The sequence below is a fragment of the Trachinotus anak genome, unplaced genomic scaffold (assembly GCF_046630095.1).
Source record: "Trachinotus anak isolate AG129_WGS33_773 ecotype Australia unplaced genomic scaffold, CSIRO_AGI_Tana_v1 ptg000013l, whole genome shotgun sequence".
Lineage (NCBI taxonomy): Eukaryota > Metazoa > Chordata > Actinopteri > Carangiformes > Carangidae > Trachinotus > Trachinotus anak.
The window spans coordinates 23,505,663-24,004,931 of NW_027273864.1; the positions used below are offsets into that span (position 1 = coordinate 23,505,663).

General features: G+C 39.5%; 18 protein-coding genes and 1 long non-coding RNA gene across 50 annotated transcripts; 6 read left to right on the plus strand and 13 right to left on the minus strand.

Moving 5' to 3' along the window:
* The first annotated feature begins 1,891 nt into the window (after positions 1-1,891).
* nav1b (neuron navigator 1b) lies at positions 1,892-87,066 on the plus strand. Of its 5 annotated transcripts, XM_071492965.1 has the most exons (30): positions 1,893-2,217; positions 33,622-34,433; positions 34,632-34,720; positions 47,153-47,255; positions 49,357-49,716; positions 65,250-65,394; positions 66,499-66,799; positions 68,031-68,787; positions 69,408-69,824; positions 70,844-70,885; positions 70,982-71,142; positions 71,711-71,884; positions 72,491-72,543; positions 73,529-73,606; positions 75,614-75,697; positions 76,104-76,215; positions 76,345-76,466; positions 77,505-77,683; positions 77,841-77,997; positions 78,415-78,613; positions 78,940-79,037; positions 79,147-79,242; positions 79,831-79,999; positions 81,194-81,429; positions 81,525-81,679; positions 81,811-81,882; positions 82,700-82,896; positions 83,020-83,138; positions 83,275-83,472; positions 83,604-87,066. In XM_071492965.1, exons 2-30 carry the CDS (start codon positions 33,649-33,651, stop codon positions 83,685-83,687), a joined length of 5,742 nt encoding a protein of 1,913 aa, XP_071349066.1. In that variant the 5' UTR covers positions 1,893-2,217; positions 33,622-33,648; the 3' UTR covers positions 83,688-87,066. The 5 variants fall into 5 exon arrangements, with proteins under 5 accessions (XP_071349068.1, XP_071349066.1, XP_071349067.1 ...); XM_071492967.1 differs by lacking the exon at positions 71,711-71,884 and having other exon boundaries at positions 1,892-2,217; XM_071492966.1 differs by lacking the exons at positions 1,893-2,217; positions 33,622-34,433; positions 34,632-34,720 and adding exons at positions 40,378-41,386; positions 72,974-72,997.
* Positions 2,694-4,350, minus strand: tnni1b (troponin I type 1b (skeletal, slow)). The gene is made up of 5 exons (XM_071492974.1): positions 4,193-4,350; positions 3,962-4,093; positions 3,732-3,821; positions 3,337-3,513; positions 2,694-3,012 (listed from the first exon to the last, which is right to left on the minus strand). The coding sequence occupies exons 1-5, from the start codon at positions 4,199-4,201 to the stop codon at positions 2,908-2,910; spliced, it is 513 nt and encodes a 170-aa protein (XP_071349075.1). The 5' UTR covers positions 4,202-4,350; the 3' UTR covers positions 2,694-2,907.
* On the minus strand, positions 10,017-13,580 carry csrp1b (cysteine and glycine-rich protein 1b). The gene is made up of 6 exons (XM_071492973.1): positions 13,408-13,580; positions 12,405-12,514; positions 11,750-11,918; positions 11,321-11,450; positions 11,124-11,217; positions 10,017-10,664 (listed from the first exon to the last, which is right to left on the minus strand). The coding sequence occupies exons 2-6, from the start codon at positions 12,511-12,513 to the stop codon at positions 10,588-10,590; spliced, it is 579 nt and encodes a 192-aa protein (XP_071349074.1). The 5' UTR covers position 12,514; positions 13,408-13,580; the 3' UTR covers positions 10,017-10,587.
* A 543-nt stretch (positions 87,067-87,609) lies between the features above and the next one.
* Positions 87,610-97,973, plus strand: mybphb (myosin binding protein Hb). Of its 4 annotated transcripts, XR_011693233.1 has the most exons (13): positions 87,611-87,907; positions 89,053-89,121; positions 89,332-89,466; positions 90,177-90,344; positions 93,438-93,526; positions 93,618-93,813; positions 93,896-94,035; positions 94,173-94,332; positions 94,989-95,125; positions 96,415-96,601; positions 96,743-96,796; positions 97,503-97,533; positions 97,629-97,973. XR_011693233.1 is itself a non-coding variant. In XM_071494623.1 (12 exons), the coding sequence occupies exons 1-11, from the start codon at positions 87,664-87,666 to the stop codon at positions 96,772-96,774; spliced, it is 1,557 nt and encodes a 518-aa protein (XP_071350724.1). In that variant the 5' UTR covers positions 87,611-87,663; the 3' UTR covers positions 96,775-96,796; positions 97,629-97,973. The 4 variants fall into 4 exon arrangements, 2 of the variants coding, with proteins under 2 accessions (XP_071350724.1, XP_071350725.1); XR_011693234.1 differs by lacking the exon at positions 89,053-89,121 and having other exon boundaries at positions 87,610-87,907; XM_071494623.1 differs by lacking the exon at positions 97,503-97,533.
* Positions 97,974-103,083: 5,110 nt separating this feature from the next.
* Positions 103,084-132,810, plus strand: LOC139630474 (synaptotagmin-2-like). Of its 7 annotated transcripts, none has more exons than XM_071493953.1 (10): positions 103,084-103,148; positions 103,409-103,431; positions 122,879-123,107; positions 123,218-123,378; positions 125,556-125,687; positions 126,944-127,111; positions 128,253-128,420; positions 129,132-129,249; positions 129,738-129,871; positions 130,045-132,009. In XM_071493953.1, exons 3-10 carry the CDS (start codon positions 122,903-122,905, stop codon positions 130,258-130,260), a joined length of 1,302 nt encoding a protein of 433 aa, XP_071350054.1. In that variant the 5' UTR covers positions 103,084-103,148; positions 103,409-103,431; positions 122,879-122,902; the 3' UTR covers positions 130,261-132,009. The 7 variants fall into 7 exon arrangements, with proteins under 7 accessions (XP_071350054.1, XP_071350056.1, XP_071350053.1 ...); XM_071493952.1 differs by having other exon boundaries at positions 103,136-103,220; XM_071493955.1 differs by having other exon boundaries at positions 103,108-103,431; positions 125,565-125,687; positions 130,045-132,210.
* Positions 132,811-135,123: 2,313 nt separating this feature from the next.
* Positions 135,124-138,450, minus strand: LOC139630476 (protein phosphatase 1 regulatory subunit 12B-like). The gene is made up of 4 exons (XM_071493957.1): positions 138,241-138,450; positions 137,734-137,784; positions 137,551-137,601; positions 135,124-136,315 (listed from the first exon to the last, which is right to left on the minus strand). The coding sequence occupies exons 1-4, from the start codon at positions 138,340-138,342 to the stop codon at positions 136,229-136,231; spliced, it is 291 nt and encodes a 96-aa protein (XP_071350058.1). The 5' UTR covers positions 138,343-138,450; the 3' UTR covers positions 135,124-136,228.
* Positions 138,451-139,454: 1,004 nt separating this feature from the next.
* Positions 139,455-143,433, minus strand: LOC139630477 (protein phosphatase 1 regulatory subunit 12B-like). Its single transcript, XM_071493958.1, has 3 exons — positions 143,106-143,433; positions 139,849-139,865; positions 139,455-139,748 (listed from the first exon to the last, which is right to left on the minus strand). Exons 1-3 carry the CDS (start codon positions 143,205-143,207, stop codon positions 139,592-139,594), a joined length of 276 nt encoding a protein of 91 aa, XP_071350059.1. The 5' UTR covers positions 143,208-143,433; the 3' UTR covers positions 139,455-139,591.
* A 2,239-nt stretch (positions 143,434-145,672) lies between these two features.
* On the minus strand, positions 145,673-148,370 carry LOC139631135 (neurofilament light polypeptide-like). Its single transcript, XM_071495117.1, has 4 exons — positions 148,056-148,370; positions 146,741-147,219; positions 146,507-146,654; positions 145,673-146,372 (listed from the first exon to the last, which is right to left on the minus strand). The coding sequence occupies exons 1-4, from the start codon at positions 148,317-148,319 to the stop codon at positions 146,022-146,024; spliced, it is 1,242 nt and encodes a 413-aa protein (XP_071351218.1). The 5' UTR covers positions 148,320-148,370; the 3' UTR covers positions 145,673-146,021.
* LOC139631136 (uncharacterized) lies at positions 148,209-294,201 on the plus strand. Of its 5 annotated transcripts, XR_011693302.1 has the most exons (4): positions 148,209-148,348; positions 194,160-194,443; positions 285,957-286,045; positions 293,140-294,201. It is a non-coding gene; the product is annotated as an uncharacterized lncRNA (long non-coding RNA). The 5 variants fall into 5 exon arrangements; XR_011693304.1 differs by lacking the exons at positions 285,957-286,045; positions 293,140-294,201 and adding an exon at positions 269,872-270,100; XR_011693300.1 differs by lacking the exons at positions 285,957-286,045; positions 293,140-294,201 and adding an exon at positions 233,983-234,511.
* Positions 150,139-160,096, minus strand: LOC139631181 (immunoglobulin-like and fibronectin type III domain-containing protein 1). Its single transcript, XM_071495184.1, has 18 exons — positions 159,521-160,096; positions 159,241-159,436; positions 158,775-158,888; positions 158,531-158,693; positions 158,172-158,444; positions 157,566-158,021; positions 156,661-156,785; positions 156,349-156,490; positions 155,950-156,243; positions 155,543-155,842; positions 155,050-155,226; positions 154,040-154,168; positions 153,586-153,894; positions 152,659-152,744; positions 152,374-152,566; positions 151,513-151,809; positions 150,586-150,912; positions 150,139-150,454 (listed from the first exon to the last, which is right to left on the minus strand). Exons 1-18 carry the CDS (start codon positions 159,631-159,633, stop codon positions 150,450-150,452), a joined length of 3,699 nt encoding a protein of 1,232 aa, XP_071351285.1. The 5' UTR covers positions 159,634-160,096; the 3' UTR covers positions 150,139-150,449.
* LOC139630670 (immunoglobulin-like and fibronectin type III domain-containing protein 1) lies at positions 159,826-166,602 on the minus strand. Its single transcript, XM_071494306.1, has 5 exons — positions 164,172-166,602; positions 160,693-160,815; positions 160,428-160,567; positions 160,147-160,246; positions 159,826-159,899 (listed from the first exon to the last, which is right to left on the minus strand). Exons 1-5 carry the CDS (start codon positions 164,335-164,337, stop codon positions 159,826-159,828), a joined length of 603 nt encoding a protein of 200 aa, XP_071350407.1. The 5' UTR covers positions 164,338-166,602.
* Positions 169,151-187,408, minus strand: LOC139631133 (immunoglobulin-like and fibronectin type III domain-containing protein 1). 4 transcript variants are annotated; one of them, XM_071495108.1, is made up of 26 exons: positions 187,134-187,408; positions 182,888-182,978; positions 181,910-181,942; positions 181,294-181,416; positions 180,684-180,823; positions 178,434-178,533; positions 178,088-178,169; positions 177,813-178,005; positions 177,498-177,611; positions 177,182-177,350; positions 176,709-176,981; positions 176,315-176,563; positions 175,610-175,666; positions 174,788-174,832; positions 174,638-174,691; positions 173,686-173,801; positions 173,279-173,420; positions 172,898-173,191; positions 172,480-172,782; positions 171,959-172,138; positions 171,730-171,858; positions 171,541-171,620; positions 171,140-171,332; positions 170,243-170,539; positions 169,547-169,873; positions 169,151-169,451 (listed from the first exon to the last, which is right to left on the minus strand). In XM_071495108.1, exons 2-26 carry the CDS (start codon positions 182,931-182,933, stop codon positions 169,447-169,449), a joined length of 3,744 nt encoding a protein of 1,247 aa, XP_071351209.1. In that variant the 5' UTR covers positions 182,934-182,978; positions 187,134-187,408; the 3' UTR covers positions 169,151-169,446. The 4 variants fall into 4 exon arrangements, with proteins under 4 accessions (XP_071351209.1, XP_071351211.1, XP_071351212.1 ...); XM_071495110.1 differs by lacking the exon at positions 181,910-181,942 and having other exon boundaries at positions 187,134-187,190; XM_071495111.1 differs by lacking the exons at positions 174,638-174,691; positions 174,788-174,832.
* On the minus strand, positions 192,684-204,019 carry igfn1.3 (immunoglobulin like and fibronectin type III domain containing 1, tandem duplicate 3). The gene is made up of 24 exons (XM_071495107.1): positions 203,074-204,019; positions 200,798-200,865; positions 200,501-200,623; positions 200,256-200,392; positions 200,023-200,122; positions 199,903-199,944; positions 199,770-199,815; positions 199,480-199,663; positions 199,205-199,318; positions 198,897-199,059; positions 198,479-198,751; positions 197,726-198,340; positions 197,504-197,628; positions 197,272-197,413; positions 196,835-197,128; positions 196,445-196,741; positions 196,161-196,340; positions 195,835-195,963; positions 195,436-195,744; positions 195,249-195,334; positions 194,946-195,138; positions 194,137-194,433; positions 192,975-193,301; positions 192,684-192,880 (listed from the first exon to the last, which is right to left on the minus strand). Exons 2-24 carry the CDS (start codon positions 200,847-200,849, stop codon positions 192,876-192,878), a joined length of 4,233 nt encoding a protein of 1,410 aa, XP_071351208.1. The 5' UTR covers positions 200,850-200,865; positions 203,074-204,019; the 3' UTR covers positions 192,684-192,875.
* Positions 204,157-234,164, minus strand: igfn1.1 (immunoglobulin like and fibronectin type III domain containing 1, tandem duplicate 1). 5 transcript variants are annotated; one of them, XM_071495104.1, is made up of 28 exons: positions 234,023-234,164; positions 229,898-229,983; positions 223,711-223,830; positions 222,771-222,913; positions 222,554-222,653; positions 222,377-222,421; positions 220,286-220,319; positions 219,935-220,118; positions 219,641-219,754; positions 219,375-219,543; positions 218,854-219,126; positions 217,872-218,666; positions 217,470-217,775; positions 216,786-216,890; positions 214,200-214,304; positions 212,587-212,691; positions 209,622-209,746; positions 209,310-209,451; positions 208,904-209,197; positions 208,478-208,774; positions 207,880-208,059; positions 207,614-207,742; positions 207,203-207,511; positions 206,486-206,571; positions 206,200-206,392; positions 205,808-206,104; positions 204,882-205,208; positions 204,157-204,770 (listed from the first exon to the last, which is right to left on the minus strand). In XM_071495104.1, the coding sequence occupies exons 2-28, from the start codon at positions 229,944-229,946 to the stop codon at positions 204,766-204,768; spliced, it is 5,031 nt and encodes a 1,676-aa protein (XP_071351205.1). In that variant the 5' UTR covers positions 229,947-229,983; positions 234,023-234,164; the 3' UTR covers positions 204,157-204,765. The 5 variants fall into 5 exon arrangements, with proteins under 5 accessions (XP_071351205.1, XP_071351204.1, XP_071351203.1 ...); XM_071495103.1 differs by having other exon boundaries at positions 217,809-218,666; XM_071495102.1 differs by having other exon boundaries at positions 217,470-218,666.
* Positions 267,354-420,144, minus strand: LOC139631134 (metabotropic glutamate receptor 4-like). 4 transcript variants are annotated; one of them, XM_071495115.1, is made up of 12 exons: positions 401,170-401,469; positions 394,380-394,700; positions 389,883-390,940; positions 338,273-338,489; positions 305,247-305,382; positions 304,886-305,040; positions 304,405-304,545; positions 292,368-292,568; positions 283,000-283,136; positions 280,860-281,795; positions 269,859-270,105; positions 267,354-267,689 (listed from the first exon to the last, which is right to left on the minus strand). In XM_071495115.1, the coding sequence occupies exons 3-12, from the start codon at positions 390,450-390,452 to the stop codon at positions 267,640-267,642; spliced, it is 2,790 nt and encodes a 929-aa protein (XP_071351216.1). In that variant the 5' UTR covers positions 390,453-390,940; positions 394,380-394,700; positions 401,170-401,469; the 3' UTR covers positions 267,354-267,639. The 4 variants fall into 4 exon arrangements, with proteins under 4 accessions (XP_071351216.1, XP_071351215.1, XP_071351214.1 ...); XM_071495114.1 differs by lacking the exons at positions 394,380-394,700; positions 401,170-401,469 and adding an exon at positions 419,665-420,144; XM_071495113.1 differs by lacking the exon at positions 394,380-394,700.
* A 7,468-nt stretch (positions 420,145-427,612) lies between these two features.
* Positions 427,613-437,838, plus strand: nudt3b (nudix (nucleoside diphosphate linked moiety X)-type motif 3b). Its single transcript, XM_071493103.1, has 5 exons — positions 427,613-428,157; positions 429,602-429,712; positions 432,911-432,955; positions 433,064-433,148; positions 433,459-437,838. The coding sequence occupies exons 1-5, from the start codon at positions 428,059-428,061 to the stop codon at positions 433,653-433,655; spliced, it is 537 nt and encodes a 178-aa protein (XP_071349204.1). The 5' UTR covers positions 427,613-428,058; the 3' UTR covers positions 433,656-437,838.
* Positions 437,839-441,580: 3,742 nt separating this feature from the next.
* Positions 441,581-445,580, minus strand: rps10 (ribosomal protein S10). The gene is made up of 6 exons (XM_071493101.1): positions 445,425-445,580; positions 444,844-444,993; positions 443,626-443,800; positions 442,606-442,683; positions 441,956-442,011; positions 441,581-441,666 (listed from the first exon to the last, which is right to left on the minus strand). The coding sequence occupies exons 2-6, from the start codon at positions 444,991-444,993 to the stop codon at positions 441,625-441,627; spliced, it is 501 nt and encodes a 166-aa protein (XP_071349202.1). The 5' UTR covers positions 445,425-445,580; the 3' UTR covers positions 441,581-441,624.
* A 2,000-nt stretch (positions 445,581-447,580) lies between these two features.
* Positions 447,581-475,065, plus strand: pacsin1b (protein kinase C and casein kinase substrate in neurons 1b). Of its 4 annotated transcripts, none has more exons than XM_071493096.1 (10): positions 447,581-447,742; positions 463,884-464,009; positions 467,296-467,452; positions 467,539-467,774; positions 469,301-469,456; positions 469,940-470,115; positions 470,199-470,319; positions 470,721-470,845; positions 471,245-471,441; positions 471,994-475,065. In XM_071493096.1, exons 2-10 carry the CDS (start codon positions 463,950-463,952, stop codon positions 472,101-472,103), a joined length of 1,338 nt encoding a protein of 445 aa, XP_071349197.1. In that variant the 5' UTR covers positions 447,581-447,742; positions 463,884-463,949; the 3' UTR covers positions 472,104-475,065. The 4 variants fall into 4 exon arrangements, with proteins under 4 accessions (XP_071349197.1, XP_071349200.1, XP_071349198.1 ...); XM_071493099.1 differs by lacking the exon at positions 447,581-447,742 and adding an exon at positions 456,213-456,351 and having other exon boundaries at positions 471,994-473,059; XM_071493097.1 differs by lacking the exon at positions 447,581-447,742 and adding an exon at positions 456,292-456,468.
* A 2,502-nt stretch (positions 475,066-477,567) lies between these two features.
* On the minus strand, positions 477,568-489,471 carry LOC139630045 (SAM pointed domain-containing Ets transcription factor). Of its 2 annotated transcripts, XR_011693094.1 has the most exons (7): positions 489,072-489,471; positions 483,197-483,650; positions 482,329-482,526; positions 482,074-482,121; positions 481,707-481,841; positions 478,614-479,699; positions 477,568-478,442 (listed from the first exon to the last, which is right to left on the minus strand). XR_011693094.1 is itself a non-coding variant. In XM_071493100.1 (6 exons), exons 2-6 carry the CDS (start codon positions 483,639-483,641, stop codon positions 479,521-479,523), a joined length of 1,005 nt encoding a protein of 334 aa, XP_071349201.1. In that variant the 5' UTR covers positions 483,642-483,650; positions 489,072-489,471; the 3' UTR covers positions 477,569-479,520. The 2 variants fall into 2 exon arrangements, 1 of the variants encoding a protein (XP_071349201.1); XM_071493100.1 differs by having other exon boundaries at positions 477,569-479,699.
* Positions 489,472-499,269: the final 9,798 nt, after the last annotated feature.

Genomic DNA, 499,269 nt, shown 5'->3' on the forward strand with positions numbered 1-499,269 from the left:
GAGGAAGAGAGAGAGAGAGAGAGAGAAAGAGGGAGAGAAAGTGTGAGAGAGAGCAGGAAAAAAGTGGAAAGACAACATAGCATAATCCAGGTTCCACATAAAGATTTATAAGAAGAAGAAGAAGAAGAAAAATAATATCAATAAAAAGACACTGGTAACAGGTAATAGGACCAATAATAAGATTAATAACAGTACTCAATTATTATAAAAAGACTAATAAAGAACTAATGGTGATAACTGTAGCAGTGCGTGTTCCGATGGATTGTGCAGGCACTACGTGGCTTGCAAGTCAAGTCAAAACACATATGTCTTCATCTTCAGAAGCAGATCAAAAGTATTTCAACATTTCTCTTACTAGAGCTGTTTTAAATAACTGAGACAATAATCTGTCACAGTAATTAGACATTTTAGTTGTATCTGAAAGTCTCAGTGTTGCCACACACTGTAGCTGGAGGCACTGGGTATGTACAGCTTGTACACCGATAAGCCAACACATTAAAACCTTTTTGCCGCTTGTTATGTTGTGGCTGATCGGTGTATGTTATGTATGTATGTATATTATAAAATGTAAATCTATTCTGTGACATTTGAACATTGACATGCAGGAATAAAACATGTTTTGTATTGTAAGTTATGTAACTCAATGTCAACACTTTATTCTCTTGTCAGTCTGAGAAGAAGACATCTGTGTGTGTAGCTGAAACATCAATAGTAAAGAAAATCCTGGACTGTGTCAAATGTGTCAAATATTTGGACTGTCTTTTGTCCCATGGCTGATTACATATGAGAGGAGAGTGAAATGTTTGTTCGAATGCAAATAGCCAATGGACCTGTTTTCTACATGTAAGAGTGGAGGGGGAAGTCACACACCACATTTTGGCCCAGAATAAAACTAGTGATCACGTGAACGACACATACTGTAGTTTACAGAACAGATGATTCAAATCAGAGAGAGCAAATCAGAGCAATCACATTACCAGTGACATACTCCAGAGAGGGATCCCTCTGTATCAACACCCCTATGTCATTCAGATATATAGGTTTTCAGTCACTGGACAAAGTAATTTTGTGTTTCAATGTTTAGAGTTTACGTAGCTTTACTAATATCCTTCTAGTGGGCTGCAGCAAAGCTGTAATGCAGCATTAGACAATCACAGGATTTAGTTCCAAGTACTTTCACTGGACAGAGTCTAGCCTTCTTTGTTGCAAACCCCACCCATCTGGCACCTGAGTCAACTAAAGCAAACAAGGCTTTCCAGGCTGAAACTTGTTAGTGGGAAAGCTTCTGTCACTGTCTCAGTAAACAGACTGTGAGCTGGTACTGCTGCCTGGTGGCAGAAATGAAAACTGCAGGGGGTTCACCGAAGCGTCTGCCTCACACTTATACACCTGTATGTCATCTTTGTGGATCTTTGTCCAGCATTGCAAAGTTTCAGTGGTACAAAAATAATCAGAATATAAATTCTTAAGGTAATAGTGTACTAGAATTAATGACAAGATAATCAACATAAATAAATTGTTGCTTCTCAAATGTGAAGATCTTTACACCTTGCACTTATAAGACATCACCTCAGGCTCTGGGAGTTTTACACTTTTTTTTTGACATTTTAAAGACCCATTAATCAAATAATTGATTAAATAATTATAAGATTAAATTAGCCTGATCAATAGTGGAAAAATAATTGTTAGTTAGGTACAAACGCCATTTATCCGAGCATGCTGGACACATGTCGTGGAAATAATATTAATATTAATATTGTAATGTGTATATGTAACATTGTAAACATGAATGTAAATGTATAGTCTGTGCACACGTTTGTAGCCAGGAATAAATTTAGATATTATACAATATCAGTCAAAGACATTTTTTTTATGAATTTACATACATGAATTTTTTTATCCACGTTTTGGTGTTAGTGTCTCTCCTACATTCACACGTGACAAACATCCACAAATCAGGCGCACCTGTCGCAGTGAGGCGGGTGGTTCAAACCGTGGTTCCCCCGTAGCCCTGAAGCGCTCAGCGTGTAGCGAGTCGACAGCAGCCCAGTGACGGGCCAGACTGTGGACGTGTGCGGCCCCCCCCACCCACCACCACCCCGCTGCCACCCAGAGACCCACAGCGAGCCGAGTCACAGGCTGACAGACTTCCCCCGCAGGATTTACTCCCCACTGTGACGCCAGGTAGCAGTGCTTCACTCCACCGGGCTGCAGCAGGTATGTGCCCTGTCCTCCTGCTCGTCCTGGCCTGTGCTGGCTGATGTCTTCGCATCTGCTCGCTGCCTGTTTCAGTCCTTACAGGGACTGAGCTGAGCTGTTGTGTGACTGTAGTTTGTTGTCTGGTACCGGCAGGTATATGCCCATTTTAATACAGGCGGGTGAACTGTCACATCCATCTCTGGTATTTTTGTGAAAATTGGGTCCTAACTGTGTACACTATACGTTGGTACAGCATGTTGTCACTGATAAGATTCTTTGCAGTTTTGTAGTACTCTGACCTGGATTGCATTTTGATTATGTTATACTAAAAGGCTTGTTGTTTGTGCTGCAGGACAAGCAATGCGTAAAACTGCACATATGCATGTAAACAATGTCAGAAATCCACAGAAATCCAAAACTACATCAGAACAGCTGATTACTGAGTATTAATGCAAAACGTTCCTCTTTGCACCATTCAGGAAAAAAAAAAAAAAGACAGTCTTCATTTGCTGCTTTATTTCAGTAATAATGAAACAAAACACACAGAAAATGTGAACGTTACATGGAACAAGATTCTGAATATGAAAAGCCAAGATATTCTCTGTGTGACCTTGTGAAGTATGAAGGTGTTTCTTTGCGGTGCTGTAGGCGGCTCTTTGGACTGCAAGTGATGGTACTTGACATGAGATGAAGGGCAGCTCTTTTCATTCACTGGCTGGAGCCTTTTGCTGCATCAAACATCTTCTTGCGGCCCTCCATGCCCGACATGGCTTCCACATTCTTCCTCCAGTCACTCACCTCCACAGTCTTCTCCTGCAGCACACACCAGTACACGTTAGTTTAGTGCCTCTAACTCACCTGGAGAGTCTATGCTGAAAGTGCTGGGAGTAGCCTTCAGAAAAAAGAAAAATATCTAATGTGCATGTATCAGTCCGTGTATTTTGTCCATGCTTTGTGAAAGCTGTTCAATCTGTTGCACACCTCGTCAGTCAGTAAGAACATCAGCGAAAGGCAGAGTGTGAAAACGTGCTACATAAATTGTCACCATGCAAAACATCTCAGCCACAGCTGCGGCCTTCGTGCCGGGAGAACACATCTTCTCCTTTTTTGTTTTCCTCCTTTGTCTCCCACACCCACCTTCTCTGTGTCCTCCTTCTTGACTGATTTGAGGTTAGCCCGCAGATCCAAAGAGACCTTGTGTTTTGAGCCCAGCAGTGAGCGCAGGATGGCGTCAGCAGAGACCCTCACTCTTCTAAGGTTGGGTCTCTTAAACTTCCCTCGCAGGTCCAGTACCTTGATGTTTAGGTCTTTGATCTGTGGAGAAAGTGAAGAGTGAAATGAATGTGGATGATCTGCTGCAGACAGTGACCGCCTTTAAGACTCAGTGTGCCCTTATGGAGTCGGTCTGGAACTTTTTTTAGAGGTTACGACACATGGGACTTGTCAGACTTCATTATTGTACTGCTGCAGCTTCACGCTATGTTTATCTGTGCTTTTTAATTACAGTCTTTTCTTAACTAGTGTTGCGTTACCTCTCTGGTGTTGTGCAAGACTTTGGCTTCGATATCGTACCGCTCCTCGTCCACCACGTCTATTTTGGCGTGCAGCTCTTCACAAACCGTCTGTATGGAAAACAGGAGGAGGTTAGATGTTAATTTGCACCAATATCACTACATGACAGAGCTCTGTGTGCAGAATTCTTTTGGTGAACATGAATAGTTTACATCATTTTAGTTTGCAAATGGTATGCCTGTAATCATACCCTCAGCTCTGCTAAGGACATGCCGCTGATCTGTATTGGAGGAGCTTTTTCTTCCAGGTACTTTTCCTTTTGCTCCTCCTTTTCCACCATCTCCTCCTCCAGCTCCTCCTTAGCCTTGGCCACCATCAGGCTCTGAAACGCCACACACACACACAGTAGATTGAATTGTTGGATTTACCCTTATTCTGACTGTGCATACTGGATTCTGTGCACAGGTGACCAAGGACTCACCTTCAGCATGAGCTTGCGAGAGGCTGAGATTTTACATTTCCGCTGCAAAAAAGAATGGTTTTATTATTTTTAAATGACATTTTGTAAGCCTGGTTATAATCTTGATGTTAAATTATTCAGTTTCTTAGTGAGCATTGTGTTTGAAATCTTACCTCTGGTCTGCAGATAGAAAATAAAGAAAGAACATAATAGACACAGAAATGAAGGATTAGGATTCAGTTGTAGATAGAAAAAAAATTAATTATATTTCAATAATTGCCATGTTATCTTTAATTATGTGTTTCTATGGATAAATCCAATTCACTGTGTGAAACTGATATTCTTATATGGAAATGGAAAAAATAACAGAAACACAATACACTTACGCTTTCTCAGGCATCTTGGCTATTTCAATTCCCCCTGGAAGACAAAAATAAAACCTTTTGCCTCTGAAGTGCTCGACAGCGGGGACCACTTGAGTCCAGAGCCCCAGGGGTCTTTACTATGGTTTCCATTTCAGCTCCACTATGCATACACTCCACGACACAGACGACCGTATAGTGTTACCAGAATGGAAACGTACAGTATGTATAGACATAGACTGGTCTTTAATGAATGAACGTGACTTTTCACATGTTTTGTTTTGTTTATCAGTCACTGTTAGATCTTTACACAGCTGGACAGAGTCAACCAGTCACCTCCCAGTGCTGATAGCACGCTCCCCTGCCAGACAGCAAAGTGATGGCAGACAGGGAGACACATGCAAGGCCCCCAACATGACAGCTATTCCACATAGATAACGTTTCCCACTTTCACCCCTGCTTTTCCACTGGACAAACACACAGATATAGGCAGGATCCCTAATTTTTAGAACAGAGCTGAACTAATGTTTGTTTTTAAGCATGCCGAGCTGACTTTACCAAGAAACCTTAAGAATTATTGGAAAGAGTAAAATGCTCAAGAAATATTTGTATGTTCTTGTTATATATACTTTATGTATACTATATACATTTGCTGCAACTAACAATTTTTAACATTACTGATCAATTTTTGGATCATTTTCTTGATTAATCATTTGGTGTGTAAGATATCAAGCTGCTTGTCTTGTCTGACCAACATTTACCTAAGAAATTCAGTTTGTTACAACATAAGACAGAGGAAAGCAGCAAATCCAAACAGTGTAGAAGCTGGAACTGGATTTATGCCTGATATTAAATCCAGTTAACCGTGATTTAGAGTCATCATAGCTGTAGCAATCTGATTGTCTTTCAACCTTTTTATTGTTATTAGAACTGAGAAGACTAATCAATCCTCTAATTGACAGAATATTAACTTGCAACTATTATGAAAGTTGATTCAAATTCAATAATTTCCACAATTTTAAGCAAATATTGTGTAAAGAAAATGCTACTGAAATGTGACTATTTGCTATTTTTCTTGGTAAAGCTGAATATCTTTGGGTTTTGGAGTATTGGTCAGACAAAACGAGCTTTTTTTTCAACCATGGGAACATGTAATGTCCATTATCTGCTGTTTGCTGACCTTCTGTAGATTATACATGATGATGATTCATCTAGAAAATAATCTGTAGATGGATCAATAATGAAAGTGTTAGTTGCAGCCCTAAATGTAATATTGGTCAGATTCCTTTTTTCTTTGATCCCAAATACCAATATTTTGTTGAAAGTCTAAAGAAGCTGATCAAATACAAAGTTCTTAATTAAACCAGTGCAACCATAAGCTCTAAACTACACAGGGGACTTATTGTAACTTCATACCTCAGAAGTAATGAGCAGAGCCTCGTAGAGCAGCAGAGATGTGTGGTCTTACCTCTCTGTGATGATGCTGTGGATGGAGACAGACACAAAGTGATGCAGAGAAGAACAAAGCAGAATATTTATCTCCTCTTCCCCTTTGTCCCTCCTCTCTATCACAAGGAGACTTAAATAGAAACACACACACAGGCACACACACCATGAGAGGGGTGGTCTCAGGATAGCGGTGACTGTGATGCTCGTGTTGTGTTGCCAGATCACTGCTGTCTGCTTCTTTCTAATAAAGTCTGGGAACTTTCATTTGTGCTAGGACGGGATGAACATCGTCCTCGTCAACTTTCACTTCACCAGTTTTCAGTCAGTTGTTACTCTGCTCTTCCCGGCTGAACTATCACTACTATTTAAAGCTCTCGGTAGGATCATTTCTGCTCCTTACTCATGCTGACAGACTGCTGCTGCAGCCACAGAAAGGTCAAGTTAAACGCCTGTTTTTGTTTTTCCTCTGAGTTGAAGCAAACTTCAAGCAGCCCCAGCCAAATAGTTTGTCTTGTCACTGTGGATGATTTTCCGAGATTTTCTTTTGGCTACTGAGAGCCGTGTTGGGGACATGCCCTGCCCCCCCCTGAGACTGCAGGGCCCCCCTTGTCTGATTAGGATAATAGCTGCAGACAATGCTAAGCCGTGGTTTAAAGGCAGGAATGCAGTTTCCAGTGTACATTTGTGTAAGGCCTCACAACTAAACTTAGACAAATTGCAGCAACATGTGATGCTGCCACTCTTTGATGGGGGCTTGGATGTGTGCGCACTCGCTTCGTATTGGGGAATAAAATGTAAACACATGCATGATTCTGTCTGAGTGAACACGTCTAAGTGCTCAGTTTACTCATGCAAGGACAATAAATCCTTAAATGAATCCATCAAGTCACTTGTGCCTGGCCTGTGTTAGTGTTACAGATTTAGTCGTCTTCAGTTTGTGCAGCAGTGCCATAAAGAAGTTGAGTTTGAAGGTCGGTCACATACATAGAAACACTTCTTAATGAAAGCAGCTTTGATCTCAAGGTAACCAAAGCAGCTGCCCGACTGACTGACAGACAGACAGACAGACTGACACTGCCATCCATTTAAATCTGCTTTCACCTATTAATCTCACTTCAGTCTTAATATAACTGAATCAGTGCCAATTTTGCCGAACCACAAGTGCCACATACTGGTTGCATGTGAATAAAACAAGTCAACTACAGTATGATGTTTCCAGACGTCGTCTCCAATTAAGTTTCTGAGATGGAGCCACAGCAAACAACCTCTTGATGGAAATGTGTGAAGTTTGCTATTTATGTAGCAAGACGGAACAGCTTGAATGCTCCTTGGCATTGATTATACAAGTCTGTAAAATATATTCCCTCAGTTTGTGTTTTGTTAACGGTGGCTACCAATCAAACCATCTAGACACCACTGTGGCTCAGGAGGTAGAGGAGGTCGTCGACTAATCGGAAGGTCGTCTTTTGATTTCAAAGTGTCCTTGGACTGGATAAGATACTGAACCCTAAAATTGCCCCAGTGATGTATCGTCAGTATGTGAATGTGCATGTGTGGAATAAAAGCACTATATGTGTAGGGACAACCGTGTGTGAATGGGTGAATGCGGCTTCCATTGTAAATCAGATTGAGTGGTTGATAAAACTAAAGTGCACTCTGTGCCACTTCTGCCCTTAATTGTTTTGTGGTTTTCCTCTAAGCTGTCACCCATTTGTATATTGCACACTAAGTGAAAACTACAATATTATTAAAACAGCAATTTAGTACTGTTATGACACATATTAAACATATGCATTATATTGTTAACATGTGGCTGCAGCGTCACAGTGAGCAGCAGGCAGTGCAGTGGGATAACTGGCGAGCTGTCACCCTCATGAGACCTCAGTGACTGAGAGCTGCACTGGTGTTATGACATGCTGGGCCACCAACCCTGCTATTTATTACAGCTTCATATTTATAGAGCCACTGTTCAGGCTCACTTCAAGAATGGGACACTACCATGGGAAATACATGCTGGTGAAGAATTAGTCTCGACAGTGAAATGGATCTCTGGATGTCTAAGATAATAGCTTTTTTTTTTCTTTAATTATTATTGTTAAATTTTGCAGGACTGTTCTTTTCCTCTCGCTGACTCAGGACTTTAAACTCCCTGATGCTGATTCGATTTATGGCTCTGAGATCCGGGCTGTAGGCTCACGGCAGCTGGTTATAATTCCACAGTATATATGGGGCCAGGATTAACAAAGTTCTGTGGGTGTTTGCTGGACTGTCTCTAGGAAACTGAGCACTGACTCATACATACAGATGCCAGGGGATTATATAGCAGTTTGCAGTACAGTAGTTTTCACATGCGAGACTGTGCTGTAACATGTATTATGGAGGTCAGAACAATTTAAAATGTGTACTTCAGTTGTATCTTGTGGGTGGTAGTTATCTTTGTAACATTAAAAGTCCAATAACAGAAATATTTCATTTAATGTCAAATTTATAATGTAATGTTTGATATCAACTGGAACTGATCAAACCTTCCGTTCTCGCACTGTATTCACAACACACACACTTCAAAGTGTTGTGTCCCTGATCTCAGACAACAGCAGCTTCTCACAGATGTATAGTACTGGTAAGTGGGACATGATGTCGTCATTGTAACTCTGTAGACACATTCATAACACTTAGAGAATACACAGCCGAAACTTCACACTTTCAGGACAGGTATGGTATATGGAGGAGATGTCTGCCTTAATTTGCATATTATATTTAAAAAAAAAAAAAACACTCGTACTGTGAGCATACATATTCTTTTGTCATTTTTTATATAATATATATAATGGCAGGAAATAATTCAATAACTGCCACTTGTATTAGCTGTAGCTATAATGCTACTGATAGTAATGTTAGTAGCTCTGATCAGGTTTTGAAGTTTTCACTTCACCAAACCCAACCAAACTTGTTAGCTGTAAAAGCTAATGAGGTAGCTTTATTAGCTTCATTAGCAGTAGCATTTTAGCTACAGCTAAAAACTTTATTAGCTATAGCTATAGCTAATGAAGCTAATAAAGCTTTTACAGTTAATGAGTGTGGTTGGGGTTGCTGTAGTAAAAACTTCAAAACCCCATTACTGGCGGGTCAGAGCTGCTAACATTACCACCAGCCCTGACGTAGCATCCAGGACATGTTTCCACCCAGTGGAGAAATACGGTGGATGTTCTAGTCAAGTTTTTTTATTTTTATTTTTTTTAAACATAGCCCCACAGAATATTGTAGGAGTAGTAAAATGCTTATTGGAAGTCACGCTGGGTTACTACTATAGGGGAGTGAGACAGGGAGCTGGACATGCCAACATTTGCAGCTTATAGTCAAACATATTGTTTAATCTTTTTTTTTTTGTGTTGGAAAGGGTTAAAAAAAAAAAATAGCTCATATCCTCTAAAATCAGGCCTCTCTGTTGCCCTCTGGTGGGTTAAGGGCTTCAAAGACTTACACTAATCTGTGCATAGTGTTTTTATAACAGAACATTTAGAGCAAACATTACATCCACCTGAGGATGTCTTCAAGCTCAGGGATGAAACACATTTTTGTTCCAGTTATTTATTATCAGTCCACCCACTTAAAACTCTTGAAGGGATCTGAGGTCTTCAGTGTAGTAATACTTTCATCTTTTCATCCCGGATTTCAGACCTCGTTTTGCTGTTGATGTGACTCACACATGTTGTAGTCAGCGCCAAAGCAAACAGTCGCCCCTCCACCACCACCACCACCACCGCCACCACCACAGCTGCCTGGCACTCCGGTCAGTGTGCCAACTCCTCGGCTCAGGCAGAGACGGGGCTGAGCACTGCGACTCTGTTGTTCACCACAACAGCTGGCATTTTGCTCTGTGTGATGATGATGGTTAGAGGCAATAACAAACACACCCAAGACCAAGACCACATGAATGCACTCAAACTGATCTCAGAAAGACATTAAAGCACACTGACAATTGTGTAAAGTGTGCCAAATTTTGCATCACAGGGAATGAGAAAAAAAAAATTCCATTGTTTTTGTTGCTTGATATTTATTTAGTGTCTCAGCTGTAATGCATATTTTAAGACAGTATGTACACCGTTAGACATGTTAGGCAGTGAGGATGGCTTTATTCTGACTGTGAGTGAAGCAGGCTGCTTTTTCGAAGCTGTCAGTCTGGATACATGTTAATCTTTTTTAGCTGTCGCTCACAGACATGGACTGTTTCAGCTGTTAGTCAAACTCAGCAGTTGCTCAGTTCTGTTTTACTATTTTATCCTTTTCCTCTAAAATGCTCGCTGTTAAAACTCAGTTTAAAGATACACAGTATGCACATCCAAACACAGTTAGGCTTCAGTGCGTTTTTAAACGTTTAGCATGAAATCTTTCTGAACCTAGAAAATTATACTCTAGATTCTAATGCAACACGTTAAAAAGAGAAAAAAAAAAAAGAAGCAGTGTGTTGTGTGCGTCTGTCATTCCTCATTGCCTGTAGCTGGAGTGAAAGGGCAGAATAAAATAAGATGGCGACTGAAGGATCCTGCAAGTGATGTCATCGGAGCACATAGGATATCAGTCTCAGGTGGGCCGAGGCTTCAGGCTTTACTGGGAGTGAGCCAGAGCTCCTGCGCCCTGACCGAAGCCAAAGCCCTTGGGACCAAAGTTTTTTGCGTAGCAACCTGTGAATGAAGTGACAGCGAATTAGAAACACTGTGGACAAGTCTGTTGTTTCATATATACACTCTTCTGGGTGAAAAAACGAGTTTATTCAGAGTTAAACCTTAATTTACAGATCCACAGACTCAGAAGAATGAGTGTTGAAACTAGGTTACTGACAAACATGAATTGTAAATACAGACTTTTGTGATTGTTTACATTTAATCTGTTCAAATACAAATAAACTAAAACATGGCAAAAGGTCACAGGGGCTACTGACCAATTGGGCCTCTGTCCTCAGTCATTTAGAACAACTTTTTCTGCACTGAATGATTTCAGTTTCAGAAAGAGATTACATTTACTGTCACATAAGACAAAGAATGTAAAGGTTTAGTAACTGAATATCAAAATAGTTAATTTTCTATTCATCATCTAATGAAAATCTTCACTATCGTTTCAGCTCTGGTTTTATTCACACAAACCTTTACAGTAGATCTCCCCGTCCCGATCAGCAACAGTCGTGGACTCCAGTCCTTTGCCACATTTGGCACAACGAAAGCATCCCTTATGCCAGGACTGAGGAGAGAGAGAGCAGAGAATTAGGTTCTGTTCAAAAATGTACTATGAACTGACCACTTTTGCTGTTAAATTACAGGCAAATGTATTTGATATTTCTTACATTGCCTCCTCCGATAACCTTCTCCGCTGCATACACTGTTGTGCCACATCGAGGACACACATCTGAGCCGCCTGCTTTCTGGGCAAACTTGGAGGCGTTGGGGTTGTTTGTGGGGCGATGAGGAGCTTGTCTGTCCACAAAAATCACAGCTTTTAATGTGGCGGTAAGGGAAAGTCAACTGAGGGAGTAAGCAGAACAGCTGGACAAAATCTCACACACACATTTCATTTATTTATTAAGTGCTACTATGTGGATCCATTTTATGTTTTTATTCCTCATGTGAAACTTTTGATCCAGCACCTGCAGAAGCAGTTTCATAAGTGCAAAAATAAAAAATATACTTTGACCTGGATCTACAGTATATATATATATATATATATATATAGTTTCTACTGTTAAAATAACAAGAGGAAGTGATGTTTTGCTCACACTTCAGGCTTGATTCCAAGGCCTTCTCCGGTGTCCATACTCAGAGTGCCGGCTCCACCTCCGAAGCCATAGCCTTTTGGCCCATATTTCTTGCCATAACACGACTTACAGTAGATCTCATCCACATGAACAGCCACTGTTGTGCTGTCTAAGTTCTTCTTACAGACCACTTACAGCAGAGGAAAGGGAGAGAAAACAAATTACATGTACAAATACGGTTCATCCTTTTTCCTAGTTTGTCCACAAGTGTCTACAATGCAGCAAAGAACACAAACTCAACTCTTATAAATAATCCTCCAGATTTCTCTACAGATTTTCAGCTGTGACTTCACCACAAACTATGCATGACGTTTTAAAGAGGAAAATGGTATACTCACTATGAGCTTAGCTGGCCCTGATAAATACTTGTCTGTGCTGGAAGGGGAAGGGGGGGGTGTCTACCTTCCTCTGCCATATAAGGAAGTGCAGGCCTTTGTCACGTTTCTGCTGGGTCCAAATAAGGACTAAGATGTCTGAGCAAAAACCTGTGGATGCTCACTTTCCTGCCCTGATGCCAAATGCTCTGCATTCCTTCCTGGCACTTCTTGTTATTTCCGAGTTATTAAAGGAGTCAGTGAACAAATAAAGCAGATTACCTGAGAACTGAAATACTTACTGCACAGAAAACAGGATTTATGCCAGCTCTTCCCCTCACACTGCACTTCCTCAGCAAAGTAGACAGTTTTCTGGCAGCAGCCGCACTTGTTTCCTCCTCCGAAAGGCATCCTGTGAGAATACAGGAGAGCGGCTTTCTCATTCGCTGTGTTGCTCAGCAGACGGACACCATCTGCAACACTTGAGGCTACGTACAACAATACCTATAAAAGGAGAGGCACCAGTTTGCTATGATACGCTGCTATTTCTTTGCCTCTTCTCCCAGTGTACTGGCATCAGTGGATATCTCAAGGACTGTTCATGGTTGTAAATGCAAAATACCTGCTTAGATATCACTGACCTAGCTCACACAGGGAACATGACATCAGAATATACTCTGTATGGACACCACACTAATGTCACTTCTGAGTTTGAAAAGTTAAATGACTTTATATGGCGAAGGCATCATGCCATGTTTGAGATACAGCAGCTGTCATCCACACAGAGAGTCGTAATCTACTAGATCGCTCCGGATAAACAGGAAATTCCCTGCATTTTATTTTGTAACCACACATTTGTACAATCCTGACCTCAGACAAACCGACAGGCTACGAGACAGATCTGACAGGTTAAACGGTCCTTTAAAAAGTGGTAAATAAAATAAGCCTCATTTTCAGGACTGACAGAAAAGTTTAGTCGAAGCTGTTTTTATATACAAATATACTTTTCTGGCACCTTTTCAAGGTTGTTTCCTACATGATTTCTTTCCTGGGATCTGAAACAATAACAGGATGTTTTCCAACTTTAAAGTTAGGCCTCTTAACTGCATGTGAACCAGCACCACTGTCCAGGTATTAGATTAAAATTAACTTCTTTTATGACTGTCAAACCCAGAGTTTCAGCGCAAACTGCTGCTTTCATGTCATTTCATGCTCGAAAAGACCAATGTGATTTAATCTAAAATCAATGTTCTACGTTATTTTGTTTTGTGCCCTCACAAACTACAATTTAAACTTGCCTCTTACCTGAACTGAGGTGAAAGGCTACTCCTCTCTGTGGCTGTTCAAGTGACAACAGGAGACGAGTGAACCACTTGTCTGATGAGAATTAGTGAGGGAGGCTGAGTGGACACCACACTGAACTGAGGGAGGAGTCAGGACACAGGGGCAGAAAGAGGGAGCCAGATGTAGGGAGGAAAAGGAGAAAGATGGACTGGGAAGAGACAGATTTTATACTATTTTCTTCTTCGTGGATTCAAAACTGCTGGATTTGGTCAAATCACAAAACCACCTGCCAGACTTAAATGTGGGCAGCAGATGAAAAGTAACTTGTCAGTGCTACAGAGGAGCCCACACTGTTAAAGTTTGAGGTAGTTCTGCGCACTGGTGGCCCTGAATCGTGACAAGAGGTAACAGTTTTGAGTTTTGAGGACTTTAATGCCAAGAATAACACAGCAGCATGACATCAGTAAATCTACGGATGATTAATCCTTTTACACTGACGTTTACTCGTTTGGCAGACACTCTGATCCAAAGCGACTTACGAGTGAGGGACATGACTAAAGCTTGAGTGCAGTAGGAGACCTTGGTGTAAGTACTAAGTACTACAAGTGCAAGGAGATCAGGTAAAGAAGTACATAGTAGGTACTAGTTAGGCATGTCAGGGTGTTAGAGGTGGTAGGATTTTCTCTCTGCAGATGAGTCGTCCATCATGTTTCCACAAGTTTTACATTTCATACTGAAAGCTCAGAAGCTCAGTCCTGTGCATCACCACAGCAACAATGCAACAGTCTTTCTCTCTTATAACAGTTTAGGAAATTACTGGAAAATCAAGGATTTATCACCAGATGCGGTGCATTACTAGTATTCGGACATCAGAGCGTTTTTTTAATTTTTAATTTTTTGGCTCTGCAATCCAGTGTATTGGATTCGAGATGTAACCATGACGATGGTGTTTGAGTGCTGACTTTCAGCTTTGTATAATCACTTTTTTATTAGTCGTCTAATTTCAGGGCGCACAAATTAATTCTGCAAATGATTTTAACATAAAGCTGCTCCGATCGATACTTTTATATTAACAATGGATCAAATGACTAATTGAATGACTGTAATGTTACGGGGTTGGTTGGAGTGATGAACCCACAGACAACTGCCACCAAACTCTGCAGTCCCCTCCCCTAGATCTGCAGAGTTATAGAATCTCTCAGGTTGTTGTTTTGAGCTTCTGGACTGCACCTTTACTGTTTTGGTTGGATCTCACCGCTCTCACCAGGACGGTTTCCAGCTGCAGCTCTAAAACATAACGTTATACACATTATCCTACTTGCTCACCACCAAACAGCAGGCAAACACAGTTAGCGACTAGCTGGTGAACACAGTGGCACATGTAGCAGCTGAAGAGCCTGACATTTCCATCACGAGTTGGTGAAGATCAAATTAGAGCAAAGTGGAGAGTAAATAATCAGAATCAGAATCAGAATCAGGTTTATTGCCAAGTATGTTTTCACGTACAAGGAATTTTTTCTGGTGATTGGTGCAGAGCGCACCAAAACACAGAGGCGCCATAATTGGACTTAAGTTCATCAGTGGCCAAAGACACAACTCCTAATGAATACTAAAACGTTGACCTGTGTTTGTTGGTTTCATGCTCACCACATCAACCTGAAAGGTAAAATAAAAATGGCATTGTCATGTTTAAAGCTTGTTTGTGCTGCCCCCATGTGGCCAAAAAATCAGTTAATGCAGGTTTGAATGTGTAAATCTGTGACCCACAGCTATCAACCCTGTGGTGTTGCTCAGCCAGACCTGTACTGCAGCCATCTTCCCTTCATGTTTGATTTCAGGGAGTTTTCTTTTCTTTTCTGTCTGGTCTTTAGCAAGTGAAAAATGATCTGTCGGACTGAGGTCGGGTGACTGATTTGGCTGCTCAAGAGCTTCCCACCGTCTGGCACTAAAAACCTTTGTTGCTTTGTATCTTTAGTGTTTGTGCTGATGTATTGTCTTAAAACTGGGAGACTGTGAAGAAAAAATGACTCCTACACTGTTCACGAAATATGGCTATAAACGTCCTCAGACACTCTTAAAGCTGAAATGTGGTACTTGAACCTCATAGTTATTGTTTCTGGAGTCGTCCTCATATTTATGGCTGCAGCTAAACATGAGACAATAGAAACATGAAGCACCATGTTTTCTTAAGCTAGAAGCCAATGAGCCTGATAACAATATTTGTGAGTGATGTCTGCTCACAACCACATGACATTTTCTCATATTTCCTGCAGTGTATTTTCTGTTTGTCTGCGGGGGGATATGCATTTCCTCATGAACTGACTCCCTGACTTTGTGTATAAGATACATTCACTCCCTGCTGATGCTCCTCTGTCTCCAGCAGCCATAAATAAAGGAGCAAGTATGAGCAGCAGTGATATCTAGCGTTTCCTGCCTATAAATCTGTCCAATCTAAGAGGAAACTCTGTGGCCGCTGCCTTAGAAGGTGTTTCTACTGAAGAACTGGGATGTCCTTTCTTACTCTGTGAGTTACTGGTGGGTTTAAGTGAGCTGCGTGACTCTGAGGGCAGCAGGTCAATGAGGAACTGTTTACTTGACACATATTTTGCACGTGTCTGAATCAGTTAGCAGACTGTTACAATATTAAAGTCAACATTTAAATAGTGCACCATACTGTACATATACTACACAGTAATATTTTACTAATATTTTTAACTTAGCATTTATGTCCTAACAATACATCTTTAACTGGGACATTTTCCATGGACACCTTGACAAGTGAGATGATTATTTTTATATTTTTTTATTATTTTATTTTATGTATGGTTATTTTAATTTAATGTTTTTCAATGCAGATTTCAGTTTAATGTCTGAGACACTTTGTGCAACTTTAAGCACATTTTTAGCAGAATTGAACCAAAAGGCAAAGTTATCTGTGCACCCAGAGGCCTGTGTCTTAAAGTCACACACATATAAGGTTCTACATTATCTATGGAAGCAGGTAGCTATAACGTGTGTGTTTATGTCATGTGGGTCAGGATTTATTGCTTTCTAGAGGAACCTCAAGTGAGAATGTTATGTTAGTGTGTGTGAGTGCATGTGTTGGTGTGTATGTGTATGTATGTTTAGAATATTTTATTGGTTCATTTTCCAATTTTGTTCTTCAACATGTTGTTATAGAAGTTATGTTCTTTTTCCCATCTAACAGTATTTTTGGTGGCACTTTATTTTCATGACACTGTTCTTCAACAACTACTAATACTACTACTACCATGAGGCCATAGTTGGCATTTTTCTGGTGATCTTGTGCCCTGTGACATTCAACAATTGTGCAGGTCCAGGCTCCCTGTCTTTCACACTTTATTAGAGCACATCACACATGTGACCTTTCCATTATTGGAAATGCATGGGAGGGCAGTGTAAGTCATCCTGCTGTTCGACAAAATAGGGCACAAGCCCATGGATACTGGAGCATTTAATCCTTATTGTGTTTCATCTTTCAGTAAAAAACATGGATGTTAGCATGGCTCAGTTATCTCCCTGCAGAGGAGGAGGATCAGGAAAGGTGAAACTGATAGGGAGACTGTAGTCAATACAAGGAGGGAAGTAAAAGCCAACAGAGAGTGATGTTGCTTGATCTGCCTTCCTCCCTCTCCCCAAGCCCTCTAGGCTCTTCACCATCATAGGAAGAGACAATGATGAACTCAGGAAGCCTATTTATAGCCAGCGATTGGCCAACACTAGCCCTCTGTTTCTGCTCTGTGGACATCCGCCATGGATAGTTGTGTAGTATGTGTACATGTGATTATGCTCATGACAGGGAGGGAGAAGAGAGGAAGAGGGGAGTGGAGTGACAGAGACTCAATGGATTTAATCCAGAGGAAGAGGAGAGGATAAGAGGCAAAGCAAGATAAGAGGCAGGGACTGGGCTGGGCTGTAGTCCATCCATCACTGCACGGAGGAGTGGTGATTGCTCACTGGAGGCTCATGGAGGAATTCAGCACAGTCTCTTTTTGCATTTGACCTGACTTGAAGCCAGGACTCCTCCCATGACAAGGGTCTTCTTTTTGGCAGCGTTTTTCACTGAAGCTTTGCCAAGTTGTCAGGTGAGGAAGAAGAGCTAGAGGAGGTGAGACAACTGAGGATGTGTTTGCATGGCAGCTAGCCGTCAGTGTGTTTAGTGTATTTGGCTTTTGTGCATGCTGGTGTTTAGTGTTAAATCCACTGTGGCTGATGTCCATGCCTTGGTTCTTGTTGTTGTGTGCTAAATAATCTCATGCAGCCTCATTTTTGCAGTTTCCAAGTGCATGTTTTAGTAAATGTGTTTTTACTTAACTGTGGAGCCGAAATGATTAGTCTATTATCTATTAATTACTTGGCAGCTATTTCACAGCTTAATCAGTCTATTTCTAAGCAAAATTGCCAAAAAATCTACAGGTTGCAGCTCATGTAATGTGAATATTGGTTTGTTGTCTTGATCTACTCTGACATTAATTCACATATATTTGGATTTTACACTCGTGGTTTGACAAATCAAGACATTTATTTGTCAGATTGGGTTTTGAGAAACTATAATGGTTATGTTTTACTTTTATTCTGACATTTTATGGACTAAATGAATAAGTGACCTACAGATGGATCTGTACATTATCTTACACCGTTAGTTGCAGACCTACTGCTTCATTAATTTCAATATTGTATTATTATTATTATTAACAGTGACCAAAATTATACTTTAATTTAGTTTAATTTTACTGAATGCTTTTTTCCTCATCTTGTTCAGGGACGTAAGTAATCAAGTGGCTAATCCGCCTAAAATTAACTTTTTAGCAATAAAACACTGGAGTCCCATCCAAGCCTGTATGGGGAATCAGGCGCAAGCTGTTCAAACACAAGTAGCCAAAAGTGTTTGTAATTTTTCATATAATGTAATTAGTATGGTTTAGGATACAAAAATAAAACCCTCATTCATTCAATAAACACGATTCGGTACATTTCAGCCGGGGAAATAGAATAATTGTGTTTAGGTGAGCGAGAGTTTGGCTGGATGTCTGAGCTGGACGACCCTCTGTCTGATTCAACAAGCAGCAGTCAGACTCAGCTTAATGTGCACTCTGCTGACTCCGGCTCTGCGGCACGCACTGTGGCCATAATGAGAGGCGAAGGGATGCAGTTTCATAAATTAGTCAGCAGAGGTCACATATAGGCAGAGATTATGTTAGAGTGAGGCTGAGACACACCCTGATTCCTCTCTCCTGCTGTCTCTTGGTGTGTACTACGTGCTGAAAGCCGAGCTGAGGCAAAAGGGTGATGAGGTTTATTAAAGAAGCAGAATGTGCAAGCAACGGAGTGTGAAGTGCACAGTTAATAAGCTGTGAGAGTAGGGATGAAGGCTGTTTGTACCTGCCTGGGAACACACTGATTCTTTATCTTTGCACCTTTAATTAAGCTGCTATTGTATTCATCCCCGTGCAAGTGGTCCAATCATGTAGATAGCAATTTGTATCTCTCAAGGTCAGACGGTGTATGTGTACAGTGTCTCTCTGTAAGTATGCAGATTAATTACACACTTCTGAGTATTTGTTCAGCCAGTCCACCGTCTTTGACTGTAATCCTCACTTTTCTCATGTCTGTGACTCAACACAGAGGACGTAGGGCTCTAATTTCCAAACCGCCTCAGTCTATAATCTCTCCTCATGAACTTTAGTCTTCCTGCAGAGAGCTTTGACTTCAAGAAGAGGCAATCTGCTCAAATGTGCAGAAAGGAATATAACATAACCCGCCATCACACCACCCGTTGCCTTGTATCTTCACACCAGTTTCCCTGTTGTTTCATTGCTCTCGGCACACACTAATTTTGGTCATCATTCTGCCTTGTAAGATGATTGTGTGAGTCATTTTTGCAATATTTGTCCCCACATCACAAAGGGGGGTTGTCTTAGTCGCAGTTTGTAAATGTTGGGGATTAAGTGAGAAAAAGTGTGCGTGAGCCCATGCTGTCACCATATCATCTTTGCTGTCATTCTTTTTTTCCTGAGCTGACACCTCTGAGTTCCTTTGGCCCAGATTTCCCACTGAGGGTCGTGCTGAGGGAGCCTGTGCCCTGTAGGCAGCCAACTACAAACATGCAGTGACAATTCAAATCAGTCCAGTCCACTGGCTCTGGCTGTGACTCAGGACTTTGAGCGCCAGGCGGAAAAGATGCATACGCAACCTGCCACGCCGGGCTGGGACAGATAAAGAGCGATAGAAAAGAAAAAGTGTGTGAGGCAGGTTATGAGTATTTCACCAGGTGTATGCCCCAGTTTTAGCTTAACACCTTTGTTCAGAGACAACCGGACTGGAGCGGCGCCAGGTCCATTTGCAAGTCAGAGTGAGCGCCTGCCGGCTAAGTTGTCGGATTCACAGGCACCAACTGCAGCAGAGGATCTGTCTAGAGTATTGTTATGCAAGCAGGAACGGAGCAGTCCCACTTTGATCCAGGCACCGGACGGAGGCAGGGATGCTTCATTGAGCTGGAGGCTGCTGTTCGCCGTCCCATCAGACAGTAGAGTAGCACAGCTCTGCGGAGTTAGATCAGAAGAGGGATGGACTGATGGACACCTGAAGATAAAGCTCATCATTCAGCTTGGCACCCATCACTAAATGGTCTCAGCTTCTCTTGCTCCCTCTCTCTTTCAGCCTTCTTCTTGGTAAGTTTGAGATTTATGCTGAACACTGCAGTTTGTTTTTTAATTAAACTGGATTTTAAATCACTTTATTGATCTTCACTTTCCATTCTCCACAGTGACCTTGTTTTTCAGATAAACAATTATAACACTACAAGCGCATTACACTGTAGTATTTGTTGAGCATGTGAGCAGCCGGCAGGCACAGTCCTGTACAATAACAACAGTGTCTTTTGGTTGACAGAGATATTTCTATCATGTGCGTGTCTTCAGAGAAAAGGCCTAAAGAGAACAGGACTCAGTCAGGCTGCAGAACTAATTCCTGCAAAGACTTAGTGGTCCCGTGCTAGACTTTTATCATCCTGCCTGGGATGGGGAGTCATGTGGCCACTAATTGTCTGGGATGTGCTGCTGACTCATACCAGTGTGCGCTACAGGCGACCACTGCATCAGGCTCACACTCACACTACTCACCTACATTTAGACTGACATACAGTAGAGTGGGCTCATTCATATACTGGTGTTTGATGTCCTGAACAAAGACTGAATCAGCATGAGTTGTTCTTTCAGTGCTGGGAGCAATGAAATCCTTTGAAATGTGAAGCTGATGTTTGTTCTCAGAAATGTTTGGATATCATTTGAAATTTTTCAGTTCTAATGCAAATATGATACCTAAGTTCCAGTACTGACTTAAAAAAAGTATTTTTATTACAAACCTTGAGGGATTTAAACCCATTTTTCTCCAAAACCTTTTTTTCTTATTTAAAGCTGCACTTATCATTATTTTTTTTATCAACCAGCTCATTTAGCTAACCAGTACATTTAGTGCCTTTCAGCTTTTTGTTTCAGTTTTATAGATCACCACTTTACTTACTGTATGTTACCTGCCCTACATAGCAACTACCTTGTGAGCATAGTAGAGCATTTAGCATTTGAAGAGCTAAATACAATCTGGATCTGATCAGCAAAATTATGATTTAAATCAGACATTACTGCTCAAACAAAACTAAGAGCCCATAACCTCACTACTGGCTCTATGAGACTGTATTGAGGCATGGCAGAGGATTTTGCTAAATGCTAACATCAGCAACAATGACAATGGTCACACACTGAAGTTTACCAAGTAATCTTTACTATATTCACCATTTTAGTTTAATGTTTCTAATTACCACTAAATGCAAAGTACAGCCTGGGCTGGTGGGAACGTCATCAGTTGATCCATGCATGTCTGCCCATCCATCTGATAGCTGTTGAGATTTTCCACAGGACATTTCACAGGATTAATAAGTAAAGAAGAGAAGGAGTCTGAGCGGCGTTCGCTGTCGTTAACTGTCGGGGCTTCCTTACTGACAAGTTCTGGTCAGAAAAAATGAGGCTCCATACCAACCTGAGCATGCACTAATGCACACAACACAGACCATGAAGTAATTCAATTCTACATAGGGAGTCCATGCATGGCCCTGGGAATACCACTAATGGTGGGTAATGTCACTGCCAATAATACAGATCTATCATGTGTGTGCAAGTTGCTGCACTTTTGAACTTAACTAATTTCAGTGTCACTCTGGATTATGGTATAACAACACAGAAATAGTGTCCTGTGGTAAGACAGCGTCTATTACGGTGGTGAAAAAATGCTGCTGAGGGCATAATTTAGTCTCTTCCCAACAGCCTGCGCCGCGTCCAAGACACTTTCAGAGACGCTGCGTTTGTACAGCAGATTCTTTGTTGCTTTGTTTTCATCAGTGCACTGCAAGCACTGTGGTCATATTAGGCTACTGCACAGTAAACCCATAGCTGATTTCAAATTACACATATCATCAGAATAATTGCAATGATTATAATATTATAGCGCATGCATGCACAGTGATGTTATGATAGGATGTTTCACATACTGGAGAGCTTCATGTTCAAAGGGGGGGTTTTGTTCCCTCGTAAATGCCACGTCTCAATGTGTCCTGAATCCAAGTGTGTGTGTGTGTGTGTGTGTGTGTGGTTTGTCTGGTTTGGAAAGTCTAGTCCACAGACACGCTCCGGTGGCAGACATGTTCCACCTTAGCTAACCCAAAATGACACATGTGCCGGCCCTGGCAAACGTGATACATATTTTATGTGTTCCATATAATGCTGTGATACAGTATCAAGTGTTCAGAATAAAACTTTGTCAGAGATCTGAGACAAGATGCGACATGAGGGGAAGATGTCTGACTTCATCTTTGATACAGAGTCTGTGATGGCTGCTAGAGGCAAGGATGTCAGACATGAGCAGTGTTGGGTGAGAATGTCAGGGCTGATCTTTACACTGTGGTTTGTTTCTGGTCCAGTTTAGATACAAATTAAATGTGGTGTATGGTGTTGTGTGTGTGTGTGGGTCTCTTTGTGTGTAGAGTGTAGTCAGATAAAAGTATATAAACCGTTTGACTTAAACCCCAGAAACCTAATGAAGTGTATTCTGAATTCTGCAGGTGACAATTTGTGTCACTGTGAACATCTTGTCAGTTGTTGAGTGACGTGTTGCAGCCGCTGCTTCTCCCTGGAGAACTGACATTTGAGAGGAGCTTGCCCCCCAGTGACGACAAGATGAAGCAGACCCCGATGGAAAAAACACAGAAGGCTGGTGGTGATAACACAGTGTCGATGAACTAGGAGACAGTGGCTCCGTTTAAAAATTCAGATGCTATTGAGCCGTACCGATTGACAATACGTTGTGTCAGAGATTTTTATAGACCTCGCCCTGCAGATTGTGTGAACTCTGCTGTTGGACATGTGGCTGAAACAGCTGACTGTGTTTTAAGTTAAACAGTCTCGCCAGTTTCCAGGAAATGAACATAAACTCTGACACCCAGATGTGGACAGCAGCGTTTACACCATCCACCATGGAACTGACAATAGCACACTTATTTCATTTTGTTGTGTTTGATGTGAAACGTTTAGTTGCCTGTGAAAAATTCCAGTTTGTTTACAACTGAAGTCTTGCTTTTTTATTTTTTTTATTTTTTAGTTTAAGCCTTGATACCAACTAGTTGCCACATTTTACATACTTCAGCAGCTGTTTTACCACGTCCCAAGTTCCTAGGCCATTAAGTCCAAACTGTATCGTAGACTTGACTTGTGTTCTGTTGGATTAAATGAACTTTTTTGTGTAAACCCAGTTTTCTCACTCAGAGTCCAAGAAGCAGGGACAATGCTGGATGAAGGTTTATTTGAAGATTAAGATCACAGCAGGTGATTCTTATCCAGAGTTACATCCTGGCCTGGTCCATTACTGATGTGATGGTTTATTCTTATTTATACACTCTGACACGTTTTAATAGACTATCAGACGTTATCACACAGTGAAAAGCTTGTTTCCATCCAAAATTTCTCCACATCCTACTAACACCACATTTTTTCGGAACCTTTTTCTTTTTTTTTTTTTACCCACGCACACTAAAAACTGCCTTGCAGCACTTGTCATATGAATGTGTTTTAGCTGACAGGATGACAGCAAATATAAATATAACCTTAGTATAGTCCACCTATAATACACTATTCAAAACATATATAAACTTTAACATGAGAAGAACATAATGAGATCACAGTATAAACAATTCACGAAATACAAATGTAGTTAAGTGGCTCTTACGTTTGCAGGGTTACTTACTGATATACAGGAGTTTGAAAATTAGTCCATTCAACCATATTATAGTAAGTCAATATAAGACAATTACCCAAAAGGTTGATTTTCCAGAACTACAGTATTTCCTGGTTGAACTGACCTCCCTTTTCTTTAAACAGACAAATAATAGATTTGTCCTTTCAGTATTGGTGTTGGACCCTCTTGTACAGGTGTCTCTCCATGTTCACAGGGCTCCACTGACATTAATGATTGAATGGATAATAAAGTTGATAGGAATGATGGCCAGAAAAGAAAAATACAGACTAAAGTTATATATATATAAAAAAAAAAAAACATCCTAAAATCTATTGCTCAGGGTTCTTTCCTAAGGTAACTTTGGTTAAGTTGGGAAAAAAAAACATATTTATTTAACACACTTGGCAGTTCAAATGGATGGATGGATTTAATGACAAGCAGCAAAAGTTTTTTTTTTTAAAGTCTAGATTTAAACATGGTCAGATTTGGACAATGCGTCAGTGAGGATGTTCCAAGTGACTGCATCTTAAACAAATACTGATTGAACATGACTCCGCCAGGATTAATGTGCTTTCCAAGCAACAGCTCAGCTGTGTCTGTGTTTAGTCTTATGTAGTTAATTCTGACAGATGGAACGGGTCAACATTTCAGTTGGTCATTTGTGGATCTACAGTGTTAAAGACCGAGCTCAGTGGTGCCACTGTGAGCCATATGTACGCAGGTTTTCACTCCAACCAATTTTCATTAATTAGTTCCTCCCCTTCTGGCTAAAGGTGTGTGTTTGCATGTGTGTGTGTGTTTGTGTGTGTGTGTGTGTTTTACAATGCACTGCTGTAGAGTTTGATATAAATGAAAAACTGCAGACATGTCATAGCAGACTGTTGCAGATCTCTTCAAATAGCACCCTGGCATACAAAATAATTTTCCATTTTTGCACAGGGGGAAAAAAGGAAAAGCCGTGTGTTTACTGTGTCACCCACCTCACTGCTGGCTCTGGAGACGAGCTGACAGTGGTGGTAGCTCGCGGGAATAAGAAGAGCAGATGCTCAATAGGTCATATAAATCGTAGCTTTGACCATGGCAACTGAAATAAGGACTTCTGTCACTCTAGCTCTGACACCGTGTTTGTGTGTCTGTTTTTGTGTGTTTGTACACACATGTGTAGTGTGTCACAAGTGCCTAGCTCCAGTTTTATACTTTTCAAAAGACTCGCAAAAATAAGAGAGTGGAAAACTGTACACACCATCTCTGATAATGCTCCCTTAAAATAACATTATAATAATAACAACAATAATAATAATAATAATAATAATAAAAAACAGCAAAATTCAGCAGTTTAAAATATGACAGAATACCCTTTATATGGCACAACTCATATTCACAACACAGTGTAAAACTCTGCTGCAGTTGTTTTTATGATCAATACACATCCAACACTTTGTCAGGCCATTGCTTACACAACCTGTGAATTTACTGTAAACTAATTATAATTATTTGCCTTAATGATTAAATCACAGTGTCAGTTATTTTACCTTCCATATGTCATCATTCATATGTATTTATTGAGATAGACAAGCTAGACAAAGAACAGAGGGCCCTGCACATTTTTACCCACTGCAGTCTTTTCTTTAAGCCTCTAGGATGAAAGTGAAAAAGTGTGTTTTATTTGCTTATGCATGAACTGAATCACTTGTACTATTTTAGGTGTCGTTGCTGCAGTTTGGAGGATTATCAAATGTGTTTCCAATGCACTTTCCTTCTCCTACCTGTTCTAATGACCCAGTTCATAGTCCACACATAGACTGATCGTCCGCCACAGACAACAGCCCACGCTTTTGACTCATCATAGCGCCGCAGTATGCTGTGAAAAATGCCTTCCTATTCCTGCACGAGCTTCAGTTCACTTCGGAGAACTGTGTCAGTTGCATAACAGCGGCATAACTGCAGCGGCAGGTTGTTTCAGTGCACATGTGGGATTTTACAATACAGCATCCTGTACTGCTTCTGATCCCTTCTCTGATCAGTCAGGGGCGATGTCTACTTTTGTTTCAGGTTGACATGAATTAGTTATATCAGAGCAGCAATGCAGCCTGGGATATTTATATTAGATGTAAAGCTGCAGACACTACAAGTTTAAATGGTTCAGTTTAATTGGACTGTGAACAAACGAGCAGTCCAGCACTTCTAGGCTCGTGTTTCTTTAAAAAAGAAAATCAGGTCACCGCATGATTGAAATGTTTTAGTGTATAAGCCTGAAGCAAACAGACAAAAGTTCTCAAAAACAATCACGTTGAATGACTGTAAATAGCCATGAACAGTTGCTTGTTTATTCATTTAATGTTGCCACAGGAACACAGAAAGCTCATTGTATGTGCCTCAGAACTGTTGTTCACTGTGTGCATGTTTGTATAGGCTGCGGTTGTCAAACTCGCTCCCTAGGCTGTAGCTGGTTTGTTGCATTTTATTTTGTCTCTGGTGATCAGGTGTAAAATGGTACCTAAAAGCATATTGGAATGAAAACCAGCAGGGGTCCAAGTCCAGAGGGTGGAAAATTGCTTCTAAAATGGTGAAACAACACTGAACGACAAACAAGATACAACTGCTGTGGTACAGTTCCCCTCTGGCTCAGAGTCCTAAAGCATGTCATACCCCATCAGGGCCACATGTTTGTACGTCACATAACTTATCCACTACTATTATCTATAAATATTGTACTATAATCCATTTTAAGAGCAGGAAAATCTTAACTATCACAGTCCTGCTTCTCATCCAGCTAACTCAGTTCTTCAGTGATTAGTGGAGGATTTTCTAATCTGCATTAAATTATCTTGGATCACTTTAAATGTGGATTACAGGTTACGTTAATTGGTGTCTCTAAATTGCCTGTATTGGTGTGGATGTGAGTGTGAATAGTTGTCTGTCTCTTTGTGTCATTGACTGGTGACCTGTACCCTGCCTCTTGCCCACTGTCAGCTGGGATAGTTTGTCTAGCTAATGGATGAATATCATATCTGTTAGATGCACAAAACCTCCCATTAAAATCACAACTTCAGGGTTTCAACTCGTATATTTACAAGAGGTGCCATCGGCTTGTCAATTTCAGAAATGATGTCAATCAGTGCACATATTAAATATACTGTATGCCATTTGCAATGTGAAGTAACCGCTACAGTCTTTTTCCCTGAACGTAGGGGCTTTATTTCATGAAAGAGTTTTATGATTTCAGGGGGGCGGGGGGGGTCTACCTCCATGATAAAACACTGAAGAGAAACACTAATGAAATGAAATGTGCAGGCCCAGTTACAACTGCATCTAGTCAGATTACACCACTATCAGGCCACACTGTCAGAAATGGAAATTGGCGAGTGAACAAAGTGAGGGACTGGGACACCAGAGCTGGGACTCAGCAAGCAGACTCCCTGCTCCGTTGTTAAGTTTAGGGCAAGAAATGCAATTAGGTAAAGGTTTGGCATAATTGTGGTTTTGGTTAAATGTAATTAGACAAGTTGTGTCTGAAGTCACATGAACATGATCTTCTACTAATGTTAACCAAGTGCTGTGAGTGCTTCAACATAACCATAAAAATGTTTGACAATGCTGTAGTCACCACAGATGGATTTGGTGGGAAACAAATACATTTCAAATACATCATCATCTTCACAGAAAATGTAATATAGTCACAATTATGTCTATAATAAAGTTAATAATGGCTGACTTTTATTTAGCTGCTTCAGTTCCAGGGACCTGCTGCCTCTCTGTCACACTGTCACGGCTCACTGGGACATTTGAACTGTATATAACAGAGACATTGTTATTGTTGTTGGTAACACCTGTGCTTTTCCTACTATGACAAGATAAAACATCCGCTGTACAAAAGGTCTATTGAATCGAAGCAGGACACAGGTGCCTGAGGCTGAAGCATTATCCAGTGTCTCCTGTCACAGCATTACTGACCATGGTTAATCACTTAAAGTGACTTATAAAGGGTAAATCCCTGTAATGGACCGACAGATTAACTCACCCCACTAAATACCCACCCTAATCTCGAGTGCCACAAAAAATACAATAGGCCTTAATAAAAGAAAGCACAGTATGTCAGTGTTTAATGGTTTTCTGGTAATCTCTCAGTGATTGTTGCTCAGCTATCATGACACAAATGTATGAAGGGACATATTTGCAGGTGATGCCAAGACAGATAAGCGTGGTTTACTTAAAGAATGCAAATGCCTTCATTGGTACACACACACACACAAACACACACATATCCACACACACATAGACACACACACACTGCAGAGGAGTGCTGCTGCAGAGTGCTGTAATTTCATTAAAATGTGATGGATTGAGCACACACCGCTTGACTATCATCGATGTTGGAGAGACAATATGATTAGGAAAAATTGAATTCTGCACCAGGAAACACACCCTTAAAAACATGTAGCTGTACCAACTTTATCATCTGAGATGGTTACAGCTCCAGAATATTTTATCAAAAAAAACAGCTGTCAGTGTTCGTGTCTCAGGAAAACACAAGGCTGCAGCTCTGTTTGTGTGACAGTGATTCACTTTAGTTTGGCCATAAAACATTAGTCATCAGATTACAAAAAGAACAGATGTGAATACACATCACTGCTTCTATTAAAAATGGAATAAGAGATTTCTTGGTGAACATACAAAGTTATTTAGAAAAAAAAAGAGTTTACATGATGAGAATTATTTAATCATTTTTTCTTATAAGGACAAAATGTATAGAATGGAGCAGTGCCAACATTCATCCCTATTCAGTCTCTATGCAGTGACAATGATGGTAACACTTTTGAGTGGCCAAAGACAGTAACTAACAGTGACAGTGTCAGTGTTTGACTTGTCAACAGAAAATGCAAACATGCTCACAGTGTCAATGCTAACATGCTAATGTCAAGTAGGCTAAGTGTTTACCATGGTCACTATAAATGTGTTAGCATGCTAACATTTGCTAATTAGCACTGAAGACACAGTGGGAATGATACTAGTTTTGCAGCTGCAGGATAAATTGAAATTTTGACTCGCTAAGTGGACAGACCACCGCTGCCATTAACTAGAGCCGCACTGCTAACGTGCTAAAATGTATTCTGTGTAACTCTCGAAAACAATATGCTGATCATCGTTTTCATGTTCTACTGAGCAAACCAAGAACCAGATTCATCTCATACTAACTGGATCAATTGAAATAACAAAATTCACAAATTCTATCATAGAATAACAGATGACAACACAAAAACGAGTCAGTTCTACCAAAGAAAGACTATCTTGAGGTTCCAGCTGTTCTGTCTTCCAAGTATCCCAAACAGCTGAAAAACAGAGGTGCTGGAGGGAAAAGTGAAACACAAAGTGCAGCTTTTAGCTGTCACAAACAATGGCAACACAAAGTCTGGACTGGTGTCACCTCACAGTGAGTGCGCCCTCAGCCAAATGTAAGAGGAGCTTTGCTTTACTTCTGTCCACTTGCATGTTAATCTGTACACAAGTGTGTGTTTTGTGTGCACATGTGTGTATCTTTGGTGTTGTTTAAGGTGACCTCAGTTCATATTCGCCCTCAACAGAAATCCTCTCCAACAAAGCGACGACACACACAGCAGGAAGCAGTAAAAATCAGGAATCTGGGACTTGGTGCTATATATAAAAATTAGATCAGGCCTCTTGAAAAACTAGATAGTGCGACAGTCTTGAGAAAATTTAATCATGTAGATAATGATGCACTCGTTCAACTCTATTATCTATTGGTGCTCAACTCAAATGGAGAGAAACTGGAGCAGAGAGAGAGTCAGGCTGTTCTACTACAGCTTGATAACATCTGAGAGTGAAATTAAATGTTTACCATTTTTCATAAGGTGACACTTCATAAGTTTACATTTGGCTTCAAACAAAACATTTACAGGATGCATCATAAGCCCTTGAAGGATTGACTAAATGATGAGTTCCAGATTCAGACAGTCATGTTTTCCTCCTCCAAAATGGTTTCATAGCATTTATGAAATAGACTCTTCTGATGTCTTGTGAGTGCATTATCAGACCATTTGGCTCTCCAGTGCGGAGACTTCACCAGCGTAAAGTGATCCTGCGCTGACATGCCATTGGTCTGTATGAGTATCTTTAGTCGGGCCTGAGTCTGGCTGATTATAGGTTCGGAGGACTGGGGCAGTTTTAGCTCCTTATACCACTGACTGGATGCTTTGATGATGTTATGTTGAAAGGCTGGCATGTTAAAAAGCAGCTCAAAGTCACATTCAGAATGTGACAGAAACATGAGCCCCGGGGGGACAACAACGCATGATGTCACCAGAGACAGACTGAAACATGAGTCACTAATAAGTCTGTTTATAATAGGTGAATTGTACACGTGTGTGTGTGTGTGTGTGTGTGTGTGTGTGAGAGAGAGAGAGAGAGAGAGAGAGAGTGACCTTAGGGAAGAATGGGGGGAAAAAAACAACAGGGGCAGTGTGGAGCTGCAGGAGATGTGGAGACTTCCTCACTAGCTTGTTGTCATCCAGCATTGATTTTCCCCTGACTCACTTTAAAGCAGCACGTGGGTCTAATTGTATTACTGTAAACTGCATCATACTGTTAAGTGTTGCATCTTTGTGGGGGAGCAAGTTAGTCTGCACCGCACCACACTGTTGTCTGCTCCGCTCATTTGCTTTCTGTGCCGATGTCGGACATTTATTCATTAAGGTAAGACAAGAAAACATCCAAACTCATTTCACCCCGTCAGTTTAACTTCACAGAAACATGGTTTTGATTTAATTCGAGGTTGTTACAAATGTAAAGAGTAACATACATTTTCCATATCATATATTAATGTATATATTAATACTGGATAATGTGTGTAATTAATGTTGCAACATTAATTCCAACCACTTTTTTTACAGTTCACTTAAATGTATCGTCTTGTGTTTAGTATGTACCTCAGAGTCTTCATCATTGTGTGTGTGTGTGTGTGTGTGTGTGTGTGTGTGTGTGTGTGTGTGTGTGTGTGTCTGTTGTGCGACTTCATGAAGCAGTATTTTCCATGTATTTCAGGTTGTTTCAGTTAAGTGATCTTTTAAACCCAAGTTCTCTTTGTTGATGAGGCATGTGGAAGAGAGATATTGAGGAACACACAGGGACATAAATTTAATTATCGTAAATTTCAGTTCTGCTAACCACGCACATTTTTACAACTATTATTAAGACAGCTACTAAAAATGAATAGTCCAGTTTAAATGCATTTAGCCTAATTCAAAAGTTTGTTCCAGGAGGCTTTACAACTATCTATACTTAGATCCTCAGTTTGGATGAGGTAAAGAAAAAACTTTGAGTAAAAAGAAAATGGGAGAAAATACAGGAAAAAACAACAGATGATGTTTTCAACTTTCAGCACAAACAGACAAAGTAAAGTTGTCACATGAACAAAAGCAGCAAAAACGTCAAGGTCTGACAATGTAATATTCATTTTTGCAAACATAAAATGGGTAATTCTGCTGTTTTAAGTAAAGTTTTCTTGCCATTCAGAGACACACTGAAGGAAATATTTACTCAGAATTCCCTCAACAGCGTAAAATAAGCTCATTCATAGTGTTTCATTGTTTATTGAACTGATTTTCTCAGAAAAGATGATAATTAAGTGATAACTTTGTTACAGCGAATGTAGAACAAGAAAGTATATTTAATCTCTTTAACCTTATTCTGCTGTCGCCTTTTACGTTAAGCTGACTCTAGATCAGCACAGATAAATCTGCAGATTATTTTCTTGATTCATTGTTGTGTCAACAAAGTGAGTCAGAAAATTGTGAAAAATGGTCACTACAGTTTCCAGAGTGACGTCTTTATCTCAGATAATTCATGAATTGTCAGATTGGTTGCAGATTAATTTTTTGTTGACAAAATGATTAACCCACTAATTATTTCTGCTCTTAGTTTGACGTGGAAACTTCCTCAAATATGCAACCGAAATTTAAAATTTCAATTTTTCTAACAGGATGCATGTCTGAAAGAGACACAGAATTGCAATGTATAGTCAAGAAGTAGCAGTTTAAAAGCTACAAAATTATAATATTAAATAGAGGGCTCCATACATAGACTATAGAGCGTAAAGGAAATCTGAATTTGTCATCTTTTTAATAGGATATTTATATTTTTTAATTGGTGGTTTCCACTAATCTAAAAGCATTGCCCCAAACCAACCCTGTAAACATGAGTTAATACTTGAGATCATGGTCAGCTTGCACTATTGTGCTTATTAGTTATCCTTATTAGATGGGATGAAGGGATGGAGGTGGTGGTGAAGCTGTGGGACTGCTGAAGCCCCCACCATTATGTCTTTGGAGACAAGGTGCTGTCTGCAGGGCCATGGTGGGGACAGCCGGTGTTGGCATGGCCTGAAAGGAGCCATTCTCCTGCTGCACGTGCCAAGTAGTGTCAGTCTGCCACTGGCTCTCACAGCAAGCTTCACACTGGAGGTTGTGGGTAAAGGACCAGGAATACATTAGGAAAAGCTGTTGGAACATATGTCGTGTTTTTTAAATGCATCTAAGGCTTTGATTGATTTTGTGCAGTGCTGTTTGATTTCTAATCTTACTTTAAACAACAAGATTTAAATTCCTTTCTCTAGGGAAACATTTAGTTTCTTTTAATCCTTATTGAGCTGTGAAAATGTTTTTTTTTTTTGCCTTGGATCAGCTGCTTTCCATGCCTCACTTAAGAGTGGAACTAAAGATCACTTACACAACATTCGCCACTACAGTTTCACTCACTTCCTTGATCTCAATGTTGCTACCAGGTGAGGAATTTGAACTGGTGACTGGTCTGTTTCTCAGACTTTAAGGCTACTTTGATGTTGTAATTGATACATAATGGTATAATGGTCTTGCCCTCAAACCATCCTCTCCTCTTTCTTCTTTCCCACTCACTCATGCTCACATACAGTCAGTAGGTCATGTGGTTAGAAACCTTCTCTCTGTGAGGCAGACACCCTGGCGTGCACAGCTGTTTTACAGTATTCTCCACAATATAGATTTTAAATGAAAGCTTATTATTCATCATACAGTATGTTAAATGCATAAATGTCCACAGCCTCCCAGTAACAAGTGCTTCACATATAAACCTGTATACCACAATTTACTTAACACCCACACATATTTGCATTTTAGAGTCATACATGAAGTTTTTAAAATATTTTTGATAATTATATTTTTTAATCATCCTTTTGTTTTTTATGCTAGTAGGGCAAACTGTTTATTTTTCAAATCTGCAATAACTAGAAGGTTCACTTATATTTAAAGGAGCTATTTGTAAGTTTTGCTCTTGCAACATAGCTAATGTTAGCATAAACAACTGTTTACTTACCAGTCTAGATGAAACTTTGCAAGTTCAGCATTAAACTTCGTTCCTTTACTCGCCAACAGCTATCTCCAGCAGTGGGAAACAACAGTGACTCACTGAAGCCTCCAATCTTCCCTGCTTTTTCGGTTCCCTGCCAGAAGTTAAATGTGAAGATTGATGTCATTCCCATGTTTGTAGTGTAGCTTCATACACACCGGGGGAGACTAGAGAACGTTACTGGTTGTGACCAAGAAATAGTCTGGTATAAAACTTCTTGAGTAGCAGTTGGAAAGGTTCATTGTGATCTTGGACATAAAGCCATCACCACTTACAGTATACAGTATATTGCTCCTTGTTATTTGTCATGTCAGCCATTTGCCTGATGAAGAGGTTCTGAAATGTTTCAGTAAAACCAAAACCTTGCAACAGTAAACATACCTCTGTCAATAACTCTGCAGGACGACACATTTGCACATAGAATCTTTTCTCTGAAGCTGCCTGCCTGCTGTTATAGTTATACTTTATATTTGGAGCATGAGAAATGTGTATTTTCAGCTGTTGCACCATATCTGATGTTCCTGCTTTCTTTTCCAGATTTCAGCCCTGTGACACTCACCAACCATGAGCGGTGGGGTGAATATCAAAGTCATATCTCAAAGCCAGAGTGAGGCAGGTGTCAGCTCAGGTCTTCCTGTACCTCGAAGCATGTTGCCACTCTCAAAGATGGATCCCAAACAGCAATACACTGGCCTCCCCAATCCTACAGTGCACTATCAGCATGCCGCCAGAAAACGGCCTTCTTACTCCTCATCGTCAGTATCCTCAGGTCCTGCGGAGGTGCTGAAAGGTGCAGCTTTAAAGAACCACCTGCTGCAGCAAAAGAGCAGCTTGCATTCTCATAGAAGCCCAGCGGCTACAGCGCGAACTGACGGCACGTGCTCGGCATACAGCAGCCCTCAGATACCAAAGAGGGAAGTCCCGCGTTCAAAAGATACCCTGGACCTCCGCACCAGCACACTGACCCAGAAGGCTTTGCGGGACCTCCAGTTGAGACGAAATGCCAACAAGAACTGGACCTTTGGGAAATACCGTCTGAGGAGTGTGGACAATGCTGTCGAGGAGGATGCCTTGTGCCGGCTCTCGGCTAATCTCCAGCAAGCCCAGGGAAGAGGACGTCACCTTTTTCCTAAAGGTGCAAATGGGAATGAGATATCAGGGGTGTCCTCATGTGTTATGGGGAACCTCCAGAGAGAAGTGAGAAACATTTCTAACCAGGAGTTAGGAGCCTCTGAGGGAGAGGTGTTCAGTGACAAATCAAAGTCTTCTTATCAGACATTCAAAATGCCACGCAGAGGGAGTGAACCAGGGAAAGTCAACATGGCTGCTGTTGCTCCCTTCCGGTTCAGGTGAGGGCAGTGTTTCACCTTTTAAGATGGGGAGATAAGCTCTGCTGCAGAGTGCAGTTTATTTTTAGGACACATTAGATATGATGTAGCCTCAGGTCATCTGCTTTAGAGTACTGTATATACTTAATCAACATTTAGTCTGCTTATTTTCTGTTTGTTTGTCCATTAAAATGTTTGAGTTTGTCTCTTTTCTTGTAGGTTTCAGGTCCACGAGGACGCAGATGCCTCCCTGGATGATTTGAGTGACTGCTCCTCTGACTCCATGGAGGTCTGCTGTGATGATCTAGGTGAGTCTGTTTGAATTTCCTCCTGCTAATCTTTTTATCATCATTTTTCCACAGATGAAAAATGATGCTGTAAACCACTGGCTGACTCTAAGGGGCCAAAAATTATTGAACAAAGAAAAAACTTGTTTCTAGACTTTTATAGTTGAGTCTTTTCTGTGGTCTTTGCCTGCATTTTTTTCATCCACTAGAAATTATTTAAATGAATCAATGTGAGAGGTAAACACGGTTGAAGTGCTCACAGGTCAGGGGTTTAAAGGCTATGAAAACTTACTTTCTCAGACAACTTCTTTCTGTGAGCAGGCTATAGATTTTCTTTAACTGATGTTGCTCATTTACTTGTGGAAAAATACTCAAGATTTAAAGTCAGGTTTTCAGCTGGTTTTCAGACGCCAACAATGACTCACAATGATCTCGGCTGGCGTCTGGGCTGGGTGGTTTATTATATGTTAATCCTCATCTCCCTCTCCCCTGGTTTCTTGTCATGTCTCTAATGTCAGTTATCCAATAAAGGCACAAACCCCCTCTAAAAAAGTGTTCAAAGCTCAGATGTATGCGATGAAGGGTCATGCACATACATGACTTCATTTTAAGGGGTCACAAGCCATAAAAGTTGAGAACTCCTGCTGTAAAACCTGCAATGAGCAATAACTCTGAAAGCTGAAGGTGATCGTCCAGGATCTTAAAATAAAAGAGCAGCAGTCCATAAAGTTTAATCACTTTGTCGATTTACAGCTGAATTTACTTTCACTTGTCCTTTCAAGGTCCTTGTCCACCTCCTGCTATATCATTATGCCTGAACAAGTTCCTTAAAAACAAACTTTTTCACATAGTCCACAGAGTTCAACCATTTTTTCCTATTATATTATATTGCATCCTGTAACACCCAAGCTGTAACATGGCTGACTGTTGACACTGGACTCTTTTCACTGGGCAGTTGTTCTCACCAGAGCTGTTGCCAACTCACAACAAGAGCTTCATACTGTATGCACCACCTGTTATGTGCATCAGGATTTCCTGAAGCACTTCGCTTCTTTCTTTATGTGCATGTGGGAAAACACAGATTCTTGGCACAGAGCACTTCCCTCAAATCACAAACAGCACTGCTTCTTAAATGTTTCTGTGTCTCTGGTGTGCCATCGTGATTAGATTTATGTAATTTATGTCAGTGCTGTGCAAAACATTAAAAGTTGAAAGTCGTGTTTGCGCTGATGCCTTCAGCAATCCTGTACCTCATAGATCTTGTTGCTTAGAGACTGTAATACAAACATGATCTGTACAGACAAACACACAGTCAGTATTTCGCTATTTTGAGGAACTCAGAATATCTTACTAAGCAAAAGTTCTTCACCATTAGAACATACAACCAATGCATCTCCATCAATTAAGCCCAATTAGAGAGACATTACATAATTAAAGATCTACTGTAGATAGCTGATATTGATTTAAGTAAGTAAGCAGACACTATTGACTTGGTGGCCTGACTGTGACCACAAAACCCAATAAATACTTAAACATGTTTGTTGTATGAGTTCACATGAAGGTTTTTATCCAGACGCTTCATCATTTTTCAGAATTGTTTGATGTTTAAACTTGCTGATCCTCACTGCTGGAGAAAGAACAAGTTATTTCCAAAGAAGAAGTTATTTCCAAGGCTCAAACCAAAAAACTCACCAGTCAAACTCCAAACACACGAATGTTGATCTTTTTTTCATTGTTGTTGTTGATGAGTTGTTTCAGACTGACATCCCTAAAGTTGCCAGCATACAAGGTATATTAAAAACAAATTCAGCCATTAATGGACATGATACTCAACTGCAAGGAATCTGTCAGCAGCACTAAAATACTACCTCTTAGAAATCAGCCTTTGCCTGTTCAAATTACTTGCTGTTGCTGTTAGAACTAATTAAACAGCGGCTTTATGTACAAAGCTGAGATTTCTAGCCTGAATTACTTTAAAACATAAGTTATTTTGGCGAACATGTCTGATGTGTTCATTGTTCCTAATCACCCAACATGCACTGAATTTAGAAAATGACCTCATGTAATTGCACTGGGCTGTTATAAAGCCCTCTAACTGGCTTCTTAATTATCTTAATGACTTTGAGGTCTCCAGCCGGCTTCCTCAGGGAGAGACGAGACTGAGTGGTCTTCAGCTAAGGGTGGACAGATGCAGGGCCGAGAGATTGAGTGGTTTGATGGGAGGATCGGCTTTCACCTCCTGTCTGGGAGTTCCCCTTGTTCCCACTGGTTGGACCTGAGGGGCGCTTAAATTCAGTTTTTCGACTGTAGAGCAGAGAGATGTGTCTTTGTAAGCTGTCATCCTGCCTCAACAACAAGTTAGCTGGAAAATGAAATATAGGTTTTTTTAATGGCGGTTCCATTCAGTAGAAACATCTGGATCTCTGGTGAGAAATCTTACTTTAGAATGACTCAAGTTTCGGAAATAGGGAAAATCTTTGCTCCAGGATTAATACGAGGCAGCAAATTAATCATTGCAGGGAGCGTTTTAAACTCAGAGAAGATGGTTTTACCTTTGCTGTACTCTCCTGCAGCTTGAGTTCATCAAGAACAGACTATAGTTCAGCACATGAATGGAGTTTGGGTGAAAAAACCTTCATAACTGTTCAGTCTTCATCCCTCAAGCTACGCACATTCCAGCCTGCACAATGATTCCATTAGATCTGGACTCAGAGGCTTTTGTATAGCATAAATTAGCACATGACTTGAACAGCGTGCACGAACACAACCTTCATGTGTGTCTTTAACACCATTCTTTGCCCTCTTGTACATGTGGCTGTGTGCACATTTACATTGTTGTTCTCTGTGGTTTTCTGCTTTGAGCACATGTGGAGGTCTCCCTGATGGTCTGAGGCCATTGCATCATTGCAGCTGAGCAGCCCCAAAATGATTACATGTGCTGTCCAGGGAAAACGCAACAATAACAGGCAGCTGTGTAACTGTCATGTCATACCATACACACACAAAGACACACACACACATGTTAGTCTTTTGACATACTGCATTTCCTACCGCATACCTTAACCTTAACCATCACAGCTAAAGGATTAACACCACCTACTCTTCAAACTGTAATCAATAAAATTGTATAGACTGGCCAAAATGTCCTCTCAACGATGGTTTCAACTAAAAATTGTCCACACAACTATAGAAAGACACACACGCACACACACCCATACAATTACTCAGATGACCAGTTACAGAGTGGGAATCAGACCCAGATGTGAAAAAAAAAACCAAATGAAAGATGCAGCTCCACCCTCATCTCTCCTGAGAGCTGCTGGCGATTGAATGTTTCTACATTTACAGAGGGAACACAACATCTTGAAAAACCTCAGTATTTACAGTGAAAGACACATGTTAGCATCGTGGGGATAATTTACCGATGAGGTTATGGGCACAACTGACAACAAGACTCGGGCACATTAGTATTTTGAGCTAAATGCTAACATCGGCAAGCTAGCATGCAAGCAGTGGCAGAGCTAACGTGCCGATCTTTAGCAAGTATGTTGAACATCTACGTCAGCTAAGCTCAGTCTGATTGGAATTAGCTTTGGAGGTATTTGGTCATAAATTCAAGTATTTGGAAAAAAAAAGATTACTGTCAGAAGAAAAGTCATTCGATCGCAAAAGTTATTACAGTTCATCTTGAGAGGGACGTGAACCACAGTTAGTGGGGATCCATCCAATGGGTGATGAGACATTTTACTAAAAAACAAGAATATCAACGTGCTGGTGGCACAAGAGGAGAAGTCAGGGTTCATTTTCTGAGGCTCACGAATGTCTAAACAACATTTCAATCCATCCAGTTGTTGTATTAGATATTTCAGTCTGGACCAAAGTGATTTACCAATCGGACAGACACCAACGTTGCCCCTACATATAATAGGAACTTAACTCCTGTAAGGAGTTGTTCATTTTGTTTGTGTATGACGCAAACATTATGCCCCACATGTCCTTATATAAATATCTAAGTCTTGCCGGAAATTTGGCATTTTACAATTTGTTACCCCATGACTCATTAAGAAATTCCCCACTCCCCAAAACAAATAAGCTTTTCATTGCGTCATGGGAGTGAGGTCAGTGATCTGGAGTCAGCAGGGGAGCCTTAGACCTCGTGATGAGGAGGAACAAGACATGACATTGTTACGAGAAGCCAACTGCAAAAATCAAACAACCTCACTGGTCCATGGGCCACCCCAAGAGCCTTGAAACCCACATAAAAAAGGCGTTGGAGTGTGTTGAAAGCCCACTGTGGGGGTTAGAGTGGTACCCTCTGGGCATTGTGGCAAACAGGTCAATCATAACCAGTGGATTTGCACCATCTAGCATGCTCTTGTTCAGTCATTCTCTTTAGTCAAAAAGAGCAACGCAGTCATTCACTTAATAATAATATGAAGGAATATATTCAGAAGATTTGGTATATTTAAAAATAAGCCAAATTTATAAAAAAAAAAAAAGAAAAGAAAAAAGAAATTCCTTATGATCAATACATGATAACGTGGGCCGTATGGCAGTAGTTTATGGAAAATGTTCATGTTTCTTTGGCAGCTGTGTTTGTGCAGAGCAGTGAGGTCTGGTGCAGATGACATGCAGGCAGTGAGAGAGGGTGGTTTCCATGGAGCAGCGCTGCATGTGAGCGCTGCAGAGCCTCCTCAATCCTCCTGAGGGGCGGCCGTGTGGAATATCTTAAAAAGATGATTACACTCGTGTCAGCAAAAGACCCTGCACAAAACGCTGTGACTGGATTTGCAATTTAACACATTCACGTGTGTGTGTGGATGTGCATATGCCTTACAGTGACTTGAAGATACATTTCCAAAGTGTGGTTTTGGGTGTGTTTCTTGCTTACACTGGCACATCTTGTCGCTCGCTCAGTCTGCTGGAGTGAAGTCACCCGTTTGGCCCATGCACTTTTTATCTTCAGCCAAGTTTTCTCTCTGTGTTTTTTTTTTTTTTCAAGCAGTGAACAAAAACTTCCCAATCATTTTCATTATTTCATCAGTTTTCATTAACATCACGTTATATACATAACCCTATAATCATTGTTGATATTATATGACAAAAATACAGTTATCCATTTATAGCAGGACAACGCACTGCTGGTGTTTTAGCGCACGGTTTATCCAGCTGTAAATCTGGAAATGATATCGTAAGGAAGCTCAGACAGGATCAAGAGATAATCTGGATGCTCCAGTGGCTGCAGTGACAGTGACAATGATTCATGCTATGGTTTGTAATTACATATCTAAATGTATAGCCATTTGCACATTAATAACTCTGCCACTAACATCACAAATCATGCATCATGTGGAGTGTATTGAACAGGGAACACTGGAGGTGAGGGAGGGGGAGGGGGAGAACAAAGGAATCACAGGAGATGATGGGAAAACATGGTGTGTTAGAGGCAGAATGGTGCCTGGTTTTAAAAGCCACAGAAGATCGTTTCACATCGCCCTCTTGCATTTCACATATTCTGCTGAGACACAGCAGAGCATCTCTAAAAGACGGTAAATGAGGGAAGGAGGAGGGAGGATGGGAGGGAAGTGGGAGGCGAGGGAGAGGCAGCAGAGAGCAGGGGGAGGAGGGAGGGTTGTTGCGTCTGCCGCCGCTGTCATTCTGCTGCTGCGCGGTTCAGCGGCAGGAGGGTGTGCGGAAGGGAGGAGTGTGGAAAAAACGGAGGAAAGGAGGACGGGAGGGAAGGAGAGAAAGGGAGCGCCTGGGCAGCACTGCAACAGCTGCAGCTGCAGCAGCCTGTTAGGACGAAAGAGGGAAGAAAGAGAAGGCTGCAGGATTGTCTTAAAGGAAACATTTTATGTGGGCTTTTTTTTTTTTTTGCACAGGGAGAAGGGTTTGAGTAAGGAAGCCTGATTTCTCCCTGCTGATGGTTTTCTATATGGTCTCATGCAGGGGGCATGCTTGGAAATAGTGTGAGAGGCAGAGAAGGAGATTTGAAAATGGAAAGGACGGATAGCACAAAGGCATACGGCCAAGCAGATGGCAAAGGAGTTGGTATGGCAGCTAAGAGGGCAAAGTCTGGAGTGCCCCAGAGCACGCAGCGGGGTGAACTGAAGGTTTACCGGGCGGGCAGCTCTGAGGGCAGGCTACCAGTGCCCTCCAATCTTCGCAAGCAGAGGTCTATGACAAACCTGGCTGTACTCACTGATGCTGAGAAGAAGTTGCATCTTTATGAGCCAAAGTGGTGTGATGACATGGCCAAGCCTGGAGCTGGGCAGACCAAGATGGGCAAGCCAAAGACAGCAGGAGGTGGCACTGGTGCCGGAGGCGGTGCCCCTCTCTCTCGAAACCTGTCCAAATCTGAGCATTCGCTGTTCCAGGGCAAACCCAAGCCCTTCAGCCCTCTGGCTGCTCCTTCTGCCCTGAGCAAGCAGAGCCGCATACCCCGTGGTCCCTATGCTGAGGTGAAGCCTCTGAGCAAAGCACCTGAGGATGGAAAATCAGATGACGAGATCCTCTCCAGCAAAGCAAAGGCTAACGCTAAGAAACAGGGAGCTGGGGCTGGAGGGGAGTCCGGTTCCAAGGGCCAGGTGGAGGAAGGGGGAGACAAGCCCTTCCTGAAGGTGGATCCAGAGCTGGTGGTGACAGTGCTGGGCGACCTGGAGCAGCTGCTCTTCAGTCAGATGTTAGGTGAGTACAGCACAGCAGTCTTGATACATCTACCACCCCGGGGCCCTCTACGCTACGTTTGGTCGCCATGTGCTACAAACCAAATGCCTCTGCTTGTACGATTTCTCAGTGTTTCTCAAAGTCAGCATCACGCCCCCTTTGATACAGCCACCACACAGCACCTGCTCGCTGCTGCAGACCCACATTTCCCCGGAATGGATTTTATGCAGCTTGCTGACTTGGGGGTTGGGGGGGGGGGGGGGGCAGGGCAGGGCAGGAAGACAGGAAGACGTCCTCATTGTGCTTGCAAAGCATGCTTTTCCTCTCATTATTTAATTGAATGCTGTCCCAGCTCGGCATTTCCACAGAAAGCTCAATGGTTAGTTGAATACCAAGCTATAATGATGCTCTATTGTTCTTATTCCTCCAGCATGTCACTCAGGTGTCTGAGGCTTGGTGGCATTGATTATGTTAAATTTGCTTGCTTCATATTATAACATAGCTAGCCATCTGATTGCATGAAAAAGGCCTGAGGGGTTGTGGATTATTACCAGCAGACTGATCCCCTTTCTAAAGCTCTCGTTTGCTGCAACATGTGCAGATGCACTCGAGGGTCCATGCATGCTTCTAAAAACAAGAGATGGGGAAGACGGCATGCCATATTGAATTCATTTCAGGCACACAGACACATATTTAGCCACCTCCCAGCTCCATTCATCTGTGGAGCTCTGACAGATGGTTTACACCCTGTGTACTACAACGGTGCAAATGGCACAGAAAATGGCTTTCTCTCTGGAGGTGTAGGTCCAGTTTGGCAACAGGAAAGACCTCTACAAATAAACAGGGTATTGATCAATCACGATATGATTTTGATGACTGCATTATTTTTTTTTGTTTTGTTTTTTTCTTTGTGCCTCTGTGTTTAATGACAGGTGCAGTATGTATCTGATTATGATCTGTATTTTGTCTTTTTAAATTCAGTGTTAGCTAAATTATTCATTAAACTTCAAGCCCAGTTTTCTTCCCACCTTTACCTGCAAAGGTCATTTTAAATGTTTTATCTTAGCTATTTTTCAGGCCATTTTGATAACAACTGGGTAGAAAGACTTACCCTTTTTAATACACAACTGCAAATGGGGTTAAATTATAGAAACTAGGACCTTGGTTTCTAATGACAGAAGGTTTATAAATTTAAAGAACTGAATTTTTTCTGCAACATAAAAGCTTCTTTACTGACACTTCACATTAAGTCACATTCCTAAAATCCCACTACTTGTTAACAAATATGGTTCAAGCATGTCATATACCAACAAGCAGTTCATGTTCGATTCAATAATTCATTATTCCATTATTCATCAGGAGTGCATGTTCCCTGTTGCATCTAAATGAGCACATCTGTGGTGATTGAATCTGTTATCCATGCCTCATTATCTTATATGGATGTCTTTCACTCATGTTAGTCATACTTAAGAACTGCAAGCAATGCAGGATGGCATGGATGGCAGCATGGCATCACCGTGTATATTTTGTGTGATTCAGTGTGGAACCACAACCAAAGATTTTTAAGGGCCCTGCAGATTTCAGCACCACACCCACGTCTGTTTTATTAACCTAATTGCATAAAATTTGCAGCAGAATGCCTCGGGGTGACACATCTTCGCTGCTCAATGTACTGCATTGTCTTCCATGATGTTTCCAAATCAATTCAAAGTCATTATTTCTCAAAAAGGGAGTTTATCATCTTAATGAATAATTTATCATCATTTAAGATGATAATCCCATGCGGGCCTTTGACACAAGTCAAGTGCCTCAAAGGAAAAACAGCCACAAAAATGGAAAGATGTGGATGGAAAGGGAAACAATCGCAGCACTGATTACTGACTTGCATTAATCAGTGACAGATGGAGAAAAGATTATACTAATATATTGATGTTATGTATTCAGCACGGCATTATCTGAACACTCTTTTCTGCATATTACCCCATGTCCTTACTGTACATGTACGGTGGACATGACTGTTACTTTTAATAGATCTTTTTATTCATAGTCTGCAGTATATTTAAGGCCTGATTAATGCTTAATGCTGTGCTCTACTTCTGCAGTATATCTCATTATGAGCTCACTGAAAGGATGCTTTTATTTCTGAACATAGAGGGTCTCTTTGTTTACCAATATGGCATCAAGAATGGTCAACTTTGTTTGCGGGCTCATTTATTAAACTCTCCATGTGAGTTTGTGCACCACGGCTGTTGTACAACACTGGAACATTGGGACATTACATACTTCTACAACAGCGCTAAAGAAAAATTTCATGCTTTTTTTTTTTTTTTTTTACTATGACAAGTATATTCGAGGTCATTAGGAAGATGGATTCAGATCCACAAAGAAAGCAGAAGATCAGAGTAATACAGACAGCAGTACTCATGGAAAATCTCTTCTCTAAATAACGAAGAAATGAGCAAACCTCATTTCATCCTAATTGTATGTGATCTGTCATGCATGATGCCCGCAACCGTAGCGTTGGCCTACAGCTATGTAGAATCCTAGTGGAAAAAATACAGTGTACTGGGGAAACAACTGTCACACAGCTATTCTGGCATACAAGGGTCACAGGATATTGACACTTAAAAAAAAAAAAAAAAAAAGGTGACATTTCTCAAGACTAAAATGTCACTCTAAATTTTTGATTATGTATTATTTAAATATCACAGACAAAATGGCAGACAACCTCTGTTTTGAATTGTGAATGGGCGCGTGACAACTCATACCTTTATTCAGGGGGCGGGATTTGATGCAGCCAGTTTTAACAAAGCTATAGCTAAGCTGCAATTTGACCGTCTGGTGAATCTTGGGCCAGAGAGCTGTTGCTTCTCTGTTCATTAAGAGATGATGCTTTCAAAATGACTTTAAAGGCTGATCATTTTGAATAGTGAGTGATAGCTATTCACAATGAGGGCTTTATGAGAAGTGAATAAAAAAAAAAAAGAAGTGATCGCTCAGCCCTCTCTCTGCCTCACCACTCTGTGCTGAGTGTTTTTCTTTTTATTGAAGCCAAAAAGTTTTTTTCCAATCAACATTCACTCACTATGACCACTCACCTGCAATTGTGAGAAACTCTAAAGAGCTCTCGGTCCATTTGAGCTGCAAGAAAAGCACCCGCTTCTTTTTTTTGTACCATAGAGCAACATCTCTTTTTCTTTTATTGTCAAGTCCTTCAGATTTCATGGGAAAGTTGACTCACAGAAAGAAGCTTCAAAATGAACTGCTGATAAAGACTATTAAATAAAGACTAGGTCTTCCACAGATCATCTTGTTTGTTTATGGAAATTATGCTAATGTATCGATTTAACTGGTGCGCCATGAAGGACCTTTAATGTGGATTTAGTAGTGTTTCTAGGGTTAATTACCGAGGCCTCTAATAGTGTTTTAGAATTAATTTTGTCATGCTGTAATCTGTCTCTGCTCTGTTTCAATGGAGAGCACTTCCTGTGGTGTTGCATCATTCATAAGACTTTCATGATTCAGATCTGCTTCAGTATTCTGTCCCTCTCTGTACTGTGGGCATCACTGCAATGCAGGGTGCCAGAGGACCATCATTCACTGGACAGGAACACAGTGCCTATTGAATACATTATATATTTTATATATATTCTGTATATACTGTACACACACACACTCAATACAGATGTTATGCGTCCAGGATTGCTGGTTGAGGACATTCCCAGGAATTAGCAGTATGTGATATGTGATGTGACTTATTCTTAGACTCACTCGTCTCTACTCTTCGGAAAATATCCAGTCTTGGTTGAGGTCAAGGTTAGTGAAAGAGCATAGTTTTGATGTACCATTAAAATGTTTCAAAAATTGTATTAATATTTAACTGAAACCTTTTACTTGTCTGTGAACATGACGTAGGCAGCGATTGTGTTCACCACCATAACATAACTGGAATTTGTTTGTAAGTAATGTGTATGATGCAAACATAATTTCTAGGAGTCAGGGTTGCCAGATTCACATCACATGTTGCATATTTACTGTTTATCATGTAATTACTTAGGATCAAACCACATTTTAAACAAGAAGTGAGCTAAATGTTTTTTGTTTTAAAAGTTAACCCTGGATGGCACTCATCATGGAGTGACAACCAAATCTTGTTAACTGTGTTAACTCTCTATTTACTAAACAGTGCACTATATTCACTGCCTGCCTGTTTCTCTGAGTTCATGTGATATCTACTGTCTGCTAATAATCTCACAATGCAATACTTAACATTTTAGAGATGCAAAACAAAAGAATTAATAGCTGCATGACAGTTACAGTGCATTTGTCAGTTATGATGCAAAATGAAGGTGTGGTCTTTAATCTTCCTGCTGGCTATGTTGTTAACTGCAGTGAATGAGTAAATGATGGCGTGATTTGGACACAGCCATTGACTGATAATTAGCCACCAATAATGAAATTGGTGATTGTTAAAGAGAGTATCTCTTAAGTTCCTGGTTTTAACTGTATCAGTCAAGCTGTGTATAGAATCTCCTCTCAAGCTAATTATACCTGAGCTCAGACAATTTTCCATCAAGATGATATTTAATATTAACTCAAAATCTAATTTTGTCCAGCTCAGACTCATGAATCATACATTATGGTGCCTGTTAATATTGTACATGTTTATATATTATAATATTATATATTATATATAATATTCACCTATATTGTATTATACTGAGGTACACAAGTTTCCAGAAAACTTGAATGATAGTTTTTTTTTCTCTGAACCTATCAATGTAATGTCTTTGGGGTCTACACTTTTGAACCCAGTTAATGTATTTTTGCAGACTTTGAAGACTCTTTATCTCCGGTGCTGGATTGCAAAAGGAGGGCAAGCATGTGTTTTAAAGTGCAAATTATATGTGTGTATGTTGTGTGTGATGCTTATAATTCACACGCTCCAGACACCCGGCTGAATCGGTTCAACACCCAATTATGATAACACCACAATATTTGACATATGCTCCCATGACATCCTTGCGCTCTTCTCCAGCCTTTCCAGTTAATGCATTGAATGTTCCTTTCTCTCCCCACGGGGTTTTGCCTCCACACACTACAGTGGGAAACACCATCTCCTCTCATTGTGTTTTTGAAACAGTGAGGTTTCTGTCACTTGCTACAGCTAACACAACAACACTCTTAATTGTCCCGCGGCATTGATTTGACATGGTCATGGCCCGCTGTCTCGACACTTTACATTGCAGGCAGCTTGGTCTAAATAAGCTGATGTGAGGTGAAGTTGCTCTGGCTGCAGTTCAGCTTATTGTTAGCTTTACGGCTTCAGCTTTATGACTCTGAGACTCTACAGATCAGAAAGCTGAAGCTCTGGATAGAAAAAAACTCAGTGCCTTGAAAGAGATCCTGGTGTGGCACAAATGTCAGATTACATCCCCCTGGTGGGCGATCTAAGTTACAGGCAACCTTTCAGTATTACATTTTCAGGATGTACCATGTCAGCCCAGAGGGGGTAGAGCTGGCGTTACCATGGTGAAACGACCCATGGAGTGAAATTTGTCTGCCTAATGATGTGAAAATATGTTGGCTGTGTGTTTACTAGGAAGACACCTGTCACATCAGTCCAGGCACAAATAATGCAAGCAAGGTCACATGTTCGTGGAAGCAGTAACTATGTGTGTGTGTGCGTGTGTGTCTGTGACCTCTCTTGAAACACACTTATATCTGAGTTTTACTTTGACTCTCTGAATGTTTTATAAACTTTTGTTCTGCATGACTGACCCACAGACCCTGAGTCCCAGAGGAAACGGACCGTGCAGAATGTCCTTGATCTCCGCCAGAATTTGGAGGACACCATGTCAAGTCTGCGGGGCTCCCAGCTTAGCCATAGGTGAGTGCAATTACATTTTAGAATTTTGTATTGTTTCAAAATGGTGTCTTCTTTGCTAATGGCTGATATCACATGTAAACCGAAACAGGGCATGTTCTATGAATAAGCTCACGGGATAAAACCATAAGACAAATTCTCTCCATGTCATGAGAACTAGCTTGTTGGATCGATACATAACGCAATCATGTATAAACAGTTGTGCTGCGGCCACTTGGAGAGTTGCCACCTGGTGAACATCTGGCTTCCATCCTTCTTAAATAGCCCGTCTCTTTTTCTTGGTCATGACTTCATTCTAGGCATCTCTGTTTGGCTCTCACAGGCAAAAGGCCCAGGCATAATTTGTTGCAACAACCACATCATAACAAGACACTGGGGGAGAACAGTTCTTTATTTCATTTGGATGTTTAACTTGGAATGTAATATCCTGTGTAACTAAAACCCAGAGATAAGGGACAATGATCTGCTTATATCCCTTAAACGTTCATTAATGAGTATTTCTGTATTAAAATCAAATCAATTATCTCTATAATTTGAAACAGTCACTCGTAGTGCTAGAATTATGGAAGTTATAACCCATTTCTGAATCTCTGTGAAGCTTTTCGGCCTCTTTTAGCTCACCATTTTGATTAAACCTCCTCACATTTGCAGCGTGGTTGTGTATATGCTGCTCGCATCCACCCGTTTAGGCGGCTGTTACCAAAAAAACCCCAAAAAATAAAAACATCAGCAAGCCAGATATTTTTCTTAAACCGTAGCCAAAACACCAATAAAATACTTAACTATCCGGTGCCCAGAAACAAGTTTTGCTAGTGCTACATAACCAGCTTTAGCACTACCAGCTCTTTACTTACCAATCTTGGTAAGAGCTTCAGGCATTGTTGCTTTTTCAAGACAACAGGCTATAATACGGAGAGCATTAGTTCTTCAGGGAAGCCTGGACACAACAGTGACTCTTTATCCGAATGTGACGAGACAGTTCAACCAGGCCGGAACTAGCTGGTTAGCATGCTAACTTCAGGAGAAAAAAAGAAGTGACTGAAATATAAGCAAGAGTGTTGCTTTCCACTACTGGAGACAGCTCTGAGTGAGTAAAGGAATGAAATTTGATGCTGAAATTGCAAAGTGCAAAACACAAATAGCTCCTTTAAATATCTAATATGTTGATGAATGACTAAATAAACAAAAGCTCTTCAAATTATTGTCCAATATCAGTAACAATATACGCTTATCATCCATCAGTCAACTCTATCCATTATCTTAACTGTGAGATCTTGTAATTATACATACTTGACATTGGTCAGACCATATTAATGCAAGGTTGAAGGGAATTCTCAGCTGTATAATGATGATCTTAATAGACATTATTTGATTATTGTTGTAAATGATTCAAATGTCTGTTAAACAAGATATAATATTGCTCATTGACAAAAGTAAGAATTCTCACTCTGCCACTTTCAGTACTGGTGTGGCACCACTTAGCCTCCATACTGATAAATTATCCATCAACAATGGATAAAAATGTCCCCGTGGTCATAGCCATTGCAATATTTATTTGGGTGAGCTGGTTCATCTAGTTATGTAATCGGCAGACACAGAAGACGCTCCCAGCCATCTGGAGGAAATTTCTAACACTGACCCACTTACATGAGTGAATAGGAAAACTATGATATACGCCATAACATATTGGAAGAGGTGTGTTGCTATTTTGCAGCAGCATTTCTTAGGTGTGGTCATGTGAAGCAAAGCTCCTTGGTAGGAGAATGATATTGTCTGCTGGTGAGTGTGAAGACAGATGCCATCTTAAGACAGAGATATAAGGATATTCTTCTCTTTGCCTGTGGGTTTGGATGCCGCATTTCTAGCCTTAGTCCCTGAAGACAATACAGAAAAATTGCTGTATATGGCTCTATAGTAACTCAATGTGGGTTTTTTTTTTTTTTTGAAGGACCTCTGAAAGAGAAAGAAACATGTTTTGCTTGGTTCTCTGGTCTCATCCTTTGCACTGTTGTTGATGTCATGATTTTGTGTGCAATTCTAGACTGTAAATGTCTCGTATATATAAAAGTAACATACACTGACCCTTCCCCCATGTGTCCCTCAGCTGTCTGGAAAGCAGTAATGTGGGCTATGACAGTGATGAGACCAACGCTCGCAGCATATCAAGCCTCTCCAACCGCTCTTCACCTCTCTCCTGGCGCCACGGTCAGTCCAGCCCCCGTCTTCAGGCAGGCGACGCCCCGTCCGCCACAGGTGGAGGATACCAGGGAAGTAAGACTGGCTCCCAGTATACCGCCCATACGATGCCAGCTCGCTGCTCCAGCCGCCTCAGCAGCACATCTCGCATTGAGCTCATCGAAGGTTTGGATGTGGATGATGCCGATCTCAAGTCTGGTTACCTGAGTGACAGTGACCTTCTAGGAAAGAGCCTGCCTGATGACGATGACGACAACCTGGCTAACGGGTAAGAGTATCTGAAGGCAAGCATTGGTTTGAACCTCTTGTTACCATGACAACATGAACCAATTACTGACTGCAGACGACTGGATGCCGGTTTGCGCTTTCAGCCTCTACCTTGTGACTTTGAAAAGGTCAGCCAGGAGTTGTTGTCAAATTACATTTAACTCCCAGGAGTCAGTAAGCTGATAGGCCTCCTGCTGTAATTGCTGGACATTGTTCCATGCCACATTTCACTTTCTAATCAGGTTGCATAGACCATATACATTTTATCATTCAACTGCACTGCCAAAAACTTTTATGAGGGAAACCTTTCATGCCGACACGGTGGATTTTTTGCTGTGTTGATATCTGATGTTTTGCACTTGGCAGACCTATCAAAGAGCTTTCATCAGCAGTCTCTGCAGACATGCTTTCTCAAAGTGCTCATGACATTGTCAGAGGCTGTTTTTGCTGACTCAGTGAGAGCACTTTCCCAAGTTTTATTACTGAGGAACTTATCAGATGTGGTCTTGGTTACACAATAAATGCTCTGGTATAAATTGCACAGCTTCTGAATGTTGGGAAGGCTTTGTCAACAGGTAGAGAAGCAACAAATGGTTTAAATCACCCATGTGACGATGCTTTCTTTGTTATCAGGAATGTCACATCTCACAATTACTCTCCCCCTGTCTCTCTTTTTCTGTCCTGCTCTTTGCCTTCACCCCCGCTGTCCTCCCCTTACATCCTTTGTGTGCCTTTCTCTAATTTCCTCTCTCAAGTTGACAGCGATAGTAAGAGAGAGACAGACAGAGAGAGAGAGAGAGAGAGAGACATAGAGAATCCAGGACAGTTCTCTTGTGTGGTTGAGCAGCTTTATTGCTGTTGAAAATGCAGTGGGATTTAAGCTCAGTCTCTGGAGCGCTCGCGGGGCCCTGCAAGCCAGGTCACGTTCTTACTACAGTGCATTGAGGAGAAGAAGGACATGACACATTTTAGACGAGTAGAAATTAGAGCAAAGAAGAAAATGTGTTCAGTTGAAGTGGGTCAGTTTAAGTGAAAGGCTGTGAAATTTGGAGCTGGGGTGAATCAGGATGGGATGATAAGATTGATAGTGAGAATGATTCAAACAAAAAGAAAGATACATTGTGTTAAATAAAAATGGATGACTAGCCCCATGTGAAAAGGTTTAGCTTTTTGGGAGGAGAGAGGTGAAAAAGATCAGACAGCAGAATCCTGATAAGGTCAGGATTAAACAGGGATTATGTCATATGGGTCTATTCCTCACAGTAACATGCATGCACTCGAAATCCACTTAAATCTGGCATGTATTTTGTCCTGTCCCTTGCTGCACCAGCTCTGCTGTGGTGATTCAAATTTATGTGAGAGGTGAACTTGGGGGACTCGTCCCTGCTTTACAGCACCACAGGCACCAAAAATGCTAACCATTTTATGCAACTGCTTTTTAGAAATGCCTCATCATGCTCTGTGTTTGGGCCACCAATTTCAGCAGTCCCCAGGGAGGCTTTCAAGGTGACTGTGAAACACCCTGATGGGTACAACTGATCCCCACAGTGGATTATTACTATTTACACCGAGAGGATTATGGGTGTGTGTGGATGAATACATGCTATAGAAATGCCTCATTCAATATGTTGTCTCAAGAGTGATAATAGCCTGTTGTGGCTGCCAAAATGCACCAAGATATGTAAATACTGCTATTTTGTCTTTGACCTTGAATACGTTGTATGCTTGCACTCGGACGAACTGATTTCTATGCTTTGCTGGTCTGTAGTCTCAGTGGAAAGTATCCCTGATTCTCCCACAGGAATACAGGAATACTCTATATCAAAAGCTAATCCTCCCTCCCTCATAAATATACCAACAGCCTTTGGTGGAGATGACTAGCTAATCTGGTTTTTGAAGCAGGCGCGACAGCACATGCTCTGATTCTCTTCTCATAGTATACTCTTGCAAATTCTGTGATACATTTGTATTTCTACTGTACACCCCCTGTCACACACTCACAGCTCACCTCATTGAGAACCATTAGCTACCAGCTCTTGAAAATAGATCAGGCTCCTCCTGTGTAACCATGGAAACCAGCTTGAAATAGACTGTAAGGAGAGGTTCAATTTATGCTCCCTTTTACTAAAGCCAGTTTTACATTGCCATACATGTCATTGATTTTGAATTAGCCCTAATATAATTGACTATATCTGAATAGTGAAGAAGAGCTGTTTTTAGATGATAATGTTTGGTAACCGATGTACACAACGCCATGAAAAATCTGGAAAGGGGTTATGGAAAAAATAAGACAAAAGACATGTTGTTGGTCAACCCTTTTTATATGAGACTGTATGAAAATGGAGCTAAATAGAACTGCAGCACAACACTGGACGTCTAATGGATATTGATTAACCCGCACCAGAGAGCACTGGCTAGCTAAGGCTAAACGTATACACACTGACAGTAATCTCTGCTTCTGGGTGTCCGCCTCATCAATAATCTGATACCACATACATGCCAGTCTCCTCACAGGCTCCATCTTTCCCTCAGAGAGCAATAGTCACATCAAAGTGACACACAGCTTCATGATAATGTGCTTTGTCCCAGTCAAAGCAATTCTGTTATTATTCAGAGGCTGTTTTATTAATCATTAATATAGCCTTCCTATTTGTTTCCAAGAAATACAGAGCATTCATCTGATAGCAGTTACTATCATTGCAAATATTACTGCATACTGCATTGCACAATAAACCTGAGAGACCTACAATAAATAAACTTTAACTTACTTAAAGCTGCATTATCGGTTTTTGACCACCAGAGGATAGAAGAGCTCAGAAAAAACTGACATGCACACAGCCCTGACATGCCTTTCAAAGTTGTTATTACTTTTGCCAATGATGTTTTCACCCATGTGTGTTTATTTGTCGGCTGGATTACGCAAAAAGTACTGAAGGTGGTAAGGGACGGGCCATTGGCGAGGGAAGAACCCATAAAACTTTGGGGCAGATCGGGATCATTAACTATGAATTAGATTTTTTTTTTTCTGAAGTCTGGACTTTGTTGTTTGACATTGGCTTTGGCAAGGGTCCGTGCCTTCTGAATGCCCTTCCAGTTGACATAGCGTCACAGAGGCAGTGATTCAACTCTATGGTTATACCTTAGAATCTTAGATTTCATATTAGATCTCGTAATAAGTGATGTTTGTACAGTGGTTGCTGTTTTTATGGTCAATGAATGCATCTTCTAACTTGCAGTTGCTGATGTGGAAACATAGAGAACTGTTTACTTTTAGTCACAACTGGATATGTCCAGTGTAATTTACAATTATTCATAATTTCCCGTCTCCCCCAGTAGACTCTGTGTCTGCTTGAGATAATGGCTGCATTTAATAAAACAAGCTCATGCTCATTTTACTACATTTTTACTACACCATCATACAGTGAATGAGTGTTTCATGTCTCACAGGAATGTTGAGACGGCTTCTTATTTAACCTAGACCACGTCAAGAATCGTAACTGTTTCCTGTGGTCACATTCTTCACACCATACTGGCAAAGTTTAACCATCACTCATATGATATCACCCCACTGCAAGCCATATTTAAGACACTGGTTTATGAGTGGAGCAGTAATCACATTATATTATTGGTGCATGCCTGGTTTTTCCATATCTGGCATATATATTATGACTCCTAATCAACACTCAGTGTCCTTTCAGTGGTGGTCAGTCAATTGTGGCTCATATGTTACAGGCACTTAAATGTAGTATATGCAGCAGTTTGGTTTAGGTTTAATTTTCATGTCTAATACAGATGTTCACTGGGAAAATTACTTGTTTTTTCCATAATGCCATTTAGTTGATGGGATGAATGCAAGCCTAATGTTTGTAACAGAAGACAAGAATTTCGCAGGAGGCCTTTCCATGATTATTGACAAATTTATGTATTATCTTGGCAGATTAACAGTTTAAAAACCTTAAATTTGAAGGTCTCAGTGAAAAACTCTTTGGCTGACTGAGGGAGGAAGCAGCGAAAGGCGCGTAGCTACAATAAAGAGCTATTTATGAGTACATTGCCTCATAGAAAGCTGAAGTCTTGCCTTACCTTCAGGCTTTGTTGGACACATTTTTTTTCTTTCATCAATCTCCCTTTAAACTTGACACACCAGAATACTAAGACTTAGTTTTATCCTGTACCTGAATACCAGAATAATCTATCATGTGTCAGCTTTTGATAAATCCATATCAGTCGACAATCTGGTTTGACTAATATTATTTTTGTAATGTAAATCTTGAGATTTATTAAATTGCTGTTTCGTTAATTCCCCTTGCTGTAGCTTCAGTGCCAGACATGGTCTGTGCACTAGCCAAGCTTAGACCTGCTTATGTGGTTAAGTGATTATGTGATTTTTTTTTTTAACCACTTGGGGGCTGCACAACAAACTGTAATCGCTCTTTTTTACCACCTAATAAAATTGATTTGGCGAATATGTTAACATTATGAGGTTTACACATTCAGCAGAGACAAAGCAGAAATATGCACGCTCCTTTTAGCTCGGGTTTGGTTTCCGCTAACTCCTAAGAAAATATTTTGCTCATTTAACTGTTAAATGCTGCACATTTTAACCACCCAGTCACTAACTTCTGTTGAGGCTGGGCAAGTGGCGCAGAGTTGCTTCATCAGAGCGTTTTTACTTGAAATACCTGCTGAGCCAAAACAATGACGTTATGCACTGTTAAACCAAACAATTACATGAAAAAAGCTAAAACGCTCTGTAGAGCTGTGGGGGAGTTTAGTCGGGCGATAATTCTTGGTGAGCTTGTCGCTACAAGCAGTCTCTTTAATATTGCAAATAATGATTTCATCAATCCCTAATAAAGTAATATTGACTTGAGCAGCTTTAATGTTATGAAAAATGTAGAGAGCCAATGTCACTGTTATCTGTAATGATAATATAACATGTGAGCTGTAAAGAACAGGAATTTCAGAGAAGAATGGACTGGGATATACATTTATCTAATTTGTCCAGGCCATGCCACTGTCTCGTTTACAATGTATATGTTGCTGTTGTAGCATGATATGTGATTATAATGTAAGATTTAAATATAGAGTATACAATAGATATGATATAGAATATATTTTACCAGGCAGAGATCTGTTTTGGATAAATATCACAGATGAATTAGATGGTTTTATTGTTCACATGTTACTCATCTGGTAAATTTATTACATCTCGTAACTGAACCATATGCTGTTCATAGCCTCACACATGACACAGAACAAAACACAGTTTCATCACAGCCGTTGCATACAGATTACACATAGTGGAAAAAGACATGATGCAGGTTGAAACTACATGGCGCGTTTATTATCCTGTACTATTGTCCTGTACTCTACGAGGTATCAGAGGGTTTGCGGCGAGTACGTGGACATCTGGGGATCTGGACAGCACCAGCTTGTGTTTCCATATAGCAGCACACAGGCAGCAATGCAGAGCAGAGAAAGGAGACTGGTTCAGCAGCATCACACCTCTGATCATGCGGCAACATGGCTCGGGATGTGCTGCCATGGCAACCGTCTTCCACTGACCCAGTGATGGGCTGCCTTGTGTGTCAGTGTGATAGCGGATGTGTGTGTGAAGGATGTATGCACTGCTTGCTGCTTGTTTGTTTGAGATGAAGAGAAAGAAAGAGAGAAAGAGAGAGAGAGAGAGAGAGAGAGAGAGAGAGAAAGAAACAGACAGAAAATGAGAGCAGGCAGAGAAGGAAAGCTGGACAGAGAGAGAGACTGGTGTGAAGACGGCATGCTAATCACTTAATGAAATTGTTTGGGGGGGTCTGTCTGCCCATTGTTTTTATTTCCATTTTGCTTCTTGGTATTTCAAGGACTTACAGTAGCACTGGTTAGTGGAAAATTATTTAATTCAAGCATTCTGGTATGGAATACTGTATGATTGACCCATAAAGGAAAAATAAATTGGATCCTTTAATTGTGAAAACATACAATTGCATGTTATAGAGGAAATTATGTATAGTTTTCCAATCACACACACTGAATGCATTTCATTACTCTCGTTCCCTACATTACTGTATACTGTAGCTAAGCCCTTGGCTTAGTTTGCTCCACTGGCAATGTCATTTCCATGGTAACCGTAATAAAGCTTTGCCCATGCTAGTGAGTGGATCTGTTAAAGGCTGGTCATGTACAGTGTGAAAGTGAGAGTAATTTTCTAAATATTGGAATACTTTACAGCCTCACTCATGGAAACTATGTGTATCGACAAACTCATTCTGTAATGTACAAAGAGTTTGCTGCAGTCATCTGATCCTGGATCTGTGCCCCTGGCAGTCTGCATTCAATTTCCCTTTCCTGCTCATGTTAGACCTCTATATAGCCACTGAGTGCTTCCCTGACTATTGAAGCCTCACACATTTTCTGACCCACTTAAACCCATCTGCACAAAAATTGGGCTTTGGCCTCTTTAGTCTAGTCTTCCGCAGGCACTGCTGGGATTAGAGTTTAGTGAGACCACCACTTGGGGTCAGTCCTTTATGGCCTACGGCTCAGTAAGAAGGGATGTGGTTTTCTTGCCTCTGAATACTACACACACCCACAGGAGGAGACACACAAATCATCTTGAAATGTTCCTTTCAAGCTGAGCTAATTAGTCATTTGCATGTTTTTCAAATTGGTTGAAGGAAGAACAACAATAGAAGGCTTCTCCACTAGACCCAGTCATGAGCACACACACAGTGCGCACAGACCCCCAAAGTCAGCAGCTCAAACACATCTGGGGTCAATATGGAGCTCTCAATCCCCAACAAGGGTCAGTAAAATACTGGATCTAGAGAGCCCTCACCACCACTCACCCCCTCAACACCAAACCCGCCTCCACCTTCACCATCATCCTAAGCCACGTGAATAATGGACCATTACAGCAGCACCCCAGGGTGTATGAATCATCCCTGTATCATGTCTGTGTGTGGTCGTCTGGGTGTGCAGTTTGAATTCCACCAGTATAATACTCTGCCCTAGGTGGAAAATATGATACATCTACTTTTTTTTCACAATATTATGTTTAAAAATTTAAATCATATGGTACCTGTTAAAATATATGGTACCTGGTGACGACACGTCTCTATGTTTATTGGAGTTGGTACAGAAATGTCAGATTAAAGTATGGCTAATGAGGTTCTGTTATTGTCAGTTTATCTCATAATGTATTGCTTTATGTTGAATTTGGCTCTGCTTCGCTTCTTCGTTGATACTGAACCCGCATCAACCAGACAGTTAGCAGCAAGCGGTTCAAGCTCAATGCAAAGTGCCATATCAATGAAGTTGGTATGAGTTTGCACAGCAACATGAAACATATTAGAAGACCAGCACTGTATTCCAGACTGTCAGGCTGTAAATGTGGCACCGCTTGAGACTGTTGGTTTCAGGATGAAGTGTGCATCAGCTGTATTGTGGGCTACATCTGTGGGGAGGGAGGGGGAAGTTTCCTGTCTGAGGTCGATGGAGACTGTACATTCATTTTTCCAGTCCAATAACCTGACGACAAGACCTTTTTCCGGGACTTTGCGGAGATGGGGCGGCCGGCTACTGTCCCAGACACAGCCACTGATGCATCTCAGCCCCATTTACTCCACTGATTTAACACTGCTCTGTGATGACAGCAGCCCGATCCAATTTGCCTAGCTGTGGTCAAGGTCTGTACTGTAAAATTAGGCACCGGGAAGCTCGGAGATGTGCTGATGCAAAGCTCCGCTGCTTTTTTCATCTGTAGTCTTTTCAAATGAATGAAATTTAAACGGACATAAATCACTGAACACTGTTTTTCTTGTGATGCTGGCTTTGAGAAATAATTTCCTGCACTGTGCCACTGCATCAAATGAAGAATGACTGCTCTTTCTGAGCATTCAAGGGTTGAAAATCCAGTGAAGTCCTATTTCTCTTTCCCTAAATGCCAAGTGGTGCCTCCCTTAATACAGTTAGAGCATGTACACTGAACTGTGGCATAGGCCCAGCTTTAACTCAGTGTGCCTCCTGCTGGAAATCAAATGTCATAACACCACATAGAAACTGCAACAGAGTTCAGATCCAGATTTACTGTATAATTTTAACCTCCTTCAAGATTTATACAGGTTTTATATTTGAATATAGTTTTACCTGTACATGTTTTATGACTGATCATGAAACATTGCAATCTTAAAACTACTGTGGCTGGAAGATGCATCAGTTAGCCAAAAGTATGCAGACTGCCTTATTCATATACTTTGGCATACTTCTAACCTTGGGCTGTTTTTCATAATGTAGGCTAGGCCCCTCACTTCCAATCAAGGAAAATCTTTATGCTACACTACATTATGGAAAATACTGTGCCTGCAAATTGATGGCAGCAGTTTGGGGAAGGCTCTTTTTCAACATGACAGTGCCTCCCATATGCATGCACAAAGCCAGATCCCTGTTTGGTGTGGAGGACTTATCTGACATGAATTGCAGAAATGACATTTGAAAGAGCCAGGACCTTATTGTCCAACATCAGAGCCTGACCTCACTAATGATCTTGTGGCTGAATCCCTGCGGCTGGGTTCCAAAATCCACTGGAAAGCTTTTCTGAAAAGACTGGGTTTTTCTTTATGTAGCTGCATATAAATATCTGTGGTTCTGAAAGAGATTTTTAAACAATCAAACATGGGCCTTGTTGTTCGCATGTCCACATACTTTTGGCCTCACAGTTAATTTGAGTTTTTAAGTTTTTTTTTCATCCTGGCTTTTTGCACAGTGCAGAAAAATGACTCTTGTCATGGTAGCTTGTTAATATTTCAGCTGTAATGTATTTTACTACAAAGTAGCTGCCAATATGCACTAAATATTTTAAAATATATTAACAAAGACCTTCAGAGAACTTGAGATTTCATGTCTCTGTCCTTTATTCCCTTCAGTATATTTTTGAATAAATCCTAATAAATCCTTGGACTCACTCATTGCAGCACAATTTACTGCAGCAGAGGGAGACAGCAGCATTGATAGATCAAAAGCCACAACAGTAAAGGTCAAATCATGAAAATGGTCTTCTGTCTGGTATCCTCAGTAAAAACAAGTTAAGGTCCTCATGGTGCTATAACTTCTCACAAATGGGCTGAATCTCTGTTTTTACAGTTTGTAAATACCCGAGGCCGGTGGTGGCAACATCACTGAATGACCTAAGCAGACGGTTAAAGGATGTTTCTGACACAAGCCATTTGGTTATCAGTGTAGGACAGCTGTTACTATACAGTGCAAACATGACTTCAAGCCTTTTTAGATGGCGGTGTGTTTAGCAGCTCTGTGGCCTGGCTGAGATAAACAAGAGACATGAGCAACACAGTTCTTCTTTTTATTTTGGAGTGTAAACTATTTATTTCAGTCTTCATTCCACATGAAATGAGCATCCAAGTTTATGTTTTGCTATTAGAAAATAAAGTTTAAAACTAACCAACAGGTATTTAAACAACATGTTTCATGTTGTTTGAGAGCTAAACAGGAAGAGCAGCAGGCAGAGAGGCGCAGCTCCTTTTCAGATGTTGATCAGAGCGAGAATTTCAAAAAAAATGGAGGCAGACACAACAAGCTTCTATCAAAATAGCATCTCACTCTGTTAAAGAGATTGCCTGCATGTCTGGTACACACACTGACAGCAAAACAGTTGTTTAATTTTAACAAAATGTAAAACCACAGCCATCTAAAATTCCAGTTAAGCTGACTCTGTATTTATATTACAAAATGTGGCTGGATGTGGAAAAACAGAGAGAGCCTCAAACTGTAATACATCATAGGGGTCAATAAGTTCTTTTTTGAAATATTAACTGTTGAAAATACTTAAATGCATTTGTTTTTTTCAGCATCTTTGCCTTTTCTGCTTTGTAATGGATTTCCTCGAACATGAAATGTGGATAGGTTCATGCGGTTTGGTTATATACAATCCTTTGTTACTACATTTTGAATCTGAGTAATTCCAGCTAGACTCAGACTGAACTGATTTTGACTGAAGAAGTGGACTGGGTGTGGGACCTCTGTGGTCCACAGAAGCTTTACCTCCTGGAGTGTTTAGTTTACAGAGCGGAGATCTGGTGAGATCATCAGTGTGAGACTGTTCCACTGCTAATGAGAAGGGGAGGGAGGTTTTCCAAGGCTGTTCATGCCTCACTGGAGGTGCTCGTGTCATCTGTGGGTTTGTGGTTGCACTTGCAGTAATTCAGCCTTTACCTTAAACTGAGTTTTTCCAGCTTGGCCACAGAAGGTAACGAATGAAGTCCATTTTATTTTTAGGGACAGCAATTATGGCAATCATCTGTTAAATGTAAAGGGAAGTAGTTTATTTATATGGGCTTCTTTGTCCTTTTATAGCTAAGTTTAAAAACCCTGACAATGACAAAAAAAAGTGCTCATTCTTAATGCTCACTTGAAATGGATAAGGCTATTTTAATCACTTCACAGCATTTGTTCAGTTTAAGGTGGACCTAACGCTGTTTACACTGGATTCAGTGATTATTAGTGAGTCTGATACATATAAACAACAAGCTCGCTTCAGCAATTTTTGAACACTAGGGATGAAAGACTGCAAAACAGATCTTTCCCAGAAAGATGACCTTAATATCCTTTCATATCTGCCCAATTCTCGAAGCTAAACTGGAAAACTTATCCACTCAGCAGACACAGAGCAACATGGGCATCCCATTGGAATAGTGACTTTTAAATTAGGCTAATTAATTTACAAGCAGTTGTAAGTTGTTTATAATTTTTACACAATTATGGTACTTAATGTTTTTCTTTAGTTGCTTTATCTAGAGTGGCAAAGTCATAGCAGCCCGTCTCACTAACACCAGCCTCATACCAATCCTCCACCTGTAGCAGGCCCAGTGACAGGCTCTGTAGCTGCGCTAATAGGCACTGGGCTATGATATACAGTTCAAATTGTTGTATAAAATACAATACACTAGCCTATTATATGTCATATGTTTTTACAATGTAGTGTTTCTCGCCTTACATATAAAATGGATGGTAGCTTAGAGGAGTACTCCAACATTTTAGTATTCATTTTCCATAAAGATTGGGGACTCAGAAGAGACATTATTCCTCCTGAAGCAGCAGAAGAGATATAAAGTCTAAATGTTCCAAAAATGTTGGATCCTACAATTCTATGCAACTCAACATAGCATCTTTAATTAGGCCCTCCCTGCCTCCTGAATGCATGTGTCTTTACACCACATCTTCAGTTTGTAATGCAGGCTTTCAGATAAATGTTGAAGACAAGGCGAGTTAACCCTAATTACAACATCAGAGTTGTTTTGTTTTTTAACTGAAAAGCACCCTCCAGAGCCACAAAATAGCATACACTATACAATTTTTTTCACCGGCTGAGTAGTACTTCCTCTAAGAAGTAAACCTTTAATTGGCTACCTCACTTTAGGTTTTATCAACTATGGGTTGGATTTGAAATCAAAAGTGTCATCTAACTGTAAACCCATAGGCCAACTAACAGGAACAACTTGTTGATTAATCAAATTAAGGAAAAATAAGATGCAACTTTTTTGATAATTAGTTCATCATGTATTTCCATTTTTAAGCAAAACTGCCAAATATCCAGTCTTAGGACTGTCCCCAGTCTTGGCTTGTGTTGTTTGGTCAGATGCTGGAAAAATGTTGTGTCATTACTATTCTCTGATGTTTTACAAACCAAACAACTCATCAACAAATTGAAAAAACAATTGGCAGGTAATCAATAATGAAAATAATCTTTAACTGTAAATTTCAAGCCATAGTGGGTAACAGGAAAAACTGCATGCTAGTGTTAGCCCCACTTTTTTTATTCCTCGGGTATTAGCAGAATCACCAAGACTCTTCTAAAAAGTAAGATAAAAAAAAATATTCCGTCCTTTGAACATAAAACGTTTTTCACCTGAATATTTTTTCATCCAGATGCTTAGAGGAGTCATTTGGGATCAAAACCATCAGTTTAGCCCGTTAATTATCTTGTTTACCTCCGTGATCCCAATGTATGCTAATACATGCGGGGCTAATGCTCCTGTAAAACGTTCTTGGTTAGCTAGCATTAAGTCTGAGTTCAGATTTGACAAGTAAATAAAAGAAAATAGATTTTTTTTCTTTTTTAACTTAGTATTTATAACTCATTTTTGTACTTGTTTGTAAGCTAATTACCTGTTTAAAGCCAAACGAAACATCAATCTGTCACATTAACCGCTGCCGAGTAATGACATTACTTTGAGGTTACCATGGATACAGCCGTCGGCCATTTTTCCACAGAGGAATATGGGGGTCTCTCCCCGGTCCCGTCATCCCTCTTTTTTTTCCCCTCTCTCTTTTTTGGGAGGGGGGGTGTTGCCTGTCCAGCGGCCGGCTGCTTCTTTCTGCTCGCTGAATGGGAGGAAAAGGGGTCTCTGCTTGCGGAAGATATGAATTTAAAGCTCCGCGTAGAGATTATTCGAGGGATTTGTGCTCACCGAAAACGGTGAAACGGTCACAGATGAGCGGTCGTGTTCTCATCGGGAAGGTGCCTTCTCTACAGTCGGCGCCAAGAGCAAGAAGGACTTTACTTTTTACGCCAAGGTAATAATGACATTCAGTCACTGCAAACTCACAGGAAACCGTTTTTCGACATTTTTATAGCTGTGGATTTTGTCGATATGCTACAGTGGCTTTCTTTATTTGCCCTCTAACAATAATTTATCCAACGGTAATGGCTGTTTCTTTTATGGGGACTGTGGACTCATAGATTTATTCGCTGGCTTTAAATCATTGTTAATATGACCTTTTGACTAACCTTACAGTATATTAACATTAGCCGATAAACTGCTCATGAGTTGGAAATCAATTCGGCTGGTTTTTCTACATGTTTGGTGCTTGGATGATGACATTGTACATTGTGCATGATACAGTGGAGTTCAGGAAATGCTGAATAATTTTAGACGTGTGAATTATGTTGACATGAGGTAGAATACAGTCGTGCAGAAATGTGCTGGAGATTTATATGTTGACATTGATTTGGCTCAAGAAATTATAACATCTGTGGTAACACTTTTTATTCTTGGAGGACACTGCAGTGCTGCTGCCACAGCTATCTGTGTAATAGAGGGTGTCTTCACCACTCACTCAGCCATAGGCATGCAGTTCCAGGAGCCTTGTCTTTACTGTCCTTGATGCAGAAAATATTGACAGTGCCAGAGCTCAACTGCAAGATGCATTCTTCTTGTGCGCACTGATTTTATGTAGGTTAAAGCTTATAACTGTTTTTTTTTTTTTTTAAAGACCATGTGTGAGAAACTGCGACTTCTCTTTTTTTTTTTTTTTTTTTTGCTCTGTAAAATGTTTTGTGTGCTTGCTTTTCTTACTCTCTCTATCTTTGCAGTGGCTTTCACCAGTGCTGCGAGTCATGCCATTGTGGCAACCAGCATTTGTGTTTGTCCATGTGTGTGTTTGATTTTGGTGATGCTGTTAGTTCCAAGTACAAGTCTGGACAGTGATTGCAATATCCCTGACTTGCTCCACCCCACCAATCATCCCTGATTCTTCTTAAATCAAAACATTTTCACAGCAAACCCACTCAAATAATAGTGCGGAAACACAAATCAGAGAGATGCTGGAGTTGTGCCACAGAAAACAAAAAGTTAATTGCCACCCTATGTATGAAGTATGCACTTTGCTGGTGTACTACTCCCACCCTTCCCCTGTCTGGATTTCATCTCTGAGGGCAGACAGTTTTGCTTGTAATATTAACAGCCCACAGGCCCTCCTGCCTCTTCTTAGGCTGACATCCCTGTGGGGTTATTCATGGCCCCTCTGCTGCTCCTGACAGAGGTGGTATTGTTCAAAACATACCACGAACATCTGCACTCGATGTAAATCAAAATTATTCTCCTTATTGATGGTATGTGAAAACTTAAAAAGAAAATGTTTAAAATTCTCAAATCAAACATTTATCTGAGGGTTTTCCTTTCTTGTGTCAAACTTTTCCTCTGAGGTCACGTCTCTGTGGCCACAAATCCTCACTTAAATGTTGATTTTTATGCATCAGAATGCTCAAAACCAGCACAAAGTGTCAGGGTAAGCTTCATCTCTGTTTTACAACTGCAGCTACACCTCAACTACAGCCATGTGATTAAATCCAATTCTGAATGTGTATGGGCCATTTTTGTCTCCCTGTATTTTTCTATGCAATTCCATGTTCCCTGCTTCTGCTAATTGCAGACTGCAGACCCACAAAGAGCATTTTCAGCTCAGTGGGAAAAGCAAAAGAAAGGGAAAAGAACTGATTCAGCTCAAGCAGTGACTCAGCTTTTAAAGGGCCTTATTAATTTACCTTTTCCACTGTGCCACATTTTCATGCGCCAACACAAATTTGATTACCACCTGTGGTTGCCAGAAGAAATGATGGGGAACGTAATTATACAAAATCCAAGCTGGACTTGCATTTAGCCCTCTGGAGATATAATTTTTAAGTTCAACAAGGCATTATTGCTCTTCTAAAGTACATAAAAATATTTTACTCTTCAATTTTAAACTCTGCTTGGACTCTGAACAGTTTGATCTTCTGGTGATATTTTGGTTGACTGAGAGGCTACACCTCTTGTTGAACTCCACACAGTGATCTGCATTTTAAGTATATTCAAATATGAATGCATCCACAGATCTGATGTCCAGTGAGCAGTTTCCATCCCTGCCTTCCTCACCTGAGGGGCCACTCTGGCAACATCTGTTTCAGGGCGATGCAGGACGTCATTGTGGGGTGGAGGGAAAGGTCAGGAAGGGTTTAGGAGCCTGTCACTCTGATTCCTCTGCTTCTTTAGAGCATAGGAGACAGAGTCAGTTCACATACTTTTTATTCAGCATGATTTATCAGCAGATCCTGTAAAATTTCTCTTAAAGCTACAGTTAAAGATTTGGTGCGTGTTGGCCTCTATTGTAAAGCTGCTAGTTTTGCCATCATGGGGATTTATAAAATTATGATTAAAGCTATGATAAAGCTTGTATCTCTATATCTTAAAATTAAGATTGAAGAGGAGTGTTCCAAACAAACACTGATTTTATGAAAAGGTGAAGAAAGGGGAGGAAACATCATTTTGGTGATGCAGCACATAAATGGTTGAAACAGGATTTTAGACAAATGGTCACAAGTTCAAAAATACTTTTCTTTATAAACTTGATCATTGGAACTATTATGATATAGACAATTGCTTAATATGTGAAAAAATCATACTGTATTTCATAAAAACTGAAATATCCACTCCTGAGGATGTTTGTTCACCATATGGCCTGGAGCTCTGATGCATTGGTTGAATCAAATCAAAGCAGCTGTAGCCATGTTTGAATTACCTGCTTGTCTGAGCATGTGGCCTCCTCCAGAGACAACTTACTGCAGACAGATGGGTATATTGTTGTGGCAACCAGCTTCTTTTTCTTTGTCTTTCTTCAGCTGTACCTACTGTACACTATATCGTTTTCATTTATTTGTGAAGAGCACGTTTTTGCTAAATTGTCATCCATGCATTGTTTCAGTTGGGATGAGAGCAGCTCCATCAGCAGCGGGCTCAGCGACGGTGATGGCTCAGATAACCTCAGCTCAGAGGAGTTCAACGTCAGCTCCTCTCTTAACTCCCTCCCGAGCACACCCATGGGGTCCAGACGCAACTCTTCAGTAATGGTAAGCTGAGATACTGTACCTGACAGTCTGTGATACGGCGTGTGATGATGTTTTGCTTTGCTTTGTCTTGTTTTGTTTGTAAAAGCAGTGCTAAATATCGCAGATCAGGCCTTCACTTGAAAAATCTTCATTGCATTATTCTGTGATTTACATTGTATTGTGTGTAAAATGCGAGTCCCAGGCCACAAAAAGACACCACATACGTCAACTCTATCATTACACTGAAACTCAAGAGAGACACAGTCTGTCACAGTGCAAACCCTGCACTGCATATACACTGAAAATTGACTTTTCAGTAAATTAGGAGACATCTTGTGTCCAGGAGTTTCACTATGGGGGAAATTTTTTTTTTTTCATATTTATATATTATAGATTTTCCAATGAGGGATAAGTAGATGTGATTAGAGAATTTTTAACCAGGTGATTGAACTTTCTTTGTGCAAAAACTGTATCAGACACAAACTGTTATTCCAAGCAGAGTATGTTTAAAATAATGTCTGGAGGGGATTGTTAAATTTGATCAAACTTGTTTTATGTTCGCTTCTGGAGCAGTGGTGGTGGTGGTTCCTGCCGTTCTCACAGGTTAAAATTTTTACTTAATTATAGAAATGGTGCTTACTTGCAGAAAGCTCACCAGGAAGAAATGAACATTAGTGGTACTCAATGAGCCATCTGTCGCTCTGTATCACATTCATATCCTGCCAAGAAGCAGCATGTCCAGTTTTGTTCTCAGTCCTACCTCCTCAATGCACCACATGATTTTTCTGTTATAATGGAGCTGTCTTTTTTATCCGCTGCATAGTGACACATTAAAAAAATATAAGCTCAAGCTATTGTTAAGTCTTCTATTTTATTATTTAACATTGATTTACCTCTGAAAGTGTTAAACCCGTTAACACACCCATTTTTTCTCCAATTTTTTGTTTTCCTTCTTCTGTAGTTTTCTTTAATCAGCTCAGGGTATATCAGTCTATCTCTCACTCCTTCCCACTGGAATGCAGCTCAGATGAAACAAAGATTACAGAGAACAGTCAATTCCACCAGTGACACAGACCATGTCTGACGGTTCCCCACAATGTGCCCCTTCCCTTCCTCTATCTGCAGCTCCGTACTGATGCAGAGAAGCGCTCCCTGGTGGAAAGCGGACTGTCTTGGTATAGCGAGGATGGCAAAGCCAGCCACAAGCTTGATAGCTCCAGCTACGACACAGGGAGTCTCAAGACAGAGGCCCCAAGCAAGTGGAGAAAGAAGCCCCCGAGCCTTAGTGAAGATTCAGCGGGTAAAGGGGAACTGAAGAAGCCACAAAGTTTGGGTCAACCAGGGAGTTTCAAGAAGGGCCGTAATCCTCCTGTGGGCGTGACCTCCCCCATCACCCATACCTCTCAGAGCGTGCTCAGAGTTGCAGGTGAGATCTGATAGCATATTTTCCCTTTTCCTCATTATATCTCTTTTCCTTTGTTTGTTTTTTTCTCTACTATCCCCCTCCTATAGGAACTTTGTGGATCGCTGCCATTGTTAACTAAGAAATCTATGTCATCCATTATCTCTTTGTATACTGAATCCAAATGTAAAACAGAGTGTGTTTATAGAGCAGCCAAGGCGGATATCTGCTTGGTGTCAGGATGAAAACAGACACTTACCCCTCAGAGTAAGCCAGGTTTTGATTTGTAGCACAGCACGGTATACTTACGAAAAAATGCACCATGAAATCCATTTCATTGAGAAAAAAAATCTTAGTTTAAAGCCCAAAGCTATATTTCTTCTATTATCTCAGAGAAAAGCCTGTTACTGTACATGTCTGCAGAGACACTCTGTCTGCCATCTGCAGCAACTAAATTTATTTCTGTGTTCTTTAAGCCCCAACAAAACATGCCATGATTAAATAATAGGTTCCAATAGTAACATTTCCTGGCCTTTCATTTGAATTTGCTCAACTTAATTTCAGCTTTAAAAATAATTGATTAAAATTACTTGTGATTATTTGTTGGCTGCAGTTTAAAGTGAAGAATAACTTAAGAGGTCAAATGTGTTGTATTTGCTTTATGAATGTACTATTATTATTATTATTATAACTTTACTTTTAGCCTTTAGTTTAAAAAAAAAAAAAAAAGTCATATATTACCCTTTTACCCTTATCTTTTAATGTATCCTTCAATCTTCACATACCTGCATTACTTTAATGATCCATTCAGTTTGATTTCATCACTTGGATCTTATGGTATGGTTTAAAAAGTTTAATTTTGCATAAAGCCCTTTTAAATCACTCTGCTGGTGAGTCACACTTGATGTCACGAGCACATAAAAACTTAAGTAAACACAGATGTTTCTTGCTTATGTTTTATCTCAGCTGTAATGCCTGGAATTATATGAGTATTTTCTTTTATGTGATGCCATCTAGATAGAGAGAAATGATGGTTTGTTGTCATTTCTGGCTCATCAATTCATCCAGTTCGTCCATCCATTCATCTTTTTTTGAGTAGTTTATTCTCTTCAGGGTGATGGTGACTAGAGGCCAAACCAAGCAGCTCAACATTCTAGCTGCTCCTTATTATCACTCAATTGCTTTTAATTGTGAATAGAATTACCTTAATGTTGTTATTCAATGATGCAGTGTTGTTCTTTCCCTCTTTATGCAGCACCTAAATGCGAGAAGCCACTGGACAAATCCAAGATTTCCATTAAAACTGCTGGTCTACAACGGTCTCGTTCTGATGCTGGCAGGGATCATCATGGAGAGCACCGCAAGCCCCCATCAGGTTTGGTTAAGCCCACTGCTGGAGCCTCCTTTGGGTACAAGAAACCAACAGCCACTGGTACCGCCACTGTTATGACAGCAGGGGGCGCCACCATCTCCAGTGGCTCTGCTACTGTGGGGAAAACCCCTAAGTCATCTGGCATACCAGTGAAGCCCGTGGGAGGAGGAACACCCTCGGGTCGAAAGAACAGTTTTGATGCCAGCAGTGAGCAGAGCTTCCTGGGGCCAAACGCCCGAAACAGCATTCAGTACCGCAGCCTGCCTCGACCAGCCAAATCAAGCACGCTCAGTGTGATTGGTCGCCCTGCAGCTCGGCCTGTCAGCGGTACCATTGACACCAGTCTGTTGAGTTTGAAACCTGTGCCCATGGCCTCTGCAGGCCCCAGGGTTAAAGAGCCTAGTAGCTGCAGCAGTAAAATGGCTAATCGAACCAGCACCGGCCCAGTGAATCAGACAGACAGAGAGAAGGAGAAGGAGAGAGCCAAGGCCAAGGCTGTTGGTGCTGACATAGACTGTGGCTCTCTGAAAGGAGAGGAGACACAGTCTGAGTCAACAGGAGAGTCTGCTGTGAAACTTCACGGCCTGAGACGGACCAGCAGCAGCAAATACCCAGAACTGTCATCACCCACCACACCAAGGTCTCTCATTTAAACACTACTTTAAAGAGGCTTTTCACTGAAATCACAAAAAAACACATTTTCTCACTGACTTCTCCTGGTATCTTGCCAGTTTTTAGTTTTATCGTATATTCACAGGATTTCTGCCGCCGTCCCACTGTAATGGATTTGAATGGTTGTGGTGCACACAGGATTGAAAAATCCAATCTAAAAAATTCAACAGCTATATCTCTCTCCAGAAACAGTGTCCCAGTTACTCTAAGTAATCCAGAGTGCTCACTGTCAATTTCTTCTCCTGGAACAACTTTATACCAAAGAAATGGGCCAGGGTAATGGGAACATTGTTTGTTTAGATTTATGTTGCCGTTGAATTTTGGAGGCAGACATCCTAGAGACAGCTGTTTCAAAACCTTGTCAAATAAAACCACAGCTATCTGTCAGGGTATACAGCAGTAGGAGTAAGTTAGTATAATATAATTTGGGTGAAAGCACTTTAAAATGAACAAAAAATGAAAGGAAATTAGTAATACACATCACAAACACGCATGGGTCCAGTGAGGACTTTGTTTTGAACATCATTACTCAGGACATCACACTAGTTTCTGTTTTTTGACCTTTTGTTTCCTCTGCCTGATTCCTAGGATGCTGAGCACTAAGTCTCTGGGTCGTCCACCCAGCCTGGCTCACCTGGACAAGGTCAACTCTAACAGTCTTGACTCCTGTGTGACCATCCAGGACCTCCCACCCAAAGTCCCCCCATACTCCAAGCTTCAGGACTTGGCTGGTTCCCACACAGCTGCACGCCTCACCCCCAGCCCAGCGCCCATCCTCCACATCGATTCCCCCAACTCCTACACCAGTGAAAGCCTGAGCCTGAGTGGATCACCACTGCTCTATCCCAAACTATCTGGCATGCACCGTAGCATGGAGTCCCTGCCCCTCCAGATGAGTGTACCCTCCAGTGCGAGGTTTGTCACAACTGCGACACATGACAAGGAGGAGAGGGGTACAGGAACCTGGGGGGGCGGGAGCAGAACATCCCTCAACCTCTCAGATAGGCAAGTCTCAGAAGTACTTAATGTCCATTGTGTCAGATGTTTTGTTCATTTGTGACAAAACGTGATTCTGTCATTTTCTTTGTCATTAGTGTATGTTGTTGTTTTCCTCTGAAGAGGAAAGTTATTGTGAGGGAATTACAGTTTTGGTGGGTGCTTGTCATATGAGATGAGATCACAAATAAACACGTAGACTCTTAATTACAAAGGAATAATTAGGCAACTTTTGTAGTAGTAGTAGTAGTAGTTTCATTTGAACTACTTGTTGTGGTAGTTTCATTTGAAACTACTACAGCAAGACAAAGACCCTGCACCATGGGAAACAACCCTTTTTTTCTGTCATTCAGTATTTATTTATTTTTTTGCACAACCAACCCACTGAGGAAAGATAACAGGGAACCCACAGTGCCCAGAAACTCATAATCATTCAAGTCAGGGACAGAAAAGAAAAACTACATAAAAAAAAAGAAAACCTTGGATCTGTCATCCACATGTCAATGGATCAAAGTTTTAAACAAAAAGAAAAACAGAAATAAAACCAGTTATTTCACAACTAGCCTTCTACCTTCTCATGAACCAACCAATACTGGTGGAAGCAGCTGAATTTATCCTAGCAGCAGACAGTGTGTGAAACATAATGTCCAGTTGAGTCAGTGTTTCAACACTGGGCTATACATTTCTTGGCAGCTGCCTTTCCCCCAAAATGGAAAGCCTGAGCTGTCATTTAGAAGATGAAGGGTTGGATCCACTTGAAAATTTCTATTTGTCAAAGTGGAGATGGCCCAAAATATTTCCTGCCAAAGGAATGTACTTTTAGGCAATCCCACGCCGAGTGTATGAAGGTGGCCAGTGTGCCATATGGGCTGTATTTACAAAAAGGACTGCAAAATAAATCCATGAGATTTCTTACCAGTTATACATGTCAAAACTGAAAATAAACAGATGAATGAGTGTTGATTTTTATTAAAATTATTAACAATGACTGTTCTCTGTTAATAATGTTTTTATTCTCTTCTTTACAGCTTGCAGACAGACAGAAATACCTTGCCAAAGAAAGGCTTAGAGTACGTCAATACAATTATGGTCCAAGCATCTATTTGAAATCTCACACTGTGATGTATCCTCTTTGTTCAAAGTTAAAATGACCTCTCTTCTTTCAGACGCTATGGCTCAAGCCTGTCAGAGAGTGATGGAACCAAACCAGGAAGACGCCACTCCCACAACATAGTCAGCATGACAGAGAGCGACAGCCCCCCTCAGCTGCCTTCTCCCACCCGCCCGCTGCACCCCTCCTCTGGCACAGCTCCTCTCACCAACGTGGGTGAGTCTGCCTGTTCAGTTTTGCTGCCAAGTTCTAAAAACACTCACTGTTTGAGCTCTGAATTAATGAGCCTTGAGTTGCTTGATAAGTTGTCCATCTTGTCGTAGGTTATTATCGAGGACAGGGATACCGAGTTGACACTGAGAGGAGAGTCCAGCTAAGTTTTTACAGTTAAGAAATGGTGACACAACTTGTCAGTAAGAGATTCTGTCATCTATGTAGTCAAGTGCTGGACAGATAGTATTGTATCAGACAGATTTACCCCTGTGAATATGATTATCCTATAGCTGGACTCATTTGGACTCGAGCCCAAGTCTGAAATATGCAGGAGATGGAGGCAATAGGGGGTCAGACTATATTTATCTCTTTGACTGTTGTGGAACCATAGTGTTGCCTTTCACTGAGTCATCAGAATAAGGGTGCTATACCTGGGTATAGGCCTACTCTGCGTGTGTCTGTTTGTGTGTGCGTGTGTGTGTGTGTGTGTGTGTGTGTCTCTGCAGCACTGTATCCTACAGTTTTATCGGTACCACTCACTAGATTATCGAATGTCTCTCTTTTGTGATAGTTGCCCCAATTTCCAGTGGCACTCCGAGGATATCACGCTCTAACAGCATAGGCCCCCCTAGTGACTCAGCCTGCGATCTCTATGGATCCTCCCCCTTGGGCAGCAGTATGTCCCTGGCTGACCGGCCAAAAAGCATGATGCGGTCTGGGTCTTTCCGTGAACCCGGGGACGATGGTGAGCCTACTCAATTGGCCACACTGCGGGGGAGTCGCCCCAACATGGCTTCAATCGAAACAAAGCTGTGCGCTCATACTGTTAAGCAAAATGTCGGAATGTCATTTATTTTCATGAACAGGGAAGGTGGAGAGGAGTCTTTGTGCCTCCATTTTAGATTAATAGGGAGTTACTCGAGGATTTAAAAGCACTGTCTGTGATCCAAATGTAAACGAAACAGAAACCACCCACCACTAACTTAAACATGCTTGCAATGTCAGATAATGAGTAGACCTTTTAATGCACAATCTAGCACAAACTCCAAGTTCTTAATGTATTTAGATACTAAAACTAAGCTTTGTTTACATAGCAAAGTATTGATTAAAAAGAAAGTCAGCTGGATTTGTCTTAAAATGTCTAACTCTTAAATAATGAGTGTGAATTTTCCTGTTGTTGATATAATGAACTGGCTGAGTCACAGATATCTTCACAGTTGTCAGTCGTAAAAACAGTTTAATGTATGCATGGCTTTAGTCATTTATTTTTGGGAAAAGCTAAATTATTGATTACCAGCATATTATTCTTCAACTCTTCATGATACTGACGTCCACCTTGTCTTTCTTGCAGTGCATGGCTCTGTACTGTCTTTGGCGTCCAATGCTTCATCCAACTATTCCTCGGTGAGTAGATACAACTACTGTATGTTCAGTAAATACTTATTTATGTGTTACTTTCACTGCAGGTCAGAGCTTTGTGTCGTTTTAAATATGCTGTTTTCTTCAAAAAGTGACCATTTACACTTTTACAGCATTGAATAACAATACATGTCTCCATTATAACCAATACAGCCTTAATAATAATGATCGATGGACTTTTTTTATTAAACAAAATCAGCTTTATCTCTCTCCATTTGGTTGCCAACCTGCCAATGACCATGTAATTCATACAGTAGATATTTGATTTCAATATAGAGATATTTCAACCTTGTATTTCACTGTTGTAGCATAAAACTTCAGTATTGCCCCTTTTATTGTGGATAAGTTTTCATGACTGAAGTTAATCCTCTGCCCCATCTGTATTGTGCATTTGCTTTTACCATGCCTTCATTAGAATGAGGAGAGGATACAAGGGGAGGTAAGGCCAACGTGCCGTGACTCTTCAGCTCACACTGTGCTTCTCGTCTGCGTCTTCTGTCAGTCATTTCCTATTGAAACGGGTCCATTCATCAGACGATGTTATCAGTGCTCAATAAGTTTGTTATCTCAGGAGCTCATAACCCAGTTCATTCTGTTTTATCTCTAATATTCCTTGTCCTTTAGCACCGCCTGCTAACATTTAATGAAAACATTTTCAGACCTCACAAAAGTGCATGAGAAGAGTGGTGGAAATCCACTGTCATCCCACGGCACATTTCCTATTGGTTTTGAGTGTATTTACCTTGTTTGTGAATAATATCAGTTTCTGTGGTGGAGCTATACCTTTTATATGTTGTTGTGTGCATATTTGTTTTTTTAGTTACCAAAAAAGCAACACATTTAATACATTCAGCTGTTGCATCATAATCAAAACTTTTATTAACGTATCCATCAGTTCTGGATTTTTGTCCAAGGTACTGTTTAACACGATTCCTGTACTGCTCAGACTTAATGTGCAATTTGTTCACAGCAAATCCGCAAGTTGAGGCGTGAGTTGGAAACCTCCCAGGAAAAGGTTGCCAACTTGACCATGCAGCTTTCTGCTAATGTATGTATGATTTTTTTTTTTTAATAGAGTAATTTGTTAATGACTTGGATGCATAACAGATCTTTTATCAGAGTCTTATTAATCCAAAATATAAATGAAATCCTTTGTGAACATTTAACGGATGTGTCTAGTATCTGTCCTGCAGTTTGTGAGGGTAAGATGTCGGCGAAAATGGTGTAAATTCTTATTGATGCATAACTCTGGCACATGCCCAGTATACAGGGAGTAAGGGCAACCCATCAAAAACTATAAAGGATTCACCACAACACTCGGGTGTCATTACAAACATGCCGTGTTTCCAGTTCTCTTACTGCCTCTCACATCCATCCACTTTTCCTAAAACCTTTCAGCGCTGTTATCTTGATGGACGCCCATTGAACGTGAACTCTTGATACTCACTTTTAACTCTTTAGTTATAGCAGCTTTACCTAACAAATTTCCCACTCCTGCTTTTTCTAATTTTCTCCCTGTGCAGCACATCTTACTCACTAGCTTTGCTAAACGAACTAACCTGAATGTTTTTATAAAGTGACTGTATGACTGTATGTTTTTATGAGAAGTTTTTATCACACCCCTAACACTCCTGTCCCTCTCTCTTACACTCATGGCTGTATTGACTGCTGGACTCGCTGCTGCCCCCTGCTTACCTCCCGCTGACCCGCACCTCTGGATGCTGGGTGTAGCAGCTAGGCCAGGTTTGTTGGACTGTTGCTTCCCGAGCGCTCTCTGTCGCTTCCTCATGATTCTGAGTGGACATCAAACTGACGACTTGCTGTAACACATCTCTTTTGGGCTTACAGTGTGGCACAGTCGAGCCTCAACGCCTACCTTGAAGCATGTAGACTAGGGCTCCAGCGAATGATTATTTTTATCCATTAATCTGTCAACTGTTTTGTCAATAATTTATTCAGTCTGTAAAATGTCAGAATGCAGTGAAAATACTTGACACAATTTCTCAGAGCACAAGGAGGACTCTTCAAATTTCTTGTTTTGTATGATCAGCAGTCCAAAGATTCCTGACTATTCCTGAACATTGCCTTAGACATTAAGAGTAACTTTTAGGATATAATTTATAGAGACAAGACATATATGCAGTCATGATAGAAACAAACTCTACAGGTGATGTAACACTCTTTAAAGCCGCCAAAATGGAAGTCTGCTGCTCTTAGGAAAAACTGAACAGGTGATTGTATTATCATTAAGTGGTTATGACTGTTACAACCCCCACGAAGGGTCGTTCTTGGACAATCAATAACACCATTCAAACAGAATCAAAGAGTGCAGATGAACCATTTTATTCTATTTTTAAAGAAATGTGACCCCAAAGAAATACCAATGCACGGTATCAACATAAAGGAGTGCAGAATGATAAACTGCCTATATATATGAGAACTATAGGACAATTGAATTTCCCCTAGGGGATGAATAAAGGATATCTATCTATCTATCTATCTATCTATCTATCTAGAAGAGAATGACAGGCTGGCTGAATTTATCAAAAAGAAGGGAAGACAGTCAGGCCAACCACACAATGGGCTGTTGGACCTGAGCACCTTCCCTAAACCAAAAGAAAATGGTAAACAAAAATAAAGCAACAAAAAGAGAACTAAACATAATGTCTTGACAAATTCAATATGATGGTGTCAGCCACGGATTTTAGAAGACAGTGTAAGGCTCCGTCATCAGCAGTAATGGTGCAAACCTAAAGGTCAAACATGCTACATGAGGTTTATGAGGTTTGTCGGCCAGTGCCACGCCACTGCCCTCCTCCATCACCATTACCCTAACGCCCTCTTTCATCTCTGACATCATCCACAGCTGTCCACCACTCCATCCCCTCCCTCTTTTCCCAGCAGACGGAGAAAGCCATTTGCTTGATGTGCTGTGATCGTGTGAGACTGCAGACCGATTCGATTCAGCTGGTGACTCATACCTGTCTGCTGTTCCCCCCACTGTCTCTGTCTTTCTCTCTCTGCCTCCTTCTACTGCTGTGTCCTTCTCTTAAAGGCTAATTTGGTAGCAGCGTTTGAGCAGAGCCTGGCGCTGATGACTGCACGTCTGCAGACCCTGTCGGTCTCCTCGGACCAAAAGGTATCTTGGTGATATATGATGCTAATGAATGTTGTACCACCTGTGACAGTTTCCTTTTACATATGTGAGGAAAAATGAGAAAAATGTCCATAACGCATGAAGACATAATAGATACATGAGGATGATGATGATAAACCATCAGTCTGATAATTATTCAACTGCTTTAATATATATTAGATCCTCACATTGAAAGAGAAGTTACCAGGTAACATAGCTGCTCTGGAAATGAGATGTGGGTCAAAGGTTTGCATGATGGGATTTCCATGTTGTCATCAGCCACTCAACGCAACCTGTCATCCTCGTTGTAAGCAGATAGACATTCCACAATCCTGGGATCAGAAGAATCTTGGTTCAGTTACCAGCCTGCAAGCTAACATGAATACATGTTTATGTTTCACCTCTTCAGGACTCTGAACTCACTGAGCTGAAGGACACCATTGATATTCTGAAGGCCAAAAACACAGAGGCCCAAGAAATCATTCAGGGGGCTCTCAGTAATCCAGACATCACACCTAAAGGTACATGATATGCTAGGGATGAAGAGAACAATTAGCCTGTAAAACAAAACACATGAAAGGATTAAGACAGCAATTTCAAAACTTTCCCTCCCAATATTAAATTTTTATCTCTTCCTTCCTGGTTTTCAGAGCTGCTGATCAATAGGCAGAACTCCTCAGAAAGTATCTCCAGCCTCACCAGCACCACCAGCCACTCAAGTATGGGTAGTCTTAAGGAGCAGGAGGCCAAGAAGAAGAAGAAGAAGAGCTGGGTGAGGACTCGCAGGCAGACATGCACTGATTAGTGGTGGTCAGAAATACTGTTAGGTGTACCAGAGTTTTCTCAGGCATTTGCAAATTGGTTTGAAGTTATTTTGGAGAACCAGAGGATCAGTTTATCCCCTGACTCCTGATGTGTGAGGTTTACCACATCAGGAGTCTGTTTGTGCAGCATAAATCCACACATGCTAGCCCAAATAAATTTGCAGTGGTTTATGAATCAGATTATTTCTTTAGATTGTCAGAAAAAGTAATCATAGTTACAAAACCAGTTATGGTCAAATTGTATAATTCTATTTGTTAGGTCTGATATTGTTAAAATGTTTCATCAACAACAAATTAATCAGACTGAAATCTAGTGAATGTCTTCATTAGCACTAGATTACCAAGATTCAAAGTTTGTATATGTCATACAATAATAACAAAAAGAAGAATAAGCATTCGAAGAAGATATATGTAGGATGGAAATTAAGAAATGGACAATAATAAATGTATGTAATTTAAGTATTAAAAGGATGAGTCTCATATTGGTCCAGCATGGAGGTGAGCTGTGAGCTATTATCAGTTTTTGTTAAGTTGAATTTGATCTGAAAAATTCAGTCAGCTTCCGTCCTAGTTTGTGCTCCTGCATGTGTATATGCATGATTCTCCTCCTATCTTGTTCCACATCTGTTATTAAGTATGACTCTGGTCTCTCCCTCATGCTGCCCTGCTTTTTATTTTAGGTCTTTGAGGTGAGTGATGTTGCTACAATAAATAAACCCCCTCCCCTTGTCCAGCCTGCATGCACTTTGTGAGTCATACTTGTGAAACGCTTGGAAATTTTCTGTCATCCGTGTCTTTTTAAACTTGATTCACTAAATGACTTTGTACCATGTTCTGATCATATTCAAATGTAAAATTAAATTATGGACTCCTGGTTTTATGTATTGATATAATCTGCAGTTCATTTAACTGTAGACATCAAATGTTTCAGTGAAATGTTGATGAAAACTTCCCCCATGCCAATCGTATGTTTCCTCTCTGAACAGTTACGCAGCTCCTTCAACAAGGCTTTCAATAAGAAGGGCTCCAAGCCGACAGGCCCGTATGCTGACATTGAGGAGATTGCCACCCCAGAATCCTCTGCACCCTCCTCCCCAAAGATCCACCATGACGGTGATAATCCCTCATCGACGATGAAATCCTCAACCTCTGCATCATCATCTGGGTAAACCTCAACCTACAATGATCTTTTAAACTTACACATCTGTAATTTACCACAGTAAGAAAGACTTTTGATAAATTAGGTTTTTGGCTGTCAAGTCTGCTGATCCTTGCTACCTTCAGTTCTCACTTGTAATCTTACGTGAACCGAATGTGTCCAGACTCTGTGAAGGAGGTGAGGTGGTGCAGGAGAAGGTTGTAACAGAGCTGCGTTCAGAGCTGTGGGAGAAGGAGCGAAAACTGACAGACATCCGCCTGGAAGCTCTAAGCTCCGCCCACCAGCTGGAGCAGCTGCAGGAGGCCATGAACAGCTTGCAGGTATGTATGATATGTTCCTTTTCATTATTTTTACTTTATTACTTTTCTCCCAAATAAGATTTTATGGTGATAAGGATGGAAAAATTTGAATAATCTACTGTGTACAAATATTATGAGAAGCAGATATTTTTAAAATGTTTATAAAAATGCAACTGTGTCTCTAACAATATTAAAAAAAAAATGTGTGAACAGCCACATCTTATATAACTATAGTTACATGCCCCGGTTCACATAGTAATGTATTTATAGTATTAATATTAGTAATTTATTTTGTTGTGTGTTGTCCTTTGATATTTTAGGTGTAAAACTCAACTGTTACCTTCAGTGCTATAATTTTTTTCATTTGACAGAAAATTATTATTAAGGAAATGGCTTTGTGATTTATGAACATTGGAGTAATACTGATGTTGTCTGTAGAGGACAGTGGAGAACCTGAAGGCTGAGAACGACCAGCTGAAGACAGGTGGTCTGTCCCCCTGTCCGTCTCCTGGACCCTCCAGCTCTGTCTCCCAGTCCTCGGGTCTCACGGCGCTGGGAAGTTCATCGCCCCGACAGTCAGTAGCCGTGCCGTTGCCCAAAAGCTACAGCAGAGGAATGAGTGAGGGGAGCAGCTCAGGTACAGTTCAATACCTGAAAATGTGATAACATGGATAAACACTGAGGCACAGCACTTAGATTAAATGTTATAATTGCAAACACAGGGTAACAGGAAAATGTGTGTAATGTAGATATTTAGAGTTTCTATCTTACTCATATGCTCATATTACAGTCAACAAAACTGGCATGATGTTTTCACCATTTTTTTAAATAAAAGTTATTCATATGTGCTTTTATTTAGGGCATTTAAAAAAAACAGTTGCTTACATCTTGATAACACATGCTTTTCTTCTATTCTGTTTCTGCTTCTTTTTTATATTCTGTCTGTTGTTTATTCCTTGGTAGATGTCCACTCTGCAGATTCCCTCAGCCTTTCCTCACAGAGGGATGATCACCGTGTTCGGGTGGTGATTTGTGTTGCAGATTTACACGTCTTCAAAGATGTAAGTGTATGGTTTGTCGCCAGACTAATTACTGCAGATTATTACAGACCAATTGCTAACATCATTGTAACTCTCTGTATCACCCTTTTGTTACACTTTGTATCAACAGGAGGTTAAACAGCAGGATTTCTTTGTGGGCACTGTCAGGGTGAATGGCAGAATGGACTGGACTATGCTGGACTCAGCAGTCAGCCAGGCTTTCAAGGTGAGATGACTTCTTCTGACAGCTTGGTGCAGTGTGGCCTGTCCAGGAACTGAGTGTACAGTTTACGTCAAGCATGTTCACGTTAGTGATTCAGCTGTCATATTAGATTTAGCATGTTGGTACTTCTCAGGGTTTGGACTACTGGACAGTGGTGAAAGCTGAGGTGCAGGAATAACATACTCTCACTGAACGTATGTTTTCATTGAAATAGACAAACATATTAAAAGAGGTATTTATTTAGTTATTTTGTTTTTTTTGTGTTTATGACGGGAGGAATGTTTGTTTCTATAATGAGCTTCTGGATATTTGAATTTCCCCTTGGGCATAAATAAATTATCTATCGATCTATCAATCTATCAATCTATCGATCTATCGATCTAACTATCTAACTATCTAACTATCTAACTAAATGTACTGTAACAGTCTGGAAGGTAATTTAAAAAGGCTGTCCAGGTCTTTGTAGAGGAGAATTGCTGTTTAATTTTGTAGTGTTATGGTACCAAATAATAATAATAATTTTGTATACTTACGTTCATTCTTGTAAAATATTTCTGTCGTCAAACACAAATTCTCTCCTTTTCCTTACAGGTGTACATAGCCAAAGTGGATCCCACCTCCAGTCTGGGCCTTTCTACTGACTCCATCTACAGTTACAGTATGGGCCACATAAAGAGAGTGCTGGGAGGAGAGGCTCCTGAGACCCAGCCCTCTCGCTGCATGTCCCGAGGCCCCAGCAGCATCACTGTGTCTCTGAAAGGTCTGTGAGGACACAATCATGTACAGTCATACTGGATTTAAGATCACTTATCACTTATGGTCTCATTGGATTAAACTGTATCTGTATTTGAAATTTGCATTGTCAACTCTCAATTATGAATTCTTGTACAAATCTTTTGATTAAAAACTGCATCCACACAAATACATTTTGATGATTTTATTGTCAGTCAGAACTTTTGCATCAGCTGTGTTGTGCAGCATTTATTTGAAGATCAAAGTCTCGACTGAGTGCAAATCCTCGTGTGTGTCTACTTCACAATTTCAGAGCGACTGCATTTGGCCGTATCTGTCCATATGTCAGACAGACTGACTTTATTTCTCCTTTACAACTCCTCTTTACGTCCAGTGTGTGTTCAGTTACACTGAGCTGTGCGCTGTCCTCAAATGACCCTTTGGTAGCTGATGAACTCATTAATTCAACAACATTAAAAATATGTTTTTCTGAAAATAGATTTTTATTAGATATTTTAGATTTATTCTGTTATATTATGATATTCAGTCTTAACATTATCGCTACAAGTGCTACAAATATATATGTGGCGAACATACAATATTTTCCAGTAACAGCAGTGTTTTGGTTTGTGAGAAGCGCACATGCAGAACCCATCAGTGGCTCCAAACCAGAGCTGTGATCAGAGAGGAGAGTTGAAATTCTGGTTTGGTAGTCGACCCCTCTGCGCCTTTGCATGCAGGAATGCAAGGAGCGACGTGCTAGCAGAGCTGGGAAAGCAGCGGCAGTCCAGACAGAGCTCTAGGTAACATGATCTCAGTGCAGCCAGGCCCAGCTGGTCACCCAGCCTCAGACACATGGGCCCCATAGATGTTAAGGTGGAACATTACACTTCTGCAGCCTGGTGGAGGGTGTCCAGACTTGCTACACTTGAGGCAAAGTTATTTTCAGACCAAAATGCTCGAGCTCCATGTTGCTTATCAAGGACATGGGAGATGATATAAATCCATTCTCAAAACATCTTCCTACCCCAGTCCTTCCTATTTGTAATGTATATTCTTTCTGGCATAAATATTAACATAATTTTTTACAAGCACTTGAATATCAAGTATCAAACTGCACTTCATCACCATTCAAGTATGTCCTGGGTATTTTGCAGGTAGTCGTCAACTTCACTGTTTATTGCAGCACAGTTCATTCTCACTTTTCCCTCACTATGTTCAGGTTTGAAGGAGAAGTGTGTGGACAGCCTGGTATTTGAAACCCTAATTCCCAAACCCATGATGCAACACTACATCAGTCTGCTACTCAAACACCGCCGTCTCACCCTGTCTGGACCGAGCGGGACGGGTAAGACCTACCTCGCTTCCCGGCTGGCTGAGTACCTGGTGGACCGCAGCGCCCGCGAGGTCACTGAAGGCATTGTCGTCACTTTCAACATGCACCGCCAGTCATGCAAGGTGACAGAGAGTGATGAAGCTGAATAACAATGGCTTATTTGGTGTTGTCAGTTTCCCTTCATCATCCTCTGTCCCTCTCTTTTTTTTCTCCTCAGGACCTGCAGCTTTATCTTTCCAACCTGGCCAATCAAATAGATCGAGAAACCAGCACATCAGAAATACCGCTGGTAGTCATTCTGGACGATATTCATGACCCTGCTTCCATCAGTGAACTTGTCAATGGTGCACTCACCTGCAAATATCACAAATGGTAATTTACAACAATTAAAAACCCTTATTTAAATTAAAATTAATATTTATATAAATATTAATATGACATATTTATAAAATATGTATGGCTGTGTTTAATATAATAAAAGTGTGTAATATTCCTCATTTTAGTCCTTACATTATTGGAACAAGCAATCAGCCGGTGAAGATGATCGCGAATCACGGCCTGCATCTCAGCTTCAGGTTGGTTGAAGAAACAGTAGTGGGAATAATTTCATCACCTGTAGTTTTGTATTTATGTGTAATAGTCTCTGGATGAATTCCTCCTGAGATCAGATTTCTCGCACACATGCACAAGCTCGCTGTAGAATAAACTAGTCAATACAATAAAGCATCTGTTAGCAGGTCAGTGATAAAGTGTGAGTTAATGTGTTGATAGTGTTTGATTCAATAAAGTTTGATTTCTGTCAATGCTGTGAATACAATTAACGACTTCACTTTAAGAGTCAGTGAACAAAAATATATAATAACATACATTTTTACTATACAATAATTTTATTTTCTTAAATTTGTCAACACAATTAAACTTCCCTCTATTGGTCATACTTCCTCCTTTTGAAATATTTTAAATATGATATTATATGATGTGCTACAAAAGGATTTGACTGTGACACTGTCAAAGTAACAAGGTTTTGTTAAATAATACAAATTATGACATATAGCATTGGCAGTATTTGGTTGAATGATACTGTCTCATTGATGAAGGGGGAGGATATACCTTTGTGAGATGGAACAAGATTTAAATAAGAACCTGTTAATAGATAAATATTTCTGATATTGATTCGTTTAAATTGGTTTTTACTGTCAAGATATGGCAGGTACCATTTATAGATCTCAGTCCATTTTTCAACCAGTCCCTCCCTATGGTTATAACTTGAATATAATGTAGGTTAGAGGGATAATGGCATAACTAATCCAACATGTAGCCAACGTACAAGCCCACTGATGTACACACTTTTTTTGTGACATGACTTTTTGCATGCACCCTTCATTGTCTTAGGATGGTGACCTTCTCCAATAATGTGGAACCAGCCAACGGCTTCCTGGTGCGATATTTGCACAGGAAGCTGATGGAATCAGAGGATGAGAAGAACCTGACCAATGAAGACCTGATCAAGGTTTTAGACTGGGTGCCCAAACTCTGGTATCACCTTCACACCTTCCTGGAGAAGCACAGCACATCAGACTTCCTCATTGGTATGAAACACTCAGAATAGGACTTTAGGGATGATACGGAAAGTTTTTATTTTTATTTTATGGGAAGTAAAGACAACTGAATTTGTTTGAATGGTGTTTTTATTACTTTATTACTGTCCACAGGCCCGTGCTTTTTCCTGTCATGTCCAGTCACAGTGGATGAGTTTCGATCATGGTTCATAGATCTCTGGAACCACTCTATTATTCCATACCTGCAAGAGGGGGCCAAGGATGGCATCAAGGTGAGAAACGACAGGCAGAAAATCTAGAGAACTATCTCCAGCTTGCAGTAGATTCCTCCTCAGGAAGTGCTGCTGGCTTTCCTTCCACAGATGTTGCGCTCTAATTTTACTGTTGTGGTATGTTGTGACACTTAAGGTCCACGGCCAGAAGGCGGTATGGGAGGACCCAGTAGAGTGGGTGAGGGGCACTCTGCCTTGGCCGTCTGCCCAACAGGACCAGGCAAAGCTGTTCCACCTTCCTCCCCCCAGCATCGGCTCCAGCAGCCCCAGTCAGCCCTGTGAGGAGAGGCCTCACAAGGAGACCCCACCCAGCTCTATGGAATCTGATCCATTGGTAAGCACGGCACACTTTTAATGAGATTTTTCTGCGAGTTTTATCAGAATTATAAGCTTTGTCATCTACTGAAAACTGAAATGGATCCTTTAGGATTTCTGATTTCTCATTTCTTCTCTTCTTTGTCGTAGATGGCAATGCTTTTGAAACTTCAAGAGGCTGCCAACTACATTGAATCCCCAGAAAAAGAAGACCCTAGCCTGCCTAAACTTTGAACACAAAGATTACACTTAAACACTTAGCACTTCAATTTTAGTTTTTTTGTCCACTGTACTGATGCAGTGCACATTCAGGAACAAAAGAACCCTCAGAAATGGTTGTAGGGTGATTTAAACTGTCATTCCCACAGTAGGTTAAAAGTGTAACTGGGTCATTACAAATCATATTAATACATACAGTATTTTCAAAACCAAGTTAACAAGTATTGGATGAAAAGCATTCTTCTATTACTTTACTATACATTTGACTGGACGACATACACTTGAGTTCAGATCCCTTTACCACCATGTTAGCCCTCAGTGCTCTTAGATTGGTGCTAATAGATCTATGGAGCTCATCGTCTCAGCCCTTAGACTTCAGGTGATTCCTGCAACAGCACATACAGTCTATCCTGTGTTGTGCTGAGGTGCTTCATGTGATATGGAGTGCTATTCTCAATTAATGGTGACTCATTTTGGAAAAGAGTATGACAGCACGACAGACGCTACTGTTTATTGCAAAGTTCTTTGGTACATATCGACTGTATAAGTCTTTGAAGGCCAAATCTTATACATATGCAATCCTGAACTTTACAGCCCAAGCAGGTGTGAAAGATAAAATGCCTTAAGGACGTCAAAGTCACCTCAACGTCAGCAGAGTATACTGGTGCTTTCATCAATATCATCCCAGCTAAGGCAGTCAGAAATCACTTGTTTCTTCAGCTTTACAAGTGATTTATTTCACTCAATAATTTTTCCGAGCAAAAATAATACAACAATGCAGGATCAATTTTCAGTGCTCACTTTCTCTTATTTTTACATCTACATCTACTGATATATAAGTTTGAAAATAAAACTTGCTGTCATACTCTTTTGCATACAACAAAACTTATTTATTAGGGGTGTGACTTCATCAATTTGTCGTACCATTTTTAATTTAATTTTAGTAACTGCTCTATTCAAGCAGTTAATAAAATGAAATTATACACACACAGACACACACACATATATCAGGTATTAGATACTTAATACACAGGGATAATATAACATAACAAGCACCCTCTGACTAAGCGGACTGAGATGATGCTATTTGAATCCAATTCAGATTTCCTTGTCTAAACAGTTTATCTAGGAAAGAGTAAGTTTGTTTCAATTCTCTACCCCCATGTTTAGAGTAGTTACTGTATATATTATGTACATACAATCAGGCTACATCACAGTTATTTTATCTATATTAGTTGGTGCAAATATCTAATATACTGAACCAAATACTGTACTTTAATCATGCATATTGACTGTCAAGTAAAGGGTTTAAGTTTAAACGATGAACATATAGAAAACACTTATAAAACAACCATATAACAGTATCAATCATGTAGTAGGTGCTTTTAAAGGAAGCCTTATCACAAAGCTCCACTGCAAAACACTTTTAACAATGGCTGAGTAGAGTGACTTTTAAGCTACCTATACCCATTTCATTTGCAAGAGTTCATGCACTTCACAAACAGAGTTAAAATTCTGCTTGTCATCATCATTTAGGTGCGTATGGTGCTCTTTAACAGTGTCCCAAACTGTTGTAGTGTTGAATAAAGATTATGTAGACGTTCGGGGTAGGATAGCAAAGAGTTGTGTGTCATAGATCAGTCAAAAGCTAAAGAAATGTGAAGTTGATCTGGAAGATGATTTCTGGTATTTTTTAAGATGTGTTGTTGACCAAGTGTTGAAGACATTACGTAGAGGCAGTGAAGTCCTGTGAGACATTGTGTGGTGTATGCCCATGTTGATGTCGTACAGTATTCATATTGAGAACATTTTGGGTACACGACATAGAAAACAAACAAATTATGAAGAGTACTTATAAGTAAAAAGTGGGAGAATAAAACACAAGGTACTTTGTGCAAACTTTTGTAAAGAAGCCCTAAAGGAGTAAAAGATAAAGCATATGGTTGTGCAAGTGGTGTCAAAATAATTCATCTGTTCATTCCACACTGTGTCATTGTTTAGGTGCTCAGACTAAACCTCACATGTACGTAAACCCTGTAAATGAATGTCACACCACTTTTATGACAGCTTAACACGAAAGTTTAACTTTTTAAAGGTGTCTGAGCTGCCCATTGCTTCATTATTACACTGTTAAAGGTTGATAACAAAGCTTCAAGCTAATCCGCAGCTCTGATTGGTCATCTGCAAACTAAAAAAAAAAAAAATTAATGAATTAAATAAATTACAGAGGAAAAGATGCCAAATGGCCGGTGAGTTTCACCCTAGCCATATGCTGTTTGAGAATCATTTCCGTTGTTGTAAATATTTCAGGTATTAGGCAGTATTACCAACCCCACCCTGATCTGTTTCTGCAGGTTAACAAAAGCCATCAGCTCGACCTTCTCATCTCATTCACTGGTTGTTGTGCCTGTTGCTCTGTAGTACTGTAGCTGTGATTTGTGTTCGCTTACTAGTGTATCAGGACTATGCAGCAACTTCTACTGGTGTTGGCGATCAGCAATTGTCTGAACTTCACAAGCGAATGCGGTGTGTTTTCATCTGGTCTGTCTTTGAGTTGTTAATTCGGACCAAACTCCACCACAGGATAAAAGTGGAAGCTTGACTGAGCAGGTGATACTGAGCCTTAAAGAGAGGAGGACTTGTTTGGCGTTGCATTGAAGACAGGGTTATTGATGTAGTTCAAGAAATGCAGCTGTTTGGAAGCTGTTTCATGTGTTTTTTGTCCTTATGAATGGCAAGAAAACTAACACAACTGGATTTGTAAATGGTCAAATGACGATAAACAAATAAAGATAATTAAAATCAAATTATTAGTCTGAAATAGTTGGCAAGAATCAGCTCTTCACTGTTTGCATAGTTAGTAGAATTAAACCAGATAACAAGATAAATCGTATATCTTAGGCCAATACAGGTTGCTGAATAGTCATATTTTTGCAAAGCTTGTTGTGGACTAATCTTTCAAAAAAAAAAAAAAAAAATGCTATGCGATATCTTATGTCACTGACGTGCAAATGTTAAGGGTTTCTAAGTGTTGTAAATGCATGTAAACTTGCTGTGTGATGAGGAAAAAATGTTAACATTGATGTATTGTTTAGGAAAATCATTCTAGATAATGTTTTCCTTTTTAATACTCAGATATTTGATATTTCTTTTTTTTCTAAAGAATCCTTTGTAAAACTTAATTTCTCTATTTTGTACAGGACATCATTGTAAAGATTGTAAATAGGTCAGCATTCTGGATGCGGCAACAATCATTGAGGAGGGACAAAAAATGATTGAGGGAAAGGTATATTTCTTCAGAGTTGGGTCCAATATATGGATAAGGCATGCTTCTGAAAGCTTTCATCCACCTATCACTGTTTGTTGGAATCAATAAACTACATGTTATATTTAATCTGCCGCTTCTTGTGTGTCAATTTCACAGTGTTGACCCTATTAATAGGAACTGCAACACTCCTCTAGTAGCACATAGGCTTTAAATAATCATGAATCATATCAATATTGAATTTCCCAAATTGATAGTGCTGAGTGTTCAATGGAAACTTCAGTAAAAGAGACCATGGCTAAGAAAATAACCCTTGTATTAGTCTGAAGTAATGTTATAAATGTCACATAATTATTAAATGTGATGAGTAGGCTAATGTTTGAGTGTCATGAACATAAAAGTTGTGAGACACATTTCAAAATTACAGTCAATACAAAACAAATTGCATTTTATATTTATGTTTTCATTTTTCTATATTTCTATTTAATTAGGCCATAGTTGATGTAATAAAAGAGTTAATGAAGTACAATGAGTGTAGATGAGTGAGACAAACAGACATGGTGGTCTGAGTCATACATGCTGCCCAGTATCTATTACATGTAATTCACTGGGGGCGGCGCTTGAACCTGCCCGGCTCTATATAAGCCTGCCACCACCACAGGGATGATGGCATTGGATTCAGTGTTAAGGACTTAACCACGTTGGGAATAAGCTGCAACCTCCAACATGCCGTCCAAGCCTGCCCCAATCAAGAAGGCGGCTAAGAAAGAACCAGCCAAGAAGGAGGAGAAGGCTCCAGAGCCGGCTCCCGAACCGGCTCCGGAGCCGGCACCCGAGCCCGCTCCTGCGGAGGCCGCCCCTGCGGAGGCCGCCCCTGCCCCCGCTGAGGGCGAAGCAGCACCTGCCGAGGATGCGGCTGCAGCCCCGCCAGCTGAGGAGCCCAAAGCCCCCACCCCACCACCCCCAGATGGTAGGCGCAGCGGCGTGTGAGCCTCGGGTTACCGCCGCTCATACATTGATTGGACACTTTTTTTCTAAGCCTGAGTAGTTGTTTCGGTTCAGTGCTGTGGGTAAGAAGGTGAAGCCGTCCACACAAAACAGAAAGTGCATGGTCACCTACTGACACTCCTGCTTGGCCTCACCTCTAAAAGTCCCAGAAAGTCTCTGACGCGCCTCAAGGACGCGCTGACTTTCCTCCTCAAGCCTGTGCGATGTTAACTCCTGAAGTCGTTGCTAGTGTTGTAGCTCAGTGAGAGCTCCACGACTCACAAGCAGACATTAACAAACCCAAATATCTAAATAAGCTGAGAGAAGACTTCACTGGTTTGCTGTGGTCGCATTGCAGATCTATGAACACTGACCACCCATGTGACATCTGACCTCTTCATCAGCTGCTGCAACTGATGAAGCTGCTGCTCAGCCACTGTCTCTGTCTCTCTACCACCTAACTCACTCATTTCTGCTCATTTGAACTTTTCCTTTTTACTTTGACAGATTTAACCCCCTGTATAACGTTTTGAAAATGTCATGAAATATTTCCAGTGTGTTATATATCTACTGATATGTTCTAACCTCTAATGTGAGCTTCTGCACCTGCTGCAGAGGAATCACCAGCTGCCGCCACCGCGGCCCCTGCTGATGGTAAAGAGGACTCACGAGCCATGTCAGAGTGGAGTAGTATTAAAAACTGAACCTCCAAACTCTTAAAAATACTTACTGAGCCCTTTATAACAGTTTGAGCAGTCTGCAGTCTCAACACAGAGTACTTTTTCATCTGTTAGAACATGTCTCATCTGCTTGTTGCACAAATTATTAATCCCTAATATTGAATAATACTGCAGCCGCAGAGGAAGCTGCTCCTGCCGCTGACTCTGAAACGCCTGCCAAAACAAACATATTCCTGTTCTCTCCTCTCTCTCTTTAATAACTGTGAAGACTTTTTTTCTGTCATTGGAAACAAATTGGACAAAAAGCCTCAGAGCCTTGTAAATCATTCGACCTCCCAGTGAGGGGGACAGAGCTGTGAAGCGCACAGCTAGATGATATTTAATGCTGCTGCATCGCTCTGCTCATTACATGCTCCCAATAATAATGCCAATGCTTATTTAACATTAGCTGAAGCTGCTGAGGCGCCTGCACCGGAAGAGCCTAAAGCACCCACACCTCCACCACCTCCACCCAAAGGTAAACCCTTTATTTAAAGGAAAACTTCATCTTAGTGTGGTGTGATTCTCTTTTCACCATTTGTCCTCTTTTTATCACAGTAATGTGTTAAAGAAGTGCACCATCACCTCTTGTGAACTCCAACTTTGAACTGATTTCTGATGATTTTGCTGCATTTCTACCACCTGTAAGTGTCAGATGAATCATTCCATATTTTTACGGCTCCCGCAGAGCCCACCAGTGCTCCTCTGGATCTGTTCATCGAGGACAAGAATGACACTTCAGTTACCATCATCTGGAGCCAGCCAGAGAACATCGGACCGTCCGGTCTGGATGGATACACCATTGAAATCTGCAAGGATGGAAGTAAGTCCTGCTGTGCTCTTGACCAGGTGCGACGCACGCTGGCTCGTGGGTGGATGGGGTCAGATTATTAATACACCGTGACAAAAATGCCAGATGACCTTTGAATTATTTTTTGAAAACTTTTATTTCAAAAGCTTATTTTAGGTTTTTATGTCAGGTATCACTATTCAGTACGACTGGTAACTACATGTTGAAATGAATTTTAAATACACTCACATAGCATGTTAAATTGCGGTTTTAATGTGGGTCAGCCATATCGGTTGCAGCTGTCCCTGAAGTGTCACTCGCAGAGTTATATCATGAGCTACCTAACTTCTCCCTACATGGAAAGAGGCATTTCAGGAGCTGCTGTGGTCTCGCTGGAGGTCCTGCTTTTAGACTTACAGCCCTAAGCTAATATCAGCAGCAGTTCAATGTGGGCTTGATTTAGCAGCCAGCGCACACTGTTTACCCACAGAACAGCAATTTCACAACTAATGCAAGAAATTTATGCCACATATATTTTCATTACAAAGCTGTGAAGCAAGAAGCACTCAGTGTGAATTTGTTCATTCTCAAGTCTCCTATAAATCCAACTCTGTTTGTGCAAACTGCATTCCGGTGCAGTTTGCACATTTTCACCCTTAAATCGCTGTTATTTATCCTGTAATCAACAGCATCTTTGTAATCCCTGCCAGTCTGTCTTCATTGTGTATAATTTTCTCATGCAGCTGAGGACTGGAAAGCAGTCAACGAGGATCTGCAGAAGTCCTGCCGCTCTGTTATCAAGAACCTGACCACAGGTGACCGTCTGAAGATCCGCGTGGTGGCTGTGAATGCCGGTGGCCGCAGCCCCCCCGTCGCCCTCCCCGAGGCTGTCCTGGTGAAGGAGATCGCTGGTAAGAAGAAGTGTTCCCAAAGATACAGTTTAGCACAAAACATAATGTGTAGTAATGCCAGAGTGTACATTTTTAGCAGAATAATAGCACAATAAAACGGCAGCAAAATGAAGGATAACAACAGATGCATCATCTAGATGTGCAACCTATAGATAACTTCTGCACAAATACTGCACTCAGCAGCATGAGGGATGCAGAAAATACAACATGAAGCACTGAAATACAAAAGTAAAATGCAGTAATACTACCTAACAATGTGTACAGAGACACAAATAAGTGACATATTAGACTGAAAATTGCTTGGCCATTTTCTTGATTAATTCTTTTAAATTTAGCAGTCAAAATGTCTGGTGGAGTCTGGTCTTAACTCCCACATGACCAAATTTATCATCAAATCCGGCAAACAGGTCTTGTATTATAATGATGTTTTAATTTGGAAATGGGCTACTACAGTCCAAGAAGCAATAGAAAACACTTAGCAAACTGATTTTTCCAGCAATTGAACTTTCATTATTTCACTATTCCTAAATTTGCTAAAACAAATATTGGACAAACCATTTACACAGGTTTGGCTTAAGCTTTACAGAGCTATGTATTAAGGGGTTGGGGGGGGTTGTAAAGTGCAGGAGTCAAAGGAAAACAGCTCAGCAATGTTTTCCTCTCAGCTGTCCGTGTCCTGTTGGCACATACCTGCAGTGTTAACGGTATAAAACTATGGTCTTCTCACTCGTTTCCACTTTGAGTTGAAACACCAATCTACCCGAGCACAGTGTGATAATTAAGAACTTTTTAAGTGTGTGCTTTTACTAATGCTGCATAGCTTACAGCGTTAATCAAGGACATTATATCTGAAGTGATATGTGGTAAAATAATGATTGGACCCCGAGGACTTTAAAAGGAGGACCTGTGTTACTTTGGCTCACTCACAAATCATCGTTATGCGTAATGGAGAGTCGGACAGGGAACATGATCCCTGCTGGGCTGGCAATATTTCAATAATCGTGTCCATGCTCACCCCGTGTTCGCCATAGCGGGCGGTCCACATATAGAAAGAACTTGTGAAATGTTTCCGACAAAACGGCCACAAAGCTTTGGAAAAATAGCTGGGATGTCCCCGCTATTAACACAGATTTTTTCAGTTGAGAGTTTGGCATTGCATTGTGATCCCTGCCAGGATTCATGCTCAGGGGAATCTCAGGCTCCTTTCCGCAAGATCGATGGTGACAAGCAGGTGGGGGCTGTGGGGAGCACAGGGGGTGGAGGGTAAATTCCAGTGTGTCCAGTCTCAGAGTAGAGAGGGGGTGGTGTCGGGGGTGCTGGGTCTGGATCCAGCTTCTCAGGTGACGCCTAAATCTCATGATACTTCCAGAGATTCACTGTTTATTTTGAAACATGCCACAGACTTTACAGGTACAATGTTCATTAAACCTAATCCCGCTCACATGAAGTGATAAGACACTTAAAGTGCTGAATATTTACTCTAATATGCAGACTTAACTTCATTTAGTTTTACTTTAACACCAAATAATTTATGTTCCAGATTATGTTTACAAATCCCTGCTGTTAAATAGCAGGAAGTAGTTTGTATCTTGTTGAACTTAGCGGTGAGTTCGATGCGTTCTAATGTGAGTGGGAGTAGCTGAAGCTCCGACTCGTGCGTCACAAGGAGAGGCAATATACCACAGGATGTCTGCTTTATTTAGAGACTGGACAAATGTTGCGCTGCTGGACTCAGCAGGTGGGGCTTCTCACCAAATCACTTTTACAAATGAGCGTCAGCGAGATACTCGTGAGGCTTCAATATCATTTCAAATGTCTCAGTGGCTAAGTGTCCTTATGATTTTCTAAGGGGGGGGGGGGGGTCTGTGAAATGATTCAGGAAGATACATTTACTAGCTAAGCTACCGGTCATAGCCTGTGATATTCGAATAACTGTAAATATCCCTGGGTAATTACTTATTTGCAGGTTTAAACCTCTTCATTTTCTAACTTCATGTGTAGATGTAACTTTATTCATCCCCATTAAGAAAATTGTGAAAATTGTCCTATCACACATAGAACACAATTAAAGAGTTTTAGTGAAAGATAAATACAAGTGTATAAAAAGCAGTTATGAAGGGAAGGCAGTAAACAAATTCAGATTTATATTTTAATGATTTTGCAGTGTAAAATAAAATACATAAAGATAGATACATAGATAGACAGATAGACGGATAAAACGAAAGACTCTGGACCGACATGTTAAAGGAGCTATTTGTCAGTTTTGCTATTGCCACATAACCAACGTTAGCATTAACAGCTGTTTACTCACAAGTCTAGAGGAAACGCTGCAAGTTCAACTTTACTCGCAAAGAGCTGTCGATGGTGGTGGAAAACAACACCAATGTTAACTCTTGTCTCTGTCACATCTTTTCTTCTACTGAAGTTAGCACGCTAACCAGCTAGCCCCAGCTCATCTCGTCTCTTTCCGATAGTGACTCGCTGTAGCCTGCCCTGAAGACATATATCAGCTGAGAGGCCGTGTTATAACCTCTTGTCCTGTAACAAACGAGGGGATATCATTGGAAGAATGGTGGTCATCAGTGAGCAATGAAGCACACACATTAACTATCCTGCTTTCCACAGATTCCTGTCTTCCAGTATAATATAGTACTTCTCATTTTTTTTTACCTTCATTATAATCTATAGTAAGTCCTACTTGTCCTATTTGTTGTTGTAACATTAAAAACATTAAAAGAAATAGAAAGCAGCGCTGAGTAGAATGATGTGGAGACAGTGGGACTCAGCGGGGTTGACGGTTAACAAGTTAAAGCACCAGTGAAACTCCGCTGACTCAGATGGGCTTGGATCAGCTCAGCATGCTCATCAATTTCCTCAAGATTTGTTGGCCACAAAAGCATCTGAAATCCTTTTTTATTCACACCAAAGATCTTTGATCCTCAAAATCCAGTTCAGGCTGTTTCCGTCCTTCACTGGCAATCTGTGGCTGCAGCAGATCAAAGAACATAAAAAGGCTCTCAGTAAATGATGTGTAAATGCTGACTTGCTATGATAACAATCACTGATTGTTTCAGTCTGTGTTTTTCTCTGTAGACCGTCCCAAGGTTCGCCTGCCTCGTTTCCTCAAGCAGAGATACGTCGCTCACGTTGGAGACAAGATCAACCTGACCATCCCCTTCACAGTAAGCCAAATATGAATGCATCTTCCTGGGTGTGCATGATGAATAAAACTGTGCAACTCTGTAAAACGTACACCCAACCCCCTCTCCCAAGGGAAAACCCAAACCTGTGGTGACCTGGACAAAGAACGGACAGCCCCTGGACACAAAGAGGGTGAACATCCGCAGCACTGAGAGAGACAGCATCCTGTTTATCCGCACATCTGAGAGAGACGACTCTGGAGTGTATGAGATGTGCGTGAAGGTGGACGACTTCGAGGACAAGGCCGCACTCACCCTTCAAATTGTTGGTGAGCAACACGTTTCTATTGTGTGAGAAGACATTTAAACCTGAGGTGTTTGGTACTATGATCAGTGCCTGTTCATTCACAGAGCTGCCAGGGCCTCCTGCCAGTGTGAAGATTGCAGATACCTGGGGCTTCAATGTTGCTCTGGAGTGGACCGCACCCAAAGACAACGGAAACACAGACATCACGGGTTACACAGTGCAGAAGGCCGACAAAAAGACTGGAGTAAGCTGAGATTGAGAATTCCCCTGAAAATACAGTGAATCCAAATCCTCAGGACTTTCTTGAAATATTCATCATGTCTTTGTGTGTGTGTGTGTGTGTGTGTGTGTGTGTGTGTGTGTGTCTGTGTGTGTTCACAGGACTGGTTCAATGTGTTGGAGCATTACAACAGACTGAATGCCACCATCTCTGACCTCATCATGGGCAACACCTACAAGTTCAGAGTGTTTTCTGAAAACAAGTGTGGAATGAGCGAGGAAGCTGCTATTACAAAGGAGGAGGCCAAGATCCTGAAGACAGGTGCCTCACAGCTTTTACTGCTCCTCAGCTAACAGCCAAGCAGACACAGGAGGAATTCATTCATCACTTTATTCAGTCCGTAGTGATCTATGGAAATCCCATCTGAAGCATCTGTGGTGTCTCATTCGTCCACAATTTTATTCTTGCCAGTTTCTTTACTACGGACCCTTTATTAACATGGCAGGTATCTGTTAGGAGGCTTTCCCTCACGTACACGTGAAGTGTACGTGAGGGAAAGCCTCCTAACAGGCATGGAAGTTCAATCTTAGCGTTTGGGAACAGTTTATGTTACTAAATAATATATAGTATAATTTAAAGTCCACTTTCAGAAGACCGTGAGATATGGTTGAAAGCTCATAAAGCTAGTAAGTGGACTTTTGTTAACAGATTCAGATTTGACAGAGATTAATCATTTATAAACAGCAGGTCTCTTTATTAACAAAGATGTAATCCTACGTATAATAGCATAAGATTGCAACAATACAACTGACCTTAAGATTGATCATAAAAAAATAATGATAATAATAAATATAATAATATAGTAATAAAGCATATTTCTGCGAACAGTAAAATTGTAGTCAAAACGTATTGATTTATAGTAGATCTGCTGAACTGTGCAGCAGCAGTTGTGTAGTTAATGCTCTTCTGTTGTGCAGATATTGAATACAAGCCTCCTGAGTACCATGAGCACGACTTCACCGAGGCTCCCAAGTTCACCACCTCCCTGAGTGACAGGGCCACTACTGTCGGCTACAGCACCAAGCTGCTCTGCTCTGTCAGGGGACACCCAAAAGTACAGTAACAACATTTACCTTCTGCTTTCATGCCTTGCCAACGTAACGTCATTTAACCAACGCGATTTAACCAACAGATCCAGCATAGTATTAGCTCATTTACCTGGGTGGTTAAGACTCTTCAACTTGGTTTGAGGAATCATTCTGATGGTTTTGCATGTTTTAACCCAGTAACCACCAATACTGCGACTTCGTATTGTTCTAACTTTCTGGAGACTTTCTTGTAAAAAGTAAACTTTTTGGATTTGGCATTAGACTGCTTTTCGTCACACCTCTGTTTGCTTATAGTTTGTCTTACAGGTTGGATTTCCCAACAATGTAGCTCATAAATTGTGTGTTTCAGCTACAGAATCTCAAACTCTTGATGTCACTGACTGTCCCTGAACACACCATCAAGGTTTTCTGTGAAAAAACAAACCTGCTCACAGCTGACATGACAGTAATGTCACTTTTAAAGTATTAACGTTTGAATCATATGTTCAATCTGAGGATTTTTAGTAAAATGAATGGAAACCAATGGGAGGTAGAGATGCAGTCTAAAAATGTATTGGTATGTTTTGAGAAATGGTTGGCGGTTATGAAATTGATTTAATCTGTAAAACCACTGGCATTTGACATGTTGATGTGTTTACCAAGCTTTTATTTCTAACTAACTCATGTGCATTCAGTGTTTGTTCAATGAGACTTTAACACCAGTGGTGCCGACAGGCCAGACCTTCTCCTAGACTACTTGTCAGCAGCTTTGTGATCCTAATAAGGTGGTGACTGGACGTATTAAGAGTTTTTAACAAACATCTTTCCTCCGTCGCAGTCAGTGTGTTTGCTCTGAGCTGACGATGCTGAAGATCTTCACCTGCTCCCGTTAGCCTGCTGTTTGAGCCTCTCACCTCTTCTCTGGGATCATTAATCCCACCGGGTTGCCAACAGAACAGTAGCATAGATGGTCTTGATGAGATGACTTTGAGTTTTGTAGCAGGGGAGGTGGAGAGGCCATAAGGGTGACAGGTCAGCGTGGAGGCAGGGTCACATTTGTAACATTCCCTGTGGGGCCCCAGGAGGTGCTCACCATGTCAGTGCCATTAAAACTTCTAAACCGAGTGTGCGCTGCATGTTCGTTTCAATCAACAGAGCTTCTCTTGTCAAGTGGTACAAACATAAATAGAAACAACACTTGCGCTTGTTTATTTATGAGATGTTTTAATATAATTACTGTTGTCTTGGAGGAAAGTGTTTTTTTTTTTTTTTTTTAAATCATAATATAATATTTAAAAAATCTGTTTTTCTTCAGCCCAAGATTGAATGGATGAAGAACCAGATGATCATTGGAGACGACCCCAAGTTCAGGCAGATCTGTGTCCAGGGTATCTGCTCTCTGGAGATCCGTAAGCCCGGTAACTTTGACGGAGGTGTTTACTCCTGCAGAGCCAAGAACAATCACGGCGAAGCAACTGTCAGCTGCAAACTGGAGGTCAAACGTAAGTCAAGATCTTGAATCTGTATTCAGGTCCCTAGTCGATTCATGTGGGTAAACATTGTGTTCGAGTCGTAGCATTTGCTTGACCAATATTTGAGCGTTCACCCTCTGAAAACTAATAACTTGTCTTTGTGTTAAACAGAGCCGGTGGTTGCAGATGCAGATAAGAAATAGGTCAACATTCTCACAATCACAGGTCAGAAATTATTAGGATCATATATGAATATTGTTCTTGTCATGATGCCTCCTGAATACTTGATTATCTTACACAGAGAACAAGTCAAAACCCAGTTAATATCAACCTTGTTAACCTTAATCGAACTGAGTCGTACCCTAGTTGTACTGTTAAATGCTACTTGCAGTGCAGTTTGCAACTATGGATATTTGTGAAATTAATGTCATAAAAACCCAACAATTAAACTGGATGAATTGGATAGGTTGGTCTATATGAGTCCTGAGGTGACATCTGCCTTCTCCCTGACTTACTTTCCATACATGGAAGGCACTAAACTTGGAAAAGGTGGCCTCTGCCACTGAAAGAGTCCAAGAGGTAGCACCCATAAATTAAATCTGTTATGGCTGCTCGTGTACTTGGTCAGAAGACTTAATCACATTTCCATGAGTCAGCAGTAGCAGCAGCAGCCTCCTTTAGGGCACTGAGATATAGCATTTTATTTGCAGAACACTATAATGGTTTCAACATTTTGGAGCTTTTTTCTACAAAATTGAATTACTAAACATATTTCTGATATGTATATATATTAAAAAATACAGAAACATTGTTTGCTCGCTTAGTTGTTTTTTTTTCTCATGAGATTCAGAATTTTTGCAAGTGCAACTGCAGTTCTGACTCTTTCTTAACACCTGTTGTTATTTGTTCATCTGTTGCAATCCCAAATTAGGAGCAGACAGATGAGGCCTTTGCAGCCCAAGGTGCGTGACACTTTTAGCCAAAAAGCTAGCTAAAACTGTCCTCCACAATGATACATAAAGAGTTCAAGGTTTCAATTATTTCTTTATCTCCACAGGAAGGTGCTGGATTCCTGGAAGAACATGTGCAGTATATATGGCTGGTGACCACACTACACAAGGGTTGTTGCCTGTGACCTCTTGCCAAATCTTACCCTGTGTTATGGTAAACAATTGTTGTTTATGCCTTTTAACTAAACTATTAAGTCCATATCCATGTCCACAATCAGCTTTTTCCCCAACAAAACTGTCTATGGTAAATAACTTATCACATGTTCAAATAATATACCTCCCTAGTTTACTAGGTGTATGCCAAGAAAATCACAGCATGAATTTACTGTTCCTCATAGGAGATCTACATGTAACATCTACGTGTTTATATCAATAAATAATTTAATTTCTGGTTTTGTTTTTTCAATACAGTGTCTTCTATAAATTGAAATCTCCAGCAGAAGTATTGTAATGCTTTATTTGTAGAGCACTTACTAATACTGGTCATAAAGTGCGTCACTACAGTCAATATAAAACAGACAAACATAAAATGAAAAATATAATTAAGTAAACATCACACAATAAAAGATTTTTTTTATAAAAATGTGTCTTAAGAAATTAAATAGAATGGAGAACTGCCTCTGAAAGTCTGATCGGCAAAGACCCCGTCTCCTTTGGTTTTCAATCTAGACCTTGGATGGCCATCAACACACTACACCTAAAAATCAAGAATGCTGAAACAGAGGTGATATGAACACATTTTTTTTGGACTGAGGAGATGAGCTGCAGCATTTCGAACTAACTACAGGTGGTGGATTGATTTCTGACTGAGACAGGTATATAGGGAGTTGCAGTGGTTGAGACAGAAGGAGTTTTTTTGGGGGTTTTTTGACAATTATTCATATCAAATATAATAAAATATTATCCTTAATTATTTTTTTCTAAGGAGGTACTGAGTTTTACAGGTTTGTAGTGACTGATTTCCTAATAATTTCTAATAAGATTCTTTAGAAAGGTCAATGTAATTTGGAAAAAATTTTAGGTAAAATATAGACTTAAGTTGGAACATAGTATGTCCAGTGAATTATTTCCGGTTAATTGCAAACAAAGTGTAGGGAGTCACTTCAGAGCAGGTCATTTGAACATGCTAAAATGTGCAGATGTGTCTAAAGACAAGCACACAATACAGCATATATAAATAATACATTTTCTAATAATAGTGAGTGACAAATGAATATTGACTTGGGTTTCTTTAAAGGAATTCTTATTTTACTTACATTTAGTAACCAAATTACAAATATCTTTTCAAAATAAAAGTTTACCAAGAATAAAAAAGAAAGACACACTGCTTTAGAAACTAATTTTTTGACAGGCCTAACAGGCCTGAAAGCTTCTGTATCTGCAGGTTGATTTAATTACTTTCTGCTGCAATTTCACTCAGCTGCTGAATGTATGAAGGCCTTTTGGCAGCAGACCAGTGAGAATCCGGAGACAGCAGCACTATTCATTTGGCTCATTCGGATCCAAGACTACATCACAGTATGCCAGGACCTCCATAATAGTAATACCAGTCTATAATACTGATCTTGTAGCTATTTGGTCTTGGAGTTACTGGAATAGTGATACAGGCAGGATGCCAGAGATATCCAGGTTACAGAGACACATGGGTTCACACAGAGGCTGACAAATTTAGCTTTGGTGCTCCGTCTCACTCCGGTCATTTTAGGAAGTAGTTCAAGTGGCAAAATGTGCTTTTATTTTACCTTAGAAAATGGAAAGAATCAGAATTAAAAATGGAAAAAAGTAAGGTGAATAATGTCATTGTTTCAATTCAAAAGAACTGAAAACAACAATGTCCAGTGTAACAACCATATTCTCATGACAGATCTTGTACACCCTAAGTATTGCTGTGTAGAAACAGAAAGCGTGTTAAAAGTTTAATGCATATTGAGTAACCCAGCTCTGTGGTTTGTGCTTAAAAAAAAAACCAAAAAAAAAACATAATCTGTCTCTTTGAGTGTGGCGTCCTCTAGTGTTACAATAAAGCAATGACATCTGCAGGCTCTAAAAATGGGAGGGTGGGAAGAGCCATGTCACATGCACACTACATTAATAAGCTGCTGCCTTAAAGTAAAAACAAAAACACTTCAGAGATCAAGAAAGATCAACCCAGTTAACTGTCCATTTAACCTACAATCCTTTATATTGATACACTGGTACACCTCTCTCTGCCATTTTGAGTTACTTGCACAATTTGCATAGTGCAGCTTTAACCCGTGGGCTAGGAGCCATAATGGGTCTCAGGCCTACTTCTGGTAGGTCCCTGGATGCTGACATGCTGCAATAGGGTCATGGAGCGAGAGACTTCCTGTCTAATTTAGGTCTTGCACCGAAAAGATTTCAAACCTCTAATGAAAACCTTTATAAAATCACTGATGAATAATGTAAGTGCATATATGAAATATTTTAATGTACCTCACATGTTCAAATCCTTTAATTCTATTCAGTTTCTTACAGTAACTTTGGACTTTGGAAACTGATGCATGTTATGAACTGGTCAGTTTGGTGAAAGAGTGTTTAGGTGAGGTAATCAATAGTTTTACAATAACAATGTATTCAATTATAAGTGTAAAACAATGTGACAATGTAGCAGTGATGAAAAATACAGAGAATTATCACTGCTTTGGGGTTCCCCTTGGCTTTAAGGAGCTCAGAAAACCCACCTACTCAGCACCAGTCAAAGTGAGGGACCAGCTGGTGAACATGCTGCAGCCTTTAGCATCGAAACAGTCTGATATTTCTGATTGTTGGTAGAGACCAAAAGCAGATGTGAAACACAGTGAATACTGGAGTTACATTGTCCGGGGGCCAGAAACACAGCTCCAAATGAATGAAAGGAAATAATATGTCAATATTGTGTTCACAACTTGTTTCTACTAACCCTAAGTGGACAAAAAATTAGTTATTGCAGGTTAAAGGAAAGCACCACAATGAGAATTACATCCTTGGTTTGTAGTGAAAGTACAACTACCAAAGCAGTTAGTATGAAATTTGGTAGAGGGGACCACGTTAGTTGTCCCCTGTCATTTCCTCCAGTGCCACCATCAGGTTGCCTTTTGTGGTTTTGAGTGAAATGTCTCACAACCTTTTACTGAATGGATTAACGTTAAATTTGGTGCACGTTTCCGATCGTCCTGAACATTTTTTAAAAATTGGTTTGAAACTGTGGTTTATGACCAAATACCTGAAAACTAATTACAATCACCTTGGCCTTGGCTGTTTGTGTTTACTGCGAATTAGCAAATGTTACCATATTAACATGCTAAACTAAGATGATGAACATGGTAAACATCGCCAGCTAAAGAATGTTAGTGTTGCCATTGTGAGCATGTTAGCGTACAGCATTCACATTTGGCTCAAAGCACTGCTGGGCCTGAGCTCAGCCTCACAGAGCTGGTAGCGTAGAGCTGTGCACTTGTAGTTTGTCTTATTTCACTGTTCCATTCTTCATTTTATGCTTAAGGCTCATTAGACTCCCTGGTCCACCTTTATGAAGCCAGACCTACACGGCAGCTTCAGGCACATTTTCTGCTTCTAATCCCCATGCTGAATTACCTCTGTGCCTCTGTTTCATCTGTTATGATTTATTGCACTGACGTCCAGCAGAAGGCAATCACAAAATATCCTCTGGCTGAATAATTGGATCCTATCAAAACTTTTCTCTTTGTGACTGCCCCCCTTCAGGGGAAAAAGAGGCAAATAAGCACAGCAATATGGAAAGTTCATAAAAAAAGGCAGGGCGCCTTAGTGATGCAGCATCTCTGAGTCATCTGGTGGTGTTGCTTTAATCGTTGGTAATGCACTGTGCACTGGCTGGTTGCTGCTATGTCAAGGGTAACGCCAAAGGCAATGAAATGGTGCGTCCTTCTTGAAGGGAGCCCGGCTGCTCTTTGCAGCAGAGGTTTTGGCAACGTTCCCAGAAGGTTTAATAAGTGTAATGGTGAAACTGGCACTCACACCACTGTCCTGTCATTGCTTTTCATTAACAAATGTTGCACTGCTAAATCAGTCGGATAGACTGTCTGAACACACTTCTCATTTGCCTCAGACTTAGGCACTTAAGGTGGTATGAGGTGGTGATGCGGCACAAGTTAAGGCATTCTTTTTCATGTTTTTTTTTTTAACTGCTGTTTTAATGAGTGTTTAGATCGTATTATGTCCTTAAGATATTCTTAGTCCCACATCTTCACTGGGAAAATATTGAAAAATCAAGCAAACTTTGATTTTGTATGTTTCATGCTGCTTCACAGCTGATCTACACTGTGGTTCTCACAAACCAGCACGTATTGTATGGATTTCCCTGGAGAAACCTGCAGTGGCTGTGTGATGCAGCTCTCTCCAGCTGTCCACTACACGTAGTCAGGTAGTCTATTGATTTCAGGCGGCAGAATGAGACTTCACTTAGTCAATTTAATTAAAACTGAGGCACTGAAGTGTTCAGTGTGAAGGAAATTAAAACCGACAGTAGAAACCAACATGTATGTTCAATTTCTGAACTGATTACATTTTTTTTTTCGTCTTATATATCATCTGACGTAAATAATCCTGGAAGAAATAGCCTTAAAACATGTCAAATGTCAAGTTGTTGAACTGTCTGCAGGTAGTATCATGCTACATAAAATGCTCTGCATGTCCTATTACAACATACAGCGTGACTTCTGCTTGACTTTTACACTTTTTGTTTAATTAGGCGACGCTATGATCTATGTCTCCTTGATGAGGCAGCAGCTGTGATCTGTGTCCCTCCTGCAGCTCATTCCGCCTTCTGCTCTTTTAAATTATTCACTAGTTACATGTTAAATGCTCATAAACAAGAAAGGGGGGAACTAGTTGCCTTTTTATGTTGCAGTTGCTGAGTCTGCTGGAGCCTCACATCTACTGCTGCTGGGGAAAAAAAAAACAAAAAAAAACACAACTTCCCATCTGTGATCTGCCTGCCTCCATACTGCAGCAAAACCAGCCCAAGCAGACCGCTAACACCCCCCTCACTCATCCACCCTTCCCTCCTCTCCTCTCCTCTCCTCTCCTCCTCCCTCGCTTTCTATCCTCTCTGGTCCTCACACCTCACTGCACTCAGGTTCCTGCAGAGTTCCTGCAGCAGGGCTGCACAGGACCTAAAATCAAGCTCTGTGAGAGCCACTGCAGACCGCTGGTTACCATCCTCACCTCTCCTCTCACCACTCATCATATCCTCTGCTTTTGCACTTCCCTCTCCCTCTCTCTCTCTCTCTCTCTCTCTCTCCCTTCCTCCCTTTCCTCCTGCGTCTATTTCTCAAAGCTCAGCACTCCCTGTCTGCCTGTACTGGGGGGGAAAGTGATAGAGCAAGAAAGAAAAGAGGAGGAGCACAGTTGTTAGTGCGCCACAGAAAATCTCACCCCCCCCTCCCTTACCCAATTGATGACAAGGAGGGTTTTTATTGAGTTGCTCCTCAGCCAATGAGCGGACAGTGCCGGGAAATACAGCAGTGGAACTGCACCGGCTCCGATGCCTGAGCCTATTTCAGTGTGTTAGAACAATGTTAATCTGTGTGAGTGTATCTTATTTTCTCATCTCCGCCTGATCTGAGTGCACCTCAGCAGAACCCAGAAAAGTCTTGATTGTGAGTGTCAGGGGGCTTCTTGGACAGAAACACCCCCAGGTGAAACTGGGACTTGCCAGCACTGGGGATTTTTTTTGCAATGTCTTTTGAGAGTGGGATGAACCAAAGTGCAGATTGTTAAGATTTTTTTTTTTTCTTCCTGTCAAGAATATATCTGACCCTGTTCTCTGCTTCCACTCCTTGTTTAGGAGGCAGCACATCTCTCTTCAAGGTAAGCAGCATTTTTGCCTTTTCTTTCCAGAGCAGCATCATCAGTTACTGAGGCTTTGCTGCATGCCAGGTTGTCACAGAGGTACCTAGCCTCATTACACACATCCTGCCTGAGTGTGGAAAAAAAAGCTCTGCAGAGAGAGAAAGCGAGAATAAATGGCTCAGGGGTAATTAGAGCAGACAGGGTTAGCGTTTTGCCAGTCGCCTTTCATTTTAATGTAGAGTCTTACAATAATAGCAAAATCTGCCAGAGTGGAACTTTTACAGCATGTCGGTAAGTCCTCATGCCTGGTGCGTAGCATCATGTAGTGCTGCAGTATAATGTTACATAATAAAACAAACGTGTGTGTGAGGGTAGAACTTGAGATGGGAATTTCTTGCACTGTAGAAAAACAACAAAATCACTTTTCATTGGTTCATTATAATCTGGACGTGAAGACAATTAAAAGTGAGGCTTTAGATTTCCGTATACACAGAGGTAAAGATTTTCCTAAAAAAAAGAAATAAGTGGAAAAGAAGTTGTTTTATATTGGCATCTAAATGGTTTTCTTTCCCCCCCCCTGCATTTCTGTACTGTTTTTTTTTTTCTTTTCCTTTTTTTTCTGTGGGTCTATAGATGGATGGTGAGAGTCAGCTCATACAGTAAAAGCTTTGAGGGAGTGCACGCAAAGTCAAATCTGCTGAGCCAGCAAGAGTGAAGGGCCCACGTAAGAGTCTGCAGAGCTCAGTCCTGAAAATGAATCTGTGTCATCTTATTAGCAGTGAACCAGTGCGTTTATACAGTACATTTTCTCTTAATGCTTTGTAGGCAAATATTCCCTTCATTCACTGTGATGAAACATGATTGAAGAAAGCTCTCACTCATGTGGACTGAAATGTTGCGCATTACGGCCTCTGATGGATACTGATTACCTTGTCAAACCGCTTGAACTTCTTTACCTTTTCTTGTCATTTCAGTAGCACATTCTCTTTATTTGTCCTTACAGGCATCTCCCGTGTGTTTTTCCTAGTGATTAAAAATAAAATATTTTACTTTTAGCCATAGATTTGGATGATTGATCTGTGTTGGTACTATACTGTATGGTCCTGGGCTGATTATGATGCAGTGGTGTCTTCAGTCCCAGGGTGTGTTATGAGTACATGGCTGGGATACTCCTGATTGTGTGTGTGTGCGTGTGTGTGTGTGTGTGTGTGTGTGTGTGTGTGTGTGTGTGTGTGGAATGAGGACTTCCTTTTGGCATCAGCAGAGGTGAATCAAGGACCGTGTAGCTGCAATGTGTCTGTACTCAACACACATACTCATGCTGACACATACAGCTTCAGTCCTGTTATGTGTGCACTTGCCTTGGTGCAGAATTCTGTGCTGCATTAGATGTTTTACAGGTCAAAAGTGGCACATCTTCAAATAGCAGATACAGTACAGTACAGTGAATGTGAAGAGAATGTGGGTCCTAACGATGCAATGAAAGAGCAGGCTGATGCTTAGTATCTATCAAAATGGGCTTAAAATGCTGATATGTTTCCCCTCTAGTACCTCTTTTATTAACTGTTACGACAGTCATGATTAAGTTGCTGATGTGGTTCATTAAAAGGGGTTAGACAAAACATGAGATTCATTGCAGGGGTGCAAGGCACTATAACAGTGCATTAAAAAAGGAAGCAAAACAATCAAGTCAGATAAACAGTCTGACAATGTTGCACTATGACAAAAAGAGAAAATGTCATTTTCCTGCTGAATTTGCATTTAGCTGCACAATGAGAGGAAGAGGATTAGTCGTACAGTTTTGCAGCCTGTGCTTGGAGTCTGGTGATTAAGTCAGTATTACATCTGTTAGATAAGATTATATTATTTGGTGTCCCCTTATGAGAGATTTATGTGGCTTCCTTGACAAACATATGCAAGTACGTGAGTTTTTTAGCCGTGCTAGTGATGTGCCTGTAGGGATGTTGGTGTGTCGGTCAGCCAGTCTGTCGGGCAAAACCTTGGTCCAAACTATCATACTGTCTATTAGTGTAGATGGATTGCCATGAAAATTGGTACAGGCATTCATTGTGCTCAGAGGATGAATGGACTATTCCTTTAGTGCTACCAGCAGATCAACGTTTTCACTCATCCAGTAAAAATATCAAAATCTAGACAACAAAATTTGTTACAGACATTCACTTCACTTACCATGTGTCATTACGAAGCTGGTTATCCCCTGACTTTTCCTCTAGTTCCACAGGAGGTTCACATCAGTGGTTTTGAGTCTCAGTTGTCTCAGCAACTATTTGATCTTTTGCCATGAAAAGACACTGATGCCCCCCCTCAGGATTGGCTGTGATAACTCACTGATCCCCTGACTTGTTTTCATCCCAGCATCATCATCAGGTCAAAGTTTCACTTTATCCAATTCTTAGGTTTTTTCGCAGATACTCTCAGAACAAATGATATTCCCATTGGCCTTTGTGTCTAATGTTAATTAACAAATGTTAGCATGTTAACTAGCTAAAATCAATGCCTCTACAAACTGCTGGTCTTCAGAAGCAGAAAAAGCTGCAATACGTGGCTTTCTCTTTCTTTCTTGATGTCTATGTGCCAGCTGGCACCTAACTGGAATAAGTGCATTTTTTCTGTTAAATATTATCTGCTAACATCAGCATGTTAACAATTTCATTGTAACCATGTTGACATTAGCATTTAGCTCAATGCACCACTGTACCTACAGTGGCTTCAGAAAGTATTCACGCCCCTTCACTTTTTGCATGCGTAATTGTTCTTAAGATTGAATTGTAAATTGATCAAATTGCCGTGTTTGTCCTTTAGTCTACACTCAGTAACCCATAATGACAAGACTGGAGAACCTGCCAGAAGAGTAACCATCTCTGTGGCTCTTCATCTATTGAGCCTTTATGGTGGAGTGGCTAGTCGGAGGCCACTTTGAGCATGGTGATGGCAGCATCATGCCATGGCGGTGCTTCTCAGTGGCAGGTGCAGGGAGACTGGTCAGAATTGAGCGAAGGATGATTGCAGCCAAATACAGCGAAGTCCTTGAAGAAATCCTGCTCCAGAGTGCAACAACGGCAACAGTTCACCTTTTACCACGACAATGACCTGAAGCATAAGGCCAGGTTAACGCTTTAGTGAGTGGCTTTGGGACAAGTCTGTGATTGTCTCAGAGTTTAAGTCCAGACTTAAACTCCATAGAACATCTGTGGAGAGACCTGAAGATGACAGTTCACGGAGGCTTCCCATCCAATCTGATGGAGCTTGAGTGGATTTTTCAGGTAGAATGGGATAAGCTGTCCAAATCCAGGTGTGCAAAGCCTGTACAGACTTACTCAAGTAGACTCAAAACTGCCAAATTGGATTCTATAAAGTTTTTAATTGAAGGCCTAAATACTTTTGTAAAGGATAGATTTCAGTGTTTGATATTGAAAATGGCAGTTTTATACTTATAAAAATTAAATCTACAACTTAATAAGGTGTGCAAAAAACTTTCTGAAGCCACTGTACACACTGCCTCACAGAGCCATTAGCATGAGTGTAGACTCATGTTATTTTATTGTGTTTAGCCTGTGGTCAAATGCATTTGCTTCTTTAGGTTTTTTTTTTCTTGTCAGCACACCAACTTCTAAGCCTATAGTACACAGCATCTCCACATTGGATGAATGATTCTTACTGTATGCTCTGTAACAGCCTCTGGAACCAATCATGAAGTTAAGTAGGCCCCTGCTGGTCCATATGTATGTCACTGTATGCAGTGATAATACCTATTCATCCCTGGTAACAGCAAAAACGGTTTACTAATCTGAATTCAGTAATGTTGCAGTCGTCAGTGGTTGCAGTTGTCAGTAGGCTTTGCTTCAGCCTGTTTTGACTTTCTCCATCACAGCTCCACCTGATGAGAGGTGTGTATGCCCCGAGCACTTCTGATGTTTGATGGTTCATGAAATGGGATTCTGTACTGCACCCTATAGTCCTGACCTTGCTAAACTATGATCCTCTTTCACAGGCTGTCAGGTGCATCAATATACACAAAGCACACTGATGATGCTTTTCATTTATACTCTACACACAACACTGTGTGTGTAGAGCATGCCTGGATCATTACTAGTAGTACTACAGTTGTTATACACGGTGATGTCAGTTCACAAAATGGCATTTGATGATGTTTTTTGTGCTGAGAGACACTTTGACAGCTAACGCAGGCAATGATGTCAAGTGAGATGTTCTGTAGACTCTGCGAGCTTCCCTGTGAAAGTTGCTGAACCAATGTCTTTGCTGGTGCTGCAGTGCGTTCTCTATCAGTGGAGTGCCAACAGCACAACGCCCGGGGATACAGTGGGATGGATTTGTTCTGAGGCTCGACCTTCTTAGAAAAGAGAAGTGTATCAATACGTGACCCCGGTATTTAACCTCTGTCCCTTTTTTTTGAATTGCATTCAGATGCAGATGATCGCCCACCCTAAGTCTGGTTTAAAGGTTTTATCTTCGCCACTGTTGCCGAGTGCTTTCTCATGGTGGGAATAATTGGGTCTCTGTAATCAATATTAGAAAGAGTAGGGTTTTGACCTGCTCTATATGAGAAGTGTCTTGAGATAACTTCTGTTGTGCTTTGGCGCTATATAAATAAGGATTGATTTTCCTGTGAAGAACACAATGAGTAAGACATCAAATATTGGCCAAGAGGTTTTTGTGGTGCGCTAGTGTCTCAAAAAAAGATTAAAAAGACAAAAACAAAAAACGGATGTCGATGGTGAACATTTGGAGGCACAAACTCAGGAAAAGGTATAGAAAATGTAGCAGGCCAAATCCAGGATAGAGACGGTGCAACCACAGAGGTAGAAGGGGATGTTACAAGTAATGGCAGAAGCAGATTTACTGAGAAAATATTGATGTGAGTTGACTTTGTAAACACTCAGAGCACAAATGTGACTGCTGATGAGACATCCAGGATGCAGCCAGAAAGACAATAGCAACACTGGGGCACATCTGTGTGTGAGGAGGGGAAAAAAAGCAACTTGGATTTAAAGCTGCATTAAACAATATTTTACATTAACAATGGCTCATATGCGTAATGTGTGTGTGTAATGTGAAAAGGGTTGCTCATAGTGACAAATAAACAAATTGAGGCATCTTTCAGCTCATTACTTTGGTTTTACGGTAAAGAGTGAAGCATTTAACTTTCGATCATATAACATGACAGATATATTATTAATTATATTTCCACGGTGATAAAAATCCAGTATTATCCGACACTACCTTTGTACATTGGTTTGTCTCCTGCTTTATTTACTTGCCTCAGTGAAGATGATGCACATGACTCCAGTGACTGTTTCAGGCAAACCTCTGCAGTCTCGTGCAGAGCAAGATCAATACCTTTCAGCAGATCAATTTTGAGTGCTTCAGGGGCGAATTAATATTTTTAAGTACCAGACTGAGCAGCAACAATCAGTAGGTGTGTGTGTGTGTGTGTGTGTGTGTGTGTGTGTGTGTGTGTGTGTGTGTGTGTGTGTGTGTGTGTGTGTGTGTGGTGCATTTCAAATAGAAGTTCTACTGCCTAAGTACTTTGCAAGTGTTGTAATATTTTATTATATGTGATATTATTAATAGTGATACATCAGCTGTGTTGTAGGTGAATTGTTTGAGGTGGAGTTAATTTTAACCTTAGGTAAAAGTATAGCTAGGCGGTTCATTTCAGTGGCTCTCAGCCAAGGGATCGGCTCCCTCCGAAGGGTCAACAAATAAATCTGAGGGGTTGTGACATGAGTAATGGGAGAAGAAAGAAGAAAAAACACAATGTTGCTACATATATTTATATTCAATATTGGGACTTTTTTTTCCTAATATTTGCTTTATTTTTGTGAATTATTGGATAATTTCTTTCTTTCAACCTTGAACATATTTAAATTAAATTATCTGAGGAGGTTGGGAAACACTGATTTAATCTATAACAATGTGCTGTACTTTATAAACTTATTATATATTCTTTATGTAAAATTTTAATATGACTGCAAATGTAGTGGACTAAAAACTATATTTCCCTCTAAAATGTAGTAATGAAAGTATAAAGTATCACAAAATGGAAAAAGTAAATATTATATAAATACTTAGGTACAAATATACTTGCCGAAATGTACATTATGTCTCCCTGAAGCTTCATCAGCAGCATGGAGAGCCATTTTACTGGTACCACTAACCTCTGTGAGGAGTGTATGTACAGTGCACTCTACTGGTCATTCTCAGTCCTGCACTCTCAGCTGACTGAGTTCAGAGGCTCAATAACCAGGAATGATAACAAGATTAAAGCAATATTATCTCAATCTATTTATGCACAATCTTAAATAAAGTATCTGATCATTGATAACAACTGATCAAAAAGATCTTTCAGATTTATTTATTTTTTGACCGGTTTGTGAGGATTTGCTGATGAAGGACTTTCTTAATGATACCAATTTGTCTTCTCCTCTCCCAGCGTTAAAACCCTTGACAAATCTGAAAATATGTTGAAGCAGAAAATGGATGATATCAGTAGTGACACATCTGGTTCATCGCTGGTCTTTTAACTTTAACACATCCGCTGCTCTTGCTTCCAAATGTAACCATGTCAGTTTTTGTGTGTTTTAATGAAGCACAGAGAGCTATAGGAAAATAACTGCTCGCTGCTTAATTAGCAAAAGTCCGGGATGAAATCTGATGTGAAATGCCGGAGGAAAAGAAGAGGAAATGTTGGAAGCTGGTGCAAAGGATCAGATAATTAGTTACTGAACTTGTGTCCCTTCTGGCTTCTCTTTACTCTGTACTACTCTGTCATGTTGCCCCAGATCTGTGCAGTTGGGCAACGCATCCTTCACTAGTGGGGAGATGTATTCCCTCCCTCTTCTTGTTGCTCTCTCCCTCCCTTCTGCTCGCCACTAAATGCACCAATATCCAGCGCTAGTCACTCAGGCTATTTTCAGCAGCAGGGGGAGGGGGGAAAAAAAAAGTGTGTAGATGTACATATCTGTATCTTTGTTAGTCATCAAGATGGTCTCAGTCCTCATGGTGTGTACACTCTGTACTTGGTCTATTTGTGTTTATGCTGTTCATAGAAAGCCAGAAAATGAGGAGTCTCCATGACAGAGAGCCAGATGTTAGACTGGCCCCAACCTCAGAAACAAAGAAACCAAAATAAGCAACAAAGAATTGCTCTGGTCACAAATGAGTTAATCAAAATGACTCCAGTCAAAGTGAAAGAAAACCTCGCAGGGTAGTTACCATCAACTCCACAGAGCCCAATTAGCATTTTTGTACTTTAACTGGTATGACTTTAATGACTTACAATTGTTCATCTATATGTTATGCAATACATCAGCTTAGCTTCAAGAAAAAGTTAGTGCTCTGTGGTATGTTTGTTTTTTGGAAACATGATGAGCACAAAGAGAACTTGTCAGATTGTCTTCTCCTTTATATGTCGAGATCTCTGGTGGGTCAAACTCACTTCTTGATTAGACTGTCCAAGTTAAATTCATCACCAACGGGAAATAGTTGTGGGCGTCATATTTTGCCTTGGAGCTAATATATGTGGACGAAGCTCACGGGGGAAATTTAGGAGAAAGACATTATGCAGTTAATTACTGTTGTTAGTTTTACCCCTGTGATCAGAATTGTTTTCCACCTCTTTCATGATGTAAGTCGACGGAAATAAACAGTAGCATGAAAGTATTTACTGCTAATTCCTGATGGACACTGATCTCCTGCTACTGTGCTTCAGTGTATAGTCCTGGTTGAGGTCAGAGGTCAGATGGCTGAGTGCAGAGGCTGATCAGCAGATGTAGCTCACCTGGTCAGCTTTGGCCCAGCTGTTGACCATTAGTTCACACTGCATCTCCTCCCACATCAATCTGTCACTCTTACCGCTGATATTGATAATTCCCATAACACATTTTTTAGTTGGATTAGAGAATAAGTCTCTCAGTACTGGCAATTCGCCGTTCCTCAGTACTGCCTGTGCCATTTGGCTTCAAACCAATTTGAACTTATCAAAAATGTAAATTGTTTTACAAACAAAAAAAAAAAAAACTGGTCACAAATGTTTGGTTTCATTTTCAAAAATGCTCAAAATGGTGCATCTGTTGGGGTCTATTTTCAGCCGTGGATTGATACATATTTGGTATTGTAGTGAGTATTTATGGCACCAGGCTGGTGTGTGAGGGATCAGTTCAACATGACAGTGAAGGAATATGTCACTCAGTGCAATGGTATGAACCATTTAAGTGTTTTTAAAGGGACAATAGAGCTCCGTGACACAATAAAAACCTTTACCTATCAAGTGTCACTTGTGAGAAGGAAATCTTCGTTTATGCATATTATGCTTTCACAGTATAGAAAGCCTTTCAAATATGATTTAAATAAACAAACATACTTCATAGACATTATTAGTGATGAATAACATTTGATTTTGTATCAGTCTATGCTATCAATAGATCAATAGGTAAGGCACTGGGGCCCAGGAGCTGTCAGAGGCCCATCACAGTTACAGTTTTAATTGAAATATTAAAAAAACCGCTTTGTTTGATTAAAATAAATATTGTTTTCCACCCAACATTTATTTAATTTGTTTATTTGTGGTCTTTCTTTCCATAAGTGACGAAGTAAGGCTTTCTGGGAAATCCCAGTTTTGTCCAATGAGCTCTCTCCCTGGATGTTTTTTTTTCCTCAACCCTTTTAAGCAAGAGTTGAATTCTCCAGCAAATGGACGATAAAGTGAGCAGCACAATGTTTAGCAAGCCCAAACAGACGCTCAGTTGAGAGCTGAACTGATGACATTAGATTTCGTTTTTACTTGCTAGCTAGCTGCCAACTTCATCTAATGCTAGCCGTGTTGACGGGCAGCCGCAGGCTAACGTTAGCTGGATTAGCTACACTCTCAATGGAGAACATGGAGCAGCAGTTTAGTGTTAGTTTGTTGTTATTGACTCTAATGGGTGAGTACAGGTTTCTCTTTATTTTGTGGGATCGAGGATTTAATTCTAAAGCAACATAATTGTTACCTGTCATATGTGGGGAAAATGTGAAGCTACATAAACTGTATGTGTGAAAACATGGCTGCTGTGTCACTGATGATGAGTGATGATTTCTGTAAATGTATTGAGTGTGTGGTGCTGTCATCCAGTTGTTGTGCTTTTCTTAATTTGTTAAATGCTCATTGGCACACTGTGCAAACTACCCTTGTGTTGGTTTGTTAGTGTTGGCTGGCTAAAGCTATTTCTGATGTTTGATAGTTGCTGTGATGGTTTGAGTCCAGTGCAGGCTGTTAAGAGGAAAATAAAATATTTGCACTGGGGCCGATCATGATTATTTTACGCTACTGCATGGTATAAAAGGAAAAGCAGGGTGTAGTCAATAACATTAATGATGACTGCATTTCATTAGGCTTGTGTATTTCAGGGAGCTGGTCTAGTGCATGATGGCTTACTTTAATGGTTTTCTCAAATCCTGAAAGACTCCACACAACCAAGTTATAGCCACATATGTGCAACCTGGTTTGCATGATTAGACCTCATCTCAGGGCTTGAGTTACATCTCTATCACTTCATATTAAGCTTTGTTGCACCTGTTAGGGTGGCACAAAAAAAAAAACTTCATCATCCTTATTAGAACATGGAGTTTGTTGTGATCCCACATAATTCCCAGTGCAGCACCTCCCAACTACAACCTGAGGAGACATCTGCTCAGTGAGAAGAAACCCTTGTGCTTTCCCTGCTCTGACAAGTCAAAATGTCTAATCTGAAAAAACTCTATTCCAGATGCAATATACTGTGTGTACATGTAGCATATAAATTAATAAAATGATGGAAAAAAAGTTCAATATGGACCTTTAAGGGGTGCCCTGGTGGCTCTTTCTCTCATTCCATGTCAGCTTAAAATGTGGTGTTGTCTGGTTAGTTGTTTGGCTCTTGGACAAAAGAGGCCTAGTTACATCCTCCAAATCCTCCTCATATTCATCTTTAAGATCTCCTGGGTTATTTTGATTCAGCAGCCACTCAACATACTCTATACTAGGGCTGCAAGATATGCAGAAAAAATCACATCAAATTATTTTTGGCAGATATTGTGATTGCGATATTTCAGTTGGAATGATTTTGTTTTTGTTTTTGCATTTCATTTTCACTGAACAAAAGTGATTTTTGTTGGGTCTTGAACTGAACAAGCATGTTCCTTTACATCTGGAGAATATGATTTGTGGGCTGGGCCATCTCTGTAGCACCACAACAATTTCTGGTGCTAACAATGCGCAACAATGTTGTGACACATTTTACCTTTATCATCCTACGATATTTAAAAAAAATTTTTTTTGCTGCTTTTGTGATTTGGATATTGCACTTGGCCTTCCTGCCAGTGTTTACACACATACATGCACACACAGGAACACACACACATACACACATATAATGTCATCTTGTTGACCAACTGCTACCTCCAAAACACCCAATCACTGCAACTGATGTACAGGGCCAACTACGACCATATGGTGCTCTCTGTTTACCGTCGTCTATGCTGCAGTATTGACTGGCCAGAGTACGAGCAGTGCTTTAAGTGTGTGTGTGTGTAAATATTTGTGTGCATGTGTGAGAGAGAGATAGAGAAAGACAGAAGGATAGGAGTCTGGAGAGAGTAGAAAAAGAAAAGATGAAAGCACTGAGGGGAGGAAGAAGTGAGGCATGGCATGAAATGGAGGAAGACTGTGAGCAGCTGACTGTTGGGCAAACAGCCTTCTAGCTTCGTATTTCTCTGTTACACCCCTGCATTGCAGCACTCCCTGCAGGAGCTGAGAGAGTGCAGTCTTTTCCACATCCTCTGTGCTGCCTCAGAGGAGACAAATCATCTTGACCAAAATGTCCCAGCACAGCTCAGCACTGCCACGCATCGGGGCCAGCTGTCCTCTGCGTATGTTGGTAATGTGGGGCTCTGATAGTGGTTGTGTTGCTCTTATTGTCGACGTCCCAGTGCAGCACAGTCCTCCGGCCTGATTCATCCTTCGCAGAGAGGACGACTAGAAGGGGGGGGGGTTATTCATTCACAGATACTCTGAGAGCACGAGAGAGCCAGGGATGAGCTGGAGTATCCCAGAATGCACTGGGAATGGAAGTGAATAAACCCGACTGTACTGTTACTGCTTCGGTTGATGCTGCAGCTGCATTGTGACCTTGCACTAAACTTGTAGACACCAAAGCTGCTGAGTCAAGAAGCAGACTGGTGATTTATCAAACCAGGTCAGTGCTCACCAGATGTAAACTGGTCACATCTGGGGAGCACACACAGAAGAATGGAAAAGAAATCTGTAACAATACTTCAAAAAGAAAAACAGGTTTTCTGACTGCTGTTGATTTTGCTTTTTATTGTTACTTTTTTATCCTCTTGTGTTAATCTTCTTGTTCATGACTAGTTCAGGGATGCTTATATTGATATGTGATTATTTAATCAAATCAATTTTATTTATGTACCACAAATTTAAGAGTTAACTCATTAACTGTTTTTTTTACCACTTGGGGGCAACAGAAACAAGTTGTAACATGTTATCACCTTTTTAAATTAATGGTAAACCTTTTAGCGAACAGTTGTTTATTTGCACATCCATCAGTTACAGAGCAACATTATCATTCATTTGGAGTCATGTTTCTGGTCACCTGGTGAATATAAGTCCAATATTTGCACTCTTTTAGCTCAGTTTTGGTCTCTACCAACTCCTGAGGGAAATTTCTGGCTCTTTAGCTGTTAAATGATCCACTATGTTCACCAGCTAGTCTCTGTTTGTCTTTTGGTGCTGGATTTTGCAGGCTGTGAAAATGACAGCAGTCCATGACAGCAGTGAGAGTGAACCAAAAACAGCCGAGTTATGTGCCAGACAGATAATCAATGCAGAGTCGGGTGACAAGTCTCTGTATGTTCATCACTACAAGAGACCCCTTTCATATTTGAAATAAAAGACTTGTTTTTTCAGATACTAAGGCGATATGGATACGAACCCAAAAATGCATGTCTCTTCAAAATTTTAAGGTATGACAAAGTAAATTTGATCCATGTGTGGGTAATTGCGACAGAGAATAGTAACTGTATACAACCAAAGTAGAATTAAAAAAAAAATAAGGTAATGCACTGAAATGAAGGTTATATGAAGAAAAACAACTGAGAGTTTCTTCATTTTAAGTCTGATAAACACATCAGCATTGCAGGATTTTCAAGAATCATCACATTAGGTGACGATAAAAGTCTTTTCCTGATTAAATGTTGTTCCTTCTTATCTAGTGATATATTTTATGTTGTTAGTTAAGAGCAGTGCGAGCCAGAGCTTTCATCTGACTAAAATGCATGAACATTACTGAGGATAAATTGAACTTAAATCCCTGAATTTATTTGGAAAAAAAATGAAAAAAGAAAGTTATTTAGATAATTTGTAAGTCAGTCATAAAGCAGCTGCACATGGTTTTCGACCAAGCAAAGTAACAATTAGTTTCACTTTGAATAATGTGGCTGTTAGTCTCATAACGGATACGTATTGAATTTCTTTAGCCGTAGAAGAATGGCCTGCTTGGTCTGGCTCTCTGCCATTTACATTTTCTCAATTTTTCCTGTTTGTAATTTATTTCACAATCTACCTTTGAGTGCATTAAGTTGTTGTTGTTGCCAAGCTGACTGACTCAGATTTACAGTGAGTGCTGCCGTCTATTAGCATTAAATGCCTCTATGCAATTACTCACTGTAGAAACTTTCCATTGAGGCAGCACAATCCATCAGTGAGCTGGGAGTGTCCTTAGACTCTCAGGCACAGTTTCAAACCTCAGGACAGCCCTCCCTGCAGATGCTGAACATCTAAAGGGGGTCAGTAAAGAATTGACTAATCACCTGAGCTTGTATCACGTCCTCTCTTATTTCATTTTCCAGTTTCACAGTCACTTTCTGCAAATAAAATAGAAACAAGTAGAAGTACAGTAAATAAGGAAAACTTGAGAAAATTTCCACTAACATCAAAGGAGACAGAAGGACTGTCCCACACGACCCGGGACATAAATAAAAATAAACAAAAGGGTGTGGAAATTACAGATGTATGTATATCGTAAAGTAATAGTATGACATTTTGGGAAATACACATATTTGAGTTAGATGAGAAGAGTGACACCACCAGCACTTCTAAAACTCAAACATTTAACACATTATATCTTGTTTAGTCAGTACGAATACCAAAGTGTAACGTGCCGGACTATTTCTTTAGCTATCTTGTTGTCCCTGATTATTGGTTGAAAGATTTTCTCACCTTTGGAGAAAGCCAGGCTAGCTTTTCTATTCTTTGTCAAGCTATACTAACTGTTTCCTGGCTGTAGCTTCATTTTGAACAAAGAGACACAAGGGTGGCATCAATTTTCTCATCTCTCAGTGTGAAAGCAAATTTCACAAGATGTTGAACTATTCCTTTAAAGCACTCCAAGATTTAAATGGGTTTAAAGTTCACATTTACAGGAGTAAACAAGGCCCTTTACTCAATCTCTCAGGACTCTTTAGTTTTAAGTATCTCTCTCCTGAAACCGCGAATTAGCAACATCACCTCACCTTGTCATGACAGCTCTTCCACACCACATCCTTTTTACTGGTTGGCATCCCCTCACACCCAATCAATCCATCAGACTGTACTTGTATAGCACCTTTCATACAAACATTGTAAGTGCTTTACAGAATAAAAACACCCTCTGACACACACACACACACACACACACACACACACACACACACACACACACACACACACACACACACACACACACACACACACACACACAGAAAGAGAAATAAATGACGAAGTAATGAATAAAAAAAAACAATAAAAATAAAAAAGCAATAACAGGAACTGAAGAAACGCTATCATCAAAAATTGGCCCCAAGGACACAAAAGATTGGAAAGCAAAGATAAAGAGAGTGATGAAGATAAAATAATAAAGTGCTATAAAACAGAGGACAAATATTGAAGTGGGTAAAACCAGAAAATAAAAGGTCTGGCTCAGTCTACAAATCCACTTACTTTTATTTTGAATTGTTTAGTTCTCTAGTTGATGGCAAGGTCCCTTCATTCTGTCCTAGCATAAAAACTGTTAAGGGCCAAAAGAAAATCTTTTAACATTGTAAGAAAAATACTGAGAACCCAATGAAAAGATCCAGCCCTGTTAATACTGAAGACCTTGGTGATTGGGGAAGAGTCCTGTGCAAAGTCACAGCTCTGTGTTTTATTTAAAACAAGTTGAGTCACCTTAACTTTTGCAAAATGCTTCTCAATAGATTAAAACACATTCGAGAAAAATATGGAAGACAAATATCTCTGGGCTTTGCAGTACATTGGTGGAGGAGGAGGAGGAGGGGGGGGGGGGGGGGGTGCGCTCTGTGATGCAGCAGTTTTGCGTGAGATCCCTGCCCCCCTCTGGCAGAAGCAGCTCACTGCGCTGTAAACTGGAGAGAGAGGGGGCCACCTCACACCAACCCCTGACAGCTGCTGGCTGAACATGAGCACACAGAAAGGTATTTCCCCAAGGAGAGAGAGGAGGAAAAGAGGGTTTCAGGAGAAAGCCATGGGAAGAGACTGAATGCTGGAATTGAAAAGGGATCAAATATGTACAGAGGTAACCACATGAGGGGCATTTTGGTGCATTTGAAGATTTGAAACCAGTTTATCATGCAGAGTGGATGCAAGGCCAAGTTATGAGGGTTTACATTTTATTACCCAGAGTTCCATATTCAAGCCCAGTACGCACATCCCTATGTTTGCATCAGTTTCATGGTCTCACATCAGTTGTTTCGCGATGGAATGGTGTATAGCTCAACGTTGTGGGCTGCGTGTTTTGTTTGCATTGTAACTGGAGAAGATGCTTTGCAATCTGCTCACTTCCAATCGTCACTGACGGGTCTCTGAAGGGACCGGTTAAAGGCAGACAAGTTGACCTAATCATTCTTGGTTTCAGTTGTTCGTTCTGAATGGGTTTAATAGGAAAGGATCTCTCCAGAGGGTTATACCACACTTCTGAGATCATTTGTTGGGATCCAATTAATTGTATGTGCTCGGTGTAATGCCATTTGTGGAGCTGATGTGGTGAAGTCAGCACACCCGTAAGTGTTTGTCAGCCGTCCTCCTACCACAGCTACCTCTACCTTGTTGTAATGCACCTCTGATCTGTGCAAACAGTGCCCCCCCCCCCCCCAAAACCTTGTGCATATTGATCTTTTACAACTGCCCCCCTATGCTAAACCAAAGAGTGGCATGCTGCAATCAGTTGTGTGAGCAGCATCTTAAATGAGGTTGGGGTGGGGGTGGGGGGTGGGTGGAGAGAAAGAGGTAGAGAGTCTGTGTGCATGAGTACATTGAGGGAGAGACAGAGGGGGAGTAGGGAGGTGTGTGAAGGGGGGGTGGAAAATGGGGGAGATGGTGAACATTGGAAGAGGAGGAGGAGGAGTAGGGAGTAGGGGGAGGGGGAGGAGGAGGGGTGTAGTGCTGCAGTGGAGAGAAGTGAGAGGAGACTGCAGTCTCTGCTTATGGGAGAGATCAGACTATGTTACCACAGCTCTGAGGAAACTGTAGCCCAAACAGTCATTGATATTGGATGGGCCACCTCGAGAAGGGGAATACCACATCTGACTGGTGAGTTTTGCTCTGCAGATCTTTTACATTAAGGTGCAGCTATAATGTGACATGAATGTCATCAAAACATACAACTAGAACGTGGCTATCTGACATGATCTGTTCTGCATTTTCAAACTAAGTGAGTGATGATAAACTAAAGCACTGTGACTGTATCTGTACCTGTGAATATCCTTGTGAATCAGGATGTGTCTGTCTGAGCCTCTTTTTTTTGGGGGGTGGGGGTGGGGGGGGGGGTGGTGAGTGATGCTGGCCAGTGATGGGCTGCAGAAATCAGAGGCAGATAAGGACTGAGTGCTAATGGCACAGAGGTAAACACGAGGCTAAAACAAGGCATGGACGTGTTTTGGTGTATTTGCATTCAGCTGCTGTCCTCACCCCAGAAAGAATATACTAAGATATGGAAGTTAGAGTGTTGAGTTATCAGTGCAGAGGAGGGCGGCAGGAATTGTCTTGGATTTTGTGTTTATTACATGTGCTGGCTTGTTTCGTCAAAGGTGATTGGAGGTGACGATATCTTGAGTGATTTCTACAGACAAAAAGCGACCGTTAAATTTTTTTTTTTGGGAGGGACCCCCTTTTGCAGCTGAAACTTTAATTACAATTATTATACATCACAGCAGCGTGGTAACGGTTTCCGTTCTTATCATGCCCATAACCAGCACTCAGGCAATGACTTGACACTGGCCTTGAGCCAATTGGTTATTTGATTGGCTGGTCACCTCGGCTATAGGCAGGTAGTGGGCACTTCTGGATAGCTGATAGACACTATCAGGATTGCTAGGCAACAATGATCTGCAGGCTCACAGCACACGGGCCTCTACTGTACTGTGTGTGAACGGCAGGCATTTGACCATAAAGCCTTCCCGTGAGAGAAACGGGGAAGTACACGTTTGAATGAAATACTTACTGATCTGTGGCCTTTGAGTCAGTGAAGATGAGGTTACATCACGACTGTTTTTCCCAAACGCCGACCAAGAAGTGTAAAGTCTGCTGGTTCGCTTTCATGTCACGATGCAGAAATCCCCACGTGCACTGAGAGCGTTGGTCAGATAAAGATGCCTCTGCAGCGAGAGATTCACTGTCGATCACTCTGATGTGACACAAAAACTTTTGTGTTTGCATCTGTGAAAGCCTGCACTCAGCTGATGTCCTGGCCCACTGAAGCAGTGGATGTAAACTGTCTGTCTTTTTAACTGAGGCAGATCATTGTCTTTTAGTGCTTTTAGAGGGAGATGGAACAAAAATCCTCTAGATAGTTCTGAACATATGAGAGCTGTAATGATACGCGCACATACACACACACACACACACACACACTCCCACATACACACATTCAGACCCAGTGTGTTTTATCGTTTATTCCTGATGAGTGTTTTTCATTTTTATTTTATGTTTCTTCTTCTCTTTTTATTTTATAAGCCTGTCACAGCATGTTAAGCTGGTAGGAGTGAACCACAAAATGTTCACTCTTCTTGAAAATGTATTAATTTCATGACCTCTGCTGTTGAAACACTTCTTCACTTTGAAGCAAAAACAAAGAAACATGGAGATGTTACAGCTACACAAGAAGTAAATGGTTGTCATGTTGTGTTGAGGTGGTGGTGGGGACGGGGGGGTGGCATGAAAGCAACAAGGCAGTGTCCATATCATCATGTTCAGCACTGAAAATAATAGGATCCCAGAAATGTATCATACTGCAGTAAAAATATTCCTGCTGATAGAATTTAAGCCATTTAACTCTGCTCCCAATGTTGCTATCGCTCTCTATTTGAAATAATCGAATAGATGAGCACTAAAAGAAAGAAGACTTGTTTTTCTTTGTACCAAAATATAATGCACTGACTCCAGTTCAATCCGTGGTAAAATGATGCTACAGTTGTCAAGTGTTTCCATTTATCAGCAGCATATATTTATTTATTTATTTTTTTCCTGTTAAGTGAAAATAAAAAATAAAACAGCAATCCTCATTTCGACCAGTGCACCGATGCCTTCATGCTCAGCAGTAAATGCTAATAGTGTGCTGCTGTCACTCATAGTCATGCAAAGGGCAGACAGAGAATAAATAATATAATGCTCACTTGAGGCCAGGAGATGAATTGATTTTGTCAGCTGTTTGCGGCAGATTGAATTTACAGAGGATACAAAAGATTCACACCATTGTGAGGAAGCACTTATTAGTCTCTGATTTGTGAGGAGACAGGACGAGAGATTAAGACAGCAGCTTCATTATTTCATTTAAACACAGAGTTTAGTTTCTTCTACTTAAGGACTTTAACTAATGAACATCTTTATTATTGAATGTCCTGATCACTTGATACATAAAGTGTGAATGATTAAAAGTATCACAGTTTCCCAAAGCCCAAGGTAACATCTTTAAATTGCTTGTTTTGTTCAAAACCCTAAAATATTTGGTTCACATTCACATAAGACACAGAAAAGCAAGAGATAAGTTGATTATAAGAACTGTTGCTGATTCAAGTCAGCTACTCAATTATTCAGCTCATTATTGCAGCTCTGTTTCTCTTATTGTATTACGGTATATGAAGTAGTCAACTGTTGTAGGAAGAATTACTGATTTCTTTACACAACAGCTGTTAAATATGAAATTCACTTAAGTCATTTTCTCTGTGTTTCACACCAGCTTGTTCTTGTTTACAGTCACAAATGGGTGAAGACTGTCTATCCCCAGCATACATTTCACTGAAGGCAAGAAATAGGACAAAAAAAGAAAACTGCTTCAAATCCAAGTAACCCACAAGGGAGAACGTGTTGACTCGACACAGAAAGGGACAGGAGGCAGGTTCAACCTGAGGGCATTCATGCTGTGAGGAGAGAGTGTTGAAGGAGCACAAACTTCTTTACCTCACTGAGTTAGATGGTATGCGGGAGGTTGATATTGTTATCCTTTAAAAAGAGACAGACAAGCTGTTACCTCCTGTTTCCCTTAGTTATGCTAAGCTAAGCTAACTGTCCCCTGGCTGTAGACATGAGAACGGCATCATCTATCTCATCTAACTGTCAGAAAGGGAGTGAGCACATTTCCCAACATGTCAAACTTTCCCCTAACATTTGAGCCATAATTTTCATGCAGAACTCCCTCAGTTGTGTTTAGGTGCAGGTCTCTCTCTGGGTCTGCACCAGATCGCAGTGTTCAGAGGGAGGAGGAGGGATAATCACCTCAGTTTCTGCTCATTCTTCACACAGAATGTAAATTCTCACATCATCAGCATAATGAATGTGTTTAGTCTCAACTTTCATGACTTTTATATCCTATAAGCTTCCTCAGTTGAGGATTTGTGCTTGTTCATGTACCTGATATCAGTTTAATCCTTCACTAACAATGCACACAGCTGATTGTGATCTGTTGTAAAAATCCCTCTGTGTTTCACTGGCTTCAGCAGCTTCATTGCAGCCCTTGATCTCATCATCGCTCAAAAAAAAAAGAAAAAGAAAAAATGGGATCATCTTTATCCATTAGTCACTTATGAGAGGAGCAAAGCTGAGACAACAATCTTAACATGATATTCATCATAAGATGGAGTTTGTGCTGTCAATCGCTTTCCTTTTTTTTCAGTTGATTGATTAATCATAATGATACAAAACAGAAAATATGTGAATCCTTACATTGAAGAAATAAATTACTTAAAGGATCAGAATTCTGGTCCAATCCACCACTTAACTATTGAGGGACTAATTGTTTCAGCGCTACATTCTCCTTCTGTAAACTAAACTATCACTGAGGTTGTGACGTTACAGTTGTTTGATGTTTGTTCTCCCTTTCTGTCTGATCTCTGTGTGTCTCAGGGACCCTGCACCTGGTCTTTGACAATGAAGTTTAACTTGTTCAGAGGGGCACAGGCCGTGAAGGAAGCTGAGCCCTCCAGCGCCACCGCCACTACCATGCCTCTCACCCCAGCTGTCATCTCCACCTCGGTGCCGGACACTTCGGGCTCCAACAACACGGAGATCAGCAAGAATGACATGTTTGAGGAAATCAAGAGTAAATTCTTGAATGAAATTGATAAAATCCCACGTAAGCAAATTTACAATGTATTCCCACTTCCCTTGTGAGATTCATAATGTAATTTATGTGACAAAAAGTTGTTTGTGTCAATTTTCCCTGTGTTATTTTTACACTGACAGTGCCTCAGTGGGCTCTGATTGCCATTGCTGTGGTGGCCGCGTTGCTCATCCTCACCTGCTGCTTCTGCATAATCAAAAAATGCTGCTGCAAGAAGAAGAAGAACAAGAAAGGGAAGAAGGGCAAGGATGGCTTCAACATGAAGAACATGCAGGGTGGCGAGGTATGACGCCTCGTGCTTCCTACATGAAAAGTCAGGGTAACAGGATGTTTTGGGTGATGTTTTGCCTCCTCTCTTTCACTGTGTTGCCTTCAGTTATTTATTCAAGATTGACATTTATTGCTGAGTTTTTATTCATTTAAATATGTTTCTAGCTAACCACATTTGATCTTTTACCAGCAGCTCTTTTAGGCCAGGCTGTAGAGGACACAAGGAGAGCTCTCTTCCCCTCCATTTATTTGATGTTGTTGTGGTCGTTTTAATGTGTGACGTATTCCATTGTGGCCCGTGGTGAAAAATGACACACTTTGTTATGAGGTGGCAGAGAATAATGAGGACTGTGAGGTGGAAAGTTTCTTTTGACAAGTCGCATGCACCAAAAGCTGAGTTTTATATCTACAGATAATGGATGTGGGCATGACGCCTGCAGAAATATTGGGAAAATTTTGAAAAAGCAAAGTATAGTAAATCAGAGGATAAAGCAAGTGATCCATTTTAAGCTTAACCAGCTGACATCACCACAGATTGCCCTGTGCTCCAGTGACAGTTAATTAAAGCAATCAATTAATCAATTGTGTCCACTATGTGAAAAAGAGCTGAAAACAAATGTGTCATTTCTCATCATAATTGTGGTGGTGGTGGTGATGGTGTTGACTGCCTCTCTTTTTGTAGTGTGTTTGGTGTCTTGTGAGTTGAATCTCTTCCTCTCTCTGCTCTCCTCCTTTTTTTCCGCTTTGTGTCTGTCTTGTGTGTGCCTCGTGTTTCTTGACTGTGGTGGACTCCCGCTCTACGGTAGGTGGATAGCTCACGTTGACGCTCTCTGGCCCCCGGGGCGGAGGGGGGTTTCATGGAATGAAAGTCGTAGCTTCCTTTGCTTTTTTTTTTTTTTTTGGTTTTCTTTTTAGTCCCTACCAAAAAAATTTTTTTTTTTAATTTTTGTTATGACAGCTTGAGAATGTAACAATGGAAAGCTATGATGTGCTCCATAAACCCCAAAGAGGAGAGTCTAACCATCTAACGCATTGTTCCCGGGACAATGTAACTTTAACTCACACCAATATGGAAAGTATTGGACTAAGAGATGATATGCAAGACACTTTTAACACTATTAATCTGTGCATGTGATAAAGGGCATGGTTGGTTGTTTGGGAGACATGGAAACGGTGATGATAAAACTGCATGAAGAACCAAATATTTACGAATCTGTCTTTTTGATTGTAATACTCAAGGAGGAGGTAGGATGTGGGGACACTGGATGGCCTGGAAAAGAAAAGAGTAGAGTAGAGAAACATTTCAAAGTCAAGGTCACCTTAACAGTGACGCTTTAATTTCACTGCAGTAATAACACTGAAACAATAAGACTCTACATTATTCAAATAGCTGGCTGTGCCCTTTAATCCTGAACTTATTCACTGAATGGTGCATTTTTTTTGGTGTCACATAAATTTAGAGGTGAAACAAGGCACACAGGTTTAATAAGCTTTAGCTTTTATGAAAATATACCATATTAATTTGAAAACTTACGAGGGTAGGGTTAATGAACAACCAATTTCAACCAGCGAAAAGTCTTAAAAGCAGTAGGTTAGTTGAAAGCCATCTCCTTGCCCTGAATATTATGTCGTTTTTGCCTTTTATAATTTAATATGCATTGGCATTTGCTGTTGTGAGCTAGTTCCTTGGGGGTTTTTATATAAACATTTATCTCCTCGTTCATTTGGTGAGAACAAAAACCCTTGAAAACGAGCCCTTTGACAAACAAGAGAACTGTGCTACTATCTGATTCCAATGGGAAAAGTATTGCGGTCACTACCCCTCTTAGTGGAACTAGCATGCAAGCCTCCACTGACTCTGGCTGTCACTGTACTGCACAAGCATGTCAAAGGAATTGCCCAGTGATCCAAAAAAACACTGAAGATGAGGTGTGCAGAATTTTTCAAAAGTATGAACATGTGTTTATGTGTTACCAATAGAGATTTCTCCCCTTGTAAATGATAAAATCCCTGGTTATTATCATCAGGTGCTGTGCAGGTAAGCAGTAACCAAAACATGTATCTCCCACGTAAAAACTCCTGGAGCTCCAGTGTCTGTGGCATGCTGGCTGTTATGGGGAGCCCTGTAGTCTCATTCCTGTTTTCCTGACCTTTAACATCGTGTCTTGTTTTGTTACCTTCAAACCACAGAAACACCAGGATGATGACGATGACGAGGGAGAGACTGGACTGACGGAGGAGGAGAAAGAGGAAGAGGAGAAAGAACAAGAGAAACTGGGGAAGCTGCAATACTCTATAGATTATGACTTTGAGAATACAAAGGTCTGTGGTAGTCACTTGTTAATGTTTTATGCCTGCTTTCAAGCTTTGAAAGAAATTGAGTTATTTTTGAAGACATACTGAACAGTGTCGGCTGTCTAACTATGTTTTTCATATTGAATTTTAGAATATTGCACATTTTCCACTTTTCTAATATTTTCCATCTGCCTGAATAATTCCCAGAATGTCAAACCATTCCTTTAAAGGAGATATTTGGGAGTTTTGCTATTGCTACATAGCCAACGTTAGCATTAACAACTGTTAACTTACTAGTGAAGAAGAAAAATTGTTCAGCATCAAACTTAATTCCTTTACTCGCCAAGAGCTGTGTCCAGTGGTGGAAAACAACGCCAACGTTAGCTCTTGTCTCCATAATGTCATTTCTTCTACTGAAGTTAGCACGCTAACCACCTAGCCCCAGCTCATCTCATCACTTTGTAATACAGACTCACTGTAGCTTCCAATCTACCCTAAAGATGTAGCGCTGCTCAGTGGGCGTATTAAGATAAGATAAAATAAGATAAGATCGCCTTTATTAGTCCCACAGTGGGGAAATTCACAGCGTTACAGCAGCAAAGTGGCAGTGCAGAGAACAGAACAAGCTGCAGAAACTGCAATAACAAATATTGTATTGTTATATTGTTATTATAATTATAACCGCTTGTCTTGCAAACGTAGCGATGGCCAAAGCTCTTGTCAAGCGGCAGTCACCACCACCCTTACCTGGCAAGAAACCACGTTTGACAGCAGAGAAAACTTACAAATAGCTCCATGAAGACCAGATACTTGCAAATGTGTAATCAGCTGTTTATATCAGCTGTTTAAATACAGAAGTTTTCAAACAATTATTATTCATTAATCAGATGTTCAGTAACTTTAACCTCATAACTGCTCTCGGCAGCATGTGGGCACAGTGGTAACGTGACATGGATTAATGAGGCTTGAGGTAATATCAAAGGAAACATTGAAACAGCAGAGACTAGAATTAAAGTCATATTTGAAATTTGTTTCTATAATGAAGAAACGGACAAGCCTTTTTAAAGTTACCACTCAGTGACAATTGTGTGACATTGGAGACATATTGGAATTTCTTCAGCCAGTCGGGCAAGATGTTTTTTGATTGATTGCGAGGCTTAAGTTGTCAGATAATGTTATGTAACCAGTCTGAGGCAGTGACCCTGTCACAAATGAAAAATCTTATAGTCTTTGATTAAAATTCTGTCTTTATTGCTCCCGTCCTGCCTCTCCTCCGCACACAGCTCACGGTTGGCATCCTTCAAGCCGCCGACCTCATGTCCATGGACTCTGGTGGAACCTCCGATCCTTACGTTAAAGTCCTGCTCTTCCCTGACAAGAAGAAGAAGTTTGACACCAAAGTGCACAAGAAGACATTGAACCCTGTCTTCAATGAAACATTTGTATTCAAGGTAGGTTTCTCAAGTCCACGAGTGTCTGTGCAATGATAAATTACAGTAACTCTACAGTTACAGAATGTGGTGCAGGAAAGGTTTTAAGTCTGAACCTGTGCGGCTGCAAACACAAAGACAAACATAGATCAAAAATCAATAGATGATGGTGAGCAATGATCCTAACCCCCTGCCTGCATATGCCACATACTGTGTGAGGGTAATAGCACTGACTGTGTCTTGTAAGGTTTATCTGGATGTGTGTGTACTCACTGGCCTGTGCAGCCTACATGCTGCTCTTTCCTGTCCTGGCTAATAAGGCCCCCAGAGACTTTACAAGTGGCTCTGGGTCATGCTGGAAGCTCTGCCTGTCTGCAAAAAAAACAAATCTTATTTTACAGAATGGCTCTGACTCTTCTCTCAGACACAGCCACAGAGCCACAGCCATGTTCATGGCTACAATTATCGTTCATTGTCCAGATTTATTTGAGATGCTTCTTATCTTATTCTTATTTTTTGATCTTGAATAGTTATTATTAATGTCTAGACGAGGTGTCTGCAAAGGATGGTGGTTTATAGAACTGTTCCCATCTTCATTTAAGAAAGTTCCAGTATGCTGTCTTTTCTAATCTCTTTATTAGATAATTAAACCTGAGCCTTTGTTTTTCTTTAACTTTACCTTTTACATTTACTCATTATTTGAAGATTTAATTCCCTTTAACGTGCATTAACACATCAGTGGCTCAATATAGGACCAGTATAACAATGGACTAACTTTACTGAGTACCCACAGCTAGAAACTTTATTTTTGTTTGTTAATGATATGCATCCTTTACAGTTCTGAACATCATACAGTATTCATTTTGATCAACTAACAAGACATTTGTGACAGTTTTAAGGGAAAACGTGAGCTTGTTGTGTCTAACATTGAATCATAAATAACCACATTTCCATTTGGAAATCCATCAGTCATAATAAAAATAACAGTAACTCTAGTTAATAAATCTGTTGGTACTAAGTAAAGTAAATCCAGTATGACATCTGTGCTTTTTTTTACCCAAACTAGGCCAGTTGTTAACATAGTGACCTTCAGTCTGTATAATTATTAATGGAAAAAGTTGTTCACCGTATAAAACAACACAATCCTGTGTTTGTTGATCAGGTGCCCTACGAGGAGCTCGGTGGGAAGACTCTGGTGATGTCCGTTTATGATTACGACAGATTTTCCAAACATGACGTCATTGGAGAGGTGAAGATTCCCATGAACACTATCGACCTTGGCCGGCCGATCGAGGAGTGGCGCGATCTGGAGAGTGCCGACCAAGAGGAGGTGCTGTTGGGATTCAAACTGATTAGAATAAAGGGATAACTCTGCTGATGTTCTATATTTTTGTCAGTGTTAACAAATCCCATGAAAAGAACAAAATGAACAACACTAACTTACCTACTAACAAACACTTATCTGTGTATCCAAAGCCTAATGTAGCTTATTCCCCTGTGCTATAGACCTCAACTGCCGACCAGAAGCTGTGAAAAACACAGCAGTGAGCCACACTGTTGAGCAAGCTGGCATCTTCCCTCATTATGATGAAAGTGTGCATTGTAGTTTATTCTGAGTCAGTCTGACACGCAGCGTCCTGCTGCTGTAAATGCACACTAGAGTGTATTAATCAGTGTCTGAAGAAAGTCTCCAAAAAATGCACTGTTTACATACTGGGGGCAATGTTTGCTAAAACCTGCAATGCCCAGCTCTGTTAGGGGAAATTACTTGGTCTTTCTCTGAAACTAGACATTTATCACTCCTTTGTATTATAAACCAATAGGCTGTTTACTTGACAATTAAAAAAATATATGATTTATATATATATATATATATATATATATATATATATATATATATATATATAAATAATTCAAGATGCAGAGCAGCCACGAGCTGAGAGCATTTGGCATCACCCTTCATAAAACAAGCAGTTTGTTGGTATCTGATGAGCATGTGTGCTTGTCATTTCTGTCTCTTCTCTCTGTGCTGACTGCTCAGCCTGAGAAACTCGGAGACATCTGCATCTCCCTCCGTTACGTCCCCACCGCTGGGAAACTCACCGTCTGTATCCTGGAGGCCAAGAACCTGAAGAAGATGGATGCCTGTGGATTATCCGGTAGAGAAATGCCATTATCACTTTAAAGTTAGATTGTTGTAAACAGAATTTACATTTTTGAGGTTGATGCTGTTGACAGTTTAGCTTATGTTTGTCTCTATTTGTCATTGTTTCAAAATGCATGATGGCCCAATACACACTGAGAAAATAAGGCTCTGCACACTTAGGTTCGGTGAATGTATTTCATGGACAGACCAGCTTTTTGGCACTGTGAACACATGTCAGGGCAATTTGTTGATCAAACATCAAACAAAACACGGCATTGCCATGCAAGTACACCTGGGAAAGGTAGTTTACAGTTGTAATTTTCTAAAGGTATAGAAAATAAGGACAAATTAATACAGGAGGAAATTAGCGAATCAAAATGATGGAAATACATATCAGAAGAAATAAAAGAGAAGTAGATGTTAACATTATAAAAGACATAAACAACATAATAACATTGTGCCTTGATAGTCTAGTGCTGATCATATCGATGAACTTTGCAGATCCCTATGTAAAGATCCAGCTGCTGCAGGGGGGTAAGCGTCTGAAGAAAAAGAAGACTACAGTGAAGAAGAACACCTTAAACCCATATTACAATGAATCCTTCAGCTTTGAAATCCCCCTAGAACAGATGCAGGTACAGTACAAGTCTAACCTTATCTTTAGGACTTGATTGACATGTTAATGATACAGCTGATCTGTGCCTCTCTCCTTTAAAAATGTCTTTTGAAAGCAATCTGCACTCATATTTTAATAATGTGACGACTCAGCAACAGAGACATCACAGATTCTCTCTCATTTCCTACTTAGAAAATCTTGGTGGCGGTCACAGTCTTTGATTATGACAAGATCGGTAAGAACGACGCCATCGGAAAGATCTTCGTGGGCAGCAAGGCGACTGGCTTAGGTCTGAAGCACTGGTCTGACATGCTGGCCAATCCACGCCGTCCCATTGCCCAGTGGCATCCATTGCAACCTGAGGAGGATATTGATGGTCAGCTGGCATCTTTGGCTGCAAAGAAGTAACATGCTCCACCAACCAGCTAATGCACTAACTCAGAAATCCAACCCCCACCCCTACTTTGCATGAAACCCATGACTTAACACATGACAACTCGTCATGGAACCTGCTCAGCAAAAAAGAGACATCGTAGAATATCTGCTCATTCATGGTTAAGTCGAAAAAAACTCTTTTTAAACATCACATTTCACACATTAGTGTATGCGGAGAAGAGTGGCGTTGAGTTACAGGGTGACTGGTTCATGAATGATCGACTTTTGGTCTTTCTTTCATTTGAAGAAGCTTAGAAAATGATTCTTAGGGTGCTGATACTGAGTGAAAGTCTTGGTGAAGACAATACTGGAAATAAAGCTTTAGTTTAGTTAATAGAGCATGCTTTACTTACCTCCCCACTGCTCTGCATACACCATGCCCAGTATTGTATCTTGCTAATAAGTGTGCTATAACTTGCAATAGAAAGTACTGTAGTATTGGGTTATTTCCTCCACAGAGCCTGTTTAAGTCTGCTCATGCAAAAAGATTTAATTGGGAATGACTGAGGTCGAGGTCACTGAACGCAGCGATCCATGTTGCAATATGTTTTCAAGACAAATCTGTCTAAATTTTATCAGCTCACATTTGAGAAGGAGATACACACAGTCCAGTAGTAAAGAGTATGGCAGGGATGACACGGTTATCTGATCTTTGTTGCTTGTTTTGTTTTGCCATGACGGCACCGTCTATGCATTTAGGTTCAACACACATTTCTGTGTCTTCAGACAGATCTCATGTAGGACAGGAATACAAGGGTGCCTTTCCTGATACGACACTTTGAGAAATCCACTAGGCTTCATCGTTTATTTTAGAAGGGGGAACTTTTTACAGAGTGAATATCATTCAAAAGTCGTCAGGGACACTGTGAATGTGCCATCTGAAATCTGTCTTGAGCTGTGTTGACCACTTGGATGTAAAACCTTACTTAGGCTTGGAGAAAGTAGGGATACTAGAAGGCTTACCAATGATGTTCAAAACAATTATGACAATGCTTCTGAATCCTGCTGTTGCTTCTGACAAACATCGCCATCTGTCGCATTTTATTTTGATGTCCATTGAATTGATTATATGTCCTTCTTTGACTAATGTTGTAGTTTACTCAACGTACTGTAGCCCACCTCAGTATTTCAATAGTTTCTGATGAAACAACATGAGGATTTCTGTCAAAGACAAGATGTTTTTATAGAGAACTGAATTTGAAATGTAAGCTGTAACCGCACTTTTTAAGAGAACGTGAATTACAGGTTTGTAAAATCTCAACACAGCCAGTGCTACATCAAACATATAATGACAATATACATGTCCAGGACCATTTGCTTGAACCAAATAGAGCTGCAGAATCGAGCATGTAACATACCTCGCAGTGTTTCACGTTGTTAAGATTGCTCACTCGTTAGCTTTGTAAAAGCTGGAGCCAAACATGGTGGTGTTCAAACTTCAGACTACAGACTTACTACATTGATGTGCACAGGGATGGAGGCAAAAAAGGCCATAAGTCTTCTGAGCAACTGTAACCTCATTGTGACATTGAAAAAAATATGAATTTTACCACTGCGTTTATGATATGAATATAATTATTTTTGAGAACCACTGCATTTGAATTCTTTTTTCCAAATTTGCAGTAGGTGATTTTAAGTTGTGCACCTTGATCATTATGCATTATTTGTGTTTGTGTTTACAGAATCAAACAGAAAATTAAGTTATCCACTATTACAAAAAAACCCCCAAAACAAATTATAAAGTAAAACAAACAAAAAAACTATATCCAGGTTGTTCAGATTCAGGTTGTCATTTTTGGATCTTAAAATTCATGTTAGGTTATCTGGACACCAAAATTTGTGAAGAAAAATGTAGAAAAATAGAGACCTGTAGAAAGATTGTGTAATAGCTCTGCTATTTTGAGGGAAAAAATATATAAAAAATATGATTTAATAAAAAGAAAACAATCTCAAATCAGCTGCAGTTGAGTTTGTTCCAACCAGTTTTCATTAGAAGATGTTGAGGTTGAAACTTCCTGCTTTTGTTATTGTAACTGATTGTAGAAGTTCAGCATACTTCAGTTTTAGTGGAAATGAAAATAAGAAAACCCTTTTAAATTGCACAACTTGGAACCACGTGGAAATTTCAAGAAGAGACAAATTGAAAGAACAAAATTTGGAAAGATGGTTTTCAAGGTAAATTATATAAATTCTATCATTTCAGTGGTATTCAAATTTCAACATTAAGCATTTAGTGCTTGTCAGAATTAGGTCTTCAGTTTTAACAGCCTTTCTTTGCCTCCATGTTTTCACCAGAAATAAAAATGGCTAAAGGACGGTAAACAGCAGCACACTGATTGGTCCATCAATAGTACTTCTTCCTATTGTTAACATTATGCATAGCGCAGATTTGTGAATAGGCTACAGCATGTATTTACAAGATGTAAATAGTGGCATGTTTTAAAGAGGAACCATAATTATATTGTGTATGTGTGTTTGTGTTCTGTGTCATTTTTTATAATAAAACAGAGTAAAAAAACGGTATGCAATGACTGCAAAGTGTATGTATTTTTGCTGAATGGGACCGGATGTATGTCTGAATAATTCATGTTAGTCTTCACAGGCACCTTTAATGCCTGGAATTAAAGCAGGGTTGCTTTATGTATCACGTGAAAATCCACTTGGTTTGCCATAGTGCTGCATGACTCCAATTTTCTGTCATTGTTTGTATGTGTCTTTTGTGCTCAGTCCAGTGTAACAGTGTGCTTGGGCTACAAGTCATGTAGTTATTGTTCATTTCTGCTTGCACTTGTTAAAGGCTACATTATGTCTTAGTCGCTGACCAGTAAACTGTATATATTTCAAAAAAAAAGGAGAATCTTTGCCGGCTCCTTGATTTTCTATCTCAGTGTACCGTAAGTGTTTCCTTCGTTTACTCCTGCCAGATGGGTGTCAAGTCTTAGTTTATCAAATGTAGATGACACAGTGGACGACTTAACTGACTTGTAGCCCTTTTTCCTTCCGTACTTTATTAAACTGTACCTCCTCATCTTATTGCTATTCAAATAAACCTGCTCTCATACTGTATGTCTGATCATACATAATAAATGAGCGAAGTCAGTAATTTGCATATGAAATTAACCAAACTTATTTTTCTTATTATAAAGTCGTTTTTTCTATTGCTTCATTGAGTTAAAATATCATTACTGCATATTATTGATGCAGCCATCTTAAGTAGCTCCAGTCTGCTAATTAAGCAATCAATAATCTTTTCATTACAAATGTCACTTCATGAGTTGAACTAATGGATTGCAATGAGATGAGCGGGTGATGTGTCACCTGTGCATGCTCTGAGATATCGATGCTGTATCTACCATGACATCTCTAATGTGGGGATTTGTTTTCTCCATCTGGTTTCTTTGAGTTGTTGTCATTTACTATCAGACCAATCGCCATTTGCAACAGTGTATTAACACGAACAGTCCCACCCTTCACGACGGTCCCTCGTTTAGAGTATAAGGTAGCTATGTCACTATGTTCATTAAGAGGAAGACATACCAGACACATTTACATTTTTAATATCTAGAATATCTTTTCCATTGTGTGGTGTCAGATTTAAGCTCATATCTCAGTGTGAGGAAGCACCACATTAAAACCCTTTTCTACAAAGTGTATTAGGTCATCCTTTTCTTGGGGTTGTTTGATATTCTCACTCTCATCCACATTTAGCTATTTTATGCATTTGCAATAGGACCAACTGAGCCTGTGTTTGTTTAATGTTGTTCACTTAATGAACTATATGAATTTATCACTTTTCTGCAATGCAGGCAACAAAATCCCTGTCTTCCTGGGTCTCACAAGCTGTCTCAAGCACAGAGCCAACCCATTCAGTGCAGAACAACATTCGCAATGCAATACTGCCAACCTGCTGCTTCAGTAATGGCTCCCCTATAGTCACAATCCCCCTATGTGAACATAGCCATGATACAGAACATCCAAAGAGATGATCGCCATCCTGCTCGTTCATCCTCCCACCTACCGAGTAACATAGACAAGGGAACTGCTTGGACTTGACTCTCGTTTTTTTGTCTTGTTGTAGAGGTGTGTCAATAGTTGTGCCTTTTTGTGAACTGCATGATTTATTTCCTTACAAAAATCCCATGTTTTCCAGCAAAAGAGGAAACAAAAAGACCAAAAAACTTGTACTCATTTATCACTCTGTGTAGAAGTGAAGCGCTCAAGGGAACTAAAATATGGGATGTGGTCAGGACATATCTGTGTGTTGTCAAAATGTGATCATAGGAAATAAAGGCATTTTAAGTAGCCTTGTCATGTGTGGTGTGTAAATAGAGTCAGAGGATGCTTTTCCACTTATGGTCAGCGGGTGGCATCATATACAGCGTGAGGCAGAACTGAGTGGCACATGAAAGTCCCACTTCTCTGATGCAATATTCATGGGACGACAGCAGCACAACTCCAGAGTGATGAGTTTGGATGTTGCACTGAATTTCCTATTATTCTCAGTTTAGGTGAATCATATGGATCCCATTTTGTTAATCTCTTAAAAAAATGTCCAAGCACACAGTTGAGATTTTTTTCTTCAAATTATTCATGTTATATATATATATATATATATATATATATATATATATATAATCTAAATGAAATATAAACAGAATTAAAGATGATGTCTCCCTCTGGCAGTGGGCCCATGAATGGAAGATTATAAATGGGACTCCTTAAACCCTCTGAATGTGGAGAAAGATTATAGCCAGAGTCGCGTTTCTAAAACATACATCATACAAAAACATCAACACTTCAGTCGTTATTATAATGAAATGAATGTGAAATTACCACTGCATTTTAAAGAGATTTCCCTTTATTTCATTGGGATGCTCTGGAGTGAACATACATTTACTAGCGCCTTAGGTTCAGGCTTTACTCCTGATGTTTATTCTTGGATCCTCGTCACCAGATGTTTGCTCAGTTGTCATGGAAAAGTAGACGTTCAAATTTCCATTTTTTCATTTTCATTTTTGACTTCTCATCCATGTTGGTTTAAACGTAAAAGTTCAGCTCCAAATTCTAGTGATAAGGATCATGTGATATGATCAAAAGCTCCAGAACAGCCACTAAAATTGCCCCTGAGGTGAGATTGTTTTTACCCTTACCTCTTTAAGAAAAAAAAGTCTTCAGTCAGTGACAATGAGCTGATAAGGGACTGATTGATGTTTCACATGCTATGCAACGATTTTGCTTTAGTACTGACGTTTACAAGGCATTTCTTTCTCTTGAAGATCACATTTCATGCAGCTGATTGTTTTTACATTGCAGGTTAAGAGGAAAAGCCTGTCGTTGATGACATCATACTTCAAGGTAAAGCTCTTAAATCAAAGATGACGCTCCCTCATTTCTGAGAAATGCAGCTCATCCATCATTCGCTGTACCTGAAAGCTCAGCACCGGGTTTCAGGGTCTGCATATGGAACAGACCAAATATTGCAGTTTCCATGGCGATTCCTCCGTGACCATACCTGCAATATTCTGTCCATTTTTCTATGCAGGGTGCACAGTGGAGTAAAACACAAGAACTGGTCATGTCGACATTTGTCTTTATGTTGAAATATTCAAGGAATATAGAGTTTAAAATTTGATTGAATGTATTTTCTAACTAGAAATGTGTCCCTTTTTTAAATACAGTACATTTGAGAGGAACTTTGACACCTGATGTGAAATGTGTCCTCAGCCCTGCACACGTCAATCACTCAACAGACAATGGAAAAACAGCCAGCTTTACAAAAACACATCTTAACAAAAACAGAAGAACGGGCTCAAGTTTCCACAATGGCTGAAAACTATGTACATACATTCTTTCTGAGGATAGGATAAATGTAAAAGGATAGATATAAATATAGCCTCTGGTATCCATCGCCCCTCTTTTTCTCTGCGTCCTGTGTCCTTCCTCACTTTGATAGTTTGGTGATGACACGGATTAAAGCTCCATTTTCATCCTTCAGTCTCTGGTTCTCCATCTTAAGCTCTGCTTTAACCTGAAGAGAGAGCATGAGACAGCTGAAGTGGGGGAGAATGATATTCTGGTGATAACCTGGTCCCAGCACATGTATCATCCTGCTAGTCAACTGCATGTTTGCCACAGGCCTGGCTTATATGAAACATGACCATTTTTACCAGATTATTAGCAAACAAATCATGTTGTAGGTTGTCCCTTATTTGTATTTTGAATAAATTCATATTTTAGCGTTGATCAGGCAATGAAGGTATTTTTGCTTCTCGTGCCAGTTTTCATTCCTGGAAATAACAGCAACTTTTTCAGCCCCCATCACAACAAGATCGATTACATGATGTGGGGGCCCAGCAGACCCCCTCATGACAAATGTGTTGCACAACTGCCTCAAAACAATGTGTGTGGTGACTCAAACTGACCCTCATAGTATTCATAATATTGAGATACACTTAGAAAGATGATGAACTCAAATTTACCAGACATTTTTCCTTGCTTCTGTTTGGCTCTAGGGAGATGTGAAGTTGATTGCTGCGACTTTAATGTTACACTGAGAAAAAGGCTGAATTGTTTATTTTCTGATTTTCATTTTACTCAGAGGTATTATTTTAACTTGAACATATGGATTATGTCCCAAAAGTATTTCACAGACAAATGATGAACATGTTTGCTCAAAAATTAAGCCTTAAATCTTCTTCCTTGCCCAGAAAAGTAATTAATCTGATCCAGATTAATCTGGGCAATTTATTATAATAAAACTAATTCAATGACACACAGTAGACACACATGTGCACAGTCATACACACACAATCTTGTTCACTCGTATTCACTGACACGCAGACACAATTGGACCAGACTCGCTCATTTAGACACACATAACAGTGCTTCTCTGTTTTGGAACGTCTATTTTCAGACCATGTTTGTTTAGACCTCTCGTTCACAGATAACAAGAGGTTTTTGTTTACGACCTCTTGGGCATAACACAGCAGACATTTGTGGTTGTTAGATGGCAGATGAATACTGATGGCTCACTCGCTGCGGTGTCAAAGTGCTCACACATTCCACAGCCAGCAGAGCATAATGGTGACAAATGATGTCACCTAAAACCACTGTAGCCAGAGCAGCTACCACCGTGGCACCAAGTCCCACAGACACTTTGCACTGTGTGGGTTTCATTATTAGTTTTTCTCAAGTGAAATATTCTTAACTCTTACCATTTTTAGAGTGGGAAAATGTTTTGTTTTTCCAAACATTTACATTTACCTTCAGCTGTTCTTCCATATCTGTTATCCTCTTTTTAAGACTCCAACTTTCCTGTGAAGAGGAACATTTAATAAAGATAATTAACATACATAAATCAGGATTAATTAAGACAATTTAACTGACAATATTTTGCCATGACTGCACTAGTGTAGTTTGAGTATTGCTTTAATGGTAAGTTCATACCTTTTTTTCTGTCTCCAGCATGTTGGAGCCACAATCTCCTGGTTTCCCCTTCTGCAGCAGTGAAAGGTTATTATAAAAAGGATTATAGCACAATGTGTTGAAGCTTTGTCATTTTGGGTCTCACAAGTGTCTGATATAAAATATCCAATATACCCGCAGTCACAAACACACACACACACACACACACACACACACACACACACACACACACACACAAACTATTATTAGTTGGGAAATTATTCTGAAAATTCAGACCTGAGGCCTGGCAGCAATAACACTGCAGCTTCCTTGTGTAACTGCCATCTTTCATGTCACATTACTTTCAGATTACATTGTTACCTTGTATCTCACATGAATATGCAGAGACATTTCTGTGTGTAATGATGAGAAAAATCTGAATGACTGAGTTACTTTTTCGGATGCCTCTTCAGAAAACTTTCCCTTCAGTTCGCTCACACCCGTGAATCTGGAGTGGGGACATTAACCACAGTGTGAGCAGTGCAGTACCTGAGCTCTCTGCAGCTGGTCCTGAATCATGACGAGTTCCTGTTTGCTTGTTTCCAGCCTGGACTTGAGCCTTTGATTGGTGGCCAGTGCCTTTTCGTACATCTACAAAATATGCACTGGTTAGGATTTACAAAGGAGTGTTTGTTTTGTTTTTTTAAAACACACAAACTAACAAGCATGGACAGCAACAGCCACCTTGACTGCTTGTGTGGTAGTTTTTGATGTTTATTGGGGATACAAATAAGGTTTATTTTCATTATTCATTATTATCATGTGGTCAACATTTGTGGTCACTAGTGAACTATCTAAACAATAATTCAATGGATTGCCATCACATAATGCAGTCTATATCCATGTTGCCTGTATAAATCCTAATCTGATCCTTTTCATAGCGCCAATATGAGGTTCATATTTGTGGCTCTGAATGAAATGTCAAAACAACTATTGGATGGATTGCCATGAAATTTTGAACAGACATTCATTTCCTTGGGTTGAATTGTAATGACTTTGTTGATCCCCTGACTTTTTCTGTAGCGCCATCATAAGGTCAACATTTTTATTTGTCTAGCATTTTGGTTTATGACCAAATAGCTGCGAAATTAGTGACTTTGACTTTGGCGGCCTGGGCTGTACTTCGTGCTTAGTGCTAATTAGCTAACGTTAGGATGGTAACTGCTATATTAACGAAATGAACATGGTAGGCTAAACATGATACTTGCTAAATGTCAGTATGTTAGCAAATCATTGTGAGCTTATTACCATGACCTAGTATTAGCATTTAGCTCCAAGCACCACTGTGCCCAGGTACGGCCTCACAGAGCTGCTGGCACGGCTGTGGACTCTTAGTCTTGTTTTGATTTATAAACAAATACTTTAGCATATAAAATATTGGGAAACTTTGAGAAATGTTATGCTGGTATAGTTGGAAAACCAAGATACTGAATTTACAATATCATAAATGAGAGAATTTGTTAAAAAAAAAAAAAAAAGACTGAGACTGATTTTTGGACTAACTGCTTCAGCTCTGTTGTTCATTGGATGTAACATTTTATTGTGTACTTTCAATTTGAAACGTCTATGTTGGAAGTGCAGCATCCTTTAAACATTTTTTTTCATTGGATAATGGACTCAGTCATCTTGTGGTGTATATATGGGATGTGGTTTTATCAACTCTGTAAGGCCCTGCACTGAAAAACATCCACTGAATGAAGTAAAGACTCTTCCAGCAAGATGTGAAGTTTTTTTGGTTTGGTTAGTTTGTTACCTGAGCACCTAGTTGGCTGGTGAAGAAGCAACATCACACCTTCTCTGCAAATCAAATACAGTCACTAGAAATATTGTGCATCAACATTCAAGCTGCATCGCCTGCCTTTTTGTAGTCATTGTTTGCTGTCTCTTCTTCTGCCTTTTTCCTTGCAGACAGTCTGTTCTCCCTCCGTAAGAAGTAAGATTCAGCGTGGTTTGTTGCTTTGTCGGTGGAAACATCAGACGATCCAGATGAGTTCAATCTGGGAACATAAGAGAGGTATTAAGCATTCAACAAACAGGTTTAGCCCCATTAGCGATAATTTGTTTTGTATGTATTTATTGTGTGTGAATGAAGCTCACCTGGAAAGTCTTTCATGCTGAAATAGAGGAGACATATTTTAGAACTGGCTATCATCTGACCAAAAAGGACATTATAAGGACAAATTCTGATTATCTTAACCAAGGTTTCAACTGTAGTTAACCCCAATTAAAACCTTACATGGTATAAACAAGTTCATTGAACTCCATCATGACCCTGTCCTCTACTTCAGTATATGCTCATTACTGCACAAATGTTGACATCACACAGCTTGACTTCATTTGTTTGACAGGCTATTTGGTTGTGAAATGAGATTTATTAAGTACAACGTGGAATCAAATCCACAAATGAGGTTGTATTTTGTATCATGTTGAACATTTCCTCTGCATAATATCATAAACATACAGTCAATATGCACACAGGACGTACTTCATTACATATACAATGTCAGCAAGTACATTCATCATCAACTTCAAAGTAAGTATAACGTGACAAAAATCTCTTGTGCATTTGGGATACTACCAGGAATTGCTCGTGAAAGAGTTTTCCAGGAGGAGCTTTATGGCCGTCTGAAGCAGCAGGTCAAGTTAGAGAAGGAGAGAGGAAATGATTCCTTAAATAAACTGACAAGCACAGATAACTAAACACATCCAAAAAAGGTAATAGCTCTGGCAGCGGCATTCACTATTTGTTCATTATTGCCTTTTAAAGTTGGAGGAGTTGTAAAGTATGTGTGCAGACAGATGCTCAAGTATTATTTCAAGTCCCTGAACTCCACAGCATTTAAACCTTATTAGAGAGACTGTCCTCCAGAGAACGACAGCAGCAGCCATTTCAGAAAGGGCCCCAAAACGACATGTTATTTTTAAAGCACCATGATGATCGTTCGGAAACCCGAACCACATGTATATGATAGTCACCATGACAACAAAAGTCCCCCACCTTTTGTGCCTTAGCCCAGCCAAAACTTTATCATAGCTGCTGAAAGAGAGAATCGAATCAAAAAGTGTTTCTGTGTGTCCTTGTGGAGGGCAAACTGAAAACTTCTCTTAGTCATTTGGTTCACCACATTGTACCAGGTTAGTGGTTTTAATGAGCTTAACAACAACTTAAATGGCATAAGAGGCATGAACCCATCATCATCACCCTGTCATCTATGTCAGTAGATGCTCATTACTGCACAAATATTGACACCACAGACACTGACCTCATCATATATTTGACAGGCTGTCTGGTCCTGACGTGAATGCATGCCTCTCTAACAAACAACTAAAAGTATATTCTGTGCTTCGATACCAGACTGAAATATCTTAACAACATTTGGATGGATTGCTATGAACATTTGGTACAAACAGTCGACTGACTTTACATTTTTATCTGGTGCCACCATCAGGTAAAATTTTAATGTGTTCATTACTTAAGTTTGAGCAAATACCTGAAAAAGCAATGACATTCCCGTCAGCCTCATCAATACTTTGTTGTTCGATGATAATTAGCAAATGCTACATGCTAAGCTAAGATGGTAAATATGCTAATTATTACCTCAGCATTATGTGGTTCATATTAGCTTAGCTATTTAGCATTTAGCTCAAATGTGCCGAAGAAGAGCCTCAGAGATTTGTTTCTATAGCACTTTTCAACAACAGGGCAATTCAAAGAGCTTTAAATAAGACACAAGGAAGGCTTTAGGATAAGATTAGACCAAAACATGCATTAAACAGGAATCATAGCATTGCCATATATCCTGTGTGAACCTGCTGAACCCATCCTCTCCATCCTTAACTGTGTTGTCTTTATATTAATCATAAGAAAAGCTAATAACTATCCAGCACTGCTAACAATCTCGCCTGCAGCAGTTAGTTGCAAGTAGTTGCACTGGATTACTTATACATGCAGTTCCATTTTGCATTGTACTTCACTCATTATGGATATAGACAGTCACATAAACCTGATGCAAAAAGCAGAGTGGCGACCTGTGCTTGAGCAGTTACATGTCTAACAAAATCACAGAGACAGCAGATGGAGTACTGTGAAGAAGAATCTGGGCTTTAAGTTACAGCCACTCACATGTGTAAACACAGTGATATGTCTCTGCTCAGACATTTACAAGATCTCTGGAGCTTCACCAGACTCTGATGTCAGCGTCTTGAAGGCTCGCTCTGGACACTTGGATATGCTTGGTAAACAGTCATTAATGATATACAGTGTGCGGACTTGGAAAAAGCCCTGGTTTAGATTAAGGGACATCACATATAAACAGATGCTGATGGAGAAGGGGGCCTGTGTGACTTTGTCCAATGTACGTGAGTGTCTCCGTCACTAAGCTGTCCTCCAGCCTTTCTCGATCCCATGGGGAACCTCTTGTCTGCTGACCAGCTATTCCCAAGTGGAAAATGTGAGCTTCCCGTAGGAATAGCAGAGAGATAAACATCCATAAATACTGCCTCTGAGTTCCCACAGGCCAGTCCATAGCACTCTATCCCTCCTTCTCTCTGTTCTATGTCATCCTGTCTTTCACCCCTGCTTTCTTTCTCTCACTCTCTCCTTCCCCTCTTCCTGTCTCCCTCTTTCTCTCACACACTGACGTCCTCCACGTCTCTCCATTTATCTTTCCAAAGTGGATTCCTAGTTTACATAAACAGATAAGACTCACTGCTAATTACAACTTTGCCTTGGTTTAATTTTCAAGTTTTGTTCCTTCTTGTTCAAGCACATCGACAGTCTGTTAGAGTTACCAGAGGACTTTAGAAGCATATCAAAATGTCAGGAGAGATAGGAAAAACGTAATATTCCAGGGATGTCTCTGTGGCCAAGGGGTCGAAACTGAGTACCACATCTTTAAAAAAAAACATGTTTGTGAAGCTTAAAGAAGTAACAAAAACCTGTATCATTCAGGCATATATAGTACATAATTTGATGAATAATACACCATGATTGTCAATTAAAGTACCAAAGTAACTCCATAAAATAGTGTCATAACACTTCTGACACTGAACATTTTGAAGTGGATTATAAAAGGACATTAGAGGCCCTTTCAAATAATAATGTCATATAATTCTCCATGTATCACATAGGCCAAATTATGAGTACAAAAGAAAAATAAAAGTTAAATTAAGTTTGACATGACATTCTCTGGCAAAGTATCCAATACAAACACACAGAAATAGCTCTGTGGCTTGTTCCAGAGACATCTGTTTGACAGTTACGAAATGTTAATGTTGCTGTTTGCATTATGTCAGCTATGGCATTTCCCCTCACTACACAGGCACCCAAAAGACTGCAGACAACCAGGCCTTACCCTCAGGCTCTTGGTGGTGGCAGTGGAAGAAGTTGGAGAAGAGTCAGAAAGCGTCTTTCTAATGCGTAGCTGGTCTTTGTTGTGAGAAAGTAGAGATGACATCGCTCCTGAGCTGCTAAAGCCACTGCATGCGGCTGCAATGTGGTCCAAAGTACTGAACTTCCAAAAAAAGTTAAACACTTCCTCTCAAACAAAGAAATTCCAAATAAGATGTTGATGCATTTATTGTCCGCTGGTATGAAATACAGACGTGGCTGTTTCCTTAAAAGTGAGCGGCCGAAGTGTGATCTTCATGTGATGGTGAGACATTGCATATCTGATGAGAGTGAAAGAACAGCACAAGTGTGAGAGCTGAGGAGGAGGTGGTGGGACCGGGGAGGAGGCGGGCTGTAGGGCGTGAGTGTGGACACAAGGATTTGACAGCAGCATTGTTCACAAGGGCTCTAAAGGGATTTGGTCACATTAGTAAAAATGGAAATAGTAAAGCACCATTAGTCACATTCATGGAGTTTTTTTGTAAATATGAAAATTCGTTACATTATTTGTGTATTTCATTTTATATCTGTAATGCACAGGGAAGTACACATATTATTTTTATGCATAAAGAAATGTTGTTCCCCACAACTCATTACAGTCTTTTTTTTTTAACAAAGGGGAACCAAGGCTGCTCGAAATGGCAACCTTCTCAATTCTCAAAACAGGTGACAGAATATACGTCTGAAAGTGGAAGTTAAAGTAAAAATACATATGGTAGCTGGGCAGGCACATGTGAATTCGTGTTAGAGTGAGATAAGAGTGTGTGAGAAACAACAGGCTGGTCAGATGCATAAATATACTGCAGCTTTGCTTAGGGTAAGATCTCTGGTTTTAGATCTGCTGAGCTTAATCAAGCTGGAGGCTGCGTGTGTTGATTATTTAAGAGCTTACATACCTTTCTGACTATGTTCCATGACACAGTTGCAGGTTAAAACAGGCCATTTGTTTGCAATTTATTCTCCTAAAAAGGGAATCAAATGAGAAGAATGCATTTTCTGTACACGTGTTGTACTCGTGTTACTTACAAATATATTTCTCAGCCAATATTGACGTTGAAACATTTTGACAAAAAAAAAAGAAAAAAGAAAACTAAAATTAAAAAAAAAAATGGTAAAGGTAAACCCATCTTGAAAAAGAATGGGAAAGTTGGAAGCTTCACAAGTGTCAGTGGTCTCAGGTGGTGATATCTCCCAGGTGCATTGCCTCTGATTATTTCAAGCCTGAGTCAGTGCCGGCTGTCAGACCAAGTCACGCATGGACTGCAGCTGATCAGCTGTATCCTAATTTATCCAGGATAATTCATTTCATGACTTTCTATTGCTAAAGTGATTCAAAGTGTATGTTCATGTTGTTCCATTAACAATCCCTCACCAGCATAATATGAATATGTAGCTACTGGACATATGTACCAGTAAATCTTAAACAATTAATCATTTTAAATATGATATAGCAAAGATGAGCTTATACAAACATACAAGAGTTTTACCTTTAATGGGATTTTGGTAATGCACCTATGCCTCAAGACCCTTGAAAACTGTGGTTGTTATAACCTAACCACACCTGTCAGCTCCCTCATTTTCCCTGAGTTTCAACCATAATTTCTACCCGACATGACCTCTTGATGACATCATGCCTTGGTTTACTTGTTGTGTCCAGAGAATTTAATGTACTGTAATTACTCCAACTCTCAAATTAAGTGAGGTGCCAGACTAAAGTGTTTTAACTTCATTCACACACCACAGTGCCTTTTAAATGCAACCAGGCCACCCAAGAGTCACTCATTTCATGAAAAATAAAAGATGTGTGCTTGTAGCTGCTTTTAAAACAGTGTCAGTTTAGACTGGAAGTCGCAGAGGAGTGACTGTAGTCTGCTCAACATGACAAGACTAATTTATAGAGCCAGCTGTGTCTACTTGTAACTAGAAGCTCCCTTTTTTTTTATCTTACTATTATGACAAAAATCATGAAACACAGACAGATCATGGATGTATCATAAGACCTTTACCCCACTCTATTGCATCTGTTGCAAATTCCTCATCACTATGAAGGCGAACAGGCACCACCTGCTGGCGGAAAATAGTACTTTAACCTTTTCACAAAATAACTTCATGACAAGGGGACAGTATGTACCAGTGGAATCATATGTTCCCACATGTGCAGCATATGCAGGATACCATAAATAACTATACACTGAGAGGCACTACACATGAACTTGTGTTAAAATATTCCAAGCTTTAAGCACAGTCTCGTTTCCTCTCACATCTGGAACTTCAGTCTGCTATTCTTGTCATGTGTAAACAGGCCAAAATAATCAATTTAATCTTAAATGTATACATAATTCCACTGATTAAAATCTATTTTTTTTATATTATCTAAATGTTATGGCTAATTTTACCACATAATTGTATTGCGAGTTTTTCAAATTAAGACCCAGAAAGGTTTCTATTTATGTTTTATCTTTTTCATCACTCACATCACTTTTTTTGGGCACTAACAACAGCAATCATAATACTTGTCATGACAAAAATGTATAAAATTAACTTGTTTTTAATGAGAATATAGTGCAGGTTCAAGAGCGGTAAGGACCTTAAAAAGTTTGTATACAGTTGGAATCAGACTACAGAAGTTCACATCAAACAGGGATAGTGTAGGGGGCATAAAACAATACAAGTACAAATAAAATCTTCACATTTTCAATGATGTGTAACTGATGTGTAAAAAATAAACAAAAATGGTACAAAGTATTCGTTGCATGGGAAACTGGTTCCCATTCATCTACATAAGACTTTAAAATTACGTGTGGGCTACTGGTGGACTGCAGTGGTTACAGGTGTTCAGTCTATTCGTCCTACTCAGTTTTGTCCATGAAGATCTCACTTTCTAATTCAGCTGACACTTTTTCTGCAGAATCCCAGATTTCCACATCCTTTTCATTTTTAACTCCTCCTCCAAAGACTCATCCAAAATGTCACTCTCTGTATTCTCTTCTGTGACCTCCTCTACTGCTGTCTCGCCAGTGACCTCCTGCTCCCCACTCTGCCCCTGCCCCGCAATTTCCTCCTCCTCTTCCTCTTCTGGTGTAATGTCCTCCTCCTCTTCCTCTTCTGTAACATCCCCCTCCACTATCTGTTCCGGTGGCTTGTCGTCTTCCTCGGCCTCCTCCGCCTTTGCTGCTGCTGGGTCCTCTTCATTTGACTTCAGTTTCATCGACCAAGAACGACCATTCACCAACTGAGATAGACAGATATGTAATTGATTGTTTATCTCAGTGCTCTCTAGTACTTGAAAGATGTGTGCAACATTGGAACAAAATGTGAACATATGTTGAGATTTTGAAAGAAGTCTTAGTTAAACTGGAGACATACCTGAGTGTGAAAAGTCTGTAGCTGAGCCTTGACGCTGCTGTGGAGGTTCTGTGAAGTGAAAAACTGCTCATCCAGAGTCGTCTGCACTGAACTGAGCATCTCTTCTAATGCCTGGGCACGCATGGTCTGCTTTGTCTCCATGAGCTCCCTGAAACACACACACAAACACTTTTTTGGCAAGTCAGAAAATGTAAATATTGTTCAGGCATGCAAATAAACTCAAACTGAGCTCACTTTATTGCAGCCATCTCCTGGTTGTTTGCATGAAGTGCAACATTATGAAGATACAGCAGCTCTCTCAGATCATTCAACTCAGAGGATTGCCCCCCTAACTGCGCATTAAGAGCCTCCACTGACGCAACCTGCTCACCAACTCTGGAGCACACACTGGACACAGCACTGGTCAACCCAGCCACGTTTTCAGCCAGTGCCGAGCTGGAGCTCATAGTGGCGACTACCCTCTCGGTCACAGCGTCAAACTCTTCACTGTGGTTCTTGAACATGGCTCCGAGAGCTGTGATGGACAGGGAGACCTGCTTTATCTCAGCCCATTGAGTCTCCATCTCTTCGTGGAGAGCCCAAACATTTGAGTAGAGGTCAGCGTTCTTCAGCTTCTCTGATGTGGCCAGGGTGACCTCAGCTTTCTGCTGAGCCTGTTTCTGAGCCTCCTCCAGAGCCAGGATCCTCTCCTCCACACCCAAACCTGTATCAGTCTAGAAAGTGAATGAAATTATTTAGCAATGTCGTTTGACTCAGTTTAAACATTTGAAATTTGGTCTTGTGATTGTTTTTTGTTAGTCTGCGCTGTCACATTGTTGTAGCAATTAGGGTGGGCCATGTGTCCATATATCCCATAATGTGACATAAACTCATTAACTGTTTTTACAGAGATTATTTTGGGCCATTTATTGTAAATTGTCTATATGGTATGGCAGCACTCTATTGGACATAGGGTTATATGATGCCCATAATATACATATAAACCAGAAGAACTGTTGTAATGATCATAATGATAGAAGATCTGGCATTGTTATAATTTCACAATAACAGCTGGGGCTGAATGTCACTGAAACATGACCACAGCTGGGACACGCTAAAAATAAGAACAGGTGTTTTTTATCAGGGTCAAGTTAGTCAGTTTAAAATGTCATACAGCCGGAGTTTTCAAAATAAACATTACTGACCAATATTTTCCACTCATATTGTCTGATAAATGGCACAAGTTGCATGCGACTGTAAGGAGATTTTGTGAAACCCCTTCCACTTTTCTAAAAGAATAATTTTCTTTCTTTTCGAACCTTGTTCATTTATTAAAAACTACAAAGGGAATGCTTTTAATTTGAAAGCAAATCATATAACTTCCGAAGCTTTTTTTTTTTTTTTTTTTAATTTCACCTGCTTGGTAAACTACGCCGCAGTCACGTTCAAGGAAAGCAATTTGTAATTGAATGTCAAGTTATTTTAAGATTACAAGATACCAAACAAAGCATGACGGTTTAAGTGAGTCGCAGTCAGGTGAGCGGCCCGCAGGGAACTCCCGGTGACTCACCTGTGCGTCCGTCATCTCCATCACCTGCTGCAAGTTTGTGACCTTCCTCTGCATCGTGGTCAAAGACTCTGACAGTTGGTCGAGGCTGTGCTGCTGTTGCACACTAAACCAGCCCACTGCAGAGGCCCCGACTGTGAAGACAGTAAAGAACAGCAGAGCTGGAGAAGCACAGGAGCTTTTATTTGTCCTGGACCGCGGTGCTGGTGGCTCTAACAACATGGAAGTGTCTTCCTGTTGCGGCTTCTTTGACTTGTTCCTGGCCATGGCAGGTAGCAGCAGAGGGGCTTGGAGAGGTGAGTGTGCCTGCAACTTTGGATCGACTAAGGTATCACGTTGTCTATTCTGCTGTGACCTAGTCATTCATTGGACCCCTAATAATACTCAAGCAGCTGCAGGGTTGGCTTGGGGGGGGGGGGGTGACAGCATATTATGTAACTGTTGTCATGGAAGAAGTATTCAGCTCCACTGCTGTCATACCACAGTGTAAAAACAATTAGGTTTGCAGTAACGATTGTTTTCGTGAGTGATTAATCGATTAGATATTCGAATTTGAAATAGTAAAAGAGCCAAAGTGAAGTCTTCAGATAAATTATTCTTCGACCAGCATTCCAATACTGTTTTAAGATGTTCGTTGGAAATCGATTTAAAGGAATAGTAGATTATAGTGGTGGATTGATTTTCAGATAATCAACTGATCAACTGAACTCTGGAAAAAAAATGCTCCAGTAAAAGTCCTGTATTCATAACTTTAATTTAAAATGCATTACTACAAGCAGCAAACTGTAGGCTACTAGTATCAAAGTGCTAAAACTGAATATTGCATTTCAGTGTATAAACATTATCTGAATGTTGAATGTGGCCACTTTGTGCTATTGTGTGTTGGTGTCATGTAACAAAATGTGGGGGAAAATAAACACAACCACATGCACAAACGCACTGCAAATACTCACAACACAGCTTAATACACTGCAGCGCATGTGTTGTCAAATTGATGAAGAGGTTTTCTGAATTTGCTCGTGTTTTGTCTTTTTGCATGTTTTCTTAAGTTGCAGTTTGTTGAACTCTCAGGGCCACCATAAAAATGATTTGAACTTGTTTGATTTGCCAGACTAACAGTCAAAAATCTTAAAGGGGCTGCTTGTAAGTTTTCTCTGCCACCTAACATGGTTTCTTGCTGGGAGCAGGTGGTGATTGTAGCTTGACAAAAGCTTCAGCCATCATTGCCTTAATAAGACAAGAGGTTATAATTCGCCCTCTGAGCAAAGCTACATCTTCACAGCAGATTGGAGGCTAAAGTGAGTCTATATCGGAAGGTGACGATATGGGCTGATACAGGCAGGGGAACTCACAAGGTTTCCTCTAGACTGGTTCAACAGCTGTTAATGCTAACGTTGGCTATGTAGCAGTAGCAAAACTGAAGAATAGATCCTTTAAAATATTCAGTTTACCAATCAAAAACAGTAAATGATCACATTTTAAGGAGGTTCAACCAGAAAATGTGGGAGTTTTGCTCAGTAAGTTACAGGAACTTTTGGTCAGTTTGTTGCAGCTCTAACTGGCACTGTAGTGCAGCCGTGAGATGCATGCTGTGGACTAAACATTTGGATATTTCCCTCTGAAATGTGATGGAGTTCAAGTAAAAACTCTCAGAAAAGTCAAACATTCAAGCTTAATCCAAGCACCTGAAGACTGCATTTATATAATGTACTGAGAATTTACTTTATCTACTTCCCACTTCTGGTGTCACTTCTCATGCCAAGCGCCTGATGAAAGTGGCTCATAATTCACTTACACAGTTAATTTAGGACCACAACTCTTGGAATTGTCTTTTAGCAATTTATTGAAAAGCACCAGTGATGGCAGCTGCTTTCTGTTTTTATAGGAACAAAGCATTCACAGTCTCTCTTTCATACTGCTCCAGAACAAAACCAGAATCCAAACAGTGGGTAAAAGTAGAAGCACAACCACTAAATCACTGCATAAAACCACTCGTAAAAGCCTTACTCGTTGGCGCCACTAGTGGTCAACAACTCCACAGGGTACCTTTTAAGGATTAGGTAACTGTAACTTTGATTAAGCTATGCACAAGAACACTTATGTTTTTAAGGTGGATTTTTTCATAGAATTGCTAAACATTAAACTCAGAGGATCACACACTAAATTAAACAACCTATTACACTACATCTTCAATAAGCAGCAGACTAATGAAATATCTGCAACATATAACAATATTAGACATAGTAATAGTGTTGTGAAATGTTTTAAATAGTGATGCATCACACTAGTGGGAAATTGAGTGACTTAAAATGAATCTAAGTTCTAATTAGATGTGGTCTAATTGATTTAAAAAGCAAAGGAAAGAATCAGCTTCTGTCCAGCAGGTGCAGCTCTTCTTCACTCTGTAAAGGAACATATTTGTACTTTCAGTTAGTTTCATCAACATACTGAACACTCAATTGTTTTATTTGAATTTATTTTATCTTCATTTGTATGAATGTATGATTCTTAAACCTCGTACATGTGCAATTACCTCTGGTGTTCAGTATCATTGAGCACTCAGCTGTCCCCAGTTTGTTCTCAATAACGACTTTGTATTCCCCGTTGTCTCTGGCTCCCACTCTTAGTATGAGCAAGGAGCAGACGCCACATACATTGGTGATGTGGTAGTTGGCATTTGTGTTCAGGCTGATGTTGTTGTAGTACCATGTCACACGAGGAGCTGGATCACCCTTAATTGCACAACTCATGTGACACTCATAACCTCGTGGAGCTGTACGCCTCCTCAGGGGAACGATAAATGATGGAGGTGACTCAAAGTCCAAGCATTTAGTCTCTGGCATCTTCACTCTGAACTTTTCTGAAATGCAAGGAAAGCATGAAGGGTTTACAGACCTTTGCACTAGCAGCCTCGGAAAACAACTTTCTCTAACTAAATAAGAATTTTATTGAGAGTCCTCACAACGTCTGGTCGAGCTGCAGTTTCTATAACTTTTATAATTCAGTGTAGTTTCTGCTTGAGTGTTTCTTTCTTGTCTTTCTGAAAAAGGGTTCACCAGCCATGTTCTTAGAGACTAAAAGCCTGCTTGTTTTGGCCTGTGCTGCTTTGATTTTGACCATTCCTTTTTTTTAAAATAATTTTTTCTTCCGTGTGACTCCCCCATCTTTCTGAAAGAGTAATACTAAATTGCCAGAGTAGGCCATTAAAAATTCAACAGCCATGTCTAGACATGAGTGAGCTGTACCACACTGTCGAGGAAGATTATGTAGTGTTGAATTTTTGCATTATTGAAAATGTCAGCGTGATCACGACTGTGGTTTTCTCACTTCTGGATCATGCTGTAGCTCACAAGCTATCAAAGCAAGCAGAGAAACCCTGATTTAGTGTTGTGTTCGGGACAGTGTGAATTAATTCTGAGTTTCTGATCATCTGACTTTTGATTGAAGTGGAGGCACAAACCTTTTTCCTTTTCGGTTCCAAACACAGGGGACTCAGAAGGCGGTGAAAGGCCCATGTCATTTTTAGCAAACACTCTGAAGTAATACTCCCGTCCAGGCAAAATGTTGACAACTGTGAACTTATTGTTGAAGAGGTTGTCAGCCACTGTCTTCCAAGTGGGTTTGAAGGAATCCCGCCTGGATACCATGTAGTGTAGCCTGTCATCCCTCTTCTCATCTGGAGAGGGAGACCAGGAGAGAGTCACTGTTCCTGGGATGTTCTGATCCAGCTCCACTGGTCCTGGAGGTTTGGGATCATCTAGAATCAGATGCATAGATGCAGAGATTCAGATTATTTACATTAGAGGCTTAGTTTAGCAATTCTCAATCTGTATTCCACCCAACTGCCAACAGTGTCACTGTAGTTACTTTTAACTATCATGGAAAAATATGTTACGTGGCATTTTTAATAGTGACAAAAAAAAAAAGGTTTGATTATTTCAGATTATATTTAACCCAGTAACAGAGGTAGTAGATGGAAGTCAACTACAGCAGCAAATGTGGAAAAAAAAGAGCTAGAAACTTTCAGTTGGTAATTTGACACAGCCAGATCCAAAAAGGTTTGACAACAGTCATTTATATTTCAGGCGTGAAACCCTGTGTACCATGTAACCCCAGCCTAGTTTCTCTTCACAGTATGAATGTATTTTAAGATTTTAGACTTGGATATAGTAAATCCAAATGTAATTTATTGGGTTGTTTTCTTAAAATTGATTAATTTATTTAATATTGCCAGTAAGCAACAGGGTTTGTAAATGGTTGTGTCTGTATCCATAGTTATGAATGAAAAGCCAGACTTGTAAAAATGCTCCCTGAGATTCACCTGTAACTCTGATTTCAACATTGAAGCTCTCTTGGCCGGCCAGGTTCTTGACGGTGATGGTGTAAATGCCGGAGTCGGACCGCTCAGATGTGGGGATTAACAGCTGAGAGCCTTTATCAGAGTTGGTAATTGTTACATGTTTAGCCACCGGAATACCATCTTTTAACCAAGAGATGTCTGGCAGGGGGGAGGCCTGTAGAGGTTAAGGTAAATATCAGATTAAAAAAATAAGATGATGTTACTTAAACACTGAACCTGGTAGGATGAAAAGCTCTGGCATAGTACCTCAAAGTTGATGTTCAGACGGACTGTATTTCCAGATTTCACCACGACAAAGGTCTTCATGTTGCGGTCTTTGAATTTTGGCCTCACTGCGAAGGTCAAGTTTACAATTAAATGTTTAATTGTTTCATTAAAAGTCCTTGTGTATAAATATAATTTACTGAATTGTTTGGTAGTTTTTCATTACTCTTAAAACTGTGTTTTTATCCTCTGCATTTGTAAATACTCTCCACTGCCCTGTAACGATTCAAATCAAAACCTGTGCAAAGCTGGTATACAGGATATCCACCAGCTGTATAAATCTAGATGCATTTCCAATGCTCTGTATCCATTGTGCTCTGGGTACACCAGCTGTCAAAAATACCCAATTGCTCTCTATTACCTATTTCTATTCCACAGCATTGCTTATCCACACAGACAGACTGTATCACTGAGGTGCATGAAGCTTTTTTGGTCAAAAACAACAATAAAAACAAGTCATTTTGCCTCCATTACATTGTTGTGTTGATGTTGTACCTTTACTTTAAATTGTTACGGTTGCTAAAAGCTGCACTTGAACTTGAACTATTTCGTTCATGCTGAGTTATCCAGAGCCCTGTCATAGCACCTCTCTGTCTTTCCACAATAATTCCAACCTTTATTAAACAAAATATTGTAGGACATATTACATCATAGAAAAAGTGAAGGAAAGCTGTTACGCAGATTATATTTTCTTGGCGCAGAGCAATACAGTATTTTTGACAGCTGTTGGAATGCAAAGGGTTCACTGTGCAGGTGTATTCTGGAAGAAAAACCAAATATTTGCTGTGACTTTACACAGATACAGAATATAATTTGACCTGACTGCTTCTGGAAATAATAGACAACTTTTATATCATTAAACTTTTAAGAAACTGTCAAGTTCTTAATTTAAATTTCAAATCTTCTTACCAGGAGGGGGCATGGCAATGATATAATTGTCAAATCCCTGAGGTTCTCCATCACCTCCATAATTGGTGGCAATTACTCTCACCCAGTATGTGGCCATTGCCCTCAGGCCAAGCACAGTGTAGGAAGTTAGAGTAATTGGGGTGGCGTTACAGCGGGTCCATTCAAGGCTTTCTATTGGTCTGATCTCCACATAGTACCCCTGGGCTTCATCCTCCTCTCCTTTCAGTTCTGTAGGTTTAGTCCAAGCCAACGAAAACGTGGTGTAGTTGGAGGATGTTAATTTCAGGTCTGTGACTTTGCCTGGGGGTTCTGAAATTGCAGTAATGTGAGGTTACATGACACAAGGAGCTACAGACAGCATTATATTGAATAACACACTTGTTCACTTTAAATCACGTTGTTTTCATTGAAGACAATTGCAGTGAAACATAAGAACTCATTATGATTGGCTTACTCCTTGGGTCCCTTGCAATTACTGTGTCACAGGGAATACTAGGGTCTCCAGCACCAGACAGGTTGATAGCAGACACTCTAAATTCATAGGCTGCTCCTTCAAACACGTCTTTCACTGTATAGTTTGTGTCTGTGGAAAAAGGAAGAAGTGGTTATCATATCACTCAGGTTCAGAGCAAACATTCATTCTCACACTGTATTAGCATGGGAAAGAAGGAGATGCAGACCAGAGTAAAAACACAGTGGAAATATCATTTTAACCTTTTTCAAAAATCTGTCATAAAAAATTTAAACAGCAATAACTTTCTGTTGAAGTGAATGCATTTTTCTGCTCTGGTTTAAGTATGAATAATATAAATATGAATATATAAATATGAAGGTTATTTATCTGCTTTTCTACCTCAGTATCCTGACATGACTTATTGACTTGACTCAGTTAAAACTTAAGTTTAGACAAGCTGCTAAACATGGCCATAGATAATGAATGGTGCTGAGAATAACATAGCACACAGAGGGGTTACAAATTAAAGGAAAAACTTGAAAAATGAGTGGAGAAACTGGATGATGGTGCCCCCATCCATAGGGCACAAGGAGTTGCTGAATGGTTTGATGAGTATGAAAATGATGTGAGTCATATGCTATGGCCTTCACAGTCACCAGATCTTAACCCAGTTGGTAGATTTTGGTGTTAGATAGCACTTTCCAGTACCATCGTCAAAACACCAACTGATGGAATATCTTTTGGAAGAGCCTATGTTAAGATGTAATCCTGTAAGAGTTTGTTGCGTAATTTAATATCCTCAGTCATAAATTTATCCTGCTGTAATATTATTTCCCCACAAGTTTCAGTTTCAGATTTAACTACAGGGAATGTGATTCTGCAGTTGTTAGTTGTGTAAAACATTTATACTAGTTGCATGTATACACATGTGCACCTATTCAGAGCAGCTAGCAGCTCCAATATATGTTCTTGTGAACGCATGCTCCTGCAGCTTGCAGTAAGAGACAAACCTGTAATTGGCCCTCCTTGGTTTACAAGGCTCCAGTAATTAGTGCCTTTCTTGTTCTTTTCCAAATTGTATCCCACTATTTTGGTTCCTCCAGTGTCACATGGAGAACTCCATGACAGATTGATGCAGTCTTTAAAGGCACTGACTACTTTGGGTGCCGCTGGGGATCCTGGATAGCCTGTGGGGGAAACATGACATTACGTTATAACATTGCTCATGCTGCTCTGTTTTTATTCTCCAAAATTAAAACATGTCACAAAGCTCCTGTTCACCGTGCTGAATTCAGCAAATAGTTTGTTAGATACCTGACAGCCAAAAAACGTTTGGCAAATGAAACTTGGTGTACTGGAAAAGAGTTGTTTTATTTTGATGGGTTTACATTGAAGCTCTGACTCATCTGCTCCTCCCTGTGTGTGTGTGTGTTTGCAATGTCAGAAAAAAAAATTAAGATAGCCCTTAAAGTAGCCTAAGTTAGGCTCCAACTAAAGACTTACGTAGTACACCAGCAGGTATGTCCTCCGTCTGCAGGTAATCACTGATGCCTTCTGCATTCTTGGCTCTGATCCGGTAGTAGTATCTCCTTCCAGGGTCCACATCTGAATCTCTGTAACTTGGGTTACTGCCAGAGATCTCACCGAGATTTGACCATTTATTGCGCCCCGCTTGCTGGCGTTCAATGATGTAGTTTGTGATTGGGCAACCACCATTGTCTTTTGGCGGTTTCCATTTGAACTCAACAGATGTTACAGCACTTTCCATAATGTCCACAGGTCCCTGTGGTGGTGTGGGTTTGTCTATTGACAAAATGAGAATAGATTATATTATGCTAAAGGCAAAAATGTATTTCTGTACATACAGCACATTGTACAATTGCAAACTTCCAGTCTCTTTATCAACTCACCTTTTACAATGAGTTTGGAAATTGCCTCTGTTGTACCAAATTCATTTTTAATTTTGATTTTGACCTCTCCAGTATCTTTCCTTTGGCACTTAGTAAGGCGCAGCTGGCTCTCAGTAGCTGACGTTTCAATCTTCACATTGAGGCCAGGCAAAAGCTCGTCATCATCCTTGTACCACTGTGTATTCATCGGGGCCCCACCTGAGAATGGCAGCTTCCATCCGGCATTTTCGCCTGCCTTTATGATGACTGGCTTTGTGAATTTCCCTAGAGCGTCACTTTCAACTTTTGGTGGGTCTTGTTTGAGAGAAAAAAAAGTTTTTGTCACAAACCTAAATCCCTTTAAACCATTGCAAATTTAATCCGATGATGCCAAACCAAGTAATTATTTTTGATTCTTACCTTGAATATTGAGTGCTGCTTCTGATTTACGGCCTTCAGCTTCAAAGCGGTACACAGCTGCATCATCTTCTTTACAGCAATCAATTATCAACCTGTGGCAGGCTCCATCTTTGATAATCGTTACCCCATCCCCATTTGTTAGCTTGTCAGATAAAAAGATGCAGTGTTCATAAGACAAATGTTTGATCAATTAAAGTAGGCAATGTGCTGTATAAGATTCTTGACTAAAATGGACCTTTACAAGTTAGGAAACAGTAATTTGAACAGTGGTAGTTCTATATAGTGGTAATTCCCCTGGAATAGTTGACTTACCGGCTTCCCGTTTTTATACCAGCATCCCTCTGAGGTGTCACTGCTTAGTTTGCAGGACAGTTCTGCCTGTTCACCAACATTAGCAACAGTATTTGACAGCCCACTGACAAACCGAACACCTCGATCTGCAACAGGAACAACAAAGTAAAAAAATAGGAATAATAAAAATGACTGTGTGCATTATGTTTGGCATATGCTTCAGATGGCATATACTTATGGATCATCATTAAATTAAACTAAATATTAGTTTTCATTTTATGAAGACCAATGAACATTTTTGCTCAACTGCTGTAAGTAAATGACTTTTAGATGACCCATGTTTTTCACTTAAGCGGCATTTTCTGTAGTTGAACTTCAAATCATAGCGAGTTATGAATTGGAAAATCCAAAAGCCATTTACTCTGAAATGGTTGGGATTATAACACAGAATTTAAATGCCTCCTGTTGGACTAGTTAGTCCTCCTATTATATCTGTGTAGATATAAAGCCAGTGCAGTAGAAATCAGTCCTGTCTGGTCAAGAATGGTCAGATTTATTTTAAGCGTAGCAATTAAAGCTTTTTTTACTCTCAGTTTTCAACATTTCAGTGGGTGACTTTGTTGATTTGATTTCCATCCTTCCACAGACTGGAGCTGTGCCCACACAAAGAACAATTCATAGCATATTTTTGTCCTTTATAAAATTGTTAATACACATCTCTGTCCATGTTCATCTTTACCCACTTTCTTCTCTGCAGTAAAAAGCTTCCTACTGTAACTATCCCTCAACTTCCAGGACACTTGATGACAACATATAGCAAAGCAGACGATATAAAGGTCACTGGGATTAAAACTTTGACATTATAGTCATCTCTGTAACTTAAGTACACAGTTTTCAGTCTTCAAACAATGCAATGAAGGCCTTACCTTTAACAGTGTCAGGAACCAAAGGGCCACTTCGTAATCTCTTCTTTCTCTTATCATCTGCATCACCCTCCTTATTTTCATCATCTCCATCTCCGAGGAGGTTCTTATTCTTGCCGTTTCCATCACCTTCGTCTCCATCAGTCTTTCCACCAGATCCATCACCAGATCCATCACCAAAACCAACACCAGACCCGTCACCAGACCCGTCACCAGAACCAACACCAGACCCGTCACCAGAACCAACACCAGACCCGTCACCAGAACCATCTCCTCCATCCCCCAGTGCAGCTCTAGCTGCTGCATCTGCTGCGTCCTTTTCAGCCTGTGCTCGTCTGGCTGCCTCCAGGTCGTCTTTCTCTCTTTGTAGCTTGGCCTGCTGTTCCAATGCTAGTTTAGCCAAATCATCCTGATCCCCAGTTTTGGTGCCCTTACGGCCTTTGCGGCCATCTGGATCAGCTGAATTACAGCCAACACAAAGAAACAGGGAGAATAAATCATTTGATTCGGTTGAAACAGTTCTTAAAGTACATGTTATTCAGACTATCAAGATTAGATAAATATTTTAATTATTGTGTATATCAGTAAGAAAAAAAAAAAATGTCCCACCTTCCACTGTGAGAGAAGCACTGCTGGAGGTTATCCCAGCAATGGCATAATATGCTCCATTATCTGCCATTGTACAGTCTTTAACTCTTAATGTGTGAATAAGTTTGTCCTCTGAGACAGTGATCTCATATTGGTCCCCATGTTCAAGTGACAGGTCCTGTTTTGACCAAGTAATGCTGTTGAGGGGTGTTGACAAGACGCACTGAAAGATGGCGTCCTCACTTTCAACGGCTTTCACATCTTTAATCTTGGCTATGAACTCCACAGCAGGCACTAAGAGAGGAGGGGAAGTGGATGTGAGCATAAAATGAATCGATGAATCATCCTATTTTATAACAAGTGCAATAGTTATGCCTTACCTTGAAAGTCAGTTGAAAGAACATTTACATCTTCAACATCAACCTGGTAAAATCCAGCGTCTTCTGGCTGAGGGTCTTTGATGCTGAAAACGTACGTTGACCCAGTTTTCCTAAGGCTATGCTTTGAATTTTCATCAGTACCATATTGCACCAATGTCCCATCCTTTTGAGAGAAATGTAGTCACATATTTGTTTTGAGCTGATTATTCTAAAGTGATTATCTTGGGATTCATTTTTAACCCACCTTGTATAAATTAATTGCACTGTTGGGATTGCACAGTGTCATGTTGAGGCTGAATTCAGCTCTCCCATTCGGTTTCACTTCTATTTGTTTCACCTTGTCCAACTTCTCTACAACCTGCAGAAGAAAAACAACAATCTGTAGATTTTGCTCTGAGCTTCACTGCTGAGGTGAGTAGGCTTGCAACAGAGCATTGGGTATTTACTTGCTAAGATGCACCAGGTTGTTTAGCCTCAGGTGAAACTAACATCTATGCAGCGGAAGGCGAAAAAAGAAAATGTAAAAATTGTTTCGGATTTAAAGATGAACATAGCACGCCCTGATTTTTTTTTTTTTCTCCTAACCTGCAGTGGTTTCATTCCTCCCCCTGCTACACTGTCCTCCAGGATCCTGTGACACTGACTAATTAGTATTAGGACAGTGAGACATATAGAGTTCATGTGCAGTTGTTATTAGCTGAGTACAGTACCTTTGCCTGCTCCTCTGCCCTTTCTTTCTTCAACTGGTTGAGTCTTTTCAGCATCCAGCGAAAGTCAGTGACACCAAATTCCAAGCAGATTCTTTCATAGTCTTTCTTTGGTGCCCCGATGAGCAGTTCCCAGAGCTTAGGATCGATTTCTCCCTCTTTCCTTGGTGGCAGTTGTTTTTTTCTGGTGACAACAGCACTGGAACAGAATAATATGATTTTAGGGAGTATACAGCAGTGCACATTTAACACAGCAGAACCTCAACTTTGACTTGAAACTTACGTTTTCTTAAGCATTGATCTGAAATCGTGTGGCCCTTGTGCATCTCCTGAAGAGAGAGAGAAAAAAAAAAGGTAACTTGGAAAGGTTTTTTTAAGTGCCAACATTCCCACCATCACATTAGTTTAAACTCTGTGTACAGTTCAGTTCAGTCTAAACCTTAGAATAAGCAGCAGGTCAAACTGATTTTTACATTTTTAATAATTATTGAAACCATAGTACTTTACATCACAGCATAGGTCTCCTATCACATTGTTGTTGCTGCTGCTTGGAGCGAAATTCAAGTAAAAAAGTAAAAATCTCTTGTATCACAAAAACCACTGAGAAAACCTTAGTTCTGGGGTAAACTTCATACCTGCCTGCCCATTCTTCTTGAGGCCAACTGGAAGAAAACACAAACTGAATAAAATCTAAGTAAATAGTTACAGACAATATACTATAATGATAATAGAAATAAAAATAAACCTTGTGTATATAATGTCTTTTAAAACACAGTTACAAAGTTCTTATCAAGACAAAACAAAATTACAGCCAAACAATAAAAATAAATGACAAAATAATCAATAGTAAAAAACTATAGTTTGATTTATATTTCTCTTAAGACTTTGCATAGTAAATCTCTCAATTACCTTCAGTAACATTGAGAGTTGCATTGCAGACAGCCTTTCCGTACTCATTGGTGGCAAAGCACTTGTAGGTGTCAGCTTGGTCTGGTTTTACTTTGAGTATCTGATAAAAACAATATTATCATTTGAAGACTGAATTTCTAGCTCTGAAGATAAGCTTCTGTATATGTGCTTGACATTTGTGCACCTCATACTCTTATAAAATTCAGAGCAGCAAGTGTGAATTGTGATTAGTTTGTGCTTTATGAGATGTGGAGCATTTTATGTAAGTACTGTTTTCTCACCTCTAAAATGTGCTCTCGAGTTCTTTCATCATATCTAGTCTTGTACTTTTCTGGGTCATTAACTTTGCCCTTGTTACGCTCCCAGGTGACAGTTGGAGCTGGCTCTCCACTAACCATAGCTTTGAAAAATGCCTTTTTACCTTTCAAAAAAAGAAAAAAAAAGAGAAAGAAAGAGAAAGAGCCACACAACAGTGATACAGTTGTAAATCGTATTTTATAATGTTCTTGTAATCACAGTTTTACTTTTTTAAAACTTTTTTTTCACCCTCTTGAACAGTTGTAGGCATAGGCTTCCGGGTGAAGTCAGGTGTTGACTTTCCTGCAGGCAGTTGCTCAACAAACTGAGTGATCATGACCCCAGGAATTCTGGAGCGTTTCTTGATGGCCACTGTTAAGACCAAAAAAATGATATTTTAATAACACTAAAACTCAGCTGTGTGAGGTTGTGAAAGTAAGCATTGACAAGAATCCTTCAAGAAACAGAAAACACAAATGTTAAAAAAGTTGTTGTGTTTCAGGAGCTTATATACAATATTAACATTGCTTCTCTGAGCAAAACTATGGGATTGGACGTGGCTAAAAATAAGTTGAAGGGCAGAATTTGTCTTGCCAGATGTCTCAAAAGTCATCCCATAAATCATGTTCCCATTCTTGAAGTGCTTTAAACAGTAATGTTATCTTCAATATCAGTTGTATTCAAGATTAGGAAATAAACACCATCATAAGCAGTCATGGTTACTTCAAACATCTTCACCAGTGCTTTACTTTTGGGTGCAGTTACAACAGTAATTCACAAGAGGTCAATATTTCCTTTCTCTTTTAACCCTCACAGCCACCTCATCACAACAAGTCCTTCAGTGTAGTGAACTGAACTGATTAAACTGTATCTTGGATTAAATTGTACATGTGTTTTTGTCTTATACAGATGAACTCAACTTAAAAAGCAGTAAACATTGTGTTATTTTGTCATTTAATAAACATTCCTACGAATTTGGGGCAAATTCACAAAATCACTGTGTGTTTATTTTTCGATTATAAAATAAGTACCTTTTATTCGCACCTCTTCAGTTGAAGGTCTTTTTCAAAATCTTAGGCAGTGTATATGTATGTAAAATGCACATGTGAAATAGATACATCAGCAAACTAAAATCATTCTTTTAAAAAATGCTAATGAATAGTGAGTGTCTTAAAAGATGGTTGGAGAAGTTTCTTTGAGACTTTGAGAAAGGCTGTTGCAAACGTGAGGAGCCACAATGACAAAAGCACTTTCGAGCTTAGCTTTTACCTTGAACCACTGAATATTCTTCACTGTGGTTGTGGAGACGGCAAACTAGAGATGGGTGGCTTTTTTTTTTTTTTTTTTTTTTTTTTTCAGCCTTTTTCCCTTCTAACATTTCAACTGTGGGATGAGTCACTACACAACACTAAGTTCATCCAACAGCTGTTGAAATCAAAACTCCAACCCACCATCTGTTACTGTGTTACTTGTCCTGCACAAGCTTCATACCTCATTATGACACAGAGCTGCTTCGGTCACCTTGGGGCCTGAATGTTTCACATGATTTTAGTGCTGAATTACATAAATAGGTAAAACAACAAATTACCAGACGACTGTGTGCAAAATTAAATTTCTCCCACAATCATGATGGTGAATTTACATTTTAAACCATATGCAATGTGGTTTGACTGACGCTGGAGGATTTACTGGGATTGTTTTTATTGTAGCGCTGGCTGCAAATTTGTTTTGAAAGGTATTTCTCAGAGTCTGGTGAATCAGTGTAGTCACAAACAATGGCAATGACACAACTTAAACAACCTTACTGGTCCTCAAGCTGAGCTCTCTCAACAGATGTGCACGTTTGAAATCTGAATGATGCCATATGCAGCTCATGAAGCTGCAGGGCTTTACTGCTACAGTGTTTTTAAAACAAGTTTCATGTTTTTAGCTATGCAAGTTTCAGTATAAAGACAAACGCATGAAATTGTGATTTAACCTTTGAGAGATTTAAAGTCCATTCTGTCTGTTCGTCACTCGTGTTTCAGATGTAGATATTTTATTAGTTATATCCATTGTTTGATTTCCTACAGGCCAGAGGACAGGTCCTATAGAGGACAGTTAAAATATGTCGCGCGAGAGACATCTTCTGGCCTCTTCATTAGGTATTTCTTTACGATCTAATGAAATCTAGTACAACAGCTCTAACACATATTCTACCTTTTAATGAAGCTTATAAGGTTCAGTTTTCATTAAAGGTCCTCTCCAGTGGTGTTTCAAACTATGTAAAAATAGTATATGACTAATATTCTGTTTAACATGGATTGAAATATGTGAAAAGTGAAAAAAAAAATTAACAACTGGGGCTTCATGCACATCTATGTGTACTTCCTCATTAAGAAACTCTGGACTTCTGCTTGCGCTAGGTTGACAGGTGAAACAGCAGTGTGTATCAAGATGGTTAGTGGAGGAAATGTCGGAAAGACTGGGCCACATGTTTGAGCCTCAGTCAGACCCAGGCTCAAGAGTTTTTGAGGAGTTTGTTGTGCACCAAAATCTGTGACTAGAAGACGTATCAGAACAGTAACTGCTGTTAATTGGTCATGTGGTTTGTTCGCTTGTAACTGGCAGTAGCTGACACAGTGGCAGTGGTTATGAAAAAAGAAGGGGGAAAACATTTTTTTTCTTTTCAATTCATTAGCATGAAATGAATTAAGTTACTTTGACAATGTGAGAATTAAGCTACAAAGTGAACTTCAGGTAAAATCAGATCTCCCTCTCTCTTAAGTTAAACATTCACACAGACAGCTCAAGTGTTGCCTCATTATATCACTACTTCCTATGTGAATAACTTTTAGATTACCCTTTCTTCATTTCTTTGCAGCAGCCCTACTCCAGTTAGAGAGCATGTACTGAATATTCATCAGACTGTATGTGTCATTTCTCAAGGGGCTGGTGTATACTCTTGTATCATCTGAATGCAGGCAGGATTCTTGTAACCTTGTTCTTCAAGCACTGATTCACACATAATCCAAGTCTAGTAGGACAGCAGTCAGTTGTTTGGTTTTGCATACCAATCGCTTCTGTAACAAGTGTTGGATTTGGACAGCAGCAGACTTGAGGACACCTTCACTGAGATTTTGTTGGCTGTATAAAGCTGATAGTCCTATCATAAACCACTCTGAGCCACCAACACTAGGCCTCCAGAACAAGTGTGAATGGTTTTCAGACACTCTGTTTTAGTGTTTCTTGAAGGTATAATAAAATGTGTGCACCTCTTGTCCTTCATATGTATCCACAGTAATTTTCCCTCCCTTTTAAGTGCTGAAGAAATGGGATTTCAGATGTCAAAGGAAGTTCAAATGTTTTGAGGGGGGGTTCTTATGCAAGCGTACAGTAATTACTGAGTTTTTTTCTTTCTTTCTGTTTTTCTTTCTTTCCTTCTTTCTTCCTTTTCTGCAATCATATTTTACCCACCCTCAAAAGTGCCTTTTGTTGGTAGATAGAAATAAAAAAAATTAAAAAAACTGTGAATACATTTAAGGAATTTGAAAATCAAAGACAAACCCTTTGTGTGGATGGATTAAAACTTTAACCTGTATGTCAATTTCTATCGATACATTTTTATTTATATATTAGGGAAGGACATTGTCTGAATATATACAATTTTGTCACTGTTTATATAATTTAAGTTAATAGTACAAAACAGCAATATATTCATTTAAAAAAAGACAACTTGCTTTACTTACCTGTGGCTTTTGGGTCTTGGTTTATCTTTGAACTCATTGCAGCAGTGTCGATTGTTTTGTCATATAAGAGTTGTGATGACTGTGTGGCTGAAACACAAAGAAAAACTGTTACGGCTGTGTGCGGTGTAGCTGGTTGTTGTTGTTTGCGGTTATTTATGCAGGACATTTGAACAGTTAAAAGGTTCCTGCAAGATATTTAAGCACAATCATCATGGGGACTGTCAGTGGTCAGCCATTTTGAGGTCTCTCCATAGACCTAATCCATCTATCTAGACATTCAGATAGATTAGCTAGCATGCTATTTTGCTATCTGAAGGTGGCTTTTGGACCCAACTGTGTATATATGGTCATTGACAAATAAAGCTTTTAAAAATGTTTTTTCAAAAAGTCTTTTTAAAATGGATATTATGCATATTTTTGAAATTAGAATAATGTGTTTCAACAAGCCTTATTTGTGTTACAACATTTCAAAGTTTTAAATTCATTTTTTGACTGTATTTTTAACTTCACCACCTGAAAAATGTCAGGTGGCGCAACCAAATTTATATCCTTTCCTTCTATTTATTCTGAGTGAAATGTTTGGCAAGTATACCTGAGTGTGTCTATAGTGGCTAACACATTGTTATTTTGTGGTCGAGTTTTAGTTTTTAAGATTCTTGCATTTCAGTGGCCAGGTATTTCATATTTTTAATATCCAATCTTACATTTAAATACAGAAAAACTTGTATATAAATATACAAATGAATATATTTAATACAATAGCTATATACCTTTTAAACCTTTTGTTCACTTTAACCTATCAGTTATTGATTTAAATAAATATTTTACCTGGTCGCACTACCTGACGATTCAGTTGTGCCACCTGACTTTTGCAGCTAATTTCAAATTCAACAGGCTTCTACTTAGACACATGTTTAACCTTTAGCCTTTGCTAGCAAGTTCATACATATAGTTTTTTAATAAAATGAAGAGTTCTATAATAAAATAACATATTCCTAGTTTTACCTTGGTTGTACCACGTGACATGAAAAGTGTACGAGCCCAACTATGAGTTGAAAGAAGCTATTTTTATCAATATTTGAGAGAGCTCTACAAACCTTTTCACACATCAATAAAGATCACTTGGGGTCCTCTGGCTGATGGAATATCCTGTTTGATGTTGTAACTATTCACTTCAGAATAAAAGATACATGTATAGAGTTTCACCACCCTGACATTTGACAATACACACATTCCCAGACAAAAGTTTTTGAATTATCTTAACACCTTTAAAACTATTAATATTTGTGAATTTAGTTTATTTGAAAGGTCTCAATCATGATGAAATCATGCCACAGTATTTATTTTGAATTTATCATTATTAAAATATCTTATTTAATACTTTTCTCAGGCTGTTCATTAACTCGGGTGGTTGCATTTTGGTGGTTTGAGATGCCAAAATATAAAATATATACATTATTATAATGTACTGAAAACATGGTCAAACTACAACAGTTTTATAGAATAAAATGATGCATGTCATGAATTAATTAAAATTATTTTAAAGGAAAGTAATACACTCGGACACAAAAATATGCACGTCAAGTCAATGACCCATATATATTAAATTTCAAATAGCTCATTTGGTGATCCCTCCACAGTAACACGTATAGTGACCGTCACATGACTCAACCTCTGTAACTGCAACTCTGTAGGCTAAATCCTGGGGTCATGAGAACCTGGGAGACCCAAAAATGGGGTCATGGGCCAGAGAAGGTTGAGAAACCCTTCCCTGGAGGTTCTCCTCAAGTATCACCTATGTCGTCGTATGACATCAGCCTGTCAAAGTGGGGATACCTTGACTCCTGCGTGACCCATGCAGACAGTTGGAGACATGCTGGGACACTGTACTGTATATGGGGAATGTGAAATCCCACCTAGTGGCTGACTCTGCCCAACTGCCTGTGGAGTCAAGTGGCAGAAATTTAACTGCTCATGATCCAAACATAGACAGGGGGAGAATGTCTTTGCATCAAACTGTTAAGCCGATGCACATATCCGTAAATCTCTTTCATGCCACAAACTCTTAAAACGTATGTTCTGCAAAGTGATTCTCAGTAGGTGTCTGGTTGATAACTACCAGCAAAAGACTGAAAGTAAACTTCAAACTCAAACTGCTCATCCAAAACATTGACTGTGTACCTTATTTACTAATCTGAAAATACTAAAATACTTTCTCAGAAAGTTCATATGAGAAAACAGAATTTGTTTGAACCAAGCCCTCAGCTGTAGGCGGTAAACTTGAGATGACTACTGACCTACTGACTGTCGAGATCTTTAGGTGAAGTACCAGTGAATGGCAATGACCAAAAAACTGTTAGTGTAGGGAATTTTTTAACTTTGAGTTAGTTGAGTAATTATTTAGTATCTGTGGAGCTGAGAGGCTTTTAATTAGGACAAAATGTGCTGCATATCAAGATTATGGCCATAAGGCTTTTTACATGGTCCTTTGACTTTTAATGCCATAAAATGAAAAATGTGAAGAAAAAAAAATATCTGACCTTGAACATCTACAACCCATCAAAAAAAAAAAAAAAGCTCCCACTAAATCCTTTGTTAGTCATGGGAAGCCAGTCTGGAAGGTCATATTTCTCACTGAAATATAGCACACTGTTGAGATCTTTACTGCCACAATTACTGGATGATCTCAAGAGCTCCATACATATTTTCCTGTGGTGTCATATCTCTGGGCAGTGGGTTTAGAAACTGATTTCAGACCTCACTGTATTAATTCCTGTAATATGGCATAAAATATGTAAATATAAATAAAATTTGGATTGAGCTGCTTTTTCACACAGCATTCCTGTGCTTATGACAGTAGTATACAGCATATTCTGGCTGTTCTTATAATTATGACCAAGTCATTTATAAGCTATATTTAAAAAAAGAAATGTATCTGCAGGTCAAAATTACAAAAAAAAAAAAAAAAAATCCTTTAAAACAGATAACATTTTACCTTGTTTTTATTTTGTCAGAAGTAGTTGAATTGTGCAGCAGCACAATTTAATACTGACAACCTTTTAATCCTTTTAACACATCTATGATAAATAAATCCTTGCATTCACAGAGATACCTAACACTGTCATTTTCAATTGAAATTAGTAAATTAGTAATTAAATTAAACATTCATAGAGATTACCAGTCTGCCCTATTTGTCAGTTGCGATGTTGGCAGCAAAAGATGCCTTTCTGTTGTCACAAATAATGTGACAGTTCTAAAACTTGTTGAAGGTTATTGAAGGTTTCAGTCACACCTTTTAATTGCTTATCCTGTTCTTTTAATTTGACTCATTCAATGAGAATTACTCACTCTAGAAATTTGCCCTTTAAAAAAACATAAAAAAACTGACTTACTTCCAATTCTTCGTTGTCTACGTTCGGCTGCGTGTCTTCAGCTTGTACTCTCTCTCCCTATCCAATATTTCAAAGGCGACACCCCTTTATGTTCGGTGATAAAACTTTGGAGTGCATAAAAACCCTTACATGGCTGAAATGTAGTTGGTAAAAACCCATATTACAGCAGTGGTAAGGGGAGGTGGTTCATCTTACCCATCCCTATGAAAGCGATCACTTTGCAGCTGGCACTGGAAATACATTAATGACGGTTCATTTAATCATCCAGCCAACAGTTTTCCACCATTGCTCTTGACAATATAAAAACAGCAGCAGCATCATGTATTATATCAAGATTTACTTTCTGTCAGATTTATATAAAACTGTGATCAATTTTACAATAAATATCTTAAATGTCGAATGAGTGACGGATGTTACTCTACTTGATATTCATGGTTGAGACCTCATGATTCATGGATCCACAACAACTATGTACAGCAATTTCCGACATGCAAGATTCAAAGCATCTAACCAAAAGCTTTTGACTGGCAGCTGCACAAGGTCTCTAGTAATATGATCACTCTACTATTGACTTTATTGGACAGTAAACATTAACATGAGACTTTTTATTTGGTAAAATAATCTCTGGCTGATATAAATGAATTGGCTGTTCCAATTAGCCTCCAAAAGTATCAACGGAAATTCTCACAGCATGCCTGTGGTATTTAGGGAGTCACATTGGGCCCGTGGTGGCATTATAAAAAGATAGTTGCTCATGATTGTGGTAGTGTGTTGTACTCAATGTACTGAGCAGGATTTAGGGTTCACATTGTCAGAGGTTAAACAAGCATGATTTGTCCAGACCATTTCAATAGTCACCCTGACCTCATAAAAATGACTTTGGTATAACGTCAAGAAAGGCCTGATGACAAGAGTGGAGAATAAACGCGAGTATCACCCCTGACCTGGCAGAGTAAATGAGGTAAGCACCCTTAAATAAAACAAGTACATTTACAACTGAGCCAAATATTATTGGAAGAACGTTGCTGCTTTACCTCACTGTTGTCAGTGGATACAGTGTCATCAGGCATCTTGGATGTGTGTTTAGTTATATCCAGCAGTGTTGGCCTTGTCAGTACAGAATAATATATAATGTGAACGTATGTATGTATGTATGAATGAGTCTTTCTTTCCAGATCTATACCTAGCTGTGTCTTGGTTAAATCTCTTCCTTTAATGGTTATTTGACTGTAAATATGAAAAGGATTAATTTAACATTTGCAGCAAAGGATCCTTTTATAGACAATTTACTGGGAGCTCAGCTGGATGGATATATATATATATATATATATATATATATAAAAGCAATGAAAATGGGCACTCATTTCATAAAGGCTTAATGTTGTACTGCAATGTGCATGGTGTCATGCGCTCAGATACTGGAGCCATGTGCTGCTGGAAGCACATGGCTGGAAGCAACTGTTGCTTAAATGATGGCTATTGAGTTTGTTTCTATTGAGTGTGAAGTCATTGAAGAATATTTGCAAAGTAATTGATACAAGTGAATTCAGTGACCAAACAAGTAAAAAAAAGCTCATTACACAGATGTCACATTGTTGATTTATTGCAGTTAAGAGCTTGAACATTTGAGGGATGTCTTTGTCAAAAACTATCATTCCTGGTGACAGGGTAACAATCTTAAATGAGTTGCATTTCAAATAAATTAAATTAGTTACTATGTAGACCTTTTTTATATGATTTTTACCTGCACTTTGCATAATAGTATAACCCACCTTTCAATGCAGTTTTGCAGCAAACTAAATCATTCTACTAAATCATTCTACTTCCTTACTTTCCAGAATATCTCAGAGGGAGGAAAAGTTGTGTAAAACCTTCATGCCATTTTAATCTGTGGAGAAAAAGCAGAAAGAAAAATAATCATTGAATAAATCATAACTTGCACTTATGTAAAAAACCAAACCAAACAAAACAGAAAACTCTTACCTCTAACAATAAGTTTAGTGGAACACTCAGCTTTGCCGAAGGAGTTGACTGCAACTACCTTATATTCACCGCTGTCCTTTGGTCGGACTCTGAGGATATACATGGAGCACACACCAAATGAGTTGGTGATGTAGTAGTTGCTGTCTGAGTTGATGCAGACATCGTTCAGGTACCAGGACACAGTGGGCGTAGGGCATCCTCGGACAGCGCATGTCATGAAAAGTTGGTAACCTTTAGGTGGTGTGTGGACTTTCAGAGGGACCAAGATGGATGGAGGCCTCTCAAAGCAGACCTCGGTCAAATTGGCTCCGTTTGACGGTATTTGAACTTAAGTGGAGAAACCAAAGAAAATATAAATTTAGTTTTTAGGTTACATTACATCAACAAGGATCCAAAAATGTTTAGGATATTAATTTGTACTATTTAGATTTCATACAGCAAGTTCCAGCTAACAGTCTGATTTATAAATAAATTTATAAATAAAATTTATGACCCCATTTTGGTGGTGATTTGAACAGAGGCAAACATTGATTGCTGTGTGAGTATACAAAATACTGCAACTTCCATGAAAACAAATGCAGCAGCACAGGTGCTTTATCAAAACTGGACTTATCCATAAATTTCACCAACACTCAGTGTTGTCTCCACAACTTTTATGACCAAGCATAACTGAGGAGGACCTCCTCAGTAACGCACCTCTGTTGCTGTTGGCGCCCCATGTAGGTGACTGGGATGGATCTGAGAGGCCCACATCGTTCTTGGCGTAGATCCGGAAATGATACTCGATCCCAGGAAGGATGTTGTTGGCTGTGTATGTGTGAGCGAAGAGGCGGTCTGCTACAGTCTTCCACACTCTGGTGTTGGAGTCACGTTGAGACACCAAATAGTACACGCGGTCATCGAGCTCCTCGTCTGGTGAGGGAGTCCACGATACCACCACTTTGCCATGGACTGTTTGCTCCAGCTCCACGGGCCCTGGAGTCTTGGGTTCGTCTAGAAACAAGTACAACAGGACACAGATTATGTTACTAAGACAGGAAAAAATCTGTTTCCAAACCTTTGTCCTGTTTTTCCCCCTTTTCTGAGAAATTTTCATTAATTTCTTTGTAATTTGGCCACAGTGGATCCTTATGCAATCTTATCATACTCAAGAGGCATTTCATTCCTGTGAGGGTTTTTGTCAGGTTTAATTTAACAGCTGTTATAAGTTAATCACATCCTATTACTGCATAGCACACAGTAAGAATTATGTTTCTCATTCCGCCCAGAAGCGTTCAGTGTTAATTTGGGTTTGCCATTGGGTTGCCAGTACGTTTGTGTGTTAATGGCATTTAATTGACCATATATTACCCACCTACTGTTGTCCAGTGTTAATATAACTGATGTTCCCTGACCAGATGAACACAATGCAATTAAATTAGTTCCTCATTTTTAACAGATGAATTCCTCATTTAAAGACTTGATTGTTTTAGTGGGTAATATGAGCACAACATAACTACCACCAGCAATATCAGTACAGATATTTCACTGCTGTTCTCACTGCTTCTTTGCACCAACCACAGTGTAACGCTACACAGTGTTGCTTGCTCTTACCTGTGACTCTAACTTCAATGTCGAATGAAGCCTCACCCACAGAGTTTTTGGCTTTGATAGTGTAGATGGCTGAATCCGACCGCTTTGATGAGGGAATAACAAGCTGAGACATTCCCTCTGTATTGATGACATTAATCCACGGAGATATTGGCTCATCATCTTTCAGCCAGGTGATCTGAGGTGGAGGTTCAGCCTGGATTTGTCAATGTCAGATAAATGGGATAAACTGTGAGGCATATGCAGTCATGTCACACCATGGTAAACTCATCACTCAGAAATATGACATGGCTGGAATGAGGGTATAAAATCCAGCATGTGGAACTGATTGGAAAGATAGATTTAGGATTTATAACAAGGAAGAAGGACTCTGTATGCAAGTCAGATTTTAGGTTTATTCATACCTCATAGCAAATTTTGACTCGAGCAGAATTTCCTGCTCTGACAACAATGAAGTCCTCCGGGTCTTTAAAATGAGGTCTCACTAGATGGAAAACGCATAAAACATGAAGCGCAGACAGGAAACAAACAATGTGCAGGAGAACAACAAATTTATATCATTAATATGCACAGCAAATGTGCTTAACACTTACTGTTGGGATTCTTTGCGCACACCATTGCAGATGGGGGGCTCGGATCTCCAGATCCTGACTCATTGATTGCTGAAACCCTGAACTCGTACTCTGTTCCCTCAGTGATGTCTTTAACTGCATATTTCACATCTAGAAGAAGAATAAGTGACACAGCAAGGAAAAGTCATGAAAAAGAAGCAAGACTTCCCTTTAATCAACATGTAACAGTATGCTTTTGTTTCTGACGAACCCTCAATAGGTTCATTAAGTGCATTCAGGGAAATCCACTGATTTGTGTCCTTCTTTCGTTTTTCCACTTGATAACCAATGATTGGTACTCCTCTGCTGTCCTCTGGAGGGGTCCAGGTCAAATTGATACAGGTCTTAGAGGCACTCACCACTGTGGGGGCACCAGGTGGACCGGAGAGTACTAAGAAATGACAGGTAGTCTAATTAATCAAGTAAGCTCATTAGTAATAATTAAAAAGTAATTAAAGACATGGAATAAATCGAGGACATCTGCGTGCTATTACTGCAGGATATTGCAAACAATTCATTCTCTTGGAGATAGAGCAACTATTATAGCAATGATAAAAGAGGGGCTTTCTACTGCAGCTAAATAGTGTTGATGATAAACAGTTTGAAACAAAAAAAAAAAAAAAAAAAAAAAAAAGGAGGTATCCAAAGGCATTTTCAGTCATTACAACCTGAGGCGGATTAACATGGTTTTGCTGAGGAATTCTAAATGAGACTACTTTTTTCTGTGCTCACTCATTATGCCAGCCATAATGCTATCAGCTGTCTCCAGGGCGTCGCTGAGGCCCTCGGGGTTCTCTGCAAAGATGCGGTAGTTGTATTTCTTTCCATGAGTCACATTCCTGTCTCTGAAGGAGGTCCTGTCAGCTGAGACATCCCCAAGTTTTGTCCACAGAGCCTGTCCTGCCAGCTGCCGCTCTATAATGTAGTTGGTGACAGCCGAACCACCGTCGTCTTTGGGAGGGTTCCATTTAATCTCAATTATAGATGAGGTGGTTTCAACAGTTTCCACTGGACCCTCTGGTGGGCCTGGACGATCTGTTAGAAAAACATGCTGTTAAATTTTAAATGTAGTAACACATAAATGAGGCTTAGCAAGGTGTAGGTCTCTCAGTGATTTGAACTTTTCTTATTAGATTCCTCTCTTTTGTACCAAGCACAATAAGCTGAGATGTGGCCTCCACAGCCCCGAATGGGTTTTTGAGTTGGATCTTTATTTCCCCTGTGTCCGTCCGCAGGCAGTCTCTGAGCAGCAGCCGGCTGTGATTGGGCTCTCTCACAATCTTAATTCCTCCTCCGTCTTTGATCTCAGTGCTATCCTTAAACCAACTGACCACCAAAGACTCCTGAGGAGCAAAGGGCATCTTGAAAGCAGCATTCTGGCCCACTCTTACTATCACAGGTTTGGAGAACTTATGAAGATCGTCTGGATCAAATTCAGGTACATCTAAAAATCAAAAAGTATAATTCAGTTTAATGCTCAGGAACAGTGTCACTTCAGACTTGATGTGCAATAAGAGGAAATAAATTATACCTCCAACAGTGACCTTTCCTTGTGTACTGTGTTCCCCTGATACAAAACGATAAAGTCCAGAGTCGTCATCTTTGCATCTTTTAATTGTCAGTTTGTGAGAAGTTCCATCTTTGGTTATGGTGACACCAGGACCTGTGTTCAACTAGCAAATCAAAGGTGAACAGTAGACCTTAATACTTTTTTGTATTACATTACAGAATTAAAAAAGGAAAAATAAACTAAATTAACCTTTCAGTGGCATTCAATAGATATAAAACTATTTGTTGGTTTGCACTTCATACAGCTGGATGTTCACAATGTTGGCAATGTTGTGATTAAAAGCTTGTCCTACTATTGCACTCTGTAGTCTAAAATGAAAGTGTGTAAATAAACTTGCACATTTAAGTGCAGCTATTTATGCACGTTACCTGCTCTCCATCTTTGAACCAGGAACCATCACAGTCCATGTTCATCCTCACATTTAATTCAGCCGGCTTTTCACGAAGAGCATAAACATCAGAGAGTCCACAGGTGATTCCAGGCTCTGGGCAACAATAAAAAAACAGAGTTACTCTCCACTTAGCATATTCATGGGATGCAGTTTTCAGTTGTGGGCTACTTTATGTGTATAATGACTAAAAGTACACAAGAATAAGTGAGTTACCCACACATAGACTTCTATTCCTTAAAATGTTTGTTGAAATAAAGTAGTTGAATGGTTCATCAAGACTAATTTCCTGTAGAAATCAATCTCATGGTTGTGTTTTGCATAAAGAAAAAGGTTAATGATACTGTGTGCTTTGAAAGGTTTGTGATAGAATTTCCAAACATTTCAACGCACTCGTGCAAAACGTCAGGAACGGCAACTACATCATCTAGTAACTAATACAGTGCATGCCTTCCAGGTTAGATCAGTGTTATCTGGTAAAACAGAAATCACGTTAATGACATGAAAAGCAAGTACAATTACAAACAGCAAAACATAAAGCTTTGCAAACTTTGTTAACAGAAACCTGATGGACTCATAAGAGTCTCTGTGAAAACAGGAACACATTTCGTCAGTGTGGGTCTTTGGTTCAGTAGCATGTTAAGATAGTGTATTAAGAATGTGTTTCCACAGGTTATAAGGGAATTTGTTGTGTTATTTCACATCATCCCATTAATATATTGGTATTTGACTTAAAGAGAAACTATGGTGAGTTTGCAGGAATAAAATGTTACAGAGAACACAATAATTTCTTGAGATTCTGAAAAGAAATTATTCGAATAAACTATTTTGCTAAAGCAAATAAAAAGTTTGAGCTATAGGAAGTTAATGATTAGTCTTTAATAGCTATGCTACTGTTCTACTTTTTCAGCGTTAAATATCTGGCATACCACCTCCTGTATCTGCATGTAGTTGACCAAGCTTTTCACTGCCACTGGCGTCCCCAGCTGAGTGGATAACAGCAATAACAACAGTGAGTCATTTAAACTTGATTCAGTAAATTGCTCCCTCAATTTTCTGTGCTCCACTGTTGTATCTCTTACCACTTCCCGTATCTCCAGCTGCTGTTGATGTTTTGTCTGAATGACCTATCAGCGATCACAGACAGCATAAAAACATTTTAGATGTTTTTTATTGTTGGAAGCGGCACCCCCTAGTATTTGGATAATCTAATTTTTCTAAGGCTGTTGAAGTGTCAGAAAGTTATCTGACTGGTTCAGTAGAAGTTTTTGGAAACTGCTGACACTACAGCCCTCCTGTCAGTTGCTTCCAGAATCATACTCTCATGTAGTTTGCATAAAAATGGGGCAAATCATAAGAAAGCACTGGTATAGTTCCTAAAGCAGAACTCAGTGTCTTTGCAAATACCAGTTGATGCATCTCAGTAAGTAAAAAATGTATAAGCTTGAAAGAGCAAGTTATGGATAGGTGATAGGTGTCTGCAATTCTTTTGCTTCAATATACAACTTTTTTTTTCAGCATATTTCAATGTAAGACATCATGACCCAAAAGACAATACTGACATTTAGTCAGCCAGCAAGATGCAGATCACCGTACATGAACATCTAGCAGGATGTCGCCCTGTCTGTCTAACCATGCTAAGAATATTATGAATTAAAACTAAATGAGCAAAATACCATTATGAAATATCCGACCATAAAGAGGCAGCCAATCACATAATGTGCTGACAACACAACACAACATAAAATAAAGTCAAAACATTAGACTAACCTTAACATTTTGGTGCACAGGCTTTAATCATAGTGAATCCCATCAGAATAAACAAACTGACAACTGAAGGCATTATATGTCAAATTATTGTCGTATTCAACTTTAACTGAACCAAAACCATTCAAGCTTCTTACCTGTGCTCACTCCCTCTGCAACCGGTGGATCCACTGCTGCTGGCTCCTTTGCTGTTTCTATGAACCGTTAAAACTCGTAAGTGGTTGCCATATCAACATATTATCATATATTATCATTGCATGCAAATTGATGCAACAAAGGTTCCCAGTATTTTAATTTTAGGACTACACTTTAACAATTATTTTTATCAAGTAATCTTAATTATTTATTTTATTTATTTTTTGAGAAATTTTCACTTTACTCTCATGTGTCCAAGAAAATCATAAAATCCTCTCATCTCAGAAGCTGGAACGTACTTTGAAATGTTTTTCATTTTAGCTTAAAAATGTACGCAAAATTATTATTTGATTGTCCACATAGTTTCCGATTAACTGATCGATTGATCGGTTAATTGCCGTACTGTAATTATTAAATTATTTATAAACCAAATTTTCTTTGCTATCAACATTCGCTTAGAGAGAAAGTTAGGAACTAAAATCGATTAAACAGTAGAGTAACATGAAAAAGAAATCACTAACTGCCCAGCTACATAAATAAATAAATATTCATGACAAGAATTGCAGTTTTGATTATCACATTAGTATCGCTGGACCTCTGTCTGGACTAGAATTCACAAATTTGGATTTATAATGACTCGCCAACATGACTTTGTGGTTCGTGAATTCAACACCATGTTAAATAAACCTTACAGGCGGCGTTCTTACTTGGTTCAGGGTCTTTTGCTGCCTTAGATGCAGCTGGAGCTTTGGTGGGTGCAGGAGCTGCTGGGGTTTCAGGTGGAGGTGCAGCTGCTGCAGCTTCTTTAGCAGCTTTAATCTGTTCTTTTCTTTCTTCTCTTTCCTTCTCTAATTTTGCTTGTTGCTCATGGGCAACCTTCTGCAAATCCACTCCAGATCCTCCTGCCCTCGTTGTTTTCCTTGCTGACTTTTTGCCCTTTTCTGCATCTTTGTCAGCTGATTCGGAAAAAATAGTAGATTTGCAGTGAGTGTGCTCTTGAAAATGCCACATTATGACTCATTATTGTTTCATTACAAATGGTAATTTTAATTATCCATTATTGATTGTTATCAGCAAGTCTTTTGATGGACTATATCCTACCTTCAACGACAAGCCATGCATTGCAAGACTTTATTCCTGCGCAGGCAGAGTAAATTCCTTTGTCCACCACCATGCAGTCTTTGACTACCAGCCTGTGAATGAGCTTGTCCTCTGAGACCTCAATATCATATTTATCCCCTTGTTCCAGTGGCAAATTCTTGCCAAACCACAAAATCTTGGAAAAGGGATTTGACAGAACACACTCGAACACAGCATCTTCTCTCTCCATTGCCTTCACTTCCTGAATTTTCACCAAGAAATCCACCATGGGGACTGAAAAATAACAAGGGATTGGTTTTATTTAAAAATTGTGTTTGTCATCTGCATGAATGATGATTAATACAACACAGTTGATACTATTTATTTTCATAAGCTATTTTGTAATGGCTATTTTCTCGTATGCAACAAAAACATTGTCTTCTTTGCTTTGATTAAGGCTACTAATTTGCCATGTGTGTCAGTGTAAAACTTACTTTTAAAGTCAGTGGAAAACATAGTCACATCCTCTACATCCAACTGGTACAGTCCAGCATCATCTGGCATAAGGTCCCTCATACTGAAAATATACTTTCTCCCCACTTGTTTGAGGCTGTGCTTCATCTGATCCCCCAACTCTTTTGTGTATGGAATCATTTCACCATCCTGTGGGGGAAATATACAATGTAATTTACCTCTGAAATTGTTGATATTTAGGGTGTCTCCTGCTGATTTCGTGGTGCAACTCCTTACCCTGTTATGCAGTTGTATGTAGAAGGGCTGCTAGAGTTGTAATTTTGTTTCTACACTAACCTTGTATAGGAAGATTGAGCTGCTTGGGTCAAGAAGGTCCATATCAATCTCAAAGGATGCAGTACCGTCTGCATTGACCTGAACAGGTCTCAGGTTGGACAGGCTTTTGACAAACTAGGATAAAAACAGAATGAGAAATAAGTATTGAGCAAAAGCAAACAGACAGTATTTCAAATTTTTGGTTACAGATATTACTATCTGTTACTGCAGTGAACTTTTTTTTTTTAAACAAACTAAGCATGTATAGCCCCTTTTAAGTCTCTTAATCAGACTAAAATCAAAGAAATCGATATGCAAATATCACAAATCCCTCACCGCAGCTTGTTCTTCTTCCCTTTCCTTCTTCATTTCATTCAGTTTCTTGAGCATCCAGCGAAAGTCAGTGACTCCAAACTCTAGACAGATTCTCTCATAGTCTTTCTTATCAGCGCTAAGTAAGAGCTCCCAAAATTTCGGATCAATCTCGCCTTCTTTTCTCTGAGGTTGCTCAGATTTGGGACGGATTTTACTAGAAATTGAAATGTGGTTAATCAGTTAAACTGTCTTGTCAACCTGTAGAGGACATCATCAATACAGGAACTCTAACCTACCTTTTCCTTTTTAGTACTTTCTTAAAGTCCCCATCAGTGGCCTCTGCTGCTTGTTGCTGGGCTTTGTTCTTTTTATAACCAACTGAAAGCAGACATGAGGGTACTTAAATCATTATACAGCCATGTAATTAAACGGCATACAGAGGGACTGCTAAGTGATAAGTACCGTAATGAGTGTAATGCACTCAAGGGTATGAAGTAGAGAAGTATCAAATTTGGATACAAGTATACTCAATTATAAGTAGATTTGGTAGAATGCTTGAATAGGCATGCGTTCTATTGAATTACTTTCTATTGTATTACTTCCATTAATTTGTGATCTGCATAGCAAGCAAGCAGCCCTTACCTTCAATAACATTGAGAACAACTGTGACCATGGCTTGTCCAAATTCATTTGTGGCAAAGCATTTATAGGTATCGGCTTGATCTGGCATAACATTTGGCATCTGAAAGATATAAGACATGCTAAATACAATGGATCCAGTTGGGTGAAGTAGTCAGCTTTGTGAGTAAGTTTTATATTAATGGATTTCACATTTTTTTTATTTGATTTAAAAATTTTGTTGCCCATCTTTAAGCCCTTAAAGGCCTAGTTCCTAAATACCTCTCTCATTTACTGACTTGCTGTGTGCCTTCTTGACCATTGAGATAGGCAGGTGAAGCCCTGCTGGTAGGGCTGGGCGATAAATCGAATTAATTCAATTAATTCAAGTTTTTGTTTATAAATGATTTGAAAAATGCTTAAATCACGAAATCGACATTAAGGCTTCCTCTGTCACTAAAGTGCCAGCGTGAGTAATTCTCTTGAATCACAACAGCGCGGCGGTTGGTGCAATTTCCCAGACACGCCTTTACGTCTGAGCTCTTCTGGGTAAACGAACAACAAACATGAGCAACGGCAGCTGCAAAAGATGACAAAATAATACAGAAAAAAGGTAGTTGTGTTACTTCAGTCATATGGGCATGGTTTGGTTTTGCAAGGTCTGACCTGGAACAGACCTCCGTGCTGTGCAGAGTTTGTAAAAGCGCTGTTAAAACAAAAAGTGGCAGCATCCCTGTAACAAGTGCCCCTTCTGAGAGGGTCTTTAGTACAGGGGGCAACATTGTGACATGCCACGGGGCATACCTCAAGCCAGAGGCTGTAGATAGGCTTGTTTTTCTGGTGAGAAATTTGGCACTTTAGATAAACCTGAGACAAAAAAACAACAGAATTGGTACTGCAGAATTGTATTGCTGTGTCACACGGGGTGTTTTGTTTTGACTTTTCTTTAAATAAGACATAGCTTCAGACACGGTGGTACTGTCGTGTTATTTCTTCTGCACAACGATGGCACTTTAAAGACAGAGGAATGTTCACTTAACATTGTTTTATTGAACAGCTACATAACGGTATATTGTTGGAAAAGGAGACCTTGTTTATTTGTTGTATTCATTATGACATTTTTGCCTACATGTGGTACTTTATGTTAGGCAAAATTATGTTATTTTTAATATATTTTTTGTAGAATTCATAGTTTTTCAACAAATAATGCTCTTTCAAGTGCTGCTATTATTGCTATTTGCTGCGTTCTAATAAAGCAATGTATTTTTGAACTATGTTTTCTCTTGAGTATATGTAGGCAGAACAGAATGGATTTAAAATCATGAGTCGTCCCAGCCCTACCTGCTGGTTACATCCAGGTCACAGTTTGTGACAAAGGGTTTCCAGCCTTTCGCTCACTACCTGCCTACTGAACACTCAAAGTCTTCAGCTTCTTTTAAATCCCTTTGTTTCCCTTTATTATTATGATAATTATTATTATTATTGTTATATAGCAGTGGTTCCCAACCTTTTCTCATTCCAGTGTGTTAGATGTTATTTAACACGGCAGGTTTGTTTGAGTTTTCATTTGTATCAATACCACATAGATTGGAGAAAGTTGGATTTTTTTTTACTTCCACCAATCAATTTCAACTTCTGCACACTTGCTAACTAGTTTTAACAAATTTATGATTTTAATTTTTTTTCAGATTAGCTGAGCTACTTCACAGTCTTTCCCTGTACCCCCTGATAACTAGATCTACTCACTATGGTTCTAGTACTCCTGGTTGGAAATCATTGCCTTACAGTACCCAATGAACTATAATAGAAATAGATGCATACCTCTTTGTGACATATTGAGCATGATAGACTAGTTTGATTAAATAACTGTAGACCATTTACAGGCTGTGCACACTTTATAGGTAGTGGGCCTCCTCATGTGTAACTTATATTTACTTGTATATTCTTGTGTAACATGTCTTTTACTTCACATTTTCAACCTCAAACAGCAGTGAGTTGACAGGACATGGGGGTGGACGAGTCCAGCCCATCTGATGAAACTGACTTTTGTTGAGTATGGTCTTCAATACCGTTATTGTAGAAAATGTAATTAGCAAAGCAAGCCGATAGGTCGGAAGTCAAAATGACCTTGATGATATCAAATCATTATTTCTTCCTTTTTCTCCCTCCTTCTCTTTCTATTTATACATGTTCCTCTGTGCTGTTTCTATAGCTCCCTTACATCAGCATGTTGCTGTGGAGTATCACTGCAATTTGATAGCCCGTATCACTTGCCTCAAATGTATGCTCATTGGAATTGGGATCGTATTTGGTCTGATATCTTGATGTATCAGACACATCTCCATTATTTCTGCTCCATGATACAGTTGGCTTAGGGTCTCCAGTGACAATGGCTTTAAAAAAAGCAAATTTTCCTGTAAAAACAAAAAAAAACAAAAAACAAAAAAACACAATAAGGTCACCTCCAATTCTTATCCCTTTGGAAACACAGATACAAATGTATTCATTCTATTATTTCTGGGTTACTTAGTATGATTATTGATTTGTAGTATATACTTTAATTACACAGAATGCCTGATACCTAAATGACACCACCACATTGAAATTGCAAAAGGTGGAGACTTGTTCTTATACAAAATTGTAACAACATAGATTTTTTTGCGACTCTTTTCTTGTTGCTCCACTAGGTTTTAAATCAAAGTCAGCGTGTGTTTAATTTTATCTGACTGACACAGGAGTCATGGTGTTGAATGGCAGGGTCCTGCTCCTGCTGGCCTTGCACAAGATTCATGGATCTAATCTATTATGCAGAATCGTGTAAATTGCACCATGGAATTTTTTGCGATACTAATGTTTAGAATGATTCTTTGAATATCAGTCTTACCCTCTTGGATGGTCAAAGCAATTGGCTTGCGGGTGAAGTCTGGATGGCTCTTTCCCTCTGGCAGCGTCTCAATAAACTGTGTAATCATCACCCCGGGGACCCGGGATTTTTTCTTGATCCCCACTTTGAGCATTAGAAAATGAAGTCAGTGACGACACATTTGACACTTTGAAAGAAGAATGACCATGATCATATCCAGCCTTCAAGATCTGTTGTTGTTGTTGTTGTTGTTGTTTTATAATCAAATCATCACTCACATAAAAACATGCGGAGACTCATTCTAATACACGATATATTAGAATGTTTTATGTTACTCACTTTATCATCATTTAGATCTGGACAGTACATATGTGGCTCTAGGCAGCTGTCTGGTGTCACTGTAAATTTACATTTCAGTAAAGTTTATCTTTTTAAACTTATTCCTCAGGAATCCATGCCTGAAATTCAACCGCAGAACAGATATGTAGTGATTCACCCACATATCCACGCACAAAAAATATGTACGCTCATATATCATATTAATAAATCCATTGCATATCAGTTCTTCATGCCGTTGTGTGCAGCAGGGAGAGAAAAACGGCTGGTGATGGGCTTCTCTGTTGTCCCCTAAGCCTACCTTCTTTATCAATGCAATTCTCTGCATCAGGACCTGATAAGGCACATGTTAAAGAGCATATACAGCACATGTCAGCATTGGATTATGGATTAGACTAAAATCATTAAACTGCGGGACAGAAAATAAAATGTTAAAAAAGCAGTTGGTGTATTGAATGGCTACACTGTGAGAGTTGGCCGATGAGGCTAAATCACATCGACACCGGTTAAACAATGAAATATTTTTAGCATTTCTTTCAACATTGTTCATGTCAGGTTGCAGCAGTATACGATATGTCTAGTATAATTTATCATATCACAGAAGTGAATATGTCTGTGGAAAATTCTGATGCTCATGTGTCCTCTTCTGCTCAGTGTGCAATGTTGTGCTCAGTAGGCAATGTATACAAGCAACTTTATGAGCTCCAGTTGGTCTGGAATGGACTATGTGCACATGATGTTGTACAGTCTAAATTTGGCTGATGATGGTAAATTACAGATTAAACTTTCTCTAATTACATTTTAAGTCTGAAGGCATAAGCTAAAGTCCGTATAATGGTGGCTTGACATCAGCTGTAAATCATAAAAATGCAAACCGTTAATAGATATATTCACAGTTTCCTTCAGATTTATTCATTAATAGTTTTCCTTGCCAAACTCCTTCTCTCAATTTTGTTATACTTTGATCTGGAAATGTGTCATTTTATTACTTCCTCATAGTCTGTTAAGAAGAATTTTAGTAGTTATATCATAGTAGGAAAAAAAAACTAATTAAATTCAAGGTTCCACTAATTCTTTAAGAAGATTCTCTTTCTTTTTCTTTGCCTGCAGGCTCAGATTACAGGTTTTATTTAGTTCCTTGTTGCCTCCATGTTGCGAATGGATCTTCAGAGTTTGAAAAAAAAAAAAAGAACAAAAATAAACATCACACACTAGCTTGTTATTGGATGTTCTTCTTTGAAGCCTCCTGTAGAGAATAAGAGCACTCTTTAATGCTTACCTTGGCCAGTGGCTGTCCCACCCGTCACTTTTGATCTTCTAAACATTGTGGGTCCTTTAATTCCAGGATGGATTTAGCAATATTTCCCCAACTGCAATAGATGATGGAGGGGAGTTAAGTACAGTAATTACAGCTCTACAGATCTATTCAAATAGCAGGAAAGACTTTCATCCTTCTTATTTTTTCAGAATACAATTAATAATTCACTAGTAACTTTCAAGTGTCATATCATAGAAAAGACTGCATTTGTTGATGAATTCAGTTCAGGCAGAAGCCCTGCCTGAGAGCCTTGTTTTTGTGAGGTGTGATTTGATTCAACCCTGGCAGTTTATTTATTGGATTATGTAAGTGCAGTGCACTCTTCCAGTATGATCATTATAAGTTGAAATATTGTGGAGATTATGCAAAATTACAAACCTTCTTGATTAATGCTAGGCTTAGTTAAATTTGTATTAATTAATATGATTTGGAAGATCAGAATTTCCTAGAGGGACTGATTATTCAAACAGAGTATTTCATTCAAAAAAGTTGCAGCTCTGCCAAAAACAGGCACAAAAGTAAATGTTTGACTTTGTTTAAAAACAGTTCTACCAAGCATTACCTTTGATTCGTCTACCATGATTCCACTGCAGACGCTCAGTATGTCGTAAAAAGACACATAAACATGATCATCTGTGGCTGTATGCCATGCAGCTGCTTGCTGGATACTGTGGGTTATCACATTCCCTAAAAATAAAATCCTCTTAAAATTGGAACCAGAGTGTAGAATTTCAACCTGATGATGTAATTTCTTACCAGGCTTAAACAACCATTTTTCAAGAGTTTTGTTGTCTCTTTAAGCTGTGAGATGCTGGCTTGATGTTCAGATGATTACATGCTTATAAATTAACATTTATTATGATCTGTCAGTTCCATTCCTACCATGGATCTCTACTTACATAGTAATCTTTCATTACCCACATGGTTACTAAATTTAGGAAGACAAATGTCACTTCACTGAAATAGATGGATGGAACATTAATTGTAATGGATTCTGTGTTGCTCTGGCTTTAGGGGATTTGCAGAAATGTCACTGTTTGTTTAGAAAGCCAACTACATGCTAGGAATATATTACCTTCACATGACTGAGGTAAAGGAAATGCATCCTACACATTAGACCTGCTAACAGTTTGTTAAATGCTAGCCACTGATAACACAAGTTCCTGTATTAGACCAACCTACCTAGTAAGGAGCAACATGCGATTTCCCTAAATTGGAATGGCGTATTGTGTAGGGAACTAGGGTCAGATTGTTAAGACCATCAATCAATATAGTAAACCTCCCAGACTCAGGCAATAGAGTACAATAGAAAAAAATATCTACACTAAATTGAGTGAAATCTCATCATATTCCAAGTCATTCTCCATTGCATGACTCATAAATGTACATCTCAATCACAGAGTAGGTTTAGATGTGAGCTCTGTGGTAAAGGTGACTGACAACTTGCAGGGCATAGCCTGGAGCGAGAATATATTTTCTAGCAGCTGCAATAATTTCCTGTTATTCCCTGCACTGTTTGTTAACCTGGGTCCTTGGTTTATAGCTTTGGTTTAGAAATGCTCATGTTTCAAATTATTGATTATAGACTGCACCACACACAAACACACTATATATTTGTTACTGTTTTATTAAATAGTTGATTAAAACAGTCCAGTGGGAGGAGAAACTTCAGCGACTCGTTCCCATTGCAGACTGGATGTGCTCTTCAGGGACCTTTAAAGTAAACTACTAAAGTAAATTAAACTCAGTATTGCTGATTAATAATGTATTTAAACAGCCTCTGCCGCTCATCACTGTAGGCTGTATAGCTCTTTGTGCCCAGCTGGACCAAACTATTTGAGGTGTGTGCACATGACTGGATTGTACATTGTGAATGAGCTGCAGAGTTATGTACTGTATCTCTGCTCTAATAGCAGAGCAGGATGTAAAAGCAGTGCAGCAGTCACCTTAGGTTGTAAAGCCAATTACATCTCAAGGTAAATAGGTGAACAAATAGACACTCACTCTCACTGGGTGGCTGAGTGGCTGAATGACCGCCTGACCAACTGACTGACTAACTGACTATTGCCTGTAGCTCTATGAAGGGTTGATGAGATGTTGTAGCTTCCTGCCATGAGGTAGCATGGAGTTATTTTAGACCTAAACCTTGAATTCAACATAGCAAACTCTACACTGCATCTTTCCAACAGACACATTAATAAAATAATCTGTCAAAAACAATCATTATTATCATTATTATTGGACCTGTTTGGTATAGCTGTCAATCAGTGTAGTTAATGACTTAGATAAGGTGTACGGGCAGAAATATGTGTCACTAGAGACTGAATTTGGGTCATTTGTGTTTGAATTTGAAACTGAGTTACAAGAGGTGAATTTGAATTGTGAGAACTGAATGTGGAAGTATCTGGAGATCAAAATTCATTGGTCTCAGGGCCAATGAATTTGGTTACATTCACATTCATTACGTTCAGTTTACAGAAATTTATTGGAATTCAATTCCAACCTAATACATTAAATTTGAAATTATGCTATACAGATTCAGTTTTTCAGTGCAAGTTAAACATTTGTGGTGTTGATGAAGGGGACACATTGAAGTTGGATTTGTCAGATGTTAAACTACTCATAGCCTCTCTCACATATAGTATTTGCACAAACCCAGCACTGCCTGGTATAGGCGCGTGATATTCTAGGGTGTCGATGGTCCACGGCTGTTGGAAGATGAGAAAAGTGGATTGTCATATGATAGGTCACATGCCACATAAAACTGTGAACATCCCATCTCGAACATCTTCATATGCCTGTAAATCACTGGTGACATGATGAGTGACTACAGTGAAACCTACTCTGTAGATCACCTCATTCTGCTGTTCTGCGTCGGAAAAGAAGAAAAAGTAAAAGTAATTGAGCGTTGTTAATGATAAGTGATAGTTTCAGTGTGCATCTGACTTGGTTTGTCAATACAGCGAGTAACAAGTCAGCGTCTAAATTGTTATATGTTTTCAAGCGCTACTATAGGATAACAGTAAATGTGTTGTGCTAAATATGATGCAATAAGGGTAAATATGATGAGCACTTCCCCTGATAACAAATTGCATGCCAGTTTTTGTGCTCAATAAACATTAGTGCTACACTCACTGTACTGCTTAAAACTTGTTCTGTGTACTTGGCGTCTGACTCGGCCCTACACTAACTGCCTCCTTGCTGTGAGAGTTGGTTTTTATGGGTTTCATGTGACCGCTGCTGAAATACAGCACGGGATAGTATACTCAGAGAATGAGAGCATCATAAAAGTGATTAAAAGCAAGACACTGCTAAGGGCATGTTCAGAAAGTATGTGGCTATCTACGGAGTGGACGTTGATGCTGAGCATGTGCAGTAGCTGAGAGTGGCAGCTTTGCTTAATTTGGGTTATTACCAGGCCCTCTTTTTTCTTAGTTGCAGAGAGATGGTTTGCATTGGATCTTTTTCAGCAGTGGTAAAAACTGGAGAAACATGTGAAAAGATGAAGCAGGAACTGGGCAGTGTTATGGTCAATTTAAAACTGAAAGCTAAGAGTGTGAAAAAGGATGCTCCCAAAAAATTGATTTTTTTTTTTTTTTTTTTTTTTTTTTTTTTTTTTTTGAAGCTGTTAGGTGAGTAAAAAGGTCTATCCAAGAAATTGTTAACACTGTAGTCGTTAGTGGTCTTAAACTTAAATGTTTGTTAGATAACTATCTGTACATAATTATGAATATTAATTAAGACAAAATGAAGTGTTTGTAAGCTGTGGTGACCTCAAAAGCTTTAGCTGAAATTACCAAGACAACTGCGATTTTAATTAACTTCAAATTCACTTCTAATTAAAATTGAAATCACAAACCTAACACTCGACATTAATGCAAAACTTTGAAAAAAAAAAGTACACATTTGTGTAAACATGGGAGCAGCAAAACTGGTGATTAAAAATAAAGCGAATAATGGAAAACTGAATCACTGGACACATACACATACTGTACACTTCAGCTCACTTGCTAAAACAAGGCAGCTCAATTGTGTTTATAGTCAAACACTTTCCACAGTTTGCCACATTAACTCTGCTCCCCGTGGACTAGATGTTTAGAGTGAATCAGTCACAGGATTAATTCAGTGTTAAAGACTATACCAACTCTTAATACTTATCACCTCCATCTAAGACTGGTGCTGTATGTAAGATGAATGATGAACCTACCTCAGTACTCCTGTGATCCTCTTGAGTGGTTCTGCCTCCCAGTCTGATATTTGAGTGTCGCCTCCCTGCTCTACAAGCTATTAAATCCTTACAGGAATGCCAACGACTCTGCGACAAGCACCCACGTTGTCAGACATGGTGCCTGCCAAGAAAGGGGATTGCTTTTTGTTTTTGGCATAAATCACAACCTCAAGCAAGGTGGGAGGAGGAAAAGCCAAGGCTGGCGCCAAGCCTCACACTGGGATGACCATGACCATGGCTTCCTTTTGACAATTGCATGAGCTTCGTCAGGAGGTGTAGTCTAAATGCGATGAATTTTCTGTCTGAAGAATTGAATTAAGCCATTTTGTTATGATTTCTATACATAGGCCCTCTATTGTCCACTGTAATGGTTTTGTATAATTGGTTTTGCAATATTTTTTTTATCATAATTGGTATCCTGATCCCTTCACATTATCATAAATTTTAGAACTTTTCAGAAAATGTTCACTCCCTGAATTTGGACGAGCAAATTTGATCAGGATATATGCAGAAGTCAGGTGTAGTTTTGTATGTGACTCTTGCCAGTGTCATTATGTCAGTTAGTATTGTTGTGCTTGGACTGTGGAGCTCAAAGTAATAACAAGTTTGAAGTCAGATATTGGTGTTGACAGCCAAGTATGCTTATGTTGACACTCTTATGAAATTATGAGAACAACAAAACATTATATTAATGCTTAGATGTATTAATGACTCCTATTGACACCAACTAAAAATACAGTGTGTTTATTGGGGGGGGTCCCTGACCAGTCTTGAATAGCAACTGTAAACATAATACATGGTCAAAGGTGTGACCATGGGATCCTTAAAGAAGTGTAATCTCATAAATTGTCATTTGGTCACAGACTTCTCTTTGGAGATGAGGTCTTTTATTTTCACAGAATTTCTGGTCATCTTGAGATCAATGAACTACTTTAAAGTAGTTGAAGTTTATAATTGTGTTATATATTATATACATCCAATTGGCATTGTGTCTGAGTTGTCAAAAAGTAGCTTATGAAATAACATTTAAACTTTAATATCTACCTAACCTTGTCTTTGACCATTGTGTAAGAATCTCTGCTGGTGAACTTTCACTACTAATAATAAAGCAGGAGTAAACAATTATCTCTGAGCCAGTGGCTAACAAGTAATAAAGGCCCCACTGTTGTAAAGCAGCTATAACCACGTCCCAGGTGCACTTGAAGATGCTCTGTAAGTATTATTAAGCATAAAAACTAGGGTTTAACTGAAACTAATTTAAATGTAAATTTGCCTCAACAGAGGACTTTCTCATATATTTTATGACTCGCAGTAATCTCTAAAGGACCAGCCTCACTGTTGGCATTAAAACTGTATGGAGAAAAACAGAACACACACATACCCACTAAATTCTTTGTACTTACAGAAGACAGGTTGCACATCCCCTTGTATTTAATTTGGGCAGTCTCAACTTTATTAGCCTGTGCAGCTGTGAGCAAGCATATAGTCAGAAAATTGTTGTTTTAATAGATAGTAGAAATAAAATAGTGTAATAATGATGAATATGTCACCCGTCTTGAGTTAAGATAAGCTGTGCCAAGACTGTTCATAGTGGTTCTGGAAAAATGTCAGCACATCAGCCTATGAGGACAGCTCTCTTTATTCCTTCAGCTTTTCTCTGTAAATCTGCTTTAGTCAACATAATTAAAAAAGCAGTATGATTGGATAAGAGTTCCTTTGAAGAATTACAGTTTGTCTTTTTCCAACAAGTTGTTGCTCCCCTGCCACTGGCATCCTTAACTTTGTTAGTTTTGTTTTTATTATTAGTTTGCAGGTTGTATTCACAGGTAACATGATTTATACTCATATATTGGGACTTTGCTTGAACAAAGAGAAGCAATCATCAGCATTAATTCTGAGTATAAATATCCCAGGGATGCCATTGTTACTTTGAATCCACATCACCATCCAGTAACAGATAATTTTGTATAGCTGCTTCAGAACAGCACCAGGCTTATGAGAAAAATAAAAACTGTAAGTAATTCTTTAATTAAGTTGTTATTGTGCTTAACAAGGACTTTTACAATTCATTTCAGAGTTTTAAATGTCACAGAAAAATACTTCAGATTCCTCATGGAGTCTGGCTTGCTGGCACTTTAAACCATAACCCAGTCATTGGGCTTAGTAATAACAGAGCCATGCTAAGTTTGAGCACGATTGTGTGTGTGTGTGTGTGTGTGTGTGTGTGTGGATATTTCAAGCAGTGTAATAAAAGTGGGTGCGTGGCACAGGAACTATGACTGTTCTCAGGCATGGGAAGCTGATATGAGAGGCTTGATGTTCTTGAAGGCATTTATTGCAAGGGGTCATTGAAGTCAGGAGCTTTGAATTCTGCCATGCAAAACAATGACGAAACAAGCTTACATTACACAACCCTATGCGACATGTACAAAGGTAATTTAATCTGAATATTGCCAGCTTTCTTTTCATTTTTGTATTTATTTTCATTGTTAAGGTCACTGCGTTGATCCATTATAGTTATTATAATTAATCTACACTGTAATGGCTAAAAATATCTGGCTAAGTTAATTAAAAGCATCCACAACAGCCACATGTTTATATTGTCATATGAAAAATAGTGTCTTTTAATTTGTCAAATTAAAGGAAACCTCTTTTGTATTTTATATCAAACAACAGCCAATATTATATTGGTTTATGTATAATGTTTTTCTTAGCATATCACTGCAAGGTATTGCTAGATACTGTTGGCATGTGGTCAGAGGCTTTTAAATGTCAAAGCCCACAGTAAACTCCCAGTAAAGAGTCAATAGTAACAGGATGCCATGTGGCCACTGATAATATTAGTGTGTCCCCAGACTTTGCACAGGAAGATGTGCAGTTGTTTGCAAGGTTGCACTTTGTCATGCGCATGAAATTTTATCATTTATGACTTTCCATTATAGACTCGTAATATCCTCTGAAAGCGTGCAAACACATGCTCGCAGTAAAAGAGAAATTTGAAGCCATGTGACAGTTGGCAAAGCGGAAGCAGTGCACGTGAAGGTGCAAAATGGAAAGGCACAATAAATGTCTCACAGTATGCCACAGCTATGTGCTAAACTGAATGTGGTTGCAGCAAACAAGCCACTTCATGTTCATATACGGGTTATTTATAGGCAAAAAAATAATATAAATAATTACATGATCATTTCTAAATGTACAAAAACTGTGTATGTATCAAATAACGACATTTGGAACGATATATTTGGTGTTACAAAATAATGATTTGGATTGTGCCTGAATGCAATGATAAATATAGACGGCGACAAGGCCAGTGCCTGAGTCTGTACATTGACATCTTGGAGCAAGGACATTTTACTGTGTTTGTTTTGTTTGTTTTTTGCTTTTTAGCCGGGCTTCAGGTTAAAATGCTAGAAGCACTGTGTATGGTATTGATGGTCTGTCAGTCCTACACCTTGGTTCAGACAGAAATCTGTCAGCTATATATGGATGGAATGCCAGGTAATTTGGTGCACACATTCTCAGAGGATAAATGCTTTTAACTTTGGTGATTGCCGAACTTTTCATCTCACATGATCTGCAGGTCAAATTTTAGGATAGGATAGGATAAACTTTATTGTCCAGGTTGGACTACACACTGTCAGCAATATACAAATAGTCCATTCATCCAATGACAATAAAATACAACAATAAAACCACAAATACATACATCCATCAATTGCGAAAGCCCAAGAGAATGCATACATATTTCAATAATACTGCTTGAACAGCAAGAAGAATACAAGCATGGCATTTTCAAATTCTGGCCTAGGTGGTGTTGAGGGCTTTACTGGAGTTTTTGAACCTTTTGTGTCTGCTTTGGGACTCTGTACCGTCTGCTTGAGGGGAGGAACTGATAATCAGGGTGGAGAACGTGAGTTAGATCAGAGATGATCTTTTGTGCCTGTGACTATGGTTTGTTGAAAAATGTCTTGAAGACTGGGGTGCTGATGGACTCCTATAATCTTCATAGCTGTTTGTAATAATCTGTTTATTTGGGCCTCTGACTGAACTGTCAAGTTCCCAAACCATGCTGAGATTCCATAGTGCAGGAGGCTTTAAACTACAGTATGGTAGAATAGGAGCTGAACCTCCTGGGCCACACCAAAGGTTCTCAGCCTTCTCAGGAAGTGCAGCACTTTGGAACAGATGACTTCTACATTGGCCCTCCACACTAGATTGTTGTCTATGAGGATGTCCAGGTACCTGTAGGAGTTCACCTGAGCTATGGTCTGGTCATGGATGACCACTGGTGAATGATCTCCAAAAGATTTTTTTGTTTTGTTTTTTTTTTGTGTCGAGGATGAGATAGTGTTTCTTGCACCACTGTACAAAATTGTAAATGGAAGCTTTATACCTCCAGGCATCTGAATCAGTTTGCAAGAGTCCTAGAATGGCAGTGTCATCAGAAAATTTAAATATGTGTACATTTCCAGTACGGTGGGTACATTCATTTGTGCATTTGCTAACAAAGCTCTGGGGTGCTCCAGTGCTAATGGTTGTGAGCTCAGACAGGGTTCGGTTCACTTTGACTTGTTGGGTGCGGTTAGTGAGAAATGAATGATACCACCTAATGATGAACGAGTTGAAACAGAGCTGTTTTATGTGTTTAGTAAGATGTGTGGCTGCAAGGTGTTAAAAGTGGAGCTAAAATCAACAAACAATAGTCTAGCATAGGTCTTAGATTTCTCCAGGGTCTAAATGAGGGCCTACCTCAGACCTCAACCAACAAACTTTGTACATACACTCACTGCATGTAAACAATGTACAGTTATGACTTGATTTATGACTTGATTCCCTGATTTTTTTTTTTTTTTTTTGTGTGGCACCAACACGGTCCCCATTTTAATTTGTCCAATTCTTTGATTTATGAACTAATAACAACCCTGATCAGCCTCAGTTGTACTTTGTCTTAACTTGCTAAACTATGGTCGTGAACTTGGTAAACATTAGCCTACCTGCTAGAAATCTGCATGAGCATGTTAGCACACTAACACTAGTCGCACTTAAGTGGATGTTGTGGCTGTAGTCTTGGTATAAATCAAGTGACAGACTCATGATTAAACTTAAGTTAAAGTAAGCCACTGTAGTTCTCTTTGAACAGATTGGATGTGTTTACATTTTGGCACAATGATCAATAATTCAAACACTAAACATATACACAGTTACAGCCAGATTATACTTTCAGTTTCATGATAATTTTCCATGAGGTAGTTACTTCAGAAGAACCAGCACATGTTCTGTCTTATTCAGAAAACAGCAGAGGAAACTAACTGTAGTCACTGTTCAGGGGAAAATAGGTCAATAAATAAACATGTTTGTGTCCAAGATTAGCATATCACTAATGTGAATCTCAGATGTCTCTTCTCAAAGTCTTCTTTGCATGCAGTAGATAAATTAAGTAGAACTTTCAAAAACATCTAGTCTGAATCTCTGACATTTGTTATCAGTGCTTTCAAACTTTTACGAATAGTTATCAAGAATTCTTCCTTTCTTTCTCTCTTTCAGCCTTTATTTATTCCATCACAATTTACACATTAATACAATAATTCACAAAAAATAAACAAAAACAACACACAAAACAACAAATAGATAACAACAGGTTTTAATTTAGCAAATCCTCCACCTTCCATTCATTTAAATGGAGCAGGTTTATTCAGGAGTTCGGACCACAGCTTCATCCTAGTCTGAAAGCGGAAGAGGAAGAGAAGGGAATTTACAACAAGCAACCAGAGGAAGAAGAACACAAGCTGTACCTAAAAATGTTAAAGGAGTATTTACCTTTAACAACGAGTTTAGTTGAACACTCCACCCTGCCCAGAGGGTTTTCTGCTATGACTGTGTAATCTCCACTGTCCTTGGGCCCAACTTTGAGTATCACCATTGAGCAGACCCCACATGTATTGGTGATGTAGTAGTTAGTGTTGGTGTTGAGGCTGATGTTATTTCTGTACCAGGTAACATGGGGTCTGGGGTTTCCTGTCACTGCACAGCTCATGTAACACTCGTAGCTCTCTGGGCTGTTGCGCATTTTTAGAGGAACAGAGAATGATGGAGGCGTCTCAAAGCTGCAGTCCTTAGACGCAGGAAGATTCAAAGAAAATGTTTCTGGAATGATTTAAAGAAAAAAGGGAGAGAAATTTGTAAAAGGTGTAATACATAATGATTGATACATTTTTATTGCTCTCATCTCTTTAGTGTTGGGTTATTCATTTATCCTTCCTCAGAGGAAGGCAGTCTACTGATTGTCTTTCAAAATTGTCACACCTATTATGCTCAGCATCTTGGGCTAGATCTGATGATTATTTTCAATATCGATAAGTCTCCCAATCACTGTTTCAATAAGTCATCTAGTCTGTAAAAATGTCAAAGGGTAACACAAAATGGCTATGACAACCTCTCAAAGTTCAGATTGTTTGATTTGTCACATCAAAAGTCCAAGCCCAAAGATACATAACTCACTATCACACGACAAAGAAGCAGCAAACCAGGTAAATCCAGTAAATATTTGGCATATTTGGCATTTTTACTAAATGAAATACTGAAATGATTAAAGATTATCAAAACAATTTTCTGTGGCTCGACTAATTGAGTAATTGTATTCTATACCCATCTACATCTGTTTAGACCTGGGTTGATGCCTTTTAAACTGCACTGAGGCTGCAGCTATCAATTATTTTCATTTGTGATTCAATTTTTTTTCAGTTGATTAATTGTTTAGTCCATGAAAACAAAAAAAAAAGTTTTGAGAGCCCAGCATAACATCTTCTCATGTCACGTTTTGACAGTATAAAACCTGAATAGATTCAAATTAAAGTTTTATAAAACAGGAAGGAAAAAAAGAAGCAAATCTTCACGTTTAAGATGCTAAAGAAGCAGATGTTTGGCATTTTTTTCTTTATAACTCACTGAAACAAAAAATCTGAATTGTTGTCAAACTTGCCTTTCTTTCTCTTCACTTCCCAGGTTGCTGACTCAGAGGGTTTGGACATCCCCATGTCATTCTTGGCATAGACTCGGAACTGATACTGCCTTCCAGGCATGATGTTGATCACCGTGAACTTGTTATTGAAGAGATGGTCTCCCACAGTTTGCCATGTACGCTTAACAGAATCACGCTTGGTGATCACGTAGTGCAGCCTGTCGTCTTTCTTCTCATCTGGAGAAGGAGTCCAGGAGACCGTCACCGTTCCTGACACATTCTCATCCAGCTCCACAGGGCCTGGAGGCTTGGGGTCATCTAGAAACGGGTAGGAAACCATTTTTAGTATCTTGAATGTGAACATAAAATGAAGATTACAACTAACAATTATTTTCAGTATAGCCTAACAGTTATTTTCAGTATAGCTTAACAGTTATTTTCAGTATAGCTTAACAATTATTTTAAGTATAGCTTAATCTGGCAATTATTTTCTTAACCAACATCCTAGAGCCAAACGCCACATATTCCAGTTGTCCATTTTGTCCAATCAGTGGACCAAAATCCAAAAATATTCAGTTTAATATTTAGTTTAAGAAGCTGGAAGCTGCAACTGTTTGACCCAAAACACTGATATGTGATTTTGAGTCAGTTGACTAATGGAGACATTAAGTAATTGTGTTAAAATCTTTTCTTCTGAATACTGGAAGATTGACAAAGAATTTTGCTTTGTCAACATACTTTACTACACATAAACATAATGCATATCAAGTTTCAACTACACACAACCTTTGGTAATGATTTCACTTTTATTTGATAAGGATAAACATTACCTGTGATTCTTATCTCAACACTGGAGGTCTCTTGACCTACAATGTTCTTCACAATGATGGTATAGATTCCAGTGTCATGGCGCTCTGATGAGGGGATCATTAACTGCGATGACGTGTCTGAGTTGCTAACTGTCACACGCTTGCCTACAGGCAGGCCATCCTTGAGCCATGTAATTGTTGGTATTGGAGAAGCCTGTCAACAACAGAAAATACCTTTTTGTAGAGCAGCAGGAAAATGTCTAATCTGTCCCTATAGACAGGACATTGTATAAAAGACATTTTTGTATGAATGTTATACTGAACCTGAAAGTTAAAGTTGACTCGAGCAGAGTTCCCAGCTCTCATTACCATGAAGTTCTTAATTTTCTTGTCAGTGAATTGAGGTCTCACTGTAACAATGTAGGAATAATTTTAGACAAAATTAATAAGAAAACTGATTTAATGAAGGTAAAATGGATCAAATTCGGACTGTAGACAGTTCATTACTCACCTGGAGGAGGCATTGCAATGATGTAGTTGTCCAACTCTTGAGGCTCACCGTCTCCACCCTCATTGGTAGCTACAACTCTTACCCAGTACATGGCCATAGACTTCAGACCCATAATAGTGTATGAGGTCATAATGATAGCACTGGAGTTAGAGCGGCCCCATTCGGGGTTTTCTGCTGGTCTGAGCTCCACAAAGTATCCTTTAGCCTCATCTTGGACCCCTTCCTCCTCGGTGGGTTTGGTCCAGCCCAGCGATAAGGTGGTATATGTGGAGTCTGTCACCTTCAAGTCGATAACTTTACCGGGGGGCTCTGAAAGATTAAGAACAGTTGAAGCATTCAGATATCAGCAATTAAGCAATGAGGCAGCAATGATATAGATGATTGGGGCTTGTCACTTACTCTTTGGATCTCTTGCAATCACAAATTCAGAGGATGGACTTGGCTCTCCAGCCCCAGAGATATTGATTGCTGATACACGGAACTCGTACTCGATGCCTTCAACAACATCCTTCACTGCATACTTTTTTTCTGTTGGCATGTCAAACAGTACAGATAAGGCATTTATTATATATATATATATATATATATATATATATATATATATATATATTATTACTAGTAGTGACAGCAAGTCTTACTTTACAAGTTCAGGTCTGAAGTCAAGCTTTTAACAAATACATAACATTACAAGCATCATCAATAGTTGAAATATGTCTTCACTGTACCTTTAATGGGTTCATCAGGTGGGTTGACAAGGCTCCATAAATTGCTGCCATTCTTCCGTTTCTCCACATTGTATCCCAAAATGTTGGTTCCTCCGGTATTAGAAGGTGCAGACCAAGCAAGATTGATACAGTCTTTGAAAGCGCTAACAATTTTTGGTGTGGAAGGAGGTCCAGGGTAAGCTAAAGGAATGATAAAACAGAGACAACAGTCACTTTTTTACTGGCTCATATGTAGCCTTCTTTCAACATCACATGCCCTACTTGGGACTTCTAAAAAGGCTTACCCTTTGTCCCTGCCTGAATATCATCAGTCTCCATCATTTCACTGATGCCTTGATCGGTTTCAGCCATGATGTGGTAGCAGTACTTTCTGCCATGATCCACATCAGTGTCCCTGTATTTAGGCTCTGGACCAATCTTGCCTAATTTCTTCCAGCTGTTTCGGCCAATTTGTTGACGTTCAAGGATGTAGTCAGTGATAGGGGAACCTCCATTGTTTTTGGGAGGCCTCCATTTGAACTCAATGCAAGTTGATGAACTTTCAGATATATCCACAGGGCCTAGGGGTGGTGTTGGTTTATCTGTAGTAAGACAAAAGAATAACAACCGTGCTCATATCCATGTCTTATATTATAGTACATATTAAGAACATGCAGTTCTTGAGATGTACAAACCTAAAACAATAAGCTGTGTAACGGCCTCAGTTGTTCCATATTCATTTTTAATCTTAATCTTAATTTCTCCTGTGGTTTTGCGTTGGCACTTGGTTAGCAGCAGGCGAGTATGTGAAGAAGACTTCTCAATCTTGATATGGGAGTCCTCTAACAACTCTTCGCCTTCATTGTACCACTGGATCTTCATGGGTTCCCGGCCAACAAAGGACAGCTTAAAGGCTGCCTCTTTCCCGGTTTTAATTATAACAGGTTTTTTGAACTCTGCGAGGTCATCAGGGTTAATTCTTGGAGGATCTAGCAAAAAAACAAAAAAAAAACATCTTTTCAAAAATTAGATTTTACATTGCATAGCTGAAACTGTTGTACAATTTTGACAGTGGCTGCCCTTTTTTTTTTGCTTGAGTTAGAGTATTTCAAATAATTTCTGAATACAGTACCTGCAACATTTAGCATGGCTTCTGTTTTACGCCCATCAGCCTCACATCGGTATTTCCCAGCATCATCTTCTTTGCAGTTTTTGATTATTAGTTTGCGATAGGTCCCATCTTTAACAATACAGATATCATCTGTAGCTGTTATCTGAAATGTACACACATTCATGTAAATACGCTTGGATCTCAGAGGGTTAAAGGTTAAAGCTATTACTCTATGAACTCTTAATTTCCCCACCTCTTCCCCTTCTTTGTACCAGACTCCATCACATTCCTCATTGCTCAGTTTGCAGACCAGTTCTGCATCAGTGCCAATTATGGCAGTTACATCTGACAGTCCACCGGTGAAATAAACTCCAGGGTCTAAAGGAAATACAACCTTACTGTTAACTTGGAACAGAAATATATTCACAAGAAAGCAGGATTTAGAATTGAATTACTATGTTCTGGCGCATCTCACCAATGACTGTATCAGGGACAAGTGGGCCTGTCCTCACTCTTTTTCTTTTCTTCTCTTGAACAGGCTCCTCTTCCTCATTATCTGCAACTTGAGCATCAGCCTCTCCATCCTTTGCTTGTACCTGCTTCTTTGATTCTGAAGATGTAGACTCAGCTGGTTCAGACATATCTTCCTCCTCCACATCCTCTTCTTCCTCCTCCTCTTCTACATCTTCTTCCTCACCTTCCTCCCCTACATCAGTCGTTCCTTCTACTTTATCTGCATCTTCTCCTGCTTCTGCACCCACCTTTACCTTTGCTTTTGTCTCAGCCTTTGCCTTTGCTTTTGTCTTTCCTTTAGCTTTAGCCTTGGTTTTGGTTTTGGTTTTGGCTTTGACTGCTGCTTCCGCTTCTGCTTTAGCTTTAGCTTCGGCTTCTGCTTTCTCAGCTGCAGCTGCTGCAGCTGCTGCGGCTGCTACTTCTGCCTCTGCCTTTGCCTTTGCAATCCACTCTTCTCTCTCCTTCTGTATCTTAGCATTTTGTTCCTCAGCAATCTTCAGAAGATCAGCTCCACCCCCGCCTGCTCGGGTTGTTTTGCGAACTTTCTTCCTTCCGTGTGCATTTTGATCTTTGTCAGCTAATAAAAAAACAGAGTACCAGGATATTTTTTATTCTTTATGCAACATTTTCAGTATTTGATAAACTTGTGTTGAACTATCTGAAACGATATGTTGAACTATCTGAAAAGATAAAATTTTAAACATTTTAACAGCACCTTCCACTATAAGCCAGGCACTGCAGGATTTAAGTCCAGCCACAGCTGCATAAATTCCTTTGTCCAAAAGCAGGCAGTCCTTCACCACCAACGTGTGAATCAGCATGTCCTCTGACACAATGATGTCATATTTGTCCCCTTGCTCCAGTGGGATATTCTTGCCCATCCAAGTAATCTTTGTCAGTGGCTGTGATACGACACACTCAAACACAGCGTCCTCTCTTTCCTCTGCTGTCACGTCTTGAATCTTGACCAAGAAGTCTGCAGTGGGAACTAGACAAAACACAAATTATAGCTTAACATTAGATCTGGTATTTCACATCACAGGGCAGCTCATGTAGCATTGTTCCACAGCATTATGTGCATCTTAAGTGTGTAGATAAAGATAAATAATTAAATTACTCATGCATCATCTTACGTTTTAAGTCCGTTGAGAATATCTTAACACCATCAACCTCCACTTGGTATAATCCTGCATCTTCAGGGTTAACACCATTGATGCTAAACACAAACTTCTTCCCCACTTGCTTCAATCCATGTTTTACCTCCACGTCAGCATCAAAGGGAATCATAACTCCATCCTGTTCAAACATAAATTGTCAAAAAAGTTGTTGCAATATGAAGCATGCATCACAATGTATCTGTGTCGCAAAATCTGTTATATGACTTTTAGTGCTGTCATTTAATTTATTAACTATCAGCAACTAAATAAATAAAATATTTCACCTTATATAAGAAGATTTTGCTTGTAGGGTCTCTCAGAGACATTTCAAGTTCAAACTCCGCAGCACCAGAAGCTTTCATTTCAATGGGCTTTAGGTTGCAAAGTCTTTCAACAACCTGTAGTCATTGGAATCAGGAAAAAAACTTTGTCACTGTACAGATATTAGAATTTTAAAGTTTTAATTTCTTGCATGAAGATATTCTATCTTATTATTTTAGATGTTAGGCTGTGTAGGTGCTTTATGTTAACATGAAAATGAAGCTGAAACATATCATACTTTTTCCTGTTCTTGATGCCTTTCCATTTTCTTCTCATTTAATTTTTTCAGCATCCAGCGGAAATCAGTAATACCATAGTCTGAACATATATCCTCGTATTCTTTCTTGTCTGCACTCATCAACAACTCCCAAAACTTGTCATCAATTTGTGGTTTTGCCTCCTCTTTTGGCTCCATGTCAACCCTCCAAAAAACAAAACAAATATTAATCACTTAAAGGTGATAATCAAACAAGACAAGCAGAAAAAAACCCCTGTTTTTGCCCTTTCTAAGTTCACAGTATTACTTACGTATTTTTTAAAGCCTTTTTGAAATCCTCAGGTATCTCTCTGACAGCTACAACACAACAAGCAGCATGGTTATGATTCTAATTGAATGCATGATTGACCTTGCATAATTAAGATTTAATTATAGGCTGTGTACCTGTTCTAGATTGTTGCATAGCTCTGTTCTTTTTAAAGCCAACTGAAATGGAAGAAATAGGAGTAAAGTGAGACAGGTGTAATTTAACCTAATTAGTTTTCATTTAATTGTGGACCTCACCTTCAATAACATTTAGGGCAGCAGTTACAATTGCTTTTCCATATTCATTTTCAGCAAAACACTTGTAGGTGTCGGCTTGATCCACCGATACATCTGGCATCTGTCAGTCAATGCATGATTAATATTTTTACAAATGCAGGATAGTGCAAGATGGCCTACTGTTCATTCAGACTGATTTATTGATTCATCAGTTTAGTTTAGCACTCTTGATGACACATGGTCAGCGACCTCACCTGTAGCTGATGTTCACCAGAACTTGAATCATAGACGATTTTGTATGTCTCTTCATCAATTTCTCCATCATTTCTAATCCAGTTCACAGTTGGTGTTGGTTTGCCTGTAACTACTGCTCTGAAGATTGCCATTTTTCCTACAGAAATGGCAGCAAGAATGTACAGTGAGGTTATTATTTTAGAAACCATCACAGTCAAATAAAATTAAGTTGTGCGACATAATTAGAGGTGGTATTCTGCCTTACCTTCTTGAATTGTCACAGCAATTGGTTTCCGAGTGAAGTCTGGCGTGCTCATGCCTTCAGGCAGTTCTTCTACATATTGGGTGATCATAACTCCAGGCACCCTTGACTTCTTTTTAATTCTCACTGTTATTAAATAGGATAAAATTGCATTATTTATGAAGAACTTAAAGAATAATTCTATTGAAGTAAACTGCCTTTATTAAGTTTATTGGACATACTATGTTTCAGAAAAGGACAAATGTATGCAAGTAGTGACATACAATTAAAAGGAGGTTGTCAAACTGTGTAGTAACTTACCCTGCCCTGGAGCAGTTGGCTCCTCATCCTTAGATTTACGTATCTTAAACATCTTGACAACAGCTTCTCTGTTAATGGAAAAGTATACAATGCACTTTTAAACACTTAGAACTGAAGGCATTACTGTTTAGTTTTCTTATGTACCATTTTAATTGGTCTTCACTTTGATGGTTGCTGTACTGTTTGATACGGTTATTTGTTCCCATGTAAATGCACAATTTATATTGAGGTTTAATCTGGAGGTAATCTGGAACTAATGGCAAGTTTTGACCACTGTTAAAAGCTATACAAATTTCCATTTGTCTCTCCCAGATAGTCTGAATCTGCAGTGGATATAATTTGGTCTAATTAACATTAAGGCTTAAGGCAGTAAGGATTAAGGCAGTATGCCCACTTTTACATCATGATGTTCATGCATTTTTAAGTAATGCCTATCCTTAGAGAGACAGTAAAGTTGCAAAGGTAGATAATTTATTCCTCCCAATAATAACAAAAAGTGGGCTAAAAATATTGTGATGTCAATTTTATTGTGGGAAGTCACTGTTAAACAAAGAGAGTGAAATTTATATTTCAGATGAATGGTATAGGGATTCATAGGTTTGTAATTCTATCTGTACCATGTGGAAGAATTCCTGTGATCACAAAATTCTTGACATTCCCTGTGTAGATTCTTGCAAGTGACCAGCCCAAATTTGCAGGCAGTAGGTCACATACCTCATAAAACTAACTGACTCAGGAAGTGGTGTAAATAGCTGCCTGCAAATGTAACATTAGTCATAACCATCTTTGTATTTAGGTATTTCTTTCTGTTTATCCCTAAGTTTTTCAAAGGAATAAGTGCAAAGATAAAATAAAAGTGGGTTACCATGGGCATATATTATAATGTGGGTGGTTAAAAATATATTCCCTTTTTTCTTTAGTTTTGTCATAATAACGTTTAATCAGTTCATAATAAACTTCTGAAAAAGTGCATAATTAGTCAGGTTTCATACTCCAGACTCCATAGCCAATGTATCGCTTTATGAGAAGGCTTCAGTCACAACTTACAAACAGTATACATGACAAATCAAATAACCATAAATACATTTCAGCAAGTTTGTGCTTAAAGTATTTTTTAATTAGTAATTAGTAATTAATACAAATAAGTATTAATTTGACAGGTGGAATTTAAGTTAGATGAAATACCATGTATGTAAGTGTGCTCTGTCTTCACTGTGCCTCTGTGAATCTTAACTTAATTTTTATGATGTCATGAGTCCATAGACAGGAGCCTTTTGTTCTTGGATTATATTTGATAGCCTCTTGAACTCTTCACATTAAATTTGATTTAAATAAGATTCATGATTCAATACTTTATTGCCATTCCAAGATGTTGATTTGAATTTGTTTTGGTAAGCTCAGTTAAACAAAGACAGAATAAGACAAGAATAGTAGAACCACTCACTCATAAAGACCATAACACATGAAACAAGTATAAAACTGATAACGGGTAAAATCCAGCCCTTAAAATAACCATAAAAGCATAAAGCAAATCGGCAAAATAAAATGAAATAAATTAGGCTAAGTTCTGTCACTTGATGAAGTACCTGCAGATTTATCAGTTTTGTAGACTTGGTGCACTGCTGTGAAGCTATATTTGTCTGAGTGAAAAAATAGCTTTGCCAAGGGTGTTATGAGTGAACTGATTTATGAATAAGTTGTCAGGTCCCTGTCTTAAATTTCTCAGCTCCATTTAATAGCAGAGGACATACTTGTTCTTTGTCATTTTTGTGTGATAAAATGCTCAATGAGAATACCACTTTGAAGCTTAGAAAACTAGTGTAACCCTTAGATCTTTGTAGGACAGAAGTGACACTTTGTGTGCAAAGTGTCTTCCCTCTATTTTAGCTACCAGTATTGTCTTACATTTGCACAGGCTTTTCATCAACATTTGCTGTTTAGATGAGTTCTGCTTTTCAGAAATATGTAATATGAACAACACTATTACAGTTCATCATTACTGGTTCCTCTCCTCATCTTAAACTTCAGAGAAACTGGAATCATATAAGTTGCTGTCAGCATGCCATTAGAATTTGAATCCTGACTTATAATAACTAATTAGATCTCACTACATTTTTAAATATAAAGTTAATGTACAGTGACAAGCAAACTGCTGTCAAATAAGCACAAAGACCATATACCTTTATACATACATGGATTTATAGAATAAAGAGGATTTAAACATTGATAATGTTAATAATTAGGAATTTAGACCAGTATTGATCATGTTTACTTACTATTTTTTCAAGTAAACTGCTGTTCTCTGTTGCCTGTTGCCAGCCAGGTTCCAGCTGATTCCTGAGTGTGGGTTCTCCGTTTTGAGAGGCAATAAAGCCTTTCAGAGACACTCAGAGCAACCTAACCCACTGCTTTTTCACTGTGGCTCTCAGGGATAGGTTTACTGACATGCACTTTGGCCCTAAAGTGCTATAGGTTCTTGAAAAGGGGGCACCAGAGGAAATGCAGCAGTGAAGCTCTCTAAACCCTCCCTCCAAACTGGAATTTAAGCTTTAGTACAGCAGCAGGGTTCTTTTGGCTGCTCTTATTAAAAAGGGAAGTCTCATAGGAAGTGACATAGAAGTGCAATGGGCTGAGCTGCCTCTCCATTAGCTTAATTGCACATGTAGGCTGCCTGATCCTCATCCCAGCATTTAACAAGAGGTAAGTGTCAATTAAATTAAGATTCCTTCCATTGGTCTGTTTTGCATGTTTAGAAATGTCAGAATTAATGAACCGTAATTTTCAAGCACTGAAAGTCTATCCCAAGAATTAGACAATTTGCTTGGATGTTCTTATTTATTCTGACGCTCGTCTGGATACATCAGATGAAAATCAAACAAAACAAGCTCAACCTTACTTCATTCTGATACTAATGAGCCACAGTTATTTTGAATGCCCTGTTAAAGAGATCAGAAATGAGTTAACATTTATTTTAGCATTGTAATAAGCACTTCTCTCTGAAACTGAGAGGTGTCATCCTGCACTAGTCAGACATGTTTTAGCCCTGGGTGCAACTGTCAACCTTCTCTTTTTCAGTGACTCTAAACTTGGACTAGTGTCTGACCCCACAAAAAATATGCCCAGAGAGGTAATACAAGAAGCTTGAACATAAATTATTCTCATAAACTTTCATGGAGGTGAACAAGTGGCATGAATTTTGATACTTGGTATGTTGAGGCTTAACACATATGCCAAAGTCTGTCATCATACAATTATATGATCATTGTATTTTTCGTGATCGCTAACACGCTTAAATACATTTTCTCTTAAGTGTTAAACTGTTTTAAAGTGACATGCAGATTAAAAATTCCATATCACAATAGCAGTATGAAATATTTATTTACACCAAACCCACACACATTTTCTTATGTATATCATACTATAACAAACAATCACACAAAATATAATTTTTTCATGTCAGTATGTTTTCTACTCTCAGTTTCAGTTTAGGGGAGGAGCCCCAGCCCAATAATGGAAAAGTAATGATTGCAACAGTCACTATACAAGTGAACAGAAACCTGCATCTATAAATGAATTGAAAGACATAAGCTGATAGTTGTATGAGCTATAGGCAAACACCTTTAAAAAGCACTTTTGAAATCATTGCTACACACTGTCCTTCTGATTTTTATTAACATGCATATGATTACAGTTAAAATATGCAAGATTGCACATTAGAATTTCAAGCTTTCATTTTATTGAGATTGCACAGTTGAAAACAAAACAAGCAACATGTTTGTGGCTTTTACTTCAGCAACAATTGTATTCCTAACACCTTACTGTGACTTCAACTTTGAAAAACCACCAGTCTGTCTACATTTCACAGAGCTGGTTCAACTCTAAAGATACAATATATAGTATCTATAAATTACCAAAAACTTTTTTCTGCTAGGGTTTAAGATCAATTGTGTCATCTTCAGCATGTTCATTTATTCTGGAAAAAATACAAAGATAGTTGCATGTTAGTGTCATTATTTCAAAGATTGTCACTGTATGAAATATCATGACAGCATATTAAATTAAGTACATTGTGTTTAGGATTTACCTCTGACTGTCAGTTGGGTGGAGCACTCTGCCTGCCCCATAGGGTTTTCTGCAACAACCTTGTACTCCCCGGTGTCCTTAGGTCCAACCCTCAATATGAGCAGAGAACACACTCCACAGGTATTGGAGATGTAGTAGTTAGTGTTGGTATTCAGGCTGATATTGTTTCGGAGCCATGTCACATGAGGTGTTGGATCCCCTTTTATAGCACAGCTCATGTAGCATTCATACCCTTGAGGAGCAGTGTGCAATTTCAGTGGAACAATGAACCTCGGAGGACACTGCAGATTACAGGTCTTTGACTCTGGCATGTTCAAAGTGAACTTTTCTGGAAGAAAACAGAGTGCAATGCATCAGATCAGAATTCATCTAATGTTTTAACATCCGGCATGATGTCAGTGTTATGAGGAAATTCACAGGTACAGCCTATTCTGCTCCCTTTTACATGCCACAGTTTTTCATAGAAGTGATGTGCACTTCATGTTTCTGTGCTAATAGAAAATGTGACAGCTAAATCATTAAACTTTTATGAATAGCCCTGAGAAATACATTTCAAAGATATTTAATTTGGTGTGATGGTTGGTTCAAATCAAGTCAAAACCAAATGTATTCACCAATTTAACTGCAGGTGAATATCAACAGACTATTATTGTTAACTCTTGACGTGAGCAGAAAAGAAATATGTTCATAGTTGAAATTCCAAAGTTAGGGTTAGTTAGTGAATGTAGTTCATTGGCTTGTGTAACCTTCAAACATTGTTATGACAGATGCATAAGTAAAGAAAGGACAGACAGTTAAACTTTGTGTGAAGCCTTTGTGCTTACTAGAGGGGGTGTATGGTTTATATGTAAATGGGGAAAAAATACTATGTTTATTCAAATACAGATATTGGTCTCCAGTATCAGTCGAAAGCAAGTATTTACATACCTTTTTTGGCAGAAATCAGCCACTTTGGTGATTCCGAGGGTTTGGATGAGCCCATGTCATTCTTTGCATAGACTCTGAACTGATATTCTCGACCCGGCATTATGTTGCAGGCTGTGAATTTATTGTTGAAGATGAGATCTGCAATAGTGTGCCATGCTCTTTTGTTTGAATCACGCTTAGTCACCATGTAGTGCAGCCTGTCATCACGTTTCTCATCTGGAGATGGGGTCCATGAAATAGTCACTGTACCAGGCACGTTTTCATCAAGCTCCACAGGACCTGGTGGCTTAGGTTCATCTGGAGTTCAAATATGAATACAAATGATTTTTCCATCTGGAATAGGAGTAAATTTTTTAATACAGGAAGAAGGCACAGTATTTTACCAAACTCACCTGTGACTCTAATTTCAATGCTAAATGTTTCTTGGCCAACAATGTTCTTGACAATGATAGTGTAGATTCCAGTATCTGAGCGCTCAGAGGAGGGAATCAGAAGCTGGGATGTGCCCTCTGCATTGCTTATGGTCACTTTTTTAGACACCGGTGCTCCATCTTTCAGCCAGATGACCTCAGGCCAAGGGGAGGCCTACAAAGAATATAATTTTGTCAGAAGATGAAATGAGTTCACTATATATGCATTCTTTTGGATATATGTCATTTTAATTACTTCCTGAATTACCTCAAAATTAATGTTGAATCGTGCAGAATTTCCTGCTCTCACCACCATGAAACTCTTGATTTTTGCATCTGTGAACCGTGGTCTCACTAGGTGAACAGCAGTATGAAAGTTAGTCATTAATGATTCCACTGTATAAAAAATAATAAATTGGTATTATATATGTTACAGTACACTATACAGTACTGTTGCAGTCATTTGTGCTATTCATTTGACTTGGAATAGGATTTATTACTGATCCAAGTGTATTAAATCCTTCAAACAAACTGATACCAACCAGTTGAACTTATTTAAGTGTTTCATGTGCACACGATCATCAAGGTTATTAGATCTATTTAATAACAAATGTACACATTCTATCCTGGTTTCATTAACCGTGTTAGCAGTTTCATTCTCAACTTTAATCTCATGGTGTTTACTGAAGCAAAACATATGCTAACAAATGATTTTCAGTGATGATGGAAATGATCAAATGAGAAAGTGAGAGTCTTGCTTGCTGCTCTTGTCATTACTGGTGATAAGACCGAGAGCAGTAAATGTTAAACGACACAAATGTTTAACATCACCAGAATCACACTTCATCATTGCATTTATCTTAGATGTTTAAACCAAGCTTCAGTTATTCTGATCAAGGTTACCGATTAATCTCTTTAGGTTAATTTAAGTTGTATTATATTAAATACCGATGTTTGACATAAGTATGTAAAGGAAATTTCTTACCAGGAGGAGGCATAGCGAGGATGTAATTATCCAGCTCCTGTGGCTCTCCCTCTCCTCCATCATTAACAGCAAAGACTCTCACCCAGTACATCGCCAGTGACTTCAAGCCTCTCACTGTATAGGTAGTCATGGTTATTGCATTTGTATTGCAGCGATCCCAGTCTGTGTTTTCTGCAGGCCTGATCTCTACAAAATATCCTTTGGGTTCATCCTCAACCCCCTCAATTTCCTTGGGTTTGGTCCAAGACAGGGACAGAGTTGTGTACGTGGAATCTGTCACTTTAAAGTCGATGACTTTACCAGGAGGCTCTGTAACACATGATTTATAGTGAGTGCTGAAATTTGTAGGCTGTATGAAGTATTAGGATGATAAAATAATAACTGTCATAATATTTCTAAATGTCCACCTACTTTTAGGGTCTCTGGCAAACACAAACTCAGATGGTGCACTAAATTCACCCGCTCCAGAGTTATTGATTGCTGACACACGGAATTCGTACTCCATGCCCTCAACCACGTCTTTGACAGCAAAGCTCTTAGCTTTTTAGGAAACATAAAAACAGTATATCACACTCCATACATATGTAATGCAGGAAATCATCAGACATTCATTTATATGTTGGAACATGCTGTCATAATATGATCAAACAGTATAGTTGTATTAGTAGAAGAATAACCTTTGATCATCTCATCATGTCGGTTGACTTGAGCCCACAGATTGCTGCCCTTCTTGCGTTTCTCAACATTGTATCCAAGAATATTAGTTCCTCCAGTGTTGGCAGGAGGAGCCCAGGAGATGTTGATGCAGTCCTTGAAGGCACTCACAATCTTTGGTGCTGATGGAGGTCCAGGGTATGCTGTATACACAGAGGATTGGGATCTGTGATCATTCCTACATCTAAAAGGGTCAGTAAATTGAATTTTTTTGTATACTGTGGGAGAATTGATCATGATGTTGGATGAATGCAACCAAAAGTTGGATGAATACTGTAACTTAACCACATACTGAGACCCTCATGTTCACTTTCCTGGAATTGAGATCTGAGATCTGTGTAGAATTAAGGCCTGGTCACATCAAAGTGACACAGCAATTCAGCTAATTGTTTTCAGCAGATGGGCAGTGCTAGAAGCTTGGTGATGTTGGGGCTACTCACAGAGTCAGTTGGCTTATAGCAGCAATTATGTTGAAATTAACTTTTCATGATTTCAATCATGCTGTGAACGGGTCTTTACTCACAGGGATGACTCAACTTAATCTTTTAAATCTGACTTTACCTTTTGTACCGGCCTGAATGTCCTCCGTTTCCATCAGCTCGCTGATGCCCATTTGAGTCTCCACTCTGATGCGATAGCAGTACCTCCTGCCATGATCTACATCATTGTCCTTGTATTTGGCTTCTGGACCAATTGGCCCCAACTTCTTCCAGGTGTTGCGGCCAACTTGTTGTCGTTCAAGGATATAGTTTCCTATCTTGCAGCCACCGCTGTCTTTTGGGGGTCTCCACTTGAATTCAATTGTGGAGGAGGAGGCCTCAACAATCTCCAGGGGTCCCATTGGAGGAGTAGGTTTATCTGTCAAAAAACAAAATAGTATACAGAACATTAATCTTTGCTGAGGGCATTACCTAAAGTATAACAAAATACTTGTACAATACTATATACTACAAAAATGTGTGTAGTACATAGCTTTCTTATACATACCCAATACAACAAGCTGGCTGAAGGCCTCAACAGTGCCAAACTCATTTTTGAGTTTCATCTTGATTTCACCACTGTCTTTGCGCTGCAGCTTGGTTAGAAGCAGACGGCTGTACCCATCTGAGTGCTCAATCTTGATATTTGATTCATCTGAAAGTTCTTCACCTTCAAGGTACCACTGAACTTTTATAGGTTCCCGTCCAATATAAGGCAATTTGAAGGTAGCTTTCTGTCCTTTTTTCACTGTTATAGGAGTTTTAAATGTTTCCAGTTCCTCAGTATCAAATCTGGGTGGATCTAAAATGATTGGTACAAACATACAGACAGATATGTTAAGCAGTGTCATGTATGCATCTAATTATGTACATTAAAAAAACTTAAGAGTTTTTTTTGAGGAAAATGTTTTTACCTTCAACAACAATCAGGGCCTCTGTTTTCCGTCCATCTGCTTCAAATTTATATTTTCCAGCAAATTCCTCGGTGACTTTGTGAATTTTCAGTTTGTGGAAAGTTCCGTCTTTTGAAATGGTGATACCCTCAGATGATTTAATCTGAAAAAAACAAACGTATTACTGCAATACAACAAATATAAATAAAGTCTTATCTGAATCTCTGACTTGTATAAATAAATGATTATCATCAGTATCTTTTGGGCCACATTACTGCACTAACATCCAAACTTATATGCTAGATAATGATCACATTTGCACCCAGGACTTACCTCCTCTCCATCTTTGTACCACATTCCCTCACAGTCTTCACGGCTCACTTTACACTCCAACTCTGCTGCTTCTCCAATAATGGCTTTGCAGTCAGAAAGCCCAGCATGAAAGTGAACTCCTGGGTCTGAGGATTTATCAACCAGTAAATTAGTGAATGCACACGTCCTTCACCTGCACCTTACATCTGCATACAAGTTGTTGTTGTTGTTGTTGTTTTTTGTTGTTGTTCAGATGTTTCAAGTTTTTGTAATTGTGGATCTACAATTACAAGGAATTCATGCATTCATGTATGCATGAATGCATGGTCTACACACTTGTTATCCAAGTGTGTACACACTTACCTCACTTTTTAAACAATCGTCACAGTTTTCATCCTATGTCTGCATTTCTACCAATATGTATTTTAAAATTTACTTTCAAAATACATATTTTAAAATGCAGACTTGATGTCAGAAAATATATTTTGAAGAGACTGTGTAGTCCAGGTTTGTAGGGGCTGTAAGAAGAGTGCATTTTGCATGTATTTTAAAGTTGATGAAGAGGTCTTCTTGGTTATTGTGTAACTTGTTCTTCAACTTCAAAGTTTGCTTGGCACAGCTCGTAAAAATGTCGTCTCTGAGGTGTTCACTTGTCCGTTCATTTAGTTACTCTTGGTCCACGGACCAGTTCCTTGGTCAGTGGAAGAAATTATCATTTTGTGTAGTTGATGTCTCAGTCTTCACTGTGAAGAAACTGCTTTAAAGCATGGTGATCCTTCAAGGTCAGCTCAGATTGTCTTCATCTTCAAATGATGTAAGAGTGTGTTTACACACAAGTGTTACAGTTGTTGTGTCAAGAACAGGGTTCTGCAGTTGCTCATTGAAATAATTAACCTCAATGCACCGACTCATCCTGAATTAACATTTTAAAGGCAAGCAAGATTGTTAACACAGATGCACACAGAGCACAGATGCATTTAAACATTATTCACAAACTCACAAACAGAGACACACCACACACACACACACACACACACACACACACACACACACAATCTGCAAGCATAATACATAAGAGACAGAGTTGGACACAAATAGAGAGTAAATTGCCTGCTGATATTCAACCTGTAGGTCATAGGTTTAAATTATTTATATTTTCTCTGCAAAACAAGATTACAGGAGGTTTTGTTTCATTTCACTATTATGACAGCTGAAAAAATAATCATATAGTGTGCTAAAGACAAAAACCATTAGTGCAACAAATTTGATATGCATTTTCTTCAGGCACTCTCAAGGTTAGAATCCACTCTTGCTGAACTGTCTAATCATCCTAAGAGGCCATTTAACCAATTAGAAATCAGATGTAGCATTCTGCTCAGTGGTCACACACTTTATCCGTTAACCCTCAAACCACTGAAAAAGTCATTTGCTCATCAAATGACTTTGTTCAGTGACAGTGCTTCCCATGCAGCAGTTAATTCAGCACCGGTAATCTTACCACTAACTGTCTCCACGATCAATGGGCCTTGTCGTGCACGGCCTGAACGCTTGCCAGCTGCAGATGGCTCACCACTTTCTGCACCCTCACCATTTTCAGCAGATTCATCACTGCCTGCTGCTGGCCCCGTGCCATTATCACCTCTGGCACCACTTCTTTCTCTGTTTTTTGCTTTTCAGTTTTGGGGGATATCACCGTAATAACCATCAATCCAATCTTTCTCATTTGTTGTTGGATATGCCTTACGAATAACATCAATGAAAACAGTAACAATAACAATTTAAGCGTCAACACAGAGCATGGAAACAATATCAGAAGCAAAAGAAATAACAAAACATTAACTTCAGTGCAGAAGAGGAGGGTGGTGGAAAAGGTGATATCAAACTTGCTATTCAAAATCAGACCTATAATGGTGCCGTTGTGAAGTGACTCGATTAACTGAAGAGGTTCATTGATTGTTTTTCTTTTTGCAGTTTAGACTGTTTTGCTATCGTGTATCAGTTGTCATATGGATTAGTGTTATCATGGATACTTGTAAAGTTATAATAGTGACAAAGTGTTGATACTTTCAAATTTTTCATTTGATAGTATTCAACAAAATGGGGCAGAGCTCATATGATTAATTATGAAACAATTTAATATTTCTATTTCTCAAAAATACCAAACCTCAAAAACTGTAATGAACAGAAGCTTTTATATTTTCAAGTTGAATTAATCTGTTAAGTCACTTTTTCCATTTGTTCCCTCTAAACAACACACTTGTACATGAATTAAACAAGGTATTCAACAACATGAAGACAAACATGTCTACACACAGCAGACGTATTACACACAAAACACAAGTGCAGACAGATATCTACATTTATCTATGTAAAGGATTAATGGAGGAGAATGCAGAGTTTAGCATAGCATATACATGCTATACTAGTTTCTGTTTCTCACGAGTCACAAAAACAAACATAAAGATGTAGAAATGTAAAGTTGTATATTATTAATGTAGACTAACTTAATATAGCAGAAAATAAGTGAGATAATACTTAATGCTTTCAATTGCTTTTGGACAGAAAATCGTGTGAGCAATGAATACACTGTGATACGTCTAAACATAGGCTCTAGAGCTGCAAGGGTTTTCAAGAATGAATAAAAATAACTCTAAACCCATGCTACAATCTTACACATCCTGGTTAAAGTGAGTTTTGTCACTGTGGCTTGACAAAACGTTTCTGGAATATGTTCTGGGATTCACTCGGGCCACATGGAGCTTTTAGCTAATTGAGTGATTGGCAAAGTGGAGCAGTGTAGTGATTTGTAAAAATGTCAGCGGTTTAATTTAGTCAGTGTTAAATACATTTATTGTTAATGCAGCTGCATCTAAGTTAGGAAATGTTTAGAATTTCCTACAGTTGTGACGTCAAAGTCATTTTCATTCCCAAATGACTTTGTCTGTCAATAAATCGTCTACAACATGCAGCCTCTAACATCTCTTACCAACAACAGGTTCTTCAACCTCCACAAGTTTCTTTTTGGAACGTTTTCCTTTTTTCCCAGATTTTTCATCTTGTTGATTTGTGGTTTCCTCATCAATATTATCTCCTATTTGTAATGATAAATAGCAACTTTATACAGAATGTTACAAATTACCTTATTACAAATCTAATCATTTACTGTCATGGTATTAATGCTGACCTAAAGATGACTTGACTCTAATGTAGATGTGAACTATGGCATTCTTTCAGCTGCCTACTCTGAGCAAAATCTTTGTTAATTACTATTTTGAAATTTTCTTTTTTTAAATCTTTATAAAATATTATTCTTCTGCAGATTAGAGATTATTAAGTCTATTAATGAAAGATTAAGATACTTTTATAATGGATCTGTAAGTTCACAGAAAAGACAAACAACAGTAAATAACAGATATGATAAAAACCATCAAGAGAACTGTAAAATTTGGGCAAAAGAAAGAAGACTAATGACAAAACATGATTGATGGTAATTACAATATCATCGTAATAACCATTAATCCAGTGTTTCTTATTTGCTGTTGGATATGCCTCACAAATAACATTAATGAAAACAGTAATAATAACAACTGAGGCATCAACACAGAACATGGAAACAATATCAGCAGCAACAGAAATAACAAAACATTGAGTTAATACTGAAGAAGAGGGCGGTGGAAAAGGTGAGATCCAACTCACTATTCAAAATAGGTTCTATAATGGTGCCATTGTGAAGTGACTGTTTTTGCACTATAGATTATTTACTATTATGTGTCAATTGTTAAATGGATAGTTGGAAGTTTTTAGCTTGAATTCACCTGTTGTTAAGTCACTTTTTCCATTTGTGTTCCCTCTAAACAACACACTTGTACATGAATTAAACAAGGTATTCAACAACATGAAGACAAACATGTCAACACACAGCAGACGTATTACACACAAAACACAAGTGCAGACAGATATCTACATTTATCTATGTAAAGGATTAATGGAGGAGAATGCAGAGTTTAGCATAGCATATACATGCTATACTAGTTTCTGTTTCTCACGAGTCACAAAAACAAACATAAAGATGTAGAAATGTAAAGTTGTATTTTATTAATGTTGACTAAGTTAATATAGCAGAAAATAAGTGAGATAATACTTAAAGTCCAGGGCTTTCAATTGTTTTTGGACAGAAAATCGTGTGAGCAATGAATACACTGTGATACGTCTAAACATAGGCTCTAGAGCTGCAAGGGTTTTCAAGAATGAATAAAAATAACTCTAAACCCATGCTACAATCTTACACATCCTGGTTAAAGTGAGTTTTGTCACTGTGGCTTGACAAAACGTTTCTGGAATATGTTCTGGGATTCACTCGGGCCACATGGAGCTTTTAGCTAATTGAGTGATTGGCAAAGTGGAGCAGTGTAGTGATTTGTAAAAATGTCAGCGGTTTAATTTAGTCAGTGTTAAATACATTTATTGTTAATGCAGCTGCATCTAAGTTAGGAAATGTTTAGAATTTCCTACAGTTGTGACGTCAAAGTCATTTTCATTCCCAAATGACTTTGTCTGTCAATAAATCGTCTACAACATGCAGCCTCTAACATCTCTTACCAACAACAGGTTCTTCAACCTCCACAAGTTTCTTTTTGGAACGTTTTCCTTTTTTCCCAGATTTTTCATCTTGTTGATTTGTGGTTTCCTCATCAATATTATCTCCTATTAGTAATGATAAATAGCAACTTTATACAGAATGTTACAAATTACCTTATTACAAATCTAATCATTTACTGTCATGGTATTATGCTGACCTAAAGATGACTTGACTCTAATGAAGATGTGAACTCTTTACTGGCATACTTTCAGCTGCGCTGAGCAAAATCTTTGTTAATTACTATTTTGAAAATTTATTTTGAAAATCTTTATAAAATATTGTTCTTCTGCAGATTAGAGATATTATTAAATATATTAATGAAAGATTAAGATACTTTTATAATGGATCTGTAAGTTCACAGAAAAGGCAAACAACAGTAAATAACAGATATGATAAAAACCATCAAGAGAACTGTAAAATGTAGGCAAAAGAAAGAAGACTAATGTCAAAACATGATTGATGGTAATTACAATATCATCGTAATAACCATTAATCCAGTGTTTCTTATTTGCTGTTGGATATGCCTCACAAATAACATTAATGAAAACAGTAATAATAACAATTAAGGCATCAACACAGAACATGGAAACAATATCAGCAGCAACAGAAATAACAAAACATTGAGTTAATACCGAAGAAGAGGGCGGTGGAAAAGGTGAGATCCAACTCACTATTCAAAATAGGTTCTGTAATGGTGCCATTGTGAAGTGACTGTTTTTGCACTATAGATTATTTACTATTATGTGTCAATTGTTAAATGGATAGTTGGAAGTTTTTAGCTTGAATTCATCTGTTGTTAAGTCACTTTTTCCATTTGTGTTCCCTCTAAACAACACACTTGTACATGAATTAAACAAGGTATTCAACAACATGAAGACAAACATGTCAACACACAGCAGACGTATTACACACAAAACACAAGTGCAGACAGATATCTACATTTATCTATGTAAAGGATTAATGGAGGAGAATGCAGAGTTTAGTATAGCATATATATGCTATACTAGTTTCTGTTTCTCACGAGTCACAAAAACAAACATAAAGATGAAGGAATGTAAAGTTGTATTTTATTAATGTTGACTAAGTTAATATAGCAGAAAATAAGTGAGATAATACTTAAAGCCCAGGGGTTTTAATTGCTTTTGGACTGAAAACCATGTGAGCAATGAACACACTGGGACAAATGAGAACTGGACTGAACTGTACAGAAATTAATAGTATTAACTCTAAACCAGTGCTATAATCCTATGCATTCTGGATAAGGCAACTATGGTCACTGAGGCTTGACAAGACCTTTATAAACTGTGTTTTGAAATTCACCTGGGCCACATGGAGCTTTTAGCTAGTTAAGTGATTGGCAAAGTAGAGCAGTGTAGCTATTTGTAAGGCGTCAGTGGCTTAATTTAGTCAGCATTATCTACTTTTATTGTTAATGCAGCTGCATCTATAGTGGCAAGAAAAGTATCTGATCTTTTGGAATGATCCGGTTTTCTCTACTGATCGGACATAAAATATGATCTGACCTTCATCTAAGTCACAGATGTAGGCAAACACAGTGTTCCCGAGCTAATATCACAGAAAAAATCTTTTGTGTCTTTATTCAACACAGCCATTGAACATTCACAGTGCTGGTGGAAAAGGTAAGTAAACCCTTAGATTTAATAACTCGTCAAACCTCCTTTAGCACCAATAACCTCAACCAAGCTCTTCCAGTAGCTGCTGATCAAACCTGCACAATGTTCAGGAGGAATTTAAAACCATTCTTCCTACAGAGCTGCTTCAGCTCAGCTATATTCTTAGGATGTCTGGTGTTTAATGGCTCTGTTGAGGTCCTTCCACTGCATCTCTACTGGGTTAAGGTCTGGACTCTGATTGGGCCCTTCCAACAGGTGGATTTTCTTTGCTGAATCATTCTGTTGTAGATCTGCTTTGATGTTTTAGGTCATTGTTCTGCTGCATCAATCAGCTCCTACTGAACTTCAGCAGGTCGAAAGCCACGCTGACATTAAATTCCTTGATTAACTTGGCTGTTACTCTGAGGATCTTTGTTATGTAACTGATCATTCTGCTTGTGCTTTTGGCGACATCTTAGCTGGACACCCAGCTCTAGGGAGCATAGCCACAGGCCTAAATCATTTCCATGTACAGACAGTTTGTCTGACTGCAGACTGATACATCTGTAACCCCTTCAGCTTTATGCAAATCAGCAATTCTTGATTGTAAGTCTTCTAATATCATCTTTTTGCGAGATTTGGTTCACATCAGCAAACTCAAAATGTTTTCAATACATGGACAAGAACAGCACCATGATTTATGTGTTACTGTATTAGTTAAAATAGATTGTGTTTGTTAATACATGTAACTTGTATGAAGATCTGACCATATTTTATTTAGACATAAATGGAGGTAATTCCAAAATTCTTGCCACTGTGAGTTAGGAAATGTTTAGAATTTCCTACAGTTGTGACGTCGAAGTCATTTTCATTCCTAAATTACTTTAATAGGCAATAAATCGTCTACAACATGCAGCCTCTAACATCTCTTACCAACAACAGGTTCTTCACCCTCCACAAGTTTCTTTTTGGAACGTTTTCCTTTTTTCCCAGATTTCCCACCTTGTTGATTTGTGGTTTCCTCATCAATATTATCTCCTATTAGTAATGATAAATAGCAACTTTATACAGAATGTCACCAATGACGTTATTACAAATCTAATCATTTACTGTCATGGTATTAATGCTGACCTAAAGAGGACTTGACTCTTATGTAGATGTGAACTCTTTACTGGCATACTTTCAGCTGCGCTGAGCAAAATTGTCATCAGTTTCCTTTTTCTTTCCCTATTTCTTTTCAAAATTGATCAAATATTGTTCCAATGTTGATTCGAGGATATTATTAAAGATATTAGTGAAAGATTAAGATATTTTTTTGATAAATCTGAAAGTTCACAGAAAAGACAAACAACAGTGAATAACAGATATGATAAAAACCATCAAGAGAACTGTAAAATGCAGACAAAAGAAATAAAGAGGAGATTAATGTGAAAACACAGGAAGACATCATCAACAGCAACAAACAAATACCCAACCGTCCACTGCTCCTTATAATCTTGGTAATATTAAGTCAAGATACATTTCTGTATAAACATGTTTATATTGGGTTGCGTTCTGTAATCATTTAGGAGAATAAGAGGCTAATTTCATACATCACATTGTGAATGAATTTCTTACCTATCACTGTATCTGGAACGAGTGAACCATCTCTCACACGTTTTCTGCGCTTTCCTCCTCCTCCACCTCCAGCTCCTCCCTCTCCTTCCTCTCCTCCTTCTTCTCCTTCTCCTCCTTCTCCTCCCTCTCCTTCAAATTCTTCATCAGAATCTTCAAAAGAGTCATAGTCCTCTTCATCCTCAAAGTCTTCTCCCAAACCTCCAGCTCCTCCTCCAGCCCCAACTCCAGCTCCTGCTCCTCCTGCAGCCCCACCAACTCCTCCTCCAGCTCCTCCTGCAGCCCCACCAACTCCTCCTCCAGCTCCTCCTGCAGCCCCACCAACTCCTCCTGCAGCCCCACCAACTCCTGCTGCAGCCCCACCAACTCCTCCTGCAGCCCCACCAACTCCCCCTGCAGCCCCACCAACTCCTGCTGCAGCCCCACCAACTCCTCCTCCAGTTCCTCCTGCAGCCCCACCAACTCCTGCTGCAGCCCCACCAACTCCTCCTCCAGTTCCTCCTGCAGCCCCACCAACTCCTGCTGCAGCCCCACCAACTCCTGCTCCAGCTCCTCCTGCAGCCCCACCAACTCCTGCTGCAGCCCCACCAACTCCTCCTCCAGCTCCTCCTGCAGAGCCACCAACTCCTGCTGCAGCCCCACCAACTCCTCCAGCTCCAAGTCCTCCTCCAACCCCACCTTTAGCTCCTACTCCACTTCCACCTGCTCCTCCACCCGCACCACCACCAGCACCAGCGCCAATGCCTTCACCTGCACCAGTTCCATCACCCCCAGCACCTCCAGCACCAGCAGCGCCTCCAGCGCCACCAACACCACCAGCGACTCCAGCACCACCAGCGTCTCCAGTACCATCTGCAGAGCCTGCACCACCAGCAGCACCTTTCTTGCTCTTCCTCATAGCTCTATCCTTTCCAGCTGCTGCCCTCTTTGACCTTGCAGCAGCTTTAGCCGCAGCCTTAGCTGCAGCTTTGGCCTCAGCCGCTTCCTTCCTAGCTGCTGCTGACTCTGCTTCCGCTGCTGCTTCTGCTGCTTCTCTCTCCTCTTGAGACTTCTTGGCCTTTTCCATTTTTTCTTCCATTTCTTTCTGATATCTTTCCTGCTGTTCCTTAGCGATTTTCATCAGGTCCTCTTCATTGCCGCCTCCAGCCATAGTAGTTTTGCGAGCTACCTTCTTGCCCTTGTTGGCAGGATCTCTGTCAGCTATTAAAGATAATATGTCGAATGAATTTTCATTTTTAGCTAAATGTTAAATTCAGAATTGAACAATTATTTTGTGTCAGGAAAAGTGTCTGCAAAATATTCCATATTTATGCATGCAGCTGGAATTTATACTGTATAATGAGAATCCCAAAAGATAAAAAAAGGAGGAAGACAATTATTTTCTTACCTTCAACTACAAGCCAGGCATTGCAGGATTTGATTCCTGCCACAGCAGCATAGATACCAGCATCCAAAGGCAAACAGTCCCGAACAATCAGCTTGTGAATAAGCTTATCTTCAGAAACAGTGATTTCATGTTTCTCACTATTTGTCAGTTGCGTGTTTTTGCCGAACCATTTGATCTCATTCATGGGTGCAGTCAGGACACATTGAAAGAGGGCGTCCTCTCGTTCTTCTGCCTTAACCTCATGTATTTTGACAGCAAAGTCAACTTCAGGTACTGCATGATTTGAAAAAGGCACAAAAAAAGCAGATATAGACTATTTAATGTCTTTCATCCGTCCCATTCATTTTCTGAACTGCCTGTTCTGTTCAGGTTCACATTCAATTTGAGTTATCAGTAGATCTAATATCAAAAGAAAAAAAAAAAAAATCTTTTGAGTGAAATACAATATGGCAGTAATAACTGGAAAGTAACTGAATTAACTTAAACCTAATTTAATCTGAATCACTTGATTGATGACTTACCTTTAAAATCTGTGGAAAATACATTGACACCCTCAACATCCACTGAGTAGAGTCCAGCATCCTCTGTGCCCAGTTTTTTAATCGTGAAGATGTATTTCTTGCCAACTTGTTTCAAATTATGCCTCAACCCCTCGCCTTCTTCTTTAGAGAATGCAACCATGACACCATCCTGCAGAATTTAGGGACATGCTTTCATCTTGATAACAGTTCATTAAGAAAAAAAAAACAAAACAGCAAAGACAAGAAGTAAGTAGTTAATCTCTCACCTTGTACAGGAAGATTTTGCTGTTAGGATCCTTGAGGTCCATGTCCAACTCAATTGTTGCGTAGTCCTCAGAACTGACCTCAATGGGTTTCAGTTTAGTGATGTGAGACACGAACTACAGTAAAAATAAACATAAACATAAAAACTCAAAAATATAAAAAAGAGTCTTCCTGTACAGTTAAAGCACTTACAAAATAGGCTACTAAAACAGCACAGAGTGGCAAAAAGAGATGTTAAAACTGTTTTCTTGGAGATGCTCATAATAGAACGAAAGAGCAATTGGTAGCCCACATACCTCTGCAATCTCCGCCTCTCTCTCTTTCTTCATTTCAGTGAGTCTCTTCAGCATGCCTCGGAAGTCTGTGATACCGTACTCGGCACAGATCCGCTCGTAGTCTTTCTTGTCTGCACTAAGCAGAATTTCCCAGACCTTCTCCTCTGCGTCCATTACCTTGTGTTCACGTGTTCCATCAGGATTTCTGCAGAGTAAAGGATTTTACTAATTTCAGTAACATCTATGGGGAACAACTGCTCTCATACTGTCATAAAAGAAAAATGACAGCATCAGGAGCAATGGAGAAATTACTTTCCAAAAAAAATACTATAACCATTTATTTTAACAAGCAAGCAGGAGAGTTTGACTCACCGTTTTTTAAGCTTTTTTCTGAGATCTGTGAAATCTGAGGAACCATAAAAAACAGTCCATCATTGAATGACATGATGAATCATCAGTGACAATTTAATCCTTAATTCATAGTTTATGGGACTTTTGCTTGTGTTAGGCTTTGTCCAATTTCCACTTTCTTTTTTTTAAACTACACTTTACTTTTGAGCTTAACAGATCTGGTCATATTATGTACTCATGTTATGGTGAAAGGACAATTTAGCAGTTCTTTTTAGCGCTAAATTGTCATCTAAGGTCACTTTCATGCCTGTGTGGTTCAATTGGTCCAGACTACAGGAAGAAAAAAAGGGTGTATTGTTGCCCACAGTGTGTTGGTCTGTGGGTACTTTTGGATTTCCACAGCCCGTCTGTGAAACTTAGCCCAAAGGCCATTCATTACTCCTGAGCAGACTGTGAATTATACAAGAACAATTGGGGGGGTCGACTTTTTCTTTGGAGGGCAGGGCTGAGGGGGTTTCAAGGATGTAATTTAGTTAATTCAATGTAATTTTAAATTATGTTCATCAAAAATATAAAATTAGATCACTTTACATAATTGAGGCACAATTACATTCATTATTTTTGTAAAGGCACACTAACCCTAAAAACCTCTTATTGAATCACGAGATTGATGAGAATCATCTGCTCTGTCTGTCTGTCTGTCTGTGCACCGTCGTGTACCTAGTCATGATCTAGTGAGTAATTACAGCAACAGCACAGTGTGTGTGAAACAGTCTCATAATAAACTGCAGTGCTTATGTTCATTTAATGAAGGAGTGTTTCACTCAGTGCAATGGTTTGTGTGTTTTTGATTCGATTTGATTTGTTTTTAATAGTTTTTGGAAACAATCAAGCTTTGGATACACAGACAATACTTGTTAGGATCAGTTCATGTGTTGGTTTTCATGGGATTTGTAGACAATAAGAAAAATATAGAATATTGACAGACTTATCTTTTAATAAAGGTGTAATAGAGAAGAGTGTCTAATCCTGTCTAATTGACAACTCACTGATTCTCTGTAGGCCCAAGTGGTAACAGCAGTGTTGGGCAGTAACATAGCTACAAGTAACAATGTTAATGCCACTTCAGCTCCATTTCTCAGTAGTGTGGTGGCAATGTCACTGTTTTTCTGAATCAAATAGCTTTTCAGTAGCGAAGCTCTTCTGATGACCAGGTAGCATGGTAGTAGCATCCACACAATTTCCAAGAGCATTTCTGTGAATCAGCAGATCTTTCTGCGGTGGGTCTGAAATAAAGCTAAGGATCACTATGTGACACTACCGCAGTACATGGACGTATATGCGTAACTATAGGAGCTCTTCCATATGATGGTGACATCATGTAAACATCCTTGGGCTGATGACCATGACAGTGGAGTAGCTTCTGATGTAGCAAGACTCTTTTGCCATGTTGGTGTAACTCAGCTTGTTCCATTTTTCTGGGGGGCGCTAGCATAGTCAAGCTTAATTTAATGTAGAATAACTCTAAGCTTAGCTAACTGAGCTACAGTGCCCAGACGCATGTACTGATGGATCAAACATTACATTGGGCTGTCTCCTTAACTTTGTTCAGACCTGAGAAGGCTGGAATAAGTGACATTTTGTTGTCTGAATGTCTGAATTTTCAGTCAGTTTCTAAGAGAGTCATTAATGTGTCAAGTCTCAGCACACACTGCGCTGATGCGACAGATGCACTGATGTGACAGGCAGATTTTATCCAATAAATCCAATTAATGAATAAAATGTCATGTCACTATGAAAATATATTGGCTCGGTTGTAGTATCATTCCAAGTATTGATATATTAGATGAAAACCATCAACTTTTATTTATCTTTGAGGACAGCTGGTTGCACAGTTCCTTCAAGTGTTATTTGTAAAAATGTTTTGATTGTGTTGCTAGTTTGTCTGCTATTGGGTTTTCTTTGTGTCTGAGAGAAGCAGAGATGGTGCATACTAGCTCCCTTATGTGATAAATTTGGCCTTGATATGGTGACCTAACAGCCAAAAACATATGTATATGTAAGGTTTTTACTCCACTTAAGGTAAAACTTTAAAAGTATTTGAACCCTCACCTTCTGCTTGTGTCTTCTGAAATTCCTTGGTCTTAGAGAATCCAACTGTAAACAAACAATAACCTTAATTTTCAATACCTGTTTGTCCACAATTCCAGCATGCCATATTCTCAAGAGGGTATATAATGCAAATATTATCTAACTATGATCTTATTCTGACAATAATAAGGCTCCTACCTGCAATAACATTCAAGACAACGGTGCAAACAGCCCTTCCATATTCATTTGTTGCAAAACACTTGTAGGTGTCAGCATCCTCTGGGGTAATCTTAGGAAACTATTAAAATACAAACACCGAGTTATTGGCATAATGTCTGTTATCTGTGAAAGCAGGATGTATTGCAAATCATATACATTTATACCTCATACTTTAAGTGCAACATGGAAAGCCTACCTCAAGGGTATGTTCGTGAGATGCCTCATCATACTTTTGCTGGCACACATCAGGGTGGAAAACTATTTCTCCGTTTGCTCTGCTCCATGTCACAACTGGTGTGGGAGTGCCCACTACTATGGCTTTAAAGAATCCAAATTTACCTGGAACAGGACAACAAGAAGATTTCCTTATTAATGACAAATTACTCATTGCTGTATTTGTAGTAAACATGGCATGGTGTTGCATACATGATACATGGCAGAATTTCATACCTTACCCACATGCAAATAATCAAATCAAATGTTTTTTTTTAACATTCGGGATGACCAGAGATGCTGTTCAGCAGTTTCTGGGAATATGCTTTACTTTGGAATTGCATTTTTTTAAATACATCTTTGGGAATATTTTTATAGAAAATAGTTTAAAGATGACAGTAATGAGGGAAGAGGGAGACAGGGAATTAAATGACATAAAGTAACTGGCCATGCCTCTGCACCAATTAAGGAGTGTGAGACCATGACATGACTGATGCTAATTATGCAATCCAAATAAGGAGTTGATAAATGTGCTGTACATTTCATTTATTTCTTGGCTAGCTTTTGTCCAAAATGACATATTTTATCCCCCGCTGGCACAGGCATCGGGAGCAGTTAGTAATTCAACCTTACAATTAATGGCCTACACGTTGCACCACCTAAAGCTGTATGCAACACATTTCATATATATGAAAAATAATTTTCACTTAGATTTTTTCATGTCAGAGCCTGAGAATTGAGGAACATTTAATTCCCCAGATATGTTGGTTTTCTATGAAGGCTCCATGTTGCTTGTTGCCAACTCTGATTTTAGGTCAAACCGTTTGACCTAAAGGATCCGTGTTTGTGGTGGGAGAGTAAAAACTCATCTTTTTTTATTGAAGATGGACTGCACTGTCTCTCTCAGACAAATAAAGACGTACCCTCTTGAATAGTCAAAGCAATGGGTTTGCGGGTGAAATCGGGAGTCGACATTCCCTCTGGAAGTTCCTCCATAAACTGCGTTATCATGACACCGGGCACTTTGGACCTCTTCTTGATGCCTAGTCAAATAAAAAAAACATTACAAATGGGAGAAACATAATGTATGTAAGATTCATGGTAAGAAACATGATGTTAAGTGAGCAAATATAAGGGCATGACTTGGAAAATACTAACATTCATTTATACAGTGTACTCATAAATAGGAAAGCAGTAATGACTTATTTTGAGGAGCCATCCTCAAATCAGTGAACTGAATAAGTACAATATATTTGAAGAAAAATAACTTTTAAGAAAGGCTTACCAAAACTGTATTCAGATTTAGTTCAAACGTGGATGATAAATATGAATCTAAAATCAGGACAAGTTACCCAGTAAACATTTGTCAGTGTAAACTTCACACATAGTCACATTCAAACATAAGTGTCAAGTATTCAGTCTGAAGAAAGCCACATGTTTGGGAATAAAAATGCCACAATAATGGATTCAACTTTTATAGACTTCTATGGCTAAGAGATGACAAAATAACTACCTAAAGTTGAACTCAGTCCAGTAGTTGGTGTGATCATTTGTATGAGCTTATTCCTTTTTATTCATTTTTTTCCCTACATATTTTAGAAGTATCAAGCATTTTCTGTATAAATTGAGTGACATGTAAAGAGGGATAACAGAAGCAAGTTCAAATGTTATGAACCAAATTAGCATGACTCTCGCTGTCACCTCAAATCTGACCCTACCAGAGGGTTATTGTGCTTGCTCTTGTATTTTGCAGATATGCTATTGTTCTTTCTGCGAAAACAATGCAAAACTAGTGAGTTTACATTCCCACCTACGCTGCATCTCCTGTGCTTTGGCTTTGCTTTCACACTACATCCTCACAACAAAGTTAACATGGAGTTCTCCCACTGGATTAAGATTGCTCATAATGAGCAACAGCATAAGAACAACAGTAGGGTCAGAAGTCTAAGAGCTTCCCATAGGGACTGTGGCTCTGTAATTTATGCATTAAAACAATATTCCAGTTGTGTAAAACCTTGTTTTTTTTTTTTTTTAAGCAACTGTGTAAAAAAAGATTTGGCCAAATTTTATTATATAATTTGGACTCCCCTACCTCCTGGGCCTGTTGATATTAGTAGTGAGTATTTAATCTTGATATAAACATGCACACCAAGTGACTGTTTTTATATAAGTAGCAGTCCTAATAACCTAATAGTCAGTGTGATAATAAATTCAGTACTCCTGCTATAAACATAAATGTTTATGGCATCTATGTGAGTGGAAAGCTTTGAGTTAATCAGAATATGGGACAATTCATAGTCACTGCTAAATTCACTGTGGTGTGGTAATTCTTATATCAAATTGCTGGTTCATATTATGTGTCCACAAAGCACAAGTATATGGTTTACTCTACATTAAATTTTTTCCCCAGTTTTTTCTAAATTCTCTATTCACCCCATATGCAAAATTGAAGTGTTCATGTAAGTAATGCTGATGTTTGAGTTTATAACAGTCGAATGAGGCTGAGTAAATACATTTAATAAATGTTTTCAGTTCTTTGCCACTACAGTGGTTTTAGGAGTTGTTCTATGAGCCATGTGGACATACAGATGTCTCTAGAGTTAGCTGGCTTGGGTTTGCATAGATAGTGATAGAAATTCAGTTTGATGAAGTTTTGACATTTAGACATTTGGATATTTCACTGAACTTCACATTTACTTCCATTATATTATGGTTCAAATAAGGCAACTTGCTTGTAATAAACTATATTCTAAGAAGTCTATCATACGTATGCATGATCCTGAAAGGTGACCTCTGGAATTAGTTAAACCTCTTATGCTCCTGTTTTACATATCACTCTTACTTAGCACAGTTCAGTCTCATTTTGTGAGCACTTGAAACAGGAAAAATTGTCAAGGAGTTTTGTGTGTAGCGGGTGGAGATGTAGAGCTTTTGGAGTCCCACCCTGCACCACCCTCTGCTGTTGCTAGGTCAACAGGGTACAAATGATATGGGTCCAGCTTGGCTCCCAGAGTTGAGGTATTTAAAATGTGTGTCTTTGGAATAAGGCATTGAAGTCTTTTTCAGAAGTCTTATATGAAGACCAACATGAACTAACCCACAACAGTCTTGAGGGGGACATCACCGACTGCTGATCACAGGGTTTCAGCTGGTCCAGGGATCCCTGGTCTTTAATTATTTTCACTTGGCACGAAAGACCTGTAACAGGCAGAATATGAACTATAAAATATAGAGTTTATGAAATGAGTAGGGTGGCCCGGCATTCTGCAGTCCGAAGCACACTGGAGGTAAATTGCTTGCGGTAGGTGCCTTTGAACAGTACATTGTGTATGTTGCAGGGCACTGATACCAACACATGGATTCTGCTGCTGTCAGCAAGCTCAATGTTCACGCTGGAGAATTGTGAGGATAACACGGACATCATTAAAAGCAATATGTTTGCATGGAGGTATTGATCAGCCTATTAATAAAGAACAGCAATTAATACTGCATTTTTAAGCCAGGCATTGATTTCATGGGTCAGTCAGCAGGAGGAGGATTTTTTTTAAATAAGTATAATTGGGATGAACTCATCACAAAAAGATCCTGTGATTCCTGAGGAGAATTAACATGACTTATGTGCTTGATAGATGCTGTGTACAGACATCTTGTTTTTGAAGAGATCTTGACAGGCATCAGATTGATAAGCATGTACACGGGCTGCTATCACTAAAAGGCTGAATGTTTTTTTTAATTCAGTCTTTGTTTGAAATGCCTGTGGCTGAACACAGTGCTCCTATCATATTTCTGGAAGAGGTGCACAGGAGGACTGTTCATTCTACAAAATAGTTGTGGAAAATAACTTTTAAAGTCCCTGCTTTATTTTGACTTTGCTTTTCCTTCATGGTTAATCGACTCCTTTTGATGCAGCTGGGTGTCATAAAGATGAATTGTCGTCATTGAGTAGATGTTCCTTAAAAAGCAGTGATTAAATTTGTGCAGTTCATCAGAAATGAAAGCAGTGCATAGAGCTTTTTTTTTTTTTTTAAAGGTGTTCTCCAATTCTTTTTCTCTTTGCTTTTTCAAATTATTCTGTAAAGTATTTATTATAATATGTATTCAGCATTTAATGTAGCTCTAAAATGCATCACTGAAATGAACCTGATGTATTTTGTATCCTTATGTCATACATTGGTGTCCACTAAGCTACACAGAACAGAAGAACAAGCAACCTTTGAAACAGAATATTAAGTAACATCCTGCACTTGAGTGCTGTGCTTTCCTCTATTATTTCTCTGTCCTTTCATCTCTTTCATTTCTTTTTGCTTTTTAACTTTGTGTTTTTCTCATTCCATGTCTTTTATGTCTTATAATGCACTTTGAAATGCCTTCGTGGATGAAAAGTGCTTCACAAATACATTTGGTTTGCTAAATAAATATATGAATGAATGATTAAAAGTACACTCAGAAAGCTTTTCAAAACCTGCTGACACCGTTGTTACTGGGTAATGTTGTGTGTATTCTCATCACTGCAGCTTCAGCCAGTTGCCATCGTCGGCTGTTTAGACTCTGGCATAACTTTGCAGTTTTTGTGGCGCTCAGTTGTCCTAGTTTGTAGCTGGAGAGCGCACACAGTAAGTAATAACAAACTCATTTCATTTGTTTATGAAATTAGATTTTTGTCACTGGTCTAAATTGACCTGTACAACATTAGTGACAGTATTTTAATGCTTGAGATTTTATCTGCAAAGATGCCACCAGTTTTCTTTCTGTAAATGTTAACGAATGACCGGTTGGCTTAAACGTCTCATTTCCTTCATTGTTGTGTTTAAAGGGAACGACAAGTTTCATCTGTGATTATATTAAGCAAGTCTGATACCTCAGAGCATTGCACACTTGTGTTACCTCAATTCCCTCAGAATATTTGTCACAGCAATACAAGAAATCAAAAGCTATCGAGAGCTGTGTGAGGCTTAAGGGCTTCCAGGGGTCATGGGTGTCATTCCAGCTGATTAACTCCAGACCTCAATGTTAAGTATTAACTTGGCAGCACATGGGTCTCTGGGACCTGCTTTGAACTGCTAGGATCATAGAAATTGCAATTTTGTATCTATGGCAGTCGTGGTTCTCCCAGTGAAGCCAAGGAGAGCAGAGGAAATACTGAAAATATCAAAGGGAAACTTAAAGAGGTGACTCAGTTCGCCTTGGTGTTCATGGTATAAAACCTCAAAAATGATCTGCTCATAATCTTTTTTACTGATGCCAAAGTCGTGCTGTTTGTGGTTCATCAGTATTGAATTGATTTTACAAGTTAATTATGTTTAAGCTTGAAGATTTCTGCAATTTTGAAGGGGGCGCTGGGGTGGCCAGTCAAATGAGTCTGATTTCTGTGAGGTCATGCCACCCCCTCTGAGATGTTCCTGTAGGGCAGCTCCACTAATTAAGACTGAACTGTGCCAACATACTGTACAGGACTAACCAACACGTGGACATGAGTTTAAAAAGTGGCATTTTTGTTTGACATCGCGAGATACAGTAGACACATGGCAATCAACCGCAGTGCCCTCTAGCATCAGTCTGCAGCCAGTAATCATGTGGAGGTTGTTGAAAATGTCACAATGAAATGCATCTGTTGTGACACTGAAAGCTGAATCATCCACTTTGGATGACACCTTTCAAGGAGTGATGAAGGTCACATCACACATGCAACTCACCCAACATGGAGTCATGCACTTGCAGAAGGTGAATTGTTTGTGTAATTTGAATTTTTTTTTTTTTTTTTTGCTCGCATACCTTTGTCGTCTGGGTGAACTCCCTCAGAGCCGTCGACTTAACACGCAACGTGACAGCAGGAGAGGGAACAGGACAGGTAAATATTAATCCTGACAAAAGCACCATGGCAGGTTGGAACTTCGACAGGATTACGGACACATAATAAACATAAAACACCACAAAATACATCATATAACCCAGGAAAGGGAAGCACAAACACACAGACACAACTTGAGCAGAACAGAATCTTCAGAGACACATCACATCACAAAACATGTTAGTCATAGACAAAATATAATACAGCATGTTAGCAGTATGGTTACAGCAGCATCTAAACAGTTGTGCTGTGTAACTGCTGATAAGCCTCAAGCTGACTCAGCCAGTTCCTCATGAATGACATCTCAGGATGATTCCTGCGCAGTGCTTGAGAGAAATTATGTGCAGATACTTTGGGAAAAAGCAATTTGTAGGAAAATAATTTCAAATAAGCTTCCATTTTGTCTTCTATCAGACAAAGGCAGCATTTCATTTTCAATTTCCTCTTCAGTTATGACAGCTGCTTGTAACCGTTGCATGAGGATTTTTGCCGTTCATCTTGTTACCATCATTTACATGTCATTATTGTTCTTCAGGCAGACTTGGAAGATTCGTTGTCTTGACGTGTTTTTGTCATCAAGAGATTTTTTTCACAACTTGCTCTCGTTCAGAGATTGTATCTTCTGGCATCTGTGATGCCTGTGGTCATTTATTTGACCGACATCTTCATAATCACGTCCTTAGGAAGCAGAAAAGGATGAATGATGTGGCCAGTGCTACATTCAAACTTGTTGCTGCTTGTTCAGTTTTTTTCTTTTCTTTTTTTTTCAGACAAAACAGCTTCTGCGTCCTTGTTGACAAATAAAAAATAAAAAAAAGAAGAAAATGTCATTGTTGTTGTGTTTTCTTGACGTCATGGACGACATTATTCTGCGCTGTAATTTCGAAAATCATAAATGCTATTTGGACTGCTTCCACTTGAGAGAGAAGGCTGTGGTGCTTATCTTCATTTTCTCTCAGCATTCTTATACAGATGTCTTGGGAATTTCGATGTCCTCACAAAATATGCATTTTCCACACAAGACGCTGACCTTATTTAATCTGAGGTGGCCATCCTCTCAGGTTGTTTCTCTGTCTTGCAGCTTGTTTTATTTTTTTCTTCAGTACAGTCTCAAATGAATTATTTCGTATAAAGATTAGTTGTCAAATGAATTCTCTTTATCATCATTGCCCCAGAGAAGAGGAAATTACAGGTGGAGACAGCTGCGATACCAACCCATTGACTGACCTAACAAGAGGGAGCGTCCATCATTCTGCACTTACCTGCCTGCCCAGCGGCAGTTTGATCGGTCACCTTTGACCTCTTCCACATCTTGCCGTCCTCTGGAGCTCTGCTGATTCACAAGGCTCTGCAGTGATAGAGAAAGAATATAAAAGAGGAAATCTTTAGCAGAGCATGTGTGCATGGCTCAAAGGCAAATCAGTGACCGACATGCTCCTCACAGTCTGAGGTGTCAGTCTTTTTTAACTTTTGGATCACACTTTTATTTGCACATTCTCTTTTTGAAAATTTAAGCAGATGCCACTCAAAGGGTCGTGGAGTCATTTAAAAATTTTTGGAGGAAATTCAGCATGTCAAAAATGCTCAAACATGAAGAAAAAGCACAGTACTCCTCTCCACTGGTGCAGTTGCCCTAACCAGTCAGTAAGAGGCAGCAACCAGTGTCATTTCCAGTGACTGTGGGTCTTAGCGTGGGACGCATGTCTATCTCAGGAATCTATTCCAGGTATGTGTTAATTAAGCAAGGAACTTGTTGAAGCCTTGAATAAACAGGGTGAAGAGTTAGGCTCAGTTTCAAAATCACTCTTCTCACCGCCACAGCTTCAGCTTCCCGGTCCTGATAAATATTATCTGATTTAATTTTTAAAAAAAAATGTGTATATGGTAAGTATTAAAATGAAATGCCATGTTTTAATTTACCTCTTCACAGGCTGTAGAAAAAAAACAGCTGAAAGATGCAAATACAGCACTCCGCCACAATTTCCAATTGATGTAACTATATAAATGAAGTGTATTACATGAAAAAAGACATTATTTTCACAGTGGAACCAAATTTCAGCCCTGGAATCTGAGAGGGAAGCATTTGTTCACCACAACCGTACATACAGGGAGAGTTGAACATAAAAACCTCAGGTGTAATGTGACACTGATGAGGATCACAAGTGACTCATATGGCACTTGTTTAACTGTGTCTACATGAGTCACAGCTCCCCTCTGTTATGAAAGGTCACATGCATCTCTTTAAGCCATTACTATATTTTGTTCTTGTAAAATTTGACCTAATGACTCTCAAGTTAAGAGGTCTTAACCTTCTCATTGGACAGGGGCTTAAAGTAGGAGGGGTTATGGATAAGCAATTAATATTATTGTCATTATTACTTTGGAGTTGAACAGATTTTCAGAAAATATTGTTGACATCGAGAGGTGAGTCCTGTTTGTGTCCAGTGTGAATATGATTATGCTTATTTGAATGACCGTACATGCTAATGTTACTAATTCTGGCAGTTTCCTCCTTCTACTTCTTAAAAGACTCAATAGGGTTTTGTGAATTATTCTGGATATTGCAGTTGCTGTTAATATCATAAGATTTATTGCTGATATATTTTTACAAACCTAATAATGCAAAAACAGTCATAACCAGAATGCCTGCTTTTATGTGGAGCTTGTTTTCATGAAAAATGCTTGAATCACTATTGATCTAATAATTCTCTGAGTTAGTTTATCATGTCTGTCTACTGTAATACATAAACACTTAATATGCTGCTCACTTCAGCAAAGGCTTGTGTTTGTTAAGTGTTCAACAGCATGTGCACTCAGCCCGCTTCTCTAAGCCTTTAAAGACTCTGATATCTTGGTTTCACGTGTTAAGTATTTCTCTAGAAGCTTCAAAATGTTCATTACTAAATCAGATAACGTTTTTAGGGGAAAAAAACATATGTATTTATTATTTACTAAGAGATTAAGACTCAAACACTAAGCTAATCTGTGATCATGTCAGATGATTGTTTATAATAGGATTCAGTTTGGAAAAAATAGATTCTCTGTGCCTTTTAAATAAGTAGAAAAATGCCAGATAATTGAAACGCCTGACTTTCACTGAGGACTTTTCTTTTCAACTTGGACCACAGCTTTCCCAAATACTGAACTTTAGAGATTTCACCTCACATTTAAACTATTTAGTCTTGTTTTGATATCACACTGAAAATAAAACCTGTCATCTTGGAAAGTAAGTATTTTATTTTTAGTTTAGGACACATGCTCCAGCATATGTTCAGAAAGGTTCTGGACTCCAGCAGCGATCTTGGCTCTCGGTGTGTCTGCAAAATGAACTGCACAACACATATGGTAAAAGCAAAACAGCCTGCAACAGGAGACATTTTGGCAGGAAGCCCTTTGCATTAAAGGAAACCCACTGCTCTTCCCTCCCACTGGATAGATTACTGTTTTAGCTGATTGCAGTTATAGTATAATATTTGGCTGAGGCTCTCATCTGTTTTAATGAAAGCTGACTTGTGAGGGAGGGAACACTGTGGACAAAATAACATAGATCCTGAACATCTGTCCCAGTCACTGTCCCTGAGATTTGTGCTGGGGGCTCCATTACAGCACTTCTGTTACTTAAAAAAAAGAATTTAAAGCAAGTATGTAGGCAGGCTGGCTGTCACTGCAGGCAAAATGACAAGACACCAAGCTGTAGAATTGGAGAAGGACTATTTGTAACGTTGGACCACTGTAGCAGAGACGATATATCCACAGCTCCTCACCCTCAGTGAACCTGAGTTTGTACTGGTGCTCACTTCTTCGTATCTTTCTTTAATGCTCTACTGTCGATGTCATTTATATATATCTCATTTTGCTATGTTCTGCACACACAATCACAACAGCTTTCCTAATAGGATGTCCATGTCTTAATTCAAAAGATTTCTGTGGCAGTTGTTTGCTTGCTGTAGTATTTTGACAGTTTGTCTCATAAATACTTGATTCTTCACAGACATCAACAGAATGGTCAGTGATTTTTTTGTTATGCCTTCTCTGCCCATGTGTGGTCAAACCCTGTGATGCTTGACTGTAATTTCATCTTTGCATGTGTGCAACACCACATCCTTTAACATCATTTAAACTCGACCTCTTCTCGTATTAACAAAAATGCCAGTGGAGTTCTTTGAAGTTTGTTAAAAAAAATCACTGGAGCTGGAGATGCTGTGCAGCAGACAAATGAATAATGCCTAATGTGTCAGTTGTACGTGTCTGAGTAATTCAGCCCCCTCCACTTCAGATGACTGCACCACTGACCATGTACTCTCGAAATGGCATCTGGTAGCTTCTCGAATGTCCCTCAATGCATTTCTCCACAGCACACGTCACCCACTGCAGCCGAGTGAGTTCAAGACAGAAAGTGGCTTCAGCTATGTAACCCGCATAAAACCAGGCCTGACGACAAGGCCCTTTGGTGTCAAATGAGCGCTAATGGTGCTATTTGAACTTCCCAGTGGAATCGCCCATTAGTTTGATTGCTGGGAGAGAGCTGACAAGTTGATGCGTATATGTTGTTCAGCTTTACCATGGTATGTGTGGCAGTACATTTTAATCAGTGTGTGTTTATTCCCTTCTGCTTTTTCTGATTGTGTCCTATCTGATCTATGAAGTGTAATTGCATTGAAGATAATTAGCTTTCTACAAAAATACAGTTTGCATGCGAGAAGCACGTATAGGGAGAACAACTACAGTTTGAACAGTAGCAAAAAGGAAGCTTATTTTTCTTATTTTTCTTCCAAAGTACAACCCACTCTCTGCATGCAAGTTTCTGAATCTCAGGCTACATATTGATTTGATACCTCCATCTAAAGTTAGTCATCAGGCAGCAACCTCGCAGCTCTGACCTCACAGCTATGATCCAGCTTCCCAGATTTAAAACCAGCATTCAAACTGAGAAGCCTGCATGCCTGGCTAACAGGATTTCATGCACCAGCACCAAATCTGCGTGTCCTCTGTGTAACTAAATCCTGCACAGCATTTAATGTATATCTAAATTATTAATATAGTAACACACTGTAATTTGAGCAACTGAAATTAGATAGCACATAAAATTCTATTTACTGTAAGTCAGTTTATTACTCTTTAGGTACAGCACATTCAGTTCCCTGTAGAGGAAAATAGAAGCATGTCTTCATTACACACATGCAAGTACATTTATTACTGCAACTATTTGTGCACCTGCTCACCAAGAGCTGACATCTTTCTGATGCAAATGGGCGCTGGTGCACATCATATATATCCTGAAGTATGTTTGCAGGCACTGACTTACAGGAAATAGTCTGACTGTAATACATTTCTCCTCTCTGTTCAGAGCATTTTCTCATCCAGCCTTCGTTTTGAGGGCCACCTACCTGCTCACAGTCCTCTGCGCTCTCAGCTCTGTTCCCTGTCAGGCAGAAGTCTGGTCACACTGTGCCGCCTTCTAATTTTTTCAATGTAATAGATCCGTCCAGCAGTGTGCAAGTCGGTGCTTGATGCCCCTCTACAGCCTAGACCCAGTGACTGCCAAAAGCTGTTTAGGCTTTTTTGTATTTGTGGTGACTCCAAAGACATTGGAGGTTGAGTGGGCGGTGTAGCAGGAGGGCACCGTGGAAGGGTGGGTCAAAGAGCAGGTTAAATACCTCTTCAAGAATTATTTGTTCCCATGAACCAGATACATTATGAAGATGAAGTTTGTTTACAAGCCTGATGCCTACATATATCTGAGTTCACAAGTTTAAGACCTGAATACATTTGCTGTGTCTAAGTGTGCTGTACATTTTAATGTTGTACTTTAACTCGTAAAGTTCTTGAATGATTGATGATGAAAATAAAGAGGACAAGACTCAAGTGCAATCAAACTCATGTTTTTGTTTTTCCTGGACACATTTTTAAAGGAGAATCATATTAAATACATATGAACAGCAGCATGTCAGACAGAAGACACATGATGAATGATCCACCTGATTATTTCAGGCCACCTCAGTAAAGTAAACTTTTATTACCAACACTCAGTGAAACATGCAAATAAAGGTTCATCAACATCAAACCCATCCAAACAGTCTGGTGGATGTTTTCACTAAAATCAACATTTGTTTATGTGCAGGATCAGACTGCTGACCAACGTAATAGTGATTTTTGACATTATATTCAGTGGAAGTAATTCTCGACAACTGGGACATATTAATTACCATCCTCCCAACTATAATTAACAAAATAAGGAATTTCTAAATGGCCATCATTGATTTGACAAACTAGAGTGAAAAATATGTAAGTGATGATGTTTATTGGATGAAGTTTGACATCCAGGGCAAAGTGTCCTCTTTAAGGCAAAACTATGCAAGTAGTCATAGAAGACACACTAGAATTGAAATAGTTATCACATAATGGTTAACAATAGGTCTGCTCAGAAATGTTTATTCTGCATTTGGCTCTGAGTAAAACCTGAAGATAGATACATCTGCATCTGAATCAAAGTTCAAGGCTGCAGCCCATGGACGCTTTTGTCTTTTAGCCCAGACTCTAGTGTTCCAGTTGCATGTTGGGAGTTGTTGTATTATTTTAAGACACAGTGTAACCGTGGCCAGCCTCTGTCTGATGGCGGCTTAAATCAAGAGGTGAAGTGTAGGTACGTCACATTGTCCCCCCTCCCATCGGGGTGTCGTGCCAAACATGAGGCAGCTGCTGCAAGTTTATGTTCCCATGAACATCTGAAACCTGATCAAGAGTATCTACAAGTGTTAATCACCAATAACATCCCTAAATACACATACAGTACATGACGCTGGGGTATAAAAGCACCAGTTCACATAGAAAGTGATCCACATTTATTTATATATGAAACATAAAGCGCTGTGGTATATTTACAATATATATGGTTTGTATATGGCTCAGTATTTAAAATTTAGTTTCCATCAATATGTGTTTTCCTTTTAAATTTTACATGATTGGGTTTGAGACAGCTATGACAGACCCCCTACCAAAGTGTACCATATGCCACTCCTTGTGACTGTCCAAACCTCTCCTGCCCCGGCAGTAAAACCAGTGAACTTTACCTCTAACAAACAACAACAACCATAAATCTGTCAGACCTAAAGAAATATGTCTGTGGGTATCCATTTCTAAGCAGATGGTTGTAGGTCTGTGACTGTTGAGGTCATATAGCCACAGAATCGTGTAGGTCAAATCAGGGCTGATCTTCTTTTATGTTAAATTAAATCTTAGAGTTTTGTTTTTTCTGTGTGAGAAACCTTTCTTTATTCTGCTTTGATGCAGATGATGTTCAGCTACTCAAAAAACATGTCGCATGGGACTTCAGGATCTAATACAGTAACAACAGCAACTTACATGTTTCTAGATGTCATACAATCATAAGCACTTAATGCTTAAGCATACATACATTTTCGCCAGCTACTTAAGTGGCTTACTGGTTCACTTACATAGGAAGATGACACCACAGGCATATTCTGGTTTACTGGCCGCAGGTTTACTAGGTGTCATCTGGTCAGGTCGAGGTCTGAGAGGGGTTGATGGAGAGCGAAAGAACTGTCCCACACTATATTTGGATGACGGTGATATGGCAAATGCACATTGGTGTCAATAAGAGTTAGTATTAATATGTGATATAGAGATGCTGAAAAATAATTTAGTGGATCATGAGACTGATCATTCATGATATTATATTGTCATCTACACTAACATTATATTACACACACACACACACACACACACACACACACACACACACACACACACACATACACACATATATATATATGTATATAGTATTCTGCATCTGGCTTATATGAATTTATTGTGTCTTGTAAGCCTATGCATACACATGATATGACAATAAAAAGTTCATACAGCTGAACAAACATTTAATAATTCTGTGTCTATATTTCCCTATTGAGTTTTATTCTCTTAAATTATTCATTTATTTTCTACTCATGCTCATATATGATTTTATATGAATTCATCAAAAAATATCAGTGTGTAATTACAGTTAGAACTAGTTAACTACTGCAGTTTCACTTTATAGCCTGCATAAATTCATGTAACTCCTTAAATCTGGAACTCAGCCTTACCTTGTGATTTCCACTAGCTCTCCTGCCCTTTTTTTTTTTTTCTTTTGAAAACTCACTGTCAGCAAATCTCGTGCCAGGTCTCTTCCATCACCCTTGTGGGATGCTCTGAGTGCACATAATCACAGGTCAAGTTCCTGTGTTGAAAATATGTACAGTTGCATAATGTAAAATAACATGCTTGTCCAAGTTCTCCCTCGTGTGCTGTTACTGACTTCCTCATACTCTCGCTAACTGTTTTGCAGACTAAAGCTTCCAGGTATATGTGTGTTCAGTGATGACTTAGAAGTCTCCAAATCTCTTGACCTACTCTGCCAACTGGCTCCCTACAACTGTCTGCATCTGTTTCTAATGGTATGTCTCATAATTCACACTCCACCTCCTCTGGCTCCCCGTTGCCTCCTTTCCACTTCATTTACCATCAATATCTACCTGGTTTTTGCTATTCAAGTCCTTCCTTTGAATCTGCTCCCCCAGGCAATGTCTTATCTAACTCTTTCATTTTGATCTGTCTCAGTCATTGGGGTATTTTACTGGTTCATCACTGTCAGACATACAGTTGGTAGTTGTATTTGATATTTGTCTGTGAAGTATTCTTTGGTTTGTTAGTTTCTATCTTTCAGGCATGAAACTACTTTAATTTGCCACTTTTAATTGCTGAGTTAATTTTTTTTGATGGCAGTAAAATAAAATTTATTTTGCACTGAAAGCAGCTACACTGCAAAGGTTAAATCTTCTCAGGCAAAAGTGCAGGCAACCAACTCTCCTCCTCTGGTGTCTGCAGCTGCACTATTTTTATCTGGATAACTTTAATAGTGGTGGGATCAGAAAGACATTTTTATCAGCTGTGGATAATATTTTGAAGCTTCAGGGAGTGCATCATGTGATCAGGAGAGGTAATGCCTGCAACCCTTGTAAGAGGCAAGGGGCTGATGAGGTCACACCATGTGTCTGATTTATTGCTCTGCTAAGCTTTGCTATGCTGATACACCCTGGTTGGAGCTCTGCCAACAGCAGCATGTATGCATCAGGAGATATTCTTGATACCTTTTGGTTGTTAAAGTAGTTATAAAAATGAAAGGCTGCTTCAGTTTTGCTCTCTTTTGACTGTGCTTTTCCTGAGTTCATACTATGAGGCCTGTCAGGGAGTTTGCTGTTTTCTAAATGCACCGAACATCACGTTCTGTATTTCTGGCACACACACACACGCACACACACACGCACACACACACACACGCACACACACACACACACACAAATACACACACAAATACACACAAATGTTGTCAAAAAGGTGACACGTATTCACATTCTATTTTCAAACCCAGTGCTAACAGTCACATAAGAAACAATATTTTTTATCTCTAGTTCCAGTTGTCACTATGCTGTTGAAATATGGCCTCTGCCTGACCTCTGAACCAGGATGTTCAAATGAATAAAACCTCTTCACACTTTCTATCTCCTTAAAGCACACACACATCCAAGCGGTGAGCTAGAAGAGGCAGCTAAACTTCTGACTTTACCTCCAGAGTAATTGAATGCTTGCTTTTCACACCTCTCTGACTCTAAAGTGGCGTTCATCATGTCCCCGTCATGGACCCAACGGCGTGGAAAACTCGATTTTGGCTGAATTATTCTTTCAAAGGAATACTTTACTGAAAATGTAGTGGGAGACATTGACTGGAGTCGTCCTCTTAGTGAAATGCTTATCACACTCAGAAAACCTGTGGTCTGATGTGATACAAGTGAAGGCAATACATGTGGTATTACCTCCACTTGACAGTCAGTAAGACACACAAACTCAGCAAGTTAGAGTTGAGATAGTAAAACAGGTAACCCAAACACTTCCGACTAAGAGTAGTCAGTTTGAATTCAGTAGTCAGTTTGTATTATCACTGTGATCAGTGGTTAGATAGCTGTGAACTTACTCAGTGGACCTAGTATGTTAAACATAGCTAAATAAACTACAGATTTTACTACTATTGTTTGTTGTGATTAAGGAAGTAATCACCTCAGTATAAAATTACTCCATTACAAATCAGTCCACTTTCTTATCTAAGTAAAGGTACAGACATACAGTATTATCAGAAAATGGTACTTAAAGTATAAAAAGTAAAAGTATGTAAAAGGCTGTTGTGTTATTATATGAGATATTATTGTATTATTGCATAAACATGTATGCAGCATTTAGAGCTGATGTTTACCACTTTATATATTGTTCAGCAGGGTTAGGGTCAGGGTCATCTTAAAGTTCATCATATTTTAAAATATGCTCATATGTTTTGTGTATCTAGTGACTGTAGCTGGCAGAAATACTCAAGTTAAGAACAAGTTCCTCAAAACTGTACTTGAATACAGCACCTGACTAAATACACACCTGCCGATGTGGTAGTCTCCCGTATTTTAAGGTAATCTCCTGGTGCCCTCCTGTTTTGTTGTTTCTTCTGGTGAACTCACGTAATTTGCATGACTCTCAACATTTATCATAAATAATCACCGTACACGCATCCATAGATTTTGTTTGTGCAACATTATACAAGTTGCCAGATTGTGTATGAAAGACAAGCCAGACACACATTCCACACACATGCATACAATTTCACCCATCTGGTACCACAACTTGGCAACCCACAACCCGATGCAAGTGGTGTGTGCAGCTGCTCTCAGCAGGCAGGACATTTGACAGGGGAATTAATTGTTGTTAAATTAACAAGTTCAACGAAACTTGTCAATTTTATGTTCATGGAATGTTTATCTAATGATAATATTAACTGACCCACGGTGGTGTTAAAATATGACAATTAAATGAGTCTTGTTTTGTGTTTATTATGTAGCTACATCATTCATTTATTTGAATAAAAAAATCTAGATATGTAAATGTGCTTAGTTACGTTCCACCACTGAAAACTAATGTACTTTAAAGTCTATGATAAATTAGATCATACTCTCAATACATTGCACAATTAAAAGAAAACTGTCAACTTTTGTCAAGCTATGAATCCTCTCCTCTAATGAGGAAACAAGTGTGTGCAGTAGAAACTGAATTCTCTCTGGTTGTATGGCCCATAGACGGCCCTGGCATGATGCAGTTAACAGATGGTTGAACAGACGTGTGCAGTGCTTTGATATGAGAGATGATACTGTCTATATACATGTTAATTGACAATTTAGCAGGAATGTCAAATGGTCACATCCTGGCGAGTCGCTGTCGCAAGAGTTGGAGCTGGTGTCAACCTGTCAACACAGCACGTTGAGCTAAATTGGTTTTCACAGGGCTCTTAGCTCAAAGATTAACGTAGTCAAAATTTGGTATTCATTAGGTGGGTGTAAGCAAGGTTATGGTAATTAGATATTCCTTAAAAGAGCAGTAGCTGTGTGGAGTAGTACACATGCACTTTTAGAGGTTGATTCAGAGCTTTTTCAGCTTAAATGTGATGTCAGTGCATGTTTATGTATTGTACATGACAGCATTGATTAACCAGGGGAGTGTTTTGAACGTGAGTGACTCGCTGACAGTGAAAATGGATATGAGCTTGGATATGGGTCAGCTCAGTCTGCAGGGTCAGGAGTAGATGGATTTGACCTCTTCTGACATGTCAGATTTGTGTCCTACATTTGGGAAGTATTGAAGTCAGAATGGCCGCATCCATCACAAACACGAAAACTGTAGAACTGTTCAAATGTTGTGAATGCTACAGTCATTTTGTTCATCGATGACTGTTTTCACTCGACACTGCTTCTTTGAATGACCTAGGCTGGTGCAGGTAGATGCTACGCTGACTGATTTAGCTGATTTTTTAGGTCTTTTCATAATTGGCCATAAGATGTTAGAATTGTGATTGATTGAGATTCTTTGGGGTGGTCCAGCTCGCTTAAGTCACGATCAGAGGCTCTTTTAGCTTCAAGAGCATCTGGGGTCGAGGTTAGTGTGGCCTCCCTGGAATCCTCTCTGCATCATGTGGTTCGGCTGCTGATGGAGTGTTTGGGATAACTGAGATGTCTCTATTTCCAGCCAAGGAGCTATCTGCCTCATTTCTTCATACCATAATAAAAAAAAGAGAAAGTACTGCCCTAAACTCTGGGGATTTCTTTCCTCCATATGCTGTTTCCCTCTTCTTATTTCTCACACCTTTCTTGGTCACACTTTTACAGTCTGATCCACTGACATTCAACCCTCCCCTCGCCCATCTCTCCCCTTGACTGTGGTGATAAACCCATAGCTGTCGCTGTCATGCAACACTGAGGACACTCATAAAGGCGCCACCTGTTGCTGGTGCATGCCGGGACGCTTAACTTGGAATACTGCAAACTTGGCACTACTCAGTCATTTACTCCCCCACCCTGGTATCTCTTTACTGGAGGCATGTCTCCAATTAATGCTGCTCAATCCACTGCTAACAGTAGGTAGAAATAATTTAGAAAACCAGGAGGATGGCAGCTCACTGCCAGGAAGTTAAGGGTCGACACAGTGTATGACCTAGAGTGTGCAGTTAATCCTATTGCTACACTATAGATTGTATATAGATTCATAGCTTGTATAGATTCAGTGCTTGGATAACAAGAAGACATACAGGGCACCGTCTTACTCTATTGTAACACCATCATTCCACTACCAGCATAGGCTGTTAAATGCATATTGTATGTATCAGAAAATATAAAAATGTTTGCTTTTTTATGTTTATCACCATCACCCTAGAAATTGTGGAGCTAAATTCTTAGGGAGGCGACTGGGGTGTAAGGATTGCGCAACTAACCTTGTGACTCAAGCACAGGAGACCACTGTTTGTTTCCAGTTTCATACTAGCACATTTGTTTTGACCATGGCTGTGACCTTCCATAACCTTGACCAAGTAGGCTCAGGTTTTCAATCCTAACTAGCACTATTGAGATAGATTGAGATATTTTATTACCACCAACTAAGCAGTTTCTATGCCTTTACCATGTTTCATTTTAACAATTGATTATTAGGTTATATTTACATTGGAGGACTTGTATTTGTACTATGCTGCCTCAACTATTAGTCCATGTTAAATATATAGAAGTGATAAGAAAAAGGTGTAAAACTGTAGCATATATCCACCTTCCAGCAATTTAGTTCTTGCAGAAACCTTAACTATTCGGGGGAATAGACAGTGAAGATCAGAAAGAAATAATCAGTTGCACATCTTAAGGACCATAAATGAGACGAACAGTTTGACAGGTTAAGTGACATTGTAATTTCAATTGCAATTATTACTTTGTTGCCTGTCTGAATAAAACATAGTAAGTACATCCCTGATGCTTTGCGCCCCCCCCCCCCCCCCCCCCCCCCCCCCAATTAGTCAGCCCACTCTCATTATATATGTTAACAGCTCTGTCTAAGAGGCTGCACTGATGTTGTTGGAGTGATTTAGTGGTATAATGTTTTGGCCCAGTGAACTTAACGGGAATATTCGTGATTAGATTCTGCTAAATTAGTTTACAAAAGCTTTTTGCAAAGGGGAAACATGTTTTTGAAAATGAGTGTGGTGTTTGTATTTCAAGCTGTTGTGGAGTAATTATAATTATCTCAAGTAATTTTCTAAGTAGGAAATATGTTTGCAAATTGAAGGAGATTGGAAATAGTTCTCACAAATTTATCACCATTTCTCTGTTTCTGTCACATTTGGCAGGTTTACAACATGTAATTGATCTAAAATACTGTACTACAGTGTAATTGCACGTGAAATCTTCAACTTCAGATCTTCAGCCTAGGTTTAATTTTAAGCTTTGTTTTCCAGCCTAGATGATAATTGCAGTACACTTAGGTGTAATTATATGTCTGGGATCTGTTGACACATAAAAGCCAATCATACAAGTCTTTCAGGTGAAAAACTAATACTGTTATTAATGTCCACACATTCTTTGGCAATTAATCACACAATCCATTCCATATTCTGGGGCTGGAGCCCCCTAATGGATTACAGCCACGACCATAAGATTCCTGTTGAACCCTTGGGCACTACTGTAAAATGAAGACTATTAATGGCCTTCTTTAGGTTATTATAAAGGTTTGTCATGCTGTGAAAAAGATGATCATCTTTAATAGGGGTATCAGGGGTATCACACAGTCTTCATTAACTTTCACTTGCATCTCGTGGTCTTCATCAGTGAGTGGAGTTTGCTGAGAAAAATTCATCCACTCGTGAAGACCATGAGATGCAGCTGAAGTTCCAGAAAAAGCTAGTAAGTGGAATTAAAGGCTTAACATTGTTTACAAATGTATGACATTCACAATTTAGACGCCAATAATGAAATGATCTACACATCAAATAGAATCTGGATACTTCATCATGGTACTGTTAGACCTTCATCCCGCTTTTGTTATATTTATCTCAAAGGAATAGTTCTACATTTTAAGAAGTACGCATAGATTTCAAGTCTCTGCTGGTTGCCTGGGAAACCTCACAGAGACAAGGATCCAGGAAGTAACCACCCCCCACCAAGAAATAGTCTGGCACATAACCTCACATAAAGTATATTCCTCCACAAAATGGTCATGTCTATCCACTGTAATAAAACAGTTTTTTAATTTTTTAGTTTTTTTGCTCCTACTGGACCTAATTAGCCCACATGTTATGATTATTCTTGTTTTTTTCCTCTCATTCCAGCAATTTTCAAACAGTCAGTTATAAAGTGATTATTTTTGTGGCATCTTGATGATCTTTTATCATCAGCTGGAATTTCCAAAGTATTACCAGTTTCCCCTCATCTTACCCTGCCCAGCAGATGATGGATGATCCACTGGTCCAAAGCGTTGCACCTGACTCCTCTGCAACAGTAAACAGACGCGCCTTTCGACATTTGAGCTGCCTGCACATTCTCACATGAACAGCCTCCATTTTTTCTGAAGGTCCAGTATTTCTTGAACAAGCTGCGGCAGTGTTTCCAGTTTGCCTCTGAGTTTGAGTGATAATCCTCAACATTTCCTTTTAAGATGTACTGCTCAACAGCCTCTAATGTTCAGTTTCATCCTAAAGGATGTTTATGTGTAAATTTCTGTCAGCAGCAAAATGTTTAATCATTATTAGCAAAGCATTAGTAGCCAGACAAAGAAAAGGGTGCCTCCTCCTACAGAATCCAAAACTTCATCAACACTACATCAAAGGAAAAAGAGGTCACAGATTATTCTCTCTGGAAAGTGCTGTGTAAAAAACAGGACTACAAAGATCACTCATCTCTTTATTTATATATAAATTAACAATAAATTAGTATTTAGAAATACTTATAGAAAATCCCAGAAACAGAATGGCATTGATTTACCAGAACCACACAAAATGCTTATTTTTCATCTTAATGTCAAATTCATTTGTGAGTGAATGTATTTGTGAATGTGAATGTTTGTATTTTTCATTGTCTCTTCCTCAATGAAAAATATTCACACATCCAATAATCTGGTGCAGGTGTGTTAGAGAATGTCGTCTTAGAAGAAAAAAGATCCTGCACACTGCTCTTGTTCAGCATCACAATTTATCCATCATCATTAACTTTTCAGTCCCATTAGACCTTCGTCAGAAGTGATCTCCATTGTATTGTTCATTGTCAAAAAAGATATGAAATTGGGCTTTTGGGACTGTCAGACTCTTGACTGAGAAAGCAGAGTGTTTACAGGCAGCAAGTCACTCTGCAAATAACATCATTATAATTGTTGGTAGTATTTTTGAACATCCCTCTCTTTAATTCTCTTCAGTCTCCATGACAACTGAGCACATCACACTCATTGTTCTCTTTCCTTTTTCTCACAGACTTAAATAACCAGAAATACAAAAAAATGTATAGATAAGTTGATGGTTTTAAGATAGGTGCAGATAAAGAAGATATAAAACCTTAAGAAAAGAAAGGGAAAACAAATGCTGTATTTTGTAATGAAACAAATTCATTTTTTAAAATTAATTTAGCACAGTCATTTACTGCCATGTCTTAATTAAGGAAGCAGTACTGGATGGATTTTCATGTACTGTGCACAACAGCGCTGATGAACCAGGAAAGTGTTTTTGAACTTGAGGATGTTGGTCAGCATGTCCTGGTGGGTCAGGAGGAATTGGAGATGACCCTTTTGTGCCTTGTCAGGATTAACTCCTGCACTGGGGAAGCATTCATCATCTTTGTGTGACCTCATCCATCACATACTGTCATAAACTGCGATCAAAGCTGTTGAGGTGATAGAATGAAGTGGACTGTACTCATCCATGGATAATTTATGAAAGCAAAAAAATTCAATCTCAATGGTAATACAGTGGATTGTTGGTTTTATCACAAACCAACTCAGTCACTCGAACCCGCAGAGTTGCAACCTATCAGCACCAGACGAATACCAGACGCATGTTCTGGTTCTGTAGTCTGCGTGTGGCCTGTGGGGTTTAAAATAGTTCCTGCTGAGCAGCCGTGAAAAAACGGATAGATCATATTTCTACTCAGTGTCAGAATGAGAACAAAACATATATGTACATGTACATCATTTAAGCTGATAAAAGTCTTTTACGTCCAATGAAGATCTCACTGCACACACTAACAGTCTTGACTTAATTCCTTGACATGTAGGTCACTGCATGGTTATATTGTGTCTGGTGTTGCCACTAGATGTCATTATTACACTTTACTGTGTTGCACTGCCCTCTAAGGACAAGCCTCCTTCATAGCAGGAGATGAGCCTTCATACTTTTAAAATCATCCGGAGCACACTGGTCAGAATTTATAGACCCTGAATTACACTGCGGTTTTGAGACTGGGCTCCCATTGTGTTGATGCATTTGTTGTGACCATGAAGTATTGATTGCATTATGAAATTCACTTAGATGATAAGTGGTGTATTGGAATATGTATATTCATATTCAGAAAGGCCTCCATTTCTTAATGGCCATCCACTTCTTAGCGGGCAAGCAGCAGTGTGCTGAAGGCTGAGGTAAAATTGGATTGCAGTGCCAAAGGGAAAGCATTTTTTTTCTACCGTTCCAAGCCTTCATCGAAGGAAACCAACACTATTGCTTTTTTTAAGTCACCCTAAACATTACGTGTATGAATAAACATACTGGAGTTGGCATTGAATGACAATTTATGATTTATGTTTGTATGAAGTGAAAATATGGTAATTACAAGCTGTCACATGGAGCTATTTTCTTCCTGATGAAAATAAATTAATAACCACAGGGGTTCTAAGCTATACTTACCTAGAAACTAAAACATCTTAAATTATAGATATATAAATCAGTATTTTTTTTTTTTTACTTGTTTATTTATTTTTTTTTAAGGGCTTAGACAACTGCTGGAGGGAACATTTTGAAGCCTGAAAAGGTAAAGTACAGATGTTTTTTAAAATAACTCAAGTGTAGTCACCTCACTGTGTGATCAAACAAATTCAAACGCATTTTTGCAGATGATTTGCACATTCTTATTTTCTAAGAAAAATATTTTTAAGCATCAGACTTCAAATCAGCGAGTATTGAATAGCAATATTCAGGGTGTGGCTTTCCTCATCAAAAACAGCAAATATAATGATTTCTGTGTTTAATAAAACCCAAGAAAGTACTTTTCCAACCATCTCTGCAGTTCGTTGAATCCATATACGCCAGTGCACTACACTGTGCTTTGTAACATTGCCACTAGTATAGATGTTGTGTGGCTTCTTGCAGAAATATAATTTGTACAAAAAACATAGGCTAAAAAGCAGAAATATATCAAATTTTACATACATTCTGTACATTCTGTAAGTATTTTACATATATGCCAATATATTCAACATTGCATACATAACATATAACCATGCAATAACTGCACCATTCATTTTTCAAATGTTTTGGGCCAAACATTGGCATGTACTTGATGGTCATAACTGGCCAAGTCAGTCACATAATCTCAATCCAAATGATCTTGTGTTTCACTTGCTCAACACCAGACTGAGGGCATAAAGCCCCCAAAACAAGCAAGAAGTGAAGCTGGCTGCAGTCCAGGCCTGGCAGAGAAGACACCAAGTGCCAATTATGACTTTCCTCATCAGAAAAACAACATTCCTCAAATTAATACATAAAACAAACATAAATGCCACATTTCCATCACATTTGCTACATGTTTTTAGGTTTGACTGAGGCTTTTTTAATTATATTGTGTTGTTGCACCCTCTTCCTCTGCAATGATTTCATGGTTCCGACTGGAAAATTATTACTACTCCCCCTAATAATTGTGTTTGCAACTTGTGATAGTGGATGGGAAACGTGCATTTTCAGATTTTCTGGAAATTTGGCTCAAATATGTGTTACTTGTTATTTGTATGGAAACCTGACCAGTGTTTAGTATATTCTGTTTAGTAAAACCAATTTTCAATGTAAACGTCAGTATATCAAATCTAAAAAATATCCACTGCTCTTTTTCTGCTTACATCCACATGCATGGAAAATACATTTCAGATGGACACGGTAATGGGATGGCCTTATTCATGAATCTCCTCTAAAGGGTTGTATGTTCTTTTTTAGATGTAGTGATGGATGTGGGGTTAATAAAATAGAGCACACCTTATATGTTAGAGCCAAAAATAATCTCAACATTATGTTCTGTTTTTCTCACCTCCATATTCCCCTTACTCTTAAGTTGTTGGCCTGTCTGATACCCAACTACCCTGACAGACTACCTTAAACCACCTTTGGATCGTGTCGCAGTTTTTTGGTATATATCACAGCCGACCCCAAGTACCAACAAATAAGCCCAGGCAAAGCAGCAATTCATCATGTGATGCCTGGCTGTTATATATCTCTCTGTCTTGGTCACCATAACTCTTCCTTATAGTAGCCGTTTGAGCACTGCAGTGTTACCAGGCACAAGAGCGATAACTCTGGTGTAATAATGGACCTGTGTGCAGCCATGATGATAGACGAGCTCACCCTTGTAGGAATATATTCTTAATAAAACACACTTCTTTAATAACGGTTCTTTCTGTTTGAAGTCTCATGTGAGAGAATACTCAGGAGACTGAAATCCCCTCACACCTCATGTGTATGTTTAAGCTCCCCATGTATGTCACTAGGTACCTGATTCACTAGCGGTTGGCACATCTGGGCCTCTCAGTGCCTGCCAGAGGTCAGCATTATGAACCTGAGCAGGGGTTTCTTTTTTCCAGCAGTGTGGTTCTAACAGTGGCAGTGTTAGTCTGCCATTTGGCTCACCAGAATGAAATATCTCCACCATTATCGGAAGCTTTGCCATGAAACTTTGTAGAGCCATTCAAGGTTTGGTCCAGGCATTTACAGTGTGGTCCCTTTAGGAAGATTAGCAGCAACCTTGGTGGTCTTTGACTTCATTTTTAATACTTTTATCAGATGAAATTTTCTGCAATACCTTGGTTTATGAACAAATACATGCAAAACTGATGACATTCCCATCAGCTATGCTTGATTGATGATTAGCGCTTATTAGCAAATATTATCATTCTAACATGCGAAACTAAGATAATAAACATGGTGAACATTGTACCCACTAAATATGAGCATGTTGGCATTATGACATTGGCATTTAGCTCAAAGCACAGCTGTGCCCACAGTAAGTACAGCCTCACTGAGCCGTTTGCTTGGCTGTAGAGTCATAGTCTTGTTATTTTAAAATTCTGCTGTCTGCAGTAACTTTCTGTTTGCAGTATCCCTCTATCATTTTTAAAATATAAGGGGAACTACTGTATGCATAACTGGAACAGGGCCTCTACTAGCGTCTATAGTCATTTCTTTTTTTTTTTCTTTTTTTTTTTGCTGTTGTGGCCATTATTTTGCATCGGTTGTACAAAACAACCTTATCCTCAGCTGGACAGATATATTGGTCATCATTTAGGCTAATATCTTAAGGTCCCCTTCTCAGCCTTTGCTCAACGCTGACTGCCATTCATCTGCCTGTAGCTGATGAGATGTCTGATAAGCCTCAAGATAATGGCCCTGTGAGATACTTTCCCATCTCTGCCTCTGGCTATGGATCAGGTGAAGAAAAGGGCAATTGGAATCTGAATGAGAAATCAGATGGCCTTCTGTTACTTAACCTGTGAACCCCATCGAGCAATTCAGGCACGTGAGTCATCTTTTGGTGGCATGTACTGGTAGACAGCTTGCTTTAAGGCTGAAATAACCATATAATACAGCACCTCAGAATGTACATTTACTCTTGAAGAGAAAGCAAAGAGCAGGAAAATGGTAAGCACTGTACCTGTTACCAGCCTAGAGCTCAATCTCGACTTCTACAATGGAAGTCGCATTTCTTCTGAAGTGTGATCGATTACTGTTATGAGAGAATAAAGACTGTTTGTGGAAGAAATTAGAAAGGAAGAAAAAAATCATGCAGAAGCTGAGTATTATATTTGGACAAATTGCTCATTTAATGGTTTCTGTTGTCTGGGCTGTTGCTGACCTTGGAAACAGCCAAGAAGGAAGAAAAACCAACTATGTTGTGCAGTATATCACCTTTCATCATAACAACCATTCATCCTCTAGTCTGGCCGAGACAACTCCAAAACTTCCCTCTTTGTATCTAACAGAAAAGTAAAACAGAAATAAAAAAAGCAGTAAGTCTTGGAATGGAAAAAAAAGATTTGTGCAGACTTTGATCAGCTAAAGTTTTGCTCATTCAAGTACATTGAACGTACATTTCAGCTGCAATATTTTACATCCGCGTCTATTCTGTGTGAGTAGGTGAGGGTGACGAGTATAGCCCCGAGGTTGGAGGGTAAGAATCCACGATATTACATTATTGTAGACAGCAGTGAAAAAGTAATCTCTTCAGGCTCCCAACTTGTCACACTGTGAGAGCAGCGGGGCTTCACTTATTCTAAGCTCCTCGAGCTAAAAAGAAAAAGAAAAGTAGAAGTGTAACATTAATAAAGAAACTTCTCTAAATCCAGGATTCCAATGGACGATTCCTCTTTAAAAATGTGCCTTTGACTCACCACACAGCTATGATACTGGTAGTACTGGTGAGACTGATAGTGAGGAGGCAGGACACGAGCTACCTTCAGTGTCGCCGCTTTCACTATCGCTCCTTTACATTACCTTGTTATCAGTGTGTGAGCATCATGTTACCGGCCTGAAGTGCATGCACTTACACTAAGTGTTTGTTTTTTTTTATCTTCTCTCAGCTCTGACACATTAATGGTGCCCATAGGTACAATGAAACCATTTTTTTTGTCTGCAGTCATTCCTCCCATTCACACTGGCCATTAAGAGAACCCTTCCTGATGAGCCTCCAGTAGAAGAGATGGGGGACAAAATCAGAAGTTCTCTGTCTGAGCAAAAACACATTCCAGCGTTTCACCAAAGTTGATATGAGTCTGCAGCAGTTTGTGTTAGAAAAAAATCCACCTTTTTAGTGCAAAATGTCCTCTTTGTGTTACTATGCGCCACAGCTCAGTGAGGAGACATTGTTTGGGAAAACACAAATAAGAGATTCTATCCCAAAATAACCTCAGATGATATCCACCTCATTTGATTAACTAAGACTGTTGAAGCTTCATACTAACTTCAGATAAATCTTGGAATAATTTTTTGCACAGAACAATAACTGTGGAGTTTCTCCCCCATCTCTTCTACTGGAAACATGATAGAAAGGAATCTCTTAATGGCCAGTAAGAGGAGAGATAACTGCAAGCAATAACTACACATCGATGTACATATGAGCATTAGAAAATTATTTTAAGAAAGGCTTAAAAAAATATGAGCCTTCCCTTTATTTGTTCATGCATGTCCCGTGTAAATGTATTTAGGGTAATAACAATGCATTCTGCTCATTCCTGTGTTTTGTCTGCATCAAATATCCAAGCTCAGTCTCAGTAGTCCAATGCACTATACTCAATTCCAATCTACCCGGCTACTGCATAGTCATGATAATAAGACATAAGGTAGAAGTAAGACATCATATAACTCCTTTAAGCAAGAACATAAATCCCACATTTATGTAACACACTTGTCACTCACTGTCCTGTCAGGCCCTGTAAGCAGTCAAAATGATTTTCTCTGACAGTTAGCATTTTTCAGACTCTGTTTTTGAGCTCCTCATCATCTGTATGCTTGACAGATGATTTGGTCCCCGCTGTGTTTCTGTAGTCGACTTTGGGAAATACTTACAACACTTACAGGTTTGCACTGGGCAGGAACTTATTTTCTCTGTGGCAGCAAAACGAATCACATGAGCCATCAGAAGCTCCTGTAGGTTGAACTGGGGAAATGAAACAGTTTAAGGGTGGGCTAAATGTAAAAGACACACAGTGAACACACTTGGAGAAACTTACTAGCTTTGACTCTTTCCATTCCAAAATATGTAATGTTGTGAATAATATGTATTTGTCTAGACCTGGAACGTGATACAACTCTTGCATTTTCAAATGTAATTTCCAGGGGAAAAAAATGCATTGACTTTAAACTGGGGTCAATGCTCTATTTTGAGAATATTCTCTACACACCAAACACATGCTCACAATCCATAGATACTAAAGAAAAAAGAAATAATGACAGAAAAATAGATTAATTGCGTACATGTGCAAATAGCAATCTATCTAATCTGTTAGTCGTACTATGCCCATCTCTAGTTACCAATTCAATACTTTTCTACAAATTGGGGTTAAAATAATTAATATTTATTAATAAAATAGGGCTTGATAGTTTGTTCTTATTCTGATTTTTACACATAAATGAGTGAGGTCTGTGGAACCCCAAACAACAAGGAAGAAAAAAAAACCAAATGTGAACAAAACACAAGGACTATGATAAATTAGGACTTTTGTGAACTGAATTATTTTTTAATTTTGCTGATTCATTCCACATTATTCAAAATGATTATTTGATCACAAGATAATTTAGCACCCTTCTTTTTTTTTTTTTTAACAAAATAAACTCCCTATGCTGCCTATCACTAATTGCTATCACAGTGATACTAATCAGACATGTTTTTATGTTTCAACGAGGTATTTTTTTTAATTTTACAGAACAAAGCAAATAAAATCACCCACTGCAGCTACCACTGTGTGCTGTAGCAAGGGCAATTTGACAGTAATTTCTGGGAAAAGGGACAGTATTACTCATTTGCTTCACCCACCTATGTCTGTAGATTATGAGTCATGAGACCATCTGATGAGGTTCATTCATTTTACTGTACATGCAAAATGGTAGTGAACCTGCCTCTTGTGCTGTTTGTTTCCTTGTCGGTGTCTTCCGTCATTAGAGCAGGATGAAGGCAGTTTGTCAGCTTCAGGGACTCATAATTGTACTAAAACAAAAGCAGCAGGGAGGTTTTCCAAAGAGCTGACAGGCAGTGCACCTGCAGGCTATTAAATTGATGTACTCCACCCAAAACCTACAGTATCTTTTGAGTATGAAACACTTAAACTCAGTAGACCTGAGAGGTGGCTGTAAAAGTGTTTTGCTTTGCTTTTTTCATGGAGAACAGAGAGCTGTGGTCAGCTTGAAAGTTTTCACAGTATCAAAATAGAAAGTTCCAGAAACAGTCCAGCAGCATAATCCACTTTTCCACCTTCCATCCATGTTCTCTGTGTGTCCCAAGCACTCACATTTATACCAAAATATGTTTAAATACTGCAATCTGAATCCTCACACACAACCTCATTGAGCTCATGAGCAGGCATGCGTGTTGGCTTGTGCATTGCTGGATTGGCTCACCACATTTGCCAGAGGCAAAACTGAGCTGAGAGCACCCCCTGACCTCAGATGTGCCTCCACTTACTGAGCACTGTGTATGTAACCCAGTCACCTTCAAGTGCCCATCCCGTATAGTGCGCGCAGCAGACCACACATGGTAGCTTGATTATATTTTTGCCCAGAGGCTTTGCCTTGTGTCGGACTGTTTCGTGATGATTTTAGTTATTTGGGAATGTCAACAATGCCACAAGATAAGGTAATAACAGCCCTGTAACTGTGTGTGCTTATTGGATGATTCTGCATCTTATGATTTACGTCCAATGCCAGTGTGGGAAGCAGAGTGTCCTTTTATATACCAACACAGACAGCAAACATGTGGTGGATAGCAGTGTAGCACATTAAGACTTTCATGCAAGAGATTGGAGTTTGTGTCCAGTCACAGACCTGCGATTCACATTGTGTTTATTGTACCTTAACCAGTGTTGTTAACCCTGATCTTTCCTAAAACTCAACCTTATTGTTGTTGTCATGTGTAGATGCTGTACAGAGAAAGATTTTTTTTTTTTTTAAATGATGCCATTTGATGTTTTAAAAAAAAAAAAAAACCTGAATCAATGTCAGCGTTCTGGTCTGGTGATAGGGTTGGGAAATAATCACTTCATGTCTTTATTTCAGTTGATTTATTTCAGATTACTCAGAAAAAACATTTCTGAAAACTGTGAAAAATGCCCATCAGGATAGAGTCACAGAGCCCAGCGTGACGCCTTGAAGCAAGCACAATTTTTGTCAGTCGACTACTCAATTAATCAATGAATCATTTCACCGTATTTGATATTATGATTAAGTGGTGCATATTCACAAACCTGCTGAAACACCGTGAGAGTGGAGCTTTTGGGAACTCTAGAGATCGGCGGCCCAGAGCCGTTACCAGCTGTGCATAATTTTGAGTTTGTGCACGTTCCACGATATACCTATTGCGCTTGAGATGGTCAGGACCAATTGAATGATAACTCACGATTGGATATGTTCTTAAATTTAAATTTGATCACTTTCAACAGATGAAAGGAGTGTGAATAGTTTGCATTTTATCCAAGAAAATGGGCAAATTATCTCCTGAGAATTTTATGGTTTTGGTTTTTGTAAAAGCAACAGCGCTGGTTATTATTGCGGTAAATTAATGAACATGTTCATCCTCACTAAATTCAAGTACAAGAAAATCAGATGACAGGTTAAAGTAGTCAAACACAAACACCACTGATTCGCTCATCTGTTTACTGACAGAGCTGGTTTCCACGTGGATAATGAGTTATTTGTAATCTATAACATCTAATTGGACAGTGATGATGCTTTCAGACTACTGGTTGTTTTCCACGCATGGTTTTGTTTATTCCCCATACATGTTGTGTAGGAGGCTGACACACAGTTTATCACCTGTCCACCGATACTGTATCACTTAGCTGTTAGAGGGTATGTTGTAGAGTCAGGCAGAGACAGGAAGGAAGAGAGGAAAGACTCCAGGAAACCAGGAATGAAAAACATTTATGGTATTTGGCCTCAGAACAGACACTTCTGTGCCTTCTAGACACATATTCTTTGTTCTAGCTTTTAAGCAGGTTCATTGGAGGTAATATCTATTGGCAGAGCAATTTTCACACTGAAACTAGACAGACAGCGTGTCTGGGAAAACATGTGTAGGTTGTCACCCCATATAAGAGTGAGTGGAGTGAACAGCAATGATTTTCTACGCTGTGTAAACTTTCACACATATGCAGAGCAGTTTCCTCTACTCATTTCCTTGGCTTTTAGAGAGCCTGTTTTGAATCACTCCAGAGTCCTCTTTGGACTCTGCTTAAGCATCTGACCATTATTTCCAGGCTTAATATGCACAATGTGACTGGTTTTAAAGTTGTGAATTATTATAGACAAAATACAAAAGAAAGCGTGATTTTATTCTTCTTCTGCTTCTTAGTGTTGGTATTAAAGGAATAGTTCACTACAGAGCTAGAGCCAGGGGACAATTAGCCTAGCCTAGCATGGAAAAACAGCTGGCTAAAAATAGTTATAACTCCCCCTAACGACCGCAAATTGTTGTTTTTACATTTATGTTTGTTGTACAGATTAAATGAAGATGATACAAAGTGTTAATATGAAGGAGGTGGTTAGTGTATTGTTTGACAGAGCTTGGATAGGCTAAGCTACTTACCTTAGCTGTGTACTTAGGAAGAGACATGCTAAAGCTAAACTAACCACTATTTTTAGCCATGGTAGTGTTGGTCGTCTGCTGCCTTGGTTCAGCCTATCTCAACAACTACCAGATAGATTGTCATGAAATTCTGTACAAATGTTAATGATCCCCAGAGGATGAATCCTACCGATGTTGGTCATGTCTTGACTTTAGCAACACCAGCAGGTTGACACTTTTTGGCTTTAGGGAAGGTGTCTTGACAACCACTGGATGACTTTTCGTGACATTTGGCACAGACGTCTATGATGCCCATATTTGTTTTCCTTGTGCAACAGTTTGTGTGCTGGGACTCATTGTTTAGGATTCCCCAAACAAATCATCGCAATCCCTCAGACAAGATGCAGATGGTGGTTGATAATTAGGAGGCTGAAATATGTCACTTTTATGAGCGTTGTATTTGGCTCTGCTGTTGAAATGTTGTGCTCAGCATAGAAACCAGGCTGCATCCTCTTATTCCTCATACTTAATTGACACATCAGTGAGGATTGTTGTGGTTAAGATCTTGATGAAAGATACAGTGTGGTTATTGTGAGTCTGCCCATTACCTTCAAAGAGAGCTCAGCACCTCATCTTATAGCCCAATCAGTTGTTTGTATTGCTTTTGATTAGTGCAGGATATCTGGTTTCATAAGCCATTATCTTTTACCCACAATCCTTGTTGTTTTTCTGCCGTATGTCTTCCCATGTGAGAAACACTGACGTCGTTTATTTGTTGTCGTCATGATTGTAAGAACACAGTGTGAAGCCTTGAGGCGACAAATGAAGTGAGGGGGAAGGAGACACCTTGATCCTGTGTGCACTCATCAAGAGTTAAAACTCCAAGAGATTAAGTTAGATAAGGCTTGATGAGACACTTTATCAGTCCTTCTACATCAGAGGGACTTTGTGACTAATGGCATTTGTGATAGGTTGTTGAACATACTTTTGGTTTTGCATTTGGAGACTTTGTTCAGCCCCAGTGGTGAATAAAAAGCAATAGTGTCATGTTTTTCCTGCTTCACAGGAAAAAATGCAGTACAAATTGTCATTCCCAACAGCTATATTGGCTTTAGGTTTGAGTCGTGCATTTGTTGAGTGTGTGGTGTATCAGATCCATTAAAAATAGGGCTGTGTTATTAAAGGGAGGTCATGAAACCACAGACCACTGGTGGAGTGTTGGGGGATTGATAGTACACAGACAATCATATACACAAATCATAAACCTAGAGATTTGAAAGGCCAAACATATGCTGTAATAGCTTCAATTGTGTTTTGAAAAATAAAAAAGGGGATTTTGACTGTTGAGTTTCTGAACATAGAGATTCAATACAAATCTCACAGAAATTCAGATTTGCTATTTCTGTTCTGCATTGTGGGATTTATTTTACACTGTTTTAACAGAGGAAAGATCTGAATCTCTAAACAGGGACTGTAGCTATCGCTGACACTGAGGGCACGACCTCTAATTATTTATTAGATTTTTTTGTGAATTTTGTGTTTTAGCAACCTGGGGGTACTTCACATTCTCCATTTATAAGCTTAAATATAGTGGGTGTATCTCAAGCTGATTCCATTATTTTCATGCCTAATAAGTTTCAGGTTTGCTACTTTTCAATCCATGGATTAAATTTTCTTGTTTCATTTTAATAAATTATGAAAATTATTTTAGTTATTTGCTCTATACTTGCTGACACACTCACGCACACAGTCACACACACACACAGACTAAGTCAAAAAAGAAAATTAAAACACACCTCTACATGTTTTAACATTCTGGTTAAAGCTGTTAGAATCAATATTTTATAATAACAATGCATCAAATGACAATGTGAAAACAACATAAGAAAACAACCACTCATAGTAATGGACCTACAAAAAAATAATAGAAAATTAGGAGCTTAGTCTACAGCTCAGCTTTATAGTGCTTTATAGTGAGTTTCATTGTTGCTCATTGATAAACTGTTTAACTTTACTATTTTGGGTCACGCTTATCAAATTTATAGTTTCATTTCCAGAAAAAAAAGCTCTAAATAGCCACTGTGCACTAGATGTTTTCCTCTAATTGGTAGGGACCAAAAACAGAGGTAAAATAGTGTGAGAATTGGACTTACATCCACCATGTCTGAATGAATGCTAATGTTCTACTGCTGGATGTGTAAATAAGCATTTTTCCCATCATGTTTACCATATCAGTTTAAGAAGTGATGGTATGCCAAAAAAAAACATTTATTTCAGGTTTAAGTGTGTAGAATAATTGCTTTCACTTTAGTTACAACACTCTCCTACTGCAGAAAATATGTGGACTCAATATTAATCTCAGCAGAAGGCTGAACAGCCCAATCCATCTGGTGGAATTACAGTTTCTGTGGTAGAAAATTGGTAGAAAAGTGAGGCTCAAGGATATAAACATTACCCAGTAGGTCATAATCACTACAGTTTGTTGCCAACCTGCCAACAGAAAAGCAGAGCCTGTCTTTCAGATGGGAAAAAAGTCTTATGAACATAATAAAAACAAGTGTTGCTCAGCGTTGACCACATTTTTTTAAATGTGAGTTGCCATATGAGGAGCAATTTCCTCTTCTGCATCTTGTGTAGACTCTTTGTGTAGATATATAACTGTTTGAGCTCCCATCCTCTCCGTGACAAGACACCCTTTTCTGCTTATAAAAGTAGACTGCTTTTTTAGCCTATGCGTCACATTTACCTACAGTGCCATCCACAGTGTCACTGTGGTGAGGGGGTTCGAGTGGCTCGCAATAAATCATGATTTCTAACAGCTTCAGGGATTGAGTTCACCTCTATCTAGATGTGACCTACTTCTTAGCAAAGTCCATACAATCTAAGTTGTTGTACAGTCCCTCATGGGACAAGACAAATGTGGATCTTCCCTGAGTACTCATTGTCCACTTTGTCTTTCTATTAGTTATACATGACACAATCGCCAGTCTGATTTAATATTTTAACTCACATCCTGCTCTATCCTGCTGCGAAAGAGTAACACCGCACATATTAGTCTTCATCTTAAAAGGTTTCTGTTTATGTCCTCCAACATTTGTTTTCTTCTTAAAACTAAAATTTTGGGGCACCTCGCTGATGCAGCTGGTAGAGTTCATTCCACTGAGGCTCAGTCCGTACTGCAGCGGCCTGGATTCAAATCTGATTCAGGCCTTTTGCTGCATGTCATCCCCTTTCTCCCATCCCAAAGTTTCCTTTCTCTATGTCACTGTCCCTATCATAATAAAGCCATAACTGCTGATCAAAAGGTCCAGAAACATACCACTAATTGGACCTTGAGTTAAGATTATTTTGTCAAACAAGGCACATGTAGAGACTGACAGTTCTTTCTTGGCTTTGGAAACAGCAGTTGACAAAAGAATCTCAACTCATGCTCCATTCAGTAGCTGGAGCTTTCAATCATATCACATGAACTTAATCCACAGATGGAACTTGCCCAGATGTCATGGAAATGTAGATGTTCAAATTTTCGTTTTTTTCCCCTGAAATTTATACTTTAGAGTTGTGGCCCTACAGAGGAAAAATAATAGCCATTGTACAAGGCTCTGTCCATGCTCTTTTTTCAGTGATGACAGAGATCAAACATGTTTTCAGACATAAAAGTGACAGTTGACTCTAATTAGTAGTAATGTTATTCACAGCAAAATTCATCTATCGCGTAGTTTCACATTCAGCCCTTCAGGCAATTATGCCTGTTTATACCGTACCCTGGCAACATCTTTAAGTATTAGCTATATTTTTCATTTAATTATGACAGTAAATGCGTACAAAAAAAGGAATTCAACACAGCACTGTGAACTGTATTTCACTGTAAGTCTTTGACTGAATTTAAATTAGGCATTTTAAGTCTCCCGCATTTATTTAAAAGGGAAATACATACATTTTACATAGCACAAACAGATGGAACTGCTAATCAATACCAGTGCTTCAACACTTTCCTCACTTGGATGTTTTGGGTTTACATTTGTACAATTGGAAGAACAGCTCTCCTCCTTCCACCAGCTGCTGCTGTTTTCACTTGCTCAGCACAAGAAAGGAGGTGCAACAAAAGAATGAGGGGTGTCCTGAGAGATTTCAGCTACAAAAGCAAAAAAAAGAGCCAGTCAACTGTATTATCCTTAGTATTAAAGGTGTGCATTGTGATAGTGTGCACTATTTTTCTTTTTTACTGTATGTTTCTCTTGTTTCTTAGTTCACAAATAAGGTCGTCTTTCTCTGCTAATCATCTCTGTTGTAAAAGAACTGAGTCAGTGACATGCCGCTGTAATACAAGTGGACAGTTGTTATAATAATTGCAATACTGGTCACCAAAGGATGTCAAAAAAGGTTATTTGAGACTAAAGAGGAGATGGGCTCCCAAATTCAGGTCAAGGAGAACAACGCCTTTCTGCTTTTTATATCATATTTAAGTAACATTTTGAACTTTTTCTGTTTCATTTCTAGTCCCTGGTCAGCCAGGAGCTTGTTTACACTGCGATTTGGAGGTTTTAAAATATCAGCAGTGAGCAGGGAGAAAATGTTTGGATTTGTAGCAATGCTCAGTGCAATAATAAAATCAGGGAGGGTAGCATAGCTTTGAGTGAAGTAAACAAGTGTGAGCGTAAAGGTCTGATAACATAACAGTAACTGAGTTTGAATGCCTGTTTTTGTGTTGGTGGATTTTTTTTTTTTTTTTTTTTTTTGCTGCTAGCAATGTGTAGTGTTGGTACCAGTGATTAGTTTCTAACAGTGTTTTTGTCTTCGGCCTGTAGGTATAAGTCACTGTGATGACGACCCAATGAAATTGAAATACCTGTATTGTTAGGGTACTGTGTGGATAATTGCAATTCAAGGGTATAAAGCCTCTAAAGCAGACCTTGACTTGTGCATTACATTCAGTTTTAGTATGGTAAATAATATTGTAAGTTAACCACTGCAAAAAGTCCAGGTACATCACAATCAACATGGGGACACTTTATGTTAGGTATCAAACAAAGCTAAGAGTCTCCTGCCATTCCAGCAGCACTGTGAGGCTGTACTGTAACCCTAATGCTAACATCAGCATGCTAACATGCTCACAATTACAATGCTAACATGTCATTGTTTAGCAGGTTTGTCATGTATGTCATGTTAACCACTTAATTTGAACACGTTACCATGCTAACATTTTCTAATTAGCGCCAATACCAGGCACAGCTGATGCAGAGGGTCATTAGTTTTGAAGGTACTTGGTCATAAACCAAAGTATTTTGAGCTTATGCAGGGCATTAGATGAAAGTTATTACAGTTCACTATGGCTATTGCAGTATATTAATGTTTGTACCAAATTTTATTCTAATCCATCATCAAAATCCTCCAGAGGATTCACCCTCTGGAGACCACAGAGACTCTGGCCAAAGTGGTGGTTTGACTGACATTGCTATCCCTTGAGCTTATGATGCTAGTGTGGCAAAAAATTGTGATGCACTGTCTCACGACACTGTGTATGTAATCTATCAGAATACAATTTCTCTAATTCAAACGAGTAAGTGAAGGGTCGATGGAAGTGCCCTAAAAGAGAGATGGCAGTTCAGGAATAAAAATTCAATTGTCATAAAATATGAATATATGAAAGCATTAAACATTAACAAAACATGAGTAAATGATTTATTAAAGGAAAAACATGTTAACGCTGACTTGTTTTGCACTGTTGTTGAATCTGTCCTGACATAAACATTTCTTTGTCATTATTTGATTCATCAAGATCCAGACACTTGAAGTGAAACAGCCCCCTGACAGAACTACCATACAACATCATAATGCATTAGAGGTCGGCAGAGCTTAAAGGAGAGGGTGAAATGGTGCATAGCCGATGAAAGCAATATTGGCAGTGAGTATGAGGGACCTTGGCTGTGGTATACTAGGCTCTGCATTCTACTGTCACAGTCTTTCTGAGTCCTTGTTAGGATGGCCTAGTTTCATTGTAAAGGCTTTACCCACCTCCTCACACTTGTGTTTTTTTCCCTTCCCTGAGGGAAACATGTTACCCAAGTGTCTCTCTTTAACCTGGGGATCTCTATGTACAGTTCTCGTCTGGTTCCCTCCTTCCCTGGGGCTCAATTAGCGACATCGTTCAGTGGACTCAACAGTCAGGATGATCGCTGGCTGGGTGTTACAGACAGACAAACTATGTTCTCTTTAAAACCACAGCCTTGGAGATAAGACAGCCAGTGACATCTTTATCTGCCTTGGATGATAGTTTCATAACTCTGAATCAACTTTATTGGTAAAGTGAAAGAAGTAATGATTGCAGCACACACAGGAACACAGTATCATTACATAAGTATTGTATGTACACTCGACAATTGTAATTAACTTCCACCGAAATTGATGGAAATAATTAATGATGTTGAAAAAAAAAAGGGATTCTTTATTCAGCACACTTTATTTACACCAAAGAAATTATTGTGCCCCAAAATCATGGTACACATTGTAAAATAGATACACACTGAAAAATAGAAATTTGCTCAAGCTTACTCTGGTGCAATACATCAAAAAAAGCATTTATGTCAAATATCGTACATAGTCTCATAAAATAAATGAAAGTTACAAATAATAAGTTAAAAAGTACAAAATAATATGAAATGTGCATACATACTAGGGATGCATGATACACCAGTAGCTAATACATTGTTATCCAGTCAATGAGGAAATTCATTATAGTTAAAAATAGCATTTTGTAAATGTTCAGAGAATAGAATTTCAGTCAATAATTATGTCCAATAATGTGGAGCCTAGATGAATAAAATTATTCCTTTTTTTATTTCATTTTCCTGTCTAGTGATATTAAATTTTTAACTACATTTTTTTCAAACAACAATTCCCATGAAATGAATTGATCCTAGTAACAAGTATTTTCACTATGCCACAGAGCCTCATTGTTGTCCAAAAAATATTAAAAGTACATCAAAAAGCCACGCTGTTTCACTTGGTGACATACGTGCCCTCATCACAATGAGCATGCGATTATTTATAGTCAGGCCTAAATACACTGTCCTGCTGCTTTGGAATACCTTATAACACACAAAATGTGTATTAGACCTAAATGGAAAATAATCCCCAACAAATACACTGTTACTCCTGTTTTAGTGATGCTTGGTGAACGCTTAAGTACCCAACTGTTATAGGAAATTACATAAGGCTTTTTTAAAAATGATGTAACATTATTTCTAACATGTTTAAATATTTACAGCTTCAGGTGTGCCACAGACATACAAGGGAAAGTTTTGAGAGACAGACTCACACATGGTCGATTTTGGTCTTTTCCTGGAGTTTTTTAACTATAAGAGAAATGCAGAGGCACAGTAACCTCTGAAAAGAAGAAGATAAAGAACTATATCTACTATTTTGAAAGTAGAAAAATAGACTGTATAAACTAAACTCTCCACATTTATTCATTTGTAAGATTAATGTTGTTATAACAGCTGTAGTGAAAGGTTCATCTGTGTTGTATGTAGTGTCTAGAAATATATATTCACTCAAGACAGTTTATGTATTTGATTTATTTATTTCTCTGTATGTTTTTCCCTACAGGGAGGCACCCGTCCAACATTTTGCTTTTATGCAGTACATTATTTCTTTGATTGTGCAATAACTGCGGGATATTCATGAGCTGCTGTTTCCTAGCAACATAGTGTATGCTCTGTGTATAAGCTACAGTAACACGCCTCTGATCATTCGTCACTATCAAAGACAGAAGGTGAATGAAATTTTAGTTGAATGGTTGAAAGAAATGTGAGGCTATGATTCTTCGAACACAAACTTGTCATCGTGAGAACTGCTGCTGTTTTTAGTTCATTTCCTTTACATGAAGTCATATTTCTTGATTTTTTTTCTTTGCACATATAGTTCATTCAGAGTCCTTTACTTCCTTCAGGCTTGCTTTTGTGTCTCTCACACCTCTAGACCGGCCTTTTTACAGCGAGGCATCCTCTGTCAGTGTTGAGACTGTTTATGATTGTATACAGTAGCATTTCTGCACAGCTGAGAGAGCTCAGTCAAAGGACCCCTGAGAGAAACATCACTGTGTTGCTTCTCACAATCCTGCTGTATATTGGCGCTCAAATGTGCCCATTCTGTCACCTGAGGGCAGTTGTATTGTATTATCTTCAGCTTCACAGGGGGAAGGACTGAACCAAGCGGGTAGATGTTTTATCTGCTCAGCTATTCATACTTGCACAAGGATTGTCTCAGCATTACTGCTGAAGATAGCTTTGACTCAGTTCCCATCCACTGCAGTCAGATACACTTTAAATGGTTAATGCAATTAAATTAGTTTTTGATGACTAAAACCAAATTAAATTACTTTTTGAGAGCTTTCTGGTGAGAAAAGAAGGTTAGCATTTACACTTTTTAGGGACTTTGACATGGTTCAATTGTCTTAGGGAAAGTGTTCCAAGACCATTTCAAGAACATTTGAAAGGATTAATAACTGTGCTGTGATCCACTGCTTGTGTGATGGGTTTTGTGTATGCTCATTTTAATATTTCTCACTGCTATGTGAGCAGCATTTGAATTAATTTACTCCACTAATCTGAAGCAGCTGTCATTGTCACTGTGATCTTGTAGCGATGAAGAGGGGTCTGTGCTCAGGAGGAAGGCATTTCTTCTGGATTTTCTTGTCTGCTTTCATATCATAAGACCACTTGATCAACAAGGTGGAGGAGTTTTACATGTACAATGTCAAAGTCATTAGCTTGTGTGGATAAACCTCTTAACCAGCATCTGAGCATCTCCCTGCAATTACACAGTTGACTAGATGGCATTGAACCTGTCAATAGTCGTATGATTACGACTGCCCACAGAAATGTGTTTCTGAATGTATTTTGCCATTAAGCTGTCGAACAATATCTCAAGTTGTCCTGAATATTCTTCACGTCTATTAAAAACTGTTGGCTTTCAGACTCAGAAGTGCTGAAGCAAAGCGAGGCCAGCTGTTTGAGAAATGACACACACTCACTTGTCTTCTGCACAGTTGGGAGGGAAGTCCTTAGTTATAAAGTCTCCGCTGACTGGAGCTGAGGTGCCCAGTGAGAATTCTGGTGAGCAAGAAAAAAAAAACTATTATAAAAACGTTACATAATTCATGTCATGAATTAGGATAGCAAACTACTGTCATACACACGTGGACAGATTACGAGAAAATCGTGCCCCTGGGCACAGGAAGGTAAAAGGCCCCTACCCCTCCTTAAGGACCAGGACTCCCAGACTGAAAGTTTGTGTCTCTTTATGGTTATTATTCATCTCTTTGTAATCATTTTGTGTCACTTTGTGGTTGTTTCATGTTTCTTTGGGATTTTATTGCATCATTTTTCGTGTCGTTTTGTGTCTTTTAACTGAGCTCTGTGACTTTCAAACAGGAAATATTAACTGTCACTTGTGCAGCGGCCCTGTTACCTCTCTGGCTTTCTGCTGTTGATGAAACATCCATATCTTCTGGCAGCTGCTTCACAGTAAAAGCGTGCCATCCAGTTTTACTGTGAAGAAGTTGCAGGGATTGTGGAGTTATCATGAACTAGGGCTGCAACCAATAATTTTACTACTAATACTGACAAATCTGTCAACAATTTTTTGATTAGTTGTCTGCCCAATAAAAAAAAAAAATTAAAAATATCCAAAAGCCCAGGGTGACGTCTTCAGATGTCTTTTGTTGACCAATAAATTATCCGAACATATAGCATTTACTGTCATAGAGGACTGATGATTATGATCAAAATGTTTTAATCATTAGTAGCTAGATTGTAGTGTGGTACACTATTGGTGTCCATCAGTATATTGGATGATTCAGTGTTGTTCCACTCTTACCAGTTGTTAATTCTAATGAGAGTAGCAGTATATGCAGCAAGTATGTGTTACTAACAACACTATGTGGTGTTGAGCTCCCGGGCCAGATAACCAAGCCCAGTGTAAATATTGCAGCAGAGTTGCCCAGATTTGAGTGTGGAAGAGGCATTTTCATTTTATGTAGTTCACCTCTGACCAACAGTCCTCTCTGCTGGACACTGCATATGTGGTTGTTGTCTTTACAGTATACTGTAGCTGACTTTAAGCCCCTCTAGTGAGTTGAAGTCACAGTAAACTGTAGATGTTTGAATGTTGCACAAAAGAAAATGTTTACCAGCTACTGTGCATGTAAGAGATGTTGACTTATCCTTGGCACAGCTTGTTGGTGCTGGTGGAGCTGATTATTGCAGTTTGCAGGTCTCGTGGAACAACACTGAAGCATTTTGCAGCTTGTGTTGGTCATAGCCAAGTGTTATTTATTAATAATATATTGATTGGCTGATTTTATTTAGTTAGCAACTTATATTAGTGTCCTGCAGTGTCTCACATTTATAGATTTTGCTTGTTTGGTATCGTGCAGATGCAGGTGAACTGAAAATTCTAGTGTGAGCTTGTGACTTTTTACTGAATTCCCAATGTCTGGCATTTCCTGAGGGAGAACTGACTATTTTAATAATATACTTTTAATGTTTGACCTGAATATTTACAGCTTTTTTTAATACTATTTTGTCTTTATTATTGCAAAGGAGTGATATATTCCTAAATTTGTTCATAAAAAAGCAAAAGGAAATCAACAAGAATGCATGTCATGAAAAACCTTGTAGTCTCATGAGTCTAAACACTGCAGACACCTCATTCTGTCTCTGCCCTGTGAAGATGATGTATAGTCTGCATATCGCAGTTATCTAGTGCTTGTACATGCACTTAGCACCCTTTCCATGCAACAACTGTTATTTCCGAGTCTTTTGTATGGTGGGCTGACTGTATCAGGGAGGCGTGGAGAAAATGATAGATCCTGAGAGCTGGCTACATGCAGAGGTCTTCGATTCAAGTAGCAACTAACCATTCATTTTCAATAATTTCATGTTTCCCTCCACCAGTTCTCCGTCCTTGCAGTGCTATTATCAGCGCAATTGTGGCAACGTATTATTCAGTGGACAGCAGCCATTGTCTTTCTTCTTTATGGCTGACAAACTTGTTTTTAATCTGTATTATTTCCTTACAACAGAAAGAAAAAAACGCACATACACTCACACAGAAGTGCTGCCAATCATATAGCTGAGGCTAATGTAAGCTTGCTAATGCGTCATTTTGTACTGTAGAAAACATGTACTGATGGTAATAACCTGTTAGGGAATACCCACTCTCCTTGTCTTGCATCAAAGGGATCAAATCACTGAGGAAACTAACTCGTAAAAGAACCCATTAGATTTTCCAAAATGCACACAAGCCTGAAAACAGACGCTGAAGTTTTAAAACATTTTTAATAGAAATAAAATTTTGTATAAAAAAAACTAAACATGCTTCACACACTTCATTAGTTTTCATGAGGTTTTACAAATACATAGCCAGATAGCCAGGCACTGTATCTTTTTGTACATTTTCCCCAATTTTAGGATATGTCAGGACATAAAGCAGACATCATCAATCTATTTAATAACATACATTAACTTGCCATTTAATTTTGGTCAGCACTCACATTTTATTCTGCAACACAAATGGTGCTGAAAGTAATACAGAGGGAGGCATGAAAAGCAGCATTGAATTCACAACACAAATGACCCCACAATGTTTTCCCCAAGACATTAGAGGGCTTTTATACTGCACAAAGCCAACTATTAATCTGTTCAGCGAGCTGGGGGTGATGGATAGAGATATTGTATACTTTTGCAATTAGATTTTCATTTGTTGAAAAGCCTTACAACTTCCTGACGCCTCCTCCATATCATGAAAGTGCCTGAGGAGGACATGTATAGTAATGAATTTTCTCAGTGGCTGGTCCATTATGGATATCACCTTCAGGGCACAACGCACGATCCTCTCAAGGGCATACTTCATCTTAATTCTCCTCCTAATGGATCTGTACAGCTAAGCTTTACCCTAACATTACGTGTGACCAAGAGAGTAGCTGGTGGCAGTGATGGGAGGGTCATCCTGGATGACAACTTACAGTGAGATCTCCTGGCTAAAATACTGTTTATTTTAACCAGGAGCCGCTGTTTCAAAGCACATACAGGTATGCGGAGGGCAGTGGCAGTCTTGGGCAGCTGGTAATACAAATCATGGCCTCACTTAAGCACAGATAAACAATCACTCACTAGACCTTCACCATTTGAGAACAGTTTTTAACGTACAATAGGCTCAGGCCCAAACAATTGTTAACAACGCTGCAACAGAGTTTAAACGCATTCCAAAGATATTATTTTTTCATTTTCTTATTATTTTCTTATTTTTTTAACAACACAACACAGGATGTTGAAACTGGCATGCTCAAAATCAGCAGAGACCATCTTATACGTGTAGTCATTCTTATTAAGTCAGTGTTTACCTGGAAGAGGAAATAAAAATACATGGAGTCTGGCACAGATTTGTTGCGTTGTTGAGATGGTCACCGTTTCAAGTCATTCGACCCATGAGACAGTTGCACATAAATAAAACAAATTTTTAAAAAAAACCAAACACAAACCCTTTTTAGAAATCCATGGACCACGTTTCATGCCTTTTTGGTGTTGATTAATCCCTTGTGATGCCTTGAGGATTTAAAGATTAGTTATAGTTTGCAAAACGGGCAGACAACATTAAGAACACCTGATCATTTTCTTGACTGTAGTTCAGTGTGAGTCAGCACTGCTCAGGATGACAGAGAGGTCTTTGAGAGAGAAATGTAAACACTCAAAAGGAAAGCTCCATCCTTCAATCTCCAGGCCTCTGCCATGCAAGTATTTTTCAATTTTCTTTTTTTTTGTGTGTGTGTGTGTGTTCTTGTGAGGCAGACAGAAGATGGAACCTTACAATTGTACTGTTATCTGTTCTGGTCCCATGTTTTTTCCATCCCAGTTCCTCTTTGTGGTCTTTCCTTGCCATGTCACGTCTTTGGGCAATGCTTCTGTGATCTCCACCCATACAATGACAAATCCTTCTTTTTTTCTTTTGCCAACCGTGTGAAATTCCACTGCATGTTTTCTTCTCCATCCATCAGGGTGGAAATCCTGAATTATGATAAGAACCTCTGTCCCTTAAATTGCATGGTTGCTGTAGCTGATGTAGGTTTGCTTTGTTGGGAAACCTGAAACGGAACAATGAGAGCAGAGACTGAGAGTCAAAAGGTGTAAAGTTGAACCATTGTGACTCATGAGATGAGGAAGACTAGGGAATATGGGCATTTTTGTTTGTCTCCATTTTCCTACCTAGTGTAATAACTTTGAGATGAATAGCTGAATAGTTTGTGGTCAGCTGCTGACTAGTTCTCAGGCTGCAGTGTAGCATAAAAGCCAATAATTCTTAAAGATGCCTGAGCTCTCTGGACATATTCTACACTAAATACATATCCAGTATAACCTACAGCAGATGCAGGGTTCAGTCAAGCCCACTGCCCTCCCACCACCTCCCTCTCCTACAGCTATCAGGCCTCAACTTTCTAGTTGTCTCCTCGGACCGTGTTAGCCGACTCGCTGAGGTGGAGCAGATAAATCCTGACATATCGCCACCAGATCTCGGCAGTTGTGCGAGCTGCCCCAGACAGGAATTTTTCAATTTCATCAAGCCATATATCCACACTGGCGATGACAATGACAAATGGTGCTTATTCAAATAGCCATGCACTGTGCAGCCCCTGTAAACGGTAACCCCATCAGGATAAATTGCTGCTGGCTATCAATTCCGCGCCTTTGCCTTCTCGCCACTTATTGTAACCAAAGGCCCTATTAACCCTCCGCAGAAGCTTAAAGCAAGATATGAATTAATGTTGGACTGTGTGGCTATTCTGATGGCCAACACAGCGGTGTGCCATTGTTACCACAGTGCATTGTCATACAGTTTGTATTGATTTCTGCTTTTGTGTTAACAGTAAATACAATGTCAGCTATTTTATTCTTCGGTGAGAGGTAGCATTTCTCACTACTGTTGGTATGAAGAGTAAGGAGTAAACACAGCTTTAAGAAATGTGACAATATGCTTGATTCCTTGTTAGTACAGGCCAGAGGGAGGGAAAGCGTCTCTGTTGACAGACAAGACCGATTTCAACCTTTCCCTGCCTGAGGCGAGCAGAGGAAGTGCGTTTTGGATGTGACATGACTAATTTCTGCTGACTCAATTGCTGAAGTCATTATTTACTACACCTGTATAAATCCAGAGTGTGTCACTGTTACAGTAGCACCAAGCTTTTTTTTCTTATTGGTATTGAGATGAGCAGGATGTACGGCTGAGATTCAGCTGCTTCAGAAAGGAGCTGTTGACTGCAACAAATTGTGTTTATTTTTTGATTATTATTATTATATTTAATCTATAGCATGTAAAAATAGAGTGAGCTATGCCGAAGGTGATGTCTTCACACTGGTGGTTTTGTCCAAAATTCAAAAAGATGTTAAATTTACATTAATAATAAACAAATCCAAATTCTTAGACAGACAAGAGAGGGAGAAGGTGCATTTTTAGCATGTGAATCAAATTTCATGTGCATCCACAAAATCCAGTGAAGTAATGATGAGAATCAGGTCATCAAACACAGTGTCTGCAGTATTCAGGAAGTTAGATTTATAACTTTTAAAGACCCTTTTAAAACCACTTAGCAAGTAATGTAATACCTGATCAGGTATAGCATATAAAAAGGTAGGGATGATAGATTACATTGACATTTTTATCACTTTTTCATAACTAATTCCTAGCAATATAATTAATTAATCATTAAACACGACTTTGATAAGCAGCCAGAAATGGGTGGATTAACCAATTAAAAAATAACTGATTAGTATAAGTCCATGTATAAATTTTGCATCAGGTCAGAGATCAGGGGAATTAATGACTTTTTTAATAAACTCAAACATTAGAGACCAGCAGATACCCTGACTGACTCGATATCTCCCACAAGCAATATTTGAAGGTTTCACTGTTGTAGACTTGTTGCATTGTTGAATTGTAGAATATGTTGCGATGACAACTCTAATCCATTCCTTCAAACCTGACCTCCCTGCATGCACAATGCAGAATCCAGTAATACTTCCTCTTGTAAACAGCAACCGTCCCCCTCTAACAACAGTGGCACATTTACTGGAATCAGTGAAGTGGTAAATAACATGCTACACAGCTGTTATTTGGTAATTGTTTTTTTCTCCGCTTCCTATCTCTGCAACAATTTGCTTGATTTACAGAAACTGAAGGACAAAACATGCCTGAGAAAAAGACAACAACGATAAAAAACAGACGCTAGGTACTTCCTCATTGGCATTCATGTTCTTACTTTGTGTTTCCAGGCTTTCGCACAGCTCAGTCTTGGCTTCTCCGTTGGGTCTGAGTCCGGCCTTGGGGTTAAATTTGTTGGACATGGTGGCAGCGGTAACCACAGCCTTGAGGCTGCGTGTGCGCTTGGGCACATTCTGCTCGGGGTGGAAGAGCACCACATAGACCTTGGGCATGTAGAGCAACCCGAGGGACACTGAAGCACTCAGGCTCACCGAGATGGTCAGCGTGGTTGTCTGGATGTACATCTGCAAGAGAAAAACACCAAATATTCACAATACAAACAGTTTATCCTTTTTTGGCACTGGATGTTAAAGATTTTTCTATATGGGTAGCGGCCCGTACAATACAAGTGACATCTGCTGTGTATCATTCTAATTAGAGCATCCAATGACCCGTTTGTTGGCCAAGCTGTTGTTGAAATAGTTTCTACTGGGTCCAATAAAGGCTTCAAAACTATTTAATGCAAGTGATGTGATAAAACTTGTTTTAAATCAGCATCTCATCTGCTTTTACAGCTCATGTGCTGAACCAGCCAAGGCCACCTTGTTTGTTTAATTTTCTGCCGTACTAGTTTTAATATGGCCATCATGTCAACCGGAGCACAGATTTGTTAACACCAGTCGATTGGATCCTTTTCTGACTCATAACAAGCAGGCCAATAAAAAAGAAACAAGCTCATGAAAATTTTACACACGGTCAAATCCTCTGAATCATGGGGGGAGGGCAACACTGACTATCATTTTCTCTCATTCCATTTTAATTGTTTGCAAAGCTGCAGCAAATTAATGAGTCATCTTCAGGGAAGCATTAAAGATGGGGAAGCTTGTAATTTCTATACATTGTACTATGTTGTAACTGCTTGACTGACCATCGGAGAGGAATTAATTTGGTTGTTAGAGAAGTTTAATGCAATGATACTGCAGACTGGAATGCATCCAAACATGCCGACATTCTCAGCAGCAGCATATATACACACACACACACACACACACACACACACACACACACACACACATATATATATATATATATATGTATATATATATATATATATATATATATATATGTATATATATATATATGTGTGTACATTTGGATATTTTATCAAACAGACCTTTTATTTCCTGAATATTTCTGAAGAAACTCTCAAACTGTCCCACACTCTCAGTGTTTTGCTATTTACTGTTTGCTGCCTTGTTATAAACCAACGTTATATACGTAAAATACCATGTTCATGTTATATCATTCACACCATATTTACAGATTTAGAATTTCTGACAGCTATGTCTCCCACTAAAAAAAAAACTATACAAGTGTTACCAAACAGCTGGCAGTTACATTCAAATTAAATCTAATATGAATAGTAATCAAGCCAATTTAATTAAATTAAGGACCTACTGGTTTGTTTGTGGTTATATTTACTAACAAACCTTGCAAATACAGTGTGTACTACTACAAAATAAGCTAAATTCTTCATTTATTCAACTTTATTTAAATCTGAAAGAATCACTGAGGGCATACTCCCATTTTCAATTATGTGGAGAGCACACTTAAAGCAGACTAAAGAAAATAAATCATTAACAAGAAACACAAACAACAGCAGTTAGAAATTAAGCACTGATCATGTTTTTAAATTAACTGATAGGTATAATTGTGTTTAGTTTTCATGTGTATTATAAAATGTTCAAATTGCGTCCAGCACAAGAATGTTCCCAAAATTAGTGTTTACACGAGGGACTTTGAATATTAGCCAATCACTTGAACGGGTCAAATAATGACTATGGGACCAGTTTAATAAGGACGTGATGCATGATGGCGCGTTGCTTTTAAGGGCTTTATAAATAAATAGAAACCAATGTCTGTCACGTCTTACTGTCGGAGATGCCCACCCAACTTTTTAATGCAAGGTGCAATGACGGTAGTACAACCGTCACCAGTAATCAATCTTAGGGTGGAGTGATGAACTGAAACTAGGGGTGTGAGAGTGGAGGCAGAGGCGTGTCTATAGATAACATCAACATAATCAAGGACAGATGAGAACACAGGCTCAGTTTTCCGCTTTCTGCCGAACATTAGAAAATTAGCTCTGTTCCAAGATTCCAAGATACTTATACTCGGAGAAATTAGGCTATTTATCTGGTTTGACTACACAGGCGTAACCATCTTGAAATAACATGTACAAGTTGGAATACCATGCAAGAGAATGCACTGCATCCCAGTAACTCAGATGATGGCAGCAAATAAAGAAAAGTTTCAGTGTAGTCACTCTCGCTCGTCAACAAACATTTAACATAACTGCCACCGCAAATCAAAATTTATCTAACAATGTTTTCAAAATATTATCAGTTAATCTGATAATTACTTTCGCAGTGTAGATAATCAACTATGTAACGTATAAAATGTCAGAAAATAAGTCACAACTTCCAGGGGCAGCTTCTTCAAACGTCTCGTTTTATCTGACCATCAGTCCAAGGACTTTCAGTTTACAATGCCATGAAACAGAAAAATCCACAAATCCTCACACTGGAAGCTGAAACAAACATGTTTGGCATTTTTGCTTAAAAAATTACTGAAACAACGAATTGGTTATCAAAACAGTTAATTTTCTGTCGATCGACTAATCGTTTCAGCTCTTGATCAGTGAGCAACAAATTCAATCCTGTTCTAAAGCCTGATGCTCCAGCATCTCTGTGAATCTGTTTCTGTGGGAAACTGTTCAAATAAAACATCACTACATTTTTCCCCCACTTTCTCATACTGCCTCAAGCAGAAACTGTTTGTGTTTGTTTTTCACTTTAAATGGCATTTAATAAGGCATACTTTTATTTTCCTGTCCTCTTAAAGCGGTTTATTAAACAGTTAAGAAATAATATATCTTTAGATGAAAAAAGAAAAGCTATACGTCTCTTATTTTCTCCATAAAGTGGGTCAGGCAGATTTTCAATATATAACACTGCTGTGGGTGAGAGACACAAGTAGGTGTAGGATAGGAAAAAATGCAGTGAGTAATTTTTCTTCAGCTACCACAAGGAGTGATTTACAACTGAAATTAAGTGATTATTGACTGAAATAATATGAGCTAATAAAATAAATTTTGAGGCTATGATAGCAGAATAAATTCAAACATGTTCTTATTCATAGTCTTTTAACTGTAAATATTTTATATGAGTCTACCTTTAAAGTAGTGTCTCTCTCCTTTGACTGGGTGAGTTTTCATCTACTGAGTGACCCTCAGTGGGCCCCTGCTGGTTTCTCATCAAAGCGGAGTAACATTTAGCTCCCCAGATGTGACCTCCGCTTGAATATCTTGTTTGTCTTTATTATTTGTGGCTCTCCACAGTGCTTTCCCTCCAGACTAGCTGCATCTCATCTCAGCCAGCCCTGCTGCCATGTGGGACTGCTGGCTGGAGAGAAGAATGGAAGAATGGTGGCAGTATGATAGAGGGACAGCTGCAGTGGTCCCCTCCCAGCTGTAGGGAGTGTTAACCAGTGAACTGCTCTGGGCTCGGTTCACTGCTGCCTCAGGGACAGACTGTTAAATTCATGCTGTTACTTGCATAAACAGAGAAAAATAAAATCTCTGTTGCCTTTCACCCAAGAATAGCTATCTTCAAAGCCAATCTGTGTTGTCACTTACATAAACTGAATGAAGATATCTAAGAAGTTGATAACAGAGATGATAGAGCTTAATAAGTATCAGTATTCATATTTATATATTTTCTGATATCAATATCAATATATATATATATATATATATATATATATATATATATATGTATGTATATATATATATATGTGTATATATATATATGTATATATACATATACATATATATATATACGTATATATATATATATATACATATACATATATATATATATATATATACGTATATATATATATATATATATATATACGTATATATATATATATATATATATATATATATATATATATATATATATATGTAAGAATAATATGGTAAAATGTATACAAAGATTGTTCAAGTATATTTACCTTTCCAACTATAAAACAATACATGTGGCAACTAATGAGTATTTCATCATCAATTCTGCTGATTATTTCTCAATTTATTGTGTTGTTTCTATGGAACATCAGAAAACAGTGACAACATATTCAAATGTTTCATTGGTTCCATTATCCAAAACACAAAGAAATTCAATTCACAAGCATATCTAATGAGGGAAAAGCAGCACATTCTCATGTAGGAGAAGCTAAAAATCAAGAAAATGAAAGAGGGTTTTCCTATAATAAAAGTTCCTAATTAATTACTGTCATTTGACTAAACTATTAACAAACAAATCATTTCTGGTTCAGTTCTGCTTCAGCAGGTATGTAAATTCCTTTGCACGACTTGTGTCTAAAAATAACAGAATTAGAACTTAACTTCTGAGGTTGATGTGGGTACAGGTATTTGTGATTTTCAAAAATCCAATAGTGATATATTGGCTGATTTAATATTTTTATATAGATATAAAAATAATTAATGCAAACATTTTAAACTAGAATCATTTAAATCTGTTTTTGGCTGCGAGACTGGTCCTACAATCTAGACTGTCTGACTGACTGACTGAGTGATCATGTTTCCACCATTGGTAAACTGTGTGCCATGTCACTGAGTTGGAGTTTCTGGTGCAAACAAACCCTATTGTGTTTACAGTCTGCATTGTTGCCAACTTAGCACATTGTTGCTAGATTTGGAGACTTTTTTTCAAACAAGACTGGCTATAAACCTGTTACATGAATGGACTGTGTATGGATTCCCACCAGGGGCTTAGGGCTACACCTCTTGTTACAGGCAGTCTAGCGAGCCGCTCTGGTTTCCCCGTTGCTTGGGAACTGCTAACAGTGACACTATTTCTAAAATATCTCAAACATAGCATTTGTATTTCCGTGCGTCAGTTTTGTATTCATCAACCGATAAACGCAGATACTGATGTATCTTTAATAAGCTGATCTGATATATCTCAAAGCACAATTTGACTATATAGTCACAGCATGATTCCACAAAAGTCAATATGTTATAATATTAAATTATTGTCTATAAATCTGAATATTTATGGCTGGTATTTTGTCAGATAGCATCAAGATGCCACTGGACAAAAAAAAAACAAAAAAAAAACTCCCACTGCACTGCTTCATTTAGCTACACTGCGTTTACTTACAAATGTAAGTGTAACGGAGCCCTGTTTTCAGCATCAGAACAACTCCAGTGTTCAATCCATAAATTTGTTTCCTCCTAACTTCAGTGCACCTGAGCACGCACTGACCGGAGCTCATAAAAGCGAGTTGCTGTATATCTTACATTCCTGTCTTGCCATCAGCAGATCTTGCCTGAGGCAAAACATAACGCAGAAGAAGTATGGCAGCATTAATGACTGAAAAAGATGGAAGGAAAACAGTAGGGTTCTAAGAGTACATATGTGATGAGAGAAGTAAAAAAAAATTCCACATCACTGCCTATAGAGAGTGTAACACAACTGAGTGAGCCAGTGATAACTGATAATGTAAGATTAATCTGAGGGTTAATAAATGTAAACAGATTCTATTTTCAACAAGGGACTCTAGAGAGCTCCTGCTTCAGGAAGCAAACTACCAAATTCATTTGAACTGCATAATTCCCAATCTACATTAAGTTACTGGGTTATTTCTCAGCATGCTATAGAAAACATTCAGCAGAGGGGCTTGCTGCATGAGAATTCACTATAATTGCACTCTAATTAAGCTAATAAACAAATAGAAGCCTTAGGGGATACAACAGTATAGCTTCATGGGAGAATGTCATTTACAAAGATCACAGTCCCTTGGCCTAGATTAGCTTCACAGCCTGTTCACCCATTATTGGAGCACCCAGAGGTCAACAGCCAAGACCCAGAGGGCTGGTGTGCTGTAGGCCTAATGAACGCAACAACTGCTCTCTAAAGATCAAGATGCTGCTCAGCTCCCCCTGCTCTGTAACATCAATCTTTATTATGTATTATTGGGCCTGTGGGTCATTACTGTGAATAATGCTATTTATCTTTGGACTGAAAAGACACAAAGGATTAGGGGGCCGGGTGGTGGTAACAGGTATCAGGGATGAACACCGAGCACACACTGTCAGGAGCACACTCCTGTCTGACATGAACTCCCTGCAACTCCCACTCTTTGTCTGACTAGTGCACTAACAGTGTTGTTTTGTTGTTGAGTTGACAGTGCCAATAGTGTGATGGAGGCTTCATAGAGAAATAAACAGCACCACTCAATTCATCAGTCCATTCATGCACCGTAATGGCAGGACCTCTTTGTGTGGGCTGATTGAATTTGAACTGAGCCCATTGTGCTGAAGCCTCATTCCTATGCACGCTATTGTCCCATGCCCCTCCTCCTGCCTCTGTTTTAGAGACAGCCGCTGATTTAGACTGTTTCTCCAGGTAAGCAGGTGTCACATCTATTTCTGCAGCTAGCACACACTTCTGTGATCACACTCCATAGATAGACCAGATGTCCCTGTTTGAATGATAGAGAGAGCCTCCCATGGCATTCGTTACATTTATCCTGGCACCAGATGACAAATAAATGACTGTGCTTGTAACGCTGAGGCAGCGGCCTGCTGTAAACGGGTGATGAGAGCACAGGCAGCTAGATAAGGTAAATCAAGACCCGGAGGAAGTGGAGCATTTAATTGCTCTGAAAGACATGTCATCGTGGGCTGTGAGGCTTTGTGGGGCCTGTCATTTACAGTACGATGATTATGAGGTGTGTTTGCTTTGACATGTTAATTCCTTAAATAAGGACATTGTTTATGTAACGGCTCAGGGAATCAGTCACAGGGTTTGTTTTCGTCCATATTAAGTCCAGGACAGCTCGGCGACAAAAGCCCAAATTAAACAACAAAATACATTGTCTGTTACTGTCCCTTCATAGCGACACATACAAAATTAGTAAACTGTTAAAAATGTTGGAAAAGTAAATCAGTTTTATGATGTGACAACGCTATGGTTAAGTATTGGTTAAGCTCTGGACAAATGTGAAGACAAGCTGAAAGTTACACAGCCTGGACAAACCACATATACAGACTATTTCCAACAACTTTCCAACACAGATTTTTTTTTAGTCTTTGACAGTCAGGAAAGAGCATAAACCATACAACTGAGGAGACATACTACACAACACACTAACCAACTGGTCAATAATGACTTGAGTTCTGGTGGTGGACAACTCCACAATCCCACCTGTCATGTGGTCTTGTACCACAACAAACATGGATAGCAAACAGCAGCTTGCACTGTTAATGTGCACTGCAATTTGAGCTGAAAAGGCCAAGGTAGGACTGTAGGGCCAACAGAGGGGAGAGGGAGTGTGTGAACTAAGACCGAGCAAACTTCAGGCGAAGCTGTTTACCGTTACGTCTCCGTCGGGTGGCACGCACCGGTCTCTGATGTCAGTTGCAAATATCAAACATGTTTAAAATGATCATGTTTAATCAGGTCATGCATTATCTGACTTTTATCTGCTGACTGTTAACACCAGGAACAGACCAGCTTCAACTGGGTCTGTCATCACACCCAGACACTTTTCATAATCACCTCAGCAGTTGCACTGAGTGTGTCCTGGCCATTAAATATAGACACAAACACAACTTTGCTAGGTTTCAGAAAATGGTTAGGGTAAAACAAGTACTTTGTTGAGGTAAGGGGACCTCTGTCGTCCTGGTTACAATTAAAACACTTGGTTACAGCTAAGTAGCAACTCAGGTGATGGTTAAAATATATCAGAATTGACTTTTGGTCGAAGACCGGAAAAAAAACAGCAGGCTCCTGTGTTTAATTGTGTTGCTCCACTGATCTCCTCCCTCTGTGGACTTTGTGGCTCTATAACAGCATCACACCACTTCAGAGCTTCACCGATTTGTCAATTTATTGATGAGTCTATCAACAAAAAATGTATTTTATTTTATTTTTTCTTTGCCAATGTGAGAATTAACTGCTTTGTATCTGTTTTATATCATTGTGAACTGAAGATTTTTAGGTGTCAAAACGAGACTGACATGTCAGCTTGGACTACAGGAAACTGTGATGGACGTATTTCACAATTATTTTATATTTTACAAAACGATTGATTGAAAAATAAGTAATATAATTGTCCTACATTACTTCTTCCTTTGCTCCTGATGGACAAGAGTCATAATTTCGACAGCCACCACAGAGCTTTGTCACTTGAATGTAAACAAATGTCATCTGAGGACTGGAGGAGGTGGGAGGACAGTCTGTTAAAGGCAGTCTACAATAACAAAGAAACTTCGTGCTCCATGGTTTGACTAGACTAAACCATATTAGAGTGTGAAGTTCCTCTGACTCAACACTCCAAGGCCCCTTTGGTTATGTATTAAATATAATTATTCTCTCTCAAATGAAAAGAAAAAAAAAGTGGAACATTTCCCTAAAGCAAAATTTCCATTTTGTGTTCCATTTCATGTTGCACCTTAACATTGCTCAGGGCAATGGTAGACGTTTTCTAAATGATAAAAGTGGAACTATCTCCCAGCCCTTGTGTGTACAGTTCTACGGGAAATAATAATTAATGAGTGACTCATATAATCTGGAGCGAGAAACTGAGCATCTTATATTAGGGCCTGCAAGAGAGAAGTTTTCCTGGGTTTGTAAATTTAATTCATCCGAGGTATGGAAGAAGGAGAAACAAAAAGACTTTACTTGCCCTTCAAAGACTTTTTTTTTCACTTCTATTTTACTATTCAAAGCCATGCTAGCTAATGGATTACCTCATCCTCCAAAAAAGCTGTTCAATCTCACTGTGATTGTATAATTCTCTTTCATCTTCAGAGGGGAGATGGAATGATTAAACAAAGAGTATGCTGATACCCATGGCTGCTGTTGACATGCGACTTAAGATGTGCAACACTCCCATTAAAAAATAATGTGGTCTTTGCACTTGGACCGTCTTTTCTTTACCGTGCATGCTAAGTGTATGATAATCAAGAATGTATAGTAATGGTAGTTGTTATTTCAGTACATTTTGCTGAATATATTTCAGTAAAAGTAGCACAAAACAGGCTGTTTCTATTGAAGCAAAGCAGGGCTCTCATTGTTTTCAACATGTGGATGCTGTTGCTCTGGTTTAGTGTTGACATCAGTGGATTTATGTGGTTGGAGAAGGCCAATATGCAGATTCACAGCAGTTTAGGCTTCGTAATGTTAGCACAACATGCAACATATGAAAATGAGTCATTGTAGTGATGGTCACATACTTCATTATTAATACAATGCAATTGGCTGCAGTCGTATGCAGATTTTCTGCAATGCTGTAGACTAGAGAAATTATTTTTGGGCTGCTCAGCGCGATACAATGCACACACACTATCTCTCAAGAATGTTCTTCCACAAAGGTAACTATCACAGCCAGTTTTCTAGGCCAGCATTTTGATGCATTGTTTTGTTTAATCCCGAAGGGGAGGAGGTAAGGATTAATTTGTTGCATCTGTCAGACCCACGCTGGCACCACTGATAGTGTCCATGCCAGTATGAGGCTTTTCCCTCTTGTCCTCTCTTGTAGCCACTGAACCCCTTTTGTTACACAGCCAAAAGACCTCTTTCAACTGCATCTACACATTGCTACTGTGTCATTGTTGTAGCCTTTTGGCTTTGGACCCAGAGTCTCTCCTCTGTATGTGAGTTCCAAGCCCTTTTGGATCCCTCTTGACCTGTACCCTCCCAGTGCTCCCACTGGATGTGATCCAAGTCCACGGTTCATGAGGTCAAGCGCATTGATTTGACACGGGATTGTGAGTGTGAGCTTGTGTAAACAGCTCATGGGTTTCTAACGCACTGTGGCGTACAGCCGTCACATATATGTGAGTCATAGGCTTGCGTGCTGCCTGCAGAGTTATTAGAGAATGCACTCATAAAACTCTTTCCACATTTGGTAGATTGTTAGAGTTTTCACAATCAGAGGTCTCATTTTGTTTGTTTTAGCTGCTGAGTTTTATTAACTTCAGTTCTGAAATTACTGTTGTCATGAAACAACAGCAGAGTTGAATATTTTGATAAGAAAATGAGCTGCACATTTAAAGATTACTGAACTGCTGTTTGACTAATGTGCAGTAGTGTAGTCCAGCATTAAAATTTTCACTCAAGTATAGAAATATTAACAGCAAACTGTACTTATGTACTAGGTATCAAAAGTAAAAATACTCCCGATACACAATAGCCCTTGTCACATATATATACAGTGTATACACACACACACACACACACACACACACACACACGTGGCCTGATATACTGTTGGGTAGTTTAACCTGGGGGTTGGGACCCCCACCAGGGCTCACAAGACAAATCTGAGGGATCAAGAACTGATCAACCAGATTTTAAGGCTAAAAAATCGTTGCTGTAAACTTAGACAACCTGTGATGATGAGTCATGGGAAGACAGTTCTTCGTTTTAAGTGGTTTTAAGCCAGAAATGTTGTCTATGACAATGAATCACATTTTATTTGTTGATCTTATGTTTTGTTTATAGAATCATCTAAAACGTAAACAGCAACTACAGACATCCTACAAATGTAGTGGAGTCAAAATTACAATTTTCCTTTCTGAAGTAGACACAGAGATTAGAGAGTAGATTAACAGGAGTATAGAATGGCAGAAAATGAAAATACTTTACAATATTGTAAAGTATTTGTGTAATAGCTCTCTGAACTTCCACTACTGCTACTGCGCAGTAATGTTTTTGTTAAAATGACAGTCTAGGTGTGAATCTGCACACATGCTCCTACAATGTTGTTGTAAAATGGGTTCCGAACAACCCTAGAGGAAATAAAAAAGCAAAGACATAAACAGAAGAATTAAAAAGGCAAGATTTGGTATTTAAGTAGCTTTTGTGCAGCTGGGAAGATTTCTAGAACCCTTCAAGTACCGCCACGACTTAGACAAATGAAGAGAAGAAAACAAAATGCAATCCAGCAGTATTTGTAAGCTTACCTTCTCTGTGGACTGTGAAGTGCCAAAGAAGATTGGGATGAATGCTAGCCAAATAATGCAGGTGGTGTACATGGTAAAACCAATGGGTTTTGCCTCGTTGAAGGTCTCGGGCACCCCTCTGGTTTTAATGGCGTAGACTGTACAGGTGACCATCAGCAGCATGCTGTAGCCCAGCAGGCAGATCAGAGACAGGTCAGAGATGTCACACTTGAGCACACCACGAGCCATTGCAGGGTTAGACGTCCTCTGGTCCTCATAGTCAATAATGGCCTTGGAGGGATCTACGCCGAACCAGATGCACACCCCGAGCAGCTGCACTGAGGCGAGGGTGAAGGTGATGACTAACTGGGAGGCTGGGGAAATGAATCTCGGTGCACTCACAGACATGGTGCCTTGCTCAAAGATGCGGTAAATACGATTGGTTTTGGTGAGCAGGGCGGCATAGCTGATGCTCATCCCCAGACCCAAGAAGATCCGGCGCAGGGAGCAGATTCCTACATCAGGTGTTGAAATCATCAGGAACGTTGTGGCATAACAGAGGAAGATGCCCGTTAGCAGCACGTAGCTCAGCTCTCGGCCTGATGCTTTCACAATGGGAGTGTCATTGTGGCGGATGAACGTGACCACCACAAACAAAGTGGCCATGATGCCCACCACTGCAATAAGCACGGGGATGACTGCCCATGGAGAGCTCCACTCCAACTTAACAATGGGGATTGGAACGCAGCCTGTGTGATTCTCATTGGGCCGCAAATCAAAGCGACACATCTTACATGTGTAGGTGTCCGCCTGGTACTGATAGCCATCACACCGTTCACAGTGCCAACAGCAAGGGATGCCCTTCACGATCTTCTTGCGCTCGCCGGGCTGACAGGGCTGGCTGCAGATTGAGGAAGGGATCTGACGGACACCGCCGGGCCACTGCATCGAACGAACCTGAGAGGGAGGCGGAGAGATACAGATAAACATGAATGGACACGAAGACAGATGAGCAGAGATTTGTGCTAAGCTGTCTATATCGTGTAAAAAAAAAAAGGTGGCATGTAGGGGTAGTAATACTTTACTGATCCGGAAAAATCCCCAGTATCCCGGGAGGTCAAGGACAATCTCAAGAGTGGTTACTTGGTGTTTGAACGTGGGCTGAAGAGTCAATCTGTAAGCTCCCATACTACTTGGTTTTATCTATTCATTTGGGTGGGGTAGCAAAGGTCAATCTAGGGGTCAGGCGAAGCTCTCCTCATAGATTCAGCAAAATTATCCAGTGGGAGGTGAAATTATCTGAAGGGCAAGACACAGGAGGAAAGAGGAAACCCACTGTTTGCTCTGCAGGGAACTGACCCATTGTTTTGTTTTTTTTGCTTTGGTATGTAGTTGTGTTAGAAATCAATACTCAGCTGTCCTTGATCAGAGGAATGAAAGATAAATTCTCTCTTTAATGTTATGTTATCTGTTTTATTCTATTGTGGCTGTTCATCCAAAGCTGGTACATTTGTCTCTAAGTGCATTTAATTAAAAACTCAAAGAACACTAATTAAACACAGCCAGCTTTAGAGTCAGAACTGGCATGTTCCACAGTAGGTGTCCAACACAAATCTTTTTTTTTTCTTTTTTTTTTTCTATAACACATGTTGTTGAAAGAGGTAAAGAAGACAAAGCTCCTCTCAAGCTGCTTCATGTCTTCAATTTTTACTCTTTTGCCTGCCCAAGGCCTCCTCTTCATTTTGTCAAAACATAATTTGTTTGGTTCCTTTATGTAATTTACTGTTATAATACCATTACTTCATCACACCCCTGCCCACAGTATTGTTTTTGGAAGTCAGTGATGCCGTCTGGAGAGATGATATTAAATATGTCTGTCCTTAAGCTCTCATGGCTTTCTTTTCATCACAATCCGCCCTGTTAATCATTTAAAGCGCCCTCTGGATATTTACACCTTTGAAGATGGCACTAAGCGCTATCAAATGGTTTGGGAGGTGTTAGTGAGCAAACACGCAGCTGCAGAGCTGGAGAAAACAACTTTTCAGGGAAGGATTTTCATTGCAAACACTAACACAAGCATTACACTTGTAGGATGAATGCAGTCAAACCTTTTGTGCTGATGTGTGTGGGCATGCAATGAGTGTGAGAGTGTAATGCTTACGTTAAGGTGGAGTTGATCTGTCCAGTGGCCAATGATTTTATATTCAGCCGTTCGGTTTCGGATCTGGTATTGGTAGATCTCGTAGCGACCAGGGGCATCTCCATTTTCATTGAAGAGCACAGGGTTGCCAGCTATGCCTAAATGACAGAACATTCACCATCATCATCTTCATCATTTGCTGCAGTGATTCCTGAGTGATTTTCTGTATTGTAACCATGAATCTGTTAAAGAAAACAAATGTACTGTAATTGTTAATGCATTCATCATGCTAATTCATTAGAAAAACATATGGTCTTTGAATCTCAAATGTCTTTCTGATTTGAACACATTGTTAATTGCTATAGGAGGCTTCTTTATGACAACAAATACACTAAGAATTATGGTCATATTGGATGATTCCTGGAAATAAAATTTATGTTCAATGCCAACATTCAGAGACACTGCAGAAGGTCTGCATTGTCTCATTGTGTTGCAAGTACAAGTAATGTAGTGTGGAGGTTAGCATGGTCAATGCACATGGAGTGTATCTGACTTTCATGCCGTGACAGACCAACAATAATTGTTGGAATTTTTCAACCATGACCACGATCTCCCCTAGCCTGGTTCTGGAATTCTGAATCATTGCTGACATATCTATTTGTGGCACACTTCAAATATGTCTCGGATTCTGCTCATGGACATTCAGCCAGTCAGAACTTTGCAGGTGTAAACTGCTGCCACTGAGCTCAACCCCACACGACTGAAACTGGCCAGTTGAACAACCCTTGACTTTGCATTGTGCACTGAGTGATGGGAGGCTGGTGTCTATTGCTGTGCTAACATTTAATGTCAGTCACACAGCTGACTTGATACAGTCAGCTAATAACCAGCACTCTCAGCCATATCTGTCATTAATGTCAAAGTTACACATGGGATTAAGGAAGAATGGATGAAGCCATCACAGAAATGGTGACAAAAATCAACACAGCTGTACAAATTGTTGTTAGTTGGCCAACACAAATAAGTCGAGCATCAGTGTATTTTCTTTGATCGCTGTGGAAGCTGTTAACTGCTCTGAGCAGTCACTATCACAGCTTCCATGAAAACCAAAAGTGACACTCGCGGGGCAGATGCATCACTCACTAGTAATTGGATAGGGCAAAACGAGACTAAATTATGCACCTCATGACATATTGACATGAACATAATGTCAGGCTTGATGACTGATTTGAAACAAATCAGTAGTCCAGTCAGATAATCAGGCTTCATATTACCTTCAGCTTAATGGAGTGGTTTTCTTCACCTTAAAAATACTGTAGCAAAACTATAGGAAGAAATCATTTTACATTACAACATATGCAGACCCAGGAGTTGCCTTTTGCAACCAGTTCTGTGTTGCTTGCTACTGAACAATGCCCATTAATCTGGTATAATATGTGCCTGCAGAGGACAAAGAAAAACTGCTGGATTTCCCCAGGAGGTCCAGAGGTTGACAACTGACCCTCCCCTGACCTCAGACACACTTTTCCCACCATTCATGCTGTCAGCCCAAGGTGTCCTCTGCTTTATCATCGTGATAACAATGTATTCCTGTGTGCTGTTTTAAGACGAGCTGTAACGACGTGTCACAAAGAAAGCACACCAAAGATTTCTCTGTAAGCTTCCCAATGGAAACTCGATGAGCCACACATCCAGTCCGGTGATCCATTTAATCATGGTGGAATGTGGAAAGGTTCTCCTCGGAGGGCGGATGAGGGAACTTTGTGCCTAATTGCTTTTCACATTAACTTTCACAAACATCTATACCTTCATACACTGATGAAAGCTTTAAGCCCCTGCGTTTTTCTTTTTTTTTTTTTTTTTCCGAGGCTTGTTCATTATTAAGTCTCCTAAAACACAATGAGCATCCCAGTTAAGAATAAAAGGGTAAACATGGCCAGTTGATACTGATGGATTTCTGCTTATGAGTATTTATTTATTTTTTTTCCCCTTGTTTTTCATCAGAAGAGGCAGCGCCCTAATCCACATCTCAATGAGTCAGCCCTGCTGGATTACGGCATTTCCTTTTCACTCAGCCTTGCCTGTGAGACAATGCCGCCCACATCACAAAGCAGTTAGTGATCATGTGAGGATTATGGTGACTTCATGAAGAAGAGAGGCATTATGTTTATATAAATATATTAAGCACATCTATACCATTGATAAGCTGTTCATCTTTTCAATCAAAGATTTTTATCATGCCAAACTTTTTTTTTGTTTTTCTCCAATTTCCCTGAGCTTTTAAAAGTACTCTGAAGCTGTTTGCCTTTCACTGTCACAGTCTGGGTTATGCGCTCGAGCCTTTAAGTGCTCATATGGACACCACTGTCAATGACAGAGGAAAATGAACCCTGAATGCCATACTGGTGGTTTTGCAGAATAACGCAGCAACACTGCTGATATGATTCTGTTTCACAGCTTTATTGGTCCTTTGTTCATGCTTGCTTTTCTATTCAAGACCTTTCACAGATACACAGCTCTTCTATTGTGGCCTCGAGCTACTGTGCATACGCTCTCACACATTACACCTATTGACATGTTACAGTGTGAAAACACCACATATATAATTAAGATTTTATAATAATAAGATTTTAGTCGTTTTTTGTTTAAGAATCTTTTTTTGTCACATTCAAGCCTAGTTTTTATTTTTGAACCACATGACTGACAGTGACATGTGCATATATAATATATGCACATTTTATAATAGAATGTAAAAGAGGTTGAACTGGAGGTTTTAGTGTGTGTGTATTAATTCAAGATATGATAATATTTTACTTGTCTTGTACTTGCTGTTGTTTTAGGTCATTATATTAAAAGACCTGTTCATCAATTTGGGAGTGACAGCTCGTTCCAATTGTGTACTTTTTAAGATCCCATATTTATTAATGTTATCAGTGTGATTTTTGACAATTTTTTTCTCAATTTTTCATCTGTTACAGGTTGCTAAAGAATTTTCTTTAACCACTACCCTGATCATGAGACCTGAGATAATTGGATACGTCTGTCCTGGGGAAAATCTTCATCACAGGTATAGGCCTACATTTCTGACAGAAATGACAGCAGTTTTATATAAAACAAAGAAGGGAGAAATTAGCAACAATAGCAATAACAATGAATTGAACACCAGACTAATCACATTGTTGTAACAGGAGGTAATTTCTGTAACAATGAGGGGTTTCCCAGCTGTAGTCTGAATGTAACAGTTAAATATTTTTCTGCACTGTATTATTTCTTCATCTCACCACAGCAGAGAGGCAGGTCTGTTTTCTGTCAGGACAGAAAAACAAGTACAGTAGTTCCCTCTAATGCAACTTCACCATTTTTACATTTTGACACGAGAGGTAAAACAGATGGTGTCGTGTGCAGGCGCAGCACATCATACCTCTCTGTTAATGAGCCTAACGGTAAAACAAAAGTAAAAGACAAATCTGGCATCTTCTTAAGGCACTGTGACTTCCCGGGGGTCTGTCATTCCCCTGCAGGCGGTGGTATGTCCTCTCCATTTAGAGTGAGGAGAGTGGTGCATTTTGGGGCAGTATGATCAATGTTTGAGTTGCAGATGAGGAACTGGACCTGCCATGTCGCACAAACTACTTGTCTAAACAGTCCGCTCACAAGTCAGGGGCATAATGACTTCCTCGGAGGCCTCTGCTACCGCTGCATTGTGCTGCGCACTAATGTGACATGTGTGGACCACTGGCTACTTGTTTGCACATTGCTTAGTATGCTCTCAAAGAACCGCTGGGGTTAATGGAGTGCTTGTAATTACACGTAATATTTAATGATTGTGGTATTGACCCCCCCCCCCCTTTCCACCATACATACACACCTTAAAAATTACCAGAGTATGTTCATTAATCCAACATGTGCTTGTTCTGCATGGACGCACAACCAGGATACCTCGGTGAATGGCAGCACAGCTTGTTGCCCTCTGCACCGGTCATTAACTCTTAATGACCTGTACGCAGGCAAAGTCATGCAGAATTTACCATAGATCCACTTCATTTTTGAAGTGTGTGTCTTTCCTGACCCTCCTGCCACTGTCATGACATTTGCATGATTACTCAATAATAGTATATAAGCTTCTGCTCCCTACAAGTGCTCTCAGAATAAGCTTTAACTATTAGAAACATTCAAGTGGCATTCTCTTATAAAAATAAAAGATAGAAACCTGTATCATTCGGTCAAAAGGTTTAATCTAACAACGACAATACATTTGGATTTAGAAAGGAGAGAATATGGATGTTGTGAAATACTGTTATTCTCACATGGTATTTAAATAATAGCTAGGGCTCCTATAATAGCCAACACGAACAAATAAAGGGCAGGTAAAACATTAAAGAGGTGTGGAATCATCAGTATTCTAATAGTTACTGTGGTGAATTCAGCATAATGCACATTTCCACAGCACTAATTCCATCAGCACAGCATAAGTCATGTCATACTCACCATTCAGCTGTAAACACTTTCTCTTTTTAAACAGGCACATGGCTTTCATTTTTTCCAACTGTGTCTCTGCCCCTTTTGTGAGCGCGGTTCGGTTACCACCGCTGCAACTTAACAGTTCGTGCAGATGTTTCAAATTCAGAGCCAACCAGTAATGGAATAGATTTTGCCCTTTGAGACACTGAAAGGCATTTAATGTGAAAATACGAGTGCAAAAAGTGGTGAATTTTATTGATAATGACTGAACTCATGCTCCTGAACTCAGCAGACTGGAAGCAGCTGGAAATAAAGTATTTCTGTTGGAGAGGAGTAACTCAGAACAGCAGAGAGATGAATAACATGGTGAATAGTGCTGGGGAAATAGACATTATCCTGAATTTATAAACACAACGGGTAATAATAGATGAAAATTCTTTTAAGTCAGTCACTTGTTTAAGTTGTGTGATAAAACCATTGAACAGGTGTGACATGTTAAAACACAGTGTAACAGTAGCACAAATAGAGATGAGTCATGAAGTCTGACTCATCCTGAGTCAGTAATATCAGATACACAGCGATACCTACAGTTAGCTGTAACCCAAAACAATCATAAATCTAACCTTAAATCAGGGTATCTTTGCAGTTGAGAATTCACCATACATTTCTAGCTTTAAGGTGACAACAATACAATTTACCCCGATGATGAATGGGTTTTACATTTTGAACTGTCTATTCTCATCATGTTATATAGAGATTTTTATGAACAAGACTGGGTGCCATGTCTATGAAAAAAAAGACCTTTTGCATTATGAAAAAAATATGTCAACTGGAATCATCTTTTGAGCTGCACATCACTGACGACGCCGTACATCCTTGACAGGAGAGAAAGAGGTGTGGAAAGATGGAAAACCCTGAGAACTCGCCTTTATTCTATACTCTGCTGTCCCCGGTGAGAATGATGCTGGAAAGGCCACTGCTTTTTAGACAGTCGCAGAGTGAAAACACTTTTCCCTGACATGATCGCAAGAGACAAGAAACACTGATGGGAAGCTTCATTCACTGAAGAAGCTTCATTGATGAGAGAAAATATAAAGGCTCTTCAGGAAAGACACAGATATTTCCAGACGAGTGAAACTATTCCGGCCAAGCAAATACTTTTGTCAGATTACTTTTCATCTTTTCTAAAAGGTTATCTGTCACCAGCTAGCTTACTGCATCCCCTGCTGAGGCCGTGACAGTCCACTGAGATATTGTGGATAAATGGTTTTGTGTGCATGCCAGGAGATTGACCACCATGAGCATCTTTGGTTTTTGAGAAGCTTTTTGACATTTGACCTTTGATAAACTGAGTTTCAGTTCATATGAAACCTAAGACGCAATATATTTTCTGTGGATATGGTCTTACTGGACCCTTGAGAGCTGTGCAGCTCTGCAGAGGAAGAAATGTGAATTATTTTCAGCAGATGTCCGCTAAAACTGCTGACAATGAGCAGAAATGTGTAACAATAGATTCTTGCTGGCTCAGTCTCAAGAATGATTCATCACAACAACAACAACAAAAAAAATGACCTACTTTTACATACATTTATGTTGACTGCTATTTTGTAAGAAAAAAGGGGATGACTGTTTTGTGAGTTTACTGGTGTGTAACATACTAATATCACAACACAGAGATAAATATTGTCCGTGAAAGTGAAAATATAATACACAGGCCAGCAAGTCCAATCTTAGCAGTTAGGTTGTTTTATGTATCTGGACAAGTTCAATACACTGCTGTGTGCTGATGCAATTAGATGGAGTGTAGTGTAACCTCAAGGCAGCCCCTCTGGTCAGATGGTGGTGTAACATTTATACACTGTGCCTGGTTAGAAAAAAAAAACAGCTCAAAAGGATCTACAGTAATGGACTGGAGCTCCATGTCCCTGCTCGCAGGCTGAAAACCTTGTTGAAGCCACTTTATCAGGAGCACCACTTAGACCTCATTGTACAACCAATTTTAAAAATTGTTGATTTCTATTTTGGATGCAGTTACAATTAAAATATTTTTTTATCCATCATTCAATCATTTGATTGATGTTTATGATTTTTATGATTTTTTTATTTGGTCCCAAACCAAAACATTTCTTACAGAGGAATACAAACATTATTCCTGCCAAATGAATAAAAGCTGCCGTATCTTCCCAGAGTGGTTGCATTTAAAAACTCCTATTCTGAACTTGGTGCCAGGTGCAGTGTTGAATATATATAGAGATGGAATAAAACATTACGTACAGTATATGCAAATAGAAACACTTCCCTTTGTAGACAATTACATAAACCAGATATCTAGACACAGATATTAGAAATAAAAGATTTTTGTCTGGGGAAAAAGGGAGAAAACTGAAGCTGTTTTACAACAGATCACAAGAACCACTGAACCCAACATACTGCATGTTGTGAACAGCAGTCCATCAGTTGTTTTTCTCCCATGCTATTGGATTCTGAACAGCTCAGCTGCTGCAGTTGGGGGTTAAGGATATTTTAATGGATGTTCTTGAAGGAGACTGTTTACTTTTCCCACCTGATTTCCCAGCAAGTCAGGGGATTCAAATCAGTAGCTTTACATTGATAAACTCAAGTTAGTGAAGGCTGAGCAAATGTTGATATTATGTTGAAGAAATGCAGTCAGGACACCAAGGACATTTATCCCATTTCTGAGCTGAAAATGTCCATGAGTTTAAAAATCCCATTCTTAACATTTATACTTAAACCTGTGCACAATCTTACTGTGGCAGAATGCAGAGTTTGTTGCTATAATAAGAATCTCTCCAAGGGAACCACCCTAAAAATAGGTGTGTAATACCCGCTGGTTTACTGTTATGGTGAGAACACAAACAAATCATTAGCCAGTTTCAGCTGACACAGGAACTGCAGTAGAGGTTGCTTTGAGCAGTTAAGGTTTTTCGGAACGATGAAATAAAATATGTCAATTTGAGTGGTTTCTTTTTTCTGTAAATCAGCTTACAACAACCTGGATAGCTGCATCAATCTCATCCACACCTGTGGGTTATTGGGTAGCTATGTAGGAATGACATCCCCTTTCATGTTGCCTACAAAGATGTTATTGTTTCTCCAACTTCAGTCAATAGGCACAAGACCACGATTATTTGAATCACTGAACAAATCAGAGATGTAGGATGATTCACAGGCTCGTTCATCACGGCCATGATTATCCGTCCTTTAATGTCTGTACTTTGACAAGTGAATTCCAGGCTTCAAATGCATGTTGTCCTGATGTAAAAACATCAGTGCAGATACAAGATCTGGAAGTGCGATGTTCCGTTACGTGGTCCTCAGACAATGAGACATTGGATTGTGATTGGCTGTGGCAGCAGCGGTGCAGTCCAGATGACATTAGGATTTAGTTATTTCTCTCCACAGAGAACAGTAATGTTTGCCACAACCTGAACATTCCTAATATACAAAAGCAGTTCTGAACAGGGGTATACTCTCTTTGATAATAAACCTGTCCCTGATCTTTAGTGACATGAAAGCCAAAGCAAAATCCTCCATTCAGTTTTTTGAAGGAAAATATTTTCTTTCTCTTCTCAGATATGAATTAAACATTAAATTGACATTCTGCCAATGCAACAAGTAGATATTAGAATGACAAATTAGCTTGAAGAGCAGGAGTTCAAATGAATAATTTATCTGTGCAAACACTACATTCTCAAGTCTCTATGAAAGAATTTTAATTGTCTTAAATTGCTTTGCTTTAAAAGGGCAATGTCTATATAATGAAACTCTGGATCACTGCTCTTTGTGTGAAAACAGTTAATTATTAATATGCCTGTCATGAATGTGAACTTCACTAATAGCTGGGTATAATGTGAGGCTACATGGAGGAAATGGAAAACAGGTCACACAACAAAGGGAAGTAAGTAAAGTTCTGGGCTCTGACCCATGAGACGTGACAATGACATCAACTGGAAGGAAATGTTTTCAAAACTGTCAGGAATGTCTGTCTCATATACCAACATGGCTTTCTGTCTGTTGGTCCACCACTTTGGTCCAGACTGAAATATCTCAACTCCTATTTGATGGACTGCCATGAAATTGAGTCTGAAAAACATTCATGGTATCCAGAGGATGAAACCCAGTGACTTTGTTGATTCCTTTATTTTTCCTCTAACACCACCACCAAGTCAGCATTTTCAATTATCCCGTGACATGTCTCAACATCTTCTAAACCAAATAGACATTTTTTATTCATGGTTCCCAGAAGATGAATCCCACTGTATTTGTTGATCCACTGATTTATTCTTACATATTAGCAATTAAAAAAAAAAAAAAGATTTTAAACCAGCCTGACTATTTATCATTCAATGACTGTGTTAGTAATGTATTATGGTGCTGAGATCTGGTGTGACAACCACTGTCAGCAAAATATCTTTTAAACCTTTTGGGATTGTGTTTTGTTTAGTTTGAATATCAACTCCTCTCAGCCTGGTATCATTATCATCACATTTTGTTGGGTTTACTGCACAGAAATGCTCTATCTGCGATCTGTTATCTTACACACTAAAATGGATAATGTTTCCCGCAGCTTGTGCAAAGGTTGGAGCCTGTTGCAGTTACCTTAGTGAACCCACAGATGTATTGTAAACTGCAGCACAGCCTTTGACACGTTAGCAAACTAACTTTTTGCTGCGTGCTGTCCAAATCTGAACGTACGATGGTTTGGCCCGAAATGCAATGATACTGAAATCTTTGCATGACTAGTTTTAAGCACCCTGACCACACTGTACCCTTAAAGAAGTACAGTTTTCTGTTAATGAGTGAGTGGGAATGTGTTTGTCAGCTGAAATGTGTTTTCAAAAGCTCACGTTAGAGTACCTTTTGAGTTGCAACAAACAGGCTTTTTAAGATCAATAAACATAACTCACCTGCAAAATTTAGACGGCGGATGTGCTTCAGCAGATGAGTGCCGTTGATAGGATCCATTTTAGCGCAGAGGCCCACTTTCCCTGGACAGAGCTCCTGGTGCATGTTGTGTAGGGCATGGGCCATTGCGTAAACGGCATCGATAACAAACTGCACCTTTCCTTCCTGCTCATAATTCGAGTCCTTTCCTATCCGCTCCTGATCTGTAAGACACAGACATTTATAAATCAGACACATCACAGCCATAAACTGTAGTGTGTGTGTGTGTTATTTCATAAATTGGTAACATGCATTTAAATTATGGGAACTGCCTCCTCCGTGGTCGCTCATTTAGCTCATTGTTAACCACGTCAAGTGCGTCGTTGGGTCAGACATTTGCATCCATGTAGTTAATCAGTCGTGAGGGAGACTGAAAAGGATTTCATGAGTGGGTTCAAAATACTCAATCAGGAAAAAGGTCTGTAATCCAGCCACATCATGCGATCAAGAAAAACGTATTCACTTAAAAGACTCGAGTGGTTTCTGCGAGTGGGTCCAACTTAAAGAATTATCTACTTGTGAGTTTGCCCATGACCCTTGTTTGAAGGAGGTCTGACAGTGAAGCAGCATATTTAGTGCCTGTACCAGACAACTAATATGCATAATCATACCAAAAAAGATTTTTGAAAAGATCCATCTCAATTATGAAACCACTTGAAGATACTGCTTCTGTTTGCCAGCAGTCACTAAAACTTATATTTTCAACACTTCTCTCTTGTCTCACCACTGCTTTAGGAGAGCGGCTCAGATTGGACCAGACAGCTCTGTGCAAACCATGTGGAATGAGCTGAACCTTTTAAATGGAGGGTGTGGCATCAGTCCAAACGGCACAGAAGAAAAAGGCATTGCTCCTCGGTCAGTCTTATTCCTTCTAAACTGAACAGGTCTTGCTCTTGCAATTAGCTGGAAGGTAAATATCTGGATAGCTGCAAAGGAGCGAATCAATTCCAATATCTGGAGTGCAAGGTTTTCTCCTCTGGGAAATCTCATCAGTTAAAAACAAAAACTCTTTCTTGTCTGTCCAGCTGGACCTCATGGACCTCCCTCAGAGTGACTTTGCAAACAGTCTTGGTCCTACTGTATGAGTCTATGCCATTAACTATTACCTATATGCCCCATGCCATTTTCTATTAGCAACTTCAAAAAAACTGATATACGTTCCAATTTGATCGAATCCGAGAATCCTGACCTGTTTGACTGAGTGTCCAAATGTGAATTCAGTCTATATTGCTTGAATGTATTTAGAAGCCAATATACTGATGAGCGAGAAAGGCAGGAAATGGAGACATCCATTCACAGGACATGGATAATCCGCTGACAGACTCAATGTAATAACTTGTGATAGGAGTTTATTAATCCTGGCCCAGGTTGTTCCATAGGTTTTTGTGATTGTTAATTGCTACGAGGAGGCAGGTTCTGAGGAGGAGATACAACATGCCAATCCTAACTTCTCCTTTCTCCTCACGAGTATCAAACCTTAAAGCTCTGCTGCATGTGCACAAGTGATTATAAAAAGCAGGTGTGTTCAATTTAGATTAACAATAGACTCATTTCCAGGGATGAGCTAATGACAGAGCTGCATATGTTTATATACCCACCAAATGGAATTCAGTTAAGCTTTGTGACTTAACAAGCTCACAGTGGGGAAGCTGTAAATTTTCAAGTAACAGCTGTACTGTTGGGTAAAAATTACCCAATGGAGTGTAGATCTCTTTAATTGAATCACTTGCTGCCATATTTAGCAAAAGCGTGAAATACAGCCAAGCGTCGTCAAAATTGTTGAAATGACAAAATTAAATTTTTTCATTTGGTTACAGAGAGTAAAACGAGCACAAACTAACTTGTGTTCCTGATAAACCTGAACCAAGTCAAAAGACCTGAGGCTATTTTTTTTTAAACATAGCATTTTCTTTGATAATGTAAATTATTTTTAAAACAAAATTATATATATATATATATATATATATATATATATATATATTATATGTCAATGTAAGATTTTCCAGTATAATGTGCACAGTTAGGGAGTTATGAGCTAAAATGTGCTTAGTATAATAAATAATATTATTATTTATTTTATTTTTTTGTTTGATTGATTTTCCCCAACAAAACAAAATTCAGATTTCTGCTATGAAGGGTTTTTGATGCACCAGCACTTTTAGTAATGTAGTAATGAATAATAAAAACCCAAGGAAACACAGTTAGCCATTCACTTTGATGTTGGGATCACTAATAATCTAACATGCAGTATGTATATGTGGTAGAACTCATATCTCTCTCTTCTGGCTACAGTTTGGAGTATCACAATAACATACACGATGTGGCGAAGTAGTTTGTCACTAACATGCAGCCCAATGCAAAGTCAACAGTAAAAAAACACTGCCCTGAATTAAAATGTGGTGTGTTCTGAAGGATTGATGCATCATACACAGATTCATCTTGTTGAATAACACTGATACAGAGCCCAAATACTAAGTGTACCAAGGTTACAAACAGGACATGGACAAGCATGTTTGACAAATTGCCATAACTACCCTGTTGTTGTATTAAGTTATTTATCATATTTTGAGTTTTGTGGAAATACAGTCACATTTTCTGGCCCAGACCTTCATAAAATAAGTTAATTTGCAAAAATGTAAAAAAATAAATAAACACAATTATGCCAGAAGATCCATCTATCTACTATGAAAGTAATAGAGGCTGGAATCAGCCAATAACAACAATTTTATTCCTATTTATTTTTGCCATAAAATTTTCAATCCACTATCAGAGTAGTGGCCCATGCTGACATTATAGACCAATTCCCTGACTTATTTGTTTCTAGCACTGGTGTATAATGACTGTTATAGTGATGTTAAGCTCACGTACAGCGCAACTTGATCAATATTAAACCTGGCTTCACCGAAAACTACTGTATGTAGTCACTGTCACTGCTTATTAGCTACTGTTAATGTTTTGGACATGTTATTACAAGTGAACAGTCATTTATCATGCAACATCTGTCCTCTTAAGGTTCAAGCAATTTTCAAGAGCCACTTCAGTCTGAAAATGTGCTAGCCCTCAAATCAACAGAGGTCTCCTGTCAGCCATCTTTCATTTGCTATATCTCCAGCAGACCAGAGGCAGTTTAATGTCCCCGATTATCTCATGAGCTTTTGAAATGCATGAATTATTGTTGGAGGTTACGGCTCAGTAATTAAGGGCCACAGGGCCTTGATTGGACAGAGATTGTCACAGTTTGGCCGACATGCTTATGCCATGGGGAATCCTGCGGGCCAGAGTGGGTGTGAGAGTGATATTTCTCTTGCAGGCTTGGCAGGCCACCCACACTAACTTTGTATTGTCTCTTCTCCATAAGACCATTTCCCTTTTTCCCTCCATCGCTCGCTCGCTCGCGCTCTCTCTCTCTCTCTCTAGCTCCCTCCTCATTGGCATTTTGGCTCTCTCACACACATTTTCCAGGCTGGCGTTTTGCTTTTAGAGAAATCCATTCAGATTAAGCAAAGCAGAGGCAAAGTGTGGGTGTCTCAAGTGTCACACAAGACATTTTCTGACAGTGTGTGTGGGCCCAAGACCTTTGACCTTTCTTTTAGGTTGTGACTGGCCACAGGCCATCCAGTCTCTTCCTGCCAAAGCAGTTGGGCTGGCACTATGTATCCTGCTCTTTCATGTCATACTTCGGCATATATCTGAAATTACAACTGAAGAACCTATTCACTTTTTTCTTTGCTACAACAAACAATTATATTTGACGAAACAGGAAATACAGCAGAAAAAAGCAGCAAATCCTTTGAGATGCTGGAATCACTCGATGACATAATTAATTATATTTTTATTTTTACATCAAAATTCCGATTTTAAAAACCACAATTTAAATTACAACCTACAACATTTTATGTTTACAAGCTGTATAAGGTTTACAGACAGTTTAGTCACTGGTTGTTGATTTTATCAGCTATAAAGACATGTAGCCAGTAAATTTAGTTGGCGAACTCACCAAACTACAAAACTTGCTGTATCTTGGTTTATATGATCCCTGCGTACTATTTTGCATCTGTACTATTTTACTGCAGCAATGGATGGTTTTCTCGGTTGTTTGTTTCAATACAAACCAGCACTTTGTATGGTTTTGATGTCTGGAAAGACACAGTGGAGAGTGAACTGGGCGTTTTTGTTCTTCAAAAAGTCCAGAGTCTCAGTCTTTATCTATATAAAGGATCTAGGTGGCCGCAACATGTTGGAAAGTGTTAACAGTAGAGGAGAGTGAATTCCTGACAGCTAGAAAATTAGCTGAAATCTCCCAGTTAAACTTGTAGCTAATTAGTCTTAACCAGTTTAACAGCTAGTTTAAGTTTGTTATTAATGCAGCTTTAAAAACACATTTTATCTGTTTTTTTCTTTTCTTTTCTTTTTATCTTCAAGTATAAATTTAAAATTTGATTATACTTGGTATAAACTTGCATCCCCTGTGGCCCCCCTGCAACCCTGAGCACGATAAGCAGTTTAAAAAATAGATGCTTAGATGAAAAAGCATATGCTTGGCTTTATCTGCATTGCTGTATTTCCTACTGCTTCACTTATACACAGGAGAAAAAAGAAGCGTATGACATGGGTCCCTGCTCTACCTCACCACTGCTCTCCACATTAATCAATATCAGTTTTAAATCTCCTTCATTCATAGATAAAAGACAAGTCTCACTTTTTTCCCCCAGTCACTCATGCCCTCCTTATCCTTTGATCACGCTGAGCAGTCTAACCCTCTCAGGACACAGATGATTCTGCAGCATGCCCCATGTGGTTCTCTCACAGCTGCCTCAGAGGCACGGTGGGGCTCTTCACCAGTGGAGAGGCACCAGGAGTGTCACACTTTAACCTCAAACAAATGCTGCGAGACTCTCTGCCTGTGAAGCAGAGCTGATAGTGAAGTTCAACACTAAAACCTCTGTAATGAGCAAGGTGAGTGACAAAAGAGAAGCTCACTGCTTGATACACACAACCACATTCACTTCTACTATAGTGAGAGTCCAATGTTTGTTAAAAAATGTGTGTGAACATTCACACAACAAAGAGTTAGTTAAAGTGTGAATTAAAGGATTGTTTTCTATTGACCTTGACAGAGTTTTTTTTTTTTTTTTTTTTTTTACAATGATTCAATTATTGTGTTCACTACTCAAGATTTACAGCAGCTGCTGAATGTCACATGCTTATTTTATTCAACATCTCATGGCAGACACATTCTTTTTTTTCCTAATTCTAGATGTAGTTTGTTAAAAGTTTGTATTAACAGGCTTTTAGTCTAGCCTAACATTATGATGGTGATGTATGGTGATATTTGTTCAACACAGACCTGCCACAGACCTTCATCAAATCCTTTCAGATACATTAACGAGCCACACTGGAACATTTTCTTTTATTATGCTGAACACTGTAGTTTATTTTTGAGTCACTCCCACAAAATCAGCTGTTGAGAGCAGTGTCCAACTGTTTTAGGAAATGATTCAGCTTTTTAAAATGAAATAAAATGGATTTCAGAGCAGTTTTTAAAGATTTGGCTCTTACTTAAATCCTTAAATTGGATGAAGGTAAATGTAAATTTTGAAGTACTAATAATCTACAGTTACATATCTGCTAATATGTCTGTTAGCTGTAAATATATTTGAGAATTCTTCCACATCAACCTGATTTAACTGAGTTTAACTTTCATCTTTTAGATTAATATAGATATTAGTAAATATTCCAGTAATTCTGCAGGGGCAGATACATTAAAGTCTCTTCAGACTCAAGACTAGAAGCCTTTATATGCCCAGCACCGTCTGTGCCAAATTTAAACACTGGCATACACATTGTTCCACACCTCACATCTTAGCTACAGTGAAATTACGAACACATGTCTGAGTGTTATCTAGGCTGTTGATCAGACAGCAGACTCCTGAACTGTCACTGCTGCTCCCCGAGGAGCTCGCTGGTGTTCTCACTGGCATTCTCGGCAGCAGTAACCTTGGGTCACACCCACCAATCTCAAGACTCAATCATGTATCAGTTTTATCTCATCCACCAGAGTACTACCCTACATATAACCCTGGGTTATCTCTTCACACTGCTTAGTGTTGGGATTCACTGCCTGTGAAGACAACGCCAGCTGTTGGTTTTGCAGCCCACCTCTTGAGTAAAAGTTGTAGTTTGTCTCCAGTGGATTTAGTGAGCCTGTACTGTTTCAGCAGCACCGTTCTACTTGCTCATTGCTTGGCCAAGATGTTCCTTTGTTACATCCTCAGTCTATAAATAAACAGCAGAGTTTTGAGTCTCTTCACTGGGTTCTTTCACTCATCATTAGGTGTCATCACAGCACATGTAAGAGCATGATGATCACTACCACAATTATATATGAATGGATGTCAACATGTCCGTTCACAACTGGACATATATTGGAATTATTATGCTCCCTGTGGTACAAGCAACATCATCCAAGTGGCCTTTGATTTGTTAAGCACATTATGGAAAAAGATGTAATATTCTTCATCTAATCATCTTTATCTTTTCTAGAAACCTTAAAAATAATTATTAAGTAAGTAATCAGACGGGCAAGTCTGCTTGTGGGTTATTGAGTTGATTATATACCTGACAAATCAACGTTATCACTTTTATTTTTCACAGCACTAATTCCATCATTGCAATAACAGAGTCAAGGTCTTCTCACCACTCTGTTGCTCTTAGTTTCTTTTTTTAACAGAAATAATGTCTTCATAATCAATTAATTCCAATTGTTTCTTCTTTGCCATACCAATAATTAACATTAAGTTATCGTCAACAGAAGTCACCACTAAAAGCCCAGGCACAGTATTAAATTAAGGCTGCAAGACTTTAATTGTGAAACATTTGGAAATCATTCAAGTGGAGTGCCTGACATGAGGCTTGCTGTACTAATGGGTTTGTGCTGTGGAAACAGAGCACAGTGAAACATTTTTGAGTTTGCTTGGACCAATTCCTTTTTAAGGCAATATTATTAGGAAACACTCCATAAACTTTCATTGTTGTGCAGATGATACCCAATTATATCTATCAGTGATGTCAGATGAAACCACCCAGTCTTGAGGAGATGACGACCTGTATGACATCCGGTTTGCTGCTGTTAAACTCAGACAATACTGAAGTTATTGTATTTAGCCCCAAACACCTCAGAAATACAGTATCTTTATGACATAGTTACTCTTGATGGCATTGCCCTGGCCTCCTGTACCACCATGATCAGGATGTGTCCTTTAACACTCACATAAAACCAACCTCAAGGACTGCCTTTTTCCACCTACATTATATTGCAGAAATCAGGAATAATCCTTTCTCAAGAAAATGCAGACAAACTAGTCCATGCATTCTAATAGGCTGGAAGTAGATAATTCCTTATGATCGAGCTGCCCCAACAAGTCTCCAAAGACTCTCCAGTTGATCCAAACAGCTGCTGCACACTTACTATCAAGAACTAGGAAAAGAGATCATATTTATCCCACATTATCTTCTCTGCACTGACTCCTGGAATATCCAGAATGGAATTTGAAATCCTTCTCCCCACCTACAAAACTCTTAATGGTCAGGCCCTATTATATCTCATAGCACCCTATTACCCCACTAGAACACTGCACTCGCAGAGTGCAGGCTTACTTGTGGGTCTCCAAAAGCAGTTTGGGAGGCAGAGCCTTCTGCTCTTAGGCTCATCTCCTGTGGAAGCCTCCTCCAGTTTGGATCCAGGTGACAAACATTGAGAGGGGGTCTAAGGGGAGGCTTAAAACTGTCCTCCTTGATAAAGCTTATAGTTAGGGCTGGCTCAGGCTTCCCTTGATCTATAAGCTGTTATAGACCTAAACTACTAGGGGACGTCCCATGATGTACCAAGCTCTTCTCTCCTCCTCTCCCTTTCCATCTGTATACATTCTTATCTCATTAATGCATGTTCATGACTCAGCTTCTTCTCTCTCTTGTAGTTCTTTGCTTTCTCCTCTTGCTCCTCCAGTTGCTTCCTGCAGGTATTTCTGCCTCCGGAGTCTGGATCTGTGGATGCAAGCCAACTACTACTCCCATGATCTTGTTCACCTATTATTATTATTATCATTATTAACATTATTATTATTATTACTATACATCTCTATGTGGAAGCACATGTGGAGACTTGTGCTATACAGTATTCTCTTTCCTTCTCTCCCCCCCCCCCCCCCGGTCGAGACAGATGGCCCACCCAGAGCCTGGTTCTGCTGAAGGTTTCTTTCTGCTAAAAGGAAGTTTTTCCTTGCCACTGTCGCCAAGTACTTGCTCATGGGAATGCTGGGTCTCTGTAAATAATATTATAAAGAGTACAGTCTGGACGTGCTCTATATGAAAAGTGCCCGGAGATAATTTCTGTTATGATCCTGAGCTATATAAATAAAACTGACTTGACTTGACTTGACATTTAATGCATAAAAATATGACAAGATTGTGCTTGTAGAAAGCAAAAAAGAATGCTTACCCACACACTCATAAAAGTTACTGCATATGAAACTAATGAATACAGTCTAAAGAAGACTAAAAAATGTTTTTTCCCAGATTCCCTCTTTGATGTTTTCTTTTATTTCGCCACAATCCCGCAGTGTGTGAAACTCAGCTCAGTCACGGAGGTCTGGATAACTGTTGTTGTGTAAAAGCATGTGTGGACATATTGCACACACACACTGTCATGACACGTTCTTGTTTATAAAAACACAAGTGCCTGTGTGGAAAGCAGTGTATGCAGATTGTGCATACACACATCTGGCTCCAGGGCAGCGTGGTGGCTCAGTGGTTAGCTCTGTCACCTCGCAGAAAGAAGGTTGTTACTTTGATTCCCTTTGATTCCCTGGAATTTGTGTCGTTTCTGCCTGAAGACACGTAATTCAGTCGGACAAGAGTCTTGAAATTGCCCTTGAGTATGAATGTGAGAGTAAGTGATTTTCCGACATTGTGCCCTGTAATGATGTGCTGATCTATTCTGCTTTTCTCTCCTGTTCGCCCCTCAACTTCACACCCTATCTCCAACTATATTATGTAATAAACTGTACCGCTGTTTTTCTTTCTTTATTTGTTGCACACAACTCTGTCCTCATTGTGAAATAAGCTAGCTTTATATCTTCATCTAAATGGGCTTCAGCTGACTGTATTAAATTTGAATCATGAAATCAAACTAAAAGTTCATTTTATATTAGTGTTTGCATAACGCAAGGCTCCATGACATATTATTTGCAATGTTCTCCAATGCATGATTCTGCTATATCTGAAAAATAAACTGAAACTGACAAACAGGATAGTAGCAAGTTGTGCATGAAATTACAGGATCTAACTCCCAGTTTATTGAATGAGCTCTCAATCCTCAGCTCCCCTTATCACTTTAGAAGAGCAAATATTAGTAACGGCAGATAAAGTTCATTAGTTTCATTAGTTCATTAGATTAGTCAAAGGTACAAGATACAGGGGTCCAGTACTGCTGTAACAGTCCAGTTTCCGAGTTTAAAATTCTGTTGTCTGTGTAACTTGGCCTTGTGAAGTCAGTCTGAAGTCTGGGTTGTTTCTGGGAAGATATTTCTTTTGAATAATGATGTAGCCTGAGGGTCAGGCTACACATATTCTTTTATGTAATGCATACAAAACATATTCCAGACCCACAAAAATTTTAACTTTGTGGTTTTATTGCTTAAAGGTAGTGTATACTCACCATGATATCTGGTGTGTAGTCAAAAAGATGACATCATAATGTTGAGGGACCACTACAACTTGACACTTATATTGATCACAATTAGTGCAAACTGTAACATTCTTTTGTTGGTTGGTTGGTTGCTGGTGTTTTAAATCTTAATAAAATGTGCAGTGTTTTTCAACCTCAAGACAGATGTTGCCATCCACAGCTGTGTGACGTATGGAGCTGAGCCTGAAGCTTTAACCATGCAGCCCATACTCACCATGATAACAGGTGTGTAGTCAAAAAGATGACGTCATAATGTTGGGGTTGCTCTCCAACATAATTCAGTATGCGTGTACACTCTTTTTTGTTAACTTTGTGGTTTGACAATGGTTTACACTTCGGAGATTCTTGAGGGACCACTACAACCTGACAGACAGACAGACAGAGGAAGCTGTAGGCATTCGTAGGCTTCTTTTCCAAAGTGGTCTTGCTGAGTAGGCTCCACATTAGGGCTGCAGCTAACAATATATTAATTAATCTGCCAACAATTTTTTTAATTATTAAATTTTTCAAATAACAGAAAAAAAGGAATAATTTCCCACAGACCAAAATTTGTTCAAATGTTTTCTTTTGTCTGATCAACACTCTAAAATCCAAAGATATTCTGTCTCTGAGAGAGGGAAGCATCAAATCCTCACATTTAAAACACTAGAAACTGTCAACATTTAACAGTTTTAGTTAACGATTGGTCCATTATCAAAAGAGTTGACTGTTAATCTTCTGTCAATCAAGTGATCAATAAATCCACTAATTGTTACAGCTCTGCTACACATACTGTCACCTTTTTTTCTGTATTCAGAAACACAGTGAAGGATCTCGTCAATACCCAACATAAGTTACTTCTATGATATTTGTATTACACCTTAGATTCTTGAATGTGTGTGGGGCCCAGCAAAAGGCTGGCCGAGGAAATATCTGGTAGTGGAAAACACACTGTCACAATTAGAATAATTTATGGTAGTGTTTGTCATAGATGTTAGTGTTAGCAAATTATTTTTCTGTTATGTTACCTAATCTAATATTAGGTAACATTTTTCAGCTAGCTTGATTATCTCTGAGTGGTATCCAATCAATATAAGTGGCTCCAGAGCCTTGTTTTATGTACATGAAAATAGCACAAAGTACAAAATGCACTCTTTCAAGTTGCAGTCTACTGTGCTAACAAACTCTGATCACTGGATTAACTGTTAAAAATAGCTGCGCTGCTATTAAAAGGTAATCATCTCAGACAGCTGTACCGGTGAGTGTTTTTTTTTTTTTTTCCGTGGTTGCTAATTAATGTGATAGACTAGTTGTTTTAACCTGCTATGAATATAAATATACATACATGGCCAGGTGCAAATGCAAACAACTGGCCACAGGTCCTGCTGAATAACATTATCAGAAATAGCTTGAATGTCTCCCAAAGAAACCGTATATAATTATACACATTTGCATGTAATTATGCCACTTGTCTTCAATCATGACATTCAAATGATGCTGTTCTTCATGTCCATTCATTTCATCCATGCTTCTATTAAGATTAAACAGTCCCTTACGCTGATCACTATTAATGCAGCAAACAGTAATAGATTCTTTTAAAGCTGAAAATTATTAAAATAAGGAAGAGAAATCCCCAAATTCACCCTCGAATTTACCCTCATCTTTTAAATATGTGTTGAGTTACTTAATTGGTGTTTAAATCTTAATAAAATGTGCAGTGTTTTTCCAACCTAAGACAGATGTGCCATCCACAGCTGTGTGATGTATGGAGCTGAGCCTGAAGCTTTAACCATGCAGCCCAGCTAAGCCATTCACTCATTATAGCCATGTGGGTAAACACACTAGACTCAGCAGAAATGGGAAGCTGCACTGAAATGAGCTGTGAGATGAACTGTGATTTTGAATACTGAATGTATAGCTCCTCCACTTTTAATAGGTGGGCAATGCTGTCAAAACACATTCACCTGGTAGAGTGCGTATCATTAGGGCTTGGTCCTAACCGCAGCGGCCCAGGGGTTCGAGTCCGACCTGCGGCCCTTTGCTGCATGTCATCCCCTCTCTCTCTCTCCCTGACTTTCCTGTCACTCTCTCACTGTACCTATCTAATAAAGGCATTAAAAAAGGCCAAAAAAAAAAAAACTTAAAAAAAAAAAAACCACATTCACCATAAGAGGAAGATGACACCTCCCTCAAGACGTCAAAAGAACTTTTCCAAGTTGGATAAAAGTTCAAACAAAAAGAACATTACATTATTCCCAAACAGGAGAATATCTTACTTGTGCACTTTTTGAGCCCGGACCCTTTCTTCACGGCGTGACGGCTGAGTTTGCAGTTGAAGTTGTTCTCCCAGAACTCAGCAAACCAGATATTCCTTCTGTTGTTTTCCAGCGTTCGGCTGATGAAGTAACGATCAAACCCTGAACAGATCAATGGGTTTATTGTCATTGGCAGTCGGTGTCAGTGTCAGTGTAAACAACAGCGATGCTTCAGTTTGTGAGTCAGAGCTCTGTTGTTTTTTACAGTATAATTAATTAAATATTGCATATGTTCAATTTACTTTGTTGCTTTTTTTTTGACTGAATCTCAGTTTTTAGACATTTGAAGATGAAAATGATAGTAGCTGAGCATTACGAAACAGCTCGCATTCTGCAAACAGACACAGCTCTGTGTCACATGAAAAGAATATTTTGCTGAAACGTGAACATGGGTTTACAAGACGGGCAGATGATGACATATCCACAGTGCCCCTCTCTGTACCTTTAATGGACTGGCGCTTGGGCAGGATGGTGACGGCTCCCTCTGCCATCTCCTCTTGGTGCACAACCGGAGAGATCTTTGAGCCCCAGCTGTCCGAACCCACCCAGATGAAATGACCTGTCTGGTTGGCCTTTTTAGCAGCATGGAGTAGCCGCCTGCAAAGGTGAGGAAGCAGATGTTGCCATGGATAAGGTCGGCATCCCAACCAGCTCCACTTTGATTTTGTTTTGCAATTCATTACACAGTGGTCTGGCAGAGCTGGACTGAAATGGCTGCGTTCAGACACATTTCCGTGCAGTCTGCCCTGGCCGTGTTTTTCTGATCTTCAAAGCGGTGTTTAGTAGCTATTACCAGGCCTTACCTGATATCGTCTTCATTGGCAAAAAGTATGACCACTCTTGCATTTGGGTTTTCTCTGAGTCGCTGGATGACCTTGTCAAACTCTCCCTGCTTGGGCTCCCGGGGGATCTTGACTGACTGGGAGATGCACAAACCACCTAAACACACAGACGTCATCTTATCATTCAGAAGAAATGTACAACAATATTTTCACTGTATCTGATAAATCAGAGAAGATTAAACATCAAAAATTGGCACCATACAAATTTAGTTGTGTGAAGTGAATGTGAATGTAATTAGATACAAATAAACAATGATGGCTGACGTGAGAAAACCGAGGGCTTGGTGTCCACTTCATCAGTTTACCTGGGGAACGTCAGGGAAAACTGAGGCGGTGAAACAGTGTATTTCCCTGAAGAGTGACTAACCAGCAGCAGGATAATAGGCTTCTAAAAGAAAGTTTGACTCTGTTGAGGTAAGATTTTTTTTTCTGCGTCTGCAGTATGTGGAGTTCACCATCAGTTAGGTCTCACTTGGAATATATTTGAGCAGTTTTGTGGGACACCATGTGCAGTAGTGTGTATGTTGCTGCTCAAAATTATGAGCACCAGTCGTTGCAAATTCCCATACAATCGATTGTGGATTTATTTTGAAAGGTGCATGATAACATTACTGGTGTCACATTTCTCACTTTGCCTACGGTGATGTTAATGTAGCTTTATGGGTGTAATGTTCTCATGTAGAGTTTGTGCACTTTCCTGTAAAAAGGCAATGTTGTGTGTTTAATAGCTTTATCTGGCTTTACCTCTTCTTTTTGTTCCCACCTTTCTTCAGGAGGGTACACAATTTCTGCAGTGTTCTGTGTTTTTGCTACATTTTTGACTTTAAGTTACATTAAACAGTGTGGAGTGACTGTGCTGATATTTTTAGATCTGTATTTTCATGCATAAATCTCTTGCACAGAGCATTTGTGTGAATGATTTGTTTCTCTACAAGTGTAAGTGGGTTATGCTGGTGCCTGCAATAAAGCCCTGAAAGTATGATCCTTACCCACAATGCACCGCAGAGTTAGACCCACTACACTTGCACGAAATGCTTTGAGTCCTTGCAAGCGCAGACTGAGATGTGTTTTGCGCAGTCAAAGCAAAGTTTCCAGTGTTTCTCCAACAGGATTTCTCTGGTGAGATTTAGAGTGCCTCAGTGTGGCATGTTTGTCTGAAAGATTGCTTCTGAGCTTCCTGCCGCTCTCAGGACAGTGAGGACACTGTTCCAAGACGCGTCTTTGTACATGCTGTACACTGTAGATCCTGTACACTGTACATCACACTGTACCTGCCACTGTTTGTGGAGGGAACTGTTGACCAGTTTAGAGTCAGGGAGGCTTTAATAACTCTTTTTCCATAATGAGAGTGATTTTGCAGCGTCACATGAAAATCTGATAGTGTTTTCCAAAAAAGAAAAACAAAGGAAACAAACAGCAGGAGGTATATCAAACAATTAACTGCAAATTAATTAAAATTACACATCCCTCTCCTTAGGCTGAGTCATGAATTTATGCACCACCTACACACTCAGTGACCCGATGTATGATGCTCCCACAGCACAAAGTACAAGAGACAAAAGGCTTTTTTATTTTAGGGTGTGTAATATAAACTATTGCCCTGTGCGTGTCTGTGTGTGTGTATGTAAAACAGTATAGCGTAGACTCGTGTCATTCTGTGGTCTTCCACCCGGGTACCCAGCTCAATGAGGGGGCAGCCAAATCTGTCCCAATTTAGCTGTCTGAAAAAGTTTTGAGGTCTGAGACAAAGTCCCGGTGTTTGTTTGAAAGTGTCTGGTTCTCGCACAGCTGTCAGCTCATTAAGTTTGAGAAGGTCAGAAATTCAGTCCTCAGACATGCAAAGGCATTAAACTTTGTCAGCAAAGAAAAACCTGCAACAATCCTGCACGGAGAGCTGTGTACAGACAAGTTTTGCAAATGGTGAGGAGCGCTAACCAGTAAGAGTTTGTGACAAAGAAAATCATCATCATCATCTTCATCATCTGGCCCTGTAAAGATTTTTCTTTCTTTTTTCTTTCAGTATAAATTAGTGGATGTGTATGTTAAGAGGTCTCGTAAGCTTCTCTTCCCTCTCATGTTCAGTTTTGACAAAAGGCTCGAGGCAGCTCAGTGGGATATCTACATCCCTCATGACTAAAACCAAGCACAACACGTTTGAATGTTTTACACACATCTGAGCAACATCATTTTAGTACGTTCATCACTGCATCAACAAGAGCAGAAACACAAGCCTTTAATTTGATCTGTGCAAATTCCTTCTCTTGTTGAGTAGTTTTAGACTTCCAATTAAAACACTTTTACTGCCACACATCCTAAAAATCAAACAATACATTTGCAGATTTGTTGTTTTTTTTTTTATGAGTTTACAGAGACACACTGACCCACTGCTCTTTGAGTCTCATAGTTGAACAATTTGACAGTACACACTTTGCAGCATGGAAGAGACACATTTTCAGCACAAGTTAAATCTGTGGGAATAAAATTCTCTAGTGCCATGATCGACAAAGTGAAATGCCAAAAACATTTCTGAGGATTTGTTTGTCCAAAAAGACAGAGGATCAATTTTCTTGTTGTGTTCAAGTTAGTCAGTTTCTATTTTGAAGGAGACGTTATTTTGTTTTGTTTTGCCTTTTCCAATCAGTAGCCAGAGATGTATTTTTCCTGCTGAAACGAAACCTATGCCAAGAGTCGGAATTTTTTTTTCAAAATGATTTAAAAATTTGAAAATCTTCAGGTTGTTATTTCTGTCAGGCAACACACAATAGCCTGTAAAGCTGTGTCAGTCTCATCCACACGTTTTCCCACTGCATGCTACCGGGTAGCAACCAGTACCAGGTGCTTCTTTTTCCACTGCATATAGTGCACTCTCAGAGCGGAGTTGTTACTATAGCAATGACGCATGAAGCTACTGTAACATCATTTTCAATGCAGCACAGAAACAAAGGATACTGAAGGGATACCAAACAGAGAAACATCTGCTCCTCCTCGACTGACCACGGTGTTATTTCTGTGGGTTGCCATACAAGTATAGTACAATAACTGACAGTCTACAGTGAGCAGTTTACAGCCTGTGGACTGTTTCAAAAAAGGTTGGTTTGTTTAGAACATCCTGTCTCGTACAATGATGACAGAGTAGTGATGATTCTCTCTGACCATTAAGCAGTCTGCAGTGTTTTCACGTCACCTTCAGATGCCTCAGCTCACTTGGTGGTGGTGACACCAGACAAAGTACCAGGTACTATCCACAACTTTTGCCTGGTTGGAAAACAAGAAGGGTGAGTAGAGTAAAGTACCATGCAGTGGAAAAGGGCTATTAATAGTGACCATTTTCCGTCGCTAAGTAGCTAACTGGCTATGTAGGAAGCCCCTGTTCTTAATCCCACCCGCAAAGAATGATTGCTCAACTGTTTCTCTAACTGAGGGAAACAATAGTCAATGAGCACAAAAGCAGGTTATTAGTGTTGCTACTAAATAAACATGAAAGGCTAGGCTATGGAGTAATGGTTCTGGCTGTAGCTCTATCAAGTCTCAAGGTGGTTGTAACAAGGCTGTGAGGAAAACACATTTGATTCTGGTGTTTTAAGTTTGTTTGTTTTTTTCAAAGATCCTGAACCTGTCTGTTTCTTTGATGCAGGTATTTCCTCTGGACATATAAATAACAGACTTTGAGTGCAATGTGTGTTTGATTCTCAAAGTGATGTGTGGTAACCTTAAAAAAAAAACAAAAAAAAAAACACTTTAACTGTCTTAATGCCTCAGATCATCTTTTAGTTTATGGCAGACTGCTGCAGGGCGTGTGTGTCTCGACTGCAGTCGTGACAGCATTTCATCACTTCAGCCATTTGTGTGCGATGACCCGCTTGTCCATTTGACTCAAACTGGCTCCATTATCGGTCATCTTGGGTGTTTACTTGAATGGATGGGTTTAGATAAGTGAGAAGCATGCAGACCACGCCATCACTCTGCAGTTTCATCACATGCCACAGTCGAAGACGATCCTGGTGTTATCTTAACTATGTCTTCACAAAGATTAATGGAAACTAATGGTGACAAATAGCCGCTGCAGCCACAGTCATGCAGTCCCTCCTCTTTCCTCTTTGCCCCAGTGGTTGAACTGCTTCCTCTCCTCCTTCTTTTTCTGCTCTCTATTTATAGTGAGATGCCTTCCAAATATAAAGTCATATTGTATGTGAGATCAACACGGTCAAATAAAATCTTCAAGTCAAGACATCAACAACCAGTGCATTTTTTTCCCTATTTGAATTATGTGAACACTGGATTCCACCACTGCAAATCAGATTATGTCACAGCAGCACAAAGTGGACACAAAACTTTAAGGTTTGCCACATGAAGAAACAGACTCATGTTTAGGTTTTGACTTCAGAGGGACTTGTGAGAGGAAAGTATCAAAATGTTTTAATGACATAAGTTCATCAGAAACTAAATTCAGGTCAGTCAGTCAGTCAACCAGTTTGTTAACTCCACAGCCTCTGAGCAGTGTCATGCCAGAGCACAGTGTCCACTGTGTTTTGCTCTAGTTCACCTGAAAACGACACCTAGGACTCGTCGGTTATAAATCTATATTCTACCTTCTTATCAAGGAGACTTCCAGCTACCAGGCCTCAAAGGCAATTTTACAACTTTCTTTTTAGCAAAAGTTAAAAAAGCATCTCATGCCCCAGCAAATCATTATTATACTAACTGATAGAAAATCATACATGCAAATTAAAAGTAAAGCTACATAAATAATTATATAAAAAATAAAATAACAATGATTAGAGTTAAGCGTCACATGCTTGCATGAGCATGTGCACATCGCAGGATGCGCACACAGACGTGCGTACACACACATGCCTGCGTATTAGGAGTCACATATGCGCACTCGTGCCTCCTGAGTTATACTGATAACACACAGACACACATACATACACACATGTGGGACATAAATAACCACACAAGTGTATGTGCGTGCGTCCCATCCTCTGTGTCCCCTTTCAACCCCCCACACACACACACACACACGAGCTGAAAACAATACCTGGTACTGTATTCATTACTGCCTGGTAATGAATATATTACTCTTACTATTTTGTGCCCTGTGTTTTACAAGCTCTTCCTCTCTGCTTCCTGCATATGTCTACATAAAAGTCACTCTTATAATAAACCGGTTTGCAGTGCGATATAATTTTCCACAGCCAATACATACTGCAGTTAAAATCATAATGATATACTGAAGTCAATATTCAACGATTAGGATACTAAAACGACTTCAGTTAAACTGAACAGCACGTGTGACTGGCAATGCCTCCTCCAGGTGGGATTTTTCTTCTTTTTCACCTAAAGGCACAGTGAGCTCAACACACTGCAACTTCAGGAAACACAAGCAAATATAGAAAAAACTTGTAACCACTTTGACAACACATCATACTTAGAGGAGAAATAACAAGTAGTGCTGCTACCATAGGGAACAATGAGACTTAGTCACAACCCAACAGCAGTTTCCAGGGGACACTAAAAACTAATGAGCACACAAATAATTAGCAATATGCTAACGCTGGTAGAAGTAGATGACATCTTCAGTAATATCTCCATCCTGCAATCAGAATTTGTAAACACAAGCTGAGACAGTCTCACACAATGGCCAACACTAAACACATGTACAGGGATGCATGTACATGTACATGTATATGTATATGCATATGCATGAGTTTTGTGTTTGTGTTTATGAGAACTTTAACTATATATTGTATCTAAAGTACAATACACATGAATGGCATCAGCTGCTTGTATCAAAATACTAGGAGAGGTGAGGAACCACTGAGAAATCCCAGATTCAAATCTTATGGATGCTGAACACCAGATGAGCTGACAACAGCTTTCTATTTAAACAAGGACTTTGGTGTCACTTCTTTCATTCTGTCTTTATTTCACATTACCAACAGCCCATTTCCCATCTCATGGCTTTCATGTAATAATTCGAGGTAAAAAAACCCCAAGTAATTTCCTGCTTAAGCCCGCCCTTGTAAAAACAGCAGCGAGTCTGCTAACCTTGCACTCGTCCTGTAAAACAGGACTACTTTTCTATTCCACTGCAAACTACAGCCTTCCTTCTCTCTGCTCTAATTTGAATATATTATGTAAAGACCTCTGTGTCAGTGAGAAAAGTTATAGCCTGAAGAAAAATAAATAAATAAATAAATAAAAAAACAGAAACAAGAGGACACAGATGTCCTCATGCTGAACACTAATAGCACTGAACCACCCATAATGATCAGTTATTGCAGGATTAATGAGGATTCCTGTCGGCGGGTAATTTGATGGAGGTCAGACCTGAATGAGATCATATTGTATGTTGATCATATATGAACAGCAGTATCCAATGACATATGTGAGATATTCGCCATAATAATGTTCTCAGGAGCTGCGCTGTGGTTGTTACACAGGAAAGGTGAATTGCAGAAAAGTCACAAAAGTTCATGGAGGACTCGAAGTCCTGAACTGACAGAATATTCAAAGAGCAAAACCGGATCCTGAGACGCAGCCGTTTGATGCTAGAATGTAACTTTGCTTCTGATGTTTTTTTTGTTTTTTTTTGTTTTTTTTACCTTGCTCCTGTATTTACAATGCAAAGTGTTGTTGGTGTGCTTTGCGTCAGGAGGTTGTTTTTGTGCATATCTGAGGAGATCTGAAATAATCTCTTCTTGCAAATTATTCCCTTTTCTTGCCAAGTGCAACTTCAGCTGCCTATGTGTGTCTCATGTGCCAGACAAAATAACATCCCAGTGATGGCATTTGTTTAAAAAAAAAAAAAAAAAAAATCCAGGACATATTTTCCACCGCAGGCCCCATCAGCGTGGCTGGTGGTATACTTTAATCTGTTTTGCTGTGTCCTTGCTCAGTTCATGTTCAATTAAACCAAAGAAATACAATACTATTAGGTCTCAAAACACAATTTGTTGTATCTCTGCTCCACTGAGCTTCCTAATTGTACATCTTTCCCCTGTCATTTGTTCACCACACGTCTTTTTGTGCGTTTGGTCTGTGGCACCACTCAAGTAAATAATCAACATGTGAAACGCGCCATCTTGACTCCTTTGATCTTTTTTTTTCCAGCTCTGGAAGGTTCTGACTTTAAAGGTCCATTTCACTTTTTGTGCATTTCAGTTAGTTGATCTCAGCTTGAAACACTGTGTTAGATCAAGTGAGAACACATATAGTCCAATACCAGAAATTCACATTTTGAAATAACAACTTTCATTCTGGTCAGTGATGTGTGGTATATACTGTAAAAAGATGTGTGGATAGATACAATGTAGGATTTACAACAGAGGAAAAACAAAAAAGGGGGTCCACTTTAAGAAACAGGAAGGATAAACTAAAGAGTAAGATGCTATAAATGTACATCCGTCTTCCTTTAAAGTCTGTAATCTTTATGCTTAAATGTGGTAATATTTCAAATAATATGATTACAGACGGTTTACTTGGTTGGCCCATAAATATTTGCATGACATGTTCTGTGTCAGAGTGCAACAGCTTCTTTGAAAAAGGCTGCCCATGAAAAATAAGTGAGATCTAAAAATCAATATCAGATTTAGTCATTTTTACCTCTGCCAGGGGGAGTTTGTTTATGGTCTAGTTTGTTTGTTGGCAGGATATCTCCAAAACTTATTAAAAGATTTCAGTGAAACCTTGGAGACTTCAGCCGAGGGCCAGGGGACAAGTGATTGCTTTTTAGTGCAAATCTGGATTCCGGCAAAGAACCAGGATGTTTTTGAATTCTTTAAAAGGGATTATTTAACATTGCAGGGTGGACTTTTCAAACAGTCAACAACTTTCTCTGCAATTTCTACACAAAAAAAACCAACTCAGATAAACATGATATCAGTGGACATCAAACCATTTTAAATTCTATGTGGCTTGTTTCCCTACCACAAATATTGATCTATAAATATTTACAGCTGCCTACACTCAATACTTTTGTTTTACTGATGGAATAAATGACTGTGTAATGTGAACAAAGGCTGCTGATGGTGACAAACCCACAGAGAATTATCACTCAATTACAGTTCCCTTCAGCACTGTGGAGTCTTTAAGCTCACTGTTTTGGTTTTTAAGGCCAGAATGGCAGACGGACAAAGACAGCAGGTAGCTGGCGAACATAGAGGAGCGTTTTACTGCTCCAGATTTATTCAGGAGCTGGTAGAGACCAAAACAGAGCTAATATGTAGAGGATGTGTAAATAAGAAACTGTATGTTAATGCTGCTTTAGGTATGGTTACAAAAGATACCATGTACTCTGCTCATTCTCCATTTGGTTCGCTCTCGTCTCCTGTAGAGTCTCAAGGACGGCAGTGTCTCACATGTCACCATTGGGGTCATGTGGGAGCACCGGTTGGCGTGACAACCATTACTGATTATACAGCTCATTGCAAGTGTTGTTGATTGTGTTGCACTGTAGGGTGTTTGTGCAGAGGACAAAATAACACAAATGCCCTACCAAAATTCAATCCAATACAGCAACACCACATTTTACAACCTCAAAGATTACTACAGAACTGAATGACAAAACTCAACAACAAAGGTATTCCTTTGATGGATTACTGTGTTGTAATATACTGTAATGTTGATATCGCCTCTGGTCTTGTGTTTTCAGATGCACTTCCTAAAAAAAAATGCCTTAATTGCCTTAATACAATAGTAGCAATCATGAAACTACCATGTTGTTATGTTTTTTGTTTTTTGTTTTGTTGTTTTTCAGAATTCTTCAATTTAGTGAACTGCAGCTACAATGAGACTTGAAAATAAAAGTATTTCCAGGAATGGTTAATGTGCTGAGGCAAAAAGGAGGGAGCTTTAGGCCTTTTGACACATCAGCGTGAAAACTGTTGAAGTCTGACAGCACAGAACATGTTCTCCAGTTTTCTGGAAATGATTTGTCATTTATTGAATAGCTTCTTGTCTTTTTGCTTTTTTTAAAAATAAACACACAAACAGGATTTTAAGACGCAGTGTGAGTACAGTTAGATGAAAAACCAATTCACAAATTTCTGCAACATTTTCCATTCACAAAGCCACATAATTTTCCAAAGAATTAGAGGTGGTTATAGCTCAGGTTTAAATGGAAACTCTAAAATTAATTACATATACTTATGCCATATTACTTTAATACTTGATTGTTAGATATCTGCTCACTCTTGCTCAAATACCATCCTAATGGCTCAAGGTACACTTGCAGAAGTGATTGTGTGGTTTAAGTTTCCAACCAATAGTGTACAATAACTTAATGCATGTCCAGTCAAATTCCCTTCACTTAAATAAATCTAAACACCTACATTAAACTGCCAAACTGCCACTTAGTGTATGAGTTCAAAGTTTTTATTTGTGTGTGTGTTTTCAGTTAAAACTTCAGGGTTAAATTTCTTCCTGTGTTCTCTAACTTTGTCAGAAACTGAAACATGTCAAACATCTGTATTGTTTTCTTCAGCCGCAATCATCTAGAAAGTTTGGAGTGACAGAAATGTGGCTTTTGTGAATTTAAATGGCATAATCATATCCAGTCATGATGAAAGCTGTCAGTGTTTGAAATTTTGACCTTTAGTGAGTATCGCCTCCATCAAGCTAATCACAGTGATGATTTTAAACACCAGAACACAGTGCCGGAATGAATCATCCCTCAAAGCTTCAGCAACGTTGGATGGAGGTAGTGTCTGCCATATCACATTTAGGTAAAAAAAAAATAGTAAATTTAATTACTGTGTCAGGCCAGTTGGTCTATTCTTTTGAGATATCACCAGATATCCCATTAACAGAAGGATCGACACAAACCCTTTACCGCAATCTTCATGGCCGTATAATGGTCCATTTTATTTTTCACCTCTATTTAAAAGCAAGGGCAGTGGCTTCAATCAAACCAATTGACTTCTGCCTGACCTCCTTCCTATGACTACAGCCCAGAAACGCCGTAGGCAGACCTGAATCCGCACACTAAGCCCTAAGAATAGGAGTACTTTAGACTGTAGCTTGGCTAATTGACTCTGTAATAATGTCATAGTTCAGTGCCACCAAATTGACTCCATTTTCAAGCATACGTTGGCAGCACTGATACTATGACAAATGGCAAAAAGGCCTCGTGGTGCAACAAGTTTATCGTTCTTATTACCAAAGAGGGGCAACAAAAACAGTGTCCATGTCGCACTTCATGTTACCCCCCGACTCCTTTAGACTCCAGGCCAATTACATAAACATGTTAAAGACTAAACTCTGCCCCAAAATGTGTTTTAATCAATGTTTCTTTACTTGTACATTTGACCTTCACTGTGAAGAGTTGGACACTAGAAGACTGTTTTCACATATATTTGCTCAGGGAGGAAAGTTTCTCTGTGCTCACCTTAAATCTCAGTTTAACACGTGCGTGTGCAACTGTGACTTTGTGACATCACAACTTGTCTGAAAGCCAATCGTGGTCCAATAAGCAACTTAAAGTCTCCAGTGCATCCAGAGGCATCTTGTGTCCCTCTGTTAAACTCTTGAAATGAGTGATATTGCAGTTCAAGATGCTTTGTTTGTCCCAGAAGTGGCAATTTAAGGCAGTGCAAAGAAGGCACATATATCTGATTCCCCTTCACATATCAGAAACAATCCAAAAATACAAACATTAGAAAGAATTAAAATACACAGTGGCCAGTCCACAGCTGGTCAACTAAATCCAACACCCCAAAGACTCATGTTAAAAAGAAGCAGTAATCCAAAACCTAAAACACATCCCTGATGGCATTAGGTCAAGTATTCATAAAGACATCTAGGATCGTTGATGATCATATTGGCATTTTTGAGGACTTACTCAGTATCAAGCTGTGCAAGAGTTCTTTGTGTTTTGCCAAAATATTAGGGCTGAGGTTAACAACACCTCACAAATCGGCTCTTGTCCTGTTGGCCAAGCAGAATGGACCAGAAAATACATGAAAAAGCTAAAAGAATTGTAATGAAAGAGGAATAAAACATCAACATTTTCTGAACTACTCCAAAGCAGTGTACTTTATGTAGGAAGTACAGATACTGCTGAGCCCTTTTGACAATCAGATCTGTGTTTGCATATTCATACATTCAGGAATTTTTTATACGAGAAAAGGGGTAGGAGTGATTTAATGGTTTTTAACAAGATAATTGAAAATTTTTGTGGGAAAAACTACATCAGACGTGAATTGATATTCAAAGCAGTGTATTTCTAAAAGTCTGAGGGGAGGGGGGCCTTTAATGCATTTAATATGTAAATATTACGCCATAATCTTAAAACCTGCACTAAACAATATTTTTATATTAACAATGGGTCTGATGACTCCATCTATGTGAAAGCTGTTGCTCATATTGATGAATTATCACCTCACTCCGCAGCTGCTGTTGCTTGCTGCTCTGTTTCGGTTGGATGGGTAAAGTGTGCGCTCAGACTGTAGCAATAATAAGGTGATAATACAGTTTTTCAAATGTTCAGCTTGTTGTGGAGATCTGCTCCCAACTGGCCAAAAATAATTTAACTAATCATAAAAGTATCAGGAAACTTGTTACAGTAGTAGTAATCAACATTTTTTAGTTCTCATTATGTTAAAGTCTGTTTTCTTTTTTTTTTGGTTGTTCAAACAGAGTGCTCGAGAAACTTCACACAACTGGGATATTCCAGTGAATTCTCCCTGGACGGCCTGGGCCTCTTCCAGAGAGAGCGTTTCTCACAACTCTGACCTGTCATGTGCGAAAAAGGGACTGCTGCTTACCAAAAGGTGTTAATTAAAAAGAGAGAGAGAGAGAGAGAGAGAGAGAGAGAGAGAGAGAGAGAGAGAGAGAGAGAGAGAGAGAAGGAAAGAGAATACTGTATAGCACAAGGCTCCACATGTGCTTCCACATAGAGATGTATAGTAATAATAATAATAATGTTAAGAGAGAGAGAGAAAATCTAGATGCCATATGGAGGACGCTACCTCACAGCAGGCTCCTACTGTTTTGGAATTTCACTTTGCTGCTCTTCTCTGTGTTTCTGTGGCGATGAGGTCATCTGCAGTGACAGGCTGACAATGATTAGGTACGAGGTCTTCACAGGCCGCTGGTGCTTTATAAATCCGCTCCGTTGGATCACACATGGCGCACTCCCAAATTTGACAACAGCAGTCTCGTCTTTTTTCCGTCTTGTCAAAATGTGTAATGAAATGCCTCTTCACTAAAGAGAGAGGCAATTTGTTGTTTCATTGACAACTAGTTCTTGTAGAGTAAAGACAGAGAAAATATTTGCCGAGGTTTATTTTTCACTTTTTTTTTTCGTGAGTGGGAAGAAAACTGCAATAACAAAGACACAATCTTACGAGAGAAATGCAAAGCCTCGAGAAATGATGCAGAGCTGCTGGAGAGTATTTTTGCACCATAATTGACGTTCCACAAGCATAATTTCCCATCATTAGAGAGACCTGTTGCCTGGGAGGACAGAGGCTTCCAAGGAGAAAAATCCGAGCCCTTAAGCCGCCAGGCCTGAGAGATAACGCAGCTGGAGAATCACAACTGCACAGATATGGACAAAATATGCGGACAACAAACAAGCCCTTCTTGCCCATTCATTATTCTGGGTGGTAGATATAAAATCAAGCATTTTGTTACACATTATGCAGACCTGGAGGCAAAGCAATGCAAAATAAGTGCGAGCTCAAGACCGATGCGTGGAGCACACTGTTTTCAAAATGGTTGAACAATGCGCTGGATTCCTTCTCTCAAAAACTCTTCAGTGCTGAACTCTCTGCACCTTCTTGTCCTTGAGAAGACTGTGCCCGCACGTCCTATAGAAAACCTCGCTGCAGGAGATGAACGACCTCTGTCCGCTCGTCATCATCACCTCCTCACCAATTAAACGCTGGCAAAACACTGCAGCGGCAGCAGCTGCTTTCATCTTCTAATTGACTGATTGATTGGCCTGTTTTTCTGTCACCCTATAAGATGTGTTTATGATGCCACGCCGTCAGTGTTTCATTTGATTTAGCGGGTGCACCGATGTGGGAAGGTGATATAAACAACACTCGTGCATTCATGCTATATAAAAACCCTGCCTGCCGAGAAAAAAAAAAAAAAAAAAAAAAGTCAAGTGTTTTGTTTTGCTAATTTGTTATTGCGGTGCAGTCCCTGTAGAGCAGACATCTGTGTGGACAGAGATAATGCAAAAGTGAGTACATTTTCACTATCATTATAGATACCCAAAATCTGAACCTACAAAAAAGTCTGCCCAGTGTGGGAGTTGTTTATAAGGTTTTGTTGTCATTGTTGATGTCTGGTTCATGTATTGAGAGCTGTGTCCAGCCCTGAGGACGAGCTATTGTGTAGGTTTTTTCCATTCATGTCAGAGCTATATTCACCGCACCCTTCAGGATAACTGGTGCTCATAAGATACACTTTGCTAAGATTTTTGTTTGTTTCTTATTCATGGTTATGTATAAAAGTCTACAGAGGACATTGGGAAAGACTGTTCTCAGTACTGACATAAGGTTGATATTATGTGAAGCATTTAACAGCTTTCTTTTTCAGTTTCCCCTCTGAGGCAAAAAGGCAAAATAGAAATTCTCTAAATGTTTTTCTTTTGGACTAAGGTTTGACTAAGATGGTTTCTTTAGACTGATACTGTTATTTTTAGATCAGAGGCCCCCTGAACCAATCTTTATGGACTAATGCACAGTAGTAATTTAAGCTCATGTCTCCCCAACAATGGCATATAAATTACACTGCTGCCATCTAATCAACAACCACTGATTACAGAAGGCAGGAAATAAATACCCACAAAATAACACCATAGTGTGTATTTACTGAAGTAAATATAGTAAAAAAAAAAAAAAAATGAATGCATTAACAAACAAACATACAGCACTGGACAAAATAACAGTAACGATGTAATCCCATACGATGGCATGAAAATAGTGAACTAGAGCTCAACTGATACAGGATTTTAGAGGCTGATGCCGGCATTTAAAGAAATAAGAAAATAAATAAATCAGATAATTTATCAGCCATTTTTTTTTTTTTTTTACAGTAACACAAATATTTTACGAATCTAATTATGTAATAGGTACTGGGTTACATGGATTTGTGACAGTGACCAAGTCTATTATAAAGAATAATTCTAATCTATTAATGTATCCAGTTTATCCGTTTATTTATGAGTTATATTTCTGCAATATGAAGCTCCAGGAAAGCTTTTCCAATCATTATGTGTGTTGCTGTTTAAAAACATGGCATCTATGATGATCCAAAAAAACTGATACAGTGACTGAGAGTAAATGCTGCTGCAGTAAAAGAGCAAAAATCGAGAGGGAGGTGAGCATGGGCAACGTCCGAATCAGCTGTCATTGTTGCTTGTCTCAGTGTGTACCTGTTTATTTGTAGTGTTTTTCCGCTGGTCTCATAATATGACAGCCTCTAGTCAACTGTTCTGAAATGTGACAGTCTGATATGAGCTATGGGGGTTGGTGTATATTCTGAAAAGGCCTTGTGTCTCAGCTTTAAACCTTTTGAGACAAACTGGTGTGATATCTCTGGCGTCTCCGATGCACTGACTGTTACTGTACTGACATGTGAGTCATGAATGCATTTACCATCATGTCATCAAGGCAGAATGTATAACACAGTATGTTAGCAGCTCATTAGCTGTCTTCCACTGACATACCGTGGCAGTGGCTAGCTTCGTGACCAACTAATTTAGCAGTGGATAAACTGCAAGCATGTGTTTTACAGCAGGTGTCAGTGCCATATTGACAAGAAAGAAAATTAAACTATAAATGCAAAAGCTGATCTTAAATCAGTGTATCGGTCTGGCTCAACTTACAGTACAATGTGCAGTCTGTCGGGAGGTTGATTTAACTCAATGGTAATTTCTGAAGCAGCAGTGTGTGGTGTTTTTTTCACCACATTGTTGATGCCCTAAATAGTCTAAGCCTCATTTGCACGACTCAAAATCACTGCATATAAACAAAAACAATTCTCATGTTGGAAGACTAACTTTAATTAACTCTTTCAAATGCTAACCAGGCCTTATGGTGCAAACTTCATCCATCTAGACACACATTTTCTCTCATTTCTGTTCTTGCACTTGCTATTTTGCATAAGTGTGTTCAAAGTGACACTTGCAGCGACATGTGGTGCACTTTGAGTACCCCGATGGTGCACTCATCAAAGACGGCCAAAAAGGTTGAGTCTGAAACGCTGCACACTTCTCAACCTCAATGGTTGCCATCTTGGCTACGGAAACTGCAGGTATTTTGGCGATTGACATGATAATCCTGGTCAAACTCTGTGATCGTTATTTCTGGTAAGCGCACAATGGCCATGGAGATAACACTACCATGTTGTAAACACACAGTGTACTACATGGAAATGTACTAATGGAAGAATCTGAAATGAGGAAGAGTGCTCGTCTGTTACAGTCTGTTTGCATTTGCACTGTCACAATGCATGTACACTTGAAAAAAGTGTTAAGTGTACCAGCAGGAAAAACAGCAGGAGAGACAGTAGCCGCCCATTTGAGCACAGACTACCCACAAAGCATTTTGGCAGCTCTCTCACTCACAACATGAACAGAGCTTTCCAGTGAACATGCCAGCAACAGACCAGACTCTGGCACATAAAGAGAGTTCAAGGCTCTCTTTGAATTTTCTGGGTTATCCTGGATTATCTGTGAGGCACTTTATTCAGGCCACCACTGATTTTGATTCAGGTTTAGTGAAACCTGATAACTCTCAGACAGCCTGGATATCTTGATTTGTCAGCTGTGTGTGCGGCATGGCTGCAGGGTTGGTGCGCTGGTCAGATGGAAAATAAATCCTGATCAGTGTTTTTCACATGCACTTAAGTAACCTGGTTAAACCTGTGTGTACAAGCAGCAGGTCAATAATCAGATTTCTCTCCAGCCCTTCAGAATCATGTCTTACTTATTTCAACTGTAGTGACTGATAACGTTGTGTCAGCCCTGAGGTTTGTGTTTTTTTTGTGTGTCTGGAGCAGAAAGGAGGACAGGTAGAGCGGAGCTTTCCTTCACGACACAAATGTGTCTGAATTTAACTAATAGTCAACAGTTATGTGGACTGCTAAAGGAAACTTTGTGTTAGTTTCAGTTTGGATGGGATTATTTTAAGAACGACACGTTGCTCCTTTATCCAAGCTGCTGAGCTGTTACTGTCTGCCAACTTTTGTTATGCACACGTGTCCTTGTAAAAAGATGACGGTCACACACATGGCAGAAAAATCTGTATCAATTTTAAAATACACAAAGTACAACAGATGCAAAAGATATGATAAAAATGATAGACCTCGAGGTCAGTAATTCAGAGGTTTATTTACCTGAACATATGAAAAATACACAAACTAATTGGGAAATGCTAAACATGGTAAATATTCTACGTACTAAACATCAGCATAGTCTTTGTGGGCATGTTAGCATGCTAATGTTTGCATTTAAGTAAAAACACCTCTGTGCAATTGTGGCTCTTTTGTGTGTGTGTGTGTGTGTGTGTGTGTGTGTGTGTGTGTGTGTGTGTGTGTGCGCGCGCAGGGGTGGGGGGTGGTGTACAGATGCAGGAAGTGAGACAGATGGGTATGTGGTATGCTCCCCACACACCTTTCCAACACCAACAATCTGACACTCGCGCCCACCTCGCACTGTGATTTGCCAGCTGTGAACAACACTATGAAGCCTTCCAGCCACGAGGCTACGGTCTACAGCTGTAGACTGTCCCCAGTTTAGTGACTTTATGTAGAACATACTATGGAAATCAATAATCTTGCTTCATGAAGACAGGTCCCTGGCCTGCTGGTAGAAAATGTTGATGGATGATATTTTCAAGTGATTATGTCCTAATGTATTTGTATGCATCTTTGTGCTTGGGTGTGTTTAAAGTGGAGGACTTTTTCCTACAGATTTTGACAGTGATAATAAAGACAGAGCTGGCTTAATTTACATTCCCTGGAAATCTTCACTAAGTGTCAGTTTGTCCTCAAATAAACAGTTTAAGAAGATTTCCCAAATGCTAGTCAATTAAGAACAGTTTCTTTTTGTGTTAAAATTGTCTTTGGAAAGTAGCCATTGTACACACAAATCTTAACTCTGCACTTAAGAGATAACATTAAACGATGAAGTTGTCGCTCACAAAAAAAAAACAACAATATTCTTAAACAGCATTTCTAGTATTCAGTGTTTTCTGTGCAGAAAGGAAAATATTTCTCACACCCTATGATGTTGTTAAGTGCTCGGCTGCACCAAACCAATTTTGCATCAAAGAAGCAAGATGAAAAGAATTCGAGGCGACAGTGATATAATTTTCCCTGAAAATCTCTCGCAGCAACATTTTCTCGGCACATGCAGCATTCTTGATTTGGCACAATTCAAACATGTTTTTCTATTCACAAAATGTCAGCGAATATCACAGTGTTGTACACAAATAGGCAGTTTGTAAACGCTGTATTCTTTTTCACTTTCCAAGCCTCACCTTTGGTTCATAATAAATAATCCCCTGAAAAGCCCTAGTCATGTGGTGATGGCCATTTTAGTTTGAAATACCTGCAAAACCTGTCATTGTGTTTCATATTCTATTTCTGTAGAAAGCATGACAGCACTTTGCAACATGGCCTCTGTGTTTAACAATACTTGGAAGAAGAGGATTTCCATGATGAAAGCTGGATTAAAGTTACTCTTTGTCATATGCCCCATGTTTGCTGTGTTGTACAAGAAAAATATACATATGAAAGATGCAGATGGCGCAGGTTTGGTTTCAGGAGTGAAAAAACAACTGAAAACTTTCTTTCCTGCACAAATATGATCACTGTACATTTATATCAGTCTCAGGTTATTGTGCTTTCCACAATAATGGTAGTATAAAAATGCTATTATGTAAATCACCACCTTACTAATGCACCTACCCTGCTTAACATCCTGTTTAGTTCCCTTCATAAATAAATAAATAAAGAAAACTTTCCTTTAATGCCAAAGCTTTGTTTTAGATTAAATTATAGCTTTTCTCATTTTATATTTATTTATTCTAGTTTTAGAACTTTAGATAAAAACAGAGGATATTAAGTTTATTCCTGTGAGAGCACAGTAATAATTAAAACTGAATCAAATGAGGGTAACAATATTTTTATCTGTCTGAGCTCTTCTTATCTGGAAGAATACCTTCATAATTTGTCCAGTCCGTTTTAATAATAATACATTCTTATCAACAGAAATGGCTTATGCAGTAACACGCAGGGTTAGTGGCAGGTATACAGACATTCACACATGAGAGCTGCCCAACTCTGCCACAGTGCATCTCCACTGGGTCAGCCACACAAGCACTGAAAGGGCTTATCTGTGCCACATCGGCATACATTTTTATACATGCATATATTTTCACTGTAATATTGTCACTTATATTGAGGACTGAAGAATTTGGCTTCAGTGCCTTGCTCAAGCACTGCAATGCTGACAGGAGTTACAAAGTCGATTCAGCCCCACACAATCAGCCTCTCCCAGCAAAAATGACTCCTCAAACTGGGAAACTTTTTGTTTCTGTTCTGGGCTGGATTCTTTAACCTCCAGGCTACTGCTGTACCCCAGTTAATTTATTCATTTATTTTTTTTAATGCATACTGGCACATTAACCAATGCCATCAGCTAGAAATGTCTCGACCACTCCTCACAGACACAATTCCTCTCATTTCATTTGGTATAAACAATATGAGTCAAGTCAGATAATGATGAGACTTTAATTTGCCAGTGGCCTCAGGCATCGCTACTGGAAGATTTTGATGTTCTCTGAAAGACATGGCATATCAACCACTCAGCCGGCCCAGTTTATTTTCATGTGCTAATTTGTGTTTAGTGTGTATAATGTAGTAAATTTACCAATATTGTGACTGCAGGCGAACTGTGAATGAGCATTGTATTTAAAGATTATTTGGATTAGCTAAATAGATTTGCTGCAGCTTTGTTTAAAATGGGGATTTAAATGTGTGCAGTGTCTACTTTAATATTAGTTAAAATGGCTGTCTATCTCATGAAGTCAACATGGCTGTCTGGACATAACATTAATGTTATTGCAATATGCCATAATTCTAGAAAAAAAAAAACTCAAATACCTTTGTTGTACCTAATAAAATCTCTCTTTTCATTTATTTGCAAATTGGTTTGTATGATTCCTGCAGATGGAGGTGTCTGGCCCTTACTCCAACTTTACAGTAAAAGACAAATAAGTGAAAGTACCTTTAAGAAAAAAAACTCATTTGCATGCAGAGGCAGATAGTGTGCTTCAACAATGAAACACTTGGAGATCTGACTATTTGATGGCTGCTTTATCTTTCATGCCTTGTCAAGGATTCTGTGGAGAATTCACAGCAGAGTGCACGCATTGTTCATCTCCCAGTTCTACGACAAAAGAACACTTGATGGAGGAATACAGGCCAAACATAAAATGCATAACAGATGCCTCCCTGACATCTTTGTCCTATGGCAAATTACTTTACAGAAAGGAGGTGATTTAACCTTGAAAGATACGGAGAGCAAAGAATCACAGTATTTGTCATGTTCATTTTTTAAATTAAAGCTATTGTCTTGTATAACTTGTCACATGAATGCAGTGACAGTGTTACAACAGTAACCACCACATAACATGTAAAAATATGACTATACCTTTAAATGCCTCTTTCAGGCTGCTCAGACTCCGACATCATTATGCTGCTGCAGGTACTGCAGATTCACTAAAGTCTTAGACAAGGTGATGCAGATTGTCTTCAGCCTTGTACTGCAGCATGAGGATGATAGAGAGAGACAAGACAGGGGGATCTTTGCAGTCCCATTCATGTCAGAGTACTTCAGAGCTCTGGGTCCAAATATGGTAATCCTGGATCTGGTTCCCTGGCCTGTGGAGTAGACCCAGCCAAGCAGGACTATAATTTTAAGTCTGTGGGTCAGCTCAGTGGGAGCTGTGTTAAAGTGGGCTAATCCCATGGACATGGTCCTGCACCTTGAGGCCAGCACCGCGGTCTAATCTGTGGAGAGACTGGAGAGCAGGGAACCATACAGAGGAAGAACCGGGCTCAGCTTGCAGTCATCCAAATTCTTCAGATGACACTTTCATGGTTCATGAGTAGAGACAATCATTATCATTCTATTGTTGTGTAATTCCTACATTACTCCATTAAAGCTTTATATCGTCGAGAGCTTGTGGGTTGAACTGCACTCGGTCGAAATACATTTTTAATCATATCTCTTCCTCTGTATCAATCATAAATCATTTTTTTCTGTAAGCTTGAAAATAGTAGATCTTTATGTCTTTATTGTTCATCTATCACCCAGTGTTAAACAGATTTATGTGACAGGAGGGAAAGTGGAGTTGTTCATTTGCTTGAAACCACTATGATATTCCACTGAACAGAACCCCTACTCTTCAGACTGAGCTGCCACAACCCGTAGAAACAATTCAACTGCCATGAAAAGCACTGTATCTTTTTCCTCTGCTGTCTGATGCAGTAGACGACACGTTCTGTAGTCTCTAAGTAGAAAAGATTTTTTTACCGATGGGAAATTTCCTGACTACCATGAGAATAAGCAACACCTGTTGGTGGAAACACTCGCTGCCTTACGGCTGTGTGCTGTGTGACTGATGCTGTTGTCAGTCTCGAACAGGTGGATATACCTTTTAAAATTCATGGAAGCTCAGTTGAGGCACAGCAAAGAACTGAGTGAAAGAAACTTGAATTAAACTGAGCTTTTTTTTTTATTATTTTTATTTTTTTATTGCTAGTCTTTAGACTTTGACCCATTCTGAATCATTTGTATATCTTGGCAGCCTGGCCACATAATTGATGCCATTCATTATGTTATTGGGGAGGGCTGTTTTTCTGAGGTGAGTGGAGGTAGCCAGACCATTGCTGAGAGCAACTCACACTGTGATGATTGATAGGACGCGAGCTGCATAAACGCTGGAGCGTTGGTTGCCTAAATGCAAGTGAGTGTTACTTTCTTTGGCAGCTCAGGGCAAAGCCATTAATAAACCCTGCAAATGATGATAGCTGTTGTATTGATTCCAGTTTGCACCCTCTATTCCAACGGCCCCTCTTGCTCCAATACTTTGCCTCAGTAAACACAGGCATCGAAAATGTTGACCCGGGCTGTCTCGGCCATTGATCACCGCGTTGATGTTGGGACACCACACTCTCTTTGTTTGCGTGGTAGCTTAATCCATTCACACAGCTTGCTGATGGTACAAAAACGATCGATGCAAGAGGAAAAATGGAAGTATGAGATTAAAAATTATAGATTTAGGCCTGAAAAATGTAACAATGTCCCACCCCGCTCCTTTGCAACTGATTGACCTGCATACTACAAGAAACCAGGAAGTGTACGCTGTGTTTGAGAACAAAATCCTGCAGGGAAATGGTGTACTCTGCATTGTGATCAAACTATAGAAGCATTTTCATTTTCTATTATGAAGTGTAAAGAATGAGCACTTTTATTTTGATAACTTCTTCATCAGGCTGACAAAGGAACAAATGAGTAATGAAATTCCAGAGTTACAGGGGCTTGTTGACTGCTGGCTGATCAAACAGCTGTTTCTCTGCATTCAGAAAACATCTCCTTTATTCCAGCCTTCAGATTCGATCCTGCTTTGTCTCACCCACACACCTAACCCCCTCCTTCTCCCTCTCCCTCTCTGTGTTTCAACCGACTGTTAAGCGCCTTGTCATTTGTAATGGAAATGACACGCCCTGAGTCAAACTGACATTATGTCAAAATCTTATCCTGTGATTCCTGCCGGGCTTAATCACTCTTGCCTTATTCTTCATTCTGAATCAAATTAGAAACACTCTTACAGAGCCCCCATAACTTCAAAATGACTCCAGTGTAATGTCTTCAATAACACTTGAAATCTTGAATGCCAGCCAATGTCTTTCACTCAAGTTTTACTGAGAAAGTTGCAAACTTTCATACCTCTCTAGTGAGTTTGAAATCTCCCAGAGAAAATAGGGGGATTATTTTCATCTTAAATATAACTTTGTTTGGCAACAAACAAATGAAAGGCCGTTTGTTTTTATCCCTTCCACTGAAATGCTTGTCTCTTCTTATACATGCACAAAGGAAAGGCTTTTATAGTTTTTCCTCAGACACAGTTTGTCTTGGAGACTGATGGGCAGTGTCACATTTTTATGAAGCCGTGAAAGGTCTTTTTTTCCCCCTTTTAATCTAGGTTACTTTAGGTCTAACAGGTGAAAAACGAATAGAATAAGGAAAGCCAAAGGGAAAATATTTAACATGTCTGAATGCCCAGTTGGTCAGAAATGCAAACCATATAGACTTGGTTTAAAAAAACACATTAATCAGCATTTTTGCAGAATATAAATCCCAAAGGTGTGAGCTTATCTTTAAAGGAGGTACTTTTTCACCAAATGCTTTCAGGAAAATACCTGCCCACAATGCATTAATGCATGGCAGAAGCACTTCTATTCAACTGTCATCAGAAAAGCTAATGCCTTTGGTCAGGAATAACTATAATTCCTCTGACATTCCTTTCAATCAGTGCTTGATCTTTAGCCTGGCCCTGACATTTTCCTGATTTCATCAAAGCTAATGGGACAATTGGAATCCTGTTTGTGTCTCACTGTGCAGCCCATTACCATATGGAAATCTTGTTCAAAATACAGCGTCTTTTTTTTTTTTGCTAAATCAAATTCAGCTTCCACCATCAAGGTTATTTGAGCATACTGTGTATGGAGATTGCTTGTCGCTGAGAGTCGGTGGTTGGTTCAAGCCAATGTTTTCCCATCACATAAGGCTCCCCCACCCCCCCACCCCCACCTGACATTGCTCCCATTGCTCTCCCACTGGGTGTCTTCCCCATCACTTCCACATTGACCCTTCAAGGTCTCTGTGCAGGCATTAAAGTGCATTATAGGAAGCATAGGGTTTTAGGAAATTAAAAAAAAAAAAAAACTTAAATAGAGATACAGGGATGGATTATTCACACTTGAATGGTAAATAACTAAGGTATTGAATTTGGTTCCCTTTTTATTCATATAGTTTAATAATTACTTATATCCACATTTCTAAAGGTGTATGAAAAATGTACAGGTGTGGGTGACTGACATTGGTTTTTGAATCCCAATCTGTTCCCTGCCAGTTTCAGTTAATGGCTGACTGCTGCTCTTTTAAAGATCATTTCCAGCTCAAAAGAATAAAGAAGTGTTCATCTATTTTGCAGTAAAGATGTAGCATGAATGTAAAGGGATGTTTATAAGCTTTATTGTCAGTTCACCTTCAGTTAGTAAATCTACAGCATATTATGGAGATGGACTGAAATGGAAGAAATTCATAAAGACACTTTGATGTCATCTGGTTTGCTTTGAATACCCACAGCAAACTCACAGACATCCACAGTGTTTGGACAATCTTGTCAATTCAGAAAGAATCTTGTTTAATGAGCTCCTAAGTGAGCTAGCAAGCACTACAGTAAACAATCTAACCCACTAGCAAATTACCTAACTCGGTCATGGGCAAGCAGCATCTTGTTTAAAGTTAGTTCACCAGGCTTTGGCCAGAGTGCATCTGCAGGCACAACCTCCAACTTCTTGAAAAGACATGCAAAAATTAAAAATTCAGACTCTCACCTCACTTTCACCTGTTTTCTATTAGTACAGTTGCAGTGTTGGATAGTTTGCAACAGTTTATGGACATCATGAGCCACATATATCCAATAATTTTAAAAAAGCAACAGAAAATGGTGAGCTGAATAGGTAGCTTAAGAACTACTAAATTCATTTTTCATTCAACTAGCCTACTTGCTAACCTGTGTAGGCATCACCAAGCAAGCTGGGTTCATCCACAGTATCCTACTGACTTGAACATCATTCAGAAAACAAATCAATCTAACCTCTCCAAAACCTCTCTGCTTGTGGAATTATAGATTAAGTGCTTTCAATTTTCCATTTTCATTCACCAACAGAGGACTGTGCCCTGACAACACAGTCCTGAGAAAAGGTTTAATCAAAATACCTGCACCAATTGAACTTCATGAAAAACTGTTTATTTTTGATTTTTTTTTTTTTTTTTTAAACTTCATTGCTGAACTTGTTCATTTAACTAAAAAGGCCAAACAGGAACTTAATTATGGATCTTTGAACAATCATACCTTTCTGCATGAATTAATTCACCTTTCTCTCCATAACAAATAGATTAAACTCCACCTGTTTCAACATGAAATACATACTGTGGTTACAGGAGAAATTTGTGGATCCTAGTCTTTGAGAATGGTGTTTATCAGGGTGACGATTCAAGTTAGAGGAGAAATTCATTCAAATAAATTATCTTCCAACCTGCTGATTAGCTGGAACCATCTTGAAAGAAACAATTGCCCAGCAGGGAAATGTACTAATAGATGTGTTTGCATTCCTTTTGGACTCTTGTCATACAAGGCTTCATGCAGTGTAGTGCTATACAATAAAGATAGTTTAAATGCAAATGTACTGACAGAAAATCCCATGTATTTCAAAGAAAATAATGATTTAGTCTATAGGTTTGGTATCAGCGTCAAGAAAGAGACACGATTAGCAAAAACAGAGCTTCCATTAATTAACTCCCACTAGATTCTCTACTTTCAATATCCCCTGTCCACCAAACCTGGCTCAAATGCACTTTGACCTCCTTTTGATCATTTTGGATTCGTGTGATTATATTCTCCTCCTCTTTGCCTATGTTGAATCTTATTACTGTTGCTGCTGGAATGACCTAATTTCCCCAAAGGGATCAATAACTCTTGACTCAATAATCTAATCTTAAGACTGAAGCTGCTCTACTCTGCCACTGGCTACATGGGTTTGGTGATCCAGATGCCAAGTGAGCAAATCAGACATTGTGAGGGAAAAACTGCAGAGACTCCCAGAAAACATCACAACTAAAACAAATGTGGTAATTCCAGTTAGTTTTTGAGAGTGTGGGCAGATAAAATCACAAAAGATATTATTCCCAGAAGGGGTCCAGATAATAATTAACAATGTCCAGACCTCTCACAGTATTAGCGCAAAAGGGGAGAAATTTCAGGAACAGAAAAACAAATAATCAAGTTTGGTGTCTCTTCCCAGAAAACAGTATGTCTGTCACTGTTTTTGTCTGAGTTGGTTGTCTGGCACACAGAAAGTGACGCATTTTAAATACACGTTTACAAGATTATTTTCAGATGCAGTAGCATTGATTTGTGTGGATTAATCCAATTAAGAATGAAGTACATTAGAATGAGCAGTGGCAGCCACCTCAGCAAGTGAGGGAAAGATTCTCTGTTGATGTAAAGCAACAAAAACCTGAGAAACAGATGTCTCAGTTCTATTCACACCCATTAATTGCCAAGTGACCTCTGGGAGGCGTAGTTCGAAAATACCACAGCTACCACAGAGAAACAGTAAGCCTTTCAAATAAATGGATGGCGGGCAAATTTTATGTACCATCCCTTTTGAGAAAAAATTGCAGTTTTGACAATATCCACTCTGACCCCAGAGAAAAGAGATAAATGAAGCCAGAAATTTTCACCCTCTGAAATCCACCTTAATAACCTGAATCTTGAAATGACACATGGAGTATAATGGTGTTATGTGAATCAGGTCAGAGGTTGCTGTATTAGACTTATGTAATGCTGTGGAGATACAAGCACCACACATGTTCTGTGGAGGTGCTCCTGGGAAATGTTACATCCACAGCTATTTCTTATCAGGACAAGCACAGTATATGTCTTCTTTTGAAAAGCAATGCCCACCACCACACACCCCCTTTTGGGGAATCCGTTTCCCATGATCAGGGTTTAGAGGCAGCTAGAGAAACAGAAAACTGGGGAAGAGGGAAAACAAACTGCCCATATAATAAACACGTCAATGATATGAATGTGTTGTTTTTAATGAGCAAAGAGTAAAAACCAAGAACAATAACACCACACATAGTAGATACATAAAAAATATTGAAATATATTTGTGTGTCATTCAGAGTACAGCGTATACACTCCCTGGCCCCATTATTATGTAGATCAACACAATGTTGTACAATTCAGTAAAACAGCTCTGCCATGAAATCTTTTGGTGTTAATTCAGCTACATGTTCATTACTAAGGCTGCAGTTAGTGATGGTGCAGTGCCGGTCTACATTGTATTAAAATGTGTTTCTAATATTTTCATGTTTGTACATGAGTTAAGCAAAACATAAGAAATATAATGCAGCTCAGTTCAACACAAAATAAGTTAATACCTCTCTGACAGTGCTGACAGAAGTTACCAGATACACTTGAGATCTGTTCTACATACACATTAAACTTAATTTGGCTAAGTTAGTCTTTAGCTGGTTAATATGAACCTTCTCTTTTGTTTCAATGTAAAATCAGTCAAGAGATTCTCTTTAAATGAAATACTGTGTAATTACACAGCAATGGCTGACTTGTAAAACATGGTTAAGGCCTGTATTTATTCAATTAAGGTTCACATTATCATTTGTAATTTCATATATTCACTGCTGCAAGTTTTTTCCAGAAACATAGTATTGTATTAGTTCTCTAACGGGTTGTCATCAAATCTTTTTAATTCTGAATAATACAATATGTAAGCCCTATCAAAAGATAATAATATGAGGCTGTTCAGAAAGTGCTTAGTGGAAGCTGAGAACATCTCATCCTTCTGACAGAAGTGATATAGATATGTTGTAACGAAGACCAACTGTATGGATTAGTTGCAGAATTTTAATCCAGATTAGTTTCATGAGCCGTCCAAATTACATTATAGTCTTATGTCGTCTAATTGAAATCCTTTCTCAACAGTTGGGAAAGATAAAGGCAGAGTTAAATATTATTACTATACAACTCAATTAAGTATGTTGCATCAATTCTTATTCTGCAAATGTGTTTAATTTGTTGCTATTTATAATTCTTGAAGCCAATATTTCTCTGGTTTACAACCTGATGCCGAACAAATGTCAGCTGAGCTCCATTTTTAGACATGTGAAAACACAGCAGCCCATTGATAGGAAGCATATTTGGTGTTGATCCATTATCTTTTTTTTTTTTTTTTTTTCCATGTAATTATTCTGCATTAGCTTAGCAGCCACTAACCTTATCTACACCAATTCACATTGCATTCTGTGGCCAATTTGTGCAGCATCCTCCGGGTACTTCAGGATAAATTAAACTGCAGCATCCAACATAACCTCCCCCACAACCTAATCCATAGCTTTAGTTTTCTGCTCTCTTGATTGGATCAGCAACACAGTTTCTCTAATTTTCTTCCTTGTTTGAATTATTTACTATATACACATTTACATTACAAAGCACATGCCTCTTATATGGGAGAATATGGTAATGTGTGTTTGTATCTCTATGTCCATAAGTACCGTACAGCATGATGTCACCGATAATAATATCTGTGGTTAAAGGGGACATGATACTAAAGATCAGTATTTTTGCTTAAGAAAATTGGCATTTAAAACATCTCTGCATTAAGAGACATAAATAACCATCATGTCACTGACCTCCAAGTGACAGCAAGACAGAGAGAGAGGAAGAGAGAGAGGGAGAAGATGAGTGATGATTATTCAGCCATTGCCTTGCCCAATTAAGCAATGACAAGTAATTGTTTAAACAAATTGCAACAGGACATATCTCAGGCACTCAGGGGTCATTTGCGTGATGTCAAATAATAAATAAAGACATAACTGGCTGACACGTCACCCAGGAGTGTGAACTGGAGATTAAAAGGCCATATGGAGAGAAGCAGGAACATCGCTGAGTGTGCTGTGATCTCTTCCCTGGGTGACTGCGGCCATTTAGAACACAGATGTTCAGATGTGTCCCTGTTGCTCTGATTGGAGCCATGCTTTTCCTGTAATTCAATCACCACAGCCCGCTACTTCATCCATCGGTTTACCCTGTAACTTATATGGCAATTTTTAAAGAAAGAGTCTGATGATATTCTCTGTTTCACTACATCACATGAAAACACCAAAATCATTGAAGTGTGTATCCAAGCCTAATGCATTTTCCTCATCTGTGCCACAGAGCACCATTGTTGTCCAAAACCACATCAGTGAGCAACAGTGTTTACTGGGTGATATGTTCCTTCATTTCCATGAACATGGCCACTGTAGTCCATTTCAAGCCAAACCCACATACACCAGCCTGCTGCCATCAGTACAGCTGCGTGCAAAAGTTTGGCCACTGTGACGACTACGCTTCTTTTGCTCTGACTGGCCTATTGCTCACCCTTTCTCTCCTCCTCTGTTTCAGGAAGCAACTAAGCAGAGTGGTCATCAGCCAGAAGTGGTTCACCTGGGCTGTGGGCTGGGCAACCCTTTAAAAGCTGCCTGCTCAGTCTCTCAGTCTCTCTCAGTCTCTCTCTCTCTCAACATCCCTTCTTTGGTGGTTTCATTTGCTTGGTTAATTCCACCACTCAACAATTTCACTCATCCATGCATTCCCATACACTACTGATTCATCATGTAATTTTTTGGTTTAGTTATGTAAATAGGTTATTTTAATAAATTACTTTTGCTGTTTGCTTTTTAAGCATGTTTTCTCCCTCTTTCTTTGTCCGAACTTTGAGCCAATTCGTGACACCCCCCAGGGATATTAAATGTTTTTTTGATTTTAAAACTGAAAAAGGAGTAAATGCAGCCCCCGGAGCAAACACACATTAAAAGTCTTTCTTCAAATGTTAATGTGTTATTACAGCTGAAAATAGGCTACAAATAATACATCATTCACTCCTATTTGTGTAACATTTGCTTAAAACAACCATGCCTGTTTCAGGATATTATTTGGCTTTTTATTCATAAAAAATTTAAGTATAAATTTTCAGCTGTTTCTGAAGATTTACGTTTTCAGCTCAGGGCTGAGAGCCACAGACAGGCTAGGGAAACTAGAGAGTATTGAGAGATGCACTAACACATTGTTGGTTTTGTTGACTATAAGAAAAATGGAAAATATTGTCAGCCTTATCCTTTAAATAAATTATTCAGAGAACCAACTTTAGATAAACCAACACAACTCTGTTAGTAAGAATCAGTTAACAAAGTGTAATTAGGCTCTACCGTCTTCCATCACAGTTCATATTTTACTTTGTTACCAGGAATAACTTCCACCCAGTCTAATATTGTCTGTTCTCTGCATCTGCAAATAAATCACCCAGGAGCAATGCAGAGTTGTTTGTGTTCTCCTTTTCGTCTTCTACTTCTTCTTCTTCATTTTACATTCCAAACATGTGCTTATTCATCCCAGCTCTGTGGCTAATGCTTGTAATCCTCCTCATCAAACAGGGACGGCAGTTACTCCATTAGCAGGGTTTCTCATGTTGATGTCAGGCAGGCCATTGGTTTGCAAGAGAATCTTGTTAGGGTTCTTATTGACATTGTGTTTCATTAACTTGATTAATGACATCTATTGGGGCGTGCTCTACAGTAATCAACATCTCTGCAGAGAAGGGCTGTCTGCAGCTGAAGATGAGACTCTGTGGGCTTCTTCTGCCCAGTGGTCCACACTTGACTGGCCTCTTTGTCTCCCATTTCTTTCCTAAAGGCTGCGCTGGAAAAGAATCTTATATTCATAGATATCAAAGAAGTAAGCAGTAAGCAGTAAGTGTCCATGAAGTAGACCCTGGGTAACCATTACGAACTTTCCATTTCCAAAGCCGTGTGTGTTTCAGAAAATAGGCCTTTTAAATTAAAGAAATAAAGCATCTTGTGTCCATATCAGGCAGGAATACATCAGTTCAGATGCTCCTACCAAATTATTTGGTGATATAAGCGCTTCGTCCGAGCTGCATGTCCTGTGGTTATCTTTACTTTTTTCACTATTTATATATGAATGCAAGAGGTTAAGAAAAGGTTTTTGTCAAATATTAGTTTAAAAATCCTTGACACTACCATTTACCAATTTAAATACATTACATTATCAGTAAGATAAGCTCTGGGTTAATATTTGAAGGAAAACACGCATTTTCACACATTTAATGTTTTCTGAAGTAGTGATTTTCTTCTCTATCTCTGTGTATCCTACATCTGCTCTTATATCTCTCCCTTGGGCTGGAGGGTAGAGGAGGTGGGGGGGGGGCTTCCTGGGTTAGTAAATTTGAGATGAGAAGCTGCTCACCTCAAATACTCCATGAAGAGGAACACTGAAGGCCACTGCCTCCCAGCCTAATGCGATGTTTGCCAGCAAAGAGACACACAAAAGAAGAGATCAAAAAAAAACCCCACCTGGAATTCTTATTTACCTTTCATCATCTGCTTTTTACCCACACTGTACTCAGTTATATTTGCGAGCTCTCTTAAGGGAGAGAGGGGAAAGCTGTGCTGGTGCAACTCCGGGCAGGTGGCTGCTGGGTCGCCTGTAAGAGCTGACTCAGATAATTTACCTCTTCGGATCATTTTCTTGGTGCATTCAGCTCAAAACAATGCTATCTGGCAAAAGCAAGAGCAAAACTGCAGCATTAAATTAAAAGTACATCTGCAACACAGTATATCAACATCAAATCTCTCCAGAGTCAAGGGCTCTGCTGGCTTAATAATGTAATGGAGAGCATTTCAATTAAGAGACCAAACTAAATGCTAGTCACTTGGCAGGAAAATATCTTACCTAATACCTAATACCTGTTGATATTTCAGAGCCAATTACTTTGATTTGATAAGTGTCGATTGGAGAGACACTTATCCAATCAGAGCTGGAACAAACCTGGAATGAACTTTTTGTTCAAAGCCTCATTATATACAACACATATAAATTAACAAGCATAAAGATATTGAATAGAAGTGCATACTGTACAAAGTTGCTGGAGGAGAAAACTATAACATAAAAAGCACACGTTGACTGATAAATACAACCACCAATAATATGCAAGGTAAGGCTGGAACTAATTACTACTTTCATTATTTCAGCATTTTCTTCATTCTCTGCCAATAGTTTTCTCCATTAAATCGATTCATCTTTTGGTTCAAAACAGGAGAATATGCATCATATTTCTCTAAAGCTCAATGAATTGCCATTAGATTTCTTGATTTGTCCAACCAGCTCTAGCAAACATAATGATATTCAGTTAAGCATCACATTGGACACAAAAAAACAACAACAACAACAAATCCTTGCAATTTAGAAGCTGGAAATACTACTATATTAAATACTTAGACAATGGATCCATCATCCAAAATCATGCAATAGTATGCATGGTAGGTTTTCTGTCCTAGGTGATTTTATCATTTTCTCCTACCCCCACATGTGACACTGTCAACTAATTGCACCTCGACTATCTGCTGCAATAAAATCACATGAAATCAGCCTGACATGTTTTACTCAGTGTGACTTGTTTTCCTTTCCTCAGCTGTCCCTGACTTGTGCCCAGGCGATTAAGTGTTCAGAGAGTGACAGACATAATTGATGAGGAACCGCTGCCAAGTTGGTCTCATTCTGTCCAGGCACAGTGCAAGCGGGAGACGTGAACAGGGCACCTTAAAGTCTCATCCTTTAATTAGACTTGTACTTAGTCAACCAAAACACTTGTTGGGAACTCCTTCAGTAGAGTGATTTGTTGGATTTGGAGTAAACACAAAGGGAAAAGGATCCAAAGATTCGTAAAGTAAGTAAAATCAAAAATCTTGTTGCAAGTAATATTTTTGGGAGAAATTATATTTCTCAAATTCAAACCTTTTTTCTTCTCTCTACCACAACATTTTGACTGAACCTGTATATTTGAGTCTGTTAGTCTAAACCTGAAGCCTGATTTATGGTTTCAAAATAAGCAAACGTACACTTTATTTAGTGTATTAAGCAATTTTTAACACTAGGTGATAAAAACTCCAAAAGAAACACAGAAACACAGCCCTGTACTGTAAACGTATTATGTCGCTATGGCTAATTGCAGCAAACAACTACCCAGCAGACAAAGCAACATGAGCATCCCACTGGAGTCCACCTGTACTAGTTTAATTTCACTCTGTGCTGTTCTGAGAAGGTAGAGTTCAGTTTGCATGCTGAGGTTTGTCTGGAAATGACACACACACTTTGTCAGCAACAAGCGTATAACAAATTACAAACAAGGACATTTGTCCCAAAAAAACAAATTGCACATATTGCAGTGAACGGATCCAGTGTAGAGACTTGAAGATGGAGAACTAGAGCCGCAGTAGACCAAACGTGACAGTTTTTTTGAGTTTATAAACTACACACAGTCAGTTTATTATACTATGAAATGATCCTGGTCCCATTCTGTTGCATTCATTACAACAGAAGTTATTTTGCTTTTTCCAGAGAAAATCCAGTAAATGGGTAGAGACCCCCAAAAAATCTAAACGAGAGCGGTTGAAAGCCGTTACTAGCCGGTACAATGGTTCTATGAATTATGGATGACCGTCTGATGCTATCATCTACATTACAACGAGTTAAAACAGCTGAAATGCTTTGGTTTAGATAAGTAGAGAGATAGAGGAACACTGCAGCCATGGCCTGACAGAGCTGTTAGGGAGGGTTGGGAGTATCAAAGGTCACAGGGTACCACAGGGAAGAGGTGGTGTGGGTCGGGGTTTGAATCCATTTTTTTGCATTGATGAAAGGGCACGTTCAAGCTAAAATGGGGTGTTCAGTTGCTCTTTAAAGTAAATCCTCAGTGGGTTCAGCAGCACTTTTGATTCTATAGTATGATTCGTGTGTAACGGGATGGAGCCCCTTCACATCCTGACTACATGTGCAGCTGTAACAGATAGACATCCTGTGCTGTTTTCTGGCCTCTGAATGTTCTGTACTGTTAAATATTGAAGTTTCTCATCAATTCCTGGCTGTGTGCGTGTTCTGGAATAAAATCTAATATTCGACCTCACTAATTGATTTTTGCTTGCATGTCTCCGAGCTTCACCGATTTTTCTGCAGTACCGTACGTTCACATGGATAACATCTTCCTATGCCCCGGCAGTGATGATATATGAAGCCAAGTGTACTCACCATCCTCCCGGGACTTCTGAATGAAGGCATCGACACCACTCTCTCCGTAGTTCCCCTCAGAGGCTACTGTGGAGACGTAGTTCCAGCGCATGGCCTTGACAATGTCCACCATGGCCTGGGCCTGGTAGGTGTCTGGAGGCACCACACGGGAGAAGAAGTCGTAGCGGGTGTTGTCACTGAGCTCTGGAGCTGTGGAGGCGTAGCTCACCTGGGGAATCTGCACAGGAAAAAAATATTGATAACACTATCAGCTTCAAGTGGCTTCCAGTGAATAATTATGGGATATGATAATAGTTGTGGGAATGGAGTGAAGAATATAGAGACAAGGCAAGGTGTTTGCACAACAACAGGGCAACCCAAAGTGTTCTACATAAGACATAAAAAGCTTTAAGATATAAAAGAAATACAAGGCAATACAAAGAGATAGATTTTTAAATAGGATTTAAAAAGAGTAAAATAAAATAGGGAATAAAATAAGCTACATTAAACAGAAGAATACAAATTACAGTGTAGCTACATTGCAGTGCAATATATGGATAAATAGTCCCTAATTTAACTTAATAAAAGGCTGTCGCAAACACATTCTTAAGGCTTGATTTAAATTATCTGGAGCAAACCGCAGGTCCACATAAAAACGGACTCTGGGAACAGTAAGCTGACCCGTCCTGGATGATCTGAGAGGTCTGGATGGTTCATAATGTACCAGCACATCAGAAATGTATCAACAGTTCAGTGCTTTGTAGAGTACAGCTGTACCAGTACCAGCAGTAGTATTTCAAAGTCAGTTCTCTGAAAAAGAGGTCAGTGTAGAGATATGAGAACTCCAGTAATGTGATCTACTTTCCTGGTTTTAGTGAGGATGTTTTGAATAAGCTGCTTTTTCAAAGAGACCTTTAAAGAAACTAGTTGAGCCTAATGGAGTTCAACGCATTAATACGTTTTTCTAAATCCTGCTGAGACATAACTCCTTTTATTCATGATATATTCTTGAGATTACAGCTGTCTTAATGCAGCAATTATAATTTAGGTCCAACTCCATGACTACACCAGGATTTCTGACTTGCTTTGTGATCTTTAACATTTGATTTTAACCTGACTCTTCAATTGTCAATTGACAATTATTTCTGTTTCATCTTTGACAAAGGAATAAACATAAGACAAGCAGAAATTATATCCAGGTTTTCAAAGAACGGTTTGATGGCATCCAACAAGCTGCCTTCTTTTTGAGACTCGAGATGGAGCTACTGATCCCGAACCCCCACCGAGCCTTTTAACACCCAGCCTCCAAGCTCCAGCAGGCTGCCCAGTTCACAAGCTGAGATGATGGGCATGTCAGACTCATGGGCATGGGTCATCTTATCATAGCACGTTTTACAGTGATATTGCTTCTTACCTTAACAGAAATGAATAATTTCATGATAATGTTTTACATTTTTAACTTCTACAAAGTATATTGTAGCAGCTTTTGTATTTGTAAAGCTTTATAAATGCTTGAAGGTGCACCATGGCCAGCTTCTGCTGCTGCCACTGCTCCAAAGATTTCACTGATGTGAGTGTTGAAGAGTAAAATATTACATAAGAAACTTAAACAGAAAAATAAACAGATCAGCTGAAGCATGACTCCTTTATTGAGTGACTATAATTTTACAGGAGATTTTCTGACGGTTGTTGCTGTGTTTCTCAACACAGGAGACTATTTACAGGGACTGCACCATGTCAGTTTTCGTAATAGGTAAACTGTGTTTCTGTAAATGGAATTTCTGATCTGAATGCCACACAGTGATTCACCAAACAGACAGCAGGGGTGTTTCCTGGTAATGACTCACAGTGTGCCATTTTGATGAGGATCTGTCGTCATGTTTTTGTGTCTCTAAATACAATAAGGGGAAGGTGCACTCAGTGAAACATGATCCTAATGAAAAACAGCCCTGTTTTCCCTCTAGATGCCTCTTTGCCACATGCAGTATTTCATTATCACAGACAGCAGACCTGTAGGCTGAGGAACACACACACACACACCATTGATATTAAAACATCTAACTTCAAGGCAACTGCCTCCCACCAAGAGGAACAACACTGTGGCCCTACTCTCTTATTTGGGTAAAAAAATAAAAACTGGACTGAGTTTAATCTTGACTGGCCCTTGGCAACAGATTACCTGTGATAGTCAATAAAAAGAGAGAATACAGGTTACAAAAGACAAAAAGACCATGTAGAAAGGATAAAGGTGGTTCGTCAGAGAGTATCTACTAAATGATCCAAAAAATACTAACAAGTCTGTATCAACCAGTCATTTGTGTCAGTGTGGTAGCTGTTAGTGTGCTCCACTAAAATCTCTAAAATGGCTGCACATTGCTTACAGGGGTCAGTAATCAGCAGACAGTCATGTGTATGAACGCCTAAATGCCAGTACCAGACTATTTACAGGTGTTTGAGCATACTGGAGTTATAATACCTGGAAGAAGAATTCATGGTGACCCATACTAGGGAGGTGCTGCGATACCAACAATCCTGCAAACCCTAAAGTTTCTCAGGCTGGTATCGAGGTCAGGACAGGAGGGAAGTGGAGGGAAGCTGAGGCTGTGGATGCCGCTGAGTCACAGCAAAGGCACAGGGTGCTGGTGGGTGTTAGCCACTCCGTGAAAAAGACTGTTGCTTTCATCAGAGCTGGGGAGAAGCCAACATCAGCTGCCAGGAGAACCTCCTTTAGCCTGCTAGCAACAGCACAAGGCTAAAAGTCAATCTGGGGAAGTGACTGAAGTCCCCAGAAAATGCTGCTACAACAATGCTAAGGCTAGAAATGGTGCTGATGTCAGAAGTCTCCAAGCAGATTATTCTCTTGGTTCTCACTGATCCCTGGGAGGACTGCATTGAGAAGGCCTACGTCACAAAGAGGGAAAAGTATGCTGGGCTACTGGAAGACTGCTGAAGCAATGGTTGGCGAGGTGAAAGCCCACTGAGGTGGAATGCAGAGGGTTTGCAGGTATATCCCTCTGCAGGACCTACAACATGCTGGGTATAAAAGGGGACTTTAGGCCAAGAGCAAAAACGTTGGCCACAGAGGCAGCAGAAGTTGATTCAAGGTGAGTGTGGATCAGGAGAGGAGAGCCATGGGTGGGGTAGGACTTCCAGGACAGATTTTGGGGCTCAGTCGAACCCAGCTCGGTGGGTGTTGGTGTCTGATGTTGAAAGACCCGAGACGCCCAATGCCCCAAGAAAAGATCACTGTTGATGTATTAGAACACTAAGACATGAAAGAGATACTTGCTCTATAATCTCTCAACATTATTACTTGTGTCTTTCTTCACTACTCCTTCCTTCCTATAAATATGAAAAATATTTTATTCACTCCCCTGCCTAGTTAGTGTTTGTTCAACATTACTGTATCAGCCTGTATTTGTCTCACATTTTACCTGTTGCCCTTATTATCTGTCAGTGTCCCAATTCATTTCTACCTGCCGATTCGAAGCACATTTTCAATGTGTTATGTCTTCACACTAAAAAATGAGACAAAATAATGTATATCCAAAGCAGACAGTTTGAGTGTGCTTTTCATGCAATGCACAAAGGAAATGGAGGAGCTGCACACAGCTGGAAAAAAAACTAAATCGTGGGTGGTGGTGAAACGGCTCCAAAGGATAAAAATCTTGGAAAACAAAAAACATGCATTAAATCTTTTGATATCTTCTGCGGTGAAGACAAATTGCCAGTAGCTTCCCAAATTTATAGTTTGATGAACATCCAACATTACACATACTGTATAATTTCCTGTTTGTATAAAATGGTAAAGTATGTTGATGTTTTTGTATACGAACAGTACTGAATTGTTTAGAATCAATATGTAGTATGGAGTTTGCAGAGCACCTCATGTCTCTTTTCTTGTTGTTCAGTTTTGGTGAATATTTGGTGTTATGTGCAGGTTTTGTTATGTTGTGTTTTTTTTTGTTTTACACTTTGATTGGTATACAGTATGGAGTTTGTGGTATTTTCAGTCTCATCCACGGCAGCATTATACATGCTTGTCCACACTAGCATAGCTTGGTTTGATATGTATTCATGACGACAGGTTAGAGGCCAGCGTCACTGAGGTACTTCACTTCAGTACCAGGACCTTAAGATGATTGCCTGTGCAGGCCTCAGAGAGAAGAGAACATGAAACAATGATATGGAAAACAAAATAATGGAACTGAGTGTATTCATGGAGTGGAACTTTGAAAAGCTCACCTAACAAAGGAGAACCCACTAGTGATTGAGGTTATTAAGGTGGAGAAAAGACAGAAAAATGTAGTGCAACCAAAAGCCTTCTTGAGTATTTTCACTACTTCTCTACTGAGCAGTGCTGGTCGCATTTCTAAAAGGTCTACAAGCATCCCAGTTTATGCTTTTAATACATAAAAATGCTTCTTTCATAGGAATTAACACCATATGAGGGGTGTGTGTGTCTCTGCAATTGAAATTATCTTATTGTAATTAAAAAACGGTTGTACTAATTAAGGACTTGTTCTTTTGCCAGGTGTGTTGCTCTCCTCTCATCTCCTCTCCATCCTTCTGCCTTTTTCTTGTTCCCTCCCACATTAGGATCACACAGAGAAAATATCTGCATGGGCCTGCACTGCACCAAATGATCAAGTGTTTCTTTACATTATATTGACAGGAAACAGCCACGGTGGCCTGCAGAAAACTGGATAATTCATGAGTATGCATAACGTGATCCATGGATTAGGGTGTTGAGAATTTTGTTATTCATCTTGCATCTAAAATGAATAAACATGCATTATTTAATGGGGATCTTTCAACAAATCATAGGTAAGAGTGAGAAAGTGTGCTCCTTCGCCTCTTTGCCTGGTATGTCACTTTCTCGGCAGTGACACCCAACATGCTCACTGTCAAGGACTCAACAAAGTGCAAAGCTGTTTAATTGTTGTGACTATTAGCAGGTACAGTTAGGAGCTGAAAATAGCAGATTTCTGTAACACCATGTCAGTCTGACAGGTCTATCAGGTCCTGTGAATGTGAGCTGCAGTTTGCTGAGAGAGAAGTGCAAATTTTCTGTCTTGACCAGAATATTACATAATCTCACTTATCAAACTTAGTCTATACTGTTAGCATTTACAGTACCACCAGACTTTATGAATGCAGTGGGAAAACACACATTTTGGAAAAAGAAACTGTTATGCATGAGGTAGAATGTAACATTAAGGCATTCCAGTGCAAACCATGCATCAGTGGCACATTGTATATGCATTCTGACCGTAAGGGGGCTACATAGAAGTTTTCTCTGCTGCCAAACTTGATTTCTTGCCAGAGGAAGGTGGTGGTGATGGTAGCTTGCCAAGAGCTTCAGTTTTCATTGCATTTCCTATACAATACTATACTATAATATGCCCTCTGAGCAGTGCAACTTCTTCAGGGCAGACTGGACGCTACAGTGACTTGGTATTGGAAAGTGGCAAGATGGTCCAGCTACGCCATGTTCGCTGTTTAGGATGCTAACTTCAGTAGAAGACAGTGTTGAAAATAGAAGCAAAACAAGAGTCAACATTGGTGTTGCTTTCCAACACTGCAAACAGTTCTTTATGAGTAAAGGAATTAGGTCTGATGGTGGACCTAATTTCAAGACTCAATTTGAATTCACACATTAAAAAAAAAACTCACATTACAATAATCTACAATCTATTCCCTGGATCCATGTGGAGATGGACTGATATTGAAGTGTACTGGACTATCTCCACAAAGTGACATCTCACTCTGCACACAAATCACACAAATGCCTGATTTCCAATTCATATTTTTCCCTATTGATGTCAAGACATTTAATAGTAACATTTTCAAATGTCCTAAGATCACCTTAGGTCCTCATGTCTCTCCTAAAATTTAAAATTTGATAGAAATGTCGTGTTGCATGACTTTGTTTTACAGCATCATTTCCAACCTTTTAGTGACTGTCTGGCACCACATTTATCTCAACTGCATCCTGTTGAGGCAAAGAGCAACTTAATGATGATAATGTTGGGACCCGAGAATTAAGTGCAGTATTTTTTCTGTGCAAATTATGCTGGCATGCAAAATATCTGACTAGATTTGCATCTGTAATTCAGACACCTGACAGATCTGTACAACCTGCTGTGCAGTCCAAATGCAGAGCATCTGCTCCAATCGAGTTGCATATGGAAAACATGGATGGGTAAACATAGCTTATCCTACTAGTCGGCAGTGTCTTTTCACCACAGAAGAATTCTGTGTTTCAGCATTGCACGAGCTAAACCAAGCTGTGTTTCTATGACTAAAGACATATAATAAACAACAAAACCAGAAAGTGTATTCCATTATCATTAGTGGAAAAGAAGCTCTATTCATATTACAAATTATAATTAAAAAAAAAAAAAAAAAATCCTTTATAGTCATCAAAAACAGTGAAAAGCAATAGGGCCTTTACATTGTGATTAAAGATGAAACAATTAATGGACAAAATGGTTCATCAATCAAGAAAAAAATGCAGCTGCAGCGACAATTTTCATCATAGATTTAAGGTACCCTGTGGACAGTACTTTTGTTCATCTCGTACCTGCATATGAGGACGCACATGGAGCGCACACGCATGCAGGTACCACAATACTCAGTGCTGCCAATAGTTTCACACTGTTCCACAGCAATGCATCACCGAAGGCAGTGAAGAAGAAGTCTGCTAGCTACATGGATGTAAAAAATGCAGGTCTCAAACTTTACAGAAAAATCAGCTTTGCAATTGTTTTATGTGGAAGGAAATGTTAGACCTCAGGGATACGCGCCATGGTGGTGAATGTAAACATACGTTTTGTTTGTTTACAAAAAAAAAACAAAAACCCTCAGGGCACCGTCATCGAAAATCAGTCAAGCACAAGTTTCCGGAGCCCTTGCTTGGAAACTTGTGATGGGTGTCATCCCACTGTTTTCTGACATTTTCAAGTCCAAACAATTAATTGTTTGAGAAAATAATCTCACATTAAATGAATAATGAAGATAATTTTCAGCTGCAGCCCTAATTTTTACTGATACATCTGTCCATATATCTCAGACTGGTGTTTAATGTAGCAGCAGTAACAATGGATGAAATTATAACTTGTAATGTGAAACAGTTTTTTTCATTAAACCCTTTACGACTTTTTGACTGAGAAGAAAAATTATGTTTTTATTGAGTTTGAGTTTTCAAACTCAGGATCACATTGTTTGATGTGTTCTCAGGTCATGATAGATATCTCTTCATAACAAAATTGTCATATGCTGCAAATTAGGCCTTAATTGCTCTGAGCCATGAATGCCCCTCAGCTTCCTCATTAGATTAGGATTTGTTTTTAACACACTAACATAAAGACATTTTGGGGAAGTGTTTTAACCCGTCCAAATCCAATGCCTTGAGGAAAATTTCATCAAAATGTAGCTGCTCTGCCAGCTTTCTTTAGACTAATGTAAATGTAGACACAACGGTCATGATGACCGTACACTAAAACATCTGTCAGGCTCCAAAGTCTAAACAGTTCTGTTTTGCACTCATGAACAGTGGGCTCTGGTATTGTTGTTGCTCAGTGTCAGAGAGCCACAGAACAGCAAAGCCTGCAGTGAAAAAAGCTCCCCACTCTCACACAGCAGGAGCTTTGTGTGTTGGCTGCAGAACAGCGAAGGCTGCATTATACCTCAGTGTCAGTGGGTACAACGGCAGTGCACTCACTATATTCAGGCAGAGATAACAGCAGCAGTTTTCTGCTCCAGCTTCATGCAGATTAAATTTACTGAAATTACAACATCTAATTTATGACGTTTAACTGTATAATGGCCACTTACTAGAGGAACAGAATCTACAATAAAAACAACAATAACTGTAATATTTTGTTTTCATGCATGCCCAACATCTGCACAGACCCACACAATAGAGACAGATTATCATTTCATACACATAGCTTCTTAATACAATTTAGGGCCTGAAAAAAAATTGGGCCTGGACAGCGGCTGCAAGCATGAAGAGAAGTTGTTTAAATTTTGCACTGAAGGATGTGGGTGAACTCTTTGAGTCAAATGCACCACTTCAGAATCCAGGCTTTCTCCTTAATTGCTATCAGCTGCTGTTGACACTGAGGGGAGATTAAAGTTTCACTTTGTTACTGTCAGGGTAAGTGGAGCAGCAAAGCTGAGCCTCCTGAATAGAAAACCAATTCCTGCATAATGATATAACAAAACAGATTCTCACAGCTCTGGGAACGAACACCATCGCAGCACTAAACACAATGGGGGGACATTTGGCTATAATTCAGACTGATGCATTATTATATAAAGAGCCTGTATAGTGGAGGAAATTAATTCATTATCTCCATTATTGTCTTGGACTTCCACAAAAACGGTGCCTCAGTCCTTCCATTCTGTGTTTGCGGGTTTTATTTTGACGCACAACATAGTTATAATGGGTTCAGGTCAACAGTTAATTGAGTTTAAATGGTAAAGTGTGAGTCTACATAATGCTGCCTAATGTCAGTGGCTGCCAGATACAGCCATGCAGCGTGGTCATACTGTCCACTGTCAAATGTTCAGCCCCAAGAGGCTGGCCATAAAATCTCAGAGCATGCTTTAGACCTTTTCATAATATTTCCATCTCTCAGATTTGACCTTTAATATTTTGACATTCGATTGAATTGAGAGGAGAAGGCGAAGCCAATAACATTGAGCTCATCCTGCTTTGTCTTCCACCGAGACTGACATCACCCGGCTTCAATCATGCAGATCACTCTGGGGAACCAAAGTCTCTCCACTGCCTACTTCAGCTCAACTGAAGTGATGGTAACTCTTCAAAAAGGATTTGTGAACTGAGCTGAACTCGCTGCTGATGTGACCGTTACGGATGAGGCAGGATGAGGCAGGATGAGGTGGTTGCCTCAAGATGCTTGCTCAGAGCTCAGAAAAAAAAAAAAAATCTAAATCTCTCCCCCAGTGATGTTAGACATACTGTACAGCTGTGTTTCATTCATGAACTATTCTCCAGTGGAAATGTACACCAAACCAAGACCAATTCATACTGAATTATAAGCCAGAACAAACAATTTAATGTAGAGTTCCAATGTTTAGTAGATTAATCGATCGCCGACTATTTTGACCATCAATTAATCGTTTTGAGTTATTTTTTAAGGAAAGAAAATGCCAAAATTCTCTGGTCCAGCTCCCTTTATGTGATTATTGTTGTAGAAAAAATTATTTGGTGAGGCCTGAAATAAAACCATGAAGACACAGTGTCTTTCTTGCAAAGAAGGTGCACACAGAGAGCGTTGCAGTCTGTGGAGTGTGTAAGACGGAGAAAAAGAGGAAAAGTTATAGTTATGTTGTAGCAGGATATAGCAGGAGTGGGGAGTGGGGAGTGGGGAGTGGGGAGTGGCCGGGAGAACTCTATGGCCAAGGTGAATCAAATGGAATTCCAAACAGGCCCCACTTCAACACAGGCCTTGTGACAAACAACTTCTTACAGGGACAGGCCGGTTACAGAAGACACAACAGAGTGAATGCAGGGGAAAGGGAAGGTCATGTCACAGATAATCTGCCAGGACACGTTTCATAAGAGTAGATTCAAAATTTTCCATTACAATTATTTTCTGGTTTCCTTAGTTCGATATGATATCATAGTAAAGTGAGTATCATTAGGTTTTGGATGGATGACATTTAAAGATGTCACCTGAGGCTTAGAGAAGTTGTGACAGGCATTTGTTATCATTTTCTGATGTTACAGACTAAACAATTAATGTGAATCAATGAGATTTTCTCCTTGAAACAAACATTTGGTAGCAACACATATCATTACTGTTATATTCAAATAAAACGATGCTGGTGGATGCTAAACTTTGCATAAACCTGCACACTGAGGTTGTGTGGGTGTTGTGTATATTTTTTCATGCATGTCATGCAGTTTTCTGTCAGAAGACTTTCCAGATATTGATCTTCTTTGAAGCACTCCTGCCTTGCGTGCTCAGATCAGCTCTACGAGTTGCCAACCCTTTGAGTTCGTCTAGAATTGATGAGACAAATGACCTTACTGTTTCTAAGCAGAGCACTTTGTTCGACCTGAGACTCTGTTAAAACATACCACAGACAGCAAAAGAAATGTTACTCACATTGGCCTGCAAACGTAAAACACTGGGTGATTTGAAAGCTTTCTGGCCTCCTCATATCGCTTCTGTGTTTGATAGGGCTCTCCTCCTCTTGGACAAACAACAGGAATTTCTTGAAAAAGTTACAAAAGGTAATTCTGCTTTGTGCTGCAAGAAAAGCCAAACTTGGAGAACTTCTGAATATTATTTAATCCTGTGGCAGGACCTCAGACCTCCTTAATGAGCTGTTCAATTTTTCCAGCCTATGGAGGAGGAAGTCAATTAACCCAAACAATAATGATGGATAAATGAATGTATTCAGTGCAGTAACATTGAATACAGTTTATTGTTTCAGCCATAAGTGAATGTTGTCTCTGTTTGTGGCAGTCAGTGATGACGCATCAGTGCTACAGAACACATCATATACACTTCAGCTTCAAATGTGCCCTGGACATAGGTTACGAGGAACTAAATGCAGGTGTTTTGTAGTTGTTGAATAGACTTTTGATTGTAATCAAACACTTTTGGAAATGGAAGAAATGACAGAGTAGGCTATAATTATGGGTTTACAGCACAATCAGCAGGATGCTTCACTGAAGTTTACTTAAAGCCTGTTTTCCCTTTTTATCAGTCTGTGAAGAATGTTTTCTGATAGAAAATATCGCTTGGGAAAGCTTTGAAACAGTCACAGTCTGGATGCCACATTGGGCCTTTCATGGTGACCATATGTTACTGAATTGTCTTCAGAAGAGCTACTTATACAATAGAGTGTAAGTACACAAATAGTCTTTTTTCTAATGAGTAACATAACACCTTCATACACTATGAACTAATCTACACTGTTATGACTGATTAATTAATTGTCTGGTTTACAACATTTAAAAAAAATAATTACAATGATGATAAACAATAATTTTATTCAGTCAGCGTTAAGCCCAGTATCCCCCAGGTATTATACATCTATTTTGGATGTTTCTGCAAGTGACAACTTGTGCCAAATGTGCCCATCTGAAGCAAAGTGAAAGTAAGAGAGAAGAGAGGTCATCTCCTGTCCTTAAAGAACTGCAAATAATCTCTACATTTTTAAAGGTATTTTATTGGCATTTGTAAGCCTTTACTGGTAGGACCGTGGTGAGTGACAGGAAATGGGACAGAGAGCAGGGGAATGACATGCTCGAAAGAGTGTTCCCGGCCAGGAGTCAAACTACCTGCTCAGCACCAGGGCCCACACGGTATGCACCCTAACCACTTGGCCATGGGTCGCCTCTGCATGTTTTGGTTTTTTTTTAAACTGTAACTGCAATGCTTGCTTGTGCAAGTGTATCACTTGCGTTAAACCATATAGTTAACCTTAAACCTGCAATATCTGACTTTTTGGCTGCTTGGGAGAAGCAGAAACAAGTTGTGGACACTGGTATTTGTTTTTTTATTTGCTAAATGCTCTAATATCTTCACCAGCTAGGTGCTAACTGCAAACTGTCTGCTGTTCAGTGCTGAGCAGGTAGTGAGCAGTGGGCTTTTACAGCTTCTTCTCTGAAAACAGCTGCCTGCTGCTGTTGGAAAGAGCGTTGAGAGTGAACCAAAACAGTGAGTTTATGGACCAGACAGCTGAACAATGAGCTGACAGTGGCTGTAAAGCTCTGGAAAGAACAGGGGAGCTGCAGATTCCCCGTAGGTTATCGTAGTTTTCACATTGTCATTTGACAGATTATCACAAAAAAATATGAACTGCTTTATACAAAATTTTGCCATTCAGATGAATAAATGTGAGTTTTTTTTTATTATTCAATGTAAAACATGTTCTCATTGAACATAATCTGGAGTTTTGTAAAACTGGTCATAAAATTGGTAATGATATCAAACAAAGATAATTAATTTGATCATTTTTGCTTTAACCAGCAAATACTTTTCTCCAGAAAAAAAAAACTGATTATTAACATATTTCCTAATTATACAATAATTAAGACAAGTGGCTGTACACTTCAAAACACCTTCAGTCACATTACTCACACCGAACAACTTCATAACAGACACAGACACACACACAGACACACACACACACACACACTCAACAGTAACATAGAGAGCCACAGTGCAAAGTCATGTGGTACTTGCTGAAAGTGCAAACTCTGTCACTCACATTCTCTCAGGTCGCTGTGGATATCTAAGATGCCCCAAGGTTCTGTGATGCACTTCTCATCTGCTAAACATAGCACCCCCATCTGTTAAAGACCTTATGACAGAGAGTGTGAGGAATCGACTCCCTGCTATCTGGGTCTCCGTCTCTCTGCTCTCCTCTCAGTGTGCACCAAAGACGGCACCTCTCGTGACCCTTTACTCGAGGTGCTGAAGTTTCTGGAAAACATACCCAGAGTCTATTGATGACACATAAAAGAGGCTGTTTTACTGAGCCAAAAAAAAAAAAAAAAACAAACAAACAACAAGAGACAAGGACTGATTCCCAAGCCAAAACTTTACAGCTCCTTCTCTCTCTGTAGTCAGTCATGTGAACACAGGGGAGCTGTTCAAATTTCTTGAGACAAGATGAGAATATCTCCAATCTGTCCACAGAGGATGTTACTCCAGCACCGTTTTTGGCAGCTCAGTGTGCCACAGTCAGTCCTAGTCCAGTCCTACAGATCCATCATTGAAAGCATCCTCACACCATCCATCAAGGTCTCATATGGCTCTGCCTCCCACCGCTTCAAGGGAAGCGTGTCATTCAATCCTCTGAGGGGGTAATCAAGTGCCAGTTGCACTTCAGCAAACACACACACACACACACACCTGCACAATAACAGAGCAAGGAAAAAAGAAAAGAAGATTTCTTCCAACCCTGCAAACTGGGACAGACACCTGTTTGACCCATTTGGTTTACTAAAATCACCTGCCGCCACCACTGTCTCATCACATGGGCCAAAACTCTTCTTTTCAAACACAGAGTCTGAACCAAGATATTACCTACATGTCTAATTTGAAATATCTACATCACAGATCCAGGCTGGTAGTTCAGGTATTAGTGAAGATGACTATTGGTTTAAGAATGATAAACTCCTAAAACCCAAACCATATATGAGCCGGTAAGCAGCTGCCACTCAGAGGCTTTCAGTTTTCTTCGTGCCGCATCTGATGAGGCAACGTGTCAGGCCAATCAAGAGGCAACCTCCACAGCTTTGAATTTTTATATAACTCACCCATTCAGATTTTATTAAGGCTTAAATCTACACATAACTTTCAGAGGTACAGGCAGGTGAGCATATGCTTGCCACAAACCGGTCTCAGCTCTACATAAGCCCCACCTCTTTGCCCTTTTTCTGATTAGCCTGGGGACACACTGTCAGGCACTGCCAAGATGGCAATGCTGAAGCAGCTCACCCTGAGCTTCAAAGCTGCTCTTCAGAGACCTACGGGTGATGTCAGGCTACATCCATCTTTATAAACAGTCTATGGGCCTAATGAGGGTCGACCTAACATAACTAATCATTTCAAAAAATGAGACTGACAACATGAAAAATTGTTTCTGTGCCGGGAAGAAACTTAAAAACATTCCTAGAGTTATTTAATTTGACCTTTTGTGTATTTATTTTGTTTTGCTAATATCCACGACCTTCTTTTGTCCACAACTTGTATATCTATCGGGGTAGAGTGACCATGAAGTCGAATCTACACCTCTCTAAAAGAGTTTAAAAGAATAACCACCTTCATAAATGCAGGATTTATTGCAGAATTACAATACATTAGTTTTAACTTGGTGGACCTAATAAACTGGCAACTGAAAGTATTTTCTTTACAGTTCTTTAAAGGCTTTGATTCCAACAGAGTTTGTTCATTTATTTCTAATGAAACTGTACAATTTTGTAAAATACGGAAGTGAAGAAGAGCCAACTTGCCAATTAGTCAGTCAACAGAAAATTAGTTAATAATTGACAATTGTTTGAGTGATTTTTCAAGCAGCATTTCCTTCATCATGCATCGCCAGTTTGAGGATTTCCTGCTGGTGTAATATGCTAATATGCATAGTTTCGGACTAGAGTCTGGGAAATGGTTCAGGGCATCTTTGCTATTTTCTGTCCTTTTATAAAGGACCCAGATATTGAAGTTTGAATTTTTCATCTTGAATCTTGTCAGTCCTATTAAGTCCTATAAACTGATCTGATTTCTAGACTTGATTTGAATTTTCTAAAGTGCAAATTTGAATCTGAATTTATGAACCGAACAGTAGTAGTAACCTTTTTTTTTTTTTTTTACATCAAACCTATTGACCTGTCATAACAGTGAAAGCACAGGTGAGACTAATAACATTAATGATGCTCAGGTCCTTTGAAGAGGCCTTCCTGGTGAGTCACTTTGTAACGCCTTCACAAGTGATTTCATTTATTTTATTTATTTATTTTTTTTAATTTGCCAGAGTAAAAAAACAGACATAGCATCCAGACAGGCTTGAGCTGTTTCCAGGATTCCTACTACAAATTAAAACAAATCCATGCACTCACAGTACAGAATCCAGCCACACCAGCCACATTCCTGTGTCCTGCTTCACAACATACATCACACATGTGGGATTCCTCTGGTGTTCATGGCTGATCAACTGTCACCTACCCTGATGCAACCGGTAAGACATCAATGGGGCCCACACTTGATGAAAAATAGCCACAAGCCCAAAAGACAGACACCCCACCTAGCACAGTAGCACGAGGGGGTTCACAAGGAAACATATGGTGGTAGAAAACACACACACACACACACTGTACATCTTCTGCCAACGTATACACAAGGTAGCTAATGAGGGAAAGGTTTTAGGAGTGGTTTGGTGCGGATAAAAGAAGAAACTGAAGCTTAAAGAGGAGCCGCGGCAGCTTAACTTTAAACATTAATTCAGACAAAATTTGATCCACTCTTCTTTGGCTTGTAAAGACCAACCTGCTTCCAACCAAATGTTAAATCATGTAGTGTGATGACACCCCAGACTTAAATAAACGTGGCTGATATGTCACAACAACTGGCAGAAATTATTAAAATGATTTGGTGATAAAATAAAAAGTGAAAACAAAAAAAAGAGATCCTCCGACAGGTCTCTTTCACTGCAGTGTGCTGAAAATCGCCCCAAGAGAAAACCTCACAAACCAATAAAATGCCACTTAATAACACTGGTACAGAATGTCCTCATAAAGACCCTGAGATATCATCAATACCCAACCATCAAAGTTATTGCACTGCCGGGGATGGAGTGACAGGAAGAGGGAAGACGTTTGCCTTGGCCCCAAATTATTTTTCTCAAACTGAGCACGAGTGTCACATTCACTGACCCTTAAAAAGGGCCATTGCTTATATGTCATCCTTTAATCTGCCCGACTTTAAACACACAATCTTGAGCGAATCTCGAGTCTTATCAGTACTGGCAGGTTATGTTCTGAGGTTATGTTGGTTTTTTGTGTGGGCTTACATCTGAACATCTCCAGTGTTCATTTTCAACTCGCAGCTATCCGTCTAACAGATGGGAATAAAACTGGAACGGTTGCATTTGAAGGTTTATTTAAAATTCTGTGTGATTTTCTGTTCTTTAATGGTTATAAGCTATGTTCCTGAACAAACATAAAATACTACAGTCTTCTTTTGCTTCAAACAAAAAAAAGGGCAAAAAGTCACAACATTGTGCTCAAAGCAGCTCTGCTGCATATTCTCCATACACGTAAAGTATTTGTACTGACGTATTTATATACAGCATGTAAACCAACAGCATGTGTCGTGATCCAATTAAACTTAGAATATTTTACCATTTTTCACACTCATTTTCTGAAATAAAAAATTGGTGAGTTGTAGTGAAGTTGACATGGAGAGTTTGCAATTATAAATGGCTTCACAGCAACATCAGTCTCACTTCCCTGCTGGTCAATAAGCTATTATGGTCCTCTCATAAAACGACCAGATATGCACGATTGCTCATGAATCATTACTCCGGCCTCCTGTTTTATGTGACTTTTGGAAGTTTTTGAATAGTGTCTTTATTCTGAGTTTATCGATGAAAAGTTGTCAGATATTAAAAAATAGCAGGGCAGGCCCAAATTTAATTCAAAACCACATACAGTGGAGTACTGTTGACAAACACATTCAGTTCATTCTTATACATCTATTTGCTTTTGCGAATGTAGGAACGTTGGACTAATTGTCAAAGGTTTAGTAGAGAGTAGAATTTCAAAGCTGAGCCACAGAAATGTATTTCAATCATGTAAGAAGAGATAAACCAACAGTTAAAAAGTTTTTACTTGTTAACATCAAACTTTTAAAAGTGGAACAGATTTTATAGGTGCAAAACTACATTTGTGTAATGTGGACACAAACACTGACCAAGCACTGTCTTGGAGCTGTTCGATGCTAGTTCAAGCTGAAATTATTAGTTAATTAATCTATTAGTTGATCAAAAAATAAAAAAATCAATTTTGACAAGGAAATTATCCTCAAAGCCATTTTGAAGCAAAAAAAAAACAAACATTATCTTTTCCTCCAGTGTTTTCTCTGTTTTATGTAAACCCAATATCTTTGAGTTCTGACAGTTGGAGACGTCATCCTTGATTTTAGGAAATCCTAAGAGGCACTGTTCACTAATTTTGTGACCAAACACTTCATAAATGTGAAAATAAACAAAAAATTAATTGCTAATGAAAATAGTTGTGAGTTGCAATCCTTGAGTAGACAATAATCTGTCTTTCCAGTTTCCAACAAAGGTATTTAATAGGATCATATAAACAATCACCCGGCACATCACACTGCAAAACCACATGTGCTGCTCGGCTCTTACAGAGGTGCTCCTCGCCCAGAGAATGAAAACAAATAGCTGAAAATGAATCTCATAAGAACAGTCAGTGAGCCTGTAATGATTGAGGGTGTGTGACTGAAATCATGTATGGTTGTACTGTGGAAAACAATACTGTGATAAATCACAATTAAACTGGCCTTCTTAGATGCTCTGGCCTGGTTTTTGTATATAACCTTATGGTAACATTTGCTTTAAACATGCTGTGAAGCAGACATTTTCCAATTTCAGAACAACAGCTTAAGTAAATTTATTGTTTTGAATTACATCAAATCAAATCAATTTCAATCAAAACTATGGAGGACAGACTGCCACCACCTCTGAGTATGGTCTTTTTGAAAAACTCTCCATTCATCCCTGAATGCATCGCAAAGTAATTAATTCAGCAAAACAACGTTAGTCAGTATCCCCCTCAAATGGAAGTATCACTTTGTGCAGGTAGGTGCAGGGAAAGCTCCAAGTATAAAAAGGCTGCCTTCTTTATTTATTATTTTCTTCTTTTCACGGGATGGGTAGCTGCTAGCTGTTAATGGTGAATAAATTTGGAGCGCAATAATAAAAATTATGCCTGTGATTTTCATTAGTATGCAAGGTGCTGATGGCAGCAGCTCTGCATTTGTTAACAATATCCACACAGAGTTTGCAAAGCCAAGGAAAAATGAAGTAAAAAGGCTGGAAAAAACAGCAAACTAATGGAGGGATACTTGTGAGTTTCTATCTCTTTCCTTTTATACTTCAGCTATAAACTCAGGCTCATGAGCAGCTTCTGTCTTGATTGTGATCAAGAGTAGGTGGTGGAAGTAAGAGCACTGTAGCACAAAAATACAGAATATGATACCAAGTGCACCTGCTCTGGATAATGTGGACATCTTGGCAAGGAAAAGAAAAAATAAAAATATCAAATATATACTGTATAATTTAAGTGGTAACAAGAAGTTCTTTTTCCTTTTTTATAAAATGTATGCAGAGGATGGAAAAGACTGGACAGCCCTAACGGAGCTGTCAAACTGAAAGCTGATTATCTTCATTAAGTGCCCAGATGACAGTTATCACCAGCCCAATTATCCATACCACATATCTGTCATCCTGCTGGAGAACCTGTCTGCAAACCACAAGAGACATAACTCCCACACTGCAATTCACTAACTTGTTTAGTCCAATCTCCAGCCTAAAGAACAGGCTTCCCTGTCGGCTCAGGATAAACCATGCCAAGGCCTCTTTACTGACTCTGCCCCTGTTGCTTTCCTTTTGTTTTTAATGAATAAACAGCTCAATTATTGATGACCTAGTTCCTAAATTATTCAAATGTGCATGTAGTTGAAAGCAGTGCTGGGGTTCATGTGGGTGATACAGTGGGTTGGATTTAAAAAAAAAAAAAAAACACCTCCTGCTTAATTGTGATGATTAGTGCCAGGTGCCAGTGATCAGGAAAAGGGATTAATGATAAATGTATACAGCAACAATGTACAGTGAAACACAACATTTATTTGACTTATCACCTCATGAGGTTGATATGGTGATAATGTTAGCAGATACTTGCCTACTTGCACATCCAGCAGACACAGAGCAAAATTAACATTTATTTCGAGTCATGTCTGTTTACCCAACAAATCTAAGCCAGTAATACAGTACCAGAACATAACAATACATAAAATAAATGATGACAGTTACTGTATGGCAAATACTGCACTCAGACCTCACACACACAAACTGACAAACTCATGTTCTTTCACTTACACACACCATCTGTGCACTGTTCCTAACCTGCTGCTAATTTTGACATATAATATCTATTTGTACATACTAAATTATTATTACCTTATCATTTATCTTTTTTAAATGTTTAGTATTTGATATTGTCTTTTGATATTGCATTTTTTTGTACTGTCCACTTTGCTAATAACTAATAAAGGACTATTTCATCTGATCATTTATTAGCAGTATACAAAGGTGTAACAGTTTTAACACACTGTAAAGTAGATAAGAGCAGACATAAGGACATTTTAAGTATTTATTCATTTACAGTGTGTGTAATATGAAGACTTTTATTAGTTAATATTTAACATCATTACAACTGTGTTTTACTATATTATAATCCATCAATTTATACAGAAACTTATGAGTGTCCACAGGTTATATTGCCAGTTGTAGTTATAGATGTTAAAATATGCTCATAATAACTTATTTGCAAGTACATCATAGTTACAAAGGGCAGTTAGCAAATAGTGGGTTTATCAGAATTAAATTCAGGTGAAAACATCAAAGCCATTAAAATACCAATTAGAGCACTTTAACATTATGAAGGTCTGTTGCTGCAGACAGACTGTGTGCACAAAGTTTGTATGTGCCATCACAATGTTTGTGGCCAATGTTAGCGAGTAGTATCACAGTATTCTTAGCCAATGTCACTTTTCCCTATGAAGTAGGCAGGTGCTGGGTTCCTTTGCTAATTGGCATTTTGGCATCATTACGATTCAGGAGGCGGCTCCTCAATTACTGAGCCGTTTGCCTTAACCTGCAAACATTTGCAACGAAATATTCTTTCTTTCCTCATAATATTAGTTTTTTATCTCACCACTGTGTATAGGTGTATAAGACAGGTAACAAAATTAGATGCAGCTGAAGCAACAATGCATAGCCTCATTCTTAAGAAGCTGTTGCACATCAAAGCACACGGAGGGACAATATTTCAGTGTGCAGGACACCAGCGAGCAGCAACAACAACACAAAACAGCAGCCTCTGAATGGTGGATCAGGACGCTGGATTTATCATGCTCTCAACACGACCTCTTTCGACTTGAAATACACAAGTCCTTTGATTGCTTCAGCCTGCCTGACATGAGCTTTCAATCAGACCCTTTGAGAGCAATTCCCTGGCCCGGCTTTGTCATCTATATTCCCACAATTGTTTGGAGTCCTGATTTTCAGGGGCACTCAGCAACCTGATCGGTTTTACCCCACCTCACCTCCTCTTCGGTCTTCAGAGATAAAGAGATATCCAGTTGTTGTCAAACACTGCATGCACACTCAATTATCCATAAGACTATTTATATTATACAAACTCCTTACCAGTAAAGCAACAAAACCTAATCAAAGGTTATTGAATAATGCTTTTGATGTCTAAACGATTCATTAGGAAGCTAGTTATTTCGCTTTGACATTCAGGATAGACGACAGTCAAATCAACTTGCAGACCTTTAACTTTTAACTAATAAATGCAGATACTTGTTTTAAATGTGTCTGAGGTCTGAGGTTAAAAACCTCAGATTAATTAAGTATTTTCAGTAATTGACTCATTTCCTTTCATGCATGTGCAGACGGAGAATGAGGTGGAGAAAAAAAAGGAAAACAATGAAAAACTGCAGTGAAAAAGAAATGGGAAGAAGCATGAAGTCAGCAGAGGCATGTTTAAGGTAGATAAGGTGAAGCCAATTGACAGTTCCTGCACTTTCCCAGTGGCAACAGACATTTTATTGGCAAGTCAGTAAGATAGTCTCCCCAGCCCCAAGAATAAGCTAGAGAATTGCAACAGCTGGAGAAAATGCTATTGGTCACAGCGAGTCATTGAAAATGAAAGTCCCAGAGCTCTGAGCTTCTCCCATGAAATTCTGCTTTTCCTCTTTAGAAAGGTGTGGCATATTTCTAATGAGATCCCTCTATCACGCCTCAAGTCAGATTTCACAAAGTAATTAACACATTCAGTCTGACGTACAGTCTCTACTGCTCAGCCTGCACTAACTTGTCAAGATGTGTGAGTTCATGATCGCTTCTGTTCTTATTAGACTGTGCGAAGACTGTTGATTCAGAACAGTTGCACTCTCTCTAAGTATATCTTTTTTTTTTTTTTATATATATAACAGGGCTAGAAAAACTTAACACTTCACACCAGCATGCCTTGCATTTCAGTGGATGTCAAAGAAGCAGACCTCACACTAGGCAGGGAAACATCCCATCATCTGTGCGTTAGAGGCTACAACAGACAGTTTAGTGAGGGGTGGTTGAGGAAATGTGTCACAACAACGCTCAGATAGTCCTGGGATGGTGTCCCTGGACACTCAGTTTCTGGCATGTGCTGCTTGATCAGTAGGCTTGGGCAGCCTGGCACATGGTGGGAGAGATTGGCAGCTCACAGGTTGCTTTCAGGACTGGTTGGATGAATGATTAAAACAGCATGATAGGCAGCTTTATAACATAGACAGGGTCACAGAGGCCTGGCAAATCACTCGCTGAAAGGGAGGAGGAGGTTAAAAAAAAAAAAAAAAACAGTCTACTCACCGAGCCACCCGTGGCTAATTAGATCTGACGGGCAGTAGAAAGTCAGTTAAAATGTAATCTATTCATAATCACGATGTTGGGATGAATATTAGATTTGACATGTTGCAATGGATTCAACCATGTCTGCGAACTATGAAATGAGGTGACAGAAGCTTGTAAACACACAAGTCCCTCCCACGAGGTTACTGTTGGTATAACTGAGCAATACTGCAACTAATTATTATTTTTTTAATCATCAGCTCATGTTAAATCTGCTCTAATCAATGTGTTTATATTAACACAGGTTGGACTTTGCAGTTCACCTCAGCTCTACGAAGCTTTTTAGCGTCTTTCCGCTCTGTGTTTTGGTTTTCCGGCTGTTTCGGTTCATTCTCACTTAGTGTCATTTCAAAAAAAAAAAAACATGAACCGAACAACAGCCAGACAAAGTTAGCAGCTAGCTGATGATCATATTGGAGCATTTAGTGGTTAAAGATATTTCCCTTAGGAGTTCGTGGACAGCAAACTACAGCTGAAAAAAAGAGGAGACTTACATTCATTAGGGGATCAGAAACATGACTTCAAATAAATGCTAAAACTGCTCTGCATCTCTGGATGTAAATAATTGAATGTCGGCTAACTGATACAGCCCGATCGATACTGGATTTCTGGGGGCAGTACCGGCTGCATATTCTAGAGGTTTAATAATCTTAATAATTTGCTTTTTTGAAGAAAAAATTGTGACCATATACATACATACAAAGCAGAAACTCTTATAACTGAAAAATATACTGATCAGTGCTCTCTGGAGGAGAGATTATTCTATTAACAAATTCACTAAATCAACCCAAAAGGTAAAATTATGGCAGTGTTATATCTACATCTTAGATCCATTGCAAGTTAAACTCTTCATAGTATCCTCAAATTGCATGTTCTGTCCAAACCCAAGATAACTCAAACTAATTTGCAGCAACATAAAGCAGAAAATCTACTCATATAGTTTTGAAGGTGGAACAAGCACAAGCTTGTCACTTTTGCTTAATAAATCACATGAAACAATTGTCATTGCTGTTAATAGATTAATTTACTAACAATAAAATTCTATTTCAAATCGTTAATAATCATTAATAGAATGTATTATGGTCTATCACTGGCCCAACTTTCCCCTGCATAATTCAGGAGATGCTTCCAAGACTCGGCTACTATGTTGTTTTAATTAATACAGCCTAATTACCTAATTATGCAGACTGCCTCTCAATCTTGCTGTCGTTGACTCCTCAGCCCCTGAACACTGTCATTTACTTTCGCTGCAATGTGACTGACCCTGCTGCTGCTGCTGCTCTCTCATTGTCTCTCCTCTCTCAAATATGGTGACGGTGGGACGAGCTCTGCAAAAGTTGTCAGGTGTAACAAAAGGAAACAGATCTAAACCTTGAGACAGAGTGAAGTTTATCCTCATATTTAATTTCATATCCTAAATCAGCATGGCGTTTGTTCATTAATATTGAGCACTGTTCCTGCCAGGAACTTATGATTTTCATAAGCTCATTAGTGACTGCAGCACAGATCATTGGGGTCGGGGTGAGCAATTATTATGCTACAAGTGGAGAAGCCAGCTTATGAAAAATATGTTAATCAATAATGGCTTTAAGCAAACTGGTTCAAGCTGTAAAAGCATAATAATGTACCAAATTTAGTTATGTTTTACCAAGTGAATTAAATCAGGAGTGTGAATATAGGCGCTAGAAGCCCACCCTCGGTTTCCCATCGTTTAGCGTTACTAGAGGAACAATTAGCAAAACGAGCATTATAGTGTGGCCATGAAGTCCAAATTACAGCTAGCAAGGGCATTTTCTATTTCTCTTTCATCCATTTAGATAACATGACCGGGAGAAGGGTTTAAATTAAGTACAGCGGCAACAAGGATGACCACGGGAGGATTTCTCCTGATCTGTCTGGATGATTTGTGTAGGTGATGAGGGAAACTCTAAAGGTCCTCGTGGAAGTTAAACCTGATTAGAGGATAAAGAGTATCATTTGTGAGAAGCAAGCCTCCTCCATGGTGTCAGTAATGACTGGAAAATGAATTCATGACAGTTTTATGCAGCCTGCCATGTCTCCCAGGTTGAGGTGTTTCTATAAATAGCATTTGTTATTTTGGTAAATCTTTCCTAATTCAATACGTGTGTTTACAATTAGGTTTAATAAGATAAAAGGAGAAGACTGAGCGTAGCTGTGTCTTTTTTTTTTTACCTTAATTGTTTAAAAACATAGAAGCTCATTGGGGAGAGAGCATGTTGCTCAGTTTCTCTTTTGTATACAAGGACATGTTAACTTTTCATGAGGACAAATTCAAGGGTAAAAAGCATGCAGTGTGTGAACTTTAATCTCTTTTTATCATAAAATCCAAATGTCTGATAAAAATTTTATCTGTAAGGCAGAATGGTGAAGGAATGGTAAGACCCAGGGAGTTAGCAACATTGTGCATTATGCATTTATATTGTGTTTTGTTTTTCTTGCGGTGATGCAATTCTGTTTCACAGCAAAATTTCAGTGGCTCAGTTTTCGTTCATGCTGGTTTCTTACATTCGTATCAAGAGCTGTACAGATTATGTTTTGGGTAACAGTTTAAATCCCCATATTTAGCATTTATAAGCAGTTCATAAATGGGTTTTAACACATCATAATGTAGTTGTAAGCAAATATAAGGACTTTTTTTAGTGTTTATTAATGTATAGCATTTGTCAACAATTGTAATTTCACCTGTGGAGACGTTTCCTATATAATTCCAACTGTGTTTCACGTACAGTTCTTAAATGTGTATATACTGTTTAGATAAACTAAACAGGGGAACTTAAAGTGTTTTCATTCATCATTTTATGGACTAACTTATTGGTTGTACAGTTTTAGTGACTGTCATTCAGCATCATCAGCACCCATGTTGGGAAATTTAAATTATGGTGACTTAGAGTGAGCCATTCAGCAACTTAAAGTTGTTATGTGTTTATTCATCATAAAATTCTATGGTTGGTGTGTTTTTGCTTTCACACTATACTTTGGCAGGTCCTCATTAAAAAATAAGTGAAACTGGCTACACAGTATCTGCCATACAGAAACTGTGCCCCCGAAGTACAGTATGAAAGACGTCTTGTTTTTGTCCTGTCAGTCAACGGAATTTGATTTTTGCACTGATGATGCTGGGTGGCGCATGAAAACACGGGTTACTTGTGATTCCATATGACTTTGTATTTACAGCTCTTGGTTCATTTGTTAAAAGCCAGTTTGAACACAGAACAGACCAGAATTAAAAGCCAAAAATATATAATTTCTTCCATTTGATGGACCAAATTGAACCTGGTCTATAGGTGCTTGTACTTGGACTTAATAGAGTTGTAATCTGGGATGAGCTATTTTAGGAGCCCCTCATTCTGGATGTAAAAAGCCCCCATAGACAATGTTCTGTGACAACTGAAGCACTTGTCTGGGTTCGATCAGCAAGAAGCTCCCGTTAAATATTCAATACAAAAGATGAAGAACTGCATTAGAAAATATCCGGTTTTTTGATAAGAAGATGAAGATACAAGCCTGTATACAGAAAAACTTAAAAGTAGATGTTCACTATGACTCCCAAGGTGCGTTCGAGCAAGACACCCAGGCGACATACAGTCACCGAGCTGAAACATCTGTAGGCGAATGGTGGGTGGAAGATAAAGATGATGGTGTTGAGAAAACAGAAAACTTAATCTGCATCTTGAATCAATTCACATTGTGGTAAATTCAGCGGCTATGGTGCTGTGTTTTGTCCTCAAGTACAATGACAAAACATTTTGAATTCACTACTGCAGATTGGCACCTGTGAAGGGCTTCTTCTCCACAGCATTGCCACCTGAGGGGCAGGGTAGTACTTCTGCCATTTCAGAATTATGGACAAAGCCTGATTTCTCAGAACGAATTAAAACCTGTGGCCATAATATAAACCAGCAGGATCATTACAACATACAAGAGAGTCCAGTGTACCTAACACAGAAGACATTGTTCAAAGAAAAAATATAATGGGAATATAAAATGGAGGAAAAAAAACACTGCAGAACCAGCCCCTCCCACTTCACAACTCTGCTGTGTGGTGCTTTACTAACTGATGGCTCTATTCTCTCCTCAGCTGCTGTCTATTTCTACCTAGCTGTGTATACTTCACTGTACTCAGGATTGTCTGTACGCACAAATGACGTTGTGACCTCACAAAAGGTCCACAGACACTTAAGCTTCTTATCAAAGCCTTGAGAAACACATGTGTATGCCATATAGCTTCATCTTTAAGGATTATATTATCATATATTACATACACGGAGCCGGAGCTCAGCAGCAGGACCCGCTGATGGAGGACATCTAATACCAGCAATGCAGCCCCATAAAATGGTTGTTCCTGTGTAGTGTAGTTACTAATCTCATTACAGTTCATTCAGCCCCTTGGTTCATATAGCTACACCCACCAGCTCCAACAGGCTATCTCAAGAGATTGGGCTGAGAGAATTAGAGAGGGGCACTTAACTCTGCTTACTCACTCTCCTCCCTTCACTCTCAAATACCACTTCTTTAGAAATAGTGTGGAAAGATCAGATGTGAAAGGCTGTTTTTAATCCTCATCTGACAGACCATAAAAGCATCACTGTTTCAAAATTTTTATTTTCGACAGACGCTACTCAAGAAAGACATAATTATACAAGACTGGCTTTCATTTGATGCTTTTGTGTAAATAATGCTGATAATGTTGCACTGCCGGGATTGTTAAAAGGTGACTGAGCTATGTGTCCTGCGTTATAACAATTCACAAAACAATTTCACTCCACGGTGGGTGTTGGAAAATGACCATGTCCAGGCTTTTTCAGGGCTGCTACTGCTTTGACAGTAGTAGCTGCAGGGCAGAACCATTGATCCGAGGCCAGAATGTTTGAAATGGAAAAGATCAATCAAAAGCAAAAGGGTTATCAGATTGTATGAAATCTAATAATATGACTCTCACAAGGAGAGCTCTCTGCATCAGTGTAACCATCGATTCCTTTTCTCAACTTGCTGTTTCAATTAGACAGCTCTTATCAATGGCCTGTCCATACGGAATAATACCAGACTAAATAGATCAGTATCTTTTATGTGCTGTCCAATATTACAAATATGTCCAATATCGTGAACGGAGCCACCTGGGATGTAAATCTTTGTACAATACTGTAGTCTGTGTGTCAAACTGTGGCACAAACAGATCACTTGACAGGGGAGAGCAAACATAAATACTGGCAAGTGAGAACTTTCCATTTCGTTGCAGTGTCCCCTGCTGTAGCGTCAAAAATGTCTTCTGTTACTCTCAGACTGATGGGACACCCTACAAGTTTTGACAGTTACAACAAAGGGCTCTGGTAGCAGGAAGACTTATTTTCTCTTTGTCTTTTGTGTTTTACTTGGGTCTTTTTAACATAGCCATCCATTTGTTACTGAGGAGACATTTTGAAAGCAATGGTCCCTGAAGATGGAGTAATGACATCATCTCTCCTCCTGCATAAGAAAATGGTGCGCACTTCACCAAGCAATGCTAACAGACAAGACAGGGAAAGTGTCTTGTCACTGACTCCGCAATCATTTTGTCTCCAAGGAGTTTTTGAGGCTTCTCCAAAAAGCATTTATATGCCTTTTGAAATCTGCCATAATAGCGTGGGAATTCATAGTTGTGCAGATAGCCTTATGTAAATCCCCATTTAATGTGACCTTCTTTTCCTTTCATTGAACAGGCATGAGTCACCCAAAAAGGGCGGCTCAAATTCCATTACCAAGGAGGCTTTGGGCATGAGCTAAAAGTAAAAAAAAAAAAAAAAACAGCAAATATGTGTCCCAAAATAATTAGGTTGAGTCAGATTACAATAATGTGAAAATGAGGTACTTCTGTTAAAAAAATAAAAAAAAATCTATTTATGACACTTTTTTTTTGCCAGCTGATTAAAAGAGACATGCCCAACAGCTGTTTTTTCTCCCTTTGGTAAAATATGCATTTGCAAAAATTTGGCAGAAATTTAATATTACGTTTGACTCCACTAACAGTCATAATTCTTCGAGAATCCTCTCTCCTTTTCATCACTTCAAGTTAATTTTACTCCTCTCACCTCACTAACCTGCTATTATTCCCTTGATTCTGAGAATATCTGTCTTGTTTCATTTATTTCACTTTCATGGATAATGTCTGGCGCAGCAACTCCTCTACGCCTCCCAATCGGCTTTCCTCACCTCCTGTAGCTACAGCATGTGTCACTGTAGGACCAAACATGCAACAGCTAAGCTATCAGCTCAGCTCGGCCTGGTTAAAATAGACCATGACTATCAGCGTCAGAGGGGAAACGGGCTTAACATCTGTGCGTTAGCAGTTAGTGTCTTTCATGTGAGCATGACTCTGGCTTATCGCCGCCCCCCCCCCACCCCATTTCCATATCACCCCAGTGATAACTGTGACCACAAAACAGCACTACGGGAAGACATTACAAGAATTCATTTGTTGCCTTGTTTCATACTTCAGTTGCTGAATTTGATTTAGAGCTGCTTGTTTTGGAGAGTCGAGGCAAAGCTTCAAGTTTGAAAGGTCATATTTCATAACGGGGTAGAGCCGTGCAATTACAGCTGTAATCGGCAGAGGTTCACTACAGGAATACAAAACATCATGTGTGGAGATGACTGAATTATATCAAAACCCATCTTTATAATCAGTCACTGACAACTGATCAAACTCTATTGCCATTTGCTGATTATCCTCCATAAAATTATCTTCAGATGTCATGGGTAGCCAAGTATAAGTGGTTATATTGGTCTTTTTGCTGTCCCCACAATGTTGATTTCAAAGACAAGGTGAAGTTGCAGCTTCAACAGTCCCTGATATAACATGTAAGAAGAACAAGAGGCAGCCTGAGTGTTTCTCCTTGTACATTTTTGGGGTTTCTGTACTTGGAGATGGAGTCGCAGTGAAGAAAATACCTTCGAGGTTTCAGCGTACAACAGTCTGGGCCTACGGGACTGTGACCTGCCACACTGAGTCTGTAATGTACATGTGAGCATTATACACACCCACACATTCGTTCAGATACTCCTCCTCCACGCAGTAACCCTTACATATCAGACCATTATTTGTCGCTGTCATATTTTCCTAAGCCTAAGATAAAGAAGAGCATCCATGTGCAGTCGGCACTCATGCATTTTTCATGAATACGCACTGGAGTTCTTTTGAAAGACAACGTTCTATAGTCGCCATCAGACTTTGGTTTCTGTGTCTGCGATATGTGGTGCAGAGGAGAAAATTGCATTGCCCCCGTAATAAAGGCCACAGAAGATGAATACGCCTGATGGAAGTGGAACCTTTCAAAGTAGAGCAGATTAATTAGAATAACTATGACCAAGTCTCCAAACTTATCAGAATTGGAAGCAAAAATCATCTTTGTTTTTTTTTTCCAATATAATCACTCCTGTTCCTTAGTGTGGTATTTCACATAATCCTTGCTGACACACCAGACTTTTATTATTTCATAGCAGAAGCCATGGTTCAACAAATGCTATCAATCTCTGTACTACAGAGGTCTGCATCAGACACCCGCCTCCCTGCCTGGCCCCTCAGAGACTCCCGAGCTGAATGGGACATAGTCAGCAGAAGAAAGTGAGGATAACGAAATGGGAGTGAACTCATTCATCCACCGAGAAGCCCGATCAGCTGCGAGATGAAAAATACTCCGCTGGAGAAAGGGGGGGGGGGGGTCGATTAAATCGACAGGGAAACTGACAAAACTCATTTTCAGATTAAGACAACAAAAAGGTCGACATTAGGACACAAAAATGGAGAGGAAACACGAAGGCAGTGGTACAGAAGTGGAGAAGAAGAAGAGGGATTTTCGTGTCTTAGAAAGTTAAATTCCTCATCCTTTTACTCCCACAGGTTCAGATACATGCTGTAAGGAGGGGATGCTTAATTAACTTCATCTTGTTCACCTCTGAGCTCAATTTTTTAAAAATAAGCTCTCCCTGCAAAATGTCAGAATCACAATTATATGCTACACTTATTCCTGACAATTCAATTATCATCAAACATAAGAACTCTTAATTCCATGCACAGAACATTTTCAACGGCTCCATCAGTTATATGCTATAAGGTGCACACAAAAAAAACAAACAAAAAAAACCCAGCCAAATTAGGATCTTAAGAGTCATACCCGCCAGCAAAACATCTGAAAAAAAAAAAGTTTAGCTGTGACTTAAAGGCCTGTATTTGACTGGCTTAGAGCACACAGGCTTTGAGGGCTGTAAGGGACAGATAGCATTCCCACCTCAGATCGTTTTCACGAATGTCAGAGGTAGCCAGTGTTACGAGTGACTAAAGGAAAATCTGCTTCCTCTGCATCACATAACACGAACATTTGATTTACTCGTGCATGTATCTGCAAGAAAGTGATAAACACGTCTCCTTGCAGCTATTCAGGGTTTTCCTTCTCTTGTCCTTATGGTGGGAAATTGTGCAGGAACGTGAAGGATGAGCTCACAACTGTGGCAAATATGCTACAGTAAACAGAGCTGGGATTGGGTTAATAATGAATAAAACATTTATGACAGCATTATTACATATTTATTTCTACGAGATGATTACATAGCAAGTTTGAAATAAATTTCATGCCATGCAACAGCAACTGTAGCTGATTAAAATTACATTAGTTCAGGGAGAAAAATAAAACAATTTAATATTTAATTGCAGAAAAATTAAAATTTAATGTTTTATGTGATCAGTGGAATACGTCATTCACTGTTAAATGTAAACGCCAGCCGATGTCTACATTTATACAACCTATAAATCATCTGTATTTCTATTTTCATTAATTCCTCCTGAGAAACTGGAGCATTGTTTTTGACTTTACAATGACCTGTTAACAATTATAAGTATAAAACCAAATAATTATAAATAGTCCAACAGTCATTAACGGGATGAATGTTTCTTTTCACTCTGAGTGTACATGAATAAACTCTGCCTGTCCTTGAAAGGAAACACGCACATTCATTTTTGGGAAATGAGCATAGACTGTGTTTCAGGCACAAATTATGTGAACACTGCATTCCTCCAGCACTAAATGGACCGTGTGACAAAAGCACAAACTGGACACCACTTCACCCATTTGTCACGAATATATTCAGTAGTTTTATGTTGTTTTCTTTTTAAAAGCACTACAAAATTTCCAAAAACCAGCTGGCCACTTAAACAGAAGTTCAGCTTGTTCACCCGGCTTGTGTTTGTTTCATGAATGGGCTAATTTTGATGAATTTTAAGCATTCGTAAATATTCAGCTTTCTTTTGTCCCGATGGGTCTGCCCTGTATTATTCTGATATAATGACAGTTTGAAGCTGATTTGGACCTTTAAATGATCAGTAATGCTTCTGTTTATGTTTGTGTGGGATGTGTGTTATGAGTCACAATATGCTGGTGCAAGTCAAATCTCTAGACTCCCTAACAGTTTAGACTTAATATGGTAATTTTTTTTATAAATTTTACTGTTAATGAATCCAACCATTCTTAGTATTTTTAAATGAACTCCAACGTATTTACAAGCTCTTATAATAGCATTATTCTCACCAAGCTAATAGCTAAGATCTGGGAACTTTCCTGAAATTACATCATGGGCAAAAACATGAGCAGTTAAAGACGGTTGTACAGGTTTTAAACAAACTTCCAGGTCAGCCAAACTCCATGGGGAAGAGAAAACTTTACTGTCACTTTTTCCTTAACTTGTAAACATCAATCATAGTTCACAGGCGAACTTCCTGTTTAAGCTTCTGTCTAATTATCTGACTTCTTGTGTTTCTTCTTATTTTAACATAGCTGCCATGTCAGCAATGAACTTGGTGAGCAGTAAGGTATAATAAGTGATAGAAACTATCTTGTTAGCCTCTCATTTGGGGTTTGATGAATTCGCAGTGACTGAAACTACATCAGGAGGATGAATACTGAATATAACAAAGGCAAAAAAAAATGTAAGAACTGAAAAAATATCAGACCCATCAGGCCAGTGATTCACCAGTGAAGTTTAATAGTTGAACATAGTATGTTGTTATGTAGATGGTAAACTAAAGCTCAGAACTACTGTTAATCTGCACATTATAGTGTTTAGACCACACCAGCTAACATCAAATCATTACATTACAGAAAAAAACTATTTAAATTTGTATCCAGTGAAACTATGCAACCAGTAAAACTGGCCAAGTGGGCCAGTGGGGATATAATGTTGGACACTGGGATGGTTCCATGTTTTGCATTTTTTCTCAAAAATGAAAGCTGAGTCGTCTCACAACGCCATCTGTCAGAGAAAGAACTTTGTGTTGCCACGCTGACGCTGCACACTGTTTGAACACATTTAACAAGCAGCTTACTTCACCATAAAAATTTCAATTAAAGCATTTAAGGCACCAGTCAAAACTGCAGAAAAGGTAGTGCTCACGAGACACAGAGCTAAAGGATGAGTTTAGAGACCTTACTTTAACATTTAAAGCTCCACTTCTAGGTCTGATATGAATCTTAATACAGTTGAACACAGACATAAAAACACAGATAAATAAATACAGCATCTGTCTACACCTCTTGTGTACATCTATCCACCACCATAATGTCAGACCAGCACCTGTTCCTAGCTGTGCCTCTGTCATGTCATCCTTTCCTGCCTCACGTTTGTCTGAATGGCTGGTGTAGCAGTTCATAGTCAAACAGATGAACTATGAATACAGGCTTACATTCACTCAAATCAAATCCTATATTTACCTCACTTACAATGTCCTTTTTCAGAGGTGTGAATGGAACACCTTGTTGCATCATCCCACAGGGGTCTGCCAGAGGGGTGTGTGTGTGTGTGTGTGTGTGTGTGTGCTGGGAAACTATATAACTTTTGATACACACATGTCCACATCTTTCAATTAATACTTGGGAGACATGAAGGCAAATGTCACTGAGGCACTAAAACTAGATGGGGCTGTTTCATCATCACGTCTACGTTCAAGACTTCAACATACTTTCTTACGAGTTTAAAGGATAATCCCAGTTTATGACAACTTCAGTAATAATGACTATGTTCTGGGAATACACAAGCAGATTGTACAACTTTTTAGACAGGTTTACATTAGCCAAACTTATTTGGAAAAGACAACCTAGGTAAACCGTCAAACTGATTTCCTGACTCAACTTTGACCTGCAGTATTGCACACGCCATAGGTCTGAGCACAATGTTATGCTTTGCAATGAGTATATTATTACAAAAATATAACGTGGTTTTTGTTAGGAAATGTCAGCCAGCAAGTCCTTTGTTCTTTGAGTTTGTGCTTCAGGCAGCGCTTCCCTCTGGGCTCGGTGCAGATTTAACAGGGTAGTCATGCTGCCTGTCCTAGAGAATAAAATCAGAGAACACAAGGCTCCAATATACAGTCAATGCAACATTTTCTGTACATCAGTAGAAGACTTTTGCACATCTATTCATTTTGGTCAGTAGATGGCAAAATTGTGGAACCTTGCGATAAAGTTGTTGGAGCCTACAACTCCAGCACTAACAACATGAGGGCATAAGTGGAAAATATGCAGCCAAATGAGCACAAATACAAACACTTATGGCTCTTGCTATATTGGTTTTCAAAGCTACTAGCATGGGACAGGCCACAAAAGTTAGAGGTAGATAAAACGCTCATCCAGAGCCACAGAAGGCATAATACACATTTTTACAAACTGAGTAGTACTGAACATGACTAGTAAACTAGTGTGCGTAAAATCAGTTAAATTTCAATCAAAGATACACTGCCTCCTGTGCATCACCAATCCATTTGAAGAATGCCATGTTTTCTATAAATAATGGTAGAGGATCCGTTAAATATATCAACACAGAGAAGGTTTTGATGAAATGTATCAATTTCAGCCCTTCTCCCTCGTGATACTATTCATACGGTCCATTCTTTTTGTTTTAATGGATTATTTGTCTTTGACTAAGGTTGTTGTGATGCAGAAAAATGAAATCCTTCTTCAGTGTTCACGTCTGTGCAGAGCGAAGCTGATTGTTTTTCACAGCTTAGCGTATGTTGGTATTTGGAGCTATTCATTTTTTCCCTGCATCCTGACCAGAGCTTTTGTCCCTGCAGAAGAGAAGCCCACAGCATGATGCTCTCATCTCCTGCTCACCAATAATGGCTACTGGTGAGCAGGATGATGAGAGCATCATGCTGCATTCTGTGGATTTGAAGGGTGTGAAGTGATGTGTCTTTTGTGGTGAATTTGTGGGGAGTTATTAGTGCTCCTACACTGTGATTGCCTGTGAGCAAGACATTTCTTTTAGAGACAACATGCTCCCTCATGGCTTCTTGAGCCTGACAGTTTCTTCTTCTGCAATTAAGACTGGACCAGCCCCCATTTTCCACCTTATCACTCAGCCAAGAGCAGGCCAAAACACTCAAAGGGCTTTTAAATACACAATTCCTGGACTGGACCACACAGCACTGCTCTTGTTTGAAGGTGGCCTCTTAGCTTACCTGATGAGCTTCTTGCACTATCATCCATCTTGGTGAGACAGTCTGATCTAGGTGAGGTCCTGATGGCAACATACCCCCTTTTTTTTTTCCCCCCCTTGGTGTCTAGTTTTAAGTTTTCTCCTTCTGGACGAAGGGACACCAAACATTAACCACACACTAACTGGGTTCTCTGTAAGAATACAAATCTGCAAAAGATGTAAACAGTGTTTACCCTACCATGATAGAAAACTTTTTTTCTGGTCTAGTAGTGCTCTGTGTCTGTATGTGGTTGAAGAGTTGTGTACTAACTGTACAAAAGAAAGGTAAATACAGCATCTGTTCACTGAGACTTGATTAATCAGTGTTTTTTGGGGCAGTTTCTTTGGTCTACATGTCACTAGACAGCCGTGGTCTTACAGTTGAAAAAAATATCCATCTTTAGATGCATTTGGCTTTTGTTCTTGAACATTTGGCATCCACACATAAACTCAATTCAGAGGTTTCGAAGTGCCCTGACTGGCAGTAATTTAGCCGACTGCTCACTGCTGATGAATGTGTGTTGTGTTCTTAGGTTTAACCAGTTTGTGAGGACAAACATTCCCAACACTGCCAAAAAAAAGGATCTTAATACACTCTGTGGACCAAAACAAAGTTAATGTCAGGGATGTGATTTCTTTCTTTTTGAAGAACATAAAAGGTAAATAAATGCTTAAGTGCTAGTTAAGTAGTTGTTATTTTACAGTTGGACCAAACCTACCCAAGGATACAGTGCAAATAAGCTTTAGTCTCTCACAGTTGACTCTAATCGCAGAGTTTTTCCACTCCTGTTTCTCACACTCTACTAAGTTGATGTGTGCTTCTCTTTAATTAAAGCACAATCTAGAGCGAGTCTACAGCTGCTTTATCAGCCTGAGAACCGAGCTGTCAGCAGCAGGCTGGATTGTCGCCGGTCTGTTGCTCCGTCTTGTCCTATCATGTATATGCATGTAAATGACGTAGCGCAACACGGCGACTCTCGGAACGACAGCTGAGCTGCGACCGTTGCTGCGGGAGAGACAGCGAGAAAAGCAGCGAGTGATGATGAGGGAACAGCTTGTTGACAAATAAGTTGATTCTGCTGAAAGACGACAGCTGTGCTGGCTTTGTTCATTCTAGGTTCACAATATTGTCAGGACAAAAGACTGATTTCCCTAGAATGGGGAAGTAAACACGCCATACCATGCTAATGCCAGTTGGCGTACGTCTGTTGTGTTAATAAACGATAACACCTTTGGAGAAAATGTGACATTAAAGTTGGAGTACACTTGCTTCTTTTTGCTGGATGGTTTGCAACGTCATTTATTTACAGTGAGAGCAAATGCACAAGTTTTCATGTGAAATTTGGTTTAGGTTGCTTCAGTCTTTCAAACTCATAGATAAAAACATGTTTGTTCTAACGTCATATTTTACCAAAACAAGTATTTTGCTAAAGATAAATAGGTTTTCAAAAATAGCTCAACCACTGAGATTTACATCCAGCAGATTAACGTTGGAAAAATGAACATATAATCATTTTCTTTGTGACACATTCTCTCCAGATTGGCTGCCTCTCATAAGGTTTGATGAGTCCTGACAATTAACAGACACACAAACTGTTGATTCATAATGAGACATGAGTGAGACAAGATATTAACTGCTGTTCCCTTCAGTTCTGCAGTTACTCTGTGTGCAAGTACTTTGGTGAATGTATAAAGAGAAACGTATGTTTTGTTATTGGTTATTGCAAGAAAATGGAAATGCATTTTTTTTTTTTTTAAAACACAAAAACAAATTATAAATGTATGTAAATTCATCTGACTTTTTTCATGATCGACGTTAATGGTTATTATTCTAATTGGCACCAAAGAGCAGGGGGGAAAAAAAAGATTTGAAATCAAAAACTGGGGCACATCAAGATCCAAGGGGAATAAGAAGAATTGTCCTTTGATCATATCAAAGCAGCGCGAATCAAAATTAAATCGTGAGAAACTTAGAGATTCCCACCCTTAGCATTTCCATCAACAAAGGACAGATGCTGCTTCTACTGAAGCAGCTGACAAGATACTGGTCAGAATTGATCAGACAGACACGCTATGTGACTACTTAACATTCCCTCGCAGTCAGAATTCCCCTAATTGCTTCATTGATGCTGCTCTCTCACACAGAACATGAGCCTGGCATTTAACGCCACCAGAGAAATAAGTGAAACCCAGGAGATTGTTATAATAATAGGTATTCCCTTCTCTTCTCTCAACACTTTCACCACCATGAACCATATTTCAACACCTAATGTGTATTAAGCAAATTTCTTATTTATAGGTGGTCTAATGGAATGGAAGACTAACGGGAGAGTGCCAGGGTTGTTGTTGTCTTGGTTGTTGCCATCTCCATAGATGCAAAAAAGTAACTGAATAAATGAAGATCATTCAGGTCAGCAAACTACATACAACTCACTAATGTGAATCAAGTCAGATTGAACATGATAAATAGAAAGGACTTATACCAAGTAATTAAATGGGTGACTCCATCTTCCTCAAAGCTCTTCTCTTTTATAGCCCCACTAAAATTAACTTGCAAATCTTTTCTGCTGTATTTTTAACACCTTTATAAAAAACAACCATCATTTTCATTTTCCTACATAGGCAGGAACACTGTATTCATTTCATTACATTCATAACACTTGCATGTGACACAAGGCTGTCTCGGGGAAGTTTCCACCGTGTGTATGATACGTCAGCAGAGCCTGGCGAGGCTTGGCTGCGGCCTGTACCCACTGCATGCAGCAGCGCCTCGGCCAGAGGCAGGTTCCATGGGGGCATTTGTTCCCACATCTCTTCATCATCGAGCGCGTGCTAGACGCGTGTGTAATGGTCCCCGGCACGCCTCACTGCAGACTGCTTTCAGTCTGTGAAAACTACATACAGAATCAGATGGGGGGTGGGGAGGGGGGGGACAAACACTCTTCCACAATTCCAGACAGGTCCAGTTGTCTTTTCACAGACAGACACCCAGGCTACGTACGCACACACTGGTGTATGTGTACAAAAGGAGAACACACGAGCAGAGTTTGTTTGCGGTTCTTGGCTCTGTTTGGCATTTGTCGACATCAGTGTCAGACTGACAATCACTATAGGTCAAACCAAATTACCTGTTGTCCAAGGTGCCTTGAAAACAAGCTGGTCTAAATAATTACTCACTCAGCCATACTCCAGCAGCCTTAAGAAAAAACACTGGGACTTTTTATGTTTAGAGAGGATATGATATGTCAGATTTTCTTTTCTTTTAATTTCTCAACCAGATGTCACTGTGTGAAAAAAGTGATATAATAGGATTTAACTTCTCTCTCCACCCTGGTCAATCTGACATTACAGCATCTTGACAATCGATCTCTGCTGCTCAGCCAAGCTGCTTGATAAGAAGTCCTCAGACTTCCCATAGACAGCTAATTATGTTTTGTGGGCACAGCCTGGCCTTTTCCCTGTCTGACACCAGTCTATTACAGCAGTTATCAGTAAGCAGCTGTAATCACCTGCATAGAAGTTTGTGGGGATGATAAGACACCAAAGACTGACCCCTGACCATCAAAGATCAATACACCATCTTGTCCAATAATAAACCACAACAACCTTTTGCCTGTCAAGAGATATATTAGGGCAAAATGTGATATGGACCTTTCATGATAAACTGACATTTACGATCAGTGGTTTGGCTACATCAGTACATGTCCACATCCAATCATTTCATAACATGTTTATCATTATAAGGTATGATAAAAACACGCTGCAATTATTTTTTTACACAGTAAGTAAGACAGGAGATATGACACAATCACATAGTTCACTGGTCAGTAAATCCAGCCATGAAAATATTTAATCAAGCTTGTGCAGCTCAATAGCAAATCAATAGTCTTCCATTTTTTCACAGCCTGATTAGCACATGCCAAAGATCGCCATAGCTACAGGCAGGGCACTGACACACTCTGAATGGTGCTATTTGCATTCAATCCACTGCCATTCCTCAGATGACAGATAGTCCAATGTAATGTGGACACATCTGTCCTTTCCTTTGCTTAACTCCTCTGGGCCTGATTTGGTTTTTAAAGACTCAATACAGACATGAGTGACGCTATCTAATGAATGACTACTTTCATTACCGTTATTTTCTGAGTCTGTCAAAGAATTGTTTTGTTCACATGTTAGAAAATGGTGAAAAATGCTGATCATGATTTCACAACAACCAACAGTCCCAAACCCAAATGTATTCAACACACAGTATGTAACTTCTGCTGATAGGGGTCTCTCAAATAAAAAAAATTTAAAAAAAAATAAATAAAAAAAATAAGGTTGGGTGACATCATGAAATAGCATAGGATCATGGGAGTTGTTGTCTTCACCACCATTGCTGTCAGCTTCTCCCGGTTCGGATTCCTTCAGTGTCAGTCGTTCAGGTGGTTTTTACCCGCAGCCGAATTATTCACACAGATCTTCTCCTCTCCATAACAAAGGGACCAGTGGATTAAAACCCCATTGGAACAACATATAAAGCAGTTTCACTTCAAAATAAAAGATTTTGGTGGACAGAGGATGTCTTATGTGAGGTCAGGTGCCTGGCCTTGCCTGGCTTTTTTCTCTGACAATGTAAGACCCAGATGTCCGATAACTAAAATCCTTCATCCGGTAAAAATACATAGTTGAGAATGACCAAGATGTAAAACAAAATGCATCTTAAAAATGTGGCTCAAAACTGGATACAAGTCCTTTGAGCTTCTGGCAGATAATCACAACACCAACGCATGAGCATAGGGGATATGACATCGTTGACAGGCAAACAACGAAACACACCATTGCAAATATTATGTATTTCTTTCGGTTTGAAAACTGTTGTAAAACTTTGGAATAATATAAGTATACAACTCAAAAAAATATATATAACACAGGTCTAGTCATTTTTAATGAAAAGCTACATATCACAACCTTCAGCATACTATCATATGAATTATCCATCTACCAATTACTTTAGATATACATTCTTCCCCCCTGAAGTATTACATTGGTTTAGAGTAATGCATTTACTGCTAAATTAAATGCAAAAACATTTGGTTTATTTACACTGCTACATTGTTAGAGATCAATAATGGATGATGCTCAGAGGATTTTGTGATGGAGAGCTATATTTTTTTGTTGTTGGTGAAACAACTTTTACTTGTGGTTGTGAATGTATTCACAAAGAAAGAGCTGAATGAAAGTCCTGGTTTTCAGGCTGCACATAGTTATTTTTAATATCAATTAATCACTATTAGTTTTCTGGATTCATTTATCTGGTCTATAAAGCATCAGAAATTTGTCCTTCAAAAGCAGAAATTTCCTGTTTCATCCGACAAAGATATTAAATTAATTTAAATTAAAAAGAGATAAATCTCTCAAAAGAGATAGAAGGTATTCAGACAACACTCAAATTTTTGCTTTAAAAAAATAGATGGTCAATAGATAATCAAAATTACATTTCAATTCATTTTCATCCTTATTGAAACCTACTGAATGTGTCGCTGACAAATCTGCAGAAATGATGTGATGCAGTGATGTCAGCACGGACAAAAGAAATGTTTCCAACATGTTGAGGAATCTGTGCCACAAAGAACACAGGCTGCGTTGAGAGCAAAGGGAGGCCCTACCCAGTATTAGTATGGTGCGCCTGATAAATGCTCAGTATTTCACAGGCCACCAGTGGCAAATCAGCAAACGCAACTATGACTGCAGTGAACTGTCTATTGAAGCTACAGACAGTGGAGAAATTAACATATCCATTTCCTCTTCATTTGATTTCTCTGTTAGATATTTGCAACTGTCAAATATAAAATGGGTCTTGAAGGGCTGAACGAATACCTGACATTTACCACTCGTATTCATTTCAGCAGTCCTATTTTTTCCATATCTGCCTGTTCCTATAAAGTGCCCCATGAGGGAGGAGTGAGCATCAGGCATAAAGCAGAGTAAATGGCGTAATACATAAAACAGACACACACTCACACCTATAGGTCACTTACAGTGTCCAGACTGACCTGACCTACTTGTGTTGGACAGTGGAAGGAAACTGGGGCATCAGGAGGAAACACACAACCATCATGTGTTCAACACACAGACTCCAAACAAGACCAAAGCTTTTTGAAAAGCAGAACTTCACACAATTCTCCAAACTAATCTGTCGCACATGGTTGGTCATGCACATGATAGTTCTGATGTGTGCGTTCAGTGTATCGAGTAACTCACCAAACTACATACTGAAGTGATTCTGCTGCTCCAGTATCATGTAGAGAAATCTGCTCTGATTCAAATCTGTAGAATCATTTCTGCTTGAAGGCTGCATTTTATTTCATAGTGTGAAACAAAAGTTTTTCAGGTGAAGAATTTAAAAAAAAAAAAAAAAAAAAAAAAAAAAAAAGATAAAAGGAAAAATTTAGACTGGAGTGCCTCTCCTGAAGAAATCCAAGTAAACCACTAACAGCCATTATTTATATATTATATATATATATATATATATATATATTTTTTTTTTTTTTTTTTTTTTTTTCAAAAATACACACACACACACACACACACACACACACATACACACACACACACACACATATATATATATATACACATATATACACACACACACACACACACAATATACATATATACACACACACACACACACACACACACACACACACACACAAAATATACATATTCCATCTTTTCCAGTCCAAGGTGATGTTTTCATACATGTTATCTGAAAGGTCTAAAAACCAGATAGCAGGAACAAGCACGTTTATGTTTTGGGGTTTTTTTGAAAAATTAAATGAATGACCAAATGATTCATCAATTATCAACATAGTTGATAGTCTGTCAATCAGCAAACTGATTAATTATTTCAGCTCTACTCCAGTTGGCAGCGTTCATAGAATTTGCCGTCACTCTCATCTATTTTTATGCCCTATCACTACACTCACAATTGTTTTTCTCTTTGACACAAATTAGAGGAAAGTAGTGAGTCATGGGCAGATCAACATGACACTCAACCAACAGAGGATTCATGGGTGGAAGTATTTTGGATTTTGACGTCACAGATGGAAAAATCGTGGATAAAGATGAGATTGTTTGCCGTTTTTTTAGTAATGCCTCTTCCTTACTATAACAAGTAAGTTTGCCTCATAATCACAGTTACGCATTTTTGTTTTGTTTCACTTCAAATCACGAAACAAATGTAAAATGTGGGCATTGATTCAAAGGTCTGGAACCAGGCTAACCTGTTGTCCTGTCACTCAGATGAGGCAGCCGAGGCACTAAGTGAACATCAATTCTACGATATATTTACAGATAAGCCTAAATGGGTCACATATAAATAGCAATATACACTCAACGGTCCCTTTATTAGGTACACCTTGCTAGTACCAGGTTGGACCCCCTTTTGTCTTCAGAACGGCCTTAATTCTTCGTGGCATAAATTCAACAAGGTGCTCCTCAGAGATCTGGTCCATATTGACATGATAGTATCACGCAGCTGCTGCAGATTTGTCCACAACACATCCATGATGCGAGTCTCGCGTTCCACCACATCCCAAAGGTGCTCGTTCTGGTGACTCAGGCCATTTGAGTACAGTGAACTTATTGTCATGTTCAAGAAACCAGTTTCAGATGATTTGAGGTTCGTGACGTGGCTGGTTATCCTGCTGGAAGCAGCCGTCAGAGGATGGCTACACTGTGGTCATAAAGGGGTGGACATGGTCAGCAACAATACTCAGGTAGGCTGTGGCATTTAAATGATGCTCGGTTGGTACAAAGGGGCCCAAAGTCTGCCAAGAAATTATCCCCGACACCACTACACCACCACCAACAGGCCTGAACCGTTGAGACCAGGCAAGATGGATCCATGCTTTCATGTTGCTGATGCCAAACTCTGACCCTACCATCCGAATGTTGCAGCAGAAATCAAGGAATTGACCTCTGGAATGAAAAAAGGCATTTACACCCAGAGAACTGCCACTCACTGGATATTTCCTCTTTTTTCCAACATTTTCTGTAAACCCGAGAGGGTTGTGTGGGAAAATCCCAGTAGATCAGCAGTTTCTGAAATACTCAGACCAGCCTGTCTGGCACCAACAACCATGCCACATTCAAAGTTACTTAAATCACCTTTCTTCCCTATTCTGATGCTCAGTTTGAACTTCAGCAGGTCATCTTGACCATGTCGACATCCCTAAATGCATTGAGTTGCTGCCATGTGACTGGCTGATTAGATATTTGCGTTGATAAGCAGTTGAACAGGTGTACCTAATGAAGAGGCCGGTGAGTGTATGTTAGTTCTCATTCATTTGCACTTCATTATACTGCCCCATTCAATGGTTTACTATTGGTAATGCAGACAAACAACACTGGAGCTGTCACTTTTTCAAACAAATCAACACTGATGGATTCTGTGCAGTAAAAATTTGATTTGTATTGAAAACATATTGAGCCATGGGCAAAGAAACAGGCAATTTTCACACTGTTTGTTTTTCATGTTTGAAGAAAAACCTGTCTCTTAAAAGGGGGGGGGGGGGGGGGGGGGGGGGGGGGGGGTTCAAGAAACTGAACAGATATACACAATTAAATATGTAAACAAACAGCCTGTAAGACGCACATGCACATATGTGTTCAAATCCTGCCACCCACACACAACGCAGACAAACACAAGAGTGTCTGGCGTGTGAAGAAAACAGACAGATGGATCTGGAATCTGGATGGATGTTTGTCAACTCTTGAAGACACACAAATGTTGTCACGTCTGATTTGCGTGGACAATCGGTCGCTTGTATTTGGTGAGATGAGATCACAACTAAGGCAAAATATAATTATAGAGCAAAACAATATAATTATACAGGAATACACAACATTCGCCACACAAATCCTACAGAAGAGGCCAACACCTGCCTCCAGTAAATTGTCTCTTCCATTCAAGCAAAACAAACAGTGAAAAAGAAAGAAAACACTTCATGAAGGATCATAAGAAATGTAATCAGGAATTACTTCTGATTTATAACTTAAATCGCCTCCAATCTTTCAACTTTGTCAAAGCTTGAGATGTGTTTGTCATATATTCCTACAGTTGTTGTCTGCTTTGTGGCCTTGTTGTCAGAACTTATCCATTTCAGACAAATGAGTCACCATGAATCAACACTTACTCGTGTAGCAACAAAATAACACGAGCGGAAAAACAATAATAAAGATAGTGTACAGTTCAAGTGCAAGATGGTGTGTGTGCGAGTGAAGAGACAGCACTTTGATAGCATTTCATCAGTTCATCCATTACATCAAATCTGGCATGTTACTTTTTAAAAACATAATTTTTTTTTCTTTTTTTTGCATGATGATAGTTTGTAATACAGCATTCGGAAAAGCAACTATAACTTTTCTAATTTCTGATTTTAAGGGGCTAACAGTGAGTCACAATACAAAAGCAATGAGATGGGCCAGGGTTAGCTGGTCAGCGTAATAACTTCAGTAGAACAAAAGTTCAGACAGTCAGTTCTGATAGTCAGGAGTTAACATTGGTGTTGCTTTCCACCAATGGAGACAGCTCTTGGCGAGTAAAGGAATGAAGTTTGATGCTGAACTCACGACATTTCTTCTAAACTGATTAGTAAACAGCTGGTAATGCTAACGGTTGCTATGTAGCAAATGCAAAAATTCCAAATAGCACCTTTAAAGGACTTAATGCCCATATTTATCAAAAGGTGTTTGGATGCTGTTCATCCTCCCAGGGGAAAAGTAGAGACTGAATGGCATTTGCAGCCCCTAAAAACTCTTGTTTGAGTTGTCAGCACATGTGATTTTCAATTAGTGTCTCTAACACTGTAAACATTGGCTGACATTAAATCCATAAGCCACAAGGAGCCTCTTCAATAAGACTTGATGTCACAAAGCAAAGCAAAGAAATTCCTGCAACAAACTGAGCAAACCATCGCTGAGCTTCATTGAGTCAAAGCTAACACCTGGCTAAGGTTTACACGATAGACTCTGACAATCTAAATTAACCATTTCTCTTTTCAGACTTTCCTTTACAAGACCCTTTTATTTACTACTCAAGAGGACAGATGTACAGTATAAACCATGCCTATGCCACTCCCCACACATAAACTGGTATTTATGAAAAAAGAATGTGTGAGCAAGTGTGCACCTCACGCAGACTTCAAACAAGACGGACAGTTTTCTAAAGACAGGTGCAGGTGAAATGACAAGGAGGGAATAAAATATAACATAAAAGTGAACCTTAGAGTAAAACTATGTATGTTTGCCAATTTTACTGACCGTTTCTATTTTTTCAGCCTACACAGTGATATCTCAAATTTCAGAAGTGCACTTACAAACTTAATTTGATATGATTGTGACGTCTTTCTTCTCTATTTGCGTTTGAGCCATAACTTTCCTGCATTAGTGATCGTTTGTGAAGAACTTTGTTTCATACTGAAACACTTAATGATGATGATGGTTGACTTATCACTGGAATAATGGTTTACACATACATGGGATGAATTAGTGGCAATAAATAGCCACAGGTGTGAGTAATGACAGCGTCAGTGCTGTTGGAGAACCAACAATCGGTAAAACTGTAGTTTCTCTTCACCACTCTTCTCAGTGACGGGTCTAAATAAGTGGTGGAGCGGGCACACGCAATGTATCAATATGCAAACAGATGTTAAAGGCAATTTCTATATCCATTAATGTCAAACTGTGGGGGTGGAAATGACTGAGATCTATAAAACAGACCCATATGCACATTCAGATATATAAATCTGGCAAAGGGAACGCATGAGCATTTTTCTGTCTTTGTAGATTCACGTCTAAAACTATGTGTATGCATCTGTGTATGCATCTGGCTCCAGGACCCTACAAATTACTCAACTAATACAATGGGGGGGGGGGGGGGGGGGGGGGTTATTCCTTTTGAATTGGGAATATCAGTTATGAACAGGTCATAGTCCTGTTGTATATTGGTCAGTGACAAGGGCTGCAAGAAGACATCGCTTCGACTGATTTAAACACAGACATGAATCAACAACCAGTGGCAATAAATGGTACCAAACTACCCACTGCCTTCATACAGCTCACAGGACCTGCAGAAAATGGCTCAGCAACAGAGCTATCATCATTATGAGGAAAGCTGAAATGTTGGGTGGGGGTGGGAGGGGGGTCTGATTTAGGATTTGGTTGTATCAGGAAAAAAGGAACACTTTTCACGAAATGCCCCGCTCATATGTTGAGACAGCCAGAGCCTTTGCACTGTAGGTGCTGGCAGCGTGTGCATGAGCAGAATGAAATGACATGGATGATGCTGAAGCCCCTCTGCTGGTCCAAAGAACCACTGGTTGCCGAGTGTAATGATTTCTGACTGATCAAAATCAAAAACTGAGGCAGAGCTTTATCATTACTGTACGTTAAATATCAAAAAAAGGAAGAAAGGAAGCGTTGGCTTGGTAGCTGAACAATCAGGCAGTCAGCATTTTGTTAATGGGGTAGTTGGAGGACAGAGAGGGCAGAGGAGGGTGGGGGGGAACAACTGTGGCATAGGAAAATACTGAAAATGGAAAAATATCACCTCCCTGAACTGAGCCGGATGATTATCTGCAGCTCCCACAATGACTTACACTACTCCAGCCAAAATGGCTCTCATTTTAAAATTACAAAGTAACAATGCACTATACAATCTTTCCATTTGTGCTTCTGCTTCCCTTTTTGACGCAATAATACAGTCCAGTCTTCTCCCTAATAAATTTTCTCAATGAAAATGTGCTACACTGAAACTTGTCTCTGTAACGTGTATCTGCAGCAGCACAAAGCTGCATGAACTACATAGTATATAAGAAATTGATTTTGCAACAGTTCGGACTAAAAGTTTAAACACGTCATCTTGTTGCATGAAATTAAAGTAAATCGACAGTGACAAAGAAAACAAACTTTCATGGCTTCACGGTGACGCAGTCAGTGTGGAAAATCGTATCGCCACTGGCTCACTGAGCGAGTGGGTTTGGCTGAAGTGAGATGCCTCGATGGGCTGATACTAGTTTATCTTGATTTAGCTGTCATTCCCCCAAACGAGCAGCTAAATCAATTGTGACACGGGGCCGTCATTCTACTGTGTCACTGGAAGGTTTATAGCCATATAAAACCATCAGAACAAGATGACATGAAGCATGAAATTTTATGACATAAACCCATCCCCCCCCCCCCCCCCCCCTGTTTTAAGAATCCAGCATATGAGGGTCATAACAGGGTTAAAATTAAAAGAAATGTACTGTAGGATTGACTACCATTTAAAAAAAGCATATTATCGCCTCTGCTATTTATCTGGTTGCTCCGGTCTTTAAAAGTGTGGGCAACCGCAGTGATGAAACACAATAAAGAGGGTAACTAACTTTCAGCTAAGCAGTGATGAAACTCAGTGTAAAGAAAATGAGTAAGTGCCCAATAAAATGAGACCGCTCATGCTAGATTTCAAGCACTGTCAAACTGAAAATCCCCTCATACATATAGAAAAACAGACAGAAATAGAACACAATTCTGAGGCAAGGATAACACCTTTTTACCTCCGATCCAACTCCGCCTGAGTCCAAATTCTAAATTAATACAAAACATATAAATCTAAATGTATAGACCTGATTAGGTTTCTCATCACAAAAGAGAAAAGAAGAAATATTTGAGGGGTTGTGGTACAGTAACTGATCACACCAATCTGACATTAACCAATTTTACCAACCTGGTCTAAAGCTAAAATGTTTACAGGAGTAGAGGATCAACTGGGGGGAAAATAACCATTAACTTGCTAAAAGAGGTTGCAACAAAGCAGATGGTGAGCACCTCTGGGAGAGAGGGATGTGGTGGAGTTTTGACCACAAAACAGCTGCAGAATGGATCAGCTCGCTCATTCAAGGAATCATGGAAGAGGCTGTCAACTGCTAATGAAATCTGCCATCCTCCTCCTCACAGTTTGCTGTGTGGCTGCTATACGCGGATGCTTTGAATGAGATCGACACTGATAGCTTTTACCTAGCTGTCATGTAATGGCAGCTTTACAAAAAAAAAGTGATTTTTTTGTTCCCCCTACCAAGCATGTGCACACACACACACACACACACACACACACACACACACACACACACACACACACACACACACACACTTAGAAATGAGTCACAGGAGTAGCAAATACAGCAGTAAAAGCAAACATCAGCAACTTCAAACTGTGAATTTGATTATTTAAAAGGTTGTTTGAAATATGTCCTTTTTATACACAAAATTACAACCTATGTTTGCAAAAAAAAATGACACCATGAACAACAGCTGAAATGTGTAAATGTGACACGTCTTAATTCATTGTATTAGATTACAGTGCCTGAAATAACATACAGTATATAAATAATTTCTAATCTGCCTTAAAATTCATTATTCACCACATTTGCATTCAAATATTTAGCACATATTTAGCATTTAACAATGTTATCATGTAACAACACAACCTGATCAGGTAGTTATTAATTTTTTTTTGTTTGTTTGTTTTTTGTGCTTCCGACACCTTTATAAAATCCCATATAGATTATTTGTGATTACTAAATGGTTGATCAGCGTTAAACAGTAATTCCGTAGGTCAGCTTCTGCATCTCCAGTGTCAAATTTAGAAACAAGAGCATGAACTTGAAGGTACGGGAGAATGGCAGAACAAGTGGACCTGTGTACTCTTGCATGAAAAATCATTTTCTTCCACTTTTATTCCTCTAAATGGATGTTTTTTTTACTCCTCGATGGTCCCTGGACTACTAATACTGGCCGCTTCAGTGGATGTGAGATGGTTTGTCCAGCCAGCAGTAAGACGTAATGTCAGACCAAGGAGCAAACAAAATGCTTTCCAGTGAGCATTAAAGGCCGGGACGCTGTGAGCTTCATACTCCTGGATCGCTGACTCTCTGTTGTGCTACTCATGTGCAACCCAGAATGAAACAAATGAAATGTGTAACATCACTTTTTGGCTGAACAGGAGCCGAACTTTTTGCTGCAGCTGAGGTGAAAAGGAAATCCCTGTCAGGACCTGCTGTTGAGATGAACATGCGTAATCGAGAGCGATAGGGCTGGTACTAGAAACTGTGTTGTACGTGATGTGTGTCAACTTTATGAGTGCATCTGCTCCACAAATGAATAATGTAATCATCTGACATAGCTCGTCTGTGATCATGAATTATCTTTTCCCCAACTGCTTGTCACAGCAGCTCTCATTTTGCAGTGAACTACACTAAAATGTTCTTGAGCTGAATCTCCTGGTCCCTCTGTTACTGTTACATAAGGCTGGAGTAAAATATTCATCAAGCTGCTCCGGACCACATCTGTATGCAGCTGAGTGCTGAGGAAACACTTTCTGTAAACCTGCTAACTACACCATGGTGGCTGCTGCTGCTGGGTTTAGAGTGGCTTCCGTGCAAATGTGCCTGATGGCTTTTGTGTATGCTTCTGTGTTTATATACATGTTATGCGTCTGAGTGGTGCAGTTGCACATATGGTGTTTGTCTGTGTGTGTGGCTGTACAAGCATACAGTAACGTGCACGTCTAAATGTCTAAGAGTCTGCCTGTCTTCATCAGTATGCTGAGTTGGTACTCGTGTGCATGCGTTGCCTCCATTTAAAGCAAACATTTATGTCTGGCCGTGGTGCTAGTAGACCTGGTTGTCCCTCTTCTCTCTGCATGCCAGATCATGCAGCAAATGTCTTGCTGGCGCAGGGCGTGTTATGAGACGGCCGTAAAGTGAAAACCTTCCGGAGCCATCAGCAGCTCCATCAGGACCAGGAGAACCAGCTGCCATCTGGCTGACCTGTGGATCCCCGGGAAGCCATAACTCCAGACCCTGTCTAAATGACCACACACCACTCTCCATTAAAGGTTTACTGTTTAATCTATATAACTGGCCAGACTGCTTTACATCACGTCAGGAGCCCACTCTCTTTTTGGATTGTTGTAATGACTGTTATTCAATTAGAGTGGATGTTGATTGATTGGCGACGGCCTTGCAAAGTGTTTGATTTTACAATAGACTGGCCCAGAAGCCCAAAGTGAAGTATCAGAAGATGAACTGACATAATCTCTCTTTGTTGATCTGCTCAACCTGCCGTCTGACTGGAGCTGCTGTCTTCACCTCCAGCTGTCTGGAGGTAAAGTAGAGGGGAATGCTAATATACTGTACACATTGAGGATGAAGAGAAGGGAGATCAGAGAAATACAAATTAAATATGCAAGGACACCACTTACGTGCATTAATGAAGAGAGAGGGAGCGTTGTGATAATGACGAAGGATTTGAGGCTTCCATGTGAGAGCTGGATCAAGACCGCGCTACTGGAGAGGCTCATTACTGTGGCCCACGCCGACTCTTACCTGTGCGAGCGCATATATACGCATATTTTATGTGTGCGAGACAGAAAGAAATATAGAGATCATACACGCGGTCTTGCATGCTCAATAAACACACGGGTATATGCAACGCACACCCAGGCATAGACACATAGGTAAGCTACATCAGAGTATAAACCGCAGCATGTGTGTGTGCGCTCTGTCACACTGGGTTCACTCAGCAGGTTCCCTCAACGAGCAGCATAAATCTCAAGACTGTGCAATCAGGGAGATTATCAAATCATACAGACTGCAGGCTGTTGCTGTGGTGTATTAGAATTAATAATGCACCAAAAAAAAAGCATAAAAAAACTAAGTGACACCTCACTGAAGTCTAGGGTGAAACCTAGAGCACAGTTTTCCAAATCGGCTCACCAATTTGAGCTGATATTTTATCTTGTTTCGTGAGATATTTGCTGCTTTTTGTTATCTTATATTCAACAATCAATAAACCTTCCCTATAATCGTGACAGTGTTCACAGCCTCCACCCATTTATGTTACAGCGCAGCACACCTACAGAGCAGCCACCCCACACTCAAGTCCAACAGTATAACGGCCTACATGTGAAGTCTCACATTTCATTTCAAGACTCACACTTAACTGGCTCAACTCACATTTAGCACAACCTGCGTTTAATGTTTGATGTGAAAACACCAGATTTCCGCTGTGAAATCAAAAGTGCATCCTAATCACGGCTCAGCGATAATATCCAGCTGCGCTGCAGAGCGTGCCGAGCATGGCGATCACGCTAGAAGGCAGTAGAGGAGGCAGTGCCAGAGTCCAGTCTGGTTCAGTGGTGGTCTTAGCACTTGGCACCCGGGCTGAGAGCGTCGGAGAAGGCAAGCAGAGACAACAAAACAAGGCATGCATGGCACTGCTCTGCCTTCAGTTTCCAATCTCCACCACCTGTGGCTGCAACTAACACTTATTTTCATTACTATTTCAATGAGCCCGTTTTTTAAATTAATTTTTTGGTCTATAAAATGCAGTGAAAATGTCCATCTCAATTCCCCAGACCACAAGATGTCTTGGTTTTTGCCCAAACAACATGTTGTTGAGAGAAGCTGTAACCAGGGTATGATTAGAATTTACATTTATATGCAATTATTTTTCTGTTCATCGAGTAATCGATCAATCAATTGTTTCCGCTCCACCATCACCCTTCTCTCTTTCCATTATGTTTTTGTTTACAGAACGTTGAGATCTTTGTAGCCTGCTACACTGTGTTGCTCTGTGAACGATGACGCAGTGAAAAAAAATAAATAAATAAATAAGGCAGCCGCTTCGACAAGATGAGGTTTAAATCTGCAGCGTCTCATCTGAGGATTCGCATCATCCGTGTTTAAAGGAGGCAGCCCTGTCAAAATCCAGGGAGGTTGAAGCCCATTTTGATGACAGTAAACACCTGGCCTGCTGAGGAGAGACACAGAATCAGCAGCAGGGATAGCTTCGTGACCCAGCCACCATCTGACCTCGCTGTGCTTTTAAGCCAGACAAGAGGGAATATTGCTTGAATCAGACATGAATTTTCATGCGAGATCAAGGTGGAGGAAAAACTTTGGAGTCAGGATTATAATCAGCCTTTTAACACAGAGGATGTGGAATGCATTTTGAAGTTGGTTTTGAAGTCTGGGTGTTATCTGAGGAAGAATCCCTCATTCTAATTAAGAAAGAATTTTAATAAGCCACTACCTTGCCAGTCGCCCTGAAAGTGATTTGAGTTACATCTGTGCTAAAACGTGTAATTGTCCGTGAAACAATCTCACACACACGACGGTACTTTATAAAAAGTAATTCCTTCTAAAGTCAAAGAAAGGTGCATTATTTTGCAGTGAGCCGAGCCTTAAATATGGCAATCAAACCTGCAGTAATGTAGAAAGAGCTATTACGCTTGCTGTGTCTAGCTGGATAGAAAAAAAATGTGTGTTTAATAATTCATCAAATATCCACATGTCCATGCCGAGAACATACTTTTTCCATAGTGTAAGCAGATGTAAACAGCAAACTGATTGGAAGAAAGGCAGTGGGGGAAAAATGAAATCAAGTAGTGCCCTATTAATCACTTCTGTACTGTGACAGGCAATACCTCTCACTGCTTAGCAACCAGCCCCTCCAGGGCAATAGTCAGCGCGATGAGATTTACCAAGGGATCGCCTCTAAAGTTATGAAAGTGTCCATAGTGGCAGCAGATATCTTACGCATACTCTTCTCTCACACTGTACAGCAGCTCATGTTCTTATCAGTCAGTGTTATTAATTATTTAGGCAAATATATGAAAGGATCAATACAGAAAAATCCCCGCAAATCATAGTTTTCAGTTTCATACAGTATTCATCAGCAAGCACAGCTCCAGCTTCCGTTAGTTCTTCTCTGCAATTTCATACATACTGAGAAGTGACCAATCAAACCAAACCAGATATCCGTGCCAAGGTCTTACCTTAAACAGGCGTAGTATGTTGGCCACCATGATGGAGACGGAGCTGGAGGAGGCTCCAATGACGCCCACCACCCTCTCAGGTTTGGTAATGATGGGCGCTCCCCCGCCCAGACACTTGACGTCTGACCCGTCCTTCTCAATCAGAGCCTGCACGAAGGTGAGCGACTGCTCCAAGGCGTGAGTGTCCCTGGAACAGGTGTCCAGGATACGCGCTCCCAGGGTGATGTTAGGCAGCAGATTATTGTCATTATTGATGCGGTCAAGGGCGAAGAGCATGGCCTCCAGTCTGTGTATGCCCTTCTCCTTCTTCAGCTCCCCACACGGCTTGCCATCGTGGCCCCGGGCGTGTACTGGAAAGAGCCCACCTAAGGAGATATCCCCATCTATGCGGATGGAGTTCAAATGCGTGTGTCCTGGCCCTTTGGGCTTGGCAGCCTGAGCGGCCTTGAGGGAGCTGTAGAGAAGCAGCAGCAGCAGCAGCAGCGGCAGGAACAGGCTGTTTCTTTGACAGCCGGCTCGATCCGGTCTACACACCGGGGGTTGAAACATGACCGCAGCCTGAGCACACATCCACCCTGTTCGACCAAACCCAGCAATCGGAAAACAACAGAAGCCAGGTATTATTTTATGATGGCCAGAGGGTTAATTGCAATACCTCTTGAAGCAGTTGGCACAGAAAAGGCTTTCGCTCATGTCTTTCCTCTCTCCCAGGCATTCAATTAATGTAGAATATGAGCTTGGCTCCTTCACGGGTTGTAATTCTGTTCCCTTCTCCTCTTGCGCTCCCTCACTCCATCATCTGACCACAGTGGTGGGCAGCTGCTCTTGTGTCTGCTGTTACTCACAGACTTGCCTATGGAGATCCTTCACTTGGGGCATTAGAAAGAACAAAGGTGAACGATAAGCTTTTTCTCTCCGTCTCTCCCTCCCTCTCTCTGTGTCTCTTTCCTCTCCACCTCAATCAGAAGTTTTTAATCTCCCCTATTCCCCTGGGCAGGGATTTGGTATATGTCAGAGCCCTCAGGCCTGCTTAGGTCCACGGGCTTCAGAGCGAATTCCTACAAGATGAAAAAGAGAAGAGTAGTGAGACAGTAGACAGAGAAAACAGGGGGGAAAAAAGGCAAATGGATTTGTATTGGTATGAGCATTTCAATAGCTTTTTTTTTTGCTTAACCTTTTTACTGCAGTGTTATGTGGAATAATGAGACAGTTTCTGCTTCCAAACTCCTTTCTGTCTCTTATACAGTCTTCCAACATCTACCACTTCGAATTCAAAAGGTTGCCATGGACTCTCAAGGTTGTCGGCGCTAAGAGTCACATCCCACGTGCTTCATTCTCATCCGTCAACCTTGTCAGTGCACCCACTCGGCCTCTATCGCAATATTTTGACATTTTTTCACTATTAAAGATCCTGTTTTTGTTATAAATTTCACACCGAACAGACAAATTGAAAAAGTACCAACTGTTTTATGGTTCTGGTAACAAGACTGCGCTGTTGGCCACAGAGGTCGCAGTAGGCTGCTGTTCTGTGTCAGTACTTTGCTATGAAATTATGATTTTTCACAAAATATATCATATAACATACTTCCTCAAGGCCTGTCAAATCATTAGGGACATTGAGGGTTTAAAGGCGATTTCAAAAGGACTGAATTAACTATAGGATAAAGGTAATATCTCTTTGGGCAAAATGGAACACTCCAACATTACCTTGGCATTTCTTCTTACTACAGCCAAAATCAATTACATATAATGGAATTCATATGTGGGCCTCAGAGTCTCTTAGGCACGTCCAAGTCTGTGCCTTCCGGGGTAAAAAAGTACAACAAACCAACGGGGGTAGGGCCTGAGAAATGAGTCTGCAATGGTAATTATGCTATTACAGATGGAGAGTAGCTTTTATATCCAAAGTAGGCAAAGAGAAAAATATCCACCTTTTCAAACCACTGCATTAAGTAATGGGGTCCTGATTGGAAGCAGCCATTAACACAGCTAAAGATATTGTACATTTTCAAACCTTTTTTGTTTGACATGACGGAAATATCATCCGGATCTTTGCTGCCTGCAATTTTACCCACAAGGGGACAGAAATATTTTACCCATACTGAGCACGTATAGAAACAGAGCTTCAGTACACTGACAACCTTAAGTCTAAAATCTTATTTTCAGCTCTGTGATACAAGCTGTGCCTAGCTGAATCTGTTTTGTTGTGGTTCAGTTTATTGTTTCACAGCTGTGAGGGTTATTAGATGCAGATTCCGTACAGATTTAAGTGTCGTAAACAAGCTCGTCAGGTACATGATGCAGATTTAAAGCTGGATTTTCAGAGTCTTAGCTCTATACTGTGATGCACATCTACACACTCTGACATTATCATTCCCACCTTTGTCTTTTTTTTCCTTTCTCTGACGCACACACGCACACGACTGCGAGAGATGCAAAAAAATATGCCACTACAGGCCATCTTGTATGTACACATCTACACCCTGTTCATTCCTGCAGCTGTAATGGGCTCTGAAGGAACAATCTAGCAGCACACAGTCACAGAATAGAGCTGTAGACATTGGTTTTTCATCGGAGTGGGTTGAAGCCTTGGATCGGCAACGGCTGAGATACATTGAGAGCATATTGGAAGTGACAAGGTCCTTTGAATACACCCAACTATCTCCTACTGAGTGAGAAGTAATTTTTCAGAGTTGATTCACTGCAGGTCCACTTCAACTGCTCCACAGCAGATGACAACAGGAAAGCCAGCCAACTCACCTTGGCTCCTGTAACCAAATACAAACCCATGCACCAGCACATCTAAAACATCAGAGCAAATACGGAGGCGAATGCAGTGAGAGCTGCCGCTGCTACCAACATGTTGTGGTGTAGAAAAAAAACCACATAGCTGTAAAACTTTGAAGGGTTCAAATACGAAACTGTTCTGCTGGACTGCGCATTTCAAAACAGATGTCATCAAACTTCTTGTTTGTACAAGGAAGAGCTGGTGGGGAGACAGCTCATGTCTCTTTCAGCCTGAGAAACAGCCAGCCAGTCTGAGGGAGTATCCCGCGTGCAACTGAAAGAAAAAGATCTTACACTTCACGAGATTACATCGAGCATTATCATGTTAATCAGCTTGTTTTGCCTGGTTCCAGATGAATATCTTAAGTGTTCCCTCTTTGGCCACGATGTAGATAATTCATTCTGTAATCTGGAAAATCTCAGTGCATTCTGGGTGGGCTGCCTGTATCCTTTGAATAAATCACTTCAGGAGCTACCATCACTCTGTTGAAACCTATGAATCCCACTTTAATCAAGCACTGGGGTTAGTGCAGACCACCTTTCAAGGGCTTTATTCAACACGACATATAGTGATGTAGTAACCCAATCGAAAACTGCAGCATTTGCATATTCAGTGAAATCAGGTTACATGTTAGTAATGTTGTCAGTGTATGGCTTATTTCCAGAACTCTGCTGTAATATACTGTGTGTAACACAGATTCATTGCTGTGGCTCATTTAACAATTTTCAAGCCTGACACAATATAAATCTACCTCGGCGGCTTTGGTTTGCCTTTGAATCACTGCAACGAACACATACACACAAAAAGTCACAAGGGCACCAAAATGAGAGGACAAAGTATGTGTATTAACAAATCAGCACCTGACGGTGTACCTCAATAAACACGTACAACAGAGACTTGAGAAAGACAACAGGAATGCTTACCAACTGCAAAATGTCAAAGACAGCTGCAGGAATTACAGGAGATTCATATCAGGAGAACAGCCTTTCCTCAGGTGCACATTTCAGAATAGATTAGACTATGCATTCATTTCAAAAATACAATAACCTTCAGGCAAGTCAGTGTGTTGTTGCATGAGCTCGCAAGCTACAGCCGCAGCTGAACCTACGGAAACCCCGCAACTCTGATAACACCAAAGCTTGTCTGTTTACAGTCATGCTTTTTATAACATTAAAGATTTCCTGTGTTTTGATAACATTATTCTATAAGATTCAACTTAATGAGAGTTCTCGACTGAAATATTATCAAAAAAAAAAAAAAAAACTGTTACTTTGACTGTGCACAGGAAGACGCAGTGTGGGTGTTGTTTTACATTGTACCCGGTTCTCGCCTCGCCTACACATCTGTCACCAAGATTTGTTTTCAAGCGTTCAGACAATTTTGATATTTAGGAAGTGTTGCAACAGTCTTTTGATATTTGAAGGCAGTCTAGAGACAGTTTGTGTTTTAACAGAACATAAATAGCAAGGGGAAGATGTGATCCAGAAAGATCTGCAAACAAAAGTACTGTAGACTCAGGTTGTTTGAGATGCAATGCTACAAACACTGGGTCTGTTTGTAGCATTGTTGGAACATATGTCCCTTCCACTCTCCTCAACTCGCCTGACTTTATAAATGCATTTCACCTGAATAAAAAAAAAAAAAAAAAAAAAAAAAAAAACTTAAGATGAGTTCTCTTTGAAGCTGAAGAAAGTGTTCTGCAGACCCACCTTTAAACTGCACCTCATATTTTTTTTTAATCGCTTCCAATTAGAAATTTCACAGCTCCAGCCCGAGTGTTTTACAGTCCAATCAGTACTGCAAAAGGAATATTATAAATACAAACAAGGATACATCTTTTTTTACTGTGAGCAGATTATCCCCCTCTTCATCTTCGGAGACCCGAGCAGCTGCTGGATGGCAAAGCCAGCCAGGGAAACTTTTAGAGATGCTGCAGCTCTCCTCCGACAGATGGGCAGGAGGGGCTCTCTAATTGACACTCCAGCATGTTGGTGCACAGCAGATCAATAGGAAGGTAGAAGGAGGCTGCCCTGAGGAAAATGAATGGCGAGAGCAGGATGAAGCTGCACACAAGGACTGGAGAGCTCAGACGAGGTGCTATGTTTGTGCCGAAAGAGAGAAGCGACTGAAATGAGCCTTAAAAAAAAGATGCATCAATAAGATTGACCAAACCCGCAGTGTTGCTCTTAGTTTGCAAAACACTATTCTGTCGCTGTTCTACTAGAAAACATTCTGTTTTATTCAAGAGTTGCTGCTTTGTCATTTTCAGTATGATATTGTGCAGCATTGCTGTACCTGTAGCCAACTTCTACAGCTACATCAGGTACAAATTGTGAATTATCTAGGGCAACAACAAATGTTTGTGAATGTCTGTTTATGTCCTTGATAATTAGATCAGTGGTCTTGTGTACAAAAGTTAGAAAACAGATCCAAGGCGATGTCTTCAGATGTCTTTGGTTTTGTTCACCCAACAATCCAAAACCAACAGGTATTCAGTTTACAAAGATAGAAATGACAGAAAAGTAGCAAATGCTCACACTGGAGCAATAAACGCCAATTAATCAATGCAAAGATCATCATCATCACATCATATGCAAATGTTACATAATATTATAGATTTTTTTTAAGAGACAGTAATTTACCGGAATAAAAATTTCCAACACGGTTGCAACTGAAGTATAAAGTCCATAATTTTGACAGAATGAATCTTCACGCCTTCGTACGCCTCCATCATCACTACAGAAAATGTCTTGATGAACAGTCTTTTTTTTGCCGGCTGTCACACTATGCGTTTGAGACAAAGAGCAATCTTGATACCAGTCTGTGTTATGTTTCACAATAGAAAGACGCCTCCGCTCACTCAGATCCGTGCAGCCTGAATGTGTGCTTGCTCCTCTCTTATGCTTCACAGTTTTTTAAGCTGCAGCACCTCAGCCGAGCTTAATGGTGCCTGAGCGGCGTTTCCCTCCATTTTTGATTTACTCACCATAATAAGTGACCACAGTTGTCAGAGTAAACAGTTGGCAAAGAGGAAAGTACTCCTCAAAGCAGAGCTGGCTGAAGTGCACACTCAAATAATGTGAACAAAATTATAGAAAATAACAGCAAAAGCTTTCAAAACAATTATCATATTAGCTGACCACACAGTTTGCTCTAATTACGAGGCTTGTCTGGTTGGTTCATTGTGCTCACATATTTATTCCATACAACCTTCAGCATGTTTTAGCTGGGTAGAATATAAATTCTGCCGAGGAGTCAGGTCAGCTAATCACAACAAACTTCTGCAGCAAATTTTTCATCCAACTTGAGAATGAAATGAATGATCCAACTTGAGAGGGAAATCTCTTGTAATAATAATAATCAGTAGATCAATGAACTTTAGCAAATTTCACCTTGAACTTTAGCAAATTTCTACAACAAGATCTATTCAGTACTTAAATTCCATACAGAGGAGAGCTAATCATTTCTACATTCTGCTCTGAATTCACAAGTTCGGTTGTGTCCTTGTTTACGCCATTTCATCATAATTTCAAAATATCAGAAAACTGTAACAAACCGACCAAACACTTCAGTTTGCAGTGATAGAAAAACTGAGAAAAACTGGAAATCCTGCCATTGGTGGAGCTGGAACCAGAGTTTTTCATCAATAAGTGATACAAAAGTGATTCAACTCATTATTTGACTAATTGTTCCAGAGTGGGAAGAAGACATATGTAATTTAAATGACGACATGAATTCCTCAAAAATGTGAAATGTTTATGAAGTCATAAACAGGTTAATGACTGTGTTTATTCAGACTGATGAGATCACGTCCAGTATGATGCACAAATTTTGCTCGTCGCTGCCCGAGGAGTCTGATGGGAAAAGCATCTTCACACAAAGTAAATTGATTGAAATGATCCCAATCTCTTTGCCTCCACATCCGACATGTTTGTCACTGTGAGATATAAGGAGAGATTGCAGCGAGGAGCTTGAATATTTTAACTCTGAGGCGCATTAATTACAGAAACAGCAAAATGCAGTTGACAGTTGTGATTTATTTAGAACCCTGAGATATGTGGTAAATCTTGCTAAGACATGATCTTATGCAACAGCTGACTGTGGCCATTTGATTTCCCTTCCCTGAGAACCCTGAGGAAACACGGGTGTAATTTATCTCTTGAAAATATCAACTCTATGACAACCACACCAGAGAGCTGCTCCATTACTGTGCCAGCTACAGAAATTTTAGGACATGCAAACAAGGCTTATTAACACGAGGCGAGGGCGGTGCTTTTCTGGCACGGCGATTGTAATGCGTTACTTTGAAGATATCGTAAGTCATTTGGAAGACAAGGTTGAGAACAGAGGGGAAGGAGAAATGGACCATCCCTAAATTTTTTGTTTACTTGCACTGGATGCTTTTCTGTGCAGGCTAATGGAGGGCTAAGATCACTGAGCTGCATCTAGCAGGAGACAAATGGACTGAAATGTGAGAACAAGCCCTGATTCTCCTGCCCTGGAAGAGTGCAGGGAGAAGTCTCGTGCTGCTTAAAAAGGATGAAGATGCTATGAGGGGAAACCATTGGGGAGTCAGAAGAGCATATTAGAAACTGTTGACTTCCCGTTCGCTGCCTGACTGATTCAATGACTATCATCTTGCTGAAATGATGAAACAAACACCCTCACATTCCTCAGTTCCCACCCTTCATCTTTATAGAGTCTTATCCTTGATTCACTCAGTCCCCCATACTCTTGTTTAGACTCTCCTTCTGGGGAAAAAAAAAAAAAAAAAAAAAGCACCGACTCTACTTTGTATTCACCGCTGATACCAGGTTTCCTCCCTATCCTATAAAGCTTTCAGTTCCTACCTATCATCACACGCACACCTTGGGGGCCGGGTTGAATACGATTCACAGGGCAGGCTTGAATCTTGAATCTACAGGTTAAAATATATCCAAACGTCGTGGTCTCTCAAAGCCTCTGGCACCAAAGGCTGCTCTCTCTCTCTCACTCACTCACCCTGTGAGCCTGGTTAATGGTCCAGTGAAAAGATGGCATGAGGTGAACCATCTCCAAGCTTCCTGTTGACTCTAAGCGGTGTTCGGTAATGATGCCTAGCATACTTCATCTTGTGGGTCAAATACGTTTTTTTTTTTTTTTTAATCATTACAAACTGAAACAGCTTAACATGTAACATGAAGACAGACTACATCACAAGCCACTACTGTGCATGTCCTAGAAAGTGTCTGCGTGTAAAGGTGGTGGGGGAGTTGAGTCGATACAGAAGGCTGTTAGTTCTCAGACAGATTGATTGATTTACTGTATCTGTTGAGCTAGACCTGCCTGCCTGTCAGGATTAAGGAATTCATGTCTTATCAAACCTGCGCCCCTCAGAGACCTACTTCCAACAGAATCACTTGGATCTGTAACATATGGGAAACTGGGGCATATCAGCAAGAACAAGTGGTTTGAAAGTCTGTGTTTGTTAGATTTTTCAAGATAATGGGAACAACAACAATGTACAATCGCACAAACATCGAGTGCCTGAGTGAAAGCTGCTGTTCGAGGTCCAGTCTCGATCTGGCCTCAAATCTGTTTATTGAATCTGAATCCTTTTATTAAAACGTTTCACATAAATTGAGAGACACAACTCTTTTCACACCAGACACGTCACCAGCGTCGCCTTCACAAAACTGTGCATGCACTTCGACTTTCCTGCAGCTCATACGAATATGCAAGACCCACAAACTCCGGGGAGTAAATCCACAGCACAACTTTGTCATAATCTTCAGAGAAAAGAACTTTGTTTACACCAGCGTATCCGTGAGAAGATACAGAGCGGCCTGATCGTGAGGAAATTCAAGTGTTTGCACCTAATACTTTGGGAGACAACAGGGGATGAGCTAAAAAACAGCTCCTCTAACCCTACACACCATTACAGCAACAAGACAACAGAGCTTCACCAGAATGTCTTTTCTGTAACACAGCAAAAAATTGATGTGTTGGGAAAAAATAAAAAAACCTCACATACTGTTAAAATATAGCTTTGTTCCAACTTTCAGAGGCTCTGCCCATTAATTTTAGCACAGTTACCTGCTGATGCTATCCCACAGGGGTCCACTAAATCCAGGCGAGTGTACCAACTCCCCCTTTTACTTAAACTGACGGTGAAAAATACTTGACTCTGAACCCTGAAGCGCTGTTACTTGGGCCTGCACCAGCACACAAGCAGCCTATTGTATATTGTATCAGAAAATGGGTCAATACTACATCTGTGAAGACTAGCGATTAATCACTTGGCCAATTATTTGCAACTATTTTGATTATTTAAGTCATCTCTTAAGCAAACTATGCCAAAAAAAATGGAAATACACTTGTTCCAGCTTCTAAAATGTCAACATTTGTTGTTTTTCCTGACTTCTCTGTGACATTTCACTAAATGTCTTTAAGTTTTGGACAAACAGCAGCTTGAATGTGTCAACTTGACCTCTGAGAAATTGTGATGAGGTTGAACTACTGATCAGCTAATTGAGAAAACATCTGACAGATCAATGGACATTAAATCAGCGGTAAAATACAGAGCTGCAATGACTAGTCATTTAATCCATTAGCTGAATGTCAGCAAACTTATCTGCAAATATTCTGATAATCAATGAATGATTTTAGTGATTTTTTTCCAAACAAAAACACAAAACATTTGTTGGCTCCAGCTTCTTAAATGTGAAGATTTTATGCTTATCTTTATCATCTTATATATTTTTGGGTTTTGGACCATTATTTGAACTAAGCATGACTATCAATGTCACCTTGGCATGTGGTAAATTATAAAGGCAATTTTGCTATTTTTTGATATCTTGTGGACAAACTGATCAAGAAAATAATCATCAGATGAATCTGTAATGAAAATAATCCTTAATTGCAGCCCTAGTCAAATACAATAAACCAGTCTCATTCAAAAGCTTATATGCACATCATAAATATCAATGCATGTATCAAACAAACGACTTACAAACCATCCCTCCATTCATGTATCTATATGCTTATTTTACATAACACAGTATGCATTCAGTGTTCTTTATACAGTTTACCAAATGTAATATTCCATATCCAGCACAGCTCAAAAGCAAAGCAGGGCTGAAAATCTCCAAAATGTAACCAACAGATCATGTTTATCAAAATACACACGCTCGGGGATCACACAGCAAACAGGTGATTTTATCCAGGTGCTTCTTAGGTCTTTATGTACAACTGTACACAACCACTGACAACTTCAGCACGCCTGCCTGTATGTAACACAAGCCCAGCCACACAAGGAACCCTGCAATTAGGCAAAGCAACCTACGCAGTATTAACAACTGTGCAGTTTACAGATGGCGCCACTGCAGGTTTTTCTGCTATCAGTAAAGCCAACAAGCAGACAAAAGAGACAGGTAAGGGGGTGTTTTTCACACAGCACCAATTTAAGATGAAAACTATTGTTCTTCATTTACATTTACTCGTTTATCCAAAGCGACTCACAAATGAGGGGCAACACCAAAGCCTCAGTGCAGCAGGAGACTGCACTGAGGCTTTGGTGTTCAATAAGATCTGTTCAATAGGAACAGAGGATCAGGTAAAGAAGCGCACAGAGACTGCATAGTAGGTGCTAGTTAGGCATGTTAGGGTGTCAGGCGAGGGAGGAGGTGCTCTCGGAAGAGATGAGTCCTCAAAACATTCTTGAAGATGTAGAGGGACGCCCCTGCCCTGGTAGCGTTCAGTAGCCTGCTCCACCTTTGGGGAACCACTGATGAGAACAGTCTTGACTGCGATTGCCTTGTGCGCAGGGGATGGCAGGGATGTCCTTGGAGGAACACTGTCGCCGAGAAGCATAACCCTGTTTGACCGAGTTCCAGTAGATGGACGCAGACCCAGAAGCCACTCTGAAGGCAAGAATTTGTGACTTTAATGTGATCCTGGCAGCCATGGGAAGCCAGTGCAGGTCAATGGGTAGCAGTTACATGTGGCCTATTGGGACCATCTGGACCTTCTTCATGGCCACAAAGTGTTAAATACAGTCTCTTCATTCTACATTGACTACACTTCCGTGTTTCTAAAGCAGAAGACCCCCTTAATATTCACTAATTAGAAATGGCCAAGGTGCTACCGTCCACCTGTTTCTACACTTCCATGTAGGTAGTTAAGGCTCCCACCACATGTTTTTTTTTTTGTTTGTTTGTTTTTTTTTAAGTTAATAGTAATTTTGGAAATTGGAAATTCACGAAATAAAATCTCCAAGTCTGTACCCGCTGCTGCCAGCTGGAGTTCAGTCTAACGCTAATGACTGATTTCAGCTCAAACTAATAAGTAGCCGATTCATCTACAATCATCTTTTCATCTGCAAAGTCTTTCTACATTTTTGAAAACAAAGCATGCCGAATTTGCCACAAGCGGCTCCAGTTTGTTTTGCATCGTTGGGTGCATCGACAACTATCGATGAATTACTCTGAGACATCAGCTAAGGGTTGTAACGTGGCCTACCTCACTTGCCTCCTTGAGCTCTGTCTGCTCCGTTCCCTATGATGGTTGAACTGAAAGTGAAGTTGGTTTAACTTCAGGACTAATTTAGAGGTAGTCCTGTCTGATTAGTAAGAAGCTACCAACGTTTTAATGAAAAGGTGGTGAATTCACCTGGCTTCCTTCGTCTCCAGCAGCTGCCTCCAGGGGCCGCTGTTTTATGACGTCAGACATGTTTTACCACAAACAGAAATTCAATGAAATCACAAATGACATGTGATAAATTATTTCAATGCGATTAAATGAAAATAATAGCTTGAAGAATATTAGGAAACCTAGTTGTTTGCTTCTGAAGAAATCCCGATCATGTGCCCTTGACAATAAACAGTTAATGGGTTTTATAGTCAGCTGTGGGCAAGCACATCTTACACTGCATAAAACAGTCTTTTTGAAGGGTCTTGCAGTCAGGATTTTTTTTTTTATAACTTACCATTTAACTCATCATGTATTTGCTTGGCTTGAACTGCTACACTAAATTAATACTAATGGTGCTTTTGTCTTATGTCTAGAGTTCAAACGATTTGTCCATCCAATCAATTAGTGGACTGAAGATGACCTCTTTATGTAATTGTCTCAGTCCCTCTTGAAGCAAAAATATTAATATGGGTATAGACTGAATGTATGTAATAATGTAAGTTTTAGTTGGATAAAAGAAGGAATTTCAGAACATCGCTTTGAAATTTAAGAAATTATATTAATTAAAATATATTTGATAATTCCCTGACATTTTATAGACATAGACATTTTGACATTTTTGTCAGTCTCTTGACATCTATGATATGTTTGTACAATTTGGTGCAGATTCAGATAATAGTCCTGATCTGTTAGAGGAAGATGCTGACTCCACATTACTCCAGTGAAAATGTTTATATTCTTGTGTGTAGGACAGAGCATTTTCTTGCAACAGCAGGTGCTGGATCTATAGGCGGTCCTTCGGAGAGACTTCATTTTATTATGCATGCAGGGAATCTTTTTTTATGCATAATTGATTACATTATACTGCTAGCCCATGAGTGTGAACATCTGTTCCTTAACCTGTAAAGTTACCTTTCAGACACCTTCAGGATGAATCTGTGATCCAATGGAAACTTTTTTTCATTGAGAATATGTGTGTGGATTTTATTTTTGTGGTTCTCAAGAACACGGTTTTCATTATCCTTCAAACTCTTGTGTGGATCAAAGGAAAACACACTCACAGGTTCAAGCTAGCTGTTTATGGCCCACAGGTCCTTTGAGACCTGCAGCAGATGTTGGCAGCACAAGGACTTTTTCCAAAGCTGCAGGTGGGCATGGGCACTCACCATGTAATGCATGGTCAGTGTGTAGGCTGCATCGCCTTCTGTTCACCAGCTTTGTCTCACTGCATGTGTGGCAAGATGCTAACTGGAAACTCACTGCTGGTGTCTTTGTTACAGAGAGTCCGCTAAGGGTAATCTTTGACAGGGCTTGTCAATAAAGACTCGGAAACTTTCTAGTGAAATGTGACAGGAGCACAGCCAGACATGAGCTCAATTCAAGTTTACTTAATATGCACTGTGGGAAAAAATTACAGGCCCACGAAGACCTTTACAGACCACTGATGTCAGACTATGACATTATTGGTTCTGTGGGGACCAGTGACTGGCAAAGAGGATGGTTTTGCTCGAATGGGGATCATCAAATCTTTGCAAAAGGCCCCTGTACATCTTACCCATTATTTGCATGTTACACTATTTGAGAAGGGTCTAATAAAATCTCAGTTACAGTTTGACTTCACACTGGACAATATCAGTGTTTCTAACAATTTAAACACATGCCCATGTGGTATCTACATGTACTTACCAAGGACTACTGTCAGCAAATGTATTCAGTGTGACTTCATGCCACACTCTGATTAATTAGTAGATGTGGGTCTGAGCAGCAGTCACACTGGGAGACTTTGGTCCTAATTTCTAACTCTTGTCAGAATTTTGACAAGGCCTTTGTTTAGTTGCCAGAGCTCTGAACTCCCTGACAACGCATGTTTCACAGTGTGATACAGGACCCTTGCTTTTGATTGGCAACCACAGATTTCAACCCATTTCTCTTATAACTGTAAATTTTCTTGAATGACAGTCCAAAATTACACGGTGCATAGGGGATTTAAGTATCTGTTCCAAAATGTAACTTGTTATCAGAACTCAACCTGGTAAAAACCGTACATTATGGTTCACATTGAAGAATAGCCTACTACTGTGACTACTGATCGAGATTATCCTGACAAACAGGACAGTAGGAGACCGATCTAACCTGACCACCGAATCTCCTGGGAAAAGAGACAGGGGGAGAAAAAAAACAAAAAACAAACATCAGATATACCCAAGATATCAGCCTATAAGTGAGAATATTTCACATCTTAACTCCTCAGGCTATCGCAGGTCTCTGCAAGTGTGTAATTGCTATGTGACACTTTAGAAGACAGCACAACAATGCAATCTCAAGTGAGATTATCTGAATGAAAAGGAAAGGGACATTGTTAGAGGAGAAAGATGTCTCTTCCAGAAAATAGCACTGCCTTTCTGTCTGCATTCATGTCACAATTCAAACATCAGTTTACACTGCCATGCCCTCACAACTTGCCCTGAACACTGTAACAAGTCTTCAGGGGCAGGAGAGAAGGATGTCACTGACAATTTTACAGAGTGTGAAGCTTGACTGCTAATGAGATTTTTTTTTCTACCACTAGCAAATATAACAAGTCATTTCCTGTACAAAAATCACTTCTACTTCAAAAAACAAAAGAACAACATGGCTGTATTAAGACGTGTTTGTGCTTTTATTGTGCACAACTAAATGGACTGCCATCATTCTCCATTTAGGTATTTATTTATTGTTGTTTGCTACAGTTTTGTGGAACTTAGCTCATTTGTTTTATATTGTTCTGCCTTAAGTCTGCCCCTGTGAAACAGTCCTAATAATTATTCCCTTTACTTAAAACAGTTTTGGTTGTTGGGCATTCTTTTGATGAATCTCTCAGCAGTGTGGACATCTCCACTGACCACGCTTAATCAGGTGCTAATTAACTGACACAACCTTAGAAACTCATTTATGATTACTTTTCTTTCCACCTTCATAGCCCATTATGTCTAACAAAGATATATTTGGAAACCCATTTGGAAGATGGCACTATTTTGTCAGTATCTGAGGTAATAACTAAACAAGGACATGACTGTTTCTAGAAATCAATTTAATTTAAAATAGTTAGCACCACTTATTAAAATGCCATCCAATTTGCTGTGATGAGTGCAAGCGTTTAAACAAGCACAGTAACTCCAACCGTGCACATGCAAAACAATAGCGCTCGTAAATATGAAAAGTGCTTCTCATGCAACAAAGTGTGGCTGATGAGATATGCATAAATTCATGAACAGGTGTAATGTGCTCCGTAAAAACTCGAAATGGCCTTTTGGCACAAAGTAAGACTCGCTGCATATTATTTATGTGAATTTTTAAATACATGCAAACACAGTCACACTCTATTACAAAAACCTTGTATCCAGAATAACACCCGTTAGGATGGACTTTTGAAACCAGTGTTGTTTTTAATTAAGAAATAAAACTTCCTTCTTTGTTGATTATAAAGCAGGTCTAGGTGCTATATAAATATTTAAAAGTATCACTGTGTCCTTAAACAAGCCATCAGGACTTCCATAACTTTGTGATGTCACAACAAAACAGTCACCACCCTCAGCTATCCCCCCAGCATGGCCTACATGGACCCAGCGTCCATCTTTGCTGGATTTGGTTTCTCGAAGTGTTTACCTGAAATCTGCTAAATTTTCAGAAAACAGACAGCCAATCAGAAGAGAGACTCAGAGGCTCTCCTCTGTTTGTATGTATGTATGTATGTATGTATTCAACTTGCTAACACATTCACAAAGACAATGCTGACATGCTAATGTTTAGCAGGAAAAATGTTTACCATGTTCACCATCTTTGTAAATTTGATAATTTTCACTAAACACAAAGTACAGATTGCCATCCTTAGACCTATTCTAGATCCTGACTAAAATACTATCAATCTCTCACCATTTACCTCCATACCGTCACTGTTTACCTTCATATGTGAATGCATTTACAATAATAACAAATCTTGCTAAGAGTCGAAGTAAAACTTCTTCGGTCCAGTTGTTTAAGATTGTTTGTTTAAAAGCAAACCTTGTTTTTGGCAACACAGATATATCTTCAAGAGACTACCAGGGGGCCGTGAAGAGGAAACAAAGAAGACTTGTTTTTTATTTGACAACCATGTATTTTTGAATTTATTTTTAAATGATCTGATAAGAAAATGATACAATAAAACAGCACAACAGTTGTTTTCTTCCACTTGCCTCTCTTTCATGGTCCACTCCAAGCTTGTAAAATACCCAGCAGGATAGCAAAGAAAGAAGAAAAATCAATGTAATTGAACACTGTGTGGTCACTGCGATAGTGAGTGTAGATACATTTCTCTAATGCTAAAAAGGGATAACATGCAGCAGCAATAGCTGCACCTACATGAGCCAGTGATGACACAGTCTGAAATGCCAAAATTTGATGATGTAAAGTTTCAGGGAATGAAACCTGCAGCAGGCATAAAGAAAAGGAAGTGACAGTGACAGATCTCTTTTTCTGCAATCCTAGTTGTCATGGAGATTATAGTAACGTGTCGTAATGTCATGGTTTGATGTTGCTCATTAGGCCAGTAATGATTTGTGGATAGATTGCAGGTGTGGGAGCTGTGTCTCATTTGAAGCCATACGCTGGCAACCAGAGTACTTCAGACACTAGTGTTTACTGGGAGATCTGAGCTATTTTATTGCTCCTAATGTCATAATTTACATTCTGCTAGTGGACCCTAATGGATCCAGCGCTCCACATCTTCCCTTTTTGTTCCGCTGAATAATCAATGGAGATGTGCGTTTCAATCTTTTTGATCCTACAGCTCACTGTGAATGTATTTATGATGGTATTAATCCCAGTAGAAATATGGGTATAAGTATTATTACTATTATCATAATTATTATTGTTAGTTTTGTATGTTTTGGACCCATGATGGAACATTTATAGCAGGTGGTTCATAATTTTTTTTTTTTTTGCCTGTGATGAGCTGCAAAATTCAGGCAGGGGATTTGCTTTTATGCCACACAGTATGACTCCATAACTCCCTAACAGATACTGAACATCTGTCAAGAATTCCCAGCAGTTTGACAGTGTGATGGCAAAAACAGTCAATATTTCAGCAACAGTATGCTGTATTTATTCAAAATATAATGAGGGCTCTGCATTACATTTTTAAGCGACAGCAAGCAAGAATTTCATTTAGAAAAACAAATTTCTTTTATCATTCATATTCAGGCTGCAAGCCACCACCTTATCCAGCGTAACTTAAACTGCATTGATTGAGGGACGGGAAGGGAAGAAACAACATTTTTGACGTTAAGTCAAAGGCGCCAGTGTATTGTGTTGTGAGCTATCCACTGAATTAGCATGCTAACTAGCTAACTGGCCTGTCCCATCTCATCTCACTTTGTACTTCCGTTGCATACAGCCTGTCCTCAGTTCAACATGAGACGATGAAGAAGTAGTAACTGTGAGGAGGCTGTAAACCTGTGTTGCAGCGACATTCCTCCACTCTTTCCTCAAGCTCAGCTGTTCATGCTGCTGCTCCAGCTGCTCCCCCTTGCCCTCCTTGACCTCTCAGAGCTCATCTGAAGAGAACAACCTACTAGTTACATAATCAGATTGCAAGGTAAATCTGTGTGGAAAACATTATTCCCCCAATCTATTGTAGGTTTGGCAACATTTCAACAACTGCCCTATGTTGAGGTTAGATTTATTTTAGCTTAATGTCAGGGTGAGGGTTGATACTAGGTTGTGAATGACCAGTTTCTGAACACGCACAAAGCATGATCTCATGTGCACGCAGAATGACAGATACATAGTTAAAAGTTTATTGATTTTTTGACAATCCCCCAGGCCACTGGTGGAGCAGCCCACTAGGATGCCCTAAGGCCACTATGGCACAGGGGACGGGGAGAAGGGAGAGCAAAGAGTACATTTTCTTGTTTCTTACAATAGGGGGGACACTCCAACTTACTGCCTCCTATTTGTTTGGAATATGAATTCAACAGGTGTCCAGCTAAGTCTAACCCATTGCCCCTCCGCTAAATATGGTTTTGGGAACCCATAGATGTGACAAATCAAAATTTGAAATAAAAAATTCCTCCTAATGAGCAGCAAGCGAGTGCTCTGACTATACAAAACTGAACTCAGCAATGTCTCTTTTCCCATCTTGGAGCTTTTGCTTCTCTTGTCTCTTTAAAGCAAAGACTTGCCAGTATTGCTGTGTGCAGTTAAATGACTTCTCCAGCCATGATTTCTGGGTACTGAATTTTAAACTGTCAGAACAGTTACCTGTCACTGCCATTTGGAGCCATCATCACTGCTAGCTTTAACCAATATGTATCTACATATTATTATGTTTGCTGCAGCATCTGCGATGTTGACAGCTTGTGACAAGACCCAAACAATTTTCATGGGAGAGATCGAATCCAAGCAGGCGTCCACCTCTTCCTGTGCCTGTAATTGTAAGTCCTTGTTGGTGAATTTTTGAAAGTGCATCCTGGTAACATATAGGACTTGTAAAAATCATATAGAGTTTTGGCTCTAAGGCTTCCTGGCCTCCAGCCCTGGCCCTTTCCCTTTGACATTAAGACCGGAGCATGCTCTCTCAGAGGAACAGCCCATCTTCTGCCTTTTAATGAAAGTTGTTCATCATCACCTTGTCAGCAACAGTGTGTGACTACGACAGGTTGACGCCACTTAGTCTCCCTAAGGGGAGCTTCCGCTGTCGAGCAGAATTTGCAGTCCTGCCATTTTACCTTGACAGACGAAACAACCTGGACAGGACAGGAGAGCGGGGCCACATAATGGGCCCTCCAGTTGCCTTCCCCTTAAAAAATGGATTGGATGACATTTCGGGTTTTATTTGAGTCTTAGCTGCATCTTGTTCTGCTGTGCTAGACATTCTGTGTTTATACCAACAGTTGAATCAGAGCATTACTTTCACCATCATTCATCGCCCACGCCATCACCTCACGATCCTCGAAGAGGCCCTCAAAGGTCAATGTGGCGAAGATGACCGGTCTCTGCCTTGGCTGTTATGAGCAACTGCCTTTGCTTTGCCCCAGTTACCCTGCATGGCTGAGCCCTGATCGCAGGCGTAAGGGCGGTTACCATAATGCTAGCTGACATCCTGAGAAACTGTGATTGCTTAGAGGGCTTTGTCGGCGGGCTGGGTGGAGGGTGTGGGTGGCTGCGGAGGGATAGGGGCTGTGTCTCACAAGGACCTTTAACAGCCTTTTAAAAGCTCTGGGAGGGCCTGCCTGACGCCAGCCACTCACAGGAGAGAAATCGCTGACAGAGCTAAAGGGAGAACGGGCGGTGGGGAGGAGGCGAGCGGGAGAACAAGGCAGTTCCTGGAATGCCTTAGAGTTCATCATGTAGTCCTGTGATTCCTGCAAAGATCTAGACATGCCACAACACTAATCGCCCACTGTAGTCACCGTGTAATTACAACCATTTGCACTAAATAATTCACCAGAAGCAACTGCTGAAATAACATCCAGCACTCATGGAATGCACTTCTGCAAGCTTTTCCACTACAGCCTATTACACCACTTTAGTCTCTGTCAGGTCAGCCTGGCCACTGGGATAGAAGCATCCTGCATTACAATCCTATGACCTGGTACCACTCACAGCAAGCTCACAGAGTGCTGTGTTTGACCTATAAAGGTTTGACTAAACTGGCTAATATCATGCTCTGTGCCACTGAACCCACTGTTTCTGTGGACAATCATCCATCGCCAGACAGAAAAAAAGACATTATCCAAAAAGAACACTAAAGTCCTGGGAAGCTTTATTACTCTCAATTCTTCAATAACTCCCTCAGACCTCCAGTTGTGTGCCATATTTCATCTCGGCACTGAAGAATGAGTTCTCTGACAGTGAACATGAGAAATGCAAGAGACTCAATGGGCACGGCTGGAGGGGGGGCAGCCTACCCACAGAAGATCACAGCAGTGGCAATGAATGTATCAGAAAACACTGCTGTGGGCGAGCATAAGTCAACAGCGCCTAATGTGAGCCTTTGGTATGCATGATGTTAAATAGATTGTGAAAATGCTCTTTTCATGACTAAGATGGAGCTTTTCATTAATCCTAGAGCTGAACCTGCCTCCGCAAAACAACGAGCATCCCTCGCGGGAAAGACAAAACACCCACGGTGGGCTGGAGGGATCTCAGAAGAGCTCTTATACAGCTCATGGACTCACTCTCTCTGCATCCACCCCCTTAGCTGTGCATGCATTTGTAATTTGCATGTTTGTAGATATATGTAATACGTCATATGTGTAGCATGCCGTAAGTAGTGGATATCTCCCTGAACATGCATCATTTTCTGTGTGTGTTGGTGCCTTTCAACACTATGTACATATGCTTTTGTGCTCTGTGTGCAAAGTGTAGGTGAATGTGGTTGAGACAGATATTCACAGAACTTAAATCATATTCTGCCTTTTATGTGAGCCTGCACAGCAGTTGGTCAGAGGAGATATAGGTTTTTGATTTTATTTTAAGAAGCCCCTGTTAATGATACCCACGTGTAGAGGATTAAATCAATAGCACAGAGATTCCGTAAATATTCACATGTGTGAATGCTGATAAGTCTACTCAAGCTACTTTTTTATTTGCTACGATATAACAAATGCTGCAGGAATAACTAGCACACCTCAATTTAGCACAAATCCCTCTCTGCTTGTTCCTTGCCTTCTCTGCCCTCCATCCTTCCTTGGTTGTGTCTTCCATAAATTAAAAAGAATGTGTGTGCAAACACACTCGAGTATTTGCAACCACAATTTAAAACCTAAATTGCAGAGATGGAGCTGCAATTGAGAAAGATTATCACATAAATTGAGTTCACCCAGTTGGCCTTTATTTGCCTGTACGTACATCTGCACCAGTGATTGCAAGTTTTAATATGGCAGTGCTACTGGTAGGTGTAAACAGTGTGCTGCAGATTCAAAATAAAACAAGTTTCACTGTCAAACTGTCATCCTGTAACGCTTTGTTAAAACGAAGGCACAGACGGTTTAATCAGCCGTTTCAAAGTTAAATGAATCGCCACAGGACATCAGAGGAATAAGACTTCTCTTTGGTTCCCATAGACTCTTATTCTAGGGCATATCAGCCATATAGCAGTTATAAAGCTCTCTCCATGTTCTGTCGATTCTCCAGAACCTGCACCACACTAATCTCATCATGGCAAACCCAGCAATCTATTTCTGAGCGGAGCCATATTTGAATCAAACACCTTCCTGTCAGTCGGCAGAGTGTGACTGCAAGAACCGGAGTGGTCCCCAGGTTACAGGCCAGGCATCCATTTGTTATGCAGATGTCGGAGCTGACGTCTAAGCGGTCCCATTATCAACACCTGTGTTGATAAGTGATGGCTGTGTAGAATCTTATGTGCTACCCAGGGAATAATTGTAGAAATCAGCCTCAAACCAGCATCTTCTGCAATTAAAACTGCAGATTTTCTTATGCTGTCCCAGTTGGGAATGAAGCAACAGAGCAGCAGGGCAGCTAAAAGTGGTGCATCCGCAAGGCTTCATTATAAATTACTGTAACCACCTGACCTGAAATCCTCTGAACAAGCAAGCCACCTTAAGTGTGTTGATAGTGGATAGTTTCAAGAAGAGTTCAAAAAGTGGAATATATAATTCAGGCTTGGCCCATTATGTAGGAAAACCTTTTAGGATGATATTTTATTGCACGATACAGCAGGCATCCTAACATCTATGTGTGCACCAGGCCCCTTCGATACTGATCGTCAGGGGGCATTATTCTCACTAGAGTGGATCCTATATCAATGACTGCTGCAGGTAGAACTGAAGCAGCATTTTCAAGTGAAAAAAGAAGCATTTAAACCATGCGGATTTGAAGTAAACTGCTTATCTGGTGGCCATGGCAGATGTAAGGAAAATGTTTTAGTAAAATGCCGTGAACTGCCACTGCAGCTTCAATGCTTCTTGACATATCAGTTCCTTGTTAGTCTATTGGAGGAATGAATGCCCTCCTTCCATAAGATAATCCCTGACCTGGTGTTTTGATGATGATTCTGGAAAGTGCTGTCTCACATGTCTCACTCCAAGATCTCCTGTTGTAACTCTGTCTCGTAGAGACTGTCTTTCTGTTAAACAACTGTATGTTGCGTACATTTTGAGAGAAATGAATTGCTACCCAGATTGTGTTTTCTATCAATTCAATGAGGAAGCGCTGATAAATAACACATCTGTAAATCAAAAAAGGTTCATACTGAATGTAAAAACAAAACATATTTAATTAATAGCACTAAAGGGGCTATTTGTACGTTTTCTTCGTTCAAGGTATAAAATACACCCTCTGAACAGTGTTACCTCCTGGGGGCAGAGTGGACGCTACATTGCCAGGATGGTCTGGCCAGACTAGGGCTAACTGGTTAGCATGCTAACCTCGGTAGAAGAAGATGAAAGAAGCAGTGAAAGATGTATAAATAAGAGTTGACATTGGTGTTGCTTTCCACAGCTGGAGACAGCTCTTGGTGAGTAAAGGAATGAATTTTGATACTGACCATTTCTTCCAGGCTGGTAGGTAAACAGCTGTTAATGCTAATGCTGTGTATGTAGCGACAGCAAAACAAATAGCTCCTTCTTTTTAATACTTAAGCACTCACAGCACTTGGTTAAGGTTAAGAAAACACAAAACACGTTGTGTTTATTTTGTTGATATTTCACTGTAACCACGATCCTTTCCCTTACTGGGTTTTTGTCTAAACCTAACCAGAGACAAGACTGAGACTGCAAACGTAAGACTCTGGTGTCCAAGTTCTCCACTTTGTACACTCGTTGTCCACTCGACCACTACAGCAGAACATAATCCTCCACTCAGATAATGTTTGCACCAGGTAACGGGCAGCAATGACGATTCCTAAGACAACATAACTAGCAAAATAAATAGGTATATAAAAGTAATTTGGAGAAAGCATTGCCTGTAGGTGTTTAACTAGGTTAAGATCTGGTGACTAAGAAGGTCATGATCTACAGCATTTTCACATTCATCAAGCCAGTCAGTGATAAGACTTTTGGAAGTATCACACAAGGGTTTATTTGTTTCATTTAGGCTGGTTAAGCAGCGACTTTTGTCCCTCATTTGTTTTTGCAAACCAATTTGTTATCTTTTAATACCAGATATTGGGATTTGAAGTGAGCACTGGTGCATGAAGTTTAGCTGGTGACTTCAGCCATATTCCAGTGGGTTGGAGCCATGCATCCCCTCCGTAGGTCGTGGTGGTTGATCTCAACAGGACACCAACCAGTTTGTTGTTTTTACTTTAGTGTGACGGAGAATGTGGGTGAAGCCTTTGTGAGCATTTCTTTGATTACAAGAGAGTGGCCAGTTCTCGGGTTAGTGCATAACTACCATCACATTAGAGTCTGTACTGTTGAGTCTACATTTGATGTAAAATCCTTCTGCTGTGGCTTACCTTGATCTTACCACTGTACATGTTGTTTTACAGATGTCAAGGTCTTGGTGTTTCTTTCATCATGTTCCTCCACTAGTTTATTCATGTTTTCTTTACTTTCTCCTTCAAGCTGCTATATTCAATATTTCTGTATTAACAATGGATCATATGACTGTCTTTAGTGTGAAATAGGTCACTTACAGTGACCAATCCACTGAGAATTAGCATCTGACTCCGCAGTTCTTGTCAGCGCTACAGAGCTTTTTAATATCGTTCAGCCCTGCACCAAACAGCAGACAGACAAATTTAGTGATGAGCATTTAGCAACTAAAGAGCTGGCAATTTCCCTCAGGAATCGGTGGAGTGCTAAACAGAACTAAAAGCAGATTGAATAACTGACTTATGTTCATCACCTGGACACAAACAGGACTCCTGAATGAGTGCTTATTATGCTCCATGTCTGCTGGAGGTGTAAGTAAAGTGGTGTTTGCTACAATGTGCAGCTGAAAATCTCGCACGGTTTAACTTCTCACCTTGCTGTAGCGATGAAGAAGTGTACTCCAGGGTGTGTCATCACTGTGACATCACTGTTGGGTGTGGTTGAAGGCGGGACAATACTTGCTACTTTGGCAAGAAACGCTTTTGGTTTACTGCTCTTTTGGTGGTTTCTGTCAACTCCTACAGGAGAGATCTATAGCTAAACGCTCCACTATGTTCACCAGTCCTTAAGAGAAGCATTCAGTTGGCTTTTAGAGCTTTGTCATTGAAAACAGTGACTGAACAATGACGTTGCAACCCAGAAAGCTAAATAAGATGAAACCCACTATTAAGCTTTGTAAAGTCAAAGGGAACTGCAGATTCAGATGATAATTTTCTCAAGGCCCATAATGATGAGTGACCCCTTTCACATTGTTATTACGTTGTCAGTTGAGAGTTGTCAAGGGGATGTGAGCAGTAATGGAATATATAGAGTGCAATGCAGTGTGATCACAGTGGACCGTTGCCTTTGTCCGGTTACGCCCACATTCAGAGGTGGAAAAATATCCACGCAGGAGCATTGCTATATTGTTTGATTTTATTCAGGCCACACTTGAGTTCAAATGAAAGAACAGTTTGGAAAGTACTGATCTATCTATCTATCTATCTTGGTAAGTATGAGTATGTTAGTAATAAATGACAAGCACTGTAGAAACCCCCAGTGCAAATGGAGCTGAGTGTTTTTCACTGTTGTCTCCGTCTATGCTCTCCAAGCTACCTATCACTACGTATCATCATCTATTGTGTATTCCAGTGAATAGTGTACTTGGAGCAGGTATAAGCAATATTTTGGTTATACTTTTTTACAATTCCCCCCATTTAGCATTTATCAGCAGTAGATAAATGGTTTTTAACATACTATAATGAAGTTGTAAGCTGATATAAAAGAATTAATTATTTATTAATTTGAAAAATTTGTCAGCAATCATAACATCTCCCATTATTTAATGTTAACTGCGTTATTGTCATCTATGAAGTTTATACAGTAGCTTCCACTTGTGGGCGTAGTTGTTCACGAATACATTAATAAATTATATATTCTTACAACTACATAATGTTGTGTTAATACAAATGCTAAAACTGGGGACTTATACTGAAGTGTTACCCATGGACAACAACTTGAATATCACCTGACTCTGTAATTCTTCTCAGCTTTATGGATGTTTTTACAATCTTTCAGCAAATGTGTTTAGGTTTTTCCACACCGTAACTGTTTTGGTTCTCTCTCATCACTCTCATAGTGCTGTTTTTAGGCCGCCGGCAGCTGTAAAACCACCAAACAGCAGACAGACACAATTAGCGCTGAGCTGGTGAACATAGCATTTAAGGGCTAAAGAGTCCATCGGGAGTTGGTAGAGAGACCAAAAACAGAGCTTAAAGAGGACAAACACAGCTTCAAATCAATACTATTGTTACTCTGTTTCTCCTGAATCTGTTTGTTTTAAACCCCCCGAGAACGAGGTTTCGAATCTACTTGATATTGACTGATTCATGGGAGTGTGTGGAATCCCCTTTTCCCAACTGAGCCTTGTCCACTTCAAATGAGTGAGAAGAGCACACACAAAATCACAAATACACAAAAGCTCTTATCTGAAATAACCAAAATTGTTTGAATTGTAGAAAATCTTTTTGTTAATGACGGCCCCCATCACTCATAGAAAGAAGCTGATCAAGAAAATATGTTTTCATAACTTTTAAGGAATGATTTAACAACCAATTACGTTAGAGCACCCACTCCCCATCCACCTACCTCATCTACCTCCACCACAGTTAGTGGTGATCTTGGCTGTCCCTTTTAACTCAAAACGCAGTATTTTTCCCATTGCATTTTGGTCTGTTGAGGCCATTTATGGTGGAGAAAATAAAAGTGAAAGGGAGAGAGTGATACCTTTCTTTGTTCCATGATATAGGCCCAGTGCTCCCTGTGCTGTTGTTGTACTGAAGGACACAGAAACTCACAGGGTTTTCCCATATTTTGTAGGTCTCAACTATTTAACTTTCTTTCCTTTTCATTTCAAATATAAAAAAGTCATCATTAAGTATGATTACATTGTTGGACAGCAGTGAGGCAAATAGCAGCTCCTGGGTCAAATAAGGCTGTTAATCAAACATATTAACACCCTTGATCAAACCTGAAGTCTTCCTATTAGCTGACACCACAACTTGTGCATGAGTTTTCTTAAATCTACTGCAGATACTAATGTCTGTACAGTAAATGTATAAATATGACCTCATAACATCTACTACTAACATGAAGAGAAGCAGGATATTTGAAATAAAGTCTAATACACTTATGAGATTAATTTCTATATTATATAATTAGCCTGTTTGACACAAAATAATCCAATCCAAGTACTGTCCAATCTTGTAGTGAAACACATAATGTCCACGTTCACAAGTCATTTTATGCCAAAGGAGTATTAACACAACTGCTGGAACTCAGTCATACATATTAATGGACATTATGACAGTTGCCCTCATTTTGAAACAGTTTAAAAATCAATATTATTCTTGATGAATTAGAAGAGATAAACAAAACATACTGACAATATGCAGACATGTGCTTCTAAACTGCCCTCAACTAAACAATGCTAAAAAAAAACTGCCCCATGGTTGAAACTAATTGCTGGTCCCTGTTGTACAGAACAGTCAGATGATAATAAAACATCAACAGATTTTCACTTTTTTAATGCCTGTGTTTGACCAATAATCCAAATAAATAAGAAAAATACATAACAAACACAAGAAATGTCTGTAAAATGCATGATTCATCGACAATAGCTGCCTTCATAAGTGCTGAAGTGCTTTGAGTTGAATTATTACTTCAACAGACATGTGTATTCATCATGTGCATCAAAGCACAACAAAGCAACATTTCTCTTCTATCAGTATGACAGGCATACTATAAATTACGATAAATGAGTGGAGTTAGCAATAAACGGCAAAATAAGAAGCAGAAACAAGTTCAGACAGTTTGAAAGTGAGTTTTGGTTGATGGACAATTTATCAGACACTAATGATGCAAACTGTGTGCAGTGCTCTAAGTGAAGTTAAGGTAAACTTTAAGAGTTGTTTGATGACTGTATCTCACACAGGTCTGCAACTGCAGGCATGGATTGATTGAACAAATGGACCCAGGCATGTAGGGAACATTAGACGGACTTGAGTGAAGGTGAACGTAACTTAATGATAGATTCACAGGCGAGAGGCAAGATGCTCTCAAACCCTAGTGTAAGATAATGTGTATAATCCACTGCAGGGATGTTAAGTGCACTCATTTCACACTCCATTTCACACAACGCTGCCCTAGGAAGAATCTGTGTGTATGATGACTCAGGAAATGCACAACATCGCTCTTCTGGATCTTCCTGTTGTTGTTTCTCTCCATTGTTAATAAGTTGGAATCCAGAGGTTTTTCCACACTATTTCACAATTAATGATATGTCAGGAATATAATAAGGGCTGAATCCGTGTTATGTGTGAAATTCATACTAGTCAATGGAAGTCAGTATTTAGTAGCAAATTACTTCAGAAGATGTATTACCAACATTAAAATCCTATTTGAAGGTCTAATTTCTACCTGTTGCTTTATTCTAAATTTAAAGTCTAATGCATAAAATGTAAATAGCATAACCTCGAGAGAAATAGCGTCTGTTTTCATGGTATCTCTTGCTACAAGGACAAACATTTCATTTACATCCATCAACCTAAGAATAGAAAATCTTCTCAGTGAGCGTCAATGGCCCATTATAACCCAATACAGAATAAATGGTCTTTATGAGCTGCTTCTGATGTCATTTGTACACATCACGTATCCACCAGCTTCTGGACTTCAGTCTATTTTAAAAATCTCTCCTTTAGAGGGAAATAAGTGCAGTGTCCTAATTGCAGTATGTTTTCCTGAAAATCTGACAAATTGCTGGCGTAAGAAAGTCTCTGAATGTACTGAAAGGGAATATTGTCTCGTATGCGTACACACTTAAACATAACTGCAACACATGGGCATAAGATTTTTAGTTAGTCATGTGTTTATTTAGTTATCTTCCCTTTTTCAGATTAAGTTGCCTGTTTTACATTTTATAGAGAAAAAAAAGCTGAGTGTGCTGTGTTTGTAATGTAGCCATGTTTCTCATTTCCCCTGTCTTTAATATGGAATTGTTTGGAAAACTTCCCCCAGTGAGCAGATGGCGTCTGCCGGGAGGAGAATGAAGCTGGAACCTGGGCTCTACACACCGTGCACACACTTCCTCATTTCCAGCACAAGCCTTTGTAAAAGGGAACAACAGAGGCCTGTCGGGAATTTAACCATGGATCTGTTCTAGGAAACAGTGCGCACGTTTGTTTATTGCAGTGTTGCTCTTGGATCCATGCAGCAGCTAGAGTAAAAGATGTGGATGGTGGAGAGTCTCCCTGCAGAATGGAGAACACGATCAGGCTTCCTCCCTCCCTCTTGAAATCATTTCAATCACTTTGATCATTGTGGTTTCCATCAAGTGAATGTGATGTGTTCATTATATGACCCACTTTACCGACAGACTGAGATGTAAAGAAGTATTTGTATTCTCTGGGCAAGCTTATCTACAGTATGCTGCTGTGTCCTCTGGTGTTTTATTAAGCAGAGAATGAGGCAGTGCTATAGTATCTCCTCATAGCTGCTTACACTCTGGCCCATGACATATTAAAGAGAACATAGTAGCAGGCAAACCAGGGGTCTTACGCTGAGTCTGCACTTGCTAAACTAACTCAGAGGACAAGATAAGCCAGGCAAATCTTGGAGAAGTAAATCTAAGGCTGTCTGAATAAGCCCTGCACCTCTCTCCCAGCTACAATCTACACAGAGAGTATTCCTCCCAATCTCTCTGTGGGGGAGATTACTTAAGCGTGCTTTGTTGCCAGATCCAGGTAGGCTATCAGTCACTGCAGTTGTGACGAACATGCCAACAAGAATAACCCAACCCAAGACATAAAATCGGGTCGGAGCTCAGAGGCTGGATGAGACTGAATTAAAATCTCTCTTTTGCTGAGTCAGACTCTTTAGATAATTACCCACCGATATGAGGAACATTTCCCCTATTGGCTGTAGGTTCAGAGGGAATGCAGACAATGGCATATTTGGCGGTACATCATACCCCCCCCCCCCCCCCCCCCCCCCCCCACCACCACCACCACCATGAATTGAAGCTATGAGAGTAAGATAGCACAGAGCTAATCTCTGGTCCAACAAAAAGGCCTGAGGGAGTAGCCTGAAATGGAAGCAGTATTAATACTTGTGAGTCAGGTATATTTGCTTGTCTTGTGAACCTTGACCACCACCTCCAGCCTTGTTGTATATGCCAGCAGACAGTGTACATGCAAAATAAGCATAATATACATCCCTGTCAACAAAAGAACGGCCTTGAAGTAACAACCATGCATGCCTAAGTAACCTATTAAAGTTTGCTCCGGGGTCCACAGGAGCAGTCTCACATCAGCAGTTCTAGGCTGTCTCCAAGCTCGCCTCCACTGCCAGGAGCCTGCACATCTGCACAGCGCAGTGACTGACAATCCGTGGTTCACACAACGTCCCCACCCCCGCCACCACACACACACACACACACACACACCTCCAACCCCCACCCCACCCTCCCTCCTCGACACACACTCACAAAACACCACCACCCAGCCGGGGTGCTCCCCTATACGTGACTCAACTTGTTCCAGGGCCGAGAGGGAGACACGGTGAGAGAGGTGGGGATGAGATAAATCAGTGGGAGCTGGGGAATGAGGACGCGGCTGGTTGCCTCCTGTTGTTGTTATTCAGAGATAAGCTGGCTTGGCTTGTGCTAAGGGAAAAAAAAAATTCCCCCCTTTGTTTCGTCCAATATGTGCTTTCGGGGCTGTAACTATAATGACACTTGAACCCTGTAGCCCCAGCAGTTTGGATATTGGGTCCTCTTTTATCATGTTTTGTGAGACTTCATGCGCCTCTGCAGCGCAGCAAGGCACAGAGCTCTCCCGCACAAGACGCTGCGCCTTAACGCGTAAAAACAATCAATGCATCCGCGGCTCTGGGCGTTGCGCTCCCTCTTATAGGCAACACATACATCTACTTTTAAAAACTGCCATAACGTCATGAACCGCTGAATGATTGAAGTATGAACAGCACTGAATCATGCAAGTTGCAATAAAATGTTTTGCCTGCATCCGCAGGTTTGAATCACGAATCCCAGTTGTCAGTATCCTTTCAATACTCAGTCTTAAGAATTAAGTCAAATCATGTCACGACGTGTTTTTTTTTTTTTTTTTTTTTTTTGTTTTTTTGTTTTGTTTTTAAACATTTGATCTCCGTAGATGACCCATTTTTGCAGTTGGGTGGCTGCACTTACCTCTTACTCCTGCCCGCGAAGAATTTTTTTTTTTTTTTTTTTTTTTTTAATCAGAAGTGACCCATATCCAAAGCAAAACCGTGTCTTGTTGGCTGTTTCGGTGTGTGAGGGAAGGCTTTTTTTCCTCAGCGATTCTGGCGCTTTTTTAAATCAACATGTGAACTGTGCTCCTGAATAGTATCCAAAAGGAATCCACACGCATTTCGAGGCTGCGTCGATCCCCGGGAATCACTGCGAGCGCTGTCCACGGGAAAAAGTGGTGCTGAAAGTCTCAAGTCCCAACTTTAGGTTGCGTGCGAAGGGGGGGATTAATGTCCACGTCCACCAGAGCCACACACTAATTCAGCCCCCGCGAAGAGAAGATCAGATTTGTGCGGGATAACCGAGCGGAGAAGCGCACAGCCCGCACCCGAGGCCAGAGCGCTTTGCAGCTGAGAGACGGAGGACTGAGTGCGCTCCGTGCGCTGGATGTGATTGATGTCAAATGCATCGCGGCACACCGCCTTTATCGGGGAGGAAAATGCACCGTCAATGAATGGGGTGGGGTGGGGTGGGGGGGAAGGTGTGAATGCCAGATTACAGCGTGTAATACCACCGGCGCTGTGGCAGAGTCTGCATTTAGCCAAAGTGTGACATACATCCTCTGCCTCCATTTGTGAAATCTTCACATCGATTCGGCCGCCTGCTGCCTCTCAGCACAGACTTAAGTGTCGGGTTTATTTCCTTCTGTGAAGTGGCAGACAGTCACAGACATCACACTGCTTCTCTCCACCAACACCAATTAGTCTAATTAAACTCACCTCTGGAAAAGATAGCTCACTCATTTAGGGCTGTTTCTAATCATGTGTCCACCAGATCATTTGCAGTGGCAAGGCAAGCTGCAACAATCCGGTTTCACCCAATTCATACTGATATGTCTAATGCAATGATATGCTCTGAAATCATCCGCAGCATGATAGCGGCCAATCTATTCAATTCTCACGGTGTCATTATTGTTCAAATGGGACGCTTCCGGGTCGACACACGACGTTACAGGTGCTGCAGTGTGTCGAGCCTCACGGCGCTTGGGATGCTGTGCGTCGACCATGACGAACAGTCTATATCAAGTCCAATCACAGAGCGCGAAAACTCAATCTAGCTGTGTGTGCTTTGTGTGTGTGTGTGTGTGTGTGTGTGTGTGTGTGTTTCACTGACTGACAGCGTCCAAATTCTGCAGCAGAGTATATGAAATCATGTCCGAGGGCACGCCTATATATGTCCAACATTAGCCGGCAGAAAGGCGCAGAATGAGTTTTAAACCAAGCGTGGAGTGTTATCACATGAGACTCTAATGCGGATGATGGGCCCCGTCTTTTGGCTTTTAACCTTCAAAAGTCGACCGAGTGTGTTGCGGAGACAAAGAACTTCCTCATTCATCAGTTTAACCGCGGCATCGGTGCAACCCGCAGTCCCCGGAGAAGGGCTTGATTAATTTTCCATGATGTCCAGTGGAAGGCTCATGGTGATAACCCTGCCTTTTTGTTTCCCGGATAGGCGCAGCTGCTCTTTCTGCCTTCCTGATCACAGGGCCGAGTGGTGTGTGGAGGCTTTCACAGGTCTGAGTGGGTCACACCTGTGGAGTGTTGGACCGACTCCACCACATCAAGGGAAAGTGGAGGGGTGTGTGTGTGTGTATGTGTGGAGAGATGAGGGAGGGGAGGTCCTTGGAGGGTGTGTGTCAGGTCTCTGTGGGCCTTGGAGGCAGCTGAGCCTCTGAATATTCATCCCCACTTCTGCTGAAGCAAATTCCAGCTACACGACTAGACTGACTGACGGTCTTGTGAGCTGTCAGGGGACCTTATAAGTCATGAAAAAGAAGAAAAAAATCACAGGGCTAACTTCTGCACATTATTGAACAAAGTGTTTTACATCTCATTATTACCCCACAAAGCATCAGCGTTCTTCCATCTGTCAGCTCCTCAAACCAGTGCTCTATTTCTGTTTCGCATGGTTAACATAATAAGTGAATTATTTAGCTGTGGAGAATGGATGCAAAAGTTATTTCCACCAGGAAACCCATCCCTGCTTTGCTTTCTGCTGCAGTGCACTGGGAGATGGTCTCACTGAATGTGTCTACTCGGAGGACAACATGTTACACCACAGAGTCCTAGCCCCCTATGCAAGGCAAACTCTGGAGATTACTTCTTTCAATTAGCCATGGGGTGGATAGAATTTAAGCCATGTTAATTCCAGTCACTAGTGGAAATCCCAGCGAAAAAGACTAGCCACTGAGGCATAATCGCCTGCCCCCAGACGTCTCTCATTTCATGGATAAATTACAGGAATTATTCAAAATGTAAATTCTGAAGTCACAAGATTTTCTGTTTATTGATGGGATTCATTAAAAGGCCAAAACTCCTGCAGCCTTTAAATGATTTGGAGCGACCTCTGCTTATGCCAGCTCTGACCTGGTTTGATTTCACTCATTCCCCCATGAGGAGTCCTTTTTTTCACTTTTTGCCAACATTTTACTCTAAAAGTGAATTTGCCCATACATGAATTCACTAAATGTTGAATTAAACTGACTAAGGAGGAGCTGCTTTAAAAGTTTCCACATAAAGAATAACAATGACGAGAAGAGGAAGAAGGAGGAGGAGGAGGAGACATGGAAGTCCCTCAATATCATATGAATAAGAATCCAATAGTTGGAACTAAATATTATGTTTGTGTCTTGCATCTTTTCATCAGCGTCTGTGTCATCTAATATTGAACTAGGGGCCCTACGGACTATCTGTTGACATTTGATTATATAAAATTGAGTTTTTCACCGTCTAATACACCCACAAGTTGGAAGTCATAGAAATGAGTCAGTTTGTCACTGTCTGTTTGACGCAATGTTTTATGAAGATGAAACAGGCCAGCCAGGGCAGACAGACTGGCCATGTGCTCCATGTGTGAGTGCCATATATTTTTGAGATCCCGAATGGCTGACACTTGTCACAGGTGTAACCTTTGAACTGTGATATAAGAGACTGGCTACAGTGCAAATTGTATCTGTGGTACAGTGTGTGCACAAAAAAAAAACAAACAAAAAAAAAAAAACAGTAGGGTATATTTCATCGGAAGAATACCTCCAAATGCTGAGACAGACCATATTACAAAACTGTCTGTTCCTCTGAGCTAAGGAGTTGCCTCGTGAACAGCAGAAAATGCTACTAATAAGAGTGATTCCATTACCACTACAAAACAGGTTCAGGGTGGAAAATGTTGTACAAAGACGCATCCACACAAGTCATTCATAAAAAACCATGTAAAACTGCTTATTATTACATCAATACTGTACAGAGATTTTCTGCTGCTATTGTGTACCTGCTACTGCGGAAATGGTTTATTTCTTTATAGAATAAGCTGCCTAATTTTGTATTTGCACCAAAGTGTATCTTCTTTTAATAAGTGGACTAGAACTGGAAGAACTGATTAGTGGATTGACAGAAAATTAACTGATAATCAATTATTACTTGTTTACCTCATTAACCAAGCAAAAATGCCCAAAAATGTTAACACTCTTGCACTCAAAGCTGTTTATTTATGACAGAGATCAACCCCGCAAGTGTTTGTAAATAACAGTGTGCTGAAGGATCGTTGTAGCTGGCACTCACATGTATGCTTCCACTGGCATGCCAAAAAACATGAAAATGAACAATGAAGGATAGTATATGGATGTTACATGTACCTTTGATCTAAAAATATCCATTTTCTGTGGGTGTCTACATGGTTGAGTGGAAGCATATTCATTCCACTTACTCTCACTAAAACCTCGCGTCTGCCTTTTGAGTTACTGGTCATTGCTGCAGGGTATTTTACCATGATATTTTAAAATGACCCTCAAATAAAGGCAGAAAAAATGTAATTGTCCAATGTCCAGTTACAAGCCTGATACTGGTGTCGTCCATGAGGCACAGACATTGTATGAGTACAAAATGTAAGGTCTTTTGCTGCTTGTAACAGCCCATACCAGTAATTATGGCTTGTTTTGTTTCAATATTTAACCAATTTCATACTCCATGAATTAACTATATACATGATCTCTTTGCTCTTAGGTTATTTAACAAATAAATTGTTGTTGGATAGTTGAACATCTTTAGGAATATGAGTTTGGACCAGATATAACTGGCATGACAGCAACCCCTGGTGGTTATAACATTTAATAACTTTAAATACCTTCTATGGTTTACCATGTCATAATACAACTTTCCTAAATAGATAAACCATATATTGTATTTTCATCAAAACATAAAATATAGTTTTTTATGTTAGGCTAGTGTGCTTTCTATTAATTATAACACATCAGATAAAAGTCGCAAGTCATAAAATGATTAGTATAATATTGACTAAAGTACAATATGATTGATATGGGTTTGATAATAATGCATCTAAAGTAGATTTTCTGATTGACAAGAAAGGTGAATATTACTCAGTTCTTACCACAAAATTCATTCAAATTTGACATTGTGCAATATTTGATATTAGAAGCTAATGATTTTAGATTATGTCAGCCTGCTGATACCTTTTAGGAAAGGATACCATACAGAGTGGGGGCAGTGTCACTTTAAGCTCAGATAATCACAACACAGTAAATTGCTTCTCGTATGTGTGAAGCCAAGCACAATCTATTCTGGCCTTGGGCAGAACAACACAATCTCCTGCTTATTTAGTCATTAATGTGCATATTTACTTGGATTAAAAAAGGTGCTCGAAAGGTTAATGTTGCCAATATCTTTGCAGTCTTCGATAAAACACACATCAGCCTCTGCATTGTGTGTCATACATCCTGACAGCGTTTGGCATATTAAGAGACATAAGTGCAGCTGAATTTACCTGCTTTTTGCTTAACCCACAGTCGAACTCTGGTTGTGACTGCTCTGTCTGCTACCAGGGGCACTGTTAGTGGGGTGGGGAGGGTGGGGTGTAGTTAGGATGATTCTATTTTTAAATGATTTGGATGTCATGTCAGACAAATAAAGCTCCACCTTGAGCAGCTCCAACAGTAAAATGCCAATTTTCTGCTGCTTTCCCTACTTTAACACTGCTGTACTTTTAGTAAGATTTTAACTGCAGGATTTTTACTTGTAATGTAGTACCTTTACATTGTGGTATTGATACTTTTAAAGTAATGGATCTGAGCGCTTCTTCCACCACTGCCACAAACTGGCGACATCTCCAGTATCAGAAACTTTTCCATGAAAGAATTATATCCTTAGACTTGTCTTACCAAAGTAAGGAACGTGGTTTAGTATGAAGTTGAGTGCTGCTGTCTGAAACAAGCAAACATTCTTAGTACATGAAACAAAGCCAACATCACCAAGCACATTGGCCAGTGATCAGGTTTTGAATATCATGGCAAGTCAAGTTAGTTTTATTTATGGCCTGAAAATAATAAACATTTTCCCCACAATTTACAATAGTATCCTTAGGTTATCAATTCTGGTAGGGAAAACCTCCAGAAAAAAGATGGTTTCAATAAAAATAAAAATAAAAGGAGAGTGTCAGGAAAATAACCTCTTTCCAGATAGAGACATGCAATAAGTGTTAAATAAATGTTATACAGTCAAGACAGAAGAAGTTTAAGATAAATAGGGAATTTATTCTGACAAATAATTATTAGGTAAATGTGTTCTTTAAATAATTCACAAGAATTTTAAAATTCAGTGGCACTCTCTCGAAACTCTGGTTTATGTGTTTATTGAAAGAAGTGAGTGCCCTCTTTTGGACATGACAGGGACTGTATCTCCTGTGCCTGTGAATGATGAGGAGAAAATGGGTTGCCGTAGCAACTGCAGATAGTAAAAATGCAATCTCTTGAGTATGACCCTATACTGATATTATACTTAATTGTGTGAAGCCTGCTCTCATCCCCCGAAAGAGAGGCAGGCAGCAAGGGATGAAAAGGAAACACTTAGTTGAATAATTGATTGACAGATAATTAAACTACATCTGTTTTGAGAATCAATTAATTGTTCAAGTCATTTTTTCAGCAAAAACCCCATCCAGTCTCTGATGTCCACTTCTCCAGTTTGAGGATTCTGTTTTATATCATTTTATATCATTGGGTGTTGGATTGTTGGTCAGACAAAAATAATGTAGAGATTTTATCTTGGCTCCTGCTTCAAAAAACTTGTTGTTACTGTTGTGTAATTGTGTTTATATGTTACTGTTGCATATCTAAAGCCTACAGCTGGCCTGAAGCAACACATCTAATTACATTTTTGTTTCCTGCATCTTGTTATGTTTTTAATAATCAGTCAACTAAGCAACACACATTGGGTGGTGGACACAGTATCATACCTTTAGTGCTGTCAAATACAATAGCTGTGCAATTAGTTATTAAAATTTTCTTGAGCCTTGCTAAATCTGGTCTAAAACTATAATAATGGGAACCAAATGTCAGCTACCCTTCCTTAGTATGTATATATATATATATATATATATATATATATATATATATATATATATATATTGTTCAGTGCAACACCACAAACTTCAACTAAAACATTACAGCCCTTCACATAATAAAATCCAATAAAATCATATGTAAATAAACTTTACAAAAAGTAGGGTTTAGTTCAGTTACTGTATTAGATTGCAATTATATTGCATGTGCATGATTCTAACTAATTCTAACCGCAAGCCCACGTTTATGCCTACAAAGGGCATCGTTGCCAAATGACATATTTTTTAAATAATTGGGGGAAAAAAAAGAAATTAAGGTAAAAGATATACTGTTTTGTTTAGTTTTTTTTTAATAAATGTTCAGATTTCCTGACACAATATGCATATACATTACCATAAGTTTTTTACATCTGTGACATGAAACAGTAGGTAAAATTGGTTTTGGCACAAAACAGATTTTAGAAAGAAAAAGCAGAGATTCATTTAAATGGAGAGTCATCTCAGTTTTAGGCAGAGGAATGCGAGGTACTTTAAATGCCAGCATATCTGGGGAGAAACTTGAGAGGGAATATAAGTAAATAAGATAAGAAGGAATTGTATTGATCCCTGGTGGGAAATTGGATTGTTTCAGCAGTGAAAGCAATGAGAAAAACTACAAACAGGATTTAAAGATAAAAATAGAGTATGAAAAAAGTAGTAAGATAACACACGTAATATGAACAATCAGTAGAATGAACAGTTTGACATCATGCCAGAAATCATTATGCTGACAATTTATATTAAATTAAAGAGATGCAAAATAAAGTAGATTTTTAAAGATATTTTGTCTGTTATCCAGTTCAACTTAACTGAACTGGATGTTTATTGATGTGACACTGAGGGCTCTGGATCAACATCTACATGTCTGCTGTGTCATTAGTGAGTCGAGGGGAAGTTCAGTGCAAATAAACAGACTTGTGACTGAGCTCTCCTTTGTAACTCCTTTGTCAGCTGTTTATTTGTATGATAGCCAAGATTTCCAAAGCATCACATTACTATATAAATAGCTTTTTCTTGTTTTGTTTTATTTTGTGTTTTTTTTTTTTATTTGTTCAAATCTTCACCTCAGCTAATTTCCCATATGGCAAGCAAGGCAAATATATCTGTATTGCACATTATCATATACTGAGGTCATTCAATGTGCTTAACAAGTAATATCTAATTAAAATGACTAACTAAAGGTGGTGGAGAGGCTTTTTAAAGCAAACCGATGCTGTCAATATAAACAATCTCATTATTTAGCTAATTCATTTAAATAAACAGATTATTATTATTATTATTATTATTATTATTATTATTATTGATTCACCAACTAGTTGTTTCAGCTCTTAACAGCTTTATGCCTCTGGTGAACTCGTATATAAGACCAGCCTTCCATTTTCTTTCAGGTTGTTGGATCAGTTTTGAGGAGCTTGCTGGCGCTGTCCATTACCTGAGGTGCTGAACCTGATGAACCAACCCCGCATCCCATTTAGCAATTCTTGACAGCACACTACGTGGATAACGTTACGTCTTAATTCTTCGAAGTAAGGCGGTGCAAGCTTATAATTATACCAGCCCCAAACAAGTGGCCGTGGCAAGCTAGTTGGAGCCAAAAGTGCCAGTTTCCTTCACCGGCTCACTCCAGTCACAGCGTGGTGTTGCGTTTTTTTCCCCACGATCCGTTGTCCCAATTCTTCAACGCCCGATAGGCGCTTTTCTTACGCTCCCCGAGCTATTAAAGGTTAAATTACGTCGTGGGCGTAGCGGGTTCTTGTAATGGCGACCGTGCCGTAGATGTGCCTAGGTTTGTGAAAATGAAGCGAAGAAGAAGTTATTTCTTTTAAGTGAAACGCCGAGGTTCCCCGGAGGAGGACTTTGCGTCTACAACCGTCATCTTTATAAGCGGTAAACTTAGCTGTACTTTTGAACTTTTGCGCTCCCGAAATGATGAAGCTCAAGTCAAACCAAACCCGGACGTACGACGGGGATGGCTACAAGAAGCGGGCCGCCTGTCTGTGCTTCAGGAGCGAGAGCGAAGAGGAGGTGAGGCCGGTGATGTTGCTGTCTGGTGGGCCAGGCTAACAGTAGTTGCCGCGGCTGCTTTCAGTGACTTCTCTGTCTGTAAATCGATATATTTATCGATACGACTGTGGTTTTATGCCAGCTGGAAACGATGACTCACTCTTTTCTTAACCTCTGGTGCTGTCCCTTTATGTTCTGAATTAAATCTTAGTTTTCAGCTCGTATTCAGTGTTATGTAAGCCTCTTTAGCCGGGCAGGTAGTAGCGTCTAGATTTTATACATGTAGCCAACCTGCTAGCTGCGTGTTAATGCTAACGTTAGCTTGCTAACTAGCCATGTAGCAGCAGTGGGCAGCCGGCTCTCGGCCAGCGACCACAGCCCATAGACCAGGCAGTGGCGAGTGGTGATTTTATCAATAGGAGCATCGGCGCGATAGAAATCATTGTTTTGATTTCTAAAGTGACAGGCTGCGACATTTATCTGCCCGTGTTAGAGTTAATTTGACGAGCTAAGTGACTCTTAGTGTTAACTGTGTTAGTGTTAACGCAACTGGTACTGCTAGCCAAACATTGGACTGATGTGTAGCTATTAGCTTTGTTAGCTTTAGCCAAAAGACAACCACGGCAGTGAATGCAACGCTATGCATTTCGCGTCGTTTACTTAATGACTTTAAATTGACATCGCTAAGAGCTGGAGCCTCCGCTTGACCTGATGTCAAACTACAAACCTGCATCCCTGTGTAGACATTTGTACCACGCAACATTTCTATTAATGAGCCATAGTTGCTACCTTTGTGCGAACCTATGAAAGCCGCTCAAACTAGCCTGTAAAGGGTTATTAGAGATCAGACGTGATTTGGGAAGCTGGTGTCCAGTCAACAACACGCACAAAGATGTCTTTGTAATGGAAACATTTTACCAAGAGATGAGACGAATTGAGAGTAAACCAGTTCCTCAGTCTGGTGGAAGAAGAGGCCGGATTGTGAACAACTTGTATTGTTGATTACAGGAAACACATCAGTATTGTCAGCACGTAGCTAGAAACTTTTACCAGAGACTTTAGTTTACCATATCAGCACTAAGCCAAGCTTCAGCTTTCCCCCAACAGATTGCTGACACCGTGAACTCACCATACTTGCGTGGAAAGAAGTAATCTCTGTGACTCATACCGTGTCTGTTGAAAAAAAAATGTATGATGATCTGCTTGCAACCATGCAGTCAACTGCATTCACACAACATCCAACTGTATAGATTAGCTCCAGGTCACTTCAGTGATAGTCTTAATAGTTTTTGTGTGGTAGTTGACAGGTAGCTGTTGTGTCTCATGTTGGGGTTTGGCTCTTTTTATGTTTATTACTAAGGCAGATCTCTGAATATGTTGCACATGCAGCAATACTTGTGTAATGTGAACACACACCTGAGTTAGACCGTGGTGCCTAACCAGTCTTGCATGGGATGCGTTGCAGGTGCTGCTGGTGAGCAGTAGTCGACATCCTGACAAGTGGATCGTTCCTGGAGGGGGAATGGAGCCGGAGGAAGAGCCCAATGTTGCTGCAGCACGAGAAGTGTGTGAAGAGGTCAGTACTTTAACTGTTTGTTTTTTTTTTGTTGTTTTTTTTCAATTGTTACATGTAATTTAAGTCTATATTGTGAGTCGCTTTCATTTTTTTTTTTGTTCCTGTATAGACTGTGTGCTGGCAAAGTTTTCATGACCCTTGTATTTGAGACATGGATGTGAAACATGCCTATGTAGACTTAGTTCATAGCCAGGAATATTGTTCTGAGAATGGATTTCCATTTACAGCGTGGCAAATTAGTTTGAGTATAGGCTAACAAGATGTATTGAGTTTCATTTCTATTAAATCGCGTCTGTATTTAACACTGAGCCTAATACCTTGCTCTCAAAGCCCATTTTGTCAGTGCAGTCATCCTGTTTGCATGGACAGAAAGAGAGAGAGCCTAGCAACATGTAAGCTGTATCATAGCATCATGTTACAAAGCAGTGTTTATGTGTCAGAGGAGGTCACACTGAGATTGAACACTGGCTACCCAGCGGTTCCACTGCAGTACTATCCAATCCCACGAATACGGCAAAGGAAGGACAACAATAGAGGTTCACTCTTTAAACATTTCAGACTGATCTATTTTTACAACAGCAGCCTTGTTACAGAGGCATCTTGAAGGACAAATATGGCGTTTTTGTTTATCTGTGTTGGGAAGGATGTGTAGCAATTAGTAAACAGTTCTGAAGCTCACTGGAAATAAATATCCTGCTTGTGCTGCCTGTGTTCATCCCTTAAATCTGGTGTTCCTTCAGTGTACATGCTGTTCGTTGCTTGGGCATTTTGATCAAAATGGCGAAAGGGCACTGAAGACACTGAATCTTGCCCGGGTGTCAGCTCTTTGCGGGTCACTTACCATATAAAGCCCATTCTCTGTGCGTGATCCATCACACTGATGGATGCTGATAGCATCTCTTATCCTGGCTCCCGTGTGGTTGCTTTAGTGGTTACAGGATGCTGTGACTTGCCAACACATTTCCACAGGGTCAAAGCAATGTCACATAACTACTGAAGTTTGTTCAAAGTGCTAAAAGGCTGCATTCAGAAACTTTGTGGTGACTTTGAGTGATACTCAATGCATCACCACGTACTGTGGCTTTCTAAGCCTCTTATTGGACGGTGGTGTAACAGGACATATCCTAATCCTCACAAGCTTATTCTGATGACCATATGAGCGGTGAGCGATTGCTTATGCTTATTGGTTTGGATTCTTGCCAGGGATGACAGTGAATACACAGCACTCAGGAGCACGCCAAACGTAACTGAGGGTTCCTTTGTTTGACTGTTCACAAGCTCTGATTTTCCTTAGTAGTCATATGCCCCGGCCTTGCACCGTGAATACACAGGACAGCATCACATAACTTGTATTGCAGCCCTGATGCTGTACTTCCTCTTCCAAGATGATGCCCAGTAGTCTTCAGTTACACGAATGCCTGAGCTGGGAGACATTTTCCATCTCATAAAAACATACAGGTTGACTTTTGGCCTATTACTTAATCCCTGGCACATCTTCGGGGTTTCTACGGGTGGGCCTGTTCTTCTCCATATGATCTAGCTGAAAGCCTGAAGGGTACAACGCTGAGTCCATGGTGCAGTGCTTGGAGTCAACATTTATTTATAGACTGAAACTGGAACCTGAGGAAGAACCTGCAGAGATGTCAGCAAGTGGCCTGGCTCTGTATCTAAATCTGACCTACTACTCACCCCCTGGGAGTTAAGGTCTTGGACCTTGTAGATTTTTTTTGGGGATTAGAATATGTTTAAAGGTAACAGGCTGTGAGAAGTGTTAAAAGTGTCCTTTCAGTGACATTTGGATTGTGTTGTTAAGGTTTTGTGATCATGGAAGGCATAATGGCAACTGACAGCAAGGGGCGTATTTTTGTTTTTTGCTTCTGACCTTTTCACATAATCTGTCAGGATGCGTGAAGCATCTTGTAGAGAGGTGGTCATTCAGTGACAGTGACTGATGGCTGGACAGGCATGTCTACATATATTTTGAAACTGTATAATTTGGAAGTGCAAGGATTTAATCAACTAGTTGATGAATGTAAAATTCCTCTGCATATATTTTAATAATTGATTAACTGGTCTGTCCCAACATTTGCTGGTTCCCACATGTGAGAATTTGCTGCATTTCTGTCTGTTATGCAATTGTAGATTAAATATCTAAACTAGACATTAAAAGATGTCACCATGGCCTCTGGGGAACTGTGATGGGCTTTTTATCAGCCAAGACTCTGGGGCTGGTATTGTTTTCACCTTTGAGTCCATCTCTGTCCAACTATAGTGGGAACTACCATAGAGTAGGTTCTGACTACTTTGGAAGATGTCTATGGGCAAATTTTGTCGCAGAGATAGTTTCAAAACCATGCAAGACACAATCAAGAAACTTGACAGGTGTGTAGCTGAGATCAGAAACGAAGGCAGAGTCTGAAAATGGATGTGGTCCGAGCAAGGGACTGGAGGCATGGAAGGGGCCATTGCCCCCAGCTGTATGCTCCTGGTGACACTTGCAGATCACTGTATCCCAGTTTAAATCATTCACATCCCCTCTAAGACATTAAGTAATGTGATCTCAACAGCTGTGACACAGCACTCATGTCGTAATGTAGTAATAACTGAGTACTCATGGGTCAGAACATCATCATGTTGCTGTTCTGGTTGGTGTGATCACAAGATGGTCTCTAGTTTTCTCAATTCTTTCATTTTACAGACCAAACAATTGATCAATTAATGGATAAAATAATAAACATAATCATTGTTGTTGCCCTAGTTTTAATCATACCTGTAGTTTGAGTTATGATGGATCATGAAAGTTCAAAAACCAGGTAACCTTTGTGAATGCAAATGTCAAATTTGATATTGTCCTTGACTAAGTTAGATCTCATGTCACTGAAATGTGACATGACTGAGGAATGAAGAATTGTGTAATTGTAAACCAGGAATTGGATGAAGTGAATTTGCATGGGATAAAAACAATCTTATGATGTAATGTAATCCACTGCAACACAAACACAAACTACAGCCTCCAAAAATACCTTGAAAGTTATCAGATCTAGAGAAAGTTAAATCAATAACAGCACCATCTCAACTATTAGATTACAATGTGTTCTGTGGGTCATAGGGTTATATTGGACTAAACCCCAATACATAAAATATAAATATCATAAAAATCCTTGCTTACCATTTTTACCTTTTTTTTCCATTTCACAGGCCGGTGTGAAGGGGACTTTAGGTCGCTTAGTTGGAGTATTTGAGGTGAGATGTTTGCTGTAGATGTTTTTGGTCTTCAAATGTTTACATGACGTGCAGCATGTTTATGAGAAGTAAAAAAAAAAAAATTATGACAATTTTTTTCCCCCACAGAACCAAGAGCGGAAACACAGAACCTACGTCTACGTTCTTATTGTAACAGAGGTGCTGGAGGACTGGGAGGACTCGGTCAACATTGGTAAAGCACTGCATTTGTTTACTTGTCAAAATAGGGATCATATGGACAAAGTTCCCAGGCAGCCACATGTTGTCAGTAGCTTTATTTTTCTTTGGTTGGCCTGAGTGATATTACAGTTGAGGGACTTTATTGCATGTTTGTTGGGAGAGATTATAACACCAGCTTTGTTGCTACCCTTGTGATTTTCACTTCAGTGCTTTGTGTAGCACTGAGAATTATTCAAAAGCTATTACTCATAATGCTTTTTTTCTTCATGTTGTCTCTCACATGTCTTAACTTGCTCCACAATGGTGTGTTGTTCTGTCAACAGGGAGAAAAAGGGAATGGTTTAAAATAGACGATGCCATACAAGTGTTGCGGTGTCACAAGCCTGTGCAGGCCACCTACTTTGAGGCTCTCCAGGAGAGTTGCCTGACCAGTAACGGGACACCTTTGGTGACCACGATAGGTGGGGACCTCTCCCCTACCTACAGCATCAATCAGAGCTCCGTTTCGGGTATCAGATAACTAAAACCATAACTCTGACACCTCCTGGAGCTTTCGCCACCACTTGCGCTCTTACTTGTGTCATTTCTCTCTCTGCTCTTCTTTTCTCTTCTCTTCTCTGCTGTTCTCTGCTGTTCTCTTCTCTTCTCTTCTTCTTTTCGTCTCAATAACATGGTTTGCCTTGCCAACTCCTTTGTGCCAGAACAGTGGCACAGACTTGATGACAAGTGTTGGGTGAATAGTCTGAAATACTTTGTAAATGTAAATGTAATTTTGGACCCCTGTTTTGTTTTTTTGTTTTTTTCTTTTTTCTTTTTACTGACAACTGCATGAAATGTCCCCTCGCTCCTTTCATTCTCTTTCCTTAATGCGCCCTTAGCGTGGTGTTTATTGAATGCAAGAACTACTTTTTACTGTTGTAATGTAAAAGTGTATACTTAGTGCTTAAGCTGAAGGCTTTTGGTGGTCTTTTTAACGTCTCCTCCATTTTTCGGTTATTTTTCTGTGAATGAATGTCCCGATTAGTGTAGTCCCTCCCCTGTTATAAGGATAGGAAATGCTGTCTGTATCTGAATGAACAGAATTGTGGGAAGTGACTTGTTTTGCATGAGCACTGTTATGTTGTGTCACACTCGCTCGAGTGACCTGATGCTGACTGTGCAACAGACTTGTGGTAAGGTCTTTGGATCCTCTTTATTTTGCTCCTTATCGTAGATATTGTTGATGTCTCTTTTATCAGAAGGATATGGCCCCTCAGTAGTCTTTCAATTTCAAGTGTCAAGTGTGTTCTCTCTTTTTTGGGAAACTAGCCAAGCACTACAGGTTTCACTCTTGAACAGAGCATAGATACTGTACAGTGAGTGAAAGAATGTCAACATACAATGTAAAATGAACCACCTTTCTCCTCAGTGTCTTTATGTCCTTTTAATCCCTTTTGTTTTCTTTTTTAAAACGCTTTCTTGTGACTGACTACAAAGTCTTCCTCCACATAAAGAGAGGTTAGAAGTAGTATATTTCAAAATCAAGGATTTGTAATTTCAAAATGCAGCACATATCACTTAAGTTATTAAAACCAATTTCTGTATTTTACTCCTCACATTCAGTTTGGTTAAAAGCAATTGTTTACATTGTGTTCGTAATATAGCACATGTGACTTTAGTGGGCACTTTTCATTATGGTCTTTTTTTTTTTTTTTAACCCTTCTTTCTTTATTATTTAATCTGCATCCCTCAAAACACCTGCTTGACGTTGAAAGTAATGGAATCTATAATGCTGTCTTTGGCAAGATGCAGAACAAACAAGCCTTGTACAGTTTGAGACCTCGTTTTTAACATGTAAAATGCTTTTGGATACTAGTTTTTTTTTGTTTTTGTTTTTGTTTTTTTTTGTTTTTCTCTCTAACGTCTGGCAAAAGTCTCTTTAGCCGAGCTGCGTCACTTGGCCTCTGTGGCGGGGGCAGCTGGCTCAATACTGTGAAACTGGAGGCGCTGTAGATAGCATGTAAGAGGTTTTTATTGTAAATTGTTTATTTCTGTATAGATCAAAGGTGAGAGTACAAATGACAAAACACATCTTACACGTCTGTGAGTGCTACATGTCATTTCAACTGAGGCTGGAAGAACTGATTGAACTCATGGTGTAGGTTTTGATGCCGTTGAGAATTTTCTCTTGAGATAGCACAGAGTACATCTGAGGTTAAAGAACAAGGAATGTGGCTGTCATTGTGGGTAAGAGCGAAGAGCCTATTTATAATCAAATATTCTCAAAATCTTTTTTTTTTTTTTTTTCTTCAGACCAAAACAAATTTGTAACAGTAAGGGATTACTGTTTTTTTTCCTTATCTTTGGCCAAGCTATGAAATGAAGTACAACTGTAGTCTGAGTTTCCAAACCACTATTTAGTTTAGCAGTCGTTAGGCCTTGAAGCCGTTTTCAAGCTAGCAGCTGTTCCACCAGTGTCAGTATATTTCCCTGAGAGCGTCTCTTTCAGTGGTTTTTCTTAAGAGCTCAAACGTCATACTTTGATTTTCTGTCTATCTTTAAACCTGCAATAAACCTATTTTTTGGACACCTGGGGGTATTGAAACAAGCTGTAAACACAATGACATGTTATTGCCTTTTCAGTAATATGGCTAAATTGCTGGCAAAGAGTTGCCTATTTATACATCCAGCTGTTACGGAGAAACATGAGCATTCATTTGAAGTTGAATGAAAGACCAGGATTTAATCTTCTTTTAGCTCTATTTTGGTCTCCACTAAACCCTGAGGGAAATATCTGGCTGTTAGCCGCTAAATGTGCCACCATGTTCACTGATGTTTGCAATTTCATGCAAGGAGGTTAGCTTACAGTTGGTTTCTGTAGATTTCTAACTGGAAACAGCCACCTACTGTGGCTATGAGAGCGGTGTGAATGAACCAAAACAGTGAATATTGGGATGTAAAATTCAAACAGTGAATGATGGTTCTCTACACATTCATCAATATAAACAACCTGTTTCATATACACATAGTCATGTGAACCACTGTTAAGATAAAAAAAATATTCATTACAGCAGTTTTAAAGTTAAAAGAAGCTTCTTCTTTGCTGGATTGTAACTTTGAGCACACGATTGTTTTAATAAAGGTAACTGTTTAGCCTGTCAGCAGTGTCTATGGTTAAAACTCATGGAAGTTTTATTTTGAAATCAAAATAAAAATAACTTGATCTTGGTTAAAATGGAGAGGTGCTGAAGGTCCAGTGAAGTAGAAGTAGCTGCCCTTTAACTTTGAATGTGGATGGAAAACTCTTCTCTCATGATTGAGAAACCCTTCATGGGACATAACATTGAGAACTGAAAGCTAGTGGAACAAATGCTAACATAGAAAAGAGGCGGGAAGGCTCAGCAATGGTTGTCAATTAGTGGTGACTTTCTTTCTTTTCTCCCATTAAATGTCGAAGGGGGCGTCACTGTCCCAGTAAATGGAGCTTTACACAAACTCCTCATATTGGCCTGTGATAGTCCAGGAATTCAAACGTTTTTTCTGAATGACAGTAACGGTGGAAAGAGTCTAAAGTCTTCTTTACAGCAATTTGAGACTTTGACCTGGTTTTACTGCTGTGTATCGGAGAGGTGTGGTGGCTAAAGTCTTGCTTTATGATGCCCTACCTGGCACTTCCTGTGAAATCTTGTGTTGATTAGAGCTTCTAGTCTTCATCTAAATGTGCAATGAGATGTTAAGGGGATGAACCTGTATACAGCTGAAAATAAAACTTAACCCTGGGTAATTGGATTTTAATTCACTCTTGGTGGTTTGGTGTTGGTGACAGGTACTGTCAAAATGAATGTGAGGAGGATTTCCAAAAGTAACAGCCAGTGACTTAATTATTAATGACCACTTGTTTTTGTCCATTTTTTTCTCTGTTTTTTCTTTAATTGGTTGTGTTGTTGACAAGCTAATTTTGTTTTGTATATAGCTAACACAGCATCCCTACAGCCAGAGGACGCACTGTGGCTTTGGTCAATAACGATTAGTGTCCATTTTCTTTTTGAACAACTCCCTTGCAATTCAAAATTCAGGCTCTGACATAAATAAGCGTAATTTAGGTTGAAGTTCAGGAGGAACTTTTATGAAATAAATATCTCAACATAAATGTAGTTATGTGGAGTTAAGATGGAGCAAACACATCTGCCCTTTCTTCTTGGAGGTTTCTGAGGTTGAGGTTTCTGAACTCGGGCAAAACAGCGGATTGATTAGTGAAAGAACAATTGGAGCTTCAGATAAAGTAATTTCCTTGTAATTTAAAGTTGATTGTTTAAAATATGTATTTCCATGTCTATTAGCTGGGCCCATCTTGTGGCCAAAGCAAAAACATATTAAAAGCACATCACTTAAACAGCTGAGGATTGTAACATTCAGATTTCTTTAGCATGATGGTCGGACCATTTTATCGACTGAATTACTTTAAAAAGACATATGTAAATTGATTTAAAAAGATTGCCCCCAAAGTACTTGCAGTTGAATAACAAACTAAACATGTGCACTTGTAGCCGTTGACCTCAGCCTTGAAGTTACAGTCATAATTGTGTTCTCCAAGGTATATGTGTCACTGGAATTTTTCTTTTCCTCTCTTTTGTCATTTGGGACTGTGGAATAAAACCAGTGCGAGAAGACTGAAGATTGTAATATAAATGTGCCAACAAATAAACACCAGTATTTCACATTCAGGCCAGCGTCTGTGTTTGTGTTTTTGTCTGTGACTATTTGTGTCATTTGTACACTCAGTCAGTCGTCCTCTGCCACACAAGAGAAGAGGATTGATTAAAAACAGATTTTTGTAAACTAGAATGATTGAATTTGGATCACCTATTTTAAATGTCATAAATCAGTGGCTAGAGTCATAATTCTCATCTCTCATCCCAATTCGACACTACACATACAGTATCTAGTACAGGTTTGCTTCTAGCAAAATATTTACATTATCGATTAATCTACAGATTGTTTTTTTCAGTGGAATAAATAGTCTGTCTATAAAAGGATAGCTATAATTTAAAGATGATGTATTCAAATTCCTTGATGCAAAATGCAACAATATTCAGTTTACAATCAAATATGACAGAAAAATGCCAACACACCAAAAAATATTTGGTATTTTTACTTGAAAAATGAAAAATATCAAAAATATTTGCAGACTTTCTGTACATTGACTAATAGTTGCAGCTCTAATCTACTTCTTTTATTTCTACGTATAAACTTTGCAATACACTGGTTTGCACTTACTATCTTACACCGACAGTAAATTATCCCATATGTGCAACATTACGGTGCCAAGACGGTTCTGAAGCTGACTTGCCACCACTTTGCCAGCAAAAATTAAAAAAAAAAAAAAGGTTTTTAAGCTGTGGATAAAACCTCCAACTTCTAAAATCCTAAATCAATACCACATGAAGTAAAAGTGAAAACAAAATGGAGTATACTTAATTGCAGTCCGTATGTGTACTAAAATCCTGTGATTTGCAAGTGTGCTGTTGATGCACACTGCTCTCCCACAATGCAGTGCACAAAGGAAACAGAGGAGCTGCTCACAGCTGGAAAAAGTTTAAATTAATTATTGATGGTGGTGGAGGAGCTCCAGAAAACAACAAAATACATAACATTTTTTTGGAAAAACAGTTTTGCTGTCTCTGTGAAGTGGCAGTTGAATTGTAAAGTTGCATTTTGATGGCACAAGCATCACTTCATGCTGGTACAAAACAGGTAATTAAGATTAACTTCATTTCTTTTATACTAACAGCACAGTGTAGTACCAGGACCAGCACACAGTAGTCTAAACAAGGTTGAATGAATTTGGAGGTCTGCATCCATTTTAAGTGAATTGTGAAGAGGGACAACAGTATACATCACCCTCTCACTCAAAAGTTTAGCTCTTTGTATGCGCAACTTTTTCAGTATACTCTTTGTCGTTTCTCCGATGTCAACAAATGACAAACTCAAAACCTGTTCAGAACTGGAACCCTGCGAATGGGTGTCACTTCACATTAAAAACATAAAAGTCCTAAAAGCGGCATGTGTCATTTTATGTGAACTGTGTAATAGTTCACATTCATTCCCCTCAAAAAAGTTGTTCCTTGTACTTTCAAGTCAAGCTTCGCATCAATTTGCACAATCTAAACACACATTTCTTCTTAAGGTGGCGCTGATAAAATGGATGACACACACCCACACCTTAATCTGCTTGATCAAACCTCTGCCCATATTGAAGTAAGTAAAACAGTATACTAATAAAAATGTTTAAAGTATGATTTCACAGACCCTGACAGGTGCAACAGCACAGTGTGGGAGATGTCAAAAAAAGGACAGTCAGTACAGACCCGCACAGTCCTGATAAGGTTAAAGTGAAAACACCTCTGTGGGGAACCGAGGGACGGTAGGACTGTAGGACTCACTGTTCCACCCCCTTCCTGAGCTATCATGACCACAGCCTGGAGCCAAATAAATGAGCCACAGGCCTTTTTCTCTTTTCGCAGAGGACATTTTGACATGTCGCAGTAGAAAGTAAAAGCACAGTTGTGAATAATATAATTAATAAAAGCTTAATTACAGTGAGCTGCTTTGGTTTTAGAGTCCTGGTGCTCTGCATGCTGTCATGGCTTGCTGGGACACTTGAAGAAATCACAGCCATCATTAATGTTACTAGCAAGTCCTGTGATTTTCCTACTATGACAAAATGTCTACTGTAAAAAAGGCCTATTGAGCTTCAGAAAACAGATCACAGAAAACATGTAGCAAGTTTCAAATGACTCACTAGATCCTGAATCTAATCTTAGTAAAAAGATAAGTGCCTGTGACCAAGTCCTCTACCAAGTTCAACGTGTTACATTTAAGATTTTTAAGACCTTTTTCATCCCACCTCAGGATGCAATTTAATGCATGGTTCACAATCATACTGGTCAAAATATTAAAGTCAGATGGGAAACCTGTAGGGACGATATGGCCTGGAATTATTTAACATTACATCACTATTACCTACCAGCATTATAACAATAACCTGGACCCAGATGGGTGGCACAGATGGATGGATTATCAATTAAAAGCAATTTTTTAAACTAATCCATGTCTTTGCTAAAAAGAAAAACATTTGCAGTTGGCGTCTTTGCTGCAGGTCTAACGTGATCCCGTTTGATGTTTTGTCGTTTATATCCGAGGCCTGTACTACAAAGCAGTATTTGAGGTTAGCGAGGTAACTTCAGGTTAACATTTTATAGATCAGTGGAATTGTTTGGGTGTTCCAGTCTTTAAAATGTGTCCACTGTGATTTTGAAAACAGAGCTTCTAACAAACAGAGGAGAGTTTATCACACTGAATAACTTCACAATAACTATTATAGCTTCATTTCAATTGAACAAAGATTATTTATATCCCGGCAGGATTCCTGACGGTGTTGATGCTTTTACACTCTTCTTCCATCACTGCAGCTCAGAATAACACGAGGAGACTCTCTGACGATAGCTGGAAATAAGAACTAAACCGTCTGATGTCCTTTATTAGACAAATTGTCCACAGTTAAATTTTTCCCATGATTAGAAATAAACATTTCAGTCAGCTTGACCTCGTCAGACAAGAACTTTACTTCTCTCCTTTCTGCTTTGGCTGCAGCAACAAATTGACATTACTTTGACTTTTTCCTGCATCACCTTTGTAACAGTTTCTGAATCAGACAACAGATTAACAGTGTATCCTTAGCCTAATTTAAATTGGAAGTAATTGGGGGCTAAACAGCAAAGCTGTGTAGACACCCATTGTTTCTACCGTTTGTTTTTCCATCTTCTTTAAACTTCTGTCCACGGCAGCTCCTACAACTGTACAGTGGAAGTTTTGAAATTGGGCTCACTGATTGGGGACTCCCAAGATGCCTTTCACCAATTGTCATGACTGTGCCTCTAGTGCCACCAACAGGTCAAAGGGGGCGCGTTCACACATGTAACTTTTCATCCGAATTCACCATTCTCAAAACAGAATAGTCTTGGTCAATTTATGTGATCATATTGTTTACATTTCACCTGGCTGAGTATCACTTCTGGATGCCACTTTACCCGAAATTACCAACAGGTATCATTGTTTTTTATATTAAGTATCTCATTCCTAGTTCTCATGATATTGCTTTTAATTAACATCACCTCTTTCACATGATGATGCTTGTAGACAGATAGGAAAACTTTAACTGAGCCAGCTAATAACCAGCTTTGTAGTACAGTTCACACAGGACGGTCAACGTTAGGTTCCGTTTAAACCAGATAACGAAAAGATATCCTGGCTATGCTGAACTGTGCTATCTCAGTGCTGACTTGTGTTCAAGTCTGAAACCTGCCAACACCCATCTGTTTAACCTGAAAACAAGATATATGCTAAAAGAATGTACCAGCAACCACAATTAATCACCATTAAAAAAAAATACTGAGACGTTCAAGCTGTATTTGGATTTTTCTTTATTGTACACAAACAGATAGTGAAATTTACTGAGGCTGCTGTCCTCTGCCGCGTCCGAAGCCACCCCTCTGCAACACGGAAAAGTTTTGTCAATACATCTGTCAACCTGGGTTTAACAGCAGAGTGAAGTTATACAGCTGCACTCTACAAACTAAATTTAGCTTCCTGACACTCCTCATTGAAACCAGTGTAAAACCGCACCCAAAATCTAACAATGTTGCAGGCAGTGATGTGGAGTATTGTTAGAAAACATTCCTCATTCGCCATAACAGGAAAAAAAAAAAAAAGATTCAAGACCAAAATATGCTTGTCACCAAATACTCACATATACCAATGAGAAGAAAGAGAAGTACTTACAAACTGGAACTCTGTGGCAGCTCCAGCACCGGCCTCTGCTTTCTTGTCAGCACCAGCTGATGGAGACGGACAAACAATTCAGCCAAGAACTTTCAGAAGTTTTGCTTCAAAAACATATTCAGCACTACCAGCAAAACAAGGGGCTCTTTAAAAACACACACAATGTTAATTGTTTAAAAAAAAAAGTAGCCAAAAACTCATCAACTTTTATTTATATTAAATCTAGACCTTTAACAGATATTTTCATTGTTTCATAGAGCCCGATGTCTTGTTGTTTAACCTAAAGGAATTCAGTTTATTATAACATTTGTCAAAACGGAACAAAGCTGCCATTTGAGAAGGAGGAACCTGAGAATGTGTTGCATTTACCCATTATTTTTGCTTGAAAAACAAAAAAAAATAAATTAAATTCAAAATCGTTGATTTTTCTGCAGATGAATACATGACTGACTAATCACTTCAGCTCCAATCAAAACTTTCATGAACACAGTTTATTCTTTACAACACACATATCTGTATTACTGACAGTGGCAGAATGAATTGTTGCTCATTTATCACTACACCTACCAAGTCACCTGCCTCATTTCAAGGATCTCTCGTTTCATTTCAGCAGAAAACCAGAGTGATAAGTATTAGTGAAATATACGTACGGGGTGCAGCAGATCGCCTGTAGGTATCTCTGTCAGCCTCCCCACGGTTAAGGCGCGCAGGCCTCTCTCCTTCCATTCCTGCAGAAAGACAGAAAAGACCAATGAGAAAACACATTGAAGTTCTTCTGTGGTTAGGGGTTTATTGAGGCACAAATTGATACTAAAAGATAACATTTAGTACACTAAAAAGTAAGAGTTCTTTAATGTTAACACTCATGGGTGACACCTCACACATGTATGCTAGATAGGGAAACAGAATAACTCCCTTATGTGCAGATCGTTCATGACAAACCTCAAGAAATGAGGCTTTAGGGGGAATAATGAGGCAAATACGTTCTGGGAATAATATGAATTACTTGGCTAGAACAGACCTCATCAGAGAAGTTGACATATTCCCACATGCAAACAAAGTATGAAAGCACTGTCAACATTCAGATGAAACCATACAAGACAGAGATAAAACTATTTCATTTATAAACAGACATATGAACTAAAAAGGGAGGATAATTGTCTGGCCTTACGTCCTCGCTCTTACTACTAAATGAGGATCTTCCTGGGTTCTTGCTGAGATTTAACTGGTGGCTACAATGAGCAATTTACATTTCTCATTATCTCAAGCTGATGCACAACTGGGAACTTTCAACAATCAGAGTTGCTGAAGTCAACACTGAGCCACGGCTGCAGCCTTTTCTCTCCATGATGTTAAGCTCTTTGGTATGCCTCCACTCAGCAGGTTTACATCAATGGATAATGACTTGTGGTTTAGTTAGTCAGATTCCAAATTTTACAATCAGTCTACAATTAATTTGATGTCCTCTGAAAGCTAAAACTGAGACACATGTTGGTGTACTAGTGGCACTGGAGGAAGCTAGTACTAAAGAGCAACCTCAATATGGTCATGTGTTCTGCAAATTGTGGCATTGGCTTTTGAGAAACACAGCACATTGCAGTTGAAACAAACTTAATAAAAGCAAGCAATGTTCAACCAAAACCGCATGACGTGTATATCAGAGGGCTTACCCTTGGGCCTGGGCCTTGCGGTCTCAGGGCGGGTCTGGCGGCGCAGAGTGGCGGGCACGATCTCAGGGGGAAGGTGGAGGAAGTCTCTCAGGTACTGGATACCCTCATTGGTGAGGTACCAGTAAAAATGACGCCAGGCAAATTGCTCCTTGACATACCCACAGGACTTCAGGGACTGGAGAAGGCACACATATCGCATAGAAATTATTACCACAGCAGCTCCCAACCAAAGCCTCTTGATGCTACACAGTCTATCTTTAAAGGCTTTGAGTTCCCAAACATTTGTCATGCCCTGCTGAACCTGATGTGTAAATAAACTATTTAATCTTTATCAGGTTGCAATATTGGTGAAATGGGTAATAAAAGCAACCAATTTTAATCCAATTAAAACATTAAAGAAGATGAGCAGCACTTTTTAAGGGGGCTTCTCTTATGTTCTGTTACTGTCACAGGACTCTCCCTGCACATTAACTGTCCACTTGAGAGCAAGATGTGGTTCTTCACATTCAAGATTTAACTGCTATGTTTGCTTAAAGAGCATCAGCTGTTTCCCATTTATTCCCTGAGAAGAATCTCTTTTCTATTCAGCATGTTTTGATTACTTGACAACCTGTATCTTTGACTGCCTTTGCTAACATCACATCGCGTGCAGGTATTCTGTCCTGAAACAAATCAGGTCCATCTAACTGAAATTTACTCAGTCTCCAGACAACTAAAGATGTCTGAGTGGTTGCAGCATTGTTATAAAAGACATTTTGGCACTACATCCATTACAACAGGGTTCAATGACCTTGCAGGATGGACTTTGGCTGATATGAGGCATCCATACTTTGCCTTTAAAGGTGCGTTTGTATTTTAAAACTACAAGTCTACCAATCTGAGCATCCCCGTTGTAATTGTGACCTGGATGTTTGCGTGTTTAACGCTGATAGGTCTGAGTTAGAAACCACTGCTTTGTAACACAAGCTAGAAAATCTAATACTGTCCTATGAAAAACAACATGTAGTATTTTGGATATTGTGATATTCACACTTTACATTCTGCTGGTCTGAAGCACAGTTACAGGTAAGAGACGACCTTCTGGACTTTATTGTTCCAGGAAGTGAATGAACAATGAAATCACATTACGGTTCCAGTTGTCTGATTTAACCAGATGAAACACTAACTCTTAAAGTGTCAATCTTCAGCCTTCACCATCACCATCACCCAGTTTCTCACCTGCATCGCTTTCATCACATGAAGGTTGGGCACATTCTTGTCAGCAAGCTCCGGATGCTTGGCCAGGTGGACATCTTTCTTGGCCACCATGACTCCCTCCTTGAAGAGGAGCTCATAGATAGCAATGCGGTTCTTCTTGGGCATCAGCATCTGCGTCAAATGACAAGTTGTGCATTAATTTCCACCGCGGGAGCTTCCACCATGACAGCATGCTAACTGGCTAGCTTGCTTAGCTAACTCCAATGATGAACGACCTAAGCAGAAGTGAGTTTACCAACCACATCTTAATTAAATAAAAACGCTAGAAATGTTCATTAATGTCTCCATCACTAGTCCCACACTTTTATAAGTGTCAGTATTGATGAAGGCGGCCTGCGTTAGCCGAGAAAAATGGCAGCCGTTGGCGAACATCACTGCCTCACTTCTAAGTTCAATATCCACTAATATACATGATTTACGGTTAAAATACTTTCACGCATCTCACTGCGACATAATAAACAATCGATCATCAAACATAACTGTATTTTAGTTCATGAGATGTGTGAGATTTATTGAGATTGAAACGCCGGGTCTGTCTTTACCTTTCCACTTGTTAAGGGACCGGAGCCGGAAGGAAAGACTGTCGTCCACCGGGAAGGTTTATGCCCTCGGCCCGGGCCGGGCGGGGAGGTGCCGCCCCCTGCCGGTGTGGAGGAACAGCGGCTCGGTGACTCAACAGGCAGGACAGGATGTTTGGGGTCAACTTTGGGGCAAATTACATTTTTTGTTGATTCGGCAGTAAACATTTCATGAACTTAAAAAATAAAATCAAACAGTAATTGTAGAAGGTGCAAAAATGTGGGCCACTGTCCTCTTTGTTTATATTGAAATGTTATGTTATGTTGTGTTTATGTGTGTCAACTAACTACCTATGTACTACGGTAAGACTGAACTATAGACAACATTTATTTAGTCGGTAGTAGAATAAGTATTCATATCCTTTACTTAAGTAAAAGTACTAAGACCACAATAATAAATATTTCAATACAAGTAAAAGCCATGCAATCAATCTTATACTTAAGTAAAAGTATGTAATTATAATAAGAAAAAAATCAACTTAAAAGAAGTCAGTGCAGAAAAATGGCTGCAAATGATTGTTTACATTGATACTGTATAAACAGTATTTTACTGTTGCCATTGGTTGAGGTGGAGCTAGTTTCCTATTAACTATTTTTATATACTATTAATATAACTTTTATAATGGATTAATCTGCTGATTATTTTCTTGATTAATAAGGTGACTGTTCGGTTTGTAAAACTCAGTCAGAGATGCACATCACAAGTACTCAGTAACAACTTCAACTGTAATTAGGGCTGATATTAACATTTATTTTCATTATGAATTAATCTACTGAATTTTATTTTTGTTTTTATTTTTTTTACCAAGGCGATGTGATGTCTTCAAATGTCTTTTTTTGTCCAAACAACAGCCCAGAGGAGCCAAAGATATTCAGTTGACCATCATGTGGGGGAAAAAAGACATCAGTAGTTGCAGATTAATTTTCTGTTGACTAATTAATTAATCTAATTGTAATTACAAAAATAATTACAGGGGAAACAAAGGAAATCCTCCACTCATCTCAAGATATCTCATAACTCCACACTTAATAAAAAAAAAGACAATAGTCTTCATAATAATCTTCACATCTACATCTGTTATGTCAGTTTCTATCAAAAGTTAGAAAAATACGACTCTGTGGCAAATGTCAAAATAAAAGCATATGTAGATCAATGTAGTTTTACAATATAATATCAAATATCAATATCAATATCAATGCAAGGGAAGAAATCTCAAGTAATCAGTGGTAGAATATGTCTAAGTACATTATCTCAAATACTATACATAGGTATAAAATTGAGGCTGCCTACATTATTTGATAGCTTTCTTGACAGATTAAAATTATACATACAAAGTACATGATCTTAGAAATATAATAGATTAAAGAGTATATATATATATACACCAGCTACAACAGTAAAAAGCTACCCTGCACACAGCAGCAGAATGATAGCCAGGCCTACGTAGTAGATACTCACAGGAGCCATTTTTTCTGCAAAATACTTGTTTATCTGAATAACATTTTGAATGAACTTTCAAGACTTTTACTATGATACATGGTAACTCAATTGAAAGGCCAAGAAGCTAAACAATACAAGTGGACAAATCTAGTCCACTAAGTCTATTATTTTGTGAAACAAATTTTTTTAGAGACAATAATTATGTATGCCTAACTTTAAAAGAGCAAACATCATTTTTTTGCCAGCATTTTTTGTTTTTTGTTAAATAATTGGTTTAGTCTACAAAATACTCATCACGATTCAGGGCCCAAGGTGACATCTTCAAATTGCATGTTTTGTATGTACAAACGATCACAACAATGGTAATCGCTTCGGCCTACCATGAATCTCATCTGTCTCATTTATTAGCCTAATTGAAATAATTTCTACCACTTACCTACTTTTTTTTTTTAGTCTTTTGATCTTAGTTTAGTACCGTGTGTCTTTTCATTTTTGTTTATGTAATTGCCTGATACTACTTGTGTCATTGTTGCAGATCCTGAAATGTTTAATAGTTACTTGATGTACCCATGTGCAAGAGTTTGTAACTTTGTTATTTGTTAATAAAGTTGTTCTCTCAGGTGCACCGTTCTCATATGCGTATACGTTTATTTTGAAAGCGCTTCCCGGAAGTCACGGTGTTCATCGTGGCAAGCTTGACACCAGCCCCCGGACCATCCCCCAACTGGAGGCTCCTTTCAGCGACATTTACCGGCGGTGCGACGGAGGCAGTCTCTGCTGATGAAGACAATGCTTGCATTTTGAAAAAGACAAACGGAAGCTGGATCATAATTTCATTTCGGTATGTTGCGTTTGATGTTTCATGTCAATTTTAGATTTTTTTTTGTTGGTGAAGTAAATGCATTCATAGCTGCATATTGCCGAACCGTTACATCTGCAGTCGCATTTGTCAGTCAGAGCTGGTGTAGGTGGGACTGAATTAAAGTCCATGATATGAGAAGTGAAGTGTTTTGAGAGGAAAAGTCTGCAGATGGTTCGCTTCTGGTTAGATGTGCGTGATAAAAACGTGCGGTTTGTGGTGAAGTGCGGGAGATGTAACTCGACACACTGCCAGACTGTAGCTTCCCCTGCTTCATGACACTTAGGTTATTACAAATAAAATTTAAAAAAAGCAGGATATCTATATATGATACGTTTCTAGTTTGACTTAGGAAAATGCATTTGAGAACATTTCTACGAGTTGCTCTGCAGACTCTGTGCAAAGAGGAGCAAGGAGCCGGTGCAGGCTGCAGCAGAGGGCAGGGAGGGATGGCCATGGAGTAAAAAAGCTCGTCTCTGGGGAAAGTCCCAGCTTCCTCCAGACCAGCACATCTCTTTGATTTATCGTTGGAGAGCAGATGGTGGTGGATCAGGTCAGAGCCGCTGTGAGGTGAAGACCTCCATCTGAATACAAACTAGTCTGTGAGTCTGAGTGAGCTCTGTCCACGGTTCTGAACTCTGATCACTGGCCACTGTGCAGCTTGTAAAGCACGGGTGGATTACTGGGCCTACTGGGCTTGCTTGTTGTGGGAACTGTTGGGTTTTTTCTCTGTAACAATGTAAGGTCTTGACCTTACCCTGTAAAGTGCCTTGAGATAATGTATATTATGATTTGGCGCTATACAAATAAAATTGAATTGAATTGAAATTGAATTGGTCCAGGGGCCCAACGGGTGAGGGCATCCCTGGTCCATAGCTTCTCGTCACTGTTAATATTTCTTGTTGGAAAGTCAATGAGACCGGTACAAACAGATGGAGAAAGATCACGAAGAGATAGAAAACAAATACTAGAGACACAAAATGACAACGAAAAGACACAAAAAGATTACAAAGAGACACAAAACAAATAAATGTGAAATACATGTGTCACAAATTGTGTCAGGCAGGGAAAATCTAACAAAAGATGCTAATGAGCTGCCTTATGGGAACTGTAGGATCCAGTGGTTTTGGAACTCGGTATATACCCGTGACTAAAGCTCAGGATATCTCGGCCTCTGCTGCTTTGATATTTTTTTCTTTGGGTGGATGTGCACTGTCAAATTGCTGGAATTCTCCTTTATTTGTCAAAAGTCTTTGCAACAAACGAATAATGTAATTTTCCAATTCTTGTTAATTAACCAGATGCGTAATCGATTAATAATTGATTAAGCAAAAAGCAAAAAAATTCAAATAATTGTTGGTTCAAGTTTCTCAAATGTTAGCATTTGATGCTTTCTATGTTTAATAATCATTGTAAATTGTACACTTTGGTTTTCTACACTGGATTCTACTATTGTTGAACAAAGTCCTCAGTTTGGGCTCAAGGCAATGAAAGGAAGTGATGAGCATTTTTCTGACAAAAAATGATGAAAATAATTGTTATATAATGGCCATTCTTGCAGGTTGAGAAGGAGACCCCTCCCTCCTGCGCTGTTTGTTGTAGGGAAATCATCTCGTTTCAGATCATCAAACCTATTAACCTGCAATAACAGGGCTTAAACAAACACAGCTCTGCTTTAACAAGGCATCATTTGGCTGCAGGGAATGGTTACAGAGGGGACACACTGCGAGTGAGTGGATTGTATTTTATCATGAAACACAGAAGGAATATGGAATATTTCTTTTTTAAATCAAGTTTATCATGACGTCAGATAGACTTCTTTCATTTCATGCCACTATCATAGCTGAGGGTCACTTAGAGAGAGGCGTGAGTGGGTCTGTGTGTCTCTGCTTTTATTTGAGTGAGCGCCTAATTGGATTAATTCATGTGACAAATTAGGAACACTCATTCAATTTGCAGCACCCGGTTCAACTCCTCTCTGTTTTCATAGGAGGAATGACGGATGAGATGTCATCGCTAATGTAATTAATTAGACGAAACCCTAATTCGTCTTCTTTCTCTGTATAAATAATTGGAGTTTTGACCATGTTATTCCCAGTGGGCAAAGACACAGCAGTTCACTCTCAATTTCCATTTGTACTTACCAGCCTGGCACATCACATCTGGTGCTCACAATAGGCATTAGATGATTGAAAGAGAGCAGTTCTTCCTCCATATTGTCCCTTTAGCCTTTGTAACCCTGAGTATGCTCTCAAGCTTTTACATATATGTCTTTGTTTGGATCGATGCAAATAAAATTTTCATTTTATCTCAGTTCCTCTGAGAATTACCACAACGCTAAAGAGGTTACAAGTGTTTCAAAGTTACGCACTGCTGTCCTACAAGGTCTGTTAGCAAATACAACTTGTTGTTTCAACTTTAAAATATGAGTGAAAGTGCTGCCTTAAAATTTCAGTTTAAGTCAGACAATACAATTGGTAATATTTCATGATAACTGTAGTGGTAACTGTCTTTTCCTCAAATAAATGACGCCCCCCCTCAGATAAAACATCTGAGTCTGCTCCCAGTGACTTTTTCAAATGTACAGCAGCACAGGCTTAATCCACTCTTAACCTTCATCATGGTTTTCATTATTATGAAAAGAAAAGGCCATGGCTTATCTTCAACTTTCCATCAAGCCAATTATCTTCAAACCACTGGTTTTGTTTCTGTAAAACCTTAATGTAATGAGTTTAGTCTTAGAAATGTGTTCAGTCAGTTCATCATTTCAAGTCAAAACACTTCAAGTAAAAACAACTCATGTTTATTAGTTCTGCACTTGTCTTAAGTCGGATAAACCTGAAATGAACAAAACATATATTTACATTATATTAATGAGGAAAAATGAGTCAATTGCACTGAATGCCTGTAAGAGGTTTTACTGTCTTCAATATAGCACTGTAGCTTAAAATTTACACTGCTCAGTGAAAAGGATCCTTCATACACGCTCAGAAGCTCAGACATACAGCCTGGATGTTGAGAGAGCAGGGCTTTGGCTTTGGCTTCAAGTGTAAGGTAACTGGATCCTGAGACAGGATCCTCACATTGGATCACGGGAAAGAGGCAGGGCTGCATTTCCTCTAAAGCCCGGGGGTCTGCAGGTCTGCATCCCGTCGGCTTTTCTTTCCAGCTGATGCTGCACATGGAAAGATTTAGGGTTCGGCTTGTGATGGTGCGTGGTGTGATTCAGTAGGAAGAAGGGCAGACCTGTCACAACATGCCACAGCATCCTGTGCTGCAGAGGGGTAGACCAGTATCAGATAACAGTTACATAAAGAAGCAATAGTTTTTCCAGCAAAGTGGTTGAGACCAAACAAAATGATAATAATTAATTTCAAGAATGTGTGTGCTTTGTCCTGTATTTGCAGAGAAAAATATGATTGGTAGCTTTTAGTTTTTCTTCTCACATACCTGAGGCAACCATTCAAGGAAAAGGACAAGACATATACGGGGGTTTTTTGTTTTATTTTAGTTTCAAGAAAGATGGCACGCAATTCTGAGCTGGGAAAAGAAAAGCTTGATTTCATATATTAACAGACATCTTGCTCTTTATGAGAGCTGCACCGGCAAATTGGTACAAGTAACCCAGCTGGTGTATATGTCAGCTGATAAGTAACAAGAAATCGCAGTTGAGAATTACCAAAGAGATGTTTGATATAAGTTATCTTCGTATACATGCAGAGCTGAATTGTTAGTTAATGTGTCAATCAACTGAATTTTTGATAATGAATTAATTTCAGTAATTTTTCAAGCAAACACAGTGAAACAGTGCCAAAGATGAGCAGATGTGCTGCTTTCCTTTGTCATGTCATTGTAAACTAAATATTTTTGGATGTTTGGTCTTTAGGAAAACAAGACATTTGAAGACATCGCATTTGGCTCTGTTATGGCTTTTTTTCTTTAAACAATTTTTTAGACGTTTCATAGCAAAACAATTAATAAATTCATTGAAAAAAAACCCCAATCATTGGCAGCCTTGTATCTATGTGTGGGATTTTCTAGCATAGCAATGTGGCCTTTTTTGTGATGCCTGTATGATCATGATCATGATGTACGCTATAAACACATAGTTTTTGGATTTTTAAATAATACCACATCGATTGATGGCTAAACATGGTGGGTGTTTAGATAGGTGGTAGAAAATCCAGAGGACATTCCCAGTTTTCACCCAAAGATGATTTAGCAAACCAGTCATGAAAGACAAAGCTGCTGGGTTTATTGTATGTATGATACTGATACACATGGGTCGTGCATCTTCACTGTCTGATTCTGCTGCACTCTGCCTACAGATCCTGAATCAGCAGAATCTAACCAGCAGGCTTTACAGTGCCGTTCAGGCTGCAACACAGTCTCTGTATTCAGCTCTTACATCCCCAGCTGAAACTTCCTGTAGGAGCATATTCAAAGGACTAAGATTCAGTTGTTCCAGCTTCCCAAATGTCAACATTTGCTGTTTTTCTCTCTTACGTTATAAAACTGAATATTCTACAGTTTTAGGCTGTTGAACATTTGATGGGGTTTTTCTAATGGTTTATAGACCAATCAATTAATTCATTAATCAAGAAAATGATCTTATCTATCAATTAATTGAGAAAGTAATTCATGGTTGCAGCCCTAGATCAATTAATTAAGAAAAAATGGCAGATTAATCAATAATGGAAATAATCATCATATGCAACCCTAATGAAAATCATTCTCAGGTTCCCAATCTTGGGGTTAGGACCCCCATCCCACCCACCCCCCACCCCCCCTGCCCCAAGGGGTTCCAACATTACTGGGATCCCAAAATGGCATTTTTGTATAACAAAACTATGCTTATTTTATTTTATACACTTTTCCTCTAATTCTTATTCTTGTGCACATTTTTGTGAAATGTAAAATACAAAATTCATTCAAATCAAACAATCTGACAAGTAAAAAAAATGTTTTGTTGAACTGTTCTAAACTCCATTGCTTCATTTTAAGGGGTCACAAGACAGTTGCATGGCAGTATGATTGTTCAAGCTTAGTTTAAATGTATCTCATCTTTGTGTGACTTCTGGTCAGACTTTCAGTGAGCAAAGTGCTGTGGGATGAATTGTTGTGAATCTGTGACACATGATGTGGATGCTTCCACTTTGCGGAGTGTAATAAATCAGTGCATGTCTCTGGGGCATCTCTGCAGTAGATGGTGCATCACTAAAGCCATCTCACAGCGCGAGAGGAACAAGGAGAGGCAGTTAGAGGTTGCTGGCTGCAGGTTTGCTTTGCTCCACTGAGGCTCCGACGTGTCAGATTTATAGTGTCAGTGAAGTGCTTCACAGCCAAACGAGCAGGAAGGAAGGGAGCTTGATGTTACCATAGTGACTGGGTTTGTCAAAAATGGCGTATGTGCGTTTGTGCATATTGAAGCAGGGCTGCAGTTAAGGATAATGCTCATTATTGGTGAATGTGCAAGTTATTTTCTCAATTAACAAATTAGTAATTTGGCCCATGAAATGTAAGATAATGAGAAATACAGTTTCCTGAAGCACAAGCTGAAGACAGCAAATCCTCACAGCTGGGAAATGTCTGTCATTATGTCAGCTAAAATGATACATTTTCTATCAGTCCATTTGTTGATTTACTCTTGTACTTGTATGTGTGTATGGATTACAGCTGCAGCCATTAGTTATTTTCACTGTTGAAGAACCTGTCAATTGTTTTCTTAAATTTGAGAAGCAATGAAAAATGAAAAATCACATGATCTTCATCATCAGGTTGAGCTTGCCCAGTAGTCAGAGAATCAGTGACGTTCAAATTCACATCTCTCCTGAGCCTCCTCTTGCTCACAGTGACCTAAAAGTTGAGTTTCAATGTTCATTCAAGGCAACTGGGAAAACTCCATCTGTTCACAAAGATCACAGAATCAATTTCACCAAATGATCATTTCGTTATCAATTCATCTTCTGATTATTTTCTCTATTAGTCAATTAAATGTTTGATCTATGAAATGCCACTTAATGGTGAAAGAACCCATTTGTATTTCCCAGAGCCCAAAGGGTTCATCTGGCAATCACTCCAAAACCCATATTAATTCAGCTTGCTATACAATACGGAAAGGACCGCCTATTATTATATTTGGTATTTTTGATTGTGTCAGTATTGATGGGTTTTTGTGTGTTTGTTAGGAGGTGTTTCTTACTTATGCAACAAAGAAACAGTATTTGTATCTGAAAAAGTGCTTTGCATCACTGATCATGTTTCCTCTGAGTGGATCTCACCTTTAACAGCCAGAGGACTTTTCATTCATGAGAACAACAACAGAGGCTTTTTGTGTGTGTGTGCGTGTGTGTATGTGTGTGTGTTTGTATGTGTGTGTGTGTGTGTGTGTGGGCATGTGTGTGTAGCTCTCATAGCTCTTAGCAGCTGCACTGTCTTTCAATGAGTCACTCCATTTCTCCCACTGAGATTCCTGCCCAGTATCAGCTTCCGTCTGTCCACAGCTCAGAGTGTGTGCACACTTTGAGTCTAGCAGCTGAACCAGGGGCTTCAATAAGTGCTCTGTCCACACTGCTGCTCTGCACTGGGCAGCAGAAAAAGAGTTATTGATTTCAAAACAAACTGGGATGGCAAGCACAGAGGTCCTCCGCACTTGTCCTGGAATATCGATTGAATTCTTTTAAGTGTAGAGTGTGAGAAATTGGCTCTGCGCAGATTACTGGATGATGCTCCACAAGCATACATGTGCATGAGTGTCAGAGAGATGTCATGTGCGAGAGAGGTGATGGTAACATATGGGGCTGCAACTTATACCTTTAACAGGTATAATGTTTACTGGGTTCACCATCTTGTTTAGTGTGTAACCAGATAGTGCTGCTGAGGTGAACGTCATTACTTCTTTTCTTTAGTTCTTTTACTGTGTCACCTCTGCACACCAGGGCAGTCGTTAGCGTCCTTGTCATTTTCCGTTTCGGACACATTCCCCTTGCATTTCCAGCGCTGAAAGTTGTGTGGAGAGATGGGGTCAGATGCTGTCTGACAATCCAACAAGCACTTTTTTAAATGGAGCATTGACCTCACTCAGTCACACATATTCATGCCTGGAAGCAAACCACAGTCTCATGTTTTGCCCACTGAGCAACTCCAGTGAAGCATTTGAAGGTTTTGTGCTTTGCTCAAGAGCACTACAGCAGTAGTGAGAGGCAAGTGCTGCTTGTTCATTTTCTCCAGCTGGATTTATCCTTCATCCATCACATCATTGTGATGAAATACAGTAATGTGCATGAGTTTAGGCACTTTAGATGTTTAGATTCTTTCCCATCACGTAACACCATCAGGGAGGTGCCTGACTGGTCCCAGATTCATTCTGAAGCACGGAGCACTATGACTGAAAACTGTGAATGACATTATTTCTGAAAGCATCCTCACTTCACTTTTAGCACAGTTCTGCAGATTCTAATTTAATTCTGAACTTTATACTCTATTTTGAATTTGGAGATTTATGACACACACAGCAAAGCCTCAGCCTGAAATGAAAGTGATATGGCCAGGAAAACAAACTCAATTATAAGATTGTGTTTTCTATACAAGGAATCAAGCCAGGCCTGCAGCCCTTTCAGGTCTACTTTTGCCTGCGCAGTGGTTGTAAATTACTTCCTGCAATAATGGGATATAACACCGGGGTCACATGGAGAGAGCCCCGCAGGGAGACACATGATTAGATGACACACAGATGGCACATAGTGGAGAGATGAACATCTGCCTGCGTGGATGGACAACCGGCTTTATTAGAGTATTTCATGACTTTTAAGGGTTTCAGACGAGAGGCAAGCTCAGCGTTGCACCAGCAGGCAGCCCGTGAATGGAAAAGTGGTTGTCTGGTTCATTTTGAAGCCTCTATTTGTTATCAGAGGACACACACACACCTGCGTGCTCTGAGTCACACTAAATAACAAAAGAGCTTTGTGTATTTGTGTGTGTGTTGTTGGCATTCACTATACAGTTCCTGTGGAAAAAAAAACTTTGTCCTCAGATAACTTGTTCTGAGGACGCTGCTGTTCTTTTATTCATTTATTCGTGCATCATTTTTCAGAATAGTTGAAAGACGCTCAGACTATTCAGCCTCCACACGTGGAATTCATTGTGCATCAGCAAAATGTGTATTGACTGAGTGGCTGCAGCGCGGCTGACCTGATACTCCTGATGTTGACTCATCCCTGTCTGTCCTCTACAAAAAAAAGCCCTTATCTAACCACCTGCGTAACCGTCTCCTCTCTCTGTCCGGCCTGTCTGCCTTTATCTTGGTGATGAGCAACTCTCCGTCTCATTCTTCCTTCTTTCTATCGTTCTATCAGTCTGTCCGTCGTTCCCTTTTCCTGTATCTCTTCTGCCTGGCTGCAAGGAATGTGTGTGACATGGCAGAGAGCCCTCAGCCTCCACCCTTCCTTGCAGCTAGCTAATTATTGATAGCCTAATGTGTCTTCTCAGGGATATGTCAAAGTTCAGTCTCACAGTGTGTGTGTGTGTGTGTGTGTGTGTGCGTGTGTGTGTTGAAAAGGCGTGCTAGACTGCAGGATGTGTCATGGTTGCAGGTGAGCAGTGACGCTCTTTGACTCGGGGTCTCAGGTGTCAGTTCTCCTTAAAGCTGTCAGAAGTTACTTGGAGTGACGCTGTGGAGGACTGGGGGGGCAGCTCAGAGGACAGACCAGGTTCAGTAAACTGCTCTAATCTGTAATGACATGTCTGGATGTCTAACTTTTACTCTGTTACAGTTGTATTCAAATTTGTAGTTGTGAGCTTCTTCCAACTGTTTTCTCATCGATTTCTTGACATTTAACACAGACGCAGTTTTAGAGTTGATCCAAATGCTGTTATAGCAGAGAAAGTCATCTTAGCTTTAGCACTCACACATCTTGACCTTTGTCTTGTGTAATTGAAGGTTTGGACTTAGTAATGGATTAAGTACTCACATTGGCATTTCCGCAATGTAACCTTGGACGCCCTCTGAATATTCCTTAAGTGGTAGATATACACAGATGATTATGAATAAGGTGCATCCAGCTTCTGTTTGACTTGTTTCCTCTTTAATTAATTTTCTAGCTCTGTCGTTGATGACCTGAGGCTTTATTTCCTGTATCGTTAATAGGCATCCAAGTTAGCAATCACCTTTTGCACTTGCTGATCAATTAGACCTTGACTGTGCTGTGTAAAGGCTGCAGCTATTACAAAACAGGAGAGACTGCACATATATTTAAGTCTGCTTTTGCCCAGCACTTGTATTATTGATGACACATGAATATTGTAGAGAAACAGGAATGAGTTTCAGCTAGCCTCCCGTCTGGCTGCCTGGGATTTGACAAATCGTTTTCAGCTGCTTCATATTTTTTTACAGGACTTTTAAGTGCATTCTCTCGTTGTGCTTTTTTATTTGTTTGGATACAGAACCAGTGCTTTTTTTTTTTTTTTTTTTTTTTTTTTTTTGCATTTGTTTGATCTGAGCATTCTCCAGTGCACTTCTATTCCATTCATACAGCTGCACACACTTGTACCAGGGAATTGCGCAATAACCACAATCTTCCACTGCTGCCCATTAAGCAACACCATCGGAGCAGCTGAGGGTTAAGTGCCTTTCATTGAGGCTTCCTCTGTGATAATGAAGCAGCTGTTGATGGGAGTCTGGACCTGCACGGATTCCCGTTCTTCATTCACATTTTATTGAACTACAACATTTATGTTTGCAGCCAAGACGTCAGCTGAGAATCCAGGATGTTTTACAGGGCTGGAACTGTTTGTCAGGGGCCATCAGTGGTGATATTGTTGACTGGAGACCAGTGTATTGTTTTGTAAAATAAATCCCCTCAGATATCCATGATAACATTGCATTTCAAATGAACTCCCTCACAGATGTGGGGTTAGAGTTTGCCGTATTAGCTAGAATATGACACACACGGCAATAATGTGTGTGGACACAAACCAAACTGCCCTGCCCAAAACACAACATAGCTCCCGGTCAGGCCCTCTCTGTTTTATAATCCAATTCGTCCTGACTGTGACGTGAGATTACATCAAACCTTAAAGAGTTTCTCCATGTGAGTCAGGCTGGTCATCTCGTCTATCTGTTTACACGGCAGTGTGAATTATTAATGAATGTGGCTCTAAATATAGGACCTGAATCTGATGAGGGCAGCAGCAGAAACACTTTGTCCCGAGGGAAAGAAAAAGTGCTGCATTTGAATAATGTGGCCAAGTGCAGGTGTTTGTGCTCAGAGGGCAGCGGGGCTGAGAGGAGGTGTGTGTGTTTGTGGGTATGTGAGCATGTTATAGACAGTGGAAATTACTCTGACTTTTCAAACTGCATGAAAAGCTACTCTGTGGCTGTCAGGACGCGGAAGTGGCAACATATTTGTCTATGAAGATTCTTCTTTGCTGCTCAGAGGGCGTAGTATGACCCCTTGTATTGTAAACACGAGCTGGCTGAAGCTCAGACTGGTAATTAACCAGCTGTTAATGCTAGCGCTGGCTATGTAGCAATAGCAAAACCAGTGTACAAACAAACCGTAGCGCTGCCTTTCCCCCCCACAGTGTCTTCATCCTCCTCACGTCAGCAGTCACCACTGGGACCTGTCCGTCCTCCACCTCACCTGTTGGGTACTTCACACAGAGAAGATCGGAGACACACTCAGCTGTCCTCTCCGCTCTCTGTGGTCTTGTCTTATTGTGGCAGTCTGGAGATCGGGCTGCAGCTGAGACTGTGACGGAGGTCCCCCTCCATTGTTCCCCTGGTTTTTGGAAAGCACTGGATGTGCCTGTGTGTTAATTAAAGGAGAAGGCTGGTGAAATGTCCCAGCAACTTCCCTCTTTATGCTGAGTTGTAACATGAATTCATACATTTTTGAATTTATTTGTCTTGGTATTTTACCTCTACAGTAAAGCTGTCAAACTTCATCTTGTTCTGAACTTTATGACAAGTTGTCTAATTATTAATCAGTTTATGGCTGCAGTGTCAACAGCACAGAACTGCTCTCTGGCCTTTTATGCAAATTTCTGAACAGCTTACGTTGTCTATCCCTGAGTCACCTCCACTCATCATACGCTCAGCTTGATATGTGGTAATCTCCCGTTACCTAATCCCCGCCGTGCCTGTCTTTTATTGGAGCCTACTGAAGGAATTGGTGGTTTTTAATAAAGCTGAGCTGCCATGAGGTAAACTTGGGGACTGTGTGGCAGTAAATTAAAACCCTCCCTGCTGTTTGAAGTCTCACCAGCTGAGGAGCAGCACCGTGTCCTGCGTTCATAAACACAAAGTAGCCTGGTCATTGAACGCCTCACACATCCACACTACAGCATCTCCACTGTTGCTCAAAGGCAGCAGCCCACCCATCCACCCTACACCCCCTCCTCCTCTCTCTCCCTCCTCTGTGTCTCTCTGGCCTGCTGCTCTGTCTGAGCCTTTTAACCAAAACACCAGAGGATTATCCCTCACTTATTGAGAAATAGACACACACACACACACACACAGACAGTCTTTTCCTGCACAGTGCCCCAGGCAGGAAGATCTCAGATCACAGATTAGAGTGACCGGCTCCTCTTCCTCTGCTCTGCACGCTGATGCTCCGTCGCTCAGTCTGTCAGAGAGGACGGCGGGCGGTGCTGAGCAAAAATTAAACAAACAGGAGGGGAGGTGAGGAGGAGGAGAGGGGCTGGCTGCTGGAGGAGCCCACGTGTCTCTTTTCTCCTAGCTGTAGCCTTAGCCGCTGTTAATGGAGGACTCGGGGTAAGCTTTTGTTGCTTTTGCGGGGGGCTGTGTTCTCCCTCTCTCTGGGTGTGTTGACGGCCTTTGTCTTGGGGTTTGACTCTTGATGTGTCGACGCTACGGGCTCGCTGCGCTGCGAGTTGTGGCGCTTTTTTGATGCCTTGTGCACTTGCTTCAGAGGGATGGGGATTCCCGATGCTCTTGCTTGTTTGTGAGGATGTGGATGTCTCAGCGTTGAGGCTGCAGGTTGATGAAAGAGCAGAAAGATTAAAGAATGAATCAAAGCAACGATCAGTGATGTTGACTAAACCTCAGATGGTGCTGCCACTGTTAATGCTTTGTGTGTGTGTGTGTGTGTGTGTGTGTGTGTGTGTGTGTGTGGTGGGGGGGTGGTAGGTATTGTTTATCTGTACAATGAATAATTTACTACATAGAGCTCTAGATTAGGAACACAGTCAGATTCATGGCATAATATCTGTCTCACTTGTTGGCTTTGATAAAAAGTAGAAGAAGCCAGTCAGCGGTTGTTTTCCTGCCTTCATACGAGCCGAGCAAAGGGCTATCCTGAACAAAAGCCCACTCTCTGCATGTTGCTAATGGATTAACCAAGCATGATAAACACCCTCTCCACGCTGCATTTGGTCGAGGCATTTTGTTTTGCCCAAAGCTGTTGGGTTAGACCTCTGCGGAAATTTCCCTCCATTAATTGGATTTTGGATTTTTTTTTTGTCTCCTTGCTTCCTTCTCTCCCATTTCATCTCTGCCCTTCATCGTGAAAAGTGTTGCTCCATCCATGGGTCCACGGTTGACCCAAATACCCATGCAGCTCCCGCCCCTCCCCCTGACCTCCTATCAAAACACATCACTGCTCCTTCGCTCTCTATTGTTTCATATCTGTCTCTTCTGCATCAAACCCGTCTTCATCAGCAGAACTTAATCTGTCAATTTCTAATCAGCTGCTGGTTTATATTAGAGTTTGCCATACAAAGAAGGGCAAATCAAACTTTGATTTATTTTTTATTTTCTTGTCGACTTTGAGCAGTTATTCTCTTTCTTGCAGCAAGTTAGAGGAGAAGATCGCCACCACCCTCATGTTTGTATGTAGATATGAAGGTCAGCTTAGCATAAAGACTGGAAACAGACTCCACATCAGCACCACTAAATCTCACTAATTAACACGTTAACAACTCATTTCTTTAATCTCTTTTCGAGCAGATTAAACAAACACGACCTTTAGAGGCTCATTTCTCAGCACACCGTGGTTGTTTAGTGAAGTGAAATCACCACCAATCATATCTCAACATCAGTACGACTTCACATGACAAATCCTTATCAAACGCTCTCACGTGCTTACCGATGTTTCGTTTTCCAAACCAGTTTGAAGCTGATAACATTGCACTGATAACAGTCCTGTCAAGTAAACCTCATTGTTTCTGTTGTCATGTTTATCGTTTTTGTCATTTACTTCATTTGCGCCCTCACTTTGGATCTTATCTCGATCAGCATTTCTGTGCCCGTGTCTTGTTCGTAGCTCCTGCCTCAGCTGCGCACATTCATATCCTACTCCTTATTTTCTGTAATGCATCTTTTTTAATCACGGCGTCGAATCACTTCCCTTATTTATGGTCGCACAAATAGCTGAACTGAAGCAAACAAAATGCAGGGCTTTATTGTTTCATCCTGGGGTTAGTAAATAAGAGTGAGAAGGCGAGAAAAATAAAATGTTTCTTACACAGCAATATTTGTCTGTTAACTTTAACTAACAGAATCTACTGGCCACACCAGACCAATTATGGCTGCAGTGCTAAACCCTTCAGCGTGGTGAACTGAGTAAGAGTGTGTGATTTTCTTATGAATTCAGCATTTTGTTTGAGAAATGATGTCTGTTATTTCAAAGCCACACAGTCTCACTTACAGACTTCGCTGCCAAACAGCTTTAATGAGCTGCAGACATCAGCGCACGCAAGCTGCATTTTCACACAAAGATAATGAGTCTTTGATAAAATATAAAACCTGGCATCGGTTTATTCAGTGTCAAGAGGTGTCTCTCATTTTAATGATAATGCATTTCAAACTCTGTGGTTCACTTCGCAAAGTGGTAGACAGTGTGTGATTTGTTCGTAATCAGGCTTAAATGTGCAAAAACACTAGCATGGTCCTTTCAGCTCAACAAATTCAGAGATACAAGACTTTCAGATGGAGAGGAACCCACTTTAACAGCCTCATTGACACTGTTGTAAAGGTCTGAACGTGCATTTAAATGTGAGCTGGGATACAGGCAAAAGCATGAGTCTGTATGTGTGTTTCATGTATTGTGTATATCTGTATGTTGCTGTGTGGAATATGAGCTCACTGTGAAAACCCAAACCAACTCATGTTGTGAAATGACATAAGTTATGTTTTGTTTATCTGTTAACCTGAGATCTAATAACGTGTTTTTAAGACATAGACCTAGATTCATCAGTTTCCATTTATCGGTTTATGCTGTTAGATGCTTAGTTGGTTATGGAATTGACCTTAAAGTTAAAAGAGATTCAATCAGAAGTGTCATTTCGTTGAATATTTCACAAACTGGATATGTTACAAGAATAAACAGGTTTGTTTGGTAGTGGCTGATCATCTCCAGCTATGAATCCATCATAACTCGAACCTGACCTGGTGAGTGTGACCATGATGAGGCTGCTGCAGCTAATGTTTGGCCAATGTCAGAGTACAGGTTATCAACTTATGTGGGTTTCTTTGCTCACATATTACTAGATATAGATCACTACCTCCTTCACCTCTTTTTTGTGGTGTTTCTGTTTGTCCCTGTCCAGACATGTAAAAGGCCCCCCACAGATTAACTTCAAAATGATGTCTTTTATGGTCATTTTGCATCTTTTTGTGGTTGTTTTGTGTCAGTTTGCAGTAGTAATAAACCTGGGACTGTGCACAGTAGGCGTGTTCAGTAGTCCATTTGTGGATTGTTTATGCAGGCAGGTGGACAGTTAAACAGCGCTGATGTTCTCTCTTTCTCCTCTCACTTTGGGAATCATTTTGTGCGCTAATTGCAGCAAGTGTCATCATTAGCAGTCATGTCACAGCTCTTCATTTCTGCAGCAGCATAAGGTGTACCGGCGAGGCTCTGGGATAATGTTAGCTGATTAGAATGACGGAAGATTACTCTGCAATTACGCTACAGTGTTCTGACAGAGGCTGGGTGAGCTGAAAATTAATAGCCAGTCATTACATCTATTGACAGAGTCATCTCAGGGGAGCAGAGAGACGAATAACCGAGAGCACTCTGGTTATGAGGGTGATTGTGGTTTTTTAAGTATCAGACTTCACTGTGTGGAAAATATTGTGTGAAAATAAAACTCACTGAACATCTGTACACTTAAGTTTGACCCTACACACAAATGTATATTAGATAATTCAGTGGTATTACCTTACATAGAATCTGTCGTCATGATGTAAGGAAGGTTATAATAATGCTGAAGCAAATGTCCGTTTGACAGAACAGTAGCTGATGAAGCAAACATACTAAATTTAATTCTAATTTTTCCATTTTATGTCACTGTTACTTGAATCTCATTATGTTTTAGAGTGATGGTGAAGGTGTCACTTTAGGTTCTGCAATATTATGAGATTTTTAGGAAGTCAACTGATGGAAAATGACTTTGGCAGGTTTTTTTTTGTTTAATCATTTAATTAATTTGTCTCTGGCAAAAATGCCAAAATTCATTGGTGGTGGGCCTTTTTTTAAATTATTTTTTAATATAAATAATTCTATTATCTACAAAATGTTTAAAGATATAATATATATTTTTAAACATTTTGGAGACCAGAAAATGTATTGATTAAATCGAGGATTTGATTAGTAGATTAATCAGTAAAAGAAATAATGGTTAGTTGCAGCCTTAGATTATATTTCTTAACTTTCTTAAACACAGAGAGTCTGCACCATGAACAGAGTCACGTACTGGCAGCTTTACTTGCATTTAGTCTGCGTGGTTAATTGTCTCATAGCATCCTGCATAAATGTTTCATGAGCTCTGCCTTTTTCTGGTTACATAAGGACTTTGCCTCCACTTTGAAATCCATGACACAGCACTTGTGGGTATTATAAGAGCATGAAGAAAGAATTAAGATTAAGACTGCGATGTTGTGATCACATGAGCTGCGGGAATAAGCACTCAGTCTGTAAGTGATGGGACAGAAAAAAAAAAAAAATGCATAAGCCTGTTTCATCTCAGCGTCATAGCTGCATCCAGTTGAATGTGAGGCGATTATTTTCATGAATATCCCCAAATGCGGATGTTTATGCGTCTCACGTATCCCTCTGCTCACACTCTCTGTGTTTACACTCTCTGTGCTCATCTTCTCTGACAGTGCATGACGAGCGTTACTCTGCTGCAGACCACCACAGCCTGAAGCCATCCTGCCAAATCTGGGACCATGTCTGGAGCCTACGACGAGTCCGCCAGCCAGGAGGAGACCACAGACAGTTTCTGGGAGGTGAGACCAGCTCCTGACAGATTAGACCTCACCGGGAGCTGACGCCGGCGAGCGATGAACTCTCACTGAACCTGTTGTGTCTGGGTGGTGGGAGGATGGATCTGGGGCCTCGTTTTATCAGCTGCGTGTAGGCACAGATCTGAAACTAAGTCAGGCTTGTACTCGGCGGTATGCATACTGTAGCTGCAGCTTCATCGGTGGTGTTTGATCAGTTTTCAGTGCAGTTCTCTGAGCCAGCACAGATCACAATTGACACAGATTTAATCACTGAGCAGAATGACTTTAACGGTTACGTTTTGTCGTCATCATTTCTGAATGAGTCGACTAAGCCGGCTAAATCTACTGTCCTGCAAATGTAGGTACGATGATTAAAAACCTTTTTTTTTTTTTTTTTTTTTTTTTTTTTACTAGCTTGGCTTTCAGCGTAACCATCAGGGGCTTCTCACAAATAATTGCCGCTATTTTGTCACTGCAGTGCTACTCTGACTCCTCTTGTGACCCTGATGTCTCTTTAGTGAGCTGCTACTTTCAGGTCTTTTTTTTCTTCACCTCTACAACAGCCCTTATTACTGGTGACACTGTTCGTGGCACTTTCCACCTGTCGTCATGCTGTATTCTCTGTTCTTAGGTCAGCCACTTGTGAAATTGCTAAATGACACATTTTTGGTTTGGTTGAACCTCATTTTCAGTTTCTCGGCCTCATTGTCTTCCTTTTCTTTCTCACTTGCTCCATTTTTCAATTACAAGTTGTTCTACGTTTCGGGTGTAAGCTGTAAAGCCTTTGTTTTTTTCCGACGGGTCTCATCGAGGAACAGGTGGGATTTTTACTGATCAATGTGCACAGGTGTAGATTTGCATGTTTAATACCAACTATCTTGTCAGTACAGGAGGCTTTAATGCACAGATTTGCATCTGTGATAAACGTTTATATGCAAAGCCTGAACCTTTGAGGTGGAAGTTGTAACAAGTGTCTATATAATTAGGGTCTTGAGCTTTTTAAAGGCATGTCACCACTGTGTCTGTCTCCTACCTCTTCAAGGACAGCTACATTGTACAGGTTTCCAAAGGATGTCTGTATCTATTGTAATACCTGACTTTCACACTAACTCCTCAGACTTCTGTCTCCTGTTTAAAGATGGGAGCGACAGGCAGACCTGCATCAAATGAAAGGTGCAAACTGAAGCCATTGTCTGTGCCAAGCAACAGTTGATTGTTGTAGCAGATAAATCCACATTATGTAACCAAAATATAATAAACCTAAGAAATCCTGGTACTCCTTGTTACTGTCCTATGCGGTGTCATCTATTATATGACACCTCAATCTGTTGAAACAAACCAACAAATGGTAACTGATGACAGGTAAATGGAAATATCACATTCATTTTCTCAATTACTTGATTACTTGTTTAGGTTATGAGATTCAGAAAAATGGCTAGGGTTAGGGTTAGGAGCTAGGAGGTAGCTAGAAGTAGACAGACATGGGATATAAATAAGATCTTAATAATAAGCTCTTGGTGTTGCTGTTCCCACATTTAACAAGGCCTTAAAGTGGATCTTTGTGAAGCCTGCTCAGATGATGTCTGATGTTGCTTTTTTGTCAACAACAAAACAGTCTTATCACATCAGCGAAGAGAAGCAGCAAATCCTTACAAATGAGAAGCTGCGAGTAGGAGATATTTGACATCTCTGCTTGAAAAAAAAAACTTCACAGATTAATCAAAATAGTGCTTTTATTTTGTCGATTTGATGTTTAATTATGTTGTAAGTCTTGCAGGACTTCTCCCACAACATTACATCACCAACAACCTTTACGTCACCAGTTTGATTTAATTTGAGCAACAAGTTCCCAGAAGGCCATGCATTATATATGAGAGCTGGTGACTGTTCATAAACCAAGACAAAGTTCACCACAACTCAGGCTACAGATAATACTGACTATCATGTAGCTGTATGTTTAGACACAGTGTGTGTGACGGACTGACTCAGCAGTTATTTTAGACGCTTCATAGGTTCAGGTTTTATAATCCGTTTGTCCTTAGACTCGCTCGTGTTTTACCCTCATCGCGTCTCCTCAGCCAGGCAGTGTGCTCAGGAATCAGCTGGAGCAGCAAAGGTGTCTGCTCCCCGCACACAGTCACTGCATCACAGTGGAGCCGCTGCAGTGCTGCCTGCCGATCGCTGACTCGGCTGGCTGAAGCACAGGGCGGCTGTGGAATGCTGTCGCTTTTCCACGGCTGCTCACATGTAGTCCACATTTGAGATTTGTTGAGTGAGGCTCAGGTAAACACCTAATTCTCATTCAGCACAGACACAGTCCTCTTTCCTCCGTCAAAGACGTGTGAAGTGACTGCAGGAAGCTGGGCTTCGCTCTGTCTCTGGGCAAAGCTCACAGCTCTCTGGGAGGTTGCTGCTCCTGCGTCCATGGAGAGTTGTAAATTATATGACATTAACCCTCACCCCCCCCCTCCCCCTCCTGCTTTCATTACATAACTCCACACTCAGCAGCAGCAGTCTCTTCCCTGCTGTTCCCTCCTGTCTTTTCACTGCATCACCTGCAGGCTGAGAGGAGAACTGCTTTATACACTTCATACAGTGAACCCAGCAGCAACCGTGCAGTATGCAGCAGTTTTCTCAGTAACAAAATACAAACTCTCTGCTGTCAAATCCTCAAGGTTTTCAAAAGTGATCATTTTCTGCATTTCTCGGTCTTACATTACAATGAATTAAATATTTGGGCCGTTGGACTCTTTGCTTGGACAAAACAAGACATTTGATGGGGTCGCCTGGTGTTCTAGGATATTATGATGGGTATGTTTCAATTTTTTGTTTTATGGATGAAACAAATTGAGAAATTAATCTGCAGATTATTAATATTGAAATAATCATAAACTGCAGCCTTAGCCTGAAGTAAATTCAGAGAATGTGCTCATCTTCAACCAGGAGGAAGCAGGAATAATTTGACAGTTTGGGAAGGATTGTGCTTATTCGCTTTCTTGATGAGAGCTATATATCAATCCTCTCTTCTAACTCTCAGTAAGAAAGCAACTGAATTTCAACCTGTTCCCTCAGCACATTACATTTGAGGAGTGGCATACAGTCAATCAATATCTGACCCTGGATTAATTACCAGAGCAGAACCAGAGGGTGGAACAGTCCAGTGTTCACAGTGAGCACAAAAAAGGCAGTGACAGTAAATGATACATAGTATATATATAGTTGTATAATAAATTGATAGTTTTTCAGTCAAATGAAATTACGGAAGGTAACTTGAAACATTTCTTGTCAGGTTGGGAACTACAAGCGAACAGTAAAGAGGATTGACGATGGTCACCGGCTCTGCAACGACCTGATGAACTGCATCCAGGAGCGTGCCAAAATCGAGAAGGCCTACGCACAGCAACTGACTGAGTGGTCCAAGAGATGGAGACAGCTGGTAGACAAAGGTAAGAGGTGTTGGTGAAGTCTGATGTTTGTCTGCTTTGATACTGAAATGCTTCAGTGTTTTACTCACCCTTCATTCCTCCACCAGGGCCTCAGTACGGCACAGTGGAGCGAGCCTGGTTGGCGCTGATGACGGAAGCAGAGAAGGTGAGCGAGCTTCACCAGGACGTGAAAAATAACCTGATCAACGAGGACTTTGAGAAGGTGAAGAACTGGCAGAAAGACTCGTACCACAAACAGATGATGGGAGGATTCAAGGAAACCAAAGAGACAGATGAGGGCTTTAAGAAGGCCCAGAAACCATGGGCCAAAAAGCTGAAGGAGGTGAGGGAGTGTGTTTTTTTTGTTTGTTTGTTTGTTTTTGAAATCTTTGAGACTGACACAAGTCATGACTGGGACTAAGTTTGTTGTGCTGACATCTTTGAAAATAATATTTAAAAAATTCAACACTTACTGATAATTTCCCTTTGGGATGAATGAAGTCTTGAACTTGTGGACAAATGAAGAACACTGGGTTGACTATATTCTATATATGTAGCTATTCTACACACCTACTATGTGCATAGTAAACATGTTGTTAAAGGCCGCTTAGCAGTAGTATTTTTGGACCCAAAGTGCAGAGGACAGACTTGAGTCTTTAGGCAACAGTTGAGGTTTTACAGTTATTTATTGTAGAAACTTGCAAAGCTGGCAGAGGCTGGGTTGGTGGAGGCGAGGGACTGACAGCAAACAGATGGAGCAGGGCAGGCAGTTGGCAGGGAAAACAGCAATCCAAACCAGGCAAACAGACGAGGACGTGGCTGGATATGACAGGCAACAGGAGCTGACGGGATGATGAACCAGCAAACAGGCAAACAGGCAACACAGCAGGCAAAACAAGAAACCTGGCCATAGCATTTGTATCACTAGTGTAGACTGAACGATCTGGCAAAAGCTGGAGGAAGATACGGGGCTTAAATACTGGAACAGCTCGATGAGATGATGAACAGCAGGTGCAAGTAGACAGACTGTCTGGGGACAAACAAACCACATAAGGGAAGAGGAAACAGCAGGAAAGCATGGAGAATTAAGGGAGATAACAACCTAATCCTAACATATGTATCGTTTTGTATTGTATTTCTGGAATTAGTTTAGTTTCATTTTGAGCGCTTGGAATAACTGCAGAAATGGTAAATAAATAAATAAATAAATAAATACCCTTATGAAGAATTTCTCTGACATATACTGTGGGTTTGCACAACCCATGCAAAAAAGAATTGCCATTTTTTTTGTTGTAATTAAAAAAATACAGTGAATAAATACATTAAAGGGACTTAGACAATAGTGATTAATATTGTAATGCCACTTGTTGTTCGTGAGTTTTGGGTCAATGTGTATGTGTAATGTGTTTTTCAACAGCTTATACTAAAAGAGCTGTTAATCCCTTTTTGTTGCATTAATCATTAGGCTAATTATTTTAGAATATGATATCCTGTCAGCTTTATTTTAGAGGTAAAACTATTTAAGTTAAAGGTGTATTAATCAATAATCAGCAACAAAGTCATTTCTCAAGCAATAATGTCAAATATATTGTTGTTTTAGCCTCTGAATTGTGAGGATTTTCTGCTTTTCTTTGTCTTAATTATCAGACAAAACGAGGCATTTGATATCATCACATCAAACATTTTTAAGACCAAATAAATAATCATTAAAACGAGAAAATAATTGTTGGTTGCAAGCCAACTTTATTTATGCCGACTGAATTACTGAATACGTTTGTGTGTATTTCTCACACGTGCAGATTTACTCAGCATACACCATTAGTACAAAAATGCTACGTTTAATTTGCTTATTTCCTCTTTCCCCTGTAGCTCGAGGCTGCCAAGAAGTCGTACCACATGGCCTGCAAAGAGGAGAAGCTGGCGTCCACCAGAGAGGCCAACAGTAAGGGAGAGGCCTCCGTGACAGCTGACCAGCAGAAGAAGCTGCATGAGAAAGTGGACAAGTGCAAACAGGATTCACAGAAAGTGAGAACATCAGCTGCTGCAGCTCAAACAGGCCTGTGGGATCATCATTATGCAAAAGCTATTTTCCACAATCAAGTCAAAGCAAATCAGCTCAGTGGCTATTTTTAGATGCGAGGCTGTGTTATAATGACAGCCTGGCTGGAGTCAAGATAACATTGTTAATGTGTGAGTGAATACCACACCACCTCTTTATCTGCTCCATATGATACTTCAACGTGAGCTGTTGTGAGGTGAAGTGGACTCTGAGCTCTGCCTTGACCTTCACACTCTTGAACCATGAGTCTTTCTTGTGTTTGGAGACACATTTATTGGCCGTTCAAGGTTAACAGGATTCACTTTTGACCACAGAGAAGAAAAACAGGAACATGTGGACAAGACGTGCCGTTAAAACATCAGTCGTTCCCACTTCATTGAGATATTGCACAACTTTTAACATTTATTCCATGCTGTTAAGAGTTTGCTTGTGTTTGTGTCACCGCCTAGGCGAGGGAGAGGTATGAGAAGGCTCTGGATGAGCTGAGTAAGTGCAACCCTCACTACATCCAAAACATGGAGCAGGTGTTCGACCAGTGTCAGCAGTTCGAAGAGAAGAGGCTGAGCTTCCTCAAAGAGGTGCTGTTGGATGTCAAATGCCACCTCAACCTCACAGAGAACCAAAGGTTTGAGACGCTTAAAACATATTCCAGACACTGTCATCAGCCAAACATCATCCATGCACTAACTCTTTGCTGGTTTTTCACAGCTATGTTACAGTATACAGAGACCTTGAACGCACCATCACATCAGCCAGCCCGCAGGATGATCTGAAGTGGTTCAGCAACACCCATGGCCCCGGCATGCACATGAACTGGCCACAGTTCGAGGTACAGAAATGCCATCACAGTAACAGTAGTGATGGTAACTTTCATAAATACAATCTGGAGACATTATATTGTCACTGGAGACCTGCAACATTCAGCTTTATATGCTATCCAATCATTAATACCACATTTTGGATAGGAGCAGTAATTTCAAAGATGAAAGAGAAATACACTCAGTTTATTAGGTACCTCAGACCTACCTACCTAAAACTAATGTCCAACTAAAAGTCTAATAAACTGAAAGTGCAAAATCTGGTTGATGATTAATAATATTGAGGCAGCGTTGAGCTTAAAACAAGTGTCCCTCAAAAGGCGACATACTGAGTGATACCTGGGACTGAACAACAGTTACTGTGCAGGGCAGAAAATCCAAATCTAAACACATTTTTTCTCATGTTTTGCAGGAATACAACCCAGACCTTACCCATAGCATCACTAAGAAAGAAAAGTCAAAGAAAGGCATTGATGGAGTCATGCTGACTAACGTCACAACAACAGTAGACCACGCTCAAGCTGGAGACCGGGGAAGGTAAAATCTGATCATTCTCTCTCAGTCAGTCTCTTATCCAGATCAACTTACACATGTCTGTTGTAACATTTCTGTTACACAAAGTGTCAGAGTGTGATACAGATTTACTATTTGTTGGTTTCATGACAAAAGTTTGTGATTTAGTTTTATTTAGTTTTTTTTTTATCATCATCTATCATCATTTTTTATCACAGCTACAAGCGCACAAGCACAACTGCAAATGATAATGAAAGTACTGCAGTAGTTTTAAATGTGATGGGATCATAGCTGTGTACGTCCTTTGCAAATCAAATAAAAACAAGTAAAATGTCAAAAAACACACTGAAAAGACAAAACTTACACAGTGGCAGTAATATGTAAAATAATGTTTAACATTCAACTGAAATGTGTTGCGTTCAGCGTCAGCAGCTATGAGAAGAACCAGGCGTTCACAGCCTCCACAGAGTGGTCGGATGAGGACCAGACAGCCCCGAACTCAGGCAACGACACCAACGGAGGGACGAACCCCTTCGACGAAGATGTGGGCAAAGGCATGAGGGTGAGAGCGCTGTATGACTACGATGGCCAAGAGCAGGACGAGCTCAGCTTCAGGGCAGGTGAGTGTCATAGCTGGTGACTCCTGGTAACAGCCACAGGGTTGGTGTGGAGCGAAAAGTCTGCAGGACTGCTGCCACAGTTACAACCCAAGCTACCATTTGGTTTCTCGAGCACATTTCCTGCTGCTGAACTGTTACAGTACATAAAGTCAATGGTTTACTCCACCGAAAAGTCTTTCAAGTATCTGTTGTCAGCTTGGTAATACAAGTTTTTCATCTATGTGAGCTCACCAAAACAGATTGCGATATATACAGACTATACCATATGAGAAAATAGAAATCTGTCAACTATTAGATATTTTGCTGTATTGTTTTTCTTATTTATCTGTTATCATCCCTTTAACTCCTGTGGTCGTATGAGGTCATTGTGGACAGTGTTTCATTACAGTGAGTAGGACTGCTTTATTGTGATTTTGGGCAGAAGACAGAATTGCTGCATCACACCGATGAAGCCCCATCATTGGTCAGATATTCAACACGTTACATAGAGTGTGCTGTTTCATTCAACCTCACCCTCAAGCTGCACGTGTCTGTCTCCTTTCACTGATAAAGGGGACGAGCTGACAAAGCTGGAGGAGGAAGACGAGCAGGGCTGGTGTAAAGGTCGTCTAGACAACGGCCAGCTGGGTCTCTACCCGGCAAATTACGTGGAGCCGATCTAACCGTTCCAGCTGTGGACACTTGTCTCGTTGGAGGGCAAACCCAGACTGAACCGTCCAGTCATAACTGCACATTGCCAGAGACTTCAAAGCTTCCTTGTCCCGTCGGGCGCAGTGAGCTGCCTTCATCTCAGCACTCATCACAGACAAGACTTTACTGCAACAAAACCATCACCACCCCCAGATACAGCAACTGAAGCAAAATATTTCAGTCTTGTTTGTGTGTAGCTGTGTTTGATTGCAGTTGTGATGCTAACATGCCGTACAGTATGTTCTCTCATCATAATATCGATATGGTTTCGTCAGTTGTGCCTGGATAGTGAGAATGAGCCGTGCATTGTGCATTACATGTATATATTTTCATCTTTTTTTTACAGACTGGATGCTTGTACAGTTTTTTTTTTTTCAGTGATTTTGTGAAATATTTACATATTTAGCCTCAGAGGAATAGTTCGACATTTTTGGGAAATGCGCTTATTTGCTGACTTCCTGAGAGATAGATGAGAAGATCGATACCGCTCTCATGTCTGTACGATAAATATAAAGCTAGAACCAGGACCAGGTTACCTTAGCTTAGCTTAGCTTAGCATAAAGCCAGCTAGCTCACAAAATCAGCTTACCAGTGCCTCTAAAGCTCACTGATATATCTCCTTTGTTTAATCCAGACAGAAAGACACAAGGCAAAGATGCTGTGAGAGGTAAAAGGGACAAGTCATACCACTGTTTTAAAAACAAGAGGAAGCTGGTTATTGTAGTTTAGCCGCGGATTCTGCCTGCTTCGCAACACAGTCACTGGTTGCAGCAACAGCAGTGGCAGTGACACACAGCTCATGGAGGCAATTCAGGCACTTGAAGTAGCAAAATAAAGCAATTTCAGATATCAGCAGCATCGCAGCCTGAAACTAGAGGAGCTACACCAAAACAGTAGAAAGGTGATGAGCAGCAGCTGGACTGACGAAAGTGACCTTGAGTTTTTGAGACCCAGCTGAAAACTAAAGGGTCAAGGTCTAAACAGTCTAGATTTTATTTGTTTTTCTTTTTTATTTCTGTTTTTACCCTTTCTTTAACATCACTGCAATTGGTTTTACATTTTTACCTTCTGATTTTGAGTTTGTTTTGCGGCCCCGTTTGAAGCGCTTTGTAACTTTAGTTTTAAAAGGTGCTCCACAAAAGTTATTTTGTGTCTGAAGGCAAAAAACTACACGTTGCGGTTTTTGTTAAACAAAGAAGATACATGATTTTATCTAGTGAGTTCTAGAGGCAGATCCAGGCTAGTGTCTTCCCCCCTGCCTCATGTCTTTGGGCTAAGCTAAGCTAAGCTAACCGGTGTCAATCAATCTTCTCTTCTAACTCTGCAGGCATGTTTCTAAAAATGTCGGGAAGTATTCCTGTATTGGATCTAGTTGTTTTCCGCCTCCACTCCGCAGCATGTCAGTGAATTAGCATTTGGAAACGGGACAAAAGACTAAAAATAAAACGGTTTCTCTCAGCAGAGCTTCTCTTTGAAATGGAAATACAGTACAGTACACACTCTACCAAACAATACAAGGATTGTTTACATTAACCTCCACTGTCCCACCCATCCACAACATGGTGCCTGCTATAACCTTTCATTTGGTTTCTCCTCTATTTTGTCTCTGCGTGTGTTAATGATGCAGTCGCCATGAGCAAAACCTGCCCGGAAAAATATAAACCTGCAGCTCTTTCGTACGGAGATTAGCTTCATTTCATAACCAAGGTTTTAGTTTTCATTTTCATTTTTTTGAAATTCCTGCAGTTAATGTGACTTGTTTACTATGAGTGAATGTCAGTGACTCCGTATTATCAGCTTCCAGCTCTTATCTCTGTGATTATGTGCATGCTGATGCTCCCACACAGTGTTTACCGCTCTGATCTGAACTGATCCAATGCATGGCCTCAATTTGTTTCCACCAAATTATTGACAGATTCTTGACTGAATTAAAACTCTTATCAGGATGATGATGATAATAACAATGCCATTGATTTGCATAATACTGTAAAATTAATTCACTGTGCACCAAAATGCAGGCTGTATTAAATATAGGCTATGGGCATCTTTATCTTTAAATATTTGGCTTTAATGGGAAAAACTAAATCAAACCTTGTACAAACCAAGATTAGGAGTGCATGTGGCAGTGCAGTACGTGTTATATGAGACTGGTTTGTTACTCCTGGTAAACGCAGGGGCTTGTGAATACGACACCGCCATCTATGAGGAAGACGGGTGTTCTCTTACTGATGTAGACAGAGAAAGCTGCAACGAGAAAAGCAGAAAGAGGATCTGTCTCTGAAATATTGATGAGACAATTGCCCTGTCTGTTGCAAGAGAGAAGGAGGGACATGTCTCCTGTCATGGTGTTAATGCTTCTGTATGCTTCTCAAAAAGTGTTGCTCCTTGTAAGCACTGGCTTCAGTGGTGAGATGACTATTGCCTTATCAAAATCTACCACCCTACCACTCCAGAGACTCTCAAGCAGTCAAGTTCAACAAAGTGAAAGAGAGCTCACTTCCACAGAATCTGACTCCAGGATATCCAGCTCAGTTTACATCAATGCAGCACGCAGGCCCCTTTTGTCTGATTGAGGAAAGACCTCAGCATTGTAACTGTCTTAATGTATTTTAAGCTGTATTTGAAACAGAATGGGACTGTTTACAAGAGTGCTGTAAAAGTGCGTAAAAGCGGACATGTAAAGCTGCAACTGCACAACCACTGTGAAACAACTGTGATACACTGATGTTAAATCATATTTTAAAAATTTGCTCAAATGCTCCTTTTCTTTTCTGTCCTTTGCTCATGCTGGTAGTGCTGGGGATCTGCAGTGTTGAAGGAAAACTTTTTTAGAGGACTAGAGGGCTTTCTCTTTTTTTTAGCGTAGTGCTGTAATTTCCAAACTGTAGTGCCTGTTCATCTGCATAAGCAAAAATAAAAAATGTCATCAGAAAACTCTGAGGCACATATGAGCATCTGTGAACCTGAGATGAAAATGTGCAGTAGAATTAAAAGATGTGGAGATGTCGAGTCACACTACAGTAAACTAACAGTAAAACAGTAAAAAAAAAAAGTGAAATTTCTCCATTATAATTTTAATATCCTGCAGTGACAGTGTTACCTGAGTAAAGTGTGTACTTAAAGTATATTATATTATTATTTATAATGCATTTTTGTGTAAGTAGCATTTTACAGTTGTAGTTGGTGGAGCTAATTTAACTATTTTTTATATACCAGTGGGTGGTTAAATCTATGACATAAATTCATATTTTATAATCTCATAAGCTTCATACATAAAATCTTAATTAAAAGTAAAAAAAAAAAAAAAAAAACCTTAACCCTTTGAATTGTAGTGAATTAGAAGTAACTTTAAATTTACTCATTTTCCACCACTGCTCAGGGTGCATAAAATTGTGATATGAAAGTTGTTTATTGATTTCATTGATTGTGGGGGTGGGGGGATGGGGTACAACCCCAAAACCTTCTTGCTGTGATTCTCTGAACCCAGAACCTTCTCACTGTACAGCTGTGAGGAAATATTGTGTCACTCATATCACATATAAACAAAAACAAAGACTAGAATGCAGTGTACAGATGTAACTGTTTTTATTGATGTATTTGTTAATAATGCCCCTTTAAAAAAAATTCGCCAGATGCCAGTTTCAGCTTCCTCCAGGGTTGGAAGTACTGTCACCCTTTACTTAAGTAAAAGTACCAATACCACAATGTAGAAATACTCCATTACAAATCCTGCATTTAAAATTAAACACTCATGTCGAAGTATCCTCAGCTAAATGTATTGAAAGTATCAAAAGTAAAAGTACATGTTCTGCAGTGAAATGTCCTCTGTGACTGAAGCTGATTCTGACATTATTAGACTGTTTATACTGATGCATCAGTGCATCAAACAGTATTTTACTGTTACAGCTGTTTTGAGGTTTTAACTACTTTATGTGCAGTTAACTACTTCAGTCCAAGGTTTTCAAACTGAGGGGTTGGATAGATAAATACATCTGAGAGTTGATGGGATGAATAAACTGGTGATGAAAGAAGGTAAACAAAGTTCTGATAAATAAATCTATAATTGTTTTTTAGTCTTTTCTCCAATATTTGCTCTTTGCTTTGCTGTGAATAGTAAATAATTTTTGGTGTCTCACAGAGTTGTTGAAATGAAACCATCTCAGAGGTTTAAAGGGGAAATGTCTCCAACAGCTCATCATTTGAAAAAATGACAGGAACCCAGTTTAGCAAAGTTTTACGTGCCAGTTTTGGAAAAAACGTGTTTAATATCCGACAATGCAGATTTTAAATCTCAATATTTAAGGGGACTGGTAGCTACAGCTGCCAGATGATTTCCCTCTGAAATGTACAGTAATAGTAGGGTAGAAGTGTAAAGTAGCATAAAATGAAATCAAATAAATTACATGACAAATTCAGAACATTGCTTGAGTGAATGCACTTATACATTTAATCTAGTGTGAGAAAGAGTCACACTAAGGTTAATGCTGTGGCCTCCTGGGTGCGACTCTGAACTTAATAACATTTCCTGGCACTAGAGGTCAGCAGTAACCACATTCAGCTCTTTGTGAGGCTTCGTGCAGAGATGTGTCGCATAAATCATCAGACCGTGAAGCAGATTCCCTCAAGCAAACACAATCCTTCATTATCATCCTGTTCAACCAAAACACCTGCCGCCAGTTAGTAAACCTCATCCACACGCCAACAAAATTCCCACAGTGCCAGAGGACACTTCAGGCCTGTAGATATCATTTAAAAGATAGTATGCCATTTCTTTGTGGTGTAATAACTGAATGGACATCGTAGCCAACTTATGATAATCCAGTTTGTGGCTGTTATCTCTTCATATGGAGGTGTTTGTTGATGTTTTTATTTCTTATGCAGACTCCACATAACCTATAAGGAAAGTTAATCCTAAAAAAAACAAAAGAGCTATTTGCTTTAGTAAGTACATTTTGTGGTTGGGTGGTGTTTGTTTTTATTCTATTCCAAATTTAAAAATCAGCCAAACACAGACACTAGGACATCTTGGTGACAGCTATTACAAATGACCCGAATTACTACTACATGTATTATTATTTTTTATTCACTTAAATTTTTACCCTTTTTTTTTTTTCAAATCATTGTGCAGGTATTAATGTTTTCACTGATGTTGCACATTAAATGACCTTTATGTGTGGGTAATTATACCTTCTCAGTTTTCTTTTACTTTCTAAAGCGTTACGTGTAAGTCTCTCAGGTCTAAAATGCTAAAGTTTCTTTTTAGACTCATCATTTTGTGATATTTTGGGAGAAGATACATTAGTTTTTCCAGCTAAAGATGCATTGCATTACTAGCCAGAAGGTTTAAATAGGATAGGATAAAAACATAAAGAAATGAAAATGAAATACAGGTTTATGCATTTCCTTAAAACACATTTTAACAGCCCCTCCCTACAGCGAGAGTTAATTATAGTGTGTTTGCAGGGTGGATGTTGAATTAAAACAATTGTTGTTGTTAACAGAGGTGAAGCAGTGGATGAGGCTTACTAATATAATCTGTTTATTTTCGTGCAGAACTAACTCTGTATTCTACAGGCCTGTAATTGCTATAATTCTCTGAAGCTTTACACATCCGTCTGTGTATTATCACATCAGCATTTCACACAGTCACAACCTCTCAACGGAAGACTGACATCTTTTCTCCACTTGATCCTTTTAATTCCTATTTCTCTCAGCAGGATTTGAAACCTGTACACTGATACAGGGGTAAGTTTACCTGCAAGATTAAACGGCTCAGTTATAGTTCAAGGCCTCCTCTCTTGGCACCCTGTGCCTTACTTCATAAAAAGAGCAATTATGACAAATCTTTAAACCAGTTGGACTATATTTATTAAATGGAGACACAACATAGGTGCATGGTCCATTACAAAATGGATTTATTGAGCCCTGTTTGAAAGTTGGATATCATATCCTTGCTCAGGCAGACATTCAGGCAATATCTCCAGGAAGCACTGTGGTAAGAACCACGAGTGTAAAATGTGGACACCCAAAGCATTCAAAATTAAATTATTAAAAAAAAAAAAAAAAAAAAAAAAAAAAAAGAAGCATGAAATAAATACTCAAAGAATTAATTCAGGTCAAATATAAAACAATGTAAGTGTGAAATAATCCAGTAAATTTGGAAATGAAATGTTATGTTATCCTTTCACAATAAAGTTTAAAAGTTAAGTTTATTACATAAAATTTTTATCATTGTGTTTTGTGTTCATTTTTTTTCATGTTAAGACTATTTGCGATGACAATATCCAATAAAAATGGTAAGACTGGACAAACTAAAGTAATGACATGATGGCACCACATGAAAAGAAGGAGATCACCAAAGTTATTCCAGTTCATCCTGGGGGAAAATGAATGTGTGGACCACATTTCAGGGAAATCTATCGTATAATTGTTTTGGTATTTCAATCTGGCTCAAAGTGGTGGAACGACTGACTAATGCTGACTAGGTTATGTGATGTTTTGTCTGTATGTATGATTATATATTCTACTTTCTATTCATTTTGTTTTGAACACTTTGCGTTTCCACAATGAAACATTCACAACATAAAATGCAATATACAGCAGTATAAACCAGAGTTGACAACATAAAATATAAAGCAGGGCTCCTCTGCAGTGAAACCAAGTTACAGCACGAAAAAAAACAAAACAAAACATAAAAGTGGAATTATGAACAAAGTCACAGCAGGGATTTAAGGGTCCTCCATAGGTTTTCACCCTTGAATCAGAAAAGAGAAAAAAAACAGTGCCTGTCCTGTGGTTGATGGGTAACGGGAACTGACTGACTGATTGCGTGTGTAACAACCAGGGCCAAACCCAGAAAAGAAGCAAAACCATCCTAACCACACATTTAACTGTGGCAGAAAAACTGGCTCTTATTCAAATAGAGACAATATTGAAGATGAGCGAAATGAAAAGACAAAGCAAATGTAGCTGTGGGCGACGGGTGTCTTCATGAAGCTTGTATATAAGAGCTATCAGTTCGATCTGTTTGCTGTAGTGAGTGAAGGATGATTGAGAATCACATTATGGAAAAATAAACAGGCAGATGATGCAAATGAAAAGGCAGTTCATTTTTCTGGTTGATTTATTGTGCAGCAGGAAAAAGCCTCAGCCGCCACATTGTTTTGCCTCTTCCTCTCGGGCCATGCACAGATAAGCCTTCACGCAGCAGCTGCCAGCTGTTACTTTGGTGTTGGCAGTGGAAGTGTGTACCATTGGGGTTGGTCAGTGCACGTGTTCTCTGTCACCTTTTCATCTCAGGTCTAGGTGTTCAAGTGCATGGTGAGATAGCATGTCCTTTTAGGTTTGTAGGTTTCCATCTCCTCCTCCTCTCCTCAGTCAGCTGCAGTCTCATACTGGGTGAACAAACTGGTACACCAGCCTCTGAGACACGTCGGGCTTGCGGATGATGCCCTTCTTGTAGTACTGACGTATGGAACGGCTCAGTTTGTCATAGTTCATAGCAGGACGATTCTTTCTGAGTCCCCACAGTCTTGCAACGTGAGCCGAGTCTTCAATTTTAAAAATACCTGGTGGGAATCACAGGAGAATTGACATTTGTAACCACGTGCCACAAAACATATAAAGACTGAGATGTGCTGACATTTTGCGTACGTCTTTTATTTCTTTTATTAAATTTTACAGTATTTACAGTCATGGAGAGTAAAAACTTATTTTCCTGAGGAAAACTGTGCTAAAATTTGAAATATTTGACACAATTTGATTATAGTAATCTATTTACGTTGATTCTTTGGTTCTTAAAAAAAAAAAAGAGTGAAAATGTTTTAAAATAATAGTATTTTTCTTGTGGGTGAGAGTTGAAATTACAGTTGAGTTGAGGGAAAATAGATAAAAGCAGTCAAAGTTGAAATTGAGGCACTGGAGAAGTTGAAGTGTCAGCTGAAGCACTGAAGAGGGTTCAGGTCTCAGAAGATGTGAGAGTTGCTGTGGTGAACTTGTTCGCAAAGAGTTGCTTATTTTCACATCCGGCAATTACAGAACAATAAGATCATAAGTCTTGTTTATGGCCACCAGGCATATTTCACCTTGGCCCAAAATTCACTGTTGTTTTGCTCTGTTTTTGGTCTCCACCATGTGGAGGAAATGTCTGGGAGTTGCGAAATGCTCCACTATATTCAGCAGCTTGTCGCTAACGGTGTCTGTCTGCTGTTTGGCTCTGAGCAGGCAGTGTGCAGTGGGTTTGTAGAGCTTTTTTTCTCCCCTAAACAACATAAATAGAGCAGTGATAATGAACAAAATCATTGCAGCATATATACTGTATACCAGTGGCATGCCGTCAGGGCAAGCGAAACCAGCAGTGCTTACCCAATTCAAGCTAAAAATAGACATCAATTAGAACAATGCTTAAGTTGAAGTGATATCTCTCCTTACATCTGACCTCAGGACAGCTTTCTGTCCTGTACAAGGTCTGATGCGTTTTGCATTAATCATGTAAGAGTAATAATTTACTGCCCACTTGTGGGGGCAGCAGGGTATTGTTCCTGCAACCTAGCTTGACTTCCAGCCATCATGCCTATTGTTTCTATTGTTTTCATGGGTGTAACCGCGTCCTGATGACAAAGGCTGGAGTGCGCGTCTCTGTGTTTCCACTACAGTCCAGACGATGAGCCAGGAAAGGTTAACAACACTGAGGCTGGAAAATACAGCATTCTACATCATCATTTGAGTTGTCAGTTAATGGTAAACATGTTGAAGATTGCCATAGAGGTGATTTTAAGACATTTTTCCTCTATAGGCTACTACACATTTGATATGTTTACTGTCAGTTCAGAAGAATAGTCCTTAAACTCCTTCATTAAGGAGGGAGAAATGTGAAGATGTCCAGGCAGAGAGCAGCAAGTTGCAGAAGAGAGACTTTCAGCTCAAGAAAGACAAGGAAAGACAAGGAAACACAAAATCATGAGACAGGACTGAATTAATGAGATATTTGAATAACTACTGTCATGAAAAGGCATGTTTTACTCTGGTACATCTTTTATTTATTTATTTTTTGGAGGGTGGGGTAGTTGACAGTTCGGCTTGCCTATCTATAAAGGTCACTGCGCACCACTGCTGTTTACTCCACCATCGCCATTATGGCAGTGCCTGACTCCACCTAATGTCTGGCTAATCACGAAATGGGCTAAGAGGTGGGGCGTGTGTGGAGCTGCCTGCAGTGAAGTTGTGGGCCTGACAGCTTAATGTCCACCATAAAGCACAGAAACTCAGATAATTCTCTTTAGGTTCGTCACTATGGTCCCTGTCACATTGTTTTCACGCCGTCATTTGACACATAGTTATTATGAAATATCAGTTACAACTGCTTTAAAGAGTAAGAGATGCAAGCGGAGTTAGTTACAGTCAAAACGATTAAAGCATTTTAAATTTCATTGCAACATGTGTCCTCTAGAATGCCAAATAAATTCCCATTCCCAGATTTTTTTAAGAAAACCAACAGATGTTTAAAACAGTCTGGATTCAAACGGCTGGAGATGGAGCGTGTGTGCACATAACAGTAAAAAATGAGAGTACAGTACCTTTTTCTTTATTGAGCCAGCGGATGCAGCGTCCATAGCTGTGAGGTTTGAGCAGGAGCTCTCTGAGGAACTGCCACAGATGAATAGGCTGACCCGAACAGGATGAATCTGCCTCAGACCAAAGCTCCTCGCTGCCTACACAACAAAACAACAACATTTGGTCGTGAAGATCACTGTGCTGTGATTAATTGAGAAAAAGACACACACTGTAGGGCACAAAAAGATTCCCAAGCCCTCAAGGTTTAGTCAGGAGACAGAAAACTTGATTCACCAGTCCAGTGGCTTCTGGTGAATGGAGAAATACTACTGTGCATTAGATTTATTTTGTGTACGTTTGTAGGCACCTTTCATGTATTGCACTACCTACCTGTAGTTTTGGTAGCTCCCGCTGAACACCTCTCTTTCATCCAGGCAGCTGCAAGTAGAAGAGTGACAAAGAATATGTGAGGCAAAGAAGAAGCTTTTACTTTAAATGAATAATGCTTATACCTCTTACACCCACTCAAACATACATACATGTACTAACATATGCATGCACACAGTCAAAGTTCAAAACATCTAAACATAAAGCAACTCTGTCATTGCAGTCTATGATCAACTTGAATAAATATCACGCCCTTGCCTGACTTCCATATGTCCAGGTGCGCGTGCAGCGTGTCTCCACACTGTGGCGAACGCTGGCGAAACTCCTCCTCGCTCATGGCACAAAGGTCCTTTCCTGTCAGCTCCTGGAAGGACTTTCCTGCATGGGGCAACCTGTACAGATGTTCAGTCCACAGCAGCCACTTCTGCACATTTGCTGTGTTCCACTCCATAGGGTCTAGGAAAACAGAGAAAGATATGAAAGCGGTGAGAAATGTCCCAGCTGCCACCACAATAAATTACCTTGTTTGGGGTCATTTGTCCAGTGAGATTGTTGCCATATTGAGTCAAGATAATCAGTTAAATTCCCAGTTTCATTTTACAGTCTATTTTGTTTGTGCAATTTTACACATAATACCACGAGGTGGTCATGCTTTTATGGCACCACACTTCTAAACAGCAGAACAGATGACCGGGGACTGTATTGGTTTATGACAGCCAGAACAATACATAATGCTTCCTGTGTTTGCTTTGTGAGCATGAGGGACCTCGCCCTTAAGACTGTGTACACGTCTACTGGTAGGAAAGAACCATCACTGTCACAACCCAAGAAACCTCATGCAAAGGTCAGGATTAAACATATCCTGGAGTAGGCAAACACGGCTTTGCGTCAGTAAGGATATGATTTACGAGATCTGTCATCTTGCCTAGGTTATCCACATGAATATGTGTTGATTTTGGGAGTAAGAACCAGCAGCAAAAGAATCTCTGGATAAATATTTCTATATCTGCAAATAACGGGCAACACTTCAAAGATTTGTTTCTTTGTCAGTTATATGTCTTGATACTGTAACACCCTGCTTAAGGATGACAAACTGCAGTAGCAGGTGTGGTGGAAGGCAGCCTACCTGGGGTGATGTTGAGCAGTTTGCAGGCTGTTTCAATGTCCTTCAGCACCTCTCCAACCACCATGCTCTGCACCTGCTCCAGAGACCGCTCCTCCTCCTGGCCCTCCAGCCCTGGAGAGAGTCCCTGTTCCTGACTATCAATGACGGGGCACTGCTCCGGTTCTTCCTGGGGCTCCATGTGACCCATGGGTACAGCCAGTGTTGGGGAGGTCTCTGAAACTTTCACTAGCCACGCTGCATCTTCAGTGAGAAGCATGTCGAAGCAGGAGAGGTAGAGGCCTGGCATGCTACGCTCCAGAGCTTCCATGTTTGGTTTGTTCTCCCCCATGCCCCAGGGCTCTCCGGAGCCCCTGTTTCGCTCCAGAATGGCAAGAGAGTCCTCTGTCATCCCAATCCGGGACCCATACACTGTGCCTTCTGATAAACTGCCCACTGAGTTTGACATAACTGGTACCTGAAGATAAAGGAAACAAGCCACATGAAACATTTTCTAACCTATGACCAGCAAATGAAGTGTGAGCCATGTAAACTTTTTAAAGAATCCTTTCAGCAATGCAAAATTAGTAGCATTCTGAATAGTGTGAGATCATAAGCACTTCCAGAGATGAGCAGGTAAATAAATCAGCAGCGGACAGGACCTCAGTAATGAAAATCCTGTCTGACACAGTTTTGCAACATTCAAGCAGTTCAACATCACTTTGACTAAAACGATTTCATGATTTAAGACAAAAAGACAATACCCTTACCAGCAGCTCCTTGCTTACAATTCTTTGGCTGCTAAACCAACTTTCGTTTTTAGCTTTGTAAGAACTCCATCAGAGTAGCTGCGAGCAAGAATCCCTTTTCCTAATGTGTTATGAGCAGAACTGTGGTGAGACCGTGTTGTCGCCGCTCTATAAGAACCCCACGCCTAATGGGGATACCAGGAAAATGATTCTCAACAGAGTTAAAACACACACAGCGCTGACAGGCATGGGGCAAAATGGATTTGACTGAGTCTCTTATTTGTGGGTCAGTGGCCCAGAATGGCTGATGTCTTGGGGGTAGGTGACTCGTATTGAGACCTGAAGCAGCTCTGCCGCCTGCCTTGGCTTTCAAGGTGCCGTCTCTGCAGCCCTCTGTCTCCACTGTCAGCTGGAGATTTTAATCAAATGGAAGTTAGATAATGTGGAGAAAAGTGTGCACAAAATCTGTACAAAACCACATGTGCAAAAAAAAAAAAAAGGAAAAAAAAGGGTCTATCTGTTGACAGATAGGTGCGACAGCTTTTTCTTAACAGGAAATTGCCATCATAAGTCTTCATTTATGGACGTCAGCTGTAGCACAAGTGTTATAATCTCAGGGTGAAATCGCATATGGCACACATAATGTGCGCCTGCCACAGCTGGCATATGGGAAAGCACACTGCCGTCACACACACCAGGTTATCAGTGGTTGTAGAGGATGCCACTGTAAAGGAAGTGTGCTCCCACAGAGCACATGTTCAAGGAGAGTCACTGCTTTATTTGAAGAGATACAAAGAAATTGGAGTCTCATGAAATTTGACTACACCCATCAGCCAAAATCATCTGTGAGTTTAAAATGAATCGAAGAGACATTAAACCTTTATTATAGAGAAAAAATAACATCTTCAGATACAAAAAAAATTACTTACTTCTTATCTCCAAAAAGTGACATAATATGACAAAATAAGTTTTGGTTGCATTGTGTTGACAGCAGTCCTATGACATGTTCACTTTTTTGTCACCTTTTGCACATGGAATATATTTTTGCATTATGGATTTAAGCGTACAAACCCTTCACACGTTTCTTTTTTTCTGATGGTGACATTATTTGTGAGGCTGCTAACAACTGTTGGGAAAAGACATTTTTCTCTCTTACCAAACTTCCTCAAAGATAAATGAAGTTATCTTCCCTGCCCCCCAAAAAAGATTCATCTTCTAGTCTTTGGTCCTCAACCCCCCACTGTAAAACCTCCCCAGTCTTCCTTTTATCTCCAAATTTCTCGTAAACTATAACCCACTCTCCCTTTCTCTCCATCAGGAGTCAGATTAAAAGCCACTGGTATCCCAGCCTGGCCGCTGCGTGCAAACTCTGCTCTGTAACAGCTTGCACTAAGCCCATTAGCGAAGCAAATTTAGCCATATTACCTTCTTCCAAAAGGAAGAGAGGGCACAAGAAAAAGACACAAACACATACCCCCGGGGAGAGGGATTAAGGCCCTGACTGATCTCTAAATGAGTTTGGTCAAGACGCTGATATTCATTTCAGGAGCATTAGAGCTTGCTCCATTTACTCAGCAAAGTCAGCCTTTGACACCGAAGGAAAAGGACTCAGGACTGCAGGCATCCACGCTGGGAACCATCTCTTCTACATGCTTGGTCTCATTTAACATGAAGACGGTGATTATTTGAAGCGAGGTTCCTGTTATCGACTGAAGCTGTGTAATTTTTTTCTATCTGTGAGTTTTTCTGCAAAAAATCTAAATCAAACTAATCAACATTGTCCTAAAGTTAAAGAGCTTTCGATACCACAAAATGTGCTCACCTCCAACACCTGTGTGTGTAAAAGTAGTATAGGTTGCAGGCCGTTACAACCAATCTAGCTTAAAATTAACCTGTTACCCCATTCATCATTGTTGCTGAAACAGTTTTGTGACAGAAATCGGCCAAGTGTTTAGACTGAAGTTAATGAGTAGTGATTAGAACAACCAAAAGTATACTCTTTGTGAAGAGTATACTGACAGTGTGTTTAACCTGGAGGATTCAGCCTAAGTTAGAAAAAAAAGAAAATGTCATATGCAGAGAAGATTTAACAACATCTATCTAAAACTGACCAATGTTTGCGTGCTCTGCTCATCACAAAAAAAGGGTCTGTATTGTTTGAGTCTGGAGTTAAAGGCGTGACTATTTGCCATGTGAGCGTTAAAGGGAGATTTTTTTTTCCTTGTTATTGTTTCTCATGGGAAACTTGGACCCACTAAGGAAATCATTGTTCAGAGAACATGTCGAGCTACTTGCTCACTGTGATTATTGCTGGAAAGAAAGCCCACAGGGTGGAGAAAGTGAATTGGACCTTGTCTTATGGCAACAGTGACATGTGCAGGTGCTCTGTTTACATTATAAATTAGGTTTAGGTTTAGCAGTAGTCTATCTTCATTTTGCTAATTTCATCTTTTCAAGTAAGGGCAGATTCGGTGTCACTGAGTTTTATTTTGATTGCCATTCACAATCGTGTAATTCACAGACCATTACACATCACAATTTTGCCCCTGTTAAATGTTTCATTATATTCTTTATGTTTTATTATATTCTTGACTTTTTTCCACCACTGAGCAGGTTGTATCTGTATATCTGCCAATGGGGATGTTGGGGCACTGGGTGATTTAATTTCTACTGTTAATCAGGTGCACTGGCATTAAGCCAATCTCTATGGAAACACTATAACATTTGAAATGGTTACGCTGTTGGTAATAATTAAATCTGAAAGAGCTATATTTACAGTTCATGATGCAGATGATAAACTTCATACAACGGAGTTTTGCAGAGATGGTGAAGATATGGAGAGCCTAAGGCATGTGCTGGTGCAGCCAGATCTAAACTGCTGATTCTAAGATGAGAAAGAGCAGGTTTTATCTATTTCTTTTTTTTGGGGGGGGGTGACCTGATAGCTGAGCGGTTAGGGTGCCTACCACATGAGCGCACATGCTCTTAACAGGTGAGTTGCTGGTTTGACTCCTGACCAGCACAACTCCTCCCTGCATGTTATTCCACCTCTTTCTGTCCCTTTCATGTGACTCTCTATTGTCCTATCAAAATAATGGGAAAATGCCCAAAAATATTTGAAAAAAACAAAGAGCAGGTTTTTAATAGTAGTTTTAATAGTTAGACAAACTAAAATGTCAATAATCAGAGGCCCAACTAATTTGCAACAGAAAATACATTTTAAAGGAAACTTAATGCAAACCAGATTATGTTTCCTACCCCAACCTCTTCCCAGCTGTTTTGGTGCACTGAATAAATGTAGAACTTTATTCATTGAAAAAAATGATGGCCTCTGAACTCTGCTCTAGAACAAAGAGGAGAAATGCTCTGAGTTAAGCATCCAACTTTATTCCTTTACTCGTCAAGAGCTGTCTCCAGTTTACTCTTGTTTTGCTTCCATTTCTATAACTTCTACTGAAGTTAGCATGCTAAACTTGTCACTTTCCGATACCGAGTCACTGTAGTGTCCAGGTTGCCTTGAGGAAGCTGCGCTTCTGCTCAGAAAACATATTATAACCTCTTGTACTTTAAATGCAACAATGGAAGAATTTCTCGGCAAGACTGACAAGGAAACAACTTTAAATGCTAATGTTGGCTATGTAGCAAGAGCGTAATTTAACTAACTGCTTTAAAGCTGCCTGTATCCTTCTTCAGAACTCTTCAGATTTTCGGATAGCTTTAGAGACCCACTGACCCCCACACCTTCCCAACACCAGATTAGGACAGTCTGTGTCTGACAGACTCTAACTTTCTGAAACAGACAATCAGACATTCACACTCACTTCTGACTTCTGACTAGGGGTGAGCAGTCAGTGTAATGTAATAGTCTAATAGTTTTTTTGCTAGAGCAGGGGAAGGGCTTTAATGGTTTTCTCACCCCATCTTATTTCAGACTTCCCATGTGAGAAATATTATATAAAATAGTTACTTAAAAAAAACAGACCTTGGCATAACACACCTTTATGATCCAATGTGCACATGACAGTCATCTTTTTTAAGTACAGTATATAATTGAACATCCCTCTACACCAAAATAATTTGTATACTGTCCCTTAGAGCAGCTTTTAGGATACTCCATGGATAATATTCTTCCAAATCAGTTTTTTTATCATACAAGTTCATGATGTCAAATAACTTTTTATGATAGTTCTGAATGTTGTTTTTATTTTCCACCTTTAATCAAACATGATTAAATGATTAAATCCATCGCCTTATCCTGAACATCGGGGACAATTCTTACCATTATTATTGTAATTTTCTGTCATGGATCCATCAACAACCATTCACACACCTTTTATCTGACTGCATTTAGTTTTTTTAATCTTTCTGAATGAAAGCTAATATGCAAATGCACATATACACAAACAAGAAAAACCGGTAAGTGTGACTGCGATACAGGGCAAACACAAAGAAAACTAAACAAAATTGAATGGTTAAATGAATAAGATAACATCTTTCTTCCAACTCTCTGCTCTTTTAGAGTTTTCCAGATGCTCATACATTATCTTTATGATTATCTGTCAACAGTGCAACTTCATTTACCCTGCATGCTCTTGTTTTCATCCAATAGTCGTCAACCTACCAATGTTGTCTTGTTTATTGCTGTGACTAAGAAAAAAATTGCAAAACTAAGCATAACAACTTAACAATTTTATGTTCTCAAACTTTTTTTTAAAAATTCATTATGTTTGGTGATGTTATGTTCTTGATGTCTGTTTTAACAATTGTCTTGTGTTGTTTTTAATACTCAGTGGTGAAGTTAAAGTCTGTTCACTGTTCACAGGTCCTTACTTTATGAAAATGAATACTAACCAAACTTCTGGCCATAAATTTATATTGCTTTAAATACAAGTTCATTGAATTGCACAGACGATACCTTTTATTTTCTCTGGAAGATAAGATAATGGTGTTATCAACATCAGTCATAATCAGGTGCAGGTTGGACATCTGTGCTATTTAAAGATTCACAGTAACGTGTATGAAAATAAACCTATGAAAAATCCTCCTTTAAATAATAAATAATACTGTGAAAAAGAAAACATAAACACTGTATTTCCGCTTAAGTTACACATCAGATATTCAAGACATTGCATAAATCAGTGTCTTCTTACCGGGACAAGGATGCTCTGATGGCCAGAGGCAGAGACTTGACTGGATGACGGTAGATGCAACGCAGCTCTTTTTCTGTTCAGGACAAAAGCTGTTCTTTTGTCCTGTTTCTGATCAGAGCTCGCCTCACACGGGAGACCTGGGTGCTACCTGAGGGCAGAGGTGCAGCAGACAGAAGGCACCCTTAAATTGTTTCCCCCTGATGACTGCTGCAGAGCCCTAACCCGAGGCCTCAGACCCTCCCAGGCTTTTTGGTAAAAAATACAATTAACCTGGAAGTCACAGCCTAAAGCACAACTGCAAACTAAACTCTCTAGTGAAAGCACCTGCTGGGGGTGTGTACAAAGTGAGAATGAGCCACGGCAAGTGACTGGGTGAGGGAGTGCAAAGGAATTCCAGCACCATTGACTGGAATTTATATTTATAGGGAAGTAGTGTTTACTTATGCACACAACCCTGTGTGTGTTTGTGTGTGTGTGTGTGTGTGTGTGTGTGTGCCTGAGTCTGAAGTGCCATGTGTCTTGCAGATTAGCTCAGACCTCCTCAAACACTACTAGTTGACCTCACAGCTTAGGTGACAGACAATTCAAAGTGATAAGAGACTTAAGACTTTGATCACTTTTGGAAATAAAACTTTATAAGAAAGTTTTTTTAGCTACTGCTCTTGCTTCACAGCTGAATAGTTCCCGGAGCACTGGTGGAAAGTAACTGAGTATATTTTAGTCAAGCACTGAAGACTAAATTTGAACTTTACTTACTGTACTTAAATAATTTCATGACTTGATCCTTCTGCTCCACTACATTTTTCAGAGTAGTTCATTTTGATTTGACAGCTATAGTTTCATGTTACTTTTCAGATTAAGATTTTACAATAAAAATCATAAAACACATATATCATTTCACAACTTCTCAGATTTCTCAGAACTTAACTGACTGTACATGAAGTTGTTAAAATTAACTCCAACTCCGCTACAACTTCCACATTGATACATCTAATAACGTCAGATCAGTGCAATCTTCCTTTTCTGCAGAATAAGTTATTTTATTTTATACACTATGGATAAATTTTGCTGATATTACAGTTACTATTACTTGAGTAAGATTTTGAATGCAGGACTTTTACTCATAATGAAGTACTTGGTTGGAGACTCTGTGAAAGACATAAATCACTTCACATTTAAGTTACTAATATTTGTCTAGGAAACTTTAAGATAAAGAGTAGCTTTTAAATATTAACTCATAATGTGGATAATTTGCAGTCAAATTATGACCTTTTACTTAAAGAATAGGTCCAAATTTCTGTTTTAATACAAAACTAAAGACATATTCTTCTAAAGCGATTTCAGTGTCCTCATTCCTCATGAAAAATTGCATTTTCAAGTTCAGCAGAAGCTGATATGATGCTTCAGCAGGCCGAATTAGTCCAATTAAATGCCTATCTGCAAAGGTTAGTCTCATTACTACAAGTTTTTTTTTTCTTTTGGCTTCCACAGACACTGTTTCCTTTCTGAGCTGCAGCGGAGGAATAACAATAAAGAGATTTTAACTCACCTGCTTGATTTGTCTAACTCAGACTGCTGAAGCCTCATGTTACTTTACGTTAAACTTTGGGATCATTTTTTGCACAGGTCACCCATCACTTGCATTGTAATTGCTTTAAGAAGAGATCTCTTTGAAGCCACCATGGACAGGAGGAACAATTAAAGTGATAAACAGTGCTTTCAGTTTCATATGGGGATGTGAATTGTTTTAAGACAGACTTGAAAAAAAAAACAACAACATTAACTTACCCTGTAAGTAAAAGTAGCTTTACTACAACACAACACATTCCATTATAAGGAAAAGTCTTGCACTTAGATTCTTGAGGAAATGTGCAAAAGTATCATTAAGCATCTTAACTAAACATCATTTGCAGAATGTCCCATTTTAGAGTATTACACTGCTATATACTGGATCTCATTTATGTGTGCATTAAAATGTAAGAAGCATTTAAAGATCCTGCACACCATGCTACAGTCCCACTGGTGTCTTCAGTTAATCTCTGGGAGTGTATGTAACATCTCCCTCACTCACTTGAATCAGTTTTGTTGCATTTTTTGTCATTCTTATTGGCAAATATAGTTTTTTTTTTAATACACTTGGATAATCCATTCACTATTGGTGCTGCTGTCTGGGAGTCCCTGGTCCTGAGTACTGAGCTGTGTAAGTCTAAACACCTGTGGGTGTGCCAGGCTTGCAATAATGTGGAAGGAGGAGGTGGAGATAAATTTAACTGCCATATATACTGTTGGGTACGATGCATCATCCAAAGTAAATAGTAATTATACATGTTTTTATTGGTAATTATATAATAACCGCTTACATTTGGTGAAGTCAAGTGTATCGTAATGCAATTACCTCGGTATTGTAGTAAATGTCTACAACTACTTTCCTCCATTGGTAAAGTGATAAAGTAGTATTAAGCATTCACTCGAGATAGTCTCATCCTTCATGTAGTAGTCACTGTGGCCATCTTGAATCAGTAACAAGCTTTTATAATCGGACAAAAAACATCAAACTGTCTAGAGAAATATTTCAAACCATTGTGCAACTTTGTGCATTTCTCTGCTGTCATGAGCTGAGCACAGTCACTCCAGTGTGCAATCCAGCCCATAATCAATGATCACACAATGAGTGTCAATATTAGATAGATAAAGTGAAAACAAAGACATGATTTTGTGAAGTTGAATCGTGTTGTTTTCATTCGTCAAGCACAAACTCGGCCACCATATCTCACAGTCTTTATCAGCAGATAGAAGGAGCACTTTTAGGGCTTCTTTTATTATTTTGTTGATATTTTTTAATTCAAAAATAAGGAGTACATGACAATTTCATTTTTATCTTTATTTAACATTATGTTATGACATTTTTATGACTCTATAAAGTGCACCACTTGAGACTATAGACTGATCATTTACAGTCACACTCATTTACAGTGATATCCCTGCAACAGATACACAAAAAGGTGCCTGCAGTTTAGTTGCATGGGTGATACCATGAACAAACTAAAGGAAACAAGCACATAGTTTGATCTCTATCACTGCACAGTACTTTAGAATATTGACTTTTATTTGGACAGAGAAACTGCGGTCAGCACCGCATCTCACCTCTGAAATAAGCATTATTCCCCTTTATTTAGAGCTAGTGAATCTTAAACACAAATGTGGTTGTTGTAATTCTCTTTGCTAACTGCAACAGTGAGTCATTGTGGTTAAAAAACTGTTTCCTTTAGAGGAGTGCTTTGCGTAATTTAAACCTGTTTGAACAATGTTGCTCTGTCAAAAACACAGAAATAACAGGTGTTTGAGAAAAGGCTTTGAAAGAACATGAAAAAACAGTGGTCACCCACAACAATAAAAGTACTTTAAGACGACCATATCTAATCTTTCCCCTCTAATCTTGCTCTTAATTCACCGTGTAAGTTGCTAAATGGTCAGTCTTCTGATAGCACTCACTAAAGCCCAGAGTTTCTTTTTTCTTTTTCAGTTCCAGGACTTGTTTTCTATTCTTCTATTTCCAATGCAGGAGCTGTGAGTTTGATATGGTTAGCCACAGTGTGAATGGACTAATTGTGAGATACAGAGAGGGTGTGCACAAACTGCGTCAAGACTCCTTAGCAGCAGAGTGTTTGTGGACATTAGACACACCAAATCAAACCATGAGCGATGACCAGCTCCTTTCATTGGACAATTCAGTAGGAAATTGGATATGAATGTGTGTGTACCGGAGTTTGTGCTTGTGCATAAATGTGTGTTTCATACATACAGTATGTGTGCGTGTCCACCTGGGTATGCTTTCTATATGTTTGCTTGGCATGTGTGCACATGGTACATAATTTAATTGCCTTGTAATTAAAACTGAATATACTGTAATATTGTAAATGTCTCATGATATCTATGAGGAGACGTCTGTTTGCTTTTGGTTTTACCCACATCCAGTCCATCAACAAAATTTGCATGGCAGTTTCTTCAACTAGTGTTTGACCTTCTCTTTGGCTCCAGAACAAGATTCTCATGGTTGAAAGACAAGGCACTAAAGGAAGCTAACAGAATGGAATTCAAATACAAGGCAACAACTGGTGCACTGTGATCTTGATATGAGTAATGAATGTGCAGGTGTCCCTACTGTAAACAGATGTCAGTGACCCACCTGAGTTGTCTTAGCAAAGTCAATAAGGACCAGTTGTTGAGTGAATGAATGTCACATTATCTGATTATGAGGTGAGTTTCCAATTATTTTGGAGGTGGAATCAAATGGAAAAAAAATGTAACACAAACTACTACACAATTGGATGAGTACAACTAAAAATATTTTAACAGAGTATCAATGAGAGATGGAGTCATATGAAAGTACTTGCTCTTTAGGGGTTTATCAACAGTTATATTCAACTGTAATGTTAATGTTAATCCTCACAAGGACAGTTATTAGGTCAAGTTACGGTCCATTTCCCATGATCAGCCGGGCAGCGTGCCAAGGCATTATTCTGCTTGTAAAACAGTTAGCGTTGCAGGGGCATGTCTGATCCTGCAGATGTGTATAAACCAACAGATGTGAGGTCAAAAGATGGTTGGGATGTTCTATAATGAAGCACTGAAGACATGTAGAAGCACAAGATGAGAAGTTACGGACATGACACGTAGTGGTGGACATGTGTTTATGAGTTTTATTCCTAGAAGTTTGGTGTGTTTTTGACCTGCACATGGGCGAAGCAAGCATTTTCTGATAAACTGAGTCAAATACCAGTCCATGGTTGCAAACAGATAGAAAGTGGATGTACAGTAGGTCAGTGAAGTTGGCATTTGGCAGTTTAGGCCATGTTCACAATCTGAATGATCTGCAGGTGAACCAAAAAAAATGACAGCTTACAAATTTGTGTGGCCGTGAGGTGCAAGAGATGTTTTTTCTACCCCTTAGTGTCAGAATATGTATAACCATTGTAATTGCAATATAATGCCTGAATCCTGTATACTTGTAATGTGTGTATTTCTCAATTCATATGTGTGTCTGTGTAGGTTTGACAAATATCTTCATACAAATAGTAGAATAATGAACACTTTTCACAAAAATAGATACAGGCAATGAAAAAACAAAGAAAATAAAAATGTATCTGCAATTTGCCAGTGACAAACATGAAACCTGTCTTTGCCACTTTTCAAGTTGAGATGGTGACTTATTTGCACATCCAACACATACTAGGTCACATCAGCATTCAATTAGAGTTGTGTTTCTGGTATGTTTCCCAATTAATGTACTGTAACTCCGATATTAGGTTTCCTTTCAACTCTGTTTTGGTCACCACCAACTCCCGAGAGACATATCAAACTCTTTGCCAGCTAAATGGTCCTCTATAATTACACAGCCATAGTGGTGCTGGGCAGGTAATGGGGGCAGTCGGCCTGCTGCATCTCACATGTGAACAATGCCGATGAGAACAATGAGAAGGGAACTGTGCAGCCAAGTGATAATTCTCTGTTGGTTCATCACCTGTGACGCCTTTCATATACAGCTTGTAATGGTCAATCAAAAATATTGGTAACAGCCACTTTCATGTCCATAAGAAAAATGACAAAAGATCAGCCTAAAAACAAACAGTGCCTAATTTATTGATCATTTTTAGTCTTACGACATCTTCTTTCCCTCAAGTCTGTAAAGTATTGAAGTATTGATGTTTTCTTCTTTGAACAACTCCTATAACTCATTTATAGTTTATATTCTCTACAGTTTAAGATTTTCTGGTAGGTGTTTTTTTTCTAGTTTTGTACGGTGAAACTTTTACTGAAATAAAACTTTGCATGTCACCAAGCAAAGGACTGTGCCAGCAAAACAATTCTGAAGCAGCAGAACCAGTAGATGATGTGAGGCTGGTGCTGCACGCAGGAATAGACACGTCCAGAAAACACAGTCTCTTTGTTGCCAGACTCACAATGCCAGAAGCACTGATGAGAGATACCTGTGCTGCTCTTTGGACCAACAGGCTCATCCACTCTGAGACTGCAGTTTTGACAGCATCCTGCATGAAACTGACGATGTGCAAGACAAAACAAGATATTGCTGAAGTAGGTTAATTGATTTCTAAAATTAAGGATGCGGAGTCAAATTAAGAGCTGGTTCACCAGTAGAAAACCACAATAATATAGGTCCACTTCCAAGAGTACTAACTTCAAAGTTGCCTAAGCCAATGCCACCCAAAGTACATCTGCAATCATCACTCAATACTTGATGAGTAGGAGGGAAGGGTACTTCCTGCCTCAAGGCAAAAGTTTTATTACGGGTTTAACTGTCTTTGCAGATGTATCAAGTTCATGCAGGGGAAACACTTCACAAGATCTTCCTTTATGGAATAATTTGGTGCTCATTTGTACTCAAGCTTAAACCGAAACTGGCAGAACAAGTTCACATCTTTTTTCAGGGTCTTTAGGGCAAAGAATATAGAACAGGTTTTTGATGTTATCTGGATCCAGTTCAAAGTAAATGTCAGAGTGGGATTGTATGTGTGGAGCAGTTTTGCCTGGTGTCACCTCAAATGTACATGCCTCTCTATTTTGATACATTACATTAAGACACGCAGTTCACTCACTGCTTACTACATGCGAGCACCTTCTTTACTACTCTTAGGAATGACCTCCTCAAATTGAGTCATTATTGATAATCTGATGCCATCCCATAAATATAACATGAAAAATACATGACATTTCAGTCACAAGATGCTTGATAAAATAAAAGATCATCAACAGCAGCAGGACTTTGAGGACGATTACAGTGCTACTGAATGCAGGGTTGTGATAAGATGGGAATCACAAAAAATCCACAAAAAGCATAATGTAAGGTTTATATATTGTTTCATATATTGTGATTATTAAGCAAGCAAGTTGGATATTGTCTCAGTTAGTTAGCTGCTTTTCTATTGTTAAAAGTTGCTCTCTGCAATAATGTAAAACATATTTAACATTTTGAACTTATTTGTCCAGGGAGACAGGCACGCAGGCCTGTATAATCTGTGACGCAGTAACACATGCAGCTTGAGTCATAGTCAAAGCAGCATATAATATACACTGAAATATTATTTCCTTATGAAGTTGTTTTACTGAACTTGTTAGCAAACAGCTGCCTATTTGCACAGCCAGCAGACAAAGAGCAACATTAACATTCATTTGGAGTCATGCCTCTGCCCACCTGGTGAGTGTAAGTCCAATATTTAACCTCCTTTTAGTTTTGATCTGTTTCAACACCTGATACAAATATCTGTCGCTGCTCCAGTATGTGCACCCGCGTGTCACTAACTTCATCTGTCTGCCGTTTGGTGTATGAGCAGGAAGTGAGAGTGAACCAAAATGGTAAAGTTGCATTTCAGACTTTCAGAATTTTCAGTGGGTTCATCACTCTGAGCGACCTCTTTCATATGGCATGCTATTTATATATCTATATATTTGCTATTTTATTTAGAACTACCCAACAGCTGAATATACTTGTCAGATAAAAACATATGATAATCTCATGACATTATGCAGCATGTTGCATAACTATAGCAGCTTCACATTGCAAGTGAGTTTATAAGATAGGATTGGCTGCAACACTTAAAATCTGTGTATGACTTTTTTATAATTAACACTTCCTTTGAAACATTTTGCTGCCGGTTCTTCTCTTGTCTTAAATGAGAAAAATGTGCTTTTAATTCACTACTGTTTTCATTGTAGTGTCTCATCTTTAACTTAAGTAAATCTTCAATTGATCTTCCATAGTGCTTGCATTGCTCTGAGCCATCTCTTTACAGATCGTTTGGCTCATGTTGCTCCAAGTTTATGATGCATTTCCCACCCAGACAAATAAAATCCTTAATCTAATCACATTGATATCTCAGTGACAGTAGGAACTCTATCAACCAGATGGCTTGTGAAAACACACATCTGCTTCCTGTCTCCAACTCCGACTGTACTCCTGGACCCTTTGGACACACTGTACAGCTTTTGTATTATACTGAATGAGAAAATGTAATAATCATCTTTTAAACATCTAATATTTGATCTTTAATGGCTAGTTTTGAAGAATAAAAATCTAATATCACTGCTGTGTCGTGATCCATGCACAGTAGGTCTGTTTTGTGAGTGGTGTTCTCTGTGCAATGCTGAGGCCAAGACAGTATGAAGAGACACATTTGAATGTTGACTGATAAGGATCAGAGGAACAGATTTTTAAGTTAAACATTTCACTTTGCGTCAAGCATTTCCCCCCATAGTTTTGTAGCAACCACTTCTTCATTAGATATCTTAGTCAGTTACCCTATCACACGAAGTCTGCAGAAGCCCCTATCAAACACGGATATGGGCATCTAACCTACTCACACACACAGATACAGTACACATGTATTACTGTATGCACCCTCAGGCTCATTCCTGAATCAAGGGGTCAGCTAAAGACAAATAACATCAATGTCAATATTTGTTCATTCATTTCAATTAGTTCCAAAAGGCCTGTAGGAACTTGTGTGATCCATCACCCGAGACGTAGCTTTCCTCAGGCTAAATGTAAGAAATCCAGAGGAATTTGAATATTTGGGCCTGTATGAGCAACTGATATCTGTAAAATAACGAGTTCTTATCCTATAACAGGACCTGTGGCTTTCCTAGACTCTAGGGGGGCCCAGGCAAAGACAACTATTGTAAATGAACATGTATATCTTCATTGTTTAGCTTAGGCTACGTTTTAATTGTGTTTTAAAATGAAAAGGATCTCCGTTCAGACAACCAGTTCAGCTACGTATCAGAATCAATCTCCGTCCAGACTAACACACCTGAAAACACATACATACATGATCATTCATGTACACTGACCATAAACAGGACGCAGACTGCCTATTCTGCAGCTGATTTGTCGCACAAAAGACTTCGAATGAGGAACAGCAAAAGCAGTTGTAGCATCAAAATGCACAATTTTACTGCACAACAGCTGCGAGCAAGAACAAGGCAAGTAACAATTGTAATTCGTTATTCATGTTGGTTTCACCACTGGTAATCAAGGCTGATGAGACCCAATCAGGGCGTGACCGTGAGTGTCTACGTCATTGTTTGCAAAGGTCTCTTTGTTTTTTCCCATCCAGACTACAACAATGAGAGAAATTGTGTACAAACATTCATGGTCACTAAAGGGTGAATCCCACTGACTTTGGTGTTCCTCTGACCATTCCTCGAGCACCTCTATGAGGCTTACATGTGTGCTTCTGTGAAATGCCATGAAAGCTATTGCTGATTGAAATATTGTTGTGAAATTTGGTGCAGAAATTCACGTCCCCCTCAGGATGACTTGTAATAATTTTGGTGATCCCTTAACTTTTCATCTAGCACCATCATCAGGTTAAACATTTTTATTTTAGTTCATGAATTAATATCCCATTCCCATCAGCCTCTGCAGAAGTTTGTGTCTTAGTGGTAATTAGCAAAGATTAGCACACTAACACACCAAACTAAAATGATGAACATTGCTAACATTGAACCTCCTATACTTTACATTAGCATGTTAGCATTGTGAGTACGATGGTCTGCTGACGTTAGCGTTTAGCTCATGTATAACCCCACAGCGACACTAGCTGATTGAAAGATGAAAGATCTGCCATTTTTATCAAAACGTCATAGTGTCGCCCCAAACACTGGTGTTCCTCATTATTTTAACAATAAACTTAATCTTTCTCAGCTAGAAAAAGAAAGAATCAGAAACAACATGAGCCTAATGGCTCATATACTACCTGATTTACATTAAATGACACCTACTTTATGTACACTCACAGAACATTTAACTCAAAACCAAAAATCATCTCCACGCTCTTGCTAGAGAAATCACTAACAGTAGTTAATATAGGCCTACAGTTTCTGGGCACCATGGATGTCTTTAACAAATTTCATGGAAACCAATTAGTCTCTTCAATAGTTGATGAGGCATTTCACAAAAAACACAAATGCTAACCTCATGATGGCGCTAGAGGTATTGCCAAAGTCTTTAGGGTTCATCATCTGTGCACCATGAATGTCTGTACTTGTCTGTACTGGTATTTGTTCTGTCAAGTAGATCTTGAGATATTTCACAGAGTAAGTGATGATGGAACAATAGGAAATGACAGGAATCACCAAGGCCAGTAGGATTCATGGGTACCAAGAATATCTACCAAATGTC

Bases quoted from the DNA above. Each gene is read 5' to 3' on its own strand.
- tnni1b (XM_071492974.1), bottom strand. The intron at 3,514-3,731 runs GTAACGCAACAC...CTTTCTCCACAG, and splicing joins TCTTGCACAACACCAGAGAG to ATCAAAGACCTAAACATCAA. The intron at 3,013-3,336 runs GTGGGTGTGGGA...TGTGTGCTGCAG, and splicing joins AGAAGGAGGACACAGAGAAG to GAGAAGACTGTGGAGGTGAG.
- csrp1b (XM_071492973.1), bottom strand. From the start codon at position 12,513: ATGCCTTTCGGAGGAGGAAACAAGTGCGGCTGCTGCCAGAAAACTGTC. The intron at 11,451-11,749 runs GTGAGCAAAACA...TTTTGTGGACAG, and splicing joins CTTGGAATCAAGCCTGAAGT to ACAAGCTCCTCATCGCCCCA. The intron at 10,665-11,123 runs GTTTGTGTGAAT...CTTCATTCACAG, and splicing joins CGGGGAGATCTACTGTAAAG to GTTGCTACGCAAAAAACTTT.
- nav1b (XM_071492965.1), top strand. From the start codon at position 33,649: ATGAGCGGTGGGGTGAATATCAAAGTCATATCTCAAAGCCAGAGTGAG. The intron at 34,721-47,152 runs GTGAGTCTGTTT...ACTGACCCACAG, and splicing joins GGTCTGCTGTGATGATCTAG to ACCCTGAGTCCCAGAGGAAA. The intron at 79,243-79,830 runs GTGAGATGACTT...TTTTCCTTACAG, and splicing joins CAGTCAGCCAGGCTTTCAAG to GTGTACATAGCCAAAGTGGA.
- mybphb (XM_071494623.1), top strand. From the start codon at position 87,664: ATGCCGTCCAAGCCTGCCCCAATCAAGAAGGCGGCTAAGAAAGAACCA. The intron at 90,345-93,437 runs GTAAGAAGAAGT...TTTTCTCTGTAG, and splicing joins CCTGGTGAAGGAGATCGCTG to ACCGTCCCAAGGTTCGCCTG. The intron at 95,126-96,414 runs GTACAGTAACAA...GTTTTTCTTCAG, and splicing joins CTGTCAGGGGACACCCAAAA to CCCAAGATTGAATGGATGAA.
- LOC139630474 (XM_071493953.1), top strand. From the start codon at position 122,903: ATGAAGTTTAACTTGTTCAGAGGGGCACAGGCCGTGAAGGAAGCTGAG. The intron at 128,421-129,131 runs GTGCTGTTGGGA...CTGACTGCTCAG, and splicing joins AGAGTGCCGACCAAGAGGAG to CCTGAGAAACTCGGAGACAT. The intron at 129,872-130,044 runs GTACAGTACAAG...TTTCCTACTTAG, and splicing joins TCCCCCTAGAACAGATGCAG to AAAATCTTGGTGGCGGTCAC.
- LOC139630476 (XM_071493957.1), bottom strand. From the start codon at position 138,342: ATGTACGAAAAGGCACTGGCCACCAATCAAAGGCTCAAGTCCAGGCTG. The intron at 137,785-138,240 runs GTACTGCACTGC...TCACTGCTGCAG, and splicing joins ACCAGCTGCAGAGAGCTCAG to AAGGGGAAACCAGGAGATTG. The intron at 136,316-137,550 runs GTAAATGTAAAT...CTCTCTCTTCAG, and splicing joins ATATGGAAGAACAGCTGAAG to GTTAAAGCAGAGCTTAAGAT.
- LOC139630477 (XM_071493958.1), bottom strand. From the start codon at position 143,207: ATGTCATCTCTACTTTCTCACAACAAAGACCAGCTACGCATTAGAAAG.
- LOC139631135 (XM_071495117.1), bottom strand. From the start codon at position 148,319: ATGGCCAGGAACAAGTCAAAGAAGCCGCAACAGGAAGACACTTCCATG. The intron at 147,220-148,055 runs GTGAGTCACCGG...TTCACTTTCTAG, and splicing joins TGGAGATGACGGACGCACAG to ACTGATACAGGTTTGGGTGT. The intron at 146,655-146,740 runs GTGAGCTCAGTT...TGTGTGTTTCAG, and splicing joins CAGGAGATGGCTGCAATAAA to GGAGCTCATGGAGACAAAGC.
- LOC139631181 (XM_071495184.1), bottom strand. From the start codon at position 159,633: ATGGTGGGAATGTTGGCACTTAAAAAAACCTTTCCAAGTTACCTTTTT. The intron at 155,843-155,949 runs GTGAGTTGATAA...TTTTGTCAATAG, and splicing joins TTCCAAACTCATTGTAAAAG to ACAAACCCACACCACCACAG. The intron at 154,169-155,049 runs GTTTGTCTCTTA...CTTTTTCCACAG, and splicing joins CCAAGGAGGGCCAATTACAG to ACACAAACTATACAGTGAAA.
- LOC139630670 (XM_071494306.1), bottom strand. From the start codon at position 164,337: ATGTCCTGCATAAATAACCGCAAACAACAACAACCAGCTACACCGCAC. The intron at 160,816-164,171 runs GTAAGTAAAGCA...TGGTCTTAACAG, and splicing joins CCAAGACCCAAAAGCCACAG to TGGCCATCAAGAAACGCTCC. The intron at 159,900-160,146 runs GTAATTGAGAGA...GTTTTCTTCCAG, and splicing joins AACTCTCAATGTTACTGAAG to TTGGCCTCAAGAAGAATGGG.
- LOC139631133 (XM_071495108.1), bottom strand. From the start codon at position 182,933: ATGTTTAGAAGATCAAAAGTGACGGGTGGGACAGCCACTGGCCAAG. The intron at 178,534-180,683 runs GCAAGTGATACG...TATATCTTTCAG, and splicing joins CCAATGAGCATACATTTGAG to ATGCCAAATGTTATGCCAGA. The intron at 177,351-177,497 runs GTTAGTGTAGAA...TTTCCCCCACAG, and splicing joins GCTCAATCTTCCTATACAAG to GATGGTGAAATGATTCCATA.
- igfn1.3 (XM_071495107.1), bottom strand. From the start codon at position 200,849: ATGTTTAAGATACGTAAATCTAAGGATGAGGAGCCAACTGCTCCAGGG. The intron at 199,816-199,902 runs GTACACAGCCTA...GTTGTGTTGTAG, and splicing joins TATGCAACAATCTAGAACAG to CTGTCAGAGAGATACCTGAG. The intron at 195,964-196,160 runs GTACAGTGAAGA...ACATGCCAACAG, and splicing joins ACCTGATGAACCCATTAAAG to AAAAAAAGTATGCAGTGAAG.
- igfn1.1 (XM_071495102.1), bottom strand. From the start codon at position 229,946: ATGTGGAAGAGGTCAAAGGTGACCGATCAAACTGCCGCTGGGCAGGCA. The intron at 220,320-222,376 runs GTGAGGGTTCAA...ATGGTTCCTCAG, and splicing joins TCAGAAGACACAAGCAGAAG to ATTTCACAGATCTCAGAAAA. The intron at 205,209-205,807 runs GTATGTAAATAC...GTTTTCTTCCAG, and splicing joins GCTGATTTCTGCCAAAAAAG to AAAAGTTCACTTTGAACATG.
- LOC139631134 (XM_071495114.1), bottom strand. From the start codon at position 390,452: ATGTGTGCTCAGGCTGCGGTCATGTTTCAACCCCCGGTGTGTAGACCG. The intron at 304,546-304,885 runs GTACAGAGAGGG...TGATCTGTTCAG, and splicing joins CAAGCGCCAGTCCATTAAAG to GGTTTGATCGTTACTTCATC. The intron at 267,690-269,858 runs GTAAGAACATGA...GTTCCGTTTCAG, and splicing joins CGAAAGCCTGGAAACACAAA to GTTTCCCAACAAAGCAAACC.
- nudt3b (XM_071493103.1), top strand. From the start codon at position 428,059: ATGATGAAGCTCAAGTCAAACCAAACCCGGACGTACGACGGGGATGGC. The intron at 432,956-433,063 runs GTGAGATGTTTG...TTTCCCCCACAG, and splicing joins GCTTAGTTGGAGTATTTGAG to AACCAAGAGCGGAAACACAG. The intron at 433,149-433,458 runs GTAAAGCACTGC...TTCTGTCAACAG, and splicing joins GGAGGACTCGGTCAACATTG to GGAGAAAAAGGGAATGGTTT.
- rps10 (XM_071493101.1), bottom strand. From the start codon at position 444,993: ATGCTGATGCCCAAGAAGAACCGCATTGCTATCTATGAGCTCCTCTTC. The intron at 442,012-442,605 runs GTACGTATATTT...CGTCTCCATCAG, and splicing joins CAGGCGATCTGCTGCACCCC to CTGGTGCTGACAAGAAAGCA. The intron at 441,667-441,955 runs GTAAGTACTTCT...TCCGTGTTGCAG, and splicing joins CTGCCACAGAGTTCCAGTTT to AGGGGTGGCTTCGGACGCGG.
- pacsin1b (XM_071493096.1), top strand. From the start codon at position 463,950: ATGTCTGGAGCCTACGACGAGTCCGCCAGCCAGGAGGAGACCACAGAC. The intron at 467,775-469,300 runs GTGAGGGAGTGT...TTTCCCCTGTAG, and splicing joins GGGCCAAAAAGCTGAAGGAG to CTCGAGGCTGCCAAGAAGTC. The intron at 469,457-469,939 runs GTGAGAACATCA...GTCACCGCCTAG, and splicing joins GCAAACAGGATTCACAGAAA to GCGAGGGAGAGGTATGAGAA.
- LOC139630045 (XM_071493100.1), bottom strand. From the start codon at position 483,641: ATGTCAAACTCAGTGGGCAGTTTATCAGAAGGCACAGTGTATGGGTCC. The intron at 482,527-483,196 runs GTAGGCTGCCTT...CTGTTTTCCTAG, and splicing joins ACTGCTCAACATCACCCCAG to ACCCTATGGAGTGGAACACA. The intron at 479,700-481,706 runs GTACTGTACTCT...GATTCCCACCAG, and splicing joins CTGGCTCAATAAAGAAAAAG to GTATTTTTAAAATTGAAGAC.